We start from the raw sequence: 526,796 nt of genomic DNA on the forward strand, positions 1-526,796 counted from the left end.
AAATTAGTCATACAAAATCTTTCTACAACAATATGTCATAAACCTATCTACAGATCATGATTTTTTTTATCAGAGGGTAGGACTGCAAATGTTCCAACAAAAATTCAGGTAGATTGGATGAGGTCAGAATTCATTGATTAGTCTATTATCATAACTTAATCCTGTCCATAGTGAGGTTGGTTGGCTGGGCATTAACTCCTTTCCCCTCTCCCCCACCTCCAGAATCGTACAAGTTCCCAATCTCTGCAAAAAGGGGACCCATTTCACAGCAGCTTCTTCTGGAGACTCAGCCATAACATGAATGCACAGCATTAGACTTCTCTAGGCTGAGTCTCCAGAAGAAGCTGCTGCGAAACAGGACCCCATCGGGACCTCAGCCATATGGAAAATTAGCTGTACCCTTCAAATTAAGCTAAGTTCAAAAACTTTTTTGTTTGATTTAGTAGAGGTGAATATAGTATAATAAAATTGAAAATTGTTTTGGATCCACAAAACGTTTACTTTCCGAGGGAGGTTTTTTTGACCCATGATTACAGATGGACCAACCAAATTTATTGAATGCTGGAAATTGAGTCAGCGAAGTGTGGGGGTTTAGGTCATTATGAGGTCTTTTCCTCCCTATTTCTCTGGAGAAAAGTTCTTTTGAAATTAGATTTGGTTCCTGCAATTGTGCCATAAAAGTATATTGTCTATATTGATACCATTGGCAAATGTAGATAATTTTAGGCATGGCCATTTGCGCCAACTGAAACATGGTGCAAATTATCACATCTAAGTTAGATGCATATCCCCCTTATTCTATAACTACGCATACAAATGTTAGGAATGTCCCTGTTCTGCCCATGATCTTCCCATTTCTACGTCCCCTTTTGGAACTTGTGCACAAAATTTAGATGCGGATCCCATGCCTAAATTTATGTGCGTATATTCTAATTAAATCTAATTAGTGCCAATAATTGCTTTTTAACAAGCCAATTCTCAGCACTAATTACCTCATTAGTCAGTTAAATTGTGTGCTCAAATTGAGTGCACGCACAAATTTGTGCATGCAATTTGTAGCAACTTTTATAGAATTCAAAGGGTAGCATGCATTATCCTGCTGCCTATCGTTAAGTGATCTATACAGATTTTCCCCCTTCTTGCACAATTTAGCTACAAATACAGATGAGCCTAGAAGTTCATTTCATCCACTGCCAAATTTCACTAAAAAAGGGCAGCTAAACTATATTATTAGATGGCTGAAAGTTTTCAAGAGGTTAGCACATCAGCTTCCACATGTGGATTTCAGATTTTGGTACATTTTTGACAGCGTGCACTGTAGTGACACCTTTGAACAACACCTGTTAGGCATAGTTTGGAATAAGTACAGATCTCGCAGTACGGGTTTTATATATATTTTGGGGATTTTAAATCTGGATAGCTAAATCCATCAGACCCCTGCTGCAGCATAGATGCCGAAACACGACCCATGTTGGGTCTTATAGTGAAGTTATTTGCTATCCCAGCTCCAGAGGCCCCTAGTGCTGCTTTTTTTCTGTTTGGTTTGCACTGTGTACTTTGGTTTCCCTCTCTTTTGTTTCTGGATTTCAGATTCTAAGAAATAAACTGCAGAGAGAGACCACATGACTTGGTAAATTACTTCTTTTCTAAAGGACTCATTAGAAGAGAGAATCTACCAATTTATTCCTATGTTGAAGTATATAATCAGGGACAATAAAAGGTTATGGTAAATTCAGATAGTCTGTTGGGCCCTTTGAGGAAGATACAGCAAAAAAAAATTTCCCAGCATAAAAATCTCTGATCTCTGTAACTATGATGGTAGGTTTAAACCAAAAACAATGAAGGTAGTCATAGGTCTCAGATGGTGTTACCATAGATGCTTTTTCTTTTTTTTTTTAGCAGTGTTTGCCACTCCCAGAGAACCACCCAGCATAAAAAATGACATTAACAAGTTCCTGCCTCCCTTCCCACATTCAGCCACACTCCCCCCTCCCCAATCAAAAGTACAATGAGTTCAAGATGTAGGGTTGGAAGACAGGGAGGGAAGAATAGCATTAAAGTGAAAAGATGATGTAACCACTTATGGAAAGTACTGTTTCTTCACATCAAACAAGAAAGCATGGGACTAGCTTTAAAGTTGAATTACTGAGAGAGAGAGAGCATCTAAAACAGAAATGATGACATGACTCAGTGTTTTCCAGTCTTCATTAAATGAATCCATCCTCAGCATACTAAACTCTCTGTAATGTTTTATTTCTGTTTTGAGTTAAGCGTACATGTTACAAATCTGAAGAGTTTTCAAACCCCATTCTAAGTTTTAACTATGCTGTATTAAAAGTCTTCCACTCAGACAGAAGTATTTATAAATGTTACACACAAGACAGTAATGATCAACAAATGCTACAATCCCTCATTCTTTTCTATATTGTGGTCAATAAAAAATTGTGTCTATTTTCATCAAGCCTGAATTTATGTACAAAACTATCACAGTTGGTGGTTCTTTGTGAGAAAAAAATAACCTAAAATGTGTTTTACTTTTGGTGTATCATTACAGTTATTATTAAGGAGTTGTTTGTTTTATTTATTTATTGATATGTATTAACCACCTTTATGAAGAGATTCACCCAAGGTTATTAGTTAATCTCCTTCACTTTCATCTCGTACACTTCTATTCTCTAGGGATGTTTATGAGTTTAAAAAAAAGGTATAATATTTTTGTATTTTTCATGATTTGTGGGTGGGTTTTTTTTTGTTTATTTCACATACTCATTTTAATGTGCACTTGAACTTTTTTATATGCTCAAATCAATTGTACACATTAATTCATAAGTATATGTGGGTACAATTAACAAACAAGCACTAAAATGCAGGAGTAGCCTAATGGTTAACACAGTGGGCTGAAAGCCTAGGGAACTGGGTTCAATTTCCACTATGGCTGTTTATGACTCTAGGCAAATCATTTAACCCTCCTGTGAGGGGGTTTATAGAACACTGCCCTCACCCTTAAGAATAGTCTTTCAGATAGCTGAGCCACCTTAAGAACACCAGTCCCACCCTGGGAGGAAGTGAGCCAGGAAGGGTGGAGTCAGAACTAGGAAGTATAAAAGACAGGGCCAGACTGAGGTTGAGGCGGCCCAGGGAAGGCCCTCCTGTGTCAGTTTTCTATAAATAAATCAGGAAATTAGAGAAAATAATGGCAGATAAGGACCACATGGCCCATTTAATCTGCCCATCCATACCATATACTGTCCCTTCCTCTGCCTCAGAGATCCAAATCGCTTGACCCTTGACCTCTTGAACTCAAATAAAAGCTTCATCTTCACCACCTCTGCTAGAAGGCAGTTCCATGCTTCTGCCACCCTTTCCATAAAGAGCATTTCCTTAGAGCACTCCTGAGTATATTCCCTTTCCACCTTCATTATATGCAGTGCTTTTTTTGTGCCGGTACGCAACAGTACGGCATACCGGCACCTTTTTCCTCCCCCCCCCCCCCCCCCCCGACGAGTTCTGACCCTTCTTTATTTATTTATTACATTTGTACCCCGCTCTTTCCCACATATAGCAGATCCAGAGCGGCTTACATAGTAAAAGAAAGTATCTTACATGGTAGAGAATACAGTAAAACAAGGAAATGTAGGAAGAGTATTATAAATTGTGATGATCATAATTACTTACATTATGAAAAGCATTATAAAGGACATGTGAAAAGAATATAATGAACTGAGAAAAAACCCCAAAAAACACAGTGGCAAGTGTCTCGGAATATATTAGTTAGAATAGGGAAGGTAGACAAGGATATGATAGGTGAAAGGGAAGGAGAATGGGAGGGAAATGGTAAAGGATGGAGGGAAGAAGTTGAGGGATTGAGTATAAGGGATTAGTGAAAAAGGTCAAATGTAACATTGGGGTCTAAGTAAGCGTCAACGTCTTAGCAGGAGTATCGTAGGTGATCTGGTGGAATTAAGTTGGTCCATTAGGGTAAACTTGCTTGAAAAAAATGGGACTTTAACCTTTTCCTGAAAGGTAAATAGTTATTAATAGCTTGGATGGGCCTTGGGAGAGCATTCCAAAGTTGACTACCCAGGAAGGAGAAACTGTATGCATAGTATGTTTTGTACTTGACACCTTTGCAGTTTGGGAAGTGTAGATTGAGGTATGTTCGCGATGACATTGTTCTATTTCTAATCGGGAGGTCAATCAAGTTGTTCATATAGCTGGGGGATTCTCCTGATATGATCTTATGGATTATTGTATTGACCTTGAAGTAGGGGTGAGGTGCTTTCAAACTTTGATTTGCCAAATATAAGTCTGGCTGCTGTGTTCTGGGCAGTCTGGAGACTTTTCAGGACTTGGGATTTAAATCCAAGGAAAACACTGTTGCAATAATCAACCTGAGTGATGACTGTGGACTGAACCAGGTTCCGGAAAGTGTTCAATGGAAGATAGGATTTCACTTGCTTCAGGATCCACATCATATTAAACATTTTCTTCATGACCAGCTTAGCGTGGTTATCGAAGGATAGATGGCTATCTATTGTAACTCCAAGGATCTTTAAACTACTGGAGATGGGGATACTTACATCTGGGGTATTGAGGGTGGCCAGGAGAGGTGGCGAGTACTGAGACGAAAGGACTAGACATTGAGTTTTTTCTTTATTTAATTTCATCTTAAAGGCATTGGCCAATGAGATCAAGGTGGACATGCCAGTAGTGATTTTATTGGAGATTTTGGATAAATTTGATTTAAAGGGAATAAAAATGGTGACGTCATTAGCGTATATAATAACCTGGCCAAGGGGATCATCATGAGGTTGAAGAGTATTGGGGAGAGAGGCGATCCCTGTGGTACCCCGCATTCAGACGACCATGGGGATGATATATTAGTGGTTCCTTTAACTTGATAAGAGCTGGTAGTGATGAACTCTTTTAACCAATTCATAGTATTACCTCCAATTCCAAGTTTGTCCAAAAGTTTAGCAAGAATGTTATAATCTACCATGTCAAAAGCGCTTGACAAATCAAATTGCAAAAGGAGGATATAGTTTCCAGTTGCGATTTCCTGTTTGAATTTAGTTATTAGAGTAAGGAGGACCGTTTTTGTGCTGTGGGCAGATCGGAAGCCTGATTGTGACTCATGAAGGATAGAAAATTTCTGAATATATTCATTTAGTTGTGAGGTCACTCTATTCTCCATTAGTTTAGTGATTAGAGGAATGGAGGCAATTGGACGGTAGTTGGTAACGTCGTTTGTTGATTTCTTTGGATTTTTTGGTATAGGTGTTAATAAAATATTACCATGATTGGTCGCTAGCCTGCTCGTTTGTCCAGAAATCCAGACAAATGGGCAGATTGCTAGCCTCCCCTCCCCTTAGTTACTACTGCCCTGGTGGTCTAGTGACCTCTTCCTCCTTCAGGGCAGGATAGAGCCCCCTCTTTCCTGCCCGGAGTGCTGCCCTGCATGCATCCTTCCTGTTGGTGATCTCAGCGCCGATTCAAAATGGCCACTGAGAGTTGAAGTGACCTCGCGAGACTTCAACTCTTGGTGGCCATTTTGAATCGGCGCTGAGATCACCAACAGGAAGGATGCATGCAGGGCAGCGCTTCGGGCAGGAGAGGGGGCTCTTTCCTGCCCCGAAAAGGTCACTAGACCACCAGGGCAGTAGTAAGGTAAGGGGAGGGGGGGGGTGACTGGGAGGGGGGGTGATGGAGTCTGTTACAGGGGGGGAGGGTAAAATGTGACAGGGGGTGGAGTGAGGGCGTGAAAGGGGGTGGGGCAGGGTGTGTGGTGGGGCAGAGCATGTGTCCTCCTTTTTGGGGGACAAAATATGGTAAACCTACCTATTAGCCTACACCAAACCATGGTACCCTTATTTAAGAAACCCTTCCTTAGCAGCCCATTTCCCCCTTCTCCTCCAACACGCACTAGATCTATATAAAATACAAGTTTGTTGTTGTTACATTTGCACCCCGCGCTTTCCCACTCATGGCAGGCTCAATAAGGCTTACATGGGGCAATGGAGGGTTAAGTGACTTGCCCAGAGTCACAAGGAGCTGCCTGTGCCTGAAGTGGGAATCGAACTCAGTTCCTCAGGACCAGAGTCCACCACCCTGTACGCTTAGAAACAAGATTAAGAACCAGAAAAACAGTGAAAACTGCCACTCCCATTCACCAAAACACTCAAACCACTCCTTATGTTGAGACATAAAAATCAACAAAATCAAAGCTTACAGAGAAGGATAACCTGTCAAAAAAGAAAATTCCAGAAAAAAGGTCCCGACCATGTGATTCATGGGCCCCTGCCATCATTTTAAGGACCCTGTTTACGAAGCCACGTTATAGGCGTGTCAGCATTTTTAACAGGGTTTTTTTTGAGGGGGTACTGAATACCAGCACCTTTTCCATTGTCTGCTAAAATTGACCCATGAACCCCAAGTTTTAATGAAAGAGCTCAGGCTCTACACACCAATTCTGTCTTGTCATAGATTCTGTGATTGGTTGCAGGGGGCCTGGCTATTGTGAGGTGGGTTCCATCAGTGATTTCCCCACCCCTGAAACATGGCCTAGCATTTGAGTATCAACACCTTTTTTGTTAGAAAAAAAAATGCAATGTTTTTTTTTAACATGCATTAACCATGTACGCACCTACAATATCCCTATAGGCGCCTACACGGTTGGAGTGCGCTAACAGTAGGCGTGTTAAAAACATTAATGTGCCTTAGTAAACAGGGCCCTAAGGGTCCAAGTGATGTTTGCACTTCTGTCTTTGTCTCTGAGACAGGAGTAGCCTTTTGGAGGTCTCCTGGAGAGTGGACTCTCGAGTAATCTTCCCCCTCCCCAGGCAGAACCTTAGGCAAGAAAAACTATGGCTACTAAATAAGTATTAGACTTAATAAATGTTTATTCAAAATAGCAAAAGAAGCCAATAAGTAATTATTGAAATATTAACAAATAAAATCCCAATACAGTATAATATGTAGCAAATAAAAACAGTTTTCCCTGGGAGCTATCAATATGTCCACCTGCTAGTGCAGATACACTGAGGCTCTCCATCCTCAGTTCTGTTTCCTCTTATATACCTTTTTGTTCTTCCTTTCTTTATTATCTTAATTACACTTCTTACCTAATGAATATGCATCTTTCCAGAACATTCTATTTCCTTTTATGGTGAATCCTGTTCCAGCACTTTCTACCATCTTCCAGCTCCTACCATTTATTCCCTGTCATGTACATAAGCATAAGTTTTTATTAGATAATGGTCGACCTATATCCCAGTTATGCATAGTCACCTTGACAGTGCCCACACCCTCTTGCTGAAGCTACAATTTTACTCAAACCCACTTACTTCTCCTTTTGATTGTTTATCTGGATACTGCAGGTGTCCTTAGTCATAGGAGTCTCTGGCTCTTGGTTGCTGACCAGCAACTTATCACAAGTTAGCATAGGCCAAATGTCAAACCACAAATTTATACAGCCTTAGAAGGGTAGTTATTGGAAAACAAAAAACACATTTATAGCCATCTTGCAATTTCAGGTCTGCACCCAGCTCAAGAAATGCAAAATAGCTATACTAAAATAAAAACTAGAAATATGATATGTGATATACATGCTCCAGCCGCTGTGCCCACCTCGACTTCTGTCTTCACATTCGAACCAGTGACATCTGAAGAACTCCCTTCTTCCTCATGCTCAGATCACGATGTGAAGAATCTAGCATTACTGGCCACTCTATATTTTCCCATGCGGATCTCCCAAAGAAGGCCGCACTGAAGCAACAGTACACCTCCTCTCAGTACACTGAAAATCTGATGACTCTGCTGATCTTTGAGTGACTGAGAGAACGTCTTTGACCCCAAGGGTCAGGATGAGCCCGCCTTAGTGGCCCAAATAGACTCATCACATTGCTTGTGGATGTAATCCAAGCTTTTGAAAAATGCTTTGATTTCTTTTTCCGATAGGAAGACGCAGCGTGAACCATCCACATTAATCTCTAGTTTTGCTGGAAACCATAATCTCACCTGAATGCTGAGTTCTCTCAGAGCCTGTTTGTAAGGCTAGAGGGCTCCGCCGCATAGTTTCCACACTCATATCTGGAAATACCTTAAATGTCAAATTTTCCGATGGGATTGATTTTTGCTGCCGAGCAATATGTAAGATTTGGTCCACATCCGGAGATTTTTACATTTTTACAATAAAAGCTCTTAGAGGCATGGAGGGATCTGGCTTAGGATGAGTATCTCTGTGGGCCCTCTCGATCTCATATGGAGGCTGTGCAGGGGGATCTGGAAAACACTTAAGCAACAAATGATGGATTAAGTCCTGCACCTGCACTCCTCACCTCTCTGGCAAATTAAACCTTCTGGCCCTATTTTCCTGGTCTTCAAATTTCTGGTCGTCTTTTTTTTGATTCTGCCCAATGATCTGATTGTCCTTTTCTTGACTCTGCCCATCCTCCACCACATGGAGCCAGCCCTCAACTGCTTCCAGACGTTCATTTGCAAATGTTAGTTTTTCCTTGAAGACCACCGCATCTGCAATTTCTTTCTTTGCCTCTTTTAATTCTTGCAGTACCTGTTCCAAAACAGTGTCACCTCGAATCAGCCCCAGAGGCGCCAAGCTGTATGGTGAGCTTCCCGCTGGGGCAGTACTTCCAGTTGGCTCCACCTCACTGCCTGATCGTGGCTTGGCAGCATTCTTTAATGCTCGGCATCATTTTTGCCTTCAACACACATGGCATCTCCCACTCCAAAGCCAAATGCCAATGTTGCAGGAGCCATACCTTGGTTGTGAATCCCTCTATATTACAAATGCAAGTGAGCACGGGAGAGATTTTGGTGAGGGAAGAGAGAGTGCACTCAAGCACATCTGCACTGCATGGTTGTACCACTAGAAGTCAATTGTCAAGATTTCAAACATCCTGCAATGAATCTAATCAATTCTTTTCGGCAGTTCAAAGAAACCATTGAGAAAATGGGCATTCCCGTTCCATTAAATTGGAGACTCCCTATTAAGGTAACATCTTATGCTTCTGAAGCAGGCGCAAGCTGAAATGTGGCCACATTGGGTAGGTCTGTTTTGTACCAGCAAATGAACATTATTAAAGACTTTTGTTTTCTTGATTTTTTCCAGTGCTATCTTCTGCCTGTGTTAAGGGCAGTCAGTACTGTGCGCATATCTGAGCACAAAAAAAAAAAATCAGCTCACATCTGCTGGAATGCTATTCTTCACATAAATATCTGCATCAAAAATTTTTTTCTGCATAACGTTTTTGTGATGCCAAAATCTATGCATGGAATAGCATTGTAGAACATGTACAGACATTTTTTTCTGCTCAGATCTGTGCACAAAACTATTGCCTCCCCCATTCTGTCTTGTTATTTTACCCATGCTCATTTATTTAAAATATTTATTATCCATGGTTCTAGGCAGTGTTCATGGTAACATACATAAAATAACACAAAAATCAAACAAGCTATTATAACAAGTATACAATAAGCATGAAAATGTGCAGACCGCAACAAACACAAAATAATAGCTTATAAGAAAGTAATGTCACTTGCTCAGAGATGTAATACACCCAAGGCCATAACATACCGAAATGCAGCAAGCCAAATTAAACAGATGTGCCCTCAACAATTTTCTAAACTGTAATACAGAATCAACGCTTCTTAACTCAAAGGGCAATACATTCCGAAGGCATGCACCTTCCACACGGACCATAAAGGCCAGGTAGACATTAAGCCTAATTTGTTTAAAGGTATGTACTTCCAACTGTAATTTATCAATTGATCTCAGACAACAACTTGGTCCATAGATTTTCAGTGGCAATTGCAGGAGATGTTTCACTATTCAGTGCTTTATAAATCATGGCAAGTACTTTAAATTGCACACAAAGCTTAATTGGCAGCCAATGTAACTCGGAAAAAGCTGCAGGTACTGTTATGCTTGCAGTAAAATGAATCCCACACAGGCACTACTGCAGAAGAATGAACTAACCCTTCTACACCTCCTTAGACCCGGTCTTCAAGTTCCTGCATTGTGCTTGCCTTAAAGTCTTCTGTGTAGTTCTCTGCATTGGGGCAAATTAGCAACTAACTTTATTACTGCTGATTTTAATATGCTGGGCGCTAGTGTCAAATGCAAGATTTTGTGCAGGATTAGCTTCTGCGTAAAACTGTTTTCTGCATCGTGCGCCCAGAAAATGTTGTACAGAAGCCACACTACCTGCACGCTACCATATGTGCTAGCTTTTTGCAGTGTGCAGCAGATCCGTGGAAATCTGACAAGAGCTGAGGTGGGAATGCTCTGCTATGTGCCCTGCAACTGAGATCACCAGCTTCTCTCACTTCTGCTGCCTTCTTAAGTAGCTACCAACCTGAGCTACAGCTGAACCTGTAATCTGCTGTAGAGATGAAAGGCTCTGTAAGATTCCAGCAATAACCCCTCCCCCCTCCCCAAATTCCCACATCTCTTCTTGTGTTGACTAGTGACAAACTCCAAAAAAAAAAAAAAAAAAAAAAAAAAAAAAAAGAGTGCGAGTGGGTAGTTTCAGCTGCCTCTTATGATGCCTGCATTTCTTCCAGGTCTACACACACCTATTGCTTTCCAAGAAAGATAGAATTTGTTTATTTAGCAAATAATCTCTTATCAGGCTACCAGAATGTGTGTACTGGTTCCTACTTTTCAGAGAAGCCTGACCGCTAATCTACTGCCTGAATGGACTTCAAGTCTTGCTTTTCTTAAGGCCCTTAATGGGAACACCAGAACTACAAGTCCTTGGATAAGGTAAAGACAGGACTGGATCCACCATGCAGAAGGGGTGATGAATTAAAAAGAACATTACTATGCAGATAAAACACTTTTCAATGCATCCTCTTATGTTTATTCAATAGTTTTGAAAACTTGTAGTTGAAAATGAGAGGTTCCTAAATCCCTATTACATTTAGAGGATCATTTTATAACAGGGTGCCTATGTTTAGCAGACACAATAGGGTCTGTTTTGGTCCTATTTTATAAAGACATAGTACAAGCCGTATAGGTAGCTCAGAATGCTACAGCAAGGTTATTGACTGGTTTACCACGATCTTGTTGCATTACTCCAGTTTTAAAAGAACTACATTGCTTACTTGATTTCTAAAGTTTTAAACCAGTGGTTCCCAAACCTGGCCCTGGAGGCACCCCAGTCAGTCAGGTCTTCAGAGACAACTGCATGGACTGCCTCCACTGCATGCAAATCTATCTCATGAATATTCACTGTGGATATACTGAAAACCTGACTGGCTGGAGTGCCTCCAGGACCAGGTTTGGGAATTACTGCTTTAAACAATGAAGCACCCCTTGCAATCGCAGCTGCTTAAAAAATGTATTGTCCAAGTCATAATCTGAGATCAGTTGATAAATTACTGCTGGACGTACCTATTTTTAAGCACATCAGATTTGATACCTATCATGCTGCTATGGTCCAAGTTGACGGTGTGTGACTCTGGAATGCATTGCCTTTTGAGTTGTGAAGTATTTAATTATCTGTTACAGTTCAGGAAACAGTTGAAAGCATACCTCTTTAATCTGGTTTATATCTAGGCACAACATTTTGTTCAGGTGTACTATGCTCGTTGAGCAAAACTCTCCAGTGTGTATTATGATGCATTAATTGTCATCCTCAGGATCCTCAGGAGCTTAACCGAGATTGGATAGCAGAGCCGGTAGTGGGAGGCGGGGCTGGAGGTTGGGAGGCGGGGATAGTGCGGGGCAGACTTATACGGTCTGTGCCAGAGCCGGTGGTTGGGAGGCGGGGCTGGTGGTTGGGAGGCGGGCTAGTGCTGGGCAGACTTATACGGTCTGTGCCCTGAAGAGCACAGGTACAAATCAAAGTAGGGTATACACAAAAGTAGCACACATGAGTTGTCTTGTTGGGCAGACTGGATGGACCGTGCAGGTCTTTTTCTGCCATCATCTACTATGTTACTATCTTTTGTCTGTCCAAGATTTTACTTTGTACACTTACCAGAACTGTAGATAGTGCGGTTAATAAATATATTAAATAAATAAAGATGCCTCTGATAAGATACTAGCACAAATCCAGCAGCAATAGCGCCTACACTGAAAGCAGAACAGCAGACATAAGTGCTGCATGTAGCGTACGCAAGAATGTGCCTAGATTTGCATATTTTATAATCAACACGTGTACTTTACAACTCCATCTGCGCTCTGACCAGACTATGTCTACAGTAAAAATACAGTTGACCCTCAGTTCAACGGACTAATGGGGGAGAAGGGTGTCCATAATTTCCAACTGTCCCTAGCTTCCTGGGGAGGTCTGAAGAATAAAAATAAATCCAAAAATCATAATTTGTATATAAATGTACACTTGTGATAGGTTAACCTCCTCTTTTGTAATTAAGTCATTCAGCTGCACTTGGAAAGGCTCATCTCCTTCTGTGTCAGCACTGCCTATCTCTCCATGTGCCACAGGACTGTGTAATTCGTGGCGATTCTGAAATCGCCACAAACATCCATCACTTGCTCACAAGTTAATGTGGATAAGGGTTCTGGCAGCGTATTCAGAAAGGAAGGGGCGAATTTTGCTAATATTGTAGATAAAGAAACGACAGGTTTTGGCGATCTGTTGAATATGCACAGAGAAGGAGAGAGAGGAATCAAAGATGACTCCAAGGTTACGAGCCGAGGAGACAGGGAGGATGTGAGAGCCATTAACAGAGATACAGAAAAGGGGAAGAGGGGAGGTGGGTTTAGGGGGAAAAACGAGAAGTTCAGTTTTGGACATGTTGAGCTTTAGATGGCGTTGAGACATCCAAGCAGCAATGTTGGACAAGCAGGCTGAGATTTTGTCCTGGATCGAGGTTGAGATTTCAGGGGTGGAGATGTAGATCAGAGAGTCATCAGTGTAAAGATGATATTGAAAGCCATGGGATGAAATCAGGGTACCAAGGGAAGAAGTATAGATGGAGAAAAGGAGGGGTCCAAGGATAGAACGCTGAGGCACACCAACAGAAAGCGGGATGGAAGTTGAAGAGGATCCACTAGAGTGAACACTGAAAGAACGATGTGAGAGGTAAGAGGAGAACCAGGAAAGAACAGGGCCCTGGAATCCAAGCGAGGACAGCGTATCCAGAAGTATAGTGTGGTCAACAGTGTCGAAAGCAGCAGATAGGTCAAGAAGGATAAGGATAGAATAGAGACCTCTGGATTTAGCCAGCAGCAGGTCATTAGAGACTTTGGTAAGCGCAGTTTCAGTAGAGTGAAGAGGGCGAAAACCAGATTGGAGTGGGTCAAGAATAGGTTGTGTAGAAAGAAAGTGAAGACAACGCTGGTGAACGACACGTTCAAGTAATTTGGAGAGGAAAGGGCGAAGGGAGATGGGGCGATAGTTGGAGGGACAGGTAGGGTCAAGTGAGGGTTTTTTTAAGGAGTGGAGTGACAACAGCATGCTCCATAAAGCTGTCCTTGATTTCATCAAGGAATTTTACCTCCCTAGCATGCCCCAATGTTACATTTATACAGTCAATATCGGGGTAATTGAAATCATCCATTATTATTGTGTTGCCCAGTTTGTTTGCGTCCCTAATTTCCTTTAACATTTCTGCATCCGTCTGTTCATCCTGGCCAGGCATATGGTAGTACACTCCTATCACTATCCTTTTCCCCTTTACACATGGAATTTCAATCCACAGTGATTCCAAGAAGTGTTTTGTTTCCTGCAGAAATTTCAATCTATTTGATTCAAGGCTCTCGTTAATATACAATGCTACCCCTCCACCAATTCGATCCACCCTATCACTACGATATAATTTGTACCCTGGTATGACAGTGTCCCACTGGTTATCCTCCTTCCACCAGGTCTCAGAGATGCCTATTATATCTAATTTTTCATTTAGTGAAATATATTCTAACTCTACCATCTTATTTCTTAGGCTCCTGGCATTCGCATGTAGACATTTCAAACTATGTTTGTTGTTCCTATTTACATCATGCTTAGTACTTGACAGTATTAATTTTCAATCTTTTGTCTGATTTTTATTTTTATTTAAGGACACCTGATCTACTACGGTCTCTTTTGCAACCTCACTATCAGGATACCCTATCTTCCGTGTTTTGGTGATATCTTTGAAAGATACCTTATCCCGAACCATGCGCTTTTGAGCGACTGTCGGCCTTCCCCCAGTTTCTAGTTTAAAAGCTGCTCTATCTCCTTTTAAAATGCCAACGCCAGCAGCCTGGTCCCACCCTGGTTAAGGTGGAGCCCATGCTTTCGGAATAGGCTCCCCCTTCCCCAGAATGTTGCTCAGTTCCTAACAAATCTAAAACCCTCCTCCTTGCACCATCATCTCATCCACGCATTGAGACCGGAGCTCTGCGCCCTGCGCGTGGAATGGGTAGCACTTCAGAAAATGCTACCCTAGAGATTCTGGATTTGAGCTTTCTACCTAAGAGCCTAAATTTGGCTTCCAGAACCTCTCTCCTACATTTTCCTATGTCATTGGTACCCACACGTACCAAGACAGCCGGCTCCTCCCCAGCACTATCTAAAATCCTAGCTAGGAGACGCGTGAGGTCTGCCACCTTCGCACCAGGCAGGCAAGTCACCAGGCGATCCTCACGTCCACCAGCCACCCAGCTATCTATATGCCTAATGATCGAACCACCAACTACAACAGCTGTCCTAACCTTTCCCTCCCGGGCAGCACTTGGAGACCTATCCTCGGTGCGAGAAGATAGTACATCCCATGGTGGGCAGGTCTTGGCTATAGGAGTACTTCCTACTTCACCAGGGTGATGCTCTCCTTCTAGGAGACCTCCTCCAAGGTAGCACAGGGGCTACCAGACTGGAGGTAGAACTTCTCTACAACATCCCTGTAGGTCTCCTCTATGTACCTCTCTTGTCTCCCTCAGCTCCACCAAGTCTGCTACTCTAGCCTCAAGAGAACGGACTCGTTCTCCGAGAGCTAGGAGCTTTGCATCGGGCACACACAAATGACATCTCACCAACTGGGAGATAATCATACATGTGACACTCAATGCAAAAGACTGGATAGCACCCCTCTCGCTGCTGGACTGCTGACTCCATCTTAGTGTTTTTTTTAGTTTTTCAATAATTTAAAACTTGCTACAGTATTAAGGATATTAGCCTAATATAAAAATGTATTTTAGTTTATATAGAGGCATATTTTCAAAGCACTTAGCCTTCCAAAGTTCCATAGAAACCTATGGAACTTTGGAAGGCTAAGTGCTTTGAAAATATGCCTCATAGTATATTGTATGATTTATTTAGTGTTTCCTTCTTACATGGTAATGAAATGTATTTAAAACTCTGTAAGAGCACTCCTTGCTTGTTACCCCAGTTACAATAACTATCTATAAATGAAGAGTTGTCCTAGGGGTGGGTGGGAAGACTAAACTAGATCCTGTAGTGCCTGCTAGATTCTGTTAATGCTGTGGTACAAAGTTTTTAAAACTAAGTGGAAAAGACTATGGAGATTAGTTGATAAAATTTGCTTTTTATATTTTTATTTTGCCTATCACTAACCTACAATTCTTCCTTTAAACCCCAATCTTTAAGTTCCCAAAGCACAAAGCAAAATAGTGTTCACTTACCAGAGAAATGTCCTCTTCTCTCTGAACTTCTCAGAAAGAAAGTTCAATGGGTCCTTTCCTCTTTATATAGTTTTGAATCTAAGGGGCCTTTTTTTAAACAGGCTCTTTGAAGCTGACTCAGTAACCTATGTAAGTATTCTACTTCCCCACATCTTAATTAACGCTTAATTGAGGTCCCTGGATGTTCTACCTCTCCAGCAGCAAAGGAACAGAAAATAACTGCCTTTTAGAACAAGAGTTTTTGACTGTTTAGTTTCTACTTCTAGAAAAGGTTTCAGTTTAAAACTATGGGAAAAATGCCTATTTCTAGAGAAAATTTCAGTTTAAAACTATGGGAAAAGGGTTTGTACACTATTAGGCATATTTTCAAAGCACTTAGCCTCCCAAAGTTCCATAGGTTTCTATGGAACTTTGGAAGGCTAAGTGCTTTGAAAATGAGCCCCTATGGCAACTAGTTAATAATGCTTGCTTTTCTCTCTCTCTCTTTTTATTCCCCCCTTAATACTAAACTAGGTCCTGCTTGCTTTTCCCGTGTTCGGCAGGAGGCACAGGGATCACCGCTCCAAGGTCCAACAAGACTTGTAAGAACTCCTCTACCGCCGCCCGTTTGACGGCAGTACCACATCAGGACTCCACAAACACGTCTCTCACCGGGGCACCAAATTCCAATCGGTAACCTTCTCTGATCAGGTCCAGGACCTACTGATCTGCGGTAATCTTGGTCCACTCCTCGAGAAAGAGGGAAAGGCGTCCTCCTACAGCTGTAAAGGAGGAGTGGACCGGCCCCCCATCATTGTGGAGGATGGCCCTGAAGTCCTGGCCTTGAGCCTGCCGCTGCAGAGCGTTTGTTCGAGCGAAAGGGAGTTCCTCTGCTGAAAGCGGGCACGTTGAGTAAACCCAGCAGAGCGCCCTGGGCGATACATTCTAGCTTCACGGAAGCGAGGTCTGGAGGAGGAGGGAACCACTTGACCCTTGGAAGAAGGCCGCGGCCTATCCTTAGGTAACCGCTGGGGTTTAGCATCCCCCAGGTCTTTAACAATCTTCTCCAACTCCTCTGCACATAACAGAAGGCCCTGAAAGGGCAACTTCACCAGCCTTTGCTTAGAGGCCATGTCAGCCGCCCAAAGCCGTAGCCATAGAAGGCGGCGGGTGGACACCGCCACAGACATCTGTTTAGCCGAAGCTCTGACCAGATCATAGAGGGCGTCAGCTAAAAAGGACAATGCCGACTCCATGCGCGGTGCAACCTCAGCGAGGGACTCCGCACCATCCACAGGCTGTTTCACTGCCTGTTGTAACCAAGAGAGGCAGGCTCAAGCAACATAAGAACTGCAAACAGACGCCCTTAAGGCTAGGCCCGAAATCTCAAAGGACCGTTATCGCGCTGATTCCAGACGCCATTCCTGAATGTCCTTCAGGGCGACCCCTCCCTCTACTGGGAGGGTGGTCTTTTTTGTCACTGCTGTGACTAAGGCATTCACTTTAGGCATCCCAAAACGGGCCAAGTGCTCCTCACTCAGAGGATAAAGATGCCCCATCGCCCTGGCCACTTTCAAGGGCCCCTCGGGGTCAGCCCATTGAGCAGAAATAAGCTCTTGGATGGAGTCATGCAAACGAAAGGCATGAGCAGGCTTCTTAGTACTCGCCATCCTCGGATTGCCAGAGGAGGCCTCGCCTTGAACAGGGTCATCAATAGAGAGGGCCTGTAAGGCATCAGAGATAAGTGCTGGCAGCTCATCGCGGTGGAAAATCCGAACTGCAGTGGGATCATCCAGATCCAGTGGCAAACCGGCTCCTTCCTCTGGCTCTTCAGGCCACGAAGGCCTGCCAGATCGCTCAGAGTCCCCACAGCCCAACCACAGGGGGGAAAAGGGGGGAGCGCCACTCTCCAACAGGGAATTTACCTGTCTATGCTTAGCGTGCATCCAACGCTCAAGGGCATCCACATCTGGCATCAGCCCCGGGCCATCATCAGTCGGAGGGGAACCAGGTAGCAACACAGTGTCAGACACCTGCGGCAGAGTTCTTTTCAGCATGAAGGCTTTATGTAAAATAAGCACAAACTCGGGGAAGAAAAACTCACCCTGACCTCCCGTCTCCGAATTAGGAGCCACAGGGAACGGAGCTCCTCTGGTAGCCTCGGCCCGAGGCGCCCCTCTGCTCTCAGACTCCTCCGCAATCGCGGGGGTCAAGCCATGCGGTGCTTCCAAGATGGCGCCCGCTGCCAGCTTCATCGAGCGGGAAGAATCATCGCTTGCCATGCTCGTACTGGCTCTACCGTCTAAACAGCACATTTTACAGAGCCCCGCTGCTGATCTGCGCTTGTCACAATGGGAATAGCGCTTAACTTCCTCAGCAACCATCGCCAAAAAACGGCGGAATAAAATTCAAAATGGCGGCTTTGTGCCAAAATCACCCCGATCGGAACGCCGTCCGCGGGCCCTCCCCGGAGGAGCTGAGTACTGCTCTTACCTCAAAGGACCGAGTCTACGAGCTCCGGTCACGCTGCACAGTCAGAAAAGCCTCACAAATAGCAGCGCTGAAAAGGGCGTTTTTTTTTTTTTTTAAATGCTGTGAGGAAAGTTGGAGGCAAACAGCTACAGAGGCACTCCAGAGGCAGAAGAGGGTGGGAAAGGCAGGGAAAGGGCGAACCTATATGCCTGCATCCACACAGGGGGAAGGGTAAGGCAGGGAAAGGGCGAACCTATGTGCCTTTAAAGTGGGCTCCACTTAGCCACAACACCCCTGCTACATCTGGCAGAAGCACAGGAGCCACCCCAGGCAGAATCTTCAAGGAGCTGAACAAGCTGCGTCCAACCCTGCTGGGAGATAGAGAAATACTGAGAGGCAGATGGAGCTAGCCGTCCTGGAGGCACTATGGTTTTCAGTGTTCTCTATCGCCCCCTGCTGGTAGTGTTGCAGGAATTACCACTAGTGTTAGCAGAATCTGTGGTACTTCAGGAGTCAAACAGCACACACCAGAATAAGGGAGAAATCTTCTTTATTTGCCAGCAAACAAAGTAGGACATCAGCATTAAGTCTCTTCTTCTCTTTCTCAGCTCTCTGTGTCTTTGTGGCTTCTGTCTGTCCTCTTCAGTTCTCTTCTCTCCTTCTCAGCTCCTTCTTCTCACGTAAGCTGCTTCTGCTCCCAGTTATATACAGTTCTAACCCTCTCCTAGCCCCCCTGACTTTCCAGATGGTAAGGAATAGATTGATTACCCTGTCTGAACCAATCATTTCTATACATATGTTCAAAAATATCAGTTACATAGGTTCCAGACATGTCCTAACTGACCTATGACCTGGGGCCTCTCACGCTAGACAATATGGCACCAGAACTCTTGCATTTTATTATTATTCACATAATCCCAGTCATAGCTTAAACTGGGTTCATTTAGGGGCCAGTCTTGCTTAATGGCATACAGTCCTACATTTTGCTATAATCCATCAAGGAAGTAAGTTGACTTTTTCTGACCTCTTTCACCTATTAGCTTCCTTCACAGAACTCGCTAGGACTGTGGATAATTCAAACCAGATGCTGACCTTTTCAACTGCAGTCTTACTTATAAAGTAACACTGAGTTGAACAGATATTCTACACAGAAATATTAATTACACAGAATAAAACATATTCTAAAATAAGCAGAAATCAAATTCCTTATAAGACATAATCTACATCTATCAAGAACTTCTTAAATCTAACTATTTTCTTCTAACCAGCATTTTAAAACTAATCCTTTTAAAACTACAGTATGTCTGCAACATGCCTTGTTCATAATGACACCCATATGTGGTAAAATAATATCTATGAACTAGCCTTAACCATCCATCACTCACAAGGGGTCAAAGAAAGTTTCTCTCTCTGACCTTTCTAACCTTTAGCCCGGCAAACGTTAAACTTCTAAATAATCTAAACCATATGACATTCCTCCACTTTACAGGACTAAAAAGTTAAAATACCAAATTATTTCTATGCCCACACTGTCTCAGTAGGTGGACACAACCCATTCGTAATGGATTCATCTGCTGCTGATGACAAGGAACACAGGATTAAGGGAAGTCCTCCTTTAAACTGCCTCATCCTTATTCTCTACTCTCCTCACTCCCTGAACACCTCCCCCAAATACTAGTCCCCCCCCCACACACAGCTGCCCCACTACCCCCACCCTGAAAACCTACTCTGCAACTGCTGTAACCACCCCAAACTACCTCCACAAAAACTATCCCCCACAACTGCACCACCACGCCAAACTGCCTCATTCTGAAAAACAACCCAACTGCCCAGCACTCCCTAACTGTCCATGCTTCTGAAAACTACTCCCCGGCAACTGCCTCACCATTTTAAACCTTCACACCCCTAAAATCTAACCCCTGCAACTGCCCTAGAGCCACCCAGAAGAGACAGTAGGAGTTCTTGGCTTTGCAGCCTGGAACCCTGGGGGCAAACTATTTTCTTCAGTTTCCATGTACTTTTGTCATTGTCTATGAGAGAAAATCTTATATTTTGTTTGACACTAAAAAAACGTTTGGATTTTATTACTGCTAAACAGAAATTGAAGGTACACTATGATGTCTTATTCTTAGATTGCACTGTTAAGGCTGGTTAACAACTTTCCTTCAGATAATGCTGTTCTCTCTCATTTTTTAAATCTCTTCATTTTTTTCCCTTTTCTGGGCCCTCAAATTTGTTTCCTAATTAATGTGGGCAAATTATAATTGTCCTTTTCTTTTTGTGGTTTGTGATTTTGCCTCAATTATTGCTGATTTTCTTGTATCTCAAGTGAAGGATGTGATTATAATAGATACTGAAACTTTAACAATAAAGAATTATTTTAAAAAGTTTTTAAAACCTGTCTGCAGATCTCCACAATCTCTCTCCCCCCCCCCCCCCCCCCCCCCATTCCTACAACATGCCAAGCTCACTGGATCTTTGTCTACTAACAGATTGAAAGGGATAATCACTGCTTTTTTGGAGCCTGATCACAGAGCTTCAGCCTAAGTAGCCATCTTGGATGGTGCTCACCATTGTCCCCGCCCCCCACTATTCACTGTAATCTTAGAGCATCAGTAGTAGCAAAAATATTGTAAGATGATTTATTTGGCATATGCAGCTAACATCTGAAGAAAAGCTTACATGCCCTGGAAATGTCATGCACAATACTATCTTTGCATAATTCTTCTGTTAGTCTTAAAAAAAAAAAGAATCCTCTTTTGCCTGTTATGCTAGTTATTTTCTGTCCTTCAGAAGTGAATTTTCAAAGGCATTTCCTCTGCATAATAGTTTTTATGCACATACACATGTATGCACATCAAGACAGTGTTCCAGGTGCAGGGGCGTGCACAATATGGACCATGTCAAGTATTTTTAAATAAAGTAATAATTTTTATATATTGGATTTGGATCTGCTCGCTTTTTACAATGTACTATATCCTAGTGCACATTTATACTACTGTGGCTGGACCTTTTACAATGCCACCTCAAAACTATGTCATTCTATGTGGTTGCTGAGTTTGCCTAGTGCATAGGCCAGCTCTGAACATTTGACAGCCTTCAAAGAGCTCCCAATAAAGATTTTGTTGGGTTCAGTCTTTGAAAATACTGATCAAATGTTTCTAGTTTGTACCTAAAATATTTCAATTTTTTTCAGTGATCAGAAACCTGATCTGAAGAACAAGGTATTGCCTTTCAAAGCTAATCAAAAAATGTATTGTTAGTCCAATAAAAAAGGTATAATCTTATTTTTTTTGTTTCATTTCTATTTATTGCATTTAAAATAAGAGGTGTGACAAGCAGAAGAAAGGGGGTGTTGATGCCCCTGTATAAGTCGTTGGTGAGGCCCCATCTGGAGTATTGTGTTCAGTTTTGGAGGCCATACCTTGCGAAGGATGTAAAAAGAATTGAAGCGGTGCAAAGAAAAGCTACGAGAATGGTAAGGGATTTGCGTTACAAGACGTATGAGGAGAGACTTGATGACCTGAACATGTATACTCTGGAAGAAAGGAGAAACAGGGGTGATATGATACAGACGTTCAAATATTTGAAAAGTATTAATCCGCAAACGAACCTTTTCCGGAGATGCGAAGGAGGTAGAACGCGAGGACATGAAATGAGATTGAAGGGGGGCAGACTCAAGAAAAATGTCAGGAAGTATTTTTTCACGGAGAGAGTAGTGGATGCTTGGAATGCCCTCCCATGGGAGGTGGTGGAAATGAAAACGGTAATAGAATTCAAGCACGCGTGGGATAAACATAAGAGTATCCTGTTCAGAAGGAATAGATCCTAAGGAGCTTAGCCGAGATTGGGTGGCACAGCCGGTGGCGGGAGGCGGGAATAGTGCTGGGCAGACTTATACGGTCAGTGCCAGAGCCGGTGGTGGGAGGCGGGGCTGGTGGTTGGGAGACAGGGATAGTGCTGGGCAGACTTACACGGTCTGTGCCCTGAAAAGGACAGGTACAAATCAAGCTAAGTACACAAAAAGTAGCACATATGAGTTTATCTTGTTGGGCAGACTGGATGGACCATGCAGGTCTTTTTCTGCAGTCATCTACTATGTTACTATGTTAAAAGTGGAATTCGTTGCCAGAGAATGTGGTAAAGGCAGTTAGCTTAGTGGAGCTTAAAAAAGGTTTGGACGGCTTCCTAAAGGAAAAGTCCATAGACCATTATTAAATGGACTTGGGGAAAATCCACTATTTCTGGGATAAGCAGTATAAAATGTTTTGTACTTTTTTGGGATCTTGCCAGGTATTTGTGATCTGGATTGGCCACTGTTGGAAACAGGATGCTGGGCTTGATGGACCTTTGGTCTTTCCCAGTATGGCAATACTTATGTACTTACTAGTAAAAGAAGCCCGTTTCAGAGCAAATGAAACGGGCGCTAGCAAGGTTTTTGTCGCCAACACCCCGCTCCCTCCCTCCCTGGCCAACCCCTTCATTGTTCTGGCATTGCTCCGCCCCCGTCATGACGTTTGACGCGAGGGCGGGGCCCAGAGCGATTTCCCCCCCCCCCCCCGCCTGCCAACCCCTTCGTTGTTCTGCCATTGCTTCACCCTCGAGGACGGGGCCCAGAGCGATTTTGGTGGCTTCACTACCACGAACCTTCGAACCTTTTTGAAGGAAGTCAGAGCTTGGCTTCACTGACGTCAGTGTCCTCAGAACGTTGAGGGTGAGTTTTATTATAGTAGATGACTAACATGGCTACCATATCACTTTACTTTCAGTAAGCCAGTTTTTTTTCTTTTGCTCCTGTTTTGGAGAATTATGTTGCTGAAGGATAGGCAGATTGACATGGACAATCTCCTTACATAATTCTTTTCAACATTCCGTAGGTGGGAAACAAAAAGATTTTCATTAGACGTTGATCAAAAAATACAAGCTCAAATGGAAGAGTAACCTATTGGTTTAGAGCACTGGGCTGATAATCAGGGAAGCCTGGCTCAAATCCCACTGCTGCCCTATTTGATGTTAGGCAAGTCACTTAACCCGCCATTGTCTCTGGTACAGCCTTAGTGCCCTGTTTACTAAGGTGTGTTAGTGTTTTAGCATACGCGCTAACCATGTAGGCGCCTATAGAGATATTGCAACTTGGCACAAATGTGCGTTAAAAATGTTAATGCGCCTATAACGCTGGTTAGTAAACAGGGCCCTTAGACTGTAGTCTCTCAAGGGACAGGGAAATACTCAGTGCACCTGAATTTAACTCATTCTGAGCTAGTACTGAAAAAGGTGTGAGCTAATTCTATGTAAGGGTACAACTGTGCTGTACAATATATTAAACCAAAATAAAAATTACAGTATTTATTTTATGTTACATTTGTATCCCACATTTTCCCCACCTATTTGTAGGCTCAATGTGGCTTACATTGTACAGGACAAGAAATGAATAAGACTTACAGAGCTCACCATACTGAAGCCTTCTTGGAATCGGCTCATGTTTCACAGACGTTGCTAGTGTCTTAATGATGCAGCTTCTTTCAACTGCCAGACTGAAGTACCTAAAACAAACAATCTATGACTGCTGCTATAAACTACTTTACCAAGAAGTCCCTCCAGTACTTCTGAGATCTACAACATAGGAGCTACCTCTGTGGGTGTTGTGGGAGCTGAGCACCCCAATACTGAGCAAATTCCGGGGGAGGGGTACTTTGTATTGTGTTTGGTAGCACCCCTAATCATTTTGAAATGCCAGCACCTATTACAATATTTGCAAAACTACCTACAGTGGAAACATGTAAAACGCTTGACCAGCAACTATAACCAATTCCTTACACAAAAATGCCAGCGTGTGTTGTTGAGAAGTTCTTGAAAAATGCTTCAGAAAGCTGAACTTTCCGGCTGACCCCTCCTTGCCCGGCTGGCTGGATAGGCGCCTAGGTGGAAAACATGCAGTCAGACGGCGCTCGCCTCGCTCCTTTAAGAGCTCCCACAATGCAGCACGTGCGTCCCAAACCTGCTACAATATATCTTCGCCGTCTAGGAGGGAGGGAAAACCGGGGAGAGAGAAGTGGAGCAGAGGAGGCAGGCGGGGGGCGGGATCAGGACTCAGAGGGAGGAGCTCAGAGCTCAGGCTCCGGCACAATCCAGCCGCGAGCCGCAGACCAGCTCTGCTGCATCCACCCATCACCCAACTCTCCCAGCCCGCCCCCCCCCTTTGGTTTTCCTAAGGAACTTTTTCCGTTTCTTTTAAACCCCCCTCCCTCCTTTCCACTTTTCTCTGTTGTGCCTGATTTTTTTTCTGCCCCGCCTCCAGTGGCTGTGAAGCGATCCGAAAAGGAATTAAGGTGCTGGTTTCCAAGCCGAGAGCGCGGCTTCTGATTCTGGGGGCTACGGGGGCTCTGGCGACTCTCGGAGCAGCCAAGTAAACTGCGGCAAGACGTCCTCTGGACTTTTGCAAGGAGAGATCGGACTTCTAAAAGAGTGAGTAAAACCAAACCCAAAAAGATCGGCTGATTTGGAAAGATTTTGGATGTCTTTGTACCTTCCAGTTTCCTGCCCTTCGAGAAGCAAAGAGGACCGGGGAAGGGGGTTGGAGGTTGGAAGGGGCACCTTGAGCAGATGTCCATCAGATTTGTGTCTTTCTAGTATCTCAAGTGCCCTCTTTCCCCAGATGCTGCCAACTGTTTTGTATTAAACTTTTTTTCGTTTTGTAAAGTGCTGCTGTTTTCTTTGGAGCAGAACTGGGCTTCGGGAAAAGCCTTTTTTAGCAGCGGGAAAGGAAAGATCTACTAACTAGAACAATGTGAAGGATGAGTAGATGATGATTAATCGGATGACTGGTATATAGGGGGTCACGGGTACTGAACATCTCATTAAATCTCAGCGGCTCTATCCTTTGCCCCCCACCCAAATCCTCTTTCTTATAGAGCGTGTCTAACATCTCCCAGATCTATCCATACAATGTGGTGAGGGATCAGTAACGGATAACCTAAAGAAAATGGGTAGATACGGTGTTTTGATACACCCGTAGGTAAAACCAACTTTTCAGGGGGAGGGGGAGCGATCTGTGCGCTCGATACGTGCAGCAGTGGACAGCCAGTTGCGAAAGAGACCTTACACACCCGGAGCTCCGGAGATGCTCAGTTCTGCCTTGTTTGTGTCTTCTCCTGGTGATACACTTCATCGTGCCTTTTTTTTTTTTTTTTTTTTTTTTTAGGATAAAAGCTGGACTTTCTATTTGTGCTCATGAGTAGCATTCGGAGACGGGGGGCTGGGGGCTAAGGGTCGCGTAGATGTAGATATATTGATATATATAGATATATATTTTATTTATAGAAGTAGTCTATTGAGAATCCAAGCACAGAATAGTACAAAAAATAAAAAGCAGGACTATCAGGTCAAACATGACAAAAGATATAAGCAAAGGCAACAGTGCCAGGACACTCCAACAGCAGGGTACATAATAAAAGTACTTCCTGTCATTTTGTAGCATATTAGCTTGTAGGTAAAAATCCCATGTACCTGATTCCAGCTCACTTCCATGTACGATGACGGTAGTAAAATAAGTTATTCTGCTGGCTTAGAAAATTCTGCATCAGTGAAGCATCGTCACTAGTTCAAATTGAGGAGGAGAGCCGATTTCCTTCCTCTTGACTTGAGCTGCATCATGACTCAGATGGTACGTTTTCTCGTTTCGTTGCTTCTGGTTCTTTTCAATCTAACATATTAAAAGAAAAGGGACTCAAAATACTTAATGATTGTGCTTTGGAAACTATGTGCAGAACTGCCATGAAAACTACAGTTTTTTAACACACAGCATAATATTACATGTTGGCAACTGTGTCAAAGAAATACTAGGAGAGGCTACACAGTTTGAGGCATATGGATGTGTTTGTTGTTTTACAGCATGAAATGTATAACGAGCCCCAGCATTATGCAGCTGTAGTTCCAAGAACAAAGATGCATTTTTTCCCAAAATTGCTAATGGTCCTATGCATTACTTTGGCCATCTTATTCATAAAGGGCCAGTTATGCATACAAAATACTACTACTTATTTCTATAGCACTACTAGATGTACGCAGCGCTGTACACTTAAACATGAAGAGACAGTCCCTGCTCGACAGAGCTTAAAATAGCAAAATAGGGGTGAAGCAAAGGCAGTCCAAAAATTCATATGTTAAGGGCAAGATTCTGTAAATGGTGCCCAAATATAGGTGCCAAAATGATGCCGGACAGATTTCTATGGTTTGTTCTCTGATCGTGGCTGGACAGATTTGGGTGGGCTGGAGTGGGGCTTCAATGACAGCTACAGAAGTTAGAGAACAAGACCAGTGCAGGACAGCCTTCTGCGGTCCGTGCCCTGAAAATGGCAAGGAGAAATCAAGATCATGCATACATATATAGTATCACATCATACCTTATGCAGTGCTTATCTTGTTGGGCACACTGGATGGACCGTACTGTTACTATGTAAACTGTTATTCTGTAAAGGGTGCTGTTCGTGGGAACGACCTTTATAGAATACTGGCTTACTGTGCATTTCGTGCTTAACTTTGGGTGCAAGCATTTTCGCTTGCCAAAGGCTGGTGTAAATGCTTGCGCCCAACTGATGGCAGTTAGACATAAGTACATAAATATTGCCATACTGAGACAGACCAAAGGTCCATCAAGCCTAGCATCCTGTTTCCAGGTCACAAGTACCTGGTAAGATCCCAAAACAGTGCATGCTAGAAATAAGCAGTGGATATTTTCCCAAGTGCATTTTAATAATGGTCTATGGACTTTTCCTTTAGGAAGCCAGCTAACCTTCCTTTTTTAAACCCTGCTAAGCTAACTGCTTTTACTAACACACATACAGGTATTCTGTAACATCGCGCCTAATTTCTTGGGAATGTCCCTGACCCACCCATGCTCCTATGGCTACGCCCCTTTTTGAGTTGTGTGTTATGAAATTGATGTAACAGCTAATTACTGTCAAGTGCTTGTTAACTCCAATAATTGATTATCACCTAACTAGCTAATTAGTTTATGCATGAATCTATGATCCATGCCTAAATCTGCAGGTGCAACTTAGAGTGATGTATACAGAATCCAGCAGTAAGTGGTGAAATTCAATTAGTATAAGTTGTGTGTGTAACTACTGATACAAATATAGGTGTAGCTTATATTCATAACTTATTCAGATAAGTTATATGTGGCTAGTCGGCATTGGCATTTATATGTTTGCAAGTACTGAAAATATACATAACCTTATAGATAGAACTTATTTGCTGCACAGCCACCGAAACCTCATGATAGATCCCTGATGGCGAACCTATGACACGCGTGTCAGCACTGACACGCGTAGCCATTTTTGATGACACACGGCGCCGCCGCAGTGTGGTCCGCCCTCCCTCCTCGCTCCCGGAAACTAACCTTAAAGCCTCCTTTCACGTTGCAGCAAGCAGCAGCAGGGCAGGCCACTCCTTCCTTCCGTGTCCCGCCCTCGCCTGACGTAACGTCCGCGAGGGCAGAGCACAGAAGGAAGGAGGAGAGGTCTGCCCTGCTGCTGCTTGCTGCGACGTGAAAGGAGGCTTTAAGGTTAGTTCTGGGCCCGGTAGCAGGTGGAGGGGGGGGGCCCAGCGACCTCGGGTGGGCAGCAATCTCGGGTAGGGGGGGCCCGGGGGCGGTCCTAGTAGATTTTTCTCGAAGTGACACACCACCCGAGTTATGCTTGGTTTTTTCACGAATTTTGACACACCAAGCTCAAAAGGTTGCCCATCACTGTGATAGATAGACTGTGTTAATCGTTAGGTTGTTAAAAGCAGAACTGGAACACAAGAAATGGTATGATGCATGTAGAGGGTTAGTGGATGCCGAGTCACCAGTGTTGCTACTGTAAAAGTGTTACATGGTGTCATTACACAGCAGTCTGCATTATAAATCTTCAATGTGCGTGCACCTCTAGAACCCTGTGCCGCAGTTTCCCATACTTAACGGAATGGGTGGAAGCACTGTTTGAACGAGACCTTGAATTTGAGGCCTGCTCAGTGATTGAACCCTAGCTCTGTGCTCCAATTTTTTGTATGTTTTTGCTGGGTAATGCAATACCTGTAGTAATCTCCAAGACAGGGCTTCCCTAACCTATTGGGCTGACCCTACAGCCAGTGTTCAGGATATATATTGGTGACACAATATGAGCAAATTTACCCCATACAAATTCACTGAGGACAGGTTTGAGAAACCCTGTTCTAGTAGTATGTGGATGTGTGTTATTTGCTCATATCCAGATGCGGAGATCATATTCAGAAATAGCTTTAGTAAATGCCTTCTCAGCAACATGTTTGGAGCTTTAAATCCCTTTCAGAAGCTCTCCTTGAAATCATAGAGTTGATCACTCCGGATTGAAGTTTATTCAGTAGTCTTAATTCTTTGAACAGGAATCCGAGAAAAGATTCTGTGCTGACAGTACAAACCCCCCTTACCTTTAGACTAGGCATATTAGCACAAAGCAGCTTGTATGAATTAGATTCTTCAAAACTACACCTTCTTATATTTGCGATGTTGTGTTCCTGCAAATTTCTGATGCTTTAGCTTTATTAATCTTAAGAATGAGACACTGATATATTTAGAGCATACATCAGTCTACTTATTAGTGAATCAGCAATTACAGTGTACATATGCATGTGATATGTCTATATTGTTAACATTTTGACAGTCATGCAGATATGCAGCTAAAAAAAACAATCAGAGTGGCATTTTCTAACAGCTAGCATGCGCTAATGCTGGTATCACTCATTTTCTGCCGCAGGGTCCATTTTATGCAATGGATTCTGTGACAATTAATACGCAATAATGGCATTAGCATGCACTAACTGTAATGTCTTATATGTGTGATTCTATGAAAAAGTATAATCATTGAGCCTTCAAAAAAAATTGTTTATAACATTTCAGTCTTAATTTTCTGGTTTTCCCAGCATCTTCTCATAATAAAATCAGAGATTTGCAAAAAAAAAGACCATGCACGTATAAATTAAGAGTCACTTAACTTTCCATAAACAGTTGGAGGCTCATTTTCAAAGCACATAGACTTATAAAGATTACATAGGTTTTATGTAACTTTGTAAGTCTTTGGGCTTTGAAAATGAGCACTTTAATGTGCTACACAGTCCATCCAGCATTAATTCATGTTCTACGTATATCTGTACCAGAGAAATACTTATGTTGAATCTCTAAATGTACATGGTTGTAGAGTCCGACCGAAACCGGAATTCTCAACTGAAGCCAAACCTCCTTTCCCCAGCAATCACTATCGTTAGCCCTGAACCCCTTCCCCAGCAATCACTATCGTTGGTCCCCAACCACGCCTTTGCGATCACTCTTGCTGTTGGTGCCCCCCTCCTTTCCTCTCACCACCCCACCACCTGAAGGCCCTCCCCGGGTCCATCTTTACACCTCCTAGTGATTTAGTGGGTTTTCAGGGCAAGATTGATCCTCAGTCACTCTTGCTCCTGCTGGTTCCCCAGCTAAAATGGCTGCTGGGACTTCCCACGGTCGCCTCACGAGACTGCTGTGGGAGGTCCCAGTGGTCATTTTGAGATTAGAAACAGCATAAGCAGGAGCGACTGGAGATTGCTTCTGCTGCTTCCAATCCCAAGATGGCTGCCGTGACCTCCCGTGGCTTTCTTGCGATCCTGCCTTGGGACATTCTGGCAGTCATTTTGGCTGTGGAAAGCATGGGGGCAAGAGCACCTGGGGAATCGCTCTTGTTCTGAAGACCCACTAGACCACTATGATAGGCCCAGGGAAGGCTCTCAAATCAGGTGGTCAATGGTGGGTGGGTAGGTGGGGGGGGGCATGGGGTGATCACGGGGTGGGGATAGGTGCGGGGTGGAGAGTGATAGGGGTGGTTGTCTCAAAAGCTGCTATTACAGGCGCCTCACTTACTCTTAGTTCTGCTGAAAAACAAAAAGGGGGAGGGCACCAAAACATTTTATATCCAAACTTGAAAACCAGTTCAGCCAATCAGTATCAACTATTTAATTTCCAGATTAAGATCCCTAGGTTGAACAGTTCTTAACATATATCCAGAATGAGGAGTTTGTGAAGGTAGCAGCCAAAGCTGGCCAATGCAATAAAGAGGTGGAAAAATCAAAACTAGGTGGCCGTTCAGGTGCCTCAAATTTGGCAGCTGATGCCGGCTTCTTGTTTGACCCTAGGTCTGAGTGCAGCTTCTGGTACAACCAACCCAAATCTGATGGGAACAGGTAGGAGAGAAGAGAGGGGAGTGGCTACACTGGTGAGGAGCAGATGGAGTTCTTTTGCTCAGGACAAAGGAAGGTGGAAGAAGGGGAGGCTGAAGAGCGAAGCTAGAGATTTGGAGGCACTGAGGGGCAGTGCCTATGAGTGGACTTGCTTCATTGAACTGTGGGGATTGTGTACCTGAATCAGGTCAGTCTGAAAATTTTTGTGGGAGGTTGTCAGAGTGTTGGTGTCTGACAAACGAGGGAGGTGAAAATGTCTCTGACTCCTATGAGGATCTAGGAAGGAGTGGAGTGATAGACTGAACCTAAGGTTATATCCAAAAGACATTATTATTATTATTTTTTATTATCCTTTATTAATCATTTAATAGTTCACACAACAATGTGATTATGCAATTCACATTCAAATAACAAAAGAAATTCTTTACACAAAGTAATATAAGGAAACAATAAACACTTTTTTTCCGTCCACAACTAAAGAAAAACAATTCCAAGAAAAGAAAAAAAAGCAAAAATATTAGATTATTATTACACACTTGCTACCTCTAAATTCAGACTCCAGCCTGCTGTGTAGGAGGGCATGTAACAGTCACTTCAACTCTAGCATCTAGAAAATCTTTAAGCTGTTTAGGGTCTACAAATTGAAATTGTTTGCCCTCAAGCAGAACAGTACATATACAAGGAAAACGTAAAACAAAATTAGCTGTCAAGGCTTCTACTCTGGGACGGAGTTCCAAAAAGGCCCTACGTCTCGCTTGTGTCGGCCTAGAAAGATCAGGAAAAATCCTAACCTTGGAGCCCATAAACAGTTCATCTAAATGCCTCAGGGAAAGTCTTAACACAGCATTCCGATCCGGCTCCAGCACAAAAGTGACTAACATTGTAGTCCTATGGGTAATCACATCCAGTGAACTTTCCAGGAAGGAAGTAAGGTTCATTTCTTCACCCATTTCTCGTCTAGGGGGGTCTCCCAATGTCCCCCTAGTATTCCAGATGTAATGGGCCTGAGTTATGGGAGGCAATGAATCTTTGTCCATTCCCAGAATGTCAATCATATATTTTTTCACCATCTCTATTGAAGAAATTAAGGGAGACTTGGGGAAATTGAGAAACCGAAGGTTAAGTCTCCGAGACTGGTTTTCAAGGTATTCCAAACGTTTATGTAAAAAATTATTGTCCTTAACCAAAGCAGATTCCAAAGATCCCATTTCTTGAATTTTGGTATCCACTTTTTCAATCTTAGAGGACTGCTGTGCTGTCACCCGTGCCTGAATCAGAACTGCTTCTGAGAGAGTTTTAATATCATTAGTATTTTCTTTTAGCATACTTTGCATAGAGGAGTGGGTGTTATATACCATATCCCACAGTGACTCAAGTGTCACAATAGAGGGCTTACTTATTCCACCTGATGGCAAAAGAGAGTGTGGTGGGATCTCGGTACGAGAGAGTCTATTAACAATACCTTGCGGCAGTACCTTTAAGGCCAATTCGGCCGAAAATGCAGGGTCTGAGGTCCCACTCAAATTCGCCGCTGTCCTTCCCTCTGTCAGTTCCGAGTTTACCCCTTCGGTTTCGGATACTGACTGGGCTGCGGCGAGTAGTTCACTTCCTGGCTGTGGAGGATCCCTGTGGTCTTCGAGGCTCAAAGAAACCCCGTCTCCGCTTCCCATCGACGTCGGCACGTCGACAGTTGCAGAAGGAGTCGACGTGCATAGAGGTCCCGGCGGCGTCCTGGGGAACTGCAGAATCGATTGCCTCAATGCCGACAAAGGCCCAGGAGCCGAGGGAAGCTCCCTCACCTTCCCCCTCCGCTTTCCCATCGGCAACGACGAGACGAGGGAACCGCAAGAGGCAACAGTCCACAGCGTCCTCAGGGAGCTCACTCAGGTGCGTGTGTGCAAAACGCCATCTTGGAAACTGTTTCCAAAAGACATTATTTAGTTCTAAGACGGGACTTTTGTTTTTTTTTTCTTGTGTGTTTGAAAAGTGAAGCAGAGCGCAGGGAGGCCAGCAGCTGTATTTCGGCTGTTATACTGCTTGCCGTGGGGACAGTTTGTTGATTGAAGAACCCTGCAGGATAAATAAAGCACTGTGATTAATTACTTTTACAAGTGAGAGGAAAATTGGGTGAAGCAGTGCTCCACAGGACATGGAATAGCCCCAATTGAGTGGGTGAACTGTGAGAGCGGACAGCACGGGGAGGTGCCGAGCTGAGAGCGGACAGCACGGAGAGGTGCTGAGCTGAGAGCGGACAGCACGGAGAGATGCTGAGCTGAGAGCAGACAGCACGGAGAGGTGCCGAGTGGCGAGCGTACAGCACGGAGAGGTGCCGAGTGGAGTGAACAACACAAACAAGTGAGGACTCAGGAAGAGGTCGGGAGTTCAGTGTGACAATACTCTGCATTGTCTTGCTAGTACCTTTCTAGATTAGCTTTTCTGCATGGTTCTACTAGTATTTGAAGATGAAGTCTCTAAACCTAGATGCAATCTTCTAGAAGTCAGTTACTAGTGATTTGTACAAAGGTGGGATTAGGTGCTGCTAAGATAAGCGGACAAGAACAGTGTCTTTTGTTGCGTTTCCCCAAGGGTCTTTTTAAAGACTGCTTTTTTGAATGTCATTTGGCACTTTTAACTTTGGATGGTTTCACATTTCCAGACAGTATAGAAAGACTCCTGAGGCAGGGCCTTTTGCCGAAACACAGTGCCGTGCCGAGTCATATTAAGAATTTGAAGTTCTTTTGATTTTTCCCTGGAGAGGCTGCTCCACTTTCCACTATTCTTTTCTCTGTGTTCTTCGTGGTATTTTGGCGTTCCTCCACCCAGCCGGATTTCCTGTGCTAACCAGATAAGCGCCAGTGAGAGGGATATTCAGAAGCACTAACTGTATAATGCCACTAAATATTTCTTCTGATAACCTGTCACTATCCCCCTAATTCTGTAAAAGTTGCCAAAAATTTTGTACACAAATTTGGGCGCATACCCAATTTGTGTGCACAATTTAATTGAATAGCGAGCCAATTAGCACCAATAATTGCCTTTTTAAAAATCAATTATTGGCACTAATTAGATTTAATTAGAATTTATGCATATAAATTTAATATTTTACATGAGTCCCAATCAGACTTTAGAAGTGGTTACAGTGCATAGACAGTAGTTGCATCATGAACAGCTGAGGTTTGACAGGAGATTAATGTAGGAAAAAGGATCCTCCTAATGCAGTTTGATATGTCCAATACATTTGATTAGTTATCTATTCTAGAATATTATGGCATTGGAGGAGCTGTCATGGAATGGTTTAGGGTTTTCTATTGAGCAGATATTATAAGGTGAAAATGTCAGCTGTATGGAACCCAGGTTGTGGGGACCCCAGGGTTCTCCTGTTTCACCTATGTTGTTCAGTCTATTGATGGTGTCCCTGGGAAGGAAACTTTTAAAGCTGTGGTTTCCGGATTCAAATTTATGCTGATGATATAATGACATTTAACCCATTTGTAGGAGATCACTTGGATATTATCCCAAAAGTAAGGATGGGCTTCGATGTTATAGAATCCTGGGCATTAACCTTTCGGTTAAAACTGAATAAGGAAAAAACAAAGGGCCCTGTTTACTAAACCGCACTAGAGACACCCATAGGAATATATGGGTGTCTCTAGCATTAGCGAGCGCTAAAAACGTTAACGCGCCTACAGTGCAGCTTAGTAAACAGGGCCCAAAATTTCTATTGTATGCTAGTCCATTTAATATGATTGATTGCTAAGGAGCTGTGTGTAGATGAAATCGCATTCTGATAGAGACCACTCTGAAAATTCTAGGTGTGACTTTTGATATTTATTATTTCACATGCTTGATATACTGCATGGGGCCTATCCAAGGCTTCTATGCAGTTTACAAAAACACATTAAAAACTAAGGTACAAAAGAAAAAGAGAAATGGAAAAGAGAAAAAGAAAAAGGGAGGAGGAATGGGGGAGGGGCACCATGGAGTAAGAGGAATGAGGGGAGGAGACAGAGAAAGGAGATGGAGGAAAACAGAAAAATCAGTTAAAAGGGAAGAGGTATGAAGGAGGGTCAAATGCAGTTCTGAAAAGGTGAGTTTTTAGTGCCAGTTTGAAAGATGCAGTGGTGGGTTGATCCCGAATCCAACATGGGAGCTGCTTCCAGATTTTAGGACCTAAATAACTAAAAGCAGAATCTCGAGTACTGGTGAGACAGCTAGAACAGGGCAGTGGTAAGGAAAGAAGATTATCATCAGCTGATCTAAGACAATATAAAGGAGAGTAGGGAATAAGATACACGTTCAGATAGAGAGGGGCAGAAGAGGACCTAGATTTATAAGAACAGAGAGTAGCCATACTGGGTCAGACCAATGGTCCATCTAGCCCAGTATCCTGTTATCCAAACAGTGGCCAAGCCAGGTCACAAGTACCTGACAGAATCCCAAATTTTGGCAACATTCCATACTACAAATCCCAGGGCAAGCAGTTGCTTCCCATGTCTGTCTCAATAGCAGACTATAGACGTTTCTTCCAGAAATTTGTCCAAACCTTTTTTAAACCCAGATATGCTAACCGCTGTTACCACATCCTCCGGCAGCGAGTTCCAGAGCTTAACTATTCGCTGAGTGAAAAAATATTTCCACTTATTTGTTTTAAAAGTATTTCCATGTAACTTCCTCGAGTGTCCCCTAGTCTTTTGTACTTTTGGAATGAGTAAACAATCAATTTGCTTCTACTCGTTCTACACCACTCAAGATTTTGTAGACCTCAATCATATCTCTCCTCATCCGTCTCTTTTCCAGGCTGAAGAGCCCTATCCTCTTTAGCCTTTCCTCATATGAGAACTGAAGAGGAGTGACATGATCAAAACATTGTGAATTGTGAAGCAATTCGAGCCTCAGACTCAGGAGGCAGTGGCAGCTAAAGCTTTTTCAGTATTATGGAAATTGAGACATACTAGATCTAGCTTTACACCTGAGGTATTTAGAATTATTGCACAAACACTGGTGTTAGCTCATTTAGATTATTGTAATATGGTTTATCTGGGCTGTAATGAGTCCACTATAAAGAGACTTTAAACACTGTTAAATACTACAGCTCGTATGATCTTTAAAGTTTCTAAGTTTGAAAGAGCCACGCCTCTGCTGCAATTATATTGGCTGCTGGTACTAATACATATTATGTTCAAATTGTGTTCATTGATTCTTTTTTTATTTTGCATGGTTCTGTTTCGAGTTATTTGGCTCTTTTTATCCATTTATCAGTTAAGAACTCAAATCCAGAATGGAAGGAGTTTCTGATACCTCATTTTCCTAATCCTAAGAAGATTGCGTACAGGAAATTCTTCTGGAAATCATTTGGATATCAGGTGGCAAATCAGTGGACTGAGCTCCCTGAAGTGATTATGTGTTAGTCGCGTTATGTTCAATTCTGGAAGTTACTGAAGACATTTCTGTTCAGATTGTATTTTTTAATTTTTTTCTTGTAATTTTCCTGGGAATGCCCAGTTTCTTGCATTGTAAGCCACACTGAACTTTAAAGGTATATGTGGGATATAAATGTCATGTCATGTTATGTAATGTAATGTAAAAACCTGGCCTGTTGGTTACCCTCAAGGACTGGCATAGAGCAATGTCTAGCACTGATCCCAGAGGTGCCCTGATAATTCTCTTCCTGTATCTCATTTCACTAGAGAGAGCCCTCCATTTACAACTAACACTTAACCAGTGTCTATCTAACTTTACCACTTTCTCTCTAATTCTATAAACTTGTGTGCCCAGTTTTACACTTTCGCTACTCCTCATCTACTTTCTACTCTGATTTGCACTTGACTTATTATGTTGTACTTTTCCTTAACATTGTAAGCCACATAGAGCCTGCCTTGGTTGGGATTATGTGGGATATAAATGTTCACAATAAATAAATAAATAAATACATTTTTACACTTTAGCATGCAAAGTTGTGCACACTTGGTATAGACTAGTGTCACTTGTGTGCATAACTTAATAATTATTTGCTAATTGCCATTAACAACCAATTATTGACTCCTGATTCCTTACTCCACCTCTTTTCCCCCTCCGCTTTTCTTCTGATAACCTTCTCTGTGTTCCCTCTCCCTCTGTCCTTCATCTTTCCATCTCATGTGACACTGCTTTTAACTGTCTTGGCCCTAAGCTCTGGAACTCCCTTTCTTCCTCCCTTTGATCTCTTACCTCTCTTCAGGCCTTCAAAGCCCTTCTCAAAACATTCTTCTATTTTTCTGCTTCTTTTGATCCCTCTCTTACGTGGCCTCTTCTGCCTCCAGTTTACCCTTCTCTCTTCCCCCTCCCATCTACTCCCTCCCCGCCCTCCTCCACCACCAGCATTGATGTCCAGATGATCGAAAGCCCCACGCTGTTCCAAACAGCACTCTAAAAATAGTGCTGGAACAGCACAGGGCTTTACCACCTCTATGATCAAAGATAATAGCATGCAAATTTATGCACGCTATTAATTTGATCATAGGTTAAAGTGCAGGAGGTTGCTCAGGCACAGTCCTCCCGCACTTGTTTAACAGGTCCAGGCTGTCAAAAGCCCAGACCTGTCAAACACAGGGGCTGGAGGTCCGTGAGACCACTAGACTGTAACAGCAAGGCCCCGGGACAGACTGAATGTTTAAGCCCAGTATCCTGTTGCTAACAGTGGCCGATCAAGGTCACAAGTACCTGGCAAGGTCCCAGAACAGTAAAACAGATTTTATGCTTTTTATCATAGAAATTAGCAGTGGGTTTTCCCAAGTCCGTCTTAATAATGGCTTATTGACTTTTAGGAAATTAGCCAAACCTTTTTTTAAAACCCTGTTAAGCTAACTGCTTTGACCATATTCTCTGGTAATGAATTCCAGAGTTTGAACAGCAATATTTTACAATTCTGACTCAATATAGCATCATGCCGTATCTGGACTACTACAACTCGTATGCTGGCATTTCATTGGGCTTACAAGAAAGTTTGCAGTTAGTCCAGAACATGGCTGCCCACATGATCTTTCAGAAATCTAGATTTGATCATATCTCACCAACTCTGAGAGAGATACATTGTCTTCCAGTTAACAGAAGAATAGACTTCAAAATTTCATGCTTTGTGTTTAAACTTTTTCGTGAGGATATTCATGAAGGTTTTTTGTCCATTGTATCTGTTACCAGTGGTAAGCTTCCTGGTTGATGGTCAAGGATTTTTAAGGTTAGTTACCTTCCTTTAAAGGTTTTTGATTAAAGAGAACATTGGAGAATTCTTTTTCTTATAAGGCGGCTTCAACTTGGAATACTCTTCCTGAGGTTATTAGATTTGCTGATTCATATTTTATATTTAGAAAATGCTTAAAGACTTTCTATTTCACTGACACCTGAAAGTTTCTCAGTTCTCCCTATTCTTTCTGGTTCTTTAGGTATTGTATCCTGTAGTCGATTTCTTTTGTAAACCACTTTGGAACCTTTTTTAAGGGTAGAACTGATATATAAGACTAATGAATAGAAAACATTGAGTGAAAAAATATTTTATCCGGTTTATTTTAAATTTACTGCTTAGGGTCCTTTTACTAAGGCGCACTAATGATTAGTGTGTGCTAAATGATAAGACGCCCGTTATATTCCTGTGGGTATCTTATCATTTAGCGCGCGCTAATTATTAGTGCACCTTAGTAAAAGGACCCGTTAGTAGCTTAATTTCGTGCCCTCTAGTCCTAGTATTTTTGGAAAGAGTAAGCAAGTGATTCACCTCTCCCCATTCCATTCCACTCCAGTATTTTATAGATTTTTATCATTACATTCTCATGTTTGTTTTCCATTCCTTTCCTAGTAATTTCTATTTGCTTTCTTAGCCACCAAAGAAAATCGGTGTGAAGCGCTACACTATAAATGGTGCTTTGAATTGTGCGCCTTTATAGAATAGTGTTTAGAGCCATTTCCCACGCTGAACTTTGGTCACGAAGATTTATGCCAACTAAAACCTGGTGTAAATCCTGGGGCAAGTTAGACGTGGCTCCCCCAGATTCAATAACTCTGCATGCATCTTGGGAGAATGTTCCTGACCCGCCCATGCCCCTCCCTTGGCCACTCCCCCTTTTGGGTTTCATGTCATTATTTTTGTGCGTGCATAAGAACATAAAAACATAAGAATAGCCATACTGGGTCAGACCAATGGTTCATCTAGCCCAGTATCATGTTTTCCAAACAGTGGCGAAGCCAGGTCACAAGTACCTGACAGAAACCCAAATCATGGCAACATTCCATTACAAATCCTAGGGCAAGCAGTTGCTTCCCATGTGTGTCTGAATAGCAGACTATGGACGTTTCCTCCAGGAATTTGTCCAAACCTTTTTAAACCCAGATATGCTAACCACTGTTACTACATCCTCTGGCAGAGTTCCAGAGTTTAACTATTCATTGAGTGAAAAAATATTTCCTCCTATTTGTTTTAAAAGTATTTCCATGTAACTTCCTTGAGTGTGTCCCCTAGTCTTTGTACTTTTGGAACGAGTGAAAAACCAATATACTTCTACTCGTTCTACACCATTCAGGATTTTGTAGACCTCAGTCATATCTCCCCTCATCAATCTCATTTCCAAGCTGAAGAGCCCTAACCTTTTTAGCCTTTCCTCATACGAGACAAGTTCCATCCCCTTTATGATTTTAGTCGCTCTTCTTTGAACCTTTTCTAATTCCATTATATCTTTTTTGAGATACGGCGACCAGAACTGAACACAATACTCAAGGGATGAATGTGGAACTCCCAGTCAAGGCCGATTAACACCAGTAATTGATGGCGTTCAATTATTGGTGTTAATTGGCTCATTAAGCAATTCGGATGTGCGTGCAGCTCAGGATCACGAACACATTTCGGTGCACATCTTTGAGCACCATATATAGAGTCCAGGTGTTAGTGTGCATCATCGGCGCTTACTTTTAGGTAACCTATGGGGAATTACCCCATGACCATAATACAGTCCTGTCCCTTTTGAAAGTGTAACCCGTTTCCCTGCCTTGGTTCTTTTGCATTACAGCTCTGTTATAATAACACTCTCCAGACTATCTCGGCAATTCAAACATCCAGGGACTGGATTTTCCAGCTCAGAGATCAAGCATTTGTGCGCATGGCTATCCAACTTTTGCTGCTACCCTTATCGACTCAATACTAATTACTACCACCCTTTGTCAATTACATATATTTTGTCCACAATTATAGTTACTACTTAATTAGAGCTTCAGGTCTGTTTGCTCTTGTGTTGTTGTAGGCACAGAGATTATTATAACAAAAGAAATTCTAATACTTTCCACTGTCCAGGACTGCAGAACAAAAAGATCCTGCTGTGCAGCACTGTTATTGTTCTTAAGGGATGTATGATAACACATGTTTTTCAGCTGTAGCTCATTCCTTAATGGCACAGAGTTCAAAGAACATCAGTGAAAGCAATCAAAGAAAATATAGTTTAGCTGTGGTCATGTTTAGCACCATTCAGCTGTTTTAAGATCTGTGCAGGTCTAACAGAGAATAGTTTATATGTTCCAGTCAGTGCTAACAAGCTATGGAAATGAATGGATAGAACAACTTAATTTTCAAAGGGCCTGATAATCAGATTTATGCTCCTAACTGAGAGTTATGGGCCTGATATTCAAAGCAGTTTAACTGGTCAGGAAAGGCTTCTGCCTGGTTCAGTTGTGCAGCATCCCAGCTTTCAATATTCAGCTGCTGAATATAGGCCCTGACCGCCATGGCACTGCTCAGGTAGTGCGGAGTAGTCTATGGATGGAGTAGGGGAGGAGCTGGCAGTTATTTGGGTATTGCCCATATTGCGTGCCAGTGCCCACATAACTAAGCAGAAATATAGGACCCACGAAAGGCAGTCCTATATTTGCCCACTTAGCTATACGGGTGCCGGCGCTGAATATCAGCTGGCACCCACATACTTCCTGGTCAGCAGCTGACCTGGATATTCAGGGCCAGTACCCGGATATGGCCTGGCATTGACTATCCAGGTTTAATTCTGCCTGTGGCTTAAAAACCGCTGACCGCCGCAGGTTAAATGTTGCCCCTATGTATCTAAGTTGGCCTGTTTTAAAACTTAATAGGACTGAGTGCATACATTTTTACTCAGAATCTTACTAAACTCTTACATTTAGGAGCATAAAATGTGGCGGTAACAGGGGTGGATTTAAGGCGGGGGAAAAGAAGTTAGCAGCTTAGCACTGATTTTCAGCACTAGGTTTATAAATTTAGGCTTGGAAAGCTAGGCAAATAATGGTAGGTCTAAATTTATATAAGATAAAAAGAGGGAAAGAAAGGCACAACAGCAATCCAAAAGTCAGAACAGAAGCAGCCAGAAGAACCAACCAGTGTTTATTTTTGATTGATCAGAAGCCATTCACACTGGCCTCCAGGAGTCTATTGTAAACAACCTTTGTGCTCTGAATTTCCTGTTTTAAGGTGTGTTACATGTTCAGGACCAAATGTGCCCCCGATACAGGCAGTCTGGTGCTGAAATATGTTGGACTTTTATTAACACATCTATATGGTAGTACAATATAGACACGCTTTTATTGTCAACGGTTGCTCTTTTAATAAACGTCTTGTATTTGCCAGCCACTGGTTGGTTCTCCTGGATGCTTTTTTTCTGACTTTAGTTCTAAATGTATAAGTATTATTACTTTTAAGCTTCAAAATTAAGATGAACTTTCAACTGAAAACTTAGGTGGCAAGTCTATAAAATGGTGCCTAGAGGTAGGCAAACCAACAACAGGGTGGAGATGATACAAAGAGCAACCAATGTTGACATGGCCGTGTTATGGCTTATATGGACAGCATCAGGAGTCTTATTATATCACCATAGAAATATGAAATTTCATGAGGCGCGAATGCGCTGAGGCTTGAAAACATGGAGACCAAAAGTTGTAAGTCCCAATTTGTATAAACAAAGAACAAACTCGAATTTCAAGCTTATCCAGTGAAAGTGGTAAAAGCTTTGCAGGAAAGCTTTTACAGCTTTCATTGGATGAGCTTCAAATTCATATTTGTTGTTTGTGTTTATACAGTTGGGCCTTACAGGTTTTGGTCTCCAGGTTTTCAAGACTCAGCACATTCATATTGTTGTTTATACAGTTGGGACTTACAGGTTTTGGTCTCCAGGTTTTGTTTTTTTTTTAAATTGTATTTATTAGATTATACACATAGAACCAAGTAGTTAACAACTTGTACAGTAAATAGGAAAGGAAAAAAGGAAGGAAATATCTTCCATTCTATAAAAAGGAAAGCTAATTAAGAAACAAGCAATATAATAATCTTGTAGTTCCCAATATGGGATCTCATAGTAATTACAGAGCGATATAACAAAGAAAGAAAAAACATTTCCAAAGTTAATGGCCTAAACAACGACAGTCTTAATGCTTGAGTATGACATATCTCTTAATATCTCTAAATAGGGGGCATATTCACCATCATGAAATTGTTTGAAATGAAATTGTTTTAAATGTGTTGGGTCATAGAATACATATCTAACATTTTGAAATTTATCCAAACACTTCACTGAAATTGCAGAAAAAATTCACCGCCATTTTGTTGAACTCGTGGGTGGAGATCCAGAAAAGACTGCTGGGTTTCTCTGCTCACATCAGGAAAACACCACAGTTTCTGGCCCATATATAAAGTCGCTCTATTTTTAAAAAATAGTTGCAAAATTAAATTTTTATCAGACTTAAACACGAAGGGAGTTTCAAGATGGCGGACGCAGCTTGTTAGCGTTCGCCGAGTCTCCCTGGACCTTTCCTTTTTGACTTCTGAAACAAGATTTCTTCGTTTAAAATGCCCCATACTAAAAGGAAAGGGGTGGTCAAGAGCTTACCACCCGCAGCGACGACCACCCGATCGGTCCAGTCGACCCTCGACGCTTTCGCTACAAGCACGCCACGGGCTACAGCGGTGAGGAGTTCTGCTGTGGAGGGGGTCGGAGGAGCGACGCCTTCCCTGGAACAGGATGCCATCACTCTATCCTCACCGGATATTTCCCCTCCCCCGTGTCCCGCGCACTACCGAGAAGCGGTGGATTCTCCAACAACGTCCGAAGTTGACGTTGTGGACTATTCGGCGGCTGGCGCTGCTGAGGCAGTGAACGGGAGGGATCTTCAACAACAAGAGCATGTAGCTCACACGGAGGTAACCCTTGAGGCCATATGGGCAATGTTAAAAACTTTAAATCAAACAGTTCTAAAGGCAGCTGCTGATACAGCTTCTTTAGTGATTAAAGTAGACTCTTTGCAAACCTCATTTGAAAAAATCAAGCAAGATACTGCTATACAGAATGAAGTATTTCAACAAGAGATTTCTACTATAAAAAATACAACACTCTCTATGGTAAAAGATAAAACTTTTATTCATAGCAAAATAAATCAATTGGAGAACTATAATAGGAGACTTAACCTGAGAGTTTTAAATTTCCCCAAAATGGTTGAACTGAGTGGTTTGGAACTATTCAAAAAATATCTTACTGAGGTTCTCGGTTGTTCCTCTGAGATGATTCCTCCTATAAATAAAATATATTACCTTCCAATACCAAAAAAAAAATGGAGGAACAAGGGAGAAAATCAGAAGAACACGGAATCCAAGTTGAAGGATTACAAAACTTAACGGCTTTTCTGGAAAATTCATTACCTGCAGTTTATACTCGTTCAACTTTACTTGTTTCTTTGGTCTTCGAACAAGACCTAAATTCAATTATGAAACTGTATTTCAAAAATGCTCAAAAAACTTTTTTGGGATCTCGCTTGTGGATTTACCCAGATGTCACTAAAATTACCCAGGAAAAAAGACGGGAGTTCCTCTTATTGAGAGATGAAGTTAAAGCTCTGGGGGCTAGCTTTTTGCTAGCATATCCATGTAAATGTCAAATTAAATATTTGGATAATAAGTACATTTTTTTTGAACCTGAACAATTGAAAAGTTTTGTTGAAACAAAGAAGATTGTCAAGTGACCTCTTGGACTAAGGGGAACAATGAAGTATTGAGAACCCGTGGGGCGGTCTAGGTCCTATTACCTAAATAAGGGAAATAATTTGATTTTGTCTCCTCAAGTTCTTTAACTCCCCCTTATTTGTGGTCTAAGATAGGAAAATATTGTTTCTAAGGATATATGAAATATTATTGTGATTTCTTTTGAATGATTTTTCAATTCCGAGTTATCTTAAACAAGTATATCTTGTAATTATGTGAAACTTATAAATAAATAAATTAAAAAAAAAAGACTTAAACACGAAGGACACTAGTAGTGTTGAACGGGTCTCTACCAACTCCTGAGAGGTCTCCAAAAACTCAGACACATTAAGGCTATCAGGGGAAACCGCTCCCAATTCAGCATTTAAATCCATTCTAGATGCTCCCAGTGGCTGTATCTTCTTATAAGGGAGATAACAGATCTTATTTATAGGAGGAAGTGACTCCATGGGCAGTTTTAGAATCTCCAACATATACTTCTTAAACAGTTCTCTGGCTAATAATATCTGAATTATAGGAAAATTCAGAAACCGAAGATTACAGGCTCATTATATTTTCCAGTTGTTCCAACTTAAACTAGATAGACTCTGAACATTTAACTAACTTTGTTTGCCCCTCAGATAGACAAGTTTTGGTGACATTATAGAGAAAGAAACGACAGGTTTTAGCAGTCTGTTGAATATGTGCAGAGAAGGAGAGAGAGGAGTCTAAGGTGACCCCAAGGTTGCAAGTTGAAGTAAAAGGGAGGATGAGAGTGTTATTCACAGAGATAGAGAATGGGGGAAGAGGAGAATCTAGTTTTGGGGGAAAAGATAATCTCAGTCTTGGTCATGTTTAGTTTCAGATGGTGGTGAGGCATCCAGGCAGCAATGTCAGGCAGGCAGGCTGATACTTTGGCCTGGATTCCAACTGAAATTTCTGGTGTGGAGGGGTAGATCTGGGAGTCATCAGCATAAAGGTGGTACTGAAAACCATGGGATGAGATCAGAATACCAAGGGAAGAAGTATAGATGGAGAAAAGAAGAGGTCCAAGGACAGATCCCTGAGGTATACCAACTGATAGTAGGATAGAAGTGGAGGAGGATCCACTAGAGTATACACTAAAAGTATGATGGGATAGATAAGAAGAAAACCAGGAAAGAAGAGAGCCCTGAAATCCAAGTGAGGACAGCATATCAAGGAGTAGGTGGTGATCAACAGTGTCAAAAGCAGCAGATAGATTGAGAAGGATGAGGATAGAATAGAGTCCTTTTGATATGGCCAGAAACAAGTAATTGGAGAGTTTATCAAGTGCTGTTTCAGTTGAATGAAGAGGGTGAAATCCAGATTGAAGTGGATCAAGAATAGCTTGAGATGAAAGAAAGTCAAGACAATGGCAGTGAACAGCACATTCAAGTATCTTGGATAAGAAAGGGAGGAGGGAGATAGGGCGATAGTTGGAAGGACAAGTGTGGTCCAATGAAGGTTTTTTGAGGAGTGGTGTGACTACGGCATATTTGAAGGCATCAGGAACAGTCACAGTGGAAACTGAAAAATTGAGGATATGACAGAAAAGGGATGAAGGTAGGAGAGAGAATACTAAGTAGATGGGTGGGAATAGGATCCGAGGAACAGGTAGTTAATTTTGAGAAGGAAAGAAAATATGCAGTTTCCTCTTCATTGATTTCAGAAAAGGAGGCAGGGGTTGACCGGATAAGAGTTGCCAAGGGACAGAAAAAGATTAAATAAGACTGGCGAAAGGACAAGAGCCCTGAGGGACACCCACAGACAAGGCATGGACTTAAGAAAGGAAAGCATCAGCAACAACCTAAAAAGTCCGATTAGAGAGGAATAAAGAAAACCAAGACAAGACAGTGTCATGAACACCAAAAGAGGAAAGAGTAGCCAGAAGAAGCTGGTGGTTCACAGGATTGAATGCAACTGATAAGTATATGATAAGGTCTAACGATACCAGCATAACAAATTTGCGTGCTTCCAAAAGGCAAGGGGGTAGAGATGAATTTAAGGGGGAAGGGAAATGGAGTGTTACATAGGGTAGAGGATAGGGGAGATGGAAGAGAACCTGAGAGGAAAGGTAGAAATGGGAGGGTAGGTGGAGAGGGGAATGGTAGAAAGGAATCTGATGGAGCATGAGAAGGAAGTGGGGAGGGGGGAAGGAGAAGATAAGCATAAGGGACAAGGAGAGGGGGGGAGAGGAGAAGGAGATGTTATAACATGCCACTTACACCTTCCTTTTTGAAATCCTAATTCTGCCTAAATGTATGATATACTCACTTAAATTCATTTTCACATGTATGGCCAGGTTAGAAAACAGGACAACTGTGCTTCTTGCTTTTCCCTAAACAGAACCTGGCTGATATTCATCTCGCAGGCCGGCAAGTTAAGCCTGATATTCAATGCTGATCCGTTTCTGGTGAGCGGCATTGAATATCCTTTTTTTTTCCCCCGGCTTGCTTAAACTTAACACTGGTCAAGTTAATAGCGGCCAAGTTAACTGGTTAAGTTAATAGTGGCCAAAGTTAGGACTGCTATTTAGGCAGTTTGATTCGGCTGAATATTCACGGCTAGCTGGTTATATCGCTCGATATAGCTAGTTAGCCGTTATCCCCTAGGGATCCATGCCAAAATCCAATCGTATTCTATTACAATGCGCACAACTTAATTGGCTTAACAAACAAATTAGCATTGATAACAGCATTTAACAAGCAATAATGAGCACTAATTGGCAATAAGAATTTACGCGCACAATTCACTAAGTGTATTCTGTAACACGGTACGCCTGACTTCTAATGCATGCAGGCAAAAAGGGGCATGGTTATGGGTGGAGAAATGGGCATTTTGTGGACGTTTCAAAATTTACATGCATAGTTATAGAATATGATGGCCCAGTGCTCCTAAATCTATGTGCTGGGATTTATACCATGTTTTCGTTGTTGGAAATGGGTGTGCATAGTTTTAGTCGCTGGGATATCAACTAGGTGTATTCTGTATACCATGCCTAAATCATATAGAATACGCTTAGGCGCCATATGTAGAATGCCCCCTATGTGCTTATATTTAGCGGAGATAACTGGCTATCTCGCACTGAATATTAACTGTTAGCCAATTAAGTGCTATTTAACCATCCAGGAGCCGTTCCTGGCTTGGTAAATAGCGCTGAATATCAGCCAGAATATGTATAAAGCAGTACACCTGGTCATCCTATTTCTCTTGATGAAAAATCCACTTCTCACCTTGGGAATGGCAGATTCTACATTTAAAGCGGTCCTACCTCTTGCCTGTTCAACTTTGGTCAAAGGCGAATGAAATCTCTGACACCTTGCTGTCTGAATAAGCCAATCGGTTCTTCATTCTCATGTTTCTCACAAAATTAGTTGGAAGATACTTTTTACCTTCACTGCCTGCGCACATCTTGGGATTTTCACATTTTCATATCTTCAAGCAGCAGCATCTCCATCACATCTGTCCGCTCACCCACAATGACTGCATGACAACTCAGTCATGAAACATTGCTGCTTCTCTCTCTAGATTCCCAGTTTCTAGAGACCTTGAAAGCACTGAGGTAAGGTGCAATGTGAGATACTGGTTTCTGTTCGTCTTACTGTACTTTTACTATAGAATGATTGTGTTGCTTTTCTGTTCTTTTTCCTTTTCTTTTTTTATAATTTTATTGTTATGTGAACGGTTTTTGACCTGCTTGACAGAAAAAGGTGGTATATCAAATTTCTAATAAACATTTGCCATTTCACCTCCCTTTCTGTACTTTGAAACATCAAGGTGTAGGCCTCTGCTTTAGGGGTCTCAGCATCCCTGTTTGGAATTGTGCTGCTTTAGCTAAGAGCAATTCCTGTGAACTGCTAGGCAGGGAAATGGGGCAGGACATTTCCGGTCTTGCCTCTAGAGGCCCATTATGTTAAGGGCAGTCAGCAAAGCAGTGTGCAGGAAGAGATGGAAAGCCTCTTTTTGCATATGGTTAGAGGTTCTTATGAGCAAGAGGCAGCTGAACTTGGCAAACCTCAGCCCTTCAGCGCATCTTTCTTCACTACTAATGGATGGGCTCTTCTCAAACATATGGCTGGCCACTTGTGTTTTTCTGTGTATAAGCTATAGAACAAAGATTCCAAGAGTACATGGGGGGGGGGGGGGGGGGTGTAATTTTATACAGGGTTTTCTGTGTGTAAAGCCCATTTCATGCATGGAACAGAACTTCTGTAAAGTCTATAGATATGTGTACTGAGATGGGGTATACTTATAGTGCACCACATGTAGGCGTTCTCAGAGGTGTAATTGGGCTGGAGCAGGAGTGGAGCTGCGATGTATTTGTGTATTTTATAAAATATGCAAGTACACACCTACCCCCTAATTCTGTAAATTTATACGCACAGTTTTATGTTTGGGGCTAGATTCTATATATGGCGAAAAAAATCGAGGCCAAAAAAAGTGCTATTCCATAAGCTGCACTTAGGGGCCCTTCTACTAAGCCGCGTAAGCATCTACTCGCACCCAAGTTGCGCCAAAATGGAGTTACCGCCCGACTACCGCGTGGCTCTTGTGGTACTTTCATTTTGTTTTTGCGTGTCTGCTACGCACGTCTGAAAAATATTTTTTATTTTTGGGCACATGTAACGGATGCACGCCAAGTGGCATTTGGCGCTCGTAGTTCATTACCGCCCGGTTACCTTGTGAGTCTTTACCAGTAGGTAAATGGCTGGCGGTAAGGTCTCAGACCCAAAACGGACGCCGGCAATTTTGATTTTGCTGCACATCCATTTTTGGTGAAAAAAAGAAAAAGGCCTTTTTTACAGGCGCGCTAAAAAAAGGGATTGGCACGCGCCTTTGCAAAAGTACCCCTTAAAGTTAGGTGCAGTTTATAAAATAGTGCTTATTCCTGGGAATCGTGTGTATCTTTAAGCGTGGCCATTTGCATGTACATTTGCATGGTGCAAGTGTACGTGCCTACATTACTACTACTATTTAGTATTTCTATAGCGCTACAAGGCGTACGCAGCGCTGCACAAACATAGAAGAAAGACAGTCCCTGCTCAAAGAGCTTACAATCTAATAGACAAAAAATAAATAAAGTAAGCAAATCAAATCAATTAATGTGAACGGGAAGGAAGAGAGGAGGGTAGGTGGAGGCGAGTGGTTACAAGTGGTTACGAGTCAAAAGCAATGTTAAAGAGGTGGGCTTTCAGTCTAGATTTAAAGGTGGTCAAGGATGGGGCAAGACATAAAGGCACATATGTGTGTTTATTCTGTAACAACGCGTGTTAATTTTAGGAACACCCCCGCTCTGCCCATGACCCTCCCATTCCCCTGCCAAAAATAGCTTGTTAAGCCAATTATTAGCACTGATAAGCTCGTTATTCAATTAAATTGTGCATGCAATTTTTGGCAACTTTTATAGAATCGGGGGTTGATGTGCAAAGTTGTGTGTATAAGTTTTATAGAATAGTGCTAGTTACGCTGGTAACATAATTAGCTGCTAAGTAGTATTAACCAATTGGCTTTAATTGGTTTTAAGTGGTTCTAATTGTTACTAACAGTAACAATCAGGATTCTAGAAACTGAGGGGCCGATTCTCAAACATACCGTCGGCGTTAAGGCCAGTTAGTGCCAGAATAGCGCACATATTAATCTGCGCAGAATGCTCAGAGGGCTTTAGCACAGGAGACAATGGACATGCCAGAGATGGCCGCAACTTGTATTTAAATATAGTCAAACGGGTGTTAATTAGGTCATTCCTATGCCCTCTCAATGCTCAGAGAACAGCGCGCAGACAAACCCTGTTCCTACCGCTGGAAACCTACTGCCAGTTAGTAGCTGGTGTTGAATTTGAAGAGAGGATTTAAAAAAAATTTTCAGTTTAAAATCTGCCAGTTTTAATTTCTTTTGGAAATGGAGAAAGTCCCGTGCAAGCCTGTAAGTGCTGGTACTGGAGAAAGAAATGTGTGTGAGTCCAAACAAACCTGAAAATGAAAGCACACATTGGCGCCTGTTTTCTGCGCTTAAATATAAGCCTTCTAAGTTAAAAAAAAATTGAAAAGCTTATATTTAAAGGCACAGAAGAGCGGTGCTGATATGTGCTTCACTTTCAGGTTTGCCTGGCACATTCGCGCAAGAGCTGCAAAACTCTTCTGTGCAAGTGCCAAGCCAGTTTCCTCCTTTCTTTCACTTTGACAGTGCACATATAATTTGAATACCATTTCTTCCTTGTCATCAGCAGCAGATGAATCCATTAACTGATGGGGTGTGTCCGCCTACCAGCAGGTGGAGATAGAGAACACTGGAAAACCATAGTGCTCTATGGACAGCTAGCTCCATCTGCCTTCAGTATTTCTCTATTTCCCAGCAGGTGTGGACGTAGCTTGATCAGCTCCTGGAAAAATTCTGCCTGGGGTGGCTCCTGTGCTTTGCCAGTTGAAGCTGGGGTGTTGTGGCTGGTGGTGCCCACTTTGAAGGCATATAGGTTCGCCCTTTCCCTGCCTTACCCATCCCCCTGCCTACTGGAGTACCTCTGTTGCTGCCTGCCTCCAGCTTTCCTCACAGCGTTAAAAAAAAAAAAAGAGTAAACATTGGTTCTGCGTAGCTATTCTGAGGCTATTTTCCATGTGCAGCTTGACCGGAGCTCGTTTGACTTGGTCTTTTGAGGTGAGAGTGGTGCCCAGCTCCTCCGGGGAGGTTCCGCGGACACCGTTCCGATCGGGGTAAGTTTTGGCGCGAAGCCGCCATTTTACTTATATAATTCCGTCCGGTCGGACGATGGCTGCTGAAGCAGTTAAACGCTGCTCCCGTTGTGGTAAACGTAGATCAGCAGCGGGGCTCTGTAAGACGTGCTCTTTAGATGCTAGAGCTGGTACGAGCATGGCGAACGATGATTCTTCCCGCTCAATGGAGCTGGCAGTGGGCGCCATTTTGGAAGTGCCGCATGTCTCGACCCTTGCTGTTGCAGAGGAGTCTTGAGTGCAGGGGGACGCCTCGGTTAGAGGCTACCAGAGGAGCTCTTGTTCCCGTTTCTCCTGATGTGGAGACGGATGGTCAGGGTGAGTTTTTCTCCCCGGAGTTTGTGCTTTTAATGCATAAAGCTTTCATGCTGAAAAGAGCTCTGCCGCAGGTGTCTGACACTGCACTGCTGCCTGGTTTCCCCCCGGGTGTTGATGGCCTGGGGCTGACTGATTCCCCTGAGGTTTGAAGGACGCAAAACATAGACGAGCAAATTCCCCATCGGAGAGTGGCGCACTTCCCTTCCCCCCCCCCACCCCCGTGGTCGGGTGGTGTGGATTCTGAGGGTTCTGGCAGGGCCTCATGGTCTGAAGAGCCAGAGGAAGGTGCTGGTTTGCCACTGGATCTGGATGATCCCAATGCGGTGAGGATTTTCCACTGCAATGAGCTGCCAGCACTCATTTCTGACACCTTGCATGCCCTCTCGATTGATGATCCTGCCAAGGGCGAGGCCTCCTCTGGTATTCCGAGGATGGCAAGTACTAAGAAGCCTGCTCGAGCCTTTCCTGTGCATGACTCCATCCAAGAGCTTATTTCAGCTCAATGGTCTGAACCCGATGGGCCTTTGAAAGTGGCCAGGGCTATGGGTCAGCTTTATCCTAATCAAAGCCAATTAATTATTGCTAGTTAAAGGGCTGTTAATCAACTAAGCTGTGTGTGCATCTTGGGTGCATGCCCAAGTTTTGTCATACAGTTTTGGGTGCGATATATACAATCCATGGAGATAGTGAATAAATGCAAGGGGACATACATATAGGCAGGGACCGGGCTCCCAGTTATACAGAACACTGTAAGCTATGCACCTTCCTAGTGCATTTAGGTTCCCTCTTGAATGCCAGCTCTATGAGTGGTGTAAATGTGGACATCTGTATGGTAGGCTACACTAGAATTCTGCAATGGAATCTGGGCACCTAGGTACTCTCATAGAATAAGATCCAACTGTATGTTCTTGGGGTGCCTGAATGGAGGCCCCCATAGACTGTACATCAGTGCCAGGGCAGGAAGTCTGCTCCCATGTCATGACTGACCAGTCTTCACAGCATAAGTACATAAGTATTGCCACTCTGGGACAGACCAAAGGTCCATCAGGCCCAGCGTCCTGTTTCCAACATTGGCCAATCCAGGTCACAAATACCTGGCAAGGTCCCAAAAAGTTCAATACATTTTATGCTGCTTATCCCAGAAATAAGCAGTGGATTTTCCCCAAGTCAATTTAATAGTGGTCTATGGACTTTTCCTTTAGGAAGCCATCCAAACCTTTTTTAAACCCCGCTAAGCTAACCGCCTTTACCACATTCTCTGACAACGCTTTCCAGAGTGTAATTACACGTTGAGTGAAGAAAACTTTTCTCCGATTAATATGCTTTGTAGCTTCATCGCATGCCCCCTAGGCCTAGTATTTTTGGAGAGAGTAAACAAACGATTCACATGTACCCGTTCTACTCCATTCATTATTTTATAGACCTCTATCATATCTCCCCTTAGCCATCTTTTCTCCAAGCTGAAGAGCCCTAGACACTTCAGTTTTTCCTCATAGGGAAGTCGTCCCATCCCCTTTATCATTTTCGTTGCCCTTCTTTGTTCCTTTTCTAATTCCACTATATATTTTTTGAGATGTAGCAACCAGAATTGAACACAATATTCGAGGTGCGGTCACACCATAGATTGATACAAAGGCATTATAATGTCCTCACTTTTGTTTTCCATTCTTTTCCTAATAATACCTAACATTCTATTTGCTTTCATAGCTGCTGCAGCACATTGAGCAGAGGGTTTCAGCGTATCATCAACAATGACGCCGAGATCCCTTTCTTGATCGATGACTCCTAACGTGGACCTTTGCATTCTGTAGCTATAGTTCGGGTTCCTCTTTCCCAGGTTGATCAAAGCTGCTGTTTTTCTTGTCACACCATCAGTGTGATGGCAGACAGTAAGAATCCTGTCTAATCTCACTCTGGAATAGACCAGGGCCCTGGTGAATGTCAGGGGAGCTCCATCAAGGCTGACAGCATGTACTTTGCTTTCCTGTTATTGAAGTGGAAAACGGAGCAAATGGCCTTCTGAGGCAGAGCCACGGCTGACAATAACAGATATGTCTAACCTGAATATTTCTGTCTAATAACTGTTGCAGATCCTCAAAAACATTCTGTAATGGAGGAATAGCCGTGTTGAGGGTAATTTTCAAAAGCACAGGTAAAACAATGGAAATAAGCTTTTTATAAAATTGCTTATTCTGCTATGTGGGTGAACTTGCATGCATATACCATCTAATTATATAAATTTGGGCTCCCAACTATACACAATGCACAAGGTTGTACAAAGAACTTGCCTAGAGTTTAGCCACCCATCTGTTTATCCCAACCGACTCTGTACCATTCATCTTCTCCCGGTCTTTATATAGAAACATATAAGGAAATGTAGAAACATGACAGTAGATAAGGGCCAAGTGGCCCATTCTGTCTGCCCATCCTCAGTAACCACTATCTCTACCTTTCCTAAGGGATTCCACATCTGTCCTATGGTTTCTTAAATTCTGACGCAGTCCTTGTCTCCACGACCTCCACCGGGAGACCATTCCATGCATCCACTACCCTTTCCATGAAAGAGTTTTTTCTTAGATTCCTCAAAAGCCTGTTTCCACTTAACGTCATCGTATACCCCCTCATTCCAGATTTTTCCTTCATTTGAAAAAGAGTCACCTCCTGTACTTTAGCGCTACTGAGATATTTAAACTTATCATATCCCCTCTCTCCTTCCTCTCTTGTTACCACATCTTTTGGCAGCAAGTTCCAGAGCTTAGCTATTGTTTGAGTGAGAAAATATTTCCTCCTATTTGTTTTAAAAGTATTTCCTTTTAATTTCATTGAGTGTTCCCTGGTCTTTGTACTTTTTTGAAAGAGTAAAAAAATCGATTCACTTGTACCCATTCTACACCACTCAGGATTTTGTAGACATCAATCATATCTCCCCTCAGCCGTCTCTTTTCCAAGCTGAAGAGACCTAATCTCTTTAGCCTTTCCTCATATGAGAGGAGTTCCATCCCCTTTATAATTTTTGTTGCTCTTTTTAGAAGCTTTTCTAATTCTGCTACATCTTTTTTGAGATATGGCGACCAGAACTGAACGTAATACTCAAGGTGAGGTCACACCACAGAGCAATACAGAGGCATTATAGTATTCTCGATCTTATTTACCATCTCTTTCCTAATAATTTCTAGCACCTGTTTGTTTTTTTGGCTGCTGCCACATACTGGGCAGAAGATTTCAGCGTATTGTCTACAACAACACCTAGATCTTTTCTTGAGTGCTAACCCCCAAGGTGGACCCTAGCATCAGGAATGCAGTTAATAAACCCAGTTGCAGTTCTAGAAGGTGTCCACTCATCACACGCAGCTTCTAGAAGGTGTGGCTTTGGGAAGGGAACAAGTGGGTCAGGGGCATGCCTAGGAGTTCAATGCAGATACGTTATAGAATACTAGGGGTTACGTGCCTAACTGGCAACAGCTAGTCGTGGTCATGTACACCGACCTTTCAAATGGCATAAGTACGGTGCGGAACTGCAAACTTACACTAGCATTCTATAGTGACAGTTCCACATTCAGCACACATCATTCCAGTACCTAAATTTTGGTACTATTTATAGAATGTACCCCATAGTGCCCCACTGATTGTGTAGATATTCCTGGGGACAGGTTTGCTTTTGTATGCATGGGCTTTTGAAATTTCACCATATGTGTATAATAAATTAATTCTGAAAATGTGTGTGTGCTAAAGAGCAGGAGTTAACATAAGTGCATAAATTCCCTGGAGCAGTTTTCAAAGACGATCTTCACACATACTTTTGCTTTGAAAAATTAGTAATGCCATCACAGAGGGATGTTTATACATTCTGTTCAGTCATAAAATTACCTCCCCCACCCTTGTAAGCATACCTGTTTTTTGCGCCCAAGCTTTGTGGAGGATCAGCAAGATGAAATGTAGGACTCAAGTGCACAGATTCTTCAGGAGAAGACAGGAGCACGGTTCTGAAAGCCTGGACATTCTGCTTCAGCCATAGCTGTCGACATGTCTCTTCTATGTATTTCTGCCGTGGCCACTGATAGGCAGGTTGCTCCACAGAGTCATGCTTCATCCAGGTCTGGTGGTCCTGATTACCCTGGATTGGCCAGAGAGGCTGTGATATACCCTTTTTATTCGCCTGATGATGGACAAACCTCTGCACCTGTCCCCTTCTCTAGATCTTCTTTTTCCGGGTCCATTTGAAACGGACGATCCCTCCTGTTTTGGTCTTATGGCCTGGCTCTTGAGAGGTCGAAGTTGAGAAAGAAGGGATATTTGATTCAGTTATTACTACTATCTTGTTGCAGGTGCAGAAGCATTCTACTTCGTCTGCGTATGCCAGGGTTTGGAGAGTTTTTGAGTCTTGGTGATTTTGCCCCTTCAGTCTTCCTTGCCCCAGATCTTGGCCTTCATGCTGGAGGGCCTTTTGAAAGCCTGTCTTACAACTCCCTGATGGCTCATGTAGTGGCCTTGGCTTGTTTCTGTGGCTGGCTGCAAAATTCTTCCTTAGCAGCACATCTGGACAAGGTGCATTTTTTGAAGGGGGTCAGTCACTTAAAGCCTCTGCTTCAGTATCCCTGTCCAGAATGGAACCTCAATATGGTGCTTCAAGCCCCCCAGCAGGCTCCCTTTGAGCCTCTTTGTAAGGCTACATTGATGGATCTCACCCTGAAGTCAGTGTTTCTGATAGCAATTTTGTCAGTGTGGTGCATTTCTGAGATCCAGACCTTGTTTTGTAGGGATCCCTTTCTCTGGTTTTCGAAGTCTGGGGACATTATCCATACGGTGCCTTCCTTTATGCCCAAGGTTGTGTATTCCTTCCATTTGAACCAGCCCTTATTTCTCCCATCATTTTGGGAGGAGGATTTCCCCAAGGAGTTCCACGCCCTTCATTATCTTGACATTCACCGAGCGCTTCTTTAGTACCTTCAGACCACAAATGAGTTTCATCACATGGATCAACTTTTTGTTCTCTTTGGGGGACATAATCAAGGCACAGCAGCTTCTAAGGTACCATTGCTTGGTGGATTAGGGAGTCTATTGCTTTGGCATATGTACTAGTAGGGAAGTCTCCTTCCTATAGTCTTCAGATGCACTCTATTAGGGCTCACTCTACTTCTTGGGTGGAGTCTCGCATATTTTCTCTGGAAGAAATCAGTGGATCGGCTATCTAGTCTTCGTTGTATACGTTTTCTAAACATTATTGCATAGATGTTGTAGCACGAGGGGAAGGTTCCTCTGGAATGTGGCGGTGTCAGAATTCCACCCTATTTGAAGACTGGATTTGCATGCTGCTGATGACAAGGAAGGAAGTATTATATCTTACCTGATAATTTTCTTTCCTTTAATCACAGCAGACAAATCCAGAGCTGCCCTCCGGTAGTGAGGATGGTGCCTGTCTTTTTCTTTTGTTTAGCTGGTTGCTGCTGCTGTTTCATGTTCTGATTCATATGTGGAGAATTTTCTGTGAGGAGGGAGTCATGTTTCTTTAATTGTTCCTTCTGCCTTGTTATGAGAAATACTTACTGGACAAGGAGCATACCCCGTCCTATATCAGAGTTCAGTTCAGTGCTCTCTGTCTCCATCTATTGATAGATGGTCATAACCTACAAGTCTAGATTTGTCTGCTATGACTAAAGGAAAGAAAATTATCAGGTAAGATATAATTTTTCCTTCTTACATGGAGTGACCGCATATTTTAGGTAAGAAATTGGAGAAATTATACTTTTGGTGAGAAAGCTGTGCAGAAAAAATAGACTGAGGTGAAACACTGTGATTCTGAAATAATACACAGCTCTAAGTAGAAGAGTAATTGAGAGTGGTAATCTAAAACTGCGAAATTATGGTGCCTACTTTCCAGCCTGGTCAGAATTGGGAGTAAAGCGGTGGCAAGATAGTGGCATAAAAGTTAGCTATTAGTTTATGAGCTTTAAATCTTTAGGAGTTGATTTGAATTTTCTTTGCTGCGTGACTATACTTACCTTGTGGCCCCCCCAGTCTCCAAGGACCTCTGAACTCCTTTGATTTCTATGGTACTGTAGTGACAGCGTGAGAACTTCAGCGATATTGATGCTCCCAGGTCATGTGGGTGATTCAGATCCGTGGCAACTCCAAATCCTGGTTTGATGTCCCCAGCTAAACTCCCATCATTCCGTCACTGAAGGCTTCACCCCAAGTCCAAATTTTCATGTTTTTTGAAGCTGGGGACTAATAAAGTGGAGAGCCTGCCAAAGCTATGAAGTCACAGTTGGAGCCATGGATTTGGAGTCGAAAGCAATTTTGGGTGGATTCAGAGTTGGTAAAAAATGTACCAACTCTGCAGCTTCAAAATAGAAACTTATAACAGCATTTTGTTTTGTTCAGGTTCTTTGTTCAGACTTCAAATAAATATATTTTGTGGCCTATTATTCTTGATCTTGTACATAAAGAAACATCCTATGGTTCTGAAATTAATCAAATTTCTCTTAGATTTACTGCACACAGTAGGAGTGGGAGTGGGAATCAGAGTCAAGGTTGGACAATAGGAAAATAGAGAGGAGTCGAAGGTTTGGTGTACAGACTCCACAGCTCTGAAGCATGGGTTAGGCTGGGAGTGTGGAGGAGCTGCTTTCTTTGAAGTATGTTGTTGTGTGTCTGCAGGTTTGAGGGGTGTTGAGGTTGCCAGTGTTTTGGAGTTTCCTGAGGAGGGGGGCGTCCAAAGCAAGGAAGCGTGTGTGTCTCAGAGTCATGAGTAGGATACTTTTGCAATCATTTTTAAAAGGCAAGGTACAAGAAAAGATTCCATGTAGCCTACCTGGTAGTAAGATGCTAGCAGGAGAAACTTTGGGGGGGGGGGGGGGGGATTTAACTGGCTGGATTTAATTGCATTTGATGTCTTGGATTTTGTCTGAGGACTCAACCTCCTAAGGAAATTGCTGTGGAAAGATTGTGGCAGGCTATGTTGCATATTGAAAAAAGCTTATTGGTTGGATTTATATATTCTAACTAAAACACTTTAACTTTGAATACAAATTTGTCTGCCCAAGAGCTTGTGGTTCAGACTACAAACTTCAGAGTAAGTACTATGGAGAAAAAATATCTGAGAGACACAAAGTTTATATAACTGCTTGGGTGAGGGGTGAGGGTAATGTGGCTTTGTCTAGGCATGTTGAAAATTTGGAAAATAGGATTGAGAACCACAAATTTGAAGCTAATTAACCCTCTTAAGGTAGAAATAGTATTTGCTTTTTAACAATTAGTTGAGGTTTAGAAATAGAAAGTCCTGTGTCTCCTTTGGCAAGAATAGTTTACATTCCAGTGAAACAGAGTGAGGAAGCTATGGTGGTAGATGAGCTTGTGAATAATGGTAATGCTGTTGATGCACCTGGTTATCCCTAATCTTTCTATCTTTGTCTTCTTCTCAAGCTACCTTGATTGTGGAGTTAGCCTTTCAGATGGATAAAGAACACCTCTCCAGTTCCCAGATATTCAGCCTGCAGCGATTAGCTTTGTTTTAAGTGCTGGCCGCCAGGGGTCTTTTATACCCAGATATTCAGTGCTGGCTGTACCTGAATACGCAGGCTGAAAATCCAAGTATAATGCAGCTGCTGGCGCTTATTCATGTTCCAGCAATATGCAGTCCAGTGTCTTGATAATTATCCAGATAAAGCTAGGCCATCCTTGAATTGACCATAGTGGTCGAACTGGGTTGCATTTTTCTCACCCTTATCCTAAATAGGCTGGATCCTTTCCATGAAGAGTACCCATTGTGAGATATGCTGGCCTAGTTGTCAATGTGGGCTACCATTAAGATGGATTATTTTACCACAACCTGTTCCATTTTAAGCAGTGAGACCTAGTTACTAATACTGGGGTTAACAGTAAAATAACTTGTCTTAAAGGTAGCCCACATTTATAACGTCCTCCCTTAAAGTCTTAAATGCAAGCCTGTGGGGGCCCTTTTACTAAACTGTGCTAAAAAGTGGCATGTGGTTTCAGTAGTGTGGGGCTTTCCTGTGTCCTGAGACCACTTTAAGCACTGCTGTAAAATGGCCGCATTTCCCATTTTCTGTATTAATGGTCACGCGCTACTTTCCCAATTAGCACGTGGCCATTAGCGCAGGAGCCCTTACATCCACCTATTTAATAGGCAGTAAGGGCTCCTGTGCTAACCATGCGCTCCTCAGTTAGTACACAGCGTTGCAGCTGTGCTACCCAATTAGCACCGGGTACACCTACTGTCCACCCCCAAACAAGCCCCCAGCGCTAAAAAATATTTTCTGTTTTTTAGCTATGGGTACCGTGCGCCAAGCAGAAAACCTTTGCGGGACACCTGAGTACTACTACTACTTATCATTTCTAAAGCGCTACTAGACGTACGCAGCACTGTACACTTGAACACGAAGAGACAGTCCCTGCTCGACAGAGCTTACAATCTAATTAGGACAGGCAAACAGGACAAACAAGACATAAGGGAATATTAAAGTGAGGATGATAAAATAAAGGTTCTGCGCCCAGCGGTACTGGATTTTAACCTGCAATAAGCACGCATTATTTCTTACTTCAGCTTAGTAAAAGGGCTCCTTAATATTTTTTGGGCAATCCCAAATATGACATTGCAGTGGTTCAGATGTGAAAGCTTCACTGCCCGAAACACTGCCACTAAACATAACTAACATTTTCTTCCTTTATCTTGTCTCTGTATTTGGGGACTTAGTTTATTTATTCACAACGCTTGATATACTGCAAGGGGGCCAGCAATGGTGTCTATGCGATTCACAACCACTAACAAAACAGAAGTAGAAGGGTCAAGGTAAGAGAGGAAGTGGGGGGTGTGGATGCAGACAGAAGAAGCAAGGTTATCAAAGAGAAGGCCCAGAGGTCTTGGAGAAAAGGTAGGCTTTGAGAAGTGTCTTAATTTTTTGTAAAGCGGGTTCATTCCTGAGGTGAGGTGGGAGTGAGTTTCAGAGTTTGGGACCAAGGTAGCTGACGGCTGTTTCACAGGAGATATTAAATGTTTGTGGATCTTCTAAATATCCTGAAAAGTGCAGTCAATGTGGAACACTTTAAAAATTGTAGAATTCTGTCAGACTCCTTCCCAGTTTCAGCTGTATCTAATTTCACTGTTTGAGAGTCTCACTCCCAGCCACTCTTGTTCCTTTTATTATGTACTTTGGGATACTGTTTTTATAATGGCTCGTTATAACGTACTTTGAAGTTTATGTAATTAAAAGCAAACAGTCTAAAAGCAATAATTAAATAACTAAAAAAAAGAATCTGGTTTGGATAAAGAGAGCAAGAAACTGTCTGGTTACTAATTCTGGAATCTTGAGAGAAGAGTGAATTACAGTATGTGGGGTTACATGGGAGGCAACATACATATGTTGGCCATATGGTGTAACATATAGAAAAATGGTTAAATTAGGACAAGTTAGAATCTTTGAGCAATACTGACACTCTTAAAGGATTCAATTGTACTGTAGCTAAGGTTGAAGCCTTGACCTTTGACATTACCATTCACAAGTTTCAGACTTGTGTTAATTCAGCTTTGAAGGAAAAGAGATAAAGACATTTAGGTCTCCTCCATTTAGAGGCAAAGTAAAGATTCTTAAATGCTGTGGATATTGCAGCTAGTGTCAGTTTACAAAGTAGGCCAAAGGCCTTTTCAGTACCTCCATTTTGGATGTTATGGCCTGCTCTGTAAAAGATGCTCCAGTGTCCCTTAGCATACTTATTGTAAGAATAATATGTAGATTCCACCTTATGAGAATATTGTTTCATTTGATAGTCATTTTTATTTACAAATTTCATGTGTATTTTATGGTACAGTATTGAGCAAAGACAGCTCATGATTTTGTGTATGATGAATGATTCTGTATTTTGTCATATTGCACTGCAGTTTTAGCCAGCACTATTGTTCGTTTATAGTATACTAACGTAACTGGGTATTTATGCACCTAGGGGCCGATATTCAGACCAAGGGAGGTAGCGGGGTTGCCTCCTGCGGTCGGTGCTGAGCCTGGATATGCAATACTTTTTTTTTCCCCATGACCAGCATTGAATATCTGGGTGTATTTTGGCCAGTTTAAATTTAACTAGCCAAGCTGATATTCAGCGCTGACTGGTTAAGTTTAAGCTGGCCAAAGATATACCTGCTATGCTGATGGCCAGATTTGGCCAGCAAACTTAGCACATGTATCGAGCAGGGACTGTCTCTTCATGTTCAAGTGTACAGCGCTGCGTACGTCTAGTAGCGCTTTAGAAATGATAAGTAGTAGTAGTAGTAGTGATATAACTGGCTATCCACTAAGGGCCAGATTGTATATACGGTGCTGAAAACATCCGTGTGAAAAACATTTCCGACTAAGCATATTCTATAAGATTTAGGTGTGGTATATAGAATACACTTAGTTGATATCCCAGTGCCTAAAACTATGCATCTCCATTTCACCAGTGAAAACGTGGCATAAATCCCAGCGTGTAGACTTACACGGACTGGACCATATTCTATAACAATGCATGTAAATTTGGGAACTTCCCCACCCATGGCCACATCCCTTTTGAACTGCGCACTTTAAAATTTAGGTGTTAGAGAATACACTTAGTGTACATGAATTCTAATTATTGCTAATTAGTGCTCATTATTGCTTAAGTGCTGTTAAAACGCTGATTGGCTTGTTAAGCCAATTAAGTTATGCACATTGTTATGGAATATGGATTTCGGTGTTGAACTCTAGGCGCGATATATAGAATCCGGCAGTAAGCGCTAAACGGCAGTATTCAGCGGGAGATAGCTGGCTATTTCTGCTGAATATTACTGGATAGCTGGTTAAGTGCTGTTTAACTGGCCAGGAGTTGTTCCTGGCCAGTTAAACGGCTTTAAATATTGGGCAGCTAGCATTTAGGCATGATCACTTACGTTGGCCATATGGGATTGCTATAAGTGAAAGTGCCCAAGTTCTGTGTATATGTGGGAACTCTGCCCCTGCTTCACTCCCCTGGATACCCCTCCCCCTGTAAATATGCAGTATGTAAGTTATGTGGGAATAGGGAGCATGCTAGTATTTACATGCATAGTTGCACACTTCCATGTATAAATAGGATCATTTTACATGGTGTCCAGGAAGCATGGGACCCTTTACATAGTTTCAAAATACTTTGCAATTAGTTAAACATTTAGTACGACTTTTGAAAATATATTAGTATAATGGGTTTTCTTCTTAGTTAATTCATAATTTGTCTACAAAGTGTACTTTTTAAACCTTGACACATTCACAAAGTCTTTGACGCCACTTACTAAATGCCATTTTGCTAAACGGATCGTAAAAGTCACTTCCCGAATGATGATGTTTTGAAAACAAGGATCATTCAATTTGTACAGCACCTTGCAGTAACACCTGTCAATAATAGTAATAATTTTTTTTATAATAGTAAATTGGTTTTTTTGGGTTATTTGGAAAATGTTGGGAGCGTGTAAATGTTAGAGCTTAGGTTATAGAATTGCCCCAAATCTATCTGTTCAGCACAAGTGTCTGTATAGGTAGTGGTGTTGAATTTATGCATTGACTAGTGACTTTGTATGGGTGCTATCAGTTTAGTTTAGACATGGTATTCAGCGGACCTAAAGTAAACAACCTACAAATGCTTTATAGGTTGCTAAAAGTTAGATACCAAAAGATTGGGTGCTGTAGGTACAAATACAATAACAGAAAATCACTCCGATAGTAATTACTCTGGACTCATTTGCAAGAAGTATGACTGCACCTAAGGTGACACTGAGGTTCTGGTAGTGCTCTCTCCAAAGAAGGAATAATGCCAATGTAGAAATATTTATTACAGATAATAAAGATTAGAGCTGCATTTCGATTAAAAATTTTAATCATGATTAATTGCACAATTAAATATTTTTAAAAATTGTGATTAATTGCACAAAGGAGTTGTATTTACTTATTTATTTATTTCCAACTGCAACTCCCTGTGACTCTGGGCAAATCACTTAACCCTTTATTGCCTCAGGTACAAAATAAATGCCTGTATATAATATGTAAACTGCTTTGATTGTAACCAACCCTAAAGGACTGATAACCTCCCTCCCTCCCTCCCACCCCCATATCCAACATCTCTCCCTTTCTCTTCCCTCCCTCTCCTTTTTCCCCCCAGATCTATCATCTCTCTTTCTTTCCTGGGGTCTATTCTCTCTCTCCTCCCTCCCTCCCTTCCACCTCCATGAGCAGTGACACAAACTTGGTGGGTTTTATGTAGTATACCACTACAATAGCCCTTATGTCTGCAGGTGTCACCTATATGTAGGTACAGTAGGTTTTTGGTGGGTTTGGAGAGCTCACACTTTCTACTACAAGTGAGAAGGAATGGATATGGGCCTGTGTCCCCTTCTCTACAGCGCATTGCACTGGTCACTAGGCTATGTCTGGAACCTGCTTGCTGCCCTAGTAGGACTGGCCATAACATCTGAAGCTGTCATAGAGGCTGTAATGTACTGTTTCTTTCACATCTTTGGGGGGTGGGAGGGGGCCAGTGACCACTGAAGGAGTAAGGGGGGGTCATGCCTTAATCCCTCCAGTGATCATCTGGTCATTTAAGGCAACTTTCTGTGACTACCTTTTAGCCCTGGACATTTTTTCTTTGTTCCATTATGGCAGAAAAATATCCAAGTTTTGGTAACGCCCAAATCCCACCCCCAACATGCCTACTTATGATTTGCAGGGACTGCTGAGTAAAACATCTCAAATACGAGTTTTGAAAATCACTATTTGGATGTTTTTCAGAGAAAAACATCCAAATGTCACTTTGCTGTTTTTGAGACATTTTTCTTTTTTGAAAATGAGCTCCTTAGTATGCTACTTACAATGTCAGCATAATACTTAAAACATGTTAATAGCATAGGGCAAGGTTGCTCTATATCAGTCCTTGAGGTCTGGAACCCAGCTGGATTTTCGGAATTTCCCCAATGAATATGCATTTTTTATATCAAACATGCATTCAGTTATGCTTGAAACATTTTATTATTCAATTCTTTTATCCAGACATTATATTCTATCAGTTTTTACCTTATAACTTAATTCCCACATGCATACACAGGCAGTATTTAAGATGAATTTGTATTAGTGAGTTCTTGCGCAAAGTTATGTGTTAGGGTGGTTGAGGGCTTGTATGGTGAGTGAATATGCATGTGGGAATTAAGTTACAAGGTAAAAACTGATAGAATATAATGTTTGGATAAAAGAGTTGAATAATAAAATGTTTCAAGCATAACTGATTTGCATGTTTGATATTAAAAATATATAGAGGTGCAGTTATTGTACTATTTGATTTAGCCCAATGTATTGGTTTGCTAGCAGTGAATATGCATGAGATCTATATTTCACCAATGAATATGCATAAGATCTGTTTGCATGCTCTACTTCCATTATGTGCAGATAGAGCTCATGCATATTCATTGGAGCAATCCTGAAAACCGGACTGGGTTGCAGACCTCAAGGACTGACATGACTGACAAGGACCCCTGGCATGGTGTTAAAGTAGAGGTGGAGCATATAGATGGGTAAGATAGAGTAACAGGAGTGACTAACTTGCAGATGAAGTCAGAAAGGTGCATGAAAATGATCTCAGCTAGAGTAGGATTGGATAAACAAGTCCTGTCACAATACTGTATTTTCAGCCAGTGTCGGCCCTTGTGGGGAGAAGAGTCTTTCACCTTCTTCTTGAAGTAGAGATAGTAAAGCATTAAGTGAAGCCTTTCTGAGAGTGTGTTTCAGATTGTGGAGTTTACAGAGAAGGCTTCTTGACTTCTACCTTCCTGGAATGCTAGGGAGAGATGTCAAAGTACAGGATGACTTTGATATGACCTCTGGGCCTGATTTACTAAGCTTATTTCCCATAGACAGAGAATAGCAGGTCAGAGAGTGGCAGAGTTATCTGGATAAAATTATCCAGACACTTTTCTGCTATGTTTTCCAGATAATCTTAGGCCTCTGTGGCCTGATTTACTTGGATAACATTATCTGAATATTAGTACTCTTCAAAGTAAAGCTGTGCACTGGAAATGGCCCCAGCGTTGCCTGTTTTTACTTGGCTAAGTTGTGTATTCAACGAATTACTTGAATGGATTTTAATTGGGGAAGGGGGTGGGAATGTTCAGTTTTGTTAGAATAACTCCTAAGGTTCATTTGTTGCTTAGTAAATAAGCCTCGTATGGCTTACAATAAAACAGTGGACAAGACTGAGCAGTTTTATTGTGGAGGACCTGGGAAATTCTTAGTTCTTTAAAAGTCTCGTTTTCAAACATTTGCTTCTTTGTGGTTACGATACTTTGCCACCAAGATAATTAACAACTGACATTATAGAAGCTGTTTGTGCTATTTAAGGTTCTGGTGATTCAAACTTGGAGGCTATACTGAAGGTACAGTAAGTTACTTGTCAGTATGGAAGTGGTTTGATGAGATACAGATCCTTTATTTAAATGTGGCTTTTGAATTTAAGAGGACCTGTGTATTCTTAAAGGCGTTAGCTCATGTGCGTTTATAAAGTATAATGATTACATCCTTTAGACCAGATCAGTCAGAAGTAGATTGAATGAAGATGCGCTATATAGTCGTATATAGGTTTCAAAATGTAAGGCTGATTTTAAAGTCAGAAGTTGGGGGGGGGGGGGGGAGGAGGGACGGGGAACGGACGGACCGATACATGAATCTAATATTGGTTCCAACATTTCCCTTCCCTTCTCTTCTCTATCCACCAGTTCTGGTTCTAGCATCCCCTCCCTATCTTTCCTGGAATTTGCCTGTTTTTCCATGGTGTCCCCTAGTCTCACAGGCAGTAACTGGTAGCAAGTTCTCCCCTTGTCCTTTCCCCATGTGACCACTTTCCCCATACCTGTTCCTGAAGCTCCACTGCGCTTTCTGCGCTGGTGTGGGGCATTCCTGTACAGGTCTGCACTTCAGCACACATCCACATCTCGTGAAATGCATTATGGGAGGAGTGTGTGTGTGGGAATGCTGCACGAAAATGTTAAAATGTTCTGCATCATTGAGTAATAGCATTTTCCTGTTTTGCAGCTTGAATGAGTTATTACTCCATATATGCAGAATTTTACAGAATTCTAAAATGTGTGCAGATTTTTAATTTTTTTTGTGTGTGCAGAATTTCTTCAGGAGTATCCGTTGGAGTCTCCACTCCATTTTCTCTTCTGTCCCTCCCTAGCCATTCTTTCCACCAACCCCTTCCCTTCCTACACCTCAGGCTCCAACCCTCCTCATTCTTCTTCATTTGGCAAGGTTGTTGCTTTTTGGCAGCAGTGGTGGTTGTCTTTTGGTGGGAAGGTTTGGACTTCCCCTTCCACCCCAACTCTAGGCCTTTGTTTTGCTGCTGCCACTGCTGGGCCCTTTCAGGTAATTTGAGCTTGCATTGATGAATAGTATGTACTTACCTTTGGCTCTGCGGACTTTGGAGAACTTTCCAAATGAAAGTAATATATATATATATATATATATATATACACACACACACACACACACACACACACACACACACACACACACACACACATAGGTATATATATATATATATAGGTATATATTTATATCTATCTATATATAGATATATTAAAATTATCCCAGGAAAAGTACTTCACACACATACTTCTTCTGAAAGTCTGTGCACCTGATCTTTCACCTGCATAGTGTAAAAACTGATTCTGCAGGCATGGTGCCGCTTTATTTGTAGAAGTAGCTTTGAAAATGATCTTTTCCCCCACCGCCCATGTACATTTTTGTGTGAGAAATGAGGGAAAGAGGCAGAAGGGGAAAGCTATATGCTTTATCTACAAGGCAATTCAAATTCAAAGCCATTTATCTGGGTAAACAGTGGCATGCCTAGGTAAAATAGCTGACCCTCTGTCCCTCATAGAGCTTCCATACATCTAGCTGGTTTCAAAAGAGGTTTTTCTTTGGGCGTGTTTCGATCAGGTGAATAAAATGGCTTGCGTTCATTTTCAAATGTGCTCTATTTTACCGCCTCTCAATAACCTGTACTGAGTACTTGGGTGCCTCCTTTTTTAAAGGTTCCATGTGCATTCCTATTGACACTGGCTCTTTACAATTGCTGTTTTGTACTTTCAAATTTTGTACTGCTGGCACATTTTAGGAAACTAATTTCATCCAGAGGTTGTGACGCCAAGTACGTCACATAAGCATTCTGTTTGTGGTTTATTACATAATTCCTTGGTGCGACTGCCATATTTTCCATCCTGTAGTTGACTGGTGAGAAAATAACCTTTTATCTTTATTGCTCCCTAAGGAAGTATGGTGTAAGTCTCTAGAGATAGAGCTTGCCAGTAAATTATGTACTATAGTTCCAGATCTGTCTCTATCATTAATAATTAAATAAAAAGGCTTTTTCTATACATAATAGCAAAGGAACAAGCTATATTTTTCTGTATTGAACTTAATATAAATGTATGTTTTAGTATACTGTTAGCCTTTCTCCTTACTGAGAGTAGGAAGTAAGTTGCAGATGTGTGATGCGGTATTAATTATTGCTTTCCTTAGCCTCTGCAGCAGATTAATTCAGAAACTGGTGGGTTGTATCCGTCTACCAGCAGGTGGAGATACAGAACACTGAAGTGAAGGCAATCATCCTGAACGTTCTGCCCTGCAGCCATTCAGTATATTTCTGTTTCCAGTAGGTGGTGTATTGATTCCCTCCATCTCCTGGATTCTGCAGCTTGGGGGGGGGGGGGGGGGGGGGCCTGGGCTAGTCCTAGCCAATTGAGCCAGGGGTGTGTGGCCAAAGGAGCCAGCTTTGAGGACACACTTGGAGGGGCATTTTCAAACGGGGGCGCCCATCTCTAAGGGTGCCCATCTCTGGGGACATCCTCGGGAAGGGGCGGGGCAACCCGTATAATCGAAACAAGATGGGCGTCCATCTTTCATTTCGAAAATACGGTTGGGGATTCCCAAATCTCAACATTTAGGTCGACCTTAGAGATGGTCGACCTAAATATTGAGATCGCAGACCTTAGAGATGGGCGACCTTGGTTTTCGCCGATAATGGAAACCGAAGACGCCCATCTCAAAAACGACCAAATGCAAGCCCTTTGGTTGTGGGAGGAGCCAGCATTCGTAGTGCACTGGTCCCCACTCACTTGCCAGGACACCAAACGGGCACCCTAGGGGGCACTGCAGTGGTCTTCAGAAATTGCTCCCAGGTGCATAGCTCCCTTACCTTGGGTGCTGAGCCCCCCAAAACTCACTCCCCACAACTGTACACCACTGCAATAGCCCTTATGGGTGAAGGGGGGCACCTACATGTGGGTACAGTGGCCTACATGTGGGTACAGTGGGTTTTGGGAGGATTTTGGAGAGCTCACATTTACCACCACAAGTGTAACAGGTAGGGGGGGGGGGTGGGCCTTGGTCCTCCTGCCTGAAGTACAGTGCACCCACTACAACTGCTCCAGGGACCTGCATACTGCTGCGATGGGCCCGAGTATGGCATTTGAGACTGGCAAAAAAGTATTTTTAAACTTTTTTTTTTATGGTGGGAGGGGGTTAGTGACCACTGGGGGATTAAGGGGAGGTGATCCCCGATTCCCTCCGCTGTTCATCTGGTCAGTTTGGGCACCTTTTTGAGGCTTGGTCGCAAGAAAAAGAGGTCTGGGTGAAAACGTCCAAGTTTTAGTACTGGGCATCTTTGATTTATTCCATTATGGCTCAAAGAAGCCCAAGTCTTAGCAACGCCCAATTCCCGCCTCGACCACGCCTCCGATACACCCCCTTGAGATTTGGACGTCCTTGCGACGGAATTCCGAGAAAAACATCCAAAATCGGGTTTTGATTATACCGATTTGGGCATCTCTTTGAGATGGACATCCAAGTGCCGATTTATGTCACTTTTTGGACGTCCATCTCTTTCGAAAATGAGCCAGTTGGTCTCCAGGTCCCTGCCTTACCCTGCAGTTCCCCTTCTCACAGTGTTTTCTGCAAGCAGCATTTCAGCTGGTGTCTGATCCAAAAGAAAAAACCTCCAAAAACAAACAGAACGGAAACACTGTGCCTGAGAGGTTTGTTCCTCCAGTGAGCTTGGAGTGCTGGTTGGGCAGTGGGCTACTCCTTGGCGAATCTGCTGAAGTCGGAGGTCCGCTTCACTTCCTGTGGTGAGTGGTTCTCATTTTTTTCTCTGGTCTGCTCCATCTTGGCTTAGTGGGGTACAGTACGGCAGTGGAGACAAGTCAAGTGCTGTTCCTGCTGTGGGAAGAGAAGAGCTACAACAGGGTTTTGCAGTGTAGATGCACAGATTCCTTGATTGCAGATGGTGCTTCAGTCTCTCTTGACAGGGTGGTTTTCAGTGCAGAGGCTCATGGGGCAAGCATCATTTTGTCAGCTCCCGCTCATGTGTTCCTGGTCTCACCTCATCTGCCACTTCCGGACCATCCAGGTCATGTTTCGGTGACTTTTCAGCATCTCAGATTCCAGCAGCACTCTACCTTTCATAGTGAGAAAAGGTCCTCGGGACCAGTTGCCAGGTAGGGGGGATGCAGGGCACTCCACACAATGATGAGGTGCTGGTCCACTCTTCGGTGACCCAGATAGGGGGGTCGGCTGACTCTCTTCTATGAGGAGCGGACCTAGATCACTTCGGACCAGTGGGTTCTTGACCTTAGCAGATGCAGATACAAATCTCCCATCGGAGACTCCTTTTTGGAGTCTCGGTGTGCCACAGCTTCCCAGTAGGTGATGATCGATGCCACATTGCAGTCCTTGTTGGACATGGGGGCAGTGGTCCCAGTTTCACCATTCAAAGTTTGCACAGGTTGATACTCTATTTACTTTGAGACCTGTGCTAGATCTCCAGAAGGTGAACAAATTTCCGAGGATGCGGCATTTGTGCTTGGAAACCTTGAGGTCAGTGGTGGCTGCAGTGCAGCCGGGGGAGTTTCTTACTGTGCTAGATCTGAAAGATGGACACAACTATCCCACAGGTTCTGGAATAGTGGGAAGGACTAATGGAAAGAAAATGACCAGGTAACACCTAATTTCTCCATCATAAACGTATGAATCACCAAATTCTCATTTTAACTAACCAACTTTGCAGGCCAAAAGGGACCTTGCTCTAAATTTAGAGAAAATAAAGAGCAATACTTCATGCTTCATCGCACTTTAAATGAATTGATTCACCAGCTCACGATGAATACCCTTATGTATGGTCACCATCGATTTTTCAAATGTGGTAATTAAATGGGTGGCAAGACTGGTTTGTACCCTTGATGGCCATTGATATGTTCCAATATTTTGTGATTTTCGAGGTGCACGGGTTACCAACAATAAAGACATCTGCCGATACTTTCATAATTGCTATAAGACTCTATATACAAGATCAGCTGATGATCAGGTAAATGTCTTTTCTTTTTTGATAGCATATCTCTGCCTGATTTAACAGAACAAGATTTAGATCTATTGAATGCCTCTTTGTTCCCGGGGGAAATTCAACATGTGATGAAAACTATGGCTAATAATAAGACCTGGGGCCCAGATGGGCTTCTCTTAGAATTTTATAAAATACTGTCCCACAGGGTAGTACCTACCTATACAGCAGTTTGAGGAGGCATTTGAAACGTATACCTTTCCTCCATTTTTGAGATCGGCGACCATAGTGGTCATCCCGAAACTGGGTCTAGATGCACAAGTGACTAGCTCATATAGGCCTATTTCGCAAAAATATTGGCGAATAGATTGTTAGATATTGCCCCTTGCTTGGTGGCATCCCACCAGGTAGGATTTATCAAAGGGCAAAATGCATTGGCTAATGTTCGTGGTTTATTATGTGCCATGGTAAGGATTTTGTGCGAGGTCTTGGAAGATATTCTTGTGAGTTTTAATATTGAAAAGGCTTTTGATTCAGTGTCCTGGCCCTATCTTTGGGAGACCTTGTGATGTTTTGTCTTTGTGGGTCCCGTTCTAGATTGTATTCAGTTGTTGTATGTTGATCCTATGGCTCATGTATTGGTAGATGGGGTTCTCTCAGCATCTTTGCAGATTGGCAGAGGCACTTGACAGAGTTACCATCTATCTCCACTTTTATTTTTTCTTAGTGTTACTCCCCTGCCTTAAAATTGCTGGGGTACCGGGTATACCCGTTGGTCTACAGTATTTAAAAGTTGTGCTTTCTGCGGATGACCTATTAGCCGTGCCCACATCCTCAGCTTTCCTACAACTACTACTACTCATCATTCCTTTAGCGCTACTAGACGTATGCAGCGCTGTACACCTGAACATGAAGAGACAGTCCCTGCTCGACAGAGCTTAGAATCTAATTAGAACAGACAAACAGGACAAACAAGAGATAAGGGAATATTAAAGTGAGGATGATAAAATAAGGGTTCTGAACAAGTGAATAAGGGTTAGGAGTTAAAAGCAGCATCAAAAAGGTGGGCTTTTAGCTTAAATTTGAAGACGGCCAGAGATGGAGCTTGACGTACCGGCTCAGGAAGTCTATTCCAGGCATATGGTGCAGCAAGATAAAAGGAACGGAGTCTGGAGTTAGCGGTGGAGAAGGGTGCAGATAAGAGAGATTTACCCAGTGAACGGAGTTCCCTTGGAGGAATGTAGGGAGAGATGAGAGTGGAGAGGTACTGAGGAGCTGCAGAGTGAATGCACTTATAAGTCAATAAGAGGAGTTTGAACTGTATACCGAAACGGAAGGAAGCCATTGAAGTGACTTGAGGAGAGGGCTAATATGAGCATAACGACACTGGCGGAATATTAGTCGTGCAGCAGAATTTTGAACAGATTGAAGAGGAGAGAGATGGTTAAGTGGGAGACCTGTGAGAAGCAAGTTGCAATAGTCTAAGAGAGGTGATAAGAGGGTGGATGAGGGTTCTGGTAGTGTGCTCAGAAAGGAAAGGGTGAATTTTGCTGATATTATAGAGAAAGAAACGACAGGCTTTAGCAGTCTGCTGAATATGTGCAGAGAAGGAGAGGGAGGAGTCGAAGATGACCCCAAGGTTACGAGCTGATGAGACAGGAAGGATGAGAGTGTTATCCAGAGAAATAGAGAATGGGGAGGAGGAGAGGTTGGTTTAGGGGGAAAGATTTAGAAGCTCAGTCTTGGTCATGTTTAGTTTCAGATGGCGCTGAGACACCCAGGCAGCAATGTCAGACAGGCAGGCTGATACTTTGACTTGGATTTCGACTGAGATTTCTGGTGTGGAGAGGTAGATCTGTGAGCCATCAGCGTAAAGATGATACTGAAAAACATGGGATGAGATCAGAGTACCAAGGGAAGAAGCATAGATGGAGAAAAGAAGAGGTCCCAGGACAGATCCCTGAGGTACACCAACTGACAGTGGGTACACCAACTGACCCTTCCCTGAGTCTGTCATTTGTGCATTATTTTGGTCATCTCTCTGGCTTATGGATTAATTCTGAGATGTCTGTAGCCCTTTTGTTTAACAAAGGGACTAGAGCATTGGCGGCCCAAAGTTTTTCCTTTTCGCTGGGCAGGTGATAGTATGAAATACCTTGGTCTATATATTCCCTGATGTTTGTCACAACTTTATTCTTATAATGTAACCCCCTCTATTGCAGCTTGCAGAATGCTTTTTGATAACTGGAGAGCTTTGTCGCTTTCCCTACAGGGAAGGGTGCAGTCGATGATTGTAAATGGCTCTGTATCTGCCACTCATATTAAAACCTGTAGACTTCCAACAATGGAATAGAATGATTTGGGGCTTCTTATGGGAATCAAAAAAACCTAGGATAGGTCTCTGTCAGTTGCAGGTTCTGAGGGGGAAGGGGTTTGGTCCATCCGGACCTGCAGGCTTACTGTTGGGCTCGCCAGGTCTGGTATGCCTGAGATTTGAGTAATCTGATGAAAGAACTCGGAGAGTCTAGATCCCAGTGGCTGCCTGAGGACCGGCCTAGGTCATCTGGTCGGCAGTCCGGGTTCTCTCGTCCTCGGTTTCAGGACAGTAAGAAATACAGATCAGGTCGCCTGGCCTTTGGGCAACGGCCTAAGTTTCAGCTCCATCAGTCGTCCTTTCAGGGGGACAGGAAGGGGACTGGCAAGTCAGGTTGGACAGGTCCTCCTGCTCGACAGTTGCAATGATGGTGCATTGGTCCACGGGTTCAGTCCGATAGGGAGATGTCTTCAGGCGTTCCAGGACGCATGGGCCTCCATCACCTCAGATCAGTGGGTGCTGGACATCCTGCGCGACGGTTACCGGTTAGAAGTCTGCCGCCCGGTCGCTCCTCTCTTCTTACAGTCTCCGTGTCGAGGTTCTGTCCGAGAGGCACAAGTCAAGTCCACTGTTCAGGCATTACTGTCTCTTCAGGCCATTGTGCCCGTGCCGCTCGACGAGCGCGGACAGGTGAGGTACTCCATCTGTTTCGTGGTCCCCAAGAAGGCAGGCACGGTCCGGCCCATTCTGGAGCTCAAGAGTGTCAACAAGTGCCTGCGGGTTACGCACTTTCGGTTGGAAACCCTCAGGTCCGTCATTGCCTCCGTGCGGGAGGGCGAGTTTCTCACCTCTCTTGATCTCAAAGAAACGTACCTTTATATTCCAATTTGGGGCCTCCATCAGCAGTTCCTTCGTTTCACGGTACTGGGTCAGCAGTTCCAGTTTTGGGCGCTCCCATTTGGCCTTGCTATGGCCCAGTGGACCTTCTCCAAAGTGATGGTAGTGGTGGCAGCCTTCCTCCGGAAGCAGGGTGTTCGAGTACACCCTTACATGGAAGACTGGCTAATTCGCACGTCGTCCTACCAGGACAGCTTGGAAGCGACTTCCATGGTTGTCAGGCTGATTCAGTCCTTGGGGTGGGTGATCAGTTTCGAGAAGAGCTGCCTGTTCCCCTCTCAGCGCCTGGAATATTTAGGTGTTCTATTCGATACCCAGCTGGCTTGGATCTTTCTGACCGACCTGCAGCGGGTGAAGCTGGTGAGGCAGGTACATTCCCTTCTGTTGGCCACCAGGCCACAGGTTTGGGACTACGTACAGCTTCTAGGGTCCATGACAGCGGCCATGGAGGTAGTCCCTTGGGTGCGAGCTCACATGCGTTCGCTTCAGAGGTCTCTGCTCTCTCGCTGGTCTCTGGTGTCGGAGGCTTACCAAGCCAGATTGCCTTGGAAGTTGGAGGCCAGACAGAGCATGAGATAGTGGCTCTGCCGCCAGTCTCTGGCTCGGGGAATGTTCTTTCCCATTCTGCAGTGGGAGGTAGTGACAATGGATGCCAGCCTGTTGGGCTGGGGGCCCATTTCAGGGGCCTTTAATTTAGGGTACATGGTCACTGCAGGAGTCCCGCTGGTCCATCAATTTTTTGGAGCTTCGGGTGGTGCAGCTAGCTCTAAAGTCGTTTCTCCCATTCCTGAAGTGGACGGCGGTCCGAGTCTTCTCTGACAATGCGATGACTGTAGCTTATATCAACAGGCAGGGGGGAACCCGCATCAGCCGTCTGGCCAGGGAATCCGGCCTCTTGATGGTCTGGGTGGAGCGGCACCTGTCTTACCTCTCAGCCGCCCACATTGCCAGGGTCCTCAACGTAGAAGCTGACTTTCTCAGTCGTAATGTTTTGGATCCTGGCGAGTGGGAGCTGTCTCCCGCGGCGTTCCAACTAGTGGTGTGGCGTTGGGCCTTCCTTGCATGGACCTGATGGCCACGAAGGACAATGCCAAGGTTCCACAGTGCTTCAGTCGTCGCAGGGAGCAGGATTTGTTAGGTCTGGATGCCCTACTTCAACCGTGGCCGGTAGAGGGAGTCCTGTATGTCTTTCCTCCTTGGCCGATGTTGGGCCGTCTGCTGAGAAGAGTAGCGACTCATCGCGGCAGAGTGATTTTGGTGGCTCCGGACTGGCCCAGGCCTCCTTGGTATGCCGACCTCATCTGTCTTCTGGACGGCCAGCTGCTGCGGCTTCCGCGGCAGAGGGGTCTTCTCTGGCAGGGACCAGTAGCAATGGAAGATCCCTCCCACTTTGGTCTTACGGCCTGGCCCTTGAGAGGTCTTGTTTGAGGAAGAAGGGCTGTTCGGATTCGGTTATTACTATCCTGCTTCAGGCTCGCAAGCGGTCTACTTCTTCGGCCTATGCCCGCGTTTGGCGTATATTTGGTGTGTGGAAGGGGGTTTGGATCCCTTTAGCACTTCAGTGGGCAGCATCCTTGATTTTCTGCAGCAGGTGGTGCACAAGGGCTAAGCGCTGGGGTCCTTGAAGGTCCAGGTGATGGCCTTGGCCTGCTTTCGAGGATGCTTGCGCAATTCTTCGCAATTCTTGCGCAATTCTTCGCTCACCCGGATGTGGTCTATTTTCTGAAAGGGGGTCGTGTTCAACCTCCCTTCCGGGCTCCCTGCCCTGATGGGATCTCAATCTGGTGCTTGGAGCGCTTCAGCGTCCTCCCTTTTAGCCTCTTCGTCAGGCTTCCCTGAAGGATCTTACTCTGAAGGCGGTATTTTTGGTGGCTATCCCTTCGGCCCGTCGCGTTTCTGAGCTCCAGGCGCTCTCTTGCAGGGACCGCTTTCTCTGTTTTTCGGAGGGGGGTGTCTCTACAAACAGTGCGGTCTTTTTTTCTGTCCAAGGTGGTCTCGGAATTTCATCTTAGTTGGTAGAGCTGCCTTCCTTTCATTGGCAGGATGTGGGGAGCCGGTATGTGTCCTTGTGGCTTTTGGATGTTCAAAGAGTTCTTATCCGGTATCTGGAGGCGACTAACGAGTTTCGTCGCTCGGATAGATTGTTTTGTTTGGTAAACAGAAGTTGGGCCTAATGGCCTCCAAAGCATCCATTGCCCGCTGGTTGAAGGAGGCGGTGTCGTCTGCCTACCTCCTGGCAGGGAAGGCTTCGCCTTTGGGTTTGAAGGCCCACTCGACTAGGCATGTGGCGACAACGTGGGCAAAGATGTTTTTGTCTTCTCCGGTAGACATTTGCAGGGCAGCGACGTCGTCGTCGTTGCATTCTTTCAGCAAGCATTATAGGGTGGATGTTGCTGTGAGGTCAGATGCGTCCTTTGGGGCGGCGATCTTAAGAGCAGCAGGGCCGATGTCCCACCCTCGCAACGATTGCTTTTGAACATCCCACTTGTCATGAAATAGTGGGATAGAACGTAATGGAGGGAGAAATTAGGTCTTACCTGATCATTTTCTTTTCATTAGTTCTTCACACTATTCCAGGAGCACTCTCGGTGTTTTCGGCCTATTTTGCTTCTGACTGCCCTGCTCACTGTTCTGGATCCTGTCGTTGGTTTTTGGGGTTTTTTGCCTTGTTTGTTGGTTGGTTGCTGTTCATGCATTTAGGTTGGTTTTCTGCTGGCTTATGTACAATACTGAGGAACTGGGCGGCTAGCACGTGGCTAGGTAGTAGTGCTCAGTTCTGGATTTTCTATCTCCACCTGCTGGTCGATGTACATAACTACCCACTTGTCCTGGAATAGTGTGAAGAACTAATGGAAAGAAAATTATCAGGTAAGACCTAATTTCTCCTTTCTCTCGGTTGTAATCATAGTTCCATTAAAAAAAAAAAATATCAATTTAGTTCAGACACCAGTGTATAATTTAGAAAAAGATAGCTGAATAATTATAACTTAGCTTGCATTCTGTAGAAAGTAAGCCAACTTTGGCTTTAACCTAAATGTGAGCTGCTAGCATATAGCAGGACTGTATAGTTAGGGTGTGGAGAAGGAGTGTTTTGGGCAGGCCTAAAGTATTGATACATTTTTCCCATTTAAAAAGGAGACTACATTGCAAAAGTTGGCTTTTATAGTTCTTCCGAGTTATTCAGTAGTGCCCCTAAACAGCCATATCTACTCCTGATCACACCCCTAAATAGCCAGATCTCCCATCCAATCACACACTCCTAAACAGCCAGATCTTCCACCCGATCACACACTTACAGCCAGATCTCTCACCTGATCACACACTCCCAAATAGCCAGATTACACATTCCTAAATAGCCAGATCCCCCCCCCCCCAATCACACACTCCTAAATAGCCAGATCTAGCCTCCCTCAAGTCAGTCTTCTTGAACAGCAAGATCTTCCCATTGATTGGACCCCCCCCCCCAAAAACAGCATAATCTCACCCTCCCATAATTGGAATCTCTCCAGACACGTATGTGCTTTAGCATTACCCACTATTTTATAGAAGAGCGTGCTTTTCTGTGCACTTTGTGCCACTCTGTACATCCTGTTATAGAATTGCCTTTTATGTGTTTAAATACTGGTAAATTAAAAAAAAAAAGGAGTATTTACACAGTGAGCACATTTTTGAACATCGGTCTCCATATTAATAGAGTTTCAACCTAGTGGCCGTGTGGCAGTGCTGTGTACTGGTATGCACGAGGTCTTTGCTTTGTTCTTTAAGTCAGATCTTCAGCTGTCCAGGTCAGCTGGGTGTGCTGAGGAAATCGTAGTCATAGCCTATGATAGGAAGGGATTTGTGATCACTTCTTTGTGTAGGAGTGGGCAACCTTGATCCTCGAGGGCCGCAACCCAGTCGGGTTTTCAGGCTGTCCCCAATGAATATGCATGAGATCTGTTTACATCCAATGGAGGTGGTGCATTCAGAAAGATCTCATACATGTTCAGGAAATCCTGAAAACTCAACTGGGGTGCAGCCTTTCAGGACTGATGTTGCCCGGCCCATGATTGGAGAGTTCTGAATGCAGTGGCATAATGAAGGACTATAAAATAAGGGAATAATAGGTAATCACAAATTAAGCCTCATAATAGATAAACCTCAGCCCTGGTTCCCAGGTCCAAAGAAGCGGGAAGAAACTGTGAGCCAAGAACAAAAAAAATTTATTAGTAAGAAGTTCCTCATTATAGAGGAACAGACAAGGGAAGTGTTGTTGACTCTTCACTCTGTGCCAGTTGAGTAGATTTCATGGTTCCAGAGAGCAATCAAAATTATTTTCTTTAGAGTTTCTTAAACCTTTGTTTGCTGCCCTCTAACCAGTCATTCAAGTCTTCTCTTGTAAAATTCTACTAAATAAACTCTTTGTACAAATCATCTGATTGTTGAGACTTGCTCAGGTGGTCTAGAGTGTTTAAAAGATTTGAAGTTATGCATGTACTTTCTAAATATTGCTCCAAGTTATGTTGATATTGAATAGTTCTCTTTAACCTGTCTGATTGCTCTTTTATTGTTGAAGTAAGATATCCATTTTGTCAGATAAAAATGAAAGGATTAGTAGAAACAAACAATGCATGTATCATTGGAATAGACAGCTGTTTGCATGTAGATTTATCTATTATGACAGATTAAATAAATTTGTCCCGGAGTCACATGGAAGTATGTGTCTTGTGTGTATGGTGGATAGAAATGGAGTGAGGATAAGTTGAAACAGGTATGAATTTGTAAGCTGGTGGGGGGGAGGGGGGGGGGGGCAGGGCAAGGTAAAAGATATGCAGGGCTTTTTTTTTCAGCCGGCACAGAGTACAGGCATCTTTTCTTTTCCCTGCCTTCCAAAAGTGTCCTATCCAATGCATTACATTTCTCACTCAAAATCTCCCAGCTTGTTCCCCTCTTCCCCCTCCTACTGGAGCACCAGCGAGCCTCAAACCTGCAACCCTTATATTCAAAGGGGGCCATATGACTGCATATACCATACGGGCTGCAAAAAACCCTGAGGTTGGTTCTGCATGAGTACCATCACTGGAGATAAATCTAGATGGGTGACGATTCTAGGAGGCAATGAAATAGGGCATCAGTAGGTAGAAGGGGAAAAAAACACCCATCATCTTTGCAGAAACAGACACATAGCCACTGGTTGGCTGTGTGGGAAGCATCTCCACAAATCCACTTGACACCTTCTGGCCATATCATCAGTGGTTAAGGAGCTGAAAGAGCTGTGCGGAGCAAGAAAAAAGAAGGGAGCAGCAAGTAACTCCCCAGGAGACTAGGTACATGCAATTGGAACTGTTACTTCCCCTTTCTGTGATGCTCATACAGGCACACTGCATTTTGTTTTTTTGTAACATTTGTACCCTGTGCTTTCCCACTCATGGCAGGCTCAATGCGGCTTACATGGAGCAATGGAGGGTTAACTGACTTGCCCGGAGCTGCCTGTGCCGGGAATTGAACTCAGTTCCTCAGGACCAAAGTCCACCACCCTAACCACTAGGCCACTCCTCCACTCCACATCTCCAGTATGTTTATGTTTATTAATTAATTGTTATACTGCCCTTCAATGTGTATTAGCTGAGCAGTTTACACACTAATCAAGAAAGAGAAAGGAAGTACAGTGTATGCTAGGACAGAAGAATGTATGCAAGTATACATTAAAGGAATTCCATATAAGAAGAGAAAAAACCCCAAACAAAAAAAGACGTGCAGTCAAAGGAGGCTGATGGAATTGAGACTAGGAAGCAAATGTATGTCATGCATCAGTTATAGTATGGAAGCTAGGATTTCTATAGTTGGTGTCTGATGGGAAACGTTTATGCATACTCTCTGTGGATATAAAACACTGAGATTTCATATCATAAGAATAGGCGTCTTAACATCCTTCCTTTTTAAGTCTTCGCTTGTCTTACTAAGAGTAGCACCAGCTCTACCTTGTGTTCTGGAATTACCGCTTAGATCGTTTTATGATCTAGAGGAAGAAATATTTTTATGTGTATGACTCCTTCACACCTCTTTACCAACCACTTTGTCTTTTTCCTGTCTCTAGTTCATTCTATCTTTCATGGTCCCGGTCCTACATTGTTGGTTTCAGAACTTCTATGCTAATTATGTACCCACTCCTAATCCTGTGAAGTGTGACTCCCTGTGGAATCTGGCTTTCCATATCTATAAGTTTGAGTTGTGTGTAGTCTGAACCACCATGTTGTTCTCACCATGCTGACTATACTTTCCCAAGAACCGTGCTGAAGTATCGGTGCTGTTCAACAGTTTGAAAAAACTTGACCCATGTGATGTCCATACTCTTTGCACTGGGGAACTTTAGAGAAGGGTGGGATTTAGGGGGAGAGAAGGTTGTAAAAGGAGTGCAGGAGGCAAAGAGAAGGTTGAAGGGGAAAATTCATTGTGGAGAGAGTGCAAAGAAGATTGCAGAGGGAGGGGCGAGGGAAGATGGTTGACAGAATGTTATGGATGGATGAATTACAAGAAGGAATAAGTATATGTGATGGGTGATGGAGCACGTAGAAGAGAAGATTTTTGAATGGAGGGGAGAAAAAATAGAGGCATTATGTGAAAGAAGGGGCTGTGGGGGGAGACAGAGTATATATGGAGTAGGTTTTGTTTTGTTTGTTTTTTTAGAAAAGTTGAGAGTATATAAGTACATAAGTGTCATTGTTCTGGGACAGACCAAAGGTCCATCAAGCCCAATATCCTGTTTTCAACAGTGGCCATTCCAGGTCACAAGTTCCAGACGATTCCAAAAGAATAAAATTGATTTCTTGCTGTTTATCCCTGGAATAAGCAGTGGCTTTCCCCAAGTTCACCTTAATAATGGTTTATGGACGTTTCTTTTAGGTACTTGTCCAAATCTTTTTGAAATCCTGCTTTGCTAACCACTTTTATATTTTAGGCCAAATGTAAAGACTTGATATTGATGTTTTGGACTTTACCTGGGGAGACTGTCCTATCTGAATGATTCTATTAAAGTTTATGTACCATCAGGACCTCTGTGCTCAGCTGACAAATCTCTTCTGATGGTACCAGCTCATTCTGAGGTACAATTATCATCTTATAATTGGGCTTTCTCTGTGACCAGCTTCACAATGTGGAATGTCCTAACACAAGAATTAAGGAAGGAGGGTGTCTTCTTGACTTTTTGGAAGAAGGGGAAACTTTTGCTGTTTGCAGAGACGTTTGGCTTTGGACTCTAGTTTGATTGTATTTGCATGAGGCAGGTGATGTTTGTGGCTTGGTCTTAGTTTTTTTTTTTTTAAATGTACTTTTATATGCTTTGCATTTTTATTGTATTCTGCCAAGGATGGTAGAATTTTCCCCCAGACTGGCGAATTAGAAATGTCTGTTACACATATTACATTCAGTAATTTCCCTGAGTTAAAAACAAAGCAGTTGCTTCTAACATTTGTCTTTTGTTTGACCACTACATAGCCTGAAAAGAACAGCAATTGGCTTTGCCCAGAGATAACTTAGATAAGAGTCCTTCCTTACAACAGAATTAGAATTTATCACAAAAGTGTAAAATTTGGCCCCTCAAACAATACAGCCTTTTCCAGTTGATGCACTGCATGTAGGGCCCTGTTTACTAAGCTGTGTTATAGGCGCATTAGCGTTTTTAAAACGCGTTAACCATGTGCACGCCTACAATATCCCTCTAGTTGCCTACATGGTTAGCTTGTGCACTAATTGTACTGTTAGAAACTATGAAGAGTCTGCAGCTTTTAAATTTTGTCATTTGCCTGCTTTTAAGATGCATTGGGCTCCTTTTGATCATTACATCAAAAACAGCATCTCCTAGAGATTAGATTTTTATATTTATACTTGAATTGTCACATTTATCTGTATGAAACGCATTTGGTTTTTTTTTCATTTGTTCTTTGTTGTTGTATGTTATAATGGTTTAAAGTTTCTTGAAAACTCAATAAAAATGATTTAAAAAAAACGCTAACGCACCTTAGTAAACAGGGCCCGTAGTCAGTGTATTACATGTCTACTAGTCACTGTGTATATCCGAAAAGCAGACTGGTAGTAGTGAGTCGTTACTCATATGTGAAGACTGTGATAGACTAGTGTTGCTTGGAAAACAACATATCTTGAACTGATTTTTAAAATGTAATTGCATTTATCAGCTAACATGAGTTGTTTGTTAAAGGATTCCCCTGTGGGCTTTACTTCTTACTTTTATACAGTGGTAAAAGGAAATGTAAACTGTTAAAAAAAAATTCCTACACATTTATGGGTGTCTTCCTGTATTTTGCCACCAGATGTCCTGTGACCTCTGTATGACCTATCTGCCAGCAGCAGGAGTCCCCCTGTAGTGTTAGCAGAAGGTGGTACACCACTACAGAGAGTGACCTGGTGGAAAGTAGGTTTTCCATGGCTTTTCCAGATATACTGTGCTATAGATCCATGTGGGAGAATTTCAGCATAGCAGACTGTGGGGCTGGTTAAAAATTTGAAGAGGTGCTTTAAATAAGAATGCCGGCATATTTTCAAAATGTTGACAAAATCTGCTTTAGAATGTAACATTTTGCTTATCTAAATCCAATAAAGGGACATAGTACAGGAGCTTCCACGATCAGCATGCACTACAGGCTGCTTTAGTTTAGTATCCATTTACCAGTACATTTTCTAGTTGGCTTTTGCTTCAGTCCAGATGTGGCTTTGAATCTTATCTATTTCACTCATTAAAAATTATAACACACATTATATTATAGCATAGCATAACATAACATAACATAACATAACATAACATAAGAATTTTTATATAAAATCACAATCAATGGCTCTGGATGGTTCACAAAACAAATTATGACAATTTTAAACACCTTTAATCATAAAAATGATTAGACACACTCAAAATCAGCAAAGTAAATATAACATAACCTTAATTAAAATATTTTAGAAAATGCCAAAATTTCAATTGTTTGTGAAATTTCAAGAAATTTTTACCATGGCTAAAACTTTATGTGCATAAATTCATAGGTTAGTACACATTATCCTTTCCCCCGCTCCTGGGACTTACCAGAGGGTCAGCATTGGTGTCAATGGAGTCCTAGGTGACGGTGATCCTTCTTGCTGCCACCTAAGTCAGTGCCGTCAGTGGATGCCATTTTGGATGATGGTGCCAATCTGAGCAGCAGCAAGGGGAATCACTGCCACCCAGGACCCCACTGACACCAATGTTGAACCCCGAGCAAGTCCTGGGAGAGGATTAGGGGAGTGGGTGGGGAGAGATTTGAGCTCTGGCTGGAGGCAGGGTTGTAAAGTGTAAGGGGTGGGGTTTCAGGAAGGCTGTGCTGGCACCCCATTAAATCAGGGTCTGCCCTGTCATGGGGAGGGGGGGTCAGTTGCTGCATCAGAGAGATGATATGGTTGCACCACTCCAGCCGACTGTCATACTGACAGCGCCCTGGGCTGCACTGCTTGCCTAGCACCATAATGCAGAGGGCCTGTGCTATTGGCCCAAGCATGTGACACGATGCCTGTGTGCTGTGTACCCTATGTGGTAAATGCAGGGCAGATGTGGTGCACATACCGGGGAATTTACTGCACACATAAATCTGCGGAGTGAATGTGTTGTGAAACTACAGTGAACGTAAGACTTTGAACATAACATTAAATTAACTCTTTCAGAAATAAGTGTATTTTTTTTCTTTCAAACTGGGAACTTCTTATTGGTTTGACTTTTAAGGATATGGTAACAGTTTCAGTTTTGGAAATGGGGATTTTTAAATTGATGTACTGATCATTATTACTTTTAATATAGAACATTAGTTTACATTTTATTTTATTTTGTTTTATTTCATTTTATTTTTTAGCAATGACCTGCAGCCCTGGCAAGGTGTTTTGTGCTGTAGAAGAAATGCTTCTAAACATTTTGTATGATTATTTATTCATTACTTGAAACAACCATTAATTTTGATAATGGGTCACAAATCAGTATCTACCTTTCTGATTTACTTGGAAAAGAAGAACCAAAAATGTTTTAACCCTTTATAAGCTAGCTTTCCTACTGGGCATATTTCTGGAAAATGACTTCCTAGCGTGAATCGTTATGTAATAAAGAATTATTACAGATACTACCCATTAAGAAATGAATCTTCATTGGGAGGACATCCAAGATGTCTGCTGCCTGGACTGCTTTGTAGGCAGCATGGGATTCACTCTTGGAATTATGCCTTATACTCTTATCTTAAGAATTATTACCTTCAGCGATGGCCCCAAAGCGAAGATGAAAAATTAGAGTTTCCCTCCAGAGCCTCCTAAGTCCTTGGTAGCAAAGCTGCCTTTAGTAACATCTTTTGCTTCTTCCCCCGCTGTTAAGGCATCTCCAGCTAATGAGCCACTTCTGCAGGAGGCTTTAAGTCAACAGCTGACATTGGATTGCTCGTTGAACCCAGACACTGATCCCGCCCCCAACGCTAACCTCCAGATGAGGGATTGCTCAGGACGCTGAGCTGGCTGCCTAGGTGCAGATTAACAGATCGTCGCTTGGAGAGGATTTTAGTGGTATAAAGTGGACACCCATCTGGTTTCAACCTCTCTGGGGACATCATTATCTGGAGATTCTGGTAAGAGTGGGGAGTTAATGCCTGTTGAAGGAAGCCAGAAATATAGGCTAAGCCTCCAGTGGTCACCCTTGATGCTATTTGGATTGCTCTGGTTTGGTTGGAAACTTCAGTTACTAAAAATTTCAGCTGAATTTGCTTCAATTGCAAACAAGTTGGAGATAGACAAAGCACAAGAGGAGAAAGTTGGCGTTCTCTCTGGGAAGTTGGGGAAGGTAGAACAGACTTTGAAACAACATAATGATTTGATCAGGTCTCTTGTTCAAGATAGACTTTCTTCACATCATAGGATTGAAGCCTTGGAAAATAAGTTGAGACGTCTTAATCTGAGATTTGTGAATTTGCCCAAGATGCCATTTGAACTACCTAGGGACATGTTGAAGAAGTTTTTTGCTGAGATTTTGAAGGTTCCACCTAACATATTCACTCCTGTTGCTAAGTGTCATTTCTTGCCATTAAAATCTGGACAAGTGGAAAATGAAAGAGTTAACATCTCAGAGGATAGTCTTGATATGTGAATCATCCTGGAAAGATCTGGGGATAAAGAAACTAGAGGGCTAATTTATTAGTAGCATTTGTTTTTGAGCAAGAGGATATTTACTTTATATTGCCATAATTATACTGCTTTGTTTCTTGGCCAGAAATTGTGGGTATTTAGGTATATTTTTTTTGATCCATCACAATTTCAGAATTTTAAAGAAAAAAAAAAGAAACCTACTCTTACTGGGACAGAACTTGATGCATCGTAAGTGAACCTTAGTGTTTGAAAGTGCTCCTTCCATTACATTCATTCCCACTATTCCAGGACGAGTGGTTAGTTATGTCTATCAACCAGCAGGTGGAGATAGAAATTACATAACTGAGCACCACTACATTGCTCAGCTCCTCAGTATCTTCTATCTCCAGCAGGTGAATGGACAGACTTCCTCTGTCTCTGGTTCTGAGGCCTTGCTCCTGGTCCAGTTGGTCAGCTGGTTCCCAGTTGAGCAGAGTGAGCAGTTGAGCAGACATACCTGGTGGTGCTGGGTCCCTGTTGTGCCTTTCCCCTGGGGTGTTCTGCGCCTTTTCCCTGCTTTTCCTCTGTGTAAGAGCCTGCTCAACAACCAGCCTACTCAGAAGATGAGGAGTCGCAGGAAACACAGTGAGTCTGGTGCTGCTGCCAGACCGGGAGGGGGGGGGGGGGGACTGTGTGCCTGGGTAGCGTGGACCCAGGTTGGTGGGTTCTTTCTGCTGTGTTTCAGGCCTTGGGATGTCGATGGGAGCACTGCGTGTCGGTGCTACAAAAAAAAAAAAAAAAAAAAAGAACATGGAGGAAGTGGAGGAACAGTTTAATGTTTAGATCAGTGGAGTGAGAACCAGGGGAGCCTGGTTCAGATCTCACTACTGCTCCTGGAGTTCTTTGGCAGATACAATCAGACTGTGATTCCTCCAAAGACAGAAAACTGCCTAATATACCTGAATGTATTAAAAAAAAAAAGGACACAGTGTTTTTGCTTATTTGTGTTGTGATCTGGTTAAAAAAAAATTGGGTTTGCAGTGCAGTGCGCCACATGTTTTCCCGCGCTACAGCAGTCTCTGGCCATGGCAGCCCCTGGTTAGTGTGTGACCTGCTGCCCGTCTTACAGAAGGCGGTGTTCCTCCTCGGGCCACTGCACAGTGTGCAGTCCGGTTCCTGAGTGGAAGAGCAGTTTCGGGGTCCGTACAAACAGGGCACGGTTGGTCACAGCAGCGCGTTTCTTTTGACTCTGGTCCCCGGTGCAGGACCTCGGCGCTTCGCCTCAGAAGGAGGCGGGAATGGCGGCCATTTTGAGTTTTTTTGGAAGCGGTGAAGCCGCTGCGCAGGCAGCTGTGTAGGCAGGGGTCCCTTCGGGGGGGGGGGGGGGCCCTGGGTCAGGGCCAGCCCTCCGTCTGCTCCAGGGCCAGCCCTTTGTCTGCTCCTCCAGGCCTTGGGCTGGTGCTAGGAGCTTCTTCTCCAGCAGGCCTGGCAGCTCTGGGGAGAGAGAGAGAGAGGAGATGGCGATCCCCCTGCCTGTTCCCGGGGAATCGCAGCTGCTGCCCCGTGGAGACTTAGTCTCATATTTTGCTGCAGTTGGGCTGCTAGGAGGCGGCCCCTGATTTCAGAGGCACTTGCAGCGCTCCCTTGAGGAGTTTCCGGAAGGTAGTCAGGCGGCTAGCCTTAGGAAGGGCCTCAGGAGCCCGTCCAGGGTGTTCCCCCATTCCACTGGACATTCAGATCTTGCTTGCCACAGTGTGGAGTTTGTCTGACACAGGCCTACAGGTTGGGAGGACCATAGCACGTCGTTTTTCTCTGGTGCCAGATGGAGGAGATATTCTCTTACCTAAGTTGGACTTGCTTGTCTGCAGTCACCTAGAGTACTACCCTCCCGGTGGTTGGTGGCCTTGCCTTGAGGGATCTGCTAGATAGGAAGCCGAAACGGGCTTTGCAGCGCACCTTGAGGTGTCTGCTTTGGAGCTGCAAACTTCTATTGGTAGCCGTTTGGTGGCATGGACCTGTTTGCAGTGGCATCAGCGGTCCCTTTTCCCGGGGCAGTCCCCAGGCTGCCTGGATGGAGGTGGGCTTAGCCTGTCTGATGGCCACTGTGTAGGTCATTCTTAGTGTTTCAGTCACAGGCATGTTATTGACGCTGTCCGCGAAGTGTCAGTTCTGGCTGTGGGCATGGGTGGCGGTTGTCACTTCCAAGGCCTGCGTAGTCAGGTTACCCTTTTGAGGCACATTTCTCTTGGGAATGACCTCAGCAATCTGGTTCAGGAGCTGGGTGAACGGGCCCCAGCATCTTCCAGAAGACGTTCCTGCTGGTTGATGGACATAACTACCCACTCGTCCTGGAATAGTGTGAAGAACCAATGGAAAGAAAATTATCAGGTAAGTCCTAATTTCTCCATATTGGGTAATGTGGGAAAACAGGTTTTTTTTCAAGGAGTATAATAAATTTGATTTGCCGTTGTGAATCTTCTGTTTTCCTTTCTTGGATCTTCTCCTCCTAGATTCCAGTTCTTAGAAATTTTGCTTTTAGTTCTTTGTTATATTACCTTAATGAGACTTTTTATATGGATTCCCTTGCTATTCAAATTGTTTTGATTTGATGTTATTGGAACTTCTAATAAAAATAAAATTGAAAAAAAAAGAAAAAGAAATGAAGCTTCATATATTGGCTGCCTTTTGAAACAAAAGAGAAATGAATGAAATGCCATTTATTTACTGTTTTGTTTTGTGCTGCCATGCAAAAAGAAGTCCAACTGCCTTAAAAAAAAAACAAAAACAAACAAAAAAAACTACTTTCTCTGTGTTTCCTCCCACTGCTCCCTACAGAACCCCAGACTCCGCCCTTGGGGTCCCTTTTACAAAGCGGCAGTACCTGTACCACCGTTTTGCCACGCACCAATCTGACATTACCGTAGGAGCTTGGCAGTAGTGCCTTCCTCCTCCGTGCACCATTTCTAGTGCTGAAAAAAATGCCTTTATTGTTTTAGCACCGGGGGTTTACCTGGTGGTAATCAGGCAACACCACGCGCTACTCGGTTACCGCTGGATTAGTACAGGAGCCCTTACTGCATCCTAAAATTGACAGTAAGGGCTCCCCCGGGAAATGGCTACATGGCAAGTGTTCACCTTACCATACAGCCATTTCCTTTTTGTTAAAAAAACCTCTCCTTTTTTCAGGCAGTGATAAAAGGGAGCCTCAGTTCACGGCAAACCTGTGCGCCAATGCTAATGCAGGGCCCCTTTTACCACTGGGGAGAGGGATGTTTGTTTCAGCCAAAAATGCGCTGGCATTTTCAGATGAAACCCAGATTTGGTTACTTTCGGTGCCAAAACTGAAATTCAGTCAGCCTCTATACATCATATTTCGTTCTTTCTCCGAGGACAAGCAGGCTGCTTGTTCTCACGACTGGGTGACGTCCGCGGCAGCCCCCACCAACCGGAAAAAGCTTCGCGGGACGGTCGGCACACAGGGCACGCCCACCGCGCATGCGCGACCGTCTTCCCGCCCGTGCGCGACCGCTCCCGCCAGTTCCTTTTTTTCCGCGTCTGGAGAGAGTCGTGCTTTGCCGCTCTCTCTATTCTCAGCCGCCGGAAAGTCGATCGCGTTTACGCGAATCGTTTAATTTTCGTTTCTTTTTCGAGGTGTGATTTCCGCCACCATCGACGACTTTGACTTCGCCGACGCGATTTTTCCGTCGATGTCCTCGAAGGTCCCGAGTGGATTTAAAAAGTGTGGTCGGTGCGGCCGGCCGATCTCGCAGACCGACACCCACGCTTGGTGCCTCCAGTGCCTCGGGCCGGAGCACAATCTCAAGTCGTGTCCCCTGTGTCTCGGTCTCCGGAAACGGACTCAGGTTGCGAGGCAAGTTCTACGGGACCGTCTTTTTGGAACTTGCGCCGGCCCCTCGACGTCGACCTCGACGGCATCGGTATCGACGCCCGGTCCTTCGGTACTGGTATCGATGCCCGAGACATCGGCACCGATGGCATCGACCCCAGGAGAACAGGTCCCGTCGGCCCGCCGGTCCTCCGGTGAGGGTAGAGGTGAGAGGCCGCGTGGGCAGTCGGCCCCGGTCACTCCCTCAGCCCGCGGTCCACGGGACCGAACCCTGTCTGACCCGGTTCCTCGAGACCGAGGGGGATCGTCGTCCTCCTCCTCCTCCATACCTCCCGGCGCCGGTGACGTGCATCGCAAGAAGGATAAGAAGCGTCGTCACCGGTCGCCCTCTGTGCATCCGGACATCGGAGAGGAGGCGACGCCGAAGCGTCCACGTCGAGAGGAGAGGTCCCCGTCGGTTGTGGAGGTACCGATGCGTCAGGGTCCCGGCACCTCGGTGCCGTCTCCTGGCCCCCATCAGCTTCTGGCGCCGACACCCCTACCGGCCCCACCGCCTTTCCCGGCAGCGGGCCTGGACGAGTGCCTCAGAGCCATCCTTCCGGGGATCCTGGAAGGGCTGATGCGCCAGGCTGTGCCGGCGCCGGGGGTGCTTGCGCCCTCGGCGCCGATGTCTGTGGCGCCGGCGAGCTCTAGCCCGGCGCCGGGGCCGTCGACACCGCCGCCGCTTGCGGCGCCGGTCTCGACTGCTACGCAGGTGGAGTCCCCGTCGACATCGATGGAGGGAGCTCCGTCCCCGCCGGCGCGGGAGTCCACCGCTCGACGACACCGAGGCCTCGGTGCCTCGACGTCGAGCCGGGCCCGGTTCAGGACTCAGCTACATGAGCTTATGTCCGATACCGAGGATGAGGCCTCGTGGGGGGAAGAGGAGGACCCTAGATATTTCTCCTCAGAGGAGTCTACGGGCCTTCCCTCGGACCCCACGCCTTCACCGGAGAGGAAGCTCTCACCTCCTGAGAGTCTCTCCTTTGCCTCCTTTGTGCGGGATATGTCTATCAGCATTCCCTTCCCCGTGGTCTCTGTGGAAGAGCCGAGGGCCGAGATGCTCGAGGTCCTCGACTATCCATCACCACCTAGAGAGTCCTCCACGGTACCGCTGCACAATGTCCTCAAGGAGACACTGCTTCGGAACTGGGTGCGACCGTTAACTAACCCCACCATTCCCAAGAAAGCAGAGTCCCAGTACAGGATCCACTCTGACCCAGAGTTAATGCGGCCCCAATTGCCCCATGACTCGGCGGTCGTGGATTCTGCTCTCAAGAGGGCACGGAGTTCGAGGGATACCGCCTCGGCGCCCCCGGGGCGGGAGTCTCGCGCTCTGGACTCGTTTGGGAGGAAGGCCTACCAATCCTCCATGCTCGTGACCCGAATCCAGTCATACCTGCTCTATATGAGCATCCACATGCGGACCAATGTGCAGCAACTGGCGGACCTGGTCGATAAGCTCCCGCCGGAGCAGTCCAGGCCTTATCAGGAGGTGGTCAGGCAGATGAAGGCGTGCAGAAAGTTCCTGTCCAGGGGTATCTATGACACCTGTGACGTGGCTTCTCGTGCTGCGGCCCAAGGTATAGTGATGCGCAGGCTCTCATGGCTGCGTGCCTCTGACCTGGACAACCGCACCCAGCAGAGACTGGCCGACGTCCCTTGCCGGGGGGATAACATTTTTGGTGAGAAGGTCGAGCAGCTGGTGGACCAACTGCATCAGCGGGAAACCGCCCTCGACAAGCTCTCCCACCGGGCGCCTTCAGCATCCACCTCAGCAGGTGGACGTTTTTCCCGGGCCCGGCAGGCTGCACCCTATTCTTTTGCAAAGCGTAGGTACAACCAGCCGGCCCGAAGGCCTCGTCAGGCACAGGGACAGACCCAGCGCGCTCGTTCTCGTCAACAGCGTGCGCCTAAGCAGCCCCCTGTGCCTCCACAGCAAAAGCCGGGGACGGGCTTTTGACTGGATCCACGGGAACATAGCCGCCCTCAAAGTGTCCGTACCGGACGATCTGCCGGTCGGGGGGAGGTTAAAATTTTTTCACCAAAGGTGGCCTCTCATAACCTCCGACCAGTGGGTTCTCCAAATAGTGCGGTGCGGATACGCCCTGAATTTGGCCTCCCTGCCACCAAATTGTCCTCCGGGAGCTCAATCTTTCAGCTCCCATCACAAGCAGGTACTTGCAGAGGAACTCTCCGCCCTTCTCAGCGCCAATGCGGTCGAGCCCGTACCACCCGGGCAGGAAGGGCAGGGATTCTATTCCAGGTACTTCCTTGTGGAAAAGAAAACAGGGGGGATGCGTCCCATCCTAGACCTGAGAGGCCTGAACAAATTCTTGGTCAAAGAAAAGTTCAGGATGCTTTCCTTGGGCACCCTTCTGCCAATGATTCAGAAAAACGATTGGCTATGTTCCCTGGATTTAAAGGACGCATACACTCACATCCCGATACTGCCAGCTCACAGACAGTATCTCAGATTCCGCCTGGGCGCACGGCACTTTCAGTTTTGTGTGCTGCCCTTTGGGCTCGCCTCTGCCCCACGAGTGTTTACAAAGTGCCTCGTGGTGGTAGCGGCCTACCTACGCAAGCTGGGAGTGCACATGTTCCCATATCTCGACGATTGGCTGGTCAAGAACACCTCGGAGACGGGAGCCCTCCGGTCTATGCAGTGCACTACTCGACTTCTGGAGCTGCTGGGGTTTGTGATAAATTACCCAAAGTCCCATCTCCAGCCAACACAGTCTCTGGAATTCATAGGAGCTCTGCTGAATGCCCAGACGGCTCAGGCCTACCTTCCCGAAGCGAGGGCCACCAATCTCCTGGCCCTGGCCTCGCAGACCAGAGCGTCTCAGCAGGTCACAGCTCGGCAGATGTTGAGACTTCTGGGTCATATGGCCTCCACAGTTCATATGACTCCCATGGCTCGTCTTCACATGAGATCTGCTCAATGGACCCTAGCTTCCCAGTGGTTCCAAGCCACCGGGAATCTAGAAGATGTCATCCGCCTCTCCACCAGTTGCCGCACTTCACTGCTCTGGTGGACCATTCGGACCAATTTGACCCTGGGACGTCCATTCCAAATTCCGCAGCCCACGAAAGTGCTGACGACGGATGCATCTCGCCTGGGGTGGGGAGCTAATGTCGATGGGCTTCACACCCAGGGTCTGTGGTCCCTCCAGGAAAAGGATCTGCAGATCAACCTCCTGGAGCTCCGAGCGATCTGGAACGCACTGAAGGCTTTCAGAGATCGGCTGTCCCACCAAATTATCCAAATTCGGACAGACAATCAGGTTGCAATGTATTACGTCAACAAGCAGGGGGGCACCGGATCTCGCCCCCTGTGTCAGGAAGCCGTCGGGATGTGGCGTTGGGCGTGCCGGTTCGGCATGCTTCTCCAAGCCACGTACCTGGCAGGCGTAAACAACAGTCTGGCCGACAGACTGAGCAGAGTCATGCAACCGCACGAGTGGTCGCTCCATTCCAGAGTGGTACGCAAGATCTTCCGAGAGTGGGGCACCCCCTCGGTGGACCTTTTCGCCTCTCGGACCAACCACAAGCTGCCTCTGTTCTGTTCCAGACTTCAGACACACGGCAGGCTAGCGTCAGATGCCTTTCTCCTTCATTGGGGGACCGGCCTCCTGTATGCTTATCCTCCCATACCTTTGGTGGGGAAGACCTTACTGAAGCTCAAGCAAGACCGCGGCACCATGATTCTGATCGCGCCCTTTTGGCCTCGTCAGATCTGGTTTCCTCTTCTTCTGGAGTTGTCCTCCGAAGAACCGTGGAGATTGGAGTGTTTTCCGACTCTCATCTCGCAGAACGACGGAGCGTTGCTGCACCCCAACCTTCAATCCCTGGCTCTCACGGCCTGGATGTTGAGGGCGTAGACCGCTGCGTTGGGTCTGTCTGAGGGTGTCTCCCGTGTCTTGCTTGCCTCTAGGAAGGATTCCACTAAAAAGAGTTACTTTTTCAAGTGGAGGAGGTTTGTCGTCTAGTGTGAGAGCAAGGCCCTAGAACCTCGTTCTTATCCTGCACAGAACCTGCTTGAATACCTTCTGCACTTATCAGAGTCTGGTCTCAAGACCAACTCAGTAAGGAATCACCTTAGTGCGATTAGTGCTTACCATTATCGTGTGGAAGGTAAAGCCATCTCTGGAGAGCCCTTAGTAGTTCGATTCATGAGAGGCTTGCTCTTGTCAAAGCCCCCTATCAAGCCTCCCACAGTGTCATGGGATCTCAACGTCGTCCTCACCCAGCTGATGAAACCTCCTTTTGAGCCACTGAATACCTGCCATCTGAAGTACTTGACCTGGAAGGTCATTTTCTTGGTGGCAGTTACTTCAGCTCGTAGGGTCAGTGAGCTTCAAGCCCTAGTAGCTCACGCTCCATATACCAAATTTCATCATAACAGAGTAGTGCTCCGCACCCACCCAAAGTTCCTGCTGAAGGTGGTGTCGGAGTTCCATCTTAACCAGTCAATTGTCTTGCCAACATTCTTCCCCAGGCCGCATACCCGCCCTGCTGAACGTCAGTTGCACACATTGGACTACAAGAGAGCATTGGCCTTCTACTTGGAGCGGACACAGCCCCACAGACAGTCCGCCCAATTGTTTATTTCTTTTGACCCTAACAGGCTAGGGGTCGCTGTCGGGAAACGCACCATCTCCAATTGGCTAGCAGATTGCATTTCCTTCACTTACGCCCAGGCTGGGCTGGCTCTTGAGGGTCATGTCACGGCTCATAGTGTTAGAGCCATGGCAGCGTCGGTGGCCCACTTGAAGTCAGCCACTATTGAAGAGATTTGCAAGGCTGCGACGTGGTCATCTGTCCACACATTCACATCACATTACTGCCTCCAGCAGGATACCCGACGCGACAGTCGGTTCGGACAGTCGGTGCTGCAGAATCTGTTTGGGGTGTAAATCCAACTCCACCCTCCAGGACCCGAATTTATTCTGGTCAGGCTGCACTCTCAGTTAGTTGTTCTTCGTAGGTCAATTTTCTGTTATACCCTCGCCGTTGCGAGGTTCAATTGACCTGGGTTCTTGTTTTGAGTGAGCCTGAGAGCTAGGGATACCCCAGTCGTGAGAACAAGCAGCCTGCTTGTCCTCGGAGAAAGTGAATGATACATACCTGTAGCAGGTGTTCTCCGACTACAGCAGGCTGATTGTTCTCACCTACCCTCCCTCCTCCCCTTTGGAGTTGTGTGTTTCATCTTTTTTGCTAGTCATTCAACTGGCGGGAGCGGTCGCGCACGGGCGGGAAGACGGCCGCGCATGCGCGGTGGGCGTGCCCTGCGTGCCGACCGTCCCGCGAAGCTTTTTCCGGTTGGTGGGGGCTGCCGCGGACGTCACCCAGTCGTGAGAACAATCAGCCTGCTGTCCTCGGAGAACACCTGCTACAGGTATGTATCATTCACTTTATTATCTACCATAGTTTACATATTCTTGACTGTCTTGGTTTTTGGTGCATTGTGTAACTGATACAGTAGTCAGAGTTCAAGAGCACCTTCTGCAGTGCATAATGAGCCCTTTTATTGATTTTTTCAGCACTAACCTTTCAATCAGTATTCATGAACATTTTAAATGTTTTTTTAATTTCAGGTGACTTGTGAGGTCGCAGATCTTTCACTGGATTTGAGAGTGTTCATTCTGTGACACTGTGCACCTACATAGTATTATCTCTCTACTAAAAGGGGGTCCAAGGTAAAAAAAGATTTTGGTATCTAATTTGTTTTTTTACTTACATTTAAATGCCAGTGTTGTTGTGAAAGGCCTTACGTTGAGGCTTTCCACTGTGTCTTGGGGATCCCACAGCCAGTCAGGTTTTCAGGATATCCACAGTGAAAGTGCATGGAATAAATTTACATATACAAGGCTTGCAAATATATCTCATGCATATTTATTGTGGATATTTATGAACCTGATTGCGGGGTCTCCAGGACAAGTTTGGGAAGCCATACTTTATGCTTACATGTGAAACTAGGCAAATTGACAAGTTAGCGTCCATGGTTTCTTGATGTCCTGATTCATTGGTGTTGATGCAGTAAGTCCTGGGTGAGTTCTGAAACTCTTTTGCCTTCATGGGAAGAAAAGAGGATAGCGTTCACCAGTTCCATTTAGACCTTATTGATAAATATGCCAAAACACATTATTTAGAACAGGCCCTAGGGGCCTTATTACTAAACCGTGTAAGTGCTTACGTGCGCCCAGCGTTTGTCAATTCTGAGTTACTGCCCAGCTACCGCGTGGCCCGGCGGTAATTTCATTTTTGATGCGCGTCCCCTAAGCGTTTCAGAAAATATTTTTTCTGGCACATGGGCGGTAATCGGCATTTGAACACATGTTGACCATTACCATCCGGTTAACGCGTGACACCTTACCGCTGAGTCAGTGGTTGGCAGTAAGGTCTCAGACCCCAAATGGATGCGCACCAATTTTCAATTTGCCGCACGACCATGTTCACCCCCCAAAAAAGTCATTTTTTTTTACAGGTTTGCTGAAAAATGATTCTGTTCGCGGCCAAACAGGCCATTTTTCAGCGCACCTTAGTAAAAGGACCCCTTAATATTGTCACTGGGGTTCTATTAGTTGATGGGTTAATTTTTAGTTCCCGGTGCCAAATTTGTTTTATAAATAATGGCAGTATATTTAAAATATCTATTGGCAAATACCATTGATGGGGATATTCAAATAATCCAGATACCAGTATTCGTTGCTGACTGCCAGTGGCTCCCACTATCTGTCCATCTAAGGGGTCCTTTTACTAAGGTGCACTGAAAAATGGCCTGTGGTAGTTTAGGTGCGTGTTTTGGCCGTGCGCAGATCCATTTTTCAGCACACCTGTAAAAAATGGCTTTTGGGGGGGGGGGGGGGGGCAAAAATGGACATGTGGCAAAATTTAAAAATTATCGCACATCCATTTTGGTTCTGAGCCCTTACCGCCACCCATTCACTTAGTGGTAAGATCTCACACATTAACCAGGCGGTAATGGTCAACACGTGTTCAAATGCTGATTACCACCCTGTGCTGGAACAAATTCTTGCACGTAAAAAATGAAATTACCGCCCGTGCCACGCGTTAGCTGGGCGTAATTACAAATTGACGCACGTTGGGCACGCGTAGGCATCTAAGCCTTAGCCTTAGCAAAATGACCCTTAAGTGATTTAATTATGGAGTTCTTCTTGCAGCCTAAATTAAACCACTTAGCTGTACACACTGGAGGAATATCATCGCTCTTGCTCCACACCACCGCTATCCAGATAGCGCCATGGTGGTTAGAGAGGTCTGGATCATGCCACTAAAAATCCATGGATAGGGGACTTACATGTTTAGTGGCAGCTTCTAAAGCTGTATGTCCTTTGGAATACTGTGTGCATTTTTTAACAGTGTAATTTATTGGCATTACCATTGGTAAGTACATGGCTGACATGGTTATAAAGGAGGCAATTCTATAAATTGGTGTCTCCTTTTGGGCACCAGTTCTGTAAAGGTATCCGTGCGCCAAAATGCCAATGAAGTGGAGAAGTAGCGTAATGGTTAGCGCAGTGGGTGGAGAACCAGGAGAGCTGGGTTCAATTCCCACTGCAGCTTCTTGTGAGTCTTGGCAGGTCACTTAACCCTCCATTGCCCCAGGTACAAAATAAGTACCTGTATATAGGGTTGGATTCTATATTCGTCACTGAAAAAAGCGCTAGTCTATAAGCCGCACTTAAAGTTTGGCACAGTTTATAGAATAGAGCTTATGCCTGGGAATTGCGCCTAACTTTAGGCACAGCCATTTGCGCCAGCTGAAACATGGCGCAAAAGTACATGCCTAAATTAGGTATATATCCCCGTTATTCTAGTGGTTAGAGCACTGGTCTTGCAATCTAGAGGTGGCCGGTTCAAATCCCATTGCTGCTACTTGTGATCCAAAATCCAAATAAATAAATAAAGAGGGTGCCGGAGGCATAGCAAAGGTATGGATGTCCTCACAAAAACATCCACATTTTGGACGTCCTGAACTGCCGTCGCATTGAAGGACCTCCTCAACTGCCGTCACAGGGAAGGACCTCCTCAACTGCCATCACTTCCCCTCCTTAGGAAGGAAATCATGTGCAAATGAGCTAACAGCGAGCAGCTCATTTGCATGCAATTTCCTTCATGCATGCCCGTTCCTTTCCGGATCGGTAAGGGAAGGCCTTTTTCCATTCAGTTAGTGGGACAGGTGCACTTAAATGCTGGCTCCTCCCATGACCAAATGGCTTGGATTTGGTTGTTTCTGAGATGGGCGTCCTCACTTTCCATTATTGCCGAAAACCTGGAATGACCATCTCTAAGGTTGACCTAAATTTCATAATTTGGGCGTCCCCGACCGTATTATCGAAACAAAAGATGGATATCCATCTTGTTTTGTTAATATGGGTTGCCCTGCCCCTTTACGGGGCCGTCCATAGAGATATGCGCCCCGTTCGATTATCCCCCGCCACGTTACTATGTTATAGAATATGAGCGTAAGTTGTCCTTGGTATGCCTTGGTTTAGGTGTGGCTGTTTACACCATGTAAATGAGTGTGCCAAGTGTGGTAACTGATAGTAATGTATAAGTTATGCATGTCACTAGGGGGTAGATGCATCAAGCAAACGTAAAAAAATCAAAATCGTTAAAGGCCCTAACGATTTTTAAAAAACGAAGAATGCACCAAAAAAAAAAGTCACACATGCTCAGATCGGTATAGAAACGTACAATGTATCAAAGAATCACAATACACATCGTTAATCGGCCCCCAAATCATGCGCAGAGCAGCCAAGCGTTATGTTAGCTGCTCTGCGCATGCCACAAACAGTCAAAACACAGTCAAATCACAAGCACATGGCTCCCAAATCAAAACAAAAATAAAAAAAAAGGGTCGGGAGGGGGCAAGGGCGCTCATCAGGAGCGTCCTGTACGGACGGCCTTGCCCCCCCCCCCGCTGCTCCCCACTTTCCGCCGCTCCCCCCACCCCGAAAAAGCAAAATTCGAGCAGCCCCTGCCCCCCTCCCTTCCTCACTACTCTCTCACCTCAGCTCCGCCTCCCGACATCCTCCGTCCTGTGCCCCGCCCCCTTTTGGGGTCGTCGCCGCCATTCCCCTCCTCCATCGGGCCCCCCTCCCTCTTACCGGGCCCGTGCAGCGCCTCTCTCCTCTGTCCGAAGGCGCTGCACGGGCAAGAAGAAAGCTGATGCCTGCCTTCGCCCAGCTTCGATGGCGCGTCTTTCTCCTGCTGGGCCCGCCCCTGTCTGACGTCAGTAACCTACGTAGGTTACTGACGTCAGACAGGGGCGGGCGCAGCAGGAGAAAGACGCGCGACCGAAGGCAGGCATCAGCTTTCTTCTTGCCCGTGCAGCGCCTTCGGACAGAGGAGAGAGGCGCTGCACGGGCCCGGTAAGAGGGAGGGGGGCCCGATGGAGGAGGGGAATGGCGGCGACGACCCCAAAAGGGGGCGGGGCACAGGACGGAGGATGTCGGGAGGCGGAGCTGAGGTGAGAGAGTAGTGAGGAAGGGCGGGGGGCAGGGGCTGCTCGAATTTTGCTTTTTCGGGGTGGGGGGAGCGGCGGAAAGTGGGGAGCAGCGGGGGGGGGGGCAAGGCCGTCCGTACAGGACGCTCCTGATGAGCGCCCTTGCCCCCTCCCGATCCTTTTTTTATTTTTATTTATTTTTGTTTTTCTGACGTCCTTTGGACCAATCACAGCGCTTTTAGCTCTGCTAATGCGCTGGGATTGGCTCAAAGTTTGTTTATTTTTTCTCTTAATGATTTTTCCTGCCACAGAGCTGACCTAACGAGTGGTCCAGACCTGTCGTTAGTTTTCCTGCCTTTTTCCTGCGTAAAGGCAATCGGAAAAGGTTAGTGCATGTCGTTTCAATGGGGTTTTCACACTAATTGCTCATCTCCATTCCGTTTTCGTTAGCTGCTGGCTTCCTCGGTAAAAGCCCTTTGATGCATGCAACGGATCAAATTTTCCTCGTTGGAGAGTCATTAAAGGCTCATTTAGCTTTAGTGCATCTGCCCCTAGGAGACACACCTATGACCTGCCCATGCTCTGCACATATAAATGCCTTCCCTTCAGTTGTGCATAATATCACTTAGATACTAATTTATAGAATAGTGCCTAGTGCACATTTGTGTGTAAATACCAAGTGTTGACATTTGTGATGCACATAAGTGGTGTATACATCTAGATGGAAATTTAAAGAATTAATGTTGATCTTAGAAACATTTTTAAAATGGATTTGGGGTATTAGGGGTTTGTAAGTCTTATGGATGCTTAACATTATTATTATATGTTTTAGAGTCGCATCTCTAAGGTTACTGTTCTCATTTTTGTTTGTTATTGTTATTCTGCTTGCTAGCATTGTCTTTTTGAATTTATATTTGTTGATTTTAAAATAATAAAAAGTGTTCATATAAAAAAGAAAATACAGGAGATATATAGAAAAGAAAGGGGTCCTTGTACTAAGCTGTGATCAACGCTAGCGCTTGCTTACCACAGCTTAAAATGGCTTACTACAGGACACACTCGGGCATCCTCTGGTAAGTTCCAAATGCGTGCAGGCTACCCTACTCTAAAAAATATTTTTAATTTTTTTGGTTCATGGGACGCGTGGTGCACTAGCTGGTTAGCATAGAATTACCACATGAGTCTTTACCGTCTACAACATGGGTGCCTGTAAATGCTCATGCGGTAATTGTTTTTAATGGCCACGCGCTAATGGTGACATTAGCTTATGGCAGTGGTTCTCAAATCTGGTCCTGGAGACACCCCAGCCAGTCAGGTTTTCAGGATATCCACAATGAATATTCATGAGAGAGATTTGCATGCAGTCTCTCTCATGACTAGTCATTGTAGATATCCTAAAATCCTGACTGGCTGGGGTGCCTCCTGGACCAGGTTTGGGAACCACTGGCTTATGGCCATTAATACAAAAACTAGAAAATCGGCCACTTTACTGCTGTGGTAGAAATGACCTTACTGCCCATTTGTACTGCAGCTTAGTGAAAGGACCCCAAAGATATGTGTGTTTGTGTGTGTATAGACACACACACACACCTTGTTTTTCTCAATAAAAATCAGACAAAAGATTGCCAATTAATACTGTCAAGTACTAAGCATGATGTACTTAGGAACAACAAACATAGTTTGAAATGTCTATATGCGAATGCCAGGAGCCTAAGAAATAAGATGGGGGAGTTAGAATATATTGCACTAAATGAAAAATTAGATATAATAGGCATCTCTGAGACCTGGTGGAAGGAGGATAACCAGTGGGACACTGTCATACCGGGGTACAAATTATATCGTAGTGATAGGGTGAATCGGATTGGTGGAGGGGTAGCATTGTATATTAACGAGAGCCTTGAATCAAATAGATTGAAAATTCTGCAGGAAGCAAAACACTCCTTGGAATCACTGTGGATTGAAATTCCATGTGCAAAGGGGAAAAGGATAGTGATAGGAGTGTACTACCGTCCGCCTGGCCAGGACGAACAGACGGATGCGGAAATGTTAAAGGAAATCAGGGACGCAAACAAACTGGGCAACACAATAATAATGGGGGATTTCAATTACCCGCATATAGACTGGGTTAATGTAACATCTGTACACGCAAGGGACATAAGATTTCTTGATGAAATCAAGGACAGCTTCATGGAACAGCTAGTTCAGGAGCCGACAAGAGAAGGAAAAATACTAGACTTAGTCCTTAGTGGTGCTCATGATCTAGTGCAGGGGGTAACGATACGAGGGCCGCTTGATAACAGTGATCATAATATGATCGGTTTTGATATTGGCATTGAAGGAAGTGAAACTAGGAAATCAAGTACGCTAGCGTTTAACTATAGAAAAGGTGATTACAACAAAATGAGAAAAATGGTGAAAAAAAGACTGAAAGGAGCAGCTCGCAGAGTAAAAAACTTGCATCAGGCGTGGATGCTGTTTAAAAACACCATCCTGGAGGTTCAGGACAAATATATTCCACGTATTAGAAAAAAGGGAAAAAAGACTAAACGTCAGCCGGCGTGGCTAAACAGTAAGATAAAGGAAATCATTAGAGCCAAAAAGCAATCCTTCAGAAAGTGGAGAAGAGAACCAACTGAAAGTAACAGGATAGATCATAAGGAATGCCAAGCCAAATGCAAAGCGGAGATAAGGAGGGCAAAAAAGGACTTTGAGAAGAAATTAGCGTTGGAAGCAAAAATACATAGTAAAAACTTTTTTAGATACATTAAAAGCAGGAAACCGGCCAAAGAGTCGGTTGGGCCGCTGGACGAAAATGGTGTTAAAGGGGCGATCAAGGAGGACAAAGCCGTAGCGGAGAAATTAAATGAATTCTTTGCTTCGGTCTTCACCGAGGAGGATTTGGGGGGGACACCGGTGCCGGAAAGAATATTTGAAGCGGGGGAGTCGGAGAAACTAAACAAATTCTCTGTAACCTTGGAGGATGTAATGGGTCAGTTCAGCAAGCTGAAGAGTAGTAAATCACCGGGACCTGATGGTATTCATCCCAGAGTATTAATAGAACTAAAAAATGAACTTGCGGAGCTACTGTTAGAAATATGCAATCTGTCCCTAAAATCGAGTGTAATACCGGAAGACTGGAGGGTAGCCAATGTTACTCCGATTTTTAAGAAAGGTTCCAGAGGAGATCCGGGAAATTATAGACCGGTGAGTCTGACGTCGGTGCCGGGCAAGATGGTGGAGGCTATTATTAAGAATAAAATTGCAGAGCATATACAAAAACATGGATTGATGAGACAAAGTCAGCACGGATTTAGTGAAGGGAAGTCTTGCCTCACCAATCTAATGCATTTTTTTGAGGGGGTAAGCAAACATGTGGACAATGGGGAGCCGGTTGATATTGTATATCTGGATTTTCAGAAGGCGTTTGACAAAGTGCCGCACGAAAGACTCCTGAAGAAATTGCAGAGTCATGGAATCGGAGGTAGGGTAATATTATGGATTAAGAACTGGTTGAAAGATAGGAAGCAGAGAGTAGGATTGCGTGGCCAGTATTCTCAGTGGAGGAGGGTAGTTAGTGGGGTCCCGCAGGGGTCTGTGCTGGGTCCGTTGCTTTTTAATGTATTTATAAATGACCTAGAGATGGGAATAACTAGTGAGGTAATTAAATTCGCCGATGACACAAAATTATTCAGGGTCGTCAAGTCGCAGGAGGAATGTGAACGTTTACAGGAGGACCTTGCGAGACTGGGAGAATGGGCGTGCAAGTGGCAGATGAAGTTCAATGTTGACAAGTGCAAAGTGATGCATGTGGGTAAGAGGAACCCGAATTATAGCTACGTCTTGCAAGGTTCCGCGTTAGGAGTTACGGATCAAGAAAGGGATCTGGGTGTCGTCGTCGATGATACGCTGAAACCTTCTGCTCAGTGTGCTGCTGCGGCTAGGAAAGCGAATAGAATGTTGGGTGTTATTAGGAAGGGTATGGAGTCCAGGTGTGCGGATGTTATAATGCCGTTGTATCGCTCCATGGTGCGACCGCACCTGGAGTATTGTGTTCAGTACTGGTCTCCGTATCTCAAAAAGATATAGTAGAATTGGAAAAGGTACAGCGAAGGGCGACGAAAATGATAGTGGGGATGGGACGACTTTCCTATGAAGAGAGGCTGAGAAGGCTAGGGCTTTTCAGCTTGGAGAAGAGACGGCTGAGGGGAGATATGATAGAAGTGTATAAAATAATGAGTGGAATGGATCGGGTGGATGTGAAGCGGCTGTTCACGCTATCCAAAAATACTAGGACTAGAGGGCATGAGTTGAAGCTACAGTGTGGTAAATTTAAAACTAATCGGAGAAAATTTTTCTTCACCCAACGTGTAATTAGACTCTGGAATTCATTGCCGGAGAACGTGGTACGGGCGGTTAGCTTGACGGAGTTTAAAAAGGGGTTAGATAGATTCCTAAAGGACAAGTCCATAGACCGCTATTAAATGGACTGGAAAAATTCCTCATTTTTAGGTATAACTTGTCTGGAATGTTTTTACGTTTGGGGAGCGTGCCAGGTGCCCTTGACCTGGATTGGCCACTGTCGGTGACAGGATGCTGGGCTAGATGGACCTTTGGTCTTTCCCAGTATGGCACTACTTATGTACTTATGTACTTATGATCAATGACGTGTTTATAGTAGATATATTTTTATATCTAGCTTTGATATAAATTGATTTTGCTGTACTCGTGTGGCTGTCCAGATTCAGATGAGTATTTATGCCTCACAATACTGAGAATTCTGTTGGAGCTTTCCCTCCGATTTTTCTCCTGTGCTGCTCAGTTTTACTTTTATTTATGAAAGTACAAATCCGGTGTCAGCGTGACTTATGACGGGGCCAGTGTAAAAGAAGGCTTACCTAAGTCTCATCTGTCTTTCTACTTGTGGCTTTGCCGCTCATGACTAACCCTTATCCAGTGATAAATGAACATCAGTAAACATTACTTCAACCTCAGCCTGCAGTATTTCTTCCATTCCTATCATTTCTAATGGGTTCACCGTAATGCTCATAATTTCATTTTAAATGGCTGTTTCATGACATTTTATTTATGAGAAACTTTTCCATGATGCTGTTTTACTGTGGCAATTACAGGAATCACATACAGATAGGATTTTGAGAAGATTGAAATTATTGACTCAGGGGCCCTTTTACTAAGGCGCGTAGGTGCCTACGCACGTCCAAAGCGTGTCAAGTTGGCACTACTGCCTGGCTACTGCATGCCCCAGGCAATAATTCCATTTTTGGCACGTGCCCAAAACACGCGGTAGAAAATAAGTACATAAGTAATGCCACACTGGGAAAAGACCAAAGGTCCATCGAGCCCATCATCCTGTCCACGACAGCGGCCAATCCAGGCCAAAGGCACCTGGCAAGCTTCCCAAACGTACAAACATTCTATACATGTTATTCCTGGAATTGTGGATTTTTCCCAAGTCCATTTAGTAGTGGTTTATTATGAAATCGTCTAACCCCTTTTTAAACTCTGCCAAGCTAACTGCCTTCACCACGTTCCCCGGCAACGAATTCCAGAGTTTAATTATGCGTTGGGTGAAGAAAAAGTTTCTCGATTTGTTTTAAATTTACTACACTGTAGTTTCATCGCATGCCCCCTAGTCCTAGTATTTTTGGGAAGCGTGAACAGACGCTTCACATCCACCTGTTCCACTCCACTCATTATTTTCTACTGCGGGGCTTTTACCTGGCAGTAATCAGCAGTTGGCATGCGCTGGACTTTACCACTAAGTCAATGGATGACGTTACGGTCTCAGGCCATTTTGCCGCACGTCCATTTTCCGGCACAATTTTTAAAAATCCCTTTTTTTCCAGGCGCGTTCAATAAATGGACCAGTGTGTGTCCAAAACACGCACCTAGACCAGCGCAGGCCACTTTTGGGCTCGCCTTAGTGAAAGGGCCCCTGAGTGATGTAAAAACTAAAACATTAAAACAAAGATTAAACATTAAGCACATCAGCACCAATATTTAGTGTAGGCCGGGCATATAATTTTAAATAGAGAAGGTATCTGTTTAAAGTTATATGTATATTCAAGAGCAGTAAATGGATAAGTACTTTCATTGAATATACACGTACTGCTGTAAACTTACTAAGAGCACATGTTAACGCTGTTTTTGCATGTTATCTACCATAGAATTCATTTTATCAGTGCCAGGCCCTTTAAAATTACTTCTCCAATTTGGCCCCATCCATATTTTAGGAACCTAAATTTAAAGAACTAGAAAAATTGGTTCTTAAGTATAGTTGTTTGTGAGGGAGTCTATAGGAAGTTACCACTCTCCCTTAACAACACTTCCTCACAGGCACACAGCCACCTTAAACAGGCTACAGAGTAGGAAGAAGATGAACAGCAGGAGAAGAGCAGGGAAGGCCTGGTCAAGGCAAGATAGGAACCCTCAGCACAGCTCAGTCAGAGAGGCCCAGATGAGTGAAGAGAAGCCCTCTACCTTATGCCATCTCCAGAAGTGTAAACTGCAGAAGCTTCACTCAGGTAGGCCAAGTTTATCTTGGAACCCTGTTGAAACTGCAACTTTGGAATTCGGGGCTAAGCCTGCAACAATTCTATTGCATTTTGAAAGACAGAACTTTAACCCATAGGCCAGAGATGAGCTGTTTGTGCTGCCTTTTTAGAGACAGATTAGTGCACACGGTGGCCCTGCAGGAGTAGGTCACAGGAGAGAACTTTATGAACAGAAGAACTGATTTTTGCTGTGTTTTTTCCTGACCTGTGAAAGGAACAGATCACCCCTTTATCCTGCACATAAACAAACTATTTTATTTTACATTTACAGCTCTGTGTGGCTATGGATTGCATAGGAGAGGATCTCTTTAATTGCTTTTCCAGGAAGTTCTACTGATTGTTTAGTGCCTTATGTCCACCTCTGCACCTCGATCACGTTTACCCGTGCTGATTTAAGAACATAAGAATAGCCATACTGGGTCAGGCCAATGGTCCATCCAGCCCAGTATCCTGCTTCCAACAGTGACCAGTCCAGGTCACAAGTACCTGGCAGAAATCCAATTAGTAGTAACATTCTATGCTATCAATCCTGGCGCAAGCTGTGACTTCCCCCATGTCCATCTCCATGTATGTGACTACTGAGGCAGGTGGTTTGTCCCGCCGAAACATGGTCCTGTGTTGGGTCCTTTCTCCTGTGAAGAGCTTTTGACAATAAACAAATTTCTGTGTTCAATCCAGTGCTGGAGGTCTTTCTGGTTCACCCCTGCTACTTCCTTCGTCTTGCTGTTCGTCCATAGGGGTTTGTTTCTCCTGTTCTCATGCTGTATTATGTGTTTATCAAGGCTCCGGGCCTGCCCTCGCTCATGCTGCTTACATTGTTCAACAGGGGAGATTTTCATTTAGGAGGACCAAGGGAGCAAACAGACATACACACATGCACACACACACACACAATGTAAGTGTACTTTTTTTCTTCCTTCGGAAAATAGAAGGGTCATATTTATTTATTTGTTACATTTGTATCCCACATTTTCCCACCTATTTGTAGGCTCAATGTGGCTTACATAGTACCGGAGAGGCCTTTGCAGGCTCTGGTGTGAACAAATACAGGGTGGTGATGTGGTAAGATCAAGTTCATGTGGGACAGCCACATTAGGGAATCAGAGAACGGAAGAGTTGTGTTACGTCCATTATAAATGTCGACATTAAATTAGATTGAATTTCAATGAAGACAATTTAGGTAAAGTAGGCATGTGTTTAGGGTGCAGAATTATGAAGGTGGCAAAAAGAAATTGGGACTCCCCCCCACTGCTCTCTGATATGCAGGTGGTAACCACCTGAACCTGATCCTCTGTCTTTGCAGGCCTGGATTTAGGCATAAACAACATAGGCAACTGTGTAGGATACCAAATTTTGAAGCTGCTAACTATTCAGACAGAGGAGAAGCCTGTTTTCCCTTCCTTTAGGGCCATTCTCTTCATAGGAGAACTACAAAGGCACTCTGAGCCCTTCCTCATCCTTTCTACAGGGAGAGGAATGGTCAGAAGGAAAAAGGAGGCTATAATGTCTCTGTATAAGATGCCACATTTAGAGCACTGTGTTCTGGAGATTTCACCTTCAAAAAGGTATAAGCAGGATTGGGGCAGTCCAGAGGGTAGCTACTAAAATGATCACTGGTCTTCATCATAAAGCATATGGGACAGACTTAAAGATCTGAATATATATACTTTGGAAGAACGGTGAGAGAGGGAAGATGTGACAGACGTTTAAATACCTCTGTAGCATAAATGCACAGGAGGTGAGTCTCTTTCAATTGAAAGGAAGCTCTGGAGCAAGAGGGCATAGGGTGAAGGTGCATTGGCAATTTAGCATTTCTAAAAGGGCATAATATGTTTTTTATGATTTCACTTGTGAGACGTTTCCAATTGACCCCGATTCCAGTGATGTTATTAACATGTCATTGGAACGCACCAAATAGCCTCTGGAATGCTTAGTAATTTTATGTGTTTTTAGTGATTTTAAAGATTTTTTTTACAGCAATTTGCTGTGATTTTTAGTGTTTCAAGGTCGGCATTAGCTCCTCTTTTGATATTAATGGATTTGTTTTAACACATTTAAGTTTTTTTTTAAAAACAATTCCAAGGGAATTTTAATCGGGATTTTAAGTGCTTTAACCATATTTTGCGCATTTTTCTAACACTTTTATATCTCACTTGTGATTTTTAATTTGACAGCATGATTTTATACGCTTTTAATAAACTAGTGACCTTTGAACTTCACTAAAGATATTATAAACTTGTTGCTACCACGTTTGGTTGTTTAATGAGAAACTATGGAGGGATTGCTGCAATCCAGTAAGTAGATTTTGCATCATTATTATTATTAGTCTGTGTATTTTAATTAGTCTTGATAAGTACTGCAATATTCAGTGGTTTTATGTGAACTGGTTTAGATTTCATCCTGATTGGTATATCTAGAAGGACGTGTGGTTTACATTTCTCCAAGTATGTACTGTTGCCAGTTTATATTCTTGTTTACCCATCCGTGCACACTCATTGACGTGCTTTGGTTTCATTTCATTTCACTGATAGGCACAGTGATGTATAACCATTGCACAGTGTAAGTAATGTGCACATTCAGACACTATTTGTATGTTACAATTTTGATGTTTTTATTTGGTTGAACATATGACATCTTTTGAGCATGTTTTTGCATATGTCTTATTTTGATTCATAAGAAATTTGAATGTTACTTTTTATTTTCATTCATTTAAATGTTGTGAAGTATTTATTGGTATGTGATTTTAACTTTGGGCCCTGCTTACTAAGCTGCGCTGTAGGCGCTCTAGTGTTTTTGGCGCACTCTAAAAATTAGTGCATGCTATCGCTACACACCCATATATTCCTAGGGGTGTCTCTAGCATTAGTGTGCACTAAAAACGCTAGCGCACCTTAGTAAATAGGGCCCTTTATTTTTATTAATTGAAAATGATCTTACAAGCATTCACTTGATACAAAAATATAATCCACCATAGGCAAAGGAAAAAAATTATAATTAAGTAATATACATAGAATGTGATTTTAATTTTATTATTTTATTTGACAGTTTTGTCTCTGACGCAGCCTATTTGGCGAAACATTGCCACATCAGGCATTAGTGTTCATTTGGTGAAATAAAATTAGGTGATTAAATTTGCGGTGGATACAAAACTATTCAAAATTGTCAAAACGCATGCGGATTATGAAGAATTGCAGGAAGATCTTAGGAACCTGGAAGACTGGGCATCCAAATGGCAGATGAAATTTAATTTAGATAAATGCAAAGTGATGCACATTGGGAAGAATAATCCGATTCATAGTTATCTAATGCTAGGGTCCACTTTAGGAGTTGGCACTCAAGAGTAAGATCTTGATATCATTGTAGACAATACGCTGAAATGTTTTGCCCAGTTTGCGTTGGCAGCCAAAAAAGCAAACATGATGCTAGGAATTATGAGGAGAGGGATGCATGGTGCGATCTCACTTTGAGTATTGTGTTCAATTCTGGTTGCTGTATCTCAAAAAAGATATAGCGGAATTAGAAAAGGTTCAAAGAAGAGCAAACAAAATGATAAAGGGGATGGAACTGCTCCCATATGAGGAAAGGCTAAAGAGGTTAGGGCTCTTCAGCTTGGAAAACAGACAACTGAGGGGGGATATAATTGAGGTCTACAAAATCCTGAGTGAAGTGGAACAGGTGAAGGTGAATTGGTACAGTGACTAGATGACACTCACAGGTTTATTTTCGAAAGAGAAGGGCGCCCATCTTCCGACACAAATTGGTAGAAACCAGCCTTCTCTCAGGGTCGCCCAAATTGGCATAATCGAAAGCCGATTTTGGGCGTCCTCAACTGCTTTCCGTCGCGGGGATGACCAAAGTTGACGGGGGCGTGTTGGCACTGTAGCGAAGGCGGGACTGGGGCGTGAATAAGATATGTGCATCCTCAGCCGATAATGGAAAAAAGGGCGTCCCTGACGAGCATTTGGCCGACTTGGTTCATTTTTTTTCACGACCAAGTCTCGAAAAGGTGCCCAAACTGACTAGATGACCACCGGAGGGAACCGGGGATGACCTCGCCTTACTCCCCCAGTGGTCACCAACCCCCTCCCATCCAGCCTCTATGCCAGCCAGTGGTGAATTTTGGTCATCTATGCGACGGAAAGCAGTTGAAGACACCCAAAATTGGCTTTTGATTATGCAGATTTGGGCGACCCTGAGAGAAGGACGCCCATCTCCCGATTTGTGTCGGAAGATGGGCGTCCTTCTCTTTCAAAAATTCATGTGATAGGGGTAAATTCTATAAATGGCGATATAAGTTAGGCACCAAAAAACTGGGCACTAAGATAGTATTCTAGAATGGCATAGTTGTGCACCAAATTTGTTACAAGTGCTAGCGTAAATCTGCAGTTACACGCCAAACTTTAAGTGTTAATACTTATGCCATGTGTATGACTGACGTAAATGGTGGCAGCTAAATGTGGCAGTTGGGTATATAAATGTAACTATTCTGTAAACTGCGCCCATGAATAGTTGGAACATCCCTGTCATTCCCATGCCCCTCCCATGTTAACGCACCCTTTGAATTAGCATGCAAGTCAGTTTACAGAAGACTGGTGTAAGTCAGTTATACATGCAACTGCTAATTACTGCCAATTAGTGCTTGTTAGACCAATTATTGGTACTTTCCTCCAATTAAGTGCCAATTATGTAGCTGAGTGCACAAATGCACACCTAACTTTTTGTGCCATATATAGAATTTGGGGGTTAATTTGGATCTTTGCTGAACATTATCCTGGACATGTATAAGGAAATTTGTCTATTCCCTCCCACCCCCCAATTCTGATTCCCATTCTTGACCCCCCCCCCCCCCAAGAGTATTGGTCCCTTCCCATCCCCCACCCAACAAGATTATACTCCTCTCATGACTCATGCCAACAAGAACCTGGCCTCTTCTTAGACCTCTGGCAAGAGAAGCACCTCTCCTTCTCACCACCTTTGAAAGAAGCACTCTTCCTGGATCCCCCACATGCCTCTCCCCTTGAAGTACCCAGTCACTCCTGTAGGCCTCTTCCTGCACATACCTACTAAGGAATACTGCCTAATTATGAGTATTATCCAAGTTCACTCAATTGCAACATTTTGGTGATGAGTCAATTAAGCATGTAAAGACTAGTATTGGCTTGGTATATGATTACACCTCTGTCTGGTGTTAGTTTATTATTACTTTTTTATGCTAAGGGGTAATTTTATAGAAAGACCCCCATGAAAATTCTCAAGATATGCCTATTTTATGAAGTCATAAGTTAAGTGCCTATGCAGCTTTATATAAAGTGCTCCTATAATGACCCCCAATAGTGCACAAATTAACTCACACAAATTATACTGGCTCCAAAGATGGTGCAAATGTGTGTTTACATTGAAACTCTTCCCAAATGATGCCTCTGGGACTGCAGATGGCTAAAAGTAGACACAACTTTCTAGCGCACTACTTTTCTGCATGTTTGATTTTATAATAGCTATTACTGCATGTATCATATGCTTTACACATAGAAAAGGCTTTATAACGTTACCTCCTATGAGCAGCAACAAATGTGCCTTCCCGAAATTTGCCTCTCCGAAAGCTGTCGCACAGATTTACACCTGCTGTCAGGCAGGAGGATCTCTGTGTATGTATATAGTGGTGGAAATCTTTGCATATGCATGATATTTTATAAAATACACACATAAGGTCTGATGTCACCCTTGCTGTGCCCATTCTGCACACTTAGGGATATGTACATGTTTATCGCAGAAAGGTAAGTGCTACTTTTCCTGAGCACTTATTTTTGTGCACCTTCATCCCCAGGTAATTTTTAAAAATGTTTTGAGTAGATAGGTGTGGTAGCCGTGTTAGTCTACTTTTAAAGGTAGTCAGTAGAAATAAAACAAAACATGGAAAAGAAAGCCACCCAACTTAAAACACAAGCTAATTAGAAGTAAGCTCCCAACACAGACTCAAAAAGAAAAGAATAGCACACATCCTTGTAATATATCCAGCTGCAAACTATGCCAAAACATTTCACAGGACCCCACGGTCATTCACAAAGGAAAAATATTCAACATTAAGGAATCTTTCACGTGCTCATCTTCCAATGTGGTATATATCATTCAGTGTAAAAAATGCAACGAAGGCTGCTACATTGGAGAAACCAGTCAGATGCTAAAGAAGAGATTTAATTTACATAGACACCATATGAAAAATGCCAGTACTAAGAAAGATGTCACGCCTGTGGGGCAGCACTTTACAAAACCAGAACACTGTACCAGTGACTTCATGGTAAGAATCTTAAAAGGGAACTTTAAAACAATTCAGGAACGTAAGACCTTTGAAGTCAGAATGATTAAATATTTTGACACCCACCAGACAGGACTTAACAAAGATCTGGGTTTTCTAGCCCATCATAAACCATAAAATTGTACTGCTTTGTCACCCTTCTGTCTCCATGCGTATCTCCCTGTCCCTCATCCACCCGACTCTTCCAGTCTCTCACCTATCCACCCCCCCATCCTGTTAGACTGTCACTGAAATGCTTTCATGTTTCACTTATTTATACTGTCATCTACCAACATTTGCTTATTTCCGATCTGACAAAATAGGGCAACTTTCGAAAGCTAATCAAGAAAGTATTAAGTCATGTCCAATAAAAAAGGTATCATCTTATTTTTTTTCCATGTTTTATTTTGTTTTATTTCTATTGATTACCTACAAATTTTTTAGAAGTAGTTTATTGAGAATTGAGACACAATACAGCATTTGAACAATAACAAAAATAAAATTAAAAAAAAACAAAAATAAAAAAAACAGACAACAATGTCCGGAGATTCCAAACTCAAGATACATAATGACAATGCTTGTAGCACTTTTTGATATAAGTAGAAGAAAAAAAAAAAAAAGAAACTGCTATGGAGTACATCAAGAATCATTCCCCACCCCCATCTCCAGGCAATTTTATAAGTATCTACATGAGAATGTAGTTGTACATCAGTATCCTTCAATGGCAGTCCCCGGAGAGCTCTGGGTTTGTTTGTTTTTCTTTTCTGCTACTCTACCCAGGCGCAGGACACAAGGGGGAAATGGGTAGGGAACAGCTGCATGCTTGAAGGACAAAGCATTTCTCAGTAGACGAAAAAGAATGCATTTGGAAATGCTCACAACCTTCAGGATACCCCTAATGAAGAGTGAAGGTGGGCTGAAAGAGATGGATGTCATTGACACACTGGTCAGCGGTGTTGTGGCCCCACATGGAAAGAGATTTGGTAGCTCTCCTTCAGCTCCTTAGAATCCAAAGCGGCCCCAGCTTAAAAAAGACTGAAGACCACTGTTCTACATACTGGAGCTGCTTATAAAATTGCTCCAGTGTGGTGTACTTTTTTGTTGTACTGCTTATATATTTATATGTCAAATTATATATTTATATTGCCTGATTTGCAGGGCCTGCAAGGGGGATTTATTTTCTTTTAATTGTAAGTGAACTGGCATTCAACTATCTTTATCTTTCTTGTTCAAGTATATGCTTGGAAAAGTGAACTATAAACTTCAGAAAATAAAAATAAATTAAAAAATTGTGGAAAGGATCGTAGTCTTTTGCCTATGGAAATAGCTTTGAAAACTGTCCTCTTAGATTTTAGACACCTCAACCATATGTATATCCACAACAGGAAGTGGGTTACTGCATTGCTCATACATTTTCCTATGGCCTATTGATTATCTGCTGAATACTCGCAACCAGTAGACAATTAGAGGAAGCAGGAGCACAACGATTAAAAGAAACACTACTTGCTGGCCTTTTGCTCGCTGATAACCAGTGTAGTATTGTTACAGTGTCATGGTATTTTCAGCTCAAGATGAGAGCGGCAGGGAAGAGGATAGTGAGAGAGAGAGAGAGACCAAAGGGAAGGAAGCAAAGAGAGAAGGGGAAGAGAATGAACTTGAGTGAAAATGTGATGTACTTCAGACAAATAAAGTTGTATAGCTGATGGATGGAAAATTTCCTTATCCAAATCTGACAGGAATACTCAGGAAACTGGGTAACAAAAAAACGTAAGGACTGCCATACTGTGTCAGCTCAAAAGTTCCATCTAGCCCAGGAACCAGTTTCCAACCATGGCTAATCCAGGTTACAATCTCCAGGCAGGATCTTAAAAAAGTAACTAGATTCCTTGCTGCTTTCTTCCAGGGATAAGCAGTGGCTTTCTCCTAGTCAAGGGCATTTATGTTCAGGAAGTGAGCCTTTTTCAACTGAAGGAGAGCTCTGGAATGAAGGGGCATATGATGAAGTTAAGAGGAATATAAGCTTAGGAGTAATCTAAGAATGTATTATTTCATGGAAAGGGTGGTGGAGGCATGGAATGGCCTCCCTGTGGAGGCTGTGGAGTCAAGGACTGTCGGAATTTAAAAAGGCATGGGATAAGCATGTGGGATCGCTTAGGAAAAGGAAGAGTTAGGGGTTACAGAGGATGGGCAAACTGGATGGACCATATGGCCTTTATCTGCCGTCATGTTTCTATGTTTCTATAATAGCATCATATGGATTTTTCCTCCAGGAACTTGTACAAACCTTTGTTAAACCCAATTACACTAACTTCTTTTACCATGTCTTCCTGCAGTTGGCCTTTATCTTCTATTATCTTCATCTTTTGTATATTAAGCTCAGATGATATGTGAGGAAGTATTTCTTTGCTGAGGAGATACCAGTGGAGGTGATGGAAGCTGCTGAGTTGGGCATGCTACAGAGGACAGATACTGAGAGCAGTGGTGGGAACAGGGTTAATATGTTGACTGAAAGGCATGGGAGTGACCTGGTGTTGGTCTGAGTATGGGAATTTGCATGCCTGTGTACTAAAGAAGAAGACAGTTTGGACACACTAAGGGGATCCTTTTACTAAGGTGCACTGAAAAATGGCCTGCGCTGGTGTAGACGTGTGTATTGGATGCGCGCAGGTCCATTTTTCAGCTGACTTGCAAAAGAGGCCTTTTTTGGGGGGAGGGGCAAAAACGGACGCGTGGCAAAATAAAAATTGGCGTGCGTCCATTTTGGGCCTGAGACCTTACTGCCACCCATTAACCTAGCAGTAGGGTCACACGCGTTAACCGGCTGGTAATGGTCTATGCGTGTATAATGCCGATTACTGCCTGGTTAGCGTGCTTAGTGGAAGCACGTAAAAAATGTAATTACTGCCCGGGCCACGTGGTAGCAGGGCGGTAGTTCAAAATTAAAACGCTGCTTAGTAAAAGGGGCCCTTAGTGGGCCAAGTGCTCATTCTTTTGTGTCATCTACTATGTTAATTTGAGAAACAAGAGAATTAGAGAAACTGAGGCAGAAGAAAGGAAGTGACACTGGGGGCATAGAGACAGAGCAAAATGGTAAACGGGACAAAGATAAAGTAAATGCAGCAGAACCAGGAGGATTTTGAGTTAATGCTGGGACATAAGCTTGGGGTTTGTTGCAGAGAAAAGTACAGAGGGGCACAAGCAAACCTAAGAAAGATGAAATTGTGGAGGAGGAGGAAGAAGAGATGGTAACAAAGGAAAACCGTAGTGAGAGGACAGAAAATAGTAAAAGGGTAGGAAACATCCGAAAGAGAAATTGAATCCCTCTGTCTTGGGCTTTAGTCGTAGGCAGAAAGGTCAGGGTTTCTCTGTGAGTTTTTAAACATTAAACCTAGTTTTTCCTGATCGTGGTCTTCTTGAGTTATGCATTTTCTTTAACAAACATGTTCTGCTTTTGTTTCTTATCTGTGCATTAACTGGACTCCCATGTTTACATTTCTTTCTTGCGAGTTGAAAATGCTGAGTACATTCTCAGCTATTGGTTTCAGACTATGCCAGCCTTGACTCAAACCCCTTCAATACTCAACTATGCTAAATATCTTCAACCACATCCGCTAGCAACAGAGTTCACAGTATGCCTATTGAGGGACAAAATACTTATATCCATTTCATTTTAAATATGCAAACTGTTAGTTTTATAGGCGCAATCCGGTGGATTCTATATAGTGTGCCCGCACATAGAAATCTGCGCTGAAATCGAGGCATATTCTATAACGACATGCATAACTTAATTGGCTTAACAAGCTAATCAACGTTGATGACAGCACTTAATAAGTAATGAGCACTAATTGGCAATAATTAGAATTTACACGCACAACTCTCTAAGCGTATTCTGTAATGAACTGCACCTAAATTGTAATGCATGCAGTTCAAAAGGGGCATGGCTATGGGTGGGGAATTGGGCATTTCGTGGGCATTCCAAAATTTACACGCATAGTAATAGAATATGAACCAGTGTGCATAAATCTACGTGTGGGAATTTACGCCATGTTTTTGTTGGTGTAAATGGAGGTGCATAGTTTTAGGTGCTGGGATATCAACTAAGCCTATATACCACACCCAAATCTAGGAGCCATTTATAGAATATGCTTAGGTGGAAATGTTTATCGCGCAGATTTTTTTTAGGTGCCTTGTATACAATCTGGCCCAATACGTGCAACTAACAGGTTGCAGAACACATTGGACAATATATTTTTTCACTCTGAAGCTGGGAGAAGAATCCAAGATGGTGTTAACCATGCTGGATGCGATCTGATCCTTGGCATTAAGATCTAACTACTCCATGGGGATAGGTAAGAAGAAAGCTAAATACAGGTTTATCTACTGGAGCCATCAACCTTACCTGTTGCTGGCCCGATGGACACGTTTGTGACCCAGAACACTTGACTACTGAGGGTCAAACCTGCCTAGAGCATGGTATACCTTGAAGGGCCCTGTTACCTAAGGTGCATTAACATTTTTAAAGCGCCTACAATTAGCGCTTGCGCTAACCGTGTAGGTGCCTATAGGGATATTATAGGCGCTTACACAGTTAACGTGCGTACATGGTTAACACGCATTAAAAATGTTAACGTGCCTATAACACATCTTAGTAAACAGGGCCCTAAGTTTGGTGCTGTGATGACCTCCATTGAAATCTGGCCGTGAAATCAAGATAGCTGTGAGGAAGTGATTGGAAACTGGGAGACTTGATTGGTTCTGTGCTGTTGCTGCAGGAAAGGAAAGGAAAACAGGCCGATTTACGAAGCTTTTTTTTGCCTGGACACAGAATAGAAAAAAAGCATTAATAAATCAGGCCCATGCTTTTTATCTGCCACTGTAATCTAGGTTTCTATTTGTCTGAACTCTTTTAGATAGTAAATAACTGTAAGAGTTGCTACACCGGTTTGATCATCCATAGCTGTCATGTTTTCTGGGTTAGAGCTTTTTACTTTGATTTAGTTGCATAGGATGGTAGGGGCATCAGTCCTTGGTTCTGAAATCCTTTATGGCTGGAGTTTGGACTCCTGAGTGGTATATCTTACTCCAAAGATAATTTAGGGGCCCCTTTACTAAGCCGCGCAAGTGTCTACTCGTGCCCAATGTGCGCCAAAATGGAGTTACTGCTTGGTTTCCGCGTGGCTCTTGTAATTTCATTTTTGGTGCGCGTAGGTCATTACCGCCCGGTTACCGCATGAGACTTTACCAATAGGTCAATGGCTGGCGGTAAGGTCGCAGACTCAAAATGGATGTGCGACAATTTTGATTTTGCCGCACATCCATTTTTGACAAAAATTTTAAAAGGGCCTTTTTTACAGGTGCTCAGAAAAATGGATTGGCGCACACCCAAACCCCCTGCCTACACTACCGCAAGCCATTTTTCCGTGCACCTTAGTAAAAAGACCCCATAATACATAGGAAATTTATATTCTGCATTTCAGAAGTAAAGTACCCATTCAGTGCAGATTGCAGTAACAATGAAATGTCACAGTTCCAAAAAGATAAGTTCAAATACTCCCACACATTAAACAATGTATCCGTACATAGAAATAAGGCTGAGGGGGATACGTTCTTGCTGCTATTTCACTGTGCAAATGGATGCACTGGCTTCAGTGAGAATTACCATATTTTCACGCATATACCCCCGGATTCTATATATCGCGCCTAGTATTCCACGCCAAAATCCAGGAGTATTTTCGCTCTTATCTTAATTGGCTTAACAAGCTAATCAGTGTTGATAACAAGTCTTAATGAGCAATGATGAGCACTAATTGGCAATAATTAGAATTTACACGCATAACTCGCTAAGCGTATTCTGTAACGCGCTGTGCCTAAATTCTAATGCATGCAACCAGAAAAGGGGTGTGTGGTTATATCCGGGCGTTTTGTGGGCATTCCAAAATAAACGCGTGTTGTTATAGAATATACCCCTGTGTGCCTAAATCTATGTGCTGGCATTTACGCCACGCTTCCCTTGATGTAAATAGATGCATGTAGTTTTAAGCGCTGTGAAATCAACTACGCATATTTTGTATACCACACCTAAATATAGGCGCTGCTTACAGAAAACGCTTGGGCAGAAATTTATATTGTGTGGAGTTTTTTTTTATTTTTGTTACATTTGTACCCCACGCTTTCCCACTCATAGCAGGTTTAATGCGGCTTACATATTATATACAGGTACTTATTTGTACCTGGGGCAATGGAGGGTTAAGTGACTTGCCCAGAGTCACAAGGAGCTGCCTGTGCCTGCAGTGGGAATTGAACCCAGTTCCCCAGGACCAAAGTCCACCACGCTAACCACTTTGCCACTCCTCCACTTTTCAAGCACCTTAAGTAGAATCTGGCCTATAATGCGCGCGATATATATGTTTTTTACATAATTTTTTACACCCTGCGCATTATGGGGTCCTTTTACAAAGGCGTACTGAAAAATGGCTTGCAGTAGTGTAGGCTTGGGTTTTAGACGCGTGCCAATCCATTATTTCAGCGCGCCTGTAAAAAAGGCCTTTTTAAAATTTTTTGCGAAAAATGGACGTGAGGCAAAATCAAAATTGCCGCGTGTCCAGTTTGGATCAGAGACCTTACTGCCAGCCATTGACCTAGCGGTAAAATCTCATGCGGTAACCGGGCAGTAATGATCTGCGCCCATCAAATGCCACAGCGCGCGGCCAAAAATAAAAATTATTTTTCAGATGCTCATATCGGACATGTGCCAAAAATGAAATTACCGCAAGAGCCACGCGGTAGTCGTGCGGTAACTCCATTTGGGCGCACGTAAACGCTTACACAGCTTAGTAAAAGGGCCCCTCTATACGTGAGCACATTTTACCAGTTTATATTTATCAGTTGCATTCCTTGTGTTCGTCAGTCTTCTTTTGTCCGCGCTCGGGACAGTCGTGTTTGCGCCGTTTGTGCCCCTTAAGTTGACCCTCGCGCGTCTTTTAGCTTTTGCTTAGACAAAAAAAAAAGGGATTTTGAGAAAAGACCTTTTCGGTCTTTTTTCCCCTTCCCGTATTTCCAGTTTTTTGCCCCGCTAAGTTTACTTTCGTTTTCGGGGTAGGCCCTTTTGAGGCCTCGGTTCGAGTTTTTTCTCTCCCTCTTTTTTGGTGCCTTTTCCACCATTACGAGTTTTGATTTTGCCGGTGTGATTTTTCCGCCCATGTCATCGAAGTCTCCCAGCGGCTTCAAGAAGTGCACCCAGTGCGCCTGGGTAATCTCGCTCACTGCTTGGCTGTAGTAGCAGCGGCGCTTCGCAGGCTGGGAGTGCACGTGTTCCCCTATCTCGACGATTGGGTGGTGAAGAACACATCCGAGGCAGGAGCTCTACAGTCCATGCAGATGACTATTCGCCTCCTGGAGCTACTGGGGTTTGTGATAAATTATCCAAAGTCCCATCTTCTCCCAGTACAGAGACTCGAATTCATAGGAGCTCTGCTGGATTCTCGGACTGCTCGTGCCTATCTCCCAGAGACGAGAGCCAACAACTTGTTGTCCCTCGTCTCGCAGGTGCGAGCATCCCAGCAGATCACAGCTCGGCAGATGTTGAGATTGTGGGCCACATGGCCTCCACAGTTCATGTGACTCCCATGGCCCACCTTCACATGCGATCTGCTCAATGGACCCTAGCTTCCCAGTGGTTTCAGGCTGCTGGGGATCTAGAAGACGTGATCCACCTGTCCACGAGTTTTCTCAAATCCCTGTATTGGTGGACGATTTGGTCCAATTTGACTCTGGGACGTCCTTTCCAAATTCCTCAGCCACAAAAAGTGCTGACTACGGATGCGTCTCTCCTGGGGTGGGGAGCTCATGTCGATGGGCTTCACACCCAGGGAAGCGGGTCCCTCCAGGAACGTGATCTGCAGATCAATCTCCTGGAGTTACGAGCGGTCTGGAACGCTCTGAAGGCTTTCAGAGATCAGTTGTCCCACCAAATTATCCAAATTCAGACAACCAGGTTGCCATGTATTACATCAACAAGCAGGGGGGCACCGGATCTCGCCCCCTGTGTCAGGAAGCCGTCAGCATGTGGCTTTGGGCTCGCCGTCAGGGCATGGTGCTCCAAGCCACATACCTGGCAGGCGTAAACAACAGTCTGGCCGACAGACTGAGCAGGATTATGCAACCTCACGAGTGGTCACTCAACTCCCGAGTAGTGCGACAGATCTTTCAGGTGTGGGGCACCCCCTTGGTAGATCTCTTTGCATCTCGAGCCAACCACAAGGTCCCTCAGTTCTGTTCCAGGCTTCAGGCCAACGGCAGACTGGCATCGGATGCCTTCCTCCTGGACTGGGGGGAAGATCTGCTGTATGCTTATCCTCCCATACCTCTGGTGGGGAAGACTTTGTTGAAACTCAAGCAAGACCGAGGCACCATGATTCTGATTGCTCCCTTTTGGCCGCGTCAGATCTGGTTCCCTCTTCTTCTGGAGTTGTCCTCCGAAGAACCGTGGGGATTGGAGTGTTTTCCGACCCTCATCACACAGGACGAAGGGGCGCTTCTGCATCCCAACCTCCAGTCTCTGGTTCTCACGGCCTGGATGTTGAAGGCGTAGACTTTGCCTCTTTGGGTCTGTCGGAGGGTGTCTCCCGTGTCTTGCTTGCTTCCAGGAAAGATTCCACTAAGAGGAGTTACTTCTTTCTATGGAGGAGGTTTGCTGTCTGGTGTGACAGCAAGGCCCTAGATCCTCGCTGTTGTCCTACACAGACCCTGCTTGAATACCTTCTGCACTTGTCTGAGTCTGGTCTCAAGACCAACTCTGTAAGGGTTCACCTTAGCGCAATTAGTGCATACCATTACCATGTGGAAGGTAAGCCGATCTCAGGACAGCCTTTAATTGTTCGCTTCATGAGAGGTTTGCTTTTGTCAAAGCCCCCCGTCAAACCTCCTACAGTGTCATGGGATCTCAATGTCGTTCTCACCCAGCTGATGAAACCTCCTTTTGAGCCACTGAACTCCTGCCATCTGAAGTACTTGACCTGGAAGGTCATTTTCTTGGTGGCAGTTACTTCAGCTCATAGAGTCAGTGAGCTTCAAGCCCTGGTAGCCCAGGCCCCTTACACCAAATTTCATCATAACAGAGTAGTCCTCCGCACTCACCCTAAGTTCTTGCCAAAGGTTGTGTCGGAGTTCCATCTGAACCAGCAATTGTCTTGCCAACATTTTTTCCCCGTCCTTATTCCTGCCCTGCTGAACGTCAGCTGCACACATTGGACTGCAAAAGAGCATTGGCCTTCTATCTGGAGCAGACACAGCCCAACAGACAGTCCGCCCAATTGTTTGTTTCTTTTGATCCCAACAGGAGGGGAGTGGCTGTTGGGAAACGCACCATATCCAATTGGCTAGCAGATTGCATTTCCTTCACTTACGCCGAGGCCGGGCTGGCTCTTGAGGGTCATGTCACGGCTCATAATGTTAGAGCCATGGCAGCGTCAGTGGCCCACTTGAAGTCAGCCACTATTGAAGAGATTTGCAAAGCTGCAACGTGGTCATCTGTCCACACATTCACATCTCATTACTGCCTGCAGCAGGATACCCGACGCGACAGTCGGTTTGGGCAGTCAGTGCTTCAGAATCTGTTCGGGGTTTAGAATCCAACTCCACCCCCCTAGGCCCATGTTTTATTCTGTTCCAGGCTACACTCTCTGTTAGTTGGATAAGTTGTTAGGTCAATCTCAGTTATGTCCTCGCCGTTGTGAGGCCCAATTGACCATGTTTGTTGTTTTGAGTGAGCCTGGGGGCTAGGGATACCTCATCAGTGAGAACAAGCAGCCTGCTTGTCCTCGGAGAAAGCGAATGCTACATACCTGTAGAAGGTATTCTCCGAGGACAGCAGGCTGATTGTTCTCACAAACCCGCCCGCCTCCCCTTTGGAGTTGTGTCTTCCCTGGTTTGTCTTGCTACATATGGGACTGACGAACACGAGCCGGTTCGGGCGGGAAGACAGCCGCGCATGCGCGGTGCGCATCAGCGCGCGAGGACTAGCAAAGGCCTTTGCTAGTAAAGTGTTCCGATTGGAGGGGCTGCCGTGGACGTCACCCTATCAGTGAGAACAATCAGCCTGCTGTCCTCGGAGAATACCTTCTACAGGTATGTAGCATTCGCTTTAACAGCAATAGTTGGGCACTAACAATCAATTATTGATGTTAATTGGCATACATCTGGCTTCACACTATTCTGTAAGGCAATGTGCCTATCTCCCATTGCGTGCATCTCATAGGGGGGCGTGGCAATGGGAGGAGCATGGCCATGTCACGGGTGCTCTGAAAATTTGCCCACATAGTTATAGAATACTAGGTTAGTGCGCCTAACTTGGGCGCCACATGCACACCAGTTTCAACAGGCGTGAGTCTGGCGCCAGCAGTTACATGATAATGTTGAAACCTTCTGCTCAGTGTGCTGCTGTGGCTAAGAAAGCAAATAGAATGTTAGGTATTATTAGGAAAGGAATGGAAAACAAAAATGAGGACGTTATAATGCCTTTGAATCGCTCCATGGTGCGACCGCACCTTGAGTATTGTGTTCAATTCTGGTCGCAGCATCTCAAAAAAGGTATAGTGGAATTAGAAAAAGTACAGAGAATGCGACGAAAATGATAAAGGGGATGGGACGACTTCCCTATGAGGAAAGGCTAAAGCGGCTAGGGCTCTTCAGCTTGGAGAAAAAGCGATTGAGGGGTGATATGATAGAGGTCTATAAAATAATGAGTGGAGTGGAACGGGTAGACATGAAGCGTCTGTTTACGCTTTCCAAAAATACTAGGACTAGGGGGCATGCGATGAAGCTACAAAGTAGTAAATTTAAAACAAATCGGAGAAAATATTTCTTCACTCAACGTGTAATTCAACTCTGGAATTCGTTGCCAGAAAATGTGGTAAAGGCAGTTAGCTTAGCAGCGTTTAAAAAAAGGTTTGGACGGTTTCCTAAAGGAAAAATCCATAGGCCATTATTAAATTGAACTTGGGGAAAATCCACTATTTCTGGGATAAGCAGCATAAAATGTTTTGTACTTTTTTGGGGATCTTGCCAGGTGTTTGTGACCTGGATTGGCCACTGTTGGAAACAGGATGCTGGGCTTGATGGACCTTTGGTCTTTCCCAATATGGCAATTCTTATGTACTGATCCATGTGTAAGCGCTAATCTATTAAGTGCAAATGTGCCTTTTATAGAATCTGGCCCAGAATGTCCTCAAAGGCATAAATGGCATCCTTAGTAATCCTTGTCACCAAAGGACTCCTCAAAACCTTCAGTCAGTTTAATTTTCACTCTCATCACTGAAATACTGGAGTGCTGCCTGCAGACAACCTTCTGTAATGACCCTGCTATATCCGTGCATTTCCTGAATGTATACATCATTTCTGCTTTTGCTACGATAGCACATTATATACTTATTACTCGCATACGTAATTTCTGTGTGTTAACCCCCTAATTCTATAAAAGTTACCAAGAATTTTATGTCTAAATTTGGGTGTGCGCCCAATTTGCACGTGCAATTTAATTAAATGATGAGCTAATTAGTGCCAAAAATTGGCTTTTTAACAAGCAATTATTGGCACTAATTAGATTTCATTTGCATGTACGCACATAAATATAGGCTTGGGATCTGCGCTTAAAATATCTGTGCAATCAGAAAAAGGGGGCATGGAAATGGGCGAGTCATGGGATAGCTGGCTGTGTCCCACTGAATGCCACTGACTTAGCCGGTTATGTTCAGACCGGCCAAAAAGAAACCGGATATTCAATACCAGTCACTGGAAACAGCCCGGCATTGAATGTCTGGGTTTAGCGTTGACCGTGGGAGTTAACCGGGCTAGCTGTCACGGTCTGAGTAATGGCCCCACAGACTCTACTAGGCACCAGGTATAATGGGAGCCAAATTAATTAATATCCAGTAAGATCTCTGCAACTCATATTTAACACTTTTTTTCACAAATATCCAACCGCCAACTCCCCTCCCACCCCCAGGTTAATGTTTCTTGATCTCTGTGATTTTCTTCTCTCTTTTAGATCACTGTGGGAGTAATTTTACAAGGGGGAAGGGTGCATCTAGGTTTAGGGTGCTAAGAACGTGCATGAATGTCAGTATATTACTCATTTAGATAAGTGACAAGGAGGCTAGTGGTTTGAGCACTTGACATCCAGGAGTGTCTGGTTCATATCCCACTGCTGCTGCTTGTGATCTTGTCTCAAGGTAGTCTCCACACCTGTTTTCTCAAAGCAGAAAACAGGTCTGGAGACTACCTTGAGACAGCGTACAGCGAAACATGGATCTATGTTGGTGACATCGGGTCTCCATTATGTACTATTTATTGAAGGTGAAAAGCTAAGTATTAATTTGGAATCTAAAGATGACAATAAGTGTGGGAAAATTAAGATAAATGATACAAGTGAATATTATAATGAAAAAATAAGTAAAAAAAACAAAAATTGGGGTTGATGAGGATTGCGGTACTGCCTCCTAAACATGCTTGGCTCATAATTAGCTACTATAGAGGCAGACACGCTGATCTGATGATCCTATTAAAGCACCTTTGATTAATTAGACCATTGTGTTTGAATAAGGACGTATGTCATGTGAATTCGAGTATAATGAGACATAGGAATATATAGGCATCTCTAGCATTTAGCGCACGCATATTTAACATACGCACTAAAAACGCTAGAATGCCTTTGTAAAAGACCCCCTAATGAATTACTATATAGCCATATGTAGGGTCCTTGCTGACAGGACTATGGGGCTGAGAAGTTTCTTGAGGGGTCACCCATCTGTCCAGCTTTACACATAGCTACAGCTTCATGACTGCTCCTGATGGTACACAGAATGGCTCTATATACTTTTGGGACAAAACTAGAAACACCATCTGACATGAATCTTGTATACTACATTTCCAAATCTTATTAGCACAGTGACTCAGCTTTCCTTGGTACAGAGTTTGAACTTTCCACCTGAGCTGACCAAGTTTAATGCAACTAAAAACTGGTTTCAGTCAGGCTGAACTGCACTTTTTATGTAGAACACGGCAAGCAGTGCTACACATAAACATGAAAAGAGAAGGCATCAAAAGTTCTAACCTTCACTTTTCATTTCAATCCTCTGTGCTAATAAGACCTGGTAAGGGAGGGTGTGGATGGCATGACAAAGGCTCTGGCGCAGCTTGAAGAATGGTCCAAAAATTGGCAGCTAAGATTTAATGCTAAGAAATGCAGGGTCATTGCACTTAGGTTACAAGAATCCAAGGGAACGGTACAATATAGGGGGGTGAAGTGCTTCTGTGTATGGAAGAACAACGAGACAAGACTCTGGTGAGGCCCCATTTGGAATACTGTGTGCAATTCTGGAGACTGCACCTACAGAAGGATATAAACAAGATGGAGTTAGTCCAGAGGGCGATTACTAAATTGGTAAGCGGTCTCCGTCGTAAAACATATAAGGACAGGCTTATGAATCTCGACATGTATATCTTAGAGAGGCAGGAGAGAGGGGATATGATAGAGATGTTTAAATACCTCAGTGAAGTTAATGTACAGGAGGAGAGCCTTTTTCAAATGAAGAAAAACTCTGGAATGAGAGGGCATAGGATAAAGTTAAGAGGAAATAGGCTTAGGGGGGAATCTAAAAAAATGCTCTTTCATGGAAGGGGTGGTAGATGCGTGGAATGGCCTCCCGGTGGAGGTCGTGGAGACGAAGACTGTGTCAGAATTTTTAAAATAATGGGACAGGCAAGTGAGATCCCTTAGGAAAAGGAATACTGAGGATGAGCAGACTGGATGGGCCATTTGGCCATTATCTTCTGTCATGTTTCTATGTTTCTTCATAGTTAAATTCTGTTTTACAGCCTCCTTAAACCCCATCCACCCAAAGCCAAGAGAAATGCAGTGAGGGTAGGCAGGAGGCCTTTCTGGTTTCCAAGAGCATCAGCCTTGAATTTGTTATTTGGATGTTAGCCCACTCAGCATAAACCGGAGAACTGTATGAGCAAGCATATGGCAGTAACAAATCTGAGGACCAGGAGTGAGATGATAAACCAGTCCTGGATTTCTGACAACCCCATCCTGATGCATAATGGAGCTGCTGCACTGATTTCCATTATAGATAGAATCAGGATCTACCGATACCAAACTGCTTTGGGATGAAAGTTTAAAATCAGGACTGGCCAACGTGTTCCCTTCTGGAACTGGGTAACTTGGCAGCTTTGCACTGGAAGACACTAGTTTTTGTATGTTTATTGGTATAGACAGAAGTGGAGCCAGCTTGAAGTTATGTGGGGAGTGAGAGTGGCATGAGAGCAGACTTCCTCCGACACTGGTGCACATTTTAAATGGGGAAGAGACGGCTTTTCAGCTTGGAGAAGAGACGGCTGAGGGGAGACATGATAGAGGTATTTAAAATAATGAGTAGAGTGGAACAGGTGGATGTGAAGCGTCTGTTCACACTTTCCAAAAATACTAGGACTAGGGGGCATGCGATGAAACTACAGTGTAGTAAATTTAAAACAAATCGGAGAAAATGTTTCTTCACCCAACGCGTAATTAAACTCTGGAATTCGTTGCCGGAGAACGTGGTGAAGGCGGTTAGCTTGGCAGAGTTTAAAAGGGGGGGTTAGACGGTTTTCTAAAGGACAAGTCCATAAACTGCTACTAAATGGACTTGGGAAAAATCTACAATTCCGGGAATAACATGTATAGAATGTTTGTACATTTGGGAAGCTTGCCAGGTACCTTTGGCCTGGATTGGCCGCTGTCGTGGACAGGATGCTGGGCTCGATTGACCCTTGGTCTTTTCCCAGTGTGGCATTACTTATGTACTTATGTACTAACGTGTTGAGGAAAAATAGGCGCCGACACCTTCGGAAGTCCGTTTTGGGGAGTGGCCACTCCCCTGGCACCCCCCGCCCTAGCTACGCCACTGGGTATAGAACAGTGATTCCCCATCTTGGCAGAACCCAGTTAGTCAGATTTTCAGGATATCCACAATTAATATACATGAGATAGATTTGCATACCAAGGAGGCAGTGTATTCAAACTGATCTCATGAATATTCATTGTGGATATGTTGAAAACCTGACTGGCTTGGGGTTCCTCCAGGACAGGTTTGGGGATCACTGATGTAAGAAAACATGAAATGAGTAACTTGTGTTACCTGTTGGAAAGCCTGAGAAATCCTTTAATTATTCCAGCTGATTTCTCTCTGTTAGCAGTGATTAGATCAAATTCTGTCTTCTGGACTGGAAAAGCTCTCCTTGTATACCGTGACTTCGTTAAGGACAGTCAATTATCAGTGCTTTGGGGGACAAGCAGGGGGCTTTCTGGGACATGCAGGCAGTATGATTTAGGAGGTAGTGGAAACAGAGCAGAAAACTGGAGAGATGCCATGAAAGGAAGAATGAGCCATTTGTAATGTTCTCTTAGTATGAAAAATTGAAAACTAATGTGAGCCTTGTGGTAAAATATATAAGAGATGTGCCAAGGGGGGTCCCTTATATTTGTCTTGGTGTATTAGGCTCAAAGCCACAACCCAGGCATGTACCAGGGAGCTACTCACTTGCTCTTATTCTTTCCCCACACCACTGACCCTCCAAAAATGTACTCGTCCCCTCCTTCCCCTTTTCCTTTCAACAGGTTCACTTTTACCTAAACTTTAAATGACTCAGACTTAAACTATTTTGTTTGAAGATATCTTTTATTACGTGGGTGTAGATGTTTTTGGCATAAAACTTCCAGAAACCTCCGGAAACCTCTTTGGTTTTACATTAGTCTCATTATTCCTAAATGAAAAATTACCAACAGAGATTAGAGGTGATGATTCATTCATGTTGTATTATGAACTGCAGTGAAAGGTCTCGGGTCCATTGTTATGGCAAGGAAGATTTTATAAATAAGGAAAGGAAGAAAGAAAGAGATTTTCATCTACCTTCACTGTGGATAATTTTTTTCTGGGCAAAACACCATGCAAACTGTTGAATAAACAAGAGGGTGTGTATAGTTCTGATCTCCAACATTGGAACAAAAGGACTTTCATATTTGCCCTCATAGGCCTTAATTTTATAAAAGGGCGCCTATATGAGATGTGAAAATAAAACAGATACCTATTTAATCCTAGTTTGTAAAAACATCAAATTTGGTGTAAATGGCTGTGTGTATTCTATGCATGTACTCATGTATGTCATAAAGAACATATGTACATTTCATTTTTTCCTCTGCTGTGCCCAAACTATATCCCTGGGAACACCGCACATGGGTAAATTCTATATAGTTTGCTAAAAGGTGCCAAAAAACTGGGTGCTATGCTAGTATTCTATAATGATAGAGTTGCGTGCCAAATGGGCTGCCGAGACACAAAGCTGGGCTCGGGGCAAACAGTTTTCAGGGCCCCGCTGCACCCTGCCTACCCCAACAGCCGTGAACAAGGGAGAGTGCTCTGCTGGCCACGGGGCCCTTATTCCTGTCACATTCCGCCTCCTGTGAAGTAACTTCCTATTTTCGCATAGGCAGGATGCGGCAGGAAGAAGGACCTGTGGCCGACAGAGCACTCTCTTTCAATTGCTGGCACCAGACCCAGGGAACCTTGCCTCCCTCCCTCTCCCCTCTCAGTGTCCCTGACTTACACTATGTCTATGGCTGGCATAAATGGTGGCACCTAAATGTGGCAGTTAGGCATGTAAATGCAGCTATTCAATAAAGTATGTGTAAGAATATTCGAATGCCTCTGACATACCTATTCCCCTCCCACATTAACACTCTCTTTGCATTTGCACATGAGAAAAGTTAGGTGCGCTGTTTATAGAATAGGGGTGTAAGTCTGTTACATGTGCAGTGTCAAAGTAGTGCCAACTAGTTCTTGTTGACGCCGATTAGTACATAAGTGTTGCCATCCTGGGACAGACCGAAGGTCCAACAAGCCCAGCATCCTGTTTCTAACAGTGGCCAATCCAGGTCACAAGTGTCTGGCAAGATCAAAAAAAAGTACAATACATTTTATGCTGCTTATCCTAGAAATAAGTAGTGGATTTTCTCCAAATCCATTTTAATAATGGTTTATGGACTTTTATTTTAGGAAGCTAACCAACCCTTTTTTAAACCCCACTAAGCTAACTGCTTTTACTACATTCTCTGGCAACAAATTCCAGAGTTTAATTACACATTGAGTGAAGAAATATTTTCTCCAATTCGTTTTAAATTTACTACTTTGTAGCTTCATTTCATGCCCCCCCCAGTCCTAGTATTTTTGGAAAGAGTAAACAAGCGATTCACGTCTACCCGTTCCACTCTACTCATTATTTTATAGACCTCAGTCATATCTCCCCTCAGCCATCTCTTTTCCAAGCTGAACAGCCCTAGCCACTTTAGCCTTTCCTTATAGGGCAGTTGTCCCATCCCTTTTATCATTTCCGTCATCCTTTTCTTTACCTTTTCTAATTCCACTATATCTTTTTTGAGATGCGGTGACCAGAATTGAACATAGTATCACCAGTTTAGTGCCAATTACTTATGTTATCCATGTAACTGCCCTCTTCTTATAACTGCCCGCCCAACTGTGTACCTAATTTTGGCCGCTGTGTATAGAATTAGGGGGAGAGTGTTTAAAAGTAGATACAAACTTTGGGGGTAATTTTGTACAAGTCGCCTAAAGTTAGGCATCTGAAGTGCACACTAAACATGAATTCTGTATATGGCGCCGAAAAAATCAGCACTGATAAAAGCACTATTCTATAAACCATGCTTAATGGTAGGCGCAGTTTATAGAAGAGTGCTTACGTCCAGGAATTGCACCCAACTTTAGGTGTGGCCATTTGCACCAACTGAAACGTGGTGCAAAAGTATGTGCCTAAATTGGGAGCCCTTATTGTATAACAAAGTGCGTAAAAGCTAAGAACGCCACCGTTCCACCTGTGACCCTCCCATTTTCATGCCCCCTTTATGAACTCACGTGTAAAATTTAGGCACAGGAATTTACGTGCGTATATGCCAGTTAAATCTAATTAGTGCCAATAATTGCTTGTTAAACCAATCATTGTCACTAATTAGTTAATTATTCAGTTAACTTGCACGTGCAAGTTGGGTGCATATTCAAATTTGCGTGCGCAGATTTTAGCAACTTTTATAGAATGGGGGGGGGGGGGGAACATGAATTCTATAACAGCAGTGAAACGCTTAATTGCTGCTATATAATTTGAGCATAAGTTTACAGTGATGTGTATAACTGTGAGCACGAGCACTTACATCAGCTCTTTGGCAGGTGTAAATGTGCATGCCTAAATGCAGCAGTTAGCCCATAGCGGGCAGTATTCTAATAGCTTAGCGCTTAACTGCTTGACATGTCTGTGCCCTGCCCATGCCCCTCCCACAGCCTCACCCCTTGAACACTCACACACTATAGAACTTAAATGCTAGTTTACGTGCAAAACTGCACATTATGGCCAATTGGTGCCCATTAATGCCAATAACCTCCCAATTATTGGTTGTTAGTGTCAGTTCATCCTAGTTAAACATCTATCACTGGACAGTCAAATATCAGCAGAATTATCAAAATGTTTCAGAACACTATGAAAGCTGAGAAGGATAGGAGACTACTTTCCCAGACAATCAGCATAATGGTACAATCGAAGATACTATCACACTTAGACTACTGCAATGCAGCATATGTAGGATGTAAGAAAAGCACACTAAAATCACTACAAACCATCCAAAACACAGCAGCGAGACTGATATTCAAAATGTCGTAGAGGATTAGCTCAAAAAGAGCTACTCCACTACTCAAAAAACTATACTGGCTACCAATAAAGGCAAAACTACTCTTCAAAGCCAGCACCCTCATTTTCTAGATACTATTTGGAATGGCACCTGAATACATGCAAGACATGATCAAACTATCTCCAAGAAATGCAAGCCCAGAAACCAAAAGTTACTTACTTCTCCACCTACCCAACTGCAGAAACAACGTACAAAACCATCTACACAGCAGAATTTAGCTACCTGGGTTCCAAATGGTGGAACTCAATACCAAAATCCATAAGAAGTATAAGAAGTACCACTAACTATCTACAGTTCAGAAAAGAACTAAAAACCTACCTTTTCAAAATATTCTACAGCTAACCACACAAACTATCGATGACCTTCCTACGCAATAAATGTAAAACACTAATGTATTTCACCAAAATGTAAACCGTAAGCCACTTTGAACTGAAATCTGTTTTCGGATAACACTGGGATACAAGGCTGCATAAATAAATAAGTTCACTCCTAATTAGGCAGTTATGTTGTCACATAACAGTATTCTTTAATCTACACGTACTATTTTGTGCGCTAAGGACAAAAATGTGCAAGCAAAATTAAAGAATGCGAAGGTCTCTGTTTGCATACTTTAAAAGCTTTGTGACCATCTCTGGAGAAAAGGTGACTAAAGTCACCAGAAGCAAAAATAAAATGAAGTTTCAATTAGTTCTATGAGAGCAAACAATTTGTAATGCAACAATCCAAACCCCATCCTTTTATGTGAAAAAATAAAAAAGCTATAGAAGTTCAAACATGTAACTTTTACAGACTACGTATGGACCTGTAGCTTGCAAAATCAGCCATGCTCAACATTTTACATCCACTACTTTAGTGACATTTTCCCAGAGATGGTCACATATATGTGGTTGTGCAATTATTTTCTGTCTGTAAAGCAAAGTTTACATATAGAAAAACCTTTTGTAAAATTACCCTTATGAAGAGCAATTCTATAACTGGGTGCTTACTTTTAACCCCCCCCCCCCCCCACCCATGTGAGTGTATATGTATAGCAGGGGTGCTGAATTTTGGTTCTCCAGGGCCACAACTCAGTCAGATTTATAAGATTTCTCCAATGAATATGCATTCCACTACCAGTAACTATTAACTCCTTCTCTATATATTGCAAAAAATATTTTTATTGAAAACCCCTTGTATTACAATCAAAAATTTTGTAATAAGAATAAAATATCACTCCTTCCTCACTACCTTGTGCTCGTCATTCATACCATTCACAGCAAACATATTCCCACAGGGGCTAATGACCACTGTAGATTTAGTCTAGAACATTCCATAACAATATGCTTAAATCTTATATGCGTCAACATGAACTCAATAAATATATCATTAATGTGAGTCTCTTCAAGCCTTTACACTGTTTTGCCAAACTGGCATACCATTACACCATACTCTAGGCTTGAAATGGTTTTATATTGTCCATCACATTACTTTGGTGTGAATAGTACAAATGACGTACACGAGATAGTGAGAAAGGATTGATATTTTATTCTTATTAAAAAATTTTGATTGTAGTAAAAGGTGTTTTCAATAAAATATTTTTTTGCAATATATATAGAAGGAGTTAGTAGTTACTGGTAGTGGAATATTTATTTTGTAGGCACTCCACTACTCATTTCCTTCCTCCGAGTGAATTCTATTAATCATCACCCTCTGACATCTGTCTGTCAACCAGTTCCTAATCCAGTTCACCACTTTGGGTCCTAACTTCAGCCCGTCAAGTTTATTCAAGAGCCTCCTATGAGGAACTGTGTCAAAGGCTTTGCTGGAATCTAAGCACGTCCTCGATCAAATTCTCTGGTCACCCAGTCAAAGAATTCAATCAGATTCGTTTGGCACAATTTACGTTTGGTAAGGTCATATTAGACATTATCCCCCAGATTCTATATACTGTGACTTGAATTGCACACGCAAATCCAGTCGTAATCTGGATTTGCACATACAACTTAGCGTAACAAGCCAATCTGCGCCAATAATTGAACTTAAGGAATTATTTACACTGGCATTAATTAGAATTTACGTGCACAAATGTCTAAGCGTATTCTATAAAGTGATGTGCGTACATTCTAAGGCGTGAATCTGAAAATGGGCATGGCCACGGGAGAGGCATGGGCAGGTTGTGGGCGTTTCTAGAATTTACATGCAATGTCAAGAATATGCCTGTTCTGCGCATTATTTAGGCATCGGCATTTACACCAGGTTTTCATTGATGTAATTGGCTGTGACTAAATATAGACACAGAAAACGAATGTTTCATGTATTCTGTAAATTACACCTAGATTTATTCTATAAACCATGCCTAAATTTAGGCATGGTTTATAGAATACACCTAGGCGTATTTTTTTTTTTTTTGCAGATTTTTTTAGGTGTGATACATCAAATCTAGCCATATTTGGATATAAACTATTTGCAATTGATGAAACAAGCTGTTATATTGACAACATTTGATTATTGTAAGGGAATTCTTCTTGGATTACCAAATTATCAGGTTTTGCGCTTACAAATGTTATGAAATGTAGCACCAAAGATGATTTTTGGTAGATCAAAATATGAGAATGATGAAATGTCATTGGTTTTTCATAAGGGCAAGAATAGATTTTAAGGTGCTTCTATTTATGTTCAAAATTCTGTATAGTTATTTGAGAAGTATTGTACGGAATTAGGTTTTATTTGTAACATTCTTGATTGTGTAGGGAAAATGTTGATATTACTGTGAGAATCTGTATATTCTTAGGCCAGTGTGGTTCACCTTGAGCCAATGGTTTTTTGTTTTTTTGCCTAAATGGAATATAAATGTGTTGGGAAATTAAATTAAAGGTGTGTTGATACCAGGTTACGCTAGTATTCTACAATGAAATCTGGGTACCCAGAGTCCGTTATAGTAAAAGGCTCTCACTGTGTGGCATCAGAGCACCTAAATGAAGGTGTACACTTAGGGGGGTCTTTTACTAAGCTGCGGTATCGTTTTTAGCTCACAGTAGAAATCAGCTGGTGGTAAACGCCAAGATGCCCATGGGCGTTTTGACATTTACCACCAGCTGATTTTTACCGCAAGCCAAAAACACTACCGTGGCTTAGTAAACGACCCCCTTATAGAATTGCACCCATTTTGATTTTCCCAAGATGACAAGGCATGGCAGTGGGGCAAACATGATTTGTTTCCACCTTTGATTGCTCTAATCAATAGCCCGCTCCTGCTTAACAAGTTTTCCATATCATCGTGCTGATCAATCCATAGACTGGTGGGTTGTGTCCATCTACCAGTCTATGGATTGATCAGCTATGATTAATGGAAAGAAAATTATCAGGTATGATACATAATTTTACCTTATTCGGCTGTCATTTTTGTGAACAGAGAAAAGTGCATTGCGCGCCTTAACAGCTCTTGAGAGTTTAATGTTCACCCTGTATTGAAACCTGAGCCAAAAAAAAAAAAAATTAGTGTTGTGAGTCTTCCTGTAAAGTATTCCAAAATATTTACAACCTTGATACCATTACAGCTAGTTTCTGTCAGCAGTTTATTGTCCAAATAAGAATTCTATACATTCAGACTAGAATATGAATGATGTAGTATTTAACTAAATTCTTCAGTTTGGAATTGCTGCCTAATTATAGCAATGTTGGTCTTGTTACCATTATTTTGTATTTAGCTGGCACTGGGCACAGGTACATTAGAAGCAGACTTAGCTTAAGGCATGGCTCGGTGCAGATTTAGGAAGGAAGTAATTGTTTGCATTTATCCTGTGATAGATAACTGAGTGGCTAAGATGATTCTATTCTTGCAACTGAGGTTTATTTGGATATCTTTCTGAGCAAACTGCATATCCTGTCTATAGATAAACAAAAGAAGTCAAATTTGAGTGGGTTTATTTTGTCTTGAACATTATTAGCATTAGAGTCAGGTCTCTTCTGCAGGAATTGGAAGAGTCATGGTGGGGGGGGGGGGGGGGGGGGTTCAGAATAAGCAGCTAAATAAAGATCTGTTTTATAATAAGTTTACCAGATTTTAGGTTTGCAAATCTGGGATACTTGGGCAGAGAAGGGCAAAGCAGGGAGGGGCATGGTGAGTTGGAACCTTCCTCAAGTGATTTTTTTTTTTCCACCATAAAAATAATAATTACTAAAATTATTTGGTTCCTTTTTAACTCAAAAATACACTGATCAATATTCACCCTGTGGTGGCCATTTTCTTTAAATGCTGACTGTCACAGGCAAAATTAACCTTGGATAGTCAGTGCTGGGCCATGTCCAGGCACTGGTACTGAATATCTTGGGCTAATTCAGCACATGCTGATTCTGATTGCCAGAGCTTATGCAGGTCCTGTCCAATATTCAGCCAGGATCCACATAAGATACTTATGTGGGCCTCAGTTGAACATCAGCCAAGGCTTGCATAACTAGAAGCAGGTTCCCTCAGCCCCTCCAATTCCATTAACACCTTTGCATTCTCACTAGACTACATAAGAACATAAGAGTAGCCATACTAGGTCAGACCAATGGTCCACCTAGCCCAGTATCCTGTTTTCCAAACAGTGGCCAAGCCAGATCACAAACACCTGGCAGAAATCCAAATCGTGGCAACATTCCGTACTACAAATCCAAGGGCAAGCAGTTGCTTCCCCATGTCTGTCTCAATAACAGACTATGGACTTTTCCTCCAGGAATTTGTCCAAACCTTTTTAAAACCCAGATACACTGACCGCTGTTACCACATCCTCTGGCAAAGAGTTCCAGAGCTTAACTATTTGTTGAGTGAAAAAATATTTCTTCCTATTTGTTTTAAAAGTATTTCCATGTAACTTCCTTGAGTGTGTCCCCTTTTACTCATTGTACACCATTCAGGATTTTGTAGACCTCAGTCATATCTCCCCTCATCCAAGCTGAAGAGCCCAAACCTCTTTAGCCTTTCCTCATACGAGAGGAGTTCCTTTCCCTTTATCATTTTCGTCATTGTTCTTTGAACCTTTTCTAATTCCGCTATATCTTTTTTGAGATACGGTGACCAGAACTGAATACAGTACTCAAGGTGCAGACGCATCATGGAGCAATACAGAGGCATTATAGTATTTTCAGTCTTATTCACCAGCCCTTTCCTAATAATTCCTAGCATCCTGTTTGCTTTTTTGGCTGCCCCCACACACTAAGCAGAAGATTTCAGCATATTATCTACAACAACACCTAGATCTTTTTCTTGAGTCCTGACCCTCAAGGTGGAACCTAGCATCAGATGCACATTGGAAAGGATAAGATTATTCTTTCCAATGTACATCACCTTGCATTTGTCCACATTAAATTTCATCTGCCATTTGGATGCCCAGTCTTCCAATTTCCTAAGGTCTTCCTGCAATATTTCACAGTACGCACGTGTTTTAACAACCTTGAATAGTTTTGTATCATATGCAAATTTGATCACCTCACTCGTCGTTCCTAATTGCTTATCATTTATAAATATGTTATATAGCATCGGTCCAAGTACAGATGCCTGCAGCACTCAACTATTCACTCTCCTCCATTGAGAGAAATGACTATTTAACCCTACCCTCTGTTTTCTGTCAACTATCCAATTCCTAATCCATACCAGAACCTTGCCTCCTATCCCATGACTCTTTACTTTTCTCAAGAGTCTCTCATGAGAAACTTTATCAAAAGCTTTCTGAAAATCTAGATACACTACATCAACCAGCTCACCTTTATCCACATGTTTATTCATGTCTTCAAAATAATGAAGCAAATTGGTGAGGCAAGACTTCCCTTGGCTGAACCCATGCTGACTCTGTCCCATTAAACCGTTTGTCTACATGTTCTGTAATTTTATTCTTTATAAACGTTTCCACTATTTTGCCCAGCACCAATTTCAGGCTTACCGGTCTAAAATTTCCCGGATCACCCCTACAACCCTTTTTAAAAATTGTCGTCACATTGGACATTCTCCAGTCTTCAGGTACTACGGACGATAACGATAGGTTACATATTACTAACAGCAGATCAGCAATTTTATGCTTGAGTTCTTTGAGTACCCTTGGATATATGCCATCTGGTCCAAGTGATTTACTATTCTTTATTTTGTCAATTTGGCTCAGTACATCTTTCAGGTTCACCGAGATTTCTTTTAGTTCCTCCACATCACCACCCTTGAAAACCATTTCCGGTACAGGCAGGTCTCTTACATCTTCTTCCTTAAAGACAGAAGCAAAGAATTCAATCAGTTTCTGTGCTATGGCCTTGTCTTCCCTGAGTGCCCATTTTGCTCTTTCGTGATCTAACGGTCCCACGGATTCCCTCGCAGGCTTTCTTCTTCTGATGTACCTGAAAAAGTTGTTACTGTGAGTTTCTCTTCATATTCTCTTTTAGCCTTCTTTATTAATGCTTTGCATCTGACTTGCTAGTGCTTATGTTGCTTCTTATTTTCATTTGGGTCCTTTTTCCATTCTTTGAAGGACAATCTTTTGGCTGTAATGGCCTCTTTTACTTCATCTTTTAACCATGCTGGCTGACATTTTCTCTTCTTTCCACTTTTGCAAATACGTGGAATGCATCTGGTCTGTGCTTTCAAGATGGTATTTTTGAGTAACATCCAGGCCTGATTTAGTGTCCTAACCTTTGCAGCCGATCCTCTTAGTTTCTTTTTAACCATTTTCCTCATTTTATTATAGTCGCTCTTTCAAAAATTAAATGCAGCTACAGTAGATTTCCTTTGTGGATTCATCCCAGATAGTAGCTCAAACTCGATTATGTACAAAACTAACTTGCAGAGATGTGATCACATGATCCCTTTATTATATCAGGAGCAATGGTTACCTATTACCCATAGGATAACCTATAAAATATTGACACCCACTCAAAATATATCATTACATACAACCACTTTATCTCTCGGTTCTTGATATTTTATACTCCGTCGTGATCGCTCCAGTCCTTATCTCAAAATCGGTTAGTTATTCTGTCCTTTCAAATAGTAAGATTAGATACTATTCATTCACGAATTTTCAGTGTCATAGTTCCCACCTTGTAGAACTCTTTGCAAAATTCTCTGCGGTCTGAATCCACTCATGTATTATTTAAAACTGCATTAAAACACTTCTCTTTCAAGATGCCTTCGATCCTTAAGACATGACTGTCTACTCCATCTGGCAGTTATTTTTCTCTTCCCTTCACTCTCCTAGGACTGGGACATCAGTTACCACCTTCTGTCAACCAATTTGACTTTTTATTTGATTTTAACGTTTCCTTTTATCTTTCCTTTCAATAATTGTAGTTCTGTTTCTTTTCATTTTCTTTTGATTTTTATAATGTATACTTCTCAGAAGGCCTGCCCATGGGCTGTATATCAAGATGTAAATAAACATTAAACTTTCTGTACATATTGTAGTTATTTATCTAAACATGGAAAGCAAAAAGTGGAATCAGCCAGAGAGGTCTGAGAGTCACAACAGTTTCATCTTGCTGTTTGTAATTGCATCATTTGAATTTAAGGCAATTTTTAGCCATACTGTGAGGAATAAGAGGGTGAGAGGGAGAATGGAGGAACGAGGCTCGAGAGGGAGGGAGAGAGATTGGGTAGAGAAAGGAAGGAGTCTTTTCCCCTCGGGGATTGGAGAAAAGGAAAAGACTACAATTCCCAGCAGCCCCTGAGTAGGTCCCATGGTAGAAACAGGGACTTAAATCCCCAACAGCCCCCAGAGGAGGTCAGGAGAAGGGCAAGAGAAGGGAGTTGGAAAACCCTGCCCCAGAGAGCCAGGATGAGGGAAGGAGTTCTGAACCTGCCCAATCAAGCAAATGCAAAGCACATGAGCAATAGGTGTGGGGAGGAACCTAAGGACTGGCAAGGGGAAGAAAAAAGAGAGGAACTAGAGCAAGGGGAGCCAATGGAGATTGCTTCTCTGACTAAACTGGAAGGAAAGGAGGTGAAACAGAAGAGGGCTGCTCGGGAGGAGAGCCTGGTAGAAGGAGGGAAAAGGTGGCTATCCCAGGAGGGGAGCTGAGAGAACAGGTTTACCACGGAAGGGTCATGTGGGTGGTGGTCAGGGTATAATGCTGACCTGGTTGGGGAGGGACCCTTGCTACTCTCCCTAGGTTGATTTCTTTTGAAAGGGAGAGAGGAGGAGTGGTGGTTTTGGGCATAATTCCTATACATGAACTGCTGGGAGTTTGAACCCTTTCTGAACTGCTGTGTTTGGGGAATTGTTTTGCATAACTGCTCACATGAACTGCTGGGGAGTTTGAGTCCTTTTTGATCTACCATGTTTGGAGAATTACTTTGCATAATTGCTGTACATGAACTGCTGGGAGTTTGAACCCTTTCTGAACTGCTGTGTTTGGGGAATTGTTTTGCCTAACTGCTGACATGAACTGCTGGGGAGGGTTTGAACCCTTTCTGGAGCTACCGTGTTTGGAGAATTACTTTGCATACCTGCTATACGTGAACTGCTGGGAGTTTGAGCCCTTTTTGAACTACTTTGTTTGAAGAATTGCTTTGCATAACTGCTTATATGAATTGCTGAGATTTTGTAGCCTTTTGGGGTTTTTTTGTTTTGTTTTCAATACTATGCTGTTGAACTGCTATGCTTCTTGAGAAATGCTGTGGTGGGAACTACCTTTGGAGGAGCAGTTGGCATGTGGAGGGGCATTTTCGAATTGGGATGACCATCTCTAAGGATGCCCATCTCTGAGAACGGTGCCGCGAAAGGGCGGGGCAACCCGTATTATAGAAACAAGATGGACGTCCATCTTTCGTTTCGATAATACGGTCGGGGACGCCCAAATCTCAACATTTAGGTTGACCTTAGAGATGGTCAACCTAAATGTTGAGATCGTCGACCTTAGAGATGGGCAACCTCGGTTTTCGGCGATAATGGAAACTGAGGACGCCCATCTCAAAAATGACCAAATTCAAGGCATTTGGTCGTGGGAGGAGCCAGCATTCGTAGTGCACTGGTCCCCCTTACATGCCAGGACACCAACTGGGCACCCTAGGGGGTACTGCAGTGAACTTCAGAAATTGCTCCTAGGTGCATAGCTCCCTTACCTTGTGTGCTGAACCCCACAAAACCCAATCCCCCCAACTATACACCACTACCATAGCCCTTAGGGATGAAGGGGGGCACCTACATGTGGGTACAGTGGGTTTCGGATGGGTTTAGGAGGGCTCACATTTACCACCACAAGTGTAACAGGTAGGGGGGGATGGGTCTGGGTCCGCTTGGCTGAAGTGCACTGCACCCACTAAAAACTGCTCCAGGGACCTGTATACTGCTGTCATGGAGCTGGGTATGACATTTGAGGCTGGCATAGAGGCTGGCAAAAAATGTTTAACAAAAATTATTTTTTGGGTGGGAGGGGGGTTGGTGAGCACTGGGGGAGTAAGGGGAGGTCATCCCAGATTATCTCCGGTGGTCATCTGGTCAGTTCGGGCACCTTTTCGAGACATGGTCTTGAAAAAAAAGGGACCAAGTAAAGTCGACCAAATGCTTGTCAGGGACGCCCTTCTTTTTTCCATTATCGGCCGAGGACGCCCATCTGTTAACCACACCCTCATCCCGCCGTCGGTACACTGCCGAGACGCCCCCGTGAACTTTGGTCGTCCCCGCGACGGAAAGCAGTTGAGGACGCCCAAAATCGGCTTTCGATTATGCCGATTTGGGCGACCCTGAGAGGAGGACACCCATCTCCCGATTTGTGTCGGAAGATGGGCGCCCTTCTCTTTTGCAAATAAGCCTGAAAGGGATTACAATAAAATATAATGATCTGACCTTGTGGATTGCCAGGTGCTCTTTAGCAGTTGATTACAGCACACAGCTCAGCTAAATGGCCAAAGGACTCAAGTGTCTCCCGGTGCAGGAGACTTTTCCAAGAGTGTTCCAGTGGTGGAGACCTTACAATACAGAGTGCATGCACACATCTCAACGGATATTGGAACTCTAACACAGGCAATTTCAGCTGAAACATAGCTGGTTGGGTAACTCATAAATAAGCTGTTGTGACTCTCGCATCTTTTTCTGGCTGATTCTGCATTTTACTTTCTGGATTTCATCTGTGGGATTTGTACCTCCTTTTCTGTTTTATCTAACAGTGGATTTAAAACCTGATTAAAGTTCCCAAATTCCACTCAGGTCCATTAGTTCTTTGGTAATGTCCTGAAAGAATTTGACAGAATCACATACAGGAGTATAGATACTAAGCACAGTTAGCTCTATAGTAGCAACAATTAATATAAGAGCCCACCTGCCTTCAGTCTGACTTTTGACTTTTGATCTATGTATATTTTTATTTAATACAGCATTTGATATCCTGCCTTAGAGGTTATCAGCTACATCAAAGCGGAGTACGGTCCAGATCAAAGACAAAAGAACACAGGCAGTTAAAACAACAGCACATAACAAAACTAGAGACACGAGGGCATGAACGTGAAAGGTAGCATTACAATAAAGATCCGAGACAAAATGCAGTGAAGCAACATGGGGTAAAGAACAACAGAGGCACCAAATAAAAATAAACAACCCCTAAACCAGTCAACTGCCAGAAAAGACTAATTCAAAGAATCATTATATTGCATTACATTTCTTGTATTCTGCAAAACACCTTATAAGTTCTGTTTACAGAAGAGACTAGCAGGCTTATTTTTGAAAGAGAAGGACGCCCATCTTTCGACACAAACTGGAAGATGGGCGTCCTTCTCACAGAGTCACCCAAATCGATGTAATCGAAAGCTAATTTTTGGCGTCCCCAACTGCTTTCCGTCGCAGGGACGACCGAAGTTCACGGAGCGTCTTGGAGGCTTAGCGAAGGCGGGACTTGGGCGTGCCTAACACATAATGGAAAAAAAAGGGCGTCCCTGACAAGTACTTGGATGACTTTATCTGGTCCTGTTTTTCTTATGACCAAGGCACAAAAAGGTGCCCGAAATGACCAGATGACCTCTCCTTACTCTTCCAGTGGTCACTAACCCCCTCCCACCCTCAAAAAATATCTTTTAAAATATTTTATGCCAGCCTCAAATGTCATACTCAGGTCCATCACAGCAGTATGCAGGTCCCTGGAGCAGTTTTGGTGGGTGCAGTGCATTTTAGGCAGGCGGACCCAGGCCCATCCCCCCCCCCCCACCTGTTACACTTGTGGTGGTAAATGTGAGCCCTCCAAAACCCACCATAAACCCACTGTACCCACATATAGGTGCCCCCCTTCACCTGTAAGGGCTATGGTAGTTGTGTATAGGTAGTGGGGGGGGGGGGGGGGTTGGGGGGCTCAGCACCCAAGGTAAGGGAGCTATGTACCTGGGAGCAATTTCTGAAGTCCACTGCAGTGCCTCCTAGGGTGCCCGGTTGGTGTCCTGGCATGTCAGGGGGACCAGTGCATTACGAATGCTGGCTCCTCCCACGACCAAAGGGCTTGCATTTGGTCATTTCTGAGATGGGCATCCTTGGTTTCCTTTATCGCCGAAAATCAGAAACGACCAAGTCTAGGGACGACCATCTCTAAGGCCGACCTAAATTTCAAGATTTGGGCGTCCCCGATAGTATTATCGAAACGAAAGATGGACCTACATCTTGTTTCGACAATACCGGTTTCCCCGTCTCTCCACCGGGATATTTTGCAAGGACGTCTTCAGCAAAACTTGGGCGTCCCTTTCGATTATGCCCCTCCACGTAACCCCAAGGAGACACAACCACGGTAGCCTAGACATTCAATGATTCAATAGCACACTTTCCTGAAAATAACAAACTTTTCATAGCTTTCCTAAACATCAGATAGTTATAGTAAATTGAAATAAACTATTCAACAATCTTAATTGTGTTGGTAGAGAGTTCCACAACATGCCTGATATGGAAAAGATAACACTAATAATTGATTAGATCTAAGCTTTTTGGGAACTGAGGAATGTAATAACTTTCATTGCAGGTAAGAATCAGTTTTTAAGAGCACTCTTAGGTGCCCTTTTACGAAGCTGCGTAAGCGTCTACGCGTGGCCAACGTGTGCCAAAGTGGAGTTACCGCCCGACTACCGCGGGTCTCTTGTGGTAATTTCATTTTTGGTGCAATCCGATACGCACGTCTGAAAATGTTTTTATTTTTGGGCACGCGTAACAGTCGCGCACCAAGTGGCATTTGACGCGCGTAGGTCATTACCGCCCGGATTCTTTACCTCTAGGTCAATGGCTGGCGGTATGTTCTCAGACCCAAAATGGACGCGCGGCACTAGTTGGCTTGCAGGTCTCTTATATATATTAGGTATAGTAGGTATTTTTCTGTTTCTGGAAAGTTCAGAATTATTTAAAAAAAAGAGTTGATGTGGGACGTGATCCTGGGACCCTTGATTCACAGTCCACTATACCTACCACTAGGCTACTCCTCTGAACTGCTCACTACTTTCTTCATAATGGCCATAATACCTGCAGCTGATATAAAGCCTGATTTTCCTTTCCAATTTCACTTTCAGGGGAGATGAAGAGACAGCAACCACTGAAGGATTAAGGAGCGGTCATGCCTTAATCCCTCCAGTGATCAGCTGCTCATTTAGAGCAACTTTTTGTAACTTGGACGTGACCGAAATAGATCTAGATAAAAACATCCTTCTTTTTAGATATGGACGTCCTACTTTTGTGCCCTCCCTAGTGCCGCCCAAAACACACCCACAACTTGCTATTTGGCAGTGGCGTAGCCAGATCTGAATTTTTGGGTGGGCACTATATATATAGGTGAGAGTACCAGGCATACTGTGAACAGAAGCGGAGCCAGGATGAGGCAGGTTGATGGCGAGGGGGGAGCGAGAGTGGACTTCCACCGGCACCGACGCACATTTTCAGTGCAACAGGATGAAATAAAATAGGTGCCGGCGCTGGCAGAACTCCGTTTGTGGGCGCAGTCGCTCCCCTGGCGCCCCACCTAGCTATGCCACTGACTGTGAAGTAATACAAAACCCAACAAAAATCACTTAGGACCTATAAAGCAATTCTACCATAACACAAAACCTTCATGAGTCACTGTAAATTGCAGTGGGCAGAACATCATCAATATACCTATTGGAAAGCTAAACAAGCTGGATTAGTACAGATCAGTCTACACAGACACTCAGTGATAACAGAATACCCAGCCTTTTTCATACATGATCACAAGTAGACCCTCATCAAGTATAGAATAAGTAACCACAAACTAAAAATAGAAATACGTAAACAAAGATTAAACTGAACCCCAAGAAGCCAGAATCTGCATACAGTGCAAAACCAAACAAATAGGAACAGTGACACATCCCTTTGTACCATGAAAAATCTAGAAATCAGATGTAAATTTCAAAAAACTAAGATATTTCAATTGCTACATTAAAAATGAGCAAATAAAACAAAACCAAAAAAATAAGGTGATATCTTCTTATTCGACTAACATAACATTTTTGGCTAGTTTTCAGAGACCAAAAACTCCTTAAGTCAGGACGAGCATACTGTTACAGCAGTATACTGTCCTGACCTGGAGAATTAGGTTTTGGTCTCTGAAAGCTAGTCACAACAATGTATTTAGTCCAATATAAAAGGTGTCACCTTATTTTTTTGTTGTTTTGGTTTTTTTTTATAACTATTTATTAACTTTTAAAGTGGACTAACATGGCTGCTACATTACTTCATCCTAAATTAAAAATAAAATTCTTTTTTCTACCTTTGCTGTCTGCCCATTTAATTTTTCTAATTGTGTTAGTCCTGGTCTCTGGTTACTGCTTCCTTGTTTTCTTTTAACTCTCTTTCCATGGGTCTCCTGTCCATGTAAGCAAACACCCACAGAAGGTGAGCTCTCCACAGGAAAACCAACGAAAGGCAAAACACACAGTGGATCCAAAAAAAGTCCTCTCACAATGAGTGTCTTCCTGAACAAGGTCTTTATTAACAGTAGCAGAATTGACCCGACACGTGACGTGTTTCGGCCGTGAGGCCTGCGTCAGGGGTCTATAAAATAATATAATATACATAGTCATGCATAAATATAAATATAATTAAAAACATAAATAAAAACATGAACATACATCTAAACTTTCTTATACAAGTTTAAACCATTAAAACATCAGAATGAAAAGTGAAAGGATTATATAATAAAAAATATGAATATATAAATTTAAAACAATGAAGAGATAAAATTATAAAATTATCCACACAGAGATAATGAGGACAGGGAATAGAATAAAATACACAACATAATATGATATCAATATAGAGAACATACCTAGTATTATCTGTAGGCAAAAGTACCTTGTAGATCAGATGAAAAAATAGCACTAAAGCTGCTAAAAGCGATATCTATAATAAATATGTAAAGCAATGTGATAAATAAATACATACTATCCATACAGTCATATATAACAGAATGAAGATAAAATAAAAATGAAAAGAAAAAAAGTAGGACACAAAAATATGAACAGGGATCTCAAAAAAGATAATGTATGGGGTAATGGAAAATAATGAAGAAGACCACATGGGTATAAGAATAAAAATAGAAAATGCATTGAAAAAGGAGAAAAGAAAGATAAGGCACGGTTGCCAAATGAATCAGCAAATGCCAAAGGATATGTAAATGTCTCAAGAAAACATCATAATGATAAAACATAAATGAAAAAACAGAAGAAACTCAGTAAAAATACCTGATATTTCTTTAAAAAATAACACTTGAAAGTAATAATGAAATATTAGGAGGTCAATCAAAATAAAAATGAAAATGAAAAAGCAAAATAAAAACTAGAAAAAACTGTAGCATATACTAAAAGGGACACCTTAAACTGCGGAAAAAAACGAAACGTAACATAGGGGAAACCGCCTATATGGCATATACATATACTCTTGCAGATGTGCGGTTGAATAATGAACCTCATAACATACTGGCAGAGGAGCTAGTACATATGAGAACACATGAATAACAATTAAACGATACTATGAACACGAAAAATACTTAGTCTTGCTAGCTTTTATTATTATTCTTTTATTATTCTTCACACAAACCAGTGCTGATTTTGTGAAGATACAAAGTTTATCATTGTGCCTTTACACAAACTAGCGCGTTTTCCAGAACTCAGCATTTATTTTGGCACTTCCATGGCTTGATCTTGTCACAATGCCGACAGCTATGCTGTCTGTTGTAGTAGCTTATAGCATGCCCCATACCCACTATACTTCTCATTTCTATTGGTATTTTTTCATTTTACATCTGCCTCGTTTTTGATTCACACCGAGGGGAGTGACGTCATCATTCCTTTCGGCACAGCGTTATGTCTTTAGATGCCAATATAATTTTTGACTCTTATTTTGTATTTTTCGTGTTCATAGTATCGTTTAATTGTTATTCATGTGTTCTCATATGTACTAGCTCCTCTGCCAGTATGTTATGAGGTTCATTATTCAACCGCACATCTGCAAGGGTATATGTATATGCCATATAGGCGGTTTCCCCTATGTTACGTTTCGTTTTTTTCCGCAGTTTAAGGTGTCCCTTTTAGTATATGCTACAGTTTTTTCTAGTTTTTATTTTGCTTTTTCATTTTCATTTTTATTTTGATTGACCTCCTAATATTTCATTATTACTTTCAAGTGTTATTTTTTAAAGAAATATCAGGTATTTTTACTGAGTTTCTTCTGTTTTTTCATTTATGTTTTATCATTATGATGTTTTCTTGAGACATTTACATATCCTTTGGCATTTGCTGATTCATTTGGCAACCGTGCCTTATCTTTCTTTTCTCCTTTTTCAATGCATTTTCTATTTTTATTCTTATACCCATGTGGTCTTCTTCATTATTTTCCATTACCCCATACATTATCTTTTTTGAGATCCCTGTTCATATTTTTGTGTCCTACTTTTTTTCTTTTCATTTTTATTTTATCTTCATTCTGTTATATATGACTGTATGGATAGTATGTATTTATTTATCACATTGCTTTACATATTTATTATAGATATCGCTTTTAGCAGCTTTAGTGCTATTTTTTCATCTGATCTACAAGGTACTTTTGCCTACAGATAATACTAGGTATGTTCTCTATATTGATATCATATTATGTTGTGTATTTTATTCTATTCCCTGTCCTCATTATCTCTGTGTGGATAATTTTATAATTTTATCTCTTCATTGTTTTAAATTTATATATTCATATTTTTTATTATATAATCCTTTCACTTTTCATTCTGATGTTTTAATGGTTTAAACTTGTATAAGAAAGTTTAGATGTATGTTCATGTTTTTATTTATGTTTTTAATTATATTTATATTTATGCATGTCTATGTATATTATATTATTTTATAGACCCCTGACGCAGGCCTCACGGCCGAAACACGTCACGTGTCGGGTCAATTCTGCTACTGTTAATAAAGACCTTGTTCAGGAAGACACTCATTGTGAGAGGACTTTTTTTGGATCCACTGTGTGTTTTGCCTCTCCTGTCCATGTGTCATTTTTTCTTCTTCTTCTTCTGTCTTCTTCACCTCTTCCATAACAAGTAACATCAACACTAATCTGTTCCTTTCAGCTTTCTTCCATTTTTTGTTACCTAGCCATTCAGATTTCATTCATATTATCCAGTCTTCCATCTCCCTCTTTTTACTGCACCTACCTACAGCTTTTCATCTCTTTTATGTTATTCTCCAGTCTTTCACTAGCTTTTTCCTCTCTCCCACTGCCATTCAGCATCTCCTTTCTGTTTCTGTCACCTGCTATCCAGCATATTCTCTGTCTGTCTCTCTCTCTCTCTCTCTCTCTCTCTCCCACCACCATCCAACATTGCATCTCCCCTCTCTACCTCTGCCATCCAGCATCTCCTCCCTTTCTGTTTCTATCACCTGCAATCCAGTATCTTCTCTCTCACTCTTCCACCACCATCCAGCATTACCTCTCATCTTTCTCTCCCACCTGCCATCCAGTGAATCCAGTCTCCTGTCTCTCACCCCCCCCCCCCACCAGCTAGCATCCCTTCTTGTCTTTCTGCCCTACCACCATAAAGTATCTCGTCTCTGTCTCTTTCCCTTACTCCCATCATCCAGCATTGCCCCTTCTCTCCCCCATGCAGTATTGCTTCTGCCTCTCTCACCTCCTGTTTCTCCCTGCAACCAGCATCTCCTCTATATTTCTCCACATACCCCATACCCCTGTCATCCAGCAGTGCCTGTCTCTATCCTTCAGTATGCAACAATGCCCATTGTGTCTCTCTCCCCTCTACTCCCCACACTATTCATCATTGTCCCTGCCTATCTCTCTTCCTATCATCCAACATTGCCCCTATCTCCATCTTACTCCCCCCTCCTATGCAGAATTCCATTGCCTCAGATACTCTCCAGCCCATGGCCTCTGTCTCCCCCCAACTTTTATCCAGTATTGCACCACACTTTCTCTCTCTTCCCCACCCCCGCCCGTCCAGTCATGCTTCTTTTCTTTTTCCCTCCCCACCTATTCACCACCACCCTGCAGTACAGTTTCATTCTTCCCTCTTAAGTTGTACCTCTGCCACCGGTCCCGCGCTAATAAGCAATGATAGAGCGCGGGACCAGACTCTCTACAGCGTCGCTAGCGCTAGTGCTTCCTGTGACGGTTCTGCCTCTTCCGTTCCGATATAACCTTCGGGACTGGCAGAAGAACGGCACCAATGAGAATAGGCCTGTCGAAGAGCAGCAGAGCACAGCGTCGCAGCAATAGAGAGGCCATTCCCAACCTGGACCCGCACTTAAAAAAAATCAGGTAAAAAACGAGGCAGGTTACTGCATTTAGGCAGCCGGCTCAGGCTCACTCTAAAGCTGTTTTTGCTGCCGGCTGCCCTAAATGCACGCGACTGATCCGCAGAATAACTAAAACGTGCAGTGCACTCCCGTCCCAGACAGTACATCAATTGGATAAGGACAACCAAATGGGCGGGCCTGGGACCACCCAGGCCCACCCGTAGCTACGCCCCTGCTATTTGGACCAACTGCAATGTGAAACATCCAATTTCTGACTTTCCAAAATCAGGATTTGAATGTTTTTAGCAGATGGACGTTTAAGGCATTTGAAAATGAGCACCATGGTCTCTCACAGACCTTCAGTTTCATTTCACAAAAGGATCCTTGTCCTGATGGCTGATCAGATTGAATTTAGACAACAGCAAGGATGTGAATACTGCACGGTGGATATATAAAACCATGAATGTTAGTCTCAGTGAATGGGGATCCACCTTCCTGGCCAGTCTGCTCAGGCATTCTGGTCTACAGAAAATAATCCCCTGTACACAACTGTTGTGAAGATAAGAGTTCTTTTGGACCTGAGGGCATGTTATAATCTGATCCTCAATAAGAACATAAAAATTAAAATAATTTGTCAACAGTGAGTTACAAGAAAGGTATCACAAGACATACCAGTATAACAGGAGACATTTAAAGTGCTGACACAAGCAAAACATTATTTAGCTATCTATCATTGATTGACATTGCAAGATGACTGAATGTGAAGGCCGAATGGATGAGTGAAACAACTATAAATACAGAGATATAATAGCTCAAATCAGCAATTTTCAAAACTGTGAGTTTCATTGGAGCACTTCCATTATGGATGATATGACATCATCAGACATCCCAGACTCCCAAAGGTTTTGAGTTATTTCAGAGACTAGAGAACAGTAGCTACAGATGGTCATGCCCAAGATTCAAAGTCGTTAAATCACGGGAGGATTGTGAAAAATTACAAGAGGACCTTACGAGACTGGGAGACTGGGCGTCTAAATGGCAGATGACGTTTAATGTGAGCAAGTGCAAAGTGATGCATGTGAGAAAGAGGAACCTGAATTATAGCTACATCATGCAAGGTTCCACGTTAGGAGTCACAGACCAAGAAAGGGATCTAGGTGTCATCGTTGATGATACGTTGAAACCTTCTGCTCAGTGTGCTGCTGCGGCTAAGAAAGCAAATAGAATGTTAGGTATTATTAGGAAAGGAAAGGAAAACAAAAATGAGGATGTTATAATGCCTTTGTATCGCTCCATGGTGCAACCGCACCTCGAATATTGCGTTCAATTCTGGTCACCACATCTCAAAAAAGATATAGTGGAATTAGAAAAGGTGCAGAGAAGGGCGACGAAAATGATAAAGGGGATGGGACGACTTCCCTATGAGAAAAGGCTAAAGCAGCTAGGGCTCTTCAGCTTGGAGAAAAGACGGCTGAGGGGAGATATGATCGAGGTCTATAAAATAATGAGTGGAGTGGAACGGGTAGAGTGAAGTGTCTGTTTACGCTTTCCAAAAATACTAGGACTAGGGGGCATGCGATGAAGCTACAATGTAGTAAATTTAAAACAAATTGGAGAAAAAGTTTCTTCACTCAACATGTAATTAAACTCTGGAATTCGTTGCCAGTGAATGTGGTAAAGGCGGTTAGCTTAGCGGAGTTTAAAAAAGGTTTGGATGGCTTCCTAAAGAAAAAGTCCATAGACCATTATTAAATGGACTTGGGGAAAATCCACTATTTCTGGGATAAGCAGTATAGAATGTTTTGTACTTTTTTGGGATCTTGCCAGGTATTTGTGACCTGGATTGGCCACTGTTGGAAACAGGATGCTGGGCTTGATGGACCTTTGGTCTTTCCCAGTATGGCAATACTTATGTACTTATGTACTTGTGGTACTATGAAATGAGAAATATACATAAGTGCCAGGAAAAGTAAGAGGTCAGTAATCAAAATTTTGTCTTCCTAGCATTGGGAGATAGCTGGGTAAAATATCTTCTCTTCCCCATTGAGCATTCAGATATTTTTGCAGACAAGCTGTAGCTTGCACAAAATGAATCTCATAAGAGGCAGTATGGGGGAGGGGGCAGCGTTCCTAGGGGAAAAAGTTTGGTGGGATTTAAGTTGCCTGACAGTCTTTCACAGCATATCTTTTGAGCTCCACATCTTTCAGATGGGCAAGCTGACTTCAGATCACCTCATCAGTTGATCCAGCTGGGTTACCTACCTAGCAATCCTGCATTGATTAGATGGTTTCTTCAGGGTTTCCTTCATTGCCGGTTGGGCAGGAGGAGCTCTTCAGCCTTGATCATTTTGAATCCAGGCTTCCTCACCTAGTCATAATGCAGTGCCAGCCAACACAGAAGGCCTTAAAGCAAGTGCCTACTGCAGAGGGGGATGTCAGTGAAAATTACCAGTATCATTCCAAAAGGCAGAGTGGAGAGCCTATATAGCTGGAGGGACTTCACAAAAGAGCTCACCCTCAGACAGAATTGCAGTGGAAATGGTTTCTATGACGGTTAGAGGCCTGGTTGGGGTTGTGTCTTTCATCCTTACTCAAGTATCAAGGAGGTTTGAGTTCAGACCAGCCATGATAACCCTAGATTCCATGTGGAAGTCCCTGGCTGTGCCTATGGGAGCTTTTTCCAAATGTACAGCAACAGGATTTGGTAGCGAGTCAACATATAAAGAAACTGTTAGAATTACTCCACCAAAACTGCACCTACCCCTTTATATTGGCTATTTAGAGGGCAATTCTATAACACTGTGCCTAAATTTAGGGGCCCAGAGGGCACCTCATTGGCATATATTCTATAAAGGAAAATAGGTGACATGTTTGTACAGCGCTGCGTATGCCTTGTAGCGCTATAGAAATGCTAAATAGTAGTAGTAGTAGTAAGGTATATGCACTTAGGCATGACAAAAGTCAGCCACAGAGCTGATGTAAATGCTTGCGCCTAAGTTGCAGTGATGCATATGTAAATTACAGAACTCTGTAAGTTACGCATGTTAATTGTGGGCTGAACCAAGATATTATCCCTATGTAGGCCTACCTGAAAACTATACACTATCAAAGATATGTGTATAGCTTCTGAATAACGTTTAGGTGGTGTATTGGCATATGCACCCATATGTGTGCATATATGTGCATATATGCCAGATATTCAGCACTGTTTAATTGGCTAGGAATGGCTCCTGGCCAGTTGAATAGCATTTAGCTGGCTAACTGCTAATATTCAGTGGGAGATAGCCAGTTATCTCAGCTGAATATTTGTGGTTAACGACTAGCCGCTAACTGGCTATGTCGTGTGACTTAGGGGTCCTTTTACTAAGGTGCGCTGAAAATGGCCTGCACTAGTGTAGCCGCGTGTTTTGGGCACGCGCAGATCCATTTTTCAGCGTACCTGTAAAAAAAGGCCTTTTTGCCGAAAATGGACGTCCGGCAAAATAAAAATAGCCGAACGTAGGTGATTCCAAGATGGCGCTGTGAATGGACGCACCTGTGTTTGCTCCTGGAGGCTGCTGTGTTTGTGAGTTTTCCTCGGTGCCTCTGTAGCCTTGCCAACGATGGGGAAGCGGAGGGGAAGGTAAAGGAATATCCCTCGGTTCCTGTGACCTCGACGATGAAACAAACAACCCTGCAATTTCCCAGGCAGCAACCGGGTCCTCAGGGAACTTTGGCCCCCTCTGCAGCTCTCGGGCCTTCGGAGTCGATTGAGAGTGGAAACGGGGCTTCCCTGAGCCCTGTGGAGTGAATTGCACCTCCCCAGCCTGGAGGAGAGTTGCTGGCTGTTCAAACAGAGACAGGCGCCGAAGTGGCTCAGCTGGTCCTGTCTGAGGGTGTGACTGCAGCAACAGAGATAGATTCTCAACTTCCAGAAACATTACTACAACAGGCTTTAAAGGTATTGCCTCAAGCTATTGTTTCCAAGTTAGCTCATGCTGATAGTCTATCTCAATCTCCTCCTGTGGCTAAAGGAGTGATTAGACCAGCAATTGTGACGCTGGAGTCACTATGGGATATGGTTTACAATATCCAAACCTCTATGCAAACTACTTTAAAGCGGAATTCTTCTGATATTGAAGTTCTTTCTGAGGCTGCCCTGCTTCAAGCACAAGTGACTGCACAGCAAACCCAGAAATTGGAACATGTGGATATCAAAATTCAAGAAATGGGATCTATAGAAACAGCTTTGGTTAAAGACAATAATTTCCTACATAAACGACTTGAATACTTGGAAAATCAGACTAAAAGACTTAACCTTAGGTTTCTTAATTTTCCCAAATCCCCATTAATTTCTCCCTTGGAGATGGTTAAAAAATATTTGGTGGACATCCTAGGAATGGACAAGGACTCCCTCCCTCCCATTACACGGGCTTATTACATCGGGAGTACTGGAGTGGAGGTAGGAAACCCCCCCCCCCCCCCCCCCGGTAATAGGGGAAGGAATGAATCTTACCTCATTCCTAGAAAGCTCATTAGAAATAGTACTCAGAGGTTAACTCTGCTTGTCACTTTTGCGCTGGAGCCTGATAGGAATGCCGTACTACGGCTTTCGTTGAGACATTTAGAAAATCTGTTTTTGGGCTCAAAGGTCCATATCTTTCCAGATCTCTCACGGCCTACACAGATGAGACGAAGGGCCTTTTTGGAACTTCGCCCCAGGGTGGTGGCATTGGGAGCAAATTTTGTCTTGCGATTTCCTTGTTTTTGTAATGTGATGCTTGAGGGTAAACATTTTCAGTTTGTAGACCCAAAACAGTTGAAAGAGTTTATTGATGCAAGAGTTGATGTGAATATAGTAAACCTTCCCTAATCAGCAGGCTGGGGTCTGAACCAGAGGAAGCATCTATTGATTGTTAATTTTTGTATTTTTCTTTTCTTTCTTTTTTTTTTTTTTTGAATTTCCTTAATCTTGGAATCAAATTTCTTTAACTTGTGGACAAACGGGCTGTAAAGATATATATTTATTATTTTTTGTTTCCTAATGTTAAATAATGCCGATTGCATATTCACTTTAAGTGGTGATGTATTGGAAAAGTTAAATAAAAAAAAAAAAAAAAAAAAATAGGCACGCGTCCATTTTGGGTCTGAGACCTTATCACCAGCCATTGACTTAGTGGTAAGGTCTCTCGCATTAACCATGTGGTAATTGCCTATGCGCGTCAAGTTGGAGTTACTGCCCGATTTTCACTGGGCGCCAGAAAATAAAATATATTTTTGGCGTGCGTAGCAGACGCGGCAAAAATAAAATTACTGCACGGGCCATAATCAAGCGGTAACTCCAAATTGACGCCTGTTGGGTGTGCGCAGGCACCTATGTGGCTTAGTAAAAGGGCCCCTTAGCTGGCTAGCTGCAAATATTCCGCACTGGGCAAATTGGATCGTATAAATAGCAGTCCTGTCTTTGCCCACTATTAACTTAAAGGCCAGCACTGAATATTCGCTTAGCTGGTTAAGTTTGAGCTGGCCAAAAAAACCCCCAAAACCTCTGGATATTCAATGCCTGTCACTGGAAAAGGCCCGGCATTGAATATCCGGGTTGAGTGCTGGCGTTGGGTGGATGGCACACTGCCTGGCACCAGCTGAAAATCATCCAGTAAATGTTCTTTTTTTTCCATATGTCATAACAACGAATTGTTTAAGTTTTAATATGCAAAATCATCCTTTTCATGGTTACCTAAAGTACCACTGTTGATGTGTAAATATCAAAATAAATAAAAGGTTGTTAGTTAAATGACCATTCAGATTTTCTTGGAAAAAATTGCTCTCTTATATTTTTATTTATTTATACCACAGAAGCGGTTTATAATATATATATTCTTTAGTAAATAGCTTTCTTTTTATATTCTTATTGTAAATAAAATTCAAGCATGGCATACAGGATGAAGGAGCAAATGAAAATGAAGGCTATCACCTGCCTGCCAATAGATATCTGATAATTGTTTGGACAAGTGAGACATACATTTAATCACAATTGATTTATCACAAGAGATGGTGTTGGCAGTGGCAGATTTTCATTGGAGCCATGTGATGATTGATCCATTTGACATCCACATACAAAATCAAAAAGTAATCTGGTTTTCTTAGAATTTAATTTTCCTGCTAGGTGAAAGTCAGGTGTTGCAGTTTTTGCTGTCACAATTTGAATGTCAGCAGATTGTGGGGATGTCAGTCATTGTTCTGAGGTTAATTTTTATTTTTTTTTTATTTTTTTTTTTTTTTGGGGGGGGGAGGGTTTATCAAGCCAACATGAAAATGAAATTTTTTTTTATGATGCATCCTGCTGGTCTTATTGTTCCCTTTTTTACTGCATATGATGGAAGATATCAAAATATTTGCAAGATTTTCAGCAGGATGTGAGCTGGAAGCTGCATGATGAGTACATTTACTGGATTCCTTTATTCCTTTTATGCAGCATTTTAATGTAGCTTGGAAAAGACTAAATTCTTTTAGGGACTATAAAACAAAATGTCAGACATTCTGGTTTTAATTTTACTTCTGTGCAAATAAGTGCTTAAATTCTCAAGGTACTCATACTTAATCATTCGTAGTACTGCATGGTTGGTATAATGCTTGACGACATAAACTAGTGTGAAAACCAGATTGATACATGCAAAGTAAAAGTATACCAACCCTGAAAAGTAACTGGAGTGATAAGATTCCTATCAGAGAAAATAATCTATATAAATAATTCTCACCTCCAACGTTCTGAACCTCACTGTGTGGCAGGGAAACACTGAAGCCCTGTAGTCTTCTAGCCTGTCAGCGCCACTCACTCTCACTCTCACTCATAGACCCACCCTCAGCCACGCCCCATCCACACATAATTCACAACCCCAACATTCTAAATGCAAATTTGTAGTTGTAAGATCCCATGAGTGTATGCCCCGCCCTCGCATCACGACATGATGACGTGGAGGGCGGGGCTATGACATTTAGCCAATTGCCAGTTCCACCGCCCTCCGATGCTACCCCCCCCCCCCGATGCACTGCGAGAAACACCGGCCTATGCAGGGCATCCACCCCCCTCCCGACGCACAGCGACAAACACCGAGCTACACAGGGGGAGGAGTGCCATCCGAACACCTGATCCGCCGGGACCCTGAAGCTGCCGCCCGCCAAAAAAAAACTACCCACCTGCACCCTCCCCACGCTGCCACGCTGCTGTCCTGTGCCCTTCCGACGCTGCCGCAGGTAAACCTTGCTAGCGCCCGTTTCATTGGTCACAGAAATGGGCCTTTTTTTACTAGTCTAGTATAAAGTATAGCTAGGCAGAAAACATTGAAGAGAAACCCAGGACTTAGACCATACCATACTGTATATTTTTACAGTTGACTTATAGTGCTTATTTTTAGCCCTATTTGCAAACTGGAACGTTATTGATATGCTGATATATCAACATCCGTATCATATCTACGTCAAAAGCACCATTGTAGAAATGGTGCACTTTGAACATCCATCCACTATCGATGTTGAAAGGTCAACAGCCAGGAGTGAGGCAAGCCAAGGGCCTGCCCTCTGCTGTCCTGGGGTAAGGATGTCCAGCAGTGATTGTGTCACATGTCAGCATTCAGGGCAGGAAATGTTGGTGTCGGCATTTGCACCACTCGGGTTTTTAAGAGTTACACAATGAATATGCATGAGATTGATTTGCATGTATTTCTTCCATTGCATGCAAATACATCTCTTGCATATTCATTGTGGAAATCTTGAAAACCTGACCGAGTTGTGGTCCTCGAGGACCATGATTACCCATCCCCGGTCTGAGTGTTGGTGGTATGTGTAGACCTGAGTGTTGGTGATCTGTGTGGCCTTGAGTGTTGGTGATATCTAAGAGCTGCCTGAGTGCTAATGATGCTGGGCAGAGAGTGCCTTGGTTATTGGGATGACTAGGATGTTCATGGTGGGAGCGAAGATATGTTAGTGATAGGAGGAAGTGCAAAAGTGGTATTATGAGGTTCAAGGGTGAAGGGGAGGAATATATAGAAGTTGTTTTGTGTTCACAGATGAAGGATTGGAATAGGACCACAGATAGAATGGAAGTATGGTAGAACTTGAATGTTCGCAAGGAACTATCTAAGCTAAAGGTAGATAAAGCTATGAGGCCAGATGGGATACATCCAAAGTTATTGAAAAGAACTTAGGGAAGTTGTGGCAGTCTGACCTTTTCAATGATACTTAAGAGTCTGGAGTGGTCCTTGAGGACTAGAGAATGGCAGATGTGGTCCCTCTCCACAAAAGCAGAAGTAAGAAGGAGGATGGGAACTACAGGCCGGTTAGTCTGACCTCTGTGGTGAGTAAATTTCTAATTTCTTAGCAGCCCCAGAAGATGGAGTTTCTTTGTTTCCAGGGGAGAGGTCATAAGTTCCACAGTAGAGGCTCCCCTTTTATCAGATTCGGGTGATAATTTAATCCCAGGAATTGCCCCGGATACTGTTTGGGGATCTTTCTCCTTACCTACCTTGGAATCTTTTTCCAGATTGTTTTCTTCAATCCATGTAACCTTCTGTTCTTTGGATCCTTTGCCTTCGTTTTGGATTAAACTTCTATTCATTTCCTTCTGCCACTGTCGTACAGTATGATTACTAATAGGTTTTCTGAGGGACTGGTCCCTGAAGTATGCAGACTTATAGTAATCTGACTGGTGTTGAAGCCATTGTCTTCCAACCCACTGCTCCCTGCTAGTTATTGGCCCATTTTGAGCCTTTGTTTTCTGACTATACTAGTGGAGAAGATAGTGCTGAATCAGTTGGTGAAACATGTTAAAGTTTCAGCAATTCTTCTTTGCCATTTCGTTTTTAGGACTGGTCACAGTACTGAGACAATTCTAGCAGCATTCCTTAGTGAGGCATGCTCAAAGTTGGTTTAGGGTTAAGTGGCTTTAGCTGTGTCATTGTATTGGGCACAGCCTTGATTTAGTTGATCACCATTGGCTTTTTGCCATTGGATGCAGGGGTCAGGTGCTTCAGTGGTTTTCTTCTTTTTTTTTTTTTTATCGGGCTCATCCTTCATAGTTACAGTTGCATCTGTTTCATCCTCAGTCTGCCAGTTACTGTGGGTGTGCCCCAAGGTTCAATGTTGTTGCCAGTGCTTTTCACTATATACCTTTGCCTCCCTTGCTTGGAAGATTCAGGAGTATGGCATAACTACTTAAATTCATGTGGATGATATTTTTTTTGGTTTCATATACTAACACTGAGATCCCTGATTTGACTTCTCTGACTTCTTTCTACTAGGAAGGGATTGGGGGGGGGGGGGGGGAAGGAATGCAAGGGGAGTTGGGGGGATTGGGGAGTTTTTGAGGGATCTATGAAGGAGGAAGCAAATGAGCTGCTGCCCACGCCACCCCTGCAGCCTGGTCTGGCTCAGTGACAGCTGCGGCATTGGCAGCAGCTCATTTTCTTCCCCCCCTACCTTCACAGACCCCTCAAAAACTCCCCAGTGTATGATGGTTTGTTTTCACGACGATTTTGTACTTTCTTGTGTTGGGGTGTGTGTAGTTGTGCTTTCTTATCTTTATTGTAGTATTTTCCCTTTTTTTTCTTATCTGTTTGTAAACTGTGTGGCCTGTTTTGAATTGGCAGTATATCATATTTGAAATAAACCATAAATTAATGAAAACACTTCTAAAACAGAGGATAGTGAGGTTTCTGGAATCCAGTGGATTGCACAATCTGAGGCAACATGGTTTTACTAGAGGTGAGTCATGCCAGACGAATCTAATTAATTTCTTTGACTGGGATAGTGCTAGATGTGGTGTACTGACAAGTTGACGATATTCAAAGTGATTTAAGTGGACAGGAGAGGTCCCTGCCCATTTAAATTGGGCTCAGGGGGCCTGCCACCAATATTCAGCAACACTTATCTGGGCACTGCCACTGAATATTGGTTCTGACAAGCCATTTTTCAAGAGGGCTGGAGAGGGGTATTCTGAGGACAGAGTCAGGGAGAAGCCAAGCAGATGCCGGCGATATTCAGTGCTGGTGCCTGCATAGCTAATTGACCAAATAGGGCCAAATAAATAACACTCCTAGCATTGGTCATTTAGCTTTGTGGATGCTGGCATTGAATATTGGCTGGCACCTACATAGCTTCCAGGTACTGGCCTGAAGTATGCCAATCCCTTTTCCTTCTCTCCCCCCCCCAAACATCCACAAAGCCCCTTCTGATCCCCCTCTCCGCCCCCCCCCCCACCCGGATTGCTTTGATCCTACCTGACCGATCCCTGGTGGTGTAACAGGAACAGGCAGGAGTGATGCCCACTTACTCCTCGCAGTCACGGCTGCTTTTTCAAAATGGCTGTCGTGACATGTAAATGTCTACAACCATAACCGTTTATTTGCCCACATTCATGTCTTTTCTAAAATCTACCTCCACACATGTATCTCTCTCTCTAGATGTGTGTAAAGTTTTAAGCATTTTATAATTGAAATCTTTTAGGGTATTTGGTCATCTCTATATATAATAGCAATAGGACAGATTAGCTTTGTTGGTGGAGTATGGAGCATATGTGCACAGTTTAGCAAGCATACACATACTGCCAGTGAAGGGTAGACATGTAGCAGATGGAGTGCCCTCACGGGCTGTCTAAACTGTGGTGGCATGGAGGCTACAGGAGCTGAGGAGGAAGGGGTCAGAGAATGTGTGAGATGAGAATGACTTCCTTGGGAGGGAGGGAGGAAGGGAAGATGCAGGAAAAGAGAGGCCTTGGGGGGAGAAGGAGGAAGGGAGAGAGAGAAACTGCCTCTGAGGGAGTGAAGGGAAGAGAAGGAATAGATATATTTGTATTTAGTTCACAACGTTTTCAGTACTAGCCCAAGGTGAATTACATTCAGGTACACTAAGTTTTTATATAGGTCCAATTTTCAACGGCTTAAATTGCAATGAGTGGACCGGCCGTCGATATTCTCCAGCACTTAACCGGGCAGTATATCCAGTAGCAATAGAGAAGTGCGTGCTCATCTCTGGATCTATTCAAGTTCAGGCTAAAAGCCTATCTTTTTAAGGCTGCTTTTAACTCTCTTACTGCTTATTCACATGTTCAGTACACATATTGTTTCGATCATTCCCATAATGAAATCCCCTAATCTCTTATTTGTCCTGTTTGTCTTTAATAGATTGTAAGCGCTCTCATGTGTTTGTGTACAGTACAGTGCTGTGTATGTCTAGTAGCACTATAGAAGTGATAAGTAGTAGTAGTAGTACAGGGTAACATCTTCTTTGCTGTGACAGCTAATGGATACATTTTGTAGTAAGGGTAAAAAAAAAAAATCTGGTGTTAGCTCTCATGTTGTTGTGAGAACTTAGTTTAAATTTGTATTTTCTTCTTCCAGTTTCTCTTCCTCTCCTCCCCTATACGTTATCTGATCCTCCCCCACCTCTTTCCCTCTCTTCCAGTTTTTCACTCTTACCTTGAAAAATTACCTTCTTTCTGCTTCTCTCTCTCTCCCCCTACTCGCTCTTTCTCTTCTATTTCTTTTCCCTGCAATCCCTCTCCTTCTGTCTTGCTCAGTCTCTACTTACATTTCATCCCTTCTGCTTCTCCACCCTCTCATTTTTCTTCAAGTCCCACTTTCTGTCTCCCTTCTGGTTGCTCTTTCCCCTTGACCTAGAGTTGCTGTGTGGTCTAGTGAATGAAGTCACATGGTGTGGATACCACAGACATTAGTAGTGAGTGGAGCATGTGGCAGTAGCTAGCTTTATACAGTCTTACATTAGTTATACTGTTAAATCAGTTTTTTTCCATCTAAGACAAGTTAGGAATTTGTATCCAATGATAATTTGGCAACTGCCCTCTATACAGTGGTAATGAGTCATCTTGAGTATTATAACATCTTGCTTGTGGGACTCCATAAATATCACATCACAAACTTACAATATGTACAGGATACCACAGAAAGGGTGTTGTTATATCTTCAACTTTCAGATCATATTTCATTGGTTTTCGAAGCACTACATTGGCTTTCAGTTTTATTTTGAATTCAAATTATTATACTTAGCTTTTAAGCTTTTCATTATGAAGGAGCTTGCATTCATTAAGGAGTGACTGGATCATTATGAACCCCATTGAACCATGAATCGTCACAAGACTTCAGATCATATCAAACTCTATGATTAAGTTAATGAATAATTTAATTAGCATATTTATATTCCACCCAACCAGCCAGGTCAGGGTGGATTACAATAATAAAAATAACTTTGTATTGCTGTTTGAATATTTTTACTGCTGTAATTGTCTATTGCTTATGTTTGACTTATTCTTGCTGTGCACCACCTCAAATGAATTCATTCAAAAAGGCGGTAAATAATTCCTTATAAATAAATGGAGAAGATATGACTTGGAACAGGTAAATGTGAATTTCCTATTTCAAAAAGTACAAAGACTAGGGTACTCATCGGGCACACCTAGTCAATCAGGTTTTTGGGATATCAACAATGATTTGAATGCACTGCCTCCTTGGTATGCAAATTATCTCATTCTAATAATGTGTTTGTATGGTTGAATAAGGATAAACTGTTGACAGGGTCCTGACAACAAGTATTTAACCAATCTTCGGGTGTCCCAGATTGGGGGAGAAGACTCAGCTTGATGAGAAAAACAACATTATGGAGTACATTTACAGGAAGGCCTTTTTCAAGCAACACGTCCACCAAGAGGACAAAACAGAGGCATCAAACAGACGGATTACCAAGAACTGCAGAGCAATTGCAGTCCTCGTATACCTGCACGCACTCAACAAAACTAATAGTTGTGGCTGTTGATAATTGCACATTAACACCATTACAAGAAAAATTGTTGCAATTAGGATTGAGTTTTGTTCCTACAGCATACCATGATCCATTTAAAATTGGGATAGCATTACGTAAGTTTATTAGAAAATTACAGCTGCATTTGCATTTTGATACAAGTAATGTTGAAGAAGGGATTGAAGATCAAATATCTATTATGCGATTAAAATCATTGTGGACCCCTCCTGGTCTGTTGAATCCGGTGATTCCAATTTTTTAAATTAATCTAATAAAGAGGGGCCTGGTTTGTTGTGAAAGAACTTTTAAACATACGGGACCCAATTTGAACTAGTCGGGCATTGAAAGAGTTAAAAATTGATTCTGATGTTATGGTATTGAAGGTGGACAAGGGAGGCACTATCACAGCTCACTGTACTGATAATTATTTGACTGAAGCGATGAGATGATATACTGACTCTACAATATATTGTCGGTTGACAAAAGATCCGGTGGGCGAACTTCAAGATAGGATTTTGGCGACTGTGAGTCAAGCTTTTTTTCAAAACATGATTACTACACATGAAATGGCTTTTCTTTGCAAAAAATATCCTAAGACTCCAAGGATATATTTCATCCCAAAATTTCACAAGCATGTCTGTTGCCCTCCTGGGTGACCTATAGAGGGGCATTTTCGACGGGGGTTTCCCACCTCTAAGGGCACCCATCTCAGAGGACGGCGCTGCGAAGGGGCGGGGCCAACCGTATTTTCAAAGGAGATGGGCGTCCACCTTTCATTTCGATAATACGGTTGGGGCCAGCCAAATGTCAGAGATGGCCGGGTTTGAGATTGCCAGCCTCGGTTTTCGCCGATAATGGAAACTGAGGCAGGCCATCTCAAAACTGGCCAAATCCAAGGCATTTGGTCATGGGAGGGGCTAACATTTGCAGTGCACTGGTCCCCCTGACATGGCAGGTGTAGCTGGGTCACCCATCCAGGACCCAGCCAGGCTCGACCCTGCTTAGCTGCCTCTTCCTCCACACGACTGTTGCCTTCACTCCACAGCAATCTGGCTCCTCTGAGCCTTGGCTCCAGGCCCTGTGAACTCCCAGGACTTCCTCCTCCCTCCGTTCCTTTCACAGAGGCACATTCAAAGCCCAATGTTTATAAGTAAGAGCTTTTATTTTCTTGCTTCAAATCAACAAAACACCCTTCACTCCAGGTTGTATAGGCTAGCAGCCCAGAGCACAATTCAGGTTCAACACAGTCAAATTCAGGTTCAAAAACAGTCCATATAACTTCAAACTCAGGTTCAAAAATAGTCCATATAACTTCACTTCACTTTAGCTCAGATTACTTCACTTAGGGAACTGTACATTATCAGAGGGAAAAACCAAATAGCTTGGTAGGTTGCAGCCCAGACCTTGTTAGTATGAAAACAGTTTACACAGTCTTTCTTGCACCTTCTTACAGCACGGTTACACAGCTTTATTCCCACCTGGTTCAGGCTGGGGTTTCAATTGTGCCCAGCTCTCTTTCTCTCCCACAGGCTGTACATGTTTCCTCTTTAGTAGAGATTTCCCCCAGTGCCTCAGCCTCTCTCCTCCGGTCTTCCACCAGTCTCTCCAAGGTACAGCTAGCCACCCTCTTACAGCAGCTTTTTGGGTTTGAGCCAGGGCTCCCATCTCCATCTGTTCCTCCCCTAGTCCTTCAGTAATCTCCATTTTATCCTCCTCTTCAACTTCCCCTGCCCCCAATCTCTCCAGCTGGCCCTCATCACCTTCCTCAGGGACCATGTCCCAATCTTCTATCTCCTCCCCTAACTCTTGCACAGCCGGGTGGGGAAGAGAAGGATTCTGGGACTGGTAGTTCCTCCCCTTCTTCCTTAACCCAGCCAACCTCTCTGCCTCCGGTAGCCCAGTTTTCTGAATGTGGGTGTTGTGCACATGAAATCTGCCCCGTTGGGATTCCCTGGCTCCCTGTACCCCCTTTCTTCGTGCCTTCCCGGATCCCCTTTCACCTGCACTCTCACACAGGACACCAACCAGGCACCCTAGAGGGCACTTCTAAAAATTAAAAAATAAAAATAGCTCCCAGGTGCATAGCTCCCTTACCTTGGGTGCTAAACCCCCCAACCCCACTACCCACAACTATACACCACTACCATAGCCCTAAGGGGTGAAGGGGGGCACCTACATGTGGGTACAGTGGGTTTTTGGGTGGGTTTTGAAGGACTCCCATTTTCCACCACAAGTGTAACAGGTAGAGGGGTGGGGGATGGGCCTGGGTCCGCCTGCCTGAAGTCCACTGCACCCACTAAAACTGCTCTAGGGACCTGTATATTGCTGTGATGGACCTGAGTATGACGTTTGAGGCTGGCATAGAGACTAGCAAAAAAAGTTTTTAAAGTTCTTTTTTTGAGGGTGAGAGAGGGTTATTAACCACTGGGGGAGTCAGGGGAGGTGATCCCCAATTCCCTCCGGTGGTCATTTGGTCAGTTCAGGCACTTTTTGGGGACTTGGACCTGCAAAAAAAGGGACCAAGTAAAGTCGGCCAAATTCTCGTCAGGGCCGGCTTTCTTTTTTCCATTATCGGGTGAAGCCGGCCATCTCTTAAGCATGCCCCTGTCCCGCCTTCAATACCTTTACGACACGCCCCCTTGAAGTTTGGCCGGCTCCGCAACGGACTGCAGTTGAGGCTGGCCAAAATCAGCTTTCGATTATGCTGATTTCGCCGGCCTTGAGAGATGGCCGGCCATCTCCCGATTTGTGTCGGAAGATGGCTGGCCTTCTTTTTCGAAAATAAGCTGGATAGTATCTTTGAGAGATGCAATATTGCAACCACTAAGTAAGTTTATCGATTATTTTTTTAAAACCAGCTGCGAACATCATTTATACAGCATACGCGACACATCTTTTGAGGGAAATCCAACGTGAACCACTGCATTCTCACACTTGGTTAGTTACTTTAATGTAACATCTTTATACACTCAAATTCCAAAAAGTGAAGCATTGACTGTGATACATCAAACATTGGAAAACAGGGTGGCACCTGAACGCATATCTACGAAGTTTCTGTATGGTCTAGCGTTTTTGGTTATTCAAGAAAATTGCTTCTTATTTCAGGGCAATTTTTATAAACAAGTGCAGGGGGTTGCGATGGGTGCAGCTTTGGCACCATCTGTTGCTACTCTTTGTGGAAAGATTTGAAGAACTGTACTTATACCATTCTGAGTGGCTCTAGTACATTAGGAAATGGTGAAGGTTTTTGGGTTTGGATTTTTCTTTTGGGACAAAACAGAAGATCAGTGGAAGCAATTTCTAATATGGTTAAATTCTAGATCTCATACCTTGCAGTTCACCATGACTTCTAGTAAATATTCTGTTACATTTTTGGGTGTACAGTTATATCAATCTGTTATGGGTATTGAGACTACAGTGTAACACAAGTCCATTGTGAGAAATTCCTTTACATTACACCAGTTTTCACCCATTTCGATTGAAGTCAAGCTTACCTATTAGTATCAACATATTCATAGGTTATGCTCTACTAATGACCAATTTAAAGACAAGCTCAGTTAATGGGAGAGTGCTTTTGCCAATGGAGTTATCCTAAGTCTATCATTAGGAAAGCCTATTTTTTGCTCAGAGAGAACTATTACATAAGTACATAAGCACTGCCATGCTGGGAAAAGACCAAAGGTCCATCAAGCCCAGCACTCTGTCTCTGACAGCGGCCAATCCAGGCCCCAAGAACCTGGCAAAACCCCCAAATTTAATAATGATCAATGGACTTTTCCTTCAGGAATCTGCCCAGACCCTCTTTAAACTCAGCAAGGCCAGCTGCCATCACTACCTTCTCTGGCAATGAGTTCCAGAGTCTAACTGCGCACTGAGTAAAGAAAAGCTTTCTCCGATTTTTTTTAAAACTACCACATTCTAATTTCATCTTGTGTCCCCTGGTTCTATTATTGTTAGAAAGTGCTTCACATCTGTCCGCTCTGCCCCACTCATTATTTTGTAGACCTCTATCATATTGCCCCTCAGCCACCTTTTCTTCAGGATTATAAAGTTCAGAAAGATGACAATAAATTGGTAGCCATTCTCCCATTTTGTACCAGTGTCATTGTAGTCACGCAACTAATTTTCAAATATTGGGAAATTTTAACGGTTCATAAAGTGTCTTCAACTTTGGCCAATTATAGCTTATACTAGAGGGAAAATGGGGGAAATTTCTAACATACAAGAAAAATTGATTACGCTCACTTTTTGGTCACTTCAGTTGTGGTAGTTGTCAGTGGTGAGAGCTTACTATAGAGGATAATTGATGGGTGGCTTCTGGATCTACCTGTAAAGTCTATTATAGACAATACACCACATGCAATTCAAGTAAATCCTGTGCCACACCAACTTCCACAGAAGATCATCCCCTCTCTTCTCAACCTATGGACAGACAAGGACAAAAGTAGTTCCCAATAGGAGATAATTATTAGGAAATACAGATAAACAGTTCATTACATGGCTGTGTACCAGGAAGCATAGAATTAATAGCTTTGCTACAGATAAATATGTGTTTGCTGTGATACTTCTAAACTTCCCACTCCCCCCCGCCCTACAACAGCCTCCCCTCCTAATCCCTGCCAGTGACAGTGCTACACAACCTGTGGGTGATGAATGAATAGACAACAGACTGTCATCTGATGGGTTTGAACAACCCCAGAGCTGTAGGCCTATCCCTAAACAGCCCATGGGATGGACACCCTGCTATGTTGAACACATATTCTCTGTGAAGGTATGTCCTCATGGCCACAACATAAGGTGTGCAGGTCCATATCCTATCATGTCAGTTATTCCTTCACATGCTAAATAGTGTATCCTACTGCATACAGTTCAGTGGTACACATGCCATCCCAGACACGCCATCCAGATAAGGTCTTCTTATCTTATTAAGGCATATTGAGGATCCAGACGATGATTAGGCCCAGAATTGTTTAAGACTTTAAACATCAAGAGAAACATAAATTCATCCTGAAATAGGACTGGGAGCCAGTGTAATGACCTTAAGTTTGATGTAATGTGATCAAAGATTTTCTTAAACTAGCAAAAGATATGTTGCAGAATTTTGTAGCATTTGCAACCTGTCCAATTGCTTCTAGAGCAAGTCTGTATATAATGTGATGTTGTAATATAACCATATGATTACCTGTAGATTTGAATGACCAAATCATCTCTTCCTAGAAAAGAATGGAAGTTACAGATATGGTCTTATAACATAATTAGTATGAATTTGAAATGGTAAGTGGTGCTTACAGTCTAGTTAAGACAGACAGGACGCACAATGGAAAAAACAAAAGGATAGTATAATGCAGTGGAAGATTTTGATTGAGCGTCATCTAATATGATGTCAAGGCTACAAATATTTAAGAGGAATGCTGGTTAAGGATGTACTTACTGATTAGCTTAATGTTGTTTAGTGTAATATGGCATAAACTCCTTAGTGTGAGAAGGTTTAATCATACTTCTTCCTCTGAGTCAGTAGGCACACCCCAGGGAATTATGCACCAAGAACTGCAAAAGTGTGCATCAAAAGTTTTAAAACTATGTGCCAAAACAATAAAATGTATGCCCAAGTTGTGCAAAGGTAAATACTTGTGGGTCCTATTCAGAGGATTTATGCTCCTACCTTTGATAGTTATGCTCATAAATTGGCCTCTGAAAATTTGCTAGGGCTGAGTGCATAAATTTTTACATAAAGGAGTCAATATTCAAAATGATTTAAATGGCCAGTAGATGCCTTAATTTCCAAAGGAAACTTTCCACTGAGTTTCCTTTGAAAATTCTTCCACATGAACCCACTGTCTACGAACCCACCTGCAAAATATGTACCAGAAAGTTCATTTGGCGATTTCAGAATGAAATAGAAAATAAAATCACTATGCTTTTCCTTTTCTCCCCTAGCCTAAACTCCCTTCCATTACCCATGAGTTAAAGTACTTTACCCTGACTAAGGAGAGGAGGCCAGAGGAAATATGAAATTTTAATGGAGTGACATAGTCATCAGAGCAGTGGGTTGAGAGCCAGGGAAAGCAGAGTTCAATTCACACTTCCCCATTAATGCTCCATGTGACATTGGTCAAGACATTTTATTTCCAGGTCCTTATGGGGCTCATTTTCAAAAGAGAAAAATGTACAAAATGTCATAAATCAGAATTTGGACGAATTTCTTCTCAAAATGTCCAAATTGGTATTTTTGAAACCTATTTTGCAGACATTTATCTATGCAATTCATTTGCAGTGCATCCAAATCACAAGGGGGTGTGTCGGGGGCAGGCTTGGGCATTCCTAACACTTGGATGTTTTACAGCCATAGTGGAACAAATTGAAAATGTCTAGGGCTGAAACTTCAACATTTTGGTCTAGACCTGTTTTTAGAATGAATAAGGCACAAAAAGTGCTCTAAATGATCAGATGGCCACTAGAGGGAAACAGGGATGACTTCCCCTTATTCCCCTAGTGGTCACTGACCCCCTCCCCCCGAAGGTTTGATTAAAAATATAACTTACCAGCCTCTATGACAGCTTCAGATATTATAGCCAGGTCTATTAGAGCAGCAAGCAGGTCCCTGGAGTAGTCTAGTGGTCGGTGCAGTGCACTGTAGAGAAGGGTACCCAGGCCCATATCTCACTCTACCTGTTACACTGGTAGCGGAAAGTGTGAGCCCTCCAAAACTGACCAAAAACCTACTGTACCCACATATAGGTGACCCCTTCACCCGTAAGGGCTATTGTAGTGGTGTACAGTTGGGGGCGGTGGGTATTAGGAGGGTTTGAAGGGCTCAGTAGACAAGATATGGAGGTAATGGTGGGACTTGTGTCTATAATTTTTTAACTATAAAGTTCTACTTCAGGTATGCTGCACTATTTCCCATCCCCCTTCTTTCTTTATTGTCAGCCACATGAAGGAATTTCTGGCTGGTCACAAACTCTGATGGTGCCTCCCGTTGCTAGGCAACTCAGCTACCTGGTATAACTTGTAACAAATGTAATTTACTGAGAAGAGGTATGGCAAGGACACCAATTGCAAGCCTCCAGCACATTTGAAAGACCCAATTACAAGTCTCCAGCACATATGCAGCACCTGTGATTGGTCCAGGGTAGAGGAGAGGTGGATGCTCACCACAGCCTATAAAACCACGCTGCAGACAAAGAAACTCTGAAAAACTAGGCATGCTTGGAAAGAGAGTTTCAGATATGTCCAATAGCCTATTTTTTCCCGAAGGGGTGCTTTCCCCCCTTCGTAGAAACTAATTCTCTATATCTAAGAATCTTCCTTTCATTCATTCTTTCTTCCTTCCTTCCTTTCTTTCTCTTCTTTCTCTCTGTTCTGTGACCTTTGTATGAGGAATAAGCTTTCCTTCCTCTTTTTTCTCTTCTTTATATAATTAGTCTGATTACTTTTAAATACCAGAGATACTGATGTTAGATTTTGTAAGTTTGTTACAACTTACGCAACTGATGTCAGATGCTGTGGTGGGTGAGTAAGAATAAAAGACTTTTAATTCTCAGATTCCTGTCCAATTTTTCTATAATATTTTATAATATTTTGTAACATGTTTAGAGAATAGCAAACCAAATGTGCAGCCTAGTACACTTGTACCTGGGAACTTTTATATGAAGTCTACAGCAGTGCCCCCTAGATTGCCCCATTGCTCTGCTGCGATGTCTGTGTGGTCAGTGTGCTAAGATTGCTGACTCCTCCTACATCCCATTGGCTTGAATTTGTGCATTTTGTACTTGGACTTTTTTTTTTTTTTTAAATGGACCAAAAAGATAAATGCACAGATGACAAAACCATCTAGTATGTGGCTATTTTGGGGGGAAAATAGATGTTTTGCTGTTTCAAAAATGGCTATATTTCTTATTCAGATTTGGGACATTTACTGCTGGATTCTATATAGCGTGCCTAGAGATCTGTGCCGAAAGTGCAGATTCTATAACAATGCGATAACCTAACAAGCTTAAGCTAATGAGCACTGATAATAGCACTTAACAAGCAATAATGAACACTAATTGGCACTGATTAGAATTTACACGCACAACTCGCTAACTGTATTCTGTAACGAAGTGAGCCGAAGTTCTAACACACGCATTTCAAAAGGAGCGTGGTTATGGGCAGGGAAATGGGTGTTTTGTGTGTGTTCTGAAATTTACATGCCTAGTTATAGAGTATGGCCCAGTGTGCCTAAATCTACACGCTGGGATTTTATTCCACATTTTTGTTGGTGTAAATGGATGCTATCATGACGTGCTCAGCTACCTGCCTGGAGTTATCCATGACCACTTAGAGGGTCTATCCCCAGTACAGCTCAGGACCACCTGCACCTGCTGCTTGTGCTGTACATTAGCACCCTCCTCCCACCGACTGGATCACAACCGTCTCTGGTTGAGTCTCACGCTCTCAAATTATCCCCAGTGATTTTTAGGTTACTGGAGCCACACTCCCAGTGATCCCACAGTTCCCAGAAAGCACTCACAGACCCAACACATAAACCACCAGGATTCTTTATCAGTCCAGACAGTCAGAGTCAACAAACTAAACAGGTTTATTGTCACACTGGAAAAATGAACAAAACAAATGTGCAATCAGCAAACAATAACAGGTAATTGAATTATGGATCAATTATAACGCTAACTAAACATTTGCATACTTCCTAGAAAGTACCTGGGGCGATCAGGACAATATAATTCACTGAGCCTCAGCAAAGATATCTGTCTCTCTTTTCTCCCAGGCCAGGGGTAGGCAACTCCGGTCCTCGAGAGCCGCCAGCAGGTCAGGTTTTCAGGATATCCACAATGAATATGCAGGAGATAGATTTGAAAGCACTGCCTCCATGGTATGCAAATCTGTCTCCTGCATATTCATTGTGGATATCCTGAAAACCTGACCTGCCTGCGGCTCTCGAGAACCGGAGTTGCCTACCCCTGTCCCAGGCTAAGACTGAAGCAACAAATTCCAGGCCAATCACAGCAAGTCAACAAGATTTAAAAGTATACTATGTGGGATACAAATGTAACAAATAAATAAATAGATAAATAAATACTGCTGCTGCTGCTGCTTTCCCTGTAACAGCTTTACAGCAAAGAAATACTACCTGCTGGCCAAATAGGAGAAATACACTTCAGACATAATTATGACAGCAAAATAATGAATACATTTTACAGGCTTAAAACACACTGGGGTCCTTTTACTAAGGTGCGCTGAAAAATGGCCAGTGGTAGTGTAGGCACATGTTTTGGGCATGCACAGATCCATCTTTCTGAGCACCTGCAATCCTTTTTAAAATTTTTGCCAAAAATGGACGTGTGGCAAAATCACGCATCCATTTTGTGTCTGAGACCTTACCGCCAGCCATTGACCTAGCGGTAAAGTCTCACGCGGTAACTGAACGGTAATAACCTACGTGCGTCAAATGCCACTGCGCGTAGCAGATGCACTTCATAAAATAAAAATTATTTTTCAGACACACATATCGGAAGTGCGCCAAATATGAAATTACTGCAAGAACCACGTGGTAGCAGGGTGGTAACTCCATTTTGGCCTGCATCGGGCACGCGTAGATGCTTACGCGGCTTAGTAAAATGGCTCCACTGTTTCTTCACAGATGTGCATAGTTTTAGATGCTGAGATATCAACTAAACGTATTAGGCGCCGATTATAGAATATGCTTAGTTGGCACTGATTCCAGCGCTGATATTTTTAGGCACTTTATATAGTATCTCCCCCTTGGTGTGAAATGTCCAAAGTCCGACTTCCATATCATCAAGCTGATCAATCCATAGACTGGTGGGTTGTGTCCATCTACCAGCAGGTGGAGATAGAGAGCAAACTTTTGCCTCCCTATATGTGGTCATGTGCTGCCGGAAACTCCTCAGTATGTTCTCTATCTCAGCAGGTGGTGGTCACACACAGCAGCAGCTCTGGCTAGGCCTCCAAGCCTAATCCTTAGGTTTTGTTGAGGCCTGGGGTTGAGGGCTCTTTTGAGCAAGTGCAAACCTGGTGGTGCCAGGTCCCTCCTTTTCTCCCCCCTCCCGCTGGCTCCGTTTAAAAAAAAAAAAAAAAAAAAATTTTAAACGTCCTTAAAGGCGTTTATTTCGACGTTTATTTAAACGTTCATTGCAGCTACTCACTGGGACACCAGTTCGTTACAGCTCGGAGCGGCAAGCAGGTAATTTTTACCTTTTTATAGCGGGCAGGGGGTTCCCCGATTCTTCTCCTCGTGGCATATGGCGTCGGAGGGCGAGGGCGCAAAGGGTCGCTCCCCGGATCGCTTGAGCGCTTCTAGAGGGGATGCGGGGGTCTTACAGCCTGATTCGCCCTTGTTGGGTGACAGTTTCGTGACCGATGAATGTCCCGGTCCTTCCTCCGGCGTGGCGGTTTTTCCCGCCATAAACGCCCATCCCCCGCTCCTCGCCTCCGCCATCTTGGCCGGCCACGCGGCTCGGACGGCTTCTTCGGGGCCGCCCTTGAGGTTGGAGACATTAATGCCATGAACGCCCTTAATTTGGGCGAGGGCACAAAGCGGCTAAAGTAAGCGCCGCTCTTCCCGCGCGGCTCCTTCGCGGAGTGTCGCGACGGACGCCATTTTGGATGCGCAGCATGTTTCTCCCCCGCTCTTGCGAGCGCCGGTTGAGGGTGCGTCTAGGGCTGTTGCCCAGGCTGCGGAAGTGCACAGTCTGGGGGGTTTCTCCCCCGAGTTTGTTTTGCTGCTGCATCAGGCTTTCCTCATGCACAACGCTGCCCCTGCTCCCTCTTCTGATAAAGAGGTTGAGGTTCCCAGAGGTAAACGCCTCGGGTTGATTTCCAGGCCTTGGAGGACTGTGTCTCCTCCGATGTAGATGAGGGCAGCGTGTCTGAGGTCTCCCAACGGTCCTTTGCGGATTCCTTGGAGGAGACGGATCCCCGCTCGGATGGAGCGGATGACCCCTCTGCAGCGCGTTTAGCCCAGAGGATTTGCCCAACCTGTTAGTGCAGGCCATGGGCATTTTGAAGATTTCCTCTCCGGAGGACGTCTCTCCCTCAGCCCCTGTTGGCTCTGCCATTATGCTGGGACGAAGCGCCCGCCTAGAACCTTCCACGTGCATGATGCCATGCACACCTTAATTTCGGCTCAATGGGATGTCCCGAAAGCGAGCCTCAAGGTGGCTAGGGCTATGTCCCGCCTCTATCCTTTACCTGAAAGTGAACGTGAGGCCTATCTGTGGCCTACTGTGGATTCTTTAATCACTGCGGTGACTAAGAAAACGGCTTTGCCGGTGGAAGGTGGCACGGCCCTAAAGGACGCCCAAGACAGAAGATTGGAGGCGGCCTTAAGGTCGTCCTTTGAGGCGGCTGCTTTAAGTTTGCAGGCCTCAGTTTGCGGTTCCTATGTGGCCAGGGTGTGCCTGACTATGGTGCAGCGGGCTTCCCCCTCGGATCATTCCTTGAGGGTTGATTGGCCGGCCCTGGAATCGGGCCTAGCCTATTTGGCAGACTTGCTGTATGATGTCTTGAGAGCCTCAGCTAAAGGCATTGCTCAGACAGTCTCTGCGCGGCGGTGGCTTTGGCTGAAACATTGGTCTGCTGACCACACCTCTAAATCCCGCCTGGCTAGATTGCCTTTTAAAGGCAAGCTGCTCTTTGGGGTCGAGCTGGACAAAATCGTGACCGATCTCGGCACGTCTAAGGGCAGAAGTTACCAGAGGTCAGGGCTCGGGCTAGTACTCGTCCCGGTACCTCCAGAGGACGGTTTCAGGAAGCCCGTCGGTACCGCCCGGGCAGGTCGGGCTCCTCTGCCCCCTCTTCCTTCAAGAGGTTTTTCTCCCCCAAGCAGCATTCATTTCGCAGAGACCGCCGTCCCGGAGGTGCTCCCTCCGGTCCTCCCCCAGGGTCTCGTACCCAGTGACGGGGCCTTGGTCCACGCCCCAGTGCAGATTGGAGGACGGCTGTCCTCGTTTCTGGGTGAGCGGACCACAGTAACTTCACAAGCTTGGGTGCTGGAAGTCATCAGAGACGGCTACAAGCTAGAGTTCTGCCGACCCTTAAGAGACGGGTTTGTACTCTCTCCCTGCAAGTCTCCGGTCAAAGCTGTGGCAGTGCAGCAGACCTTGGACAACCTGATCCGCCTGGGTGCGGTCGTTCCGGTGCCAAAAAATCAGATTGGCAAGGGACGTTACTCCATTTACTTTGTGGTACCAAAGAAAGGAGATTCTGTCCGGCCTATCCTCGACCTCAAAGGGGTCAATCGGGCCTTGAAAGTGGAGACTCTCCGCTCTGTTATAGCGGCAGTGAAGGCAGGAGAGTTCTTGGCTTCCTTGGGCATCTAGGAAGCGTACCTGCATATTCCCATCTGGCCTCCTCTCCAACGCTTTCTGCGTTTTACAGTCCTGAGACGACACTTCCAGTTCAGAGCCCTCCCTTTCGGGTTGGCTACTGCTCCGCGGACCTTTTCCAAAGTAATGGGGGTCATAGCGGCCTTCCTGCTAAAGGAAGAAGTACAAGTCCATCCTTATCTGGACGACTGGTTGATCCGAGCCCCCTCTTATGCAGAGTGCGGCAAGCTATGGACCGGGTAGTTGCTCTTTTGAGCTCCCTAGGATGGATCATCAACTGGAAGAAGAGCCAGCTGCGCCCGACTCAGTCCCTGGAGTATCTGGGAGTTCGATTCGACACCCAAGTGGGCAGAGTGTTCCTGCCAGACAATCGGATTGTCAAGCTTCAGGCTCAGGTGGACTAGTTCCTAGTAGCCTCTCCTATTCGGGCTTCGGACTACGTGCAGCTGTTGGGCTCTATGACGGCCACGATGGAAGTAGTGCCCTGAGCCAGGGCTCATATGAGACCACTACAGCTATCTCTGCTGTTGCGCTGGACTCCGATGTCGGAGGATTATGCTGTGCGCCTTCCCTTGGACCCAGCAGTGCGCAAGGCGCTGAGCTGGTGGACGCAGACAGTCAAGTTGTCTGCAGGAATGCCTCTGGTGACCCCGGAGTGGATTGTCGTCACGACAGACGCCTCTTTGATGGGCTGGGGAGCCCAATGCTTGGGAAGGACAGCGCAGGGGCTCTGGTCTCCTGCAGAGGCAAGTGGTCTATCAACCTCCTGGAACTCAGAGCCATTCGGTTGGTGTTTTTGGAGTTCATCCCGGTACTGGTGTTGAAGCCTGTACGGGTCCTGTCGGACAATGCCACGGCTGTGGCTTATATCAACCGCCAGGGAGGTACCAAGAGCGCCCCTCTAGCCAAGGAGGCTATGAGTCTATGCCAGTGGGCGGAAGCGAACCTGGAGCAGCTTTCAGCGGCCCACATTGCCGGAGTCATGAATGTCAAGGCGGACTTTCTCAGTCGCCATACCTTGGAGCCCGGAGAGTGGCAACTATCTGCTCAGGCGTTCTTGGACATCACGAAGCACTGGGGCCAGCCGAGCCTAGATCTGTTGGCGTCATCGGCCAATTGCCAAGTGCCGCGCTTTTTCAGCAGAGGACGGGACCCTCGATCCCTGGGAGTAGATGCTCTTCTCCAACAGTGGCCGACACAAGAGCTTCTCTATGTGTTCCCGCCCTGGCCCATGTTGGGCAGGGTGCTAGACCGGGTGGCAAAGCATCCCGGCAGGGTAATCCTGGTGGGTCCGGATTGGCCCAGACGTCCCTGGTATGCGGACTTGATCAGGCTCTCAGTCGACGATCCTCTGCGGCTCTCAGTGGAGCAGGGCCTGTTACATCAGGGTCCCGTGGTGATGGAGGATCCCTCCCCCTTTGGTCTTACGGCCTGGCTATTGAGCGGCAGCGTCTGAGGAAGAAGGGCTTCTCAGACAAGGTCATTGCCACTATGCTAAGAGCGAGGAAGCGCTCTACTTCTACTGCTTACGCCAGGGTTTGGCGTATCTTTGCAGCGTGGTGTGAAGCAGGCTCACTTTCTCCCTTCACTGCTCCAATTTCTTCAGTGTTGGCGTTCCTGCAAGAAGGTCTGGAGAAAGGCCTGTCGCTCAGTTCCCTTAAAGTCCAGGTAGCGGCTCTGGCTTGCTTCAGGGGCCGCCTGAAGGGTGCTTCCCTGGCTTCGCAGCCAGATGTGGTGCGCTTTCTCAAGGGAGTTAATCACCTGCGCCCTCCTCTGCACTCAGTGGTGCCTGCGTGGAATCTCAACCTGGTGTTAAGAGCCTTGCAGAAGCCGCCTTTTGAACCCTTGTCGAGGGCATCTCTGAAAGACCTGACGTTGAAAGCAGTCTTTTTGGTGGCTATCACTTCAGCCAGAAGAGTTTCCGAGCTCCAGGCGCTCTCATGTCGAGAGCCTTTTCTGCAGTTCACTGAGCAGGAGTGACTATTCGCACAGTGCCTTCCTTCCTGCCCAAGATTGTTTCTCGCTTCCATGTGAATCAGCAGCTCTGTCTCCCTTCCTTTCGGAGGGAGGACTACCCAGAGGAGTACTCTGCTCTTAAATATCTGGATGTGAGACGAGTCATCATTAGATACTTGGAAGTGACCAATGATTTCCGGAAATCGGATCATCTGTTTGTCCTGTTTACAGGTCCTCGTAAGGGTCTGCAGGCTGCTAAGCCTACAGTGGCAAGATGGGTCAAGGAAGCCATTGCAGCGGCTTATGTGGCCGCAGGGAAGGTGCCGCCTATCCAGCTGAAGGCTCACTCCACGAGAGCTCAGGCGACCTCGATGGCAGAGGCCGGGTCCGTCTCCTTGGAAGAGATATGCAAGGCGGCAACTTGGGCTTCGGCTCATACATTCTCCAAGCATTACCGTTTGACTGTGGCTGCACGGGCGGAGGCCCGGTTTGGAGCTTCAGTGTTGAGGTCAGGGATTTCAATGTCCCGCCCTGGTTGAGTACTGCTTCGGTACATCCCACCAGTCTATGGATTGATCAGCTTGATGATATGGAAGGTAAAATTATGTATAATCATACCTGATAATTTTCTTTCCATTAATCATAGCTGATCAATCCATAGCCCCTCCCAGATATCTGTACTGTTTTTATTCTGGTTGCATTTCAGGTTCAAGTTTAGTCTTCAGTTTCTTCAGAAAGACTTCGTGTTCAAGTTTTTTCACTTGGATTCTTCAAGAGTTGAGACGAGTTTGTGTTACAGTGAGCTGCTGCATTCCTCTCCCCTCCGTTTTACGGGGCTGGATTGAGACATAAATTCTGCCGGCACTCCCTCCCGCTTCGTGCGGCTGTAGGGCAGCTTTGTACCCTTCCCGCTTCGGCGGTGTTAGGGTCAGTCAGCTCCTCCCGCGGTTGCGGTTGCAGGATAAGCCAGATCCCCCCGCATCGGCGGGTGTGGTGTCCCTCCCCCGCTCCGCGGGGATGAGCTGGACGGATTCCCCTCCCCCACTTGTGTGGGGATGAGCTGGGTTAATTCCCCTCCCCCGTTTCGGCGGTGGTGAGCTGGGCAGAGTGTCCCTTCGTGGGTGTAATTCTCTAAGTGCTGAGTCCTGCGGATGGAGCTTTGATATCGACATACTGAGGAGTTTCCGGCAGCACATGACCACATATAGGGAGGCAAAAGTTTGCTCTCTATCTCCACCTGCTGGTAGATGGACACAACCCACCAGTCTATGGATTGATCAGCTATGATTAATGGAAAGAAAATTATCAGGTATGATTATACATAATTTTACCTTAAATGTCATATCGAAAATGGCTCTCAACATGTCTTTATAAAATAGTAACACAAATTCCTCCCTGAACTCTAAAGTTTCTTCCAAGTATGCGCCTAATTGCATCACAATGGTACATCCCTTTTATGTACAGAAGAGATTTATAAAATGACCTCTTTATTGTATAATCAAGGGATTCAAAATTCAAAGTGATTTAACTGGGCTGGAGAGGCTCCTACTTTGTTAAATCACTCCTGGCTGTGCCACTTAATATGAGCTCTAACCAGCCTTCCTTGTCATCAAGCAGATGCAGCCATTACAGATGGGTTGTGTCCATCAACCAGCAGAGGGAGATAGAGAGCACACTTTTTTCAGTGCCTCATACCAGCTTGCTCCACTGCCTCTCTTCAGTATTCTCTATCTCCCCTAGCAGAGTGGCTGCAGCTTCTTTGAGTTCCATCTAAAATCTGCCTGGAGGTTGCTCCTGTGCTGCCAGTTGTTAGCAGGGGTGTTGGAGGCTATAGCAGCTTCACTTTAAAGGCACATAGGTTCGCCCTTTCCCTGCCTTACCCATACCTCCGTGGATGTGGACACATTGCTTAGCTTTCCCTGTCCTTCCCCACCAACAGTGGATTCAGGCACATAGGTTTGCCCTTTCCCTGCCTTTCCCACTCACCTGAGCCTCCGGAGTTCTATTTACCTCTGCTTTCCTCACAGTGTTAAAAAAAAAAAAAAAAGGGAACAGAGGTTTTTCCTTGCCTTTTTCTGTGGGACCGGAGCTGTGATACTCGGTCCAGTGAGGTAAGAGTGTTTTCTGACTCCTCCGGGGTAGGCCTGCGATCGGGGCCATTTTGGCGTGAACCGCCATTTTGAATTTTACCGCCGTTTTCAGCGATGGCTGCGGAGACAGTAAAGCGCTGTTCCAAGTGTGGCAAGCACAGATCAGCAGCGGGGCTCTGTAAATCGTGCTGTACAGACGTTAGAGCCGGCCCGAGCATGGCGAGCGACGATTCTTTGCGCTCTGAGCTGGCAGCAGGCGCCATTTTGAATTTACCTCATGGTGCGACCTCCGCTGAGACGGAGAGTCCTGAGCCCGGGGGGAGGCCTCGGAGTGAGGCTGATATGGGAGCTACTAGCCCCGGCAGAGATCCGGGTGCCCAGGGTGAGTTTTTCTCCCCTGATTTTGTCTTATTAATGCATAAAGCATACATGCTTAAAAAAGCTCTCCCACAAAGCCTGGCACGGGCCTCTTCTAATGCCCCCCCCCCCCCCCCCCCCCCCCCCCGGTGGATTCTAGCCTGGGTATGCCCTCTGAGGCGTTATTCCATGATAATTGGCAGAATATGAAGCGCAGAAGGGCTCATTCCCCTTCGGAGAGTGCTGCACCTCCTTTTTCCCCCCCGTGGTCGGGCTGCAAGGATTCGGAGGACTCTGGCAGGCCTTCATGGTCTGAGGAGCCAGAGTCTGGTGCAGAAGTGACTCAGGATCTGGACGATCCCTCCGCGGTGAGGATTTTCCACCATGATGAGCTGCCAGCGCTTATTTCTGATGCCCTGCAGGCTCTCTCTATTGAGGACCCTGGCAGTGGCACAGCCTCCTCTGTGAATCCTAGGATGGCTAGTACCAAAAAGCCTGCTCGAGCCTTTCCTTTGCATGACTCCATCTAAGAGCTTATTTCGGCTCAATGGGCTGACCCCGAGGGACCTTTGAAAGTTTCCAGGGCTATGGGGCAATTATACCCTCTGAGTGAGGAGCATATGGCTCGCTTTGCTATGCCTAAAGTGGATGCCCTAGTCACAGCTGTGACGAAGAGAACTACCCTCCCGGTTGAAGGAGGTGTTGCCCTGAAGGATATTCAAGACCGTAGACTGGAATCAGCACCTAAACGGTCATTTGAAATTGCAGGTCTCACTATTCGGGCGTCTGCATGCAGTTGTTATGCTGCTAGAGCCTGCCTGGCTTGGTTGCAACAGGCAGTGGAACAGCCCAGTGATGGAGTGGAGCCCTTTTCAGATGTGGCTCCGCGGATGGAGTCGGCCTTGTCCTTTCTTGCTGACGCCCTTTATGATATTGTCAGAGTTTCGGCTAAACACACGGCAGTAGCAGTGGCGGCTCGCCGTCTTCTTTGGCTACAGCATTGGGCGGCGGACATGGCCTCTAAGCAAAGGTTGGTGAAGTTGCCCTTTCAAGGCCTTCTCCTATTTGGTAAGGAGTTGGAGAAAATTGTGAAGGGCCTGGGTGAGGCTAAACCCCAGCGCTTGCCCGAAGATAGGCCTCGGCCTTCCTCTAAGGGTGCGGAGGTCCACTCCTCTTACAGACCTTGCTTCCGTGAAGCTCAAAGGTACCGCCTAGGGTGTTCTGCTGGGTTCACTTCTCGTGCCCGTTTTCAGCAGAGGAACTCCTTTCGCTCGGACAAACGTTCCACAGCCACTGGCTCAAGGCCTGGAGTTCAGGGGCGACCCTCTCAATGATGGTGCGCCGGCCCTCTCCTCGAGTCCTGTCATCGGAGGACGTCTTTCCCTCTTTGCCGAGGAGTGGGCCAACATTTCCTCAGATCAGTGGGTCTTGGACCTGATCAGAGACGTTTACAGAATAGAATTCGATGCCCCTGTAAGAGACGTGTTTGTGGAGTCCCGATGCGGTTCTGCTGCCAAACGGGCGGCGGCAGAGGAGACTTTACAAGGTCTGATTCAGATAGGGGCCGTGTCCCCGGTACCTCCCGCCGAACATGGCTGCGGCCGCTACTCCATCTACTTTGTGGTGCCGTGAAAACAGGGTCTTTTCGCCCTATTCTGGACTTAAAAGAATTAAACAAGTCCCTGAGAGTGCGGCATTTTCACATGGAAACCCTGCGCTCCGTCATTGCGGCGGTACAGCCAGGAGAGTTTCTCGCGTCTCTGGAACTGAAAGAAGCTTACTTGCACATTCCAATTTGGCCCCCGCACCAGAAGTTTCTGAGGTTTGCGGTGATGGGAAAGCATTTCCAGTTCTGGGCCTTGCCTTTTGGCCTCGCCACAGCTCCCTGCACCTTTTCGAAGGTTATGGTGGTAGTAGCTGCCTTTCTAAGGCGAAAGGGTATTCGGATTCACCCGTACCTGGACGACTGGCTCATTCAAGCAAACTCTGCTGCAGAGAGTCAGCATGTAACAGCCAGAGTGGTCTCAGTACTTCAATCTCTGGGCTGGGTCGTCAATTTGGCCAAAAGTCACCTGACCCCCTCGCAGTCTCTAGAATATTTGGGGGCCAGGTTCGACACAGCCTCGGGGTATGTGTACCTACCCGAGCAAAGGCGGTGCAAGCTTCAGAATCAGGTCCGTCTGCTCCTGAGGATGCCCCGCCCGCGAGCTTGGGACATTGTCCAGCTGCTTGGATCAATGACGACCACCATGGAACTGGTGCCCTGGGCGAGAGCGCACCTGAGACCTCTACAGTATGCTCTACTCCAAAGATGGTCTCCAGTATCTCAGGATTACCAATGCAGACTCTCTTGGCTCCCTGCGGCCCGACTCAGCATGGAGTGGTGGCTCTCAGACAGCATGCTGCGGCGAGGAATGCCGCTGGCGCTTCCCGATTGGTGCCTAGTGGTGACAGATGCCAGTCTGAAAGGCTGGGGCGCACATTGCAAGGGGAAGCATGCCCAGGGTCTATGGACACCCGAGGAGTCGGAGTGGTCCATCAACCGCCTAGAGTTGAAAGCGGTGTTTCAGGCGCTTCTGGCCTTTCAAGTGACCCTGGAAGGATTGGCTGTCAGAGTGATGTCGGACAACACAACAGCAGTGGCCTACATAAATCGACAAGGCGGCACTCAGTGCAGAGCTCTAGCCGCACAGGCCGAACAAATTTGCCACTGGGCCGAGCTGCATCCACAGTTTCTGTCAGCAGCTCACATTGCAGGTCAGAGCAACGTGCAAGCCGATTATCTAAGCAGGCATCAGATCGATCCAGCGGAGTGGGAACTTGCAGATGAAGTGTTCCTGCAGATATGTGCCAAGTGGGGCAAGCCCGTGATGGATCTAACGGCGACAAGCTCCAATGCCAAAGTCCCGTGCTTCTTCAGCAGACGGAGAGATCCTTGCGCGGCGGGGTTGGATGCCTTGGCTCAACCCTGGCCTCCGGGCCTACTTTATGTGTTCTCTCCGTGGCCCTTGTTAGGGCAAGTGCTCCTGCGGATTCGGCTGCATCCAGGAGAAGTGGTTCTCGTCACCCCGGATTGGCCCAGGAGGCCTTGGTATGCGGACCTCCGACAGATGCTCGTAGAGGATCCCCTTCAGTTACCTCTGGTTCCCAACCTGTTGTCACAGGGTCCGGTGACCATGGAGGACGCCGGCCGATTTGGTCTTATGGCCTGGCGATTGAGAGGGCGCAATTGAGAGGCAGAGGCTATTCCAATAAAGTAATTACCACTCTCCTGCATGCCCGCAAGCGTTCCACTTCTGTGGCTTATGCCAGGATTTGGCGCCAGTTTGAAGTCTGGTGTGCTTCCAGAGAGATCACACCCCTGCGGGCTCCTATCTCGCCGATTCTGGACTTTTTGCAGGATGGTGTACAAAAAGGCTTGGCCTATAATTCCCTGCGGGTGCAAGTGTCTTTAGCTGCTCATCCGGATGTGGCACAGTTTCTTAGAGGGGTGCTTCGGCTCCGTCCTCCCGTGCGTGTGCCTTGTCCAGCTTGGAACCTGGGGCTAGTGCTGAAGGCCCTTCAGGGTGCTCCCTTTGAACCGCTTCGGCGTGCTTCAGAGAAAGATTTGACACTGAAGGCCGTCTTGTTAGTGGCCATTACTTCGGCGAGACGGGTGTCAGAGCTCCAGGTGCTGTCCCGTAGAGACCCTTTTCTGCAGTTTTCAGAGTCCGGGGTCACGGTTCGGACCATGCCTTCCTTCTTGCCTGAGGTGGTTTCAGCGTTTCACCTAAACCAACTTATTTTCTTGCCCTCCTTTGTCGAGGAGGAGTTTCCAGAATCTTTTGGGCAATTGCACCTGTTGGACGTGCGCAGGACTCTGCTGCAGTATCTGCGAGTTACTAACTCTTTCAGGACCTCTGATCATCTGTTTGTTTTGCTATCAGGTCCTCGCAGAGGGTCTCCAGCGTCTAAAGCCACTATTGCCCGCTGGCTTAAAGAATCTATCTTTTCAGCTTATTTGCTTGCCGGCCGGCCTCCGCCTGATGCCTTTAAGGCGCATTCCACTAGAGGAATTTCCTCTTTTTGGGCTGAAACTGGAGCACTCTCTCTTCAAGAGATTTGTAGTGCAGCAACATTGACTTCTAAGCTTTCTTTTGCCCGACATTACAGGCTGGATGTGGCTGCCAGGAGGGATGCACATTTTGGAGCGCAAGTGCTGGCGCTTGTTCCCACCCTGTCTAGGGATTGCTTTGATACATCCCATCTGTAATGGCTGCATCTGCTTGATGACAAGGAAGGGAAAATTCTTACCGTGATAATTTTCTTTCCTTTAGTCCTAGCAGATGCAGCCATGATCCCTCCCTGTCTGATGCTATCTGCTGTAAATCTATTTCAGGTTCTGTTCATGTTTCCTGGAGATTCCGTCCTTGGGAGAAAGTCAGAAAACAGTCTTCAGGATTCTTGTTCAATTAAAGGAGGATGACTTAATTCCCTCCAGTTCCATGTTTTGGAGGATGAGTTTATTCCCTCCGGGAGGATGAGTTTATTCCCTCCAGTTATGTCTCAGTGGAGGATGAGTTTATGCCCTCTGGGAGGATGTTTCATTCCCTCCATTCTGAGTTAATGCCCTTTATTGTAGGGCCATCATTCGCTGTGAGGAAAGCTTATGTTATTCCCATTGCGGTTTGCCATACTGCTTTGGAAGCTTCAAATACTGAAGAGAGGCATTGGAGCAAGCTGGTATGAGGCACTGAAAAAAGTGTGCTCGCTATCTCCTCTGCTGGTTGATGGACACAACCCATCTGTAATGGCTGCATCTGCTATGACTAAAGGAAAGAAAATTATCACGGTAAGAACCTAATTTTCCCATCTTAACTCTGGCAGGAGAGAGGCGGAGCTGGCATTTATCCGGACACCAGTGATATTCAGTGCTGGTGTCTAGTTAGCTAACTAGGCAGATAGGACTGCACAAAAAGCAGTCCTGTTTTGGCACTGAATATCGGCTAGTGGCCAGGTAACTTTTGGGTGCAGCCTGAAGGATTCTCTGGTCCTCCCTCCCATTCTGATTCCCCCTTCCCCTAAAGAAAAATAGAACCCCATAATAAGACACTAACACCTCCTGTAGGTCTCTTGGACCTACTTTTAAGATCCCTGATAGTGTAGGAGTCAAGTGGGCAGGAGAGATGCCCACTTGCTCCTGGCCATCATGGCTCAGGCCTTAAAATGGCTGCCATGACCTCCAGGAGCAGTCTGGTGGTACTAGGCTAGTATTTTTTCTTTATCACAAAAACATTTTATTGTATTGCAATGCCCGCTAACCTCACTAGCACTGCTGCCTACTATTAAAACCTCACACATTCACTCCTCCGCTCACCTTGCACACCTGTATTTAATTTAAATACAAAATAGTTGATTTTACATTTTAAACTGCATACTGCATAAATGTAAAATCAACTGTTTTGTATTTAAATTAAATACAGGTGTGCAAGGTGAGCGGAGGAGTGAATGTGTGAGGTTTTAATAGTAGGCAGCAGTGCTAGTGAGGTTAGCGGGCATTGCAATACAATAAAATGTTTTTGTGATAAAGAAAAAATACTGGAGTCTTTGTGTAGTCGATATTAAAAGTGACTCTGGAATTAAAAGAGTTATCCCCTGATTAGTAATTTTGGTACTAGGCTAGTGCCATGAGACTGCTGCTAGATGTTACAGTGGCCATTTTGAGAGGGGAGGGCCTGTGGATGGGGTGGTCTGGTGGGGAATCTCTTTGGGAAGAAGGAAGAGAAGGGAATCAAAATCGGGGTTAGGTGGTTATCAGAATTGGGGTGGGGGACCTGCTTCCCCTTATGCGTTTCCCACCCAATATCCAGGCATAATTTTGCCTGCAGTGGTCAGTGTTTAAAAGATTGCTGACTGTTGCTGGCTGAATATTATCTGGATAGTTTTCATTTCAGTGTTTTGAAGTTTAAAGGTAATATGTTCCTGACGGGAGATGTATGCTGTAAACCTTAATGGCAGATTGAGGTCAAATCCTCAAAAGAATCAGCTTCAGCCCTTAACCAACCCAACAGAGTGCTTAACTACGAGAATTTCAGTTATTGTTTCCTGTGGTGTCATTTGAGGTAACACCCCTCTTCCTTTTGTAGAAAGATTGTGACAGGCACGTTAGAGAACAGCGTCACATTTATGTACAAATGAGATTCTGTTCATCATAGACTTTTTTATACTTGTTTTTAATATGACCTACTATTAACACGCATAGGATTCAATGGGAAATCTTGGCATTCCGATAGTATGATTGAAAAATAATTGGTAGCGATGCATATTAATGCCTACAGCAAATGCCGTATGGACTACATGTACTTGCCAGCTGTACCAATTAAGTGTTTTTTTTTCTTGTTTGTTTGTTTGTTTTATTGATTCTGATAACCTCCAGAAAATAAAAAAAATTAACTCCATGTTTTTGATTATAGTTAATATTAATTCTTTCAAAATAGCATTTTCCCTGGCCTTTATCACTGTCAATGTGTTTTTCACTGTCAATGTGTTTAGCCACATGTGTTGTATAACTATGAAAACAGTAAATTAGTTTTTCTAATGATATATTTATGTAGGACTTTAAAACCAGCTTGAAGTAAAACCATGGTTAGTATGCCAGTCTGGTCTGGAGCTTTGCAATGTTCTGTAGTCATCTGTCCAAATATTGACGTAGCCTCTGAATTATTCATCTGTTTTTCAGTTTCTGGACACTTTATGCATATTTATACATTTTCTTTTTTAACTGACTTATGTTTACTTACTGAATAACTGTTTGCTATTCCACCATGTTGTACCTATTCTTAAAACAAAAACATAGAGTCATTTTCCCCTGATATTCAGCGCTATTTAACTGGTGAGCAGTGGCTGCTGACCATTTAAATAGCGTTTAACCGGTAACAGCAAATATTCAGTGGGAGATAACTGGTTATCTTTGCTGAATATTTGCGGTTAGCACATGGGGTGTGGGGTGGGGATTCTGTATTTGGAGCCTAAAAAAAATCGGCGTTGATATCGGTGCATACTAAGCGTATTCTATAATCTGCACCTAAAATTACATGCATCCATTTACACCAGAAAAAAGTTTGATAAATCCTGGCATGTAGATTTAGGTGCACTAGGCCATATTCTATAAGTACGCGCATACATTTCTGAACACCCACGAAATACCCATTTCCTTTCCCATAACCACGCCCCTTCTTTGCCTGTGCATGTTAGAAGTTTTGCGCACTTCATTACAGAATACACTTAGCGAGTTGTGTGGCTAAATTCTAATCAGTGCCATTTTCTCTGTCCCTGGAGGGCCCACAAACTAATTTTGTACTTGAGGCAATGGAGGATTTATCCACATTCTATTATGAAACTAGCTCCATTGAGTTTTATACTCCATCTGCTGGATTGGATTCAATCCCAGCTGAATTTTGGATTATGCCCATCATAATTAGGTAAAATTATAGTCATGCCAATTCTTAAAGACAAAAATATTTCTAATTTAGACATTTCCAGCTGCAGGCTGGTGGCCTCCATTCCGCTGTTTGCTAAGTTAATAGAAGGCCTTGTAGCTACTCAACTGAAAGAATATTTAGAATTACATAGGGCCCTGTTTACTAAGGTGCACTAGTGTTTTTAGTGTGTGCAAAACTCAGCGCACGCTAAACGCTAGAGACACCCATATATTCCTATGGGTATGTCTAGCATTAACGCATGCTAATTTTTAGCGTGCGCTAAAAATGCTAGCGTGCCTATAGCACGGCTTAGTAAACAGGGCCCATAGTATTTTACATTCTTCTCAATTGGGGATCAGGTCAGTGTTTAGTACTGAGACAGTCATGGGATCATTGATCAACAATATCCGCTCTTTTTTTAACGAGGGTAAATAAGCACAACTTCTACAGTTCAACCTTTCAAGTGCATTCGACTTTGTTAGCTGTGATATTTTGTTGATGACACTCACGGATATTGGAATTACCAGCAAAGTATTCAATTACTTCTACAAATCATGGTGTCAAAGCTTTTTAACTAAGAGATCATATAAAGTAAAGATGCATGCTTAGTTTCTCTGATGGGTGGGAAAATCCACCCCCTCCACCATCCATATTTTGTTTTAGCCACTCCCACACTGACCTGTGAGGTAGGAGGAGGAGGAGCTGTATCAGGAGTAGCTCTTCAAGGCAGAAAAGAACCCCACTCTTTCCTGCCTCAAAGAGTTACTCCCAAAGCAGCTCCTTCTCCTCCGACCTCACGGGTGAGCATGGAACAGACAAAGGGCATGCTCTTATATTTATTTAAATGTTTTCATGAGCAGAAATAATTTTACCATCTCCGGTTCCAGGAATAAGTCGCTATTCCCCACGGACAGGCTGTGGGGCTCATTTTCAAAGCACTTAGACTTACAAAGTTCTGTAGATTACTATTGTAACTTTGTAAGTCTAAGTGCTTTGAAAATATGCCTCCAGGTCTAAAAATCCTTAAGCTCACCTTACTAAATATGTGGAACAAAAACTACAACTCTTACTCCTGCTGGCTGCTTTCAGGATAGAACCCCACTCTTTTCCTTCCCACTGCCTCTGCTCTGCGCCAGTGCCATCACTTCTTCCAAATGGCTGCTGAGACTTCCTGCGGCAGTCTCACGAGATTACTATCTGAAGTCGCGGTGGCTATTTTGAAGAAGCGGCTACATCAGTGGGCAGGAAAGAATGGGGTTCTTTTCTGCTCCGTAGAAGCCCCTAGACCACCAGGGTGTACTCAGGTAGGCCTGCGGAGGGTCCACTGAGGCTCTCGGGGGAGACGGGGAGCCAGCCAGCCATTTTTTACCGTAGCCTGTTTTTGAAAAATTGCCCTCAGAATGCAGATAATATAATATAACTTGAACATTAAAGTTTATTTTAGAAGGCCCAGTATAAAACTATAATTTTGGGGGGAAAAAAGGGGTAGGGGAACCCAAACGTTCTGTAGGCAACTGGTAAAAAATTAGTTGAATGAACTATTTTCTTTCTTTTCTTTTTTTATATGCATAGGAGAAATATCCAAAATGGATCTTCTTGTTTTTTTCTCCTGTGTTCCTTGTATTATTTTATTTTATTATTATTATTTTGCTGTGGCTTTATTGTATATTAATTCAGACATTGCTACTGATGACTCAAGAAATTCATGGTGAAAAGCAAACTTTAATGAGGTCGTGACACCTATTTTTCTCACTGTCGGCAGTTTGGTAACAGTCTTAACAATATCATAGTATTTCTTTGATTTACAGACAATTTCCTTCCTTAATGGATAGCTACAGGCATACAATCCCAATATTCAGCCTTTCATCTGTCTATTGATGCACCAGAAGCATTTTAAAAGCTTTCTCTATTCTTGTGCCTGACATTCGTATGCAGAGTTTGCTTTCTCTGGCTCTGGGCAAATAGGAGCAATTTTGAAATGCCATATAAGACTTGCTATCCCATAAGTTCAAAAGGTCATTTTTAAAGGGAAGCTCTGTGTATTGTCATCTTTTAAAAATGCTGTCATCCATAGGAAACGCCTCCATTTTCTGTAGCTACAAATATTCATTGAACATATGCACGGGGCCTCCCCCCTAATCTTGTTCCTCTCTGTCTCCATCTCCTTTTGGGTGAGCAAAAATACATATGCTATGAACAGTGCACATACTTATACCCATGGGGACAAGGGGTAATTTTTATCTAGTTCAGGTGCAATCAACCTGCAGCCGTGAGCTGCATGAGGTAATGGTAAGGGCTCCCCCCCCCCCCCCCTTGAAATGGCCACACGGCAAATTCTCTACTTGCTGCCTGTCTATTTCTTGTAGGAAAGCAAGACTTCTCTTTTACCAGCTTCGGTAAAAGGGGTCCTTGGCGCACATGTAAAACATGCGCCGATGCCAGCGCCTGCGCCTTTTGCCACAGCTTGGTAAAAGGGGGCTTCTTTTATCAAGCTGTGCTAGCAGTTCGTGCATGGCAGTGCCGACGGATCCCACTCAAAGTGGATGGGCTTTGTCGGCATTATCGCACCGGGAGCTGCTAGCACGGCTTGATAAAAGAGGCCCCTAATTGGCTATGGGTTACCACATATAAATAGGGCAACAAATTAGTGGTTAGTCCCAAACAGGCGATTTAACCAGCCGAGTCATTTCTGCCTGGTTAAATAGCTTTGAACATTGACCCGACTGTTTTTTGTTAAATTTTTGCTTACTTCTGTGAATTTCCACGTCTGATGTTGCATAATGTTGAGTCTCCCCAGGGATAGTACTGACATTCATGTAGCTGTCTATGTATAAAAGTTGCCCACCCCGATATAATACTTTTCTATCGATAAATTCACGTTTACCAGCTGAAATCCCTTTGATAACTGTCTTCCCAAAAGAAATTATATCAAGTGAGACATGGAAAATAACGACATTTGGTGTTAAATGTACTGAGAAACATAAACCTCCAAATTCATTAAAAGTTGCTAAAAATTGCATGCACAATTTAATTGAATAATGAACCAATTAGCGCTGATAACTAGAATTTTAACAAGCAACTATTGGTGCTAGTTGGCTTTAAAATTTACGTGTGTAAATTTAGGAGTGAGATCGCACAGATTCAAAAAGGAGGCAGGGCCATGGGAGGGTCATGGGTGAATTGGTGAGTTCCCTTAATTTATGCACGTTGTTATAGAATTTGAGGGATTCTTGCCTAATTTAGGCATGGGGATTTACATCAAGGTTTTGTTGGTGTAAGTGATCATGCCTAAATGTAATCACGGTTCCCGGCACTAAACGTTTTTCTATAAATAGCGTGATTTTTTTAGGCGCCATTTATAGAATTTAGTCCAATAAGGGTAATTATATAGAGGCTCTTATTTTTAAGGCAGCAAGAATGCACCGATTTGGAGTGTATTCTTTAAGGAAAAGTAGGCGTCTACTTTTCGTTATAAAATGTTGACATAATAGGTAAAAACGTGCCCATATTTTAGGCACAATCACACCAACCATAGTGCCCTAGGTTATTAAAGAACACACACACACACTTTAGTATTTACAATATACATGTTTAAATGTATACTCTACCCATCTTCTGCCCACCATCAAATTTGGTGTGTTTTTACAGCATAGTGCGTAGCTGGAAAGTGGTCATTTATGAGTGTATGTGCATGACTTAAATACCGGTATTTGTACGTGGTCTTCCTTTCTAAATCTAGGCAGTGCCTTATAGAATTATCCCCCAAATATGTGCTAAGCCAAGGCATAAATCCCGCCTGAGCATCCTCTATAGTGCAGGGAACACACACAAAAAAAAGGTCCATTTTCAACTTCTCCAAGATCTTTTGAGTTGGACTTCCCCTCTCTGTGGGTTTTTTTTCCAAACTAATTGTTTGAGAACCCTTAGTTTGAACTCATCCCACTGCTGGTAAGGATTTTTATGTTCATTGTGACACACTGGGCAGTGTGCCACTGCTTTTAAAGGAGTTTGGCACTAGAAGAAGCTCAAGAGAACTAAGATCTCTGAGAGGAAGTGAGCTCATGATAATTATGGAGGAAGCAGTCCTTGAAAGCCCTGAACTGGCAAAAAGTGAGCTCGTATTGGAGACAGGCAGCCTGCGGAATGTAGTAAGGGAGCAGCTGAGGGGCTCAGGACATAGGTACCTGAGCACCTGGAGTCTGTTATCAGTCTGCTGGTGAATGGAACAAAAAGCCCAGACTGGATACAGAGAAGAGAAGCAGCAAGATAAGCGAGGAGAGTGAATGCATTGGTGAGGTGGAAGCTTGTCAGAAACACTGCTGTTTGAGATTTTTTATTAAGGAACTGTCAGTGTTTTGAGATGCTGACAAGCTGACAGTATGCTTTCTGTGAAATGTCCTCAGTAGAAGCCAGGGATGCATTCATCTAGTAGTTTAAAAAATACCTGTAAAAGTAGTCTGTGCTAGGGGAAAAGACAAATAAGCTGGGATGGGTAACCTCATTGTGATTAGTTCAATTTATTTAATATACTACTACTACTACTATTTAGCATTTCTATAGCGCTACAAGGCTTACGCAGCGCTGCACAAACATAGAAGAAAGACAGTCCCTGCTCAAAGAGCTTACAATCTAATAGACAAAAAAATAAAGTAAGCAAATCAAATCAATTAATGTGTACGGGAAGGAAGAGAGGAGGGTAGGTGGAGGCGAGTGGTTACAAGTGGTTACGAGTCAAAAGCAATGTTAAAGAGGTGGGCTTTCAGTCTAGATTTAAAGGTGGCCAAGGATGGGGCAAGACGTAGGGGCTCAGGAAGTTTATTCCAGGCGTAGGGTGCAGCGAGACAGAAGGCGCGAAGTCTGGAGTTGGCAGTAGTGGAGAAGGGAACAGATAAGAAGGATTTATCCATGGAGTGGAGTGCACGGGAAGGGGTGTAGGGAAGGACAAGTGTGGAGAGATACTGGGGAGCAGCAGAGTGAGTACATTTATTTTATTTTTATTTTTTTTTAATTTTATATTTATTAGTTTCAACTTTTAAACAAGTGTTACACTTGAAACAGTAAAGGTACATTTGTCTGAAATAAAACATCTTTAAATAAAAAAATAAGCAAAATATTTAACAAAGTACACTCTAGTCCACCATATAGATCCAAGATTAACAATGCGGAGATTTTACCAATTATTACAATAAGAAATTAAGACAGGTCACTTTGGTATCCATTTACAAATAATGCTTATCCTCTAAGACCTTCTAGCTGAGATAAATTCAGAAAGCTGTATAGATTCAAAAAAAACATACTTAACCGACTGATAACAAATTATACACTTGCAAGGATAACGTAAAAGAAATGTAGCTCCTAGCTGGAGAACACCTGGCTTTAACAAGAGGAATTGTCTTCGTTTTTTTTGAGTGTCTCTAGACACATCAGGAAATATACGGACATTGAAACCCAAGAAAGTTTTCTCTCTATTTCTAAAAAACTTTTTCATAATCAAGGCTTTATCTAACGATAATGCCAATGTTACTAACAGAGTTGCTGATGTTGTTAAGTCTGTTGTTGAAGCTTCTAATATAGCAGAGACGTCCAAAGGTTGATCAATTTGTTGTATTGAGGTTTCAGAAATTTTAATTGGTAAGTAATAAACTTGCTCTATAGGAGGAATGTTATTATCTGTAAATCCCAGTATTTCTTTGAGGTATCTATGTAGCATTTCCCTTGGAATAGTTGTCACCATCCTCGGGAAGTTCAAAAATCTCAAATTATTAGACCTTTGAGCATTCTCTAAATTTTCAATTTTTCTTCTCATACTAGTGAGATCTTTTATCGTGTTTATTTGTACTTCTTGTACTTTCTCTACTTGTTCAGTTAGAGATTTAGTCTTAATCAGTATTTCTTTTTTTCCAGCTTCAATTGCTGTAACAGTTTCTTCCAGTTTTATAACTCGAGTCTCAATGTCCTTAATTTGTGGACATAAAGCTTTGCCCAAATTAGCTATTAAAGCCCATAGGCTTTCTAAGGTAATCTCTGCAGGTTTCTCCTCAAGAAATTTAAAAGTACCTTGGCTTGGTGTATATTCGGTAGAAACGATTTCCCCTTCTGATCTTACATCAGCCATCGTGCCTCCCGCAATCTGAGTTGGAATCACCAGGGTAGGCTGAGGGGGAACCCCACTCTCAGCTCCTCTGTTCTCCAGGCCAAGATTTCCAGCTCCCATCATCTCTCCTGTGGCACTATTTTCCAGCTGCCTCGGGGACGACGCCAACACTGGAGAACAAACGCTCTGGGGTTGCGGGAGAGGAGCTCACTGATCGGGGCTGAGTGTTACATCCAGCGAGGGCAGCATCACAGGTCCTCCGTTCCCCCCGGGCGCCACCATTCCGCCGCTCACCGATCCAGTCTCGGACACCTGAAGTCCCCGCAAAAAAGAGTCTATTGGGCCACATAACGCTGAGGTTCGTCGGTCTGGGGGAGCAATGGCCGCCGATTTCCCTCGGCGTTTTGGCATCACGGATTCACAGAGAGAGCGGTAAGACTTGCAACCTGTTCAGTCGGCCATCTTGGATCGAGTGAGTACATTTATAGGTTAGCAGAAGTAGTTTGAACATAATATACTGAAGTTTGAATATAATATACTGCAAAGTCAACATGTATCTAAGTGGTATATGTATATATATATATAGCACCATAGGACTGTATATTGACTGGGAAAGCTACTGACTAGGGACCCAAGGAGTAATCTTTTGATAGATTAGCATCAAGAGGTTAAGGGCTGTGATATGCACAGACAGACAAGCTCGGAGCTACAGTCAGCAATTAAGAATTGTTGCAAAAAGTCCCTAAACTGTAGTTTATACCATGGAGGTCAGAACAGCTGAGATTAGGGGAATGTGTGTTGCCTGTTTGAAGCTATGCTTTGGATTAAGTGTAACATAGTAACATAGCAAGGGATTGTATGATTGTTGTGAAAGTTGCTAGTTAGAAGCCCATGTTGAAACATGCACTTGAAGTTATAAATAAAGCATATAAATAGTATGCCAGTATGAAGGCTTTGGGGGCCTAGATTCTCCCAATTTGGGTTTGGGTACCCCAAAATTGAGGCTCTCTCTGCTGCTTTAGCTAGTGGGGGTTCCCAAGCCCCAACAGCAAGAAGCCCTTCTCACAAAGCCAGGCAGTTGGCAGCACTTTTTCCTGGGCACTATCATGCCAGCTGAACACTCCCCCCCCCCCACCCCCCAAAAAAATGCTTGGATTTTATGAAACTGGGCATGTGCAAGGGTTCTCTTGTGCATGTTCAGTTTCACAAAAAAACAAGCATGTAAATGGGTGGGGGTGCTTGACTTCGCACGGAGGACGTTCCACTGGCAAGGCTTGAGGACCGCCACCAGCTCAGGTATATGGGTGTGAATGGGGCAAAATTTTGTGCCCCCTACTTTGGGCTCAGTTCCCCCCACCCCACCCCCAAAAAATCTGAGATCTGGTGACACACCTGGTGTCAAGCCTTATTTATGAAAATGAATCCACTGTGATCTGTCAAAGCTAAGTGATATATTAAGTTTAAATTAAACATAAAAGAGACTGCTGAGTTCCTGTCCCCAGAGAACTAACCTAGAGGGATTGTTCGATGATGTTATTCATTGTACATTTGCAGATCTCCCCTTTAAGGACGCTGTAAGTGTTTGTTTATAAACGGATAAGCTGTGATACAATAGGAAACGTAGCAATTCATAGGCACCACAAGTTCATGGATGTGACCCATGAAGTTGTCAACTTTTTGCAGAGAAAGAACTGCTTTTTATTCTCTCTAACCTAATGGAAGTTGGAAAGAATTATACAAAAGGAATTGAGAAATGTGTGTCTGGGGACAAAATAACTGAAAATTAAACATTATGGGATGCAGACTGTAGCTGGGTTTCCCTTCCAGGACCCAGCCAGGCTCGACCCTGCTTAGCTTCCTTCTTCACCCAACTGTTGCCTCGCTCCACATCACCTTGGTCTGTTCTGGGAACTCAGCACCAGACCCCCTGAGAGCTTGCACGACTTCCTCCTCTCTCTATTGTTTCCACAGAGGCTCAATCAAGGCAAAACGTTTATAGAAAAAAAACTTTATTTTCTTGCTTCCATTCAGCATAGACACAAAAGGAAAACACCTTACTCCCAGGTTGTTAAGGTTTGCTGCCAAAGTCTCATTCAGGGTTTAAACAGTCCATATAACTTCACTTTAGCCAAACTTACTTCTTTTAGGGAACAGTACATTATCAGAAAGAAAACACAATAGCTTGGTAGGTTGCAGGCCCAGACCTTTTCAGTATGAAACAGTTTACACAGTCTTTCTTACAGAACAGCTACACAGCTTTGGTTCCACCTGGTTCAGACTGGGGTTTCAATTGTGCCCAGCCCTCTTTCTCTCCCAGGGGCTGCACCTGTTTCCTCTTTAGTAGAGATCTCCCCCAGCGCCTCAGTCTCTCTACTCTGGTCTTCCACCAGTCTCTCCAAGGCACAACTAGCCACCCTCTTACAGCAGCTTTTCGGGTTTGAGCCAGAGCTCCAATCTCCATCTGTTCCTCCTCTAGTGCTTCAGTAACCTCCATTTTATCCTCCTCTTCAACTTCCCCCTCCTCCAACCTCTCCAGCTGGCCCTCATCACCTTCCTCAGAGACCATTTCCCAATCTTCTATCTCCTCCCCTAACTCTTGCAGAGCCGGGTGGGGAAGAGAGGGATTCTGGGACTGGCAGTTTCTCCTCTTCTTCCTTAACCCAGCCAACCTCTCTGCCTCCGGGAGCGCAGCTTTCTGAATGTGGGTGTTGTGCACATGAAGTTTGCCCCGTTGGGGTTCCCCGGCTGCCTGCACCCCCCTTCTGCGTGCCTTCCCGGATCCCCTTTCACCTACCCTCTCACAAGACATGCACTTTGGCATGGAGGAAAATCGGTGAAAAGAAGCATCATGTTCAAAAATGGGCTAGATCAGACTAGAAGCTCCTGAGAATCAAGTTCCCTCTACCTCACTCAAAAAATGGCCCAATGCATTCTCTGGGAGAACCAGTCAAGCTTGAACAGCATAGAAACATATATGCAGTGAAACATAGCAGTTAGGGAATCCCTGCTTTCAAACTCCATTTCCTCAGTTCCCCACTCCCTCCACCCTCCAAACCTACCCCCTCTGTGAAACTTCCACAACAACTTACTGTCCTCACCCTCAAAACTACCCCCTGCAACTTCATCACCTCCAAATTACACTCTGCAGTTGCCTTTCTACCCCCAATCTGCCCCACCCTAGCAAAATATACCCAGAAAATGCCACCACCCCTAAACAGCTCCACCCCTAAAATTACCTGTACTATCTGCCCCACTCCCCAAAACATTCCATCACTTACTCTCCCACCCTCATAACTACCCTCTCAACTGGTCCCCCTACAGCTTCACAGCCACCCAAATTTCTGCGCCAGTCCCCAAAACTACACCTTCCCCCTCTAGAACTGCAAGACCATCCCAATATCTAACCCAACCTGCAAAACTATCCCTTGGTACTGCTTCACCACCCTGCAGACTACCCTCTCCAACTGCCCACCATCTCATCTGCCCCAGATGCCAAAACTAACCTCTCTCAACTCACCCACCACACCACTATCCTCCAGATTCTATATATGGCGACTAAAGTTACACACGCAATTTTGGCTGCATGGCTAAATTGCAGGGGCAACTTAATTGTTTAACATGCCAATCAGCGCTGATAATTGGCCACTAACAAGCAATTATGAGCACTGATTAACACTAATTAGAAATCACGTGCGCAACTTTCTAAGTGTATTCTATAAAGTGGTGCACGTAAATTCTAATGCATGGATCACAAAAGGTGGCGTGACAATGGGAGGGGCAGGGTGAGTTGTGGCAATCTCTAAGAATCCCCTGGGGGGGAGCGGTATTCTGTGTATGGCGCCTATAAAAATCCACATGGAAAGTATTTCCGCCTAAGCGTATTCTATAAGCAACGCCTAGATTTAGGCGTGGAATATAGAATACGCTTATTTGACACCCTAGTACCTAAATCTGTGCACCTCCATTTACACCACTGAAAACATGGCGTAAATCCTAGTGCATAAGTTTAGGCGCAGAGGGCCATATTCTATAACAACACGTGTAAATTTTGGAAAACCTATTTCCCCTGCTCATAACCACGCCCCTTATTGCCTGCGCACATTAAAATTTATGCACTGTGCATTACAGAATACAATTAGCTTGTTAAGCCAATTAAGTTATGTGCGTTGCTATAGAATATGCTTGGATTTTGGCACGTAATGCTAGGCGTGCTATATAGAATCCAGGGATAAGCACCTAACTTTAGATGAGGTTTATAGATTAGCACTAAGCGCTTTTTTTGTGCCGATTTTCAAGCACCAATTTGGTCCTATGGGGCAATTCTATAACAGAGTGCCTATATTTAGGCACCTAAATGGTATGTAAGTGGCGCATTAGCATGCACATAACTAAATAATGCAGACCTTCTGCTCAGTGTGCTGCGGCGGCTAAGAAAGCGTACAGAATGTTGAGTATTATTAGGAAAGAAATGGAAAACAAACATGAGGATATTATAATGCTGTTGTATCGCTCCATGGTGCGACCGCACCTCGAATATTGTGGCCAATTCTGGTCGCCGCATCTCAAAAAAGACATAAAGGAATTGGAGAAGGTGCAGGGAAGGGTGACGAAAATGATAAAAGGGATGGAACGACTTCCCTATGAGGAAAGGCTGAGAAGGTTAGGGCTCTTCAGCTTGGAGAAAAGGCGGCTGAGGGGTGATATGATAGAAGTCTACAAAATAATGAGCGGAGTAGAGCGGACAGATGTGAAGCGTTTGTTTACACTTTCAAACAATAATAGAACCAGGGGACACAAGATGAACCTAGAATATGGTAGATTTAAAACAAATAGGAAGTTTTTCTTTACTCAGTGTGTAGTTGCTCTGGAATTCGTTGCTGGAGAATGTAGTGACAGCAGCTGGCCTTACGGAGTTTAAGGTGGGGGGGGGGGGGGGTTGGACAGATTCCTGAAGGAAAAGTCCATTGAACATTATTTGTTTTTTTAATTGTTTGGGGTTTTTTTTTTTTTGGGGGGGGGGGGGGGGTTGCCGGGTTCTTGAAGCCTGGATTGGCCGCTGTCGGAGACAGAATGCTGGGCTTGTTGGACCCTTGGTCTTTTCCCAGTATGGCGGTGCTTATGTGCTTATCATGAGAGCCCTTTGAGTTGAAAAGTGCTCCTGTGTTTTTTAATTGCCACACGTTTATGCTGACATTAGTGCACAGCCAGAAATTTCAACACTTAGAAAAATGCCTATTTTACAACCACACTAGATCTGAACTTAGCAGGAAAAATCTGCGTAAGGGCACACTAAGCCCATTTACTAGCACTACCTCCTTGGTATGCAAATCTCTCTCATGAATATTCATTGTGGATATCTTGAAAGCCTGACTGGGTGGGGTGCCTCCAGGACCAGGTTTGGGAACCACCAGATTTAACATGAGTTACCCTTAGAATTATTGGACATAAATGGGCTCATTTTCGAAAGGGAAGGACGCCCATCTTTCGACATAAATCGGAAAATGGACGTCCTTCTCACAGGGTCATCCAAATCGGTATAATCGAAAGCCAATTTTGGACGTCCCTAACTGCTTTACGTCGCAGGGACAGCCAAAGTTCAAGGGGGCATGTCGGAGGCATAGTGAAGGCGGGACTTGGGCATGCCTAACACTAGGACGTCCTCGACCTATAATCTAAAGAAACAAGGACGTCCCTGACGAACACTTGGATGACTTTACCTGGTCATGATTTTCTTATGACCAAGGCACAAAAAGGTGCCCAAACTGACCAGATGATCACCGGAGAGAATCGGGGATGACCTCCTCTTACTCCCCCAGTGGTCACTAACCCCCTCCCATCCTCAAAAAACATCTTTCAAAATATTTTGTGCCAGCCTCTATGCCAGCCTCAGATGTCATACTCAGGTCCATCACAGCAGTATGCAGGTCCCTGGAGCAGTTTTAGTGGGTGCAGTGCACTTCAGGCAGGCGGACCCAGGCCCATCCCCCCCTACCTGTTACACTTGTGGTGGTAAATGTGAGCCCTCCAAAACCCCCCAAACCCCACTGTACCCACATGTAGGTGCCTCCCTTCACCCATAAGGGCTATGGTAGTGGTGTACAGTTGTGGGTAGTGGGTTTTGGGGGCTCAGCACACACGGTAAGGGAGCTATGTACCCGGGAGCAATTTATGAAGTCCACTGCAGTGCCCCCTAGGGTGCCCAGTTGGTGTCCTGGCATGTCAGGGGGACCAGTGCACTAGAAATGCTGGCTCCTCCCATGACCAAATGGCTTGCATTTGGTCATTTCTGAGATGGACGTCCTTGGTTTCGATTATCGGCGAAAATCAGAAACGACCAAGTCTAGGGACGACCAATAAGGATTTGGATGTCCCTGACCGTATTATTGAAACAAAAGATGGACGTCCATCTTGTTTCAAAAGTACGTGTTTCTCCGCCCCTGGATCGGGACATTCTGCGAGGATGTCCAAATCGAAACGAGGACATCCCTTTCGATTATGCCCCTGAAAGTCAATTTTTGTGTATAAAAGTTTTTAAACTTAAAAAAGGGGGCCTTTTACCAAGCTGTGGTAGTATGGGCGCATGGCACTGTCGCACACCCAGACCACTTTTTACCATTGCAGTAAAAAGGCTATTTTTAATTGATGTCAGTAATGGCCATGCGCTAATTTCAAAATTATCGCATGAGCCTTTACTGCAACCTGTTTAGAAGGCAGTAAGGGCTCACACGCTACTCCTGTAGTAATCGGACAGCATTTTGTTCTTTATAATAGTTTCTACCATTTTGTCCAGCACCAGTATCAGGCTCACTGGTCTATAATTTCCCAAATCTCCTCTGGAGATACTACCAGTCATGCTACTCCCCATCTCCTGTGCTAGAAATTTGTTTTTATTTTCTAGCATGGGAAATGGTGCATGGCAGAGGCAGAATTACCACAGGGCACCTGGGCACACCTGGCGGTACTGCTGTTTGGCTATGTGCTACCCTCACAGCAGCCCTACCACCCTTTAGTAAAAGGGCCCCAAAGTTTGAAACTTAAAATTCTCTGAAATTGGCCATAAAATCTGTTAAATGAACTGACATTTTTTTTTCTGTGCACATCCCTAATGTTTGATGTTATTGGTGAACCAGATTAATGTTGGATTGTAGCTATTACTGGATGTGAATATAACTAACATCTTTTGGAATCCATCTTTATTTCATGTAATCTCAAATTAGAAGAGTTTGAGTCGTGGGGATTGGGAGGTTAATTTTCAAAACCATTCTCCCACATAAAATAACTTGGCTAATAATTGCCATCCTCTGCTTGGCTAAAAGTAGCTACAGGCTTTCCCAGCTTTAAAAATAGCCCTCCTCCCCACACAGCCCCCCAAATCCCAACCCCATCCTGGGGGATAATAGTTTATTGGGTTTTCAGGACATCTTCAGTGAATATGCTTCACATAAATTTGCATTCAAATCTACCTCATACATACTCCTTGTGGATCTCTTGAAAACCTGACTAGCTTGGGGTCCTCTAGGACACGTTGGAAACCACTGATTTAGAATACTCAAGGCCCGATATTCAGCCTACAGGAGGCAGCCTGCATAATTGCCACAATCGGCGCTGACCTTGGATATTCAATGCCTGGCTGTTTTCAGTGACTGGCATTGAATATCTGAGTTGTTTTGGGTTACTAAAAAGTTAACTGGCTATGCCGATACTCAGCATTAACCGGTTAATTTTTAAACGGTCGGAGATGGGCCTGCTATTTAAGTAGCCTATTTTGACTGCTCAACATAACTAGTTAGGTGCTGAATATCCACACCTAACTGGCTGTGTTGCGCGACGTAGACAGTTAGCAGCTGACTGCTAACTGGGATATCCAGCAGGAGATAATCGGTTATCTCTTGCTGAATATCCGTGGTTAGGGGCTTAAACCCTTTTTAACCAGCCAGGAGCCGTTCCTGGCTTGTTAAATAGTTTTTAATAACGGGGGGGGGGGGGGGTCAGTGTTCAGAGCTGGAGTTTTCTGTGGAGTCATGGAAGTCTGGGGGCTTTGCTTGTACAATATTCCACAATACAAAATATATCGCTGTTACAAAGGGTGCCCAGACTGTTTCAAAGCTATCTTGTTGAACACTCAGTGGAGATGGTAACCTATAACCATCTGAGCATCAAAGAAAAAGGGAAGTCAGTTAAAAATTACAAATAGTTATTCCCTTGGATGGCCAAGAACTACACATATCTAACTATAACATCTGTTAAAGATTCACTGGAAAGTTTAATGACTATAGAAAGCACTAAAGGTTAAAACACGAGAACTGAGCAACGGGTGACCCTAACCCAGCTGTCAGGGGTTAGAGGATGTATGGATGAGGAATGAAGGAAAGGACGGGAATGTATGAGAGGTAAAATCTTCCAGATCATTTTTTGAAAGGCCAAATGTTGAGCTGGCTGTGCATTGCTGTGCAGAAGGACCCTGGTTTGATTTCCAGTGCTCTCTGGGTATGCGAGGGTTGGAGCTGTCATGGAGGTAGTATTCACACTCCTCAGATGAGGGAGGCATAATCCACTATACAGTGGTGATTCTTAGTGTTTGAAGTTAGGAAGGACCCTTTATTGCAGGGCTCCAGAGGAAGTCATGGTGCATGATCCTCACTTGAAGACCATTACTGCAGTGTCTAAATCAATAGTTCTCATCCCAGTCCTTGGGATACACATAGCCAGTCAGGTTTTCAGGATACCCACAATGAATGTGCATGAGATAGTTTAGTATACAATGCAGGTAGTGTATGCAGATTTATCTCATTCATATTTATTATGGATATCCTGAAAACCTGACTGGCTAGGTATGTCCCAAGGACTAGTTTGAGAACTTCTGCTAGTGTAATTTTTTTTTTTTTTTTTTTTTTTTGGGGGGGGGGTCCTTCCTGTGGAAAAGGGAGCACCTTCAGGCACTGTAACTTCTACCATCACTATTTTTAAGGACCCGAGGGCCAGTGCAGTAAGCTGAGAGAGGATATGAAATATGGGGGGAAATGCCTAAGTAGTTATCAGTGAAGATTCATATCACCGAATCCTGATGAGCTGGAAGTTCAAAAGAGCAGGAAGAAAATGCTGAATGAGAAAAAAGACAAATGCTGTGATTACTGTCAGGAAAGTCTGCAACATTTCTTAAAAAGGAGCACTAAATGCTGCCAAATTGGTAGTTTAAATATCTGGGTCCTCATCGTTTTTTTCAAATTACTTCTGTGGAAAGAGTGAAAAGACAGTAGGTGATATGGCCTGGCTCCAGTGCTTTCCCAGGAAAGGAAAAAACAAAACAATTTGAGCAACTTTCTCCACTAGAATGTAATAAGGTCAGTTTTGAATAGCCTGCATAGTTGAAAATACATAGATTTTCATTGCATGCCCTTACTTTGCACTTACTGTTTGTGTGGACAGGAGGGTGGGGGGGTGGGGTAGATAGGGGCCAAATAGAGTGCATAATTCAAAATATTCTGGTAAGACATACTGGGCTGATATTCAGACCGTGGGAGGCAAGTGGCAGGTGTATTGATCTTGTGGTGGAGTCCAGGGGGTGATCCCATCACCAGCCTCTTTACTAGATAGGGGATCTGACTTGGGGGTCTGCGATCTGCTTAATGCAGCTGCTTAATGCAGCCGAGATTCCACGATGTTCTCAGCTGCCGCAATGCTACTTGATGAACTCAGGATGCTCTGTTTTTCACAGGTTTCTTTTTGAAATCATTGTTCCCCTGCTTCTGCTGGCAAATACCATGCTCACCTCCCCCCCCCCCCCCCCCCCCCCAGCCTTGCCAGCAATTGCCAACAATTGCATACTCTCCCGGGCACTTATTTAACAGACTGAGTCCATGCGATGCATCTTAACGTGCTGAACAGTGATTAGGTGCTCTCATTTTTGAAAATGGGGGTGAAATGAGGAAGACACTGCTGGATATCTTCCCAGGACCTGGTAAATATTATTGGTCCACAGGGGTGCGGGCTGCCACATTATTGGAAGCTTCCCTATTCCCACGTGCTCGGGTCATGGGTGCCTTGACCTAGGGTGCCGGGTCCAGGGAAAACAGGGTCATCTGAGGTGAATGTAGCACTTAATCTCGAATGAGTCTTTGCTCCCATGCTGCATCTTTACTCAGATCTACAAAATTAATAAAATACTGTGGTGAAATTTGGTGAGGGAACAACTACAGATTCAGTCTTTTGCATACATTCTGCATGCCTGCTATACTATCCTTGAAAGTCTTACCAAATCAGGAGTAAGATTAATGTGGAAGTGAACTGCTCTGCTGAAGTATAACACCTAATCAGAACACTTAAAAGTGCATTTGCTCTTTCACAACGTGCACATTTAGCAGGATTATCACGAGGCATTAGGCTAGGGAAGCATATAGACCAATGTACATTTGGATTTTGAAATGTGTTTGGAGTGTTTTGCCTGTATTACAGAGCCTGCAAATAAAGCAGCTGCAAAGTACTTTTTGTGGTAATTCCATAAATTGGTGCCTTGAATTAGGTGCCACAATGGGATGCAGTGAGCACCAGTTCTTAGAATACTAATGTAAACCTGGTGCACTAAACGTTAGGCATGATCACATGAGCTAGGCCAATGGCTGATGTAAGTACATAAGTATTGCCATACTGGAACAGACTGAAAGTCCATCAAGCCCAGCATCCTGTTTCCAACAGTGGCCAATCCAGGTCACAGGTACCTGGCAAAATCCCAAGTGGGGACACCCAAATGCATCCTGCAACACGTCCATCTGATAGCAGACTATAAATTGCGCACATTGGGAGGAATTCTATATATCAAGAAGGTAAATCTTATCCCAGTTGTGCATGCCATGGTAACATCAAGACTGGATTACTGCAATGCATTATACAATGGTCTGACTACAAAGGGCCTGCAACAGCTCCAGTTGATTCAGAATGCTGCTGCAAGACTCATAGAAGGTTGCAAGCGACATGACCACATCACACCATTTTTGCAAAAACTTCATTGGCTACCAGTACAATACAGGGCTAAATTTAAAACTCTATGTCAGATCTTCAAGATCCTGAAAGGAAATGGCCCTGAGTATCTGAAGAATAGGATGATCCTCCACACACCGCCAAGGACGCTAAGGTCCTCCCAAGAACTTTCACTAACTACACCCTCTCCAAAAGACATTACACGATGTGATACCCGCAAGCGAGCCTTCTCCGGAGTAGCCCCCACACTCTGGAATGCATTGCCTGAAAGGTTCTGCTTAACACAAGACTATTTCTACTTCAGGAAGCAGGTGAAAGCTTGGCTCTTCAACCAAGCCTTTAATGGAAGAAGTAACTAACTTGTTAGTCTCACTCACACACACAAGGAGTGACTCGGGCTGCAGATACTGCAGCGGGACATGTTTATCCACACCAACCCTAGCTGAGATAATATTTAACCATCTCTTTGACCTCATGTGTACCTTTCTTTAAATTAGTCACCTAATTTTCTAAATCCTCTTATTCTCTTACCTATTTATATGTTAACCATCTCTCTGACCTCGTGTACAACTTTCTTCAAATCAGTCACCCTACTTTCTAACTCTACCTATCTATCTACATGTTACAACTTTGCTTTACCCTTCACTATCAATTATAATGTTTTATTACATATTGTGTTGACATTGCAAATAGTATACCATGCCATACTTTGTATTGTTAGTTGAACATTTTTACTGCTGTGATTGCTTATTGCTCATGTTTGACCTATTCTTACTGTACACTGCCTTGAGTGAATTCCTTCACAAAGGCGGTAAATAAATCCTAATAAATAAATAAATATGGTGCAAAAAACCCCACTATAAACCATGCTGAAGGTTAGGCACGGTTTATGGAATACCAGTTAAGCACAGGAGTCGCACATAAATGTATTTGCACCAATAAAAACATGGTGCAAAAGTCCGTGCTTAAATTTATGCATGGTGGCCCCATTACAGGGGTCTTTTACGTAGGCATGCTGGCGTTTTTAACGCGCATTAAAAATAGACACGCACTAAACGCTAAAGGCACCAATGTATTCCTATTCAAAACCATGCCCTGATCCCGCTCCCATTTCCATGCCCCATTTTTTGGACTGTGTGTAAAATTTAGGCATGGATCCATGCCTCAATTTACGCACATAAATACCAATTCAATCTAATTAGTGCCAATAATTGTTAAAAAGACAATTAGCACTAATTGACTCGTTATTCAATTAAATTGTGTGTACAAATTGGGCATGCATCCAAATTTGCATGCATAGTTTTTGGCAACTTTTATATAATTAGGATTATTTGGTGGCACACCCATGACCCACATATGCTCCAAGCCAAACCATAAAAAGAGAGACAGCCCCTATAGATATGCAAAGGCAAAGTAAAGTCAGAGAAAGGAGTAAGGGAGGACCAGTAGGTTCCAAAAAAAGGAGAATATGATAATATTGTTTCCTTGTCATCAAGCAGATGAAGCCATTACGTATGGGTTATGTCCATCAACCAGCAGGGGAGATAGAGAGCACTCAAACTTTCACAGTGCCCTCTTGGCCAGCTAGCTCCACTGCCTCTTCAGTATTCTCTATCTCCCCTAGCAGGGTGGCTGCAGCTTGTTCGAGCTCCAGAAAAATCTGCCGGGAGGTGGTTCCTGGCTTGCCAGTTGTTAACCGGGGTGTTGGAGGCTATAGCAGCTTCACTTTAAAGGCACATAGGTTAGCCCTTTCCCTGCCTTACCCATACCTCTGTGGATGTGGACATATTGCCTTGCTTTCCCTGTCCTTACCCACCAACAGTGGATGCAGGCATATAGGTTCGCCCTTTCCCTGCCTTTCCCACTCATCTGAACCTCCGGAGTCTTCAATACCTCTGCTTTCCTCACAGCTTAAAAAAAAAAAAAAAAAAAGGCGCGTTGCGTTTTTAAACGCAGAGACGCTGGAACAGAGGTTTTTGACCTGATTTTCAGCAGGATCGTAGTTGTACACTAGATCCTTTGAGGTAAGAGTGTTTTCCAACTCCTCCGGGGTGGGCCTGCGATCGGGGCGATTTTGGCGCGAAACCGCCATTTTGGATTTTACCGCCGTTTTTCGGCGATGGCTGCGGACAATGTAAAGCGCTGTTCCACTTGTGGCAAGCGCAAATCAGCAGCAGGGCTCTGTAAATCGTGCAGTACTGGCGTAGGAGCCGGCCCGAGCATGGCGAGCAATGTTTCTTCCCGCTCTGAGCTGGCAGCGGGCGCCATTTTGCTTACACCGCATGGCGCGGCCTCCGTGGACACGGAGAGACCTGAGCCGGGTGGGGCACCTCGAGATGAGGTTATTTCAGGAGTGGCTAGCACCGGACAGGATTTGGGTGCCCAGGGTGAGATTTTCTCCCCGGATTTTGTGCTTTTGCTGCATAAAGCATACATGATGAAAAGAGCCCTTCCTCAAGGGTCGCCTGAGGCTCCTCTGATTGCTCCCCCGATGGATTCTGGCCTGGGACTGCCCAGTGAGGCTTTTTTCCCGGATGCTTGGCCTAAAGATAAGCGCAGAAGGGTTATTTCCCCTTCAGATTGTGGTGCACCTTCCCCCCCCCCCCCCCCCCCCCCCCCCCCCCCCCCCGTGGTCGGGGTGTGAGGATTCAGAGAACTCTGACAGACGTTCTTGGTCTGAGGAACCAGAGTCAGGTGCGGATTTACCACAGGATCTGGATGATCCCTCCGCGGTGAGGATTTTCCACCGTGATGAGCTGCCAGTGCTTATTTCAGATACCCTGCAGGCCCTCTCGATTGAAGATCCTGACAGTGGCATGGCCTCCTCGGGTAATCCCAGGATGGCTAGTACCAAGAAAGCTGCTCGGGCCTTCCCTTTGTATGACTCCATCCTAGAGCTGTTTCGGCTCAGTGGGCTGACCCCGAGGGACCTTTGAGAGTTTCCAGGGCTATGGGGCAGTTATACCCTCTGCGTGAGGGATATATGGCTCGTTTTCAAATGCCTACAGTGGATGCCCTAGTCACTGCGGTGACAAAGAGAACTACCCTCCCTGTTGAAGGAGGTGTTGCCCTGAAGGATGTTCAAGACCGTAGGCTGGAAACAGCATTGAAACGGTCCTTTGAAATTGCAGGTCTCACTGTTCGGGCGTCTGCATGCAGCTGTTATGCTGTTAGAGCCTGCCTAGCTTGGCTGCAACAGGCAGTGGCTCAGCCCGGAGATGGAGCGGAGCCCTTCTTGGATGTGGCTCCGCGGATGGAGGTGGCCTTGTCCTTTCTGGCTGATGCCCTTTATGACCTTGTCAGAGCTTCGGCTAAACAAATGGCAGTAGCAGTGGCGGCTCGCCGTCGTCTGTGGCTACGACACTGGGCAGCGGACATGGCCTCTAAGCAAAGGTTGGTGAAGTTGCCTTTTCAAGGACTTCTATTTGGTGAGGAGTTGGAGAAAATTGTGAAAGGCCTGGGTGATCCAAAACCCCAGCGCTTGCCCGAAGATAGGCAGAGGCCTTCCTCTAAGGGCCAGGCGGTCCACTCCTCGTACAGACCTCGCTTCCGTGAAGCTAGAAGGTACCGCCCGGGGCGTTCTGCTGGGTTCACTTCACGTGCCCGTGGTCAGCAGAGGAACTCCTTTCGCTCGGACAAGCGTTCCGCAGCCGGTGGCTCAAGACCAGGAGTTCAGGGGCGACCCTCTCAATGATGGTGCGCCGGCCCTCTCCTCGATGCCTGTCATCGGAGGACGGCTTTCCCTCTTTGCCGAGGAGTGGGCCAAGATTTCCTCAGATCAGTGGGTTCTGGACCTGATCAGAGTTGGATACAGAATAGAATTCAACGCCCCAGTAAGAGACGTGTTTGTGGAGTCCCGATGCGGTTCTGCTGTCAAACGGGCGGCGGTGGAGGAGACTTTACAAGGTCTGATTCAGTTAGGGGCAGTGACCCCGGTGCCTCCCGCTGAGCAAGGCTGCGGCCGATACTCCATCTACTTTGTGGTGCCGCGAAAAGGTGGGTCCTTTTGCCCTATTCTGGACTTAAAAGAAGTGAACAAGTCCCTGAGAGTGCGGCATTTCCACATGGAATCCCTGCGCTCCGTCATAGCGGCGGTTCAGCCAGGAGAGTTTCTCATGTCTCTAGACCTGAAAGAAGCTTTCTTGCACATACCGATTTGGCCCCCGCACCAGAAGTTTCTGAGGTTTGCGGTGTTGGGAAAACATTTCCAGTTCAGGGCCTTGCCTTTTGGCCTCGCCACAGCTCCCCGAACCTTTTTGAAGGTAATGGTGGTAGTAGCTGCTTTTCTCAGGCGAGAAGGTATCAGGGTTCACCCGTACCTAGACGACTGGCTTATCAGAGCAGACTCTGCAACAGAGAGCTTACAAGCTACAGCCAGAGTGGTCTCAGTACTGCAATCTCTAGGCTGGGTCGTGAATATGGCCAAAAGTCACCTGTCCCCTTCACAATCTCTAGAGTTTTTGGGGGCCAGGTTCGACACAGTCTCGGGCTATGTGTTCCTACCCGAGCTAAGGCGGTGCAAGCTTCAGAATCAGGTCCGTCTGCTCCTGAGGATGCCCCGCCCGCGAGCTTGGGACATTGTCCAGCTGCTGAGATCAATGACAGCCACGATGGAAGTGGTACCCTGGGCGAGAGCGCACCTGAGACCTCTACAGTATTCCCTACTCCGGAGATGGTCTCCTATTTCTCAGGATTACCAATGCAGACTTACTTGGCTCCCTGTGGCCCGTCTCAGCATGGAGTGGTGGCTCTCGGACAGCATGCTGCGGCGAGGAATGCCGCTGACGCTCCCCGTTTGGTGCCTAGTGGTAACAGATGCCAGCCTGAAGGGCTGGGGCACACACTGCAAAGGGAAGCATGCCCAGGGTCTATGGACACCCGAGGAGTCGGAGTGGTCCATCAACCGCCTAGAGTTGAAAGCGGTGTTTCAGGCGCTTCTGGCCTTTCAAGTGACCCTGGAAGGATTGGCTGTCAGAGTGATGTCGGACAACACGACAACGGTGGCCTATATAAATCGACAAGGCGGAACAAGGTGCAGAGCACTAGCCGCGCAGGCCGAACTGATTTGCCACTGGGCCGAGCTGCATCTTCAGTGTCTGTCGGCAGCTCATATTGCAGGTCAGAGCAATGTGCAGGCCGATTATCTGAGCAGGCATCAGATCGATCCAGCAGAATGGAATCTGGCAGACGAAGTATTCCTGTAGATCTGTGCCAAATGGGGCAAGCCCGTGATGGATCTAATGGCGACAAGTGCCAATACCAAAGTCCCGTGCTTCTTCAGCAGACGGAGAGATCCTCGCTCGGCGGGGTTGGATGCCTTGTCTCAACCCTGGCCTCCGGGTCTACTTTATGTGTTTCCCCCATGGCCCTTGATAGGGCACCTGCTCTTGTGGATTCGGCTGCACCCAGGAGAAGTGGTCCTCATCGCCCCGGATTGGCCAAGGAGACCTTGGTATGCAGACCTCCGACAGATGCTCCTGGAGGCTCCTCTGCCGTTACCTCTGGTACCGAACCTGTTGACTCAGGGACCGGTAGCCATGGAGGACGCTGGCTACTCAATTACCAACGGGTAAGCCCCGGCGCAAGTAAAAAAAATTCTGTCGCACCGGAAATGGCTTCTGCGCTGGGCCAGTGGTAGTCAGGGCCGGTCTTAGCAAGTGCGGGGCCCTATGCAGACCAATTTGGTGCGGCCCCATCCTAGCCCCGCCCCTATCCTAGCCCCACCCCACCCATTGATAAGATTATTCAATTTTTAGAAAATTTTTTATTTATGAAATTTCAAATAAAGACAAATGAAGCTAAACTTGTACAGAAAAACTGATTGAAATAAGCACAATGCTATCATGAAACCCTCCCCTCCCAAGAAATTATTCAGTTCAAGTCCACAATTAGTAGTTCCAATTCTCATAACCCCGGGGGGGTCAGAGGTGCGGACACACAAACTTGTGCAAAAACACAGTCAGAACCTTACCAAACCATAACAGCACTAATTCCAAGGACAGGACGAGCTACAACCTTATGCATGGAAAGGCAGAACTGTAATTACACCAGGCTCTAAAACACCAATACACTACCTTGTGAAAAAAAAAGGGCTGCAAATACTACACGCTAGCAGGATACTGTACCTTGATCACACATGAAAAACACATGACACAACAAAAATGAAGGCAAAATACTGAACGGAAAGTTACCTCAAGAAGTCAGACTCAGCATGCAGCAATACTAGAAAAATTGAAACTTACATGCAAAATATCACAGATGCACATTTCTAAAAGCTGACATATTCCAATTAATAAATTCTGAATAAAATACTTTTTTTCTACCTTTGTTGTCTGATCATTTAGTTTTTCTATTCGCTTTGGTCCCAGTGTCTTCTGTTTTATGCAATGTCTTCTTTCCGTTTGATATTTTTTCTCTCACCATGTCCACCATCCTCCTGTGTCCTTATGTGTTCTGTCTACCATCTGTAGCCCCCTGGCCCTATCCTTTCTCCAGTTTCAGCATCTGCCTTCAAAGTGTTCAGATCCAGCCCTTAAATTCACCAATTTTCCCTCCATCCACATCCAGCATTTCTCCTCTCTCCCCTCCACTCCATTTCCAGCAATTTCTCCTCTCCCTGGGCCCTGCCATCCCATCCAAGTCTATCCTTGGCCCTCTCTGCCCTTCCCTCCTCCATCCACATCCAGCAATTCTCCTCTCTCCCCTCCCCTCCATTTCCAGCAATTTCTCCTCTCTCTGGGCCCTGCCATCCCATCCAAGTCCATCCTTGGCCCTCTCTGCCCTTCCCTCCTTCATCCACATCCAGCAATTCTCCCCTCTCCCCTCCCCTCCATTTCCAGCAATTTCTCCTCTCCCTGAGCACTGCCATCCCATCCAAGTCCATCCTTGGCCCTCTCTGCCCTTCCCTCCTCCATCCACATCCAGCAATTCTCCTCTCTCCCCTCCCCTCCATTTCCAGCAATTTCTCCTCTCCCTGAGCACTGCCATCCCATCCAAGTCCAACCTTGGCCCTCTCAGCCCTTCCCTCCTTCATCCACATCCAGCAATTCTCCTCTCTCCCCTCCCCTCCATTTCCAGCAATTTCTCCTCTCCCTGAGCACTGCTATCCCATCCAAGTCCATCCTTGGCCCTCTCTGCCCTTCCCTCCTCCATCCACATCCAGCAATTCTCTTCTCTCCCCTCTCCCCTCCCCTCCATTTTCAGCAATTTCTCCTCTCCATGGGCCCTGCCATCCCATCCAAGTCCATCCTTGGCCCTCTCTGCCCTTCCTTCCTCCATCCACATCCAGCAATTCTCCTCTCTCCCCTCCCCTTTATTTCCAGCAATTTCTCCTCTCTCTGGGTCCTGCCATCCCATCCAAGTCCATCCTTGGCCCTCTCTGCCCTTCCCTCCTCCATCCACATCCAGCAATTCTCCTCCCTCCCCTCCATTTCCAGCAATTTCTCCTTTCCCTGGGCCCTGCCATCCCATCCAAGTCCATCCTTGGCCCTCTCTGCCCTTCCCTCCTCCATCCACATCCAGTAATTCTCCCCTCTCCCTTCCCCTCCATTTCCAGCAATTTCTCCTCTCCCTGGGCCCTGCCCTCCCATCTGTTCCTCTCTCCCCTGCCCCCCTCCATTCACCCATGTATCCAGCAATTCCCCTCTCTCCCTGAGCCCTGCCATCCCATCCATGTCCCTCTTTCCCCTGCCCCAACTGCCCGCCCTCTTCTCTCCCCCACGATCGATCCCTTTCCTCTTTTTTCTTTTAAATTTACCTCCAGTCTGGCAGCGTCAGTGAAAGCGCTTCTCTTCGCTGTGTCCCGCCTTCTTCTGACATCATGACTTTGAACAGTGAGCTATGGGGCTTATGGGAACCCAGGCCCTGTCAGCAAAAGAAGATTCAGTGTTAGAGCAGTGAGCTGCAGAGCAAGCCACAACTGATGATGATGGGGGGTGGGGTGGGGGGGGGGGAAGAAAATGGAAAGGGAAAACAGGTAGAAGAAGAGAGAGAGATACAAGATGGTGGAGGTGCAGAGGGGAAGAGTGTGTCCCACTTCCACCATACCTTAACACCCACTCACCACATACATGCACACACCATCAGCCACCCACAGAAACCATCAGCTACATATCATCATACAAACCCACCTGCACTTCAGTACCCACATGAACGTCAACACTCATATACACTCCACAACACAAATGCACACACCATCAACCACCAATACACCACCCACATCCCACTAGGCACGCAACTTGCATCTCTCAGCACACAAACCCTACCACCACCAGAATATCAGTGAAAAGTGACTTTGTGCGATGCTTACAAAATATACATTACAACCTGTCGAAATCCATTTTAAGAAATAATACTTATACCCAATAGTGTTTTACTTTCAGATAAATAAATATTTTTGACAGTAAGAGAATTTTGTTTTCTGTTTCCTAATAATTATTTGCATTACCAGTGGTTTTGTAAGTCAAAATGAATCTATACTTTCTTCCTTTTCTTTTTCCTGGTTTGCTGCATAGGTAGTGTTGTAATTCCTCTTTACTCAGACCTATAAATCTTATTAATCAAATTAAGCATTGCAAAGTAGACAATACATTTTTAACAATCCATTATATGAAGAGTTGGCAGTGAGTAGTTTTCCTTGGTGTGTTTATATCCTGCTGCAATATGAAGCCTCTTTGAAATCCTGTTGTTAAATAAGCATGGCCTGTTTCAAAGACTGCATTTTAAATTTTAACGTTAGCACTTTCTTATATCTGCTTCCACTTGCATATCCCCCTTTTGTTGTTACTGTTTTTGTTTTTGAAGTAACAGGTTACTAACAGCAGGACACAGCCCCTGAAACAAGGAGTCATGTTCCGCTCTATGCAGATGTGCTCGCATCCAATGCTGTTAGCACAGAAATAAACACAGCGCCCTCTTCTGGCAATATGCATGTATATCCGGGTGCACTATCCACTCCACTGATGTTTGCTTGGAGCTGCCGTCTTTCGATAGAGAATACCTCCCATCTTTCATGAGCTTTGAAAGTGGCGCCTGTCTGTCACCCACCAGGACCTTTTTTTTTGCTTTGGTTCACATTGCAAGTGATAGTGTCTGGTGGCTTAATGCAAAGGGTGCATTAAGGGCAATTCTGTAACTGGGGGCTTCCATTTAGATACCCCTTGTACAATAGAACACTTGTCACATGCATATGTGTACACTAACCCGCACAAGTAACGGCAGGGCGCCTAAGCTCTATTTTGTAACAATCTGTGTGAGTGGCATAGAGCATAAAGATGAAGGAATGTACACATGTGCAGGTCACGGGCGGGGGTCCCGCTTATATAACTACAGAATACTTTGTTCCTGCTGTATTTACATGCCTGCAGTTATGTAACGGAGGATGCCTATACATTAGGTGCGCCCATGGCATATTATGGACTAGAATCAGTAAACAGTGCTGAAAAACAGCGTAAAAAAAAAATCTGCACAAGCGCTGTTCTATAAACGGCACTCTTGAGTTGCTTGCTGTTTATAGAATAGCGCTTAGAGATGATTTCCATGCCAAAATTTGGGCACGAGGATTTACACCAGCTGAAACCCAGTGTAAATCCTGGAGCGTAATTTATGTGCGGATCGTCGGTGTTCAGTAGTGCTACATGCATCTTTAGTGAATGCCCCTCCCATGGCCACACCCCCTTTCGAGTAGCAAGCTGTAAGACTTGTGTGCGGCTCTTCAAAGTGCTTAGCAAGATGTGCGCAGAAATCCAATATTGCTAGTTAACGCCAATAATTATTGGTGCTAATTGGCTCGTTAGCCAATTTAGTTGCATGCGCATCTCAAAATAGCGGGCACTTTTGCACACGTAAGTTTGCACGCCATTTATAGAATCCAGGGATACACTAGTACTCTGTAACAGATTCTGCGGGCCTAGATGCTGTTTGTTATCAGAATTGTCCCCTTTGTACTTTGCAGTCTAAATGCCCACACAATTTATTTATTTATTTGAATTTTGCTCACACCTTTTTTAGTGGTAGCGTAAGGTAAGTTACATTCAGGTACACTGGGTATTTCTCTGACCCTTGGAGGGCTCACAATCTAAGTTTGTACCTGAGGCAATTGAGGGTTAAGTGACTTGCCCAAGATCACAAAAAGCAACAGTGGGATTTGAACCGGGCACTTCTGGATGTCAGTAGTTCTCTCCTGCAGTTTTAGGATCTAGCATCGTAGTCCTTCATTCACACTACCTAGAGATTGTTTCACTTAATTTACATTTCACCTCCTCTTGAACATACTCGGTTGGGTCAATGCAGTGACCATGCCGAGCTGGAAGCCTTGAACCTTGCTCCCTTTGGAACCTTAAACCAATGAGCCCAGACTCCAACCATCTAGGCATCACTGATTGAGCACAACTCCCCCCCCACCCCAATGGACTATGAACTCTGCCTCTAAAGCATCACCAACCTATAGCTGTCCTTGTTAAATCCTTTCTCATGCTGCTATCTCTCCTTATCACCCTGAGGTTACCCATATATCATGGTCAGCATATTTTGCACTCTGTGATTTTGTCTTCTTAACTCCTTACTGTTTGTGTTATTGGCCTCTTTCTAGTGAACTAGAACTCACAAGCTCTTTGCTGTTTTCTCTTTTCTTATTTGGTGCCAACTTATTAAAGTACATTTATGCTTCATATCCAGTATATCCACATTTGGTTAATGAAGGCTTGCTTTCTAACAATATAATTGATTATTTAATTAGATTGTAAGCTCTGTTGAGCAGGGACTGTCTCTTCATGTTCAAGTGTACAGCGCTGCGTACGTCTAGTAGCGCTATAGAAATGATAAGTAGTAGTAGTAGTATTCTCAAGCTTTAATACATCCGATTGAGGTTCTACAACCCTCTTCTTCTTATAAATGTTCTAAATGGCACAAAAAAAGAGACCTTTTTATGATCAAAGGCTCGTAGACGGTCTTTGTTTAAACCTATATAATGTCTAACGAGCCAAAAATAATCATATATTCCTTTCAATATATGCTCAGTGGGTAATAAATTAAAATTGATTAAGGATTGGCTTGGGGAACATCAGCCATGTTGTCTTTTTTTTTTTTTTAACTGAAGCCTGGCTATTTTTTGAGGAAGATCCTTCTATTAAAGAACTTTGCCCTATAGGGCTATCTCTTTGTCTCGGAACAGTAAAAGGGGAAGGCGATTGCCTTTATATGTAAGAATATATTTGATGTTTCACTTGTTGATTCTTTTATATCTTTAGATTTAGAGATTCTTGCTTGTCATCTTAAAGATTCCACTCTTCAAGATCATTTATCATGCATATTGTGCTATTGTCCTCCTAATAAATGGTCTAAAGCTTATTCTCAGTTTTCTGAATTTGTTCTTAAGAATTCTATTGAAAGTCCTTATAGTTTGATAGGTACTTGGTCAAAATAGCCCCGACAAAATGGCTCCAACAAAAAAAGCTCCAAACGAAAAAAGCTCCCGACATAATTATCCCTGACATAACAGCCACTGTCAAAATGGCCTTCCCACAATATAACCCTTGACAAGTTAGCCACATGACAAAAGAGCCTAATCAGGCCGCCATGAATATGGGACTGCATTTTTTTTCCTAATAATGATGTTACCTTGCCAAACAGGATAAGGTAGTTAAGACTATGAAAATGATGACAATATTGTTGTGTTTTTTTAATTAGCATGTTGATGGAAGAATAGTTTCTTTAAATAGCAGAACAGATCATGAATACCAGTTTGTAGCTATAGAAGTTTGTTTATTTATATATGCTTTATGCAATTGAATGCTGGTAGGAGTCTTTATCAGTAAAGATTTCAGTTGTAGTTTATTATATTTTTTTGTGATGTATTATTTTTTCTTAGGGGACTGTTTTGTTAAGGGGGCTATTTTGTGTAGGGGCTATTTTGTCAAGGGTTGTTTTGTGGGAGGGGCCATTTTGTCAAGGGCTATTTTAGGGTGTGAAATGTCAAGAATTATTTTGTTACAAGGCTTTTTTGTCGGGGCTATTTTGTCAGGGTTATTATGACTAGGTTCCAGTTTGATATTGGGTGACACTAACGTACATTTGGATGATACTACTAATCATTTCTATAGTGCTACTAGACATACATAGTGCTGTACACATTATGTACAGGTACTTTCTCTGTCCCTAGGGGGGCATGATTTGCAAGATATTAGGAAGAACTTTGTTCTTTTTTCTGTTCTTTAAATTCTTCCTTCTCCAACTCATAGTAAAGGTCACCAACTGGATTTGGTTACCTTTAGTGATAGTGGATTGCTAACAAGCATTAGCTCGTCTGATGTTTTATGGGAAGAGTCTCTATGGTCTGCCCATTATCAATGTTGTTTTACACTGAATTGGTATCAGTTTCAGAAGGTGAACAGTGTACATCTCCAACATTTTATGACAAGAGGGAGAATAGAACCCAATGTTTTTTGGGATGCCATACTGTAGAATTGCCAGAAGACAAACATTTGGATTTGGAAACTGATTGGCCTAAAATTGGGCATGAGGCTTTGGATAAGATAGCTCCTCTCCGCTCTAAAGTTAAATGACTGCAGAAGAGTGATAAATGGCTTTCCCCAGAATTGTTGTAATTAAATTGTGAATGTAGGAAACTTGAGCATAAATGGTGTAAAGAGAAATCCAATTTAGCTAGGAATAACTGGAGGTCTGCAGTTAATATTCACAAACAAGCAATGACTCTAGCTAGGGAAAAATAGTATTCTGAGCCGATTTAAAAAGACACTTGTAGTACGGAACAATTGTTTTCTTTTGTTAATTCATTCTTTAAACCTGTAGGTTCTGTAGGTTTTGAAAAAAAAAAAAAAGAATATCCTTTTGTGAATCAGTTAGCCTCATATTTCCAGGAGAAGATTCATAAATTAAGAACTGGTTTCTCGTGAACTGTTGATGATAAGTAAGAAGGGGGAGGAGCTAGAAAGGTACTGAATGCTTGATGAAGAAGGTTCATGGTCAATCCCTGAAGCAGTGTTAAGCAAAACAGGGAACCTCTGTTGGAAACATTTGGGCATTTTAGCCTCTCCCTTAGAATTGGTGGTTCATTTCCAGATAAATGTATTCTAACTTATTAATAAATCATAAACTGTGACAATGAACATTTAAAGAAGAGAATTATAATAATGTGACCTGGCAATTGTACACAACATATTATGAGGTTTGACTATATCGACTGAAGATTTTTAGATCGATGATTGAATCGAGTCGATATATAGCAGTTTTGGCGTCTCGGTGGCTCAGTTTTTTACTGAGGTCTTTTTCTCCACTTTTTTGGGTATCATAATTGTTTTTAAGCCTCATAATATTTATAAGTAAACTTTGTAATAGTTTTTCTTGGGTTTTTTTGGTCTACTATCACTGTAATGTTTGGGGGTTTTCTTCATTAATAGTTTGTAAATTGTCCTTGTTATGTAAACATATACAAAACAAAGGGCCCTGTTTACTAAGCTGCACTGTAGGTGCGCTAACATTTTAGCGCGTGTTAAAAATAAATGTTTGCTAACGATAAAGATACCCATTATATTCCTATGGGTGTCTCTAGCACAGGTTAGTAAACAGGGCCCAAATGACGTCCATTTTGTGCAGGGTTATTCTGGAAAGGATGATGTCAGAGTAGTCATGACTGTTAAGTGTAATTATGAAAATCTCAGGGGAGGGGACCTAATTTGACTTCTAATTAAGGGGAGCAAAGATTAAGATTTGTCTAGAGTACCTAGTACCCTTGCACTGACCCTGGGAAAAGAGGAGGATGTAGCAAGCGGTGGAGAAGTTGAAGGGAGAGGAGAGAGGTGTTTCAGGACAGGTGCTGGGGAAAACCATAAAAGGGGAGGAGAAGATATGGCAGGGCAGAAGATGAGGAGAACATCAGAGGGGATGGATATTGCAGGAAAAGGGGTTGGGGAGAGTTTTGGGGTAAATTGAAGCGGTAAAGCACAAGTGGTAGTTTGGGGGAAGAGAAATTTTGCATCTTTCTACCTAGGAATCAGACCGATTCACCCCATTCCCTCAAATTAAATAATTGAACTACACCTATGCAAGTAAAATATCCTTGCATGCACCTACTGAAGAATACTGAGGTATTTCCCTCACTAAGTGTTTTTTTCTGCACACACCCAGTTCTAACCCTGAACAACAGGGCTGGAGCAGACAGGCGCTGCTTTGTCAACGTGGAAAATGTAGCTGCCACCAAGGATTCGTGTACAATAGTTACTCATTAAGGGGCTGTTTAACTAAGCTGCAGTAAGCACTAATACGTGCTTACTGCAGCTTAAAATGGCATTTCACAGGACATTGTGAGGCGTCCCGCTGAACTTTTGACATGTGTGTCAGAATAAAATGAACTTTTTCACTGAGGGAGCTTGTCTGGGAGTGGAGAGTGAACATGTCTGCGCTAATCAGTGCAGCTACATTACCGCACGCTTATTAGTGCAGGATTAGCATATGAGCTGTTCTTGCCTATAAAATAGGTAGTGATAAGGGCTCACAAGCTAATTTTTGTTAATGGTAATATTAGTGAATGGCCATTGGAAAATGGCAGTGTCAAAAAGTGGTCTTAGCACACAGAACACACCTGTGTAAGGGCACGCTAAAGCCACTTTTTTTCCAGAGGCCTATTCAGACTTCAATTTGGGAGGGGGCATAAGCCAAAAGGGGGGGGATGACACATTTTGTCCCACCTCTCTGCCGCTCTCGAACCTCGCTGTAAGCCCACATACCTGGACTGGTGGTGGTCCCCAAGTCCCACCAGCTGAAGCTTTCCTGCTGCAGTATTCGCCACCGCATCGCCTGTCCTGCTTTCCCACCTGGGTACACATGCGTGTTTTTAGTGATATGAGCATTTGCAAAGCTCTCACATGCTCAATTTAACCAAAAATGAGCATGTGCGAGGGGGGGCTATCCTACTGCTTTTTGCAGCAGCTTAGTAAAAGGACCCCTAAGTTAGGTCATTGGATTTAAATTTAATGTAAAATTTTATATTTCACCTCTTCAATGTGGATCACAGACTTAAAAACAGTCCTTAAACAATAACAAAATAATAAAATATCCATCCCAGCATTCAAACAAAGTACTTTGTTTACCATGCTTTATGCACCCAACACCCACTGCTTGAACTCTTCATCTTTCCCTTTCAAAAAACGATGTAACTAGATAATTCAGCTCCACTTTCATTCCTGCTGGAAGCCTACTGTACAAATCCGGGGCCGTCTTTCAAGGTTCTTTAAAGTCTTATTTGCAGTCATAAAGACAGTGTCATCAAAATACAAGAACAATAAGAAGTGGCACCTTGCTGGGGGGGGGTTCAAATATATATACTGAAATGTTGATGTTCTATTCACTATTTTAATAGTATAATATACAAGACTATTACATGGTGTTGGAGAGGCAAACACTTGTACTTTGAAGCGTGCACAAGAATGTACTCTCTTCACCACTGGTCTTTGAAGAGCAGGTACCTCTTCGCAGAAGTGTTCCTAACAATAGTTTCCTCTGAGTTAAAAGTAGTATAAGATCAGATTCTCAAAGATGTGTTTCAAAGCTGTGTACCAGTATTCTGACTTGCATTCAGCTCCGGATTGACCTCCGGCACAGCATTAGAAAATGCCAGTACATTATTGTAGCAAGACTACCAATGTACAGATTATGCCGAGAAAGACGAACTTTATTAATACGATACTGCAAGCTCATCAGAAAAGGCAGTAGTTAAAACCAATAAATGTTAATATTTAGTGTCATGTCAGCATGACTGACCTGGGAGGCTTAATTGTTTCAGCAGCTCCTGGCCATGGAAGTCAAATTTTAATAAAACGAAGCCTCTTGAACTTTTTTCATTAGAGCATTCTTGCTGAGTTGCATGATGATGGAGAAGCAAGTCTTAGACAGCATACCGTGTTTCCATGAACTGTCAAGGCTGTAGCCCAGTCGTTGAAACTGAAAGAAGACTGAATGTTTATTCAAGGCATTCTCAAAATATGTCCTTGTGCTTTGCTGATAACTGATGCTGTAAGGAAGTACGACAACACGTGTTCAGGTAACTGTCTAAACTGTCTAGACTTGTGCATGTGTAGAACATGGGAATATTGTTGGGGGGGGGGGGTGTCGGTGTCAAGTCTACATATCCCACTTTAATTGTGCATTTTTGGGATTTTGTTGCATTGTATTGGTATTTGCTGAGACAGGCTGGACCTATGGACGCTGAAAAGCAGCAGAAGTCCTTACATTGGTTACTAATAAAAGCCTGTTCACCATTTAAATTGTGCTCACTGGTTTTCAGAATTTTTCTTGGCATGACTCCATCATATCTAACATCTTTAGTCTTCACGTTACTGTTCAAAAAGGCATACCCCAACGATCCAACCTAAATGCCTTAACCCCGCAACACAACAATATAAAAGTTCGTACTGGCAGTGGCGTAGCAAGGGTGGGGTGGGGGGGGGGGTGTTCCGCTCCCGCTGCTCCCACCCAAAGGGCCGCTGACGCTGCAGTCCCCACCTGCCTACCAGCTCTGTCGACAGACGACAGCCCTCTTCTCCTGCCACCACCCTGCCTTTAAAAAAAAATCTGTGAAGCGGCGTCACAGGCAGCGCCTCACGTCTGCCCTGCTTGTAAAAGAAGCAGATCTCCTCCTCGTCGTCAGACCTTCCCTCACTGTGTCCCGCCCTCCTCTGAGGTAACTTCCTATTTCCGCGAGGGCGGGACACAGTGAGGGAAGGCCCGACGACGATGAGATTTGCTTCTTTTACAAGCAGGGCAGATGTGAGGCCGCTTCACAGATTTTTTTTTTAAAGGCAGGGTGGTGTAAGGAGAAGAGGGCTGTCGTCTGTCGACGGAGCTGGTAGGCAGGTCGGGTCGGGGGGGCTGAGAAGGGGGAGGGGGGCTCAGATGGGAGGAGGGGATTCTCAGATGGGAGAAAGGGACTGGGTTGGGGAGGGGGTTCTCAGATGGGAGAAGGGGGCTGGAACTGGGGTCTGAGAAGGGGCCATGAGGGAAAATGGGGGCCATGCCTGGGGCTGGTGGAAAAATGGGGCATGCCTGGGGCAGGTGGGAGAATGGGTCTGGGGCTGAAAAGGGGGGCCCTAATGCAAGGCATGTGGATGAAGAGGGCTGGAACTGGGGGCTGAAAAGGAGGGTAGGTGGGATAAGGGGGCTAGTACTGGGACTGGGAGCTGAAAAGGGGCAGGTTCTGAAATTGTGTGGACTGGGGGCTGAAAAGGAGACAGGGAGAAGTGGCTGGGGCTGAAGCTCGGGACTGATGAGAGAAAAGGGCTGGGGTTGAAACTGGAGGCTGAAAAGGGGACAGGGAGACGTGGCTGGGGGTTGAAGCTTGGGACTGGAGGGAGAAAAGGGCTGGGGCTGAAACTGGGGACTGGTGGGATAGTGGGGCTGGAAATGGGGGGGCAGGTGAGAGATGTGGGCTGGGGCTAGAACTGGGGGCTGAAAAAAAGGGGCAGAGAGAGGGGACAGATTCTGGATGGAAAGGGGAGGGAGGGCAAATGGTGGATTGAAAGGGCAGACAGTGGATGGAAGGGATAGAAAGGGCAGACAGTGAATGGAAGGGGGAGAGAGAGGGACAGACATTGGATGGAGGGGACAGCAGAGAGGGCAGACACTGGATGGCAGAGAGAGAATGAAGACAGATGCTGGATGGAAGGAAGACAGTGAAAAGAAAATGAGGAAAGCAGAAACCAGAGACAACAAACTGTAAATAAAATATATTAAAATATATATATTTATTTTTTTGCTTTAGGATAAAGTAGTATTGTAGCTGTGTTAATACATTTTTATAATGGAACATGTAAACAAGGTAATCTTTTTATTGGACTAATTTTAATACATTTTGACTAACTTTCGGAGAACAAAACCCCCTTCCCTCAGGTCAGGATAGGATACTATAACAGCACTATACTATACTGTATTGACCTGAGGAAGGATGTTTTGGCCTCTGAAAGCTAAATGTATTAGTCCAATAAAATGGTACTATTTTATTTTCTATATTTGTTTTATTTCTATTTGTTAATTTGTAAAGTGGTGATTGGTACTTGTTAGTTTTTTCAAATTTACATCTGCTGTCTTCATATTTTGCACAGTACTAGGGGACATTTTCTGTTTCTGTGGTGGTTGCATTGTATGCAGAGTCTGGCATCTTGGTGGTTCGGTTTAATTTTTGTCTAAATAGAAAATGAATTAGGGTGTATCTGTGTTTGTGAAAAAGACATGGCTTTCAGTTGGCATTGACTGTGCAGGATCGCCGATCTGTACTACTCTGTCTGGTTTCGTTTTACAATAGGTGAATTGATGTTCTAGTGCTCACTGTAGTGTTTAAGATGCTTTCCTTTCCCTTGTGTGACTCGGAGAAATGACTGCTTATGGTATGGTAGAATTGCTCTATAGGTCCTGAGTGTTTTGTATTCTCGGTATGCCTAGTACTGGATTTTGGAGGGGGGTGTTAAAAAATGACCAGCCCCGGGTGTCAATTACCCTAGCTACGCCACTGCGTACTGGACACAACCTAACTCTTCCCCTTATGACCCCCAATGTGTTTATCACACCTGATCATTACTTTGTCATAACCTCACTTTGTATTTGTTCATACCGGTATTGGCAATCGCCTCTACTGTACTATGTAAGCCATATTGAGCCTACAAATAGGTGGGAAAATGTGGGATACAAATGTAACAAATAAATAAATAAATATACAGATGTCCAGATATTCTGCTTTTGAGTAAATTAGTATATTTGGGGGGAAAATACATAGCTCCATACAAAGAACTTTTGTATATCTAGTTGCAGTCAAAATTGCTGTCCTGACCACGTCTAGTGGTCTTTTTCTTTGCTTTGGCTGAGTGACTGTGAGAATGATCAATACTGAGGATTTTTTTTTAAGCTTTTGATTGTGATTGGCATGCACAAAGGCTGTGATTATTCTTTGTCTGACCTTGGTTTAAATTTGGATGAAAACAGATGCCTTTGAAACCTCAAGCTTGGTATGATGATGAACCTCTTTTGAAAAGCAGACATTTGAACTGTAGTGCCCTCACCAATATGACATGTAAACACATTTCCCTAACAGTAAAGAACCTTTTGGTACCTGAGTTCTACTAGGCTGCAACAACATACATCTCTGCAAGATTGTTAGCAATGATAGGACAATGGTAGGTGAATGAGTATTTTTCTCTTATATTTTGACCGAAGTATGTCTTATTTATAGCGTCCTACTTTCAGAAAGCTGTTACCACCTTCCTAAATGCTCAACATTTTTCAAATGTTGAACAACACTCAGCAAACATCAGATTAAAAGATAAAAAAATTCAGGTTTTATACTTGAATGGCCCTTCCTGTTCATACCCTTGGCGATTTGGTATTGTAGATTAGCAGCAAAATCTGTGCTGCCTTCCCTGGTGAAGGGGGGGAGTAGGATTCAGCCCCCCCAAAATAAAAAATTATAATTCTTCAATCTGAGTAGCTGATTTGACTGTGGTTTGGCATGTAACTATGGTGCATGTTTTCTACAGAGCTCTAACAAAATGGACTTAGCACATTCTAATGCAGGACTTTCTCTCACACTAAGTCCATTTCTAGTGCTCTTAGGACATCCAGCACTGTCCAGTATTTCTTTTCCAGGTTGTGTGCTAACGTTCTCAGTGCATAAAACCTGAAAAAGTTGATGGAGCACTTACCGTTTCTTCTTTAAGAGGCATTGTGGACTTCCACATTATGGACACACTAACCAGTAAGCACGGGCTAACCAGAACATGCTAGCTGGATAGCGTGTCCACACCTATTCTCTGCCCCTGACACACCCCCTCCAGAAAAATAAATAGAAAGATGTAAATACTGCATGCTTAGCATGCACAAGCATGTTACTGCAAAACGCTTTAACGAGCTTTGAGGTAAGCGTTAGGACTGAACACACTTTAGTAAACATGCCCTATGTGGGAGATGCACACAGGTCCATTAGATCTGAATCCGTTTGTAAAACTCCTTCTAGTTTTACTGGAAAAGTGGGCCCGTTCGTAATCACAGAATCATGCTGCACCTCTGTACACAGCGGAAAATGCTAAAAATACTGCTGTTACCATTAAATAATTAAAAGGACCTCGGTGTTGCCACTTAGCTTGTACCACTGCGTTGTGCAAAGTGGTAAATCGGCTCACATCACATTGGTCATAAAAAAAACCCTGCACCCCTGGAGTAATGTCTGTATAGTCTTTTTATCACATATTTTACTTGGAGAGGTGCGGTTTGCTTTAGTGATTGTGGCAATTTCACCATCTTTCTCTGTGTAATTTGTATGTTACCACTTTGTAATCATGCATCCTTTGATAGCAACAATCTCAGATGTCAAGGATGGTAGTCAGCACGTGAAAAGGACTGCCCTTGACACTTTCCATCTGACAAGCTCCCTAAATATTCTCTTTTTGCCGATCTCTTCTCCCCTGAGTGTAAATATTTACAGTCTCTTTGGATAGAAGACAGCAGTTATAGCGTGGCTAACAAGAGATGACTTCGATGTGTGTTTAGGATTTGAAAGCGCAGGGCTATAGTGCCAGATGTTAGCAAAGTACCAGGTTGGCTACGTGGAAACAGTGGGGTCTGTTTTCAGCCATGGTGGTCACCATGGGATCAATATTCAGTGCTATTTAACCTTCTCCTGCCTGGTTAAAGAGTGCTGTGTGGGTCAGATAACATACCATACCAACTGCTGCAAGACTTTGTAGAAAACTATTTGGGGTTCTGTGCTGTAGATTTGTTTTATCAAGAGAGGTTTAATACCTTTCGATTATTGATTTCATAGAACTGACATTCCTAGACAAATTAGTTGTAGCCTCTTGAAATTCTAATCTGCCTTGAACGGATAAGGTATTGACGGGATATAAGACTGGAATGTAATGTAGTAGATGATGGCAGATAAAGACCTGAACTATCCACCCAGTCTGTCCAATAAGATAAACTCGGAGCATATGAATCAATATAACATCTTGATCTTTATCTGTCTTTGCCATTTTCAGGGCACAAACCGTAGAAGTCTGTCCGGCACTGGATCTACTCCCCAACTGCTGGAGTTGCCGTAAAAGCCCACTCCAGCCCATCCAGATCTGTCTGCCCATAATCAGGGCACAGACTGTAGAAGTCTGCCAGGCACTGGCCTTATTTCCAAGTTACTGGAGTTACCGTCTAAACACTGTTAAGTTTTTGTTTCCATTTAGAGTGTATTCTAGTCTTATAATACCATTTCTACCCTTGAAAAGGTCCCAAAGTGGTTTACAAAAGAAATAGACTACAGGATACAATACCTAATGAAACAGAAAGAATAGAGTGAACTCAGGAAACTTTCAGGTGTCAGTGAAATGGAAAGTCTTTAAGCATTTTCTCAACATAAAATTGAATCGGCAAATCCAGTAACCTCAGGAAGAGTATTCCAAGTTGAAGCCGCCTTATGAGAAAAAGAATACTCCAGCATTCTCTTTAATCGAACACCTTTAAAGGAATGAAATATAAGCCTAAAAATTCTTGACCATCTACCAGGAAGCTTACCATTGATAAAAGATACAATGGACAAAAAAATCTTCAGGAATATCCTCATGAAAAATTGTAAACACAAAACATGAAATTTTAAAGTCTAATCTTCTGTTAACTTGGATCCAATGTATCTCTCTTAGAAGTGGTAAGACGTGATGCAATCTAGATTTCTGAAATATCATGCGGCATCCATATTCTGGAATGACTGCAACCTTTTTTGTAAGCCCAGTGAAATACCAGCATATAATGAGTTACAGTAGCCAGATATGACAGAATGATATATTAAGTCAGAATTGCAAAATGCTGCTGTTCAAAAAGTGTCTGCACAGATCTTAAATTGCCTTAATTTGAAAAAAAAAAACACTTTTGTACAGCATTATTTACTTGAGGATGAAAAGTAAGAAGAGAGTCCAAAATAAGTCCCAGAACTTTTGAGGTTCCTTCAAAAGGGAGAGAGATATTTCCCTCGAATGAAACAGAGGAAGGAAAAGATAGAATTGGTGTTCCAAACCACAGGAGCCTGATCTTAGAAGAATTAAGCTTCAGCCGAAATCTATCATCCAATGTTTGAATCTTAGAAATAAATACAAGAAGTGATGTTTGAGAGACTAACCAGTGTATCTGGATTCACCAGTACCACTGAACTGAGAGTACTCATAAAAATATTGAAGATCACAGGGGACAGTGGTGATCAGCACCGATGGTATTGTTCCTGGATATTCAAAACCAGGACCTATGTGGGCTTCAGCTTTGAATATCTGGTTATTTTTAAGCCATCGAACACATAGCTGCTTAAAAGTCGATATTCATCACTTAAATGGGGTAGTGCATAAAAATAGGACAGACTTTATGTGATCCCATTTATATGGTAGATTTGCCCGCTTAGGACCCAATTCGTTATACGGCACCTAAAATTAATGCGTGGTAGGCAATTACAAGTGTATTCTAAATACAGCGTGTACATCCACCCGTGGTATTTAGAATACACCTCGACATAGTTCATGTGACTAAATCTACGCACATCCATTTATGCCAGTGAAAAGCTGATGTAAATCCTTGCGCGTAGATTTATACACACGGGCCCATATTTTATAACAATACACATAGATTTTGGAAGATCATGAGAAGCCCATTTTCACGCCCCTAACTACTCCCCTTTTTGCCTGTGCTCGTTAGCATTTAGGCACAGAATACGCTTAGCAATGTAAGTGCATAAATGCTAATTATTGCCAATTAGTGCTCGTTATTGCTTGTTAAGAGGTGTTAACGCTTAACTTGTTAAAACAATCTACGTGCATAGTTACAGAATACACCTAGATTTACAGGCATAACCACGTGTAACTCTAGGCGTGCTATATAGAATCCGGGGGTTAAAGACTAAATATCAGCACTTAAGCGGCCAGGTTCTGACTCTGCCCCTGGAATGCCCCCCAACATAGCTGACTTTGTGTTCAGCGCTAACGGCAATATTCAACGGTACCTATCCACTGAATATTAGTGACTAGCCCCGACCAAAGATTTATTTGGTTACTAGATGGCTAATTCGCTTTAATTATCATGCCCTAAATAAATAAGTTTTATCTGGTCATAGAAAGATGTTACATTTTTGAACTTTACAGAGCCCATGAGAAATAGTAGGTAAAGAGAACATACCACACTACTTCATGTGGGCCTAGTAAAATCTCATTTGCATATGATGCTTGCGTGGAGGAGTAGCCTAGCAGTTAGTGCAGCAGACTTTGATCCTGGGGAACGGGGTTTGATTCCCGCTGCAGCTCCTTGTGACTCTGGGCAAGTCACTTCACCCTCCATTGCCCCAGGTACAAATAAGTACCTGTATACAGTATGTAAACCGCTTTGAATTTGGTTGCAAAAACCACAGAAAGGCAGTATATCAAGTCCCATTCCCTTTCCCCTTTCTAATTTTCATTTGGAAATGTACTAATTTCAGCTAGTACTTGTTAGTGTGAAGAAAGATCATCTTAATGTGCATAAACCCCCTAATTCTATAAACATGAGTGCACAACTTTACAATTCTAAAACAGTTGGCACCAAAAAAAAAACCCACGTATAGTGCTATTCTATAAACCGCGCCTAAAGTTAGACGCGGTTTAAATATGCTTAGCGCCTGCCCCTGCAACTAAAATTTAGGCGTGACCATTTATACCAACTTAAACCTGGTGTAAATGCCCACGCATAACTTAAGCACAGGTCGGGTGTATTCTGTAACAGTACACGTAACTTTTAGGAATGTCCATGCCCCTCCCCTGGTCATGCCCCCTTTTGTGATCCACGCATTAGAATTTACATGCACAACTTTACAGAACACACATAGAAAGTTGTGTGTGTAAATTCTAATTAGTGCCAGTCCTTGTTAGTGACCAGTTATCAGTTCTGATTAGCTTGTTAAACAGTTAAGTTGCGCACACAAATCGGCTACGTGTGCTGATTTGCGTACGTAACTTTAGTTGCCATTTATAAAATCAGTGGGTTAGCACGCAAAGTTGCAAGTGCAAATTATAGAATAGTTTCAGCTGCGTGCGTACTGTAATATAATAATCAGATGCTAATTGGTGTTGACTGCTAATTATTGGCTATAATTGGGGCTGATTGGCACTACTTAGCAGTTACATGTAAAATTGCTCCTGGTCTGTATTCTACAGATTGCCTATGGGCACAAATTCAAGGGGGCCTGAGAGGGTATTTTTGGCAGGCCTAGCACTTCTTACAGAATATTAGTATTTACACATCTAACTGCGTACATTTAGGTGTGAGCATTTGCTCCAACCGTTGAGCTGGCATAGGTGCTCGTGCCTCAATGCAGACTTTTTTCTCTAATGGAAATTGAAGGCTTACTTCTACACCCAGGCTTCCGCCTAATTGATATTTGACTCTGTCTTTTTTTTTCTTTTTCTCTCCACCTGAGACTTTTATTTCTAGCATCTGAATGAGACAGCTCCAAGCCTCCTACTGTGCTTTTCTTCCCCTATTTGTCCCTCTTTTCGCTATGTAATCTCCCCTCCCCTCCTGTGTTCTGTGTTGTGTTATGTTATGTTATACTGTGTTGTTTCCCATTTTCTCCCTTATTTAGTTTATATATTGTAAACCGCTTAGATTTCTATTTGAAAATTTGCAGTAGGTCAAATAATTTGAACTTGAACTTGCACTCAATTGCCAATATAGAATTTGAGCTTAGGGCCAGATTCTATGTAAGGCGCCTAAAAAAATCCGTGCGATAAACATTTATGGCTAAGCATTTTCTATAAGCAGCAACTAGATTTAGGCGCGGTATGTAGAATACGCTTAGTTGATACCCCAGTGCCTAAAACTATGCAGCTCCATTTACACTGATGAAAACGTGGCGTAAATCCCAGCACATAGATTTACACGCACTGGGCTATATTTTGTAACTACGCACATAAATTTAGGAATGCCCATGAAATGCCCCTTTTGAACTGTGTGCTTTAGAAGTTAGGTGCAGTTCATTGCAGAATGCGCTTAGTGAGTCGTGCGTGTAAATTCTAATTATTGCCAATTAGTGCTGATTATTGGTTGTTAGGTGCTGTTATTAGCACTGATTAGCTTGTTAAGCTAATTACGTTATGCGCATTATTATGGAATACGCTTAGATTTCAGCGCAGAATGCTAGGTGCACTATATAGAATCCGGTGGATAGTGTGTATCATCCCAGCACCCAACTGTAGGCGATCTCTAGAAAATTATCCCTAGGTTATTTCAGTGTGCACAAAAAAAAAAAAAACCCTTGACACGTAGGAAAAACTTCAAGACCCTGATTTTCTAAAAGGAAAGAGATTTGTAAAATTCTTGGAACTTGTTGCTGTTTACATTATTAGGAAATTGATGAAACAGTTATAAGGCTGAAACAATTTCATGGTTAAAAGCTGTTGGACTGCATATCAGCGCAGCGAAGCTTGGAGCTTGCACATACGGAGAATTTTCCGGCATTAGTCAATTTCCATGGTGTTGTTGCTGCTCTGAAGCCAGTGTTTCACAGGCTTTGTAGGAGAATGTCTGCATTTTTCATAGGGATTATAAATTGTGCTCGAATAACCATACACGCTTGAGCTGGGGAACAGACATGGCTGTGCGGATTGCAGCTTTAGACAGAATTAGTTTAAATATTCATTTGTAGGCAGTGAAAATCCCTGACAGTTGATAAATTAAAAATACTGGTAGCACTGTTCAGTAGGCGACCGTGTCATAAAGATAAGTTATCAGATATCTTTATGCAGGATTCAAGCTAGCCTATCTGTATTAAATGGACCAATAAATATGCAGTCCTAACTTTAATAATTTATCACTTAGCAAATTAAGAGGTCCTTTTACTAAGGTGCGCTGAAAATGGCCTGTGGTAGTGTAGGTGTGGGTTTCGGGTGCACGCAGGTCCATTTTTCAGCGCGCCTGTAAAAAATGCCCTTTTCATATTTTTGCCAAAAATAGGCGTGCAGCAAAATAAAAATTGGCGCATGTTCATTGGCGCGTCTGAGACCTTACAGCCAGCCATTGACTTAGTGGTAAGGTCTCTCGTGTTAACCATGCAGTAATCGCCTAAGTGCATCGAGTCAGAGTTACCGCCAGATTGTGCTGTGCGCCAGAAAATAAAATACATTCTGGCGCGCGTAACAGACGCGCATAAAAAATGAAATTACCGCACGAGCCATATGGTAGCTAGGCGGTAACTCCAAATTGACGAGGGTTGGGCACACGTAGGTGCCTGTGCGGCTTAGTAAAAGGGCCCCTAAGATTAGAACTTCCTGAGCCCCTACGTCTTGCCCCATCCTTGGCCACCTTTAAATCTAGACTGAAAGCCCACCTCTTTAACATTGCTTTTGACTCGTAACCACTTGTAACCACTTGCCTCCACCTACCCTCCTCTCCTCCTTCCTGTACACATTAATTGATTTGATTACTTTATTTTTTGTCTATTTTGACTCCTGGAAAAGGAAAAGAGGCTTCACTTGTCTATTAGATTGTAAGCTCTTTGAGCAGGGACTGTCTCTCTTTGTTAAATTGTACAGCACTGCGTAACCCTAGTAGCGCTCTAGAAATGTTAAGTAGTAGTAGTAGTAATATTAGATTGTAAGCTCTTTGAGCAGGGACTGTCTTTCTTCTATGTTTGTGCAGCGCTGCATACGCCTTGTAGCGCTATAGAAATGCTAAATAGTAGTAGCAATTAGAACTGCTGTTTATGTGGGCGGTTTTTTTTATATAGTTAAAGCTATTTGGATTATAGCCCCTAGCCCATCCTCAAATTATGCAGAAACAGTTTGGCCATATATCAAATTATATGAGCAAATTTGAGCTGTCCATTGGTGACAGATTTTAAAAGCAAAGCCCATGTCCAGCACTGAACAGTGACAGTATAACTTGTAAGAATGATTTGTCAGTAGGGAAGAATTTGATGACGGTGTCAAGAGGAGAGAGGGAAATCATTATATACCTCAAAAGTCAATATATGAAGTAATAAAAGTACTACTTACCAATCGAAGCGCCTAATGGGTCCAAAACTTCTGCAACAAAGAATGGACGAAATCTTCAGACTGGTCTTACCCGAGAGAGTCGCAACACTTTCCCTGGGCGAATGACTCCCGAAACTGAAGGGATAAAGTCAAGTGGCGTCCCGATGACAACTTCAAAAGTTGGAGAAAAGGCCAGTGCTGGGCAAACTCCTACGATCTATGCCTGGAAAATGGCAAGGACAAATCAAGATCAAGTATACATATGTAGTATCACATCATACCTTATGCTGTGAGTTTATCTTGTTAGACAAACTGGATGGACCGTACAGGTCTTTATCTGCTGTCATCTACTATGTTACTTTGTAAATATCGACCAGACTGTAAGTCCTTTTTAGAATTGGTCCTAATACCTAGATTCTATATATGGCTTCCAGATTTGAGTGCCTAAATATGGGCACAGTCGTGAGATGCATGTGCAACTTAATTATCTGATGAGCAATAATTGGCTGCTAAGAACCAATTATTGATGTTAATTGGCACCAATTAGGATTTGAATGCCCAAATCCTACAGTGTGCAACTCAAAAGGGGGCATGGGCAGGCCAGGGGCGTTCTGAATAGTTATACATATTGTTACAGAATACTGGGTCAGCGAAACCAACTTGAACACCAGCATTTACACTAGGTTTCAGCAGGCATGAGTCTGGCACTCAAAGGTAGGGTGCGGGAATCAGCGCCATTTATACAATTTGGTTGTGACGAGGTTTATAGGACATTGCCCCTCACCCTTAAGAAAAGTCCCTCTTTAATTAGCCTGGGTCACCTTAAGAATGCAGATTCCACATTGGGGTGGAAGTAAGCCGGGAGGGGCGGAGCCACTACAGGGAAGTTCAAAAGACAGGGCCAGGTAGAAGTTAAGGAGGCAGAGGGAGGGAAACCTCGGCTGCCTGTTATATTGCCGCTGAAGCGCCCATTCCATAATCGTGACCTGGCTAAGGTAAGCCATGGTTTCTATGGAATTGAACCGTGCAAGTTTTGTTTTGAGGTCTGGCAGGAGCCAGACCCGGATCTCACCGGAACCTGAGCATTTGTAGGCTGTGTTTGGCGTGTGGCAACCCCAGCAGCCGTGTACTGTGTTTGACCTGCTGTCAGAGACCTGCCTAAGACCCTAGATGCTGAAACACAGAAGGCTTTCCACCCTATGTCTCAGGCCCTGTGAAGCAACAGACCTGAGAACCCCTTTAAATAAAATACTTATTTTGTGTTTCATCCTTTAGTGTGGCTGTTCTTTGTTGTGCTTACCCTTTATAAAATTGCCCTCATAGTGTTCCTGCTTGTGAGTTTGATTGTATGTGTATTCGAGTAGGGGCAATTTGAGGGTGATGGGGCAGATAGTTTTGGAGTATGTGGTCCGTTTGTGAGTTGCAGGGGGTTATTTTAGAAGGATGGGGCACTTGGAGTAAGTAGTTAGTTATGGCAGATGGGGAAATTTGGGGCTGATGGGGGTAGTTTGTGGTTGTGGGGCAGAAGAAGGTAGTTTTAGGGGTGGAGTCAGCTGGGGTTGGGACAGTTTCAGGGAGTACTTTAGGGGGATGGGACAGTTTTGGAGTATTGGAGCAGTTGTGGGGTAGTTTAGGGTATGGGGCAGCGTGTGAGTGGTGATGCAGTTTCAGAGTGTAGTTACGGATGTTGGGGCAGTTTAAGGGTTGCAGGGGCAGTTGTGGGAGATAGATTTTGAGATTGAGCCAATTTGAGGAGTTGTGGGGAAGTTGAGATTAGTTTTAGAGTTGGGGCTGCTTGGGGGGAGCAGTAGTATGGTTGTTTTGGGGTTTGGGACAGTTTGGGAATAGAGGAGCAGTGGTGGGGATTAGATTTGAGGGTTGAGACAGTGTGGGGTGGTGGGGCAGTTGAATGGGTAGTTTTGGGGTTGGGGATATAAAGAGAAGAGGCAGTTTGAAAAGAGGAATTCTCTAACTCTGTGTTTCATAGTATGTAAGTTTCTATGTGCAGAAGCTATAATTGCTCCTCCCATAGAAATGATTGGGCCTTTTTCTGGGTGGGGGAGGAGTATTCTCTTAAACCCCTTATCCAATCTGGCCCATTATTAAACCTGATGTGTCTTTTCACTGGTTTTTTTTCTCATGCCAAGTTTCATCCCACTGGGGGGGGGGGGACGGGGGGGACACAACTGCAGCCTACCTATCTATATCTGCTTTTCTGCTTTTGTTTGTATTGTAACCGTTCTCCCTAAGCCCCTGATAGCATGCATGTACTTGTCCAAATTCTATACATCAGTACTTTCACAAATCTATTTATTAGTTGGTTATTGTAAACCACCCAGATATTTTGCCATGGGCAGTATATTAAGTTTCATGTTTATTTACAACTTTCTATCCCACCTACAAGAGGAATCATCAAGGCAGCTTAAAATCTTAATTAAACAAAGATTAATCAAAAACATATTAAATGTCAATCAAACATAAATCTTGATCCCATTTTGTTTAATTTTTGGAGACATATTTTGCCCCCAACCAGACAAATTTCTCATCCCTTTTTGTGTAATTCTTCCAACTTCCATTGCTTGGAAAGAATACAAAATACAAAATAATTTCATGTACTAGATACTTTCTAAGCAAGTGGAAACACACCAAGTCGTTTGACTTTTCTGTGTTGTCTCAATGGATGAGATATATTTGCACATACAGGATCTTAAGTGTATCTCATGCATATTAATAAAGATATCCTGAAAGTCAGCAGGGTTAGGTGTACCTGTAGGACACAATTGGGATTCTCCGCTCAGGCTTTTCGATACTTCCTTGTGAGATCCAGGTTTAATTCCTAACCCCACTTCCTGCTTCCTTTCCTCTCCTCTCATGAACAGGCTTGGGAGCTTTGTGGGGACAGCAATCACAGCCCCAGTTTAAGAGGACACTTGCCCTGGTTTTGGTAAAGGGAGCCTGGGTCTGAGACACAGAATTGTTGCTGCACTGATTGGGCTATATGAGAAGAGGACAGGATTGCTAACTTTCTTGGGGGGGGGGATGCTCAAAACTACCACTGGCGTTCACATGCGGTTATTGCCAGTTTGTGCGCACATTATACAACATTGAATACTCAGAGGGCTTGAGCGTCCGTGTTAACATTCGCACTAAAGATGGCTGCAAATTGTATTTAAATGGATGTTAAGGAGGTCAGTAACTATTCCTTCCCAATGCACAAATGAAAGCGCTGCAAGCACAGAAGGAAATAATGGCTCTAACACTGAAAATTTACCGCAGTGCAGAAGGTTTTCAGGAGAAGGTTTTTTGTCAGTATTCCACATTGAACTGTGGGTTTCGTCTTCTTTGTAAGCAGAAGGAAGCCTTTTCAACTTTAAGCGCTGATAGTGCGTGAATCAGAGCCTGTTTTTCTATGCTTAAATTTGAGGCTTTCAAAACTTTGAAGTGTAAGCAATTTTTGAAAGGCTAATATTTAAAAGCACAGAAGAACAGCCCCAGTGGGAGCGTGCACTTCCGGTTTTGTCTGAACATGTTCACAAGAGCCGCACTTGCCACAAAACCCTTGTGGCGTGTGTGCTAGACACGTTCTTCCTCTTGCTGTCAGTTTGCTAGTGCAAATTAACCATGCATATCATTTGCATATTATTTCCATTAAGCATTGCTTAGCTATTTTTCTGCGCCGCTGTTGCACTATGAGGTTTTGCTTTCTGGGCTTTAGTTCCTGGCTTTGAGCATCAAACCCTGGAGCAGAAAATACCTGCCATCTGCCGCTCTTCACGTTCCTCCCACTACACTTTGCCATGCCCTGGCCCTCCCCACTAAAACCAATAACTGCAGTGATGGCAGGGGTACAGGCTTCAGCCCCTGCAAGTCACATGGAGAGGGAGTTGTATTCTTCAGCCATCATTGAGTTACAGCCCCCTCCTGAGTATCCCCACAAATATATTCTTTCCAGTACACATGATCCATCCCTCAGATCATCCCTACATAGGATCCTTCAAATGCAGTACTTCCCAAGTACAGTACACACACTCTTTGTTGTGTGCACCATATGCACAGAAACACCATCCAGAATCCCCCACCTCCAATCCAGATGTCCAGTTCACTCCAGGGTAATCTACTTCTGGTTTTTGCCACATGGGATTCATGAATTTTTAGCTAGATTGCCTGTTGGGGTGACCTGGGGTCAGTTGGTAAGCATTCATCCTCCCCCAGTTCAAACCCACCCAGTAGAACAGTGGTTCTCAGCCTAATCCTCGGGCATACCCAGTCAGTCAGATTTTCAGGTTATCCACAATGAATAAGCATGAGGTCGAGCTGTGTACCAAGGAGGCAGAGCATGCCAAACTCTCTCATGCATTATTGATATCCTGAAAGCCTGACTGGCTGGGTGTGTCCTGAGGACTTGGTTGTGAAGCACTACAGTTGAGAATTCCAAGCCATACTCACCTTCCAGCAATTGTCCTACTTTTAAATTCCCTGATCTGGCCTCAGCCTCCTACAGGAAGGGGTTGATGGCAGGTCCTGAGCTAGCAGAGGTCCTCCTGCAGGGCCTGTCATCTAATCAGCCAGCAAATGTCCTGTCCTGCTGCTTCAGTTCTGTGGACTTTCCCCCCAAAATATCCAACCCTGGACTCTTCTTTTCTGTCCTCAGACATCCCTCCTCATCCAGCACTCACCCTTCCCCCACCTCTCATATATTGCTGTGTGCTACTGTGCTTATCACAAACCTTCACCTCTTTCCCTTAACTTTTTCTTCCTCCTCTCTTGGTGGGGGGGGGGGGGGGGGGATGGAAACAAATAAAGGTGAATTTATGGGGGATGGAAAGGTGCTCAGGGGACAGAAAAGGGAGACATGAAAGAACCTGGTGGTTTGGGTGGGGGGAGGGGTGTTGGTAGAAATAGGAGAGAGTTAGTAAGGAGGGAGATGGATGGAAAGAGTAGAAGAAATAGTGACAAAGAGGAAAAAAAAGCAGAAGGGAAGCGAAGAGTGGGGGAGGGAGATGGAGTAGGGTATGGATGATGCATCACACCATCTGCATCCCAGTGTTTCAAATTCAAGGTCTTCACAGGTGTCTACAGTTGAATATAATTTTTCATGTTTGGCCAGATTGAAAAACAGGATAAACAGGCTGGAAATTGTTCCAAATATAGCCAGCAAAAAGCTGTTGATTAGTGACGTGCTTAAATTAGCTTCTGCCGGAAATTCAGGTTTATTTTCTTTTAGGGATTGCCCCTATTGTGCAAATATAATTTACTATGAGGAACAGTCGTGGTATTTTTGGTTATTTGGTAAAGGCAAAAATTGGCTGGGTTGACCTTTGTGGCCTTTGTTTTCACTACTGCTCATGTCAAATTTTAGTTTCTGTGTTTATTTGTTTTTAATTTTCACATGCAATAATTAGGCCTTGTAAATAAATGTAATTAAATAAATGTATAATAAATAAAACTGACCTTTCTATGGGGTCCTTTTACTAAGCTACGGTATAAAGTGGTCTTAGCACATCCTTACGCAAGTCTTCCTGCGTGCTAAGGCCATTTTTACCACAGCAGTAAAATGGTTGATTTTCCTTTTTTTCCATTGATGACCTTGCGCTAATGTCGCCATTAATACGTGGCCATGAAAAAAAGGGGTCATGCTCTAATCCTGTGCTAATCAGCGTGTGGTAATGTAGCTAGCACTTCCCACAGCTTAGTAAAAGGACTCCCCCACGTGTTTGTTTGACAAACACATCTACAAGACATAAAGTTTCTTGAATCTGGAAGCAGAAGTTCTCCTCACCAAGACCCAGGGAGGATGAACTGCCTGACAGGGAACAATAGGGTGGGAGGGGGGAGCAGCAGTTAGAACTGGCTATGCACCTGCCCCTTATTATTATGGGGAAGGGTGGGGCAGAAGTAGGAAATGGGGCACTGCAGGGCCACGACACACCGTGGCCTCTACTAGCATTGATCACTGCTGCTCCTCTATGCTGGTGGTAGGTTGAAGGTAGACTAGTAGCCAGGGTTGGACTTGATGAACTGCACTGATCCTAGTATGCTGGTCCATTAGTCCAGCCTTATCATTCTCTCTCCATTTTATAAGGTCCACATGATATTCGGCAGGGGCAATCAGCATTTTTTTTTTATGTTTGCCGCAGCAGCTCAATTAAATCGGGATAATCAGTGGAGGTATCTGGATAGCGGCTGCGCCGAATATCGGAACTCGCTGCTGACTGCTGGCACTAGCCTGATAGTAATGATATTTCACTCAGTATCCTGACTTCTAGCTGGGCAAAGTAAGGGGCCATTTTACTAAGCTACAGTAAGAAGGGCCCTGGGGGTTGTTTTTGATGCGAGCCGGTAAAAAGGCGTGGCCATGTGGTAAGATTGCTCTTACCGCATGGCCATGGGGGGGGGGGGGAGCACTTACTGCCACCCATTGAGGTGGCGGTAAGGGCTCCTGCACTAACCCGTGGAAAACAGGTAGCATGCGGCACTGTCCGATTACTGCTGGGTATCTCCCTGTGGAGATATTTTTTTAATATTTCTTCTAGCGTCGGAAATGCCGCACTTTGGGGGTGGAACTACCGCCGGCACCCATGTTGGGCCGGTGGTAGCTCCAGATTGGCACACGGTAAGCCCGCTTTGGGATTATCGCCGCTTATTAAATGGCCCCTTAGGAAGCCCTTCTGCTGTTCTAACTTTATCCATATAATTAGGTTGTTAGTGGACTGAATATTCACCATGACAAGGTTAAAAGCAAAACATTAACCAAAAGTTCAACATGGCCATTTTTTGCCCTCTCAAGGGCTGCGTCAGGGGCTATTGAAAAAAACAAAAGGTGTTGTTCCAATATATCACATATTGGTTAAAAGCGTTTCTCCGTTTTTTTTAACCATGTCATGGTGAATAAATTTTGATTTTCGACATTTCTCATTGGTCTGCTGTTTAAATGTATAATTGATAGGACTTCCTTCGCTGTATCCAGATTTCACCCTGGCACTATCCAGATAGCGCTGGAGGCAGTTTGCAATGATTTTCATCAGCATTATGCGGATAATGCCGCTGACAATCTAGGAATGGTCCTGGTCAGCACTGTTTATCTGCGTAGCAACACCTGCTACCCAGATTCAGCATTTTGCAAAGTGATACAGACCTGGCTCTCTGAGAAAATCTATGGGCTGAACATTGATCGAATATTTTGAGTATTTGTGTGATGTTATGGGCTTATATCAGCCATTCCCAATCCATTCCTCTGGGCGCATCTAATCCCACAATGAATATTCATGAGTTAGATTTGCATTAAGTTGAGACAGTGCATGCAAATCTATCTCATACATATTCATTGTGGATATCCTAAAAACCCAGCGGGGCTAGGTGTGCCCTGAGGACTGGGTTAGGAATGGCTGGGCTATATAGCAGAAGAAAATTGTCTTTTCCTAAATTTGTTTTATAAGGCTTAATGCAGTGGTTCCCAAACCTGATGCTGGAGACACCCCAGCCAGTCACGTTTTCAGGATATCCACAATTAATATGCATGAGAGAAAATTGCATGCAGTGGAGGCAATGCATTCAGATCTGTCTCATAAATATTTATTGTGAATATCCTGAAAACCTGACTGGCTTGGGGTGCTTCCAGCATCAGGCTTGGGAACCACTGACTTAATATGTATTTGCATTGTATGAGAGCTCCACATTAGGAATCACTGCCTAGGAAAAGGGATCTAGATGTCATTGCTGATGATATTTTGAAACCCTCTGCTCAGTGTGCAGCACTGGCTAAGAAAGCAAATAGAATGTTAGGAATTATTAGGAAAGGAATAGAAAACAAAACTGAGAGTGTTATAATGCCTTTGTATCACTGTATGATGCGACTGCACCTCAAGTACTATGTGCAGTTCTGGTCACTGCATCTCAAAAGAGATATAGTGGAATTAGAAAAGGTACAGAGAAGAGCGACAAAAATGATGATGGGACAACTTCCCTGTGAGGAAAAGCGGAAGTGGCTAGGGCTCTTCACCTTGGAGAAAAGACAGCTGAAAGGAGATATGATAGAGGTCTATTAAATACTGAATGGAATGGAATGGTATAGGTAAATCTCTTGTTTACTCTTTCCAAAAATACTAGGACTAGAGGGCACACAATGAAGCTACTAAGTTGTAAATTTAAAACAAACGAGAAAATATTTCTTCACCCTGTGTAATTAATCTCTGGAATTCGTTTCCAGAGAATGTGGTAAAAGCAGGTAGCTTAGCAGGTTTTAAAAAGGTTTGGATAACTTCCTAAAAGAAAAGTCTATAAGCCATTATTATGATGGACTTGGTAAAAATCGACTGCTTATTTCTAGGATTAGCAGCACAGAATCTGTTTTACTGTTCTGGGGTTGTGGCAGGTACTTATGACCTGGATTGGCCATTGCTGGAAACAGGATACTGGGCGTGATGCTTTTCTACAATACAGCTCGTTAACTAATCAGTTTGTGCGTGGATCCACACCAGATTTGAACGACCTTTGTAGAATCTGTGGAAAATGGCCATTTCATCTGTACTGTGCCAACACACAGTCTGATAGAACACCCTTTCTAGCCTGTTCCTCTCTTGCTTTCCCTGTTTATGAGTTGTGACTGAAATACTAGAGCTTTGATTGTTGATTCAGCCTAAGGTATATGTTTTTCCAGCCGTGTTCTGTTGTGACATGCAGAACGGTGCTAGTTGCCACAGATCTCTCAACAGTGCAGCCAAGGTTTCTAACAAATTGAACTTTTTAAAAATGAGATCTTATTTACATAGGCTGAAATGATCTCCCTAACCCCTCCCCCAGCCAGTCTCTCTCTCTTTCAAAATATTTTTGTCACTGTTTTGAGTACATATGAAGGTTTAGTGAGTAATATATTAGAATATTTCAAGAAGTAGGGAAAGCATGCAGAGCATGGCTCATGGAATTTTTTTCTAACCCCTGTGTGTGTGTGTGCCCATGTATTGGGGCAGTGGCAGGAGGTAATTTCTGTTGGGTGGGAGCAGTTTGTGGAGCAGTGAGACAGTTACAGAGGGTATTTACTTTGAGCATGGGTGTCATTTCCAGGGTGATGAAGCAGTTGGGGTAGTTTTTGGGAGGGCGGTTGGGAAGTTGTGCACATAGTTTTTAGAGATGAGAGCAATATGTGAGGTGGTGGAGCCATTGCTAGGGGTACATTTTGGGGTTAGGGCAGTTTGCAGAGTCCTAGGGAAGTAGTGTTTGGGGGTGGAGGCGGCTAAATTGTGCTGTCAATTTTGGAGGTTGGGCACATTGGTGGGGGTGGGGAAGTTTGTGGGGGGGGGGGGGGGAGAGGGTTGGAAGAGTAAAGTACAGGGAAAGACAGTTTGAAAGGAGGGATTCCATAGCTGCTGTTTTTCTCTGTGTGTATGTGTTTCTATGCTACTGAAGCTGGAATTCCTTCTGCCATAAATATGAATTGGGCCTTTTTTGGGGGGAGAGGGAGGTCTTATTTTTCTGGATGCCCTAGTCTGATCTGGCCCACTTTTGAACTCTTATGTGTCTTTTTACTGTCTCCCCCCTCTTATGCCTGGTTTCATCCCATTTCATTATATTTTTGGAGAGTTATTTTGTTTCCAGACAGACAGACATTTCTCAAAATCTTTTGTATAATTCCTTCCAACATCTGTTGGGATGAAAAGAGTAAAAAGCACTAAATACAGGGAGTTCACATTACTGGTTTCCAGACACTACAAATGTAAATTGCAGCTGATCTTTAATTCAAAACTGTTGACGACCACGATTCCTGTTTTTAACATACTGTGACTACCTCCCCCTCACCACATCCATAAGCACTGTTCTAAAATACTAACAAAACTGCTTGCTGCCAATCAAAAGTCTTCAAAAGCAATTACCTGTTGAATGCTGAGGCCTTCACTGTTTGACAGAAAATACATGCAACTCGATGTGGAAAATTAAACTGTGATACCAAAAATGAAGCTAGATGGTGTATAAATCTTTCAGAAAGTTTATTCAAATATCCAAAGACTCGACACGAATCGTGTTTCGGCCACAGCAGCCTGCCTCACTCATGAGTGTGCAAGAAGTTACGTTTGCCTATAAGTCAGTATTGCATGATTTAAGGTGCATTGACACCTGGTGCTAGAATTGAAAGCTAGAGTTTCTTGAGAACATCCAATTTAAAGACTCCTGATGCAGGCCATTGTGGCCAAAACATGATTCGTGTTGAGTCTTTGGGTGTTTGAATAAACTTTCTGCATGATTTACACATCATCTCGCTTCATTTTTGCTGTCTCCTTCACTATGGAGTCCTTTTTTTTTTATAATCTTTTTATTAGTAACAAGCAGAGCAAACAAGGAAGAAAATCACAACCAAAGTTCCAATTTAACAGTCTATCAGGAGCCTTACATTTATGCTCAGCGTACCAGAATCATAAATGACAACATATCAAGAACTCACATCTTAACTCTAAGCTTTCACTCGTATTTTCCTATTTATTCCCCCCCCCCCCCCCCCTTAAACCAAACCACCCTCCCCCTACCCCTCCCTATGTCCAGGACCTACACAGAAGAAGAAGCAGAAACAGCAGCTGAAATACCAGTAGAAATACTAGCCGTATGCATATCAGGCAGGCACTCCAAACATCGCTTCCACAAGCCACTGTATTCTCTAGATGCCCTCCGCGCCAAAGTGTCAGTCCTCCGACCCTCCCAATCTGCCATCTGACGCGTGTGTCTATACCATTGCTCTATAGGCGGAGGGAGCTGACTCGTCCAGTGCTGCAGAATTACCTTCTTAGCCAACAGCAGCGCCAGCAAGATACATTTACACTAGTTGCTATTAAGCCCCTGACCCTGTAACTCCCGTGTAAGCGTCTACGCGTGCCCAGCGTGCACCAAAATGGAGATCCTGCCCAACTACTGCATGGCTCTTGCGGTAATTTCATTTTTGGTGCGCGTCTGAAAAATAATTTTTCTTTTCTGGCGCGTGTAATGGACACGCGCCAAGTGGCATTTTGGTGCGCATAGGTCATTACCGCCCAGTTACTGCGTGAATCTTTACCTCTAGGTCAATGGCTGACGGTAAAGTCTCAGACGGAAAATGGACGTGCATCAATTTTCATTTTGCCGCACGTCTATTTTCAGCAAAAATTTATAAAGGCCTTTTTTACAGGCATGCTAAAAAAAGGGGCTGGCTTGCGCCCAAAATATGCGACTACACTACCGCAAGCCATTTTTCAGCGCGCCTTTGTAAAAGGACCCCTATGTTTGTCTGACTTTATACTGCGTGGGACTTGGTTCTTCTGTTTTGTGCTGTTGATTAGCTGTGATACAACAGCTCATGCCATTATAACGAGTTCAGTAGTTCACTTTTATGTGTCCCGAATTCGGTTACTCAGAAAGTTATGAGCAAAAACTGGGTTATGTCCAGTATATGAAAATAAAGGTCAATAAACAAGGTGTGGGTTATATCTAGGGCTTTTCTATTCCTAGGTGTTTATTAAATCTAGATGTGTAATTTCAAGCTAATTGGCTGTTATTTGAAATGTATGAGTCACTGTTTATTGTTATTTTAGTGCCACAGGTGCTATTGCTATGTACGTTTTCCGTAGAATCAGATACGTGTCACTTAGGAGTTGTCCAGTGCAGAAAATCACAAATCAGAAAATCACCAGCACAATCATCTACAAAATACTATTTGGCATGTCCCCAAACTACATGCCAGACCTGATAACACTATCAATAAGAAATGCAAACCCAGAAGCCAAGGGGCTACTTACAACTTAACCTGCCCAACTGCAAAAACATATACTACAAATTCATCTACATGGTAGGATTGAGCTGCCTGGGCACTGGTGGGCCGATGATCAGAAGCAAACACAGGTGCTGGAGGCTATTAGCACCGTACTAGCTTATGTGTTTGCTACCGCCCCATGATCAGAGCCCCCAAGTGCGTGAAACAATGCGCTTGCGGGCTCTGAACACAACTAGCAAGCAAATACATGCTAAACAGGGCTCTTAGCGCAAGTAGCATGCAAATGCATGCTAAACCTATTCCTCCCCAATGATCAGTGAGCAGCGGCCAAACATTGGCGCACAGTCTGAGGCAAACCCTACGCCAGTTCGGAGCTGGCGTTAGGGTTTGCAGACCATTGGGGAGGAATGGTGATCCCTGTCCAGCATGCATTTGCATGCTAGCAGGCCCCCTCATTCCCAATACAAACCCCTTGCAGAAGCCCCTCCTTTCAGGAACTCCGACCCCCAACCAATGACACAAGTTCGGTTGGGGGGGGTGGAGATCCGGTGGATTTCCGGCCCCCCCTAACCTCCCAGCATTCCTCAGAAAAAGCCCTGGTTGGCCCAGTGGGCCGCGAATCAACCCCCCCCCCCCCCCCCCACCTGATGGTCTAGCGGCCCTCTTCCCCGCCCCCCCATACCTTTGTTGGAGGAGGAAGGTACACTCCCTCCTCTTCTAGCAGCGCCGCCTTGAAAATGGCGCCACCCAGCCCTGCCCAGTACAGGACTTCATACTGGTCACCATGCTACCAATTACCACCAGGAACGACCCCCCCCTCCCCCCGCGGTAGAAAATAGAAAAATATATTATATCTTAGGTTTGATGATCTAGAAAATAGAAAAACATTTTCTACCATGGGAAACAATATGTGCCAACTTTGAAATTACCGCTGGGTGCCCGCACTACCCCAGCAATATTGTCGTTTTGGTACATGCTAGCCATACCACTGCTTAGTAAAAGGACCCCTATGCCCAGTTTTTGCTGCAGTACCCCTCAATTTTTTGCTTGGGGGGAGAGTGTTTTATTGTGTTTATCAGTTAAAACCTTAAATTGGAAGCCCTAGTGATATCTATTTATTTACAGGTCTCGAGACACACCTAGCCAGTTAGGATTTCAGGACACCCACAATGCATATGCATGAGATAAATTTGCATTCACTCCCTCCATTGTATGCAAATTAATCTCTTGCATATTGATTGTGGATACCCTGAAAATTTGACTGGGTGGGTGTGTCCAGAGGACTGAGAACCCCTGGACTAACTTAATTTGAGGTCCTTTTACCACAGCTTGAAAGGGCTCACTGTGAGTCATGCTGAGGTATCCAGTAGTGATTTTGCAATCCATGTGCACAAACCATATTTCTGTGCTAATCAGTTAACTTGTTCGCATTGCTGACATGCCAACTGATTAGCATGTAAGCCCTTATGCCTACAAAATAGGTGGCAGTAAGTACTCACGCCCTAATTGTTTTAGTAGCCATATGCTAGTGACATCATTAGCATGTGGCCATTAATGCATTTTCTGGCTGCAGCCTTAGCGTCTGGGAAAGACCCGTGTGAGGGTGTGCTAAGGCAAGTTTTTTCCTGCACCTTTGTAAAAGGATCCCTGTATCTGAAAAAGTTCATGAGAATTATCCGGTCTTTGTGAGGTCAGTGAACTGAGAATGCTGCACCAGGGCTAAAGTACAAACAAGCATTTTAACTACCTTTTCATATCTAATTTCTAACAAATAAGCAGTGAATCATTCTGCAAGATGCATGGAAATTCTAATACGTTGAGCCTGATTTATGAAAAGGGTGGGTTTTTATTCCATTCTCTGCCTGTCGGAGAAAAATGCAACCTTTAATGAATGACCTCTTTGTTCTCTGTGAAGTAACACAGCATTTACCTTAGGGGTTGAAGCAGTTAATATTTTGTGTTGTTGTTATGTTTGAAGATAATATTTTTTCAACCTTGAGGTTGGAACTTCATTTTCTTCCCCCAGTTTCTTGGTAAAGAAAAGTTGAGTGCCTGCAGTCCCTGGCATGGAGACAGGGGAGGTCATGTAAACAAGTTCAAGCGATTTCATTTCAACCGCGTGGAGCATCAGGGCCTGCTGCACACTGCAGCATTTCATTGTGCCCTAAGTAGGAGACTAGAGGGGGTGGAAATTTAAATCCATGTCCACCGCTCCATGTTTTGTTAAAAAAAACGGCTCAGTAGAAAAGCAGCCCTTTGCTCACAGTTCGATGCAGCTTATTTGAAAGTGCCCCAAAACTACACAGTAGCACTGATAAAGAGTTTATTTTCCTTCCCTAAGATGCACAACGTTATCTATATATCTATCTTTATATATATAGGGGTTAATGTTCAAAGCAATTTAACAGGACAGAAATGGCTTCTGGCCAATGAAATCACTTATTTGGGGCTTAACTGGTTAACTCAAAGCTGGCTATTTTGTGGGTGGTCCGGGGATGGAGTCGGCACTTATGTGGTTAAGTGTTGATGTTCAGCACTTAACCACCTAAGTTTAGTAGTTAAATCGGACCGCATAGAAGTCCATCCTATCTTTATGTGGTGTCGCTGATGGGGTTAATTGCTGAATACCGCACTTAACCGCATAAGACAGTAGTTATCAACCCAATCCTCTGGTACCACCTGACCAGTTGGGTTTTCAGGATATCCACAATGAATATGCATGAGAGAGATTTGCATGCACTGCCTTCTTGGTATGCAAATCTCTCTCATGCATATTCATTGTGGATATCGTTGTTTTCTGTGGTCCGGACTGAGGGTAATGTCAGGCCCGTATCATTATTTTGGTGTTCTCCCACTGGAGCTGAAGCCAAGCAGACCCGGCTCTTTCTCCAGACCTATTCCTTGATAATATGCTGCACGTATCGTGTGATTGGAGTACAGGGGGGGGGAGGGCACTATAGGGGAACAGACTTCTTCCACCCCGACTGCCCTTATGCTTGTCTGTCTCTTAGGAAAATCAAAGCAAAATCAACAACAAAGGTAAGATCTCGTTCAGCTTTTCAGTCCGCGGCCCCATCTTGAAGGACTGCCTCACAGAACATCTCCCAGTCTATCTTTCTAAGCAATTTTGAGTTATCAGGGATCTATTTTGGCAGGGTTCACCTTTTGCAAGGACTTTTCACTTTGTTCTAGTACAGTGTACTTTATGTCTAAACTTAATTTTATGGTAATCTGTCATTAGTATCCAATGCAGTGAATTGATTTTACAGGTGGTTTTTAAATTCTAGTAGTATATTTTCAAGACAATGCAGGTATTAAGCAATATTGCCACAAACTAGTATTTCATTTGGGGACATCAAAATCAAATGAAAAAATAAATTGCAAGACAACATTTTTTTAATTAAAAAGAAGAAAGTTATAAATATTACTGGGAACGTGATCTAAAAAATTACCAGTGCAGATGTCATACATATATTATGAATGAGCATGTGTTAGAGGAGACTGATCTTCTTTAAAAATAAATATCCCTGTTGGAGAAATAAAACCTTGATGTGTTGGCACTCATAAAATATTGAATCTCCTCTTGTTCAAAATTGCATTGAGAAGCTTCATTTGAGGATGATCTTGGTTGTTTTGTGACTGATCGTCAGTGCATTTTTTGTAGAAAAAAAGGTGCTGGTACTCATTATGGGCGGGGTCACCACATATGGCTCCACCCCTATGATAGCCACACTCACATTAGCCACACCCCTTATATCAGCCATGGCGCATATAAACAGACATCATTGAAAATATACTAGTATAGGAGAAAAACAATAACTTGTGATTTTTTTTCATTATAAATCATTTCTGTAAGATGTTACAGCTCCAGTATACCCAGTGCAAAATAAGACAACAGATGTAAATTCTCAAATTGGACAAATTCCAAACACTAAAATGAAAATAAAATAATTTTTTCTACCTTTGTTGTCTGGTGACTGTTTTCTATCCATACTGGTCCAAGTGTCTGATTCTGCTGCTCTCTATCTGTTCTCTTAACTCCGTTTCCAGGGCTTCCTTTCCATTTATTTCTTTACTTTTCTCCTTTCTTCTTCCATGTCCAGCATTTCTCCTCTCTCCCCACCAACCCCTCCATCCATCCATGTCCAGCAATTCTCCTCTGTCTCCTGCTCTGCTCTCCTCTCCATCCATTTCCAGCATTTCTCCTTCCTCCCCTGCCATCCCATCCATGTGGATCTCCTTCCTATCTTCCCTCCCCTCCATCCATGTCCAGCATGTCTCCTGTCTCCCCTGCCCTGCCCTCCCCTCCCATGTCCAGTGATTCTCCTCTCTCCCCTGCCCTCCTCTCCTATCCAAGTCCAGCAATTCTCTCTTCCCTGCCTTCCCCTTCCATCCATGTCCAGCAATTCTCCGTTCTCCTCTCTCCCCTGCCCAGCAATTCTCCATTCTGGTACTGTCGTAATGAGCCTTTTTAAGGGATGAAAGTGTAAAATGGTTTGCATCACTAGAACGGAGTGCCCAGGTTAGGGGTACAGGGCATTATCACAGTAGACAGGTACGGTGATTTCCTAAATGAAGGTCTTTAAAGGCCAAGCATAAAATTGGAGGAGTGGCCTAATGGCTAGTGCAGCGGGCGTTGAACCTGGCAACATGGGTTCGATTCCTACTGCAGCTCCTTGTGACCTTGGGCAAGTCACTTAATCCTCCATTGCCCCAGGTACAAAAAAAAAAGGTTAGATTGTGAGCCCCCTAGGGACAGAGAAAGTACCTGCATATAAGGTGTACAGCGCTGTGTATGTCTAGTAACGCTATAGAAATGATTAATAGTAGTAGTAATATGCCAGTGGCACATAAATGACGGAGCCCAGTTACAAAGTTGTTCTTTTAAGGGGGGAATTCTATAAATAGTGCTCAATAATAAGCACCCCCCCAAAAATTGACACTAAACGCTGTTTTATAAAGGATGCATACCCTTTAGAGAATCATGCATATGGCTGATTGCCACGCCTAGCTTTGAGCACCAGACTTACACCTGCTGAAACCTGGTGTAAATCCTGGTGGCCAAGTTAAGCAGACTTACCCAGTATTCTGTAACTTTTCAGAATACCCCTGACCATCCCATGGCCCTTCCCCCCTTTTTTTGGATATACACAAACCCCCTAATTCTGTAAAAAGTCGCCAAAAATTGCCCAAGTTGTGCACACAATTTAAATAAACTAATTAGCACCAATAATTGGCTTTTTAACAAGCTGTAATTAAGTTTATCATTTTGATATACCGCCTCTTTCGAAGCATCAATCAAGGTGATTTACATATATAACTATTCAGGTTTAATTGACACGTGTAAATAGAGGCACAGGATCCGCGCTTAGATTTTATTCGTAAGTTAAAAAAAAAAAAAAAAAGGGAGTGTGGAAATGGGAGGGTCATGGGCGGAATGGTGGTATTTACGCACGTTGTTATAAAATAAAGGGGATATGCGTCTAATGTAGGCATGTACATTTGCACCACATTTCAGATGGTGCAAATGGCTGCACCTGTAGTTAAGCGCAATTCCCGGTCATAAGTGCTGTTCTATAAACCATGCCTAAATTTAAGCATGGCTTATAGGATAGCACTTTTTCTGTGCCATTTATAGAATTCCCCCCCCCCCCCCCCTCATGGGAGTTAGGCACCCTACCTTATAGAATAGTGCTCACCAGATGCGTGCACAGATTTTAATGAGCACCAATTAACATAATAATTGGTTGTTAGCACCCAATTGTTGATAGGTAAGAGCTCGTTAACCAATTACTGTGTTCACATCTCAGCAGCGCACCCAAATTTGGACGCCATACATAGAATCCAGGGTTAAAGTTTTAAGACAGATCACCATTTTATATTGTAGCAAGTGGAAAAAAGCTTTACATATAACACCTGCTAATCATGCTTAAAAATGTGTTTGTTATTATTTTGTTTTCCAGTTGAGAGCTGAAAAATCTTGTCGTCCTCGTTGTTCATAACAGTAAACATGAGCTGACATCTGAGTGACTGAATTTATGACAGGTGAATGATCTGGTGCACACCATGGAACTCAAAGTATGGGTGGATGGCGTCCAGAGAATTGTCTGTGGAGTCACGGAAGTCACAACATGCCAGGAGGTTGTGATAGCCCTAGCTCAGGCTATAGGTATGTGACAACACGACTTGAATCATTGTGTAAAAAGTGCTTCGTTGATACTTGTTCATTTGTGTAATAATTGTCAAATTATGACTAGGGCCCCTTTACTAAGGTGTATTAAGCAGTTAAGATGGGAACCCAGTGTAACAAATACAGAATGGGACAGGGGTGGTGGTGCTTCAATATTGTGCTTTCAATTGCTAAAGACAAGTGCTACAGAGCTTGCCTGTCCCTCACTATTGAAAATGTGATAGTGAAACAGCACCTCCCACTGGCAGGACTGTAGCTGGAGGACTCCCGCTCAGCTTAGAGGGAAGAGTGAACAGAGGATGTGCTAAGACTGAGAAGGACAATGGTACCGCACACCAACTGCTAACATGGTAGATGGAGGAGAATTCTATTGCAGTGTGCCAAAATATTCTATAAAGGAAAGGAGGAACAGTAGAGTCATGCTTTTCATACCTTCACTTATCTGACCATCCAGCATATCCGACAAGGCCCCGGTGACATCACCACACCATCATTAAGATGCGCACGGCTTCTCTTCCTCTTTTCTGGCATTGTATTCAGGTGAACGGTGGAAAGTTTTGCACCCCAGACTGTGTTTTTTTGACTTAGGATCCTGCTTTGTCTGTGTAGAGTGAGTTTTATGCTTTACGCAGTGAGTTTGAAAAATGGGGCTCCCATTGTGGTCTGTACAGTTGTTGTTTTATTTTGGAATATGGTGCTCAGTATTTGTTCAAAATGTCTGCTTTAGAACCAGCACATGTGCCTAATAGTTTATTACTGAATAATGTGAATAATCAGTATTTGAAAAGCAGATATCCCATGCCTTTTATTTATGCATTATGTATGGATTAATCATGTTTTCTGTATTATACTACTTTTCAGTTATCCAACAATGGATAATCAAAAATCTACTGTACCTACTTTCTTTTATAGATTACTAACATAACAGGTTAGATCTGTGCCTATAATAATTTAGGCACAGCTATGGAGCAAGTGAAAACGTTCACACCTAACTGTCATAGAGTCATATATAAGCATATAGGGCCAGATTGTATAAATGGCGTCCATATTTGGGCAATGAAAAAAATGAGCACTGAGCATTGTTCTAGAAATGGTGCTCCGAGTTAGGCGCCGTTTATAGATTAGTGTGTAGCGCCGGGATCCGCACCCAACTTTTAGTGCAAAGATTTACACCAACTGAAACCTGCATATATCCTGGCGCATAAGCTAGGTGCAGATCGCCCGAATTCTGTAATACTGCATGTATCTTTAGTAAAGGCCTCTAACCCGCCCATGCTCCCATAGCCACATCCCCTAAGGGGCCCTTTTACTGAACTGCAGTAAAAAGGACCCTGCGCTAGTGCTGGGGGCTATTTTTGCTGCACGCTGAGGCCCTTTTTACCTCAGCGGGTAAAAAGGCCGAAAAAAGACATGGCTGTGTGGTAAGATTGCTCTTACTGCGTGGCCATGCAGGGGAGAACACTTACCACCACCCATTGAGGTGGCAGTAAGGGCTTTAGCGCTAGCCCGGCGGTAACCAGGTAGTGCATGGCGCTACCTGATTACCGCAGGGTAACCCCCTGCGGAAATATTTTTTAAATATTTCCACTAGCAGTGGAAATGCCGCACGCTGGGGGTGGAACTGCTGCTGTGCCCGCGTTGAACTGGCAGCAGCTCCATGTTGGTGCGCGGTAAGCCCCACAGTGGGCTTACCGCTGCGTAGTAAAAGAGCCCCTAAAAGATTTACACATGCATCTTTGTAGAATAGCGCTTAGCAAGATGTGCACATAAATCCAAATTGTTGCCAATTAACACCAATAATTGATGGTGCCCAATTATTGGCATTAATTGTCTCATTAAATTATGCATGCAGTTTTGAGTGCCATATATAGAATCTGGGGGATAGTAGGTAATTCTATATAATGCACCATAAATTAGGCATGAAAATGGCAGATGACGTCGGTGAAGCACCAAAACGGGAGTCAAAAGGCAGGTAGGAGTGAAAGTGCACTTAGTCACTATTCAGTAACTGGGCACCTGTAAGTGCAAAGGGAGAATTTACCTGGGAAGGGTATGGGCAGGTCACAGGCATTCCCGCTAGAATTCTCGCATTTATACGCCCAACTGCAGCATTTAGGCGCAAACATTTATACCAGCTCATAGACTGCAAAATCATGCAGAGGCTCTGGAAGGTCCAGTAGCAACTGAACTTTCCTCTGATAGCCTAAATGTATCTCCTATTCTAGAAAGATCCCAGGATGAGATATCATTTAGAGCAGAGTTGTCCAACCTTGGTCTTCGAGGGCCACAATCCAGTTGGGTTCTCAGGATTTCCCCAATGAATATGCACGAGATCTATTCGCATGCACTACCTCCACTGTATGCAAATAGATCTCATGCATATTCATTGGGGAGATCCTGAAAACCCGACCTGAGGAGTGTTGGACACCCCTGATTTAGAGCTACATTGGTGATTTCCTTTGTCTTAAAAAAGAAACATTTATAAGAGTTTATTTCAGACAGGCTATTTCTGTTATGTTTATTGGAGAAAAAATTAGGATCTTTCCAGATGTCCCCAGGTGAACACAAGGGAGGGAAAAAAAAGGTTTCTTGCTATGCAACAAGACATGTTAGCCACAGGGGCAAGATTTCAGCTAAGTTTGTTATGTACCTTAATAATACTGTTTTTCACTTTTTTGAATCATCTCAGGTATGTCACTTTTCAGAAGGCAAGAAATTAGCAACTAGATTTTGACTTAGGTTAGACAAGAGATTCTATGAATACATGATGTAGGCCCCTGCCATTTTCCTCTGTATTGTTCTTCTCAACCTCACATGTTTTGATGGCTATGCCTTCTGATTTTGTGTACTGCTCAAGTCATTTTATCATAAATGATGATATAGTTTTCCTTTGTTTAATATTATTTCCTGTAAAGTTTGAATAATCATTGGCTATCTGTGCTGTACAAAGTTTGGACTGTGTGTATATTTGAAATTCTATTTAAAACATGGCGTAAGTGGTCACGCCCAAACTTTGGTGCATAACACGGTACCTTACGTTCTTATTCTGTAACAGATTTGGTGCTCCTTTTACAAGCTGCGATAGTGATTCTGACAACGAAGCACACAGGAATTGAATGGCTTTCGTCACATTTGCTGCGTGGAATCACTAGCATATGTTTGTAAAAGGGATGTGCAAATGTGCCATTACAGAATCCTAGTTTACCGCCCTTTATTGAATTGACCCCATAATGTATAATATGCTCTAAGTTACATATGTAAGGATGAGTCTCACCCAAGCTATATGTTGTAAAGAATATGTGGAGAATAGTAGAGAGCAGGAAGAAAAGGGGGGGGAACGACCCTGCAAACCCCAAAAAGCCCCAGAGGAGTCTCGCCCTTACAGGCAGATTTTCCCCAGGAGAAGACTTCAAATTAGAAACTACAACTCCCAGCATCCACCTTGGGTACAAGGGAGACAAACCAGGGCGTACTCCCATGAGGCGCCAGAAGGGGGCTGCCAGGGAAGGAGAAATACTAATTCTACAACCTGGGGGAGGTGGAACAGGTGGGAAAAGGTTAATGAGGAAAAGGAGGAGCAGCTGGGAGAAAAAGGGTGGGGCGAAGAGAGCATGGACTGGGCTCCTGAGAAGGAGGAGAGGGAAGGGGGGCCTTGGGAGATGGAGGTAACTGCCCAGGAGCAGGCCCTGGAGGAGCCCATGGACATTTCTGCCCTGGCCCAGAGGAGCGCATAGAAGTAAGAAGGGCCCTGGAAAAGAGAGGATCCGGGCCAAAGAAAGAGGGGTCAAAGCGGGAGGAGGTCAGGTGAGAAAGAGAGACTGACCAAGAGGGAGGGACCCCAGGCTTTGAGTCCACACTTGGCTACATGAACTGTGGATTTAAAAGCCAAGTTATATTGAACTGTTTTGAGAGCTTGGCTACCTGAACTGTGGATTTAAAAGCCAAGTTATATTGAACTGTTTTGAGAGCTTGGCTACATGAACTTTGGATTTAAAAGCCAAAGTATATTGAACTGTTTTGAGAGCTTGGTTACGGGAACGGTGGATTTAAAGCCAAGTTATATTGAGCTGTTTTGGGCCAGCCGTACTTGCCGGAACTAGGCTTAGGGGAACCCGGCGGTAGGGGGGGCAGTGTTCTGATAAACCTGACCGGCCCGAAAAGGGTTTCTTGACGGGTCCGCTGCTTCTCCCAAGACTAAGGGGGAAGAGGGGAATCAGCAGCGGAAGCCCGGGCTGTGTTCTACCAAGCTGAAGGATAAAAATAAAAGGAAAAAGTTATTGTTTGATCCTGTGGTTTTCCTGTTTTTTTGGAGAAGAAGTGTATGATAGAGGAGGCTGAGAAAGGCGAATAGTCCCAGAGGCGGAGAGACGCTCAGCACCTTTACAATGTATACCCATCAGTCAGATATGTGCTCTATTATATATGTGCTTATTTAAAGAATAGGTCATAGGCATAAGAAGATAAACATAAACATTGCCATACTGGGACAGACCGAAGGTCCAGCCCAGTATTACATAAGTTCATAAGTATTGCCATACTGAGATGGACCAAAGGTCCATCAAGCCCAGCATCCTTTTTCCAACAGTGGCCAATCCAGGTCACAAATACATGGCAAGACCCCAAAAAAGTTCAATACATTTTATGCTGCTTATCCCAGAAATGCAATAACAAAAAATCTATATGGCTTGACTTTCTCCAGTTACAAAGTATAAACTTCTAAAAAATGTGTGTGGGGGAGAAAATCACTATGAACACTTGTAAATAGCAACAAGGTGGAGTCTCATATCACTCTGCACGAATACTCATATCACTCCCGTGGTGACTCTACGCACGTGCATTTGTTTCTAATCATGGACTATAAACCACCTCTGCCCTATTGTTGCAATTACAATAATACTAACTTGTGCTCTCACACCATCATATAAAAATATATATAAATGCTCCAAAGACACTTAGCTTGAAGAGCCTGTATGCTCAACAATCCAAACTGGTGTGTATAGAGGCCCCGACAGGTGCCTGTTTCGCCATGCATCTTCTGGGAGAATCTCACACCGTTTAGCTATTACGTGTCTGATCGTGGCTTTATAACATCCTCACTTTTGTTTTCCATTCCTTTCCTAATAATACCTAACATTTTATTTGCTTTCTTAGCCACCGCAGCACACTGAGCGGAGGGTTTCAACGTATCATCAACAACGACATCCATCTGCTTTGAAACTGAGCGCCTTAGTTGCTAAAGTTATAGAATGAGGGGAGTTAAATTGTAAGTCCTTTGGGGACAGGGAAATGCCGATTGTACCTTACCTTATTGAGTCTTAGTGGAGACTCGCATCCATCTCTCACTCAGAAAGATAGGATCATTCTGCAAATATCTATGCTGGAGAGTTTCTTTCTTTCTTTCTTTCTTTCTTTCTTTCTCTCTCTCTCTCTCTCTCTCTCTCTCCCTTCCCTCGACCCTTTTTCCCATTTAGCTCCAGGGACGGCTGAGGTTTGCTATCACTCACAGCATTTCGGCTGTCAATAAATATTATTTCCCAAAGGCTTTGAGAGTGTGTGCTCATTTCTGAACACAGGCGGCAGTGCTATAACTTGGCTGCACAAGTAAGGTGCCTAGATGCAGTGCACCGAGGGGTCCTTTCAAAAAGCAGTGGTAAGCCCACCGCAGGCTTACCGCACACCAATCTGGAGCTTCCACCAGCCCAACGTGGGCACCGGCAGTAGTTCCACCCCCGGCACGCACAACTCTTCAGGGCATGCGCCAGATACTATCCTCTCATCGAACTGCCTAATGTTCAGTGCTATGAGTGCACCTAATTTGCATCTCATTAGCATTAGATAGTTCCTTTGCTGCGCTGATCTGGCGATATTTTTCTGAGCATTTGGCCCAGGAAGAACTGGGTGGGTGAGAGACAGGGAGAGAGGAATGGCTGAAAAGAGGGTGAAAAAGCAGTATAATGTTATGGTTTAATATTTCATCATGTATAAACCATAACATTATACTGCTTTTTCACCCTCTTTTCAGCCATCCATCTCTCCCTCTCTCTCACCTAAGCCACCCCACCCATCAGACAGGACTTAACAAAGATCTGGGTTTTTGGTCCCACTATAAACCATAAATTATGCTGCTTTTATCACTGTCTTATCAGCTATCCATCTGTCACCCACCCAGCTCTCCCTGTTTCTCATCTAACCCACCCCCACCCTCTTCCTGTGAGTCTGTCATAGTAATGCTTCTGTGTTTCACTTACATATTCTAATTATTTGTCAGTATTTTCTGATTTCTGATCTGAAGAAGAAGGGTTACCTCCTTCGAAAGCTAATCATAAAATATATTGTTAGTTCAATAAAAAAGGTATCATCTTATTTTCTTTTCTTTGTTTTGTTTTATTTCTATTTATTACCTTTAAAAGTGGACTAACACAGCTACCACATCACTTTACATATTAGGAAGCTGGTCTGGAGGGCTTGGTTGAAAATGTGCATAATTCACAATTTAAGGCCTCTTCTTTCAAGGAGTGATTTCTGATTATAAACTTTGAAATTCATGTATTTTGATTTTTGTAATGTTATTTTTGTGGGTCTACAGCTGTGCAGCTTCGAAAGCTTTATCGATTACTCAGAATGTGCCTGCTAAATTCTTTTGGGGAAATCCTGATTTGAACACGCCTTGCTTGGTAGAGTTGCACTGGTGTTTGATTTTGTACCACATTAGTTATAAATTGTTGCTGCTGATGTTTCAGCCATTTCAGTGTATAGGAACTGCGGGTTTGTTGCTGTTATTACAGCCATTTAAGTCAGTTTGCCTTTTATGTGCTTTGCAGGCAGGAAACTTTGTGTGCTACCTTCAATGAAGTGGTAAAAACCGTGTTACCTGTTCTCGGGTTAGTATGGTTATTTTGCTTATGGAACATACTGCCTAGTGAATTTAGACTTATCGGAGCTTATTGCAAAAAACTTTAATGTTGCAGTTTTTGCAGGCTTTTAATAGTAGATATTTTATGACATGCTTTTTTAATGTTGCTTCTTTGAATATTGGCACTGATGTCAGGCCAATATTATTGGAGCAAAAAAAGGAGAGCTTTGATCCATCACCCACTCCTTTTTTTTTTTTTTTTGCTTAGAGTTTCTTTGTGGGACTTTGGTGTTCTTTCCACATTTGTAGATTGTATATAGGCCAATATTATCATCGGGCCAATTTTTATTGTGGACGGCTTAGAACTTTAGTGATAGCACAGTGTCTATAGATATTTTAAATAAATAAAATAAACATGACAGTTTTGTCTAAATGCATAGGAGCTGTTGGGATAGAACCAAAGGCTATTGAACTTTATTTTGATGAAGGTACAGTAATATAATTAGTTGAATTACTTACAGATGAGTTAACTATACTCTCCTAATTTACAGGATGAGTGATGAATTCACATATACGATTTCAGGGGTCCTTTTACTAAGGTGCGCTGAAAAATGGCTTGCGGTAGTGTAGGCATGGGTTTTAGGTGCGTGCCAATCCATTTTTTAGCACGCCTGGAAAAAAAACCCTTAAAAAATGTTTGCAGAAAATGGACATGCGGCAAAATCAAAATTGCCGCGTGTCCATTTTGGGTCTGAGACCTTACCACCAGCCATTGACCTAGTGGTAAAGTCTCACGTGGTAACCAGGCGGTAATTATCTATGCATGTCAAATGCCACTTGGCGCATGTAGCTGACGCACGCCAGAAAATAAAAAATATCTTTCGGGCGTGCGTAGTGGACGCGGTCAAAAAATGAAATTACCGCAAGGGCCATGCGGTAACCGTGCGGTAACTCCATTTTGGCTTGTGTTGGGCGTGCTTAGACACTTACCAGCATAGTAAAAGGACCTCTCAGTAAGAAAGTTCCTCAAGTTCCTTGGGCAGGTCTTCAGGTTAATTGCTACCAGATCTTTTGTTGTATTCTTAGGTATTTATTAATGGCATGCATTTAGACAAAAATTGCAATTGCATAGGGAAAGTCACAGAAAGATTTCAGCAGTAGCATGCCATAGATGCAAATAAATTGCTGTGATAGACTTGACTGGGAATGAAACACCCTAATTGTTCAGCTGGGTCACAAATTTGTTATTTTGGTATGCTGCTGTATTTTTATTTTATTTATTAGGATTTATTTACCGCCTTTTTGAAGGAATTCACGCAAGGCAATGTACAGCAAGAATAAGTCAAACATAAGCAGTAGAGAATGACAACAGTAAAAATATTCAAACAATAATACAAAGTATAGCATAGTATGCTACATTACAGTGTCAACACAATATACTTTAAAACATTTTAATAGATAACATAGGGTGTAAGCAAAGATGGAACATATAGATAGATAAGGTAGAGTAACAGGAGTAAGAAAATAAGGGACTAGTTAAAGAGAGTTGCAAATGAGGTCATACTATTAGCAAAAGAAATCTCCATTATTCCTTATTGTGGAATTAATGTCAGTATTCTACATTACTATAGACCAGTCATGGCCCAAATCATTCTGAAAGTGAGCAAACAACAAATGTTCATCAGCAGAAAAGCAATAATGTATTCTGTTTTGCTTAAAAACTGAGCGTAAAGGGGCAAGAAAAAATATTGAAAAGGAATAATGAAATAGTAGAGCCCTAGTGGGACCCCAGACTTGATTGCTTGCCACTCAAGATACTTGACAACTTACAATTACTCGTTGAATGCATCCTATGACTTAAACTATTTCTTCAAACTGTATGTCTAATTCACATCACCCTTAAGAGTTTTAATAAAATGGTGTCAAAAGTGGATGTAATAGCATCAAAAATGAATAAAGCAGAGGTCGTAGGATCATCTTGCATCAAACAGTGAGTTCAGTAGAGTTTGTCAGGCATCTCCTGGAAGTCATATTGATGCTGATATAAAAACTAAGTAAAATATCTCAAAAAAGATATAGCAAAATTAGAAGAGGTACAGAGAAGGATGACCAAAATGGTGAAGGGGATGAGACGACTTCCCCATGAGGATAGGCTAAAGAGGCTAGGGCTCTTGAGTTTGCAGAAAAGATGGCTGAGGGGAGATATGATAGTCTACAAAATCATGAATGGACTGGAACGGGTAGATATGAATTAGTTGTTTAAAAGTACAAGGACTAAAGGACACACAGTGAAGCCATTAAGTAGTACATTTAAAACAAATTGGAGAAAATATAGGTGCGTTAGCGTTTTTAACGAGCATTAATGGTTGACATGCGTTAAACGCTAACACACCTATAGGAATGTATTGGCGCCTTAACTTTAAAGGTGCGTTAAAAATGCTAACGCTCCTTAGTAAACATACCCCTCAGTGTGTAATTAAGTTCTGGAATTCATTGCCAGAGAATGTGGTATAAGCCATTAGTGTAGCAGCGTTTTAAAAAGGTTTGGACACCATGAAAAGATGCTACTGCTGCTTCTCAGGAGAGGAGTTGTTTTAGTCCAGTAGGTGGAATTGGTTTTACCGCACCACTGGGTTGTTAAATGCTAGCCCCTGACACAGCCCTTTATGAGGGTGAAACGCGGCCGTGTCGGGCTTACTTTAAATAATATTGTAAATAAGTTATTTTTCTCAACATTGCCATTGGTAATTCGCATCTTTTTTTCTATTCAGTGCTTACTGTATATATTGAATAAGTCAACAAATTTAGGCCAAAGAATCCTTTTAAAAACCTGGGATCATCTTATCTACAGGTAACACCTGTAAAAGATATTTTTTTAAACTGGATAATCACCCCTCCCCCCCCCCCCCCACGCACCCCTGTAGACAGCATGAGTGACATCGCAATTCCCCCTACTCCCCCACCCACGGCTATGTACCTTCAGTTCTCAAATGATACAACCAAATGAATATTTGTGATAAGTGAGCAGCATGATTTTGACTGGGCACAGAAACGTGCTCCTGATTTAGCTTGCAACAGTGAAATGGGCAACTCCATAGAGTCTTTTGAAAGATAAGTTCCCAGTTTTGTTCTTTGCCCTTTAGCCTGTGTTGAAGTTTTTGCTAACCCATGAGATTATTAACAATGTTAAAAAAGTTAATATAAAAATGTTTTTGAATAAAATATTTATGGGCATTGAGGAGGTTTTTTGACTGGTGATTGGATCTTTGTGTTAAGCTACTGGTTGTTAGGGCTTATACTGCTACTGAGTTATTTTTTCTTCATTGTTTTATAACTGTTGGATGTATTTTTTGATATAAGTTCCTCATTGTGTATCAGATTGGGTTTTCTATACAGCATCGGCACTGCAGTGTACACCTTCCCAAGTTTTGCGCCAGAGTTCACCCTCTGGCCAGTCCCAGCTATGCAGAAACAGGAAATTGAGTTAGAGGGCGTGCTCTGGAACAGAACTCAGATGATGTATGCTGCATTGCTAATGCTGTATAGCAAACATTTGAGATTTGGAAGGTACACATGATAGCTATAATGGTGGGGGGGGGGGGGGGGGGCAGGAGCAACAAAAAAAAAGCAGAGAGGCCACGCTTGGTCTGTAGGGGGAGGCAGCAGGGAGGCCATGCTGGGTCTGTGAGGGGAAGAGGGCAACACAGAAGGCATTAGGGTCTGTGTGTGTGTGTGGGGAGGGGGGGTGGCTGAGGAAGGGAGAAGGAAATGCTGGCTGCAGAGGGGTGTGAGAGAGATGTGTGTGTGAGAGAGAGAGGGAAAAAGACCTGTTGCCTGGGGAGAGGGGTCAGATTTGGCTGTGTGTGTGCGTGTCAGGGAGAAAGACCTGTTGACCAGGAAGGGGGTCAAATTTGGCTCTGTGTTATATGTTAGGGAGAAAGACCTGTTGCCTGGGGAGGAGAGTCAAATTTCACTTTGTGTGTGACCGTGACTTATTCACCGGTCATACCAATTTTGGCCATTATTAGTCCCAAAACTGCCCTCAACTTATGCACAAGATTGACTTATAGTCGAGTATATACGGTATGTACTTAATGCTATAATTGTACTAGGGCAACATGTTGAACAATTTTGGTTGACATAAATAAACTTGATATATTGTGCAATAACTACTAGGGTTGATAAGATCCATATTAGATTTCTTTAATTTAAGGGGAATAAATCCATCTGCAAGGTGAACATTCACAATATGTTATAGATAGAAAGCCATGAAATCAATAATTATCCAAATGCCCCCTACGGGATAAGGATCCAAAGTAGAGGTAGTGAGATTTGTAAGGAGTTTTTCAGGAATCAGGACCCTCACTGGCCCAGTATTTTCCTGGTAACAGAACCGTATCATCTTGATGTAGTGAGGAAATGCAAAACATTTTGCCACATCATCCCCTGCTAGGATGTCTGGAATGGTTCTGTCTGACCTTATGTAAGTAAAAGACCCTTAGGGCATGGTGTGGATTTCCTGTGTTTGCTTGCTGTGGAAAGTAGTGTCTAGTCTTCAGCCTTTGATGTACTGTCTGTTCCTATGTGGATATTTTTATTTTAACCCATAAAGAACAGTGAGCTGCTAGATATGTGTAGTGCAAGTCCTATAAAGAAATAAATGCCTGCTGTGAAATTTCCCTTGAACCTAGTTACTGTCCTTTCTCCGAGGACAAGCACGGCGTTGTTTTGGAAGGCACTCGCATATGCGTGGTGGGAGCCTACCAAAGGCTTCTTAAAGCAACAGACCACTGGGTAGTGTCTGCACCAGGTCTCCATTGATGGCATCACCCAGATGCAAGAATGCATATCCTGTTGTCCTGGAACACCTGCTAGAGGTGAGTAACTTCGCTTTTCTGTCATGCAAATGAAAGTCGGAGGTGAACCATCCATCTGCTTGAAGAAGGGAGTGAACCTAGGAGCTTCAACTATAAGCCAAAAGGAAGGAATCTGGGTATAGCTCATGCCTTTTTTTTTTGTTTGTTTTATCTCAAGATAAGTTCTATTCAGATACAGAACGTAGTTTCCTTCATCAAAGGTCTTATGATCTAAGTTTTGTTTCTGAGGCAGTGGAGGGTAAATGACTTACCCAAGATCACAAGGAGCCACAATGGGATTTGAACCAGGTTTCCCTGGTACTCAGGAGAGTAGCACTATTATCAGTGCTTAACTATAGGAGCACAGGATACTGTAGGGATAAAGCTTCCCTTGTGGAGAGAGTCTGTTTGGAAGAGGATCATGTAGAGGAGGGAAAAGTCCTTGTAATGCTCAGCTGAAGATGAATAGATTTAGCTAGCATTTGGGAAACCACTAGCAAAACAGATATGGCAGACAGTGAAATGGATCAGAGACACTGACATTAGACTCTGGAATTCATTGCCGGAGAACGTGGTACGGGCGGTTAGCTTGACGGAGTTTAAAAAGGGGTTAGATAGATTCCTAAAGGACAAGTCCATAGACCGCTATTAAATGGACTTGGAAAAATTCCGCATTTTTAGGTATAACTTGTCTGGAATGTTTTTACGTTTGGGGAGCGTGCCAGGTGCCCTTGACCTGGATTGGCCACTGTCGGTGACAGGATGCTGGGCTAGATGGACCTTTGGTCTTTCCCAGTATGGCACTACTTATGTACTTATGTACTTATGTAGAAGATGTGTGGCTGTAAAGAACAGTGTTTACTTAAAATGCTTTACAACCTCCAGAAAGAATGATGACCTCAAAGCAGTAAGGGCTAGAATCAGTAAACGGCGCTCAAAAATCGGCACTCAATGCTGGTCTGCAATGGCCACTCAAAGATGAGTACCTATTATAGAATAGCATTGAGTGCCGACTTCGGCAGCCAGATTTGAGCGCCAGGACTTATGCCTGTTGACACCAGGGATAATTCCTGATGCTCAATTTGGCACACATCCCTGGTATTCTATAACACTGCACACAAATTTTAGGAACACCCTGCCCACGGCCACACCACCTTTGGGTTGCGTTCTATAGAATTTGTGCACACATTGTTATAGAATAGCAAAATATGCACACAGCTTCAAATTGTTGCCAGTTAGAGCAATTTAGCACCTGATTATTGGCACTAATTGGCTCCATAGCACATCGTGGACCAATGCCCAAATATTAGGCACCATATGCAGAATCCGGGGTGGGGGGGGGGGTAAATGTTCTGCACAAGCTTTTAGTAAAGTTAGCCCAGACCAGTCAAAGTGTGGAATATATACCTGGCCATGAAGAGAAGTCCCTTCCCTCCAGAGAGAACTGAGTGCTTGGAGAAGTGTGTGCATGTGCCGAATTAAAGAGGGGAGAATATCATGAGAAAAATAAAAGTTCCGTGAGGCCTTGGGGTAAAAGTTGCCTAATGGCCTGAGATAATCTACCCCTTCCACTTTTAATGCCAAAAACACTTTTTTAGCAGATTGACAAAACTGATACAATTTTAACAAACTGATGCTCGTTCAGAGCATGAATATTAGCTACTTTCCTTGTAAAACAGTCTGCCAGCATAGAAGGGTGTAAAGAGGGAACATGGAGAGAGAAGCTAAAAGTTCAAAATAGGGTAAGAGAATCACATCTTCTAGGCACATCATAAACAATTACACTTTCTAATCCATTAGAAAAATTTCCGCCTGCAGACCTTTCCGCCCCCCACCCCCAAAAAAAACCATAGCTAGTTCCCTGAAGGGTTACCAGACACGTGCAAGGAAATTTTAGAAAGCAAGAAGCCTCCGCAGCCAAGACCCATACAAGTACGGTACATTTTCAGTTATACAACCTTTGCTAATCCTACGATCCAGCGTACCCCCCCCCCCAGTGAAATCATCGTGTTGCTGTTAATAAACAGTATTTTAAATACAGATACTCTATGCCTATTCTTTATTCATAACGTATATTTTCCGTGCATTTTGTAAGGGGTTACCATTTCTTTCTGTGTTATCCGACTTTTCACTTATCCGACAATGGGTCGGTCCAGTTTAGGTCAGATAATCGAGATTGTACTAATCTATTCTCTATCACTGCTGTCACTGGCTCCTAACACACAGCCATTTGGGAAATCTAGCATCAGGCAGCTGGTATTATAACAAAGCTGTCTAACTGCTGAGCCAGCAATCCCTTCAGTAACCAAGCCCTGCAGGTTTCTTAAGAGGGCAGATCCCCCACAGGATGTCAAACTGAGCCAAAAAGTCATCATGATTTAAGTGGAAAAAGTTTTGTGATGAAATTTCTTACTGCAGGATCTCTCAGTCTTTATATACTGTTTATTTGAAAGAAAGATATCTAGTAGGTCTGTGCATTTCAGAACATTAAGCATAGATAAAATTTCTTGTACATCAGAGAACCATAAAAATAATCATAATACAGTTCAGTAGTGTCCTAAAATTGGGGCTGTGCCAGGATTTCAGCAGAGGCATATTCAAGCCACATGTTGCAGCTTTGTGCAAACTTACAACATTGATAGAGGTTTAGACAAAATGTCTTGGGGGAGTAGCCTAATGGTTAGTGCAGCAGCTTGGGGAACTGGGTCTAACTCCCACCGCAGCTACTTGTGACTCTGAGCAAGTCGCTTAACCCTCCATTTCCCATGTACAAAATAAGTAGTTGTATATAATATATAAACTGCTTTAATTGAAACCACAGAAGAGGGGTCACGTGGTGCTATGCAGGAGGGAAGTCGCGTCTGAGCGGAGCTCCTGCGTTTTCCCCTTAACTTTGTCAATTATCTGACCTCCCCGGGATCCTAAACTCTTAGGGAGTACCTGGATTGAAGTGCTGGTTGGAGCGAAAAGAGTTGTCGAGTGGAAACGAATCGCAACTGGGAGATGGCGGCGAAACTCCAAAAAAAGGACAAAAACAAAGTAGCGGAGCCCAAGATGGCGCCCGCTCCGCAGTCGCCGAACACGAGCGTCTGCTCAGTGTGGACTGCCGAAATTACAGCAGAAGTAACGGCGGCTGTGGAGGCGGCATTGGATAAAAAACTACAGGCGATCTTTGACAGAGCAGACTCGGCTCATGAACGCCTAGATGGATTTCACCTGGACTTAGATCATGTTCAACAAAGGGTCAGCGATATCGAAGACCGCATGGTGAACACCGCACAACCTACTGAAGCCTTACAAAAAAAAATAACAGACCTGGAAAATAAAATTGACGACTTGGAGAACAGATCTAGACGCAACAATTTGCGATTGATTGGGCTATCAGAACAGATTAAAGAATCGGAGCTGGGCAGCTTCCTTGAGTCCTGGATCCCAACGGTGTTGAAAATGAATAATCAGTCAGGACCTATGCGAATTGAACGCGCACACCGATTGGGACCGAAAAATCAAGGCCAGAACCGACCAAGGGCGGTGATTATGAAGCTTCTTAATTATGGGCATAAACAAGCTATTTTACAGGCCCTGCGTACAGGAGCGGAACTTAAGCATGATGGTCAACGTGTCCTGTGCTTCCAAGATTACTCGGCGAGAGTGGCAGCGGCAAGGAAAGAATTCGCGCCGGTTTGTGCGGCACTTCATGGAAAAAAGATTAGATTTGCTCTAATTTACCCGGCGAAACTGAGGGTGCAGCATGGAGGTACCGAGAAGTATTTTGTGGATGTACCAACAGCTAAAGATTTTATTCGAAACCTAACACCGGTGACAACAGACTGACGGAGGCTGAAAGGACAGAACATAAATTACTGAGGTTTGACGTACATTTGTATGTACATGCCTGAGGCAGACATGCAAGAGAACTGGCTACCCTTGTTGGAGCTTGGGGGTAAAACTGTTAACTGTATGAAAATGAAAATGTTTTTCTTTTTCTCTTTCCTTCTCTTTAATGGGTTTATACAGTATGTTGTTTCTACATTGTATTAATATAGAAGGTAGACACATGGATGTGGAAGGTCTCCTGGAAGGCCTTGGTTTAGATCTTGATAGGGGATCCCCGGAAAGGGGTTAAAGGATCATGCAAAGGGGATCAAGCACCTTTACGTGACGAGTTCAAAGGTGAACTCAGGGATGGGGGAGGGGGTTGGGAGGGGGGGAGGGAGGGTAGAGAAAGAGCTTTGGAGAAGAAGGGGATTGGAGGGGAAGGGAAAGAGAGGGTGGGCGAGGGTGGGGGGAGGGGGGATGATATACCAAAGTGCTTTAGACCTAGAACTCAGAAGTAGGAATGGGAGAACACGGGAAGAGGAGGAGGAAAGAAGGGAGAGGTGGAGGCTGGGTCACCTTTCCCTTGATATAAGTGGTATCAGCCTAATTGGAGTAATGCTCAATGACCATGGTTAAAGTGGTTTCTTGGAATGTTGGGGGAGTGACATCTCCGGTAAAACGCAGTAAGATATTACAGACCTTAAATAGGAAACGGGTCCATATAGCCATGCTGCAGGAAACGCATCTAACTGCCAAGGAACACAAAAAACTATGTAGGTGGTGGGTGGGAGATTATGTGGACAGCCCCTCCCCAAACAGGAAAGCGGGGGTGATTATTTTGTTCCGTAAAGGGCTTACATTAGTAAAGAAAAAGGTGGTTGTGGACCCTAAGGGTAGATTTGTTATGGCAGAAGTACGGGTGCACAATCGGAATGTACTTTTGGTAAATGTATATGCACCGAATCAATATGACAAGCGATTTTACCGAGAGTTGATGAGGCGGGTGCACTCTTTTGATCACATGCCCATTATTATGTGTGGTGACTTCAACTCAGTTGTTGATCCTCTGATTGATAGCACAGGTACCTCGAGGGTGGGGCCTATAGACCTTTCAAGGGGGATCCCGAGGCTGTGTTCTTCAATGGATTTGGTGGACACGTGGCGTTTGTTCCACCCGGGGGAGAGGGATTACACTCACCTTTCTAGGGCGCATGGTACACTATCGCGTATTGATTATATTCTGATATCAGCTAGTGAAGTTAGCTCATTGCTTCAGGCGGAGATAGGAGCGACCCAGGTGTCAGATCATGCCATGGTGTGGGTGCTCCTGTCCCTTGGGGGAGGGGGGAGTCGGAGACCTGGATGGCGCTTCCCCAGGGAACTTTACTATGATAGACAATTTTTGCCCTACATACAGGCCCAATGGAAGGAATATACTGAATTTAATGAGGACACATATCTGAGCGACCCGGTGCTGTTTTGGGAAGCAGCCAAGGCGGTACTGAGAGGCTCCATTATATCATATCATGTACATAAGAGAAGGTCTAGGGACGCAGAGATCCTCCGTATGGAGAAAACAGTAAGACATGCTAGACAGAGGTTTGGGGCCATGCCTTCCAGCTTACACAAGACACAACTGTTGGAGGCTCGGGCTTCCCTGAACCAATTAATACATGCCAAGGCACAAAAATCAAATCAATTCTATCGCTTCCAGTTATATAAATATGCCAATAAGCAGGGGAAAATGTTGGGCCGCTTAGTGAAACAAATAGGGGGCTCGCGATTTATATCTCAAATAAAAGATACAGAGGGAGGGCTCCATCACACTTCTGCAGAGGTGAATGAAGTCTTTAAACAATTTTATGAACAACTGTACTCAGTCCCTGAGGAACAGGGTTTGCAGGCGGAAGGGTATATAGAGGGTCAACAGTTGCCCCAAATTACTGACCAGCAGCAAGAAAGTCTTAATGCAGACATTTCGGAAGAGGAGGTAAGCTGGGGTATACGAAACAGCCCATTGCATAAATCACCGGGAGGGGACGGACTTACGGCTGAATTTTACAAACTTCTCAGCCAAGAGGTTGTGCCTTGCCTAACGGAAGTGTTTAACCGATACGTACAGACAGGAATTCTGCCCGAGTCCTTGCGAAAGGCACAAATCGTGGTGCTGTTAAAAGCAGGTAAAGATCCTCTACAAGCTGGTTCGTACAGACCTATTTCCCTTCTGCCGTTTGAGACCAAACTGTTTGCCAAGATCTTGGCAAACAGATTAGGAAGAATTCTCCCAAGCATAGTAGAGGAATCACAAGTGGGTTTTGTGCGGGAGAGAACAGTGATACGAAATATGAGAAAAATCTTGGGGGCTTTGGAGACATTGCACCGATATTCAACCCCAGCTTTAATAATAAGTTTTGACGCCGAAAAGGCTTTTGACCATGTCAACTGGGATTTTATGTTCGCTATATTGAGGGCCTATGGGGTGATGGGATTTTTCCATGCAGCAATAAAAGCCCTATACCAAGATAATACTGCTGAAGTTCTAGTTAATGACCAGATGTCAGAACCATTTGAAATATCTCGGGGAACTAGACAGGGCTGTCCTCTTTCACCCCTCCTTTTTGTAATGGTGATAGACCCCCTGATTAGGGATATTAAAGGAATGGAGGAGGTGAAAGGGGTACAGATAGGGGAGGAATCCTTTAAGATTTCTGCGTTTGCGGATGACCTATTGGTGATAATCGAAAATCCACAGGTGTCCTTGCCAGCTCTCATGGAAATATTTGCCGAGTTCAGAGATTTTTCTGGGTTTAGTCTTAATCTAGATAAAACAGAGGTAATGTCTCTATTTATGAGGGATCACCAATGGGAGAGCTTACATTGCCCCTTTAGGAGGCAGGCTGAGGCGTTTAAATATTTGGGAATATTACTTACTAAGGATCCTAGACAACTAGGCGAATATAATATATCGCAGCTGCTGAAGAGTACCAGGGAAATATTGGAGAGATGGGATGGATTGCCGTTGTCGTTGATGGGGCGGATTGCTCTGTTTAATATGGTGTTGTTTCCCAAGTGGCTTTATTGCATGCAGACGATCCCACTTTACCTCAAACAACGGGACTTAAGAGCACTTCAAAATATGCTTTCCAGATTCTTTTGGGCTAGGAAAAGGCCTCAGGTCAAGTTTGAATTTCTCAAAGGGAAAAGCGGGGAGGGAGGATTTGGAGTCCCAGATATTAAACTTTATAATATGGCTTGTCTCTTGCGTCACTTGGGGGACTGGTATCAGCAGACGGAGAGTTTCACTCCCCTGGCTATGGAAGTGGAGCTGTGTGGTCCCCTACATATTTTTTATGTACTGCAGGCACTGCGGAAAGATCTGCCCACATACATACGGTCTAGTGTCTTGATAGAGCCCTTAAGAAGAGTATGGAAAGATTTGGCGAAGATCTGGTCTTTCGACTGCAGATGTAGTAGCTTGCTCCCCCTGCAGGGCAATGAGGCATTTCGTCCGGGCATGGATAACCAAGTGGTGAGGTCCTGGGGTGAGGGGGGGATACTGTTCCTGCACCATGTGTTGGGACCAAATGGCGAGATGAAGTCCATGGAAGACCTTGGGTTAAATTCATTAGACTGGGGTAACCGTTTCGCATATGAACAGATACGACACTATGTGACTTCTCTTACGCGCAGGGCATTGGGTGTTGATTTGACCACCAAATTGGATGCCCTGTTAGAGATGCCGTCGGGAGATCCTGTTTCCATCTCCATGTTATATAAGAGACTGATTATGACCAGACCGCAAAGAGACCTGGGCTTGTTGGCAACCAGGTGGGCGGGAGATATACAAGCACCAATTTCGTCTCGGGACCTACTGAAGGGGTTGAGGGGAGTTTTGAAATGGACACGAAGTGTAGAGCTGCGGGAATGTCAGATCAGAGTTACTTACCGTGCTTACACCTCCCAATCTAGACTATATCACATGGGATATTTAGAGTCGGCAGCTTGCAGGCGATGTGGAGGGTCCCAAAATGACTTTTTCCACGCCTTTTGGAAGTGCGGGGCTATTAGAGCGTTTTGGGTCAGGATAACTAGGTTTATGGGTAGTATCGGGGGACATCGGGTCCGAATGTTACCTCAATGTATTTTGCTGGGTTGTCTTCCCCCGATTGAGGGAAACACGAATCACCAGAGTGCACTCGTCCATAAGGCTTTCTTGGTGGGTATGAAATGTATCTTAGTGAACTGGATCTTAGATCACGGTCCCTCTTATTGGCAATGGCGAAATCGTTTTCATGCTTTGCTTTTGATGGAACTCCAAGACTCCTTGCTTAACTTTAAAACCCAAAATAATTTTTACCTGACCTGGAGGAGATACCTTCAGGTGATATCTCCTAAAGCAAGAAGCTATGTTCTTAACAAACTCACTGCTTTGACTAGTTCTCCTTCAATAGCTGGCTCCAACTAGAAGAATTTGAGGCTCCCAACTATAAAAATTGGATGGTTCTCGGGTAGAAGGGTATGAGAGGATAATTGGATAATGGGTCAGTATCGTGGATAGGTGGGGGGGGGGTGGGGGGATGGGAAGGGGTTCGATTAGTATTAGCCCTTTTAGATGCTTATTTACGAGGATGATTCCAACTGTTAATGGTACAGAATTCGTTTACTAAGCTATGTTACGGGTTGGTGTATGGGAACTGTTGTTGGGCTGTGAATTGGGGAAAATATATTCAACGATCGGATATTGTAAAGGACAATAGTAATATCCATTGCCGAGGGGAGTAAAGGGGGAGAGCTATAAGAAAACAGGCTCTATCTCCTAGCTCTTGAATGCGAGGATTTACAAGCATGGACTGAAAATGTGGACTTTGCTGATTAAACAATTCCAGACACAGCCCTCAACATGCAAGAATATTTATTAATCAAGGACCAGTGGGAGAGAGGAGGGTATAATACAAAATAATTGATGATAAAGCATTAACTTGTATCTAGTTGGAATATATAATCTACATGTTTAAGATTGCGAAATGTTCAGTCTGTTATATCATCAATAAAAATTGTTGAAACTTAATTGAAACCACAGAAAAGGTGGCATATCAAATCCCATCCCTTTTCCCTTAGCTGAATTTACCTTTTGTGATAAACTATAGCAAGATGATAAACTATGGCTGTAGAAATCACTATGATGAAGGCTGATAGAAGTACTGTAAAGAAAGTGGGGGTAAACAGACCGCTGAGAAACAAGTTCCAGCCTTTCCTGGCTGAATAGCTGTTGTCAGAGAGAGTCTATTCTGGAGACATTCAGGGCTAACAAAACAAAAAGATACTCACCACAGTGTGAATAAAGATCCTGGGGGCAGCAGGAGGTGGAGCTATCATAGATCCTTCATTCTCTGGTTCACTCACATGTTTATACAGTATTTCTTGTCTCCTGCAGGTCTCCATTCCAAACATATTTACTCCTGACTAGGACAGAAGCATGGCTGTGCTTCCCTTTTGCTGTACAGCATGTAATATATTCTTCTGGATAAAAAGTCCCATCAAAAATGACAGGCTGAGATGGCCTCCCCATGTGTACGCAGAGGTCTGAACTGTACCCCTTTCCCTTCCTTACCTGTGCCATTGCATCTGTCACCAGAGCACACTGCTTTATGAGCACAGTGGTGAAAGCACATCGCTTCAGCCATCAGGCTCTGGGCTGCTCTCAGTCTGTACCACTCTGTGAGGCTGGCACCATATGTCATCTGCAGGTTTACCCCTCAGTTCCTACAACGCAACACTGTATGCAATGTGCCATTCATCCACAGGTGCATACTGAAATAGGGAAACACCACACCAATAGTCCATCTGTGTTTCATTTAATTATAAAATGTGGGTTCAATATTCAAAGAATTTATGCTTCTAATGTTGAGAGTTATGCTCATAAATTGACCTCTTACTAGGGCTGAGTGCATAACTTTATACCCAAAATCCACTAAACTAAATTTAGGAGCATAAAAAATAGGTAACAAAAATTGAGAACTTAGTACTGATTTTTCGATACTAGGCTCATAAAGTTTGGCAAATGAAATGGCAGGTCTAAATTTATATTGAATAGGATAGAAGGAGTCCAAGCCAAAGCACAAGAAACGAAGCCAAGTATAAAAAGTTCAGTAGGCCTCCAAGAATGGTTTGGCATTTGAAGTTTATTAAGGGACCCAACACGGGCTGTGTTTCAGCAAAATGCCTGGGCCAGAAGTCAACGTGGCTAATTTGTACATCCAAAAGAAAAGCTGCCAAGAATGCCCAACAGCAGATTGTTTGTTTATCCTACTGAGCAGCTCCACATAGTTTACAGGAATGCAGTGGGGACCCAGAAAGAGGAGAAGGAGCAATGATTGACCCATAAGGAAGGGAGTACGGAGAGGCCAGGCTGGAGGGAGTGGGGAGAGATACTGGATTGAAGGAGGAGATTTATTTTATTTATTTATTCATGACATACCCACATTAGCAGAAAATAGACTCAAGTTCAATGTGGCTTACAAACAGTAAAATGAATAAAACATAATAATGTACAGAATATAACACAAATTACAATAACATCAAGAAGCAAATGAATACATGTGCAGTAAGTAATCAGGGATTTAGACTATCTCAAGGACAAACAAATAATTAAAGGTAAATAGGTGAGAGCATAATTAGGCAGGACTAGATAGGAAACGAGATTAAAGAAAAGGGTGTGGGTAAAATTCAAATAGAGTTCTTTGTTTTCAGAAAGGCCAGACTGAAGAAATGTGTTTTTAGAAGACTTATAAAAGTTAGGTAATCATTTGTAAACTTGATTGATTTAGGAAGAGAATTCCAAATTTTGGTGCCTTGATAGGAGAAATTAGCAGAGTGAATTGTTTTATATACCACATTCTTACAGATAGGGAAATGTAAGACAAGATATTCTCTAGATGATGAAACAGCATTACGAGGTGGTAATTCAGTAAGATTATTCATATATGATGGGGCTTGACCAAACAGGATTTGGTGAATGAAAACACATAATTTGAAAGATATTCTATCTCTAATTGGTAATCAGTGTAGCTCATATAAAAGAGAAACAGCTTTGGTGATCTACATATAAAACAAGCAACAGTATTTTGAACCCGTTTGTAATTTTTTGAGAAGATGGAGGAGTAGGGGGAAGAGAGGGCGTGACCATTAGTCCAGGTAACATCAGAGCCTGGAGATGCTGGCACTCTGAGCCAGTGCCTCACCTGAGCAAGTGCGAAAGCTCATGGCCTAGATTTGCAGTAGTTTAAAAAAGGGAAGACATGCTCATACTTTCCTTTTGAAACTCAGGGCCCCTTTTACTAAGCTGTGTTGGTGCCTATGCGCGCCCAACGTGCACCATATTGAAGTTACCACCCGGTTACCGTGTGGCCCTTGCAGTAATTTCAATTTTGGCACGCATCCGCTACGCACGCCTGAAAAATATTTTTTATTTTCTGGCGCACATAGTGGGCACGCGTCAAGTGGCATCTGCCACATGTAGGTCATTGCCGCCCAAATTCTTTACTGCTAGCTCTGTGGCTGGTGGTAAGATCTCAGACCCGAAATGGACATGCGGCAATTTTGATTTTGCCGCACATCCATTTTTGGCAAAAAAAAAAAAAAGAGCCATTTTTTTTAGGTACGCTGAAAAATAATTCTGTGCCCGCCCGAAACACACATCTACAATACTGCAGGCCATTTTTCAGCACACCTTAGTAAAAGGACCCCTCAGTGTAAAGTGTACAGGTGAAAAAAAACACCCCAGATTTTGCTGGAAAAGATTGCCACCTTTATGTCGCTGTTCTTTCCTGAGAAACCATGGGAGCAGCCGGACTGTGCAATCTTCTGTCCTTTTACTTTTCATATTCTGTTTGCACAGCATGTGAAAGAAGCATCAAGACAGATCTCAAAGGTAATAATTTGGCAACTCTTTTCCTTGCTTTTAAAGGGACTGTATTGCTTGCTCCACCAGACATTGTGTCACAGAATATTTTTAAAACGTCAAGTCACACTGACAAAATAAATAAGAAGCTTTGAAAAATGTATTTATTTTCTGAGCACAACCAGGATGACCAGACACATATGGATGATTTCATCTGACGGTGCCAATGGAGTACATCTCCCACCGTGTTCTGAAAGGCTTGGACAAGCTTTCCAACCATAAACTATTTCCTGTACAGCTGCCATCTTGCATTCTGCTGTTTTCCACAGTGACATTTGGGCATGTCTTCCTGTTTGAATCCTCTCTTCAAGCTTTAAAGACTTTCAGAGAGCCAGCAGAACTGTAGTGATGCAAACAGACAATCAGTTGACCATTTTCTGCCTGAAAAAGAAAGGACTAAGAGGATCACTCCTCTGTCAGGAAATCATCAGTGTGGAACTGTGCCATGTCTCAGGTGACAATCTTAAGAGCCATATACTCGATAGGCACAGAGAACATCCTGGCTCAGTCAGTTCTAGACCCTGTGAATGGTCCCTGGATCAGGATGTAGTGAACGAGATAATTATAATGTGAAGTACACCGGAGAAAGAGAGATTTGTTCTCAACCACTATGAGCAGGGAGATGTCGACCATCTGTTTCAGGAGAGAATTATTAGATGCCTTCTCCCTGCATTGGTGGAAGACTTCTGTATGCATCTTCTCCAGTATCTCTGGTTGCAAAGAGCTTAATAAAACATCTACTTATTCACACTCATACACACTTGCAGATCCAGGAAGAGAGATGCACAAATTGAGGTAGACACTAACAGAGGGGGTCAGGTGGAGATACATAAAAGAAAAGAGACACAGGCAGATGCAGACCTAGAGGAGGAAGAGAAACTTGAATAGAGACAGTGGTGGAGAGGTAGAAACAAATGGAAATAGACACAGGTAGACAGCTGCACAAATACATACACACAGATGGAAGCAGAGACACATACAGGAGGGAAAGACTTCTGCACACAGATGGAAGGGGAGATAGATGCATTCAGACAAAGACAGAGGAACACACACCACACAAATGGAAGAAGAAATAGATACACACACATATGGAAGAAAAGGTACACACAAAGAGGGAGAGAGACATGCACAGACTGAGAGGGAGACAGACTCATACACAGAGATTGTGGGAGAGAAAGGCATAAAGATGGAGGGGGAAATAGGCACATACAAAGTGATGGAGACACAGGGCTGCTAACATAAATTTGGAGAAAGAATCTCTTTTCCCTTTTTCTTCTCCCACTCAACTCTTCCTTCTCCTCTTCTTTGCCTTTGGAAAGCACTTCTGAGGATGTGGCTCCTTAATTCTGACCCTAAGGCCTGATTAGTTCTCAGGAGCTGAGAGGACCAATCAGCTGCCTGAAGCTGGAGATAAATTGCAGCCTGCTCAGATTTCTTCTTACCGGTGGAGGCACCTGGCTTTTCTCTTTTTACACTATTAAAGGGGTAAAGGGTCATGGATATGATTTACCGCCTTTCTGTGGTACAACCAGAGAGCGGTTTACATTCATTAGAGCACTGGTCAGGATCAGATCAGTAGCACTGAGGCTCAGTTACATGAATGAAGGAGTTCACTTTTGAGAAAGTGAGACAGCCTCCAGTTGTATAAGGCGCATAGTATATCTGGAACAAGTCCAGCACAGTTTGGATTACAAGAGAACTTTTGCCTTCCTCCTAGAGTGTACCAAACACCCTAGAAAATCCACCCAGTTTCTTTTTATGTGATAAGTAATAAGTTTGAAAAGAATCGTGATGTTTAAACCTTGTTTTGCAGTGTCATAATCTGCCCTGACATTTGCTTTAAAATTAGTTTGCATCTAAATTAATTTGGGCCTGCTGCCTGGCAGTTTCTTGGCAGGAGCTTTGTTTATTTTGAAACTGTTTTGAATCTGATCTGAAGTTTTGGACTGGTCGCTGGCAATGTCTTTGTAGGATTTCCCTGGCTATCAGAGCCAGACCTAGAGATTAGCAACCAGTGCTCAAGAACAAGACCCAGGTATAATCAGGCTAGCTAAAATCAAGACTGGCCCTGTGTTGACTGCGTTTTGGAATCCATGGTAGCAACTGATGAAAGGAAAAAATGAACACAGGAGCCAATAGAGTAGATACCCTGGAGGGAGTAGAAATGATGAAAAGGGATCTCAAAAAGTTAGAAGAATGGTCGCGGGTCTGGCAGTTAAAGCACTTGAATAGGAGTATGAATCCACACCAGATTTAATAGTTCTCTTGAAGACGCGAGAAAACGGCGAAACACAGCTAGTGTTGAGAACTAAGAGAGAATGATGGAACAATGGAGAATGAATGCGGAAATGTAGAGGAGTCACGAGCATGCTAATATCACTGTCATTTGCTCTGGAAGGAAACCACATCACAGTCGATAAGGAAGAAACCCTGCCCTAAGTTAAGTACGTCACATACTGACACATTAAAGAAGAGTAAGAAGAATGGACTTAAGAAATGAAATTATGTATAGCAGCCAATGAGATGGTAGGTAGGGAGGGTCACAGTGCAATGATGTTGGGTCAGACATATTGCTAAACACAATTCCATCTAGAGTAATATGTAAGCACTGAGCACTGTTATTGAAAATTTAAAACATTTTATGGCAATACATGTTTAATCACATAATATGAGTTAGTTTCACAGCAAGAGAAAAAAAAAAAGTAAAAAAATAACGGTTTCTGTAAGCATAAGTTAAAATTTAATGCCAAGAGGTGCAAAGTGATGCATTTGGGGTGTAGCAACCCAAAAGAGAGATACCGAATAGGAGGGGACAGAATAGTAAGCTCGGCTCAGGAGAGATACCTTGGGATGTTGGTGTCAGAGGATATGAAAGTGAAGAAACAATGTGACAAGGCGACGGCCATGGCCAGAAGGATACTAGGCTGCATAGAGAGGGGTATACCCAACAAAAGAAAGGAGGTGTTGATGCCCCTCTACAAGTCGTTGGTGAGGCCCCACTTGGAGTATTGTGTTCAGTTTTGGAGGCCGTATCTTGCTAAAGATGTAAAAAGACTGGAAGCGGTGCAAAGAAAAGCTACAAAAATGGTATGGGATTTGCTTCGCAAATCGTACAAGGAGAGACTTACAGACCTGAACATGTATACCTTGGAGGAAAGGAAAAACAGTGGTGACATGATACAGACGTTCAAATATTTGAAAGGTATTAATCCACAAATGAACCTTTTCCGGAGACGGGAAGGTGGTACAACTAGAGGACATGAATTGAGGTTGAAGGGGGGCAGACTCAGGAGTAATGTCAGGAAGTATTTTTTTCACGGAAAGGGTGGTAGATACGTGGAATGCCTTCCCGCGGGAGGTGGTGGAGATGAAAACGGTAATGGAATTAAAACATGTGTGGGATAAACACAAAGGAATCCTGTTTAGAAGGAATGGATCTATTGATTCTTAGCAGAGATTGGGTGGCAACACCGGTATTTGGAGAGTAAAACCTGTGCAGGTGGATTTCTACGGTCTGTGCCCTGATCGTGACTGAATAGATATGGATGGGCTGGAGTGTACATTTTAATGAACTTTGACGTTAGCTTCAGAACTTTTAGTACAGGAACAGTGCTGGGCAGACTTTTACGGTCTGTGCCCTGAGAAAGGCAGGGACAAATCAAACTCGGGTATACATATAAAGTATTTACCATGTAAAATGAGTTATCTTGTTGGGCAGACTGGATGGACCGTTCCGGTCTTTATCTGCTGCCATTTAGTATGTTACTATGAGCCCTAATGTGCTCTCAGCCATGCAGTGACCCCCACACACACATTGACATGGGCTTCCTGTTACCTAGGAAATCCTTATGAGAGGCAGAACCACTTCAAGGCTATTAGTGTGCTCAGAGGACTCGGGCTGAGTGAAGTTTGGGCGACTGACAGTCTTCTTACCAACTCCCAAAGAGGAGGATGACAGTGAGGTGGACAGCCAAAGGAGTCTATCATTGCCATTAAATTAGACTGATAGAGTCCGCCCACTATCACCAGAGATTAAACTGAGGGGGGGGGGGGGGAGAATGCATTTAGTAGGTAATAAGTGCATTTATGTAAGTGTGTAAGAAAGGAACAAAGGGGGGGTAGGAAAGAGTCTCGGAAGCAGCACAGATATATGGGTGGTGTGACTACTGCAATAATTAGTGGGATGCCCTTACACTTCAGATATTCATTGCTCATGTCCCTTCCTCCTATAGGGCACCATTCCCACCCTTACACAGAGTAGGCTCAATATGTATGCCAGTACTGCTGGCTATAGAATTAAAAACTGCATTTAGCTTAAAAGTAATGAATTAATTCACTGTAAATGTTTAGGTCTTTTTACCACCTCTGCAAATCTTCATATACCAGTTACCCACAATTTGTAGAGATAAAAGACCAAGGCTGCCGCTTATGAGAAAAGTAATTTCTTTTTTATTTACTTACCAAAGTACAGATACATAAAGGTACGTCAGTGCCGGGGAAAATGGTAGAGGCTATTATTAAAAACAAAATTACAGAGCACATCCGAGGACATGGATTACTGAGACAGAGTCAGCACGGCTTTTGTGTGGGGAAATCTTGCCTGACCAATTTACTTCAATTCTTTGAAGGAGTAAACAAACATGAGGACAAAGGGGAACCGGTTGATATTGTGTATCTGGATTTCCAAAAGGCGTTTGACAAGGTACCTCATGAAAGGCTACAGAGGAAATTGGAGGGTCATGGGATAGGAGGAAATGTCCTATTGTGGATTAAAAACTGGTTGAAGGATAGGAAACAGAGAGTGGGGTTAAATGGGCAGTATTCACAATGGAGAAGGGTAGTTAGTGGGGTTCCTCAGGGGTCTGTGCTAGGACCGCTGCTTTTTAATATATTTATCAATTATTTAGAGATGGGAGTAACTAGCGAGGTAATTAAATTTGCTGATGACACAGTTATTCAAAGTCGTTAACTCGCGACAGGATTGTGAAAAATTACAGGAGGACCTTACGAGACTGGGAGACTGGGCGGCTAAATGGAAGATGACGTTTAATGTGAGCAAGTGCAAGGTGATGCATGTGGGAAAAAAGAACCCGAATTATAGCTACGTCATGCAAGGTTCCACGTTAGGAGTTACAGACCAAGAAAGGGATCTGGGTGTCGTCATCGATAATACACTGAAACCTTCTGCTCAGTGTGCTGCTGCGGCTAGGAAAGCGAATAGAATGTTGGGTATTATTAGGAAAGGTATGGAAAACAGGTGTGAAGATGTTATAATGCTGTTGTATCGCTCCATGGTGCGACCGCACCTTGAGTATTGTGTTCAATTCTGGTCGCCGCATCTCAAGAAAGATATAGTAGAATTGGAAAAGGTGCAGAGAAGGGCGACTAAAATGATAGCGGGGATGGGACGACTTCCCTATGAAGAAAGATTAAGGAGGCTAGGGCTATTCAGCTTGGAGAAGAGATGGCTGAGGGGAGACATGATAGAGGTATATAAAATAATGAGTGGAGTGGAACAGTTGGATGTGAAGCGTCTGTTCACGCTTTCCAAAAATACTAGGACTAGGGGGCATGCGATGAAAGTACAGTGTAGTAAATTTAAAACAAATCGGAGAAAATTTTTCTTCACCCAACGTGTAATTAAACTCTGGAATTCGTTGCCGGAGAAAGTGGTGAAGGCGGTTAGCTTAGCAGAGTTTAAAAAGGGGTTGGATGGTTTCCTAAAGGACAAGTCCATAAACCGCTACTAAATGGACTTGGGAAAAATCCACAATTCCAGGAATAACATGTATAAAATGTTTGTACGTTTGGGAAGCTTGCCAGGTGCCCTTGGCCTGGATTGGCCGCTGTCGTGGACAGGATGCTGGGCTCGATGGACCCTTGGTCTTTTCCCAGTATGGCATTACTTATGTACTCATGGGAGAACGGGCTCTGCTATACAAAGTTATTATTTGAACCCGTCTCTCCAAAGTAATGGTCTGGTTCAGCTGCTTATATACTTTTATGTTAAACAATGCTTCACATTACTTTAGCACTTACCTTTCTCAGAGATCATTCTGTTCTCTGTTCTCTGTTCTCACCATCTATTTTCCCTTAAGTTGCTAATCCACATTCTCCTTATACTAGTTTCTTTCCCAAGCTTGCTTGCCTGTAAGGGTATCATTATAGATCATAAATTCCAGAGTCATGCAGGCTCATCAATCTCTGATAGATTCCAGAGTCACAGAGGCTTATCAATTTCTGGCCTTTTGACCCTTTTCATAGTGCATGACTAATTCTACAGTAATGAGGGCGATGTTGAAAAGCATTTATGCGGTCCGTGGCAACTATACATACATGCCCAAATTCAGTAAATGGCACCCAAATTTGGGCACCTATTCTGTAAAGAGCGCTTCAAGTTGATGGCTTTTTATAGAATAGCGCTTAGAGCCCATTCCCTCGCCCACATTTAGGTTCCCGGTATTTACACTACCTGAAACCTGGGGTAAATACAGGCGTATACAACCACCAATCTTGGAGATAACTAGTAGATCAAATAGGCCAACTTCAACAAATGCAAAGTCTACTTCTTCAAAAACAACATCCTTCCAATGCACATTCATCTACTCATCATTTAATGTCGTGTTTTTGACCAGGAGGAAAATGCCCTCAATTACTGGCACAGCAGACTAGATTATAGCAGTCTGCTGATCATCAGTTCCACTTCTTATCACTGGTCTAAAAAGGACCTCCGTATTTTTAAAATTATGCTATAAAATGTCATGTGTAATTAATCCTTCAATAACTCTTTGCACTTGTTGAAGTAAATAGCAGTGTCCAAGTCTCGGCTGCCACGGTCCCACTGTGATTCTTGTCAATCAAGGCCCCGTGTGCCGCTTACTGCCACCTTCCTGGTCGTTTGCGTAGTACTGATGCCACTTTGTTCCTAGGGTGCATGGGCACGCCTTGGTGTTTTTTTAACATATCAGGAGTCTGGGAAGGTCACCAGAAGACGCAGCTGTCTGATGTCACTATACTAGATACACCGAAAGCTACCCTTTGCCTTCGTGTCTCTACCGCAAGCCCTGAGACGTTGTTCCTGAGGCTTACTAGCGCCTGTTCCTGAGATGCTGGGAGCCCAGGCCTGAGATGCTGTTCCTGAGGCTCACTAGCGCCTGTTCCTGAGACGCTTGCAGACCAGTTCTGAGTCGCTGTTCCTGAGGCTTACTTGCTCCTGTTCCATTGGGTACTCCATAGCACTTGTTCCTGAGTTTCTTCTGCTCCTGTTCCATTGTGTACTCCTGTGATGCTGTCACTCCATCCCTGAGTGACTTCTTTCATCTGACATCCCATCCAGGCGATGACTCATCAACCACAGACTTCTTTTCCACTGTGGTCCACTGCCTCACAACTCCAGTCATAACATTGGTATTTGAGTGCGGGGATGGTGGTGTTCTATAACTCCATGTACACATTTTTGGAATGCCTCTGGCCATGTCCCATTTTGAATTACATGTGAGGGGATTTAGGCGTGCAGGGTTATAGAATAGCGTGCAGAAAGATGCACAAGCAAAATCTAATTAATGCCAATTAACTTCAATAATTGATAACATCAATTTATTGCTAGTTAACTGCTTGTTAGCTAATTAATTTGCACACACATCTTCAATCTGCGTGCAGATTTCAGCGCTCAAATTTGGGCACCCTATATAGAATTCAAGGGATAATGTTGGGTAAAGCTTTCCCTAGATTTACATGCAGAAAGGGGTTTATATTAAATTGAGCATCCACATACAGAAGGCATGCATCTACTTTTACATGGTCTGCGCATAGAAGTTTCCAGGGGCACAGTTTGGTTAGAACAGAGGCGGAATTGCAAGGTATGCATGTATTTTATGAATATACTTTCTTTGGAGCAAGAGTAGATTTATTGCTGAGGCTAGATCTGGGAACCTGTTTTATACATTTTGCCCCACCAAACATATATATATGACTTTAAACATACATCTTACACCTTTAAAGTTATACGGCAGCTGTGCTACTGAATATTGACCTAATTGGGTAATCAGAGTTCTTTTCATCTGCAGTGACTCAGGCAGTAAGCTAACTCCAGTTTTTTTTAATAAGTATTGAATTAATTTTGGAAAGACGCTTCATGTTTAAATCGGTTTTGATTTGTTAATGTGCTTTGATGCTGAGACTTGACTTCTGCTTTTAAAGTGTGTTGAATCCGAATTAGTTTGTATTACTCTTACATACTCTCCCCTAATGAAGGGGACGGGTTTTGCCTTACAAAACTTTACTTTGCCTGCAAATTTTGTTTACATAAGATGGTACTTGAGAGCTTAACTCCCCCCACTTCTGCAGAGATATTATGACAGGAAAGATCCACTAACATTTGAGGTTAGTGGCTTGCTTTGTAATTTAATCTTTCTATGGAGGTAAATGTTCATTCCATAATCTGTAGGATCCCTGCAGCTGTTTTTTCATTATATGGTCCTTCCTTCCTATATATGCAGATGTCCACCCTTTTTGCTTGTCTTATGTATTAAAGAGTTCTTGACTGGCTGTGTTAATTTCAAGTTTGCCCTTCTGGTGAAGGCTAACCAGCTTGTGGAATATACATAGAGATATATACAATACATTCTCGATTATCTGACATAAATGGAACTGTCAGAAAAGTGAAAAGTCAGATAGTATGAAAAACAATGGTAACCCCTTAAAAAATGCACAGAAAACATACTTTGTGCATGAAGAACAGGCATCAGGTATCTGTATTTAAAATATTGTTTACTGACACTAATCAGCAATAAAAAAAGAAAATAAAAAAAACTGTAAAGGGCAAGATTGTGCTTCTTGTACAGCTGACAATTTGAGCTCAAATATACAGAGAGGTATATTTCACAATACAGTACAGTACTGTTCAAAACAGCAATTGTACAGAAGCAGTGTGAGCAAAAATACAAAACAAAGCAAGGGAACCATATTTATCTACTGCATGTTCGGCCTCACTTGAGTTGTCTTCTACAGCAGGAAATGTAAACAGAAATACAGAACTGAGCCAAGCGTGATTGAGCCCCATTTCTCAAGCTCACTGCTTTGTCTTCTCCAGTCAGTAACAGTATGAAGCAGAACTGAAAGTGGAAACTCTCCACATTCCAAGTTCACAGGCAGCATAGATCTAAGAATGAGATTAAGAATAAAGAAAGTGCTGTAAATGTAAATGAACAAACAGGAATAGGTACATACAGTATTGCATAAAACTCTTTCCCTTCCTCATCCTCCCAGGCCACGATATTCAGTACCCTCTCCCCCTGGAATGTCCTCCCAACCCTCCCTCCCCAGTTGGGGTAGGCCTGCCTGGGTCTACCTTAGCTTCTTGGTGGTCCACTGGAGACAGGAGCAAAGCCCACTTGCTCCTGCCCCTTACGGCTGCTCGAAGAAAATGGCTGCCATGAACTTTCATGATACTTGTGTAGTACCGCGAAGCTGCCATGAGAGACTGCGGCAGCCATTTTCTTCAGACAGCCGCAAAGGGCAGGAGTAAATGGGCTTCACTTCTGCCCCCATCACCCCCACTGGACCACCAGAGAGCTAAGGTAGGCCCAGGAGTGTAGGTTGGGGGGCATTCTGTGGTGGGGAGGGGGGCACTGAATGTCATGGCATAGGGGGAGGGAAGAAGAAAGGTAGGAGGGAGGGAGGCTGTTTCTGGGGGGCAGGAGGCAGGAAAGGGCTCTAGGCATCAATTACATAGTTATGTGTGTCTCAGTCAATATTCAGCCAGGACCCGTATAACTGTCTTATGCAGGCCATAGCTGAATATTGGCTGGAAGCTACATAAAATCTGACAGCTAGCAGCGGGAATATTAGCCCCAGACATTCTGTACTGTGTCCTGGACCAGCACTCGGTATCCTGGGCTAATTTAGCCAGCTATGGTCAGCATTTTAAGAATTCCGTCACCCTTTTTTGTCTTCACCTCCTCTGGGAGAGGCGTCCACTACCATTCCAGGCATCCACCACCCTTTCTGTGAAAACACTTTTCCTGATATTACACTTGAGTCCTACCTCCCTGCAGCTTCATATCATGTCCCCTAGTTCTACATCTCTCTTATTTTGGAAAAGATTTGTTTCTTGTGCATTAATATTTAAAAGTCTCTTTCATATCTCTCTTCTCCTCTAGGATATTCATATTTAGATTCTTAAGTCTCTTCCGTCTTCTGGTGCAAAGTCTGTGCCATTTTATACTTCTTTTCTGTCTTCTGGTGCAAGATTATATGTGTTTTATTGACTATTGTAAGGCCTTTGATTGTGTTATCTCTGTGGAGAGTCCTTAGAACAATGGATATACCTGAATATCTGATTGCCGTCACTTCTAGCCTCTTTGTGGCCTTTGGTAAGTCTTCCAAATGAGGCCTTACCAACAACTTGTGCAGGGCAACAATCATCCTTTCTTTTGACTGATTATGTGTGTCTCTTTGAGCGGGATACTCAAGGGAAAGCATGCCAGTAGGGACCAGAGTGCCCTGAGATCGTTCAGCTCTTTGAGATAAAGTTTGTTTTTATAAATTTTGTTCCACGTGACGATGAATAGAATGGTATTGGGGTCAATATTCAGCCACCGACACACAGCATTTTGCTGCTGCCATAGATGTTATGCCCAGAAATTCAATGCCAGGCTATGTCCGGGCTACAGCATTGAATTTCCAGGTTTGTGGACCAGTCTATAAAGCACAGCCAGTTAAGTGCAATATTCAGCACTTAACCGGCTATGGGGCACTGCATAATGATAGGACTGACTTTTATATGGCCCTTTTTAAGCAGTGACCTTAACCGGTTAAGTGCTGATTCTACCCCTTGAACACACCGAAAATAGGTAAGTGCTGCTGAAAAGAACTGCTTAGCCCCTAACAGGTGATTTAACTGGCCAGTAGCCATTTCTGACTGGTTAAATCGCTTTGAATATTGATTCCCTCCCCCCTCTTTTTTTTTTAATTGTGCACTTCCTCTTAAGAGAAATAAAAATAAAATTAAACAAGAAATGTTCTCCTTTCTGCTGCATGAGGTCTCCTCTAGTTCATTAGACGCTGTTATCCAGAGGTCTTCCTCCTGATGCACAACAGCTCTTCCCTTCCCATCACAGACAACTCCTTTGGATTTCTGCGCCCCAAACACATCCATGCATTGGAACTTAACTTGCAAATATTCAGCTGTTGCTTTAGATTTGGTTAGAATTTTATTTGGGGGGGGGGGGGGCTTTTACTAATGCTTCGTGAGCACAAACTTAAGCGCAGACCCGATTTGCACATGCAGTTTCATAGAATAATGAGCCAATTAGTGCCAGTAATTGGCTTTTTAACAAGCAGTTATTGGCACTAGTTAGATTTAATTGGTACTAAAGTGTGTAAATTTAGGCACGGGATCCGAGCCTAAAATTTACACATGGTCCCAAAAAGGAGGTGCAGAAATGGGAGGGTCATGGATGTTTCGGGGTAGATCGGGGTGTGGTTTTGCATTACATGCGGAATTATAGAATAATGGTGCTCCACGTGTAAATTTACATAAGTATTGCCGTACTGGGAAAGACCAAAAGTCCATCAAGCCCAGCATCCTGTTTCCAACAGTGGCCAATCCAGATCACAAATACCTGGCAAGATCACAAAAAAGTACAAAACATTTTATACTGCTTATCCCAGAAATAGTGGATTTTCCCCAAGTCCATTTAATAACAGTCTATGGACTTTTCTTTAGGAAGCCATCCAAATCTTTTTAAAGCTCCGCTAAGTTAACCGCCTTTACCACATTCTCTGGCAACGAATTCCAGAGTTTAATTACACGTTGAGTGAAGAAACATTTTCTCTGATTCATTTTAAATTTACTACATTGTAGCTTCATCACATGCCCTCTAGTCCTAGTATTTTTGGAAAGCGTGAACAGACGCTTCACATCTACCCATTCAACTCCACTCATTATTTTATAGACCTCTATTTAGGCATGGGCATTTGCACGACATTTTCGTTAGTGCAAATGGTGGCACCTAAATATACGTGTGACCTGTCCGCTTCAGCATTTATTCTATAAACTACACCAAATTTTAGTCACAGCTTAGAGAATACCATTTAAGTAGGTATTGTTCAGCAACAAATTTTTAGGTGCCATATAGAGAATGTAGGCCTAAATGCTGCAAGTCTTGTTTTATACCTATGGGCCACGTGGCACTTAGCGCACACTAATGTCCATTAGCACATGCTAAATTTTAGTAAAAGGGCCTCTTTATTCTGTTTGCACTCTTGGGGTATCCACTCAGGAATCAAATCAGGAATCTTTCCACATGACAAGGCACATCACTTCCACTGGACCACAAGGCCAGTCCATTCATATTCTAAATAAAGAAATTATGGAATGAAAATTAGTCCTCAGAATTTGTTCCGGAGGCTGCACCTCAGAAAGATAATCTAGACATGACCAGAGAAGAGCAGCCAGGTGTGCAGCAAAACTCATATGAGACGGAAATTCAGGACTTAAAACAGTAACACAATAAATGATGACAGATAAAGACTTGAATGGTCAATCTAGTCTGCCCAACAGTCACATTCATTATCAATTCAAGATTTAAATCAACAATGAACGTGATATTATTTACTGATCATGGTCTTTCTTTGGTGTTTCTTGGACATAGACCATAGAAGTCCGCCCGGCTCTGTCCTTTTGTTCCAACTACTGGAGTTGCCATTAAAGCCCACTCCAGCCTATCCAAATCCATCTTGTCATTTGCGGGGCAAAAGCTGTAAAGGTCTACCCGGCATTGTCTTCCCATTCCAATCCACTGGAGTTTCCGCCAAAGCTCTCTCCTACCCAGCCTAACCCAGGACTAGACCGTGCAACCCAGCCCAGCACCAGGCTTAGTTGATGCAGCCAGAGTCGCCATCTAAGCACCACTTCACATGCAACCCTTTAAGTTTTGTTTTTTATATATTTATTTTCTAATTAGAGGTCTTCAGTGCTCTTCCCACACTTTTTGAATTCCATCACATTTTTTTTCTTCCACCACCTCCTGTTGGAGGTCATTCCAGGCATCCACCACCCTCTCCATGAAAAATAATTTTCTGACATTGCTCCCAAGTCTGCCACCCCACAACCTCAATTTATGTCCTCTAGTTTTACCACTTTCCCTTCTCTGGAAAATATTTGTTTCTATATTAATATTTAAACATTTGTAACATACTCCCCTGTCCCTCCTCTCCTCTAGGGTATATATATTCAGGTCTTCCAGTCTCTTCTCATATGTCTTTTGGCGCAAGCCCCATATCATTCTTGTTGCCTTCCCATGGACTGCTTCAAGTTTTCTTACATCTTTAGCAAGATACAGCCTCCAAAATTGAACACAATACTCCAGGTGGGGCCTCACAAACGACTTGTACAGGGGCATCAACATCTCCTATCTTCTGCTGGTTACATCTCTCTGGGCATCAACATCTCCTTTCTTCTGCTGGTTACATCTCTCTCTATACAGCCTAGCATCCCTCTGGCTACAGCCACCGCCTTGTCACACTGTTTCATTGCCTTCAGATCCTCAAATACTATCACTCCAAGAGCCCTCGCCCTGTCTGTGCATATCAGCCCTCTCACACCCTAGCACATATGTCTCCCTTGGATTTCTACTCCCTAAGTGCATCACTTTGCACTTCTTTGCATTGAATTTTAGTTGCCAAACATTAGACACAATAGACCATTCTTCTAACTTCTGCAGATCCTTTTTCATGTTTTCCACTCCCTCCGGAGTGTCCACTCTGTTACAAATCTTGGTATCGTCCACAAGAAGATAGGCCTTACCTTCTAAACCTTCAGCAATGTTGCTCACAAATATATTGAACAGAATCGGCCCCAGCACTGATCCTTGAGGCACTCCACTACTCACCTTTCTTTCCTACGAGTGAATTCCATTAACCACCACCCTCTGGCTTCAGTCCGTCAACCAGTTCCTAATCCAGTTCACTACTTTGGGTCCTAACTTCAGTCTGTCAAGTTTATTCAAGAGCCTCCTATGAGGAACCGTGTCAACGGTTTTGCTGAAATCTGAGTAGAACACCTGGAATGGACTCCTGAAGAAAGTAGTAGAGACAGAAATGGTAATGGATAAACACAAAAGATCCCTTATTGGCAAGAGGATGGAACAGAGCAATGGGATAACCTACATAGAATGGTGATTTAATACAAAACTAATAAAAGGATTATACTGTGAGAGTAACATCCATGAAGCATCATTAAAACGAACGTGCACAGCGACTGAAAACAGGACAGGGCGCCAGGCAATGTGAGACCAATGCGGGACAAACACTTTAGCTGGCAGGGGTTGGGGACCCAGCCAAGGTACTGTCGCAGTGGCGGTGCGGGGGGGGGGGTGGAAGCGGCAGCAGGAGGGAAGCAGTAGCGGTGCGGAGGGGATACAAGTGGAAGTGGGGAGGCGGGCCAAAATGTGCCCACCCCTCCTTGGGCTCTGGCCTCCCCTCCCATCGAGGTCTGGCTATGCCCCTGATTTATATGTTCTTTTCTCCCTCCCACCAGCCTGCAGTAAGGTTTAGTCCTATGCTTTAGCGCACCAGATATACATTTTTTCAACCAAATATCAGGCTTAGAGGTATGTGGTTATTACCAATGTTTTTTATTTCATTGTTGTTTTCATTTGACTGCTTTTTTATTTTCACTCTTTTTAGATTTCTAGTGTGATCTTTTTTTACCACATATGATCAAATCATTTTTATTTTACAAATTGTTTTTATTTTACACAGTATCTCTTTCTTTAGAAAGGGCGAGTGACCGTACTCACTCGCAAGTGCGCAGTAGAGACTTCCCTCTCTGCCCCACCCCCGCTTCAATACGTGATGATGGGGGCGGGACAGAGAGGGAAGTCTCTACCGGCATGCTGCAGAGGTCGGAACCGCTCCCCCTCCCCCGGAGTCGCCGCCGCCCCTCCATCTGGCCCGAGCACTGTGAACTTACATCACCACGCAGCAGCAGGCACATCAGCAAAGCTGCCGTCGGGCTTCCTTCTCTGCCTTTGTCCCGCCCTCGCCGACGTTACATCACACGAGGGCGGGACACAGGCAGAGAAGGAAGCCCGCCCCGACGGCAGCTTTGCTGATGTGCCTGTTGCTGCGTGCTGATGTAAGTTTACAGTGCTGCTCGGGCCAGGTGGAAGGGCGGCGGCAGCGACTCCGGGGGGGAGGGGGGGCTCGGAACCCCCCCCCCCCCCCCATTCCAAAAGTAGCCCGTTCTCACGGGCTCAACGGCTAGTATATATATATATTATAATATGTTATTATGTTATTAGCACCTCTTAGCATATGTGTTTCATGATTTATGTATATATTTATTATTTAATCGTTTATATATTGTTCCATGTTTTTCAACTATTGTTTTTATCAGTCATGATACTGACCTTTACATGCCTACTCCATGTTTATACTCATTTATATATTTTTTTTTCATCAATTTTTAATCTGCCTGTTCCTTTGCGTTTTTATATGTTCTTTTTTAATTTTGCTTATTATAAGTTTTATATAGCTATTTGAGACCCCTGGGGCAGGTGGCTGTGCCCACCAAAACATGGCTCTTATTGGGTTCTAATGCACTGGTGCTTTTTCAATAAGATTAGAAGACCTCATCGTCATTTGTTTCATCCTCTACTCCTTTCTTGACGTTATTACGCATATAGAGGTTCTGCTCCTTTTGATCTTTATATGTTGTCATTACTATGTTACTACTTCCATGTTATACTGTGTATGCCTGTTCTTTTCTCTTACCTTTATTTATCTCTGCTTTTGGCTTTTCTGCTTTCTGCTCTTTTTTGGGCATTATTTTATTTATTTAGATTTTGCTCACACCTTTTTCAGTAGTAGCTCAAGGTGAGTTACATTCAGGTACAGTGGATATTTCTCTGTCCCAGGTGGGCTCACAATCTAAGTTTGTACCTGAGGCAGTGGAGGGTTAAGTGACTTGCCCAAGATCACAAGGAGCAGCAGTGGGATTTGAACCGGCCACTTCTGGATTGTAAGACCAGTGCTCTAACCACTAGGCCACTCCTCCACTAAGTTTCTTGAACTCGTAGTAAGTTGCCAGCTTGAGGAGAGCTAGGAACACTGGCAGATGCTTTAACTTAACACAGATTGTGAGACATCGTGATTCATGTTAAACCATTTTAATAGCAATGAGATACTTTGAGGGGCATAATCGAAAGGGACGCCCAAGGTTTCCTGGGTACGTCCTCGCAGGACGGCTCCAGCAAGGGCTGGGGAAATCCGTATTATTGAAACAAGATGGGCGGCCATCTTTCATTTCGATAATATGGTCGGGGACGCCCAAATCAGCAAATTTAGGTCGACCTTAGATATGGTCGTCCCCAGGACTTGGTCATTTCTGATTTTCAGTGACAATGGAAAGCAAGGACGCCCTTCTCAGAAATGACCAAATCCAAGCCATTTGGTCGTGGGAGGAGCCAGCATTCGTAGTGCACTGGTCCCACTAACTGAACGGAAAAAGCCCATCCCTTACAGATCCCTTAGCAATTTGGAAAGGAATGGGCATGCATGAAGGAAATCACATGCAAATGAGCTGCTCGCTGTTAGCTCATTTGCACACGATTTCCTTCGTAAGGAGGGGAAGCCAGTGCAGAGCAGCCAAGCGTTATGAGTGGCTGCTCTGTGCATGCCAAAGACGGCTTCATACATGCAGACAAGCTGCATGTATATTAGCCATCTACAACCTTAGAAAAACACAAGTCCAGGTGAAAACATCCAAGTGCTCGTCAGGGATGTCTTTTTTTTATTTTAAGAGTATGGGTGGATGACGTCCCTTGCTATGCTGCGATGGCAGTTGAGGACGTCCTTCCTATGCCTCCGTCCCTGCGACGGCAGAGGACGTATAAAATGTGGTTGTTTCTGTGAGAAGGACGTCCATGCCTTTGCTATGCCTCTGACACCCCCTTTATTTGGATTTTGGATCACAAGTAGCAGCAGTGGGATTTCAACTGGCCATCTCTGGATTGCAAGACCAGTGCTCTAACCACTAGGCCACTCCTCCACTGCACGCCCTTGAAATTTGGCCGTCCCTGGGGGGTGGGGCAGTTCAGGATGTCCAAAATGTTTGAAAGAAGGACATCCATGCCTTCATTATGCCTCCGCTGACACACACATACCCCCCCCCCCCAGGGACCTGCATACTGCCCCCCCCCCCCCCCCACACACACACACACAGGGACGGCGGTATGATAGAAAATATTTTCTACTGCGTGTTTTCAGCACACAACAAATTTGGAATTACCGCCCAAGGTTCACGGTAATGCCGATTTGGTGCATGCTGAATGCGCATAGGCCTTTACACACCTTTGTAAAAGGGCCCCTTTAAGAGTAAAATCCATTGAGCTTTGCCTGGCTGTGCCACAAAATTACCTGAAGATGTAATTTTGGGTCATTTGTTCTCTTCTAAAACCATTCACCTTTATTATCAAAGATATTTGTGTGGGAGCATTGGTAGAGTGTGATGGCAAGCAGTTTTTGTTTAAACTTAACAAGTTATCTTCATTCATTTTCTCATGTTTGCCTTTTCCTTGTTTTATCATGTTTTGTTTAGCTTTTAGCTCCTCAGCGCCAGAATGACTGCTGCATGCCTTGCTGACCATGAATGTGGCACAGAGAGAATTCATTGCTTATGCACAAATGAAAATTAGTACAATACATAGCTGCTGATGTTAATAATTTTAGATATCAAGAGTACCCAAGATAAAAGAACTATAAACTTTCTAAATATAAACTGTCAAAATGGAGATACAAAAATGCACCCTTTGCCCTAAACTGCTGGATCTACTGTTTCACTTAATTTGACCAAAGCTTGGTGTTATACCAACCCTTGAAAGCTGTGCTGGATTACAGCGGGCTTGATTTACAAACAATTACACAGCTATTTGTCATAGCCATAGATTATTTCATGCCCATAAACAATCAAGTGCTTTTCTGAGGGGAAGAATTTCTTCATTTATAGCTCTCAGAACAGCATCCCTTCGTTCATTTCCTGAAAACTGTTGTAAATTATGAACTAGATTCTGAACAGCATTTTTAAGCATCATTGTTGTGTTTTCCTACCCATTTGTGGGTAGCAAAGGTTGGGAGATCACAGGCCCACTATGGTACCACCCGGGCAGCTCACACACACACCTCTGGCTCAGCTCCCGCTTTTCACCCGGGCAGGCACAATTTACTTCTGTCAAGGGTTCTTTCTCTGCCAACACACATGCAGCTGTCACTGGCACAATCACACAAGCTGGGTGTAGGCTAGGGCCGGACTTACTCCGGTAGGCCGAGAGTACTCTTTCTCTGGGCACACTCTCTCCAAGAATTAGCCAGCAGTTTCAATTGCAGAAAACTTCAACTTGCTTTACTAACAAACTTGGGGGGGGGGTCTTTTACTTAAGCGTGCTGGCGTTTTTAGCACACGTTAAAAATAGGCATGCGCTAAACACTAAAGACGCCCATAGGAATACATTGGTGTCTTTATTGTTTAGCGTGCACTAAAAATGCCAGCAGGCCTAAGTAAAAAAAAAACCCTTAGAAAAACAGTTTGTAAGCAGTTTGTCAGTTTGGTCTGTACAATTCAGGGCGGTATTTCTCCCTCAGATGGTCAGCAGAAAACATAGCCATTGAAATCAGCACATTTAGGGTTCTCAGCTCAAGTCTTATTTCCTCCATTTACAAAAACCAGAAACAGTACTTGGCAATTTGTCCTCTTGATTAAGTTCAGTCCACATTCGTCTCCACACACAACTGTTGCAGTTATTCTAATTGCTACTTAGTTCCTTTTACGCCTCTGATCATGGCTTGGAGAAATGGAGTGGGATAACCAGCCATGTCCCCCTTAGTCCTTGATCCTTCTTTTTCCCCAAATTCTCTGGCTTACTTAAGGGCCCTTTTACTAAGCACGTAAGTATCTACGCACGCCCAATGCACGCCAGAATGGAGTTACCGCCCGACTACCGCGTGGATCTTGCAGTAAATTCATTTTTTGCTCACGTCTGATACGCGTTTGAAAAATATTTTTTATTTTCGGGCGGGCATAACGGACGCACACCAAGTGGCATTTGGCGCGCGTAGGCCATTACCACCAGCTACCGCGTGAGTCTTTACCGGTAGGTCAATGGCTGACGGTAAGGTCTCAGACCCAAAATGGATGCACAGCAGTTTTCATTTTGTCACACATTCATTTTCAGCAAAAAGTTTTTATAAAAGGCCTTTTTTACAGGCACACTAAAAAAAAAAATGCATCAGCGCATACCCAAAACCCACGCCTGTACTACCGCAAGCCATTTTTCAGTGCACCTTTGTAAAAGGTCCCCTTAGATTCTTGAACTTACAAGCAGCAGGAATAGTATGTGGGTGAGCCACATTATTCTCTTACAGCCTATAATCCATTTACATGATTTCCATTGTCTTCTCTCCCATCCCGGAACAGGGTCCTTCCAGAAGTGAGGCACTCCCGGTCCCACTTCTCCCATCTGAGGTGGTTATCCTCAAGCACTCCTCTCTCTGTTCCCAAGTCGGGAACATTACTGCAGGCACCTTCTGCCTTGTGCAGAGGCTTCCAAACACCACACTTGTAACCTTCTCCTGCTTTGGTACCCAGAATTTCGCCTTCCATACTACGGGTCTCGGCAGGGGTGGGCTACCAAAGACCAGAATCTTCTCCAAACAACCTCTTTTATTATTTCTCATGTCCTTCCCCCTAGGGCTGGGCTTTACTCTGATTTCCTGAGCAAGCTCTCATGAGCAGGTCTTCTCCTTAGTGACCATCCTGAAAATCCTTCCTCCCACTCTCTAAGCATGGGCATTTTCAGGAGGGGTCACACTTGTATGATATTGCCTTTTTCACTGGTTCACCCACCAAATCTTGCTTAGCTTCCAAGATCTAGCAAATTTAGGGGTCCTTTTATTAAGGTACACTGAAAAATGGCCCGTGTTTTCGGCGTGTGCAGATCCATTTTTTTAGTGTGCCTGCAAAAAATGCCTTTTTAAAATTTTTGCTGAAAATGGGCATTTGGCAAAATCAAAATTGGCGCGCACCCATTTTGGATCAGAGACCTTACCGCCAGCCATTGACCTAGCGGTAAAGTCTCACGTGGTAACCGGCCAGTAATGACCTATGTGCCTCTTGGTGCGAAAATAAAAATTATTTTTCGGACGTGCGTATCAGATGCGCACCAGAAAGGAAATTACTGCAGGAGCCAGAAAGTAACTCCATTTTGGCGCTTGTTGGGCGCGCATAGACGCTTACGCAGCTTAGTAAAAGGGCCCCTCACGCTTTCACAGGCCAGTGCTGGGAAGGAGCCACTGGATTTCTGAATCGCTAAACCCTCATTATTTCACTGTTAGATGGAACTAGCCATTATGTAATGTATTGTTGCAGAAGTTTTGTTCTGTGAAGTTATATAAACTGGAATATTTTAATATGAGTTTTATATAGTTGACTCCACTTTTGATCATGTAAGTTCAGCTTCTACAAATGTTCGTCACAAAGACCTAGAAAAGGTTAAACTGAACACTTGTGGGTTGGTATTCAAAGCGATTTAACCGTCCTGAAATGGCTCTGGGCTAGTTAAGTCGCTTGTTTGGGGCTAACCAGCTATTTTCAGCCGCACTTAACTAGTTAGGCCCAGATTCCATATATGGCGACTAAAGTTGCCAAATTGCGTGAACAAGTTAATTGATTACCAGGATAATTGGTGCTGGTATCTGGCCAATAACAAACAATAATCAGCACTAATTGTCACTAATCGGAATTTATCGGGTCCTTTTACAAAGGCACACTAGCGTTTTTAGCGTGCATAAAAATAGCACACACTAAATGTTAGTTGTCCATATATTTCTATGGGTATCGTTAGCATTTAGCAAGCACTAATGATTAGTGTGCCCTAAAACCGCTAGTGCGCCTTCATAAATGGATACCTACGTGTACAACATTCTAAGTGTAAAGTGATGCATGTAAATTCTAATGTGCAGATCTCAAAAGGGAGCGTGGCAATGGACGGTCCTAAAAGTTGCACAGAATACGCCCAATCCGCGCCTAAGTTAGGCAAGGGTATTTACACCAAGTTTTAGTTGGCATAAATGGTCGTGCCTAAATTGTCAGGTGCTACTCGTAATTTATAAACCATGCCTAACTTTACGCAAGGTTTATAGAATAGCGCTAAGCGTGTTTTTTTCCGGCACCATATATAGAATCTGGCCCTTAGTTCCACTAAAAATGCCCAGTTAGTGCCTGTCTCCAAACCGGCTATTTTGGGAGCATTCCAGGGGCGAAGTCAGCACTTGGCCATCTCAGTGCCACTATTCAGCACTTAACCAGTCAAGGGAACCTCATAAATAGAATGGCATAAAAGTCAGTCCTATCTTTAGGCGGCAACCCATAGGCTATTAAGTGCCGAATATCGCCGTTCATCAGCTGTGCTTTAGCCGGCTCCGCAAACCCCAGAAATTCCATGCCAAAGCCTGGATGTGGCCCGGCATTGAATTCTGGACATATGCTAGTGATAGTCAGCAAAACGCTAAGCGCTACTGCCTGAATATCAAAGCTTGGTATTTATAGTTGGGGGAGGGGTAATTTTATAAAGTGATTTCTACCCATAGATTTTTTTTTTTAATTGTGTGACTGCATATGCACATGAAAATTACATGCACTTAAAATGGCGCCTACGCAATCCTCATGTAAGCATTCCCAGGAGGGTGTAGTTTTGGCAGAGCACAAGCAGGTTTGAAAAGTATGTAGAGATCTTATGCATGTAGAGTACATGCATAAATTGACATCTTTTTCAGAGCAGGTGTAAATTTATATGTTGGTATTTGTGAACTGTTGAGACTGATTCTGGGATCTATATTGCCTTTATAAAATAGCTGCTGTTTCCCCCCCCCCCCCCCCCCCCCCCACCCCCCCCCCCCCCCCCCCCCCCACCCCCCCTCCCTTAGGTGTCTTGTTATAAAATCCAGCCTAATAAGTACAGCTACAATTTTATCTCCTTCAAAAAGCAATGACAACAAATATAAAGGGATTATTTCCTACTCTTGCAGGGCCCATTTTATTCCTAGGAGTCCTGCAGCATATGAGTGTGCACTAACCATTAGTAAGTAATCCCTAAAATGTCTTAAGAGCAGTAATGTTAATAGACTTGCAGCTATGCACTGTGAGTGTGATGCACACATCTGCTTTCCTGAGGGCTCATGGGGTTGATACAGAAAAAAGCGTTCCTGGCAGGTTTAGCTCTTCACTTTTCCAGTATGATTGACCTGTTACACTGTTAAAAACTTGCTTGATTTATTGTGTTATCAAAGAGCACCCTCTGCTGTATTACACCAGGTACTTCCGCTACAATTGACGTGCTCTTTATCTCCGTTAGGTCGCACTGGAAGGTACACCTTGATAGAAAAATGGAGAGATACAGAAAGACATTTGGCACCATATGAAAACCCCATCATTTCACTGAACAAGTGGGGACAATATGCAAGCGATGTACAGCTAATATTACGACGCACTGGACCATCCCTCAGTGAAAGACCCACATCGGATATCGTTGCTCGAATACCTGAAAGAACTTTGTATAGGCAAAGCTTGCCTCCCTTAGCGAAGCTAAGACCACTGAATGACAAAGCGATCAAAAGGCGGGAGCCAAAAAGGAAATCTTTGACGTTCACTGGTGGTGCCAAAGGACTAATGGACATTTTTGGTAAAGGTAAAGAATCGGAGTTCAAACAGAAGGTGCTCAAGAACTGTAAAACTACAGCCGAGGAGGTGAAGAAACTGCTCCATCTACAGACAGAGAAACTTCAATCTCTTGAAAAACAGCTGGACTCGAATGAAGCCGAAACCCGGTACTGGGAGCAGAAGTACAACTCCAGCTTGGAGGAGGAAATTGTTCGGCTGGAGCAGATGATCAAAAGAAATGAAGTAGAAATCGAAGAGGAGGAGTTCTGGGAGAACGAGCTGCAGATAGAGCAAGAAAATGAGAAGCAGCTGAAGGAGCAGCTGCAGGAGATGAGGCAGAGGATGACAGACTGTGAGCGCAAGCTCAAAGACTGCCTGACCCAGATCCACAGCGTAGAGCGTGGCATCGAAGGTGAGAAACTGCAGCAGGAAGTGGAGGGGCCCAAGCTGGATGAGGAAGAGATGAAGGGAAAGATTGAGAAGCTCCATGGAGAGATTGATGTACAAGGACAACAGAGTCTGAGGCTAGAGAATGGCACAAGAGCCGTGGAAAAGTCTTTGGGACAGGCAACAAAGCGGCTGCAGGTAAGAAGCATCTTGTACATGGTACATGGTAGCCTATTAACAGCCAGAAATCTCTGAATAGCCATTAGGTATATTCAGTTGTACGGATAGTTACATACATATAGGGATTGATATTCAAAGAAATTTAAGTAGCCAGAAATGGCTTCTGGCCAGTTAAATTACCTGTCCGGGCTAACTGGTCATATTCACTTAACCAGTTAGTGCCACTGAAAATTTACGGTTAGCGCCCAACTCAAAACCAGCTATTTTGAGGGTATTCCAGGGGCAGAGTTAACACTTGTCCAGTTAAATGGCAATATTCTGCACTTACCCGGCCAAGGTAACCGCATAAATAGGACCACATAAAAGTCAGGCCTATCTTTATGCAGTGCCCCATAGCTGGTTAAGTGCTGAATATCACACCTAGGGGGCCCTTTTACAAAGGCGTAGTAGGCTCTACACACATGTAGCAAGCGTCAAAACGAGACTATTGCCAGGCTAGCGTGGCCCCCTGTTGGTAATTTCAGATTTGGTGCACGCCCATACTGTCGGGACAAATAATTTTTTTTTAAATTTCCTACCATGCGAGGCGGTTCTGGCATTAATTGGCAGTTGGTGTGTGCTGACCGGTCACTATGTGTATAGCACATGAGCCCTTACCACTAGATCAATGGGTGGCGTTAAAAGCTCAGGACGTAAATAGGCACGTGCTGGTTTCAGTTTTACCGCAGGCCCTTTTCCTGGCTCATTGGGAAAAAAAAGCCTTTTTTCCCAGACGCGGTAAAAACTGGCCCGGAGCATGCCAAAAACATACGCCCACACTATCGCAGGCCACTTTTTGCTGCGGCTTAGTAAAAAGACCCCTTAACTGGCTATGATTGTGCCTGAGCCCAGACATGGCCCAGCATTGAATTTCCAGGTACTACTACGCCTGGTTAAGTTGCCTGTGTGGGGCTATCCACTAATGTTCAGCAGCACTTAAACAGATAGCACCATTGAACATCAGCACTAACCGCATAAGCCAAAACCAGCTATTCAGTGGTTGATCTAGAGGCAGAGTCGGCACTGAACCAATGAAGTTAGTCAGCTACATAGGACTGTATAAAGAGCCAGTGGTGTAACCAGACCTGACATTTTGGATGGGCCCAGACCTAATATGGGTGGGCACTATATGCATATAGGTATGAGTAGTGTTTCTTGGGATACTACAAAATAATGTTTTAGAATGCACTTGATGATGGATTTCTAAGTATTCTGCCCAACAGCTGCCCTGCATCAACATAAACCACTTAATGTGAAAAAAAAACCAATATTTTAAAATATAGTTATATTATGCTGTATCATACTTGATCAGATATGTCTACTATAATCCCACCACCACCAGCCAGCATTTTGAATACAAAAAAATTACATATTTAAAATTTTATGACCTGCCGTACTGGGCAGCTGCTTGCAGTAAAGTTGCACGTGCCACGTGGTGCAGAGCACCCTGGCTCCTGTAGCTGACTCAGGCTTAGCCTGTGTTGTGGGGCACTGGGGCCGCAGGGGAATGCTACTGCGGGCTGCTGTGATTGAAGATTTGAGTAGTGATGATGAAGTGACTGTGTCGAAAACTTAGAGCCCAACCAGCACTGAAGTCAAAATCTAGACCTGGGCCGGGCAGCAGTGAGGGCACCAGGCACTTAGGCAGGCACAGTGTAAAGAAGCCGCGCCCACTACACACCCAGGCGGCACACCGCAGCTGTCCGCGCTCAGCCTCTTTCTTTGTTCATCATGCTAAAAAATAGCTGCAGGCACCAGGACCATGTGGCACTGTCTGCTCCTCCCCCCCAGGTCCGGACCGGAGTGCCTTGTTCTCGGCTCATCATGATGCTGCCGCATTGCCGTCTGGGTGTGTAGTGGGTGCGTCTTCTTTACACTGTGCCTGCCTAAGTGCCTGGTGTCCTCACTGCTGCCCTGCTGGCTGCATGTTTATTCCAGTGCCGACTGCCGTGCTGAGCAGGCCACCGCCGCAACAACTGTAAAAAGTGAAAGGGCTTCAGTGTAGCTGCTGCTTTGCTGTGCGCTTTTCAACCACGCTTAAAGCTAGGTGGGCGGGCCTGAGCCAAGATTGGATGGGTCTGAGCCCGACTAGGCCCGCCCGTAGCTACGCCCCTGTAAAGAGCAGTCCTATTTATTAATCTGTTTTATTTATTTTTACATTTGTATTGCGCCTTAACCCAAAGCGGGTAACAATAAAACATACATAATCAATAAAAAATGAACCAACAAACGATCATCTTAAAAGTACAATCAAAGCAAAATGTAAATGATATAAATCTCTCCACAGATAGTGCAAAGACTCACGTCACAGTCACTTCAATATCCTTCATTCCTCTAGAAAGGCCTTTAAAAAACAATGAGTCTTTAAGAGTGACTCGAACTGTTGAATATTGTCGTATAATCTTAGATGACCAGGAAGATTATCCCAAACTGAGTATAATCTTTGGCCAGTTTATGTTGGCACTTAACCGGTTGAGTACCAGCCATCCACACATATCTGGGTATTCAGTACTAGTGCCTGGAATATCCAGGCCCAAAGCTGACAGCAGCTGAATATTTGCCCCTGTATTTATCAAATAATACCAAATAACCACCTGTCTCTGAATACATACTTTTAAACTGAAAAGTTCTTACTCAAAGATGTGAAATTTTAAAGTTGTTGGTGCAGATTTTCCCCAGTAGTAGTGCGCCATAGCTTAGGACTTCTGGCTTTTAGCATGCTTTATTTCAGTCATCCTTTGAGTCCAAGGGGAGCTCTGAGCTGCACACAGTCTTGCTCATAGCCTGTTGCTACAAATGTCAGTAATTGAAAGGAAAATCAGTCCCACCTGCAATTTCTCTTGGGCTTCACAGATTGCCATATGAAAATACATGAAATCCAAAAGCCCTAAACATAAGACAGTAGATCACTTCTTCCCTACATACATACATTTATATATATACAAACACTGTCCCCCTCCTTCAACACTGTCACCTACCCCCAACTCATCCCCCTTCAACATTCTGTCTCTCAGCTCATTCCCCCCTCCCCTTCCCTCCATGCATAAATCTTCAGGCACAAATTTACGCCTGATCTGAAGATAATGTAGAAGCGCCAAACTCAACAAGAAGTGTTGCCTACGAAGGAAGATGCTGCCCAAGGAGTAGGTAATGGACGTGGGGCAACCAATCCAGATGGGACACCAAAAGCTGAATAGATAAAATCTTTATTGCCAATGACCAGATATGAAAGAGTTGGCACGGTTCCATGTTTCGGCAAATGTATGTCTGCCTCAGGAGTCAACATATCTAACATGTAAAAATATAATACAATATAACAAGTTGAAAACATTGCATATGTAAAGAATACATACATAGTGGCCATAAATGGGCGCATAAAATTATGCATAATGTCATGCAAAAGCAAAGGGATTGTATAATGAAAATACAGTATACATAAAGGGGGAGATACTATATATGGCGCCTAAAAACTCAGTGCTGAAATCAGTGCCAACTAAGCTTATTCAATAATTGGTGCCTAGATTTATGCGCCGATTATAGAATACACTTAGTTGATATTTTCAGCGCCTAAATCTACATGTATCCATTTACACCAACGAAACGTGGCGTAAATCTCAGCATGTAGATTTAGGCTCACTGGGCCATATTCTATAACTAGGTGTGTAAATTTCAGACGCCATGAAACACCCATTTCCCTGTCTATAACCATGCCCCTCTTGCCCTGCATGCGTTAGAAGTTTGGCGCACATCAATACAGAATACGCTTAGCGACTTGTGCGCCTAAATTCTAATTGGTGCCAATTAGTGCTCATTATTGCTTAAGTGCTGTTATCAGCGCTCATTAGCTTGTTAAGTTATATGCCTTGTTGAATCTTTTGGCACACTATGTGGAATCCCAGGGACAAGTGGTGTGATCACACTTGCGCAACAATGGAAATTAGAAAAGTTTGGAATGCACTTAAAAGAACATGTCATGCATATATAGCATGAAAAGAATTAAAATACTACTAGTATAATGAAACACTAAACAGTGAACAAGTCGATAAAGCATCAAAACAATGAGCCAAATACTCTCATAAAGTTGTGTAAAGGTCTTTTTAGAGAATGAGTGGTATATTTAAAGTGTGATGAAGTATAATGCATCTATATGTATGTGTGTGAGTATATATTAATGTATAAAGGGGAGGAACAAAGTTAGAAAGTGAAATATGAGGAGGACCAACCTGTGCCAATTGTGGATATATTATCAGTTGGGAAAGAAAGCCAGCAGATCAATGTCACAACAAAAAGATTTTATTGAAGATACCGTGTATGAACAAATCGCCCGACACAGGCCGTGTTTCGCCCACCTAGGCTGCGTCAGGAGCTACAATGAAAAATATATAATAATTATCATAGATCATATAATAAATAAAATATAACACACATCCGAGCATAATATATCAAATATATAAATTGACAAAAAACAAAATATGGAATATTACTAGTATACATAGAGAGTTATACTAGAATAATTACATGAATAATATATCGCTACGCACTGTCCAATATAAATAATATATATATATACCTAAAAGAGCATATATAAGAAGAAATATATATAAAAGAAGTGTATATAATGCAACCAATTGTATGGACAGTGCATATAAACATATATATAAAGCATAATAAACTCTGACAGCACGTAACAGCAAAGCCAAGGCACTGGTGTAGATTACGCACTTCAATACAAATATGTATAAAAAAATTTATAAATGGGATAATAAAGGCACATACCTAATTTGAAACCTTCGTAAAGGGGCAACTATAAAAAGTGAACATGGACACATCAAATAATATTCTATGTTCCAAAATGAGAAATGGGGTAGTATGTATGGGAACAATAAAAATATTACTCACTTATGGTGCATAAAAGTCAAGAAAAAACCAGCTCAAACGGGAATCCTATAATCATAAATCAAAAGAATTAATAAAAAGCAAAAAATAAATTAGAGCGATCAAGACTAATAATATGACGTTAGTTTAGGTATCATAGGGTGACACTACATTGTGTATTGACATGACTAGTGCAATGTGTTTATAAAAAATACTATATACAAAACGTCTTGCAATCAAAACAACATCATGGCACAGCAATGTCACATATATAAACACTAAGTGCGATATAATAATAAAATATCTAAAATGTTACAAGTGCCGTGTTATAAAATGATCCACTTATTGTTATGTAGGACAATACAGGGCCCTTAAAAGGCTGACAGAAGCGCAATGAAATATTATCAGTTGTGCAGTCTTGTAGCTGAAAACTACTTTTGCTGCAAAATCCAACAAAAGAAAGCCAAGCAGAAAATAAATTTTAGCAGAATATTTAAGGGGTAATAGACCACCACAACAAGGATTAAGGCCAGTGTTAATAACAGAGCACCCCACAGAAAAGATTTTTTTCAAAGGGGTTTAAAGAGTTTTAAAAAAAGGGGGAACATACAATGCTGTGTATTTCAAAAGTAGTGAGCACTAATGAACCCATTATAAGCCACTGAGTGTGGATAGAGAAGCAAAAGAATGGCCTTGCTCATTCAGTCAGTAACATGGCTCCCAGTATCGTCATTTCTCTGCCTAATAAAACAGTTCATATCCATTTTTTATATAATAATAGAAGCCAACCAAAACTGCAGCCAAAAACGTATTACCTGGTTTCGGCGGAAACTAAAACAGAAAACTCATGTTTGGTTGTGTGAATGTGAACCAGTGAGGGCCACGGGGATTGTCAGAACTTGCAATGCGCACCCCTCTGGTCTTAACCCACAGTATCCAAGCCAGAATATAATTTAAGTAATGAAAGACCATTTTTTACTTCCAAGCAAAATAGCCTCCACACACATGGACCACATGAAAACTGAAACTAAAAACCATGATGCTTTTACAGTGGCTGACTTTGCACTGCACTCGGAGTGACAGCTGTTATCATAACTCCACAGAGACACTAGTTCCTAAGGAGTTTATCATCCCAAATTTACAGACAAATTCCTGCTAAAATGTATCAAAAGCATTTATTTGGAGCACTGTGTTTACCATATAACTATTGTGCAAGATTATCACTGCAATTACTTTCAATCACAGTAGACAAAAAGAAAAGGAATAGCCCCCCCACTCACAAACTACCTTACAATCCCTGATGGGTCTAGTCCAGTATGTAGTCAGGGCAGGAGCGATACCCAGTCATGGCAGCCAGTTTGAGAGCAGATGGCTGGCGTGAGCAGGAGTAACTGGGGAACGTGTCTGCCCCAACTACACCCATTCACCACCAGGGATTGAAAGATAGGTCCAGGGGGGCCTATGGATGGGGGGTAGACACTCAAGGGGGTCGGTGAGGAGGGGCAACTCCTGTTCGGGTGGGGGGAGGGAGGAAGACAAATGGGACAAAGCACAAGATTTCAGCTTCCACCAAAAACACATGGTCTCTTTCAGCCGAAACCAAAACCAGGCAGAAAAAGGATTTAGGGTTGATTTTGGCACTGTAACCAAAACTGAAATTCAGTCAGCCTCTAATATTTAACAAACTGTCACCGAATTAGTAGAAAAAAGTTTTTTAAAATCTTCTTAAATCTTCTCAGTAGCAAATTCAAAGGTATTACAATCACATCCACACACAGTTCAGCTGATTTCACAGTGTCTCTGCTTCCAGCCTGGCCTGTACTTTCACATAGTGTGGATCCATAAGGAAAAACATGAAATTCCTTGTCATCAAGCAGATGAAGCCATTACGTATGGGTTATGTCCATCAACCAGCAGGGGAGATAGAGAGCACTCAAACTTTCACAGTGCCCTCTTGGCCAGCTAGCTCCACTGCCTCTTCAGTAGTCTCTATCTCCCTAGCAGGGTGGCTGCAGCTTGTTCGAGCTCCAGAAAATCTGCCGGGAGGTGGTTCCTGGCTTGCCAGTTGTTAACCGGGGTGTTGGAGGCTATAGCAGCTTCACTTTAAAGGCACATAGGTTAGCCCTTTCCCTGCCTTACCCATACCTCTGTGTGTTACAAGAAATGATTTATTTTGGGGAAAGAGCTCGAGAGCACTCGCTACTGTTTATAATTTAAGAGCAGATGCTGTATTTATAAGTTTTAGGATATTAATTTCTCCACCAATTGCAATAAATTAAATAAATTAAGTATCAGAACACAAAGAGACCGTATTTAGCTTCAAAAAGGTTGATTTAATATACAATTGCACACGAGAGGTAGGTTTTAAGAAATCTTTACAGGTAATCTGTGCTTAAAATAGAACAAGTAGCAGGTAGGTTAACTTACAAGTCCTTGTACAAGCATGCTGTGGTCCAGCTGATTGATGAGCACATGTTGAGGACAGGAGGGCTTCTGCAGCTGAAGAGAATCTGAGTTGCTGGCAGTTGATGAGAATCTTGCTTGCAGTTGAAGAGAATCTGACTCTTGGGGAAACAGCTTGTCCTTTTATATCTTGCAAGCTGCAGGAGGATATGCCATGTGGATCTTTGTCCTGGTTTCCACACAACCATTGGGCATTTGCAAAGCATTGTGGTATCTTGGTCTCATGTCTGCACACGACCCCTGAGCATTTGCAGAGCATTGTGGTATCTTGGTCTCATGTCTGCACACGACCCCTGAGTCCTGGTATGACATCACGAGACTTACAGTCTGGATTTTCTTTTGATGTCCTGTTCAGTCTCTGGGGCAGATACACATTACAAGTCCTTCCTTTCTGCACATGTCTGGAAGCTGATGGGAGGGGCAGGTATACCTTTGACAAGCAAATGTCCTGTTTATGCTTCCTCTGAGTTCTTTGTTTTATTCAGGTGCCCACCTTAGTCCATCTTTTGTTAGGTGGGAGGGCAGAGGAAGCTCTTTTGTGTTTGTTAAGTGTTTGTCCCTGCTCTCAGAAGTTCCCAGAAAAAGGAATGGAGAGAGAGGGGCTTGAAATGAAACTATTCTCTCTGCTGCCTTGTCAAATATATATTTTTAAAAGATACACAAATATATTGGTGTATATATAATCCAGCAAATATGCTACATATTTCAGTAATAAACTGATACCATTACATGTGGATGTGGACATATTGCCTTGCTTTCCCTGTCCTTTCCCACCAACAGTGGATGCAGGCATATAGGTTCGCCCTTTCCCTGCCTTTCCCACTCATCTGAGCCTCCGGAGTCTTCAATACCTCTGCTTTCCTCACAGCTTTTAAAAAAAAAAAAAAAAAAGAACAGAGGTTTTTGACCTGATTTTCAGCAGGATCGTAGTTGTACACTAGATCCTTTGAGGTAAGAGTGTTTTCCAACTCCTCCGGGGTGGGCCCGCGATCGGGGCGATTTTGGCGCGAAACTGCCATTTTGGATTTTACCGCCGTTTTTTTGGCGATGGCTGCGGACAATGTAAAGCGCTGTTCCACTTGTGGCAAGCGCAAATCAGCAGCAGGGCTCTGTAAATCGTGCTGTACTGGCGTAGGAGCCGGCCCGAGCATGGCGAGCGATGTTTCTTCCCGCTCTGAGCTGGCAGCGGGCGCATTTTGCTTACACCGCATGGCGCGGCCTCCGTGGACACGGAGAGACCTGAGCCGGGTGGGCACCTCGAGATGAGGTTATTTCAGGAGTGGCTGGCACCGGACAGGATTTGGGTGCCCAGGGTGAGATTTTCTCCCCGGATTTTGTGCTTTTGCTGCATAAAGCATACATGATGAAAAGAGCCCTTCCTCAGGGGGTCGCCTGAGGCTCCTCTGATTGCCCCCCCGATGGATTCTGGCCTGGGACTGCCCAGTGAGGCTTTTTTCCCGGATGCTTGGCCTAAAGATAAGCGCAGAATGGTTAATTCCCCTTCAGATTGTGGTGCACCTTTTTCCCCCCCCCCGTGGTCGGGGTGTGAGGATTCGGAGAACTCTGACAGACGTTCTTGGTCTGAGGAACCAGAGTCAGGTGCGGATTTACCACAGGATCTGGATGATCCCTCCGCGGTGAGGATTTTCCACCGTGATGAGCTGCCTGCGCTTATTTCAGATACCCTGCAGGCCCTCTCGATTGAAGATCCTGACAGTGGCATGGCCTCCTCGGGTAATCCCAGGATGGCTAGTACCAAGAAAGCTGCTCGGGCCTTCCCTTTGCATGACTCCATCCTAGAGCTTGTTTCGGCTCAGTGGGCTGACCCCGAGGGACCTTTGAGAGTTTCCAGGGCTATGGGGCAGTTATACCCTCTACGTGAGGGGCATTTGGCTTGTTTTCAAATGCCTTCAGTGGATGCCCTAGTCACTGCGGTGACAAAGAGAACTACCCTCCCTGTTGAAGGAGGTGTTGCCCTGAAGGATGTTCAAGACCGTAGGCTGGAAACAGCATTGAAACGGTCCTTTGAAATTGCAGGTCTCACTGTTCGGGCGTCTGCATGCAGCTGTTATGCTGTTAGAGCCGGCCTAGCTTGGCTGCAACAGGCAGTGGCTCAGCCCGGAGATGGAGTGGAGCCCTTCTTGGATGTGGCTCCGCGGATGGAGGTGGCCTTGTCCTTTCTGGCTGATGCCCTTTATGACCTTGTCAGAGCTTCGGCTAAACAAATGGCAGTAGCATTGGCGGCTCGCCGTCGTCTGTGGCTACGACACTGGGCAGCAGACATGGCCTCTAAGCAAAGGTTGGTGAAGTTGCCTTTTCAAGGACTTCTCCTATTTGGTGAGGAGTTGGAAAAAATTGTGAAAGGCCTGGGTGATCCTAAACCCCAGCGCTTGCCCGAAGATAGGCAGAGGCCTTCCTCTAAGGGCCAGGCGGTCCACTCCTCGTACAGACCTCGCTTCCGTGAAGCTAGAAGGTACCGCCCGGGGCGTTCTGCTGGGTTCACTTCACGTGCCCGTGGTCAACAGAGGAACTCCTTTCGCTCGGACAAGCGTTCCGCAGCCGGTGGCTCAAGACCAGGAGTTCAGGGGCGACCCTCTCAATGATGGTGCGCCGGCCCTCTCCTCGATGCCTGTCATCGGAGGACGGCTTTCCCTCTTTGCCGAGGAGTGGGTCAAGATTTCCTCAGATCAGTGGGTTCTGGACCTGATCAGAGATGGATACAGAATAGAATTCAACGCCCCAGTAAGAGACGTGTTTGTGGAGTCCCGATGCGGTTCTGCCGTCAAACGGGCGGCGGTGGAGGAGACTTTGCAAGGTCTGATTCAGTTAGGGGCTGTGACCCCGGTGCCTCCCGCCGAGCAAGGCTGCGGCCGATACTCCATCTACTTTGTGGTGCCGCGAAAAGGTGGGTCCTTTCGCCCTATTCTGGACTTAAAAGAAGTGAACAAGTCCCTGAGAGTGCGGCATTTCCACATGGAATCCCTGCGCTCCGTCATTGCGGCGGTACAGCCAGGAGAGTTTCTCACGTCTCTAGACCTGAAAGAAGCTTACTTGCACATACCGATTTGGCCCCCGCACCAGAAGTTTCTGAGGTTTGCGGTGTTGGGAAAAGCATTTCCAGTTCAGGGCCTTGCCTTTTGGCCTCGCCACAGCTCCCGAACCTTTTCGAAGGTAATAGTGGTAGTAGCTGCTTTTCTCAGGCGAGAGGGTATCAGGGTTCACCCGTACCTAGACGACTGGCTCATCAGAGCAGACTCTGCAAACAGAGAGCTTACAAGCTACAGCCAGAGTGGTCTCAGTACTGCAATCTCTAGGCTGGGTCGTCAATATGGCCAAAAGTCACCTGACTCCTTCTCGATCTCTAGAATTTTTGGGGGCCAGGTTCGACACAGTCCGGGCTATGTGTTCCTACCCGAGCTAAGGCGGTGCAAGCTTCAGAATCAGGTCCGTCTGCTCCTGAGGATGCCCCGCCCGCGAGCTTGAGACATTGTCCAGCTGCTGGGATCGATGACAGCCACGATGGAAGTGGTACCCTGGGCGAGAGCGCACCTGAGACCTCTACAGTATTCCCTACTCCGGAGATGGTCTCCTATTTCTCAGGATTACCAATGCAGACTTACTTGGCTCCCTGCGGCCCGACCTCAGCATGGAGTGGTGGCTCTCGGACAGCATGCTGCGGCGAGGAATGCCGCTGACGCTCCCCGTTTGGTGCCTAGTGGTAACAGATGCCAGCCTGAAGGGCTGGGGCACACATTGCAAGGGAAGCATGCCCAGGGTCTATGGACACCGAGGAGTCAGAGTGGTCCATCAACCGCCTAGAGTTGAAAGCGTGTTTCAGGCGCTTCTGGCCTTTCAAGTGACCCTGGAGGATTGGCTGTCAGAGTGATGTCGGACAACACTACAACGGTGGCCTATATAATCGACAAGGCGGAACACGGTGCAGAGCACTAGCCGCGCAGCCGAACTTGATTTGCCACTGGGCCGAGCTGCATCTTCAGTGTCTGTCGGCAGCTCATATTGCAGGTCAGAGCAATGTGCAGGCCGATTTATCTGAGCAGGCATCAGATCGATCCAGCAGAATGGAATCTGGCAGACGAAGTATTCCTGCAGATCTGTGCCAAATGGGCAAGCCCGTGATGGATCTAATGGCGACAAGTACCAATACCAAAGTCTCGTGCTTCTTCAGCAGACGGAGAGATCCTCGCTCGGCGGGGTTGGATGCCTTGGCTCAACCCTGGCCTCCGGGTCTACTTTATGTGTTTCCCCCATGGCCCTTGATAGGGCGCCTGCTCTTGCGGATTCGGCTGCACCCAGGAGAAGTGGTCCTCATCGCCCCCAGATTGGCCAAGGAGACCTTGGTATGCAGACCTCCGACAGATGCTCCTGGAGGCTCCTCTGCCGTTACCTCTGGTACTGAACCTGTTGACTCAGGGACCGGTAGCCATGGAGGACGCCGGCCGCTTTGGTCTTACAGCATGGCTATTGAGAGGGCGCAATTGAGGGATAAAGGTTATTCCAATAAGTTATTTCCACTCTCCTGCAAGCCCGCAAGCGGTCCACTTCCGTGGCTTATGCCAGGATTTGGTGCCTGTTGAGTCTTGGTGTGCTTCCAGAGCCATTGCTCCAATGCGGGCTCCTGTCTCGCTGATTCTGGACTTTTTGCAGGAAGGTGTACAAAAAGGCTTGACCTATAATTCCCTGCGGGTGCAGGTGGCAGCGTTGGCCTCCCTTCGTGGTAAGGTGGAAGGTGTGTCTTTGGCTGCTCACCCAGATGTGGCACGGTTTCTTAGAGGGGTGCTTCGGCTCCGACCTCCAGTGCGAGCACCCTGTCCAGCTTGGAACCTGGGGCTAGTTTTGAAAACCCTGCAGGCATCTCCTTTTGAGCCGCTTCGGCAAGCATCGGAGAAAGATTTGACGCTGAAGGCCGTTTTTCTGGTGGCCATTACCTCGGCGAGACGGGTGTCAGAGCTCCAGGCGCTGTCCTGTAGAGACCCATTTCTGCAATTTTCAGAGTCCGGAGTCACGGTTCGGACCGTGCCTTCCTTTATGCCTAAGGTGGTTTCAGCCTTTCACCTAAACCAGCCTCTTTTTCAGAGGAAGAGTTTCTAGAATCTTTTGGGCAGCTGCACCTTTTGGATGTGCGCAGGACTCTGCTGCAGTATCTGCGAGTTACTAACTCTTTCAGGACTTCTGATCATCTGTTTGTTTTGCTATCCGGTTCTCGCAGAGGGTCTCCAGCGTCTAAAGCCACTATTGCCCGCTGGCTCAAAGAAACTATCTTTTCAGCTTATCTGCTGGCCGGCAGGGTTCCGCCTGTAGCCTTTAAGGCGCATTCTACTAGAGCGATTTCTTCCTCTTGGGCTGAAACTGGAGCACTCTCTCTTCAAGAGATATGCAGTGCAGCAACATGGGCTTCTAAGCTCTCCTTTGCCCGACATTACAGGCTGGATGTGGCTGCCAGGAGGGATGCGCGTTTTGGTGCACATGTGCTAGCGCGTGGTGTGGCTTGTTCCCACCCTATCTAGGGATTGCTTTGTTACATCCCATACGTAATGGCTTCATCTGCTTGATGACAAGGAAGGGAAATTAGGTTCTTACCTTGGTAATTTTCTTTCCTTTAGTCATAGCAGATGAAGCCATGAGCCCTTCCTGTATGATTGTCTGTATGCTGTGAATCTGTTTTTCAGGTTCTGTTCTAATTTCCTGAAGTTCCTTCCTTGGGAGAAAGTTGGAAAACAATCTTCAGGATTCATGTTCAGTTTAAATTTAGGAGGATGTGTTCATTCCCTCCAGTGTTTTGGGAGGATGTGTGATTCCCTCCAGGAGGCGCGTGTGTTCCCCTCCACTTATACAATAAGGAGGATGAGTTTATTCCCTCCAGGAGGATGTGCATTCCCTCCTTTATGAGTTCATGCCCTTGTGATGGGCCATCGTTCGCTGTGAGGAAAGCTCTTGTGATTCCCATTGCGGTTTGCCATACTGCTTTGGAAGCTTCAAATACTGAAGAGGCAGTGGAGCTAGCTGGCCAAGAGGGCACTGTGAAAGTTTGAGTGCTCTCTATCTCCCCTGCTGGTTGATGGACATAACCCATACGTAATGGCTTCATCTGCTATGACTAAAGGAAAGAAAATTACCAAGGTAAGAACCTAATTTTCCCTTATGCTATATCTGGAAAATACATCTATTTAAAAACGTATCTATACTTTGAAAAAAAGTTTTTAAATTCCATACAAACTTTCCTTGATTTCATCATTTATTCTTGCCTCTGAAAGACACTGGTGCATGCTTGGTGTATAAAAAATACAATCAGCAAATCAAATTTTAAAAGACTTCAACCAATCAAAATGTTTTTCCAAGCATATACAGGGGGCCCTTTTTACAAAGAGGGCTTACCACTCGCTAAAAGGGAAGTACCGCCGGGCTACCACAGCAGCCTGGCGGTACTTCCCACCTCCCACTGCGCCATGTATTTTAGTGATTGCAGAGATCACTCCGTCTGCCAAAGCTAAGTGATGTTTTTATGCAAGATAAATATACAAGAAAATTAAGAAAAAGTATAAGATGTGCAATCACTAAAATGCATGGGTGGATTATATCAACATTATTTTTGCATGAGAGAGCACTAAATTTAAAATTGTCAAGAATGTTTAAAAGGAAAATAGAGGTTTTTGGCCAATGATAGATCCTGTGAGCTGTGTGAAGAAGTATGATGTGTTTGTTGGTGTGAATAGCAAACACTTTTTTCAGAATATCACAGCCAGCTGAGGTCTTTTTTCCTCTATTTTTCATTGCTCCTCCTGCATATTGCTGGGGTTACTTTGTGGCCTGATGCTCCTAAGATTATTGGGCCACAAAGCAGCAGGCTGATGCTCCCGGACTTACTTAGCAGGGTACTCCTCAGTTTCCAGGCCCCCTCTCCCAACTGAAGCTTCCTCCCCGGGTCAAGCCCCACCACCCCTCCCCAAAGTTCCTCCCATTACCCCAGCTCTACTTCGAAGGTAGCCCTTGCCTCCTCTAAGGGCTACCTTTAGATCAGTGATGGGGGAAGGGCTTTCAGGCAGAAGCAATGCCAAAAAGCAGGCCTAAATTAGAAGGATTGGTGCCAGAGTGGTCACCTCTTAGAGGTATATTCATTGACACAGATTAAATGGATTTTGCCGTCTAATTCATGTATAAATTTAAGCCAGTTGAATACCAGTCCCATTCTGCACATATTGAAAAGCTCCCATAGTCTTCATTGGCAGGCAAGGTTAGTATTATATCTGGGGAAATACAGTAATTTAAAATTTAGATAAGTATAAGTGAGTGAGTATTTTACTGCATCCTGTGTAATGTTGGAAAAAAACCTGTTCAATCTCTAGGAGCGAGAACAAGAACTGGAACAGCTGACCAAAGAGCTGCGTCAGGTCAATCTTCAGCAGTTCATCCGGCAAACAGGAACAAAGGTTACAGTGCTTCCAGCAGAACCGACTGAGGTGGAGGTGTCACAAGCCGAGAGTGAGAAAGGTACAGTTTGCATGGGTGAACACCCTCCTCTGTGCCACAGAGCTGCCTGGCCTCACAACTATAGCACCCACACACAAACCCCACTTTGAGTCTCCTCCTTTGGACATTACATATTTATCTGAATTTGATTCACACTTCTTTCAGTAGTAGTCCAAGGTGAGTTACATTCAGGTATACTAGGTATTTCCCTGTCCCCAGAAAGCTTACAATCTAAATTTGTACCTGAAAGTGGAGGATTAAGTGATTTTTATGCAAGCTCACAGATAGCAGCAGTGGGATTTGAACCTGGTTTTTCTGGTTTTTAGCCCAGGGCTGTAACCACTAGGCCACTCCTCCATTGCACCCTGAGTACCTGAATGTACACATGCACATTGTTACCCTGCATAGCTGAACTTCATCTGACTTGAGGAAGGAAACTTCAGGAAAAGGATGCTGGAAAGATAGGCGCAGAAGGGTACAGATCGTTTTGAAAATAGGATCTAATGATTATTTTATTAATGGAGCACAAAGGCACTGTTAAATGAGGCCATATTCAAAGGGCCTAAATGCCTAACTTTGAGAACTGGGCTCCTAAATTTATCTTTTGAAAGTTTTCTACACTGACTCCCAGCTTCTATATAGTATAACTTGAGCTTCGCGTGTAAATCTGGGTGTGTTCTGATTTGTGCTGTGCAACTCAATTGGTTACAAGCCAATCAGTGCTGATAATTGGATGTTAAGTAATTATTGGTACTAATTGGCACTAATTAGAATTTACATGCACTACTCACTAAGCATATTCTATAACGTAGTCCGATCCCAAAAGCGGGTGTGGCAGTGAGAGGAGCATGGGTGGGTCGTGGGCATTTCTAGGATTTACTTGCAGTGTTCTAGAATAACCTGCTGTGCACCTAAAATTAGGTGTGGGCATTTGCACCAGGTTTTCATTGGCGTGATTTACTGCGCCTAAATTCTAGTCGCGTGGATGGGCTTAGGTGTATGCTGTAAACAGTGCCTAACATTAGGTGCATCTTATAGAATATACCTAAGTGTGTTTTTGATCAGCTTCAATTTTTTAGGCACCATAAATATAATTAGGGTCTTGAGTGTCTAAATTTATGCTCCTAGGGGCCATTTGCTAAAATGTGGTAAGTTTTTGTATTTACTACTACTACAAGTCATTTCTATAGCGCTACCAGTCATACGCAGCGCTTCACAACACCTTATTGCAGTAACGGCAATAAGGTGTGGTACAAAGCCTATACAATAAATGTAGAGGGCATGCCCAGTATCTGCTCTGCATTTACTACACAAGTGCATTTACTTACTTGACCCAATGAGACCATCACTGCCAGGGGCATGTTAGGAGCAGTTTTTACACATTGGCTCCCATGGTCCAGGCGACTTACATTAAAGCGTGTCTACCAGAACTGGGATGGCAAAGGGGTGGTAAGCTATTTTTTTGGTGATGCCTATGATTATTGGTGCGAGTTACTTGGAGTAAACTGCAATTAGTGCAAAATGCCACAGCTCAGATGGCAGCCGAAGGTAGGAAAGGACTACTTCCCATGTTGGTTTCACTCCCCAGGCTCTGATTAAGCATCTGGTGATTTCTGAGGCCTTCAATGTTGATGGCCTGTCTAGGGCACTGAGGTCCAGTCAAGGGCTTAACATTTGTACACCTCTACTAAAAGTTGTTCGGTGGGTGAAACTTGAAATAGAACATTTACTAGAGCAGTTTCAAGATTATTGGTTTTAGTAGTTGATTGTAATGCATAGATGTGAGTATTTATGCCATTGATGTATAACATTTTTGTAGTTCCCTACCCTATACATCTGACTGGATGAAATGGTGGGTAAAAAATATATAAAACGTTAAATTAAGAGTTCCTCCACACTTGTATAACCAAGTAAGTGAGCAAGTCATTCTTAGGGGCCCTTTTACTAAAGTGGAATGGGCAGTCCATGGTCATCCCCTGCCTATTTCACACTCTGTAACAGGGTATGCAGTTAACATGTGAATTAACGCATTATGCAGTAACAGTTACCACTAACACTGCATGCAAATTCATGCGATACCTGCTTCATGCATTAGTAAAAGGGTCCATTAGAAACAAGTGAAAAATCAAACATGTTAGTGAACTTTAACATACTTAGTTGTAACTTTAATCTCTTATTCCTTTATTATCTCATTGTGCAAAGCTCTGCTACCTTCTGCTTGGAAGTGCCCCACTCTCCCTAAATCAGTCAGGAGAAGCAGACTTGGTTCTTGATGTGATCTAGCTCAGAGCTGGATTAACAAATCAGACTAGGCTCTGAGCTGAGTAACCACTGGTTCATTCTGAGAGTAGAATTCAGATTCATGATCAAAATAATAAAAGTAACAATACAGGTTTATATATATATATATAAATCCCAACCACGTATCTTAATCTCCTTTCTTATTTAGAGACATTTCAGTCTGGATCCTTGAAACGGCCTGGTACAGCCAGACAACTGCCCAGTAATCTGCGGATCCTTCAGAATGCACTATCTTCTGGATTTAATCCCGAGGGTATCTACGTATAACAATATACTGGAGATACCCCATGAAAGTACCAAGGATGCTAGGAGCTTCTTCCACTTCCATTTTGCTAATGCTGAACATTGCGTAGACGTGTTTCTACTTGGGGAACCTCCATCCTCATCCTACACCACTTGGAGCCATACCAACTGCACTGAAGCCGAAAAAAAAGCTCTAGAAGTATGCTGCCATAAAGAAGCAATTGGGGTGTTTTGTTTTTTTTTTGTTTATCACTAAACAGCAATGATAGTACAGCAGATCACATATTTGCATTACTGCTACTAGAAATGTATTGAAAAGTATTATTGCATTGGTTTCCACAGTTTTGTATTCTGCATGCAGGCAAGACCTAAAAGAGAACCACCAGGCTTACAAGACAGTATCACACTTGAAAGTCAAAAACAAGCAGTGTTTTATGGAGGAAGGTGTTTGCAGCTGTAATACTGCAACTATAGTGATTTAACTCTAAATTATTTTGCATTATATTTTCTGTTCAGAGTGTCACCAGTGATAACTCATCTTGAAACCCACCTGTTGGGTTTTCTGGAAGCTCCTGGTCGATTCTAGGCATGCGGTTTTGGGACCCCTGTAGTGTTTGAAAGCAAAGAACAAACCTAAGATGGGAAAACGTGTTTCTGTTGACCTTATTTATTGGGTGAATGAATGTTGACATCCATTTTGGATGTTTTTTTTAAATTTGTGATTAATTAACCTTCTTGGTCTGAAAGGATAATTTTTTATTACATAGATATGAATGTCCAGGATTTCAGCAGGAATATGGCTGGAATTTAAACTTTGTTTTTAACATAACCACTAGTCTTTGGATGAATTAAGATACATTTGACACTTCCATGCCTACTTCTATTTGGGGAAATAGTTTCCAAAGATCCATATTAGACCTGGAGAAAACAGGATTCTTTGCAGGCAGTGCTATATTTTGCTGGGCCAGCACACAAATGATCCACTCATGCAGAACAACATCTTTTTATTCTTATTACCTGCCTAATGAAAGGCGTGACAGCCTGCAAAGAAACTAACATATGGCTGAGGATATGCTGGCTGGATTGTTTTGTCTTACATGAAATGCACAGATGTGGTACCTGGCTTACAGAACAATCAACTTCCTGTGGCAACATCTTACCTTTTTCCTGTTGGTCCACTAGAATGCATGCCAGGTTTGCAGTGTGTATCCTCTCCTTTCTGCATCATTTCCAGCAATTCATTCTACAGCGTTTTTTGCACACTCTAGAACACATCCTGGACTAACACATATTGCAGTGTGTTAGGATCTCTGGCTCACTGACTTGGAGAAAAAGAACTGCTTTATGCAATTATCCAATGCTGGGAAGGGGGAAGAAGCCCTCTTGTTCTGAGGTCAGCCAGAACAATTGTTGATGTCTATATCTGAAGAAATTTAGGAGTCCTTTTACAAAGCCGTGGTAAAAAGTGGCCTGCAGTAGTGTGGGCATGTCTTCTAGGCGCGTGCTGGGCCATTTTTTACTGTGGCTGGGAAAAAGGCTATTTTTTTAACGGGCCTGCGCTAATATTAAAACTAGTACGCATCCATTTATGGCCTGAGCCCTTACTGCCACCTATTGACTTAGCGGTAAGGGCTCATGCGCTACCCACATGGTAACCATGCATCGCACACCAACATGGGCGCGCTGCTGGTTACCGTCTGGAACACCCCTCGCGGTAGAAAATAGAAAATGATTTTCTACCGTGGGATTGGGCGCATTCCAAACTCAGAATTACCGTTGGGCACATGTACTACCCGGCGGTAGTGTCAATTGGGCATTAGCCCTCCCGCACCTTTGTAAAAGGACCCCTTACAGCCTGATGTTCAAAACAATTTAGCCGGCCGCTGACCAGTAAAATCACTTGGTCGGGTGTAGTCACTGATATTCAGCAGCACTTAACCAGCTAATTGCCGTTGAATATTGCGGTTAGCGCCGAACACAAAGCTGGCTGTGTTGGGGACATTGCAGGGGTGGAGTCAGCACTTGGCCGCGTAAGCGCTGATATTCAGCACTTAAGCGACCAGGGTTAACCAATAAAAGGGACCACATAAAACTCTGTCTTATTTTTATGTGGTAACCCATGGCTGATGAAGTGATGATTATTGACTTAGGGACCCTTTTACTAAGGTGTGTAGGTGCCTATGCGCGTCCAATGCACGTCAATTTGGAACTACTGCCTGGCTACTGCGTGCCTCAGGCGGTAATTCTATTTTCTACGCGCATCCGAAAATATTTATTTTCTACGTCGTGGCACTAACTGGGTGGTAGTCAGCAGTGTGCACGCGCTGACAATTACCACCTGGTTAATGCGTGAGACCTTACTGCTAAGTCAATGGGCGGCAACACGTCCATTTTGCCCTCCCCCCCCCCCCCCCCCAAAAGGCCTTTTTTGCAGGCACGCTGAAAAATGGGCCTGCGGTCGTCCAATACACGTGCCTACAACAGCGCAGGCCTTTTTTTGACACACCTTAGTAAAAGGACCCCTCAAGCGGCTATGTGTTAGCCAACTTAAGAATAACCAGATATTCAAAGCTGAAGCCTGCACAGGCCACTACTTTGAATATTTGGGAATAACAACATCGGCGGTGAGCAAACTTCTCACTGCTGACAACTGAATATTGACCCCTTAAGTATCAGAAAACCTGCAGAACGATATTCAGCCGTGGCAGTTAGTGTTCGTTTTAAATGCGAGCCGCCACACTTAATTTATACCTGGCTATTAGGTGCCATTATCTGGGAATTGGGCGGCAGAGCCACGATTATTCAGGTAATGGTGCCATGCTGAATATCGTCAGTCTTTTAACTGCCAGCTCTGCACAGGCTGTAGCTCGGAACCTCCTCACTGTTATCGAGAAAGCACTGGGACAGCCTGTAGAAATTTTCAGCTGCACTGTCTGGACAATGCAAGTGTTCCCTGGTCAGCAGCCCTTATCCAGGTAGCAGCATCTGCTACTTGGATAAATGCCGCTGAATATCAGGCCACTGGATTTCAATTTCTCCCAATAGTAAGATACCAGATGTTTCAGCCATAGGAATTTTTGAAAAAATATTGTATTTTTACATTTGGTGGCATGCTGTTACTGCATTGAGGATTTAAATTAGGGTCAAAACAAAAGTAGTTACCACTTCTGTTAAGTTCAGTGAACTCTTTTATCAAGTTGAAGTAGCTGTTATTCTGTGCTAATTCTGCAATTATCACCCAATTGAAATAAGCAATAATTCTTGTCATATGTTCCTTTTCGGTTTATATGTTCATATTGGGAGCAGTACTCAAAACCTTTGCACAGATAAATATGTCTTTACATGCATAAAAAGGCCCTTTGAAAAGTTTTGTAGCAATGCAAAATGTACCAAGGTACCCATGCTTGCCACTTGCTACAGATTTTCAAAGGGAAATTCCATCAAGCGTTTCCTTTAGAAAATGAGCTTGTATTCCTTACCAGGTAGAATGTAAGCACTTCAGAATGAGCCAGGACCTCGTATGGAGTGTCAGTGCACAGCTCCCACGGAAACCACTCAGTGGTATGTCCATGCCTGAGATATTGTAGACACAGAGATCACAAAATCCCTTTAGCTAGGGTTACCAAATTTTCCCCAATAAAAAAGAGGACACATACCCCACCCCCACCCCGTCACACCCCTGCTCCACCCCCTGTCACTTTGACATCCCCCCCCCAAAGAAAGCCAGATCCCCTCTCTCTTTTTCCCATGTTATCCCCTCCCCAATTTTCCAGCCTCCCTCCCCTCCACCCACATGACTCCATTCACTACCCCTCCACTCCTGTACCTTAATGCAGTGCCCTGGTGGTCTAGCGGCCTCTTTGGGGCAGGATAGAGCCCCCTCTTTCCTTCCCAGTGCAGCTGTAGACCTCTCTTGCTCCCGGTGTCGATTCAGAATGGCTGCCGAGATCTCATTCAAGCAGTAACCTTGCAAGACTTCTGCGGAAGTCTCGCGAGGCCGCCGCTTGAACTCTCGACTGCCATTTTGAATCAGCGCCAGGAGCAAGAGAAGTCTAAGTTGTGCAGGGCAGGAAAGAGGGGGTTCTTTCCTGCCCTGAAGAGGTCACTAGACCACCAGGGCATCACACTGAGGCCCCCCGCCAGCCTGCCCGTTCTTCCGCAAATCCGGACAAACGGGCAGGCTGGCAAAATCTGCCCTGATGCTTAGCCGTGTCCTCAAAAAATGGGCATGTCCGGGTAAATCCAGACATATGGTAACCATACCTTCAGCTACATTCACCCCTGTAATTGCTGTGCACTTCCTACAGGATGTAGTAAGGATAATATATTCTAGAGTATCATCCCTGCAACCAAGCTACAAAATGCATCTTTTGTCCTACGGTAACAATCACTGGATCTGAGAAACAGCATTATAAATGGTAAATACTCATTTCCTGCAATTAGGTTGGCAAACTATGATCCTGCCTCCTTTCAGTTCAGATCCTGCCTGTATTTACATCAACTGCTAGCAATTTATAATGTGGCTAGAGAAATGTTCCAGTTGCAGGTTAGGGCTGCCTATGGTTTTACATGCACAAGCCAGCATGTTTGTAGCTGAACCCAACATAATCTTTGTAACATAGGGAAGACAATTTTCAAAACCTTTATGTGATCAAACATGTTTTCCTGCGTACAGCAATATTTTGAATATTGCCCAGTACAGGGGCATAGCCAGACCTCACAGTGGGAGGGGGCCAGAGCCTCATGTTGGGGGCACATTTTGAGTGCCGCCCCGCTGCCCCCCCCACCTTGCCTCCTCGCCACTTTTCCTCACAAACAAATACCTTTGCTGGCGGGGGTCCCCAGCCCCCACCAGCCAAAACCTTCTTCAGCGCTGGTCTCCGGTGCAGCCACATTCGCTGCCTGCCCCCTGCTCTTCTTTCTTCTTGCTCCTCCTGTCCACAGGAAGAGCAAGAAGAAAGAAGAGCAGGGGGCAGGCAGCGAACACTGCTGTGCCGGAGACTGGCGCTGAAGAAGGCTTCGGCTGACGGGGGTTGGGGACCCCTGCCAGCCGAACCAGGGGCCCGGACAATATTTGCAGGGGCCCAGGCCCCCGTGGCCCCTCGTAGCTATGCCCCCTGGCCCAGTATATTGAGTATTTTGTATATGTGGCTAAAAGCACATTCTAGAAGTGAAAAGGGGCAGAGCTGAGGGTGGGACTGCAGCATGAAAGTAAAGTTCGGGTGCAGGGATTTAATTTTGAACTCCTTCATACTTTACTGTATTTACTTTGCAGCTGCTTCAGAGCCATTACAAACTATGAGGCTGATGCAGAAAGCTACCGCGGACTACAGTGCGCCCTTAACGGGCAGTTTTGGCCACTTTGCTGAAAGGGCTTCTGTGCGGCCGAGGTAGACATCAGTGCACAGCATCTTAAAATGCATGTTAAATAGCTGATTAAGCTACACCGCAAGGGTCTGAAGGCCAGAAACCTACTGCCAGGTCTGAGGCTGGCGTGGAGCCCCCATGGTCAGCATCAGATATACCCCCATCCCATCTGCTGAAATTGTCTGACTCAGTTCCCTCTCCCACAACCGGCTTCTTAAAAAAAATTCCTCTGCGGCACCCCTTTCCCCGACTTGACTATTCCTTCCTTCCTCCCCCAAAAAGCCATTCTCTCCCACAACCAACCAAAAGAATCCACCCCCCAAAAGGAGAAGTTATCAATGTGGGTTACCTTTGTGGCAAAATAACCCATCTTAACAACAGCCCGGGTTAACTTCCCCTTAAGTGGCGCGGCCCCTAGAAGACCTGATATCATGCTCTTCTTTTGGATGGATAAGCAGTCAGTGCTTTTTTGAATAGCCAGCTACAAGCTCATTTTCAACTAAAATCTTAGGCTCCCAAGTTTGGCTAAAAATGTACAGAACTTAGCAGGTCAAAGTCTGAGAGGCACGTTAATAACATATAGGACCATTTCTGTTTCTTCTGCCTAGGCATTGCCTAGTGCTCTTGATCAATGTAAACCACAGGCTTTTAAGGAGGTAAAAATGAGTAAGTAGCAGCAGGCATTTTTTGACCTCCAGATATGAACATTGATCTGTATATTGTATAGCTACCACACAAATATCTCATTCAAATCCTCTCAAAGTGAGTATATATTAGTAAGTATTCATACTTTTTCTTTTTTAATGTTCTATAATATATTGATCAGTTAATCAGCATCACATAAAAAAGGAAGGCTGTGGAATAGAGTTGCTGTAGAGAAGATCTGGCACTTTGATGCCAGCTGAAAGTTAAGTACTGGCTCGTTTTTTGATTTGAAATAAACGCATCACTTAAAGAGTTCAGGGAGGTTTTTTTAAGCCAATGATGACAATGTGAACTCCGTGTAATGTTCGGCTTTTCGCCTTAAAGGATTCAGTTGAGGCTTTTTCCTTCCATTTTTATGTGATGCTGATTAACTGATCAATATATTATAGAAAATGTAAAAAGAAAAACAAATATGAATACTTACTAATATATACTCACTTTGAGGGGATTTGAATGAGATACGTGTGTGCTATAACTATCCTCGTGAACCCATGACTACTATTATGTATCCTGTTAAGAGCAGTGAGAGGAAGAGGTAATGAAAGTGGTTCATACCCTCTGAATACTTTTCCTTTATGGTAGAAACAACTGAATGAAGAATGCAGAATAGAAATTGTATAGGTGTGGAAAGGTTGATTTTTTTCCACTCAAACATGTTGGTCTTGTGTGGCACCAGCTACTCATGCCCTACCACTTGCTAAGGTATTGGTATTTTAGTTTCTAACTGGAAAAAAAAAAGACAAAAGACAATTTTTGTGTGCGTGATTCCTCTGGAACTTAGATACAGTATATTGTAGTTACCTCATCAATTATTAATATTCTCCTTCTCTGTATCTGGCTTTCATGTGTTTATGCTGCATTTACGTAGACTCGAGGACTAGAAGCTTTCAATTCCTTTAAACACCAATATCTCCTCTAGAATGTACCACAAATGAGGGAAAACAAATTGGAAGTCCTATACACCCAAAGAGTGTACAGATAAAGCTGTTGTGCTTTGCCCCCAGACCCAACTCCGTATATCTTCCCCTTCCGGAACAGCTACCTCAGGGTGGCCAACTGCAAACTCCACAGTTCTGGCTGCCATTAGCAGCTGTTCCTTGCCATAGCGCCCTCTACTGGTAATTGCCAGTTCAAGTGCTCTGGGTGCTGGTACTTTTCCTCTTAACAGTACCTTCTCATCCAGGTTATACAGATGCCTGTATCTGAGCAATGGCTGCAGACTTTATTGACATATTGCCTCTGTGCATTGTGGTGCACAGGACTGCAATCAAGGGGTTTATATATAGACAGATTGATGGACATGACCAGGATATAAGGTGTTTTTATGCAGAATAAATTCCTCAAAAGGAAATAGTCATAATATTGTTTTAATTGCCAACTGTATTATCAACAAAACAAATGTCTAAGACCCTCATACCAAACAGCCAGTAAGCAGAGATGGATTTGTTACTTAAGTAAAAAGTAGAAGTTATGGCTTCAAAAGTAGTGAAGTAAAAGTATAAAGTCTTATACAAAAAAAATACTTAATAAAGTACAGCTCTTACAACTACTTTTTTACTACAGAGTAAAAAGTATTCTTAACAAGTTGGACCACAGAATCTAGTATGTTTACAAGCTAACTTCCAGGGAGTCACACAAGGTCCTTCCTAGGATAAAACACCCTGAACATTGCAGTGGGCAGAAGAACATTAATTCACCTATTGGAAAACAAAACAAACTGAGGGCTCCTTTACAAAGTCGCAATAAATGCATCAAAGCTCATAGGAACTGAATGGGCTTTGTCGCATTTGCCATGCAGGAATCGGTACCACTGCTTTGTAAAAGGTAGAGCCCTGAATTAGTACAGATCAGTCCTACACAGACATTTGATGCTGACAGAACACCTGGCCTTTTTCACACATGAAGTATAAAATAAGTAACCACAAACTAAAAATAGAACTATGTAGACAAAAATTAAACTGAACCCTAAGAAACCATACTCAGCATACAGTGCAAAATGAAAGAAACACAAACAGTGCACATTGGTAGATCTGTGGGCTGCTCAAAATGGGCCCCTCCCTCTCCCTCCCTCCCTCCTTCCCTCCCTCCCCATAGCATCCGACATTCCTGCCGTTCCCTCCCTTTCCCAAGGTGTCCTTCCGCAGCCAGCTCTCATAATGTTTCAGCCCTCCTACCACATCACCTTTTTTTACAGCCCCCTCTGCACACACACCACAGCCCTCCCCCATGCCTCATCCATCATTTTTACAGGCCCCCTCCTCCCACTCAACGGATGGGCTTGGCTGGTTAGGCTTGACTGGCTAGCCCTGGGTTTCCCCTTTTTTTTACAGCCCACCCCCACTCACTGGCTGGGCTTGACTGGCCCTGAGATCCCTTTTATTACACCTCTCCCCCTCATCAGCTGGGCATAGCTGGCCGCTTTGGACTGGAAGGAAGCCCACTCCTTCCTGCCCACTATCGCTGCTCTCCGCAATACCACTGCATATTCAAAATGGCCACCACAACCTTAAGCGGCGGCCTTACAAGACTGCTTGTAGCTTGAAGTCTCTGTGGCCATTTTGAATATGCAGCAGTATGGCAGAGAGCAGCTGTAGCGGGCAGGAAGGAGTGAGCTTCCTCCCTGCCCAGATGAGGCCACTTGACCACCAGGAGTGTAAAGGTAGGCTCAGGGAGGGCAAGCAGCCTTCCTTTTATTTACCCTGCCTCTGCTTAAACCCGATTGGATACCACGGTCCCTGTTCCTGCGGTATCCAAATGGGTTCAAGCAGAGGCAGGGGAAATACTAAAAAAAAAAAAAAAATACTGTCTTAACTTGTTCTTCATTACTAAGTACAAAAGTATTGCTTATTTGTATCAAGTTGCAAGTAAAAAGTATTGCAAAAAATGTAACTTGTTACAAGTAAAAGTACTGAAAATTGTACTTAAGTGCTCTAATGATGTAGAAGTAAAATATTTAAGAGAACGGAGTTTCCTGTTGAAATGTGGATGAGGTCAGCAGAAAGTACTTGGTATTCATGTAGTTTTGCATCTGCTTCAAACAGGATTGGCCCAAGGGCATCTGACACCCTAGGGAAAACTTCAGCCATGCACCCCTCATGCTAGGGTGGCTCAATTCTCACTTCCTCATCTAGCTTCTCCCCTTTACACTCCCCCCCCCCCCCCCCCCAGTGGTGTCTAGCATTTCCTTCCTTCCTTCCCTCCCTATTCCCCCTTCACCCACCTGACCATGGTATCCAACATCTCTCTCCTTTCCTATTCAACACTCTTCCCTGGGATGTCGAGAATCTCATTCCTTCCCTGTTGTGTCCAGAACTCCCAAACTGACACCAGTGTGGCAGTCAGCCTGCCAACAAACACAACACTGATCGCACCTGGTGTGAGGCCTTAAGCTTGGATTCAGCCCCTTCTGAAAATGGAAGTTTGAAAGAGGCAGGACCTGTCAGGTCTTGAGCATGCACATATGCTGAAGTGGGCGCAGTGAGTGTTGTGTTAGCAAGCTGACTGACATATTGGTGCCGCTGCAGAGGTGGTAAGTAAGAGAATAGAAGCTGCTGAACAGCTTGAGGGGAAGATGGGGAGATGAGCACAGGCACGTGCCCACCGCAAATTGTGCCACTCTGGTCATGACTAGGCTGCCTAGTGATTGGGCCAACCTGGCTTTGAAATTGGTACAAATATACATGCTGAAAGTGAGAGAGGAGCAGTCAAAATTTGAAACTTTCATATCCCACCTAAAACAGCACCATCATTTGGCACATTGCGAAGTATGAATTTCTATCACCCAACATGCTTGCTTCTAGCCACATTCAGAAAGAGCAATAATTGCATCCTGTTTTTACATGTTTCACCATGGAAAATCCTTTGAGTATTGCCATCTTGGTGCTTGGCATGAAAGTCATTAACTACGTTGGAGGTGTCAAGAGTTCTGCCTTCTCTTTTCAGTATTGCATTTTTACAATAAAGCTTTAGAAAGCCAGTACCTGCAAGCTGCAATGGCTCTCTCTGCTCCAATGTTGCACCCCATTTACTAACCTGTGTGAAGGTTTTGCCTTTATGGCATGGTAATCACTGGGGGAAGGGGGGGGGGGGACAGTGCCGTGTGGTTAGCTACTTTGTTAACTGTATGGCTTTATCTGCTATGTTAACAGTTTAATGTGTATTATCTCCAAGTTAAGCGAGCGAGAGTCTTCCAACTGCATTGCTGCCATTGGGGGTGGTTCTCCAATATTGGGTTTTCAGTCGCTAGGGACAGGTAGGTTCCCTGGACGCCTGCAGAGCTTTCCTGGCCCTCACTATTGAAAATGTGATAGTGAAACAGCTCCACCCACTGGTAGGATTGTAGGTGGAGGACTTCTGATCCGCTTAAATGTGCAGTTCACGCCCATTCCATGCTCCCTTAAATGTGAGGTGATAAATGCAGAAATTATGTATACTAACTGCTAAGGTGCCTTGTTGACTGTTAACATGGCCCCATGTTAATTGCTAGTGTGCATTAAGTGCCATATTACCATCTAATACAACTTTCTTTGTGTGCTGTGAAAGCCGTGTAACAGACAGGTTGTAACTTACAGTTAATTTTGTTATGTTCTGCTAATACCATTTACATGGTTCACAGTGGATTACAGAACGAACACTAGGCCATAAAAACATCTAGGATGTAACAAATATAGGAAGAAGGAAAAACAAAAAGAAAGTCAACAAAGCTAGCTCTTCTACTTTTTAGCCACATACTCCGAAAACAATAAAGTTTTAAGACCTTTCATATACATATCATAAGATGATAGACGATGTAAATTAATAGGTAAAACTCTCCAAAGTTTAACTGCCTGATAAGCAAAGAAACTTGTAAAATATTTCTTCATGAGAATACTCTTAGGACTTGGAAAATCAAGCAAAATAAAGATGGAAGTGGGTTTAATGTCAGTAATGAAATACCTGGAGGGTAGTCAGTAGGAGTGGAGTAATCTAATGGTTAGTGCAGTGGGCTAAGGATCTGGGGAACTAGGTTTGATGCCCACTGCAACACCTAACCTTCAATTGCCCCAGATACAAAAGCTTAGATTGTGAGCCCACTAGGGACAGAGAAAGTACCTGCTTATAATAAATGTAAACCACTTGATGTACCACAAAAAGGCAGTATACCAAATCCCATTACCCCTAAGATTGGAAAATAATCCAGGCAGATCAGTTCCACCTGTCTGCTCTTAGTGGTATAGATTCTCAACTCAATGCATGATCTGCAGCAGCTTACACAGGAGCAATGCAACACTCATTAACTGTGAACACAGAAATAAGCTTTTGATATCACTGCTTAAGTGCAAGAAAATTTTTTGTATTATATGTAATTATACTATTTTTCTTTCAATGTCATATTTCAAGAACATATATAGTATCTATATATAAATATATTATTTCCTTAAATTGTTACACATTGTTATGAAATATAGATATTTAACTATATCAGTTCTCTTGTAATATATCCTGTACAATAAACATCCTCAATCACTGAGACTTGCTGCTTTGTGAGAGGAGTGTACATCAGACTTTCAAATGAACTGTCATAGAATTGTATGTAAAATCTCTATCTCAGATAGAATCTTTGTCCAACAGAGCAGACGTCCAATTCCATCTAGAGCAGATTGTGGTAAAAAGGATATTGTTGGTTACCTCCCTTTCCCATGTACATCAAGGTGAGGCACAGTAAATCGCAAGTAATACAATTCAGTATATACATTGTATTAGTTAAAAACACAATGTAATACATTCTATAAACAGTCATAATTTAAAAAGATAATTGGGAACCCTCACACAACTTACAACAGTGAAATAAGAAAACCTACATAAAATCCTTTATTTTAGAAGTCCTCTTTTGTGATTTATATGCAAACTAGTAAAAAAGGCCCATTTCTAGAACGAATGAAACGGGCACTAGCAAGGTTTTCCTGGGAGTGTGTATGTTTGAGAGAGAGAGCCAGAGTGAACGTGCGGGTGTGTGACAGAGTGAGACTGTCTGTGTGACAGTGTGTGTGTGAGAATGAGAGTGTGTGACAGGGCCCCCTCCCCTGTTCCTAATGCCCCCCACCCCGTTCCCTCCCCTCCTTTTCCTCCTCCTTCCCACACTTTGGGTTCCTTAAGGCTTTCAAAAGTCTATGTACCCCCGTGGCCCTAACGCCCAGTATCCGGATACCCCACCACTTTCCTCTTCACCCCTCCCCCAAGATGTAATACTTTCACGTCCTTCATTTTTCAAAAAAAAGTGTCCTATCTACCCTGTGTTCAAATGCCTGGCATTCAGATTGTGTTCCTCTCGTAAATTTTCATTTCTTTCATTCATTCAGAACTTGCCCCCCCCCCCCCCCCCCCGAACACTTTTGTTCCTTCTGTCTTTTAAAACTCTCCTATGTACCCTGTGTGCTAATGGCCAGCATTCAGATTGTTTTCCTGTCCCAAATTTGCATGTCTTTCAGTGGTTCAGAACTCCCCCCTCCCCCCATTTAACACTTTCGGTTCCTTCAGTCTTTTAAAACTCTCCTGTCAACCCTGTGTCTTAATGGCCAGCACTCAGATTGTTTTGCTTTGCCAAATTGTCTGTCACTGAGGTCAGTGCGTACCTGCCTAGCAGACCACTTCCGGCAGGCACGGTCCCAGGCACATCCTGTTGGAGGTGAGAATTATTATATAGGATCCTTATCATGTATAAATATAAAGTGAGCGTGCTGGGGGTGTGGTTTGGACAGGTCAAACATTACATGAGTATTCCTCATTTCATGAAGGAAATGCAAATTTAGGCTTGTCTAAAGTGCTCATTTCGGCCAGCCCTTTATAGGAGAGATTAAGGAAGTTCACCCCTTTAATCCCTGTTGCCTATTTCTCCCTCCAGATAGACTATAAATAAATAAGGATTGTGGCCCCTGTTGGCAGTTAGTGGCATGTATACATGTAGGTTTGCAAAATGGCAGGTGTACACTTGTACGTATAGGCAGTCACGTGTAAGTTGCAAGCTGAAATAAACAGAGGACACGTGGTATACTTTATGAAACAGATGCCCTCACCGCATGTGCCGGCAAATGCATATGCACTCTTGCTCTATGTTCTCTGTTAAAATGGGCCTTCACAGTAATCTAATTTCCCTCTAGTTGTCCTTGTCTCGGAATCAATATAGATAATTTTTCATAAACCAATGTCATAAAATCTCAAAAAAAGTCAGGTCTTGATCTTTCTCAATCTTAAATGATGTAGATATTGTCAGTCTTACCACTCCTCCCAAGATGCCCAAAGAGCACAACCCACCCATGCCCCTCTCATGGTCACACCCCCTTTTAAGATCTGTACGCTAAGAAAGTTGCACATGTAAATTCTAATTAGTGTCGATAATTGCTTGTTAGTGGCCAATTATCAGTGCTGATTGGCTTAAGTTGCATGTGCAATTTGACTGCGCACGCAACTCCAGTTGCCATATATAGAATCCGGAGGATAATACATGCACATAAATTGGCACCTCTAGGTGGCTGATGCCATGCACTGGCACCAATTCTATAACAGCGCCTGTGCACCAAGATGCTGTCATAGAATACTAGCTTAAGTTGATGTGGGTGCGCACTTACACTATCTCAATGGCAGGTATAAATGAAAGCCAATGTTGGGCTGACTTCTACAGTCTGTGCCCTGTTGGAGGCTGAATTAGATTTGGATGGGCCGGAGTGGAGCTTTTCGGGGGCTTTGACAACAGCTTCAGAAATTTCAGAAGGCGGCCAGTGCTGGGTAGACTTCTACGGTCTATGCCCTAAAAATGGCAAGAATAAATCAAGAACAGGTATACATACCACATATAATGTGTTTATCTTATTGGGCAGACTGGATGGACTGTACAGGTCTTTATCTGCCAGCATCTACTATGTGACCATGTGACGCACATAAGTAATAGTATTCTATAAGTTATGTGCATCACTTGTCGTCACACTCATAGAATACCACCTACAGCATATTCACGCATTGCAACCAGTTATTGGCATCTGTAATGCACATACCTCTAGGTGGAATTACATCCTAAAATCCTATGCACAGGTATAATTTTTCCAATACCAACAATATTTACACACACAATAGCATTCTATCACATATTTAATGTATGAATTCAATTAAACAGGACAATAATTTAGATAGCGGGGGCAATCGCATCAATCGCTTTCCAATGACCCAATGCTGTGATATCTCGAGGCAATTCAGACAGTCATCTAATCATATCTTCCAAAATTTTGCATTTAGTATTCATTTTTGTATTTTAATTTTAGTTTTTTTAGTTTTTAAGAAAAGATCTCGTTGGCAACTCGTTTCACATGACTAACCTTTGTGTCATGGCTCGCCTTCCTCTTCATAGGTCTGTGATTTTTATACTATAACATTTTGAAATTGTCTTCAGAAACAGGTAATTCTTGTGGACTGAATCAAAGTGACTTAGCTTTCAGAATGAAGAACTGGATGCCGACATGCGCCATGTTTCGCTATCCACTGCTTCAAGGACAAATGTAGAGGACCACAGCCTGAAGCAGCAGATTGTGAAACGTGGCACTTTGATTCAGTACACATAAGAATTATTTAAAAGTTTAAAAATATAAAACTTACAGACCTATGACGAGGCAGGCGAGCTACGACTCAAAGGTTAGTTGTGTGAAATGAATCGCTGCTGAGGTCTTTTCTTAAAAAACTCAAATATTTAAAAATCAAAAAATGAATACCAGGTGCAAAATTTTGGAAGGTATGATTAAGATGACCGTGTTTGAATTGCCTTAAGAAACCACATCATTGGGTTATTGGAAAAGCATATTCACTGGTATGGGCATACAACTGTGAGTGCTGATATAATTTATTTCTGCAGAAAATACAGCTGCTGCTGGTGCAGACCCATGTGCACATGCTTCTGGCAAGTCACTTTATCTCTTGGTACCTCTCTTTACTCAAGCATAAATTAATATCAATCATAGCAAGGTTGTTTTATCTCCTATTTGTTTTGACATTTTGCAAACAACTCAAGCATCCAGATTTTCCACCCTCGAGACGGTACTGTGATCATCAGTTACTTAAATTTTAAGCGTATGCTGTGCCACTAGAGGGCGCTAGGATCAAGGAAGCTAAGGATTACTCTGAGAATCTGGCCAGAGACAGGCTGTTGTGTTAACAGTAAAAGGAATTTTCAAAGCATTTTACCCATGTAAATTAGCTTTCTGAAAACTGCCCACCCTTTAGGTGGGAAGGCATCCTTGGGAAGAGGATTAGAGAGAGAGACTGAAAATAAAATACATACTTTCTGTCTATTCAAAAGTACACATAATTTTAACCAAAAAGTATCTACAGAAACGGGGAGCAAGTGTGCTCAGGTACTTTTTTGTTAGACAATTCAAAGTGAGTATTCAGATTGTTTGCTAAGAAAATTAATACAAAAGACCATGAATCCAAAATACCCTTCTTCTTTGCAGCTACACAAATAGTTTGAAAATCCCTCCTCCCTTTTCTATGAGTAAGTGATCAATGCCTGTAACACTGTAGCAGAAGTCTGAACTGATGAAGATGAAATTCAGCTCTGCAAAGAACATTTATACTTTATTTTATTTATATTTTGCTCACACCTTTTTTTAGTAGCAGCTTAAGATGTTACACTGGGTATTTCCTGACCCTGGAGGACTTACAATCTAAATTTGTACCTGAGGCAGCAGTGAGATTTGAACCAGGCACCTCTAGAATTCAAAGCCAGTTCTAGGCTACTCCTCCACTTAGCAGTTACAGGTGTCAGGACTACCACAAAACTCAATACTAACTCAAAGGATACAATTTGTTCCTTGATTTATGCAGTACATAGTGGGGCAGAAAACAATTACACATGTGTGGGTCAATATTCAAAGTGATTTAAACCAGCTAGAAATGGCTCCAAACTGGTTAAATCTTCTGTTCAGAGATAACTGCTAATTTTCAGCAGCACTTAACCAGTTAGAGGAGAGGAGGAGTGGCCTAGTGGTTAGTTCAGCAGCCCAAGAACCAGGGGAACTAAGCTCAATTCCCATTGCAGCTCCCCATGACCCTGCAGCAGATCACCAAACCCTACATTGCACCAGTTACCAGATTCAAGTGTTCAGCGCTGCGTACGACTAGTAGCGCTATAGAAATGATTAGTAGTAGTAGATACAAAATAAGTACCTGAACATGATATGTAAAACACTTTGAGGTCCTTTTACTAAGGTGCGCTGAAAAATGGCCTGCAGTAGTGTAGGGGGGGGTTGGGTGCGCACATATTCATTTTCAGCGCGCCTGCAAAAAATTCCTTTTTTAATTTTTTTGCCGAAAATGTATGTGCGGCAAAATAGAAATTGCCATGTGTCCATTTTGGGTCTGAGACCTTACTGCCAACCATTGACTTAGCAGTAAGGTCTCACGTGTTAACCGGGAGGTAAGGGTCAATGCGCATAGAATACCACTTGACGCACATCAGAAAATATTTTTTGGATGTGCATAGTGGTCTCGCGCCAAAAAAGAAATTGCCACAAGGGCCAAGTGGTAGCAAAATTGGCGCATTAGGCGTGCGTAAGTGCCTATGCAGCTTAGTAAAAGGGCCCCTATGATTGTAACCACAGAAAGGTGGTATATCAAGTTCCATCCCCTCTCACGCTCCTTAGTGCTGCTGAAAATAACCAATTAGTGCCAAATTGAAAATGGCACTTGGCCAATTAAGTGCAGATATTCAGGTTAACAGCACTGCATAAAAATCCTATCTTTATGTATTAACCCATAGCTAGTTAAGTGCTGAATATGGATTGCTCTAATATCCTCTTACTCGATACTCTGATCTATAGCATTTGCAGATCATACAGAGCTCAGCAGTAGTGCTTCTCACCAAAGCAAAACGTCCAAATCAGAGAAGTCCAAAGTAAAATAAAAAGGACGTCTTTCTCTCAGAACTGCCGAAAGACATCCATCTTACAGAACCGCCAAAGGACGTCCATAAGGCTACAAACAATATACTTGTGGGACATTCAGGTACTGGAAATGTAAGGAACGTTCATATTTTACATTGTATATATGAAGACGTTCAAAACTTGATAATCATCCATATAAGGCTCCACACGTGTGAACACGTAATCATCCATATAAGGCCCCGCACGTATGAAGACGGTTCATGCACGTGATGGATGTCCATGTGTGATGGTCATCCACGTGCTGACCATCCATATATGGAGCTGTGCATGTAACGACATCCATACGTGTTGGACATCCATATAAGGTGATGCACGTTTTACAACGTTTATTCACTGAGAAACATGGCTCTAAGAAGAGAACCAAATTTCAGTCTGACAGAAAGCATGTGCTTAGTACAGCTTTGCCTGAGGCATAGATGGTGCCTCTTCATGCATCACCACCATCTGCCCCCGAGGACCGTCTGCATCAGAGCGTGGACTCTAATAAGGGACAGGCTGGAAAGGTAACTGTTTGGGAATGCCCCTGCCCAGCACTGGGCATGGGCTATCAGGTCCCCCTCCTGTAGCACCACATATAAAAGCTCCCTCAGCGATGTAAGCACTAACTGTAGTCTGCATTCAAGGGTAATCAGTTATATGTGCACATGCACATTCATTAATACAATCAATGCACTAGAAAGGAAAACCATTCCCACATCCCTACAATACTGCACAGAAACGGTACTCTCTGTCCTCATGTCCACCTCAATGACATCACCTGTACCAATGTAATGTTCCTCCCCCTCATCAGTGTTAAGTACATAAGTACATAAGTACATAAGTAGTGCCATACTGGGAAAGACCAAAGGTCCATCTAGCCCAGCATCCTGTCACCGACAGTGGCCAATCCAGGTCAAGGGCACCTGGCACGCTCCCCAAACGTAAAAACATTCCAGACAAGTTATACCTAAAAATGAGGAATTTTTCCAGTCCATTTAATAGCGGTCTATGGACTTGTCCTTTAGGAATCTATCTAACCCCTTTTTAAACTCCGTCAAGCTAACCGCCCGTACCACGTTCTCCGGCAATGAATTCCAGAGTCTAATTACACGTTGGGTGAAGAAAAATTTTCTCCGATTCGTTTTAAATTTACCACACTGTAGCTTCAACTCATGCCCTCTAGTCCTAGTATTTTTGGATAGCGTGAACAGTCGCTTCACATCCACCCGATCCATTCCACTCATTATTTTATACACTTCTATCATATCTCCCCTCAGCCGTCTCTTCTCCAAGCTGAAAAGCCCTAGCCTTCTCAGCCTCTCTTCATAGGAAAGTAGTCCCATCCCCACTATCATTTTCGTCGCCCTTCGCTGTACCTTTTCCAATTCTACTATATCTTTTTTGAGATACGGAGACCAGTACTGAACACAATACTCCAGGTGCGGTCGCACCATGGAGCGATACAACGGCATTATAACATCCGCACACCTGGACTCCATACCCTTCTTAATAACACCCAACATTCTATTCGCTTTCCTAGCCGCAGCAGCACACTGAGCAGAAGGTTTCAGCGTATCATCGACGACGACACCCAGATCCCTTTCTTGATCCGTAACTCCTAACGCGGAACCTTGCAAGACGTAGCTATAATTCGGGTTCCTCTTACCCACATGCATCACTTTGCACTTGTCAACATTGAACTTCATCTGCCACTTGCACGCCCATTCTCCCAGTCTCGCAAGGTCCTCCTGTAATCGTTCACATTCCTCCTGCGACTTGACGACCCTGAATAATTTTGTGTCATCGGCGAATTTAATTACCTCACTAGTTATTCCCATCTCTAGGTCATTTATAAATACATTAAAAAGCAACGGACCCAGCACAGACCCCTGCGGGACCCACTAACTACCCTCCTCCACTGAGAATACTGGCCACGCAATCCTACTCTCTGCTTCCTATCTTTCAACCAGTTCTTAATCCATAATAATACCCTACCTCCGATTCCATGACTCTGCAATTTCTTCAGGAGTCTTTCGTGCGGCACTTTGTCAAACGCCTTCTGAAAATCCAGATATACAATATCAACCGGCTCCCCATTGTCCACATGTTTGCTTACCCCCTCAAAAAAATGCATTAGATTGGTGAGGCAGGACTTCCCTTCACTAAATCCGTGCTGACTTTGTCTCATCAGTCCATGTTTTTGTATATGCTCTGCAATTTTATTCTTAATAATAGCCTCCACCATCTTGCCCGGCACCGACGTCAGACTCACCGGTCTATAATTTCCCGGATCTCCTCTGGAACCTTTCTTAAAAATCGGAGTAACATTGGCTACCCTCCAGTCTTCCGGTATTACACTCGATTTTAGGGACAGATTGCATATTTCTAACAGTAGCTCCGCAAGTTCATTTTTTAGTTCTATTAATACTCTGGGATGAATACCATCAGGTCCCGGTGATTTACTACTCTTCAGCTTGCTGAACTGACCCATTACATCCTCCAAGGTTACAGAGAATTTGTTTAGTTTCTCCGACTCCCCCGCTTCAAATATTCTTTCCGGCACCGGTGTCCCCCCCAAATCCTCCTCGGTGAAGACCGAAGCAAAGAATTCATTTAATTTCTCCGCTACGGCTTTGTCCTCCTTGATCGCCCCTTTAACAATTTGTGTGTCTCTCCAATTTGGCTTCCAAAGGAATTTGTGTTGTGAAGGCAAGAAGGGCCATCCCCTGACTCCTGGTGTACAAACTTGTATCTTGTAAACGTTTTGGCATACGTAGGGACATGGAATCCCTATGGCGGAGATTCTGCCACACACGTAGGGACAGCCCTGAAATTATTAGGAGTGTGCAACAGCGCCTCAGGGCTCAACGTATTATAAACAGGGCACCTGTAGTCATTTGTAAATGTATTTATTTAATAATGCAAATGTCGTGTACAATATCAGTTTCCATGTGGCTAATAGGCAAATAAGTAAGTCATAACACCTCTGTCCCAGATCAAGGCCTGAGGTTGCAGCTACCCTCCCATGAGTGTGGCTGTAACTTCCAACTAACCTCCTCTGAGATGAATGAGATGACATGCCTCACTTCTGTATCCCCCTTTCTGGGGTGGATACTGTTTCATGGTATTCCTGCCTGAGGTCCTGCTCTTAGTGGATGTCATAGCATGATTTTAAAGTAATGTAAAGAAATAATGCTTCCACTCCCCTCCTCCCCCCCCCCCCAAAAAAAAGAAATTGGTCATCCAACTATAGTCACAACTCAAAATGCTAACATGCTGCTGAGGAATAAGTGTGCCCTGCCAACACATCTTGTGTACTCCTTTTTCAGACCAGCTTCCAGGGTTCCCTATCATGTCATGTCATGTATCTCACACCCCAGGCGTATAGTCCAGGGCTCACCACTGACCACACCTTTCCCCATCCCCCACCTCATGCCAGCCAGCTCCTGCACTACGCAAGCCATGTTGGATGTGCTGATCTCAAGGACAATCCTTTTACATACACAGGAGGGGGAAGAGGAGGCAGAGGAACAAGTTCTGCTCATTGAAGGTGGGGAATTGGAGGTGCCACATGCACCCGATCAATGGGCAGATATGCCTCCTCTGGGGGGGGGGAGGAGGAGCAGGAGCAGCACGCACCAGCACCACCACCACCAGCAGCCCCAACACCACCACCAGCAGCACCAGCACCACCACCAGCTCCAGCACCACTACCACTGGACAACAGTGCCACAACTCCTGCAGCAACAGGATGCTATGCTACACTAGTTGCTGCTGGAGGTGGCAGCACTGTGGCACTCTGTCCAGCAGCGGCTGCAAATTCAAGATCATTTCTTGCTGCTGCTGCTGTTAAAATTTTTAAGAAGGGAACCCTCAATGAGTTTTGACAGAAAAAAAAAGTACATAGTTTAGTTTTTATTATATATTACAACATTTAACTTTTTCACCTACCAGGGTGTGTGTTTCTACTTTGTGCACTACATATGTGGTATTATCAAATGCTGGGGTTGATGTGAGAGGAGGCAGCAATCTGGGTTCCATGACAGGTCAACTGTGACGGAGAAACTTTGATACATATAGCACTAGCGATTTGCGAAGTACAAATTTGCAGATAAGCACAGGCAGTGCCTAGACTATTGTTTGCTCTCTGTTTGTTCAGCAGACAACCTTACCCACAACCAAACAACATTAGTGAGGGCCAGGAAGGAGCTAGAAACAGCTGGGTCATCGTTTCACATTGAATGTATCAGCAATGGTATAAACTGTTGAGGAGAAAAGGCAAAACAACAGTAAAAGCATTAGATGGATGTTTACTTCATCACAATTGCAATATAATACATCAGGTACAGAAGAGCACAGGTTAGGGGAATTATATAGGCACCACGCTGTAGCCAACTGCAGGTAATTTAGAATAGGAACTGTAACGAGAACCCCTCTCCCTCACCATGACTTAAGGGCTCAAGGCCATGGTAGGCACGCACCTGAGGCCACCTAGAAAATGGTTTGCAGGATAGAATTTAGAAATGTTGTTCCATAACTATGGAGGATTGTAGGACTGTGTTCAATAAATATGTAAAAGACATTGAGTGCATATATGCTTCCCCCCTCCCCACCCCCAGCAACCTTGAGAATGGGTGGGGCACTTCATAAAAGACTTCATAAAAGACTGGGGTTCACCACATAAAGCAGGATGGAACCTACTTGGGAGACACATGAGGTGCAAAGCGGGAGAAAAGCTACCAGATGTGGATACCCATGAACCTGGTGAAAATAGAGGTAAGATTTGAATCCAGGGAACATACAGAGAATGGGGAACCCTTGACCATAAGGGATGCACACATCCATTCTCAAGGCCTCTTCCCCTGCCCCACAGGCAGCCACAACTAAGTGTGTCCAATAGAGAACAAGACATCTGTACAATGAATTGGGTAGAAACAATCATCACTATCAGAGTCCAGTGTATTAGAGTCCACTGCTGTCCCTTGCAATTCTGTTGACCAGCTGCAGTGCAAGATGCAAGAAGTGTTTGTTTAGCACCTACATAGCAGAAGGGGAACAGGTGGCTAAGAGGTATGGGCTTACCTTGAACTTGTGGTGCAAGAAATTGCCAAAAAGAACACTAATCTGTTTGCTCCAAGGGGCCAGAGGCTGGCTGCTTCAACTAAGGAAAGAGAATGGGGGTCAGTGAGGCAGGGGCGTAGCCACGGGTGGGCGTGCAGGACGTCAGATGCACAGAAGCCCTGCAGAGTACAGCGAAGATCAGCTGAGAGGAGCGCGTCTGTGTGGGCCGCGCACGCTGGAGTCAGAAGACAGCACTTTTGCTGGCGGGGGTTCGGGTGGAAGGGGCCCGGCCCAGTGGCGGAGGCGGGTGGGACTGTGGTGCCGGGCCCCCCTCAGGGGGCAGCAACAACCTGGGGGATGGCAGTGGGGGCGGGACCGGGGCCCAGGGCGGCCTTCTCCCAGGCCCGGCCTAGTCTCTCAGCGGCCCTGGCCATATGACATTCAGGAGGTTGAAGGCCAGGACACTTGCAATTGCAGCCTCTCTTTCTCTCTCTTTCAGGTTCCCTTGCAAGTTTCTTATTGTCACTAAAGATAATTCCTTCTTTCTTTTCCTTGACTCTAAGCAATTAGTTGTTTCTTGTGGACAAAGAACAAGAGATTCAGACTAGTGGTGGTATTCATCCTAGAGTACTGATAGAACTGAAAAATGAGCTTGCGGAGCTACTGCTAGTGATATGCAACTTATCCTTAAAATCGAGCGTGGTACCGGAAGATTGGAGGGTGGCCAATGTAACGCCCATTTTTTAAAAAGGCTCCAGGGGAGATCCGGGAAATTATAGACCAGTGAGTCTGACGTCGGTGCCGGGGAAAATGGTAGAGGCTACTATTAAAAACAAAATTACAGAGCACATCCGAGGACATGGATTACTGAGACCGAGTCAGCACGGCTTTTGTGTGGGGAAATCTTGCCTGACCAATTTACTTCAATTCTTTGAAGGAGTAAACAAACATGTGGACAAAGGGGAGCCGGTTGATATTGTGTATCTGGATTTTCAAAAGGCGTTTGACAAGGTACCTCATGAAAGGCTACAGAGGAAATTGGAGGGTCATGGGATAGGAGGAAATGTCCTATTGTGGATTAAAAACTGGTTGAAGGATAGGAAACAGAGAGTGGGGTTAAATGGGCAGTATTCACAATGGAGAAGGGTAGTTAGTGGGGTTCCTCAGGGGTCTGTGCTAGGACCGCTGCTTTTTAATATATTTATAAATGATTTAGAGATGGGAGTAACTAGCGAGGTAATTAAATTTGCTGATGACACAAAGTTATTCAAAGTGGTCAACTCGCTACAGGATTGTGAAAAATTACAAGAGGACCTTACGAGACTGGGAGACTGGGCGGCTAAATGGCAGATGACGTTTAATGTGAGCAAGTGCAAGGTGATGCATGTGGGAAAAAAGAACCCAAATTATAGCTACGTCATGCAAGGTTCCACGTTAGGAGTTACGGACCAAGAAAGGGATCTGGGTGTCGTCGATAACACACTGAAACCTTCTACTCAGTGTGCTGCTGCGGCTAGGAAAGCGAATAGAATGTTGGGTATTATTAGGAAAGGTATGGAAAACAGGTGTGAGGATGTTATAATGCCGTTGTATCGCTCCATGGTGCGACCGCACCTTGAGTATTGTGTTCAATTCTGGTCGCCGCATCTCAAGAAAGATATAGTAGAATTGGAAAAGGTGCAGTGAAGGGCGACTAAAATGATAGCGGGGATGGGACGACTTCCCTATTAAAAAAGACTAAGGAGGCTAGGGCTATTCAGCTTGGAGAAGAGACGGCTGAGGGGAGACATGATAGAGGTATATAAAATAATGAGTGGAGTGGAACAGGTGGATATGAAGCGTCTGTTCACGCTTTCCAAAAATACTAGGACTAGGGGGCATGCGATTAAACTACAGTGTAGTAAATTTAAAACAAATCGGAGAAAATTTTTCTTCACCCAACGTGTAATTAAACTCTGGAATTCATTGCCGGAGAATGTGGTGAAGGCGGTTAGCTTAGCAGAGTTTAAAAAGGGGTTGGATGGTTTCCTAAAGGACAAGTCCATAAACCGCTACTAAACGGACTTGGAAAAATCCAAAATTCCAGGAATAACATGTATAGAATGTTTGTACATTTGGGAAGCTAGCCAGGTGCCCTTGGCCTGGATTGGCCGCTGTCGTGGACAAGATGCTGGGCTCGATGGACCCTTGGTGTTTCCCAGTATGGCATTACTTATGTACTTATGTACTTATGGTGGTGGTGGAATCTTCAGGATAGAATATTTTTGGGCCAGCAGGTATTGTGGATGTTTGTCCTGTATTTTGCTACATTTTTCTTGAATATGGTTAGCGCCCCTCCCTGTAATGTTACGTGGTAACATAGTAAGTGACAGCAGATAAACACCTGTACAGTCCATTCAGTCTGCCCAGCAAGATAAACTCATTTTACTTGATATGCGATACTTTATATGTATACCCGAGTTTGATTTGTCCTTGCCATTCTCAGGGCACAGACCGTATAAGTCTGCCCAGCACTCTTCTTGTACTAAAAAAGTTCTGAAGCCCCTTAAAATTTATACTCAAGCCCATCCCTATCTATTCAGTCACGATCAGGGCGTAGACTGTAGAAGTCTGCCCAGCACCGGTTTTTCTTCCCAATTAACAGCTTCGCCACCCAATCTCCGCTAAGATTCTGTGGATCCATTCCTTCTAAACAGGATTCCTTTGTGTTTATCCCACGCATGTTTGAATTCCATTACTGTTTTCATCTCTACCACCTCCTGCAGGAGGGCATTCCACGTATCCACCATCCTTTCCATGAAAAAATACTTCCTGACATTACTCCTGAGTCTGCTCCCCCTTCAACCTCAATTCATGTCCTCTAGTTCTACCAATGCTAACTTAATTGTTTATATGAATACTGTTGGGATATTGTTATCCTGGATTTTTTTGTCCTTTTTTGTATATTTTCTTGTATTATTTGTAATGATACTAGAAAATTCAATTAAAAAACAGCACTGCAAAAGTGAAGAAACCCTTATAATACATTTCTATGGCATACACAAAAATGTTGGGAGATCAGTGTCAGGCATTTCTGGGTTCCTCTAAGTTCTCTGTGCATGTATCATTGTTTTTAAAGTAGTCAGCTGACGGGTTGTCTGAGAACAATGCGCAGAGCCTTTTCCAGGCGTCAAGGCTGGTTGCTTGTATTTTCTCAGACCCTGAACAATTTTTTCAAACTTACAGTATGTATTTTTTAAACATACATGTGGGCACTATTCAACTCATTTCCATAGAAATATGGAGTTTGAATATTTTCCCACTTTACTGCAGGTAAAAATGTAAGGGGGGCAGTTAGGCGTAGAAGGAAGGAAAGGAAAGTATTTACAGGGCTTGCCTTTTCAAAGTCACACACATAATTTGCATGAGTGCTTTTGTTTTGAATGTACATACTTCGTTTAAAGCAGGTGCAAATGCCCACAAGGAAAAGTCTGCAAGGTGGTTCCTGTTGAAAATGAGCAAGCAGTTCTGTGGGTACAATGTATACAGACAGGCATCAGAAAAGCTGGTTATTATAGTGGCAGTGGAACTCTGTTTTTGTGGGACCTAAAGGGGACAGCTGGTGTCTGTGTCATCAGACAGGGATTTCCTCCTGCCTGCATCATTAGAAACACCCCCAGCCCTCAGCATTGTTCTCATTCATCTCCACCCAGGATGCTGGGAAGGTAGCAACACCTCTGCCTGAGGGTCTACAAATTAGTCATTGAGTTTAAATATTAACTCTTGTATTTCTGTATTTTTTAAACAACCTGGTGAAACATTTTCTTGTGTTTATGCTAGTTTCCTATTTAATACTTAACATTTAATTTAAATTGACAGTGAGTAGGAGGCACTGCTGTGTTTGATAAAACACGTTTAGTTACATAATACATGTGCAAGCAGAGATAAAAGTATCTCTCTATATAAAACGCACCTCCAACGTTCTAATGAAGCCTCTGTTAGCCAACATTCTAAGTGAAGGGGGTGAGATCGCATTGTGTCTGCCCCGCCCACGCGTCAAACGTGATGACGTCGAGGGCGGAGCAATGACACTCAACCAATCGCATCGCTCGGCAGCGAAGCGTCAGGGAAGGAGGCGGCGCTCTCGATGTCTAGCCTTTTTACCCACTGGTGACAAAAATAGCATCAGTAAATTTAAGGATGCCCCATTTTGGGATACTACTACTACTACTACTGCTTAACATTTCTAAAGCGCTACTAGGGTTACGCAGCGCTGTACAATTTAACATAGAGGGACGGTCCCTGCTCAAGGAGCTTACAATCTAAGAGACAAGTGAATGGACAGTCCGATAGGGGCGGTCCAATTGGGGCAGTCTGGATTTAGTGAACGGTAAGAGTTAGGTGCCGAATGCAGCATTGAAGAGGTGGGTTTTAAGCAAAGACTTGAAGATGGGCAGGGAGGGGGCTTGGCGTAAGGGCTCAGGAAGGTTGTTCCAAGCATAGGGTGAGGCGAGGCAGAATGAGCGGAGCCTGGAGTTGGCGGTGTTGGAGAAGGGTACAGAGAGGAGGGATTTGTCCTGTGAACGGAGGTTACGGGCGGGAACATAGGGGGAGATGAGGGAGGAGAGGTAGTGAGGGGCAGCAGACTGAATGCATTTGTAGGTAAGAAGGAGAAGCTTGAATTGAATGCGGTATCTGATTGGAAGCCAGTGAAGTGACCTGAGGAGAGGGGTGATATGAGTAAATCGGTTTTGGCGGAATATGAGACGTGCCGCAGAGTTCTGAACAGATTGAAGGGGGGATAGATGGCTAAGTGGGAGGCCAGTGAGGAGTAAGTTGCAGTAGTCAAGACGAGAGGTAATGAGAGCATGGACGAGAGTTCGGGTGGTGTGTTCAGAGAGGAAAGGGCAAATTTTGCTGATGTTAAAGAGGAAGAAGCGGCAGGTCTTGGCAGTCTGCTGGATATGCGCAGAGAAGGAGAGAGAGGAGTCAAAGATGATTCCGAGGTTGCGGGCAGATGAGACGGGGAGGATAAGGGTGTTATCAATTGAGATAGAAAGTGGAGGAAGAGGAGACGTGGGTTTTGGTGGAAAGACGATGAGCTCGGGATACAACTTTCGAAGTGCTGGAACAACAGAGAATTTCTGTTCCATTTGAATCCATCAGTGGGGCAATATTTATTTATTTTATTTATTTATTTGTTACTTATATCCCACATTTTCCCACACATGCAGGCGCAATGTGGCTTACAGAGAATTACATAAGAGTACAATCTTAACAGCTTAGGCAAGCATAAAGAGGTAAATAGGAGGGAAGAAACTAACAAAGTGAACTAAATAGGGTTGGGTACAAGGGATACTTTAATCAACATGGTAAGATGAGGGGTAAGTCTTAGCAAAGAGGAATGTCTTTAATAACTTCTTAAAAAGGGCATGGTCCTCTTGAATTTTAAGGTGACGAGGTAACGTATTCCAGTATTTGGGACTCCAATATATGGGGATGGAGAGATCCAAGAGAAACCCAAGGGGCTTCTCTATATAGTAACGTGTGGGGCATAATCAAACAGCGCCAGCCATCTATATGGCCAGCGCCGCAAACAGCGGTCCCGAACCGTATTATCGAAAAATATGGCCGGCAATCTTTCGTTTCAATAATACGGTTGGGGCCAGCCAGATGTCAGAGATGGCCAGCATCAGTTTTCGCCGATAATGGAAACCGATGCCGGCCATGTCAAACCCGGCCAAATCCAAGGCATTTGGTCGTGGGAGGAGCTAGCATTTGTAGTGCACTGGTCCCCCTCACATGCCAGGACACCAACCGGGCACCCTAGGGGGCACTGCAGTGGACTTCAAAAATTGCTCCCAGGTGCATACCTCCCTTACCTTGTGTGTTGAGCCCCCCAAATCTCCCCCAAAACCCACTCCCCACAACTGTACAACACTACCATAGCCCTAACGGGTGAAGGGGGACACCTACATGTGGGTACAGTGGGTTTGGCGGGGGGGTTGGAGGGCTCACATTTACTACCACAAGTGTAACAGGTAGGGGGGGATGGGCCTGGGTCCACCTGCCTGAAGTGCACTGCACCCACTAAAAACTGCTCCAGGGACCTGCATACTGCTGTGATGGAGCTGGGTATTGTCAGCAATTGCTGTCTAGGGTGGTCCCGAGTCCAGTTCGCAGAGGCAGTGGGTTCTCAAAGAATACACAGTCCACATGGGTTTGGATATATATAAAGTATTTTATATTTTGCAGATATATCTAGGCTTACAGCGCTTGGTACAGGTAACTGGTACAGGCTGTCTCTGGGTGTATGTTTAGAGGGAGAAAGAAAGGATAGGGTATTGGTTCAGAGGAAGAGAGAAACCTTTGAATAGGGCTGTCTGAGAATGGGGGGAGCAGAGCCAGGTGCTCTGGTGGCTAAAGATGGAGGTGTGCAGAGAAAGAAAAAGAAGAAACAAAGGCAGCCCAGCAGAGTCCTGTACACTCTGCTGCAAGGAGAAAGAAGGAGAAAGAAAGAAAGAGAGAGAGAGAGAGAGGTAGTGCCCTGGACACAGAAAAGTGCCCTGCACAGAGAGAGAAGCAGTAGACCCCAAGCAGAGCTCTGTGCTCTGCTGCCCAGAGAAAGACAGAGCCCCAAGTAGTGCCCTGAGCTCTGCTTTATACCTAATAAGAACTGAGAGGGAACAGGAGCAGAAAGAGATCAAATAACTTCTCTCCTTCCCAGTTATTTCCTTTACAGAACTCCAATTACTTTTTGAAGTCAGGAAAGCTTCTCTGAAGTCAGGAAGAAAGGTGACAAATTTCATAGGTTGTACCTTTTTGAAATCCCTAGTGATGGAGCCTCTATGTCTGGCTTTGGTTGCTCTCAAGCCCTGCTCCCAGATGGAACAAAAGGTATGTTAATCAAGAGTAATTGAGAAGCCAAAGGGCTATCAGGCCTCTCTGAGCACCATTTGGTCCATTTTGTCATCCTCAGTGGTTCCTGAGGGAGGGGGAGAGTTCTCAGAGGTCAGAAGCTGGTTTAATATTATGTCAAATTGGTTTCATATTAATATAAGAATGTCCAGCAATAATTTTGACCTCCCACAATCCTGACAGGTATGACATTTCAGGCTGGCATAGATGCTGGCAAAAAAATGATTTTTAATTTTTTTTTGGGGTGGGAGGGGGTTGGTGACCACTGGAGGAGTAAAGGGAGGTGATCCCCGATTCCCTCTGGTGGTCATCTGCTCAGTTGGGGCACTTTTTTGAGACTTGGTCCTAAAAATAAATGGACCACGTGAAGCCGGCGAAGTGCTCGTCAGAGCCGACCTTTTTTCCATTATCAGCCGAAGCCGGCCATCTCGTAACCATGCCCCCGTCCCGCCTTCCATACCCTGCCGAAATGCCCCTTTGAAGTTTGGCCAGCCCTGCGATGGAAAGCAGTTGAAGCCAGCGAAAATTGGCTTTCGATTATACCGATTTTGCCGGCTTCAGGAGATGGCCGGCCATCTCCCAATTTGTGTTGGAAGATCGCCGGCCTTCTCATTCGAAAATAAGCAGGATAGTAAATTGTCACAAATAAAGACTAACTTGGCCCAATCAGCTCTGGAACAAGGGAGTCATAATATAAAAATAAAAAAAGTGTAAAGTGAAGAGTAATGTCAGAATATGGACGTCCATCTCGCATGTATTTTCAAACAGGAAATGCGTCAAGATTTCCTGTTTGAAAATACATGAGATGGATGTCCATGTTCTGGAGATGTCCAGCATGAACAGCCATTTTACAAAGTGGAAAGTCCAAATTATGAACAAGGGACATGAACATCTGTAATGGCAGCATGCTTAGAAATGGCCCCACAGATATCCATGCAAAGCAGAGGGGCAGCCTAATAGTGCAGTGGATTGTTAACCAAGGGACCCAGGTTGAAATCCCACTTTAATTATTTTATTTTGTAATGTGAGGAACAGAAAAATACCTACTGTACCTGAATGTACACCACTTCAATAGCCTTCAGGCTTGCAGGTGATATATATTTTGTTACAGTAAGTATTTTTCCATTACTGGACGGCTCACTATAAAAAGAACAAATTCAGAGTTAAAGTAGAATTTGAACTTAGATCCCTCAATTCACAATCCACTACACTAAACATTAGGCTACTCCTCAGACTTGCTTCCTGCTTTAAGAATGCCCATTATACCTGAAACTGTCATGGAGCTAGCATCCATTTTCAGTTTCACTTTCAGGACAGATGGAGGGGACAGCAATCACTGCAGAATTAAGGAGGTGTCATACCTTAATCCCTCCAATGGACAGTTGCTCAATCAGAGCATCTTTTTGTACCTTGGATGTTCCCAAAACGGGTCTAAATAAGGACGTCCTTTTTAGACTTGAATGCTTCTTCCCTTCGGTAACTGCTGTTGGATGTCTTGATTTTGGGCCCTCCCTAGTCTCACCCACAAGCCCACAACCAGTGTTGCCAGGTGGGCGGTTTTACCGCCCAATTGGGCGGTTTTCTGCGACCCGCCGCGGGAAATGTGTGCCCGCGGCGGGTTGCGGTTTTTTGGGCTTCTTTTTTTTCTTTTGGGTGGTTTTCAGGCGTTTTTTTCGGCCGCGGGGGGCGGGGTTAGTGACGTTTTGGGCGGGGTTAGTGACGTTCTGGGCGGGGCCGATGATGGGGGAGGCAGGGCCGATGACGAGGGAGGCGGGGCCGGTGAGGGGGAGGTGGGGCCAGTGACAGCGGGGGCGGGGGTGATGACGCGGGGGTGGGGGTATCAGGGGCGGGGTTTGAGTTTGGGCGGGTTTTGGGCTGGATTTAGGCTGGTTTGGGTGGGAAAAAAATTTTCCACCTGGCAACCCTGCCCACAACTCACCTCCTTGCTATTTGGATGTACAGCAGTGTCGGACATCCAAATCCTGCCTTTGCAAAAATTAGGATTTGGTCTTTTCAAGACATTGGCATCCATTTTGGCCTTTTGAAAAGTCCATATGCTTCAAAAATAAGCGCCACAGTAACATAGTTTTGGGCACTACTAGCTGCCCTCCCACTCCCTGCACCCCTGTCCTTCAATTTTCCAGGCTGCCGGCAGCATCAGTGAGATAAGCACACTACCTTCGTCAGCCCGGAAACTTTCCCTCTGCTACAATTACCTGTCCCCTCGGGAAGCTGCAACAGAGGGAGAGCTTTGGGGCCACCAAAGGCAGTGTGCTTTTCTCACTGATGCTACTGGCGGCCCAGAAGATTGAAGAAGGGCAGTAATGCAGGGAGCCAGAAGGGAGTGACTGAGCGAGTAGGAGAGAGCTGACCAAGGAGATTAGATTGAGAACAGGAGATGGCATGATAGATGAAACCCATGAGGATAATCTTCCTTTCCCTCTCCTCCATGCAGCCGTCATCCCCATTCACCCAAAACAAAGCAAGCAAACCTATGAGCTGCTCTATCCACGTCATTCTTTATTGTTGGTAGCATTTTTATTTGATCTCACTTATATTTTCAAGCATGCTGCTTGTGCAGCATATGGATGTACAAGGAGGAAGCATTGGTTTTATCCTTTAGAGTAGTAATTAGTTCTAAATTGTAAATCAGTGTGTCATTTGGAGGAGCTGGTTATAGGGACTCCCTGTATTCGTGCAGTGATGTTTTCACCTAGTATAAGGCCACCAAAACAGCCATGTTATGAGTATCAGGTGAACAATCAGACTTACTATTTATAATTAAAAGAAAATAATTAAGTCGTTTTGATCACATTACTCCGGTATTGAAGTCCTTACATTGGCTCCCATTTTGTTTAAGAATTGAATTTAAACTGTTTGCTTTGGTTTTTAAGTCTTTATTTGATTTGGCACCTCAGTCTTTTCAGCATGTACTTATGTTCTATCAACCCCCCTCAAGCGTTGCATTCTAAAGGAAAGCAGTTACTTCACTTGCCAGATACTTTGCAGGTACATTTATGCAATTACAAGAAATACTGTATTTTCTATCAGAGGCCCAATGTTATGGAACCAAACTTCCTAGTCAGTTGAAGAATGTTACAGGTCTGTCTGTTTTTAAAGAAATAGTTTAAAACGTATCTATTCATACAACCATTCTTTTCCTAAAAGGTGATTGTGTTGTATTGCAATAATAGGACATAACTGAGTTTGATTTGTCTGGTAAATATGGTTTTATGCATATTTTATTGTAATTCACTTAGGAATACACAGGCTAGAAATGTTTTAAATAAAATAAATACATTTCTCGAATGCCCTCTGTATAGAGGAAATGCCAAAGGGATGCAGCATATAGTAGTAGTGACTGGTTAGAAGCCTGAAACAAAAGTTTTCTGGAGATGAGGTAAATTGAAATATATTTAAGTGTCTTTGGGGTCTAACAAACATATTCATTTCCCTTTGGTGAGGTAGGGAAAAGTGCTCATTTAAAAAAAATATTTTCCTTGTATAAAGATTACAAACTGTGGTTAAAGATAGGACACAGTCCTCCTGACTTCTTGGGAACGAGGAAGAAAGTATCTGGAACCCGGATTCATTTTTTTGATGAGGAATGGGTTCAAGAGAAAGCTTATCTCCTTATGGAAGAAGTGGATGTGACCCCTGAGACCAAGATAGGAGACTTTTGAGACAACTGATAGAAAGTGGCATAGTACTCTAATCTGATAATGCTGAGTACCCAAGAATCTGCTTATTCTTTCCCAATCCTGAAGACAACACTGTACTCAGCCACCGATCCCTACATACAGAATAGGATGTCTGTATTTGTGAAAGGGAATGGAAGTGTCTTGAGAGCAAAGTCTAAAGGATGAGGAAGTCTGCTTAAGTGTCACTGTGACTACTGTTTTTGGCTTTCTCTGTTCTGCTCCCACAGTTATGTGTGCTTGCTTTGTATTAATTCTTTATATTGCTGCTCTAAAGTGTGTTTACAGTTGCTCTCATTCTTTAGGATCTTCAATGCCACTGTACATTCCGCTGTAGTGTGAGCGGTGCATTATCTATAATGTAGTCCAGCATGATACTACTGACACTCTTGGTCAAGGAGGTTAGATTCAGGAGAAGGCATGATGTCAAAAAGCTGAAGCCAATTTCGGTTAATCTCTTTTCCGCTCCTCCATGCAGCCATCATCCCTGTTCACCCAAAACAAAGGAAACAAACCTATGAGCGGCTCTATCCACGTTGTTGATCTTTATTGTTGGTAGCATTTTTATTAGGTTTCACTTATATTTTCCAAAATGCCGGCTTGTGCAGCACATAGATATACAGAGAGGAAGTATTGGTTTCATCGGTTAGTGCTAAATTGTAAATCATTGTGTCATTTGAAGGGGCTGGTTATAGGGACTCCCTGTATTCGTGCAGAGATGTTTTCACCTAGCAAAGGGCCACCAAAATAGACATCATGTTATATCAGGTGCTTAACAATCAAACTTACTATTTATAAGTACAATTTAAAAAAAACCCATTAATTAGGTTGAAACACCTTTTTTTTCCTTTGCCTACATCAAAAGAAAAAGATAACGTGGGAACTTGCTCCTTTTGTTTTGTGGAATACAGTGGTATATTATAAAAATGCATGTACCTTTTTATTTATTATTACTATTTCACAGGGAGGTGTTAAATAATGAGGGAAGGGCTTCCTTCATGCCGAAGTTCTATCCAGAGTCAGTCTAAATGTGCCAACATTGTCCAGTTCAGCACACTATTAGCCACCAAGTTCATACATTCAGTTGAAAACAAATCTGTTGGCTCAGGCTGCTTGCTGTGTGAATAGTTCATCACTGTTTCATTATTACTGGTGGGTATGTTCTGAAAGGAAGAGATGGATTTTGGCTAACTTTATAGATGGCGATGACATTTAGCTAGTATCTGTATAGCTTTTTGGTTACATTTAGAACAGAAAATGGCTGTCTTATATTTAATAGCACAGCTATATGGATAGAAGCTGATTATCACTACTAGCCATATAACTGATGGTGTTCAGCAGCCTCTATGCACATTCAGTGCCGCTGACTATGGAGGCAAGTCTATAACTGGGCGTCACTGCCAGTTTGTGCAGGCTGTTAGCCTATTCTAATGAACAATTACATGCATAAGTGTTCTTACAGACTACTAGTGTAAGTTAGCATTGGCAAGCCTATATTTAGGTGTGCACTTACGCCAGGTCTATGGCTAGTTTAAGTGGGCGCATCTAAATGCAGCACATACACATACATATAGGGCTAGATTCTGTATATGGTGCTGAAAAAATTGGTGCCGAGAAAACAGCCTAAGCTGTATTCTATAAGCTGTGCCTAAAGTTTGATGCGGTTTATAGAATAATGTGTTAAGCGGAGAGGTCACATGTAAAGTTAGGTGCCATTTGCACCAACAAAAACATGGTGTAAATGCCTGCGCCTAAATTTATGTGCAGAGCACCTATATTCTATAATTACTAATGTAACTCAAAACCAAGCCCTGATCCACCTCAAAATGCCCATGACCCTCCCATTTCTGTGCCCCTTTATGCCCCTCCCATTTCTGCGCCCCCTTTTTTTTACTACTACTACTTAACATTTCTAAAGTGCTACCAGGGTTACGCAGCGCTGTACAATTTTAAACGAGGAAGGACAAGTCCCTGCTCAAAAGAGCTTACAATCTAAAGGACAAGTATGTAGTCAATGAAATGAGCAGTGAAGGTTTCCTGGATAGAGGTAAGTGGTTAAGTGCCGAAAGGTACAGTGAAGAGGTGGGCTTTGAGTAGGGATTTGAAGATGGGTAGGGAGGGCGCATGGCGTATGGGCTCGGGAAGTTTATTCCAAGCATAGGGTGAGGCGAGGCAGAAGGGGCGGAGTCTGGAATTGGCGGTGGTGGAGAAGGGTACTGATAGGAGGGATTTGTCTTGTGAGCGGAGGTTACGTGTAGGAAGACAAATCCCTCCTATCAGTACCCTTCTCCATCACCGCCAACTCCAGACTCCACCCCTTCTGCCTCGCCTCACCCTATGCTTGGAATAAACTTCCCGAGCCCATACGCCATGCGCCCTCCCTACCCATCTTCAAATCCCTACTCAAAGCCCACCTCTTCACTGTAGCTTTCGGCACATTTTTTTTGGGCCACATGTACATTTTAGGCATGGATCCAAAGCTTAAATTTACATGCATAAGTCCCAATTAAATCTAATTAATGCCAATAATTGTTTAAGAAGCCAATTATTGGTACTAATTGACTTGTTATTCTATTAAATTGTGTGTGCAAATTGGGGGGGGGCATGCGTAAATTTGTATACACAAAATTGTTGGTGACTTTTATAGAATCAGGGGGTTAGGGCTGCTGTAAATGGATCTCAAAATTCAGCGCCAAAAAAAATCGCTACTGAATGGTACTCTATAAGAGGCATTCTGGGATCAATGCCCTTTATAGAATAACATGTAGTGGGATCCATGCCAAATTTTGGGCATGAGGAGTTACACCAACTGAAACCAAGCGTAAACCCCGGTGCAAATCCCAATGCGCAAATTGGGTGTGGATCTGCACTATTCTATAACACTGCGTGCATTTTAAGGGAACGCACCGACCCGCCCATGCCCCTCCCATGGCCATGCCCCTCCCATGGCCATGCCCTTTTTTTAGATCCACATGGAAACGCTTAGGCGCTCTCCTAAATGGGCGTATAAGTGCTTTTTCTCATGGATTTGCCTTTTCTGCCCCATTTTGTCGCCTTGCATCCATTAGAAGGCCTTTCTGCGCGGAAGTAGCTAGCTAACATTCGATGCCATATATAGAACTCCTCGGTTAACTTACAATATTCTATAAGTTACATGTGCAAATGTTGGACCCATCTATGCCCCGCCCATAACTCTTCCCTGTGAACGCCCCCTCCTTGCATTTATGCGCTAAGAAGTGCTGAGTGCTAGGATGTGCGTATTTAACTGCATAACTGTGCCCCATTATAGAAAGAGGAAGTGCATCTACAGTGGTGCTGAATTCACATGGTGCACCAGTCGAATATTAATTCAGACATGTTTTAGCAGTGTTATGAATGTGTGCAGAGAAAGGAGTCAAAGATAACCTCAAGGTTTTGAGCTGACATAATAGGGAGGATGGCAATGTTATCCACAGTAATAAAGAAAGAGGGGGCAAGGCCAATTTTTTCAAAAGAAATTATATGTTTAATCAGGGCAGGCTCAAACATTCGGCAAACCAGACAGCTGCTAATGAAGGTAGCTTCTGTGGGGTGGCAAAGAGCAGCTGCAATCAAAACAAAACAATAGATCCTAGCAACCATCGACTATTGAATTTAATTATGAAAAGCTCTGGTTGATCCTAAGGAAATTAAAAGTAATTAGGGGGGGGGGGGGAGGATGAAGATTCACTTAGGACAGTTGAACCAGTTCTTGAGATCCGCAACCCAGCCTGGATTTTGAAGATTTCCACAATGAATATGCGTGAGATCTTTTTGCATTCACTGCTTTCACTGTATGCAAATTGATCTAATACATATTCATTGTGGAACTTCTGAAAACCAAAACCCCTGGGCAACCAAAGACCCCCCTAAAAGATAAACACTTAACGCTATCTCCTCCTAGTCTCCTCCCCCCTTGTCACTCTTCACCCTCAGTGCACTTTCTCTCTGCACTTTATTTCTAAGCTACTCCCATGGGCTGGGCTTCCTCTCACCCCGGAACCTTCCAGTCACTCCCCTCAGTGACGCTCTACCAGGGACTTATTCTCATCAGCAATCTCAATTTAATATGGAATTACATGTAGAAATCTTGTGAGAATGCCACAAGAGCTCACAGCAGCCATTTTGAGAATAGAGCCGACATGGGCAAGAGTGACTGGGGATCACTCCTGCACTTACAACACTACTAGACCACCAGGGATTGTAAGGTAGTTGGGGGGAGGGCTACTCTTTGTTTTTTTTGTGTAACATGTTTGCAAGTAATACAGTTATGATCTTGCATAGTAGTTTATAAAGTAAATAGATCAGCTGTAACTCCAAATGTGGCATAAAATCAGCAATTGTAAAAGCACTGTGGCTTTTAGTTTGTTTTCATGTGCAGAAGGCATTTTGCTTGGAGGTAAAATATGGTCTTTCATTATTTAAATAATTATATATTCTGGTTTGGATACCATTTGGGTGATTCTAAACAATTTCAAGGCTCTGTTGGGTATCCTGAAGATTCAGCTAGATTCTATGAGAAAGAAACCTGCATTAATTGTTTTCAAGCAAAAGTACTGGTCAGCTTATAGTGTTAGTGGGGAAATGATATTACAATGAAATAAAGTTTATATATTAGAAAATAATTTGAGAAATGTATTGCTCTTGCTAGTAATTCTTCAGAGCATATATTCCTCACATTCAGTGACATCAATATGCTTTTTTAAATTCTGAATTGTGCATCAGGCTGGTATAATTGGCCACAGTGTAGACCAGTGCCTGGACTCCTTTACTGTATTTTAGTAGGACTCTATATCATGCTTGTTCTTATAAATAAAGACAAAACAGGTAACATCTCAATGCTACTTTCTCTTGTTAATTGTGCACAGTTTGGGTAAGCTTAAAGAGCTGGTAATCATGACTTTTTAACACATTCTAACAAAGTTCCTGTCTCAGAGGATGTTTAACAATATCTGCATTGACTTGGGAACCTAAACGTACCAGACATGTTGAGAAGTCCTTATTAAAATGGCTCTTCCAGTTGTCAGCCTGCGCTTGCAGTTCCTAGGACTGGAGGGTAACCTCCTGTGGGTTTAGCAGAGGGCTGCCAACTGCAAGCTCTGACAATCCCCAATGGGCCTCATTGGATCACATTCACACAGCCAAACTTCATTTTTCAGTTTCAACTGAAACCAGGCAATAAGTTTTGGCTGCAGTTTTGGTTAGACAGTTTCGGTAGTAATTTTGGTTTCGGCCAAAACTGAAAAAAAGCTGTTTCGGTGGCCTCTACGCATAATTACAGAATAAGGGGGCTCCGTGCATAAATTTAGGTTGCAGGCATTTGCACCACGTTTCCGTTGGTGCAAATGGCAACACCTACATTTACGCTCAACTTCTCCACTTAAGCGGTTATTCTATAAACCATACTGAACTTTAGGCACCGCTTATAGAATACCACTTACGCAGGTAATTTTCGGCACCGGATACAGAATCTAGCCCTATATGGACAGTGCTGGATGAAAATTGCTCTAACTGCTCCAGCACTCTGCCAGTGGAAGGTAATTCTATAAAGGGGTGCCTAGATTGCTCCTATTTGGAGCCAATTCTATAAAATAGGCACCTACTTGTTTTTAAGCACCAGCACTTACTACCAGTCACAGAAGTTGTATAACTGCTTGAGCCTAGATTGTGAAAGTACATGTATAACTCATAGTACTCTATAAGTTATGCACATATGTGTGTATGCTGCCCTGACTCCACCCTTGTGAACCTTCATTTGCAAAGTACACACTATTGAAGACACGTGAATTTACACATGTATGTAAATACACACGCACGTAAATGACTCGACTACGTATGTACATGCTGCCTAAATCTATGCACCTTATTATAGAATTACCTCAATAGTTCCTGAGTTCAGGGCCAGCCCTATCATTGAGTGACTATCTAGCTTATTTTCGTAAGGGAAGGACGCCCATCTTCCGACACAAATTGGGAGATGGGCGTCCTTCTCCCAAGGTCGCCCAAATCGATTTTTTGCGTCCTCAACTGCTTTCCGTCACGGGGACGGCCAAAGTTCATGGGGACGTGTCGGCAGTGTACCGAAGGCAGGACGGGGGCGTGGTTATGAGATGGGCGTCCTCGGCCGATAATGGAAAAAAGAAGGGCGTCCCTCACGAGCATTTGGTCAACTTTACTTGGTCCCTTTTTTTTCACGACCAAGCCTCGAAAAGGTGCCCGAACTGACCAGATGACCACCGGAGGGAATCGGGGATGATCTCCCCTTACTCCCCCAGTGGTCACCAACCCCCTCCCACCCTAAAAAAAAAATTTTAAAACATTTTTCCAGCCTCAAATGTCATACCCAGCTCCATCACAGCAGTATGCAGGTCCATGGAGCAGTTTTTAGTGTGTGCAGTGCACTTCAGGCAGGCGGACCCGGCCCACCCCCCCCCCCCCCACCTGTTACACTTGTGGTGGTAAATGTGAGCCCTCCAAAACCCACCCGAAATTCATTGTACCCACATGCAGGTGCCCCCCTTCATCCCTAAGGGCTATGGTAGTAGTGTACAGTTGTGGGGAGTGGGTTTTAGGGGGGGTTAGGGGGCTCAGCACCCAAGGTAAGGGAGCTATGCACCTGGGAGCAATTTGTGAAGTCCACTGCAGTGCCCCCCAGGGTGCCCGGTTGGTGTCCTGGCATGTGAGGAGGCCCAGTGCACTACGAATGCTGGCTCCTCCTACGACCAAAGGGCTTGGATTTGGTCATTTTTGAGATGGTCGTCCTCGGTTTCCATTATGCCCGAAAACCGGGGACGACCATCTCTAAGGACGACCTAAATTTTGAGATTTGGGCGTCCCCAACCATATTATCGAAACGAAAGATGGACGTCCATCTTGTTTCGATAATACAGGTTTCCCCGCCCCTTTGCTGGAACGTTCTTAGAGATGGTCATCCCCGTTCGATTATGCCCCTCCACGTGTTTTCACACAGGCTTACCCCTGATTTATACAAATAAGTCAGCCCTTACTAACTTATGCAAATGAGGCTGTGTAATTAGTCTACACATGGCTCTGCATCCCTCCACATCTCCAACAGAGAAAGATTGAGAACAGAAAATTATCTCTCTTTCTCTCTATATCTAGCAGTGATATTCAGCAGCTAAATGTATAGTCAATGCAGATAAAAGAGTGGTCATGGACTTGTTATACTGTCTTTCCATGGTACAACCAAAGCGGTTTACATATTCTATACAAGTACTTTCTCTGTCCCTACTGGGCTTGCATTCTGTTTTTTTTACACTGTGGCAATGGAGGGTTAAGTGACTTGCCCAAGGTCACAAGCAGCTGCAGCGGGAACTGAACCCAGTTCCCCAGGCTCTCAGCCCACTGCACTAACCATTAGGCTACTCCTTCACTTTAAGTCTGCTGAAAAGTGGTTCTATTGTGAACCACAAAGTTTTAGGAATAAAGGCTGAATATCACCAATATCCCCCTAATTCTATAAATTTGGATCCATGATTTTGTGCTTAGTGAGCAAATTGGAGTATGTAAGTTATAGGAGAGCGTCCTTTGCAGAATACTAGTTTACCATGATTCTTGCTCTAGATTTACGCCTGCCAAAACCTGGTGTAATGCTGGTGCCCAATCTGGGCGCAGAAATGACATTATTCTATAACATCGTGCCTAAATTTTGGGAATGCCCCGACCCACCTTTGCCCCTCCCATGGCTGCACCCTTTTTGCAGTTGCACATTAAAGAACTTAAGTATTTAGTTTACAGAATAGGGGCATAAGTCAGTTACACACACAACTGCTAATTAGTGTCAATTAGTGCTTGTTAAGGCTGATTACTTTTACTTATAAATGCCAATTTAGCACCAATTAACACATTTTTTTTAGTTTGCCTGAACCCAAGTAAAACCAAGCTTCTCTGGGTCCCTAACACAAGTGGATACATACCCGACATCAAAATCTCTTTTGAGAAGTATGAACTCCCCCTCAAATCGCAAGTCAGGAACCTTGGAATACAGTTAGATTTAACACTTACTCTGATTCCCCAAATCCAAGCAACCTTCAACTATTTGCGACAGCTACGCTCTCGCCTTACATCGAGAAGGTAAATCTTATCCTAGTTGTGCATGCCATGATAACATTAACACTGGATTACTGTAATGCACTCTACATCGGTCTGACTACAAAGGGCCTGCACCAGCTCCAAATGATTCAGAATGCTGCATCAAGACTAATAGAAGGTTATAAATGATGTGACCACATCACACCATTTTTGCAAAAACATCATTGGCTACCAGTATAATACAGGGCTAAATTTAAAATTCTATGTCTGATCTTCAAGGCCCTTAAAGGAAATGGCCCAGAGTACCTGAAGAATAGGATGATCCTCTATACACCTCCAAGGACACTAAGGTCCTCTCAAGCACTACCACTAACCACACCCTCTCCAAAAGACATTACACAATGTGATAGGCGAGCCTTCTCCAGAGTAACCCCCCCCCCCCCCCCCCCACACACACACACACACTCACTCTGGAATGCACTCCCTGAAAGCCTCCGCTTAACACAAGACTATCTCTACTTCAGGAAGTAGGTGAAAGCTTGACTCTTCTATCAGGCCTTTAATGGAAGTAACACTTGTTAGTCTCACTCACACACACAAGGAGTGACACAGGCTACACATACTGCAGCAGGACATGTTTATCCACTCCTGACCCAGCTGAGATAATGTTTAACCATCTCTCTGACCTCATGTGCACCTTTCTTAAATTGGTCACCTTAACTCCATACTCTTACCTATCTATATGTTTCATCTTTGCTCATACCCTACGTTGTCAATTAAAATGTTCTATTATGTATTGTGTTAATATTCTAAGTAGTATACTATGCCATACTTTGTATTGTTATCTGTATATTTTTACTGCTGTAATTGGCTATTGCGTTAGATTGTAAGCTCCTTTGAGCAGGGACTATCCTTCTTTGTTAAACTGTACAGCGCTGCGTAACCCTAGTAGCGCTCTAGAAATGTCAAGTAGTAGTAGTAGTATTGCTCATATTTGATTTATTCTTACTGTACACCGCCTTGAGTGAGTTCCTTCAAAAAGGCGGTACATAAATCCTAATAAATAAATTTAAAAAATAAATTAAGTTAGCATGTAATTCACCTTATTCTATTATCGGGCACAATTCATGGAATTTGGGGATCAAACATATAAATGGCAAGTGACCGACTCAACTGCAAATGCGCAGTAGAGACTTCCCTCTCTGTCCCGCCCTCGAGTCAAGACGTGATGACGTCAAAGGGCAGAACAGAGAGGGAAACGAAGTTGGACTGTCGGACGCTGCCGCTGGAGCCTGGAAACGAACATCGCGCACACCAACCTCCACCCTCCCCCCCATCCCCTCCGCCGCTCCCCTCCGTATCAGGCCCCCTGCACTGACCTGACAGCGGCTCTCACCTCCGTGTGGAAGCTCTGCAGGCAGCAGCAGAGCGATCTGCTGCTGCCTGCAGCGCTTTCACATGGAGGTGAGAGGCGCTGTCAGGTCAGTGCAGGGGGCCCGGCACGGAGGGGGGGCGGGAGAGGCGGCGAGGATAGCTGGAAATCTCGCCCATTTTAACGGGCTTAACGGCTAGTATTAGCATAGCTGCTAATAATCAGCACACATTTAAATGCTGCAACCAGTGTTTATTAAAATATGCTAACCAGAGATATTAAATATTAACAACCTTTCACCCCTTGACTTTAAGGCCCTGATGCTCAGAAGCAAACACAGGTCTAGAGGCTATTAGTGCCAGAGTAGTGCCCACATTAACTACAGCAGGCGGCTTTAGCACGGGAAATAAGCGCGCAAGGATTTGTACAAATAGCATGCCAATGTAGTCAGACGGATGTAAATGAGGTCATTTCCTATTTCCGCCCAATGATCGGAGCACAGCACATAAAACAAAGCCGCCTTACGACTGCAAAAAATGACACCAGCTCAGAGCAGGAATTAGAGTGTATGAAGAGAGGATTTCTCGTGATTCTTTCTTTAAAATCTGCCCGTTTTTGGCTTGGCTCGGAGGCTCCCCCACTGGACCAGTGGTGCACTGCAATGATGTATACGTGTTCTCTGGAGCAAAGAGGTATACAAGATCTTGCTTCACGAAAAGGAGACATATTTTGCCAAACATGGGCCCCATTTTGGGACACTCTAACTCCGGTGGCTCGGAGCAGACTGCTTAATTCCTGAAGAGAGGGGGGGGGGAGGGCGGAAGGGGAGGGAAATAGGGGAGGGTGGGAAGAGGGGGAGGGAATCAGGAATATATACAATTTCTAAATCTTTGTAGATTAATATTGCAAGTAAGGTAAAATTATGTATCATACCTGATAATTTTCTTTCCATTAATCATAGCTGATCAATCCATAGACTGGTGGGTTGTGTCCATCTACCAGCAGGTGGAGATAGAGAGCAAAGCTTTTGCCTCCCTATATGTGGTCATGTGCTGCCGGAAACTCCTCAGTATGTCGATATCAAAGCTCCATCCGCAGGACTCAGCACTTAGAGAATTACACCCACAAAGGGACACTCTGCCCAGCTCACCACTGCCGAAACGGGGGAGGGGAATTAACCCAGCTCATCCCCACACAAGTGGGGGAGGGGAATCCGTCCAGCTCATCCCTGCGGAGCGGGGGAGGGACACCACCCCGCCAATGCAGGGGGATCTGGCTTATCCTGCAACCGCAACCGCGGGAGGAGCTGACTGACCCTAACACCGCCGAAGCGGGAGGGGTACAAAGCTGCCCTACAGCCGCACGAAGCGGGAGGGAGCGCCGGCAGAATTTAGGTCTCAATCCAGCCCCGTAAAACGGAGGGGAGAGGAATGCAGCAGCTCACTGTAACACAAACTCGTCTCAACTCTTGAAGAATCTAATTGAAAAAACTTGAACACGAAGTCCTCTTGAACAGGAACTGAAGACTAAACTTGAACCTGATATGCAACCAGAATATAAACAGTACAGATATCTGGGAGGGGCTATGGATTGATCAGCTATGATTAATGGAAAGAAAATTATCAGGTATGATACATAATTTTACCTTCCATATCATCATGCTGATCAATCCATAGACTGGTGGGATGTACCGAAGCAGTACTCACCCAGGGCGGGACATAGAAATCCCTGACCGCAACACTGAAGCTCCAAACCGGGCCTCCGCCCGAGCAGCCACAGTCAAGCGGTAATGCCTGGAGAAAGTATGGGCCGATGCCCAAGTTGCCACCTTGCATATCTCTTCCAAGGAGACGGACCCGGCCTCTGCCATCGAGGCCGCCTGAGCTCTAGTGGAGTGAGCCTTCAGCTGAATAGGCGGCACCTTCCCCGCGGTCACATAAGCCGCTGCAATGGCTTCCTTGACCCATCTTGCCACTGTAGGCTTAGCAGCCTGCAGACCCTTACGAGGACCTGCAAACAGGACAAACAGATGATCCGATTTCCGGAAATCATTGGTCACTTCCAAGTATCTGATGATGACTCGTCTCACATCCAGATATTTGAGGGCAGAATATTCCTCTGGGTAGTCCTCCCTACGAAAGGAAGGGAGACAGAGCTGCTGATTCACATGGAAGCGAGAAACAATCTTGGGCAGGAAGGAAGGCACTGTGCGAATAGTCACTCCTGCCTCAGTGAACTGCAGAAAAGGCTCTCGACATGAGAGTGCCTGGAGCTCGGAAACTCTTCTGGCTGAAGTGATAGCCACCAAAAAGACTGCTTTCAACGTCAGGTCTTTCAGAGATGCCCTCGACAAGGGTTCAAAAGGCGGCTTCTGCAAGGCTCTTAGCACCAGGTTGAGATACCACGCAGGCACCACTGAGTGCAGAGGAGGGCGCAGGTGATTAACTCCCTTGAGAAAACGTACCACATCTGGCTGCGAAGCCAGGGAAGCACCCTTCAGGCGGCCCCTGAAGCAAGCCAGAGCCGCTACCTGGACTTTAAGGGAACTGAGCGACAGGCCTTTCTCCAGACCTTCTTGCAGGAACGCCAGCACTGCAAAGGTACGCCAAACCCTGGCGTAAGCAGTAGAAGTAGAGCGCTTCCTCGCTCTCAGCATAGTGGCGATGACCTTGTCTGAGAAGCCCTTCTTCCTCAGACGCTGCCGCTCAATAGCCAGGCCGTAAGACCAAAGGGGGAGGGATCCTCCATCACCACGGGACCCTGATGCAACAGGCCCTGCTCCACTGGCAGCCGCAGAGGGTCGTCCACTGATAGCCTTATCAAGTCCGCATATCAGGGACGTCTGGGCCAGTCCGGACCCACCAGGATTATTCGGCCCGGATGCTTTGCCACCCGGACTAGTACCCTGCCCAACATGGGCCAGGGCGGGAACACATAGAGAAGCTCCTGTGTCGGCCACTGTTGGAGAAGAGCATCTACTCCCAGAGATCGAGGGTCCCGTCCTCTGCTGAAAAAGCGCGGCACTTGGCAATTGGCCGATGACGCCATCAGATCTAGGCTCGGCTGGCCCCAGCGCTTCGTGATGTCCAAGAACGCCTGAGCCGATAACTGCCACTCTCCGGGATCCAAGGTATGATGACTGAGAAAGTTCGCCTTGACATTCATGACTCCGGAAATGTGGGCCGCTGACAGCTGTTCCAGGTTCGCTTCCGCCCACTGGCATAGATTCATGGCTTCCTTGGCTAGAGGGGCGCTCTTGGTACCTCCCTGGCGGTTGACATAGGCCACAGCCGTGGCATTGTCCGACAGGACCCGTACTGGCTTCAACGCCAGTACCGGGAGGAACTCCAAAAGCGCCAACCTAATGGCTCTGAGTTCCAGGAGGTTGATAGACCACTTTGCCTCTGCAGGAGACCAGAGCCCCTGCGCTGTCCTTCCCAAGCAGTGGGCTCCCCAGCCCGTCAAAGAGGCGTCCGTCGTGACGACAATCCACTCCGGGGTCACAAGAGGCATCCCTGCAGACAACTTGTCTGTCTTCAGCCACCAGCTCAGCGCCTTGCGCACTGCTGGGTCCAAGGGAAGGCGCACAGCATAATCCTCCGACACCGGAGTCCAGCGCTGCAGCAGAGAGTGTTGTAGTGGTCTCATATGAGCCCTGGCCCAGGGCACTACTTCCATCGTGGCCGTCATAGAGCCCAACAGCTGCACATAGTCCCAAGCCCGAAGCGGAGAGGCTACTAGGAACTGGTCTACCTGAGCCTGAAGTTTGACAATCCGATTGTCCGGCAGGAACACTCTGCCCACTTGGGTGTCGAATCGAACTCCCAGATACTCCAGGGACTGAGTCGGGCGCAGCTGGCTTTTCTCCCAGTTGATGATCCACCCTAGGGAGCTCAAAAGAGCAATCACCCGGTCCACAGCTTTGCCGCACTCTGCATAAGAGGGGGCTCAGATCAACCAGTCGTCCAGATAAGGATGGACTTGTACTCCTTCCTTTCGCAGGAAGGCCGCGATGACCACCATTACTTTGGAGAAGGTCCGCGGAGCAGTAGCCAACCCGAACGGGAGGGCTCTGAACTGGAAGTGTCGGCCCAGAACTGCAAAATGCAGAAAGCGTTGATGAGGAGGCCAGATGGGAATATGCAAGTACGCTTCCTTGATGTCCAAGGATGCCAGGAACTCCCCTGCCTTCACTGCCACTATAACAGACCGGAGAGTCTCCATGCGAAAGTGCCGAACTTTCAAGGCCCGATTGACCCCTTTGAGGTCGAGCATAGGCCGTACAGAACCTCCTTTCTTTGGTACCATAAAGTAAATGGAGTAACGCCCCTTGCCAAGCTGATTTTCTGGCACCGGAACGACCGCACCCAGGCGGATCAGATTGTCCAAGGTCTGCTGCACTGCCACAGCTTTGACCGGAGACTTGCAGGGAGAGAGTACAAACCCGTCTCTTAAGGGTCGGCAGAACTCTAGCTTGTAGCCGTCTCTGATGACTTCCAGCACCCAAGCGTCTGAAGTTACTCTGGTCCACTCGCCCAGAAACGAGGACAGGCGTCCTCCAATCTGCACTGGGCCATGGACCAGGACCCTGTCATTGGGTACGAGACCCTGGGGGAGGACCGGAGGGCGCACCTCCGGGACGGCGGTCTCTGCGAAAGGAATGCTGCTTGGGGGAGAAGTTCCTCTTGAAGGAAGAGGGGGCAGAGGAGCCCGACTTGCCCGGGCCGTACCAACGGGCTTCCTGAAACCGTCCTCTGGAGATACCGGGGCGAGCACTGGCCTGAGCCCTGACCTCTGGTAACCTCTTGCCCTTAGACGTGTCACGATTTTGTCCAGCTCGACCCCAAAGAGCAGCTTGCCTTTAAAAGGCAACTTAGCCAGGCGGGACTTAGAGGCGTGGTCCGCAGACCAATGTTTCAGCCAAAGCCACCGCCGCGCAGAGACTGTCTGAGCCATACCTTTAGCCGAGGCTCTCAAGACATCATACAGTAAGTCTGCCAAATAAGCCAAGCCCGATTCCAGGGCCGGCCAATCAGCCCTCAAGGAAGGATCCGAGGGTGAAGCCCGCTGCACAATCGTCAGGCACGCCCTGGCCACATAGGAGCCGCAAACTGAGGCCTGCAAACGTAAGGCAGCCGTCTCGAAGGACGACCTTAAGGCCGCCTCCAATCTTCTGTCTTGGGCGTCCTTTAGGGCCGTGCCACCTTCCACCGGCAACGCCATTTTCTTAGTCACCGCAGTGATTAAAGAATCCACGGTAGGCCAAAGAAAGGCCTCCCGCTCACTTTCAGGCAAAGGATAGAGGCGGGACATAGCCCTAGCCACTTTGAGGCTCGCTTCCGGGACATCCCATTGAGCCGAAATTAAGGTGTGCATGGCATCATGCACGTGGAACATTCTAGGCGGGCGCTTCGTCCCCAGCATAATGGCGGAGACAACAGGGGCTGAGGGAGAGACGTCCTCTGGAGAGGAAATCTTCAAAATGCTCATGGCCTGCACTAACAGGTTGGGCAAATCCTCTGAGCGAAAGATCCGCGCTGCAGAGGGGTCATCCGCTCCATCCGAGCGGGAATCCGTCTCCTCCAAGGAATCCCCAAAGGACCATTGGGAGAACTCAGATACGCTGCCCTCATCTACATCAGAGGAAACAGAGTCCTCTAAGGCCTGGAAATCCACCCGAGGGCATTTACTTCCGGGGGCCTCAACCCCTTTATCGGACAAGGGAGAAGGGGCAGCATTTTGCATAAGGAAGGCCTGATGCAGCAGCAAAATAAACTCGAGGGAGAAACCCCCCAGACTGTGCACTTCAGCAGCCTGGGCCACAGCCCTAGACGCACCCTCAACCGGCGCTCGCAAAAGCGGGGGAGAAACATGCTGCGCATCCAAGATGGCGTCCGGCGCGACACTCCGCGAAGGAGCCGCGCGGGAAGAACGGCGCTTAACTTTAGCTGCTTTTTTGCCGTCGCCCAAATGAAGGGCGGCCATGGCATTAACGTCTCCCAGCTCAAGGGCGGCCCAAGAAGAAGCCGTCCGAGCAGAGTGGTCGGCCAAGATGGCGGAGGCGAGCAGCGGGGGATGGGCGTTTATGGCGGGAAAAACCGCCGCACCGGAGGAAGACCCGGGACACTGACCGGCCTCCAAACTGACACCCAACAAGGGCGAATCAGATTTTAAGCCCCCCGCATCCCCGCTAGAAGCGCACACGCGGTCCGGGGAGCGATTCTTCGCGCCCTCGCCCTCCGACGCCATAGGCCACGTGGAGATCGATCGGGGAACCCCGTGCCCGCTATAAAAAGGTAAAAATTACCTTCTTCTCGCTCCGAGCTGTAACGACCTGGTGTCCCAGTGAGTAGCTGCAATAAACGTTTAAATAAACGTCGAAATAAACGCCCTTAAGGACGTCCAAAATTTTTTTTTTTTTTTTAACGGAGCCAGCGGGAGGGGGGAGAAAAGGAGGGACCTGGCGCCACCAGGTTTGCACTTGCTCAAGAAGAGCCCTCAACCCCAGGTACTCAACAAAACTTTAAAATTAGGCTTGGAGACCTAGCCAGAGCTGCTGCTGTGTGTGACCACCACCTGCTGAGATAGAGAACATACTGGGGAGTTTCCGGCAGCACATGACCACATATAGGGAGGCAAAAGCTTTGCTCTCTATCACCACCTGCTGGTAGATGGACACAACCCACCAGTCTATGGATTGATCAGCATGATGATACGGAATGTTGTTTTGTAAACCTTAAAAGAACTTGGAAATAACTTGATAACTCTTTACGTACTGTGGAAAAGAAACAGAAGAAAAGCAGAAATATATCTCGTAAGGCTTGCATGTATCAAAATCTTATGTAATAAACAAGTTATTAAAAAAAAATCTGCCCGTTTTGATTGGTTTTGGAAGCAGATGGAAGCCCGTGCAAGCCTCTAAGCGCTGGTGTGCAAGTCAGAGCAGATCTAAAAGTGATAGCAAACATTTGGTGCCTGTTTCCTGCCTAAATAAGCAAAACTAAAAAAAAAAAAATGAAACATTTACATTTAAAGGTGCAGACCAGGGGCGTAGCTACGTGGTGCCACGGGCCCCCACAGATTACTCCCTGGTCCTCTCTACATTTGACCCCCCCCCTGCCGTCGCCACCCACACCGCCGCCGCATCAGGTACCTTGTTTGCTTGCGGGGGTCCCCAAACCCCGCCAAGCGAAGAGTCTTCTTCAGCGCCGGTCAACTCTGGCGCCTTCGTTGTGGGATCACCTGTTTCTGACGCCTTACGTCCTGCACCAGGTTTGGGGACCCCCGCCAGCAAACAAGGTACCTAATGCGGGGGTGGGCAGCGGCGGAGGGAAGCGGCTAAACAGTGCCCCCCCCCACCTCGGGCTATGGCCCCCCCCTCCCGCCGAGGTCTGGCTATGCCCCTGGTGCAGACAATAGACGACAATGTGTGCTTCATTTCAGATTTGTAAGGCACATGCGCACAGCTGAGCTTACCGCCTAACTCTTCTGCGTATATGCCAAGCATGTCCCCCTCCTTGCTTTCGCTTTGTTAGCGCACATATGATTTGCATACCATCTGCTTTCAGCATTGGTGAGCTATTTTTCTGAGCTATTTTTTCTGCACTGTTTTGCTTACCCTGGGAGTTTTAAGCATTGGGGCCGAAGACAGCCATAGGCCATCGTCAGAGATGCAAGTGGAGATTTGGAGCTTAATTCCTGACAAAATTTCCGGTGTACAAAGTTAGATCTGGGATTAATGCTGTAGCCAATATCTCTACCTCAGAACCAGTCAAACCTATGCATAATGTTGTTTATTATATAATTAAGACGCTAGACCGGAATACTTACACCACTATAACACTGTCCAAAAAAGAAACCGGAAAAAAATGGCTTCTCAGTTTCTATACGCAAAACAATCTATTAAATTTCGAAATGATTGTGAAGTGGCCACACTCTGATTTAACGTCCACTGTCACTTAAAAATGAAGGAAACCGAAATCAAAATAATACTAAATTTGTATCTGTGAAACCCAACTTCAAAGTTTTTACCACAAATAAACCCCTGACTGCCCACAAGAGGACGATGCAGGCTCTGTCTGCGCTGCTGTTGCAGCTGCGTTGTGATTACCTAATGCCCGGCAAGGCAGACATCCGCCAGTCACGCGCCCGCAGCGTTCCCCCCGAGCCTGGGGAGCAGCCTGCCCTCACGTGGCCTGCAGCGTGCCAAACCGGCATGTGTGCGCCCACGTGAGACCTCCCACCGCTGACCTCACACGCGTGCTCTGTCCTTTGAACCCTCCCAGCCGACTAGAGCGTGCTCTTCCCCGCCGGCCGAGTCTGCTTTATTGCTAGGCAACGACTGAGGCTGCTTGCTTCGCCTTGCAACGTCAAAGCAGCAGTCTGTGTGCACGTAGTGGGGAGCAGGCTGAGAGAGACTGATGTTTGCATGCAACCCCTCGCTCCCTTACAGATGACGCATACCGTACGTCCTGTTTGCTCCTTGTCTGGCAGCTGCTTAGGCTGTCTCTATTGGGATTGCCCTTTCTGGTGCTTTGCTGCCAACGTGGTTGTTCACACCAGTTGCCCTTCTGTGCACTTTTATGAACAGAGCCACTGAACTGCCTGCATTAATCCCACTGCACAGCAATACTTATTTCACAGTAAAGAACTGTGCGAGTTATATTTCTCTTATAGGTGTAACTGATTTTTGTTACATGTATGGCTTATGTATTTTTTTTTCCAGTACGAACTGGGTTCATTCAGGCACAAACGCAGCGTAGAACAGAAGCAAATCAGAGAGAGGAGTGGTGAGTTTTGTGCCGAATCATGCCAGGTTACTGACCTGGAACCTTTGCTTGTTTCCTTTTCTTCATTGCAACCGGAATGGAATGTGGCTGCTCTCCCTCCTCCCCCCCCCCCCGCATAACTTTTTTGTTTGAAGATTAATAAACCGGCATAAAAAAAAAACCACCTTGATGTTTTGTTATAGGCATAGATCAAAGACATCCTTTCATAAATCAAATTCTGATGTCCTCAAATAATAAGGAAAAGTGCATTCTTAATCAGTGGTAGTGCAGCAATAATAGTGCTTTGTTTTTTTTTTGGGGGGGGGGAGAGGGTAGTGAGTCTATGAGTCTGTACAGCACTGTGAGAAGCAGGTACTCCTTTAAAGCTGCAGTAGAGTCCCTGAAGAAGTATCACCCTGGAATCCCCATGAGAGTTCCAATCCTTTAAAGCTACTGCTGTGTCTGCACTGAAACCCAGAAAAGGAGGGGGAGGGGTCCCTCTCTGAAGCGTTGCAGCACCTCTGAAACACTGGGGTCAGCTCTCAATGGTGAGGGATAGGGGCATTCCCTCTAGCAGAGCACAGTGGGCAGTGGCAGCCCTTTAAAGCCACTGCACTGCCTGTGACCCTGAAGCAACAGTGCTATCCTCCTTAGAGCTAGGAGCAAGGAAGTCCTTCCTGGAGTGCTGCTGCTGGTTCCCCCGAAGCAGAGGTGTAGCTAGGTAGGCCGCACCCCTAAACAGACTTCTGATGGCGACGGCACCTATTTTTCACATGATTTGTCTCGTGAAAAATAAGCGCCGGCGCTATTGGCAGTGTGCTCTTCTCCCCCCAACAGTTCAGCCTAGCTACACTTCTGACCCGTAGGTCACCATGGAACAGATTCAGAATTTAAGGGATCCTTTTATGAAGCTGCAATAGAAAACAGCCTTAGCGCGCCCTTACGCAGGTCTTTCCCCCTTTCGAAGGCCATTTCTACCACAGCCAGAAATTTTCCATTTTCCAAATTAATAGCCATGCGCTAATGTTGCCATTAGTTCACAGCCCTTAACAAAAATTAGCATGTGAGCCCTTAGCATCGGCAAAGCTGATGCACTAAATGATTAGCGCAGAAACACCCATTCTCTGCCCCCATCTAGACACACCCTGTTGACCAAAAAATATTTTTTAGCACATGAGTAGCATACGCTAATTTGAAACCTACCACGGGATGCCTCAGCACTCCCTGCAGTAAGTCCTTTTAAGCTGCAATAATTATGCATTAGTGCTACTTCAGCTTAATAAAAGGACCCCTAAGTATGTTGTGACAGTTTTCTATTCCTGGTAGTTCATTAATTTGGGGATGGGACGACTTCCCTATGAGGAAAGGTTAAAGCGGCTAAGGCTCTTAGCTTTGAGAAAAGACTGCTGAGGGGAGATTTGATAGAGGTCTATAAAGTAATGAGTGGCGTGGAATGGGTAGACGTGAATCGCTTGTTTACTCTTTCTAAAAATAGTAGGACTAGGGGGTACGTAATGAAGCTACAAAGTAGTAAATTTAAAACGAATTGGAGAAATGTTTTTTTTTTTCACTCAACATATAATTAAACTCTGGACTTCGTTGCCAGAGAATGTAGTAAAAGCAGTTAGCTTAGAGGGGTTTAAAAAAGGTTTGGATGGCTTCCTAAATGAAAAGTCCATAGACTATTATTAAAATGGGCTTGGGGAAAGTCCACTGCTTATGTCTAGGATAAGCAGCATAATGTATTGTACTTTTTTTGGATCTTGCCAGGTACTTGTGACCTGGATTGGCCACTGTTGGAAACAGGATGCTGTGTTTGATGGACCTTCGGTCTGTCCCAGTACCTACTTATTTGAGGTTCATGTATTCAGGGCGACTCATAGGCATCTGATGACTCAGATGTTTGGGGAGGCTATAGTGGGGTGGTGCTAGAATGGATGGGATGGGGTGAGGCAAGGCAAGGTTAAATCCTTGGTGATGGGGGGGGGGGGGGGTAATTCCTGTGTCAGCAGAAAAAGGACAATGGGGACACTGAACACAGCAGGGTATGATCCCTTCACTGTGTTGTTCTGGTGCAGCTGCATCAGCTGCCTCTCCCTTCCCCTTTTAGGGCTAAATTCAGTAAATGTCAGTAAAAAATCAGCGATGACCCCCCCCCCCCCCCCCACGGAGCACCCTTATTCTGTAATTACGCACCTAACTCAAAACCATGCCCCCGTTCCACCTTGAAATGCTCATGACCATCCCATTGCTGCGCCCCCTTTTTTGTGTTGCACATAACACTAATTGCTTGTTAAAATACTAATTATTGGCACTAATTGGCTCATTAATTAAATTGTGCGTGCAAATCAGAACAGTGCCTAAATTTGCGTGCACAATTTTTGGCAACCTACATAGAATCAGGGGGTTAGTGTCTCTGGTACTGATGGCAATATGCACACTAAATACATTCCAGGGAATTATGTGCCAATAAATCAAAATAATTTACCAAAGTAATACAGCATATTGCAATATTCTAGAAATATATGCAGGTATATTAACACTTGGCTCCCAGTCAGCCCAGCATCCCAGTTCAGCATCTTCCTTTTGGCTGTGTGAATCAGGGACATAGCCACAGGGGTCCCCAAGGGCCTGCCTGCTCCCCTCCCCCACACCCCACACACACACTGTTCAAGCTCAGGCCACTTCCAAAATTGTGGTACCAGATACCTGGCTGTGCAAGCCTCGCCAGCTGAAAAAATTCTCTGCGGAAGCCCCTGTCCTTGGGGTTCTCCAGCTGCCAATGCCAGCACTTCTCTGCATGCTCAGTTCAGTGGTCAAGCAGCACTGGTGGTGGCTTTGGCAGAGAATCTCTTCTGCTGGCGAGGCTTGAGCATTCCCTCCAGCAAAGGTATGATTTGGCTGGGGGGAGCAGGGCTAGCGGAGATTGAAAAGCAATGCTTGCCCCCCCCAGTCCACCTCTGGGCCCTCTCCCCCAAAACAGTTCTGGATATGCCCCTGGTGTGAATAACAATGCCCAGCAGCACAGTAATAGAAGTCCTGCGGCTTATCCTTTTATTTTATTTTGTTGTTTTTTGGTAAATTGCCAAATTGGCCACTAGGCTTCAGATCTGCTAGCCTTTAGTTTATTGCTAAGTTACCGAACATGTTTGGAATATGTGTTATCTATTTTTACTGTACATGGTGGTTAGAGCAGCAAACTGAGAAGCAGGGAAGCCGGGATTTGAAACTCACTGCTGCTCCTTGAGATCTTGGATAAGTCACTTAGGGCCCCTCTTACCAAGCTGCAGCAAAAAGGGGCCTTTGCTGGCGTCAGCACGTGTTTTTGATGCGCGCCGAGGCCCCCTTTTACCACAGCAGGTAAAAGAGAAGTCTTTCTTTTCTGCAAGAAATGGCCATGCGACAAGTAAAGCACTTACTTGCCGTGCGGCCATTTCGGGGGCGAGCCCTTACCGCCACCTCAATCGGTGGCAGTAAGGGCTCCCGTGCTAACCCGGTGGTAACCAGGCAGTGCACGGCACTTCCCGATTACCACCAAGTACACACTGGTGCTACAAAAGCTCCTTATTTTTACTGCATTTACTCTTATTTCTCAGTTTTTCATTAACAGTTCCCTCCCCCCATCTGGGCACCCAGCATCTCCTTTGTCTCTCTACCTCTGCCATCCAGCACCCCAACGCTACCCCATTTCTCTCTATATATTCATGTCTAAATATCCCCAATTCAGCATTGCACCTTATCTCTCTCTCCCCAGTTCTTCCCCATCACCCTGTTCAGCATTGTCTCATCTCTCCCTCCCTCCTTCCCCCCCCCCCCTCTCTCTCTCTGTCCCTCTCTTTCTCTTTCTCCCTCCCTCCCCCAATCCAGCAGGGTTAAATTAGATTATATATATATACTGAGGCTCATTTTCAAAGCACATAAACTTACAAAGTTACATAGAAGGGCATAATCGAACGTCGCCGGCAATCTGTTTTGGCAGCTGCGCAACAGCTGGCTGGAACCGTATTATCGAAAAAAAAGGCCGGCCATCTTTTTTTTCGATAATACAGTTTAGGCCGGCCAAATGCCAGAGTTTGCCGGTTTTGTTTTTCAGCGAGAATGGAAAAAAATGCCAGCCATCTCAAACCCGGCGAAATCCAAGGCATTTGGTCGTGGGAGGAGCCAGCATTTGTAGTGCACTGGTCCCTCTGACATGCCAGGACACCAACCGGGCACCCTAGGGGGCACTTCTAAAAATTAAAAAAAAAAAATACAAATAGCTCCCAGGTGCATAGCTCCCTTACCTTGGGTGCTGAGCCCCCCAAACCCACTCCCCACAACTCTACACCATTACCATAGCCCTTATGGCTAAAGGGGGGCACCTACATGTGGGTATAGTGGGTTTTGGAGGGGGGGGGGGGTTGGAGGGCTCAACACTTAGCACCACAAGTGTAAAAGGTAGGGGGGGGGGGGGGATGGACCTGGGTCTGCCTGCCTGGAGTGCAATGCACCCATCAAAAACTGCTCCAGGGACTTGCAAACTGCTGTCAGGGAGCTGGGTATGACATTTCAGGCTGGCATAGAGGCTGGCAAAAAAGTGTTTTATTTTTAGTCTTTTAGTGTGGGAGGGGGTTGGTGACCACTGGGGGAGTATGGGGAGGTCATCCCCCATTCCCTTCGGTGGTCATCTGGTCAATTGGGGCACCTTTTTGAGGCATGGTCGTGAAAATTAAAGGACCAAGTAAACCCAGTGAAATACAGCTTAACACCGCTTTTTTTTCCATTATCCGCGAAAGCCGGCCATCTAGTAGCCACGCTCATGCCCGCCCATGTCCCGCCTTCGCTATGCTGCCGACATGCCCCCTTGAACTTTCGCCGGCGAGGCGACGGCAAAGCGGCGATGCTGTTAAAAAAAGCCGCATTCGATTATACCGATTTCGCCACTTTTGAGAGATCGCCGGCCATCTCCCAATTTATGTCGAGAAATGGCTGACGATCACTTTCGAAAATAAGCCTGATAGGTTACTATGGGGCTCATTTTTGAAAGAGAAAAATGTCCAAAAAGTGTTATAAAGTAACATGTGGACAAATTGTTTTCCTAAAATGTCCAAATCAGTATTTTTGAAACCTATTTTACAAAGACATTTATCTATATAATTCATCTGCAGTGTGTCCAAACTACAAGGGGTTGTGTTGGGGCATGTTGGTGTGGGGCTTAGGGCATTCCTAATACTTGGACGTTTTACAGCCATAATGAAAGAACATGAAAATGTCTAGGGCTACAACTTCAATGTTTTGGTCTAGACCTATTTGTAGAACAAATAAGGCACAAAAAGGTTCCCTAAATGATCAGATGACCACAGGAGAGAATCAGGGATGACCCCCCCTTACTCCCCCAGTAGTCACTGACTCCCTCCCAACCTCCAAAGATGTGAATAAAAACAGTACATACCAGCATCTATGACAGCTTCAGGTGCTATAGCCAGTTCTATTAGAGCAGCAAGTGGGTCCCTGGAGTAGCCTAGTGGTCGGTGCAGTGCACTGTAGAGAGAAGGACTCATTCCCATGTCCTACTCTAATTCTTACACTTGTGGTGGAAAGTGTGAGCCTTCCCACTCACCAGAAAGCTGCTGTACCCACAAAGAGGTGACCCCTTCACCCATAAAGGCTATTGTAGTGGTGTACTGTTAGGTATAGCAGGTTTTTGGTGGATTTTGGAAGGCTCACCATACAATATAAGAGAGTAATGGTGAGATGTGTACTTGGGAGCTTTTATATGAAGTCCACTCAAATGCCTCCTAGGGTGCCCCACTGCTCTGCTAAGATGTCTGTGTGGTCAGTCAAATAAGAATGCAGGCTCCTCCTACATCCCAATGGCTTGATTTTGTGCATTTTTCTCTTGGGCATTTTGTTTGTTTTTAAATGGACCAGAAAGATAAACGCACAGAGCACAAAAACATCCTGTATGTGGCCATTAAAAAAAAAAAAAAGATAGATGTTTTACTGTTTCGAAAATGGATATATTTCCTATTTGGATTTGAGATGTTTAGCGCAAAACATCCAAAGTCTAATTTAGATGTCCTATTGAAAATGCTCCTGCATGTAACTTTGCTTTGAAAATGAGCACCTTACAGGCTTATTTTTGAAAGGGATCGCCGGCGATCTTCCGACACAAATCGGGAGATCGCCGGCGATCTCCTGATCCTGGCCAAATCAGTATTATCGAAAGCCGATTTTGGCCAGCTTCAACTGCTGTTTCGTCGCGGCGCCAGCCAACCTTCAAGGGGGCGTGTTGGTAGGGTAGCAAAGGTGGGGGGGGGGGGAGGGCGGGGGCATGGGTACGAGATGGCCGGCTTCACCTTATAATGGAAAAAAAGAGGCCATCTCGAACGAGCATTTCGCTGGCCGGACTTGGTCCATTTATTTTTAGGACCAAGGTTGGAAAAAGTGCCCCAACTGACCAGATGACCACCGGAGGGTAGCGGGGATCACCTTCCCTTACTCCCCCAGTGGTCACCAACCCCCTCCCACCCAAAAAAAAACTTTTTTTGCCAGTCTGTATGCCAGCCTGAAATGTCATACTCAGCTCCTTGACAGCAGTATGCAGGTCCCTGGAGCAGTTTTTAGTGGGAGCAGTGCACTTCAGGCAGGTGGACCTAGGCCCATCCCCCCCCTACCTGTTCCACTTGTGGTGGTTAATGTAGAGCCCTCCAAAACCCACTGTACCCACATGTAGGTGCCCCCCTTCACCCCTTAGGGCTATGGTAATGGTGTAGAGTTGTGGCGAGTGGGATTTGGGGGGGATTTGGGGGGCTCAGCACACAAGGTAAGGGTGCTATGTACCTGGAAGCTATTTTTGTTTTTAATTTTTTGAAGTGCCCCCTAGGGTGCCCGGTTGGTGTCCTGGCAAATGAGGGGGGCTAGTGCACTACAAATGCTGGCTCCTTCCATGGCCAAATGCCTTCCATTTCACCAGGTTTGAGATGGCCGGGCCCAGTTTCCGTTATGGCTGAAAAACGAAGCCGGCCATCTCATATAAACCCGGTGAGCGATTTGGCCGGCGCCAAGCGTATTTCGAAAATATGCTTGGCTCCACCCGCTTACGGCGCTGGCCCCGAAGATGGCCGGCCATTGATTTGGCCGGCGCCGTTCGATTATGCCCCTCTTAATGTCCAAGCTAACTGCATTGTGCTGTAGTAGAGTGGAATCTTTCTTGAGAATTTGGGAAATGGTGGGGAATTAATATAAGTATAAACCCTTAAGTTATTTCTTGGCATGGATGTAAATCTGCCCTCTCCTCCTATCGCTTAAGATGAGCTTTTGATTTTTGGTTGGGGAAGCGTGGTAGAGGGGCATATGCGTTAATGTGGGAGGGAGAAGGGTGTTAGGGATAGGGAGGGGGTTATAGTTTATGGTTTATTTGACTTTGAGGGGCATAATCGAACGCCTATCTCCATGGGCGTCTATGTCCGAAAACAGGTACGTGAAGAGGCGGGACAGACCGTATTTTCAAAAAAATGGACGTTTTTCAGCTGGGCGTTTGTTTTTTGTAGCGATAATGGAAACTAAAAATGCCCAGCTCAAAAACGTCCTAATCCAAGCCATTTGGTCGTGGGAGGGGCCACGATTCATAGTACACTTGCCCCCCTGACATGCCAGGACACCAACTGGGCACCCTAGAGGTCAGTGGGGTGGACTTCAGACAATGCTCCCACATGCATAGCTCCCTTACCACGGGTGCTGACAGGGCCGTGCCAAGGGTCTCTGGCGCCCCCCTGCAGACTACCAGTTGGCGCCCCCCCCCCCCCCCCCGCACCTGCCTGGCTCCAAGGCAGCGATTCCCCTCTCTCCCCTGCCCTCCCGCTCCCATGTAGGAACTGCCCGCCCTCTTCTCCCCCCCAAGATCCCGTTCCTTTTTTTTTTCTTTTAAATTTACCTTCCTCCGGCAGCGCAGCGTCAGTGAAGGAGGCGGCGCTCCCAGTCCCGACGTCTCTAGCCTTCCCTTGTTCGCTGCTCACTGCCCCGCCTTCTTCTGACATCAAGAAGGCGGGGCAGTGAGCAGCGAACAAGGGAAGGCTAGAGACGTCGGGACTGGGAGTGCCGCCTCCTTCACTGACGCTGCGCTGCCGGAGGAAGGTAAATTTAAAAGAAAAAAAAAAGGAACGGGATCTTGGGGGGGAGAAGAGGGCGGTCAGTTCCTACATGGGAGCGGGAGGGCAGGGTAAGCACGCAGCGGCGGCGCCCCCCAGAGGATAGCGCCCCCCTGCGGCGCTTACCCCGCTTACCGCATCGGCATGGCCCTGGGTGCTGAGCACCCAACCCCCCTCCCCCAAAACCCACTACCCACAAATGTATAACACTACCATAGCTCTTAGGGGTGAAGGGGGCACCTACATGTGGGTACAGTGGGTTTTGGAGACCTCCCATTTACCAGCACAAGTGTTACAGGTAGGGGGTTGGGCCTGGGTCCACCTGGCTGAAGTGCACTGCGGTACCCACTAAAAGTGCTCCAGGGACCTGCATACATGCAGGCCTCTAGGACTTGTTGCTGCTATATAATATTGGCACACCAGTTGACTCCTGAAGACTAATCTCTCCGAAAACGTCCTTTATTGGAATAAGCACGCTTAATCACAGTAAACTGCAGATCAGAGGTTGTGCCCCACTGGCAACGAGTCTCCCTGGTCCTGAGATTAGCAGTAGGTCAGAGCTGGCAGAATGGTGTACAATGCCCTCTTTCAGCCACATTCAAGGTAAGAACTAAGTTCTGTAAAGTGGCTAACACGTGAAAGGGATCTAAAACTGGCTTACAAAAATGGCCGCTACCTCATGGACTACTGGAAACAAAACAGGGCACACTCTGACCCAGTAAGCAGGGGGAAAAGCACCATGGGAGTAGAGCCTACCAACTACCAACATCATGAGCATTTGCCACAAGCTAGTGGAATCACGGAGCCCAATACCCTACACCCACCACAATGCATCACTGATGTGACTCTGCAGTGCGCATAACAGAAAAGGTGTCACACTCACCCGAGAGCCACATCAGAACCAGGGAAAGGCTGTCACAGGATAGAACACATTCTGCTGTCATAGAGGTGGGTATGGCATTTGAGGCTGGCATAGAGGCTGGAAAAAAGTTATTAAAGTGGGGGGTTTTTTGGTGGGAGGGGTTAGTGACCACTGGGGGAGTCCAGGGAGGTCATCCCCGATTCCCTCCGGTGATCATCTGGGCAGTTGGGGCACTTTATTGGGACTTGTTCGTGAAAAAAAGGGTAAAAAAAAAGTGACCCAAAATCGCGGTAAAAACGCCTTTTTTTCCGATTATCAGCTAAAGACGCCCATCTCTCCTTGGCCGATAACCACACCCCAGTTCCGCCTTCACCACACCTCCGACATGCCCCCGTCAACTTTACCCGTTTCCGTGATGGATTGCAGTTGGAAACGCCCAAAATCGGCTTTCGATTATACCGATTTGGGCGCCCACGGGAGAAAGATGCCCATCTCCTGATTTGGGTCGCAATATAGGCATTTTTCTCTTTCGATTATAAGCAGGTTTATATACCATCTTTCCTTGGTGAACAACAACGCGGAGATGAGTTGAAGAGAATTATGTCTGTTGAGCTGTATTAACAAAAAAGTTACACTGTTTCTTTGGAATGATTTTCTGAATGGAGCAGTCTGCTGAAGAAGCACAGTGCACCCTTAGTTCTTTGTAACTATATCTGAAAATAAAGAATTTAAATAAAAGGCCCCAAAGGACCATTGCCCTATGCACTGCTTCTAGCTCTGCCAGTCTGACACAGGAAGTTTACATCTTTAAAATCTGCACCTTAGGCCACAAAATCATATACGGCGGAGTCCCAGAATACATGACAAACCTCATAGACTTACCAATAAGAAACAAAGTCAGATCATCAAGATCCTACCTAAACCTACACTATCCAAATTGCAAAGGACTGAAATACAAAACAACTTACGCAGCTGGCTTCTCCTACATAAGCGCACAACTATGGAATGGGCTCCCAAAAGCTGTGAAAACAATCCATGACCACTTGAACTTCAGGAAATCACTAAAAACCAACCTCTTCAAAAAGGCCTACCCCAACGACCCCACGTAACCCTCTTCACCTACCAACACAGCATGACTATGATCGAACAGGACAACACGCAATCTTCATCCATTCTGACCCTCCACTTATACCTCATACGATCACTATACAACTTTGTATTTGTTATCCACCGACTGGGCAAACGCCTCTGACAGTACTATGTAAGCCACATTGAGCCTTCAAATAGGTGGGAAAATGTGGGGTACAAATGCAACAAATAAATAAATAAATAGAACTGGCAGAACTAGTAGCCATGTGCAGAAGAAAATGGTCTCATACGGGGGGGGGGGGGGGGGGGGGGGGGGGGTTGTTGTTAGTTTTGCTTCCGCAGCCACAGATCTGGAAAGGCAGCGGGCTAATAGAGGTGGCAGGTACCGGGTGGGCAGAAGGGAGGGAAAGATTATGGTTGGGACTCATATGTAGCATTCCTGTGGCCTGCCTTCATTAGACTGACATCCTATCATTTGAAGATGTCACTTCTGGAAAAATAAGTGGTCAGGTTCTTTGTATTTTAATTGTAGTTAGTTTTCTCCTCATAGAGTCACTTTATAATTTGTTCCATGAAAAGTTCAGTTTTCTGAAAGAGCTACAGGTTGATTCTGTTTAGCTAAAATAATGCTTTCTGACTGGATACTTTGGTGAGTGTGCTCAGAAAATGCATTACCAGATTAACAAGAATAGAAAATTATAGTTCCTGGATTGCACAAAATTTCCAAAGGCATTCTTTACCTCCCACATTTATTTGCAAGACTCAAATGCACTTACCATGTATTTCTGTCATTGATGTGTGTGTTGGAAGTGTATGATAAGGAAGGCAAAGAGGGACTTTGAAAAAAAAGATTGCACTGAAGGCATAGTAACATTTTTTTTTAGGTATATTAAAAGCAAGAAGCCAGCAAAAGAATCAGTTGGACAACTAGATGACCGAGGGGTAAAAGGGGCACTCTGGAAAGACAAAGCCATAGCGGAGAGGTTAAATGAATTCTTTGCTTCGGTCTTCACCGAGGAAGATAGAGAGATACCGGTGCCAGGAATGGTATTCAAAGCTGATGAGTCAGAGAAACTGAACAAAATCTCTATAAACCTGGAGGATGTAATGGCGCAATTTGACAAATTGAAGAGTAGCAAATCTCCTGGACCGGATGGTATTCATCCCAGAGTACTGAGAGAATTGAAAAATGAACTTGCAAAACTATTGTTAGTAATATGTAATTTATCTTTAAAATCAAGCATGGTACCAGAAGATTGGAGGGTGGCCAATGTAACGCCGATATTTGAAAAAGGTTCTAGAAGAGATCCAGGAAATTATAGACTGGTGAGTCTGACGTCGGTGCCGGGCAAAATGGTAGAGACTATTAAAAAGAACGAAATTACAGAGCATATTCAAAAGCATGGATTAATGAGACAAAGCCAACATAGATGTAGTGAAGGGAAATCTTGCCTCACTAATCTATTATATTTCTTTGAAGGGGTGAACAAACATGGGGATAAAGGTGAGCCAGTCGAAATTGTGTATCTGGATTTTCAGAAGGCGTTTGACCTTCGGTCTGTCCCAGAATGGCAATACTTACGTATTTTGAGCTCATGTTTATCTGGTGGGGGTTGGGGGGTGGGAGTAGCTGTGTATATGGCTGGGGATTTTTGTATGAGATGTTTTATTTTCAGTGTATGTGTTTGTTGGAGTATTTGAGCAGATGTGTAGGTGTGTGGTAGGGGAATATAAATATATGTTTATGTAGGGAAGTTTATATTTGAGTTTTAAGGTAGAGTGTTTGTGTGTGTGTGTTGGGTGGTTCCTAAAAACTGTCGACACTGCAGTGCTTTTAATCATAGGTATGTATTGCCCATATTGAGCATAAATAAAGAATATTAAAAAATGTAAAACATTATCAAGATCCAAAAACAATGTCAAGGTAAAGTGTCTCATTAAGAACTTAAGAATAACCATACTGGGTCAGACCAATGGTCCATCTAGCCCAGTATCCTGCTTCCAACAATGGCCAATCCAAGTCACACGTACCCGGCAGAAAACCAATTAATAGCAACATTCCATGCTACCAATTCCAGGGCAAGCAGTGGCTTCCCCCATGTCCATCTCAATGACATATATGGATGTTTTGCTCCAGGAACTTTTCTAAACCTTTTTTAAACCTAGATACTCTAACCACTGTTACCACATCCTCCTGCAATGAGTTCCAGAGCTTAACTATTCTTTGAGTGAAAAACATATTTCCTCCTATTTGTTTTAAAAGTATTTCCATGTAATTTCATTGAATGTCCCCTGGTCTTTGTACTTTTTGAAAGTGAAAAATTGATTAATTTTTACACATTCTACTCCACTTAGGATTTTGCAGACCTCTATCATAGCCCCCCTCAGCTGTCTCTTCTCCAAGCTGAAGATCCATAACGCCTTTAGCCTTTCCTAATGTGGGAGGAGTACCATCCCGTTTATCATTTCGGTCACTCTTCTTTGAACCTTTTCTAATTCTGCTATATTTTTTTTTAGATACGGCGACCAGAACTGAATGCAATACTCAAGGTAAAGATGCACCATGGAAAAATACAGAGGCGTTATAGTATTTTTGGTCTTATTTACCATCCCTTTCCTAATAATTCCTAGCATCCTGTTTGCTTTTTTGGCCACCGCCACACACTGGGCAGAAGATTTCAGCGTATTATTTATAAATCCTCCTTCACAGTAGAACCTGCCGCTAAACATACATCCTCAGCAATCAAAATTTTGGCATGCAAATCACTGACACAACACTAGCTGACCAACTATGTATCATACTGTTTTACCACCCCCAGGATGTTGGTCAAATGCTCAAGACGATTTCATGGACTTCATATCAAACATCTGCACCAGTCAACCAAATGTCCAACTACTAGAAGATATCAATCTGTACCTAGAAAAACAAAATGACACCAACACAAGAAACCTAATGAATTTCATAAACCAATGGAACTTCAAAACAGCACAAGGCGCCTCATGTCACACAAAAGGACACCTATTAGACATACCAGCTCAGAGATTCTCAGCAAACAACAATCACATATTAGAAAACCACAGATGTGAAGAGGTAATTTGGTCAGACTCAGTTTCACACTACAATGGAAAGAAACTGCAAGAAAAGAGAACCAAGAACAAAACACACACATTCACAACCAGAGGGAAAGTAGACATCCACACCTTCTGGACAATAATGATGAATGAACATAGCAACTTATCACCCAGGAATATACACTTCAAGAGAAACTGGGACGAAACAAGCAAAAGCACACTAAACAAAATAGCACCACTCAAAATGAAAACAAGAAATAAAAAACAACCATGCTCCTGGTTTAATGACAAACTATTACACATGGAAAGACTGTGTAGGAAACTTGAAAGAACATGGACCAAAACTGAAACAGACATAAACAAAATCATATGGAGAAAAGCTATAAGAAAATTTACAAACAACAAAGAAAGCTAAAGCAAAACACTACAGCACATATGCGAACCTCATGAACAAACTACTGAAAACCCAAGATATACTGGCATCATCTGAAACACCACCAGCTGCAGATGCGCTTGCACAATATTTCAAAAACAAAATAGCTAACACAAAATCAAACATAGCAAAATCACAAACATCCTTTTCAGCATTTAGGTCGAGACTTCCTTCAAGAATGTGAAACAAACAACATCCTCACAGCAGCAGACAGAATCTGGTCCACTTTTAAATCACTCGAACTAAACACAGTAAAGAAACTATTGACAAAATACATACGTGTATACTGTCTGCTAGATAACTGCCCTAACTATATGATGAGAGACCCACCGGACTGGTCCATTGAGTGCTTCAACAAACACATCACATGTTTGGAAAAAGGACAATTCCCAACAGACAAAGAGAGGCATTTTCGAACGGGGACGCCCATCGCTAAGGGCGCCCATCTCCAAGGACGGCGCGGTGAAGGGGCGGGGCCAACCGTATTTTTGAACGAGATGAGCGTCCATTTTCATTTCAAAAATACGGTTGGGGGGGGGGGCCCAAATCTCGACCTAAATGCTGAGATCGCCGGATTTAGAGATGGGCGCTCTCGGTTTTCCCCCCTAATGGAAACCGATGGCGCCCATCTCAAAATCAAACCAATCCAAGGCATTTGGTCATGGGAGAGGCCAGGATTCGTAGTACACTGGTCCCCCCTCACATGCCAGGGCACCAATCGGGCACCCTAGGGGGCACTACAGTGGACTTGGCAAATTGGTCCCAGGTGCATAGCTCCCTTACCTTGGGTGCTGAGCCCCCTAACCCCCCCCAAACCCACTCCCCACAACTATACACCACTACCATAGCCCTAAGGGGTGAGGGGGGCACCTACATGTGGGTACAGTGGGTTTCGGGTGCGTTTGGAAGGGCTCCCATTTTCCACCATAAGTGTAACAGGTAGGGGGGAATGGGCCTGGGTCCGCCTGCCTGAAGTCCACTGCACCCACTAAAACTGCTCCAGGGACCTGTATACTGCAGTCATGGACCTGAATATGACATTTGAGGCTTGCATAGATGCTGGCAAAAAAAGTTTTTAAAGTTTTTTTTTTTAGGGTGGGAGGGGGTTAGTGACCACTGGGGGAGTCAGGGGAGGTCATCCCTACTTCCCTCCGGTGGTCATCTGGGCAGTTCAGGCACTTTTTTGGGACTTGGACCTAAAAAAAAAAGGGACCAAAAAAAGCATACCAAATTCTCGCCAGGGACACCCATTTTTTTCCATTATTGGCCACAGCCGGCCATCTCTTAACCATGCCCTAGCACGCCCCTGTCCCGCCTTCGCTACCCTTCTGACATGCCCCCGGGAACTTTGGCCGTCCCGGCGATGGAAAGCAGTTGGGGACGCCCAAAATCGGCTTTCGATTATGCCGATTCTGGCGCCCCTGAGAGAAGGGCACCCATCTCCTGATTTGTGTCGAAAGATGGGCGCCCTTCTGTTTCGAAAATGAGCTGGAAAGGCAACATATTACTATTACCAATCCCCAAAAACACAAATAGCAAGATCAGTGCCATCACAAACTACAGACCAGTGGCTTCAATACCACTATTGACCAAAACGTTGGAAGGCCTTGTAGCACAGCAACTAATGGAATACCTGATACAATTTTCAATCCTTCATCACTCCTAATCAGGCTTCAGACCACAACACAGCACTGAAATGGTCATAACCATCTTGATAACAAAGTTCAGAAGCTTAAAATGCCAAAGACAAAACATACTAGTATTACAATTCAGTATGTCAAGTGCGTTCGACCTAGTAGACCACACAACACTGATGACCCTGCTCGACAACATGGGAATCAGTGGAGCAGTGGCAGCATGGTTCAATGGTTTCCTATGGACCAGATCCTACATTGTAAAGATGTCTAACCAGATATCAACCTCTTGGATCTCTGAATGTGGGGTACCACAGGGTTCTCCAATATCATCAATACTGTTCAATGTATTGATGGCGCCACTCGGAAAAAAACTGGAATTAATGGGCCTCCATCCCTTCATATATGCAGATGACATCACCATCTACATACCTTTTCACAACAGTATCACAGACATAATGGATAAAATAAAAAAAGGCCTGAACCTCATGGAAAACTGGTCAACTACTTTCAGACTCAAATTAAGCAGAGACAAAACCAAATTCCTGGTTCTATCCAGCCTGCACAACCCCACATCTTACCAAAATTTCACAATCAATCATCAAACATAACAAATTATTCTCGACAAAAATCTATTCACTGGACAGCCAAATATCAGCAGTAACATCAAAATGCTTTAAAACACTATGGAAACTGAGAAGGATAAGAGACTATTTTCCTAGACAATCATTCTGGATAATGGTAGAGTCAACAATACTATCGCAACTGGACTACTGCAACGCAGCATACGTAGGGTGCAAGGAAAACACTAAAATCATTGCAAACCATCCAAAGCATGGCAGCAAGACTGATAATCAAGAAGTCAAAATATGAAAGTGTAACTCCACTGCTCGAAACATTGCACTGGCTGCCAAGGCAAGACTATTCTTCAAAGCAAGCACCCTCATTTTCAAAATACTATTTGGAATGGCAGCTGAATATATGCTAGGCATGATTGAACTATCCTCGAAAAATGCAAGTCCACAAACCAGAGGTTACCTGCTTCACCACCTACCTAACTGCAGAAACATAACCTATAAAACCATCTACACAGCAGGATTTAGTTACTTGGGTTCCAAATGGTGGAACTCAATACCAAAAGTCACAAGAAGCATCACTAACTATCTTCAATTCAGGAAAGAAATGAAACCTACCTCTTCAAAAAATTCTATAGCTAACTACATAAGCTATCGACGTCCTACTTCTACAAATCTATCTTATCAAAACTCTTCAGATAACCACATAAACTATTGTCCTACCTCTATCAACATCCAGCCTCTACAAACCTACCTCGTCAAAACTGTTCAGTTAACCACATTAACTATTGTCCTGCCTTTTCAAAACTACCTCTCTGAAATTTCTTTAGATAACTACATAAACTACCGATGGCCTATCCATGTTATAACGGTAAAATACTATTGTAATTCTCACCTAAAATATAAATTGTAAGCCACTTTGAACTGAAACTTGTTCTTGGATAACAGTGGGATACAAGAATGCATAAAAAAATAAAATGATACCTAGATCTTTTTCCTGAGTGCTGTCTTCTAAGGTGGACCCTGACATCGGGTAACTATGATTCAGATAATTCTTCCCAATGTGCATCACTTGGATTTCTCCACATTAAATTTCATTTGCTATTTGGATGCTCAGCCTTTCAGTTTCCTAAGGTTTTCCTTCAATTTTTCACAATCCACATGTATTTTGCCCTTCAAGATTTCCAACCACTGAGAATATATGTGCTTGGGTTTGGGGCAGGGCCTTTTGAAATTTATGGATATGTATTTTCCTCTATAAAAAGTCTGAATCTACATTACATAAAATTGTTTTTGGCTAACATAGAGATCTATGTACTAATCTATGATCTTCATAAAACTGGGTTGACTGTTTACCATTTTAGTGAATACTACATTATTGCTGAGGGATAGGGGAATATGATACAGACATTTAAATACTTAAAAGATATTAAAATGCAAACTAATCTTTTTCAGAGATGGGGAAGTGGTAGAACTAGAGGTCATAAGTTGAGGCTGCAGGTTGAGAAACTTAGGAAATGCTTTGATAGAAAGGGTGGTAGATACCTGGAATGCTCTCCCATAGGTGGTTGTGAAGACAAAAACTGTGGTGGAACTCAAGAATGTGTGGGATAAGTACAGAGGATCACTATATAGAAAAAGGATGGAATCCAATTAAAGCAAAATTTAAATGACTTCATAGCTTTGACGGCAGCTATAGAGGTTGGGAAATAGGACCAATGCAAGGCAGATTTCTGGGTCCTATAAATGGCAAAAACAGATCAAGATTAAGGCTGGAGTGGGCTTCGATGCAACTCCAGTAGCTGGGAAGTGGGACTGGTGCTGGGCAGACTTCTACAGTCTGTGCCCCAAAATTGCCATGGAGATAGAGATTAAGGGGTTCATTTTCAGAGCACCTAGGGGGCAATGCACAGTGGCATCCATTAAATATAGGCACTGTGGTAAAAATTACCAAGTCACAAACAGTGACCAGTGAACATACAGTGTGGTAAACTTAAAACAAATTGGAGAAAACCTTTCTTCACCCAAAGCATAATTAAACTCTGGAATTCGTTGCCGGAGAACGTGGTGAAGGCGGTTAGCTTGGCAGAGTTTAAAAAGGGGTTAGACGGTTTCCTAAAGAACTAGTCCATAAACCACTACTAAATGGACTTGGGAAAAATCCACAATTCCAGGAATAACATGTATAGAACGTTTGGGAAGCTCGCCAGGTGCCCTTGGCCTGGATTGGCCGCTGACGTGGACAGGATGCTGGGCTTGATGGACCCTTGGTCTTTTCCCAGTGTGGCATTACTTATGTACTTATAGGAGATCACATGCAAATGAGATGCAAGAATCCCCCTTCATGCATCGGTTGCTGTTTGCGATTTGAAGCTTTCAGATGCATTTGACAGCTTGCCAAAAATCCCTTGTGATCCAGTGGACTGCCTCCCGACCCTCCCCCGAACAAAAAATCCCAGGTGGTCCAGTGGACTTCCTCCTGACCCCCTCCCCCATACCCCAGATCAAAAGTTCCCTGGTGGTCCAGTGGACCCCAACCCCGCCACACCCACTCCTGGACCCCCAAGCATAAAAGTCCTGGTGGTCCAGTGGAACCAGCACCCCCTCCCAGCTCCAAGTAAAATCACCATGGTGGTCCGCTGAACCCGACCTCCCTCCTTACTCTCCTCCCCTATCCTTCCTTCCCTGTACCTTAAAAAGTTGGAGGCAGGAGGTCAGAAGCAACACCTCCTTCCACCTGCCTCTGGGCCCGCTCAGAAAGAATGGCAACACCCAGCCCCTGTCCAGTGCATTCTGGGATGCACTAGGTGGGGCTAGGTACCTGTGAGCACCTAGTTATAGAATTGCCCTTCACACTTTTAAAGTTAAGCTAATTGTAGATTTATAAGTATCAGTACAGTTGCTGCTCAGACATATATTCAGCAGCACTAGCTGAACAGATAGCACTGTTAAATATGCAAATAAATTTAAGTGCCAGCACTAAAACTTCATTTTAAGCAGTGTGGTTGGCACCTTTGAATACTGGACCCAAACATTTTATACTTTGTATAACGTTAACAATAGCTTAGCCTATAATATACAACTTTATCAATGTAGAGCAGTTCCATATCATCATGCTGATCAATCCATAGACTGGTGGGTTGTGTCCATCTACCAGCAGGTGGAGATAGAGAGCAAACTTTTGCCTCCCTATATGTGGTCATGTGCTGCCGGAAACTCCCCAGTATGTTCTCTATCTTAGCAGTCTTTTTGGTGGCTATCACTTCAGCCAGAAGAGTTTCCGAGCTCCAGGCGCTCTCATGTCGAGAGCCTTTTCTGCAGTTCACTGAGGCAGGAGTGACTATTCGCACAGTGCCTTCCTTCCTGCCCAAGATTGTTTCTCGCTTCCATGTGAATCAGCAGCTCTGTCTCCCTTCCTTTCGTAGGGAGGACTACCCAGAGGAATTCTCTGCTCTCAAATATCTGGATGTGAGACGAGTGATCATCAGATACTTGGAAGTGACCAATGATTTCCGGAAATCGGATCATCTGTTTGTCCTGTTTGCAGGTCCTCGTAAGGGTCTGCAGGCTGCTAAGCCTACAGTGGCAAGATGGGTCAAGGAAGCCATTGCAGCGGCTTATGTGGCCGCGGGGAAGGTGCCGCCTATCCAGCTGAAGGCTCACTCCACTAGAGCTCAGGCGGCCTCGATGGCAGAGGCCGGGTCCGTCTCCTTGGCAGAGATATGCAAGGCGGCAACTTGGGCATCGGCCCATACATTCTCCAAGCATTACCGCTTGACTGTGGCTGCTCGGGCGGAGGCCCGGTTTGGAGCTTCAGTGTTGAGGTCAGGGATTTCAATGTCCCGCCCTGGGTGAGTACTGCTTCGGTACATCCCACCAGTCTATGGATTGATCAGCATGATGATATGGAAGGTAAAATTATGTATCATACCTGATAATTTTCTTTCCATTAATCATAGCTGATCAATCCATAGCCCCTCCCAGATATCTGTACTGTTTATATTCTGGTTGAATTTTAGGTTCAAGTTTAGTCTTCAGTTACTTCAGGAGGACTTCGTGTTCAAGTTTTTTCACTTGGATTCTTCAAGAGTTGAGACGAGTTTGTGTTACAGTGAGCTGCTGCATTCCTCTCCCCTCCGTTTTAGGGGCTGGATTGAGACTTAAATTCTGCCGGCACTCCCTCCCGCTTCGTGCGGCTGTAGGGCAGCTTTGTACCCCTCCCGCTTCGGCGGTGTTAGGGTCAGTCAGCTCCTCCCGCGGTTGCGGTTGCAGGATAAGCCAGATCCCCCCGCATCGGCGGGGTGGTGTCCCTCCCCCGCTCCGCGGGGATCAGCTGGACGGATTCCCCTCCCCCACTTGTGTGGGGATGAGCTGGGTTAATTCCCCTCCCCCGTTTCGGCGGTGGTGAGCTGGGCAGAGTGTCCCTTTGTGGGTGTAATTCTCTAAGTGCTGAGTCCTGCGGATGGAGCTTTGATATCGACATACTGAGGAGTTTCCGGCAGCACATGACCACATATAGGGAGGCAAAAGTTTGCTCTCTATCTCCACCTGCTGGTAGATGGACACAACCCACCAGTCTATGGATTGATCAGCTATGATTAATGGAAAGAAAATTATCAGGTATGATACATAATTTTACCTTGCTGTGGCAACTCATCTTTTCTGTCATTTTCAGAACAATATAAAATGGTAAATAGTAATGAATTTGTATGTTTGATTGTTTTATTCCTATTTGTTCATATTCTATTATATGAAAGGTATTAGACAATTCCAATAAATGTCAAAGTGCTGGGAATGGGGAATAGCATGTTCTAAGTTTTCTGCTTACCAGAAACCCCAGATTTTCACGCTGTGTCAAGGGAGACATGAGAATGATATTATTTCAGACCCATGCCTATCCTCAGGGTGGAGGAATAGCCCATTGGTTAGAGCAGCAGGCTGAGAAAAACCATGGAAACCTAGTTCAGATCCCACTGTAATGTTAAGCAAGTTACTTAGGGCTTAGTTCTAGAAATGTGCTCATAAATGGGCACCAGAAAAAAAGCTTCACTAAGACCGTGATTCTATAAAGGGTGCGCGTCCTTTATGGAATCACGCTTAGCACTGGTTCCCATACCCTAACTTTGGATGTTAGACGCACATATGCTGAAACCTGGTGTAAATGCTGTCACCCAAGCTGGGTGCAGAAACCCAGGGCCTTTTTTACTAAGGCACACTTGGGTTTTTAGCCATGCTAAAAATTAGCACGTGCTAACCGTGTAGATGCCCATAATATTCCTATGGATGTCTACATGGTTAGCACCAGTGGCTTAGCTACGTGGGGCCACAGGGGCCTGGGCCCCTGTAGATTTGGCCATGGACCCCCCTGCCGATGACCCTCTCGACCCCTCCTCCCGCTGCCAACCCTCACCCGCCGTCGCCATCCTTTGCTGGCGGGGGACCCCACCCCCCGCCAGCCAAGGTCCTCGTCTTCCAGCGCAAGGCTTCATTCTGTTTCTGTGAGTCTGACATCCTGCAGGACATCAGACTCACGGAAACAGAACAAAGCCTTCCAGATCACCCAGCGGCCACGTTGCTGGCTGATCTGCAAGGCTTCATTCTGTTTCTGTGAGTGTGACGTCCTGCACGTACTCACAGAAACAGAACGAAACCTTGCACCGGAAGAAGAGGACCTCGGCTGGCGGGGGTTGGGGTCCCCCACCAGCAAAGGTAGGCAACGGCGGGGGAGGGTTGGTGGCAGGAGGGGGGTTGAGAGGATCATCAGCGGGAGGGGGGTCGAGAGGGTCGTCGGCAGGGGGGGGTCAAAGTTGGTGGTGGCGGCGGGGGGGGGGGGGGCTAAAGTGTGCCCCTCACCTCGGTCTCTGGACCCCCCTCCCACCGAAGTCTGGCTACGCCCCTAGTTAGCATATGATCATTTTTAGCACACGCTAAAAATACTAGTGCGCCTCTAATGCACAGGGCCCCCAGTATTCTGTAACAATGCATGCAACTTTTTAGAATGCCCCTGACACGCCAATGACCCTTTCATGGCCATGCCCCCTTTTGAATTTTTCATGATGGGATTTGCGTTATAGAATAGCGCATGCAAATCCTAATTGTTGCCAATTAACATCAATAATTGCTTATTAGCCAATTGTTGCTTGTGAATGGCTCGTTATCCAATTAAGTTGTGTGTGCATCTTGGGATCGCACCATATATAGAATCCAGGGGTCAGTCTTCCACGTCCTCAGATGCAAATGTGAAAGGGCAGTTCTGTAACTGTGCATATAAGTGCGGAGATACTTGGCATTTATATGTACATGTGCAGTGTGCACTATTCTTTAAAGCAGTGCATAGTGCACTAGGGTGTAAGCATGGTGCAGCAGGACCAGAGTACTGTAAGTTACATGCATGACATGTAGCACTTAGCTGCACCCAGTTATATCTACAATTGGCTTGGCATAACTGAGCACACCTAACTTTGGGGTCCTTTTTTATAAACTACGGGAAAAAGGGCACTGTGCTGGCAGGGGCTGTTTTTCCCATGCGCCAGGGCCCTTTTTCCCGCAGCCAGTAACCCCCCCCCAAATAAATAATGGCCATGCAGTGACATAACTCTCACCACATGGCCATGTGGTGGAGAGCCCTTATTGCAGCCCATTGAGGTGGTGATAAGGGCTCCGGCACTCACCTGGCAGCAACCCAATTACCGCCGCACTATCCATTTCTAGGGATTTTCTTTTTCCCCTGGAAATGGTGCGTGCTCAGGGCAGGACTACCATCGGTGGCCTCATTGGGCCAGAGGTAGTCCCGAAAAAGCGAGCAGTAAGCCTGCGTTGGGCTTACCGCCGCTCTGTAAAAGGGCACCTTTGCATATACCAATGCGGGTTTACACTTGTATTCTATAACAGTATCTGTGCACTCAGCTTCCTTTATAGAACTGGTGCTCAGTGCATGCCATCAGGGCACCTAACACAGTTGTAGCATCATCTCCTTAAACTGTAAGCCCTCCATGGAGAGTAAAATACCTACTATGCTTCAACAGATAAGTGTGAGATAAATTCAAAACTCCTTTCCTTTCTTTCTCACAGCCCATGCATTTTTCTGGGTACAACTTCTTTTGTTATACACTATCAACTGCTTAAAAGTGAAACATGAACCTTTTCAGGCGACATATATAGAATATGAAAATGAAAACAGTTATTTTCCACGTTCAGCAGCTAATGGAAAACAAGCAAATTAAGCAAACATGCATCATACTCTGCATTTATCTTACAGCAAATGGCAGAAATGGCTCCATCCACCCACAGTGATCAGGGCAGCATCAGCAAAGGTGACATTGGGCGCTCCTGCATTAAAGGTGATGGAGCAAGTGCTTGGACAGTGAGGAGGCAGAGCATAGAAATGCACATGTCCCTGCAAAAGTTTTGTAGGTGTATGTTAGTGTTTATATTGCATTGGCTACTGCTACGTAAAAGCCATGCATAGTAAATTAATTCATATCACATATACACTTATGTTTCAGATCAGGGCATGTGGAAGGGCAGCTTTAGTGAAAATCTGAGGCAGTGCTCTGTCTCTCTGTGATTCGTAAATGTCTAGAAAATAACTCAAGTTGAAACATTAATGGTATCATTACTGCCCACAAGTTTTAAATCTGTGTCAATTCAGTGTCTTTCTTTGTGCTGCCATATGACCAATCTATACATATAGTTTACTGTTGAATTATATTTGGGCGTATATTTTGCAAACATGCTGTGACTAGCCCCATGACTAGCTCTACAGAGCATAGGATATGGTTATCTGAAAGAGTAACTTATCCAGCTGTAGGACTTCATATTCAACCTAACTGCTTATATTGGCCAAATATTCACTTAAATATAACTGGGTTGATATCTATTATCTTCAAGCAGAGATATTCGTATGAATATGAGCCCCAAAATATATTATATTTGTCCAATAAAAAATTAATACCTTATCTTGTTCTGAAATGTTTTGTGAACATTTATTTTGGTACATTTTGGGTAGAGGGAAAAACAGTGACAGAATTCAAAAAGGCATGGGATGAACACAGAGGATCTCTAATTAGAAAATGGATGTTATAAAAAAAAAAAACTGCATTTGTGAAGAGCTAAGGTCACGGCACACTTGAACCGTATACGGTTTAGGATGGGCTGGAGAGGGCTTCGACTACAATTCCAGTAGCTGGAACCAGGGCCGTATCTGAGGTTCGGCGGTAGGGGGGGCAGGGGCTAGAGTGAGGGGACACACGTCAGACTCCGTCCAACTGGAAGGGATGCAGCTTTCAGAGCACAAGGATAAAGAACTCAAACAAGACCTCGGCTGGGCTGGCGGGGGTTGGGGTCCCCCGCCAGCTGAAGAAATATTTTTAAAAACCAGCAGGAGGAAGCGGACCTCGGGGGTAGGTGACGGCGGTAGGTGGGGAAAGGGTTGACGGCAGTAGGCGGGGGAGGGTTAACGGCGGTAGGGGGGTCCAGGGCGAAATCTGCGGGGGCCCAGGCCCCTGTGGCCCCACGCAGATACGCCCCTGGCTGGAACGTGAGGACAAGTGTCGGGCAGACTTTTACGGTTTGTGTGTTGCAAATGACAAGATGGATTCAGATAGGCTGCAGTGGGCTTCAACGGCAGCTCCAGTAGTTGGAATGTTAGGACAGTGCTGGGCAGAATTCTGTGGTCCATGTCCCAGATATGCCAAAGACCAAGATCAAGTATTTTATATCACATTCATTGTTGGTTTAATCATGACTTGATAATGAGTGACTGTTGGGCAGCCTGTATGGACTGTTCAGGTCTTTATCTGCCGTCACTTACTATTTTATTATGTAATCATTACACTCTCCTATCCCCAATGGCCTGTCTCCAAGAAAAGCAATTCTTCTGCACGTTCTTCTTCTCCGCACCCAAATGCAATTACCATCTTATTGAACTACTTTCAAACAAAGATCCCCACCTTGGGAGTAGTCTCCACCTGGCCTAGTTCTTTCACTTGCTGTATTTGTGAACTGGATGTCTATGAGAGAAGTGCCTGGCCGGACGGAGAATAAGAGTTGAGGCCTTGGTGAAGGTGTTATTGCTTATGTGCTTCAATTTTGTACTGTTAGCCATTTTTGTATGTAATAACACATGTCCAAACATGCTCTGTTCTTTTTCTGAGTAAAGACATTACTATGAAATATATCACTGCTGTGTAAGGATTTTGTTGGGCCCACTATGTTAATACAGAAATGCAGACAATATGTAACTGAGGAGATCTTTAGTATGTTGTGGTGAAAGCTGTCTTTTCAAATGTAATGATAATAGAAATAAAACAAAACATAAAAAATATAAGATGATACCTTTTTTATTGGACTAACAATACATTTTTTGATTAGCTTTCAAAGGCAATACCTTCTTCAGATCAGAAAGGAGCAGATGTTGACAAATTTCAGAATCTATAAGTGAAACACAAAAGTATTCCAATGATAGTCTCATAGCAAGAGGGTGGGCTGGGCTTCTCACCCACAGTTTCTCACCTAACCCACCCCACTCTCTTCCTGTGAGACTGTCATTGGAAAGCTTTTGTGTTTCACATATAAGTACATAAGTATTGCCACACTGGGACAGACCAACAGTGGCCAATCCAGGTGACAAATACCTGGCAAGATCCCGAAAATGTTCAATACATTTTATGCTGCTTATCCCAGAAATAGCAGTGGATATGTGGAGGGGCATAATCGAACGGGGTGCCCAGGTTTTCCTGGGGCCATCCTCGCAGGACGTCCTGCGAAGGGGCGGGGAAACCCGTAGTATCGAAACAAGATGGGCGGACATCTTTTGTTTCGATAATACGGTCGGGGACGCCCAAATCTCAACATTTAGGTCAAACTTAGAGATGGTTGTACCTGATTTTCGGGGATAATGGAAACCAAGGACGCCCATCTCAGAAACGACCAAATCCAAGCCATTTGGTCGTGGGAGGAGCCAGCATTCGTAGTGCACTGGTCCCCCTCATATGCCAGGACACCAACTGGGCACCCTAGGGGGCACTGCAGTGGACTTCACAAATTGCTCCCAGGTGCATAGCTCCCTTACCTTGGGTGCTGAGCCCCCCAACCCCCCCCAAAACCCCAGAACACCACTACCATAGCCCTAAGGGGTGAAGGGGGGCACCTACATGTGGGTACAGTGGATTTCTGGTGGGTTTTGAAGGGCTCACATTTACCACCACAAGTGTAACAGGTAGGGGGGGATGGGCCTGGGTCCCCCTGCCTGAAGTGCACTGCACCCAATAAAACTGCTCCAGGGACCTGCATACTGCTGTCATGGAGCTGGGTATAACATTTGAGGCTGGCAAAAAAAAAAAATTAAGTTTTTTTTTTAGGGTGGGAGGGGGTTGGTGACCACTAGGGGAGTAAGGGGAGGTCAGCCCCGATTCCCTCCGGTGGTCATCTGGTCAGTTCGGGCACCTTTTTGAGGCTTGGTCACAAGAAAAAATGGACCAAGTAAAGTTACCCAAGTGCTCGTCAGGGACGCCCTTCTTTTTTCCATTATCGGCCGAGGACGCCCATGTGTTAGGCACACCCCAGTCCCGCCTTCACTACGCTGCTGACACGCCCCCTGTGAACTTTGGTCGTCCCCGTGACGGAAAGCAGTTGAGGGCGCCCAAAATCGGCTTTCAATTATGCCGATTTGGGCGCCCCTGAGAGAAGGACGCCCATCTCCCGATTTGTGTCGGAAGATGGGCACCCTTCTCTTTCGAAAATAAGCCTGATAGTCTGATATTTGGCAACATTTGGTCCTTTCTGATCTGAAGAAGGTATTGCCTTCGAAAGTTAATCAAAAATGTATTTAGTCCAATAAAAAAGGTATCATCTTATATTTATGTTTTGTTTTATTTCTATTTATTATATTTAAAAGTAGACTAACACGGCTACCACACCATTTTACTCAAATATGAGAAACAATAGGCATTCATAGTCTAGCAAGAGATGGCCTCCTGCTCCCACCTTCCCTACATTTATATCTAACTTCTCCAAACAGATTATATTAAATAAAGAGTAAAGGATCGTGAATTTGGTTGTACCACCTTTCTGGACATGCTTTGGTTGTACTACCTTTCTGTGGTACAACCAAAGCAGTTTTACATGTAGTATATGCAGGTACTTTCTCTGTCCCTAGTGGGCTCACAATGTAAGTTTTGTACCTGGAGTAATGGAGGGATAAGGGGTCCTTTTATAAAGGCGCACTGAAAAATAGCTTGTGGTAGTGTAGGCACGGGTTTTGAGCGCGCGCCGATCCATTTTTTAGCGAACCTGTAAAAAAGGCCTTTTAAAAATTTTTCTTGAAATTGGACGTGCGGCAAAATGAAAATTGCCGCATGTCCATTTTGGGTCTGAGATCTTACCACCAGCCATTGACCTAGTGGTAAACACTCATGCAGTAACCGGGTGGCAATGACTTATGCGCGCCAAATGCCACTTGGCACACGTCTGTTACGTGTGCCTCAAAATAAAAATATATTTTTCAGACGTGCATATTGGACGCACACCAAAAATGAAATTACCACAAGAGCCACGCGGTAGGCAGTAACTGCATTTTGGCGCGCATTGGGTGCGTGTAGATGCTTACGCAAGTTAGTAAAAGGATCCCTAAGTGACTTGCCCAGGGTAGGAAGGCGCTGCAGTGGGAATCAAATCCAGTTTCCCAGGTTCTTATTCCTCTAGTGATATCATAAGCATGATATACTGTTTAGAAATCTAATCTACAGGCCTGGGTACTTGAAGTAAGAACAGTCATCCTTATGGTAAGTTAGTAAAAGGATCCCTAAGTGACTTGCCCAGGGTAGGAAGGCGCTGCAGTGGGAATCAAATCCAGTTTCCCAGGTTCTTATTCCTCTAGTGATATCATAAACATGATATACTGTTTAGAAATCTAATCTACAGGCCTGGGTACTTGAAGTAAGAACAGTCATCCTTATGGTAAGTCCCTGGGATTCCACTGTCCCAACCACCTTGTTGTTACATATTAACATAGTAAAAACTACTTGGCTCATTCTTATGCCCCTGCCTATTTTATCTGTAGTTATAATTTTTTCTTGTTCTTATCATCACTGTCTGCATTAAGAATATCTCTCAGATATCACACATATAACCGCCAGCATTCTTTTGGCATTTAGCTAAAGGGTATAGGCAAGCCATACTGCTGCCCATGGTAAGAGACCTGCCACCTACCTAATTTGTTTTTTTTCCAGGAAGTTTGATGCATACCAACTTTGTTCCCAGATATTTATTTATTTATTTATTAGAATTTATTTACTGCCTTTTTGAAGGAATTCACTCAAGGTGGTGTACAGTAAGAATAAATCCAACATGAGCAATAGGCAATTACAGCAGTAAAAATATTCAAATAACAATACAAAGTATGGTGTGTATACTACTTGATATGCTGGAAAACGTAGCTATGTTGGCCAACCCAAAGCTGAATAGATTATATCTATATCTCCTATGTGATCTCTATATCTACCATTGCATAAGAACATAAGAAAACTATGCTGAGTCAGCCCATCTGTTCTGCCCCCATATTCATGGAGGCAGGGTATATTGTTATGTATACTTAATATAAGTATTATTTGTATTTAATTGTATTGTCTGTGTAATAGATAGCACTGTGTACTGGGGCTTCCCCTCTCTCTATACTTTGCAATATCTTGTGATTGACTCCTTGTGAGCTTTCCATATTGGCTCATAGATCTGAGCTCCCTCTCTGCCCCTGCAGGCTGTGTGAGATAGCCCAGTCTTGCCCAGCATGCTTTGTGATCAACAGCTGCTGTAGGGCTGATCTATCTTTAATGTACTGTAATTCCATCAAGAGTTTTCACCATTTCCCTATGTCATTCCCCATTTATTTTCCCTAAGTTTCTCCCCATTATTCTCCTTTGAGCGTTACTTCTTTTCCTCTCAGCTGGGCTGAGGTTCTGGCCATCTCTTTGCCTCTAAGGTTGGCTAGATATGGACTCTATGTGAAGGAGGCAACAATTCTATGCTAAGAAACCAAATGGTAAGTTGGATTTTCTTTGTTTATTCTGAGTACTACAATAAAGAAAATTTGCTTAAGAGTTGAGAGTGTGCTGGTAAACCTTCTACTTGGGAATGGTTTAAGCTGGCTGTTGAAGCTACTCTATACTTTGGTTAGAACAGTTCACCATTATACTTTGGTTAGAACAGTTCACCATTAAGCCCGGCATCCCGCCTCAACCATTAGGCAGACTAGGCACTAGCTTAAAGCAGAAGCTTCTGGAGGGCAGCAGAGAGCATCTGCAGGCAAAGCGATAGGTCTTGACAACCAGAGGCATAGCCTAGACATGATATTTTGCATTGATCTGAGTCCAAAGTGGGTGGGCACATGATTCAACCCCCCCCCCCCCCACACACGCTTTCTGCCCCACCCCTGTTCCTGCACCAGTGACCCCAACAAATAAATACCTGAGCTGGCAGGGATCCCCAAGCCCCACCTGCTGGAAGAGGTCTTCTGGTGGCCAGAACAGTTCACTCTACTTGCTGTAGGCGGCAGCACTGTCCACATGCTGCTGTTGCGCTGGCCTCTCCCCTCATGCACATGCTCAGTTTGATTGTTTTTTGTTTGAATCTTCTTTTATTAGTTTAGCACAAATGAAATAATACACAACCCAGCAAAAAAACAGCAAATGAAAACTATATCTACAGAAATTCAATCAGTTAACTCTGAAGATGTAACAATCCAACAACTTTCACCTATTAACTTTCCTTCTAGTAGTAAAGTTCCTTTGCTCCAGTTTCCTCATACCTTCAAAATAAACAAACCCAATTCTACTATAAATTGACATGCAAGTCACTATTATTTTTCAAATGATTTACAATAAGCTCTTAGTTTAGTAGACCTGGGGCTATATTCTGGAAGGAATGATGAGTTCCAAATAATCTGCCTAAATGACAAATCAACATCAATATGCAGGACATCTGTAATGTTTTACTAGACCTCCTTCCAGAATACTTGCAAATCGGGGCATTCAAAAATTAAGGGCCCTGTTTACTAAGCAGCATTATTGGTGAGTTAACCATGTACACACGTTAACCATATATGTGCCTACAATATCTCTATAGGTGCCTACATGGTTAGCACATGCGCTAAGTGTAGATGCGCTAAAAACACTAACACACCTTAGTAAACAGGGTCCTAAATGAATTAAAGTCCCCACTGAACCCTTGCAAGACCAAGAAGCATCACTTGAATCTTTACTATATTTCTCTGACTTAACCAGTGTCCAAAGTGCATGATAAAAAGGAAAAACATCATCGTGGTTCAAGGGCTTTTTGACTAATCAGTCGTATGAAGTATAAATGGCTTAAGATATTTCCTCTACTTGGAGGTCCAGTTGTGGAGTGCCTCAGGGATTACAGATTCTATTTACCATTCTAATGGCACCATTAGGAATAAATTTGTCCACAGTGGATTTTCACCCATTTATATAAGCTGACAATTTTACAATCTATATCTCCTTTGATGAAGATTTACAGGGAGTAGTACATTTAAAATAAACCAGAGAAAATATTTCTTCACACAACATGTAATGAAACTTTGGAATTGGTTGCCAGAAAATGTGGTAGAAGCAGTTTGCTTAGCAGGGTTAAAAAAATGTTTTGATAATTTCCTAAAAGTCCATAAGCCATTATTTCTGCTTATTTCTAGGATACCTCACAAAAACTCAGTAGAACTCATACGTATGCAGTCAGCATAGCATAGCATTACTTTTAATAGGGAAGTCTCATAGGTCGCGGGGGCTCGAGTAAGGACAGGCTGTCTCGTTGATTGGTGCGACAACAACCCCTTGAGAAAGCCGAGTTGTGCGAAACAGGCACCTGTCGGGGAGAGTTCCGCACTTCAAAATTAAGCTAAGTTAAGCTTTTTCTATAAGTACAATTACAGCCTTGTCAGATTGTCAGACTGTTTAATTACGAAGCTCCCGATGTGTATGCAATATCAAGCATAGTCATACCTGTGGCATTCGTAGAAGAGTAACAACAATAAAAATAAATAAAATATAAAAAGAGATAAACAGGCAACTAAGGAAGGTGGTAGGGCAAGTCGATGATTATAATTGTAGTGAAATAGGGGTATACACGAGACTGCAATTGAACCCCCGCGACCTATGAGACTTCCCTATTAAAAGTACATAAGTAATGCCACTCTGGGAAAAGACCAAGGGTCCATCGAGCCCAGCATCCTGTCCACGACAGCGGCCAATCCAGGCCAAGGGCACCTGGCTAGCTTCTCAAACGTACATTCTATACTTGTTATTCCTGGAATTGTGGATTTTTCCCAAGTCCATTTAGTAATGCTATGCTATGCTGACTGCATACGTATGAGTTCTACTGAGTTTTTGTGAGGTATATGTACCAAGTTACAGTAGAACAAGTGCCATCGCTAGTTGACAGTATTTCTAGGATAAGCAGCATAAAATCTGTTCTGGGATCTTGCCAGGTACTTATGACCTGGATTGGGCACTGTTGGAAACAGATACTGGGCTTGATGGACCTTCGGTCTGTCCCAATATGGCAATGCTTATGTTCTTATGTTAAATAGCATGACTTGTGGTAAAATAACCTTTCTTAATGCTTGTCCATGTGGATAACTTCCCTCTAATATTCTAGTGCCAGCCCTGCCTGACAGGGCCAATCTGAGTCACAAGTAACTAGCAGATCCCAAAAGATCAATCAGTTTCTCAGAGCTCATTTCAACAGATAAGCAATAGCTTTCCCAAATCTACCTGTCCAATAATCTTCATGAACTTTTAATCTTCTAAGGTCCAGGTTGAATATGTTTTCTACATGACTGAAATTTTAAAGCTAAAAACAAAACTAGAAACAAACAAGTTTATTAGAGCAATGTATGTTCATATCTTCATTATTAAAAATGGGGGTAATATTCAGCTGGCGGTGGTTAGCATTGTTTTTAAACGCTGTCTCCAGCTAGATTAGCCCAGATATTCAGTGCTGGGCCATATCCGGGTACCAGAACTGAATATTGGGTGCTAAATCCAGTGGGGCTGGCCAACAGAGCACATGCAGGTCCCGACCAATATTCAGCCGGGGTCTGCATAACTAGTTTTGTAGTATTAAGTCCCCCCGATCCCCCTCATAGCCTCCAAAAAGAGCCCTGTTCCTTCCTACCCTCTTCCCCAGCCCAGGAGACTGAAACCCCTCCCCCCAACAACAGACCTCCAAACCCAAAGCCCCCCCCTTCCGGCCCAGATAGGCTCCCCTGAGCCTACCTGATAGCCCTGGTGGTCCTAGTGAGGGTGATGGGAGCAGGAATGAAGCTCACTCGCTTATGTCCCTTATAGCTGCCATTCGTGGTACTGAGGTTGCAGAAGCCATTTTGCAATGGCAGCTGCAAGGGGCAGAAGCAAGTAGGCTTCACTCCTGCCCCCATCACCCCCACTAGGATCAACAGGGCTATCAGGTAGGTCCAGGAGGTTTGGGGAGGAGGAGTTTCAGTGTTGTAGGCTAGAGGTAGGGGTAGGAAGGAGGGGGGCTGTTTGGGGGGGGGCTGGGAGGAGGATCAGGGGGCTTAAGACTGCAAAACTAGTTATGAGGGTCCTGGCCAATATTCATTGCTGGAGCCCATATAGCGAAGTGGGTGAATTAAGCTGTCCTAAATTTACCCGCTTAGCTAAGCGGGTCCCAGCACTGAATATTGCTGGCACCTGCAAAACTCCCGGCTCCTGTCCAACACTGCCCCCTGTACTGCCCCCTACCTGCCCACTTTTGCTGGTGCCAGTCAGAGCCAATGTTCAGCAGCACTGCCCGGTTTAGTGCTACTGAATATCAGAGGTTAGGCAGCTCAAGGTGATTTAAGCAGGCAGCCACTTAAATCGCTTTGAATATTGGGGGGGGGGGGGGGGGGGTGACATCTTAATTCCAGATCTTACAAAAAACTATGAAATGTCATAAAACTTAGCAAATAAAAAAGTGGCAATTGCCACCACACTAAGTTAAACACCAGGACCTGCGTTTAAATTAATACATATGAGTATTCAGTTCCACTACACAGATGATCAGTAATATTGACTCTCTCTCTCTCTCTCTCTCTCTCTCTATATATATACAGTGGGGGAAATAAGTATTTGATCCCTTGCTGATTTTGTAAGTTTGCCCACTGACAAAGACATGAGCAGCCCATAATTGAAGGGTAGGTTATTGGTAACAGTGAGAGATAGCACATCACAAATTAAATCCAGAAAATCACATTGTGGAAAGTATATGAATTTATTTGCATTCTGCAGAGGGAAATAAGTATTTGATCCCCCACCAACCAGTAAGAGATCTGGCCCCTACAGACCAGGTAGATGCTCCAAATCAACTCGTTACCTGCATGACAGACAGCTGTCGGCAATGGTCACCTGTATGAAAGACACCTGTCCACAGACTCAGTGAATCAGTCAGACTCTAACCTCTACAAAATGGCCAAGAGCAAGGAGCTGTCTAAGGATGTCAGGGACAAGATCATACACCTGCACAAGGCTGGAATGGGCTACAAAACCATCAGTAAGACGCTGGGCGAGAAGGAGACAACTGTTGGTGCCATAGTAAGAAAATGGAAGAAGTACAAAATGACTGTCAATCGACAAAGATCTGGGGCTCCACGCAAAATCTCACCTCGTGGGGTATCCTTGATCATGAGGAAGGTTAGAAATCAGCCTACAACTACAAGGGGAACTTGTCAATGATCTCAAGGCAGCTGGGACCACTGTCACCACGAAAACCATTGGTAACACATTACGACATAACGGATTGCAATCCTGCAGTGCCCGCAAGGTCCCCCTGCTCCGGAAGGCACATGTGACGGCCCGTCTGAAGTTTGCCAGTGAACACCTGGATGATGCCGAGAGTGATTGGGAGAAGGTGCTGTGGTCAGATGAGACAAAAATTGAGCTCTTTGGCATGAACTCAACTCGCCGTGTTTGGAGGAAGAGAAATGCTGCCTATGACCCAAAGAACACCGTCCCCACTGTCAAGCATGGAGGTGGAAATGTTATGTTTTGGGGGTGTTTCTCTGCTAAGGGCACAGGACTACTTCACCGCATCAATGGGAGAATGGATGGGGCCATGTACCGTACAATTCTGAGTGACAACCTCCTTCCCTCCGCCAGGGCCTTAAAAATGGGTCGTGGCTGGGTCTTCCAGCACGACAATGACCCAAACATACAGCCAAGGCAACAAAGGAGTGGCTCAGGAAGAAGCACATTAGGGTCATGGAGTGGCCTAGCCAGTCACCAGACCTTAATCCCATTGAAAACTTATGGAGGGAGCTGAAGCTGCGAGTTGCCAAGCGACAGCCCAGAACTCTTAATGATTTAGAGATGATCTGCAAAGAGGAGTGGACCAAAATTCCTCCTGACATGTGTGCAAACCTCATCATCAACTACAGAAGACGTCTGACCGCTGTGCTTGCCAACAAGGGTTTTGCCACCAAGTATTAGGTCTTGTTTGCCAGAGGGATTAAATACTTATTTCCCTCTGCAGAATGCAAATAAATTCATATACTTTCCACAATGTGATTTTCCGGATTTAATTTGTGATGTGCTATCTCTCACTGTTACCAATAACCTACCCTTCAATTATGGGCTGCTCATGTCTTTGTCAGTGGGCAAACTTACAAAATCAGCAAGGGATCAAATACTTATTTCCCCCACTGTATATATATATATATATAATGTAGTCAGCACCACCACCACTGCCACTCAGCAGGTCTAAACTAAATGTAGATGTCAGTAGTTAAACTCCATAGTTGCCCCAGATTCTGTATATGTTGCCCTGATTTGGGTGTGGATCCACTTGTAAACAAATTAGTTGATTAGGAGCTAACAATCAATTACTGGCGTTAACAAGCAGTTAATTGGAAGTAATTACGAATTACACATGGACCTTCCCTACACCCTATTCTATAACATGTGAGCATGAATGTCACAGCATGCATCTCCAAGGGTCGTGGCCATGGGAGAAGCGTGGGGGAGATTCCCAGAAATTAGGCGCGAGGTTACAGAATACCTGCATCTGTACGTCTAACTGCCATCAGTTGGGCACGAGCATTTACACCTGCCTTTGACAGGCAAAAATGCTCAAACTCAAAGTTAAGCACGAAATACACACTAAGCCAGTATTCTATAAAAGTTGTTCCAAACAGAGCAAACTTTACGGAAAACCAGCTTAGCACGCATCATTTTGACACTTGTCTGTGGAGGCAAGGTTGTATTTGGATGATTTTTATTTCTTGTTCACTGTTTTTGTTTTACAAAGAATGACAATTGTTTTTTTGTAGGTGTCCATTGGCTCAGATCCTTTGAGAAAGTGGCAGCAAAACTAGTGTCTGTCGGGATCCAACGAGCTTTTAAGATAAGTGGTACTACACGCTGTGAGCTTCGTGCCAACTGCCAGTCATTCTTTATAGGATTTTTCAGTGTCAGTATTGAGTGTAGAAATTTTTTGAAAAATGATTAAAAAGATGCAAACAGAGATATAGGAAGGAGGGGGTTTTTTGTCGATGACTACAATAGTCACAAGTGGGTTTCATTTAGAAACCCGGTTTTGAAGATCAGGGAGATATGACCCAGTGATAAATGAGACTTCCTCCCCCCCACCACCATCCATTTATATTCAAGTGAACTTTATGTTTACTATTTGTTGAGTTGGTCATATCAAGGAAGTAGACTGTTTGACAGCCATTACATTTATTAAGTGTACTTGTCTGTAGATACCATTTACAGAATCTATCCATTGGTGTTTCTTTTAAGTATCGACTGGAGCATTTAAACATATTCCAAGAAAGTGATGTGAATTTCTGGGTATGACTCTGGCCATCAGAGCTATCTAAATAACAGGGATTTTCAGAGCCACTATCTGGAAAACTCTCCAGACAACTTGACAGCTCTTTTTCTGTCCTAATATGTCTTGGCAGTTGTCCAGACAGTGGTGCTGAATATCGCTCTATCTGGATAATTTCCCGTTCTGCCTTTGCACTTCCTCAAACAGCCCTGGCACTATCTGGACAGCACTGGGGCAGTGTGCCATAATGTTCAGTGGTTTTATCCAGATAATGCTGCTGAAATTCGATGACTGGCCTAAGGTCAGTAGCATTTATTTGGGTTGCAGATACTGCTACCCAGAAAAACACTTTTGAACATCGAACCAACAGATTATCTGGTTAGCGCCATTTTGCAGGTCCTCCCTCTCTCCGCCCCTTCTCTATATGAAGAGCGTTAGATCACTCAGAGGGATTTTTGCCCAGCACTATCCATATAACCTTTGAAAATATATAGACAGCAGACTTAAATGTTCACTGACCGCAGGTGAATGTATAAGTCCATTTTAAAACTGACCCATGATATTCAGTGCAGTTGGGCTTCCGTTGGTTAAATAGCGTTGAACAGGTCTGGAGTACATACTCGCTGCATTTAGGGTCTTATACAAAGTGGTGGTAAGCCCAACGCAGGCTTACCGCTCACTAAAACGGAAGTACCGCCAAGCTACCACAGCAGCCTGACAGTAGTTCCCGCCCCCAGCACGCACCATTTCCAGCGTTACAAAAACATTTTCATTTTTGTAGCGCCAGTGTGTACCTGGTGGTAATCGGGCAGTGCCCACCCCCCTGAAATGTGCGCGTGGCATGTGCTTCACGTGCCAAACAGCTATTTCTTAAAAAAAAAAGATCTGCCTTTTACCCACTGCGGTAAAAGGGGGCCTCAGCACGCATCGAAAACATGCACTGGCGCCAGCGCAGGCCCCCTTTTGTCGCAGCTCTGTAAAAGGACCCCTACTGAGTGCTGCTGAATATCACTGGCGCACTGCAGGGGTGGAGTCGAGGCAGACCCAGACCTTATTTGGGTACCGCAGATAACCAAGTAGGATCACATAAAAAACATAAAAAGACCCAGTCAACTCCTGGCACTGCAAAAGTCTCAGACATTTAGTGTCAGTTCATGGATTAGCTCAGTGGTGAATATCTGGGGTCTAATTAGTGCTTTAAAAAATGCTGAACGTTTTGGACTGAATTTTGATCTGATAGTTTTAAACTTTAGAAAAACCCACAATGATTATTTTGAATATCTGAAGCACTAGACAACACCCATATTATGTATTAAAGTTTTTATTCCTTGAAGAATATTTTTCAAATCAGAAAGGTGTGGTTAAATATTTAGATAAGAGATCATGTTGCTTTGGAAAATTCAGAAAATAAAGACTTGATTTCTGTATCACATACTAAATTGTTTTAAAAGAGCAGCTGGTTTCAGCAGACAGCATTTATTATTTTTTCAATAATTTAAGACTCCAGCTTTGTACCAATCATAAGGGTTGTAACAAAAGTACAACTCTTAATTTCTGCTAATCCTTCTAAAGAGATAACCGGAACTCAAAATAGCGTCAGCACATATTCCCTTCCCCCCCCCCCCCCCCCTTACAAAATATCTTGTCAGATATCATTCATTGGATGAATTAACAAATATTTACATACGGCCACTCCATAGGCCAGTAAGAATTTTAACGTTGTTTGAACACAGCGTTTGAGGCAAACAGTAGCAAACAGCAGCAGCAAATGTACAAAACTGAATTATCAACCCAGGATATTTATTCACTCTTAGTCAGACTGTTGTGTCTCACCTCTTACATAACATTCAAGTGCGATTTCTCACAGTGCTACCTTGGCAACAAACTAAAAATATCTAGGCAAGGTCTTCCTTTAAGCCTTATTAAAAAGCTCTCTTGGTGATTATCTGGTGTCTGGCAGTCTGCAGAATGGGAAATCACTATGTCAAGGTTGGAAAAAGCTCAAGGGACTTTATCTCCTGCCTATAGAGACTGCAAATTTAACATGATGTCATCTTGTTCTTCTCTAGCTTTAAAATTTACTGTACTTCCAATAAATAAGTCAGTTTGGGATTTTCAGTTAAGCTCATAAACATTCACTTTTTTCACAGTAATTACTGGATGGGGAACCAACACTTTCCATACCATTTAGATTTAACTTCGATCGTATAATAATATCAAAGAAAAAAAAACCTACATTGGTGGTTAATGTAACGATAAAGTGCTATCCTCCCATCTGTATTTCTCATTCTTCTCAGCTCTGTCTTAAAGAAGTGCAAATCTACAAAATTGTCTTTGACATGTTTCATAATTAAGGTGCAACATTAATTTACCTTGGAAAAACTACATTTTACAGCCATATGCATTTAAGCTGAACACAGGAACTACTGAGTAACAAATTTTTAAGATGATGTTGATGCTAGACTTGCATTAACTGAATTATATTGATCCTGCAAAAAGAAGTATTTTAACAACGAAGGCTTTTCGTGCCCGAAAACGGTTCCTCAGAGGAGCTAAAACAGATGAAGGGTATTTTAGAATTTTAGGCTTTTTCCTCAGCCAATAATGGACTGAAAATTATTTTATACAGCAGATAAAAGAGCAGGATCACAAAATACATACAAATTACAAACTGAAGCCACCTTTTGTTGACTGTGGTGTATATTTCTGAGTGCCAGGATTGTTATAACATTTCTCCTTTGATGCAATGGTCAGGCAGTGAGTTCCAGGTGCTCAGGCATTTTCCTTTGCGGACTGCAACCTGTCCTGCCTGGGACTGTCCAGCTCCTCAGCTAGCGGCCCTGTTGCCCCTGGGAAAGCACAGGGGGACGGGGACATAACCTCGTGTTGCAAGGTGGCTGGTGTCAGTGCCGAGGAGAGGCAGGGGATAGCTGCAGTAGCTGCTGCTGAAGGGATCCCAGGGTACAGCAGTGGGATGGGACCTGCTGCCGCCGCTGCTGCTGCTGGATACAGATACTTCTCCAGGCTGTGCTTGTCCAGGAAGGGCAGGTAGGAGGTGGCTGCTGATGGGGAGATAAAGTAGAAGGGCAGGCAGAGAGGCGCTTGCTGGCTAAAGGGAGCACCCCCGAAGGCCATGAGGGAACTGAAAAGGGCAGCATCTGCTCTCAGTGCTGGCTCCATGCTGCCTGAATTCTCCCTCTTAAATCTCTTAGGTGGCAGCTCCTCTATAGGTTCCTTTTTGATTGCAATGTTCCTGGCTGCTTGGGACTTGTTCAGGCTGCTGGCTCCCTCTGCTTTTCCTTCCTGTTTCTCGCTTTCTCCCCCATAGCCGCTGTCCGTGTCCGTATCATTTTCATTCAGCTCCACATTCTGTATCCTCTGGATCACCGGGACACAGTACGCCTGATGCTCTGTTTTGTGGCTGCTGTGATCTTGCATGGATTTTTTGCCCTCAGAGACCTGCTGAGTCAGCAGTGGAGGGCCAGTTAACAACTGGCCAGAGAGTGAGTGCAAATGATTGATGAGCTGGGCACATCTCTGCTCCCTGGGAGTCCAGCTTTCATAACGCGAAAGGTACTGCAAGACTTCTTTGGCACAAGACTGAAATCCAGAATGGAAGGCATCCAAATCTGACTGAATGGGGGATTTCAGAGATCGCTCCCCTGTGACAGGAAAAACAGAGACATTGGCACATATATTGACGGTCACGCTAAGGATTATCATTATTCCCCTCAACTTACTTAAAATCAGTATTAGCAAAAACGCTTGTCTATAATTCTTTAACTTAACACTTCCAATTTGCTGCAGTATCCTTAAAGCTCTTTTTTTCAACCACCTTCACCCCGTGACCAGAAAAAGACTTAAGAAAAATATGCTGATCTGTAAACTTGCAGAAAGTTATACATATATATGTACATTTGAGATGAATGAGATATATTTTATTTCCATATAAACCATAAGGAAAACTATTGCCGTATATATATAGCATGCAGTGAAAGACAGGGTGAGAACCATATTTCCTGGCACCAGACTTACCATTCTGCAAAGCAATTATCTTCTGATGCTGTTGTTCTGTTAAAGCTGTTAAAGCTTTCAAATGCTTCAAAGTTAACTCCAAAACGACAGCCTTTTCCAGATGTCCTAATGTCTTAAAGTGAAAAAAAAAAAAAAAAAAAAAAGAGCAACTGGTTACTTCATGGGCTTAATAGTGGAGTACTGTCACAGTAAATGCATCTCAACAGACCCCTGGAAAGAAACTGATTCTTTTGCGCCTTTTTTTGCATATTGCTCTGGTGGAACTCAGACTTTTATACTTTCCTTCATGCCTGGATACTTTGGAGCAAAACAGCAAACTAATCTGCATTCTTTTTAGGTAATACTTTAATGGTTACTTCTTAATGGTTCTGTCATAATGGTAATTTTCTGTAAGAAGGCAGACAGCATATACCTTACCGTCAGTTTCAGATGTTCGGGCAACAAATCTTTCAGCTGAGCTATACATTCATTAATCCTATCCCGTCTTTTCTTTTCTATCAATCTGTGGGGTAGTTTGTATGTTTCCTGAATATGAAAATGGAAAAGGACACATTACATAATGGAAACTTGAGATGCCTTCAAGTGCAAGCAATTAATCTGCAGGTTTACCTTCTGTACTGTAAGTTATTCAGGACGACGTTTAACATTCAAGGGAGTAAAATGAAAATATCTCAGTAAAGAGCATGCTTGCGTTTTGAAAACCAACGAAGATAATTAACTCGCTAGACCGTTTATTAGAAGCTGCAACATTAAGCTTCAAAAACTTAGTCTTACCTTGCTTTCATCACGCTTCATGCCTCTTTTGGGTTTGCAGATATACAGGGACGGATAGTCCACTCTGTAAGGTACAGACGGAATATAATTAGTTCTGGCTGTATTTTCCACTTTGAATAGGAAATGCCTTCATTGGCAAAATGCACAGGCACCTTACCCTATGAAATCTCTGTGCTCCAGCAACTGTCTTTCCTGCAAACGAGGAATTCCTTCGTCCATGTTTGGGAAGAGCTGGGGGGTTTTATTTGTAAATTGGTAGTCGTGGACGATCGCGCTGAAACCGTGCACATCCAGACTTCTGCAATTTAAAGTGAGCCCCAGTTTCCAGACTGCGCTCTAGCACACTGCTGCTGCTTCTTTGCAGGAAAACAAATGGCTGCAAAAGTCCTAGATTGACTTAGAGGCGCCACCTATTGGTGTGAAAAGATAGCAGACAGAAAAAGCAGACGCTGCTCAGAACAAAGAATTTTAAACAGAGACAGTTTTCCCTTAGGCGTTAACACGTATAAAAATATTAGACGAGGGCTTTCGTACATAATGTAAGCATTTGCAAATTAATGCAGTTTCTTTGGTATCAAAATGTTTACTCACCCAATAAAAAAGGTTAATGGCTGTCATACCTCTTGTGTTTGCTACCGGTTAGATGTCTTAGACATGAAGAGTGTCCTATATTCAAATTATGGCTATAAAAACTAGGGACAACTTCTTGAGGCATATTATACTCAGAACTGTTCCCCTGTACTCTAAATTCAGTAGAGAGTAAACATGAATGGATCCTAATACCTTTCCTGATACTCAAGATTTCTTTCTTTTTTTTTTTTTTTTTGTAAGAAGTGGGGAAAACATGCAAAGCACAGCTCATGATATTCTTTCCAAACCCTCAGTGTGCAACTCATTGCATTTTGGCATGCAAATGGTGCTATTCTATAAAACTGCATACAAATTTTCAGAATGTCCCTGTTCTGCCCATGCCCCTCCCCTGGCCATGTCCCACAAGAACATAAGAATATCCATACTGGGTCAGACCAATGGTCCATCTAGCCCAGTATTCTGCTTCCAACAGTGGCCAATCCAGGTCACAAGTACCTGGCAGAAAACCTATTAGTAGCATGATTCCATGCTACCAATCCCAGGGCAAGCAGTGGCTTTTCCCATGTCCATTTCAATAACAGACTATGGACTTTTCCTTCAGGAACTTGTCCAAACTTTTTAAAAACCCAGATATGCTAAGCGCTATTACTGCATCCTGTGCAGCGAGTTTCAGAGCTTAACTATTCTTTGAGTGAAAAAATATTTCCTCCTATTTGTTTTAAAAGTATTCCATGCAATTTCATGGAGTGTCCCCTGGTCTTTGTACTTTTTGAAAAAGTAAAAAATCGATTCACTTTTACCTGTTCCTACACCACTCAGGCTTTTGTAGATCTCAATCATACCCCCCCCCCCCTCAGCCGTCTCTTTTCCAAGCTGAGCCCTAACCTCTTCAGTCTTTCCTCATATGAGAAGAGTTCCATCCCCTTTAAGATTTTGATCGCTCTTCTTTGAACCTTTTCTAATTCCGCTCTATTACTTTTTTTGAGATACGTCGACCAGAATTGAACACAATACTCAATTAAGTGCACATATTGATTGTTAAAGCCCTATAATTCATACTTGATAGCTCATTAACTAATTTAATTGCATGCACATCTTGGGGTGTAGGTATAATGCTATATATAAGGCTCCAGCTGCAGTAGTAAACTTTTAGACACCTACCAGCAATGATCTGGGAAGTCATGTGCCCGTGGTCCACCTCACACCATCAGATCTCCAGTTTTAGTAGTATTTTAGAACAGACTGTGCTGACATAGAGGGTCGTCAAGTCGCAGGAGGAATGTGAACGATTACAGGAGGACCTTGCGAGACTGGGAGAATGGGCGTGCAAGTGGCAGATGAAGTTCAATGTTGACAAGTGCAAAGTGATGCATGTGGGTAAGAGGAACCCGAATTATAGCTACGTCTTGCAAGGTTCCGCGTTAGGAGTTACGGATCAAGAAAGGGATCTGGGTGTCGTCGTCGATGATACGCTGAAACCTTCTGCTCAGTGTGCTGCTGCGGCTAGGAAAGCAAATAGAATGTTGGGTGTTATTAGGAAGGGTATGGAGTCCAGGTGTGCGGATGTTATAATGCCGTTGTATCGCTCCATGGTGCGACCGCACCTGGAGTATTGTGTTCAGTACTGGTCTCCGTATCTCAAAAAAGATATAGTAGAATTGGAAAAGGTACAGCGAAGGGCGACGAAAATGATAGTGGGGATGGGACGACTTTCCTATGAAGAGAGGCTGAGAAGGCTAGGGCTTTTCAGCTTGGAGAAGAGACGGCTGAGGGGAGATATGATAGAAGTGTATAAAATAATGAGTGGAATGGATCGGGTGGATGTGAAGCGACTGTTCACGCTATCCAAAAATAATAGGACTAGAGGGCATGAGTTGAAGCTACAGTGTGGTAAATTTAAAACGAATCGGAGAAACTTTTTCTTCACCCAACGTGTAATTAGACTCTGGAATTCGTTGCCGGAGAACGTGGTACGGGCGGTTAGCTTGACGGAGTTTAAAAAGGGGTTAGATAGATTCCTAAAGGACAAGTCCATAGACCGCTATTAAATGGACTTGGAAAAATTCCGCATTTTTAGGTATAACTTGTCTGGAATGTTTTTACGTTTGGGGAGCGTGCCAGGTGCCCTTGACCTGGATTGGCCACTGTCGGTGACAGGATGCTGGGCTAGATGGACCTTTGGTCTTTCCCAGTATGGCACTACTTATGTACTTATGTACTTATGTACTTATGGATGTTTATGCATTGAGTATGGGTAGCATAAACATCCATTTTATTATTTGTTACATTTGTATCCCACATTTTCCCACCTATTTGCAGGCTCAATGTGGCTTACATAGTATCGTAAAGGTGATCGCCAATACCGGTATGAACAAATACAGAGTGATGTTTTGGTAGAGTAAAGTTCATGTGTGACAGACACATTTGGGAATCGCAAGGAGGAAGAGTTATGTCCAGTACGAGCTTTGGTTTTGTTGTGTTGCTGGGTTAAGGCATTTAAGTTGGATCGTTAGGGTATGCCTTTTTGAACAGGTTAGTTTTCAGTAATTTCTGGAAGTTTAGGTGGTCATATGTTGTTTTCATGGCACTTGGTAATGCATTCCATAGTTGTGTGCTTATATAGGAGAAGCTGGATGCATAGGTTGATTTGCATTTGAGGCCTTTGCAGCTTGGGTAGTGGAGATTTAGGTATGTTCGTGTTGATCTTGATGTGTTTCTGGTTGGTAGGTCTATGAGGTCTGTCATGTATCCCGGGGCTTCGCCATAGATGATTTTATGAACCAGGGTGCAGATTTTGAACGCAATACATTCTTTGATTGGGAGCCAGTGCAGTTTTTCTCGTAGGGGTTTGGCGCTTTCGAATCTCATTTTTGCAAATATGAGCCTAGCTGCTGTGTTTTGAGCAGTTTGGAGTTTCTTTATGATTTGTTCTTTGTATCCCACATAGATTCCATTGCAGTAGTCTAGATGGCTTAGAGGGGCATAATCGAACGCGAACGCCCATCTCCATGGGCGTCTATCTCCGAGAACGGGTACATGAAGGGGTTGGACAAACCGTATTTTCGGAAAAAATGGGTGTCCATCTTTTTTCCGATAATATGGTTTGTGCCTGGCAAATGCATCGGATTTGTGCGGATTTGAGCTGGGTGGTTTCGTTTTTCAGCGATAATGGAAACCAAAGGCGCCCAGCTCAAAAACGACCAAATCCACGGCATTGGTTCGTGGGAGGGGCCAGGATTTGTAGTGCACTGGTCCCCCTCACATGCCAGGACACCAACCGGGTACCCTAAGGGGCACATGTAACAATTTAAAATAAAAAGTTAACTACCTCTGAAGTCCTTAGCTCCCTTCCTTTGGGTGCTGAGCCCCCCCAAATCCCCCCCCAAAACCCACTGCCCACAATTCTACACCATTACCATAGCCCTTATGGCTGAAGGGGGGCACCTAGATGTGGGTACAGTGGGTTTTGGGGGCGGTTTGGAGAGCTCCCATTTACCACCACAAGTGTAACAGGTAGGGGGGGATGGGCCTGGGTCCACCTGCCTGAAGTCCACTGCACCCACTAACAACTGCTCCAGGGACCTGCATACTGTTGTGATGGAGCTGGGTATGACATTTGAGGCTGGCATACAGGCTGGAAAAAAAAGTTGTTAAAGTTGTTTTTTTTAGTGGGAGAGGGTTAGTGACCACTGGGGGAGTCAGGGGTGGTCATCCCCGATTCCCTCCGGTGGTCATCTGGTCATTTAGGGCACTTTTTTGGAACTTGTTCGTGAAAAAAAAGGGTCCAAAAAAAGTGACCCAAATTCATGCTAAAAACGCCTTTCTTTTTTCGATTATCGGCCGAGGACGCCCATCTCTCCTCGGCCGATAAACACGCCCCAGTCCCACCTTCACCACGCCTCTGACACGCCCTCGTCAACTTTGGCCGTTTCTGCAACAGATTGCAGTTGAAGACGCCCAAAATCGGCTTTCGATTATACTGATTTGGACGCCCACGGGAGAAAGACGCCCATCTCCCGATTTGGGTCGAAATATGGGCGTCTTTCTCTTTCGAAAATAAGCTGGTTAGTACCATAGATTGTATCAAGTTCGAAATATTTCCCTCGGGAAAAAAGGTTTCACTCGTTTGAGCTTCCACGTTGTGTGGAACATTTTCTTTGTTGTAGCTTTCACGTGGCTCTCTAGCGTGAGATTTCGGTCAATTGTAACTCTAAGAATTTTCAGGCTGTATGAGATAGGGAGGGTGTAATCTGGGGTGGTTATGTTGGTGGATTTGTTCGTGTTGTATTGGGATGAGAGGATGAAACAGTGTGTTTTTTCCGTGTTAAGTTTTAGTTGAAATGCATTCGCCCATGAGTTCATGACGTTCAAGCTGAGTTTGATTTCATTGGTGATTTCTGTTAGATCATGTTTGTAAGGGATGTATATTGTGACATCATCTGCGTAAATGAAAGGGTTAAGGCCTTGATTAGATAAGGACTTGGCTAGTGGGGTCATGTTTTTCAAGCTGCCACATAGTAACATAGTAACATCGTAGATGACGGCAGAAAAAGACCTGCACGGTCCACCCAGTCTGCCCAACAAGATAAACTCATATGTGCCATTTTTTGTGTATACCTTACCTTGATTTGTACCTGTCTTTTTCAGGGCACAGACCATATAAGTCTGCCCAGCACTATCCCCACCTCCCAACCACCAGCCCTGTCTCCCACCGCTGGCTAAGCTTCTGGGGATCCCTTCCTTCTGAGTTATCTTTATGATCTTAGATGTATAAGCAGTTATTATTCTGACACTTGTCCTAATGACCAGTTTTCCTTTTAAGTTTTGATTGGGGGAACCACTTGGGGATTAAAGGGACAATTCCCCCCAATCTCTCTGGTGGAGTGCTGCTCAGTGGCAGCTGTTTCCCAAATCCTAAATGTGCTTGGTAGCAGCTATAACACCCAGCATTGATCTGTTAGGACACAGATGTTTAGTCCCCTTCTAAAATGGGGAAAAAACATCTATGAGATTGACACACCCTAGTCCCACTCATACCTTGCCCCTTTCAGTTGCATGCACTTGGGTTTGAGATGTGCATATCCCGGCTTTATACAATGGGAACTTAGGGGCCCTTCTACTAAGCCGTATAAGCGTCTATACACGCCCAACACGTGCCAAATGGAGTTACCGCCTGATTACCGCGTGGCTGTTGCGGTAATTTCATTTCTGGTGCTCATCTGATACACACGTCTGAAAAATATATTTTATTTTCCGGCGCGCATAGCGGACACGCACCAAGTGGCATTTGGCACACATAGGTCATTACCGCCCGGTTACCACGTGTCTTTACTGCTAAGTCAATGGCTGGTGGTAAGGTCTCATACCCAAAATGGACGCACGGCAATTTTCATTTTGCCACACGTGCATTTTTAGAGCAAACAGTGTTAGGCATCAGGAACAATCTATGCTCAGCACTATTCTATAAAAATGTCATTGCCACTGCCATGTTCCGCAACTTGATGATCTGACACACCTTTCTTCTCCTGTGGGTTGCGACCCGCTCTCCTGCTGCACTTTCTGTGCCAGCCAGTTTTGGCTTCCTAGAGTGCATGTGTGTGCCAAAGAACCTTTTTTAAAGGGGTGGGTGCTGGAGTGCTGGACACACGCTATGGGCATCACTTCCAGGCTGGGGCATATATTAGATAGCTCCTGACTCTCTGTGTTTGCAACAGGTCTCTTGGCTTTGCCTAGTGAGTGCTGCAGCTCTGTCTCTTGCCTAGACTCCTGCCTTACCTTTTGTCTTGAACTCCAGACTTTCTTGCCCTGCCTCCAGTTGCCTTGCCTTGCCTTGTCTCCAGCCTTGCCTTGCCTGGCCTGGTTTCCAGCATGCCTTATCCTGTCTCCAGTTGCCTGCCTTGTCTTCAGCCTACTTTGCCTTGCCTCCTGTTTGTCTGTCTTGCCTTATTTCCAGCCTGCCTGCCTAGCTTTGTCTCCAGCTCTAGCCTAGCCTTCAGTTCCTGCCAAGTCTTCAGTTTCAGCTGAGCCTAGTGCCTAGTTCTGTCTGACCTGTGCCTAGTCCAAATGACTTGGGTTGACTGGGTAATGCCAACTCAGCTGCAGCCCAGTGGTGCACCTTTCCTGAATTGTGACAAATTGCAAAGGCCATGAGCTTGGGTGAGTCATCTGCTGTGCAGCTGTTCCAGCAACTGGCTCTCCAGGCCCAACAGCTTGCAGACTCTGTTTGGGACTTGTCTGCCCGAATGGACCACTACCAGATGTTGGTGGCACAACAGGCTCAGGTTCTTCCAGTTCCAGACCCATCCCCAGAATCCACTTCTATAACTCCTGGTATTCAACTAGTGGCTCTGCCTAGACATGACAGGAACTTCAAAAACTGTAGAGGGCTCATCATCCAATGTCTGATAATTTTTTAACTCTTAAGCTGGAGACTACATTATCTCCCTGCTATCTGGCCAAGCTCATGCATGGGCTTCTCCACTTTTGGAATGGAATGATTCAGTGCTCAATGATCTTCACACTTTCCTGGTGCAATTCAGGAGGGTCTTTGAGGAACCAGGGAAGGTCACATTGGCAGTTTCCAAGCTTCTTAGACTGAAGCAGGGGACATGGACTGTAGGGAATAATGCTATACAATTCCTCACTTTAGCTTTGGAACTAAACTGGTACGAGAGTCTTGTCGTGGCCTTTTGGCAGGGGTTGGCACCCCAAATCAAGGACAAGCTGGCAGGATGGTACCTTCCTACTGCACTGGATGACCTTATCAGTCTATGTAATCTGGTTAATATCCGGTTCCAAGACCAAGCTTGGAAACAACAACCTTCTGGAAAGATGGTTCAACGGGCCTCTAGCTTTCAGCAATGCACATGCATCCCTAGCCAAGGTGGCCTATCTCTTGACTGTGAGGAATCCATGCAGGTGGACTCCTCCCCTATCTCCGTGCAGGAAAAGCAGAGGTGGTGGATATTGAATTTACTATAGTGAAAAAAGACATTATGTACTTAAATGCCCTAAGAAGTCTGGACCAAGTCTAGTTTTGGCTGGAGGTGCAGTGCTAGGCCTGCCCTCCGGGACTCATACTCAATTTCTAGTCCTGGCAGTGCTGGATTTAGATCAAGGGAAGAAAAGTATTGAGGTTAGATTCTGGAGCAGATGGGAATTTCATAGATGAAGCTCTTGTTCGACATTTTAAAATTCCTACCCAGGATTTACCTAAGACCAGTCCGGACTCCTCAGCATATGGAAATATTCAAGGGCATCTTAAAACCCAAATGGTTCCTCTATGTCTGAGCATAAATGGCCACAGGGAGGCCATCGTTCTTTATGTCCTCTGGACATCCGTGAAGCCCATCGTCTTGGGGTTACCATGGCTACAGAAATACAACCCAACTATAGACTGGGAAAGAGGCAAAATTACAGCCTGGAGTGATACCTGTCATTAATGTTGTTTGGACTCTGTGATGCCTGCCGTCACCTTAGCCACTGCAGATATAAGTATTCTGGATCATCTGCCCTGGACCTGTGGGGTCCAGGCCAAGATATGCCCGAGCATGAAGCAGAGACTCATCCTCCAAGCCAAGATGGCCCTATGGATCTCCTACTGGGAAAGGTGCCTCTTTAGGGTAAGGCGTGCTCATTCTTAGCATCCGACACCCAGGTTATGACTGACTACAGGGTAGAGACCTTCCGAGTGGACCTCCTTAACCTCCCACTTCTTGTATCACGCCGATGAACCGGGGCGTAGCCACGGAAGGGCGTGGGCCCACCCAATTTGGGGTCAGGCCCGCCCAGCAGTAGTGTTCCTGCACAGCGATTCTGGTCGCAGGCTCGGCTCGCAGCGATTCCCACATGCTGCCTGCTGCTCAACAATCTCCTTGCAGCTACTAAGCACTAACCCGGAAGCCTCTCCTCTGCCGCACCTTGACTGGGCAGAAACCGGAAGTTGTGGCAGAGGATAGACTTCTGGGTTAGCGCTTAGTAGCTGCAAGGAAATTGTTGAGCGTCAGCCGGCAGGCAGCGTGTGGGAATCGCTGCGAGCCGAGCCAGCAACCGGAATCGCTGCGAGCTACAGGAACACTGCTGCTGGGCGGGCCTGCAAGGAGGGTGAGGGAAGATGGGGTGAAAGTTGCTGCATGGGGGAAGGGATGATGGGGAAAAGATGTTGCATGGGGGAGGGAAGACGGGAGACAGCAGCTGCACAGGGGGGAGGGAAGATGGAAGGAAAGATGTTGCACAGGGGGGAGGGAAGATGGAAAGATGAGGCATGGTGGGTGGGGGAGATGCTGCACGGGGAAGAAGGGAGAGATGCAGCAAAGGGGTGGAGGGGTGAGTAAGGGAGAAGTCTTGGCTGCATATGAGGTGGAAGGGAGTGAGACACGCTGCATAGAGAGGGGATAGGTGGTGAGAGGGGAAGGAATGTTGAACATAGGGGTGGAGGGAAGGGAGAAATGTTAGACATGATGGTAGAGGGGAGGAAGGGAGAGATGCTGTATGGGTAGGGGAGAGAGATGTTGGATCCAGAACACAAAGGAGAGAGAGAGAGAGAGATGGTGGACAGTGGGAATGAGAGGGGGAGATAGACATGGGGGTGGATGAGAGGGAGGGAGAGGTACACAGTAGGTGGTGAGGGGGGAAATGCTGGGCCATGGGGGAGATGACAGGAAGGAAGAGAGAAGGGGCAGGAAAATATAAGGCTACCAGGGTGGGGTGGGGAGGGGATCAGATGCTGGTTAGAAGGGTGGAGGGAGGAAGACGATGGGAATGGTGGAACCCTGTGGGAGAGGCCAAGAGGGGGAGGAGGGGTGGCAAGGAAATGAATGAGAGATAGTGATTACAGAGGGTAGAAGTATGGTAATGGGGAGTAGATTAAAGATAAAAGAGAAAGTAGGGATGGGGAGGAGTAAGATGGGGAATGGGAGAGCTAGTGGGTGAAAGAAGAAGATGGAAATTTGATAGGTAGTTGAACAGTAAAAAGGAGATGAAGAAGGGTGAGAGAGAGGCAGAAAAGAGCTAAAAAAGGAATGATCAATATGTCAGAGGCAGGAATAGTGAGGCAACAAACAGGAGAAAAGACAAATGGACTGCAGCCGCTGGAAGAAGAATTAGCAGATGACAGAGAGAAAGCAGAAAAGAGAAATTGGAACCAGCAAGATGGAAAAATAAAATGTCCAGACAACAAAGGTAGAAAAAAAGCATTTTATTTTGAATGATTTAAATGGAATATGTTAGTTTTTGGAAATGTGCATAGCAAATGTCTTTGTATTGTGTTCTGTAGAAAAGGAAATGCATCCCTGTTTTATGTCTCCAGTGTTGCAGTAATGCTATGTTTAACTTCTTGGGGTTCCCTTTCAATTTTTGTCTAAATATTTTTATTTCTAATTTATGACACCTTGTTCTGTATTTGGTGAGGGTCTGTTGGTGTGATAGTAATGGCAGGTGGGAAATTGGAGGGGAGGCAAAGAGGAGAGGGAATCGGGGAGGGGAGCCCTCCTTTATTTTCTGACCTGGGCCCAAGCAGATCTAACACCAATCCTAACCCTTGCTGTATAGCTGGTGAGGATTCCCAGGCATCCCCAGCTAAGGACCTCCTCCAAAGGCGGCCAGAACTCCCTTCTACCAAGCTCTGGCAACAGCATCCTTGAGCCATCGACAGCTAAGCATGTGTGGGGTGCTGGCATCAGTGGCTTAGGGTCATTGCTGTTGTCCGCCAAGCTTGGTAAAAGAGAGTTCTGGCCACCTTCAGAGAAAGTCTTCAGCTGACTGAGCTTGAGGATCCTCATTAGCTAAAGTATTTATATTTTGAGGTGGAGGTAGGGCGGAGCAGAGAAAATGTTGTGCCTACCCACTTTGGGCTCAGGCCCACCCAAAACGGCTGTCTGACTACACCACTGCGATGAACCAAACTGTGGGTATGAGGTCCACGACATCACTGATTCCTGGAGGGCCTACAGTCTCAAGGATTGCTCATGGAAGTCTGCTAGCCACCATCTTTTTCCGCTGCTCCATTGTCTGTTTCCATATAAACCCAAGTCAGTACTATGGAGAGGAGGATTTTTGGGGAGGAGGTACTGTCATGGCAACTGCTGTGTTTTGTGCCACAACGCACCTTCCTTCTCCTGTAGTTGGGCTCCACATCAGTTCTGTGGGTGGCGGCCCACTCTCCTGCTGTACTTCCTGTGCTGGTGGATGCTGGCTTCCTAGGGCACGCACCAAAGAACCTTGTTTAAAGGGGCAGGTGCTAGAGCACCAGACTCATACAGTGGACATCACTTCTTGGCTGGGGCATATATTAGGTAGCTCCTAACTCTCTGTGTTTGTCTTTGCAACAGGTCTCTCAGCTGTGCGTAGTGTGTATTGTTGCCCTGTCTCCTGCCTAGACTCCTGCCTTGCCTTTGTCCTTGAGTCTGCCATGCCCTACCTCCAGTTGCCTTGCCTTGCATTGTCTCCACCTTTGCCTTGCCTGGTCTCAAGCCTGTCTTGCCCTGTCTCCAGTTGTTGGTCTTGCCTTGACAACAGCCTTGCCTTTCCCTGCCTCCAGTTGCCTGCCTTGCCTTGGCTAGCCTTGCCTGGTTTTCAGCCTGCCTTGCCCTGCTTCCAGTTGCCTTCCTTGCCTTGTCTCCAGCCTGCCCTGCCTCCTGTTTGCCTGCCTTGTCTACAGCATGTCTGCCTAGCCTTGTCTCCAGCTCCAGCCTAGCCTTCAGTTCCTGCCGAGTCTTCAGTTCCAGCTGAGCCTTGTCTCCAACTCCAGCTAAGCATTGTGCCTAGTTTTGTGTGGCCTGTGCCTAGTTTGGATGACTTGCCTGCTTCCAGTTGAGGCCCAGCTAACCCTCAGGCAAGGTGGGCTCACCTTTCCTGAATCGTGACGAAAAAGTAGTCTAGTCTGAGTGCTCTTCATAGAATAGCATTTAGTTCGGATTACCCCTCTCATGGCCATGCCCCCTTTTTGGTCTACACACTACGAAAGTTGGGCACCCATCGTTATAGAATAGTGCATAGGCAGATGCATGCACAAATGCTAATTGGTGCCAATTATCATCAATAATTGGTTGTTAGTACCCAATCAGTGGGTGCTAACGATGTGTTAATTAAATAAGTTGTGTATGCATTTCTGGATCGCGCCCAACTTTGGGCAACCCTTATAGAATCCAGGAGTATAAGGGGACATACACACACATATAACTTACAGTATTCTGTAAGTTGCCACACAAGTAGGAGCCCTGTCTATGTCCCACACTTGTTTTGTCCCCGTATCACAACGTGAAAAATTATATTTTTTTTAGGAGAAATTTTTCAAAAAACATGCTAGTCCACTATGTGCCAAACAGTTTATGAAAGAGTAAAGTGCAAACAAAACCACTTAGCTCAAAGCAGTAACGTGGAAGGGCTTCCCTGCCCAACGGACCTGTTTCGCTGGTGGGCTTCTTCAGGGGAAAGGACGCCCAATAAACTAGCACTGCTCAAGTGGCTAATGCAAAAGTCACAGACCAGACAGACTAGCGGCTCTGAAAGTCGCGTTGTGGTAGGGGGTTGGTTGATGACCGATGATTAAACTGTGGTGACTCTCTATGAGTAATTTCAGCAATTTTGCTGTGTGTTACCTGTCTGAGGTCTTTGCTTCCCCTTCACTTATTCTGATATCCTACATGCTGTAAGAATTAACTCCCTTGTATATGACTGTTGTATAACACAAATTCTAGCGAAGTTTCTCCCTCTTTTTTTGCTTGTTAGCTGGGTATAAATGTAACAAATAAAATAAAATAAATAAATAAAATATCACTGTATTAAATTTTGAAATGTGAACCTTTATCAGGTCTGACACTCCTCCTGGATCATCTGGGGATGCTGTAGGGGCAGCATTTATTAGCACTATTGGAGGAGGAGGGGAGCTGTGACCCTTGTGTAAAGAGTATACACAATGGTAGGATTAGGAGGACTCAGGATTGCTTGGTTTCAAGAAAGATTCCTGGTTTATGGCTTCTGATTGAGGGCCATCATTGCAATAAATAGATTGGGTAAGTTGTGAGGAGGGAGCAAAGAAAATAGGGAGAGAGAGAATCCCAGGATGGTTGCAGGGCTGACCAATCTGTTAGTCAAGACTAGGTGGTCACTTAGAGTAGCAGCTTGGGGGGAGGGGGCCACAGCAGTGGGTCCTGACAGTCACAAAAACCGAAAGAACTATCATCAGTGCTGTACGATTCCCTTATGTGGCTGTACCACATGAACTGTATCCTACCACATCACTTTGCATTAGTTTGAACTTTACCTTACCACAACATCACTTTGTATTTACACTGGAGTCTGCAAATGCGTCTCCGGCACTATGGAAGCCACATTGAGCCTACAAATAGGTGGGAAAATGTGGGATAGAAATGTAACAAACAAACAAACAAACAAACAAATAAATAAATAAATAAATAATAAACAAGCCTAAACAATGGACAGATCTGGATTGTAATGATCAGCTTAGATATATCCCTTGATAGAAAGATCCTGAATCAGAGCTGCTAAAGGACTGAAGACAATATTAAATAGCATTGGGACACCACAGGGATAGAGAATATGTATTTCAAAAGAGGAAGCGCCATTTTGTCAGCGCGTCTGTTGTTTGGAAAAGATTTGCACAGTTCAAATTATTGGCAAGGTCTCCAGATGAAGCCTTTGTGAAACGGGTCCCCTTTGCTTATGTGACTTGAAAAGTTTGCTGACCCAGCTTTTTTGAGTGGAGGAGTGGCCTAGTGGTTAGAGTGGTGGACTTTGGCCTTGGGGAAATGAGGAACTGAGTTCAATTCCCACTATGTCCTGGTCTTTTCCTCCCTATTTTTCAAAAATTCCTGTATTTTCTACACATTTACCATCATTTGTATTTAGAAGTGTTCTATTTTTTTATACGGTAATTGGGTCCTTTTTTTTGTTGTTGTTACATTATAAATTAAACTTTTTCAATGAAGCAAAAAAAAAAAAAGGTAATAATTTTTCTAAAACTAGATTTCAATTGAAAGTATATGAAAAGGATTGTGGATGTCAAGTAAACTAGATAAGAAAATTAATTAAGATGATGAGTGTGATAATAAGAACATAAGACTAGCCATACTGGGTCAGACCAGTGGTCCATCTAGCCCAGTATCCTGCTTCCAACAGTGCTCAATCCAGGTCACAAGTACCTGACAGAAACCCAATTAGTAGCAACATTCCATGCTACCAATCCCAGGGCAAGCAGTGACTTCTCCCCATGTCTATTTCAATAACAGACTATGGCCTTTTCCTCAAGGAACTTGTTCAAACCTTTTTTAAACCCAGATACACTAACCGCTGTTACTACATCCTCTGGGAATGAGATCCAGAGCTTAACTATTTGTTGAGTGAAAAAATATTTTCTCCTATTTGTTTTTAAAGTATTTCATGCAATTTCATTGAGTATACCCTGGTCTTTGTACTTTTTGAATGAGTGGAAAATCGATTCACCTCCACCCACTCCACACTACTCAGTATTTTGTACACCTCAATCATATTCCCCCTCAGCCTTCTCTTTTCCAAGCTGAAGAACCCTATCCTTTTTAGCCTTTCTTCATATAAAAGGAGTTCCATCCCCTGTATCATTGTGGTCATTCTTTGAACCTTTTCTAATTTCGCAATATCTTTCTTGAGATATGACAACTAGAATTGAATGCAGTACTCAAGGTGTGGTCACACCATGGAGTGATACAGAGGCATAATAATATTTTTGGTCTTATTTTGCATCCCTCTCCTAATAATTCCTAGCAGCTGTCGCTGCACAATGGGCAGAAGATTTCAGCTTATTGTCTACAATGACACCTAGGTCTTTTTCTTGAGTGCTGACTCCTAAAGTGGACCCTAGCATCAGATAACTATAATTCAGATTATTCTTCCCAATGTGCATCACTTTGCATTTCTCCAGCATTAAATTTCATCTGCCATTTAGATGCCCAGTCTTCTAGTTTCCCAAGGTCTTCCTTCAATTTTTCATAATCCACATGCATTTTGACTACTTTGCGGCACTTCACCCTCCTCCATTGAGAAAAATGGCCTTTTAACCCTATCCTCTGTTTTATGTCCAATAACCAATTCTTAATTCACAGAAGGACATTGCCTCCTATCCTATGACTCTTTAATTTTCTCAGGAGACTCTCATCAGGAACTTTGTCAAAAGCTTTCTGAAAATCTAGATAAACCGGTTCACTTTATCGACATGTTTGTTCACGCCTTCAAAAAAATGAAGCAAATTGGTAAGGCAAGACCTCTCATGGCTGGATCAATGCTGACTCTGTCCCATTAAACTATGTTTGTCTATGTGTTCTGTAATTTTATTATTTATAATAATTTCCACTATTTTGCCCGGCACTGAAGTCAGGCTTACCAGTCTGTAATTTCCTGAATCGCCCCTGGAACCCTTTAAAAAAATATTTCCCTTATTGCACACTGTCTCATTACATAATAGATATTGCATCACCCTCATTATTACCATGTTGTAAATTCACTTGGTTAAAAACATTTTAGCTAAATAATATCTCTCTTCCTTATGGGAAGTGGTTTTCATATTCAAACTTCTGCACATTGTCTTAGTGGACTTGAAAATCCACAGTGCTGAAATTCTTGCCTAAGAATGTGTACAGTCAAATATCCTTCAGAGAAGAAAATTTAAAAAAATATGGAAAAAAAAGTAAAGTTGACAGTTTCAGGCGCAACGCTTTCAGATGCTCTCTGACCCCTTACTGGAGATTATCAGGAAACAGCGTGTGACACATCAGACATTTAGGGCCCCTTTTACCAAGATGCAGTAAAAGGGGGCTGCTGGTTTTTAAAAAAAAAAGGAAATGGCCCTCCCCTAATCACAGGGATTGGCGTGCGGCCATTTCTGGGGGGGGGGGGGGGGAGCCCTTACTGCCACCTATTTAGGTTACAGTAAGGGCTCCTGCTCTAATCTGGCAGTAAGCCCTGGCGCTACAAAAATACAAAATGTTTTTTTAGTACTGGAAATGCTACGTGCTGGGGGTGGGAACCACCGCCAGGCTCCTGTAGTAGTTCTGAATTGGCGCACGGTGAGCCCTTTTTAAAAGGGTCCCTAGATTGCTGGGACAGGAATGTGCTTTCTAAAGCATTAGGTTCAAAGGGTGGTCAAGCAAACTCTCAGAAATCTGTCTGATCTAAACTAAAAGGCCTATTTACTAAGCTGTATTATAGTAGATATCATTTCATTGCAGACTGCATATCTCCAAATATCTATGCAGTTTACAGAAGAGCATACACAATGCAATGTGATAAATATGGGACATGCCTCGACAGGACCTAGTCATCAGAGGGAGCTCTTATGATGGAAGACTGCTGTAACAACCTGCAGGGAGCCACTAGAGGGTGCGCAGGAGTAGAAGAAGCCTGCTTAGATGGGTAGCAACCACTAGAGGGCATTCTAATGGTGGAGGCCCTTGTGTTATTTTGTAGATGCCACTAAGGGTGGCTCTGCCTCAACGATAGCCCTGACACAGATCGCTGGGGAGGGGGAGGGACGGAGGTTACCCTTGTGCTAAATTGAAAAGGGAGGGCCCATGGCAGAAGGTGGGAATATTTCCCTTCAGAAGGCAAGCCCATCCTATATAATAATTTGTACCTCCAACATTCTCTGGCTGGCTGTCTGGGTTCGTAGCATCTCCTGATGTCAGCAAGCCTCCAGCGTTCCCTTCCCTCTCACTGTCCCGCCCTCGCGTAAAGACGTAATGACATCAGAGAAGGGCGGAACAGTGAGAGGGAAGGGAACGCTGGAGGCGAGCTGATGTCAGAGAACGTTCAGGTACAAATTGCTGGACATGGAGGGGGGGAGAGAATCATGGCGGGACATCGAGGGGAGGGGAGGGGAGGGCAGGGCAGAGGAAAATCGATGGACATGAATGGGATGGGAGGAGAGGAGAGAATCGTGAGACATGGATGGGAGGGCAGGGAAGAGGAGAATCGCTGGACATGGAGGGCATGGGATGGGATGGGATGGGAAGGGAGGGGAGGGGAGGGAAGAATCACTGGACATGGAGGGGAGGGCCCGTTTAATAGTTGATGAAACAGGCTTGGTTCCACTAGTTAGATAAGGTTCTGTACCTTTTCTAGAATATAGGAGGAGCTTAGGAAGGGTGGGGTTGGTAGGAAGCAGCACTTTAAAAACAACTTTTCCCAAGAAGAGAGCAGAAGGAGAAGGGGCCCTCCAAGAAGAATGCCAAATAACTGATGACTGGATACCAAAGGAAAGGATCTCTAAAAAAAGACCAGGTATTTACCTGAAGTCCAGAATAATGGGAAGGATAAGGAATTTTGATCTGACCACAGTGTTGAGGGAACACTGTTCCAGTTCCAGTCAAGCCAAGCCCGTTCCAGAATCTAGTTCCAGCCAAGCCTGTTTGAGAATCCTGAATCCTGTTTGAGAATCCTATCTACAGCTTCAGTTCCCATCCTGCTAGTTCCGGTCCTGCTTGTACCAGCCTGTCTGTGTTCAGCTTCGCTCCCTGTTTGGGTGGTTCACCTGCTGCTGCCGGTCACTGGCAGTGGCCCAAGGGCTCACTACTCCGGACTCCGTGACAGTCTGTGACATTACGTGACTATCCCTATCACTGTTTCATTATTGCTACTATGTGTTACATATTAAGGGCATTTGCTTTAAACATTGTTTTAATTCATTTATCCAGTCCTTACATGCATATGGTTTTGCTTTTTAAACCCAAAGGTGAATGCTAAGGGTGGCTGAACAATTAGGTATAAACTGTGTTGTTTCTGACTTTACTTGTTTTCGACTGCTTTGGATCCTCCTGATCTGTACATCTGCTGTCTAGTATTTAAGAAGATGGAAATGAGAAAATAAAAATTAAATTTTGGGATGTATTCTGTAGAAGTTGTTGTTTACTTATGCAATATGTGTATGGATGCATGTGATAATATTTGAATAACTGTCTATACTTATGGCTATGGTTTCTGAACATGCGGCATCCTTAAAGGACAGACTTTTAAATGCCCAGCTGGGATTATATCGTAATCTCATTTTTGTTAAATGTTTCAGACATATCCATGTATTTGCTCCCATGATATAACTGAATTCTATTATTCTGTCTCACTGTATTTTCAAATGTAAACCACATTGAACTCAAGCTTGCTTGGGATAATGTGGTATATAAATGTAAAAGAGAAAAAAAATCCTTTATCTTCCACCTTTTAAGGCACTGCCCATCCAGCTGAATGGTGATGGCACAATGAAAGCAAGTTTGGTCCAGTGAAGACTAACTCAAAATAACCCGTTCCTTAGCTGGGCCCTAGTATTACCACATTGAAAATGCGACCATACCATGCCTCTGTGGTTATGTTCCACTAATAAACTAAACAATTAACTGGTTATCTTGATCAGATTATATAACCTTTGTATGCATGACTAGGGACACAAACATACATATTTATTCAATATCACAATTCCTCATGCACAACCAGAAATCAACCTTTTAGGGTGTATACTGTTTACAATGAGCTCCTTTTATTATTGACCAGATAGAAGAGATAAGTTTTCAGTTTTGGCACAGTATAAGTCATCACAAGAACAAAATATAAGAACACCAACGGACTGCATTAGGGACTTTTGGACCCTGTTTACTAAAGTGTGTTAGCATTTTTAATGCGCCTACAAATTAGCATGTGCGCTAACTGTGTAGGTGCCTATAGGGATATTGTGGGCGCGTTCACAATTAACGTGCAGACATGGTTAACGTGCGTTAAAGACGCTAACACGCCTATAATGTGGCTTAGTAAACAAGGCCCTTAGTTATGTTTAAAGAAAAGAGATCTGCATGAAACAAAATATATATTTTTTGACTCATAAAAACATTTGTCCTGAAACATGCCTAAAAACAGAATAATTCATTTGTGTATCTAAAATGTAATCTACATAACTGATGCAGATGTGATTCCATATGCCTCAATGAAAGGAGAGTTTAATTTTACTTCCATTTAATTTTAGTATATGCCATCTTTATAACACCAGGGGCCCTGTTTACTAAGGTGTGCTAGAGTTTTTAGCATGCACTAATGCTAGAGACACTCATGGGTGTCTCTAGTGTTAACGCAGGCTAATTTTTAGCAAGCATTAAAATGCTAGCATGCCTATAGCGCTGCTTAGTAAACAGGGCCCTAGACTTCCCAAGGCAGATTACAACAGTTAAGGTGAACCCATCAAGGAACAGAATATCCTCACTGAAATGTCGTCATCTATATTGTATAGAACAGTGTAGAAAAATGAGCACAAAATACAGAGGTTATAACTGCTGTTTCTACCAGCAATAATAATTTTTTAAGCTGTTTTAGTGATATTCAAATTTTATTTCATGATATTTATATCTAGATATGGGAAGCTTTCAAAAAAATTAAAAGCTGTCAAATAAGTAAAATAAATAAGTCTTTTGTCCTCCAACTTTTAAGGCACTACCTATCCAACTGGAACAGCTTTAGATGGACCACATATTTATTTTTAATAATCTTTTGCTATTGTTTTCAATAGCGTTTGCTATTATTTTGGCTTCAGCCCGTATAGTGGACTAGATAGGAACACGTAATCACAAAAGAGAGGGTAATACAGCATACAAGCATACAATATAGACAAGGAAAAGCAACACTGGGCCTTCAAGAAAGAGACAATGGCAGTCCTTTATTGTGAAAAAGACCCAACACGGGCCGTGTTTCGGCGCACAAGCTGTCTCAGGGGTCAAAGTGTGTCTTCACAATATATGAGCAGGAATGTTCAGACAGTCTGAGTAAATTGCCAGCCCCCACTGAGCGTTTGTTCAATCCTAACAGACGCTGTCTGTGTGAAAACTGCCAAGCAGTACATGCAAATCAATCTCATACATACTCATTGTAGAAATCTTGAAAGTCCAATTGGGTTGTGGCCCTTGAGGACCTTGTTTGCCCACCTCTGGGTTACACCATTAAATTTAAACATACCAACCTAAGCAGCCTTTATATTATTCTAGCTTCACTTGCATGCATATCACCTTTGCAGCATGTTACTATCCTGACACATCCTAGGCTTAATTCTCACCAGGTATCCCCATGCTCCCTTTTACTAGCAGCTGTGGCTACACTTGTAATGAACTAATATCCTGGCCTATGCTCCAAACCAGGTTTTACCTGCCACCCTGGCTTAATCTGTAATCAGATGCATGACTATCTTCAACCTCTCTTCAGCCTGCTCTTCAGCCTGCTCTTTCATCTTCTCTTATGCTATGCTGTAAGGTGTTAGTTCCTTTGGTCTTCCCCTCTGGCTGCTATGTGAAGTTTCTGGAGGGCCGTTTCAGAGTAGACTAGCTTTTTGGGTCTGTCTCTGTTGTATTTCTGCAGAGGATTGTGCTGACCCTACTGTGGCATTCCAACTTTCTTTGGAGATTCTTGCTGGCTCCTGATAGGTTGCAGTCATAGGCTTGGAATATTTCCGTGGAGCTGAACTGGTCAGATTTTTTTTTGTTGTTCATGCTCTGTCTCCATGCCTTAGCGCATGCGCCAGGCACAATCTGGAACTGCACACCAGAACAACTTCCAAATGCTGAATGCTTACAGTGCACCTATTTTTGCATGCAATTAGCGTTGAGCATTCAGGAGTTGTTCTGGTGCGCTGTTCTAGTGCTGTTTCTCTAGCACTGTTCAGTATAGTGCTGGAATTTTGATCATCTGCACCCAAGTGCCTAACTTTACACTCAGGCCCCGAAGATTAGAAGGAAATGCGGGTGCTAGAGGCTATTAGTGCCATACTAGCACCCACATTTGCTCCTGCCTCCCATGATCAAAGTCGGCGAATACGTGAAACAACGATCTCACTGGCTCTGACTGCAAGTAGAATGCAAATGCATGCTAAACAAGGCATTAACTATTCCTTCCCAATGCTCAGGGGGCAGCGCGCCAAACAAGGATGCTGCTTCCGAGGCAAACCCTATGCTAGCTTGGAGCTGGCGTTAGGGTTTGCAGAGAATTGGGAAGGAATGGGGAGCTGTGTCCAGCATGCACCTGCATGCTTGCAGACCTCCCATCCCACTCCGGGCAGAGAGGGCTAGAGGGCTGGATGTCTGAATCCCCCATACCTTGAAGATGGAGGAGGGACTGCCACTCCCTCCTCCTTCCAGCACCGTCTCTGAGATTGCTAGTGGTAATATTGTGGTATTACCACAATGGTCAGACTTCCATATATGAGTAAAAAAGGGCATTTTTTACGGGTCTTTGGCCCCCAGGGGGATAGTCTGGGGAAGGCTGCCAAGTGTTGGGCTTATGACTACTTGCGAAGACCTCCGCTGCAGGAAGAAGGGGGCTCCAGGGGGGGGGGGGTCATCATTGTTGATGGAGTGGCAGGATCTGTTGGGGGTAGGGGGTTAGGACTCTGTTGGGGGTGGGGGCTTGTTAGTGATGGGGAGGGGTGAGGAAGCTGGCATTGGGTGGGGGGCTGTGTATTGGGGGACCACCAATGCTTGGATAACAAATTATTACATGACACTGGAAATAAACCAAATATTGAATTTTTAATATTAAATAGAAGAGCCATTCATAATAAAATATCTAAAAAGTCTACAAATAAGGGTATTAGGGCATGTCTATGGACCTCCTACTGCTGGATGGCCTTTGTGAGGGACCACAACTATGCCCTCTTTGCAATGCACTGGTACATTAGTGGTGGCTGCCCTTGGCTCAGACACCCTCCTCAGGGCCAAAGTGGTATCCCTCAGGTTTTCTACTTCCTGCATATGGGAAGTGTGCAACTTCGGTTGGTCCTCATGGGGAGGTGTCAAACCATGAGGCATCAGTTGGGGTGGTGGGGGTAGAAAGATGCTGCTAAAGTGGCAGTAACCTCTGGGGATAAATTCTTCCAACAGAACCCAACCACTCTGGCAGCACTAACAAACTCCCTCCATCCTGTTCCTCTTCCTCCCATTGTTCTTCCCTTTCCCTTTTCTCCTCTCCCTCCTCTTCTTGTCCTTAGGGGGAGAGGGCCATAACCTGTGAAGGGTCAGCTGCTTTGAAAAAAACAGATGCAACTGTAAGGCATCTAAGAAGATGTACTCTGGGAAAACCCGAGGGCTTGTGTGCCTAGCCATTGTGCTACAGCATGCAATCTATCTGTGAAATGAAGGGCAAAGGCTTCTAGAAGTTACAGGTCCAATGGGTGGGTGACATACTTAGGTGCCGATGCAGTAACCTTGCATTAAGGCTGTGCCCTAACACTTAGTGCACGGCTTCCTAATGAAAGAGTAATGTCAAAGTTTTGCTTCCCAATGCACTAACCAAATAGCATTCTAACAGACCGAACACAAAAAATGTGCCCTAATATGGGATAGCACACGGGATGCACATGTACACAGGTCTGTGCTAGAGGCAGTTATCAGCACCAGGAACTGCATACTTGCAGTGCATGAAATCCTCACTAATGCTGACCACAGAACAAGACCTTATCAAATACATGACCCTTACCCTTATGATAAAGTTCTGGTATTAAGCCTAGCCTTTTGGTTTTCTGCACATTTCTCTGCATCTGGGCTGAATAACTTCATTAGCATGCATTTAAAGGTGCTATATGCAAGGCTTTCTGTGTAGCCTGCTCATGTGCAACACTCATTTTTACACTGACAAGGCACCTCCATGCTCTTATGGTGGAGAAGGAGAGTCTAGTCCTATTGCTGTAGTTCCCACTTTACTACAAGGGAAATTGGAAAGGGGGGGTGCCTTTAAGAAGTGGAACTACAAATCCCATAAGGAACTGAGCTGTGAGGTCAGTAGAGCAGACTGCGAGAAAGCCGGTTGATCTGCAGTTCACAGCTGCACTAATTAAGCATGTTCTGGTTCCTGACAGCACCTGATAACTATAGCAGTAATCAACTCTCACATCACTGACAGAGAGGAGCTTTAAAAGAAGCATTTTCCCCTGAGGTACTTGGAAGCTAGCTCACTGAAAGGGAGGTGAGGGTGTAATTAAACTATGGAATAAGTTGCTGGAGAATGTGGTAAAGGCAGTTAGCTTAGCAGAGTTTAAAAAAGGTTTGGACAGCTTCCTAAAGGAAAAGTCCGTAGACCGTTATTAAATGGACTTGTGGGAAAATCCACTATTTCTGGGATAGGCAGTATAGAATGTTTGTACTTTTTTGGGATCTTGCCAGGTATTTGTGACCTGGATTGGTCACTGTTGGGAACAGGATGCTGGGCTTGATGGACCTTTGGTCTTTCCCAGTATGGCAATACTTATGTACTAAGGACTGGATTCTAGAGCTCCCCTCCAGTTTTTGTGGCAGGCAGTCCCTGGGACCAGGAATGGGGTAGGGGAGACCACCCCTGGAAGCAGGCAGTGAGGCAGGTGTCTATGGAGAAGAGTGGAATTTGGGAGGGTAGAGGGCCAGATAAGTCCACCTTTGGGGAGGAAGCAACTCCCAAGAGGGTGAGGAATGTGAATCACCGTGGTAAGTGACTTTCCTGCTAGCAATAGGAAAGGGATTAATGCTGCCTAGAGTAAGGCAGGGTCTCCAATTCCCATAAACTACACGGAAAAGATTTCCCTGTTTAAACAGCAACTGCTGTGTTGGCTATGCTGTTCTGAGGGAAAAGCCTTGGAGGTGTTAGGATGGGGTAAAAAAAAAAGCAGGGTCCAAAGCATTAGGGTCAGGGCCGTAGTGAGCTATGTGTGGGCAGTGCGACTGCACAGTGCTCCAAAATTGTGTCCTGTGCATTGCCTTCCCTGCTTGGCTGTGATGCAACAGGTGGGATAGGAGGTCTAGGGGGCATGTCAGAAGGGGCAGGTTTTCAGCTCAGGATAGTCCTATATCTGGTTACAGATTAAGCCAGGGTGGCAGGTAAAACCTGGTTTGGAGCATCACCCAGTGCAGGCCAGGATATTAGTTCATCACAAGTGTAGCCAAAGCTGCTAGTAAACGGGAGCATGGGGATACCTGGTAGGAATTAAGCCTAGGATGTGCCAGGATAGTAACATGCTGCAAAGGGGATATGCATGCAAGTGAAGCTAGAATAATATAAAGGCTGCTTAGGTTGGTATGTTTAAATTTAATGGTGTAACCCAGGGGTGGGCAAACAAGGTCCTCAAGGGCCACAACCCAATTGGACTTTCAAGATTTGTACAATGAATATGTATGAGATTGATTTGCATGTACAGCTTCCATTGTATGCAAATGTCATGCATATTCATTGTGGAAAGCTTGAAAACTTGACTTGGTTGTGGCCCTTGAGGACTGTGTTTTGCTCACTCCTGATCTAACTCCAGACTGTGGATGGAAGGGGGATACTTTTCTAATTGTTCACTCACAACGTGCATAAGAAGAGAGACCCTAAAGCTGTGTGGAGCTGATACTTCATGTTGAGCTTTATGTTTCAATAAAAAAAAAATTAGAAGTTTCTTGGATGCATTGGACTGAGTCTCTGGGATCCAGCCCAGGCTTTCTGAAGTGGAAGTAGTGCCATAGAGCTTGGGGTAATGGTGCCACCATGATCAGTGGAAGGCACCAGGGTTGTGGCAGACATGCTGTGTGTTAAAGCTGCGCTCACCAGCGCACAAATCCTATCACACTTGCAGAGATGCCATGTTACCCAGTTCCAGGCTGGAGATTTCTGGCCATGCTTGGTTTGAACTTTCATCCCAAAGCAATGTAGGGTTTTTAGTGCCTGATCCTGCACATTGAAATTAGTACTGCAAGTCCTATAATGCAGCAGAACTCCAGGCCTGTCCCAAAATCTCCAGCCTGGAATTGCGTAACTTGGCATCTCTGCACTGGTCCCTTGGTTCATAAGCTACTAGATGAATAGCAGGTGATGGAAGAATCCCTAGGCAATAGTGAGTACATCAGATTTCTGCAGGTGTGTATGTTTTCTTATGAGAATCTCAATATACTGCCTTTGGTGTATTTCATCTGCCTGTATCACAGTAAATGCTGAGAGTTGCATAAAGTTTTTACCAATCAACATTTCAGAGGAGTGTGTGGAGGCAGAAAAAATTCCAATAGCCATCTTGTCATGAGAATTAGTGTATGTGTGAGCAAAGTCATTTCTAAGGTCAGTAGTATCATACTATGTTTATTCAAGCAGTTGATATACTGCTTTACCAAAGTTTGATCAAAACGGTTTACAATAACAAAACAATTCATAAAATCACTGGAAAGGAACACCATTTGATTGATAGGAAAGTTGACATAATCAAAACTAGAAAAGAAGGGAGAAAGAAAACTCAGAGAATAGAGTGGAAAAACTTACTGCTCACTGATCTTACAGACCTACCAGAATAAGGGGGGAAAAAATCATAGACTTAGGGATTTGTAAGCTAGCTCAAAATAGTATGTTTTCAGGTGGAATTTAAATTTTAAAAAGGAGAGTTCTGATCTAAATTACTTAGGTAGGTCATTCTACAGTTTAGTACCTACTGTAAATTTTGAAATGCAGATGTTCTGGTACTTTCATGGTGGGCATTCTTTGGTTCAGGAAGAGTGAGATGGTGACTATCTGAAAAAGGTAATGAGTGTGTTGGGGTATACAGAATAAGCATATTTGACAAATAAGAAGGGGTTCTCAAATGATAGGCCTTAAAAGCCTGACATAAGATCTTGAATTGAGTGCAAAATTTGATGGGTAACCATGGAGGCATATTTTCAAAGCACTTAGCCTTCCAAAGTTCCATAGGTTTCTATGGAACTTTGATAGGCTAAGTGCTTTGAAAATATGCCTGCAAGCGTATTAAAGGGGTGACATGATAATTTCTTTTAGCATGATACAGGAAGCGGGCAGCATTCTGTAAAGTTTGTAAATGTATCAACTGTTTAGTAATACCTGCATAGACTGAGTTACAATAGTCCAGATGAGAAAGTAAAAATGCCTGAACAGTGTCACCAACAATATACTGTAGTACTATACATAGACATTTTAAAGTCTGTACAGTGATGTACCTTTCCCTAGCCCCCAAAATACATGGATATTGCTTGCATTTATATACTTTCAACATGTGGTGGAACCTATGGCAACAGTATGCATTCTATCATATACAATGTAGGCTGCACTGTATATGGTGTACATATTTCTGTGGATAAGAACAGTGACATAGCTCCTTGAAGTTAACTCTCACAATATAGGGATAAATACAAACCAAGATGGCACATTGACAGATTGACCCCTTACCTTGTTCAGCGACCATATCATGATGAAGCCTGCACCTAATATCTTTGAACTTGGTCTTTGAGGCTTTGATGTCCTCCCATCTGATGCCTATACTACCAGAATGCTATGTTTTCCACAAGGTAAGAAATTAATTCCTGTCTGTCTCAGCTCTTCTAAGGCAGGGGTTCTCAACTCATTCCATGGGATACACACATACCCACTCTGGTTTTCAAGATATCCACAAATAGACTTGCAGAACTGTCTTCACTGTATGCTAATCAATCTCATTCATTTTCATTGTGGGTATCCTAAAATCCCAACTGACTGGGTCTACCGTTCTAGAGTAGGGGTTCTCAACCCAGTCCTCAAGACACACCCTGCCAGTCAGGTTTTTAGATTATCACTATTGAATGTGCATGACTTCCACTGCATGCATATTTATCTCATGCATATTCATTTTGGGTATCCTGAAAACCTGACTGGATGGATATGTCCCAAGGATTGAGTTGTGAACCACTGTGTCCATCCTCAGCCCTCGCCCAGTTGGGGTTTTCAGGATTTCCCCAATGAATGTGCGAGAGATCTATTTGCATACAATGGAGGCAGTGCATGCAAATAGATCTCATAAATATTCATTGGGGAAATGCTGAAAACCTGACTGGGTTGCGACCCTCAATGACAGAGGTTGGACACCCCTGTTCTAAAGCAATCATATTGTTGTGAAGCCTGCTAGATGCTGCAAATGTCACCCAATGCCTTGAAAAAAAAACTAGTGCTGTTTGAACTAAGGAAAAACTAAGTTGAACATGTAAGAGATTAGCAGAAAATGATAAATAATGTAGAAATGTGATAAATATGAAGTTACTGTCAGTATCAGTCATAGAGTCTGGATAATATCATTTGTGCTTTCAATATCAGCAGGAATTGACAATACATATAAAGATAATTGCTAGAGAACACATAAATTGATTTCAAATGGGAGATGGATACAATTACTTTTATTTTATCTGCTTCCAAGTCTATATACTGCTTAAAAAATGAATAGTGATATTGAAAGAACAAGATATTGTTTTATTTTGTATTATACTTAACATGTGCATGTTTTTAATTTTAATGTTATATAGACTGATGCAGGTGTTCCACTGAAACATGGCCCATGTCGGGTCCCTTTATTAAAGTTTGGATGCCAGTTGTCTATTATCATTACAGCTATGAGCTTTGGTTCAAGGCCTGACTTTGGTTCAGGATCTAAAATGAGAGAAAACCTTACAGGCCCATGAGTATAACCTGAACTCCAGTGTGACTGCAGAACTCATGATCTGTTGTGACATTTTCATGCAGCAGAATGAGGAAAGGGCGTAAGTGGAAAAACAGAGTAACATCGTTTAGCAACATGGTGGTCACAGATGTTTTAGAGAAAAACAGAACAAGATAACTCCTCAGGAAGATGACTTAGAGGGGCATAATCGAACGTCGCCGGCCAAATAGATCGCCGGCGATCTATGTTGGCAGCGGCGCTACTGTTGGCCACAACCGTATTATCGAAAAAGATGGCCAGCCATCTTTTTTGTCGATAATATGGTTTAACCCGGCCAAATGCCGTGGAGTTCGCCAGGTTTGAGATGGCCGGGTTTGTTTTTCAGCGATAATGGAAAGTTATGTCGGCCATCTCAAACCCTGGCCAAATTCAAGGCATTTGGCCATGGGAGGAGCCAGCATTTTTAGTGCACTGGCCCCCCCTGACATGCCAGGACACCAACCAGCCACCCTAGGGGTCACTGCGGTGGACTTCAGAAAAGCTCCCACGTGCATAGCTCCCTTACTTTGGGAGCTGAGCCCCCCAAACCCACTACCCACAAATGTACTGCACCTACTAAATTTGCTCCAGGGACCTGCATACAGCCTCTAGGACTTATTGCTGCTGTATAACTTTGGCACACCAGTTCACACCTGAAGACTAATCTCTCTGAAAAAGTCCTTTCTTGAAATAAGCACGTTTATTCACAGTTAACTGCAGATCAGAGGTTGTGCCCCACTGGCAAAGAGTCCCCTGGTACTAAGATTAGGTCAGAGCTGGCACAATGGTGTATAATGCCCTCTTTCAGCACCATTCAAGGTAAGAACTACGTTCTCTAACGTGGGTAACACAGGAAAGGGAACTAAAACTGGCTTACAAAAATGGCCACTACTGCATGGACTACAACAGGAAACAAAATAGGGCACACTCTGACCCAGTTAGTAGGGGGGAAAAGCACCATGGGAGAAGAGCCCAGTACCCTACACCCACCACAATGCATTGCTAATGTGACTCTGCAGGGCACCTAACAGAAAAGGTGTCACACTCACCCGAGAGCCACATCGCAACCAGGGAAAGGCTGTCGGAGGATACAACACATTCTGCTGTCATGGAGGTGGGTATGGCATTTGAGGCTGGCATACAGGCTGGCAAAAAAGGTTTTTAGTTTTATTTTTTTTAGTATGGAAGGGGGTTGGTGACCACTGGGGGAGTATGGGGAGGTCATCCCCCATTCCCTCCAGTGGTCATCTGGTCAGTTGGGGCACCTTTTTGAGGCTTGGTCAAGAAAATAAAAGGACCAAGTAAAGCCGGCGAAATACTGCTTAACGCCGCTTTTTTTTCCCATTATCGGCGAAAGCTGGCCATCTGGTAGCCACACCCATGCCCGCCCATGTCCCGCCTTCGCTAATCTACCGACACGGCCCTTGAACTTTCGCCAGCAATGCAACGGGAAAGCGGCGATGCTGTCAAAAATGCCGCTTTCGATTATACCGATTTCGCCGCTTTTAAGAAATCGCCGGCCATCTCCCGATTTGTGTCGGAAGATGGCCAGCGATCACTTTCGATTATAAGCTGGTTAGTCTTCCAGGAAGAGCTAGTCTATTGTTGGCTTTTCCAGTACATACTAACCAACTCATTACCATAACCAATCAGTGTTAACCATTATATTAGCATATATCCAATAAATGGGATTATTGTCAGATTACCTATGTATGACCTGTTATGTTACTGAACGTATATAAGTGATTGTACTTCCTACTTCAATGGAGAGACAGTCACAGCCAGTACCTTTGTGCAAGCAGGGCTGCTCTCCCATAAGAAACCAATCAATTGGAATAAATCCTATTGCTTTCTCATAAGTAGTCTTGAGTCTTTTATATTTGCAAATTGGCTTTAACTGGTAATTTTGGGTGAGGGCAAAAAAGACTCTAAAATAAAACATTAGAGATTCAGACCCAGAGAACACCTACTGTATGTGTAGCTGTGGTACTGTACTCCCATTTGGAGTCTCAGATATAGCAGTACTTTTGTATAGCAATGTTCCGTACTCCCAGTGAGATATCACTGATCTGCTAATTGTGCAAATACTTGATAAGAACTAAGGTATCTAATTAATTTCCTAACTGATGCAGCCTTGGGTGATTTATTTCCTCCTAAGTATTGGTGGGTGAACCACCATGTTGGGAGGGGTAAATTCACTCTAAAAAATACATTGGTGACCTGCGGCGAATACTAGTTGTTTGCCATCCCATTTTGTAAGTAGTGGAAATCTTGTACAAGTACTTTGGTGGTAAGAGGGGTCCCTAATACTTTGGAGTGGTCGTAAAAAGACTAGCCATTAAGAGATACAGTATATGATATAAAGAAGACAAGTAACGGAGATATATAAACAGAAGAAGATAAGTAAAAGAGTTGTTAGCCTCTGGGACGCTGAGACAGGTTCTAACACTCTATGGGAATTCTAACACAACATTGGTAAGTACCATTATATTTGCTTGGTCCTATGTCTAGCTTTTTAGCGTAGGTGTTTTAAAAAAGCAATTTGTGATCTAAGGTAAACTGAGGTTTTGCAGTTACCAAACACGAAGTGTGGCAATTAACTCATAGTAACTGCAAAATCTTACTGTATTTCAGCAAGAAGGTCCTTTACATGTGTAAATACCACCACTTATATAAGTCAGGAGATCCAATTAAGGAGACAATCTCCAAAACTCAAATTTGTTTGCCTTTTGACATAAGTTCAATTCCTCCCTTTAAAAGCCTTCCAAAGCCTAGGTTTTAAACTACTGTTTGGCGTGATCTGGACCAATGCTGATTTGAAATTTTTCCAGGTGTACATATATTGCCATTGTAACATACCAAATACACATACTTTCAAGGACCATTCACACAATGTTCAGAATATGTCTCCTTTCAATCTATGCCTGCCGCCTATGCATATAAGTAACACCTCTTCTATGGCTCCCAGGTGAGCCGTCCTTCCTCCCTCCCTCCCTTTCTGTCCTCGGAGTGCCAGGTAGGAGGCTGCTACTAGTCAAGCTTTAAGGGGGGATATGATAGAGGTCTGCAAAATCCTGAGTGGTGTACAATGGGTAAATGTGAATCGATTACTTATTCTTTCAAAATGTCCAAAGACTAGGGGACACTAAGAACTTAAGAATAGTCATATTGGGTCAGATGAATGGTCCATTTAGTCCCGTATCCTGTTTTCCAAACTGTGGCCAAGTCACAAATACTTGGCAGAATCCCAATTAGCAGCAACATTCCATGCTACCAATCCCGGAGCAAGCAGTTGCTTCCCCATGTTTATCTCAATAGAAGACTATGGACTTTTCCTCCAGGAGTTTGTCCAAACCTTTTTTAAACCCAGATATGCCAACCGCTCTTACTACATCCTCTGGCAAAGAGTTTCAGAGCTTAACAATTCATTGAGTGAAAAAGTATTTCCTCCTATTTGTTTTAAAAGTATTTCCATGTAACTTCATTGAATGTCCCCTCGTCTTTGTACTTTTTGAAAGAGTAAAAATCAATTCATTTCTGCTTGTTCTACACCACTCAGGATTTTGTAGACCTAAATCATTTCTCCTCTCAGCCTTCTCTTTTCCAAGCTGAAGAGCCCTAACCCCTTCAGCCTTTCCCCATATGAAAGTTCCATCCCCTTTATCATTTTGGTCACCCTTCTTTGAACCTTTTGTAATTTTGCTGTATCTTTTTTTGAGATAGAGACCAGAACTGAATGCAATACTCAAGGTGAGGTCGCACCATGGAGCGATACAGAGGCATTATAGTATTAGTTTTGTTTATCATCTGTTACCTAATAATTCCTAGCATCCTGTTTGCTCTTTGGCCACCACTGCCACCACATACATTGGTCAGAAGATTTCAGCTTATTGTCTACAGCAATACCTAGATCTTTTTCTTTGGTGCTGACCCCCAAGGTAGACCCTAGCATCTGGTAACTATGATTCGGTTTATTCTTCCCCATGTGCATCACTTTGCATTTGTCCACATTAAATTTCATTTGCCATTTGGATGCCCAGTCTTCCAATTTCCTAAGGTCTTCCTGCAATGTTTCACAGTCCGCATGTGTTTTAACAACCTTGAATAGTTTTGTGTCATCTGCAAACCTAATCACCTCATTCATCAGTACAAATTCCAGACCATTTATAAATATGTTAAATAGCACCGGTTCCAGTACAGATCCCTGTGACGGTCTACTAGTCAACCTTCTCCATTGAGAGAAATGGCCCTCTGCTTTCTGTCCAATAACCAATTCCTAATCCACAACAGAACATTGCCTCCTATCCCATGATTCTTTAATTTTCTCAGGAGTCTCTCATGAGGAACTTGGTCAAAAGCTTTCAGAAAATCTAGATACACTACATCAACCAGCTCACCTTTATCCATATGTTTATTCAGGTCTTCAAAGACATTAAACAAATTGGTGAGATAGGACTTCCCTTTGTTGAAACCATGCTGACTCTGTCCCATTAATCCATGTTTATTTATGTGTTCCGTAATTTTATTCTTTATAATAGTTTCCACTATTTTACCTAGCACTGATGTCAGGCTTACTGGTCAGTAATTTCCCGTATCACCCCTAGAACCCTTTAAAAACAATCGGCGTCATATTGGCCACCCTACAATCTTCAGGTACTATGGACAACTTTAATGACATGACAGATTACTAACAGCAGATCTGCAATTTCATGTTAGAGTTTTTTCAGTACTCTTGGATGCAAGCCGTCCCGTCCAGGTGATTTACTACTCTTTAATTTGTCGGTTTGGCTCAGTATGCCTTCAGGTTCACTGAGATTTCTTTCGGTTCCTCTGCAAAGTCACCCTTGAAAATCATTTCTGGTACAGGTAGATCTCTCACATCATCTTCCATAATGAAGTTACATGGTAATACTTTCAAAACAAACTGGAGGAAATATTTTTTCACTTATCGAATGGTTAAGCTCTGGATCTCGTTACCAGAGAATGTGGTAACATCAGTTAGCATATCTGGGTTTAAACAAGGTTTGGACAAGTTCGTAAGAGGAAAAGTCCATAGTCTGCTATTGAGACAGACATGGGGAAGCCACTGCTTGCCCTGGTATTGGTAGCATGGAATGTTGCTGCTATTTGGGTTTCTGCCAGGAACTTGTGACCTGGTTGGCCACCGATGGAATCCATGAAGAGAATAGACGATATTTATTCAAAAAAGATAAATGATTGAAAACCTCTACATTTTCCTCTTCATGTATAGCAAAGCGTAACTGTAAATTAATTTTCCTAAAAACCTTCTGGATAGCAATTCATACTCTAAATTCATCATAAAATTGAGTAGGAACAAAAAACAGGCCAAGGCTCAAGACTGATTCCTGACTAAGGTTTAATTAAATACCACTGCTAAGTTTTCTTGTTTTGCCATTTAGGCAGAGTGGACAGTGCACAGACTGGCGCTGCTAGATTGATCATTGGCAATATAGTTGGTAAAAAAGATGAAGGACCTATTTCTGGCACATGTCTAAATGCACTATAATTTTCCCTGATAGTGAAGTACTATCCTCCCCTGACCAATCTCTAGAGTTGTTCAAAAAGCCTACTTTTTTTGTCCTATGATTTCTCCTTGAACGCCCACTTTGATCCAACCAGGGGTATACATTCCCCCGGTATAGTATAATTCATCCCTTTTATATTTCACAATTTTTTATGCACTAATTTCGTTTTTATTCTTTTCTACCTGCTATTCATGGTCTTTGTACTGATGCTCAAATTGTCCCTGCAGCACTATTTGTTTCATATCGTCTTTCTTCATTAAATTTTACTTTTTGTTTTTCTACCTCTTTATTCAGTTTGTCTATAGCCAAAAGCTCAAGATCTAAGGAACAGGTTGAAATCAACTTTTTCCATTTAGCAATGTAAAGCAAGTCATCTAAAAATCTAGGTTCCTTATACAATTTTAAACCCCTTTGTATTATTTGCATATTGTAATATTCCACTAACACAGCTGTGTGAAACTCCATTCTAATCAAATATTTGTCTGTCCGACCTGCTACAGGCCCCTGAAAAGAAGATTGTGGTTTTTTTTTTTTGTTTTTAAGAGCAGAGGCTCATATATACGTGGGACACAGTTACCCCTAGTGGATTGAACAAGGAGGAAGATTGGAATTTGCTATTCACCAATCCCAGTTAAGCCTTGCTCAGGATTGAGGGAATTTCTATAATAGAGGAATACTCACACCACGTGTATTTTAGCATCTTATAGCAGTACACGCTATGATGGGAGCAGTGCGAGTCCTACTCAGGTACGACTGTCGTTATGAGAGTTTCAAGAGTTTGTTTGTTTTGTTTGTGATTTTTTGTGATAAATTGCACTATTTTGTATTAGTTACAGTCGGGTCTCCTGATGAAGCTTGTAACGAAACATGGCCAATGTTGAGACCGAGGGACTGTGAGAGAGTGTATTATACACTTTGTGAGGAGTCATTAATATTAACAGCTATTCACAAGAGTTTCTTGTGGTTGGAATATCTTTTGATCTGAGATCTCATTCATATCGGTCTACTGATTGGATAACAGGACTGTGCTCAAAAAAGGTTTTTTTAATTGGTGGTGGTTTTGGTTCCAGGACAAGATTAACAAGATTCAAAGCAGTCTTCTTTCAAAGATGGAGCGTTGGATTGACAGACTTAATAACAGATGGATTCCAGGAAAGTATGTTATGTGGGATGCGTTTTAGTGTGTATTTTAGGGGTGTTTTTGTGTCAATGTATACTTGATTATGGTATTATGGAAATGTATTATGATTGAATAAAATAATTTAAAAAAATTACATAGAGAGTCTTCAAAATACAAATAATTTATGCATATTAATTAGGAATATCCTGAGAACCTGGCCTGTTTGCAGCCCTTAGTGACTGAAGTTGGACAGGCCTGGCATAGAAGTTCAATATGCAGCCAAGAGTGGGTGCAAAACTCACCCAAATTGTTAAGGAATTAGAGTTACTTTGTACTACTTCATGGACTACTATAGAAATCAAATAAATGTCTCATTAAAAAGAATTTTTTTCCAAGATCACTGACATTCCCTATGTCCCAGTACAATGCCTTGTGTAATTCACAAATACCAGAAATCTTTTTGGACATTGAGCTGGTTATTAGGGCTGGTTGATTTTATTTAACCATGGCTATAACAGTCACGCACTACATTCCTGCTGCAAAGAGAAAGGATGTCATTCTCAAGGAACTGACCCTGAGAGTTATCTAATATTAATCAGTTCCCCTCAAACTCTAATCCTCTGTTTCTCATGTGCGTGCTTTTCCTCACAGTTCGATCATGAATACTGGTGGTGTGCTAGGAACACATTTAAAACTAGTGCTGCCACCTTAACCTCCCTATTAATCCTTGCTGAAACCGCTGGTATATGCACAGGGCTAGCAATGTGATCGGACTAGCTTCAGCTGCATCCCTGGAAGAAAGAAGCTCTGTGACGTGCAATTAAGTATGACAGCTTTTCAGCAGATCAATTTACCTTCTCTCCTGTCCACCTGTTTCTCTAACAGAAATTACTCATTTGAAGTGAAAATAAATCAGTTGAAGCATTTGGGTTAATGCCAGGCCACATGCTTGAAGCATTATTTTTAACTTGCATAACTGATGCTAAAGTAGGCAAGCTTATACCCCAGAAAGCTATCTTTGATAGCAAAGCTGTTAATGTATTGCATTGTGGTGCCTTTTAAAGATGAGCATTTATTTATTGGGAATAAAGATGGTGGCTCAGAAAATATAAATTTATTTCAGTTGTGGTTTACCCCTAGGTTCTATATAGGTTGCCCAAATCTGCCCATAAACTAATTAGTCAGGGCCCCTTTTACCAAGCTGCAGCAAAAGGGGGCCTCCGCTGGCGTTGGTACGTGCCGAGGCCTCCTTTTACCACAGCGGGTAAAAGGTAGGTCTTTCTTTTTTTTAAGAAATGGCTGTGAGGCAAGTGAAGCACTTGCTGCAGGGGGGGGGGGGGGGAGAGCCCTTACCGCCACCCATCGAGGTGCTAACCCGGCGGTAACTGGTCAGCGTGCAGTACTGCCTGATTAACGCTGGGTACACACCGGCACTACAAAAATAAATATATATATATTTTGTAGCACCAGATGTGCTGGGGGTGGGAAGTACCACCAGGCTGCTGCGGTAGCCTGGCGGTACTTCCTTTTTAGCGAGCAGTAAGCCCGCGTTGGGCTTACCACCTCTTTGTAAAATGGGTTCTTAATTAGGTGGCCGGTTCAAATCCCGCTGCTGCTCCTTGTGATCTTGGGCAAGTCACTTAACTCTCCATTGTCTCAGGTACAAACTTAGATTGTGAGCCCTCCTGGGACAGAAAAATATCCAGAGTACCTGAATGTAATTCACCTTGAGCTACTACTGAAAAAGGTGTGAGCAAAATCTAAATAAATAAATAAACAATAAATAAATAAATAGGTGCTAACAATCAATCACTGGTATTAACAAGTGATTGATTAGTAGCAATTAGGAGCTATGTGTGGATCTGCCTTATGCCCTATTCTATACCATGCATGACTAAATTTCATAGCATGCAGCTGAAAAGGGGGTGTGGCCATAGGAGGGGTCTGGGCAGGGGCTTTCCCAGAAATTAGGTGCAATGTTATAGAAACCCAGCATTTCTGTGCCTAACTGCCATCTGTTGGGCGTAAGCATTTACAACAGCTTTTGGCAAGAGTAAGCACTTGCGCCCAGAGTTAGGCAAAAAATGTGCTGCATGTATGAAGGGCGTTCTGAGCAGACCATACTTTACAGAATTCTATCTTAACACAAATCATAACAACGCCTGACTTCGGGCACCACTGCTGACCTTTACTGTGCATCTTATAAGGCACATTTTGCTTAAGTGATAGTACCTTTTGTGGAGGGTCTATCCATCTGCCTATCTGTCCATCAATCTGTACATATCTGTTTGTATACAAATATGCAAAGCAATGTATATGGCTCTTTACTACATGCAAAGAACAGGGAAAAACAATTGCAGCCAAGAACCAGCAAGAAGAGAGGAGCAGCGATATTAATGAGCAAGCAGCTATCTTCCCCAGTCCCACTACCTGTAGGCGGTCGGCCAGTCCCCAGAGCCCAGGGAGAGCCTCCAGGAAGCCGTAGCAGGGACAGGCTTAGCCAGCCAGGGATCGAGCACAGCAGCCACCATCAGTCCAAGAAGTCTCCTGCAGGAGAAGGGTGAGATCTGAGGGGACTGGGAGAGGGTGGATTTGCAAGGAAAGGAGAGGGGGGACCTAGGCCACTCAGCCACACCCACACCTGGATTTAACTAAGCAGCTGGGAAGAGCTTACAGCTACTACCTTGGCAAGCAAGTGATGGGGTCTGAACAGTATGTGAAGGACTAAGTCACTGATTCAGGGGTGTAGCCAGACCTCGAGATGGGAGGGGGCCAGAGCCCAAAGTGCACATTTTAGTCTGTCGACCCCCCCCCCCCCCCCGTGCTGCTTCGCCACCCCCCTCTGCCACCCTGCCACTCCCCACCCACTGCCACTGCTGTACATATCTTGGCTGACAGGGGTCCTCAACCCCCACCAGCTGAAGCACTGCCACCGCAAATACCTTGGCTGTTGAGAGTCCCCAACCCCTGCTAGCTGGAGCCTTCATCCAGCACTGGTCTCCAGTGCTGCGGCATTGCCTGCCCTGCTTTCTCTTCCTCTCATGTTGGGCACGCTCGTTTTAATGAGATTGAACATGTGTGCGTGCTCAGTTTCACTAAAAGGAGCATGCTGGACCATGAGGGGAAGAGAAAACAGGGCAGGCAATGCGGTAGTGCTAGAAACCAGTGCTGGATGAAGACTTCAGCCAGGGCCGGTCTTAAGCCGAGGCGGCCGCATAGGGCCCCGTGCTTAGGGGGGCCCCGCGCGGCGTGCCTCAGTCAACCTCTTCCCGCCGCAAGGATCTTTATTTTCCTTTTAACTTTACCCTCCGTCGCCACCTCGCCGGAATCCGAGTGTCACTGAAAGCGCTCCTCCTCTCCCGAGTCCCCCCGACGTCTCTAGCAGAACTGGAGCTCTTCCTGATTTGTTCATTCTCACTGTCCCGCCCTCGAGGGTGGGACACTGAGAATGAACGAATCAGGAAGAGCTCCAGTTCTGCTGCGTTCTGCTAGAGATGTCGGGGAGACTAGGGAGAGGAGGAGCACTTTTAGTGACGCTTGGATTCCGGCGATGGAGGCGGGTAAAGTTAAAAAAAAAAAACGAAGAGCCATCCTTGGTTGGGGGGTGAAAAAGAGGGCGCCAGGGCGGGCAGGCAGTTGAACGTGGGAGCAGGAGGGTAAGGGAGAGAGGACCTGGACATGGATGCCAGGCCTCAGGGAGAGAGAGGGTAATGGCTGGATAGGGATGATGAATGGAGGGGGCAGGGGAGAGGAGCATGGATGGGAGGGGGCTCAGGGAGAGATGGGAATGGCTGGATAGGGATGATGAATGGAGGGGGCAGGGGAGAGGAGCATGGATGGGAGGGGCTCAGGGAGAGAGGGGAATGGCTGGATAGGGATGATGAATGGAGGGGACAGGGGAGAGGAGCATGGATGGGAGGGGGCTCAGGGAGAGAGGGGAATTGCTGGATAGGGATGATGAATGGAATGGAGGGGGCAGGGGAGAGGAGCATGGATGGGAGGGGGCTCAGGGAGAGAGAGGGGAATTGCTGGATAGGGATGATGAATGGAATGGAGGGGGCAGGGGAGAGGAGCATGGATGGGAGGGGGCTCAGGGAGAGAGGGGAATTGCTGGATAGGGATGATGAATGGAATGGAGGGGGCAGGGGAGAGGAGCATGGATGGGAGGGGGCTCAGGGAGAGAGGGGAATTGCTGGATAGGGATGATGAATGGAATGGAGGGGGCAGGGGAGAGGAGCATGGATGGGAGGGGGCTCAGGGAGAGAGGGGAATTGCTGGATAGGGATGATGAATGGAATGGAGGGGGCTCAGGGAGAGGAGCATGGATGGGAGGGCAGGGCTCAGGGAGAGAGGAGAAATTGCTGGACATGGAGGGCAGGGGAGAGAGGAGAAATGTTGGGCAGGAATGGAGGGAAGGAAAGACAAAGGAAGGAGATGCACATGGAGATGGTAGACAGGACACATAAGGACACAGGAGGATGGTGGACAAGGTGAGAGAAAAAATATCAAATGGAAAGAAGACACTGCATAAAACAGACGACACTGGGACCAAAGCGAATAGAAAAAAAACAAATGATCAGACAACAAAGGTAGAAAAAAGTATTTTATTCAGAATGTATTAATTGGAATATGTCAGCTTTTGGAAATGTGCATCTGTGATATTTTGCATGTAAGTTTCAATTTTTCTAGTATTGCTGCATGCTGAGTCTGACTTCTTGAGGTAACTTTCCAGTTTATTTTGCCTTCATATCTGTTGTGTCATGTGTTTTTCATGCGTGATCAAGGTGCAGTATCCTGCTAGCATGTAGCATTTGCAGCCCTTTTGTTTTGTTTTTTTCACGAGGTAGTGTATTGGTGTTTTAGAGCCTGGTGTAATTACAGTGCTGTCTTTCCACGCATAAGGTTGTAGCTCGTCCTGTCCTTGGAATTAGTGCTGTTATGATTTGGTAAGGTTATGAGTGTGTTTTTGCACAAGTTTGTGTATAGTGTTTTGCAGTGGAGAGATTGTGTGTCCGCACCTCTGACCCCCCCGGGGTTATGAGAATTGGAACTACTAATTGTAGTGGACTTGAACTGAATAATTTCTGGGGGGGGGGGTTTCATGATAGCATTGTGCTTATTATTTCAATCAGTTTTTCTGTACAAGTTTAGCTTGGGCTGGGGGCGGGGCTAGGATGGGGCCCCACCAAATTGGTCTGCATAGGGCCCCGCACTTGCTAAGACCGGCCCTGGCTTCAGCTGGTGGGGGTTGGGGACCCCTGCCAGCAAAACCAGGGGCCCAGGGCAAATTTAGAGAGGGGCCCAGGCCCCTGTAGCCACATGTAGCTATGCCACTGCACTGATTCTGAATACCTGAGTCAAAGAATAACTTAATACTAGAGTGCATATGGTTTAAGAGGCTAAGTGGCAAGACTACTGGTATGATGAATATATAAAGATCTGTGTAAATAGTTAAATAAAACCTGTCTAATTTATTAGCCAGCCCTGTTCACAGAAGTTCTGTACTTCAGGAAGCAGATGAAAGCTTGGCTCTTCAACCAAGCCTTTAATGGAAGAAGTAACTAACTTGTTAGTCTCACTCACACACACACACACACACACACACACACACACACACACACACAAGGATTGACTCAGGCTGCTCATACTGCAGCGACATGTTTATCCACTCCTAGCCTAACTGAGATAATATTTAACCATCTCTCTGACCTCATGTGCAACTTTCTTCAAATCAGTCACCTTACTTTCTAATTCTTCCTACTTTCTTACTCATCCATATGTTACAACTTTGCCTTACCCTTCACTACCAATTATAATGTTCTATTACATATTGTGTAGTCATTGCAAGTAGTATACCATGCCATACTTTGTATTGTTACTTGAATATTTTTACTGCTGTAATTGTCTATTTCTCATGCTTGATCTATTCTTACTGTACAGCGCCTTGAGTGAATTCCTTCAAAAAGGCGGTAAATAAATCTTAATAAATAAATAAATACATACACAGAGCCCCTGACACACACTGCCAATACACACATACACAGCCCCTCCAGCACATACTGCTAACATGCACAGACCCCCCAATATACATATACGCACTTGCACGTACATCCATGACCCATACACACACATTCAGATCCCCCCTAACAGTCCATAAATAGACAGCTAAACTCTCCCTGTGAAAATAGATATGCACATCATACCATTTATTTACATATATACATACAACCCACATCCACCATCATTGACTATCTACACTATGGCCTCCAGCCAGACACCCACTCACATACCTCCTGCTACCCTACTGAGACACACTATACCATGACTATTTCAACTGAATCCTCCACAGAGGCATACCTTAGTCCATGAATGGAGGAAATGGGAAGCATGCCATTCACGTCACCCTGTAAGGGCACACTTTTCAACTTGTATGTTTTTACAAATGTGTCTATAAACATGTCAAAAATCGATGATGCAAGCAGAGTGATTGGAAAACAAGTCTTCCACTTAACTAAATGTAAATTGCCTTTGGGGATCACTGATATTTGCAAGTGCTCACAGGCAACTAAATTACTTGAAATCCAAGAAATAGCAGTTCTATGTCTTTCATTTATTTGCAAGTAAGCTGAATAATCCTGAAATGGTAAAACTACAGAGCTACAGGTTGACATGATGCACCCATAAGAACATAAGAGGGAAAGGGAAATGGGACTTGATATACCGCCTTTCTGTGATATTTTGCAACTACATTCAAAGCGGTTTACATATGTACAGGTACTTATTTTGTACCTGGGGCCATGGAGGGTTAAGTGACTTGCCCACAGTCACAAGGAGCTGTAGTGGAAATCGAACCCAGTTCCCCAGGATCAAAGTCCGCTGCACTAACCACTAAATGTTGCCATACTGGGACAGACCGAAGGTCCATCTAGCCCAGTATCCAGTTTCCAACAGTGGCCAATCCAGGTCACAAGTACCTGGCAAGATCCCAGAACAGTAAAACAGATTTTATGCTGCTTATCCTAGAAATAAGCAGTGGATTTTTCCCAAGTCCATCTTAATAATGGCTTATGGACTTTTCTTTTAGGAAATTATCCAAACCTTTTTTTAAACCCTGCTAAGCTAACTGCCTTTACCACATTCTCTGGCAATGAATTCCAGAGTTTAATTACATGTTGTTGAGTGAAGAAATGTTTTCTCCAATTTGTTTTAAATTTACTACTTAGTAGCTTCATTGCATGCCCCTAGACCTTGTATTTTTGGAAAGAGTAAACAATAGATTCACGTTTACCCATTCCATTCATTATTTTATAGACCTCTATCATATCTCCCCTCAGCCATCTGTTCTCCAAGCTGAAGAGCCCTAACCTCTTTAGTCTTTCCTCATAGGGAAGTCATCCCATCCCCTTTATTATTTTCATCACCCTTCTCTGCACCTTTTCTAATTCTGCTATATCTTTTTTAAGATGTGGTGACCAGAATTGCACACAGTATTTGAGGTGCTGTCACACTATGGAAAGGGAAAGGGATTTGATATACCACTTCTCTAAGGTTTTTGCAACTACATTCAAAGCGGTTTACATAGTATATACAGGTACTTATTTGTACCTGGGGCAATGGCAGGTTAAGAGACTTGCTCAGAGTCATAAGGAGCTGCAGTGGGAATTGAACCCAGTTCCCCAGGATAAAAGTTCGCTGCACTAACCACTAGGCTACTCCTCTACTATGGAGGAATACAAGGGCATTATAACATTGTTTTCCACCCTAACTTGCCAAGGACAGTTGATAAGACACAGAAACCTTTCATATTTGCTGTGTTTAAAATTAAAAAGTCCTGGATGAGGATCATAAATAATGAAATGCTCATTTCCAATGGATGTACATACAAGATTCAAGAAAGTACCATAGTTGGAGGTTTCCTCTGGATAGAGTACATAAGCTTTGTAAATCCAATTAAGACATCTCTTTTAATCTGGTACCATTGTAATTTTCTAAACGATTAGAGCCAGGAACATTTGAACATCACTAAAAGAAATGATCAGAAGAATCTAACAGCCCAACACTATGTTGGAGATCGTGGTAAATATGAGAGCCCAAGGACATGAAATGTGTGACTTTGGATAGTTTGGAACTGTTTCCCGAGGTAGAAAATGTTTTTCTATTTTCTATCGTGGGGAGCGTTCCTGGCGGTAATCAGCAGTGCAGCCACATTGGCACACGCTGCCTGATTACCGCATGAGTAATGCGTGAGCCCTTACCGCTAGGTCAATGGGTCACGGTAAGGGCTCAGGCAGTAAATAGCCATGTGCTACTTTTGATTTTACCGCATGGTAAATTGTAAGCAAATTTGAAAGAAGCTTGATGAATGTAGTGTGAGAGGATCATACCATGATGCAGCCTTCAGCGAAACATGACCCATGCTGGTTGCGGGTCCCATTATTGAGATAAGTACAGTTACTTGGCTTTGCTTAGAATTTAATCTAAATGAGTGATAAAGTTGAAAGTTTTAGGACCGATGACAAGGTTGGTGAGACAAGTGTTTCTATGTGAAACGAGTCACCACTGAGGTCTTTTACAAGAGTGAATCATGCATTATATATAAGCACCCCCCTCATTGTATTTTGGAGAACGGTTGATAGTGCTGGGTTTAACCTTTTGTTTAATTATTTTAATCATTTACATGCATAAGTGCTGTGTAAAAGTTAATGTCCACTTTATAGAATTACCCTGCAAGTGTTACTTAGTGATAAAATTCACAAGTGACCCTTAATGTTTTCTTGATGTTGCTTTGGAGTAAATAATTTGAGTTACTAAAGGGAAATCATGTCCCTGTCTGCACTGGATCTTCTAATTTTGTCCAGGTGATTCCAAACAGAAAAAGACTGAGAAACAGCAGCATAGGTGTCTTGAAGAGTAGACCACAGATCGTTATCTTCATGCGTTTTTTTTTCTATAGCATTTCTGTGTTGGCAGCAGGAAAAATAGTCTTGCGTGATCAGCAAGAGCTGCTGAAGAATAAAATACTTATTATCACCTTGCTCTCCTTCTCCCACACCTGTCCAAGGCCGTGGGCATTTTTTATTTTCTAATTTTCTTGCCAAGCTCTGGCAGCTGGAAGCACTGGAGATCCGCAATTTCTCCCCAACCCGGATCTCTCACGTGGCTGCTATGCTGCTGATTCCTCAGGCTTATCATTCCCTGTTTGAAAAGTCTGCCTCACAAGTTTGCCAGCATTTTTAGGCTTGTTTCCAATATAGATTATATGAAGGTAGGAGTTAATGTTTGTAAAAATTGTAATGAAAACAAGATAATGCTGAGTTGCGCAATTTACCTTAGCAATGTGGAAGTTACAGTAAGAGTTGAAGAGCCCAGTTATATGTACTGTCCACTGTGAATTGCCGTTCAACTGGACCTTGCTTTGTGTTAAAGCCACCTAGATGAAATAAATATAGGAGGTCTTTTACTAAAGCTTAGCTGAACTTATCTGCAGCAGAGCCCATTTTATTCCTATGGGCCCTGCTGCAAATAACTCGAGCTAAGCTTTAGTAAAAGACCCCCATAGGAAACAGTATCACTAAGGGGTCCTTAAGGTGCGCTGAACAATGGCCTGCGGTAGTGTAGGCTCGTGTTTTAGGCACACGCAGAATCATTTTTCAGCGCACCTGCAGCAAATGCCTTTTTAATATTTTTGCCAAAAATGGACGTGCGGCAAAATGAAAAGTGCCGTACGTCCATTTTGGGTCTGAGACCTTAGCACCAGCCATTGACCTAGCAGTAAAGTCTCATGTGGTAGCCAGGTGGTAATGAGCTATGCATGTCAATTGCCACTTGGCGCGCGTCTGACACATGCGTCCAAAATAAAAATAATTTTTTGGCCGTGCGTATCGGACACACGCCAAAAATGAAATTGCCTCAAGAGCCACGCAGTAGCCGGGTGGTAACTCCATTTTGGCGTGTGGTGGGCATGCGTAGACACTTACGCGGCTTAGTAAAAGGCCCCTAAGATTATTTTATTTTTCACAAACACTGTGGGGTCCCTTTACTAAGCTGTGGAAAAAAGGGCCCTACGGTAGCAGTGAGGGCCGTTTTTCCCATGCTCCAGGGCCCTTTTTACCGCAGCCGATAAAATCCCCCCCCCCCCCCAAATGGACATGCTGTAAGATAACTCTTACTGCATGGCCATGTGGTGGGGAGCACTGACTGCCACCCATTGAGGTGGTGGTAAGGGCTCCCGTGGTAGCTGGAGGTAGTTCCGTTTTGGTGTGCGGGAAGCCCACGTTGGCCTTACCACTGCTTTGTAAAAGACCCTCTGTATTATGCAATAGAGTTGCACACATACAGAGGGTAAATGTATAATTGATAGCCTGGATTTAGAAGCCTAAAGGTGCCTAATTGCAATCTATTTTATAAAGAAACGTGGAGGGGCATTTTTGATATGACATCCAAGTCAGACTTTGAATATTTTGCACTAAACATCCCAAATCTGAATAGAAAATATGACCATTTTCGAAACTGCAAAACGTTCTTTAAAAAAAAATACAGTTTGTAACAAGTTTATGTGATCTGTGCCTTTATCTTTTTAGGCCATTAAAAATAAAACGTATTTTATAAAGACTCATAAGTACCTATGGAGGGAAGTCATCAACGTGGGCTACCATTAAGATGAGTTATTTTACTGTTAATCTGGGTTATTAGTAACTAGGTCTCATTGCATAAAATGTGACGTGTGCTAAAATAGTAAAAACGGTAGTCCATATTGATAACTTCCCCCTCAAAATGTCTTTCAGGCTTGTTTTTGAAAGAGAAGGGCGCCCATCTTCCAACACAAATCGGGAGATGGGTGTCCTTCTCTCAGGGTCACCCAAATCGGCATAATCGAAAGCCGATTTTGGGCGCCCTCAACTGCTTTCCATCACGGGGACAACAAAAGTTCACGTGGGCGTGTCGGCAGCATAGCGAAGGTGGGACTGAAGCGTGGTTAAGAGATGGGCGTCATCGGCTGATAAAGGATAAAAGAAGGGCGTCCCTGACGAGCACTTGGCTGACTTGGTTCATTTTTTCTTGTGACCAAGCCTCAAAAAGATGCCCGAACTGACCAGATGACCACCGGAGGTAATCAGGGATGACCTCCCCTTACTCCCTCAGTGGTCACCAACCCCCTCCCACCCTAAAAAAAAAAAACAAATTTTTTTTTTGCCAGCCTCTATGCCTGCCTCAAATGTCACACCCAGCTCCCTGACAGCAGTATGCAGGTCCTTGGAGCAGTTTTAGTGGGTGCAGTGCACTTCAGGGAGGTGGACCCAGGCCCATACCCCCCCACCTATTACACTTGTGGTAGTAAATATGAGCCCTTCAAAACCCACCAGAAACCCACTGTACCCACATGTAGGTGCCCCCCTTCACCCCTTAGGGCTATGGTAGTGGTGTACAGTTGTGGGGAGTGGGTTTTTTTTTGGGGGGGTTGGGGGGCTCAGCACACAACGTAAGGGAGCTATGCACCTGGGAGCAATTTCTGAAGTCCACTGGTCCCCTAGGGTGCCTGGTTAGTGTCCTGGCATGTCAGGGATGACCTAAGGACGACCATCTCTAAGGTCAACCTAAATGTTGAGATTTGGGTGTCCCTGACCGTATTATCGAAATAAAAGATGGCCGCCCATCTTGTTTCAATTATACGGGTTTCCTGCCCCTTCATGGGGCCGGCCTTCGAGGATGGCCCCAGGAAAACTTGGGCACCCTGTTCGATTATGCCCCGCCACATAAAAATAGACAAAAATAGTCATCTTCTCTACTTCCAAACCAAAGTGCCCTGTTATAAAATTACTCTCTATGTGTAAATTTATTGCATATAGCTTGTAGGAGCATAAATTTATCTGACGAGTGAAGTGTTCCTTAGGGTGGTGAACTGCTATGGATTTACAGCCTGTCTCACTAACACAGACTGCTCAATAATTACCATGGATTCTTTTGGATTTGTAATAAGTAAATGAAAACCTTTATTAGAGGAGCTAAATTCTACAATGATTAGGATATATATACAATGGTTAAGACATATACACACAATGATTAGCTGTATAAACAATCATTACATCACTGGTCTCTACATCTAAGCAATGCCAAGAGTTCTTAGACCAGGAAAAAGAAGCAATAATTACATCACTATACATACAATCATCACTGGTCAGGAAGCTCAGGCCCTTATTTCATCAGCCGGGAGGTCTGTTACAGTGAAGGCTCAAAGTCTCCTTTCAACCAGGAACAAACCCTCTGCACAGCACGTCTACTCACAGATAAACCCGACTCTGCTGTGACAAGCCTTCCTTTTTTATTAGGCTCTTAGCTCATGTCCAGAGCTAAGGAAAGTTACAGAATGCTTCTAAGGAAAATTACAGAATGCTTCTCTGCTTAGGTCTGTGGGAACATGGTCACATGCTTTCCCAAGTCCAGGTGGCCAAGCTGGGCCTGGGAAATTAGAACCATCCTCCCCTTTGCATACCAAATTAGTTAGAGCTGTGTCTTATCTTCTGCATTCCAACTTATTTTTGTATTTACAAGAAAAGTTACTTTCGGTCAAAGACAGAGTTGAAAAACAATCTTTAAAATTCACTTCCATTACAGGTGGGGGCTAGCGATTACACACATATGTTATAATTTACATGTGTATGCACATAAATTAATCCAGAAAATAGATGCATATCAAACAGTGGCATAAATGTATGCATCTACTTTCGGTGGGATACTTTTCATAGGGAAACTAGGCAGATACTTTCCCTTAGAAAATTAAGAAGCTTGTTCTAAAATTACTCTCACGAAAGGTTCCAACCACCCTATCAGATTAAAAGAAGGAAAAGAGAGAACATGAAGCAATGTGAGCACATAACTATTATCCAATTCCCACTTTTCTGAATATATGTCCCAGCATAGGAGCCAACTTTTCAAAATTATTGGGGGTGCTAAGCCCAGTGAAAATAACCCTTCCTTGGACACAAACAAGGAATTTTCTCAATATTGGGGGTGCTCAAGCACCCACAGCACCCACAGAGTCGGCTCCTATGTGTCCCAGTGGGGAGTGTCTAAGAGCCATTAATGTCTCACTCTCTAAGACCTCATCATTCAGAGACCGAAGGAACTTTGATGTCTTTAGTGAGGGACATATTGAGGACACCCCTACAATTACATACAAAGAGTTCACATTTTTTTAAAGTGATGTAGTTGCCATTTTAGGGCTTGTTTTACTAAGGCGCGCTCACGTTTTTAGCACACGCTAAAATTGTGGGCATGCTAAACGTTAGAGACGCCCATAGGAATGCATCGGTGTCTCTAATGTTTAGGTCACCCACAATTTTAGCACACGCCAAAAACGTGAGCGCACCTTAGTACAAGACCCTCTTAATGCATGAAGATAAAAGTTAACAACAACAAATATATAGATATTTATTTATTTATTCATTCATTCATTCATTCATTCTTGACATTTATACCAAACATTAGCCCAAAATAGACTCAAATTCAATGTGGTTTATGAACAAACAATAAAGTGAATAAAACATAATAATGTACAGAATACAACACAAATTACAATAAGTTCAAGAAATCAGGGATTTAGACTATCTCAAGGACAAACAAATAATATATATGTGACAATTGGTCAAACAGGCCAGACGCTGAAGGCAAGACTAGAACTACACAGACACAAATTAGCCATCACAGATAAGAGCAAAGCAATAACTGAAAGGGAGAACATTTTTATGAACCAGATCGCTACACTGGTGATCCAATGAGCAGGATACTTAAAGGCAGTGTGTTTTTTTCTAGTGAAAAAGGTGCTGGTACTCAATGCTAGGCCACCCTTCAAGGGTGGGGTGATCACTGAGGGACTCACCTCACAATAGCCAGGCCCCCTCCAACTATTCACAGAATCTATGACAAAGCAGAATTGGTGTGTAGAGCCTGAGCTCTTTAATTAAAATTTGGGGACCATGGATCAATTTTAGCAGACAATGGAAAAGGTGCCGGTACTCAGTACCCCCAAGTACCCCCTCAAAAAAGCCCTGCTTAAAGGTAAATTCAGAATATAAGAACATAAGTAGTGTCAGGCTTGATCAGATTAATAGAGCATCAAGCAAGAATCCCATCTCCAACAGTGGCTAGTTTGGGTCACTTGAAAGTATGTGTAAGATCCCAAAGAGGAAACCCATTTCATGCTGCTACCCCCAGAATTGGGAAGTGGTGATATTTATTTATTTATTTATTTGTTGCATTTGTATCCCACATTTTCCCACCTATTTGCAGGCTCAATGTGGCTTATATAGTGCCAGAAATGCATTCACAGACTCCGGTGTGAACAAATACAAAGTGGTGTTGAGGTAATAAAAGTTTGTGTGGAGCAGTCAACGGAAGAGTTGTGTTATGTCCAGTACGTACTTTATTTTTGTTGTGTTGCAGAGATCAGGCTTTTAGGTTGGGTCAGTAAGGTATGCCTTTTTGAACAGGTTTGTCTTTAGTAATTTCCGGAAATTTAGGTGGTCGTATGTTGTTTTCAAGGCTTTCGGTAATGCGTTCCACAGTTGTGTACTTATGTAGGAAAAGCTGGATGCGTAAGTTCATTTGTATTTAAGGCCTTTGCAGCTAGGGTAGTGCAGATTTAGGTATGTTCGTGATGACTTAGATGTGTTGGTAGGTCGATGAGGTCTGTCATGTATCCTGGGGCTTCTCCATAGAGAATTTTGTGGACCATGGCACAGATTTTGAAGGCAATACGTTCTTTGATTGGGAGCCAGTGTAGTTTTTCATGGAGGGGTTTTGTGCTTTCAGATCGTGTTTTACCAAATATCAGCCTGGCTGCCATGTTTTGGGCAGTCTGAAGCTTCTTTAGGATTTGTTCTTTGCATCCTGTGTAGATTCCGTTGCAGTAGTCTACGTGACTTAGTACCATTGATTATATCAGGTTGCGAAATATTTCCCTCGGAAGAATGGTTTCACGCGTTTGAGTTTCCACATTGCGTGGAAAATTCTTTGTTGTGGATTTCACTTGGCTCTCTAATGTTAGGTTGCAGTCTAATGTAACGCCGAGAATTTTCAGGCTGTCTGAGATGGGGAGGGTGTGGCCTGGGGTGTTGATACTTGTTGAGTTATCTACACTGTATTGGGAGGAGAGGATGAGACAATGTGTTTTTTCTTTGTTTAGTTTTAGTTGAAATGCATTTGACCATGAGTCCATGATGTTGAAGCTAAGCTTGATTTTGTTGGTGATTTCTGTCAGATCATGTTTGTAGGGAATATAAATGGTGACATTGTCTACATAGATGAATGGGTTGAGGCCTTGATTGGATAAGGACTTGGCTAGTGGGGTCATCATTAGGTTGAAAAGGATTGGTGATAGCGGTGATCCTTGGGGTACTCTGCAGTCAGCTTTTCACGATGATGATAGCTTTGAGTTTGATTTCACTTGATATGTTCTCATGGTTAGGAAACCTTTGATCCAGCTGTTTCCACCGATCCTGAAGTAGTCGAGTAGTCTAAGTAGCATATCATGGATTACCATGTTGAATGCACTAGACATGTCGAATTTAAGGTTATCTGGCTAAAAAATGGTAATTGGCCTATCTTCTACAAACATATTAAAACCTTTTCTAGACATAGCTAAATTATTAGCTTTATTGAATTCTCTGGCAGAAAATTCAATAGTTTAAATTATATGTTGATTGAAAAAATACATTCTAGGATTTGTTTGAAATCTGTTACTAAAAAACATCATGGAGTTTCCCCTAGATCTAATAGAGGGGTCCTTTTACTAAGCCGCGTAGGCGCATACTTGCACCGAATGCATGTCAATTTGGGATTACTGCCCGGCTACTGCATGGCCCAGGTGGTAATTTCATTTTTGACGTGTGTCCCCTACGTGCGAAAGAAAATACTTTTTACTTTCTGGTGCACGGCGCTACCGGGCTTTAAACTGCATTCTACGCGTGTAGACCTTTACCGCCTGGTTAACACGTGAGACCTTACTGCTAAGTCAATGGGTGAATGGTAAGGTCTCAGACTCAAAATGAACGCATATTAATTTTCATTTTGCTGCATGTCCGTTTTCGGTCAAAATAAAAAAAGGGCATTTTTACAGGTGTGCTGAAAAATGATTCTGCGCATGTCCAAAACACATGCCTACACTACCGCAGGCCATTTTTCAGCGCATCTTAGTAAAAGGACCCCAGAAAGAATAAACAACCATTCCCTATCAACTTCTCCTAGACCACTCATGATTTTATACATCTCTATCATGCTTCCTCTCAATTTTATCTTCTCCAGGACAGTGGGCTGTAACCCGTTGAGTCATTCTTCATACAGGAACTTAATTTTAACACTCTTCTCTGCATCTTTTCTAGTTCTGCTATATCTTTTTTGAGATATGGTGAATATAACTGAACACCAGCTGCAGTCACACAATGGATCAATACAGGGACATTTCTATATTGATTATTAAATTGTCTGTTTTATTCTCTATTCCATTGTAAATAATTCCTAGCTTTTCATTTGTTTTTAGATGTTGATGAACACTGGACTGAGCTGACAATTTTAAAATACTCAGTAATTTGAAAGAATACTGTCTCAAGAAAAAAGGAAACAAAATTAAGTCGGGAAACCACCAAAAATAACAATAATTAGGTAACAATAATAATAGTAATGATAATATAAAGTTGAGTCCTCAGTGTGGAAGACAAAACTGAGATTGCAGTAAGAACTGCTCTCAGAAAAGCAGCTGTATAAATCAATGATGGCTTCCCACAGCTTTACTTAAACACACCATCACTGAACCCAACATGTGTGTGTTCATATAATTTTTTTTTCCACAAAAAATTATTAAGATATGATCTCCCTCTGAGAATGTTTTCAAATAACTCAATTATAATACAATGACAAGTCTATATAACCGGTGACCATTTCAATTATAAATGCATCCAAAAGGAAAAGTGTATCTTGTGTAAAAATTGCATTTATCTCAGAGATGTCTCAATCCAAAATGGTTCAACAAAGCTTTGTTTTGGAAAATAATTCCTTCTTATGGAACCCCACTGATGGACATCAAGGATAACAGGAACACCGTAACTACTCAATATGTTGATGGCTGAGGGGGGATATGATTGCGGTCTACAAAATCCTGAGTGGTGTGAAACGGGTGGAGGTGAATCGATTTTTCACTCATTCAAAAAGTACAAAGACTGCTCAATGAAGTTAGCGTATCTGGGTTTAAAAAAGGTTTGGACAAGTTCCTGGAGGAAAAGTCCATAGTCTGTTATTGAATTGTACATGGAGGAAGCCACTGCTTGCCCTGGGATTGGTAGCATGAAATGGTGCTACTAATTGGGTTTCTGCCAGGTACTTGTGACCTGGATTGGCCTCTGTTGGAAGCAGGGGCGTAGCTGCTATGGGGCCACGGGGGCCTGGGCCCCCGTATATTTGGGCCTGGACCCCCCTGCCGGCGACCCTCTCAAACCCCCCCCCCTGCTGCCAACCCACCGCCTGCTACCTTTGCTGGCAGGGGACCCCAACCCCCGCCAGCCGAAGTCTTCTTCCTTCATTTGGTTTCTTCTGACTGAGTCTAACGTCCTGCACGTACAATGTGCAGGACATCAGACTCACAGAAACAGAATGAAGCCCTGCAGAGCGCAAGGCTTCATTCTGTTTCTGTGAGTCTGACGTCCTGCACATTGTACTTGCAGGACGTCAGACTCAGTCAGAAACCAAACGAAGGAAGAAGACCGGCTGGCGGGGGGTTGGGGTCCCCCGCCAGCAAAGGTAGGCAACAGCGGGCGGGAGGTCAAAGTTGTTGGAGGTGTCGGCAATGGCGGGCGGGCGGGGGAGGGAGGTGTCGGCAATGGGGGGGGGGGGGGGGGGTCGGCAGCACCAGGGGGGGCTAAAATGGGCCCCCTCAGCTTGGGCTCTGGACCTCCCCTCCCGCCGAAGTCTGGCTACACCCCTGCTAAGCGCTACTCTATAAAGAGCATTCTTTAGAAAATAGTGCTGAGTGTGGATTTTTCTGGTGCCTATTTTTCAACGCAATTTAATGAATCCATCCCTTAGTGTGCAAGGCATGTTTTTTTGTAGAATAATGAGCATGTTGGGCTGGATCTACATGTAAGTGCTCTTTCCATGCATTTTTAATGGCACTATATAGAGAATGCAGTTGAACATTCATTGCCATTATGGAGCTAATTCTGTAAGTGGGTGCCATTATAGGATACTAGTGTAACCCAGAAGTGTAGCCAGGTTGAGGGTGCAGAGGAAGCAGAGAGCAGACTGCCGATGCTGCCGGCGCTTAATTTAAATGTGACAGATTACATTGAATATAGGCGCTGTCACTTTTGGAAGTCTGTTTGGGAGAATAGCCGCTTCCCTGGTGACCTACCTAGCTACGCCTCTGGTATAACCCAAATATCCTCCAAATTCTATATAGTGTGACTTAAGCTGCAAGCGCAAATCTGGTCATATTCTGATTTGTGCTTGCAACTTAATTGGCTTAATAAACTGATCAGCATAGATAATTGCCACTTAACACTGGCTTTAATTAGAATTTATGCAGACAACTTTCTAAGCGTATTCTATAAAGTGATGTGCATAAATTATAAGATGCACATCTGAAAAGGGGGCATGGCCGTGGGAGGGGCATGGGCATTCCTAGAATTTGTGTGCAGTGTTATAGAATATGCCCGTTCCACACATAACGTATGCATTGGCATTTACACCAGGTTTTTAGTTGGCCCATTTCCTGCAACTATAAGACTAAATATAGTTGCAGGAATTGGGCACTGGGCGCATTCTATAAACTACACCTAAATTTAGGCATATTATATAAACCACACCTAACTTTAGGTGTAGCTTATAGAATACGCCTAGGCGTATTTTTATTGGCGCTGATTTTTGTGGCATCATAAATAGAATCTAGCACTATCTGGGCACCTAAGATCTATGCACCTGTAGTTATAGCAGCCATAGTAACTGTGGGCACCCAAATGCGGAAAGGATATGCGTAACATGTAAGTGGCAGCCCTGCCCTTGTGCACTCCTCTTTGCATTTAGGCGCTATGCTTCTTAGGTGTGCCTTACAGAATAGCACTTAGGGAGAATATGACATTTACACACATATGTGTATACATGCATGCTTCATGTCAGCACTGTGATATGCATGCATTAATGAAAGCACTCTGAGAAAGTTGCCTCCTATATGTACCGTCAACATCATTGACTATTTGTATAACAGTGCTGGATACATGTACAGTGGTGGAAATAAGTATTTGATCCCTTGCTGATTTTGTAAGTTTGCCCACTGACAAAGACATGAGCAGCCCATAATTGAAGGGTAGGTTATTGGTAACAGTGAGAGATAGCACATCACAAATTAAATCCGGAAAATCACATTGTGGAAAGTATATGAATTTATTTGCATTCTGCAGAGGGAAATAAGTATTTAATCCCTCTGGCAAACAAGACCTAATACTTGGTGGCAAAACCCTTGTTGGCAAGCACAGCGGTCAGACGTCTTCTGTAGTTGATGATGAGGTTTGCACACATGTCAGGAGGAATTTTGGTCCACTCCTCTTTGCAGATCATCTCTAAATCATTAAGAGTTCTGGGCTGTCGCTTGGCAACTCGCATCTTCAGCTCCCTCCATAAGTTTTCAATGGGATTAAGGTCTGGTGACTGGCTAGGCCACTCCATGACCCTAATGTGCTTCTTCCTGAGCCACTCCTTTGTTGCCTTGGCTGTATGTTTTGGGTCATTGTCGTGCTGGAAGACCCAGCCACGACCCATTTTTAAGGCCCTGGCGGAGGGAAGGAGGTTGTCACTCAGAATTGTACGGTACATGGCCCCATCCATTCTCCCATTGATGCGGTGAAGTAGTCCTGTGCCCTTAGCAGAGAAACACCCCCAAAACATAACATTTCCACCTCCATGCTTGACAGTGGGGACGGTGTTCTTTGGGTCATAGGCAGCATTTCTCTTCCTCCAAACACGGCGAGTTGAGTTCATGCCAAAGAGCTCAATTTTTGTCTCATCTGACCACAGCACCTTCTCCCAATCACTCTCGGCATCATCCAGGTGTTCACTGGCAAACTTCAGACGGGCCGTCACATGTGCCTTCCGGAGCAGGGGGACCTTGCGGGCACTGCAGGATTGCAATCCGTTATGTCGTAATGTGTTACCAATGGTTTTCGTGGTGACAGTGGTCCCAGCTGCCTTGAGATCATTGACAAGTTCCCCCCTTGTAGTTGTAGGCTGATTTCTAACCTTCCTCATGATCAAGGATACCCCACGAGGTGAGATTTTGCGTGGAGCCCCAGATCTTTGTCGATTGACAGTCATTTTGTACTTCTTCCATTTTCTTACTATGGCACCAACAGTTGTCTCCTTCTCGCCCAGCGTCTTACTGATGGTTTTGTAGCCCATTCCAGCCTTGTGCAGGTGTATGATCTTGTCCCTGACATCCTTAGACAGCTCCTTGCTCTTGGCCATTTTGTAGAGGTTAGAGTCTGACTGATTCACTGAGTCTGTGGACAGGTGTCTTTCATACAGGTGACCATTGCCGACAGCTGTCTGTCATGCAGGTAACGAGTTGATTTGGAGCATCTACCTGGTCTGTAGGGGCCAGATCTCTTACTGGTTGGTGGGGGATCAAATACTTATTTCCCTCTGCAGAATGCAAATAAATTCATATACTTTCCACAATGTGATTTTCCGGATTTAATTTGTGATGTGCTATCTCTCACTGTTACCAATAACCTACCCTTCAATTATGGGCTGCTCATGTCTTTGTCAGTGGGCAAACTTACAAAATCAGCAAGGGATCAAATACTTATTTCCACCACTGTAAGTGATTTAAACAGTGTCAACAGCATTTATCAAAAATGCAGACTGTGGGGTTCAACTATTTACCCAGTTGTCTTCTGTGGATTCCTGGACTGGCCAACCCTCTTTCCCTTCTTTAGCCAGTCATCCACTCTCCATTTCTTTCTTTCTTTCTTTCTTTCTTTCTTTCTTTCTTTCTTTCTTTCTTTCTTTCTTTCTTTCTTTCTTTCTTTCTTTCTTTCTTTCTTTCTTTCTTGTTTATTCTCTTTTTCGCATACTGCAACATTATTTCAAAACTTGTCACATGTTTATATAGTACCTATTGAACAAGTCTCTTGCTTTCTTCCTCTACCTTGTAGCTTTGTCATCTCTAGCCTGAGTCTGTCTCTATCTGCTAGTCCACGCCACTCTGTCTATCTTCTTCCTAATACCACCCAGCCCATTTTTCTCTAATCTTTTCTTTCTCTCCAGCCTCCTACTTTTCCTCTGTCTATATTTCGTGCTTTCCTTTCTTCAGGCAATGAGCTTTTATTTACTAAGTATCAGCCGTGCACTCAATACTGTTCTCGTGCTGCTGCTGACCTCAGTTGGCACTTTGAAAACAGAGCGAGTGCTGCCAAACAGCTCACACTTAGTAAACAGAGTCACATAGCTTGGAGAAGCAGTTTTAATTAGCATGTGCTCTCCAATCAGTAACTGGGGAGGGGTCAGAGGATTTTATTGAAAAGGATACTGCTGGCTCCCTCTATCATACTGCTGATAATACCATAAAACTTAACATTCACAGGATTTTGTATATGACAAATGTCCCACTTTCAGAATGCCAGTGTCTATGTGTAGTATTCTGAATTCAAAAAAATTGTATTGTAGGCGCCTCCAGAATATGTAAAATGTTATTTTCTCTCTCCTTCAGGAGGTGCTGTATGGTGTGCTTCCACTTACTGAGAAAACTGTCATGATTCTCATCCTATAGATGGCTGCATATATCATTAGAACATAAGAATAAACATACTGGGTCAGACTAATGGTCCATCCAGCCCAGTATCCTGTTTCCAACAGTGGCCAATCCAGGTCACAAGTACCTGGCAGAAACCCAGATTGTGGCATACATAAGTACATAAGTATTGCCATACTGGGAAAGACCAAAGGTCCATCAAGCCCAGCATCCTGTTTCCAACAGTGGCCCATCCAGGTCACAAATACCTGGCAAGATCCCAAAAAAGTACAAAACATTTTATACTGCTTATCCCAGAAATAGTGGATTTTCCCCAAGTCCATTTAATAACGGTCTATGGACTTTTCCTTTAGGAAGCCGTCCAAACCTTTTTTAAACTCCACTGAGCTAACCGCCTTTACCACATTCTCTGGCAACGAATTCCAGAGTTTAATAACACATTGAGTGAAGAAACATTTTCTCTGATTCGTTTTAAATTTACTACATTGTAGCTTCATCGCATGCCCCCTAGTCCTAGTATTTTTGGAAAGCGTAAACAGACGCTTCACATCTACCCATTCAACTCCACTCATTATTTTATAAACCTCTATCATATCTCCCCTCAGCCACCTTTTCTCCAAGCTGAAGAGCCCTAGCCGCTTTAGCCTTTCCTCATAGGGAAGTTGTCCCATCCCCTTTAACCCTTTGGTGGGCTCTAGCTAAACAACCGCATTGGACTCTCCACCATAATACTATATGAACACATTTTTAAAGCCCCGCAGATGTATGAATATCAGTATATTAGCTTCTACATCTAATGACTTCATATTACTATGGGGGCTACCACCATATCTCAGGAAGCACTCTCCTCTTTTTTTACCCTCTAGACATCAGTATGCATTCTCCTCATCCCCCCAGGCTCTAAAATTTCTGACTGCAGGTTGGTTACTCAACGAGTCCTGTTCCTTTGGGTGCTGTGCCTGTGCAAGGGGATTGAAGATTCCAGTGGGCCAATGGGGGCCTAGGGACACAAGAGGAGGTGGAGGCAGGGGCAATATATGGAGGCCAGACTTCAGGGAATAAAAATACATGAAAGCTGCTGATGACTTCATCTTTTGTCCTATATGGGCCAATGCAGGAACTGTGACAGAGGGCATTGTTGCTTGCTGGAATAAGGTTTATCTGATAAGGTCCTGCAAACTTTGCGCCCTAGTCACAAATTCGTAGATCAACATGAGTTACATTCAGATAAACTAGGTGTTTCCCTGTCTCTGGAGGGTTCACATCTACGTTTTCATCTGAGGCATTGGAGGATTAAGTGACTTGCCCAAGGTCACAAGGAGCTGCCTTAATCCTGCCCTATATATGCTTCTAAACCCTATATAGGTCATAGAAAATCCAAGCTTTGTATCCCAAGAATAATGCATAATGGGGTCAATATTCAAAGCGATTTAAATGGCCAAGAGAGGCTCCCGGCCACTTAAATCGCTGGTGTGGGTCTATCCACTGATATCAGTTAGAGGTCCTTTTACTAAGCCGTGGTAAAAAGTGCCCTGCGGTAGTGTGAGTGCATGTTTTGGGCCATTTTTTTTACTGCAGTTGGGAAAAAGGCTTTTTAAAAAAATGGGGGCAGTAAATGAACGTGCTTCAAAATTGAAAGTAGTGCGCAGCTATTTACAGCCTGAGCCCTTACTGCCACCCATTGACCTAGCAGTAAGGGCTCACGAGCGGTACTCATGCAGCCTGTGCCAATGTGTCTGCGCTGCCGATTACCACCGGGAACGCCCCCCATGGTAGAAAATCAAAAACCGCGGGAAGCGATATGTGCCAACTTTGAAATTACCACCAGGTGGGTGTGCTTACCAGGGGGTAGTGTTGATTTGGCGCACGCTACATGTATAATAGCCCTACTGCTGCTTTGTATCAGGGCCTCTTAGTGCTGCTGAATATCAGCTAAAATGAAAGCCAGCTATTTTGTGGGTGGTCCAGGGGCGGAGTCATCACTTAAGTGGTTAAGTGTTGATATTCAACAGTTAACTACTACTACTTCTACTTATCATTTCTATAGCTCTACTAGAAGTACGCAGTGCTGTACACTTGAACATGAAGAGACAGTCCCTGCTCAACAGAGCTTACAATCTAATTAGGACAGACAAAAAGGACAAACAAGAGATAAGGGAATATTAAAGTGAGGATGATAAAATAAGGGTTCTGAACAAGTGAATAAGGGTTATGAGTTAAAAGCAGCATCAAAAAGCTGGTCTTTTAGCTTAGATTTGAAGACGGCCAGAGATGGAGCTTGACGTACCGGCTCAGGAAGTCTATTCCAGGCATATGGTGCAGCAAGATAAAAGGAATGGAGTCTGGAGTTAGCAGTGGAGGAGAAGGCTGAAGATAAGAGAGATTTACCCAGTGAACGGAGTTCCCGGGGAGGAATGTAGGGAGAGATGAGTGGAGAGGTACTGAGGAGCTGCAGAGTGAATGCACTTATAGGTCAATAAGAGGAGTTTGAACTGTATGCGGAAACGGATAGGAAGCCAGTGAAGTGACTTGAGGAGAGGGCTAATATGAGCATAATGACACTGGTGGAATATTAGTCATGCAGCAGAATTTTGAACAGATTGAAGAGGAGAGAGATGGCTGAGTGGGAGACCTGTGAGAAGCAAGTTGCAATAGTCTAAGCGAGAGGTGATAAGAGTGTGGATGAGGGTTCTGGTAGTGTGCTCAGAAAGTAAAGGGCGAATTTTGGTGATATTATAGAGAAAGAAACGACAGGATTTAGCCATCTGCTGAATATGTGCAGAGAAGGAGAGGGAGGAGTCGAAGATGACCCAAGGTTACAAGCTAATGAGACAAGAAGGATGAGAGTGTTATCCACAGAAATAGAGAATGGGAGAGGAGGAGAGGTTGGTTTAGGGGGAAAGATAAGAAGCTCAGTCTTGGTCATGTTTAGTTTCAGATGGTGCTGAGACATCCAGGCAGCAATGTCAGACAGGCAGGCTGATACTTTGGCCTGGATTTCAGGTGAGATTTCTGGTGTGGAGAGGTAGATCTGGGAGTCTTCAGCGTAAAGATAATACTGAAAACCATGGGATGAGATCAGAGTACCAAGGGAAGAAGTATAGATGGAGAAAAGAAGAGGTCCCAGGACAGATCCCTGAGGTACACCAACTGACAGTGGGATAGAAGTAGGGGAGGATCCACTAGAGTATATACTAAAGGTATGCTGGGAGAGATAAGAAGAAAACCAGGAAAGAACAGAGCCCAGAAATCCAAGTGAGGACAGCAGCCAAAGTTAAGTTAAGCAGCCAAATTAGAGTGAATAAAACCTAGTCTTATCTTTATGCAGTGTCACGTAGCCAGGTAATTTCTGAACATTGCATTTAACTGCATAAGAGATAGCCAGCCCATAAACCTGGATATTCAATGCCATTGCCTGGACATGGCCTGGCATTGAATATCCAGGGGTAACACCATATCAGCTGAAAAAAAAATGCTTACCGCTGCTGGCTGAATACCTGAACGATTATAGAAAAACAGAATCAGAACATGGTCTTGGTGAAGACAAAGGACAGTAGAAAGGTGCCCCTATGATCTTACCTTGTTTCAGAATGTTCCAGAATCCCAGTGAGGTTCAACTTCATTGCTCCTACTACCTGGCCTAGAAGTTGAAATATCAAAGGATTTGTGCAAGGAAAGAAGGGCTATCTCGCTACATTTCTTAAAATGATCACCACAGAGAATAGCAATGTTCCCTCTAAAGACCGATGGCTTGTGTGCAAAATTAAAACCAATGTGCAAAAATTTCCATTGACCAAATTTTCAATTAACTTTGTGCAGCAGAAGCTCTTGAGGAAAAACAGCAATCATAACAGGCTCAAAATTTGGGAAAATTTATTATTACCTTAATAGTTCCATATCATTATTGTTTAAGTATTAGTAAACATGAATTAAAAGCACAAAAAAGAAAAGCATTTCTGATATATGACGGAAAGTTTATTGAGAACTATATGGTTAAAATACCACTCCTTACCACCCAAAAATCCCTCACATGAGGGCTTTTAGAAACAGAATCATACAGCTTAGAGGGAACATTGGCAGAGACTATAGGAAAGTTTGATTCTCACAGTTCAGATATTTAACTACATTTTCCATATTTTCCAACATATGTTACACCAAGGGGCTCAATTTCAAAAGAAAAAAAACATGCAAAAATTGCACAAGGGGCAGATGGATGTGTTTCTCACATGAAAACATTTAAACCATACAACCAAACAAAGAAAAAAAATGTATGTCTAATATTCCCCCAGAAAAAAGCATTTTGGAAGAGTAGGTGTTTCGGGGTGGGGTATTGTGGGCATGAGATGGGTGTTGTTGCATGATGAACATTTTTGTTGCGATAACAGATAACAAAACAATTTCCTTGTGCTGGAAAGGAAAACGTTGTGAATCTGACCTGCTTTAAAAGCGACTAGCTCAAGACCAAAGTTGTCTTTGGATTCATATGTGATTTTGCTGAGTTAGAGAGTGGAGAGGTGGAATTATTAGTTTGTGAAAAAGAATGGAGAATTGCCGAGTCTTCTGTAAACTTTGTTTCTTTGTCGCTGTCTGAATCTTTTGACCCTCACATTTCCTGCCTTGCCTACTCTGTGTCTCACATCCTCAAGTCCTTGCCCACACCTGCCACCCATCCCTTGCTCTGTACCTCACCCCTTCCCCCACCAAACCCTCACTGTCTCCAAACCCCCACACCTCCCATTCTACATCCCTACCTGCTTGTCTTCTGTATGTCACTGTTCCTCTGTTTGTCCACTCCAGTTTATCACTGTGCTTTGTGTTGCTGCTGTTTATGTGAGGACTGTTTGCTGGTGCTGAGCCTCACTGAGTGCAGTAAGTGGAGGAGTGCACAGTGGTGTTATTGAGCTTAGTAGGCTGCACCTGTGGTGGTGGGAAACCTGCACATCAATCATGGATGCGCTGAATGCTATTGTGGCTGACATGTTGCTGGATGTGGATGAGAGTTGGAGGGGAGGCCCAGGAGAAGATACCCTATTTAGGCCCAGGACCCACTTCATGGACCTCACTGACCAGCAGTGCCTTACTAGGCACAGACCCCTGGGGAATCCCACTATCTACTCTTATCCTTTGAGAATACTGTCCATTTAACCCTACTCTCTGTTTTCTTTCAATCAGTTCTTAAACCACAGTAGGTCATTACCCTCTATCTCATTACTTTCTAATTTCCTCAGGAGTTGTTCATGAGGTACTTTTGAAAATCCAGATACACAATATTGACTGGCTCACCTTTATCCACATGTTTGTTCACCCCTTTAAAGAAATGTAGTAGGTTGTTGAGGCAAAATATCCCATGACTAAAACCATGTTGGCTCTCTCTCATTAATCCACGTCTATGTATATGCTCAGTAATTTTGCTCTTTATGTCTCTACCAATTTGCCCAGCACCAACATCAGGCTTACTGGTCTATAATTTTCCAGATCACCTTTCGAACCCTTTTTAAAAATTGGCATTGCATTGGCCACCCTTCACTCTTCCAGTACCATGCTTGATTTTAAAGATAAATTGCATATTTACTAACTATATAGCTGTGCAAGTTCATTTTTCAGTTCTATCAATACTTAAGGATGTATACCATCCAGTTTAGGTGATTTGCTGCTCTTTCATTTATCAAATTGCCCCATTACATCTTCCAGGTTTACAAAGATTTGTTTCAGTTTCTCTGCCTCATCACTGGTATCTCCCTCACATCTTCCTCTGTGAAGACTAAAGCAAAGAATTCATTTAGGAGGTCTTTTACTAAAGCTTAGCTCGAGTTATCTGCAGCAGGGCCCATTTTATTCCCATGGGCCCTGCTGCAGATAACTTGAGCTAAGCTTTAGTAAAAGCCCCACTTAGTCTCTGTGCTATGACCTTGTCTTCTCTGAGTGCCCCTTTTACCCCTCAGTCATCTAGCAGTCCAACTGATTCTTTTTCTGGCTTCTTGTTTCTAATATACCTAAAAAAAAGTATCTATTAAGTGCTTTTCCTGCTTATAATCGAACGAGAATAACGCCCAAGTTCCGACCTAAATCGGGAGATGGGCGTTCTTCTCACAAAAACAAATAAAGCGGCATAATCGAAAGCCGAACTTTGGACGCTTTCAACTGCACTCCGTCGCGGATGCGGACAAAGTTGACGGGGGAGTGTCGGAGGCGTGGTGAAGGCGGAACTGGGGCGTGGTTATCACCCGAACAGAGATGGGCGCCCTTCGCCGATAATGGATGCGTTTGTAGCTAGAATTTAGGGCACTTTTCCTGGACCCTGTGTTTTGACGAATAAGGCCCCAAAAAGTGCCCTAAATGACCAGATGACCCCCAGAGGGAGTCGGGGATGACCTCCCCTGACTCCCCCAGTGGTCACTAACCCCCTCCCACCACAACAAATGATGTTTCACAACTTTTTACTTTCACCCTCAAATGTCATACCCTCCTCCCAAGCAGCAGTATGCAGGTCCCTGGAACAGTTGTTAGGGGGTGCAGTGGACGTCAGGCAGGTGGACCCAGGCCCATCCCCCCCCTACCTGTTACAATTGTGCTGCTTAATGCTACTAGTCGTCCAACCCCCCCCCAAACCCCCTGTACCCACATGTAGGTGCCCCCCTTCACCGCTTAGGGCTATAGTACTGGTGTAGACTTGTGGGCAGTGGGTTTTGAGGGGGATTTGGGGGGCTCAACACCCAAGGGAAGGGTGCTATGCACCTGGGAGCTCTTTTACCTTTTTTTTTGTTTTTGTAAAAGTGCCCCCTAGGGTGCCCGGTTGGTGTCCTGGCATGTGAGGGGGACCAGTGCACTATGAATCCTGGCCCCTCCCACGAACAAATGCCTTGCATTTATTCGTTTTTGAGCTGGGCGATTTCATTTTCCATTATCGGTGAAAAGCAAAAACGCCCAGCTCACACCTTGGCGAATAAAGCATGGGCGTCTATTTTTTTTAAAAAATACGGTTCACTCCGCCCCTTCACGGACCCGTTCTCGGAGATTAACGCCCATGGAGATAGGCGTTTCTGGTCGATTATGCCCCTCTTTGTCTCCATGGCAGTCATCTATTCAAAGTCTCTCTTTGCCTTACTTATCAGCGCTTTGCAGTTGACTTGCCATTCCTTATGCCATTCCTTTGCATTTAACTTGCCCTAACAGCTAAGCTTTTTTCTAAACGAGGTGGTGAATACTAGGGCTCTCCAATGTAATCCAGTAGTTTAGTTTAGAGCTCTTTGTTGTGTCTGTTTCTTGTTATTCCATCTTCCTTTTGATTTCATTTCTTGGGTTCTTTATTGTAAGTTATTTACTTGGCTATACCTATTAGCATTAATAGGTATAGCCAGGTATAGGTATAGAAAACAGAAATGTAAGTTGTTACATTTCTGTTTTCTATTGTTTGATGCCCATGTGTACAGCTGGGATTTTTCCCTTATTTATGTTCATCTTGATGTAATTCAATATGTAGATAAAAAGTATGTGCCTTCCGACATTGTTAAAGTACTAAGAGGAATACACTGACCTTCAAACTCCCTCCTTCATTTCTATTTATTAACATGTCATTGCATTGATTGTGGATGGACTTATGTCATTTAGATTTTGATTTGATTGTATTTTTAAGATGGTTGTTTGTTGGGGTTTTTTGTTTTGTTTTGTTGGATATTATGTATGTTTTATTGTTACCCACTTTGGGTTAAGGTGCAATATAAATGTAAAAATAAATATATAAATAAATGTCGGGCAACTGTGCCCCACCAGTCAGAGCTACACTGAGATAAGGTGGTAGCCAAAGGCAGAAGGATATTAGAGTGGATAAGGAGAGGGTCTAAACCAACTTTAAAAAAAGGAGAAGATAAGTCCTTTCTACAGGAAGTTGTCTAATTCTGAAGGTCACTCTATAAAAAGGATGGAAACCATTCAGAGAAAAGTTACCACAACTTGGGTCTGGACCAAAAGGCCTACGAAATGAGTATTAAGAACCTATATATGCATAACCTAGAAGAGAAAAAGGTGTGAGACATTCAAATACCTCAGAAGTAAAATAATGGACAATAAACAAACAGTTTTCAGAAGAAAGAATGCCCTAGAACAAAGGTGGTGAATGTATAGAATAGCTTCTCAGCGACGGTGGACACAGAAAGTAATAGAACCAAAGAAAGCCTGGAATAAGCTCTTGTTCCAGGAAAAAGGTGAAAACTGTGGGATTGATACCAGAAAATACCCACCTAACAGATATTGAGTGCTGGTGCTTAACTTTGTCTATGCTCATACAAATAAGTTTGGCCTGTTTTGTTGCTGGTCTAACGCTGACTTATAATATGCAAGGGAGCTGAATTTCATCACTCTAAACGCCTGTGCCAAACTCCCGGCTTGCCCAACCCTGCCCCCGTTAATACAAACTTTATACAAATAGCCCGTGACAGCACACTGTATCCACAGAATTATGTATATCAGAACAAATATTTTTGAAAAGACTCGTGTGTTTGGTACTGGCAGGAACTTCATTAGTCTTTAAATATCAGGCCCTGCATTTTTAAAGGAAGCTTTCAGGTAAAGAGATGAACTTTAATGTTAGGGATTGAATGCTTTTAATGTATTGTAAGTGGTTTGTATTGTACATGTTGTGTTACACATGCTTTTTCCATGAGCCACTATGAATTGCTGATGGAATGGCAATTTATACATTTTCCAGAACAAACAAGAGGAGGGAGGAGATGGTCACAAATCAACTCAAATCTACTCATGTCCTTTCCCCTTGTGCTTCCTGATTATAAATTGCTAAAGATTTTAGTATAATCCCAATGAAATCGATAACATTGAATACTGGAGAATTTCTAGAAACAGAAGATCATTCAAGAGTATTATGTATAATCCTAGATTCAGGCTTACTTTTTGATAGGCAAATAAATGTCCTTAGTAAAAGATTTTTTTTTTTTATAAATTCAGGCAATTGAGGGCAATAAGATCATATTTATAACAGGAGAATTTCAGAATTCTAGCTCTGGCAGTTTTTCTGCCTTAGATGGATTACTGTAATTTGGTATACCTTCAGATTACGAGTAAATTATGTAATCATCTACATTTGCTGCAGAATACTGCCGTTAATCTGGTTTGTGGGCTGGGCTGCCTTGATAGTGTGTCATCTTCTATGCATGCACTTCATTGGTTATGGGTACGTCAGTGCATAAAGTTTAAGATAATATATTTTCAAATCAGTTTTTGGATTAAATTCAGAGGGGCTAGGAGAATTGTTTGTTTTCCAGTAGAAATTTGGGTTTTGTGAGAACTTTGAAATTAGGTTTTTCTTCTTTGAAAAATGTTTGTTTTAAAACTATTGTTGAGAACTCTTTTCCTTTCTTTGGGACAAGATTGTGGAATATATTACCATCAGATTTAACACACTTCTCTTTTAGGAAAATTTAAATTGGAATCCGCTAGCTGATTGTTAGTTTTATATTTTAAATTGTTTTATTATTTTTTTTCTCTATGATAGAGCTCCCTTGATATGTTATTTCTCTCTACTGTAGAGTTTTCCTTGTTATGTAAACTGCCGTGAATCCTTTTTGAAAAGCAGGCGGTATATAAGACTTCAATGGAATAGAATAAAGAGGCAATTCTATAAGCGGGTGCATTGATTAGGTGCCCAGAGGCTGTGTGGTAGAAGCTTATTCTATAACACATAGGTATTACAGTATTCTGTAAGTTATGTGCATAAGTGGGATCCCAGACAGTGTCCCACCCATACTCTGCCCTTGTATACACCCCTTTACAAATATACACTCCCTCTAATTCTGTAAAAGCCACCACAAATTGTTTGCATAAAATTGGTTGCATGCCCAATTTGTGCACACAATTTACTTAAAACATAAGCTAATTAGCACCAGTAATTGGCTTTTTAACAAGCAATTATTGGCACTAATAACATTTAATTGAACTTCATGGGTGTAACTTTAGACGTGGGATCCATGTCTAAATTTTAGATGCAATTGAAAAAGGGGGCACGGAAATGGAAGGGTCATGGGCAGAATGGGGGCGTTCCTAAAATGGACAAATATTGGGGCCCTTTTACTAAGCCATGGCAAAACGTGTCTTTAGGGCGTGCGCAGGGCCAGTTTTTGCTGCGTCCTGGAAAAAGGGCATTTTTTTAAGAGGGTGCCAGAAAATGGACATGTGGCAAAATAAAAACCAGTGCGCGTCCATTTTCGACCTTACCGCCACCCATTGACTTAATGGTAGGGTCTCATGTGCTACTCAGGCGGTAGGCACGCAGTACGCATCCACTGCCATTTACTGCTGGGTATGCATCGCGTGGTAGAAAATAGAAACTATTTTCTACCACGTGTTCCTGGCATGCACCAAATTCAGAATTACTGCCCGGGGCACATGGTAGCTGGGTGGTAATGCCAATTTAATGCATGCTGGCTGCGCGTAGGCCCTTATGTGCCATGTTTCGGTTGGTGCAAATGGCTTCACCAAAAGTTAGGCACGATTCCCGGGCATAAGCGCTATTCTATAAACCACACCTTACTTTAAGCGCTGATTTTTTTATGCCATATATATATATATAGAATCTAGCACACTATCAGGCTTATTTTCAAAAGAGAAGGGCGCCCATCTTTCAACACAAATCGGAAGATGGGCATCCTTCTCCCAGGGTTGCTCAAATCGGCATAATCGAAAGCCGATTTTGGGCGTCCTCAACTGCTTTCTGTCGTGGGGACGACCAAAGTTCACGGGGGCATGTCGGAAGCATAGCGAAGGTGGGACTGGGGCATGCTTAACATATGGGTGTCCTTGGTCGATAATGGAAAAAAGAAGGGCGTTCCTGACGAGCACTTGGCCGACTTTTACTTGGTCCATTTTTTCTTGTGACCAAGCCTCAAAAATGTGCCCAAACTGACCAGATGACCACTGGATGACCTCCCCTTCCTCCCCTAGTGGTCACCAACCCCCTCCCACCCTACTCTGACAGCAGTATGCATGTCCCTGGAGCAGTTTTAGTGGGTACTGCAGTGCACTTCAGGCAGGCGGACCCAGGCCCATCCCCCCCACCTGTTACACTTGTGGGGGTAAATGTAAGCCCTTCAAAACCCACCACAAACCCACTGTACCCACATGTAGGTGTCCACCTTCACTTCTTAGGGCTATGGTAGTGTTGTACAGTTGTGGGGAGTGGGTTTTGGGGGGCTCAGCACCCAAGGTAAGGGAGCTATGCACCTGGGAGCAATTTCTGAAGTCCACTGCAGTGCCTGTAGGGTGCCCGGTTGGTGTCCTGGCATGTCAGGGGGACCAGTGCACTACGAATGCTGGCTCCTGCCATGACCAAATGGCTTGGATTTGGTTGTTTCTGAGATGGGTGTCCTCGGTTTCCATTATCGCCGAAAACCGGGGTCGACCATCTCTACGGATGACCATCTCTAAGGTCGACCTAAATGTTGAAATTTGGGCGTCCCCGACCGTATTATCGAAATGAAAGATGACCGCCCGTCTTGTTTCAATAATACGTGTTTCCCCGCCCCTTCGCCGGGACATCCTGCGAGGACGTCCTCAGGAAAACTTGGGCACCCCTTTCGATTATGCCTCTCTATGTGGAGGAGGAACCTACTGGTTATTGCAGCAGGCTGAGATCCTGGGGAACTGAGTTTGATTCCCACTGCAGCTCTGTGTGACCCTGAGCAAATCACTTAAACCTTCATTGCCCCAGGTACAAAAAAACACCTTAGATTTTGAGCCAACAAGGGACAGATAAAATATATGCATATACCCCCAGATTCTATAAATGACACGAAAATTTACATGCTCAAAATTGTGCGCTGTTCTGAGATGTGCGCACTACTAAATTGGCTAACGACCTAATTAGCACCAATAATTAGGTGCTAACAATTATTGACGGTAATTTGGATTTGCGCACACATCTTGTTAAGTGCTAGTCTATAAAGATCTGTGTGCAAATCTTATAGTGTGTGCCTCAAAAGGGGGCGTGGCCATGGGTCCGGGGTGTTCACTAAAGATGCACGCAGTATTACTGAATGCCAAGGATCTGTGCCTAACTTATGTTCCGGAATTTACACCTGGTTCCTGTTGCTGTAAATACTCACGCCCAGAGTTCGATGTGGAAATTGGCTCTCAGCGCTATTCCATATACAGTGTGCAACTCGGAACAACGTTTATAGAATAGCGCTCCACACGGAATTTTCAGCACCCAAATTTGGGCACCATTTCCTGAATCTAGTCCTTAATATGTACAGCACTGCATTCATCTAGTAGCACTATAGAAATAATAAGTAGTATTTGCAGAATAAGTGCACTTACTTGGGTGTGTGCACTCATATTTCCATAAGTGCCAGTATTCTAAACATTTAACCATACGCCCCCACATTTTATATAGGTCATCCAATTTGGGTTCTCAGGGCAGATGCACATACAACTACTACTACTATTTATCATTTCTAAAGCACTACTAGATGTACGCAGCGCTGTACACTTGAACATGAAGAGACAGTCCCTGCTCGACAGAGCTTACAATCCAATTAGGACAGACAAACAGGACAAACAAGAGATAAGGGAATATTAAAGTGAGGATGATAAAATAAGGGTTCTGAACAAGTGAATAAGGGTTAGGCGTTAAAAGCAGCATCAAAAAGGTGGGCTTTTAGCTTAGATTTGAAGACGGCCAGAGATGGAGCTTGATGTACCGGCTCAGGAAGTTTATTCCAGGCATATGGTGCAGCAAGATAAAAGGAATGGAGTCTGGAGGCAGTGGAGGAGAAGGATGCAGATAAGAGAGATTTACCCAGTGAACAGAGTTCCCGGGGAGGAATGTAGGGAGAGATGAGAGTGGAGAGGTACTGAGGAGCTGTAGAGTGAATGCACTTATAGGTCAATAAGAGGAGTTTGAACTGTATGCGGAAACAGATAGGAAGCCAGTGAAGTGACTTGAGGAGAGGGCTAATATGAGCATAACAACACTGGCAGAATATTAGTCGTGCAGCAGAATTTTGAACAGATTGAAGAGGAGAGAGATGGCTAAGTGGGAGACCTGTGAGAAGCAAGTTGCAATAGTCTAAGCGAGAGGTGATAAGAGTGTGGATGAGGGTTCTGGTAGTGTGCTCAGAAAGGAAAGGGCGAATTTTGCTGATATTATAGAGAAAGAAACAACAGGTTTTAGCAGTCTGCTGAATATGTGCAGAGAAGGAGAGGGAGGAGTCGAAGATGACCCCAAGGTTACGAGCTGATGAGATAGGAAGGATGAGAGAGTTATCCACAGAAATAGAGAATGGGGGAGGAGGAGAGGTTGGTTTAGGGGGAAAGATAAGAAGCTCAGTCTTGGTCATGTTTAGTTTCAGATGGCGCTGAGACATCCAGGCAGCAATGTCAGACAGGCAGGCTTATACTTTGGCCTGGACTCCTGCTGAGATTTCTGGTGTGGAGAGGTAGATCTGGGAGTCATCAGCGTAAAGATGATACTGAAAACCATGGGATGAGATCAGAGTACCAAGGGAAGAAGTATAGATGGAGAAAAGAAGAGGTCCCAGGACAGATCCCTGAGGTACACCAACTGACAGTGGGATAGAAGTAGAGGAGGATACACTAGAGTATACACTAAAGGTACGCTGGGACGGATAAGAAGAAAACCAGGAATGAACCAAGCCCTGAAATCCAAGTGAGGACAGCGCATCAAGGAGTAGGCTGTGATCAACAGTGTCAAAAGCAGCAGATAGATCGAGAAGGATGAGGATAGAATAGAGACCTTTGGATCTGGCCAGGAACAGATCATTGGAGACTTTAGCAAGCGCTGTTTCAGTTGAATGAAGGGGGCAAAAGCCAGATTGAAGTGGATCAAGAATAGCTTGAGATGAAAGAAAGTCAAGGCAACGGCGGTGAACAGCACGTTCAAGTATCTTAGATAGGAAGGGGAGGAGGGAGATGGGGCGATAATTGGAAGGACAGGTAGGGTCCAATGAAGGTTTTTTAAGGAGTGGTGTGACTACGGCATGTTTGAAGGCATCAGGAATAGTCGCAGTGCACAGTGAAAGACTGAGGCTATGACAGATAAAAGGGATGACAGTAGGAGAGATAGTGTTAAGTAGATGGGTGGGAATAGGATCAGAGGAACAGGTAGTTAGTTTCGAGGAGGAAATAAGATGTGTAGTTTCCTCCTCAGTGATTTCAGAAAAGGAAGAAAAGGAGGCAGGGATTGGAGGGTTGAGAGAATGGACTAAGGGAAGGAGAGGTGGAAGTGTCCTGGTTGAGAACAAATCAATTAGTTAATGAACCATCAAAAATCAATTTTTGGAGTTAATTTGCAACAATTTGGATTTTTGCATGCATTTACCCTAGTTGCTATTCTATAACATCTGCACCTAAATTCCATAGCATGCAACTTAAAAGGGGCAGAGCTGTGGAAGGAGTATGGGCAGGGAATGAAAAAAGAAGCAAGTTGCCATAGAGCTTTCATTTTAAAATGTGCAATTTATTCACCACTATTATCTCAAATGAATAAAAAGCCTGACACGGTCATGTTTCACCCTCTTAAAGGCATGTGCCAGCAGCTTGAAATCACAACCCAGTGGCGCAGTCTAAATAATCCCCACCTACTGGATATATAACAGCTTCTCTCCTGAAAAGCAGAACATTTACTAAATATTGCTGCTGCTGCTTTTTTAATGAAAGTTCTGTGGCAATTTGCTGCTTTGTTCACTCTATGCTAGATTTTGTAAGTCACCTGCCTACTTGTTTTCCTGGGTGGATTAGGAGGCATTCCCAGAAGATGAACATGATGTTATAGAATAATGACGTATCCCCGCCCAAGTTGGGTGTTGGCATTACACCAGGATTCAGTAGATGTAAATTCAGTGCCCAACATTAGTTGTGAGATCTGTGCTAAGCTTGTATTCTGGAAAGGGTGGGCATCCTTTACAGAACACTAGTTTAGCATGGATCTTTTTGGCTCATAAATTTGGGTGTCATTTACTGAATCTGGCCCAGAATGTGAATCTAAATGTGGGTGAAAAGGTTCGAGAACTGCCTTTATTGGGGGTGCAGCAGTGAAGAGCTTTTACAAAGACATGGCAAGCTTACCGTGGGCTTGCTGCTTGCTGATTCGGCCAGTACTGCACGCCATTTTCATTGCTTGAAATATATTGTTATATTTTTAGCCCTAGGGGCTTTCTCGGCAGTATTGCCCGGTTGGCACCAGGTGGTGGTAAGGGCTGTCCGGGGAAAAGGCCGCCAGCAAGTGTTTAACTTACCGCATTGCCATTTCTTCTTTTTTTTAAAAGCCTTTTATTTGCTACGGTAAAAGGGGGCTTCAGCGCATGGCAAATCCACACACTGACAACTCCGCAGTCCCTCTTTTAACTCAGCTTGGTAAAAGGGGCCTAAATGTCCCTTTAGAGTGACATCTTGGTCCCTGCCTTCTTGCTATTTTTAGAAATCAAACTTCACTAGGGAAACTATGGTGTAAGTCTACCCAATATAGTTTGAGTTTTGTTTTTTAAATCCTTGACAAGCAGGGAAACAACCAGGAGGAGGAGTTTAAGCAAAAATGATCTCCTGCAAAACAGATGCTGCTTAGCTTTTGACTTGGAGCCCAGCTCTACCATGTTAAAAAAAATAACAACAAATATATGGGAACAATTTTCAAATGGAAGCAGAAGAGAAAAGGGGGGTCCACTCCTTCCACAGAAACGCAAGCAAACCAAACAAAAGGTGGAAGAAAAACAAGTCCAAGTGACCAGCAAAAACAGAGGAGTAAGAGCTCCAAACAAAGTTTTATTGGGACCCTACACGGTCCATATTTCGGCAGAAATGCCTTCTCCAGGGGTCTAAAAACACAAAGTTTAAAATCAATACACATATAGCAATAAAAATAAACATAAACAAACAAATAAATAAATAAATAAATAAGACTGCAATAGTGAAAACTACGAAGAATATACCGGGAATAAGAATTACAAATAAATATAGAAATAAAACACACACAATTGGAATCCAGAAAGCATATATAAAAACCAATGGTGATAATAAATTAAAAATATAATACTGACATTAATAATACACAAAATATAAAAGTATGAATGCAACAATGCGCAAATATGTAATCATAACTGAATGCAGTGTTATCATGATTGTTTTATAAAGATATTAAGGATAAAGTGGGTTCCCCATATCTACATAATACTGTAAATATGAGTTGAATGTATATGAATTGCCACTTATATATTTACAAGTACATATGTGTAAACATATAGAATGAAGTGCTATGATGCGATGAGGGTAAAATAATTTTCAAATAGCTTGCAGAGTTGAAAACTACACAGGCAGTTCTAGAATACATGCCTACTCACATTTTCAAGTACAAAGCATGTACACTAAAAGCACCTTCATACTTTCCATCTTCTGTTTCTCTGGGTCGTTGAAACAGGACAAAATAGCATGCATTCAGTTAGAAAGCATCTGCATGCACTCTTTTATTCTACTGACTCAATGACACCCACAGGATTACCTCTTTTTAATGCACTGTAAAGCATTCATGCTATGGAAGCTGCATTTGACAAGACAATTCTTATTCAGGCCATTTAAAACTGTGAAAAATTACTTTCTATATAAAAACATGATTCTTATCTGTTTGTTTATTCCAGCAAGCTGGAACTTTAAGGAGGTGGGCACCATAAACTGTAGATGGATTTAGTTTACCGGAGTCTGAAGAGTCAAAGATTGCCCTATTTTATAAGAAAATACTCTTTACTGAGAGCTTTGACAAGATATGATGGTTAAGTCTTCTTCCAAATATAAGTGTAAGGATTTCACTCACAGTCCCCATCATTTCTTTACCTTCTCACAATGTTGAAAGTTGGACACTGGGGGAGAGGGGGGATGCGACCAACTCTCCACCACCCTCCTACACTTCTGCACTGTCAAAAGCTGGGTAAGGGTTGATACCTGCTCATATCATCACTCTCTAGCAATATCTAAAGGTGGGTGGGGGCACCATCATCCCCCTACCTTCTGAAAAGTATAAGACTGTATAAGGATCGGTACTGGAGCCGATTCTGTTCAATATATTTGTGAGTGACTTTGCTGAAGTGTTAAAAGGAAAAGTATGTCTTTTTGCAGATGACTTGAAGATTTGCAACAGAGTGGACACCCTGACTGGAATAGAAAACTTAAGAAGAGATCTACAAGCATTAGAAGAATGGTTTAATGTTTGGCAGTTAAAATTTAATGGAAAGTGCAGGATGATGTACTTGGGGAGTAAAAATCCAAAGGAGCTATATGTGCGAGGGAGTAAGAGGCTGATATGCACATACTGGGAGAAGGATCTGGAGGTGATAGTGTCTGAGGATTTCAAGGCTGCAAAACAATGTGACAAGGTGGCAGCTCTAGCCAGAAGGATGCTAGGCTGCATTGAGAGAGGAATCACCAGCAGAAAGAAGGAGATGTTAATGCCCTTATAGAAGTCATTGATGAGGCCCCATTTGGAATATTGCATTCAGTTCTGAAGGCTGTATCTTACTAACCCTCCTTTGACTGGGCTGCGTCAGCATTGCAGCGCAGCAGCTGCTAGTGCGATGTAGAGAATGGGGGGAGGGGGTAAGAATGTAAGAAGCAGTCCACAGGAAGGTGACAAAAATGATATCAGCATTGCATCAAGAGACGTATGAGAAGACACTTCAAGACCTGACCAGGTATACTCTAGAGGAAAGAAGGCATAGAAGAAATATGATACAGACATTTAAATACTTGAATGGTATTAATCTACAAACAAATATTTTTCAGAGATGGAGAAGCAGTAAAAACAGAGGATGTACATTGAGGCTGCGGGTTGGTAGACTTAGGAGTAGAGAGCTGCACGGGAACGGGGTTTGCGGGAATCCCGCGGAACCCGCGGGATTCCCGCAGGGACGGAAGCAGTTCTGCGGGGTTCCCGCGGGGACGGAAGCAGTCCCTGTGGGGTTCCCGCGGGGACGGAAGCAGTCCCTTTGGGGTTCCCGTGGAAGTGTAAGCTACACCTGCACCAGCCTCTCATCTACCGAGTACCAAGTTCTTTGAGTGCTGTCTCCTCCTCCTCCTCCTCTTCCTCCTTGCTTTAACAGCACAAATGTGGGAAGTCTTCCATTAAGGAGGTGGTAGAGGCACAAATGATGATGGAATTCAAAAAGACGTGGAATGAACACAGAGGATCTCTAATTAGAAAATGGAAGTTATAAAAAACCTAACCTTAAATGGCTGCATGTGTGTGCATGTGTGAAGTAATACTTAGATGGCGACTCTGGCTGTGATTAACTAGGGCCAATACCGGGCAGACTTGTATGGTCTGTGTCTAATATATGGAAGTTTGGTTTAGGATGGGCTGGAAAGGGCTTAGACAGCAACTTCAGTGGCTGGAACATAAGGACAATTCTGGACAGATTTTTACGATCTGTGTCCCACAAATGAGAAGACGCATAGACTGGAGTGGGCTTCAACGACAACTACAGCAGTTGGAACATAAGGATAGGGCCAGATAGACTTCTATGGTCTATGTTCCAGAAACACAAAAGAAAGACCATAATCAAGTCTATAATATCACACTCGTTGATTTAATCATGAATTGATAATGAGTGTGACTATTGGGCAGACAGGATGGACCATTCAGGACTTTATTTGCTGTCACTTACTATGCTACAATTAATCCTCTTTGCTCCCGGGCTGATGAGCAGACCTCAGCTCTGACACAGGCATGAGCATCAGATGTCACCTGACCTAGTGGCGCGTGCATGTGGTGACCTCTCAGAGACAAATCTTACATGTGCACACCAGAGTGTTCCAAGTTTCAGCTTCCATTCCTTCCTTGCCTACAGGGCTGTGGCTCAAATCCAGAGAGAGACTGAGGGAGCTGACTGGAATTTTCTTTTATGTACCATTAAATTCTTACAGTGATGGGTGGGGATGGGTTAAATTCTTACGGGGACGGGTGGGGATGGGTTAAATTCTTGCGGGGACGGGTGGGGATGGGTTGGGATGGGTTATATTTTTGCGGGAATGGATGGGGATGGGTAAGATTCCAGTGGGGACGGGTGGGGACGGGTAAGATTCCAGCAGGGACGGGTGGGGATGGGTAAGATTTCTGTCCCCGTGCAACTCTCTACTTAGGAGTAACATCAGGAAATACTTTTTCACGGAGAGATAGTGGATGCCTGGAATGCCCTTCTGAGGGAGGTGATAAATACAAAAACAGTGACAGGAATCCTGCTCAGAAGGAATGGATCCTCAGAAGCTTAGCGGAGATTAGGTGGCAGAGCTGGTGGGGGAAGGCAGGTCTAGTGGGTGGGAAGCGGGGCTAGTGCTGGGCAGACTTCTACGGTCTGTGCCCTGAAAATGGCAGATACAAATGAAAGTCAGGTATACACATAAAGTAGCACATATGAATTTATCTTGTTGGGCAGACTGGATGGACCATACATGTCTTTCTCTGCCATCATCTACTATGTTACTTTGATTCAAAAATGTGTGGGATAGACACAAAGGATCCCTAAATAGAAAGAGGATAGTATCAAAACAAAATTAAACACATCAACAGCTATTAGTTCATCTATGATTACGGTTTTTGTCCCATATATGGCAAGACAGATCAGGATGAGCAGGAGTGGGCTTTGATGGAAACTCCTGTAGTTGGGAAGTAGATACAGTGCTGAGCAGACTTTTATGGTCTGAGCCTTAAAAAATGTCAAGAACCGATCAGGATCAAGTATGCATCTTTGAGCCAGAGTATGGAGGGTTATTGATACCAGACAGTTTTGGGAGACTGCCTTGATACAGCCTTAGCTGGCGAAATATAGTCTATTTAAGATGATATTCCCCTGGGTTTAAACCTTTAAAACATACTTGTAAAGATGAAAAGATTAGTTATTCTATATGTAAAGTTTCAATAGAGGTGGATTAAGATTGAAAACTTTTTAAAAGATTGTGAAAAGTTATAAAAACATGCTTACTCCTATGTGACCGATGAGGTGGGGGCATAAGACTTGCCAATGAACAAATCTACTGATATTGACAAGCGGCATTACTGAGGTCTGAGATGAAGATAAAAGTTAACAGAAATATAGAGATATGAAAGGTTTTTTTATACCACATGCATATTGTATGCTATGAGTGCAGGTGCTGTATATCTAAGTGGGAGAGGGGAAGACATCTTGAAGTGGAACTTAACGAGTAAAATGTTGTTAGCAATACTATTGGATTGTTGGTTCAATGAGTAGAGAGGTGTGGTAGCCGTGTTAGTCCACTTTTAAAGGTAATCAATAGAAATAAAACATGGAAAAGAAAATAAGATGATACCTTTTTTATTGGACATAAACTTAATCCATTTCTTGATTTAGCTTTCGAAGGTTGCCCTTCTTTGTCAGATCAGAAATAAGCAAATGTTGGTAGATAACAGTATATATAAGTGAAACATCAAAGCATTTCAGTGACAGTCTAACAGGATGGGGGTGGATAGGTGAGAGACAGGAAGAGTCGGGTGGATGAGGGACAGGGAGATATGCATGGAGATAGGAGGGTGACAAAGCAGTACAATTTTATGGTTTATAATGGGCTAGAAAACCCAGATCTTTGTTTGAAGTCAGAATGATTAAATATTTTGACACCCACCAGACAGAACTTAACAAAGATCTGGGTTTTCTAGCCCATTATAAACTATAAAATTGTATTGCTTTGTCACCCTCCAATCTCCATGCATATCTCCCTGTCCCTCATCCACCGACTCTTCCTGTCTCTCACCTATCCACCCCCATCCTGTTAGACTGTCACTGAAATGCTTTGATGTTTCACTTATATATACTGTCATCTACCAACATTTGCTTATTTCTGATCTGACGAAGAAGGGCAACCTTCGAAAGCTAAATCAAGAAATGGATTAAGTTATGTCCAATAAAAAAGGTATCATCTTATTTTCTTTTCCATGTTTTATTTTGTTTTATTTCTATTGGTTCTGATATAATGATTATAACTATTGGGCAGACTAGATGGACCACACGTGAATGTTGCCGAATTGCCTCCATTGATATTGTAGACACTGACAATTGTAAAACAGTTGCTCTCACTACACGTAACCAGTGCATATATGTGCATTCCTGCATGTATTTTAGAGAAGTTCTCCATGAGCATACCCGTTTCTAAAATGCTACCAGAATTTGACATGTCCTGACCTGGATGTCTCAATTCCAGTTTCTAAGTTATGAAACAGATGTCTTTATAAAACAGACTTCAAGTGGATGCTTTCTTGCCCTCTCAATGTAGGTGACTTTTTATAAAATTACTCTCTTAACCTGAAATGACCTGATACGGCAGAGTTTTTTGAAGTTCTGCAGTTCCCATCGCCTTTGGATATTCCTTCCTGCTGGTCCTACAATCATATCAATGAGTGTTTGTATGTGACCCTTGAGACATGGCCCCATGTCGGGTCTTCGTTTTTGGTGGTACAATAAAGGTGCACTCTATACTCCTTGCTTGAAAGTTGTGTGTCATCCTCTACTGTTTTGGTGCTTTCAGTAGAACAGTAGTAGGCCATCAGATTGGCTCCATATCTAACAGAGGAAGCACAGGCTGCTTAGGCTCTGGATGCCAGCCACATCCTGGACTATAAGCAAGTACAGGCTGCCATCCAGGACTGTATTAGGACTCTTCCCTGAACAATATAGGAAAAAGTTTAGAAAGAGAGAATTCCAAAAGGGGGAGCGGCCAAGGGCAGTAGCACAAAGTCTTATGAACAGCCACACAATGGTTGGAGCCTGAACAGCAGTCTACAGAGGCTATCATAAAGTTGATTGTCTTAGAGCAATTTATAACTATTTTACCTTCGGTAGCTAAGATGTGGGTCATCCAGCAGGGGCCAAAGACAATAGGGGAAACCATGACCCTGGCAGAACATTGTTTAGAGGCCAAGGTAGCAGGGAATAGAAAGCTAGGAGAATCTTCCTCAATGAAATCTTTTCCCCAGGGAAACTCAGAGACCTATGGAAGTTATCAAAGGAAGAGAAGAGAACCCCCCCCCCCAGATGAGAAGTATAGGGTACCCCTTGGGGAGACAGGGAAGGGGAAGTGGGAGCCGCTTGGTGTAGATCCTTGGCCCGATATCCAACCTCCGTTGAGATGTTTTAATTGTGGGGAGGAAGGCCATTTTAAACAAGAATGCCCATTAATGGAGTGTTCATTTAGAGGTATGAGCATTGGCTCTGCCTGAACTGAAGAAGGATGGGAGCAGGCCCTAAAATGAGGGATGATGGTGGCTGGAATGGATTTAGTGGCCCTATTAGATACTGGAAGCAACCAATCATTGCTGTCAGGGCCTCTCAGCAGAAGGAGGGGATGTTAAGTGGTGCAGTGTTTGTTTGATGTGTCCATGGAGAAATAAAACAAGAGCCCACCTATGAGACTGGAATCACCTGAGAGGGGAATACGTACCCCTTGAAAGTGGCAGCGTGCATGCTAAAACATTTTTCAAGTTTCTTTTAAAGGGAGCGTTCTTGTGCTAACCTGTTATCACATCTACATTGCTGCATGCTAATTGGTTAGCAAAGAGATACTGCGTTAGTGGTAAGTGCTCAGGAAGTCATTTTAAGAATGGCCACACGTTAATGCCAACATTAGAGCATGGGATAATTGTTTGGGGTCTGACTGAAAAGGACTGCAGAGTGTTATGAACAGTGCGGGGTTTTTTTTAGCAAAAAAGGTGCCAGTACTCAAATGCTAGGCCGCCCTTCAGGGGTGGGGTGATCACTGAGGGATGCACCCCACAATAGTCAGGCCCCCTGCAACCAGTCATAGAATCTATGACAAGGCAGAATTGGTGTGTAGAGTCTGAGCTCTTTTATTAAAACTTGGGGACCATGTACCCCCTCAAAAAAAGCCCTGGTTATGAATATACAAGGAGGAAAAATCCTCAAGAAGCTATGTTAGGCAACGGGAGCAGGAGTGCTTCATCATTGCACAAAAAAACCTCCTGTTATCTTTCAACAACTCCTTAGTGATATAGCCACAGAAATTTTCTTTATTCCTGATACTATTGCTTGCTGTTATACTACTGCAATATTGTCAAAAACAGGGAAATATGTTTAGCTTGTAATTAGCTTATATGGTACTTCCTTTTCCACAAGTCTAGACCGTGACCTACGATGGACAGCGTTACATCCGCCTGCTTTAGGGTCTGTCGGTCAAAGGATAGCATGGAAACTCTGTCCATATCTTTACAGAGGAGTTTGTAATCTAACATTAGAGCATGGCCATTAATACAAAAAAATAGAAAATAGGCTATTTTACAGATGTAGTAGCGTATGGGAAAGACCTCCGTAAGGGTGTGTTAAGGCCACTTTTTGTTGCAGTTTAGTAAAAGAACCCCAAAGAGCATTATCATTTTTTTTAAATGTTATTCCTTTTGGTTGGATTGATTAGTTGCAAATTTTAATTGATCTTCTTGGTGTACTTGAGACATGTTAGTGGTGTTTGAGGTATTATGTATTGTAAGCCACCCTGAGAGGGTTCTTTAAAAAAAAAAAAAAAAAAATTCAAAGAGGCATATAAAGTTGTAAAAGGTTAAAGTTTTAAAAGTATAGAAGTGTATATGAAATTAGGAGTGAGGTGTGACCTCTGCAGCAAAGGTATTTTTATTGCGGTTCTGTTTGCTTAAGTCCACTGGATTTGTGCTTAAATATGACTTTTCTTTTTTGCACTCATTTTTCTTCTTTTTAAAAATGGTATTCCTTTTTCCGAATGGTACCACATGTTATTTTTCTTAGACCCACTAGACATGTTCTTGAGAGTAAGTTGTCCTTCCATTTTTATTTTTTATAGCTTTCAATTTCATTTTTACCTTTTCTTTTGTATTTTCTGGATTTAGTCAATTTTTTTTTCCTTTTGCTTTATCTGCTTCCCTTCCTTTTCCCCTAAGGTTTCTTTCACCGTTATCCATGACTAGCATCAACTGAAACCTGCTGAGCAATTCATCCATTTATAGATATTGCTACATCACTATAGATACGTTGATGTTCTTCTGGTTGCGTGAATGTATAGGGTATTCAATTTATTTGTGGACCTTTATATTTATTGCTATGAAATATGCTGATGCTGTTTTGGTGTATGGTTTGTTTATTGATCTGTTTTTAGCTCAATAAGGGGCCCTTTTACTAAGGCATGCTAGGCCTAACCCAGGCCTACGGCACGGTGAAAGGCCACTACCATGGTATGTGCTGAGGTGTCTCACGGTAGTTTGGCCATCAGTGCGCACTACTCCCATGTTAAAATATATTTTGTATTTTTTGCCACTGGAGTTCTGTGGGCAGAGAGTAGGTATGTCTGCGCTAATCGGGTAATGTGGGCACATTACTGTATGCTACCCAATTAGCATGGGAGCCCTACCGCCTACTAAATAGATGGTGGTAAGGGCTCCCGATGGTAATGGCTATGCACTAATGGGGAAATTAGCACCTGGCCATTACAAAAAAATTTAAAAAACTCAGCCACTCTAAAACTGATCACAGTGCGTGGGGGGGGGGGGGGGCTTATTAAAAAGGACCCCTGTTGTTTCTTTTGCTTAGTCTTTTATTATATACTAGTAAGAAATGCCCGTTTCTGGCAAAAATGAAATGGGCGCTAGCAGGGTAATCCCCCCCCCCCGTCCTCCCTCCCTCCCTCCCGAGTTGCAGACACCCCCTCCGTGCCTCCGTTCCAAGTTGCACACCTCTCCTCTTCGTCCCTTCGTCCCTCAGTGACGTGGTTGCGAGGGCCACCCCGCCCTCAACGTCATCGCGTTTTGACGCGAGGGCCGCCCCGCCCTCAACATCATCGCGTTTTGACGCGAGGGCGGAGCTACAGTGACTGGAGCCTGCAGGCCAAACCGGATATCTCGGGCGCCTCAAGTTTCCGGCTTGAGGCTTCAAAGTGCCTTTTATATATATAGATTTTTATGATCTACTGAGTTATTATTTCATAATATATAGGATTGTGTGTTATTTATTGATTAATTTATTTGTCTGTTGGGTATACGGTTTTCCCTCTGCTCTTTGTTTGCTGCTATTTCTTGTGCAATAGAGTTGGCCTCTCTACGGATGTTATTAACTGAATGGTAAAATGCTAGAAATGCCCCTAGCAGTTAACAAATAGGTTTCACAGTTACTGCACATTAATTCTGGCGATTACTGCTGGTAGTTACTGTACCTTATTTTTATTTCATTTATTTAAACTTTATTTATATCCCACCCATTTAAAGTGGGTTACAGTTCAACGCAAGAACTCAGCAATAAAGAGCGGACAGATTTTGCATAAATCACCCTCCAGCAATAATTAAGCCCCCTGCCTTTTATCACAGTTTACTAATCTGCATAACTCCCAGAAGCCTGCATAAATAAATACACTTTTAATTGCTTCTGAAACCTCATAAAATCTTGCTCCTGCTGGAGTGGTAATGGCAGCGTATTCCATAGCACCAGCCGAGTCTAGTTAGAATGGCTTTGTATGAGAAAGGCATGTTTTAAAATTGTATTGTAGTAGGCTGTATTCTCTTATTTGCTTTGTTGTAATCCACCTCAAACCTATATAGGAATAGAAGCGGGATATAAATGCTATTTTAGATTAAATTTAAAAAGCACACTGTCTCCAATGGTTTTTATAGAGACTTTTAAAGGACAGGTTCTCTAATGATTCCGATTCCCTGTTCTCAAATTCCTGACTTAGCAGTAAGTATGCAGAAGTGGTACCAAATACTCTCTTGCTATCAGTGTACAGGCTTGAATACATGCAAGTCAGCCATTTAAATTTAATCCAAAAGCAAAACATAAATAACCTTAGCACTTTAAAAAGTCATAGAGGGGTGTGACATGCACGGACCGACAGGTACTACTCTGGTTGCTTTGTTGAACAGTCTGGATGAACCATATCTGCTATCATTTACTACGTTACTATGGTGCTATGATAGCTTCTTACATCCCCTCCCCCCATTTAATGAGTCTCCTTAAAACCACCACTTTAAAAGTATCTCCCATCTCCCCATTATCCTTAAAATCCAAATAGTCTATAATGGTATGTTCATCATCCATCAGCAGGAATCATTGTTTCCAATGCAACATTCCCTAACACCCTTAAAACCCCAACAAGTCTACCCAAACTAGGAAGTGATCTTAATATAATATACTCTGCTTTGGAATCATTCACATTAGGTAACAGGTTTCATGGGATGTTCAACCTCTTAACAATTCATGACCTGACAGAATTTACTTGAGTCATACATACTTATCTTTCTCAACTGCACCCATTACCCATATCCTCAGTTGTCTTCTCTGTTGTTCCCCTCACCCTTTTCTCCCTATGCCTCAGCCCCCCACCCCCCCACTTTCCTCTCACCCCCCTTGTCCACAAGCATATATAAAACAGATTCTTGCTGCCTGTAACTCCCATGAAGGAATCAACTACCCAAGGACAAGGTCCATAGCTTCTTTTGAAACCTCATTACACCCCTCCAGGTCTCATTCCTTGACTTCCTGCCATTTCCATTCAAATAAGGTGGCTATATCAGCCAGAGTTCAATGTCCAGTTGCCCCTTAACTCAAAAGAAAGATAACGTGCTAAGGCTTTTACAGTATTTCCTAATAGTATAGGGGATCTTTTAGTAAGGCGTGCTAGCGTTTTTAACGTGCGCTAAAAATAGGCTCACAGCAAACGCTAGACGCCAATGTATTCCTATGGGCATCTCTAGCATTTAGCGCACACCTGTTTTCCTAATTCCTTTTAGTACTCTTAGAGAAAGAAAATTCTGAGCCTATTGCCACCTCTGATACTCTCCACTGTTTAGTTCATTCAGGCTGTACAAGGTCCTCCTTGCTTCTTCTGTAGTCTGGAATTACTTAGCTTCACCCAAAGTGGAAGAGCCATTTAAATGTAATGTTCTCCATTTAGAGGTAATTAGTCACCTCCCTCATCTCCTTTCTCATCTTCAATGTAACAGGAGATATATCATTGAAAAATTCAATTTTAGCATTCCCCCACTGGAGCAAGCCCACCATCCTTCTAGTTTTGCTCATGATAACTACGTTCACTGAGCAGCTGTGTATATACAGTTTGGAACAATATACCTGGGGCTGCTACCATGTTTAGCTGGCTCCTCTGCCCACTCACCATTTGCCACGATTTTCTTACATATCTAACAAAATCACAGTTGCAGTGTACATAATTCATTTCTTCAGGTACCTCTTGATTCCTTATATTATTATGTCTAGACCCGCTTTCAAAATCTTCCATTCTCAGTCTATTCATTAGCCAGTGACCATATTTCCTCTTTGCTTTTGGAGATCTTTCACACTGTTTGCCTGCTGCTCCTCTCAACACTCCAGTTCTTCTGTCCTCCTACCCATCTCTGCTATGTCTCTCTTTACCTCTGCCATCTCCTTTTTAATCTCAAGCTTCATCATCCAGCTATTTGTTTCACTTCTAGTGAATATCTCCTCCACTCTCTCACTTTCTGAGTAAGAACTGAAGGCCTCTGTGATCAGCACTGCCAAAGCACCACGTGCCTCCCCGTCTCCACCTTTCTTCTTTGTGGTGGCATGCAGAGATTTAAAACATTCTAAGGGCCCTGTTTACTAAGCAGCGTTATAGGCATGTTAACGTTTTTAACATGTGTTAACCACATGTGCCTACAATATCCCTATAGACACCTACATGGTTGGCGCACACGCTAAAAACACTAATGCACCTTAGTAAACAGGGCCCTAAATGCTTCCACGCTAACATTATCCACTTCTTTATCTTAGTGGGACTTTTTCTAATATGTTTGGATGAGTAATCCTGTTTTTTTTTAATTGAAAGAAGTCTTTATTAAGGATTAGGTGAGAACACAACTTACAAACATTTAAGAAGCAGCAATGTCTTTACAAGTAACCGTTGAAGCAGGATTGAATCCTATTAAAGCCAATATGGCGCATAAGAAGACTCTCCCCCAAAGTAGGTAATATTACCCAATAAACTTCCGAGTACCCCTCCCAACCTGCCAAAAGAAAACAAACAACATAGAACATAAATAAAATAAAATAATTAAAAAAAACACATGCCCCAATTTATTTATAGACCCCACCAGGAACAGTTGGACAAGAAAGGTTGCCAAATAGCTTCCCATTTAGATAACGTTTTACAGCATTGAGCCCAAAGCCTCTCCATTTCACACATATACCAAAGCTTATTAAGCCACTTAATAATTGAAGGAACCTGCGGAGATTTCCATGAAGTTGCCATTTAAAGTAACCCTGGCCGCCAGCATAGCATGCCGGACCAATAAAGATTGTGAAGTGTGTTTTTTTTTTTACGGCATTTAATCTCTTCGGTGCTCTCCATTTATGCCTCCATCACTGTCAGTTGATATCAATTTCTTCATTATGGGTTTCTCTATCAGCTTCTATTGACACCAACCTTGTTTGTCATACGGCAGTTTAGACCCACTGTTAGACTGTCCTGTTTGCTGCAACAACTGACAAAAAATATTTATTTGCAGGCCTCTGGCACGTTCTGTTGTTTTCAGTTCATGCTTAGAAAATTACTGGAAACAAGTTAGGGGTATGTGATGTTTTATACATTCATGAGAAGCTGTCATTCAAACTTGCTATTTGTTTTGAAATCATTGGCCTTTATTTAAGATCTGTCTAAAAGAAGGAAAAAATATTTGACATTTTGATTTCTTTGGCCTTAAAACTCATTCCTCAAAATTGCAAAGATAGTTTACAAATAGATTTCAGCAACTGGTGGAATATTGTTTGTCTCATTCATAATTATTAGTTATCTATAGAAGAAAAGTATAATTGACTATCTTCCTCTTATAAAATGTGGGAGTCTATGGCAGCTATTTTAGAAATTCAATTCTTGTTGTGGATGTCTGAAAACTGGCATTTAGATGTCCATATTGAATGGATGTCCAAATTCTGATTACATAAAGCCAAGATATGGATGTCTTAACACTGCGGTACTTCCATATGGCAAACAGGTGTAGTCTGGGCATGTATTGGGCAGGACTAGGGAGGGGCCAAAATATTGATGTCCAGCTCCGATCATAGAAGGGGAAGGGATGTCCAGGACTAAGATGGACGACCGTATTTAGACATGGTACTTGGCACATCCTGATTACAGAAAGGTGTGCTGATTGAGCAGCTATCCACTGGAGGGATTAAGGCACGACATCTCTTTAATCCCCAGGTGGTTGCTATCCCCCTTCCTCTCCTCTGAATGTGAAATCAGCAAGAGATGCCAGGCTCCATGACAGCTTCAGGTACAATGAACCTGAAGCTGTCATAGAGCCTGGCAAGTCTGAGGAGTAGCCTTTTCCTGTGCGAACCTGTGCTTCTTTACAGAGACAGGTTATAAAGAAAGTGTTATCCCAATAGGCAGACAGAAAGAAAGGCCTAGGTATTTGTAAACATAGAACTAGGCCTAGGTATTCACAGAGGTGGTGTGATGAGATGGGCAATCCTGGCTGTGGGGGAATAAAAAATTTCTTGTATGTGAGTGTCTGCAGCAGGTGTACTGACCTCTTTGCTACCCCATCTGGTCCTGTAACTCCAGCTATTAGGCTGATTGATATAACCAGAGATGGATTTGTTACTTTTTAAAGTACTTAAGTAAAAAGAAAAAGTTCTGGCTTCAAAAGTAGTGAAGTAAAAATTGATCCAAAGTAATAAAGTATAGCGTTTAAAACTGCTTTTTTTTTTTTACTACAAAGTAAAAAGTATTCTTATCAAATTGGACCACAGAATCTAGTATATTTACAAGCTAACTTCCAGTGGGTCACACAAGATCATTCCTAGAAACCTAGAAAAAATCAACACCTTGAAAATTGCATTGGGCAGCAGAACATTAATATACATATTGGAAAATAAACCAAGCTAAATTAGTACTGATCAGTTTACACAGACACTTGATGCTAACAGAATACCTGGCCCTTTTCACATATGAACAGAGGTTGCCCCTCATGAAGTATAGAATAAATAACCAGAAACTAAAAATAGAAATATTTAGCCAAAAATTAAACTGGGTTTATCCCATTGCATGTAGGGACTTGTAGTCTTGCTTTTCTTAGGGAATACAATGGAGAAATCAGAACTACAAGTCCCTGCATGCAATGAGGTAAAATCAAGAATGGATCAACCCTGTCAGGTGAATCTTGATCCAGTTGACAACTCTAGGATGGAGTCACCCAAATCCAGGGATGCCTTTAACCAGAGAGCCTCCAGAGTGGTCCAAACCCCATAACACTGCCTTATTTGGCAGATTGGCCCCTAGCGATGCATCCTGACACACCACTAGGGGCCAGACACTGCCACTTTGGATGATGCAAAACCAGGAGTGAGTGGCACTACTCCTGCTTCCCTACTTCTAGAGATGGGTGAGGGATTCTGGGGTCTGGGTGGCTGAGGGATCCAATTAGGATCAGGTAGGGATGGGGGGGGCGGGGTCATCCAGGGGCTCACGGGCCACCAGAGATTTTGAGTGACCTGACCTCCCTTTTGCTCCTGAGCTGGCATAAAGATTCAGCACTAAGAGAAGAGTACAATCCCCCATGCTTGATTTTAATATGTGTTTTTATTTCATTGGAAGCAATCTCTCATTCACAATTTGTATGTGTTTTGCAGTGATTGTACAACTGCTGTTCCCCTGCTAAAATTTCTTATTGTACTGGGAATAAAATTAAAGTGTGAGAATTGAGCTAAAGAATAGTTTGGATTACTGCATCAGGGCCAGAGGCAGAGCTAGGGATTCCCACTCAGGCATAGGAAGATAAAGGGACTCCTGCTGAGTCACAAATAGAGATTCAGTGCCAGAATCTGAGGCACCGGGAGAACTAGTAGCAGAGTAGGGAATTGGAACCCATGGGTTCCAGTAAACTGCAAACAGATATTACCATTTTTACAGCCCTCCTTCCACCTTTTTTAGTCCCTACCCCTGCACTCACATGACTCCATCCACCTGCCCTTGCCCCCGCCTGAGCCTCAGGTTGCCCCCCCCAACCTACCTTAAGGCGCCCTGGTGGTCTAGTGGCCTTTTCAGGGAGGAGTGGCCTAGTGGTTAGGGTGGTGGACTTTGGTCTTGGGGAACTGAGTTCAATTCCCACTTCAGGCACAGGTAGCTCCTTGTGACTCTGGGCAAGTCATTTAACCCTCCATTGCCCCAGGTACAAATAAGTACCTGTATATGTAAGCCACATTGAGCCTGCCATGAATGGGAAAGCGCAGGGTACAAATGTAACAAAAAAAACCCTCTGCCCTCTTTCCTGCCTGCTGCTGCTTCCTCAAAATAGCTGCCAAGACTTCCGCTTCTTCAAAATGGCTGCTGAGACTTCTTGTTTTGATTTGCCAGCACATCTATGCAAATGTTCCTGCATATTTAGTGAATGTTTTGAAGTTGTATCACCTACTCAATCTTTACGCTTTCAAAAAAATGCAGCAGTTGTGCTTACCATCCCCCCTATGGCATATCACTATGCCGAAACCAGAGCACATATTTTTTCAATTGCTGGGTCTTTTATGGGATAGCCTTCCAGGTTACTTGAGATTATGTGAGAGTCTTTTACAGTTCAAATGGGTTTTGAAGACCCATTCTTTTCTAGAGGCTTTTCTGGAGGAATGAAAGGATATTAAACTGTTTAAATGACTGATATGAATGTTCTGTGATCTGCCTTGTACTTTTTAAGATTTTATGTATGTTTTGCCTGTTACCTGCTTTGGGTTAAAGCGGGATACAAATACGAATATACATAAATAAATAGATGTGTTGATGACCGAGTCTGGCAAAGTACTTTTAAAAAGACAAGAGCAATGATCTGCTGCAAAGAAGGGGGACAGTCTTTTTCAAAGCAGTGAGAAAAAGATTCTGAAATGAGATCTGTGTGCTGACACTGCTTTAAGGTTACATGTGGATGAAAGGTAGCTTAGCCCAATGCCCATGATTTTCTTTGGGGAAAAAAAGGAAGAAAACATAGATAATTTCTCTCTCCTAAAAATTATGGGAGCTGCATGACTCCTGGAGGCTCTGAGGGCTCACCTACTCTTTGCTCTCAGCAGTAGTAAACTTATTGAGAGATGGAAACTTCAGGTGATTGATTAAATGGCAAAGGTGCATATTTTAGAAGTACTGTTTGGATTTTAGACATCCATAAATCAGCATTTAGATGTTCATATTGCATGGATGTCTAAATCCCGATTTTACAAAGCCAGGATATGGACATCGAAAACCAAGGAACGCCCATATAGTAGGGGGCATGGTTTGGTTTGGTTGTGTTGTGGGTGGGACTAGGGTGGGCACAAAATATAAATGTCTATTCCCCATTTTGAAGAGGAATGGATGACAATGTTCAAAAAGATGGATGTCAGCATTTAGTCTAGAGAGTTGCATGGGGACAGAAATCTTACCCATCCCCACCTATCCCTGCTGGAATCTTACCCGTCCTCATTGGAATCTTACCCATCCCCACCCATCCCCGCAAGAATTTAACTCATCCCACCCATCCCCATAAGAATTTAATGGTACATAAAAGAAAATTCTGGTTAGTTCTCTCAGTGTCTCTCTCTGGATTTGAGCCACAGCACTGCAGGAAAGGAAGGAATGGAAGTTGGAACACTCTGGTGTGCACATGTTAGATTTGTCTCTGATTCATTGGCACTGTGTGTTGAGAGGTCGCCACATGCTTGTGCCAGTAGGTCAGGTTACATCTGATGCTTATGCCTGTGTCCGAGCTGAGGTCTGCACATCAGCCCAGGAGCAAAGAGGATTAATAGTAACATAGTGAGTGACAGCAAATAAAGACCTGAACGGTCCATCCAGTCTGCCCAATAGTCACACTCATTATCAATTCATGATTAAATCAACAAGTGTGATATTATATACCTGATTATGATCTTTCTTTGATGTTTCTGGGACGTAGACCATAGAAGTCTAACCGGCCCTATCCTTATGTTCCAACTGCTGTACAAATCTGTCCAGCACTGTCCTCATGTTCCAGCCACTGAAGTTGCTGTCTAAGCCCTTTCCAGCCCATCCTAAACCAGATTGCCATTTATGAGACATAGACCATACAAGTCTGCCCGGTATCAGCCCTAGTTCATCACAGCCAGAGTCACCATCTAAGAGTCACTTGACACATCCACACACATGCAGCCATTTAAGGTTAGATTTTTTTTATAAATTCCATTTTCTAATTAGACATCCTCTGTGTTCATCCCATGCCTTTTTGAATTCTGTCATCATTTGTGTCTCTACCATCTGCTTAATGGAAGACTTTCCACATTTGTGCTGTTAAAGCAAGGAGGAAGAGGAGGAGACAGCACTCAAAGAACTTAGTAATCGGTAGATGAGAGGCTGGCGCAGGTACAGCTTACACTTCCATGGGAATCCCGCAGGAACTGTTTCCATCCCCATGGGAATCCTGCAGGAACTGCTTCCGTCCCCAAGGGAACCCCACAAAACTGCTTCCATCCCCGCGGGCATTTTTTGTAGGTGAACTAAAAAATAAATCTGCGCACACTCAAAACATGCATCTACACTCCCGCAGGCCATTTTTCAGTGCACTTTAGTAAAAGGACCCCCAAGTTTCTGCCATGTGGATTCTGAATTGGGTTGTCCTTCAAGATTTGTCATTGTTGTTGCTATTGTCCAATATTTATATCTCGCTTTTGGGGACTGTGGTGAGACCTCTGGGTTTCTCTTTTTTGTGTGTATGTGGATGATAGCAAGAAACTAAAGACCCTATTATAAGTACATAAGTACATAAGTAATGCCATACTGGGAAAAGACCAAGGGTCCATCGAGCCCAGCATCTTGTCCACGACAGCGGCCAATCCAGGCCAAGGGCACCTGGCAAGCTTCCCAAACGTACAAACATTCTATACATGTTATTCCTGGAATTTTGGATTTTTCCAAGTCCGTTTAGTAGCGGTTTATGGACTTGTCCTTTAGGAAACCGTCCAACCCCTTTTTAAACTCTGCTAAGCTAACCGCCTTCACCACATTTTCCGGCAATGAATTCCAGAGTTTAATTACACGTTGGGTGAAGAAAAATTTTCTCCGATTTGTTTTAAATTTACTACACTGTAGTTTAATCGCATGCCCCCTAGTCCTAGTATTTTTGGAAAACGTGAACAGACGCTTCACATCCACATGTTCCACTACACTCATTATTTTATATACCTCTATCATGTCTCCCCTTAGCCGTCTCTTCTCCAAGCTGTTTAGCCCTAGCCTCCTTAGTCTTTCTTCATAGGGAAGTCGTCCGATCCCCGCTATCATTTTAGTCGCCCTTCGCTGCACCTTTTCCAATTCTACTATATCTTTCTTGAGATGCGGCGACCAGAATTGAACACAATACTCAAGGTGCGGTCTCACCATGGAGCGATACAAAGGCATTATAACATCCTCACACCTGTTTTCCATACCTTTCCTAATAATACCCAACATTCTATTCGCTTTCCTAGCCGCAGCAGCAGACTGAGCAGAAGGTTTCAGTGTGTTATTGACGACGACACGCAGATCCCTTTCTTGGTCCGTAACTCCTAACGTGGAACCTTGCATGACGTAGCTATAATTCGGGTTCTTTTTTCCCACATGCATCACCTTGCACTTGCTCACATTAAACGTCATCTGCCATTTAGCCGCCCAGTCTCCCAGTCTCGTAAGGTCCTCTTGTAATTTTTCACAATCCTGTCGCGAGTTAACGACTTTGAATAACTTTGTGTCATCAGCAAATTTAATTACCTCGCTAGTTACTTCCATCTCTAAATCATTTATAAATATATTAAAAAGCAGCGGTCCTAGCACAGACCCTGAGGAACCCCACTAACTACCCTTCTCCATTGTGAATACTGCCCATTTAACCCCACTCTCTGTTTCCTATCCTTTAACCAGTTTTTAATCCACAATAGGACATTTCCTCCTATCCCATGACCCTCCAATTTCCTCTGTAGCCTTTCATGAGGTACCTTGTCAAACGCCTTTTGAAAATCCAGATACACAATATCAACCGGTTCCCCTTTGTCCACATGTTTGTTTACTCCTTCAAAGAATTGAAGTAAATTGGTCAGGCAAGATTTCCCCACACAAAAGCCGTGCCGACTCGGTCTCAGTAATCCATGTCCTCGGATGTGCTCTGTAATTTTGTTTTTAATAATAGCCTCTACCATTTTCCCCGGCACCGACGTCAGACTCACCGGTCTATAATTTCCCGGATCTCCCCTGGAGCCTTTTTTAAAAATGGGCGTTACATTGGCCACCCTCCAGTCTTCCGGTACCACGCTCGATTTTAAGGATAAGTTGCATATCACTAGCAGTAGCTCCGCAAGCTCATTTTTCAGTTCTATCAGTACTCTAGGGTGAATACCATCCGGTCCAGGAGATTTGCTACTCTTCAGTTTGCCAAACTGCCCCATTACGTCCTCCAGGTTTACCGTGAAGTCAGTAAGTTTCTCCGACTCGTCCGCTTGAAATACCATTTCCGACACTGGTATCCCACCCAAATCTTCCTCAGTGAAGACCGAAGCAAAGAATTCATTCAGTCTCTCCGCTACGTCTTTGTCTTCCTTGATCGCCCCTTTTACCCCTCGGTCATCCAGTGGCCCAACCGATTCTTTTGCCGGCTTCCTGCTTTTAATATACCGAAAAAATTTTTTACTATGTTTTTTTGCCTCTAATGCTATCTTTTTTTTGTAATCCCTCTTGGCCTTCTTTATCTGCGCCTTGCATTTGCTTTGACACTCCTCATGCTGCTTCTTGTTATTTTCAGACGGTTCCTTCTTCCATTTTCTGAAGGCGTTTCTTTTAGCCCTAATAGCTTCCTTCACCTCACTTTTCAACCAGGCCGGCTGTCTTTTGGAGTTTATTATTCGACAAATTTTAACCTCTTCTGTCCCTCTTGAGAACCAAAACCCCTGTCTCTACAATGACCTTTTTCCTTCTTCTATTCTTCTGTTCTTCTAGCTCTATACTGACTCTTACTCTGTAAGCTGCCTCAGACATCCTGCTGGGAATTGTGCGGTATAAAAGCTGCAGATTAGAATAGATTAGATATTCAGCTTTTATTACTGTTGGCAGGAGATGAGAAGTTGTTGAAAAAACAAATTGCAGATTGTATGAAGGAGTTGGATAACTGGTTCACATTAAGTGCCTGATTTGGAATATCACTTCGATTTAAGAGTGGTGAAGGAGCAATTACAGCAGGTAGGGGGTTGTTTTGGAGGATCATAGTATAGGGGTTTGTCATATTTCTCAGGTTGTTGGGCAGATTTATTGTAAGATGCAGTTGGTTAGGAAATTAAGGTCTTTCCTAACTGCTGATTTGTTTAGGATGGTAGTACATACTTTTTCTATTGCAATGCTTCCTATGTGGGTCTACCCTGTACCCTTTTGAGGAGTCTGCAGGTAATACAGAATACTTTGCTAGGTTTGAAAAGAGAGAGTAATGTTGAACTATGGGGTGGGGAGAGAGAGGAGGAGAGATGGACCCAGGGGGGCGGAAGAAATGGGAGAGGGAGATTGGGGTTGTTTCAGATGTTGTTTCATGTTTAGGATTGGTGTTACCATCTATGTCTATGTGAATATTCCCTTATCTCTTGTTTGCCCTGTTTGTCCTAATTAGATTGTAAGCTCTGTCGAGCAGGGACTGTCTCTTCATGTTCAAGTGTACAGCGCTGCATACATCTAGTAGCGCTATAGAAATGATAAATAGTAGTAGTAGTAGTTTTAGATGAAAAGTAAGAAGGGAACAAGAGTGCTCCTCTGTTGATAAAACTACATTTCTTGCCTATATGAGCAGGCTGCTTTATAGCTACTTAGTAAAAGTGCACATTAGGTTTTGTTATTTTAGTTAATCATATTTATTATGTGCTTTCAATTCTAACCCATTTTGATTTTTTAGAAACAGGTGGCTAGAAAATTATTAAAATAAATAAAATGCTAATTCTCTTTTGAGATGTGCCAAATATTTTTTAAGCATTGGTCATACAGAGGCGTATTTTCAAAGCGCTTAGACTTACAAACTTACGAGGAGACTCATTTTCAAATCACATAGACACAAAATTATATAAGCTATAATATTATATATATTTTATATATATATTATTTTATTTTATTTATTACATTTGTACCCCGTTCTTTCCCACATACAGCAGGTTCAGTGCGGCTTACATAGTAAAAGAAAGCATCTTACATGGTAGAAAATAAAGCATATTTTATATTTTATATATAAAATTATATATGTGTAAGTCTAAGGGGCCCTTTTACTAAGGCATGTAGGCACCTACGCGCATCCAACGTGCGTCAAATTGAAACTACCGCCCGGCTACCATGTGCCCCGGGTGATAATTTCATTTTTGACATGCATACAAAACACGCGGTAGAAATTTTGTACTGCATGGCACTTACCTGGCGGTAATCAGCAGTGTAAGCATGCTGACGATTACCACCCGGTTAACGAGTGAGACCTTACCACTAAGTCATTTATAGTAGCCTTTAGCTTGGACCACTGTTTTTCCACTTCTCCTATGCATTTCCATGCCAACAGTTCCTTCTTCAGGTATTTCCCCATTTTATCAAAATCAGTACGTCTGAAATCCAGTACTTTGAGTTCTGTGCGTCCGCACTCTGCCTTCGTCCTTATATCAAACCATACGGTGTGATGATCACTATTACATAGGTGGGCACCCAGTCTGATATTGGAAACACTACCTCCATTCGTGAGCACTAGATCCAGCATTGACCCTTTCCTCGTGGGTTCCATCACCATTTGTCTGAGCAAAGCACTTTGACAGGCATCCACAATCTCCCTACTTCTTTCCGATTCCGCAGACGGGACGTTCCAATCCACATCAGACAAATTGAAATCTCCCAATTGTAGCACCTTCTCTTTCATACCAATTTTTTGAATATCTTCTATCAGATCCTCGTCTAACTTCTCAGTTTGCGCAGGAGGTCTGTAGATAACCTCCGTGTGGATACAGGTTCCATCTTCTCTTTCCAGGATGATCCATAAAGCTTCTTCCTTTACCCAGGTTCCCCACATTTCAGCCGCTCTGATATTGTCTCTCACATACAGAGTCACTCCTCCACCTCTGCGGCCCTCTCTATCCTTCCTAATGGTCTATGGACTTTTCCTTTAGGAAGCCATCCAAACCTTTTTTAAGCTCCACTAAGCTAACCGCCTTTACCACATTCTCTGGCAATGAATTCCAGAGTTTAATTACACGTTGAGTGAAGAAAATTTTCTCTGATTCATTTTAAATTTACTACTTTCTAGCTTAATCGCATACCCTCTAGTCCTAGTATTTTTGGAAAGAGTAAACAAACGATTCATGTCTACCCGTTCCACTCCACTCATTATTTTATAGACCTCTATCATATCTCCCCTCAGCCATCTTTCCTCCAAGCTGAAGTGCCCTAGCCACTTCAGCCTTTCCTCATAGGGAAATTGTCCTATCCCCTTTATCATTTTTGTCACCCTTCTCTGTACCTTTTCTAATTCCACTATATCTTTTTTGACATGTGGCGACCAGAATTGAACACAATATTTGAGGTGCGGTCGCACCATGGACCGATACAAAGGCATTAAAACATCCTCATTTTTGTTTTCCATTCCTTTCCTAATAATACCTAACATTCTATTTGCTTTCTTAGCCGCTGCAGCACACTGAGCAGAGGGTTTCAACGTATCATCAATGATGATGCCTAGATCCCTTTCTTGGTCGGTGACTCCTAACGTGGAACCTTGCATTACATGGCTATAATTCGAGTTCCACGTTCCCACATGCATCACTTTGCACTTGCTCACATTAAACATCATCTGACATTTAGACGCCCAGTCTCCCAGTCTTATAAGGTCCTCTTGTAATTTTTCACAATCCTCTCGCAATTTAACAACTTTGAATAACTTTGTGCCATCAGCAAATTTAATTACCTCACTAGTTACTCCCATCGCTAGATCATTTATAAATATGTTAAAAAGCAGCGGTCCCCAAACAGGCCCCTGGGGAACCCCACTATCTACCCTTCGCCATTGAGAATACTGACCATTTAACCCTACTTTCTGTTTTCTATCTTTTAACCAGTTTTTAATCCACAGTAGGACACTACCTCCTATCCCATGACTCTCCAATTTCTCCTGGAGTCTTTCATGAGGTGCATTGTCAAACGCCTTTTGAAATTCTAGATACATAATATAACCGGCTCATATCTACATGTTTGTCCACCCCTTCAAAGAAATGTAATAGATTGGTTAGGCAAGATTTCCCTTCGCTAAATCCATGTAGAATAATACTTTCAACTGCTCCAAGCATTTACCTAATGGCTGTAGCAGGACATTAAATAACATGGGGGAAAGGGGTGAGCCCTGTAGTACCCCACAAACAGGTACTCAACTATCTGATAGAATAGTTTATATTTTAACTCTATAATTCCTACCCATCAAAAATTCCGTAAACTATTGCATTACTATACCAAATACACCAAAACTATCCCGCAATGCTTTAAGAATAGAATGATTTACTAGATCAAACGTGCTAGATAGGTCAACATTTTGACCTCTGCTCAACATATATCTCCCTTGAGTGACCAATGCACCCAAGGTGGTTTCTGTACTATGTCCCTTTTGGAACCCTGATTGTGAATAATGCAGCAGGTCAAATTTAGACAAGTAATCTTCTTAACTGCATTGCCACCCAACCCTCCATGACCTTTATCAACAAAGGAATCAATGCCACTGGTCTATAATTCACAACATCCTGTAAATCATACATAGAGTTTTTAGGTATGGACATCAGAACTATGCTACCACCTGTTTCTGGAAACAAGCCCTTGCTAAGATAATGATTTAGCCAACCTGATAGAAAGAACATAAAAAGCAAGTTAAGCTAAAAGAGCAAACATCCAAACAACAAACAAACACACAGAGAACCTATATAACAAACCTGCCATTCCAGAAAAACACTAATTGCTAGGACTTTAATGCCAGCGTTACAAATATTACATCAAGTGCTAATATCACCAATCCACTTTTTGAAAAAATTGAACTTGCCAGACTGGTTTAGTTTCATTCCTGTGTAGAAATGATACACAAGCAGAATCCTGTTACAAACAGCGAGCACAGACATTTACCAAATACTGAATAAGGGTCCGCATATTAGAAACAGAAATATACAGGAAAGCAGTGACATGCAAACTTCATGTAATACTGAAGACAGAGAAATGCATTTCTTCCTGTACTGAGTAAAATTCAGTCTGTACACTTCCACAGAACACTGCATTCTAGTTCCCCCAAAAAATAAAAATAATTTTTTTCTGTTCTACATTTGTTGTTTTGGTATTTTATTATATTGCTTAACTGGGTTCATTCCTATCTTTCTTTTCCACTTTCTTAGTTTGTGTAATTCTTTTCCTAAATACTTTTTTCAGCACCTCTTTTCCATTTCTTCTCTTTTCCTATCTTCCCATTACCCCCTCTCTCTCTTTCTCTTTCCTTTCCCAGCCTATTATCCCTTTGTCTTTCACTCACTCCCTAGTCCTCCATTTCCATCCTCTGTACTCACCCCTTCCCATGTCCTCATCTACCTTTCTCTGAATTTTCAGTGGGAGATAACTGGCTGAATATTCTCAGATAGCCGGTTAAGCGCTATTTAACTAGCCAGGACCCATTCCTAGCCAATTAAATAGCATTGAATATCAGGCAGTATGGGACTGCCTGGTGGATCCACTAACTATTTATGTATTTTTGGGACCAAATACGTTATGGATACTACAGGGTTTTACCTATATAAATATTTATACTCCCTAAATGAAAGGAGTAGCCTAGTGGTTAGTGCAGCAGACTTTGATCCTGGGGAACTGGGTTCAATTCCTTGTGACTATGAACATGTCACTTAGGGCCCCTTTTACCAAGCTGTGGCAAAAGGGGGCTGACACTGGCATCGGCACATGTTTTACATGTGTGCCGAGGAACACTTTAACCGCAGCTGGTGAAAGGGAAGTATCGCTTTCTGACAGGAAATGGCCGGGTGGCAAGTAAAGCACTTGCTGTGAGGCCATTTCAGGGGGGAGCCCTTACTGCCATCCACTGAAGTGGTGGTAAGGGTTCCCGCGTCAACTCGGCAGTAACCGGGCAGTGATTATCGCCGGGTACACTCCGGAGCTATAAAAATAAATTTTTGTAGCACCAGAAATAATGGCATGCTAGGGGTGGGAAGTACCGCCGGCTGCTACAGTAGCCTGGCGGTACTTCCTGTATAGCAAGTGGTAAGCCTGCGTTGGGCTTATTGCCGCTTAGTAAAAGGAGCCATCAACCCTCCATTGCCCCAGTATCTGTTGTTTTTTGGGGGGTCAATTTATCCCTCCCAATATGGTGGTCCACCCACCAATACCTAGGAACAAATAAATCACCCAAGGCTGTGTTTGGTTAGAAAAGCAATTAGATATTTATATTTTTTCTCTCTATTCACCAAATTACAATTATAATTGACAATTGCTTTTGGGAGACTAGCTGCCCATACAAAAGTACTGGCTGTCCAGATTCTCTATTGAAATAGGAAGTACACTCATTTTTATATGCTCATCCAGGATACAGGTAAAATTACATATTCACACATTATTGGATATATGTTAATATTGTGGTCAATTCTTAGTGACCATATATGGTAACATTTACCGTACGTGCTTGGATTTTTTTTAGCATTGCTCGGTAAGCTTGGTCAGCTTCTTGCGAGACTACTCAGTTCTACATTTATGACCATATCTTCCTGGGTGTAACTGACTCTGCCCTATTGGTAGACCGCACCATCCTGTTATTGAGGCTTTTGCACCCTAGCCCCTTCCTCATTTTGCTGCATGGTGATGTCACAATAGCTCAGGGGTTTTACTGAAACTCCAGAGTTCAAATTAGAGTTACAGGCATGTAAGCTTTTCTGTCATTTTTATATCCTGAACCAAAGTCAGGCCTTACCAAGGCTCCTAGCTATGATGATAATATTCACTGTAAATACTTTTGGGCTCATTTTCGAAAGAGAAGGATGCCCATCTTGCAACATAAATTGGAAGATGGACATCCTTCTCACAGGATCGTCCAAATCGGTATAATTGAAAGTCGATTTTGGACGTCCCCAACTGCTTTCCGTCACAGGATGAGGAAGTTTTGCAAGGATGTCCAAATTGAAACAAGGACGTCCCTTTCGATTATGTCCCTCCATGTAAACCACTTTGAATGTAGTTGCAAAAACCACAGAAAGACAGTATATCAAGTCTCATTCCCGTCCCCTTCCCAAATAATCCCCTTCTGATTTGCCCTTGTAAGTATGTCTTGAACTGTTATTTGATTCCTACTAGTAGGATCTTCAAATAATTGTTTATAAAATGTTTGATCTAATAATTGCCTCATGGTTTCTTGAACATACTTGATCAATCCTGTATTACTACCTCTCCCCCTTTAGCTGGTCTCATTATAATTATAGATCCATCTTGCTGCAAAGCCTTCAGAGCTTGCTGTTGTTTTTTTGACAAATTCTGAAATGGGAACTTTATTTTGTTTTCAAATCCATTTATTTAATTTAACACTAGTTGCTGAAAGATGTCAATAACTGCATCTGTCAATCCTGGTGGATTCGGTCTATACTGGTCCATAAATGATTTTTGATTAAAATCAGCTTCACTGTTGTCCTTATCCTTCCCAAAGCACAATTGTAACCTCAGTTTCCTAAAGAATATCTGTAAATAGGCTCTGGTGAGAAACAAATCATATATATGTTGGCACATATGATAATCACAATTCTAAAACTGAAAATTGTTTGGTTGTTAAGTTTTTGATGAAAAATTAAATAGAACTGTCAATTGATGCAGATCCATTGGCATGTTTGTGTCATTTTGGATTGCGGAGGCACTAGAATAGGCTGCATTGGGACTGGATGTGCAGGTTGCAAAAGAGGCATTTATCCTGCAGAATTAAAACTCACTTGAACTGCCCTCCAATGGAGTTGAATGACTAATTTCATCCCCAGATCAATCACGTGATGTAGTAATAAAATACACTTTCTTAGCTTTACAATTCCTCATGAGATCTCCAATTCCTATCCATCCATGGGTACACAAAACCCTTGGTATAGTCTGCTTCATCATGCTTATATTTAGCTGTGTTCTCCATATGTATCTCTTGTTTATATTTCTCCATTCGTTGTTGATGTTGGTATTGATGATCAAATAAAGTGCTTCGAATGGATTCCTTAATTGAATCCAGCTTGGTATTTAATTCAACTTGATGTTCTTTGCAATATATTATTCAATTTATCTATCTTAAACAACATCAAATCCAAAGAGCATCTGGTTATGACCCCATTCCATGTAGAGGGGCATTTTCAAAAGGGACGTCCATGTTTTGATATGGATGTCCTCGCAAAATGTCCCCATTCAGGGGCGGGGAAACCCGGATTTTCAAAACAAGATGGAAATCCATCTTTCGTTTCAAAAATACCATCAGAGACGTCCAAATCCTTAAATTTGGTCGACCCTAGATTTGGTCGTCCCTAGACTTGGTCGTTTCTGATTTTCGGCGATAATGGAAACCAAGGACGTCCATCTCAGAAACGACCAAATGCAAGCCCTTTGGTCGTGGAAGGAGCCAACATTTGTAGTGCCCTGGTCACCCTGACATGCCAGGATATCAACCGGGCACCCTATGGGGCACTGCAGTGGACTTCATAAATTGCTTCCAGGTACATAGCTGCCTTACCTTGTGTGCTGAGCCCCCCAAAACCCACTGCCCCCAACTGTACACCATTACCATAGCCCTTATGGGTGAAGGCAGGCACCTAGATGCGGGTACAGTGGGTTTCTTGTGGGTTTTGGAGGGCTCGCTGTTTCCTCCACAAATGTAACAGGTGGGGGGGATGGGCCTGGGTCCGCCTGCCTGAAGTGCACTGCTCCAGGGACCTGCATACTGCTCTGATGGACCTGAGTATGACATCTGAGGCTGGCAATCAATATTTTTAAAGATGTTTTTTGAGGGTGGGAGGGGGTTAGTGATCACTGGTGAATAAGGGGAGGTCATTCCCGATTCTCTCCGGTGATCATCTGGTCATTTCAGGCACTTTTTTGTGCCTTGGTTGTAAGAAAAACACGACCAAGAAAAGTCGTCCAAGTGTTCATCAGGGACGTCCTTGTTTCTTTCGATTATGGGACAAGGACGTCCTAGTGTTAGGCACGCCCAAGTCCTGCCTTCACTACGCCTCCAATATGCCCCTTTGAACTTTGGCAGTCCCTGCGACGGAAAGCAGTTGGGGACATCCAAAATCAGCTTTCGATTATACCGATTTGGATGACCCTGTGAGCAGGACGTCTATCTTCCGATTTATGTCGAAAGATGGGCGTCCTTCTCTTTCAAAAATGAGCCCGCAAGTCACATACACTATCTAGCTTATTTTAGAAAGGGAAGGACGCCCATCTTCCGACACAAATCAGGAGATGGACGTCCTTCTCCCGAGGTCGACCAAATCGGCATAATCGAAAGCCGATTTTTTGTGTCCTCAACTGCTTTCCATCGCGGGGATGACCAAAGTTTACGGGGGGGTGTCAGCAGTGTACAGAAGGTGGGATGGGGGCATGGTTAAGAGATGGGTGTCCTCAGCCGATAATGGAAAAAATAAGGGCGTCCCTCACGAGCTTTTGGTCGACTTTACTTGGTCCCTTTTTTTTCATGACCAAGCCTCAAAAAGGTGCCTGAACTGACCAGATGACCACCAGATGGAATCAGGAATGACCTCCCCTTACTCTCCCAGTGGTCACCAACCCCCTCCTACCCTAAAAAAAATTTAAAAACATTTTTTTCCAGCCTCTATGCCAGCCTCAAATGTCATACCCAGCTCCATCACAGCAGTATGCAGGTCCCTGGAGCAGTTTTTAGTGGGTGCAGTGCACTTCAGGCAGGCGGACCCAGGCCCATCCCCCCCCCCACCTGTTACACTTGTGGTGGTAAATATGAGACCTCCAAAACCCACCGTACCCACATGTAGGTGCCCCCTTCATCCCTAATGGCTATGGTAGTGGTGGTACAGTTGTGGGGAGTGGGTTTTAGGGGGGGTTGGGGGGCTCAGCACCCAAGGTAAGGGAGCTATGCACCTGGGAGCAATTTGTGAACTCCACTGCAGTGCTCCCTAGGGTGCCTGGTTGGTGTCCTGGCATGTGAGGAGGACCAGTGCACTACGAATGCTGGCTCCTCCCACGACCAAAGGGCTTGCATTTGGTCATTTTTGAGATGGGCGTCCACGGTTTCCATTATGGTCGAGAACCGTGGATGACCATCTCTAAGGTCGACCATCTCAACATTTAGGTCGACCATCTCTTAGGTCGACCTAAATGTTAAGATTTGGACATCCTCGACTATATTATCGAAACGAAAGATGGACGTCCATCTTGTTTTGATAATATGGGTTTCCCTGCCCCTTCGCCGGAATGTCCTTCATGATGGACGCCCTTAGAAATGGTCTTCCCCGTTCGATTATGCCCCTCCACGTCATTGAAGAATCTAGGCTCCTTATATAATCTCAGTCCCTTAGGTACTCGTTGAATGTGGCAACATTCCACCAGTGCTGCTGAATGAAAATTATGTAGCTTTTGGATATCTGGCCAATCTATTGTAGATCCCTCCAATGTGGAGGCAATATGAGTTCACTGTGAGCACTAACAGTATTTATATACAGGAATTTAATGAAGGACATTAAATAAAATAGGGGTTTTATTGAAATGAAATATTAGATTTATGAAGAAACCATAACATTGATTTATCCTATGGATTACTTTTTAGAATTGATCAAGTGAAGGGTATAATGGCTGCAGGAGGGTAGTATTCAAAATTAGGAGTGACCTCAAAACAGATATCTCAGTATTAGCAGAGAACCGATTATTTGCATCGTCATTGGAGGGATCTACAATAGATTGGTCAGATATCCAAAAGCTACACAAGTTTATAATATATACTGGGGAGCATGGGATCAAAGCTTATAATTGGCTTGGCAAGAAAGAGTTTTGGTGAATTTTATTATGCATCTCATATGGGACATTCACTGGTGGAGAATGCTCTTTTGTTTGCCAAACAGGACTATTATATCCAGCTGACTAATTCTCTCGGATCAAACCCTCGACTTCTCTTCGCCACACTGAACTCTCTCCTCAAGGTGCCTCCATCTCCAACTCCCCCCTCACTATCTCCTCAGACCCTAGCTGAGTTCTTCCACGACAAGGTTCAGAAAATAAACCTCGAATTCTCAACCAAGCCACCCTCACCTATCTCTCCCCTTGTCCGTTCCCCTAACTCCCCAACCCCTCTGTCCTTTTCCTCCTTTCCCGAAATCACTGATGAGGAAACAACACATCTTCTCTCCTCCTCAAAACGAACTATTCGTTCCTCTGATCCCATTCCTACCCACCTTCTTAACACCATCTGTCCTACTCTCACCCCTTTTATCTGTAATATCCTCAATCTTTCACTTTCCACTGCGACTGTTCCTGATGCCTTCAAACATGCCGTGGTCACACCACTCCTTAAGAAGCCTTCACTTAACCCTACCTGTCCTTCCAACTATCGACCCATCTCCCTCCTCCCCTTCCTCTCCAAGATACTTGAACGTACCGTTCACCGCCGCTGTCTTGACTTTCTTTCATCTCAAGCTGTTCTTGACCCACTCCAATCTGGCTTTCACCCTCTTCATTCAACTGAATCTGCACTTACAAAAGTTTCCAACGACCTGTTACTGGCCAAAACCAAAGGTCTCTATTCTATCCTCATCCTTCTCAATCTATCGCTTTTGACACTGTTGATCACAGCTTACTCCTTGATACGTTGTCTTCACTTGGATTCCAGGGCTCTGTTCTTTCCTGGTTCTCCTCCTACCTCTCGCTTCGCACCTTTAGTGTACACTCTGGTAGATCCTCTTCCATTTCTATCTCACTACCAATCAGTGTACCTCAGGGTTGTGTTCTCGGTCCTCTCCTGTTCTCCATCTACACTTCTTCCCTTGGATCTCTGATATCGTCCCATGGCTTTCAATACCATCTCTATGCTGACTACTCCCAGATCTACCTCTCTACCCCCGAAATCTCAACCAGCATCCAGACCAATGTATCAGCCTGCCTATCTGATATCGCTGCCTGGATGTCTCAACGTCATCTGAAACTTAACATGGCCAAAACCGAGCTTCTCATCTTTCCCCCTAAACCCACCTCTCCTCTCTCCCCTTTCTCTATTTCTGTGGATGGCACTCTCATTCTCCCTGTCTCATCAGCTTGTAACCTTGGGGTCATCTTTGACTCCTCTCTCTCCTTCTCTGCTCACATTCAGCAGATTGCTCAAACCTGTCATTTCTTTCTCTATAACATCAGCAAAATCCGTCCCTTCCTCTCTGAGCACTCTACCAGAAACCTTATCCACACTCTTATCACCTCTCGCCTAGATTATTGCAGCCTGCTTCTCACCGGCCTCCCACTTAGCCATCTCTCTCCTCTTCAATCTGTCCAAAACTCTGCTGCGCAACTCATTTTCCACCAGAGTCGCTATGCTCACATTAGCCCTCTCCTCAAGTCACTTCACTGGCTTCCTATCTGTTTCCGCATTCAATACAAACTTCTCTTACTGACCTATAAGTGCATTCACTCTACCGCTCCCCAGTACCTCTCCACTCTTGTCTCTCGCTACACCCCCCTCAGGTACTCCATTCTGTGGATAAATCTCTCATGTCTGTCCCCTTCTCCTCTAATGCTAATTCCAGACTCCGTTCCTTTTATCTCGCTGCACCTCACGCCTGGAGTAGACTTCCTGAGCCTGTACGTCTAACCCTGTCTTTGGCCATTTTCAAATCCAGGCTAAAAGCCCACCTCCTTAACGCTGCTTTTGACTCCTAACCACTACTCACTTGCCCTGTACCCTTTTATCCCCACCTCTTTAATTCCCTTACGTCTTAGTTGTTCTGTCTGTTTCCCTGTCCTATTTAGATTGTGAGCTCTTTGAGCAGGGACTGTCTTTTCATGTATGGTGTACAGCGCTGTGTATGCCTTGTAGCGCTATAGAAGTGATAAGTAATAGTAGTAGTAGTAGAGATTGGGTATGTAGTGAACCCAACAAGGAATGTGAAGGTTTGGAACAACTCACCGTGAGGAACCAGACCCAGATAAGTGTTAACATTTTGAAACTGGAAATGGAACTGCGAGTAATTTATTTGGTCTCATTTAATGAATAGTGACTGAGTAGAGGTACCATGGTGCTGTGATGGTATGAACATATTTTACCCTTGATTAGGCAATAGTGGAGTGGAGGAGTGGCCTAGTGGTTAGGGTGGTGGACTTTGGTCCTGAGGAACTGAGTTTGATTCCTGGCACAGACAGCTCCTTGTGACTCTCGGCAAGTCACTTAACCCACCATTGCCTGCCGCATTGAGCCTGCCATGAGTGGGAAAGTGTAGGGTACAAATGTAACAAAAAAATATGAGTTCACTCTAAGCACTGACATTATTTAAATATAAGAATTTAGTGAAGGACATTAAATAAACAGGGTTTCTACTGAAATTTAAAAAAACTACTTAGAAATGAAACAGTGCATATGGAGGTTTCTGTTAAATTCAGGGTCAGGTGTCGGAGCTGCACATTCAGGCAGCTACTTAGTAATATATCATCATCTGGGCCTCTCCTCCCCTTCCCCCCACTTTAATTTAGATGTGCAAATGATAATAGTGTGATAGATCATCGTAAAGGGTTACAAGAGGTAGAGGCCTTGTACCTAGTGGATATGTTGAATACATCATTACAGAAAGGTGAGGTCCCTGCAGCTCTGAAACATGCTGCAGTTAAGCTTTTGCTATGGTGTAATAATTTAAGGGCTGAGAATCCAGTAAATTACTGGCTCATTTTGAATTCCTCAGTAGTTGCCAAAATTGTTGCGTCTGCTGTTATCAGTCAATTAAGGATTTTTTGGAAGAGCATCAAGGTTTTCACTCCAGCTTCAGCCTGGAGACAATTTTAAGTGTTCTGCTGGATGATATGAGGTGTTGGCTGTATCAGGGATGGTCGGAGATTCTGATCCTCTTTAATTTATTAGCTGCCTTTGCCACTATAGATTCTGAGTTTTTAATAGATAGACTGGACTCAAGTGGAGTTGGAGAAAAAGTTTTAAATTGTTTTAGTTCCTTCCTGAGTGATAGGTTTTTAACTTTTAGATCTGGAACCGGTCCTTCGTGCTCCAAACTCCACCCTCCTCCCCCCAGGCACTCATTAAACTATTATATAATTCGCATTAGAAGAAAGCATCCATGACACAAATTGGAAGTAAATAGGCTGCAGCTTTGTTTATTAAATATATCAGTTATAACTATAATAATAACCATAAACAAGCTCTTCACCTGAGCTTCTCCTCAGAAGTATTCAATCACCTCTGATAAAGTTCCTTTTTCCGCCCTGCTGTGGCAGCTAGTGCATAAGGATATGGCATGAACCTCCATGCCCCTCCTTTCCAGGTCACCTGACTCTCCAGCCACCTGCTCTTAGAGCCTTAAATTAATCACTCATCCCCCGATGAGCTAAAGTCCCATAACTCGGGTGTCCGCCTGCTGCAACATACCATTTACCCAGGGTTGAATCTCGCCCCCGCTGCTCCCCACCCATCACCAAGACCTCATCAATATGGAGGGCGGACAGGTAAGCCGCCTCCAAGGAGCAGGACAAAAGCTCTGCTACAAGGAGACAACCTGCTTCAATAAACTAGCCCCTGAGACCACTCCTCTGTCTAGCCACCCAGTCCTCTCAAGGCCTCCCCACGGGAAAACTTAAATTGAGTTGTGGCCATCCAATCCCTCGCTGGAGTCTCAGCCCCCTTCTTCTGCTTGTCCTCAAACTTGCTCCTCTCCTCCCCCCCCAATTGACCCACCCCTTCTCGCCTACTTGATGTCCCCTTATCCCCAGCCTCTCTACTATTATGGCTGCACAGTCGACCATCCAGCCCAAAGTTAAACTTGTCCTGCGAGATAAGCTCTTGGACTTAAACTTATGGTGGTGAATGGGAGTCAGTAATACAGAATCTTTCATGGGAGATGGAGTTCTATAGGAAAGTCCCTTTTGTGAAAAAAAATTCTGGTATTTTGATTTAAACCTTATTTTTATGCCGATGATGCTAATTTTTTCCCCAGTGAAGACAGCAGTGGCAGATCTAAAACAGGTACTGGAGAAATGTTTTTTGCACTGGAGTTATGGTTGAGATGAAATAAAATTAAATTTAGAAAAAATAGAAATTCTTTGGCCCTTTTTATCGCAGTCGGTAAAATGCCCCCCCCCCCCCCAAAGAAAATGGACACACAGTAAAATAAATCTTACCGGTGAGGAGCAATTACCTCTACCCATTGTGGTAAGGGCTCCCATGGTAACCCGGTGGTAACCAGGCAGTACGAGGTGATGCCTGATTACTGCCAGGTTAGCGCTGTGCTAGGGAAAAAATTCCATGGAGTGCTGGATATGGCATGTGCTCTAGCTGGAACTACCACCTGCAGCTACATTGGGCCGGCTGTAGTTCCATTTTAGCATGTAGTAAGCCCACTTTGGGCTTACTGCCACTTTGTAAAAGGCCCCCTATGTTAGAGACTTCTATTGCTGTGCTTAGTGAGGTAAAAAGTTTAGGGGTCCTTTCACAAAGGCGCACTAGCGGTTTTAGTGCACACTAATTGCTAGAGTACCATTTGGCATGTGCTTATGTTTAGCACGCACTAAAAACGCTAGCATGCCTTTATAAAAGGACCCCTTATCCTCTTCTCAAACTGCTCACTCTCCAGTTTCTGTGCCTTAACTCTTCCCCTCTCTGACCATCATCTGATAACTTTCACACTTAAACACCCTCTTCCCCAGTCCCGTCCAATCTTAACCAATACATTTAGGAATCTTCAGGCTATTGACCCTTCTACTCTGTCCTTCAGTGTTTCAAATCTCTTCTCTACGACTATGTTATCCAAGTCTGTCAATGAGGCTGTCTCTTCTTATAATACTAGTCTCTCCTCTGCTCTGGATACTCTCGCTCCTCCCATTCCCCGTTCTATAAAACGTACCAAACCCCAGCCTTGGCTGACCGCTACAATCCGCTACCTACGTTCCTGTGCCCGCTCTGCTGAATGCCTCTGGCTGAAATCCCGTGCCCATGCTGACTTCATACATTTCAAATTCTTGCTGACCTCCTTCCAGTCTGCTCTTTTACTTGCCAAATAGGACTATTACATCCAGTTGACAAATTCTCTTGGCTCAAACCCTCGATGTCTCTTTGCCACACTGAACTCTCTCCTCAAAGTGCCTTCACCTCCAACCCCCCTTTCACTTTTCCCCCAGACTCTGCCTGAGTTCTTTCATGATAAGGTTCACAAGATTAAACTTGAATTCTCAACCAGGTCACCTCCACCTCTCCTTCCCTTAGTCCATTCTCTCAACCCTCCAACCCCTGCCTCCTTTTCTTCCTTTTCTGAAATCACTGAAGAGGAAACTACACATCTTATTTCCTTCTCGAAACTAACTACCTGTTCCTCTGATCCTATTCCCACCCATCTACTTAACACTATCTCTCCTACTGTCATCCCTTTCATCTGTCATATCCTCAATCTTTCACTGTCCACTGCGACTGTTCCTGATGCCTTCAAACATTCCGTAGTCACACCACTCCTTAAAAAACCTTTATTGGACCCTACCCGTCCTTCCAACTATTGCCCCATTCTTCTCCTCCCTTTCCTATCCAAGATGCTTGAACGTGCTGTTCACCGCCGTTGCCTTGACTTTCTTTCATCTCAAGCTATTCTTGATCCACTTCAATCTGGCTTTCGTCCTCTTCATTCAACTGAAACAGCACTTGCTAAAGTCTCCAATGATCTGTTCCTGGCCAGATCCAAAGGTCTCTATCCTCATCCTTCTCGATCTATCTGCTGCTTTTGACACTGCTGATCACAGCCTACTCCTTGATACGCTGTCCTCACTTGGATTTCAGGGCTCTGTTCTTTCCTGGTTTTCTTCTTATCTCTCTCAGCATACCTTTAGTGTATACTCCTCTACTTCTATCCCACTGTCAGTTGGTGTACCTCTGGGATCTGTCCTGGGACCTCTTCTTTTCTCCATCTATACTTCTTCCCTTGGTACTCTGATCTCATCTCATGGTTTTCAGTATCATCTTTATGCTGATGACTCCCAGATCTACCTCTCCACACCAGAAATCTCAGCTGAAACCCAGGCCAACGTATCAGCCTGCCTGCCTGACATTGCTGCCTGGATGTCTCAGCAGCATCTGAAACTAAACATGACCAAGACTGAGCTTCTTATCTTTCCCCCTAAACCAACCTCTCCTCCTCCCCCATTCTCTATTTCTGTGGATAACACTCTCATCCTTCCTGTCTCATCAGCTCATAACCTTGGGGTCATCTTCGACTCCTCCCTCTCCTTCTCTGCACATATTCAGCAGACTGCTAAAACCTGTCGTTTCTTTCTCTATAATATCAGCAAAATTCACCCTTTTCTTTCTGAGCACACTACCAGAACCCTCATCCACATATCACCTCTCGCTTAGACTATTGCAACTTGCTTCTCACAGGTCTCCCACTTAGCCATCTGTCTCTCCTCCAGTGGCATACCAAGGGGGGGGGCGGTGGGGGTGGTCCGCCCCGGGTGCATGCCGCTGGGGGGGTGCCACGGCATGCGCCTGTCGGCTCCAAGTTCGCTAACTTCGCTCGTTCGCTGCAGCTCCCTCTGCCCCGGAACAGGTTACTTCCTGTTCTGGGGCAGAGGGAGCTGCAGCGAACGAGCGAAGTTAGTGAACTCGGAGCCGACAGGCACGCGCCGCGGCACCCCCCCCCCCAGCAGCATGCACCCGGGGGGGTGTCATTTCGCCAAGGGGGGGAGGTGTCATTTCGCAGGGGAGGGGTGTCATCCAGGCTAGGTACGCCACTGCTCTCCTCTTCAATCTGTTCAAAATTCTGCTGCATGACTAATATTACGCCAGTGTCGTTATGCTCATATTAGCCCTCTCCTCAAGTCACTTCACTGGCTTCCTATCCATTTCCGCATACAGTTCAAACTCCTCTTATTGACCTATAAGTGCATTCACTCTGCAGCTCCTCAGTACCTCTCCACTCTCATCTCTCCCTACATTCCTCCCCGGGAACTCCATTCACTGGGTAAATCTCTCTTATCTGCACCCTTCTCCTCCACTGCTAACTCCAGACTCCGTTCCTTTTATCTTGCTGCACTATATGCCTGGAATAGACTTCCTGAGCCGGTACATCAAGCTCCATCTCTGGCCGTCTTCAATCTAAGCTAAAAGCCCACCTTTTTGATGCTGCTTTTAACTCCTAACCCTTATTCACTTGTTCAGAACCCTTATTTTATCATCCTCACTCTAATATTCCCTTATCTCTAGTTTGTCCTGTTTGTCTGTCCTAATTAGATTGTAAGCTCTGTCGAGCAGGGACTGTCTCTTCATGTTCAAGTGTACAGCGCTGCGTACGTCTAGTAGCGCTTTAGAAATGATAAGTAGTAGTAGTAGTAGTTTTGCTAGGTTCATGATTGACAATGGAGACTCAGATTGGAGCTGTGATTTAAAAAAAAGAATGGTTAAAGCTTTAGACTGTATAACAATTGTGATCTTTTCTTTTCGACTTCAGACGTTAGTGCTGGTATGGTAGATCTGCTCTAGGTGCTGAGTGACTTATATAGAGTTGTATTATATACCTGACACTGAGAGTTTTTTTGTTTTTACTGAGATTACATTCTTTTTTTCTGATGCATATGGTTAACCTCAGTCCCGCTTTGGGTTCTGCTGTCAGCCATTTCTTTCCTTTTGTACATCCTGTTTCCTATCGCTCACTGTAGTTTGTTTGATTTTGTACTGCTGTGGCTTATCTGTATTGTTTCAATTCTGATTTGAGCTAGGTATGAAGTTTTATAATTGAACTACTGTAAACCGCATTGAACCCTGAAAAGGGAGACAGTGGTTAATAAGAATTATTTTGATTCGATCTGATTTTACCCCTTTCTCTTCCCATTCTTTCCTTTTTCCCCCCTCTTATGTTTTTATGTTCGCATTCTCCCTTCTCTTTTTAAATTTGGTATGTAAGCCATCCAGATATTGAGTTGATGGGTGGGATATTGGCCCTAAATAAACTCTCCCTGCTCTCCCTGTTTCTCACCTAACCCACCCCACTCTCTTCCTATGAAACTGTCATTGGAATGCTTTGGAGTTTCACTTATATATACTGTTATTTATCAACATTTGCTTATTTCTGATCTGAAGGTTACCTTTGAAAGCTAATCAAAAAAATGTATTAAGTTTGTCCAATAAAAAAAGGTATCATCTTATTTTCTTTTACATAGTAACATAGTAAATGATGGCAGATAAAGACCTGTATGTCTAGCCAGTCTGCCCAAGATAAACTCATTTTACCCGAGTTTGATTTGTCCTTGCCATTCTCAGGGCACAGACTGTAGAAGTCTGCCCAGCACTGTTCTTGTACTAAGTTCTGAAGCTAACGTTGAAACTCCTTAAAATATACACTCCAGCACATCCATATCTATTCGGTCATGATCAAGGCATAGACTGCAGAAGTCTGACCAGCACTGTTTTTGCTTCCCAATTACCGGTATTGCAACCCAATCTCCACTAAGGTTCTGTGGATCTATTCCTTCTAAACAGGATTCCTTTGTGTTCATCGCACGCATGTTTAAATTCTAGCGGGAGGGTATGCCATGTATCCTCCACCCTTTCCGTGAAAAAATACTTCCTGACATTACTTCTGAGTCTGCCCCCCTTCAACCTCAATTCATGTCTTCTACTGCCTTCCCGTCTCCGGAAAAGGTTTGTTTGCAGATTAATACCTTTCAAATGTAAGTGCAATCATTAAATTAGATGCCTACCACAGACCTGGTGTAACTGGGCACGCCTACATTTGGAAGTACCAATGCTGGTTTAGACAAGCATTCTATAATGGAATGTGGACACCCACATTCCAATATACAATAGGTTTTCACCGCACTGTGGGTCCCTTTTACTAATGAGAAGAGTTGGGGCTTGTGGTGAAGGGAGAGGAAGGGTAATGCAGATTGAGCTGGGAGTAAGTGCTTTTCTCTGTTTTATTTTATTTCTATTTATTACCCTTAAAAATGGACTAACATGGCTACCACCATTTACTCCAGGTAAGTTCATGAACTGCCCTGGCTCCACACTGACACTGTCCAGAAGTGGTCTGTAAGCATGTTCAGTGGTACTATCTGGATAGTGGCTCTGAATATTCTAGTCACTAGAATTTGTCCAGATAGCGAGTGCTATTACCCAGATAACTGCTTTTCGAATGTTGACCCCAGAATGAAAAACCAATGTAAAACAATGCATTTTCATGGCTTTTCTAATGAAGGAGGCTCTGGCTTCCAAAAGCTAATCAAAAATGTATTCTTAGTCCAATAGAAAGATGTCATCTTATTTTCTATTCTTTATTTTTATTTGTTATTCTGAATTTACGAAAATCATTTTCTAGAAGAACCTCAGTAGGTAGGACATTCTGTAACACTGGACCAGCGACTATCGTGGAATGACAAATGGTCTCTATTTGGGCCACTCGCTTCACACTTAAAACCACCAATAATTGCTGCCCCCTTGGATTGTAAGCCTTGGCTTGGTGAATACGTAGAGCATAATGATCAATGTCAGGTAGGGTGGGGCTAGGTTAGGTAAAACCTTGACTATCAAACATCTATTTCAAACCCAACACTCCAAAGAATGAGAAGCCATTTAAATGCATGTAGGTATCCTGAAAGAAGACTAGCAGCAGCATTCAAGACAACTTAGAGAACCCTTATGAAAAACTGTTATGCCAAGATAGTTAGAATTACAATTAACAACAGAGGATAATATCAATGCTTGTAGTACCACTCTCAAGACTCCAAGGGTCCCTTTTACTATGCCGCATAGGCACCTACACGTGCCCAATGTGTGCCAAATTGGCGTTACCGCCTGGTTACCACATGGTCCTTGCGGTAATTTCAATTTTGGCTCGCATCCGCTATGCGCATCTGAAAAATATTTTTTATTTTCTGGCACGTGTAGCGAATGTATGCCAAGTGGCATCTGACGCGCGTAGGTCATTACTGCCCAAATTCTTTACTGCTAGGTCTATGGCTGGTGGTAAGGTCTCAGACCCAAAATGGATGAGTGCCAATTTTCATTTTGCCATACATTCATTTTTGGCAAGAAAAAGGGCCTTTTTTACAGGTGAGCTGAAAAATTATTCTCCACGTGCCCAAAACCCGCGCCTACACTACCGCAGGACATTTTTCAGACAGCCTTTGTAAAAGGACCCCTTAGGCCCTTAAAGACATCTGAAAACCGACATTTAGACATCCATATTGTATGAACTTTCCAATCCCGATTTTCTAAAATCAGGATGTGGACCTGTAAAACTGCAGTATGATCTTATGGCAAGGAGATGTGATCTGGGCGTGTTTTTGGCGGGACTAAGGAGAGACCAAAATATAGACTCCAATTTCAGAAGGGGAAGGGGCACCTATGACGAAAAAGATGTTATTTAGATCTGGTACTTGGCACGACCAGGTTACAGAAAGGTGCTTTAATTGAGCAGCTGTCCATTGAAGGGATTAAAGCAAGTCACCCCTTTAATCCCACATTGGGTACTGTCCCCCTCCCTTTCCTGAATGTGGAAACTGTCAAGAATACCAGGCTCAGTGACAGCTTCAGGAACTATGCTACTAATTTTTTTTTTTTTTTGAAGAATGAGCAGAGGGAATCAGCAGCACAAACCAAATATCAGCAGAAATGCAATGTAGTGGGCCCAGATAGGAACAAGAAGCAGAGCCTTGGAATAGAGGAAACACATTTTATTATTGGATCCAAAATAACCTGTGTTTTGGCTAAATGCCTGCATCAGGGGTCCTATTGTAAAGGTTTCCTTAAGCAGCTCAGTCAGAAGAACATCCAAAGTAAAATGTCCTTTGGCACATTTCTCATAGGTTGCCTCTTGTTCCCATCTGGGTCCACTACAATGCATTTTTTAAATTAACTTCTTAATAGACCTTCATGTGGAGTGGAGGAGTATCTAATGGTTAGAGCAGGGGCCTAAGAAGCAGATGACCCTGGTTCCAATCCCACTTTGGTTCTTTGTGATTTTTTTTTTTTAATTGTGAGCCCTCCAGGGACATACAAATACCTACTGTATCGTAGCCTTTGGGCTTGAAGGAGGTACATAATAAACCTGAAAGCCCAAATGCTATTGAACCAGTGCACTTTCAGGTACAGTATGAATTCTTCTGTACTTGGAGGGCTCACAATAAAAAACAAAATCACAGAGCTGAAGTGGGATTTGAACCAGGGGGCAGGGGTCCTCTGTTCACAGCTTGCTGCTCTAGAGCTATTATGCAACTCATCCATAGTGGCATATTTAGACAGAAATATTTGGGGTGGTAAGATATGTATGAGGGGGGGCGGGGAAGTCAGTGACATTTCTGCACATCTACCCCTCTTTCTCCCCAGTTTTAAATTAGCATTATAATTGACAGCATCGTTCAACAAATTCTGCTGTATGGGAGTGAAATCTGGATTCTCTACAGGATTGGTCAGAATCTCAAGATAAACACCGAAGTTCCAGTTCTATATCACAAATTCCATAGTCCCCAGCAATGGAACTATCCCCCTTAGAACACATCATACAAAATTGTGATTTTCACCTCAGGAATAGATCACGCTCCTTTCAGTGCCAAACACTTTTATTAAGAGATATGAGACAGCAAAGAGCAGGGGCATAGCTGGACTTCGGCGGATGGGGGTCCAGAGCCCAAGGGTTGGCGGCGGGAGGGGGGTTGAGAGGGTCGTCGGCAGAGGGGTCCAGGGCCAAATCTACGGGGGCCCAGGCCCCCATGGCCCCACGTAGCTACGCCACTGGCAAAGGGAGTCAACAGACCCGAATACAAATGGTGAGAAACAACAGATTAGATTACCAAAAAGTCCAAATAAGCTGAACAAAAGTAAACCAGAAGGGAAGCATCATAAGGCAAATCGAATAGGCTATGCGATCTCCTACAGCCCTAAGCTATTCCAGATCTGCAGAATATCACGTGTATTAATCATTTGCCTCCCATACTGGGGTGAAATTTTTATTTTTTATTTAATAAATTTTATAACTTTTGTAAATAAATTATGCAATAAAATCAAAGGTTAGCGACCCACTACTTAACAACACTGCAATTGGATCGCTAACCTTTGATTTTATTGCACAATGTATTTACAAAAGTTATTTTGAAATTTAACCAACAAAAATGTGGTGTAAATCCCACAGTGGCATAGCTACGTGGGGCCTGGGGGCCTGGGCCCCCGTAGATTTGGCCCTGGACCCCCCTGCCGATGACCCGCCCGACTCCCCCCTGCCGCCACCAACCCGCAGTCGCCATTGCCTGCCTTTGAGGGTGGGGGACCCCAACCCCTGCCAGCCGAGGTCCTCTTCTTCTCACAAAAGGCTTCCTTCTGTTTCAGGACATCAGAAACAGAAGGAAGCAAAGGTATGCGACCCCGGGTTGGCGGCAGGAGGGGGGTCAAGAGGGTCGGCGACGGGAGGGGGGCAAAGTCGGCGATGGCGGGGGGGTCGGCGGCGGGGGGGCAAAGTCGGCAATGGCAGGGAGGTGGTTAGCGGTGCCGGGGGGGGGGGGCTAAAATGTGCCCCCTCACCTTGGGGTCTGGACCCCCCCTCCTGCCGAAGTCTGGCTATGCCCCTGAAATCCCAGTGTGTAGATTTAGGCGCACTGGGCCATATTCTATAACTAGGCGCATACATTTTGAAAAACATACGAAATGCCCATTTCCCCACCCATAACCATGCCCCTTTTTACCTGCGCATATTAGAAGTTAGGCGCACATTGTTACAGAATACACTTAGCGAATTGAGCGTCTAAATTCTAATCAGTGCCAATTAGTGCTCATTATTGCTTGTTAAGTGCTGTTATCAGTGCTCATTAGTTGTTATGCTTGTTAAATTGCATGCATTGTTATAGAACCCATGCCAATTTCAGCACCGATCTCTGGATGCACTATATAGAATCCGGAGGTCTTCACCTAATTTGGGGATTTACACCAGGTTTTAGTTGACGTAATTGACCATGACTAAATTTAGTCACGTGGGCAGCGCTCGGTATATTCTATATACCACGTGGAAATTTAAGCCTATTCTATAAAATTTAGGCGTAGTTTAGAGAATACGCCTAGGTGTATTTTTTTACCCATGCAGAATTTTCAGGCGCCATATATAGAGTCTAGCTCTGTATGCTAGCAGAATTCTTCACAATATAATGCTTCTGTGTCATTAATATACAGGAGGTGAGCCTCTTTCAAATGAAGAAAAACTCTGGAATGAGAGGGCATAGGATGAAGTTAAGAGGTTATAGGCTCGGGGGGGGGGGGGGGGTGGGGGGGGGAAGGGAAATGGGACTTGATATACTGCCTTTCTGAAATTTTTGCTACTACATTCAAAGCAGGTTACATTTATTCAGGTACTTATTTTGTAGCAGGAGCAATGGAGGCTTAAGTGACTTACCCAGAGTCATAAGGAGTTGCAGTGGGAATTGAACTCAGTTCCCCAGGATCAAAGTCCACTGCACTAACCACTAAGCTACTCCTCCACAAGGAAACACTTGTTCACAGAAAGGGTTGTGGATGTGTGGTATTGCCTCCTGGTGGAGGTAGTGGAGACGAGGAATGTGTCTGAGTTTAAGAAAGCGTGGGACAGGCATGTGGGATTTCTTAGGGAAAGGAGGAGTTAGTGATTGCTGTGGATGGGCAGACTGGATGGGCCATTTAGCTCTTATCTGCCGTTATGTTTCTATGGGGCCCTTTTACTAAGCCACGTAAGCATCTACGAATGCCCAACATGAGCCAAAATGGAGTTACTGCATGGCTACCATGTGACTCTTGTGATAATTTCATTTTTGCCGAGCGTCTGATATGTGCGGTTGAAAAATCATTTTTATTTTCTGCCACGTGTATCGGACGTGCGCCAAGTGGCATTTGGCATGCGTAGCTCACTACCGCCCAGTTACCGCGTGAGACTTTACCGCTAGGTCAATGGTTGGTGGTAGGGTCTCAGACCCAAAATGGACACGTGGCAATATCCATTTTGCTGCATGTCCATTTTCGGCAAAAATTTTAAAAAAGGCCTTTTTACAAGTGCTCTGAAAAATGATTCTGCACATGCCCAAAACCCACGCCTACACTACCGCAGGCCATTTTTCAGTTCACCTTAGTAAAAGGACCCCTTACTTTTTAATACAATACAATTTAATATTGTGTACCGCATATACTGAAAGGTTTAATGTGGTTAACAATCAAGAGAGCCAAACAAACTTCAGGAATCACACATAAGATTATAAATGTTTAAGATAGAGTTAATATTGATAGTGAATTCCACGTTTGCACAACTAAATAATGTAAAGTAACATGATAAGCTTTCTTTGAGCCATAGGACTTTGGACTAGGAAAAGAACCTGTAGATTCACAAATTTTCTTGTTAGAAGAAAATAAAATACAGTTTGAAAAGGATGGAGCTAAACCCATCAAAAATCTATAGGCCATAATACAAAGCTTAAACTCTATTCGAGCAGTGCCTGGAAGCCAGTGCAAAGATCTCAATAATGGTGTAATTCTATCAGATAAATGTGCTGAAAAGATTAGCCTGGCAGCTGTATTTTGTACAGTCTGTAATCTAGTCAGTTGCACATACAGAACACGGTCAGATCCTTTACTGATACAGAATTGGGAGCCACAAGAAAACATGCAGACAATAACTGAAGTAGATCATCCCAAAAAGACAGACTCTATAATCAGTAAAAGAGAAACAGAAATGTATTTTGTCCTGTTCTTTGCTTGAGATTGGAAAAGTTCTATGTTTTTACTGAGATTATACCAAAATCAACTTTTTTTTATATGGCAGGTTCCTGGGGAAATGCTCTTTTTTTTTGCTTTGCATTCATTCTTAGAGGAGGAGCTATGGGGATTTCTGATGCAAAATATATGTTTAAATTAACAGCTTGATAGTCCAGTGTGCAGTGTTAGGGGTTGGTATTTTTTATATTAGATTCCTTAGGCTACATATTTAAACTGCTGCTTCAAAAGTATGTACCTGTTTTATTGATATAGCTTATTAAGGTGTTTATATTTATTATAAAGCAACATTGAAGGATATGTACCATTGTGGTATTTATTTTGCAGGATACTGTGATGTGTGTTGAGATGTTGATCAGACTCAACTCTACTGTAATGGCAAAGTTTGTTATGAGATAACGCATATTTATTTTAAAATGTCAGTGTTTCCAAAGGGTTCCTTTTACAAAGCCATGATAGTGATTCCCATATGGTAAATGTGACGAAGCTCATAGGAATTGAATGGGCTTCAATTTGCCACACTGTGAATCACTACCGTGGCTTTGTAAAAGGAGCCCAGAATTTCCATAAGTGTGTATGAGGTTTATGCTTGGTGCTGGATAGACTGTTTACTTAGAAATCTGTCATCAAGTGCATGCGAAGGCATCGTTTAGGAGTATACCAAGCACTACTTTGCAGGGCCAATCCTAGGGTCTCTGGCGCCCCCTGCAGACTACGAGTTGGCGCCCGCGCGCCCCCCCCCCCAGCATCTCCTTTCTCTCTTCTGCTTCGCCCCCATCTCCCACCATACCGCGCCGCCCTTGGTACTTTAAATCTTTAATTTACCTCTGTTCTAGCAGCTGCATCATTTGAAAGCCCTGTCCCGTCTCTAGCCTTCCCTCCCTTCGTGAGTTCATTCTGCAGTCCCGCCCTCAAGGAAATGACATCAGAAGGACGGGACTGCAGAACGAACTCACAAAGGGAGAGAAGGCTAGAGACGGGGCAGGGCTTTCAAATGATGCGGCTGCTGGAACGGAGGTAAATTAAAGATTTAAAGCACCAAGGGCGGCGCGGTATGGCGGCACAACACTGCAGGGGCGCCCTTTAAGGCAGGCGCCCTCCTGTGGTGCTTACCCCGCTTACCGGGTTTGACCGGCCCTGCTACTTTGGAATGCCCTCCCGCGGGAGGTGGAGGAGATGAAAACGGCAATGGAATTTAAAAATGCGTGGGATAAACATAAAGGAATCCTGTTCAGAAGGAATGGATCCTCAGAAGCTTAGCGGAGATTGGGTGGCAGAGTCAGTGGTGGGAGGCGGGGCTAGTGGTTGGGAGGCGGGGCTAGTGCTGGGCAGACTTATGGTCTGTGCCCTGAAAATGGCAGATACAAATCAAGGTCAGGTATACACATAAAGTAGCACATATGAGTTTATCTTGTCGGGCAGACTGGATGGACCATACAGGTCTTTCTCTGCCATCATCTACTATGTTACTGGCACGTTACTCAACCTATATGCCTAGTGCCCCCTGTTTTAATTTCCCCCTCTTGGACCTCTTTCTGACTCCAGATCACACGGGGGACTAAAGATACCTATTTTACCTAACAGGTTCTGTATGGTTTCTCCAACCTCCATTGTCACCCAATCACAAGGAGGTCTGCTCTGGGTTTGCATTAGGGGCTGTAATCGAATTCTAATTCCCATAACTACTGCTTTCTGTCTTCCTGGATCTAGGTATACTCTGGGCTATTTATGTTCCCAGATAATGCCTAATAAAAATCTGTCTAAGTTTCTCCAGAGACTGAGTGTATGTGATCTGCCTTGTAAACTAAATGTAAGGTAAAGAGAAGATAGAATAAAGACAGAGATAGGTTTAAATAGATAGATACATTTTATTTCTTACCCAAAGACAAGTCTTCAAGTTGGTACAAATACAGACATCAGACTTTAATCAGGTACATTCAGCAGATAGATTCTGGGTACAACCGGACAGAGCTTCGCCGTCTGAGATAAGCGTTGGGGCAGATACCAAAGCTATGGCAAATTGTCCCCTCTTTTATACACAAACTCTCCATAGAAGTCAATGGTGAGATACCTAGCTCTCAATTTCTGAGATGATACTTTCCCATGCAGTCTTATCAGCATGTTTTGAGAAGCTTTGAGATAACAGTTCCACATCTGTCTGTGTCGCAATACTTTTCACACCATCTTAAGAACCCTGTATAACCTCTGTAGCCTTCTATACAAAACTAATAGACTCCATTTTGTTCATCTGATTTAAAGTGACAGTTGTACCTGTTTGTGTCAGAACTCATGGTTCAGACCTGCTTTTTACAGATATTTGGCCTAGTCAGAACTTTAGTTATTTTAGGCTTCATAGCCTTGGCCCTCACTATTCCAGTGGTAGATCCAAAGCTAGACCATATATTAACATTCCTCATGTTAAGTCTGGACCCCCCCCCCCCCCCAAAAAAAAAAAATGTCAAGTCTGGCTACGTCACTGCCTGGCACTGACTTTTTCAGTAGATAAGTGTTGCCATACTGGGACAGACCAAAGGTCCATCAAGCACAGCATCCTGTTTCCAACAGATCGGTTCTCTATCTCTATATCCATCCATATATCATTTTTACCCCTTTATTCTCCCTTTCTCTCAGCTTCTAGTCTTTAGTCTCCTTCTTTTCACCTCTCATCTACCTACTGGCTTCTCTCATCTCTCTCTTATCCCTTCTCTAGCCATCCTATTGCCCCCTCGGTCTTTCTCCTTCTCAAATGTGCTATCCCTCTTACCACTCCTTAGTCCCCCATCCTCTGTCCTCACTCTCAGTCCTCATCTACCCTCTACGGCCTCTCATCCCCACACCAGCCCCAACTCCACCATCTTTCCTCCCTTCCCCTTTCTCCAGGTTATTCTATCTCTAACCTTCTACCCATCTCCTATTGCTTCGCATTGACCGTATTAACTCCACTTCCACCCCTACTCTCACTCAACCCCTTCAGAGACCTATCTCCTTCCTCTCTCATACCCTTTCCCAGTACCCCATCCTGGCCCCGGAAACACTTGCAGACCACAGATAGCCCCTGTTAAAATACAGGATAAGCAAACATAAACTAAAAGTACTATTGTAGCCAAAAATTAAACTGAAACCTGAGATGCCAGACTCTGCATGCACTGCAAAACCAGAGAAACAGAAAGAAATACACTGCAAAACCAGAGAAATAGAAAGAAATGCATTTCCTCTTGTACAGTGCAAAATAATGCTGGCAGATGTAAATTCAATCACCAAACTGAAAATAAAATTATTTTTTCTACCTTTGCTGTCTGGTGGTTTTATGTTTTTAATCATCTTGTTCCCAGTCTCTGGTTCTGCTTCCCTCTTTCTGTGTCCTTACCTCTATTTTCAGGGCCTCTTATCGACTTGTCTTTTCTTTTCTCACCTCCTGTTTTCTTCATTTTCTGCCCTATATCCATCTTTAGCACTGATCTTTCACAATCAGTGTTCTTTCATTTTTCCACCTCCTTCTAAAATCTTTCTATCTAGTTTTCCACTTATTTGCTTCTCTTACAGCCCCTCCCCCTTACCTTTCATCCATGGGCAGCATCCCCCCCCCCTTCCTTATCTACTCTTTCATTCATGTGTGGCATTTCCCCCTCTTCCTTATCTTCTTTTCCATCCATGAGCAGTATTCCCCCCCCCTTCTCCCAGAAGACCTTGCACCAGGTTTGAAATTTTAAACCTGTCCACAATAGAACAGTCCACAGGTATTTTTAACCAGAAGACCTTGCATCAGCTTTCAAATCAAAATCACGCAGGTATTTCTGCTTTGAAACTTGCTGCCTGTGACCACAGAGCATCCCAGAGGAACACAACGGGTTTGAAAGTTGTGCCAGCACAGAGTAATAGCACAAAGCATCCCCAGACATTTGTGCCAGCTTTTCTGCAGGTGTTTGTTTTCGTGCATTTTTCTCTCTGACCTAACCATACCCCTTTGGAGAATATCTCCTCTTACAGCACTAATAGCATGCATGAGGTGAAATAATGCACATATTTTAAGGGGGGTGTGTGTGTGTGTGGGGGGGGGGGGGGGATCCTATAAAACTTCTTCCATATGTAAAGCCCATTTCACACAGGAAACTTCATCTAAGATTTTGGGGTTTATATTAGATTTGCAATTGACAACGGAAAGTCAGATCAACAATGTAAGCAGCAGGAGGATATTTTTAAAGTTAAGACAACTTAGGGCCATCAGATCAACCTTTTCCCCTGCTCCGTTCAGAAAATTGGTTCAGGCTATTAGTTTACCACATATAGTTTACTGTAGTTCTCTGTTTATATGTTGGTATTCATTAGACTCTTCAGGTGAGATTACAATTTTTGAAGAATTGGGCAGCTAGATTGATTTTTGGCTGTAAAACATTTCAGCGTGTTACTCTTTTGTTAAGAGATCTGCACTGGCTGCCAATTAGGGCTAGAATAGATTTTAAAGTCGTTTGCTTAATTTCTAACATTTTTTATGGCTGCTGTCCATTGGATCATATATTTTTAGTGTCTTTTTCAACATCTCATCGATCCTCTCGATCTAACTATTCCTTGAGTTTAAGTCTTCCAGAGGTTAATAAGATTTGTTATAAATATTTCTATGATAGCTCTTTTAGTTGTTTCTCAGTTAAGTTGTGGAAACATGATTCTAATTCAAGTCCAACGTATAGAAGATTATTATCAGTTTAGACAAGCCTTGAAAACTTTCTTATATGAGAAATACCTAGATCCATAAAAATTCTAAACTGTGATTGATTTTTTATTGTAACCTGCTATGATTCCAGTTGGAAATTTGCTGAATATAAAAACTGGGAATGGAATGGAAGGAAAAGCGAATGCTACATACCTGTAGAAGGTATTCTCCGAGGACAGCAGGCTGATTGTTCTCACTGATGGGTGACGTCCACGGCAGCCCCTCCAATCGGAAACTTCACTAGCAAAGTCCTTTGCTAGCCCTCGCGCGCCCGCGCGCACCGCGCATGCGCGGCCGTCTTCCCGCCCGAAACCGGCTCGAGCCGGCCAGTCCAGTATGTAGCAAGACAATACACTTCAAGGGAAGACACAACTCCAAAGGGGAGGCGGGCGGGTTGGTGAGAACAATCAGCCTGCTGTCCTCGGAGAATACCTTCTACAGGTATGTAGCATTCGCTTTCTCCGAGGACAAGCAGGCTGCTTGTTCTCACTGATGGGGTATCCCTAGCCCCCAGGCTCACTCAAAACAACAACCATGGTCAATTGGGCCTCGCAACGGCGAGGACATAACAGAGATTGACCTAAAAAATTTACCAACTAACTGGGAGTGTAGCCTGGAACAGAACAAACAGGGCCCTCGGGGGGTGGAGTTGGATCCTAAAGCCCAAACAGGTTCTGAAGAACTGACTGCCCGAACCGACTGTCGCGTCGGGTATCCTGCTGCAGGCAGTAATGGGATGTGAATGTGTGGACAGAAGCCCACGTCGCAGCTTTGCAAATTTCTTCAATGGAGGCTGACTTCAAGTGGGCTACCGACGCAGCCATGGCTCTAACATTATGAGCCGTGACATGACCCTCAAGAGCCAGCCCCGCCTGGGCGTAAGTGAAGGAAATGCAATCTGCTAGCCAATTGGATATGGTGCGTTTCCCTACAGCCACTCCCCTCCTATTGGGATCAAAAGAAACAAACAATTGGGCGGACTGTCTGTGGGGCTGTGTCCGCTCCAGGTAGAAGGCCAATGCTCTCTTGCAGTCCAATGTGTGCAGCTGACGTTCAGCAGGGCAGGAATGAGGACGGGGAAAGAATGTTGGCAAGACAATTGACTGGTTCAGATGGAACTCCGACACGACCTTTGGCAGGAACTTAGGGTGAGTGCGGAGGACTACTCTGTTGTGATGAAATTTAGTGTAAGGGGCCTGGGCTACCAGGGCCTGCAGCTCACTGACTCTACGAGCCGAAGTAACTGCCACCAAGAAAATGACCTTCCAGGTCAAGTACTTCGGATGGCATGAATCCAGTGGCTCAAAAGGAGGTTTCATCAGCTGGGTGAGAACGACATTGAGATCCCATGACACTGTAGGAGGCTTGACAGGGGGCTTTGACAAAAGCAAACCTCTCATGAAGCGAACAACTAAAGGCTGTCCTGAGATCGGCTTACCTTCCACTTGGTAATGGTATGCACTGATTGCACTAAGGTGAACTCTTACGGAGTTGGTCTTCAGACCAGACTCAGACAAGTGCAGAAGGTATTCAAGCAGGGTCTGTGTAGGACAAGAGCGAGGATCTAGGGCCTTGCTGTCACACCAGACGGCAAACCTCCTCCAATGAAAGAAGTAACTTCTCTTGGTGGAGTCTTTCCTGGAAGCAAGCAAGATGCGGGAGACACCCTCTGGCAGACCCAAAGAGGCAAAGTCTACGCCCTCAACATCCAGGCCGTGAGAGCCAGGGACTGGAGGTTGGGATGCAGAAGAGCCCCCTCGTCCTGCGTGATGAGGGTCGGAAAACACTCCAATCTCCACGGTTCTTCGGAGGATAACTCCAGAAGAAGGGGGAACCAGATCTGACGCGGCCAAAAAGGAGCAATCAGAATCATGGTGCCTCGGTCTTGCTTGAGTTTCAACAAAGTCTTCCCCACCAGAGGGATGGGAGGATAAGCATACAGGAGGCCCTCCCCCCAATCCAGGAGGAAGGCATCCGACGCCAGTCTGCCGTGGGCCTGAAGCCTGGAACAGAACTGAGGGACCTTGTGGTTCACTTGAGATGCGAAGAGATCCACCAGGGGGGTGCCCCACGCCTGGAAGATCTGTCGCCCTACACGGGAATTGAGCGACCACTCGTGAGGTTGCATAATCCTGCTCAACCTGTCGGCCAGACTGTTGTTTACGCCTGCCAGATATGTGGCTTGGAGCACCATGCCTTGACGGCGAGCCCAGAGCCACATGCTGACGGCTTCCTGACACAGGGGGCGAGATCCGGTGCCCCCCTGCTTGTTGACATAGTACATGGCAACCTGATTGTCTGTCTGAATTTGGATAATTTGGTGGGACAGCCGATCTCTGAAAGCCTTCAGAGCGTTCCAGATCGCTCGCAACTCCAGAAGATTGATCTGTAGATCGCTTTCTTGGAGGGACCACCTTCCTTGGGTGTGAAGCCCATCGACATGAGCTCCCCATCCCAGGAGAGACGCATCCGTGGTCAGCACTTTTTGTGGCTGAGGAATTTGGAAGGGACGTCCCAGAGTCAAATTGGAGCAAATCGTCCACCAATACAGGGATTCGAGAAAACTCGTGGACAGGTGGATCACGTCCTCTAGACCCCCAGCGGCCTGATACCACTGGGAGGCTAGGGTCCATTGAGCAGATCTCATGTGAAGGCGGGCCATGGGAGTCACATGAACTGTGGAGGCCATGTGGCCCAGCAATCTCAACATCTGCCGAGCTGTGATCTGCTGGGACGCTCGCACCCGCGAGACGAGGGACAACAAGTTGTTGGCTCTCGCCTCTGGGAGATAGGCGCGAGCCGTCCGAGAATCCAGCAGGGCTCCGATGAATTCGAGTTTCTGCACTGGGAGAAGATGGGACTTTGGGTAATTTATCACAAACCCCAGTAGCTCCAGGAGGCGAATAGTCATCTGCATGGACTGCAGGGCTCCTGCCTCGGATGTGTTCTTCACCAGCCAATCGTCGAGATATGGGAACACGTGCACCCCCAGCCTGCGAAGCGCCGCTGCTACCACAGCTAGGCACTTTGTGAACACCCTGGGCGCAGAGGCGAGCCCAAAGGGTAGCACACAGTACTGGAAGTGGCGTGTGCCCAGCTGAAATCGCAGATACTGTCTGTGAGCTGGCAGTATCGGGATGTGTGTGTAGGCATCCTTCAAGTCCAGAGAGCATAGCCAATCGTTTTGCTGAATCATGGGGAGAAGGGTGCCCAGGGAAAGCATCCTGAACTTTTCTTTTACGAGATATTTGTTCAGGGCCCTTAGGTCTAGGATGGGACGCATCCCCCCTGTTTTCTTTTCCACAAGGAAGTACCTGGAATAGAATCCCAGCCCTTCTTGCCCGGATGGCACGGGCTCGACCGCATTGGCGCTGAGAAGGGCGGAGAGTTCCTCTGCAAGTACCTTCTTGTGCTGGAAGCTGTAAGACTGAGCTCCCGGTGGACAATTTGGAGGTTTTAAGGCCAAATTGAGGGTGTATCCCTGCCGGACTATTTGCAGAACCCACTGGTCGGAGGTTATGAGAGGCCACCTTTGGTGAAAAGCTTTCAACCTCCCCCCGACTGGCAGGTCGCCCGGCACGGACACTTGGATGTCGGCTATGCTCTGCTGGAGCCAGTCAAAAGCTCGCCCCTTGCTTTTGCTGGGGAGCCGCGGGGCCTTGCTGAGGCGCACGCTGCTGACGAGAGCGAGCGTGCTGGGGCTTAGCCTGAGCCACAGGCTGTCGGGAAGGAGGATTGTACCTACGCTTGCCAGAAGTATAGGGAACAGTCTTCCTTCCCCCGAAAAATCGTCTACCTGTAGAGGTAGAAGCTGAAGGCTGCCGGCGGGCGAACTTGTCGAATGCGGTGTCCCGCTGGTGGAGAGTCTCTACCACCTGTTCGACTTTTTCGCCAAAAATGTTGTCCGCACGGCAAGGCGAGTCCGCAATCCGCTGCTGGAGTCTATTCTCCATGTCGGCGGCACGCAGCCATGAGAGCCTGCGCATCACCACACCTTGAGCAGCGGCCCTGGACGCAACATCAAAAGTGTCATAAACTCCTCTGGCCAGGAATTTTCTGCACGCCTTCAGCTGCCTGACCACCTCCTGAAAAGGCTTGGCTTGCTCGGGGGGAAGAGCATCAACCAAGCCCGCCAACTGCCGCACATTGTTCCGCATGTGGATGCTCGTGTAGAGCTGGTAAGACTGGATCTTGGACACGAGCATAGAGGAATGGTAGGCCTTCCTCCCAAAGGAGTCTAAGGTTCTAGCGTCTTTGCCCGGGGGCGCCGAAGCATGTTCCCTAGAACTCTTAGCCTTCTTTAGGGCCAGATCCACAACTCCAGAATCATGAGGCAACTGCGTGCGCATCAGCTCT

At 43.9% G+C, this 526,796-nt stretch overlaps 2 protein-coding genes across 2 annotated transcripts; one reads left to right on the top strand and one right to left on the bottom strand.

Annotated features, from left to right (window-relative positions):
- Nucleotides 1-24,336: 24,336 nt before the first annotated feature.
- Nucleotides 24,337-311,421, top strand: RASSF8 (Ras association domain family member 8). The gene is made up of 6 exons (XM_030214077.1): nt 24,337-24,526; nt 93,528-93,629; nt 245,542-245,747; nt 291,669-292,558; nt 307,279-307,423; nt 309,852-311,421. The coding sequence occupies exons 3-6, from the start codon at nt 245,645-245,647 to the stop codon at nt 309,968-309,970; spliced, it is 1,257 nt and encodes a 418-aa protein (XP_030069937.1). The 5' UTR covers nt 24,337-24,526; nt 93,528-93,629; nt 245,542-245,644; the 3' UTR covers nt 309,971-311,421.
- Nucleotides 311,422-397,779: 86,358 nt separating this feature from the next.
- Nucleotides 397,780-401,653, bottom strand: BHLHE41 (basic helix-loop-helix family member e41). The gene is made up of 5 exons (XM_030215025.1): nt 401,427-401,653; nt 401,270-401,333; nt 400,913-401,020; nt 400,496-400,607; nt 397,780-400,122 (listed from the first exon to the last, which is right to left on the bottom strand). The coding sequence occupies exons 1-5, from the start codon at nt 401,486-401,488 to the stop codon at nt 399,233-399,235; spliced, it is 1,236 nt and encodes a 411-aa protein (XP_030070885.1). The 5' UTR covers nt 401,489-401,653; the 3' UTR covers nt 397,780-399,232.
- Between the last annotated feature and the right edge of the window lie 125,143 nt (nt 401,654-526,796).

This window comes from Microcaecilia unicolor, chromosome 9, assembly GCF_901765095.1.
Source record: "Microcaecilia unicolor chromosome 9, aMicUni1.1, whole genome shotgun sequence".
NCBI lineage: Eukaryota > Metazoa > Chordata > Amphibia > Gymnophiona > Siphonopidae > Microcaecilia > Microcaecilia unicolor.

Excerpts from the sequence above, each read along its gene's own strand:
- RASSF8 (XM_030214077.1), top strand. The coding sequence starts at position 245,645 with ATGGAACTCAAAGTATGGGTGGATGGCGTCCAGAGAATTGTCTGTGGA. Across the intron at positions 292,559-307,278 it reads AGGCAACAAAGCGGCTGCAG|GAGCGAGAACAAGAACTGGA; the intron begins GTAAGAAGCATC and ends TTCAATCTCTAG. Across the intron at positions 307,424-309,851 it reads ACAAGCCGAGAGTGAGAAAG|AGACATTTCAGTCTGGATCC; the intron begins GTACAGTTTGCA and ends TTTCTTATTTAG.
- BHLHE41 (XM_030215025.1), bottom strand. The coding sequence starts at position 401,488 with ATGGACGAAGGAATTCCTCGTTTGCAGGAAAGACAGTTGCTGGAGCAC. Across the intron at positions 401,021-401,269 it reads TGAAGCGTGATGAAAGCAAG|GAAACATACAAACTACCCCA; the intron begins GTAAGACTAAGT and ends TTTCATATTCAG. Across the intron at positions 400,608-400,912 it reads CCGAACATCTGAAACTGACG|ACATTAGGACATCTGGAAAA; the intron begins GTAAGGTATATG and ends TTTCACTTTAAG.